Genomic DNA, 428,190 nt, shown 5'->3' with positions numbered 1-428,190 from the left:
CTCCTCGCGCCACGCCTCTCTCTCCCCTTTTGGCCAAGGCCTTGGTCCGCTCGCTCACACCACGCGTGCCCGAAGACCGACCCTTATGGACGCCCGCCACACGCGGCGTCCAGCCTCACTGACACTTGCCACTCTGAGCCCTCCCAACATTTATGCCTTTTCACTTTCTCCCCTCGCCCTGGCCGTCGCCCGCTTGCGACAGTTCTTCCCGGCCCTGGCCACCACCGACATCACCATCACCACCACCCAAAGACACACCTATGCTTGAGCGCGCGCGGGTGCACGCCGCGCTCCGACTGCGATAACTGAGGGGAAATTTGGAACTCCCCGCCGGTGAACTTAGATGCTCCAGAAACCCTCTAGGCTTCGCCTGCTGAGTCTCCTGCTCTCTGGCGAGCCTGCAATCAGCTTTGACCGTGAGCGCATCCCCAGGACTCCCCTATCAAGACTCGAGACTTGAGTCTTCCCCCAGCTCCTTCGTGTGCCTGGGCCCCCTCGTGACAAGCCCTCTCTGTTCTCTCGGTTGCTGCCGCGTGTGCTCAGTGACTGGGGGCGCTCATGGCGGGCGAAAGGAGCCGGGTTCCGGAACCCACTCGCTGGCTCTGGTGTCTGGCCCCGGAAAGGTTCTGGATTTCCTCCTCAGAGCTGCTTGGGTGAGGCCAAGCCTGGCGCCTGACACATCACCGCTTCCCATCCTGGGGGATCCCCTCCGACCGGGTCGGCCGCGTGGCAGGGCCCGGATGCCACGGCCGCCACTGGTGCCAGGGCCTGAGCGCCGGGCGGGGGTCTGCGCTTCAGCTGTGTCCGCGGCTTTGGCCGGGATGCCGACAGAGCGGGTGGGAGCCCACACCCGGGTCAGGATGCCTGTTAGAGTCTGTAAACAAGTCAAAATAACACCTGGCATTTTGCCAGGGGAATGTTAAAGTTCCTAAACAAGTCTGGATGGTGCCTGGCAAAATGCCAGAGGGAGTGGTTTGAGAAGTAACAAAAGCGAGCCATTAAGTGTGGAGATTCCTTATTGGTTGACTGATGTATCTAGTTTATGCTAATTAGATAAGCTGTGTGGAATGTATAAATACTGCTCCTGTCCTGCAATAAACGGCTTCCACTCCTGCTGTATGAACGTATACAAGTTGTTCGTCACCCCCCGGTTCGTTTGCTGCAGCCGGACTGCGGCAGATGCCCGAGAGTGACAGGCGCGAAAAGGAATGTGGAGAGGCCCGGCGAGCCGGAGCACAAGAGCGGCGGCGGAGGCGGGCAGGCGGGCGCCCACTTACCAGTGCCTTGACCCAGGCGGGCGGGAGCCGGTGGCGGTGGCGACTCACGGGTTTCGGGATAGACTTGTAGCCGACCCTGGGTGTGAAAGGAGTCCCACGGCCCCCTGCCCCCTGCCCCCGTCTCAGGGGCGAAAGAGCAAACAGAGAACGCCCCCCCCCCACCACCACCACCACCACAACCACTGGGTTGGACTGCCTAGTTTCCCACTCCTGCCCGGCCGCACGTCCATCCACTAAGCTCTTGATCCCTTCTCTGCCCAGCCCGGCTCGGGACACGCTGGGTGGCCCCTGCCGAAAGCCAGCGGCAGCGCTTTTGAGTCAGTGCTGTAGAGGCTTCCAAGGAACTTTGCTTGGCTTCCAAGGGGACGCCCAGGCAACGGGCACCAATCTGCCCGCTGGCCCGACTTCCCTCCAGGACGACGGGTGCCCTAGCCCGCAACCCGCCACTGCCGGGATACCCGGGCTTGCCTTCGTCGGGCGGGGTAGGGGTGGGAGTGGGAGTGGGAGGGAGCGGTCTCGGGGAAGCTCCCAAGCCCGAGGGTCGTGGGTGCGTGACAGTGACGAGAGGAAGCGACCATTCTCTCGGGTGTCATCCCTGGCGGTGGTCGGGCAAAGGCCATGGCACGGAAAGAGTGCAGGACGCAGGGTCTTCACGCGCCGTGCCAGGCGCCAGCGGGCTGAGAGGTGGGAGCCAGTTGCTGTAGCCGGGACTGGGGGTTGTGTGGGCGAAGCGCTGGCTGCGTGGAAAGGGGCAGGGAGTGCGGCCTGTCGGTGAGGCGGGGTTCGGGCCGACAGCCCGCGGGTGTGCAGGGGGTTGTTGTGGAGGCGGGGGTCGGGGGGTGGGGCGCGCCGGGCGGGCGCCCGTGACGTGCCGATCGGTCTGCCGGGTCCGGGTGTCGGAACTGAGGAGTCCGAAGGAGGCCAGGACGACGGGGGTCCGTGAGCGGTCGGCTCGGGGGCCCGTGGGGGAAGACCAAGTAGGACTGTCGATGCCAGTCTGCGGGGAGGAGGCGCCCACGGAGCGGATTGGGCGTGGGTCCGAGAGGCCGCTCCCCCGTTGGAGATAGGGGTGCCGTGCACGCAAGGTGGCAGGAGAGCGACGAGTGGGTGCGTGGGTGGGGTGGGGCTGGGCGGGCAGGGGGAGCTTGTCTAGGTGAGGTGTCCAAAAGCGGGTAGGGAAGGCACGCGGGCCGGGGTCCCCGGGTGCTTGGGATCCAGATGCGAAGAGCCTCAACGCAGAGTGATTTCGGATGGGATCAGGCGACGTGTGGGTGGGTGCGGGCGGGGATCGGTGAGAGTTGTGGCGGGGCTGAGGGCGTTGGGGTGGGGGTGGGGGGATGAGGAGAGATGTTGAGAGCCACGGCCAGGTCAAGCTGGTGCCTGGCATTTTGCCAGAAGGAGCGGTTCCTGCTGCCTCGGGTGCCCGCTATTGTTGTGCTCTCGCGGAGTTCCTGGAGAGTTCGCGTGGGCGGTGGGCGGCGTGCGGCGTGAGTTCTAAAACTACAGTTCGTTCCTGCTTGAATCTTCAAGTGGCTCCTGATTTGTGCCCAGCCAGACTGCGGCAGAGAGAGATTTCTGGGGGACCCAAAGGAAGATGATATCACTGCAAGGCCTTTGGAGTCCTTCGTGCGCTGCAATGGCGGCCGTGAGTGCCTAGGGGGCCGCGACGAGACACTCTTGGCAGAGGTGCCTTGGTGTCCCATGGTTGGTGTGCGGGCGAGGTGCCTGCCGGCTTCCATGGAAGCGAAATGAGTGTGATGCGATGGAAGCGGAGGCACCGAGAAGTCTGGTGTCTGGCACGTTAGTGGGCGAAGGCGCATGGAACGAAGGGCGCTCCAGGGCAGAGCCAGCGCGGGGGCTGTGGGGTCCAGGCTTAGGTGTGTACAGCGGCGGCCTAGACGACGGGGCTGCCGGACCAAAAGGGGACCGAGCGCTGCATGGGCCGGGAATCGAACCCGGGCCTCCCGCGTGGCAGGCGAGAATTCTACCACTGAACCACCCATGCACCGATGGCAGGCACCTCCACGCAACCGCCGGACAGCGGTCACCGCCTGCGGTGAGGAGCTCCTGCTTGGGACCGGGACCAAGCGTTGGGGGCTGGATGGGCCGTTCCGAAAGGAGGGGCTCCAGGCATCCTGCCGGGGCCCCGGGGATGCGGCCGCCCGTGGGGTGTGTGCGTGCGTGTGCCCCCGCGCAGCGCTGGCGCGAACCTCCGGACCCTGCACCTTCCGGGCCAGCCCAGGCCCCCCCAGACCGCCTTGTCCGCTGCCGCCTGAAGAAGCCAGGAGCCGGTCCAGGCTTTGCCCTCACGGGAACCCCAATCAGGCCAGGGGACCTGTGGCTCGGTGGCTGCCTCCGTCCACCCGCAAAGTCCCGGTCGCAGGAGCCCCGGACGGGTGAGGCGGGCCCCAACCAGCACCGACGTGGTGGGCTGGCCTTAGGCAGCCGCTGCCCACGTGGGGTTCGTGGCCGCGCCCAGGTGGTCGCGGCCGGGGCTCCGCCATCGCCGGCGGGGATCTAGGGGTTCTAGGGTTCTCTCCCTGCCACTCGCGAGGGCCACGGTCCCGGGACTGTGCTGTCTGGCCACGCCCGGTGACCCCACGGTGCGTGGCGAGCAGAGGTCTCGACTGCTGTGTTGTGGCGTGGCCGGCAGGCGTGAGTGGTTTGGAAAGGCCCTCCGGTGAAGGGGCCTGGCGGCCACAGTCTGGCACGACGGGAACGGGGTCCTCTGCAGGGCCGAGAGAGATAGGCGACGGGCGGGCGGGGGCCGATTTTGCCCACGGGAGAGATCCGGAAAGGGCCCGCGTGCGCTCCCCGCGGCAACCGAGCGGGCGCCGTCTTGTCGGTTGGGGTGGATGTCGACGGGTGGCTGGCGTGGCGGCGGGGCCGTGCATCGGAGAGTGTAGCCGGGAACAGGGAGGGGGCGACAGAGTCGAGCCAGAGGGCTTAAGCGTCGTCGCGGTGGGGTCGATGAGGAGGGGCGCTGGTCACAAGGACAGTTGGCAGAGGGCGGAAGGCGCAGGGTACTCAGGGTTGGGGTGGGGCGGGCATTATCTGCGCGGGTCCAGCGGGTCAGGGAGATGCGGGTGGCTGGCCAGGAAGAGAGCGGCTGTGGTGGGCGCTGGTGGACCCGGGCCAGGCAGCCTGGTTGTGTGTGTGTGTGTGTGTGTGTGTGTGTGTGTGTGTGTGTGGGGCGGGGGGGGGGGGGGTAGGCAAAAGGTGGGCCTGTCAGGAGTGGGATTCGAACCCACGCCTCCAGGGGAGACTGCGACCTGAACGCAGCGCCTTAGACCGCTCGGCCATCCTGACGGCGGGCCTGAGCGCCCGGCGGTTCGCCTGGCTGGGACCCGGCGTTGGCGCAGGTGTCCTTGGCCGGCACCGTGGTGCGCGGTGCCCGGCGGTCTGCGGGCGCCTTGGACGGACGGGCCTGGCGGGCCGGGAGCGAGCCAATTCCGCTCATCGGTGCGGTCGCGTCCCCCACCGAGCCCGGCCAGGTACCACTAACCGTCCGTGCTGGCAGGAGCCCACCCGGCGCATCGTGCTCCTCCTCCTGTCGGCGGCCGTGCTCGCTAGCTCCCTGGGCCCCCTGCTTACACCGACATTGGGATGCCCGCGCAGTGGGAAACCAGCAGGGCGCACAGGGTCCTTCTCCGGGCACCGGGCACCCGGCACCGGGCCAGGGCGTGGGCTAAGGCCAGGGCCAGGGCCAGGGCCAGGTGGTGTGGTGTCGGCTCCTTGACAGTGCCTCTGTGGCGTCCTGTTTTGGGCCAGCAGGGGCAAGAGGGCCGGGCTAGGCGTCGGAGAGGGGACCGGCGCCACGACGGCGGGCGCCGCCGTCCTCGTTAGTATAGTGGTGAGTATCCCCGCCTGTCACGCGGGAGACCGGGGTTCGATTCCCCGACGGGGAGGCAGTCGCCCTTTTTTGGGTGCTGGTCGCCGCCGCAGCTGCGCCCGGGCCTCTAGCTCTCCGTGCCGCCGTCGGCCCTCGGCGCCCCCTACTCTCCAGTTGGGCGCAGGATGCCACTTCCTCCCTGGCACGCCGTCCTCGCGGTCCCCCGTCCACCCCCCTCCCCAGGCATCCGTGCCTTCCTCCTCGCCCGCGGCTCTGTCGCCACAGACGAGCGCCCGCGCCCCGAGTGGGTTTGGCAAAGGGTTTCCTGCCAACGGGCACGGGCTGGGTCGCTGGAGGGGAGAAGGCCCTGTGCGGGCGGACCGCGGCCTCGCCGCCCTGCGCGCCGGTTCAGGGCGTCGTCCCGAGAGGAGACGGCCGCGGCGCCGACGCCGGGGCGCCTCTCGGCAGCCCGGGGCCAGCGTGGAGCGGCTCTCGCGGCCGGATGGCGTTGGTGGTATAGTGGTGAGCATAGCTGCCTTCCAAGCAGTTGACCCGGGTTCGATTCCCGGCCAACGCAGCGAATCGACCTTTTGACGGCGCCAACCGGGCCCTGGCCCCCGCTAGCTAGCGTGACCTCCTGCTGGCGGGCGGATGTGGGGAAGGAGTCCAGGCGAGGCTTCACTTCGAAAGGCAAGGCCAGGCGGGCGACCCGAGGCGAGGCGAGGCGAAGCAAAGCGAAGCAGGCCGGAGGGCGAGCGTAGCATTCTTTTGAGGGTGCCCCCAGCATCAGGGGTGGGTCGCTGGTGACCGGCAGCCCCTGGCGGGAGGCTGCACCAGGTTGCCATGTAAAGCCACCGGGACCCACGGGGACGGCGCCCGGTGCACAGGTAGCGCCCAGCACTTGGGACCGAGGCGCTGGCCGCAGATGGCACGCGCACGGAAGCGGCAGCCCCATGCTCCCTGGTGGTCTAGTGGTTAGGATTCGGCGCTCTCACCGCCGCGGCCCGGGTTCGATTCCCGGTCAGGGAAGCCTTTCTTCTTCCTCCTCGCGCCACGCCTCTCTCTCCCCTTTTGGCCAAGGCCTTGGTCCGCTCGCTCACACCACGCGTGCCCGAAGACCGACCCTTATGGACGCCCGCCACACGCGGCGTCCAGCCTCACTGACACTTGCCACTCTGAGCCCTCCCAACATTTATGCCTTTTCACTTTCTCCCCTCGCCCTGGCCGTCGCCCGCTTGCGACAGTTCTTCCCGGCCCTGGCCACCACCGACATCACCATCACCACCACCCAAAGACACACCTATGCTTGAGCGCGCGCGGGTGCACGCCGCGCTCCGACTGCGATAACTGAGGGGAAATTTGGAACTCCCCGCCGGTGAACTTAGATGCTCCAGAAACCCTCTAGGCTTCGCCTGCTGAGTCTCCTGCTCTCTGGCGAGCCTGCAATCAGCTTTGACCGTGAGCGCATCCCCAGGACTCCCCTATCAAGACTCGAGACTTGAGTCTTCCCCCAGCTCCTTCGTGTGCCTGGGCCCCCTCGTGACAAGCCCTCTCTGTTCTCTCGGTTGCTGCCGCGTGTGCTCAGTGACTGGGGGCGCTCATGGCGGGCGAAAGGAGCCGGGTTCCGGAACCCACTCGCTGGCTCTGGTGTCTGGCCCCGGAAAGGTTCTGGATTTCCTCCTCAGAGCTGCTTGGGTGAGGCCAAGCCTGGCGCCTGACACATCACCGCTTCCCATCCTGGGGGATCCCCTCCGACCGGGTCGGCCGCGTGGCAGGGCCCGGATGCCACGGCCGCCACTGGTGCCAGGGCCTGAGCGCCGGGCGGGGGTCTGCGCTTCAGCTGTGTCCGCGGCTTTGGCCGGGATGCCGACAGAGCGGGTGGGAGCCCACACCCGGGTCAGGATGCCTGTTAGAGTCTGTAAACAAGTCAAAATAACACCTGGCATTTTGCCAGGGGAATGTTAAAGTTCCTAAACAAGTCTGGATGGTGCCTGGCAAAATGCCAGAGGGAGTGGTTTGAGAAGTAACAAAAGCGAGCCATTAAGTGTGGAGATTCCTTATTGGTTGACTGATGTATCTAGTTTATGCTAATTAGATAAGCTGTGTGGAATGTATAAATACTGCTCCTGTCCTGCAATAAACGGCTTCCACTCCTGCTGTATGAACGTATACAAGTTGTTCGTCACCCCCCGGTTCGTTTGCTGCAGCCGGACTGCGGCAGATGCCCGAGAGTGACAGGCGCGAAAAGGAATGTGGAGAGGCCCGGCGAGCCGGAGCACAAGAGCGGCGGCGGAGGCGGGCAGGCGGGCGCCCACTTACCAGTGCCTTGACCCAGGCGGGCGGGAGCCGGTGGCGGTGGCGACTCACGGGTTTCGGGATAGACTTGTAGCCGACCCTGGGTGTGAAAGGAGTCCCACGGCCCCCTGCCCCCTGCCCCCGTCTCAGGGGCGAAAGAGCAAACAGAGAACGCCCCCACCCCCACCACCACCACCACCACAACCACTGGGTTGGACTGCCTAGTTTCCCACTCCTGCCCGGCCGCACGTCCATCCACTAAGCTCTTGATCCCTTCTCTGCCCAGCCCGGCTCGGGACACGCTGGGTGGCCCCTGCCGAAAGCCAGCGGCAGCGCTTTTGAGTCAGTGCTGTAGAGGCTTCCAAGGAACTTTGCTTGGCTTCCAAGGGGACGCCCAGGCAACGGGCACCAATCTGCCCGCTGGCCCGACTTCCCTCCAGGACGACGGGTGCCCTAGCCCGCAACCCGCCACTGCCGGGATACCCGGGCTTGCCTTCGTCGGGCGGGGTAGGGGTGGGAGTGGGAGTGGGAGGGAGCGGTCTCGGGGAAGCTCCCAAGCCCGAGGGTCGTGGGTGCGTGACAGTGACGAGAGGAAGCGACCATTCTCTCGGGTGTCATCCCTGGCGGTGGTCGGGCAAAGGCCATGGCACGGAAAGAGTGCAGGACGCAGGGTCTTCACGCGCCGTGCCAGGCGCCAGCGGGCTGAGAGGTGGGAGCCAGTTGCTGTAGCCGGGACTGGGGGTTGTGTGGGCGAAGCGCTGGCTGCGTGGAAAGGGGCAGGGAGTGCGGCCTGTCGGTGAGGCGGGGTTCGGGCCGACAGCCCGCGGGTGTGCAGGGGGTTGTTGTGGAGGCGGGGGTCGGGGGGTGGGGCGCGCCGGGCGGGCGCCCGTGACGTGCCGATCGGTCTGCCGGGTCCGGGTGTCGGAACTGAGGAGTCCGAAGGAGGCCAGGACGACGGGGGTCCGTGAGCGGTCGGCTCGGGGGCCCGTGGGGGAAGACCAAGTAGGACTGTCGATGCCAGTCTGCGGGGAGGAGGCGCCCACGGAGCGGATTGGGCGTGGGTCCGAGAGGCCGCTCCCCCGTTGGAGATAGGGGTGCCGTGCACGCAAGGTGGCAGGAGAGCGACGAGTGGGTGCGTGGGTGGGGTGGGGCTGGGCGGGCAGGGGGAGCTTGTCTAGGTGAGGTGTCCAAAAGCGGGTAGGGAAGGCACGCGGGCCGGGGTCCCCGGGTGCTTGGGATCCAGATGCGAAGAGCCTCAACGCAGAGTGATTTCGGATGGGATCAGGCGACGTGTGGGTGGGTGCGGGCGGGGATCGGTGAGAGTTGTGGCGGGGCTGAGGGCGTTGGGGTGGGGGTGGGGGGATGAGGAGAGATGTTGAGAGCCACGGCCAGGTCAAGCTGGTGCCTGGCATTTTGCCAGAAGGAGCGGTTCCTGCTGCCTCGGGTGCCCGCTATTGTTGTGCTCTCGCGGAGTTCCTGGAGAGTTCGCGTGGGCGGTGGGCGGCGTGCGGCGTGAGTTCTAAAACTACAGTTCGTTCCTGCTTGAATCTTCAAGTGGCTCCTGATTTGTGCCCAGCCAGACTGCGGCAGAGAGAGATTTCTGGGGGACCCAAAGGAAGATGATATCACTGCAAGGCCTTTGGAGTCCTTCGTGCGCTGCAATGGCGGCCGTGAGTGCCTAGGGGGCCGCGACGAGACACTCTTGGCAGAGGTGCCTTGGTGTCCCATGGTTGGTGTGCGGGCGAGGTGCCTGCCGGCTTCCATGGAAGCGAAATGAGTGTGATGCGATGGAAGCGGAGGCACCGAGAAGTCTGGTGTCTGGCACGTTAGTGGGCGAAGGCGCATGGAACGAAGGGCGCTCCAGGGCAGAGCCAGCGCGGGGGCTGTGGGGTCCAGGCTTAGGTGTGTACAGCGGCGGCCTAGACGACGGGGCTGCCGGACCAAAAGGGGACCGAGCGCTGCATGGGCCGGGAATCGAACCCGGGCCTCCCGCGTGGCAGGCGAGAATTCTACCACTGAACCACCCATGCACCGATGGCAGGCACCTCCACGCAACCGCCGGACAGCGGTCACCGCCTGCGGTGAGGAGCTCCTGCTTGGGACCGGGACCAAGCGTTGGGGGCTGGATGGGCCGTTCCGAAAGGAGGGGCTCCAGGCATCCTGCCGGGGCCCCGGGGATGCGGCCGCCCGTGGGGTGTGTGCGTGCGTGTGCCCCCGCGCAGCGCTGGCGCGAACCTCCGGACCCTGCACCTTCCGGGCCAGCCCAGGCCCCCCCAGACCGCCTTGTCCGCTGCCGCCTGAAGAAGCCAGGAGCCGGTCCAGGCTTTGCCCTCACGGGAACCCCAATCAGGCCAGGGGACCTGTGGCTCGGTGGCTGCCTCCGTCCACCCGCAAAGTCCCGGTCGCAGGAGCCCCGGACGGGTGAGGCGGGCCCCAACCAGCACCGACGTGGTGGGCTGGCCTTAGGCAGCCGCTGCCCACGTGGGGTTCGTGGCCGCGCCCAGGTGGTCGCGGCCGGGGCTCCGCCATCGCCGGCGGGGATCTAGGGGTTCTAGGGTTCTCTCCCTGCCACTCGCGAGGGCCACGGTCCCGGGACTGTGCTGTCTGGCCACGCCCGGTGACCCCACGGTGCGTGGCGAGCAGAGGTCTCGACTGCTGTGTTGTGGCGTGGCCGGCAGGCGTGAGTGGTTTGGAAAGGCCCTCCGGTGAAGGGGCCTGGCGGCCACAGTCTGGCACGACGGGAACGGGGTCCTCTGCAGGGCCGAGAGAGATAGGCGACGGGCGGGCGGGGGCCGATTTTGCCCACGGGAGAGATCCGGAAAGGGCCCGCGTGCGCTCCCCGCGGCAACCGAGCGGGCGCCGTCTTGTCGGTTGGGGTGGATGTCGACGGGTGGCTGGCGTGGCGGCGGGGCCGTGCATCGGAGAGTGTAGCCGGGAACAGGGAGGGGGCGACAGAGTCGAGCCAGAGGGCTTAAGCGTCGTCGCGGTGGGGTCGATGAGGAGGGGCGCTGGTCACAAGGACAGTTGGCAGAGGGCGGAAGGCGCAGGGTACTCAGGGTTGGGGTGGGGCGGGCATTATCTGCGCGGGTCCAGCGGGTCAGGGAGATGCGGGTGGCTGGCCAGGAAGAGAGCGGCTGTGGTGGGCGCTGGTGGACCCGGGCCAGGCAGCCTGGTTGTGTGTGTGTGTGTGTGTGTGTGTGTGTGTGTGTGTGTGTGGGGCGGGGGGGGGGGGGGGGGTAGGCAAAAGGTGGGCCTGTCAGGAGTGGGATTCGAACCCACGCCTCCAGGGGAGACTGCGACCTGAACGCAGCGCCTTAGACCGCTCGGCCATCCTGACGGCGGGCCTGAGCGCCCGGCGGTTCGCCTGGCTGGGACCCGGCGTTGGCGCAGGTGTCCTTGGCCGGCACCGTGGTGCGCGGTGCCCGGCGGTCTGCGGGCGCCTTGGACGGACGGGCCTGGCGGGCCGGGAGCGAGCCAATTCCGCTCATCGGTGCGGTCGCGTCCCCCACCGAGCCCGGCCAGGTACCACTAACCGTCCGTGCTGGCAGGAGCCCACCCGGCGCATCGTGCTCCTCCTCCTGTCGGCGGCCGTGCTCGCTAGCTCCCTGGGCCCCCTGCTTACACCGACATTGGGATGCCCGCGCAGTGGGAAACCAGCAGGGCGCACAGGGTCCTTCTCCGGGCACCGGGCACCCGGCACCGGGCCAGGGCGTGGGCTAAGGCCAGGGCCAGGGCCAGGGCCAGGTGGTGTGGTGTCGGCTCCTTGACAGTGCCTCTGTGGCGTCCTGTTTTGGGCCAGCAGGGGCAAGAGGGCCGGGCTAGGCGTCGGAGAGGGGACCGGCGCCACGACGGCGGGCGCCGCCGTCCTCGTTAGTATAGTGGTGAGTATCCCCGCCTGTCACGCGGGAGACCGGGGTTCGATTCCCCGACGGGGAGGCAGTCGCCCTTTTTTGGGTGCTGGTCGCCGCCGCAGCTGCGCCCGGGCCTCTAGCTCTCCGTGCCGCCGTCGGCCCTCGGCGCCCCCTACTCTCCAGTTGGGCGCAGGATGCCACTTCCTCCCTGGCACGCCGTCCTCGCGGTCCCCCGTCCACCCCCCTCCCCAGGCATCCGTGCCTTCCTCCTCGCCCGCGGCTCTGTCGCCACAGACGAGCGCCCGCGCCCCGAGTGGGTTTGGCAAAGGGTTTCCTGCCAACGGGCACGGGCTGGGTCGCTGGAGGGGAGAAGGCCCTGTGCGGGCGGACCGCGGCCTCGCCGCCCTGCGCGCCGGTTCAGGGCGTCGTCCCGAGAGGAGACGGCCGCGGCGCCGACGCCGGGGCGCCTCTCGGCAGCCCGGGGCCAGCGTGGAGCGGCTCTCGCGGCCGGATGGCGTTGGTGGTATAGTGGTGAGCATAGCTGCCTTCCAAGCAGTTGACCCGGGTTCGATTCCCGGCCAACGCAGCGAATCGACCTTTTGACGGCGCCAACCGGGCCCTGGCCCCCGCTAGCTAGCGTGACCTCCTGCTGGCGGGCGGATGTGGGGAAGGAGTCCAGGCGAGGCTTCACTTCGAAAGGCAAGGCCAGGCGGGCGACCCGAGGCGAGGCGAGGCGAAGCAAAGCGAAGCAGGCCGGAGGGCGAGCGTAGCATTCTTTTGAGGGTGCCCCCAGCATCAGGGGTGGGTCGCTGGTGACCGGCAGCCCCTGGCGGGAGGCTGCACCAGGTTGCCATGTAAAGCCACCGGGACCCACGGGGACGGCGCCCGGTGCACAGGTAGCGCCCAGCACTTGGGACCGAGGCGCTGGCCGCAGATGGCACGCGCACGGAAGCGGCAGCCCCATGCTCCCTGGTGGTCTAGTGGTTAGGATTCGGCGCTCTCACCGCCGCGGCCCGGGTTCGATTCCCGGTCAGGGAAGCCTTTCTTCTTCCTCCTCGCGCCACGCCTCTCTCTCCCCTTTTGGCCAAGGCCTTGGTCCGCTCGCTCACACCACGCGTGCCCGAAGACCGACCCTTATGGACGCCCGCCACACGCGGCGTCCAGCCTCACTGACACTTGCCACTCTGAGCCCTCCCAACATTTATGCCTTTTCACTTTCTCCCCTCGCCCTGGCCGTCGCCCGCTTGCGACAGTTCTTCCCGGCCCTGGCCACCACCGACATCACCATCACCACCACCCAAAGACACACCTATGCTTGAGCGCGCGCGGGTGCACGCCGCGCTCCGACTGCGATAACTGAGGGGAAATTTGGAACTCCCCGCCGGTGAACTTAGATGCTCCAGAAACCCTCTAGGCTTCGCCTGCTGAGTCTCCTGCTCTCTGGCGAGCCTGCAATCAGCTTGGACGTGAGCGCATCCCCAGGACTCCCCTTTTCTGTAATGTCTTTATATCGTGAGGGAACAATTATTTTGTCTCATCTACTGAAGTATGATTCAGTGCTTGATGACCAGTTCCGTATGGTCCAACTTGAAGAGCAAGAGCCACTCTGTACATTAAGATTTGTGGGTGTTGTCAGACAAATTCTCTCCTGGATTGTTTGGCTTTGTATATGTTCGTTTCTGTGAATATAGAGTTTGGCGGTTATGGGGTGACTCTTAATTTTCTGAACAGAATTTTTACTAAAGACACTAGACAATTGTTATGAATGCCTCATTTTTAGGCATGCTGAAGCCTTTCCCGTCATCTTTTTGTTGAGAAAGTACAAGCTGCTCTCTTATCCTGCACAGATCTGTGCCTCCATGCACCATCACCCCCACCCACACCCCTGCACCTCTAGGTTAATGCAAGCACTGCCTCGAAATTTGTCCTCTCACATTAAGGGCCCTTTCCAGTTCTGCAATGTCTCCAGTGTTTTAGCAGTTTCAAATTTTATTTTCCACTCGTTGTGGGACAAATATTGCCCCAAAAATTTGTATGTTGAGATCTTAACTAGAATGTGATGGCATTTGAAGAGGTAATTACAGCAATGAATATGTGGTTATTATGGTGTTCCTTATCCAGTATGACTTTTATCCTTATAAGAAGATGTCCTTATATGAAGTTGAGCACTGTGGCATATACCTGTAATCCCAGCATCTCAGGAGGCTTGCAATTTGAAAGTCAGACTCAGGAAAGGCAGGTGCTAAGCAACTCATTGAGACCTGTCTTTAAGTAAAATACCAAAAAGGGCTGGGGGTGTGGCTCAGTGGCAGAGCACCCCTGAGTTAAGTGCAAGGTAAAGATGTGCAAAGACAGGATTCTGCCAGGAGATTGCTTTTGGACTTGAACTGCAGTGTCAGCTCTTCTCTGGGCCTCCAGCCTGATGATCTACTCTGCAGATTTTGGACTTTCCAACCTCCATTATTACAAGCCAGTTCCTTAAAATACCCCCACCCCCAACACGCCCCCCCCCCCCCACACACACACATTTAAACTACCTCTCATGCTACCATTTCTGAATTTCCTTCAGTCTGTTGTATGTCTTATTGGTTCTGTTTTTCTTGAGAACCCCAACCAATATGCTACCCATTACTCTTCCTACCTCTCTTCTTTGGTCACACTCTTCATCTCCTTGTTCTTCCCTGAGAATACAATTTTTTTACAGTCAGAATTCTCTGCAAGTGATAGGAATCTAATTTGAGCTAGTCTAGGAAAAACAAAACAAACTAATAAAAACACAGGAAACAAGGACACGCCCATATTCCCAGCGACTAAGGAGTCTGAGACAGGAGGATGGCAAATTTAAAGCCAGCCTCAGCAATTTAGTGAGGCCCTAAGCAACTTAGCAAGACCCAATCTCAAAATTAAAAATTCAAAAGTCTGGAATGTGACTTAGTTGTGAAATGCCCCGCGGCTCAATTCCCTGTAACAACAACAAAAACAAAAACAGAGTCACAAAAACAACAAAAAAAGGAAGGATCTTTCAATGTTTCAAAACACTTAAAGTCAAGTGAAGGCGGAGTCTCAGTAACAATTGGAATCAATATCTTGTTATGAGCTAAGCTATATGGGCAGTGACCAAACAGATTCATTTTACCCAGAGACTCCATGTCATGTAAGAAATGCTTCTCCCATGGGAACACCCCGCCTCTATATCCATCAGCAGTTGCTTAGTATAGTATGTTTGGTAACACAAAATGGGAATTCTTATACAATGTTAAGTTGTTCTCTTTTTGGTTCCCATTTTTCTCAGACAATGTATTCTGTCAGAGAATGGTTGTCTAAACATTAGTAACCATTCTTTAACTTGCACTCAACTAGGGGTCATTTTGACCCACTTCCCCTTCTGCTTATGATCTCATAATGTTTGTTTATGATAGTTTTGAGTCATAGCAACAGCCACTTATGATTAATGTATTGACATGCTTTAAAAGGTGTGGTCTAACCCCTGGAGGGATCAAAAAGTGTAGACTTGCAGCCTGCCCCTTGACCCGCCAGCTGGTGAATAAATGTTCTATTTTCTGCCATAAGATGGCTCCGTGATTTATTGCATCTCCCCATAACAAACTTGAATTCCTCAGGATTTTCTATAATCTTATCTTGACTTTTGGGGAAAATATGCAGTGAATGACAATACTGCAATGAATATTCTTGTTGATATTGTTGTCATGCTTAAGTGTTTCTATTGGACACATTTTTTTGAAATATAATTATCAAATGATAAAATTTACAAATTTCAAAAAGTTTTTTTTTCTTCAGTACTGGGTATTGAACCCAGGAGCTCTCTATTGCTGTGCTCTACCCCCAGCCCTTTTTATATTTTATTTGAGACAGGATCTCATTAAATAGCTCAGGCTGGTCTTAAACTTGTTTTCCTTTTTCCTCCCTCAGTCTCCCAAGGCACTGGGATTGCAAATATGTACCATCAAGCCTTAAATTTTCAAGTTTTTGTTTTGTTAATACCTGGGATTGAACTCAGGAGCACTTGGCCACTGAGCCACATTCCCAGCCTATTTGTATTTTATTTAGGGACAGGGTTTCACTGAGTTGCTTAGCACCTCACTTTTGTTGAGGCTGGCTTTAAACTCAGGATCCTCCTGTCTCACCCTCTCCAGCCGCTGAGATTACAGGTGTGCACCACCACACCTGGCCCCATAATGTTTACTAATTTCTAATGCTATAATTTGTTAAGTTTTTGAAATATATAAATGTGAATGCAAATGAACTGATCAGCATGGATGGAGCCTTAATTTCTGTAATGGAGAATAGGAAAATCATTCACAATTTTAATAGGAAAAAATGTTGTGAAAAAACAAGATAGTCTTCTACATGGGCTTCTGCTCTTCTGTTCGAAAAACAGCTAGACACTATAATTTTCCCAAGCTCTGGTCTCCTCTTCTCTAACAGGCCACATTTCAGATTGTAAATGGTTCTTTTTATTTGGCTCCTGCTAAAAGCAAAATATTCCAATTACTTGATTGTTGTTTATTTGTTTGTTTGTTTGAGACAGGGCCTCACCAGTTTGCCCTGGCTGGCCTGGAAATTTGTAATCCTCCTGCCTTAGCTTCCTAAGTACTTGGGATTATAGGTGTGTGCCTATAGTCTGATCCAGCCCACAGTCTCATCTTTAACCATTGTGACCATAATACCATATCATTCACCCCAATCATACTACATAGTCTCCTTCATGGAACATACATCTATGAAATAATAGGAAATACATAGTTTATTGGTCTCTGTCCTTGATTCTTGGCACAGAGCTACTAAAGCCTTATAATCTTCTGAGCAGTAGGGGTGTTAGGAGCAATAAAATAAGGGAAAACTGGAGATGAGAGACCAAAAATCTCAAATCTGCCTACTCAAGGATAGGGGTTAGGGGTATTGAAAAGATAAAAACACAGGATGATTTAAGATGTAGAGAAAGGTGATGGGAGGTCTGTTCCTGTGTAATCAATCTTCATGACTCTTCGTGGGATGCATGTTTAGAAAATGGCAGTGTTAGCATGACCTGAGAATGGAGTTTTTGTCCTGACTTCGAAAGGTCACCCATGAAACACTTGCACAGACCCAAGTGAAGTGGTAATTGTTTTGACAAAGCAACCTTCAAGTTCTTGAAAAGTAACCTAGGCAACTATTATCATCATGGCCCACACATCAGAGGTGTCATTTGCAGCAAAGCTAGTGGGCATCTAATAATATATTGCTCAGCTGTGTGACTTTCCAAATTAGTGATTTTTAAAGTTAACCAAAAATGAAGGTCAGTAGAGGGGGTAGAGAGAGAAGAGGGGAGGGGAGGGGAGGGGAGGGGAGGGGAGGGGAGGGGGGATAGTAGAGGATAGGAAAGGTAGCAGAACACGACAGTCACTAGTATGGCAATATGTAAATCAATGGATGTGTAATTGATGTGATTCTGCAATCTGTATATGGGCTAAAAAGGGGAGTTCATAACCCACTTGAAGCAAAGTGTGAAAGATGATATATCAAGAACTATGTAATGTTTTGAACAACCAACAATAAAAAAAATAAAATAAAATAAAGTTAACCAAAAGCAAGTAAAGCTAAAGAGGTTTGGGACAACATCCTCAGTTCTTTTTTTCTTTTTCTTTGAGATAGGGTCTTGGTAAGTTGCTTAGGGCCTCACTAAGTTGCTAAGGCTGACCTCAAACTTGTGATCCTCTTACCTCAGCCTCAGGAGCGGCTAGGGTTATAGGTGTTCACCAATGTGCCCCATAAGCTAAAGGGTTTATTTAGATTTTTCCTTGGTTTCACTTCCAGACCTTGGCCTATGTACTTTTCTTCTTCTTTTCTGTCTTTCTTTTTTTTTCTTTTCTTTCTTTCTTTTTTTTTTTTTTTTTTTTGTTTTAATTTTAGATAGAATCTTGCTTCACTAAGTTGTGGAGGCTGGCTTTAAACTTGTGATCCTCCTTCCTTAGCCTCCGGAGCCATTGGGATCACATGCATGCACCACCACACAGCGCTGTGTTACCTTTCATCTGTATTCTTTAGCATATCTTTTAAGAATTTTTTATTTGTTTTAATTAGTTATACATGATAGTAGTATGAATTTATGCACTTTGATATATCATACATAGATGGGATATAATTTCTCATTTTTCTGAGTGTACATGTTGTAGAATCATATTGGTCATGCAGTCACATATATAAAGTAATAATGTCTGTTTTGTTCTACTATTCTTTCTATCCCCACATGTCTTCTCCACCCCTCCTTTCACTTCCCTCTACCTAATCTAAGGTAACACTATTCTTCTCTAGTGCTCCATCTGTCCCTAGCCTTATTATGAATTATCATCTGCATATTAGAGAAAACATTCGGCCTTTGGTTTTTTGGGATTGGCTTATTTTGCTCAGCATGATATTCTCCAATGCCATCCATTCAATGGCACATGCCATAATTTTATTCTTCTTTAAAGGTGATATTCCATTGAATATATATACAACATTTTTTTTTATCCATTTATCTATTGAAGGGCATCTAGGTTGGTTCCATAGTTTAGCTATTGTGAATTGAGCTGCTACAAACATTGACATGGCTGCATTAGTATAATATGCTGATTTTAAGTCCTTTGGGTATAAACCGAGGAGTGAGATAGCTGGGTCAAATGGTGGTTCCATTCCAAGTTTTCTGAGAATCTCCATACTGCTTTCCACAGTGGTTGAACCAATTTTCAGTCCCACCAGCAATGTATAAGTGTACTGTTTCCCCCACATCCTCGCCTACATTTATTGTTGCCTATATTCTTTTTTTTTAATTCTAATTTGTTATGTATGAGAGCAGAATGCATTACAATTCATATTACATGTATAGAGCACAATTTTTCATATCTCTGGTTGTCCACAAAGTAGAGTCACACCATTCATGTCTTCATACATGTACTTAGGGCAATGATGTCCATCTCATTTCACTGTCTTTCCTATTCCCATGCCCCCTCCCTTCCCCTCCCACCCCTTTGCCCTATCTAGATTTTGTATAATCCTCCCATGCTCAACCCCCACCCCATTATTAATCAGCATCCTTATATTAGAGAAAACATTTGGCATTTGTTTTTTTAGGATTGACTAACTTCACTTAAAATTATATTCTCCAACTCCATGCATTTACCTGCAAATGTCATGAATTTTAATCTTTTTAATGTTTACTGTATTCCTGATGATTGCCATTCTGACAGGAGTGAGATGAAATCTTAATTAGTTTTGATTTGCATTTCTCTAATTGCTAGAGATGTTGAACACTTTTTTATATATTTGTTGATCAATTGTATTTCTTCTTCTGTGAAGTGTCTGTTCAGTTCCTTAGTCCATTTATTAACTGTGTTATTTGGGGGGTTTTTTTGATGCTAAGTTTTTTGAGTTTTTTATATACTCTAGAGATTAATGCTTTATTGGACGTGCATGTGGTAAAGATTTTCTCCCAATCTGTAGGCTCTCTCCTCACATTACTGTTTGTTTCCTTTGCTGAGAAGAAGCTTTTTAATTTGAATCCATCTCATTTATTGATTTTTTATTTACTTCGTGTGCTTTAGGAACCTTCTTAAGAAAGTCAGAGCCTAGGCTGACATGGTGAAGATTTAGGCCTATTTTTTCTTCTATTAGGCACAGACATAGACTAGTGCCTAAGTCTTTGATCCACTTTGAGTTGATTTTTGTGCATGGTGAGAGATAGAGGTTAGTTTCATTTTGCTACATATGGATTTCCAGTTTTGCCATTTGTTGATGAATTCACCAATGAATGTTTTTGACAACTTTGTCTAGTATGACATAACTGTATTTATGGGGATTTGTCTCTGTGTCCTTTATTCTGTACCATTGGTCTACAAGTCTATTTTGTGCCATGCCATTTTTGTTGCTATAGCTCTGTAGTATAGTTTAAGGTCTGGTATTGTAATGCCTCCTGCTTCACTTTTCTTGCTAAGGATTGCTTTAGCTGTTCGGGGTCTCTTATTTTTCCAAATAAATTTTTATGATTGCTTTTTCTACTCTATGAAGAATGTCACTGGGACTTTAATAGGAATTGCATTAAATCTGTATAATGTATAAGTCTATAGTATGGACATTTGGACAATATTAATTCTGCCTATCCAGGAGCATGGGAGATCTTTCCATCTTCTGAGATTTTCTTCAATTTCTTTCTTTAGTGTTCTGTAGTTTTCATTGTAGAGGTCTTTCACCTCTTTTGTTAGATTGATTCCCAGGTATTTTATTTTATATTTTATTTTATTTTTGAGGCTATTGTGAATGGGGTAGTTTCCCTAATTTTTTTTTCAGTGGATTCATCACTGATATATAGGAATGTGTTTGATTTATGGGTGTTGAATTTATATCCTGCTACTTTGCTGAATTCATTTATTAGTTCTAGAAGTTTTCTGGAAGAATGTTTTTGGATTTTCTAGGTATAGAATCATGTCATCACCAAATACTGACAGTTTTTGAGTTCTTCTTTTCCTATTTTGTATCCCTTTAATTTTTTCTTTTGTCTAACTGCTCTGGCTAGAGTTTCAAGGCTGATGTTGAATAGAAGTGGTGAAAGAGGACATTCTTATCTTGTTCCATTTTTTAGAGGGAATGCTTTCATTTCTCCATTTAGAATGATGCTGGCCTTGGGTTTAGCATATATAGCTTTTACAATGCTGAGGTATATTCCTACTGTCCCTAGTTTTTTTAGTGTTTTGAACATGAAGGTGTATTTTGTCAAATGCTTTTTCTGCATCTACTGAGATGATCATGATTCTTGTTTTTAAGTCTGTTAATATGATGAATTACATTTATTGATTTCCATATGTTGAATCAACCCTGCATCTCTGGGATGAACCCCACTTGATCATGGTGCACTATCTTTTTAATATGTTTTTGTGATTTACCAAAATTTTATTGAGAATTTTTGCATCTATGTTCATCATGGATATTGGTCTGAAGTTTTCTTTCTTTGATGTGTCTTTGTCTGGTTTTGGTATCAGGGTGATATTTGCATAGAGTGAATATGGAAGGGTTCCCTTCTTTTCTATTTCATGGAATACTTTGAGGAGTATTGATGTTAATTCTTCTTTGAAAACCTTATAGAATTCTATTGAGAATCCATCTGGTCCTGGGCTTTTCTTGGTTGGTAGGCTTTTGATGGCATTTTCTATTTCATTACTTGAAATTGATCTGTTGAAATCATGTATGACCTCTTCATTCAGTTTGGGTAGGTCATATGTCTCTAGAAACTTGTTGATGTATTTGATATTTTCTATTTTATTGGAATATAAGTTTTCAAAATTGTTTCTAATTATCTTCTGTATTTCAGATGTATCCGTTGTGATATTTCCTTCTTCATCTTGTATTTTAGTAATTTGGGTTTTCTCTCTTTTTCTCTTCATTAGCGTGGCCAGGGATTTATCTAGTTTGTTTCTTTGTCAGAGAACCAACTTCGGTTTCTCAATTTTTTCAATTGTTTATTTTGTTTCAATTTCATTGATTTCAGCTCTGATTTTAATTATTTCCTGTCTTCTACTGCTTTTGGTGTTGAAGTGTTCTTCTTTTTCTAGGGCTTTGAGATGTAGTGTTAGGTCATTTATTTGTTGACTTTTTATTCTTTTAATGAATTCACTCAATGAAATAAATTTTTCTCTGACTGCCTTCATTGTGTCCCAGAGATTTTGATATGTTGTATCAGTGTTCTCATTTACTTCTAAGAATTTTTAAATTTTTATCCTTGATTTCGCCTACTATCCATTCATCATTCAATAGTGTATTCTTTTGTGATTTACCATAATTTTATTGAGAATTTGCTATAGTAGCTTGTATTTTTAATTTTGTCATTGATTTCTAATTTAATTCCATTGTGATCTGGTAGAATAGCGGGTATTATCTCTGTTGTTTTTTTTTTTTTTATTCACTAACAGTTGGTTTGTGTCATAAGGTATGGTCTGTCAGCACAGCTCAATAAATTTTTTACAGTGAATACAAAAAAAATAAGGTATGGTCTATTTTAGAGAATGAGTCATGTGCTGCTGAGAAGAAAGAAAATTTGTTTTTTGATGGTATATATATATATATATATATATAGTCTAAATTATTGACTGTTTTATTTAGTTCTATAGTTTCTTTTTTTAAAAAAAAGAGAGAGAGAGAATTTTTTTCAATATTTATTTTTTAATTCTCGGCAGACACAACATCTTTGTTTGTATGTGGTGCTGAGGATGGAACCCAGGCCGCACACATGCCAGGCGAGTGCACTACGGCTTGAGCCACATCCCCAGCCCTATAGTTTCTTTATTTAGTTTTTGTTTGGAAGATCTGTCCAGTAGTGAGAGAGGTGTGTTAAAGTCACTCAGTGTTATTGTGTTGTGGCCTGTTTTACTCTTGAAATTGAGAAGGGTTGGTTTGATATACATAGATGCTCTATTGTTTGGGGCATAAATATTTATACTCATTATGTTCTGCTTATATATACTTCCCTTAAGAAGTATGAAAGGTCCTTCTTTGTCTCTTCCAATTAACCTTGGTTTGAAGTCTACTTTATCTGAGATAAGAATGGAAACCACTGCTTGTTTATGAAACTTATATGAGTGATAAGGTTTTTTTCCATCCTTTCACCTTCAGCCTGTGGATGTCTTTGCCCATGAGGTAAGTCTCTTGAAGGCAGCATATTTTTGGGTCTTGCTTTTTAATCTAATCTGCCAATCTGTCTTTTGATTGATGAGTTTAGGCCATTTTTTTAACATTCAAGATTATTATTGAGATATGATTTATATTTCCTCTCATTTTGATTTTTTTCTGGTTTTTAATTTGACTTAGTTTCTCCATTGGTTTAATGTTCTTTTAGTGTATTTAGATCCTCCTTAACTGGTTTTCACTTTTTTTTTTTTCCACTTCATCTTCAGGGAATATTTTGTTGAGAATGCTCTGTAGTGTAGGCTTTCTAGTTTTGAATTCTTTTAATTTTTGTTTATCATGGAAGACTTTAATCTCATCTTCAAATCTGAAGCTTAATTTTGCTGGATATAAAATTCTTGGTTAGCATCCATTTTCTTCAGAGCTTGAAATACATTATTCCAGTACCTCCTAACTTTGAGGGCTGGGCTGAGAAATCAGTTGAGATCTGAATTGGTTTCCCCTTATACAAAATTTAATTGTTTTCTCTCACAGCCTTTAAGATTTTATCTTTTTTAAAAAATATCATTTTATTTTTTTACTTACAGATGGATACAATATCTTTATTTTCTTTATTTTTATGTGGTGCTGAGAATCAAACCTAGTGTCTCACATGTGCCAGACAAGTGCTTTGCCACTGAATCACAACCTCAGCCCTTAGATTTTATCTTTATTCTACATGTTAGTCATTCTTATTATAATGTGTCTTGATGTGAGTCTGCTGTAATTTTGTACACTTGGGGTCCTATAAGCCTCTTGTATTTGATTTTCCATTCCATGCTTTAGATTGGGAAAATTTCTGCTCTTATATCATTGAAAAGATTGTGCATTCCTTTGGTTTGTATCTCTGCTCTTTCATCAATTCCAATAACTCTTAAATTTGGTCTTTTCGTGTTATCCCATAATTCTTAATATTTTGTTTATGGTTTATTATCATCTCTGCATGGTCAACTCAACTTTCTTTTTTTAAATATTTTTGTTGTTGTTGTAGATAGACACAATATCTTTATTTTATTATTATTTTTTTTTAATTTTTATGTGGTGCTGGGGATCAAACACAGTGCCTCACACATGCTAGGTAAGTGCTCTAACACTGAGCCACAACCCCAGCCCCTCAACTCAACTTTCAAGATTATATATTTTATCTTCATTGTCTGAGGTTCTGTCTTCCAAGTGGTCTAGTCTGTTGGTGACGCTTTCTATTGAATTTATAATTTGGCTTACTGATTCCTTCATTTTGAGGATTTCTGCTTCCCCCCCACCCCCCCACAATCTTTCTTTTTTTTTTTAGAGAGAGAGAGAATTTTTCAATATTTATTTTTTGTTTTCAGCGGACACAACTGTTAGAGTCTGTAAACAAGTCAGGATGGCGCCTGGCATTTTGCCAGAGGGAGTGGTTTGTGAAGTAACTCCAGGGAGCCATTAAGTGTGAAGATTCCTTATTGGTTGACTGCTGTATCGAGTTTATGTTAATTCAGATAAACTGTGTGGAATGTATATATACCGCTCCGGTCCTACAATAAACAGCTCCCATTCCTGCTGTATCAATCTACACAAGTTGCTCGTCACCCCCTGGTTATTTTGCTGCAGCCGGACTGCGGCACACAACATCTTTGTTTGTATGTGGTGCTGAGGATCGAACCCAGGCTGCACGCATGCCAGACAAGCGCGCTACCGCTTGAGCCACATCCCCAGCCCCCACAATCTGTCTTTATTGAAGTGATTTTTCACCTCCTGTATTTTTTCTTTGATTTCGCTTCTTACACTATCCTTTACTTCACAGATCAATTGAAATATATACAATATGAAGTCCTTTTTGGACATTTCTTCTACTGTGTTATCAGTGGTTTCTGTTGTTGAAGCATTGTCATTTGTTTGGGGCACTTTATTTCCTTGTTTTTTCATGTTGTTCATGTGTTTTCCCATCCAGAAGTATGGACATAAGGCAGCACAAATTCTACTTTGTAGACCTACAGTGTCCCTGAAGGTTTCCAGCACTTCACCTTTAATGGTGAAACCAATATCAACAACACCCAGTGTAAACAATATATGGCCTTAAACTAATAGCTCCCACTAAGGCATCTACTGCTTTCTCGCATTAAACCAAAATGATGAGTTCAATAACTATCTATAATATAAATAGAAAATTTGTTGAAACGGTTTACAATTTCAAATGGTGGGTGAGAGAACAGAGGTAGCATAGTACACAATTTTCCCAAGGGAGGTAGAGAGAATCTAGAAGCAAAAATTCACAAAAAGAGTGGAAGAGGAGCTATAATGATTGGCTGTTGGTAGGAATAAAGTTGGAAAGAAAAATCCAAGAAAACAGACAAGAGAGAAGAAGAATACAGAGAAAAAATTAAAGATATAAGAATACAACAAAATGCAAAACATCATTCATATATCATTGTCCTCCACACACTGATGCATAAAAACACCCTGTTCCAATATGGTAGAGATATTAGCGAATTGAAAAATAAAATAAAATAAATCTCACTGAAAAGTCAAACTGTCTCCATCGGCGTTCAAAAGTTTCTCACCCTTGTCTCTGTCATCTCTTGGGGTCACCAGGCCCAGATCAGCCCTCGCAGACCCAGTCACTATCTCACCAATCTGGGATTCAGATACCTCAGGCTTGGCCATGCTGAAGTCCCAAAATCTCAATGCTGCTTCTACTTACAGAGATACAGGGATAGATACTTGCATAGATGCAGGGATACACTCATGCAAAAGGAGCAACCCTGAGATGCAGCCCAAGACAAAAGCCATCAGCACTCCCAACAGGAGACCCCAGGTAACTCCAAACCTACAGGCACCCCCATACTGGACCTGTAGGTCTCAGCTGGAGTCCCCAGAGGCTCTTGTGGTGGGTGGTAAATGTGCTGGAACCCAGGCCCCAGGCCTTGGCTGGTGTCCCAAATTGGATGCAGCCACATGCAACCAAACCTGGAGTCTCCCCCGCAGCGGTCCTCTAGGGAGTGGTAGCAGTGGTAGTGGCAGTGGTTGATGGCAGCAGGTCAGCAGCAGTGGCGGCTGCAGTGACGGCTACAGTGTTGGCTACAATGTCGGCCGCAACTGCAGCTGTGGGGGCAGCGTCACCAGGTGACGTCCAGAGGTCAGCAGTGGTATCCACATCAGTTGTATCCAGGGCAGTGGTGTTTTCTGTGGCAGCAGCTGGTGGTTGCAGCTGCAAGGGCAGCAGCACCCTGAAAGAAGACCTCCAAGAGACCTCAGGGTGGCAATAGCAGCATCAGAGGCAGTGGCAATGGCGGTAGCAGTTCAGCATATCTTTTATTATATATTACACTGGTAAGTCTTATGCAGTTGTTTCTTTGAGTTCTGTGAATCATTCCAGAAAATTACAGAACCCAAGCAGGGTATTGTAGGAAATCTTGATTTATAGCCATCAGTCCGAAGCACAGGAGGGGGCTGGGGCTGTAGCTCAGTGGTAGAGTGCTTGCCTAAGCATGTGTGAGGCACTAGGTTTGATCCTCAGCACCACATAAAAATAAATAAATAAATGATAAATAGTATGGTGTCCATCTACAACTAAAAATAAATAAATAAAATAAAAAGAAGAAGATGAAGCACAGGAGGCCTGGACTTGCCAATGGTATCTGAAGCTCAGGCAATTTCATGGGACTCAGAACTCAACCTGTGGGATCTTATGTTAACCCCAGGAAATTGTTTTAGAATTCCATCTGGTTTTGGAGAATTGCTAGGCTTGGGGGAAAATCATATATTTAGTGTCAGAAGAATGTAGAGAGTGAGAGTGTATATATATATATATATATATATATATATATATATATATATATATAGACAAAAAAGTGTCTTCCTAATGTTGGAAATTGTTTTATGTCCTTCTTACTAAATTTATGTCTTGCATTTAAAAAGGTGTCTTGTATATGTGAAGGTCAGGGATAGGGAGGAAAGTGTCTTGTCTGTGGAATATTTAGATAATTCTTGGATTGCAGATAACTACCCTATTTTTTAATTTAATGTTGATTCTTTGGTGTTAGATTTAAGATGGGTCTCTTTTTTCTTGTCCCAGAGTTCCCTTGGAATTTTCTGTACTTGGAGTGGAAATAACACTGAACTGAGACCCAGGATGTGGGTTCCATTCCCAATTCTGCTTCTGGTGTTTCCCCCATCAGTTTCCTCACAAGCAAACAACAACCCAGAGCTTTCATAAGGATACCAGGGGATATGTGATAGATTTCTCTGGAAAGCAAACTCACTTCTAGCTTAATTTGTTACTCATTAGTTGGCAGAAATACAATCTGCTGACTGAGGACAGCTGAACAAAAAAAAAAATGAAACAATTTCCTTCCTCTTTTCTAAGTTAATCTCCCCACTGGACTCTGGCCCAGCTCAAGGATGACTTTGGAGACCTACATGTTTCAGAACCTAGATCCTGGCAGCAGATGGCTGCTTCAACCACTGACAATTTTGCTGTTGTTGGGTGAGTCGGGGGTCATTCTGAAATAGGATAATTTCAGCTATTCCTACTGCCTGCACTCTAGGGACCGGGGTAGTTAGGAGTAGGCGTGGGGCCTAGAAACTGGGGTAGTCTGAAAGGGAAGAGAGGACTCTGAATTCCTCCTTTCTTTTTAAAATTAAATTTATTTATTTATTTTTGCTGTGTAGGGGATGGAACCCAGGGTCTCATGAATATTAAGCAAGCGCTATAACACTGAGCCACCACTCCCTCATCTGAGGACCATGAATTCTTACTGTTTGGTGGGTCATAAAGTCAGAATTCAGAGGTATTTTCACAGACCCAGAAAGGTTACCAAACATACATGCTAATTTTGTACCACACCAAATAGACAGGATGAAACAAGGAGGGCATGAGAAATTAGTATTTTTATAGAATACTAATTGGAATTAGGCTCTTGAGATGGGTCCTTGGGAAAGGAGCTCCAAATCACCTCCCTCTGCCCTTCTCCTTATACACACAAATGAGTTTGTTCTTATTGTCTGCTGCTGCTTGACTTTGATCTCTTCTCCTTTACAGCTTCTGCGGACAGGCAAACTGGTGAGTTTGTTCTGCTTTCTTGTTCGGGTAGCATTTGTCATAAAGTAAGCTTTGCTTACTTTGCTTCACCAAGAATCAGGCTTGAGTTCAGCCTGGGCAGCTCCCTCATCTCAGTAGGTCCTGGGACTTGATTCTTTGCCAGATTCCCAGTGGATTCTCCAAAGACCCAAGGGAATGAGCCTGCTGTTGGTATATAGATTTTTAAGTGGGTCTGCAATAGTACTCTGTGGCCCCTGACCTCCTCTGGGAGCTCCTTTGAAACCAAACTCCCTCCAAAGCTATTTATTTACATCTTTTTCTGTATTTTATCCCTTAGCAGATTTCCCAAAGGCTGTGGTAAAACTTGAGCCCCCGTGGATCCAAGTGCTCCAGGAGGATATTGTGTCACTGAAATGCCAAGGAACCCACAACTCTGAGAATCATTCTGTCCAGTGGTTCCACAATGGGAACTTCATCCTAACCCAGCCCCAGCCAAGCTACAAATTTAAGGCCAAGAACAATCACAGTGGGGAGTACAGATGCCAAATGGACCAGACCAGCCTCAGCGACCCAGTGCATCTGGACGTGTTTTCTGGTCAGTAGAAGAAAGTCCAGGAAAGTGCTGGGAGGACAAGGAGGGATGAAATTTAATTTTTCAGAGGTTTGTAGGAAAGGGAAGGTGACCTGTTTACTGCAAAGCATCACTGTGAGTTGCCTGAAGTAGGTTTTGCCGACTCATTTCCTCCACCTTTTTGCTTAATATGTGTGATGGAGCTGGAAATTACCAAACTCTTCAGCGTTTATGAATGGCTATTTTTGCTTCCATTCTGATTGAGCAAGAGGCCATGGACAAATGACTGAGTATGAAAGAAACAAAAGGAAGTTCCTATTCTGTAAAACCACCCTACTCTGCTAGCAGTGTGGGGAAGCATGGAGGTTGGAGGCAGTAGACCTGCAAAGGCCCTAATCTGGGAGCTGGCCTGACAACTGTGAGGAGCTCTTTCTGCCAGAATTGTAGGAGGCAGGAGGCTGGACCTCTAAGGGAAGAATCCAATTTGGAAAATGAGGCCAGAGGTGAGGGGGAGAAAAAGGGCAGACCCTGTAGAGGCTGATAGAGTGTTGCAATGACTTTGATTTTTATTTCTGAATTAGATGAGAATCTGTAAGATAATTTTTTAATTTAAATTTTTTAACTGATATATCAATATAAAAAATTTTATATATTTATGGGTTGCCATGTGATGTTTTGATGTAGATACATATCATGTAATGTTTAAATCAGATTAAACAGTTTATCTTATGTAATTATGTGAAAACATTCCAAATCCTTTCTTCTAGCTTTTTGAAATATATATTGTACATTATTATTACCTATGGACATCCTACTGTACAATAGCATGCCAAAATTTCTTATTAAGTACCTGTTGGTCAACCTCTCCCTATCCCTCCTTCCCTCCTATTCTTTCCAGGCTTGGGTAATGACCAGTTTATTCTTAACTATTATGAGATCAACTCTCCCCATCCCCACATATGGGTGAGATCACACTGTGCTTGTCTTTCTGTGCTTGGCTTATCTCACTTAACATAGTGTTTTTACATAATGTCCATCTATATTGTTGCAAATGACAGGATTTTATTCTTTTTATGGTAGAATAACATTCCATTTGTGTATGTCGTGAGGTGGTTTTAACTAAAGGAGTCTTATTTAGATATATGTAACTATCTGACAGTTTTCAATTTAATATACTATACAGAAAATTCCCCTAAATACTACTTCTACCCCTCCAATTTCTGGAAATATGAGTATACCTATATTGCATTTTACTTCAACTGCACCTTGGTGCATAAACCCTGAAGATGGCCATATGTAAGCATCCCAATGCTTTAGATTTTCTTATTTAATACCAGGAAGGCTTGTGAGTATGTGTGTGTGTGTGTGTGTGTGTGTGTGTGTGTGTGTGTGCGCGCTCACTCCACCACCTAGCTACATCCCCAGACTGGGTCTGGCTAAGTTGCCCAGGATAGCCTCAAACTTGTGATCCTATGCCTCAGCCTACCAAGTAGCTGAGATTACAGGTCTGTGACACTATGCTTAGCTAAGAAGACAATTTTTTATGAACCTTTGAGACCCCTATACTAGTCAGAGTCATTTTCTGTTGATGGTATTCTAGTGAAAGGGAAACCGTGAGTTAACCTAAAAATCCTGCCCAAAGACATCACAGCTATCCATCTCCTCTCTTTGTACCTCATCTTTCCAGAAACAGCCAATAGTACTTCTGACTCTTCCTTTGAAAATGTAAAATTACAGATAACAAAAATTTAGATCCAAAGGTTTGATTTTTCTTCTTTTTTAAATTTTATTTTATTGGTTATTCTTAGTAAGATCCAAAGGTTTGATAAGGACAAACCACCTAGTCCCTTCCCTCTGTTGTGCAAAAAACTTAAGCTGATGAGACCCAAAATTTCAGCAGTTAACAACAGCAATAAGAACAGAATCCTGACTTTAGATTTCTGTTTCTTGATGTCTCAATGACAGTATCTTGCCTTTCAATGTACAGAATATTATTTTCTTAGGTGAATTTTCATTTAAATAAGATACAATATTTCTTATTATGTGATATTTCTTTCTATAAGAAAAATTGCTCTATTAAAACATTCTTTATAGACTTGTCCTCTGAAGTGGCTGAATTTTTGGAATCTGATCACTCTGCCATCAATGAGTGAGGATGTTTGTAAACAAGGAGGGAAAAGTTATTGTAAGTTCCAAAGCTTTCTTTAGTGCCCCTTTTGTTCAGAGCCACAATGGAACAGTGAATGCAAAAATTCATACCTCTTCATTTCTTAGTGGATGTAAGATTCTAATAAGAGTGTTCTATACTCTTGCATGCTTATTTCTCCCAAGATTTATATGTTGAAATCCTGTAAACCCCACAGTGATTATAACAGGAGGTGAGGCCTTTGGGGAGGTGATTAGGTCAGGAGAGTGGAGCCCTCATGAATGAGAGTAGTGCCCTTTTAAAAGAGGCTCATAGGAGCTTTGGGGCCTCTTCCTCCATGTGAGGATGTGTCAATAAGACTCAATTCTACAAACAGAAAACAACCTTCACCAGACATATAAGCTGCTAGCACCTTGATCTTGAACTTTCCAGGCTCTAGATTGTAAGAAATAAATTCATGTTGTTTATACCCTGGTTTATGGTATTTTGTAAGGGAAGGCTGAATGGACTAAGACAGAGTGGCTGGCATTATTAAAGCTCTATTTCATTACTAATACAGCTAATTGATGCCTACCTCACTTCCAGAAAAAAAAAAAAGTTCAAAAGTTACCATGAAGTTAGTAATTCCTAGACCACAAATTTATCCATAATAAATTGAAGGTTTGAGGTTCTATTCAGTTAACTCCTACAGTTAATAAAGTGCATTCATTTCCCTACACAAACATAGTGTTTTAAAGTGCATAAAATTGTTTTTGTTTTTTTTTTTCCTTTTTTTTGGTCAATTGACCTTTATTTTATTTATTTATATGCCGTGCTAAGAATCAAACACAGGGCCTCACATGTACTAGGCGAGCACTCTACCACTGAGCCACAACCCCAGCCCTCAAAATTGTTTTTAATATCTGCTCTTCATCTTCAGAACTTCTGAAAACTTCTATCCTTTAGAGGTCCCATAGAAATGACACCATATTTTTCCTATATGAGAATGCTTACATCTGCCATGAAACATCTCCAATTCCCTCCATCTGGAATTCTTTCAAATTCTATGGGTAATAAAGCCCTGAGGGTGAGGCTGCTAAGGTATACTTAGAACTTTTTCTTCCCATGTTTGTTTTTCAGACTGGCTGCTGCTCCAGACCTCTCAACTGGTGTTCCAGGAGGGGGACACCATTGTTTTGAGGTGTCACAGCTGGAAGAACAACCCTCTGAACAAGATCACATTCTACCAGAATGGAAATTCCAAGCAGTTTTCCCATTTCAATGCCAACTTCTCCATCCTGTCAGCAAACCGCAGTCACAGTGGTGATTACTCCTGCAGAGGAAGTGTAGGGAGGACGCCCTACTCATCAAAATCTGTGACCATCACTGTCCAAAGTATGGGAACTCTGTTTTTCAAATGTTATTCAAGGAGCTTCAGGCCTCAGAAGGCTGAGTGGGGAAGTGATTAATGATCTCTTTCAGATCATTAATTTTTTTAGCACTTGAACTGAATTAAGCTACATCCCCAGCCCTTTTTATTTTTTATTTTGAGACAGGGTCTCACTAAGTTGCCCAAGCTGGCCTTGAACTTTTGATCCTCCTGCCTCGGTCTCTTGAGTCACTGAATTACAGGCCTGTGCCACTGCTCCTGGTTGGCCTTTGTTTATTCTTGAGATATTTTGCATTGTAGATTTCCTCATGCTTTTTCTAGAGGCATCATGAGCTTGGCCAGTGAATGCTACCCAGTCCTAGGTTCAGAGGAGGTGGTGAGTGAAGATCAGTTGATGTAGTCTGTGGATTCCCTAATTCAAGGTTCCCCCAAAATTGTTCCCCAGCCATGAAACTCCTTGAGGGACTTCTTGGAATGAAGTTCACATTGATGTGGAACATGCTACATGCTGTGTTCCTCTCCTTTTATATTTATAATGCACATTAAAAGCTTAAGAACTCCTGTTGGAAAAAAACACATAGACTATGTTTCATATGGCATTTGCCAAACTATATGACCACAAAAATATTTTTCTCTATAACTTCAGACAGATGTGTCCAGGATAACCAATGTTAGAGTCTGTAAACAAGTCAAAATTAACACCTGGCATTTTGCCAGGGGAATGTTAGAGTTCATAAACAAGTCTGGATGGTGCCTGGCAAAATGCCAGAGGGAGTGGTTTGAGAAGTAACAAAAGTGAGCCATTAAGTGTGGAGATTCCTGATTGGTTGACTTCTGTATCTAGTTTATGCTAATTAGATAAGCTGTGTGGAATGTATAAATACTGCTCCTGTCCTGCAATAAATGGCTTCAACTCCTGCTGTATCAACGTATACAAGTTGTTCGTCACCCCCCAGCTATTTTGCCCAGCCAGCTGGGCTGCGGCAAACCCTTTAGGAAATGCTAATTTAGTTCTTTACTTGGGAAGGCAGAAAGATGAAGACATTCTCTAAAGGTAGATATTCTTCCTGGTCTCCCTTTCTGCTGTTGTCTTTGCCTTTAACCTCTGGATTGAGTTCCTTTCTAGGGACCTCATTGTTTATTCCAAGTTTCTGTAATTTTTTAATTACTCAGTCCTCTGCCTCTCCTCCTAGGTCCAGCAATTCCATACATCTCTCTACCTTGGTACCAAATCACTTTCTTCCTGATGATGGGACTCCTGTTTGCAGTGGACACAGGGATGTATTTCTCTGTTCGGCGAGATCTTCAAAGCTCAGTGGAGAACTGGAGGAATCCCAAAGTCAGATGGTGCCATGGCCCTCAGGACAAATGACTCCTCACCTTATTGCATAACAGCAGTTGCAACAGCATCTCTTCAGGTTACATAGCCCCTCCCTGAAAGCTAAGAAGCCACCTTTTTGTCACTTCGTTGCTCAAAAACATTTAATAGCTTCCCTTGCACTTGGAGTTAAGCTAAAACCTTTGCAATGTTTTATAAAATGCTTAACAATTTGATCCTCATTTTCTCTGTGATTTTATTTCCCTCTGTTTTTCCTTCCTTACTCTTCATTATTTTTGCTCTTTATTGAACACACTAATTATACTTCTGCACAGAGCCTATTATTTCCTGTTTCAGAAATGTTCTTCCTTACAGATACCTACATCATGTTTCATCATGTCTGTTATGGTTTTAATATGGTTTGGCCCCATCAAAACTTGTGTTGAAGCTTAGTCTTCAATGTATTAGTGTTGGGAGGTGGGGTCCAGTGGGATTTTGGGGGTCATGGAAACTCAGCCTTCATGCATGAGTTAATACTTTCTTAAAGTAATATGTTAGCTATCGTGGTAATTTAGCTGTTTTCTCTCTTCCCAATTGTCGCGATGGGACAAAATTGCGACATATGCAGTCGAGAGGAGAAATAAAGAATGTCCACGCACTTCTGCCCCTTTCAATGCTTTATTCATTCAAATTACTCAATACAGTTTCACTCTATAGGTTCTTTTTTTAAATATCTTTTTTTTTTAAAGAGAGAGGTAGAGAGAGAGAATTATAATATTTATTTTTCAGTTATCGGTGGGCACAACATCTTTGTTTGTATGTGGTGCTGAGGATCTAACCCGGGCCGCACGCATGCCAGGCGAGCGTGCTACCGCTTGAGCCACATCCCCAGCCCCTCTATAGGTTCTTAATTAAGAAAACGGCAATCCTTAATGCTAGGCACTGCAATAGACATAATCAATTTGCAGTAAACAATTCTAGATTAATTATTTCACAGCAAACAATTCTAGATTAATTCTAAGCACTGCAAAACACACTTAATCATGATAGGCTAATGACAGACATTCCCTCTGCGTGCTAAGTTCAAAAGTGTTAAGCTTTAGGCTTTATGTCCAACAGATGCACACTCACTCAGACCACGGTGATCAGGTCTGGAACCAAGGCAGGCTTTTACTGGTGTGGAGTGGACGACTGGTTGAGGAGTGGGTCGTAGGGAGGAATTGCAGCTCTTACCAAGATCCAGACAAGGCGGTAGAGTTGAGAGTGGTAAGGATCTCGCAGAGGCTCAGGAACGATGACAAGTGATAGGGTGACAGGTCCTCATCAGGCTCTCCAGCTTGAGTCCACCCTTGTTTCAGCTGGCTGAATCCCTGTTCATTGCTCTATTACTTATACTAAATTTTGGAGCTTTTGACCCCCCTTTCAATCCTTATCAGCTATCACCAGACTTCTCAGTGACATCATTTACCCTGGGGTCAGAAATATCTGGTCTGGTGGTCTCCTTCCTGATCTTCTCGCCTTTCCCTCTTATCAGGCAAGGACAGCCTGCCAGGGGCTTCACTCTGTTTATCAGGGTGAGGGGAAATAACTTGTCTGAGGCCATACTGGAGGGCTCTGTGGGTGTGCCTGGTGAGACACAGGTTTCAAACTGGAGTTTTTAAAATGAGTTTCTTGCTTAGGCTCAGGCCTAAAGCATCCTCACACCAGTGCTTCTAGTTGTCCTTGTACTTTTCTCTCATGCATAGAGCCCCAGATGCTTTCATTAGAAGCTAAGCAGACTTGGTCACCTGATCTTGGCCTTCCAGCCTCCAGAACTGGGAGTTAAATAAACATTTTTCTTTATAAATCACCCTATCCAGATGTTTTGCTATAGCAACAGAAAAATGGATTAAGACAATGTTATTCCTTTAGGTTTTTACTGAAATGTCACCTTATCAGTGACATCTCCATTCACCTACCATACTCCTAATTGTCCTCTCCTGTTTTCTTCTTCTTTTTTTTTGTGGAGGGGGGTGCACTGGGGATTGAACCTTGGGGTGCTTAACCACTGTGCCACATCCCCAGCCCTATTTTGCATTTTATTTAGAGACAGGGTCTCACTGAGTTGCTTAGTGTCTCACTTTTGCTGAGGCTGGCTTAGAACTCATGATCCTCTGGCCTCAGTCTCCTCAGCTGCTGGAATTACAGGCATGCCCCACTGTGCCCAGCACTCCTGCTTTATTTTACTTCATTGTACTTTTATCACCAACTGATATACTATGTGTTTACTTGTTTGTTGTCTACTTCCCTGCCCTCCCCCACTTTAGAATGCAAGCTCCAGGAGGAATCTTTGTTTTGTTTACTTCCACTTACTCAAAGCCTAGTTCAGTTGGTGCTGAGAGCCACGGCCGAGTCTGTATGGCCCCTGGCATTTTGCCAACAGTATTGATTGACAGGCGAGGCATTACTATCCGCCTCTGCCGCAACTTTTTTCCTGATAATCCTTCTTCTTCTGAACTTTCTTTTTCTTTCTGACTAGAGTTCCTGGGCTCTTATCAACACATGCCCTAACTATTCTTGGTTCCACTGGGGTGCCTTCTTCCCTTAGTAATTTACTTCTCACCCCTTCCATATTTTCATCACAAAGACAATACAACATTTCAAGACAAAACAAGACACAAACATATTGTATCAATCTTCTCCATTTTCTCGAAATGGTCATTTTTCCTCTCGCCCTATCTGCCCTAGGGACGAGAAGATTGCCCCCATCCTATCTATGGACGGGCAGCTTTTTTTCATCACTTACCCCCAAGTGTCCCGGGGCTCCCCGTACGGGCCACCAAATGCCGCAGTCTGGCTGGGCACAAATCACGAGCCACTGAAGCAGGAACAAACTTTATTTTTAAACTGCAGGAAAACACTTCACACAGCTCCCGGGGAATCCTCCGAACACCATGAGGCTTGTCCAGGAACCCCCAGCCGGAAATATATCTCCCGGAAATCCCTCCTCCTGCACTTCCCCAACCAATGGGAACTCTCGGGGAATCCCCAGGAGAACTCCAAAATAGTGCAAGAACTCAAAAGTTGCGGCAGAGGTGGATAGTAATGCCTCGCCTGTCAATCAATACTGTTGGCAAAATGCCAGGGGCCATACAGACTCCGCAGTGGCTCTCAGCAAGTTGGGACATGATAAAACACTAAAATAATTATGGAGTGAGTAAATTCTTTGACATTTGAAATCAAGGACCAGTCTTAAGACCAGAAAATGCTTAGAAACCTCCTTATTTTAAAACCAAGGAATCTGTGGTCCAGATAAGTGAAATGATGTCGTTAAGAGCATATGGGCAGTTAGTGTGCCAGACCTTTATAAGTGATTTGGATCGTGCTATAAATTTTGTTCCACAGGTTTCTTTTGTTTTGTATTCTACATTGAGTCATAAGCATCCCTTCACTTCACAGTGTCCATTTAAGTCACTATTTAAATATCTGTTCTACTTAAAAGATACCCAAACTAAATTACTAAATGTAAGTGGATATGTTTAAGTTTGTATTGCATACATAAATTCCTCTATGTGTATGCAGTGAAACTCAGTGAAGAGATAATTTAAAAATATCTGAAGGGGATTGGGGCATAGTGCCAGACCCTGGATTTGACCCCTAGCACTACCATTCCAAAAAAGTGAATGACACTGGAAGCATGTATATGTGATTTAAAGCTATACCTGCAACTCTTGTGTGTGGGTGGAGAGAATCCTCTCTCTCTCTCTCTCTCTCTCTCTGTGTGTGTGTGTGTGTGTGTGTGTGTGTGTAATGCTGGAGACCAAGCTTAGGGCCTTAGGCATGTTTAAGCAAGTGCTCTGCTGCTGAGTTATAGCCCCAGCACCTTAAGTACTTAGGTAGGATTTTAAGCCTGGGGGTGGGCAGTGTCCAGGAATGGGGCAGACAAGGCAGTACCTGAACAGACTGGGATACAGTCCCCCTAGCCTGCCCAGGCTATCTTTTCTCTTTTGAGGTAAGGTCTCTTCTCTTTCAGGCTCTCTTTGTTAAAATATCTTGACTCTGGCTTCCAGGTCTGACCGACCTAGACTCTGAAAAGGAATGGATTTAAAACTGACAGCTTCTCTCCTTCCTGGAATTAAGACACAGGTTATCTTTTTTTGAGGATAGTTTGAATCTTCTCTTTCCTCGGAGTATTTCCAAGTGTACATGTTTGAAATGGATCTTCTTTTGGCTTTCAGTAAAAGTCCAAACACCAGAAAGTCTTGATAGAATGTTCTGGCTTAAAGAAAGTGAGACAAGAAGAAGACTCAATTCATAAAGCCACAGACCTAATGGGAATGAGTGTGTATTTACTCCCAATTCCCGTATAGTCATTTAGGACAAAGGATGGACTGGGACCTGCATCAATTTACTGTCCATTTCAATCTGGGCTCTGGCTCAGATCCCGCTTAGGTCACAGAGACAAACGCACAGTGTCCCTTGTCAACTGGTCTCTGAGGATGTTGCTCCCCAGAATTACTAACTTTAAGGACGGATCTCAACAGAAGCTATGTTCCCGCTACCTTGCACCTCCTACCCTATATGATGCATTCTCCCAAGTAGAGTGAAGTCTCTTAAAAGATACCCAAACTAAATTACTAAATGTAAGTGGATATGTTTAAGTTTGTACTGCACACAGCCACCAGCGAAGGAGCGAGCGGGAACCAAATATAAAGAAACTAAAATCTCGGATAACCTGATTTCATCTACTTAAGTGTCATACAGCGGGGAAAGAACGAACCAAAACTAAGAAGCTATTATGCATTGGCCGGGAATCGAACCCGGGCCTCCCGCGTGGCAGGCGAGAATTCTACCACTGAACCACCAATGCTGCCGGCGGGTGGTAGGTGGCAGCATTACTTCTTCACCTCTGTTCAATTTCAGGATGTGTTTCATAAACAGCTATGCTGCCTCTTTAAACCTGCAGTTTCGAAAGAAAGAAACATTTTTTAATACCTAAAAGACAACAACTTAAACACTGTTTTAAGGCTGTAGCTCTATTCGCCTGGGTCTTTTCCAAGCCACGAAACTCTCACGCGCCCTCTAAGGCGGTTCCCAAGCTTGCGCGCCAGGAGAATCTGCTTCCAACCAATATCAGGGAGGACTAGTCCGGGAAGTTACTGCCTTAACTGGTTTCTGCCACAGCTAAGCGCCTTTAGAACCAACCGGGAGAAGCTGGAACTTTCCCAGTGTTTCTTTTTGGCAGCTCTGAGTCAGGAGCCAATGGGACCGACTAGCCCCTCTCCGCCCTGCCTTGCTCCCCGAATCTGCTGGAACCTTCTCCCCGAGTCAGCGCGGCGCCTCCCTGCTGAGTCAGCCCGGGCGGGCTGGGACCGGGAGACTCTCGACTGGCGGAGAAGGTGAGGGAAGGTTCGTGGCAGCGGGGGAGGGAGGTCCCTCGCAACGGGATAAAAAGCCGGTGGAAGCGGAGCTGAGTAGATCCCAACTGGACTGGCTAGAGAGAAACAGAAGGACAGAACTGCTGAGCGACCCTCCACGGCTAAGCAGCACTAACTTCCGCAGCCTTGTGCATCAGACTTTGTATCCAACTCCTCCAAGGAGCTCGAGAAGCCATAGCCATGTCTGCTCCAAGAGAAGTGGTAATCGGCATCGATCTGGGCACCACGTACTCGTGCGTGGGTGTGTTCCAGCAAGGCCGGGTGGAGATCCTTGCCAACGACCAGGGCAACCGCACCACTCCCAGCTACGTCGCCTTTACAGACACCGAGCGGCTGGTAGGCGACCCTGCCAAGAGTCAGGCAGCCTTGAACCCGCACAACACGGTGTTCGATGCCAAGCGGCTGATAGGGCGCAAGTTCTCTGACGCTACTGTACAGTCGGACATGAAGCACTGGCCCTTCCAGGTAGTGAATGAGGGCAATAAGCCCAAAGTACGGGTGTCCTACCGCGGGGAAGACAAGTCATTCTACCCCGAGGAGATCTCGTCCATGGTGCTGAGCAAGATGAAGGAGACAGCTGAGACGTACCTGGGACAGCCTGTGAGGCACGCTGTGATCACGGTGCCTGCCTATTTCAATGACTCTCAGCGCCAGGCCACCAAGGACGCAGGTGCCATCGCAGGGCTCAATGTACTCAGGATTATCAACGAGCCCACTGCAGCAGCCATCGCGTATGGGCTGGACCGGCGGGGAGCCGGAGAGCGCAATGTGCTCATTTTTGACTTGGGTGGAGGCACCTTCGACGTTTCTGTCCTCACTATCGACGCAGGTGTCTTTGAAGTGAGGGCCACGGCTGGAGACACTCACCTGGGTGGAGAGGACTTCGACAACCGTCTGGTAACCCACTTCGTGGAGGAGTTCCGGCGGAAGCATGGGAAGGATGTGAGCGGGAACAAGCGGTCCCTTCGCCGATTACGCACTGCCTGTGAGCGAGCCAAGCGCACCTTGTCCTCCAGTACCCAGGCCACCCTGGAGATTGACTCCCTGTTCGAGGGTGTGGACTTCTACACATCCATAACTCGTGCCCGCTTTGAGGAATTGTGCTCAGATCTCTTCCGCAGCACCCTGGAGCCGGTGGAGAAGGCCCTGCGGGATGCCAAGCTACACAAGGCCCAAATCCATGATGTCATCCTGGTGGGTGGTTCCACCCGCATCCCTAAGGTTCAGAAGCTGCTGCAGGATTTCTTCAATGGCAAGGAGCTGAACAAGAGCATCAACCCTGATGAGGCTGTGGCCTATGGGGCTGCTGTGCAGGCAGCAGTGTTGATGGGGGACACATGTGAGAAAGTGCAGGATCTCCTGCTGCTCGATGTGGCTCCCCTGTCCCTGGGACTGGAGACAGCAGGTGGTGTGATGACTACATTAATACAAAGGAATGCCACTATCCCCACCAAGCAGACCCAGACCTTCACCACCTACTCCGATCACCAGCCTGGAGTCCTCATCCAGGTGTATGAGGGTGAGAGGGCCATGACCAGGGACAACAACCTGTTGGGGCGTTTTGAACTCAGTGGCATCCCTCCTGCACCACGTGGAGTCCCCCAGATTGAAGTGACCTTTGACATTGATGCCAATGGCATCCTAAGTGTGACAGCCACTGACAGGAGCACAGGAAAGGCTAACAAAATCACCATCACCAATGACAAGGGCCAGCTGAGTAAGGAGGAGGTAGATAGGATGATTCGTGAGGCAGAACAGTACAAAGCTGAGGATGATGCTCAGAGGTGCAGGGTGACTGCCAAAAACTCCTTGGAGGCCTATGTTTTCCATGTAAAGGGCACCTTGCAAGAAGAAAGTCTTAGTGACAAGATTCTTGAAGAGGACAAGCACAAAGTTCAAGACAAGTGTCAGGAAGTCCTTGCCTGGTTGGAGCACAACCAGTTGGCAGAGAAGGAGGAATATGAGCATCAGAAGAGGGAACTGGAGCAAATTTGTCACCCCATCTTTTCTAGGCTCTATGGGGGGCCTGGTATCCCTGGGGGCAGTAGTTGTGGGGCTCAAGCCCGACAGGGGAGGCCCAATACCGGCCCCATCATTGAGGAGGTAGATTGAATGACCCTTATGATAAGTCAGCTGTTACTGTAAGGCCAGGGTTTATGGGCCCTCTAAGCTATCTTCTATGATCCTGTCTTGAAACTTCAGTGGGTGAGGGAGTGTCTTCCCCCACGAATGGGGAACTTTCTTCTCAAGGTGTTTTATAACTGAGGTATTTGTCATTTGACTTTTTAAACTCTCTTTTCTCATTTCAAACAGGCAGAAGTCATCATTACTAACACTTGTGTGACTCATTAACATTGTTTTCACCTACAGTTTATGTAGTTTAATATCTGCATGTATGGATTTTGTTATGGGAAAAATAGTTGTAGATCTAAATAAACTTTTAAAATTCCTTGGTTTTCTTTCCTACCAATTTTCTACATGATGGAGCTTGGGTTCTGAAGCAGGAGATGTTAGGGCAGGTGCTGAAGGCCAGACGCAAGGAGAATTCACAAGGTTGAGTATGAAACTTCTCTATAGGGGAAAATAGAATAAGGGGAAGAGTTTGAGGCAGAAACACTAAAACAATACTGAAGTTTAAGTGCTGACAGAGAACTGTGTTGTTCAGGAAAAGTAAAGGAGACAGAGTTGAAAAGGCAGAGACTGGATAGAAACTTAAGTACTGGCAAGGTTCTCATATGTGACCCTAAGATAAAAATTCTATTGGTATAACAGTGGTCCCCTTTATGTTTTGAATATGGCCCTTGCTGCTCTGCCACTGTGACTTATTTTTAAAATGAACATTTTTCTTTCTCTTCCTCTCTCCCTGCTCCTCCCTAATCTCAGGGGAAACGGGATTACCTTTCTTCCCCATCCTAGGCAGAGTTCTTGAGCACACACCCACCAAAGAAACAAGTAATTCTGACTTTGGGGATGGCATCAGAAGATTACAGAAATGACTATCTCCCAAATTAACAAGCGTATTAGAATTCCGGACAGAAAACATGTGGAATGTAGCCTTTGAGTCACCTCTTTAAAAGCCCCCTGTTCCTGCTGATGGGCAGAATCACAGCCTTTGGGACAGGAGTCCTCTGTGTTTCTCCTTTGCTAGCAAAGCAATACATCTTTTTCCTTTTTCTCAAAATCATGTCCGAGTTATTGGCTTGGCATCAAGGATAAGGCCAAGCTTTCAGTCACATTGGGAGCTTAGTTTAGTTTGTCAGTCTATGTAGTAATAGCACTGACAAATAGTTCACATGCTTATTAGACAATTCTAATCATGTCACTTTACCCTTTTTTTTTTTTTTTGAAACCCCAAGTCTTGGACTCTGGAGTATATTGTGGGAGGCTGATATAGCATGTGACCAGCGTTTGCCTCCCCTTTTGATAGGTGTGGCACTGTCTGTCACCCTGTGATCTGATTGCTTAGGTAACCAAAGATAGTAGCCCCATCTTTAGGGTTGAGAAAATGCAAATGTGTCTTGTGCATGGGTGTGCCTTCCTACATCCCTATGGGTTGAGCTACACTAACTCGTTCCTTTGTGATATTACCCCTTGCCCTGTTTGGGATAGAATGTTCCATGGACATGCCCTTTGTGTGTCCCCTTTCCTTACTCTGCCTTTGGGTGTGGCCTTCCTAGATGTCAGTCAACCTGCTGACAGCAGACATTATGAAGCTAGACACAGTCCCCTGAAACCTGGCCTCTTGCCTCATTTGAATGGCTTCTCCTCAATAAAAGGGGTCAGCATGAGCAGGCTCACTCTCTTTCTGCGGACCTTTAAGGTCAGAAGAGCCGTCACAACACCCCCAAAGATAAAAGTATTTCTGTCTCTTGTGTGGTTATTTCGTGTGGCCCAGTTCCCCTGGAGTGACCACTGAGTGTTTGTCGCATGCCACATGGCAGTATATGTTAGAATAGGTCTGGGGAATGATTGATCTTAGCTTTGTGAAAGAAATAAGTATGCTTATTAGACAATTCTAATCATGTCACTTTACCCATTTTTTTTTTTTTAAACAAAACCCCAAGTCTTGGACTCTGGAGTATATTGTGGGAGGCCGACAATTAGATAATTCTAATCACATCACTATCTGGTTTCTACTGATATTAGTGTATTCAAAAGCTCGGTTCTTGTCTCCCATGTCAATCCAATAACAAGGACACAGTTTTGAGTAAAAGGAAAAAGAAGGTTTATTGCTTTGATTGCAAAAGAGAAACACAGGGGACTCCTGTCCCAAAGGCTGTGATTCTGCCCATCAGCAGGAACAGGGGGCTTTTAAAGAGGTGACTTAAAGGCTACATTCCACATGTTCTCTGTCTGGAGTTGTAATTCCCTTGTTAATTTGGGAGATAGTCATTTATGAAATCTTCTGTTACCTCCCCCAGAGTCTGGATTGCTTCATTCCTATGGTGAGTGTGTACTCAGGGACAGATAACTCTGCTTAGGATAGGAAAGAAAGGTAATTCTATTTTCCCTGAGATTAGGGAGGAACAGGAAGAGAGGAAGAGAAAGAAACATGTCCATTTAAAAAAATAAGTCACATTGGCAGAGCAGCAAGGACTATATTCAAAGCATAAAGTGGACTACTGTTATACAATGTGGCATTTAACATCATGTCTCCTAAAGTCCCTATGATCTGTGAGTTTTTCAGTCATCTATTGTTTTTCATGACCTTAATACTTTTGAAGACTACTAGTTAGATATTTTGTAGCTTGCCCCTTAATTTGGGTTTGTTTGGTATTTTTTCAGATCTGACTGAGGCTTTGGGGGAAGAATATACTACTGAAGTGAAGTGTCCACGTCATCATCTTAAATTGAGACTGCATAGTATCACTGTCACTAGTCACTGGCAATGGTAACCTTGAACACTTGGTTAATGGTAACCTTGAATAGCTTTGTTTAAAAATTACCTTTTTAAATTTTTGTAAGCATGTCTCTTATGTATGCATTATGAGGTTCCTAAGACACACACAGTGCTTAATTTAACTTTGTACCCTCTTTTCAAAGTACAGAGTCTGACACATTGTAAATACTTAAATGACACTAAGTCAAAGATGGCCTAGTGAGAAGCAAGGGAAAGGGTATTTCACCTTGAAGATCAACCTGTGCAAAGTCATGTAGATTATACCAGTTCTGAAATTTTAATATACATTTGAATCAGCTGAGGGAATCTTACAAAATACAAATTAAGTAGACCTTTTTTTTTTTTCTTTTCCAAATTAAGTATGTCTGAGGTGAGACCTGAAATCTGCCTTTTTGATGAGTTCTAGGCTATTTCAATTCTACACCCATTTTACTAGGAAGCAAACTAAGGCTCAGAAGTGTCAAATGCTTTCCCCAAGGTCACAGTCTATTAAAATAACAGTTATGCTTGGCAAACTTCCATTAATCAAGCTAAAGATCCTTACATCTTGGCCCTTATGAACTTCTCACATTCTGCTTCTTTTTCTTAACAGCTCTTTTCTCTTCCTAAAAGGACAGAACTTTTTATTTTCCATACAGTTTCTCCCAAATCAGAAAGTGGTTTATTTTTGAAATTGTAGAAAAAGGATTTCTTGAAGCAACTAATTCCATGAGTTTATTTTTCCTATTACTTCTCCATTTGATCTAGTGATCTCTTTTCCTGTATGAACTAGGTAACCTATTGAATTAAATTGGTTGGTGTGGGCAAAGTGGAGAAACATAAGAATCTCATGGTCACCAAAGTTTGATACCATTGCCCTAGCATTAATAGACTTGAGGTAATTACAATTAATAATTAATTTGCTATAGCAAATGATGGGCTTTTCTTTGTTTAGTCACTTGTTCAGTCAGAAGAGACTGATAGCTGCCTTCCTCAGGGTGTTTGACATATAGAAAGATCTCAATACATTGTTGTTGGATGAAGGAAGGGATAAACAGGCAAAGGAAAACTGGTGTCTTAAAGTTTAAAAAAAAAAAAAAAAAAGAATTTTCTTCCTCAATAGGCAGGTATAGATCTTAATTGCAACTGCAAATTTAACAGTCTTCTGCATATAATACAGAAAAGTAGATTCACCTCTACATTTGCAACAAAGCACAAATAATCTTCGTGTAGGATTTTTTTAAAAAGTATATATCAACACTATTTTCTCCAGAAAATAACTGTTAATCATTTGGTAGAGAAAGAAAGTTGCAGAGCCAAAATACTTCCTTGTCAGAAGTGGGATTCGAACCCACGCCTCCAGGGGAGACTGCGACCTGAACGCAGCGCCTTAGACCGCTCGGCCATCCTGACACACTGCCAAAGGCTTGCTTTATTTTACTTTAAGTCTATCATTATGGAGCATTATGCCACATCATATTAATGTTTATTTATCGTTTCAAATAAAAATTTGATTCTCCCTGCACCCCTTTCTTTGTAAAGCAGCAAAAATAAAACTGTCTGTTACTAACAGCTCTTTCCAACTTCCTCACCGCCTTAAACCTTGAAGTTCCATTTTCCATTTTCCCTGGCGCTCCTGTCCTCTACAGAAGCAGAGTCAAGCCAGTCGTGAATCTAGTATCTGACTAGATACCTTCGCCCAAATGTCTGTTGCCAAATCCGACAGCAGGTGGATCCAGTACCGAGTCTCATGGAACTGGGAACATCCGGCTGTAAGGCTAACAGGGCTGAGATGAGGCGGGGGAAATAACTGCCTTGGAGCTGAGCCGTGGCTTTCTCATTCAACCTTGGCGTCCGAGGCTCCGGCACTGGGTGGCTTCTGCATTCCTCAGAGTCAGGGCGCAATTTGAGACCTTCGACAAATTTTAAACCTCTATTTCCGTTATAAATGTAATTCCAAAGGCGCTTCCTCGAAGCGTTGGTGGTATAGTGGTGAGCATAGCTGCCTTCCAAGCAGTTGACCCGGGTTCGATTCCCGGCCAACGCAAAGTGATTTATTTATTTATTTATTTTGGATACTTGTTGCATTTTATACCTGCCTGACACTAGAAACTGCAGTTCTTGTCTCACTGTCTCTAGTTTTGATACTTCCCTGTACTCAGGAATGAATCTTTGTGATCTTCTGGATTCTGGGATCTCATGCTTGAATCTCACACTCGGAAAGGAATTCCTCTGCGAAGTTCAGACGGTAGCCAAAAACACATGAGCAGTGTGAAATTGGCGGGTTCATTTAAGACATCGCATTTTCAAATTTACTTTTAATTTATAAATTAATTGAAAGAATACATTAATAAATGAAGTTCCTAAATAAGTAGAACTTCTTAAACGGATACTCACCACAGCTATTTAAAGTTTAAGTATTTGGGGGGAAACAGGTATATGCCCCTTATTTTTCAATTGTAAATTTTATAGAATGTAAATACCTATAGATTCCCTATGAATGACATATGGCTTTACCTCTTTTACTGCACTACATGGATCAGGACGGTGAAAAACTATGCCAGCAACCGGCAACTTTTCGAAGGTTCAGTAATAGTTTAGGACTTTCATAAATAGTGATTTTGAAAATGGGAAGCTAGTAGTCCTCCTCGTTAGTATAGTGGTGAGTATCCCCGCCTGTCACGCGGGAGACCGGGGTTCGATTCCCCGACGGGGAGACTTCAATTTACTTTTTTCATCCCTTGATTCCTGTGTAAGTATATCATTCTTAAACAACTTTAAAATTTAGGTTTCAAAATTATGTTCTCTAGTCAATTCTTGTATTAATCCTAGAAGCGAGTTTCCATACCTGTCATTGGATGAGCCTGTCACTCATTTTTACTGTCTTCCATTCCCAGAACTTTCTGCTGCCCACAGGAAGATCCTCCTGGGGTTCAGGCTGTGCCTTAAGTCTTGGCCACCTTTCCTCTTGCTATCCCCTGCTTCAATAGGAGGAGCTCCTGCGTATGTAGCTCTTGAGCAGTAGCCAGCTCCCCAGTTCTCGTGTCCGCACTTTTTCCTGTGCCCTACTGCATGAAGGTCTGTAGACTTGTATAACAACCAAGAAACAAACTACAAGTTATAGGGAATAACAAAGATTTCGTGCCCAAATCAAGCAAAGAAAGGAGCAAATCAAGCACGTAAACACAATAGGGAGACCTGGGTTTGGTTTTGTTTGTTGCTGCTGTTTTTAATCACTAAGGAAGAGCTTGCATTTGGCAAATAAATCATTTAACTTATGTGAAATTCTGATTTTTCACCTGCTAAAAGGAGGAGCACTTCAAACTTTACTTTGAGTGGCGTCTTCCAGATCCTTTGTGAAGTCCGTAGACAATTAGGCCCCAGGGAGGGAACTTCCCTTACAGTTCCCCTACCGGCCCGCCCTCCCGCCCGCCCTAAATTAACCCGGGCACCAAAACTCCTCCTACCACCTAGCCTGGCCCTCCAAAAAGCCCGCCAAAAGTTAAGTAACTCCTCCCACGACCTGGCTCTTAGCAGAGTCCCGTAAAAACCAGACCCTCCAGGTGGCCCACCGCCCTTCCCCTGTGCCCCGAAGATGAAGATGTGCCCCTCTGGTGCTGAATAAAGCATTGCTGGTCCACGAGGTCTGCCTCCATTTTCTTTTTCTTTTTGTATTCTCTTTCATGTGCTTTCACTTTGTAGCTCTAAAGTCCTTTGAAGTAGAACCCTGCAGGAAGAGTGTGGTTTTTAATTGACATATTTTGAATCTCAACTCTCCCACTTAACTAGCCCTTTGACTTCAAGCAAATTGTTCAAACTTTCTGAGCCTGTTTCATCGTTAAATGTATATATTAAAAAGGTATTTATTCTGATAAAGAATAATTAAGAATAATTCTATATTTTATTCCAAATGGTTGTTTTGAGGATGAAAGATAATATGTGTAAAAAACATGGTATATAGTATAGGCTCATTTTTTTAAAAAAAAGGTTTCCTGAATAGGTAATACATAGTACTGATACCGCAGGTTATTGGGGGTGGATCCTGCTTCCCCACATGTTGAAGTTTGAACATTAGAGAAGCATATGGAGGCAAGCATATAAAGCAGGGTTTATTTTAAAAGGGGTAACATAGGCTTCTTCTGGGAGGGAGAAGGGGGCCATAGCTGGTGTCCTGATATCCCAAGAAGCAAGTTGTTCTGCACTTTTTACTTGTCCTAGGCTTCCTTTGTTCTCCTGCCCTCTTCCCCTTATCTTTCTCCTTCCTGAGTACTTGACTGGGCCCTGGACTAGGCCCAGGAATGCTTGGTGGGACAGCCTAAATAAAGGTGGGAAATTGGTGGGCTGAAGGGGGAAGGGCAGGATGGTGCTGCCCAGGACACATTAATTAACAACTTTATAGCTCCCTGTAGGGAGGGGCAACTCCTGGGACCAGTTACCTTAGCAACAGGTTGGAGCAAGGGTAAGTTCTTGATTAGGGAGCAGGAAGGGCTCTGAAGGAATTAATTGTCCCTCAGGGGACAGTCTCCAACTCGCAGAGACTCACTCAAATTGTCCTGACTTGATCTACCTATCTATACTGACTGCCAGCCTAATTCGGGCTTCAGTACTTGCAGAAAATATGGGGAATTGGGCGGAGGAGGTAATTCAGTGGTAGAGTGCTTGCCTGACACCATTGAGTCTCTGGGTTCAGCACTCAGCACTGAAAAGAAAAAGAAAAATCACACAGGTATAAAAGAAATGAATTACTAACAAATGAAAGGCACCCACCTCCCAGGGGCACAGCGGCATACACCCATATACAGCTCAGGAGGCTGAGGCAGAAGGATTTCAAAATCAAAGCAAGCTTGAGCAACTTCTCTCAAGTCCTGACTCCAAATAAAAGGGGCTGGGAATGTGGCTCAGTGATTAGGCACCCTTTGGATTCAATCCCCTGTACCAAAAAAAAAAAAGTGGAGATATATATATATATCTCCATCTATATATCTATCATCAGAAAACCCCTCTTTATGCTTTGTTTTTATATCTCTTTGATATTTGGAGTCAGGGGTGGTGTGTTTCAAATGCAAAGTTGGAATCATACTATGCATATTGTTTATTTTTTAATAGACTTTATTCTTTTAGAGCAGTTTTAGGTTCATAATGAACTTTTAAGGAGAGTACAGAGATTTCCCAAACACTCCTTATCCTTAATATACATGGTCTCCACCATTATTAATATTCCCCACCAGAGTAGTCATTTGTTGATAAATCTACATTCATAGATCATAATTATCCAAAGACCATTGTTTATATTAGGATTCACTTGGTGTCCTATATTTTAGGGATTTGGACAAATGAATAATGGCATGTTTTTTTAACCTGCTTGACTTTTTACATAGAAATGTTGTGACTATTTATTCATTAACTGTTAGCCTAAAACAATCTTTTAATCACTTTATTGTGTTATACTATTGTTATGCCAGATTCATGGGACCCCAATAGACCTCCAGGAGCCAAATCCGGGGCAATCACAGGAGAGTCTTTATTGCAAGCTCGAGCCTGGACTCACAACCATTCCCGACGCAGCAGTCCCAGGGAGTGAGTCCTGGTCCTTTGTTCAGTGAGATTTTATAGGTTTGGGGGGTACTCTATGCGTCACAACATCACACAGCATATCATTCCATACCGCAGGAAAATCAAACAACAACTCTTAACATTGATTAGCATATTCAATGTCGGGAACAAGTTGGGTAGGGGTGATTGGTTAGTACAAGAGGAGGATTCATTTGAACTGATTGGTTTAGGCCACGAGTGGTGTATGTGCTAAACTACATGGTTTCCCAACATGTTATCAACCACCATAAACTACTTGGGGGTCATCTGGCATCCCAAGTATTTTCCCTGTCTCATGCTGATTGGTGGTTGCTAGGGGGTTGCTATGGGTCCTTACCTAGCCTAACTGAGTCAGGGACACCTGCCACAGCAGACCTCTGTTATTTACAGGCAAACAACTCAGCAGGGTGGGTATGTGCTTAGGAGTGCTCTGTGGGTCTTTCCAAGGACAAGGGTCACACCCCCTTCCTTAGGACTGGCCTTGAGGTAGAAGTTGCTGTTGTTTATTTATTTTTAAAAATGGAGTCACATCAGTTTCTCACTATATGGATACACCACAATTTCTTTAACAAAACTTTTATTTTTGAACATTGATATTTCCAGTTTTTTGGGGGGTGTTTTTTTTTTTTTTTTTCTCCTCTCGTGGGGCAGCTTCTGAAATCTCTGCTCAGTATTCTTTCAGTCTTCTAGAAATAACTTTCACCTCGACCTTCCTAGAACCTCTGCTCAATGAATGTCCATTTCGAGTGTGAAACAAGGATTTGACGGAGATTTATTGGCAAATTTGATTTTCTTCCATGTGACTCACTCCTTCCTGGATTTATGCCTTCAACTTCCAAGACAATCTGGCAGCTGCTAACTGTATCCTGATGCTCAAGACCAAGACTGTTGTTTTCTGTTTACATCTGAGTCTGGCTGACAGATGAGTACCCACAAGATGAAGGTCATATTTGTGGTTCCTTCTTCCAAACCTTGAATCCTTTTTATTTTTTGTCTATTTTGGTTGCTCTCCAGTGCCCACAAATAGATTTTTGAAAAAATCTTTAGTCCAGAGTTTATAGTTTGTTATATGTGTAGTGATTAGTTTCACTCAAGCTAATCTAACACTACAGAAACTGGAAATGCTTTTTAATTTTATTCACACTCTTTTGGAAATTGAGGAGTTTCTAATTTTTATGTAGTCAAATATTTTTCCTGGTAATTTTTTTATACATAGAATGATTGAGTATTAGATCAGGTGTTTGTTTTGTTTGTTTACTTGGTTACTTGGTGCCAGGGGTTGAATCCATGGCCTTGTTTATAAGCACATGTTCTACATTTGAGCTAGGCCCTCAGCCCACAAATCAATTTTTTAATTTCATGTGTTTTGTTTTGTTTTTTGTTTATTTGTTTGTTTGTTTGTTTTGCTTCTTTGGCAGTATTTTTCTTTTTGAAATTATTTTGAGATATGACATGTGATAAATCTGTAGTGGCACCCACTTCTCCACAGAAAATCTTAACTAAGCTTCTCTAGAAATCTTCACCATAATGGATTTTAAGACTACCAGCAAGAGAGTCTCTATAAAATAATTCAATGTAGGTAAACTTCCTGTTTTCTTGTTGCTCTATTACTTGGTCACTGGATTGAAAGAAATCAGCACTCCAGGTGCTGAATGCCCCTTTACTGCTTTTTCACAAACATTTATCCAGTATAGTAGTTTGCAGAAGTGTGTTTGCAAACACAAAATGTGATTTAAAAAATGACAGATCCTTTAACAAGGCCTCTGGCCTTGAGCTGGGGCTTCACAGAGATGTCTGCATTTCAAAGATAAGAGCAGTTACCAATTGGGCTCCTTAGTAACAGCTGGCAAGGGGAGGAAGAAAGGGGAGAAGTGTTGCCTCAAACAGTGAAAGAAATAACTGCTTTAATGTGAACTTCTGCAGACTGTGAACTTCTGAGCCCCTCTGCTTACATGCTGGGTATAAAGTTCTGAAACTACCTGAATTCTGGGTTCAGGGGATTAATTGATTACAGCGAAAACTGTGCTCTCTGAATCTGGCTGCAGCCAAATAAAACTGTTTCCTGCTATCTTCAGTGCCCTGCCTCATCTGTCCCCTAAAATACCCCTACAGCTGTAGTTTTGGTTTTGACTTAGTTCTCACCAGTAAGATGTACTTGAGTTTGATTTTGATTTGGAACTGTGTTAGGAGTGAGACATCGATCCATTTGGGGGGGGGGGGAGGGATCAAATTTCTCCAATTGCTTCTCAATAAATTGACAATCATTAAGTGATTTGTAGTCTCAATAAGTAGTATGTTGTAACATGATGCTGGATCTATTATCATCTGTTGGACTAAACAGCAATTGAATTCACAAATTTTCAAGTCTTTGTTTTTGTTGTTGTAGTTGTTTGTTTGCTTTTGTTCTTAGTCTTTAAAATACTGTTTGAAGGTTTTTACACATCTGCTATCTCTAATACATGAAAAACATTTATTGGAATGACATTAATAATTACTTTGAATCCAACCATTCAGGCTGAAAGAGGCAACAGTGTGGGGGTGAAGTGCCAAGGCTCTGTGGTACTTCCTGTGTTTGAAACTTGGCTCTCTTTGTCTGAGTTCCCTCATATCTGCAAAACAAAATAATGACAATAATCGCAATTCTCAAAGGGTTACAATATGTTTAGAATGGTGTTTGGTTATGAGAAAGCAGTAATTATCCTTCCTATTATTAAAATAAAAGCTGTAATGCCTGTGTGGTAGGGTATTTGGGATTTAAATAATCTTGCCCCGTAGAATGGAGGTGAATTTCAACCGGGATGGGAAGAAGTGGTATCTGCATCTCAGCAATCCATTAGCTCTCTCAGCCCATGTTTCTATCAGCCCCACAGCTTCCATCCTTTCTGGTTTGTGCCTTCCCTGTGATCTGTTACTATCTGTTGGCTCTTCCTGTTAATTCCAGGACTTTTAATATCAAGGTCTCTTGGAGGCTGCCCTTCCCACAGTAGCCACAAACAAGAATGACTACAAGGTAGTACCTACCCATAGTGAATAGTTACAGCCTTAAAGGATCAAATTGACCAGATTGGCAATCATTAATGGAGCAGAGTTCAGGTTGCTCTATCCTGGCACATCGTTTTCCACTCATTTTTTTTTTTTTTTTAATTTTAATGTCTTCTAAACAGAAAACTTGATTTTAAAACTCCACTTTCTCTTTTAATTGACAAGTTTTGTTTGCTTATTATAGTTATTGATATGTTTATCACCATCCCATTTTGCACTTTCTTTTGGCCTCAAGTTTTCTTTTATCTTTTAAAATAAAATGCTGCTTCTTTTTTTTCTCTTGCTTTGGTTTGGATTGCTGTTGTGTGCATGTAAAGTGAAACATAGGAAATAAACTAGAGAGTAATGCTTTTTATTTCTACTGTCAATCTAACAAAGGAGGTGAAGTTCAGCATAGTTCCCAATTTGGATTTCATGGATGAGCAAAATTTTCCCCCAAATGTTGGTTACCAGGAGAGGGTTCCCAACTTTTTGTTTTGTCAAGTTAGTACACTAACAAAAACAATCATATCCTCAACAACTCTCCTCTATCCTAATTATAATTTTATAAAAGAAAGGACTTAAAAAAATTAGAGTGTAAAAAATAATCTCAATTTAATGGTCATTTGGCAAATATATGTTTATATGTACAATACAAACACATGTATGTATTTTGCGAAAAATATATTTATATATGTATTCATCTATAATTTTTGCACATGCACACTATGTGTGTATTTTAATTTCATTGAAATCTTTGAAAACTGAGCCTAAACTGAAACCCATTGATAAGACAATGGCAATGCAGAAAGAGAGGTTATGTGTGGAGGCTCCTGAGGCCTGGGACTTCCTTAATAAAGAAAATTCTTTATTAGACCAGACCTGATGAGGACCCTAAGTTCATGGTGATAGACTGAGGAGTCTCCACTCTTAGAGGTCTGGATCTCAATATGTCAGTGGGAGAGTACTGAAGTTGTGGGTATTTATAAATTCCGTGTTCTATCTGGGTGCTTAATATACTAGTAAAACTCTTTTTAAATAGCTGGGGTTGAAGATTAATATTGTTATTCGAAACACCCTTACTGTATTTTTTTTTCCAGACATAGTTGGATACAATCATGATACAATATTTTAAGTTTCACAATCGTAAGTCATTACTTACCCATATATATGCTACCTAAATAGTCTACATCAGAAAAGGAAGAAAAAAAAAGCTTAAAGCTTATTAACATATCTTTCTGAGCAAAATCAACTGAACTCCCAAACCCACGGAGAGCATTCTTTGGGATTTCCTAAAGACTTTCTCGCTCGTCTGTCCTCCTTGGCTTCCTCTTCCTCAGCCTCTTGCGGGTAGAAGCTGAGTCCTGTTCCAGACCTAACCAGGTGCTAGCCCCGGAAAAGACGCGCCACTTCGGCGCCTTGGTGTGCTTGCAACCGAGGTGCCTCCAGATTCCTAGGTCTGCCTTAAGCATAAATTTTTAGGACGGAAAGAGCACTACGAATTTATTCTTCAATGAATTAACTTGGCAGCTCACTCTCTCAGCGCCTGTCTCTGTGGCGCAATCGGTTAGCGCGTTCGGCTGTTAACCGAAAGGTTGGTGGTTCGAGCCCACCCAGGGACGAAAAGGTGTATTTTGTAAACCGTGAGGGCCTGTGCATGTTGAACTCCACCACGTGTAACCGCTAGCAGCCCGGAAATGGTTGTTAGTGTAGTCTTCATCCTTAGCTGTTTCACCCCCTGCTTTTGAAAGTAGGGTTGCGTTTGGTAACTTTGAAAAAGCAATTATTGTTTTCCTTTTAACCACTGAAACTGCACCACAAATTTAGGTTTTTACAAGAATTTACTAACCAAAGGAAGCAAGTTCAGGACTAATAATCTAAAAACGAATTCATTATCTTTTCCACCAAACCTGTTCTTGCCTCACCTTTGTATTTCCTGCGTCATCAAAAGGGCACCAAGCCCTGAACCTGGATCCACAATCACGCTGAGTCCTACTGGCTGCCAATTCCTGGAGAGTTCGCTTCCTAAATATTTTTCAACCAGACTTGTTCAGCCTAGCAGTCAGTAGGACAGCTTCCTCTTGGATTGTTGCAATACCTACCCTAGCACCCTAGCGAGTTTCCTGCCTTTTATTCTCTCCTGTCCATCTTCCAGGTATATGCCAGGGAATCTTTCTAAACTACAAACCTGATCTGCTTCAATTACCTCAATGGCTCGATGGGTCCGATACAACCTCCATACTTTGGCAGGCAGGGTGAAGGGTGCCCAGAACTCTCCCCTTTCCAACAGAATCAAACTGTTTTCTTGAACCCATGGACTTCTGCCTGGCAAGTCCTGCTTATCCTTCACCGCCTAAGGGGATTCTTTGTTCTCTTCCTATTTGCCTGTTTTTCTCTTCATAATCAAAGTTCCTCCAGACAATGACCCTGAGGTGTCTAATATCTTCATCACCTACACTCAACCTTTGCATGTTGTAGGAACTAAATAAATATGAGTGAAAGTGCAAGGTTACCAAATGTACTTGTCTCATGTCTAAATCTTACCTAATATTCATAAACTCATTTTGAATGATCTTGGTATACAAACTATACAATTATACTTGGTATAAACCACACAATTAGGCTGAACCTCTGCCCAGGCCTCTAACCTCCTTAGTAACTGTGGCTTTTCCTAACAGCCCCAATGTGCTGAAATGACCTCTAACTCCCATTCATCTTCCTATCACATGTAGCTTATAAAAAATCCCATTTTACTCAGTTGTCCAGCAAGATTTAAAAAATAAGTTAATAATTCATAGGAGTTGTGGTAAAATGGTTGCTGAGTAGAATGTGGTTTTGCATAAATCCAAACTAAACCCCCACAGATTTTTGACAAAAGAAGGGGAAAAACAGATCCTATCATTTGTATTTTATTACCATGTTTTTTTTCCATCTTTGTCGCATGCAAGATCTTGTAAAATGTTTTATTGAAAGCAAAAGTGTTTTGTTAAAAACATCTAGAACAGAAAGAGATAGTTAAAGCTTTCTTCCATAAGCAATGTTTTCCTTCCCTGCCCCCACCCCATTGGAACTGTTATGCTGAGAGATTTCAAAGTTTCACAATTTAACTCAGTCAGTAGAATTCAGGACATTTGGAGTTGGTTATCCAACATTTGTTCAATGAATAATGGGAACAAAGTTATATCTGAATTAGATATTGAAACAGAAAAGCTGTATTTAAAGTCCCTGCTCCTCCTTGTCTCGTACTACATTGGTCAACAAGTGTCTTCACTCCTTGACCATTCCTTCCTATGAACTTGTGGTTGACTCTTTGTTGCCTTGCTTTTCTCAGCTCAGAGAGTGAACTGTCTCTGTTTCACTTAGCATAACACAAGTCTGTCTGATCTAAGCTTTCTTTTTCAACCTCAGCTCTCTACCCCACCCCCAAGTCTTCAGCCCCCTTCCTAGGCTTATTGCCTACTCATGCATTAAAAGGGTTCATTATCATATATTCATAAACCATTCCAATTTTGATAGATACTCCTCTGGAAAACTCAGATGTCATGGCTATAATTTCCTGTTGACTCCAACATGCCTCCTGCTTTCGGCAATTTTACCTCTGGGTCCAGATGTGGATACCTCCCCTGGTCTATTCTGGACTTCCCTGCTCTTTCTCAGCCATCCCCTTCATTAGGTCTATTGAATTGCCTAGGTCCCCAGGAGTTCCCACCCTTTATCTGGAAGGAGTTTGGGGTTCCCCTGAAGGCAACCAGACCACTATCATTCTGGCCCTTCCTCAACTGTTAATAGTTTATCTAGTTATTCATTTATTCAGGAACAATTTTTATATGTTTAAAGGTTCATTATGCAGAGTATGTGAGGGAATGGTTGAGCCAGAGAAAGTATATAGCTCCTACACTCAGTTCCTGAGAGAATTCCCCAGCTTCTCACTGGGGCATTGCTTTTGGCCTTTCCTTTTCACCAGAGACCTGGAGGAAACAGAGAGTTGGGAGAAGTGCCTTCGGCCCAGGCTCTGAGTTGTATTTTTTTCTGCTGCTCAAAGAAATGCCTGATGGGGATGATGAGGTTGCTGTACACAGAGAGGTTCATAGAAGCTGTGCCAGTGCTCTTATTACCCCATGGGTCATTTGTCCTGAGGGTCCCGGCTCCATCTAAATTTGTGTTTGGTCCAGTCTCCCCCTGAACTTTGAAGGTTTCTTCGCACAGAAAAATATAGCCCTGTGTCTACAGCAAATAAGAGTCCCATCATCAGGCAGAAAGCAATTTGGTGCCAAGGTAGAAAAACTGAGGAGGTGGATGGAAATGCTGAACCTAGGAGAAGTAGAGAAACAAGAAAAATGACAGTTATTAGGGCAGAAATTTGGAATAAATAGTGAGGCCACCAGTAGACAGTGTTCCTGACACCTACCAAGAGACAGACTCTAGGGAATGAATGAGAGGAGAACCTAAGGGAAGCCTTTGCTCCCTTCCACTGACTCCCAATCTTACTGCTATGCCACTGTTCAACACTTTCAGCCGTAGCTTCAGCTTGTTTGTGGGAATGTGACAGGGAGTTTCCAGCAACTTAGGCTGTCAATAGAAGTTGTGTGATGATTATGAAATTGTTGCTGTTGGCACAAATTTGTGGATTTTTGTTTCAATTTTTTAACTTAACTTTGATATAATTTCAAACAGAACAAATCTACCAGAATAATATAAAGAACTCTCATGTATCCTTCACCCAGATTCACTGATTATTTACATTTTTCCCCATTGCTTTACCATTTGCTTTCTTCCTAACCATTTGAGGGTAATATAGGCCCTCCACATCTGTGGGTTCTACATCTGAGGATCTGACCAACTGAAGATCAAAAATATATTTTTTAAAAAAAATTGTGACTGTACTAAACAGACTTTTTTCATTATCATTATTCCCTAAGCAATACAGTATAACAGCTATTTGTGTAATATTTACATTAAGTATCTAATACAATCTAAACAAGATTTAAAGTAATAGGAAGACATGCACAGGTTACATGCAAATACTTACACCATTTTATCTAAGGCCTTGAGCGTCTTCAGATTTTGGCATGTAGGTGGGGGGACTAGAATCAATCCCCCCCACAGATCCCGAGTGATAGCTGTATTTACTTCCTTTTTACTATTTATTGCAGTACTGATACTGGTGGTTTATGTCTGTAATTCCAGCAACTTGAGAAGCTGAGGCAGGAGGATTATAAATTTAAGGCTAGCTTCAGCAACTTAGTGAGACCCTGTCTCAAAATAATAATAATAATAATAATGGACCAGGCATGCCTGTAATCCCAGTGGCTAAAGAGGCTAAGGCAGGAGAATTGCGAGTTCCAAGCCAGCCTCAGCAAAAGCGAGGTGCTAAGCAATTCAGCGAGACCCTGTCTCTAAATACAATCCCAAAAGGTTTAGGGATGTGTCTCAATGGCTGAGTGCCTCTGAGTACAATCTCTAGTACCAAAAAAAAAAAAAAAAAAAAAAAGTGCTGGGGAAGTAATTCAGTGATACAATGCTCTTGGGTTCAGTACCCAATACCAAACCACTCTGCCCCCCCCACCCCAACAAAAATCTAGCATATTGAAAGATGCCTAATAAATATCAGTTTGCTTTTGTTACAGAGAAGAAATTGAGGTTCAAAGAGACTACATGGTTTGCCTACTGTCACACAGTCAATTAACCTCAGAACCCAGATTCAGAGTCCTTTCTATGATAATTGAGGGGTTCCTGCCAGTCTAACTCTTGATTAACAAACAAGGCTTGCATGGGAAAGGAGTGCTTTTAACGATGGGCCAGCATGACAGGGTCACATGATATTGCAGGCATGTTGGGGTAAGGAGAGGTCTATTTATAGGTAAGGAAATGTGGCTCCCGCTCCTGCTTTCACACTGCAGAGTGAATGGCACTTCTTGGCTACCCCTTAGCAACAGGCTAGAACAGAACTGCAAACCTACCCAGCAACCAGGGTGTCTACTGGTCACTAGGAAGAACTCGATATAAATAAGTCTGTGGAGGAATTAGGTATCTTTTCCCAACTAATTTTCTTTTTAATTTTTACATTTTTAAAAATTTATTATTAACAGGATTGGGGATTGAACTCAAGGGCATTCGTTATTGAACTGAACTGCCAGCCCTTTTTATTTTTTATTTATTTTGAGACAGGGTTTTGCTAAGTTGCTGATATCTTCACTAAGTTGGTGAGGCTGGCCTTGAATTTACAATCCTTCTGCCTCAACCTCCTGAGTCACTTGGATTACCTGGCCTAACATATTTCCCAGTGTGAATACCAACTCCAAACAGCTTTGGGTGCTCTAAGGCTGAATAGCTCTCACCTTCAATGATGATGTTCACAGACTCTGAAGATTGGTTGTGATTCCCAATAAGCCCCCTGCAGAAGTAGGAGCCACTGTCCTTGTATGTGGCCTTCGGAATGTACAACTCGGAATTGTGATGAAAATACTTCTTGCCTCTGCCATCTTGTAAATATGTGACCTTATGCACAGGCTTATTCTTCCAGCTGTGGCATCTCAGCCGAAGAGGCTCCCCGGGCTGGAACACCCGCTTAGGGGTCTGGAGCAACAACCAGCCTGAAGACACAGAGAGACCTTAGGTCAGAAGGCCCAAGCTGTCTATGCAGACAGAGCTCTTTAGAAGGTGACACTCACCACCCAGATCCTGGGACATAATGAAAAGTCAGACCAGGAGCCATCATACATAACACCCTTTGGGAAAAACCTGACTGGGCCTTTTTATCTAAAAAATGGAGAAGAAGGACATACACATGATCAAAACATTAAGGTAGAGCAAAAGGACTAAGAATGAGGCGAGAAGTCAAGATTCTGTAGGATTCTTAAGTATTAGACCTGGATTAATTTTGTAAGATAATAAGAATTCACAGTAAATTCTAGACTGAAGGTAAAAACTACATTAGAAAATGATAATTTGTCCCATTAGAAAAAAAAAAAATGGCAGACTTCAAGAAGGAATAGGCAGTTATAGGAGTTTCTTTCTTTTTTTTTTTTTTTTTTTTTTTCTCATTACAACTGGAGGTTGAACCCAGGGACTTGGGTATGTTGGGCAAATGTTCTGCTAATGAGCTACGTCCTCTCTCCTTTCTGTGTTTTATTTTGAGGTAGGCTCTCACTAAGTTACCCAGGCTAGCCTTGAACTTGCAATCCTCTTGCCTCAGCCTCCTGGTATTACAGGTGTGGGCCACCACACCCAGATCATAGGTCCAATTTCATGAAACTGTTGCAGACCCACTCTTTTTATATTCCCCTTCCCCTCCAGGCCTGTTTCATCCATATATGTTGTGGGGCAGCCATGGAAATAGAGTCAGGCTTTCATGGTAATACTACAGATATTTGAAGGATACCAGGAAAGACACCTGTCTCCAAAATGTGCACACTGGTACTCTCAGCAACTCAGGAGACTGAGACAAAAGAAGGATTGCAAGTTTGAGACCAGCCTGGGCAACTTAGGGTCACCTTGTCTCAAAATAAAGAAAAAGGGCTGGTGATGTAGCTCACTGGTAGAGCATCCCTGCGTTCAATCTAAAACTAAAAACAAAACCAAAAAAGTTCTTGCCTGCTCCTGTTGTTGAGATGCTGCTAACATACAAATACTTTCATTCCAGGATTAATATACAGGCTGAAAATGTATCTACCTTTATTATCAGGGGTATCACATTGCCAAATTTACCCTGAAGTGTGAATTTCAGTACAGCATTGATGGGAAAAGAGAGAAGATGGTAGGTAATCTTGGATAGTTTGGGAGGCTTAGGGTATTACAGACCTGAGAATGAGAAGAATATTGAGATTCCAAAAATAATTTTTTGATTTTTAAAATAAATATTATTGAGACTCAGTGTCATGCCGTGACCTTCAGATGATACATTCACATTGTGCATTTTGTGTGAATGATGATTCTCTGGTTTGTGCAGTGAAACAGTCCTGTATTCCCTATATGACAGACTTTGATATTTTGTTTAAGGCCTACATACAACTGGAACTACAATTCTTATATCATTCAGTGGGATGACACATCATTTCATAATATATATTTTTAAAATCTCATCTTGTTTTTAATCTTCAAGAACATCATCTTCTAGTTCTTCCCAAGTATTTCAGGGCCCATTACTGGTGAGTTCCCTTTTCCCCCTCACCAGCTTACCAGTGTGGACTTCTAGATGCACAGCGTCACTTTGCATGGAGAGGTTGGTCTGGCACCTGTACTCTCCACTGTCTTTATCTTTGGCTTTTTCAATGAAGTAGCTAGAGGCCTGGCTTGGGATGAGGTTTCCATTATGGAACCACTGTGTGGAAGTGTCTTCAGGGTGTTGGGCCCCCTGACACTTCAGAGTCACACTGTCTTCCTGGAGCACCCAGTCCCATGGAGGATCTAGGAGCACCACAGCCTTTGGGAGATCTTCTGAGAAGTCAAGAGAATATGGAATGAGAACAGTTGGTGAGCGCACCCCACACTGGCATTCCCAGAGAGCTTCAAAGCCAGAGTGAGCCCATTGCAAACCCACAGTAGGTAACTTAGGCTGAATGTATGACTCAACCTTAAGAGCCTCTATTTTTGTTTTGCTTTTGGTTTTCAGTGCTGAAGATTGAACTCAGGGTTGCTTTACCAGTGAGCTACATTTTCAGCTCTATTTATTTTTCATTTGGAGATAGGATCTTGCTAAATTGCCCAGGCTGACCTTGAACTTGCTATTCTCTGCCTCAGCCTCAGGAGTAGATGAGATTACAGGCAGGCAGCACCGCACCCAGCTAGTAGTATTAGAGCATTTTGACCAGGAGGAGCTTGGCCCCATTTTTTGCCTGCTCTGTACCTTGAAGAAAATGGCCAGAGAGGCACTGGGCCAAGCCCAGTGGTATTGGGGAAGCTGTTCCTATCTACCCCATAGCAACAGTTTCCCACGCAATGGTCATTTCCTAACATCCTGTGACTGTTGCAACCATATGTACCTTACTTGATTAATTCAGGATCATAGCAAACTCACGGACTGGGCATGTAGCTCAGTGGTAGAGCACTTGCTTAGCAAGTGTGAAACCCTGGGTCAATCCCCAGCACTGTGGGGGGAAAAACACTCCCCAAAAAACGAACAAAAGAAACCAAAAACCAAACTCACCAGCTTGCATGCCAGCTGAAACTACAAGGGGAAAAAAAAAGTGTGAATTAGACACTGAGCAAGAACAGAGACCAGGGTGACTACAGTATAAAGTGATCTAAAGCTGTCTCCACCCACCCCAACCCTGGGAGCACTGCGTTCCCAAGAATGGAGATATTTATAGTGGATGCCTTTTGGTTTGCCCTCTGGTCTTCAGTGTCTGGGCTTCCTACTTCCACTGAACACCAAAATCCCTATTTTTGACACTGTTCCCTTACTCCTTGTTCCCTGTTCAAAGTCACAAATTAAGGGTGAAGATTGAATTTCCCTGAATCAAGCTACAGAAACAACTTGAACCTAAAATTTCTTGAAGGAGTCAAAATTAAGTTGTAGAAGGGGTGGATGCTGGTATGTCAGACTGAAAGAGACAGACCTTAGGAATCATCTAGTTCATGCTCTTCAATTTGCACATAGGGAAACAGAGACTTAGAGGGGTGAAGAAACTGACCGCAAAGTCTCCCTTTACCTTCGAATGATACACAAATCAGAAACAGCATTCTGTGCATTTCAGCGCCCCCCAGACAGTTTGTCCTAGAAGCTAAATTCAAGGCTATAGATGTGGTGAGGGGTCCTATCCTTTGGTGGGGGTTCCACCCCAGGGCATCTTTTCCCTCAGTCAGGGGGCCCTGACTTACCTAGAAGTAGCAGAGCCGTTGGTGGCAACAGCTGTTCCATGTTGCTGCTGCACTTAGCGTGAAGGAGTCACCACAGATATCCGGAGCCCTTTAAAGGACTTAGACAACTGGAAGAGAGGAAGTAAAACCGCCTTTCCCCCATCCCCCAGACCATCACTAAACAGGTTCCTTTTCCGGGAATATCATATGGTTCTCAGATCTAAATTCCAACAAGTGAACCCCAGAATAGAGCAGGGATGGGAGCAAAAGAGCTGAAGGAAAAGCCCAAGGTGTGTTTGTCCCCTTTGTTCAGGGCAGGTCACCACCAAGCACTTGAGGGACACACAGAGGATCTATCAGAGTATATCTTCAGCAATCTCAGGATGCTTCCTCCTATCTCTTGGGGTTGGGTCCACACAGTGTCAAGAATGGTGTGCATAACCCTGAGGATGACCCTCAAGAGGGAGGGCCAGTCCCCCCAGAAGCCCTGGTTCTATGTCAGAATTTCTCCCTCTTTGGCCTGGCCAAGACCCATCTCCACCCAGCTCAGGACCTGTGCGCATACAGAAAGTAGTAATTTAAGTTCTAGCTGTGTGTGGTGGAGTATGCCTGCAGTCTCAGCAAGTTGGGAGGCTGAGACAAGAGGATAGCAAATTCCAGGTCAGCCTGCTCAACTTCACCTAACCTTTTCTCAAAATAAAAAATAAAAACTACTGGGGATTTAGCTCAGTGGTAGAGTGCTGCTGGGTTCAATTCCCAGTACCCTTCACACAAATGCACACAAAAAATGCCTTCAGATCTATGAAAATCTCTGAGGTGAAGGGTGTGTATCCTTCTGAGGTGTGGAGCATTCACTTTAGTTTTTCTTCTTTGATATTTTATTTTTTTTCTCTGACTCTCTGTGGCCTTCAAATAGAGGAAGGAATTGTTAGCCGCAGAGGAGATGTCAGATAAGAAGGAGGGAGCAGGAGAGAAAGTAACAGGGTGGGGAGACTTCAGCAGGTTTCATGCAGTACTTGAGTACTCGCCAAATTTGGGGTTTTATAAGAGTTAATTTCTTTCCTTCTTTCTTTTTTTCCTTCCTTCCTTCCTTCCTTCCTTCCTTCCTTCCTTCCTTCCTTCCTTCCTTTTTTCCTGGTGATTGAACCCAGAGGGCTCTCTACCACTGAGCTACATCCAATCCCTTTTAAATTTTTTTTTTTTTATTTTTAATTTTGAGACAAGATCTCACTAAGTTGAACAGGCTGTCCTCGAACTTGTGATCCTCCTGCCTCAGCCTCCCAGTTTTAGGTATGCACCATTGTGCCCAGCTACAAGGGTTAATTTAATAGTGCAGAGCAAAGTACACAATTTTCAGAGAGGGAGAGATGGTCTTAGCTTTTTTTTTAAATCCTACTGGGGATTGATCTACCACTTAACTACATCCCTAGCACATTTTATTTTATTTTATCTTTTTTTTAGCTTTGAGACAAAGTCTCATTAAATTGTGGAGGTTGGTCTCAAACTTTTGATCCGGTGCATAGCTTCAATCTCCAGTGGAGTCAATGGTCATGAGCTATCTACTCCATTTGTAAACTCCTGAGGCAGGTGGCCTTAACCCTCTCTGCCTAACACATTTCTATGTCCTTGTTATGGTGGGCCTAACAAACTGACACAGACAGCTACAGGACAGGTGTGGTCCAATAGTTTTTTTCTGGGATGCTGAATCCTGAATAAATGGCACTTGTTAACTTATGGGGGAAGGAGATGTTTAGGTCCTAACATCCCAGCAAAGGAATGGGCTGATCTGCCTCCTGTTTCAATCCAATAAATTCCTTTCCTTACTGAGTATATTCATATTCTGATACGGTTTGCTTAAAACCAAGGGTCTTGAGTGATAAATTAAGAAGAGAGAGGCAGAGGATGGCAGCTAGAGAGAATCAAGAAAAGAGGAAGATTTTGTTTTACTTTAAGTGAGTGACCTGAGTTTGTTTATAGACCTTTGGAAGAAGCCAGTAGAGGGGAGAGATCAGATGTCTGACAAAGAGGGAATACTTGATAAAGCAAATGTGGATCTTGAAGAGATTAGAACAAAACATGGGCAGGGAGTTATTTTTCTACTGGATATGGAACACCTCATCCTCCAAGCTGAAGGCAGGAGGTGAGGTGGTGCATAAGCAAGTCTATTTTCAGAGGATGAATGAGAAAGTTAAAGTCATTTATATATAATGGTCCTGATTTTCTTGATTAAGGAAGAGTCAGTCACCTCCCAAGAAAGATGGGTAAACATTGTGGTAGGTGGCTTGAGGATTCCAGACAATTTTAAAATTGGCCATTATGGTAAATGAGGGAAGGAGTTGACTATATGTAAAAGGATCACCAAACACTTCAGAAAGTATTACCACCCAGTGTCCAGCTGATATGGGTGATTATGGATTTATAGGTGCATCCAAGCAGTTAAAAACCCACTCAGATGCAAGGGTGGAGGAGAGTTCTCTTCTCTTGATGGAAAGAGTGTCAAAGAATTTTTAGCCATCTTTTATTTTTTAATTTTATTCTTATTTTTGGTACTGGGGATTGAATCAAGAGATGCTCTAATGAAGTGGCACTCCCTTTCTCCACAGAAAAGTCGTAACTGAGCTTCTCCAGAAATCTTTACCACAGCTGATTTCAGAACTGTCAGCAAAAGAGTCTATGCAAAAGAGTTCAATGTAAATAAACCTCCTATTTTCATGTCGCCCGCCCTGTTTTACTTGGCCACTGGCCGAGAAGATACCAGCACTCCAGGTGCTGGACACCCCCTTACTAGTTTTCACAAACGTATCCAGTATAGTACTTTGAAGAAATGTGCAAACAAGGCCTCTGGCCTTGAGCTGGGCTTCACAGAGATGTCTACATTTTTAAGATAAGCTACAATTGGGCTCCATGGTAACAGCTGGCAGAGGAGGAAAGAAAGGGGAGAAGAAGCTCTCCCTTTCTCAGGTGTTGTCCTTGAAGGGTTAACTTGTCCATAACAGTGAAAGAAAAAGCTGCTTTTATGTGAACTTCTGCAGACTGTGAACTTCTGAGTCCCTCCCCTTACATGCTGGGTATAAAACTGAAACTCCCTGAACTTGGGGTTCAAGGGATTGATTGATTACAGCAAAAGCTGTGCCCTTGGAACCTGGCTGCAGCCAAATAAAACTGTTTCCTGCTATCTTCTGTGCCTTGCTTCGTTTGTCCCTACAACACTATCTCTGAGCTACCTCCTCAGCCCTTTTGGGTGGCGAGGAGTGGGAACTGGAATTGAACTCAGGGACACTCAGCCACTGAGCCACATCCCCAGCCCTATTTTGTATTTTATTTAGAGACAGGGTTTCACTGAGTTGCTTAGCAATTCGCTTTTGCTGAGCCGGGCTTTGAATTCACAATTCCTGCCTCAGCCTCCCAAACAGCTGGGATTATAGGCATGTGCCACTGCACCAGACAGCAAATTTTTTTTTTTAATACTGTTACAGTTAGCTACTTTAATAAATTTAAAGACTTTCTGATCCTTTGGTGTTGTGGTAATTAATATGAAATCCTTACAAGTAGAAAAGTCCTGTGGGCATGTTTAGGAGACTGAAAAATAAAAGAAAGGAAAGAACTTTATGCTATCTCAAGAACAGCCACAGGAAGAAAGGAGGTAGTTGATATTAACCAGAAAGAAGAAAATTAGCTGGACATTACCCATTCAGTACCTTCCAGATCCAGAAATTTGCTTAAGATGTTAACAGCAAGGAAACAGTGTATTTTGTGACACCCTCAGTTCAGAGATACAGAGCAATGCTGATGATAGGGGACAGATGGAAGTGAGTGGTAGAACATGAGATTAAGGGAATAACTCTATAAAATTGGCCCACTGTATTGATCACTGCAATACTTTTTTTTTTTTTTTCAAGAAGCAACTTACTGACAGCTGGGAAACAAGAAATTTTTGAACCTGAACCCATAATAACTTCTGAGTTTTTCCAAATTAACAATTGCTATGAAAAAAGTCAGTTGATTCAACATGTAGAATATGATAGAGTAGCTACCCGATATCCATCCATCTTCTTCCTTTCTAATACAACCTGGGTTTTATTCAGGAGTCTAATTTATCCCCATTTGAAGAAGTAGCCACACAGGATGTAGCATTGACCTGCATTTTATTGATTTAATGGGGGAAAGAGAAATACTGACTTCAATAGGTTCAAGCATTTGGAAGGGAATGCCATCACTGTAGTTTGGATATGAGCCTCCCCACCCCCCCTAAAAAAACTCCTGTGTTAATGAAGGGATATTCAGAAGTAAAGTGACTAGATTTTGAGAGCTGCAACCTAATCAGTCCATTCTCACAGGAAGGGTAGAGCATGGCTGGAGGAGGTGGGTTATGGCAGCAGGCCCTGGAAGGGGGAAGGAAGGGTTCAGTTCATCTTCCCTGGACCCTTCCACCAGGATGTTCTGTGTCATCTTGGGCCCAGAACAATAGACTCAGCCAGCCATGAACTAAATCTCTCTTTTTTGGGGTGGTGTTGGGGATTGAACCCAGGGCCTTATACTTGCAAGGCAATCACTCTACCAACTGAGCTATACCCCCAGCCTGCCATGAACTAAATCTCTAGATCCACAAGCCAAAATAAACTTTCCCTCCCCTAAGTTGTTCTTGTCAGGTATTTTGGTCATAACAATGCAAATCTGACTAACAATTCCAATTCCAAGGCATAATTGAAGAAAGAGTATGTCTGTTTCATTGGACTTAAACAAGGGCTTATTTTGTTTCAAGTTCTGCCGGCAGCTGTTGTTAAGAGTTTGAGGGCAGCCAAAAAACCAAGGAGAAAGAAGTGGAGAGATGGAAGGTCACATTTGTTGACATCACTGTTTCTGAAGCAACCAGACCCTGTCTCAAAGTTAGTAAAAAGGTCTGGGGATGGGCCAGGGAAGAGGAACCCTTCAATTTGAAGTATATTTCCTAATTGTTTAAGCAGTTCTAAGTCAAGGTTTGTTATCTTCAGCCAAAGGCATCCCAATAAATATATAGGTATTTCCTGAATGCCTATTAAAAAGTTGAGAAATTCTCCATCTGGAAGGAATTAATGATTAACGGGGGAAGAACCTTGACATTTAATGAAGAAGAGAGAATAATACTGACCCAGAGGCAAGAAACTCTAGACCTGGCTATTAGGCCCAGGGTAAGACATGGAATCTAACCAGATCTCAGTCTCTGCATTTAGGAAATGAGAGAATGGACTGTACACTTGCTCAGACCCAACTCTGGGTAAACAATTTTATGTCTCTCTCTCCTTTTTTGGATTGGTTTATTTTGCTAAGTTCAGGGGCATTCTACCACATTTGCAGCAGCACCTCTCCACCCCCGCCCCCACCAAATTTCAATTCTTTTTTGAGACAGGGTCTCACTAAGTTGCCTAGGCTGGACTTTATGATCCTCCTGCCTCAGCCTCTAGAGTTGCTGGGATTACAGCATACACTAGGCACAATGGACTCAATTTTATGAATTTTTGAATGTCAACTAGAGGGTAAATGACCCTTCTACTTTTTTTGGTGTTGTTAAACATTACTTATTAAAAAAAATTAACAATTAATTGACAATATTTTCCCCCCAGAGAGTAAAAAATGAATGTAAATGCCTTTTTTTTTTTTTAAACGTCCACTCTCACCCCTTGGAGTCACATAGGCATTTTTTAAACCTTATTTTATTTATTTATGATGTGGTGCTGAGAATTGAATGCAGTGCCTCACACGTGCTGGGTGAGCGCTCTACCACTGAGCCTCAGCCCCAGCCCTGTAATAGCCTTTTAAGGAAGTATTCTACTTGCCCATTTAGTTAAAAAAATATTATTATTTTAAAAAAAATTTAAAATTTGTTTTAATTAGTTACACATGACAGTATAATGCATTTATGCACTTGGATATATCATACATAGATGGGATATAATTTCTCATTTTCTGAGTGTACATGTTGTAGAATCACATTGGTCATGTAGTCATATATATATATATATATATATATATATATATATATATATATATATATACAGTAATAATGTCTGCTTCGTTCTACTATCCTTCCTATCGCACATCCCCTCCCCTCCCCTCCCTTCACTCTCCTCCACCTAATCTAAGGTAACTTTATTCTTCTCAAGTGCCCCCCCCCCATTGTGAATTAGCATCTACATATTAGGGAAAACATTAGGTCTTTGGTTTTTTTGGATTGGTTTATTTTGCTAAATTCAGAAGTCCATTACAATAGATATAAAAATAGCTGGTTCAGTGACACGAGCCTATAATCCCAGTGACTGGGGAGGCTGACACAGGAGAATCACTAGTTAGCGATCAGCCTGGACAATTTAGTGAGACCCTGTCTCAAAGTTAGTAAAAAGGTCTGGGGATGTAGCTCAGAGTAGAGAGCCACTGGGTTCAATCCTCAGAACTGAGAAGTGGGGAAAAAATAATTTAATAAAAAAAAATTCACTTTACATGGGGAGTATAGTGAGAAAAAGAAATAGGAAAGGAAACTGGCCGTGTAAAAGGAAGGGGAAGCCAGAGTTTGGAGAGAGACATGAAGACTTTAAGTGGGGTGAAAGGTAGAGGAAAACTAATGGTGGCAAACTGAGAAAGACAAACACTGGAGCAGGGAGGGAAAATAATTACTAAGAAAGTCATGTAGGGGTTGGGCTTGTGGCTCAGTGGTAGAACGATAACCTCGCACGTGTGAGGCACTGGGTTCGGTTCTCAGCACCACATATAAATAAATGAATAAAGTAAAGGTCCATCAACAACTAAAAAAAAAAAAAGAAAGAAAGAAAAAAGAAAAGAAAAATCATGTAGGTTCATAAACTTTGAGGTGGTTTTGTTTTTTTGTGTTTTTTGGTACCACAGATTAAACCTTGGGGTGCTTAACCACTGAACCACATCTCCAGTCCTTCTCTATATTTTATTTTGAGACAGGGTCTTGCCAAGTTGCTCAGGGCCTCACTGAATCAATAAAAAAAGATAGAAACTGCACGTAGAAGAAGGCACATACAGAGATATCTGGAAATAGACACGCCCAGAGACACACAAAACCAGTTATTGGAACCAGGAGAGAACAACTCCAAAACACAGGATGAGATTGACAGAAGCAAAGGAAGAAAACTAAGAGGAATTGAAATCAATTTTGTGGTGTGCGCTTAAGCCACACCTTGTTCGCTTTGGAAATGGTTATTCATAGAATACAGCCTATGGATATGTAAGAACTTTCCAGAACAGGAATGCTATGCTAGAGTGACTTATAAAAACCCTACCTTATGGTATCCTATATCAGAATGCAATTAGATTCTTCTCAATTACAAAATAATTTTTAAAATTTTATTTTTTAACTGATACATAAAAACAAAAAAATTATATATGTTTGTGGGAGATCACGTGGTATTTCCTTACCCGTGTACATTCCATAATGTTTAAATGAAATCAAACATATGTATCCTTTATTTCTTTAAAACTGCAAATTTTTAAAGATTCAAAAGAAGTGTGTCAGTGATGTGTTGTGGGAAGACACTGGTCTAAGAGGAAGAAAATCAGGTTTTGGTTTCACTCTGACTAGGGTTTGTCGTCAAACCACATCTCTTCTCTAAATCTGTTTCCTCATATGTGAAGTGAGGTAATTAGGAGACATTCTATCTAGTTCTTTCCATCTTAAAGATTCTACAGTTCTGAATGTTTGCCTCCAATAGTAACTTCTAGACATTGCTAGTAGTCTTCTGTTTTCTTAAAAATCCTAATGAAGCTCATTAGGCCACTTTTGAGAGCCAAAAGGATTTTTTTTTTTAGCAGAGCTAAAATTAAATTTTAGTTTTAGAATTAAATTAAGATTTAATCTTAATTTTCAAGGTTTAAAAATTAGTTATTAAAACTGAACCATTGGAAACATCAGTGGAATCATGAACAGGGCTTAGAACCATTCTGAGAGACTCAATCCTTGTCCCTTTCATCAGGATTTTGTTCTTGTTCTTGTTAACAGTTTTTCACTTGAAAATAAACACACAATCTATAATATATTCTTGCTTTAAATAAGCAAAACACTCCAAAGTAAATACAGTGAAAATGGCATTAATGACTTTTTTCTCCAATTTCACTAAATTCCTCAGGGACTTCTGACAAGATTGTGGTACAGCATTCCAGAACTTTCCCTATACAATCATATTCATATAAACACACATCTACCTATACCCATTTACATTTTGTTCACTTTTGATGTTATTGTTTATGCGTTACTAGTTGTTATTATTATTATTATTATTAGGGACTGGGGGTTGGGCTCAGGGGCACTTTGCCACTGAGCTATATCCCCAGCCTTTTAAAATTTTTATTTTGAGACAGGACATTGTTAAATTGCTGAGGCTGGCCTTGAACTTGCAATCCTCCTGCCTCAGCCGCCTGAGTTGCTGGGATTACAAGTGTGTGCACCACACACACCCAACTGATACATATTATTCTGCAACTTACTTTTTTACAACAATTCCACATACACATAGAGATACAAATGTATACTTGCAACGTTTTTTCAATTGGAGAAAGAATGTCAAAAAAATATTTTTGAGGATGTTTGGGAAAGACATAGTAGCATCCTTTGACTTTTATTCTTAAATTACTTAGATCATTTTTAGCAACAGAATAGGGGCTTTCTCCTATTCAGACATTGTCTACTGCATGGCCAATTCTTGTGATTTTGTTCAGGTATATGGTGGCCACAAGCACTAGGGAAGGCTGGACCTTTTCCCAGACTCAGGAAGTGATTTGGTTACTTTAAGACAACAGTTCTCAAAGTTGAGCCACATCAGGGTCATTAGAGGGCTTGCTGAAATCCAGGCTAGCCAGGTGCAGTGGTGCACACCTATAATCCCACGGGCTGAGGCAGCTGAGGCAAGTTCAAAGTCATCCTCAGCAACTTAGCGATGCCTTAAGCAATTAGCAAGATTGTCTCAAAAAAAAAAAATTTTTTTTTCAAAGGTCTAGAGATGTGGCCCAGTGCTTAAGCACCTCTGGGTTCAATCCCTGGTACCAAATAAATCAATAAAATAAAATCCAGGTTGGTGGGTCCCTCCTTCTGAAGTTTCTGATTTGGGTGGAGCCTGAGAATTTGTATGTCTGTCTAATTTCCAGCTAGTACGAATACTATTTCTTGGAAAGGATCCTGAGAAGTTCCACGGAGAGAGGGAAAACTCAGCTCAAGATCAGCAGGGTCCTTGATATATGTGAAGGAAAAGAATTTCAGCACATGTCAGTAGAGGCATAGACAGGGATGTGTTTAGGAAAGCAAGGAATACACATTCAAGATAGAATGCAGGCTAGCTAGAGAGGAGAGGTGTGTTTTGGGGTCCCTGACTCCTCTTTCAAGGAAACTTGGTGAAGGGTGGGTATGAGAAGGAATGTAAGGGTGATATCAGTCTGGTGAGCATAAGATGGTTTTATGGTGATCTGGTCATTCTCAAGATCTGGAGATAGGAATGTGGGGGATACAGAAAATAGAAGATAGAATGAGTTATTGGAATGCAGGAAACGCCCAAGAAACTTTTGAATGCAAAATAAGCAACTCCTGTGCAACTTGGCCCACGTTCTTAGCACAAGTCCTTGGCCCATAACCTTGACTATATCCTTATGTGCAAAAAGTAGAATGATACAAGGACAATGTGCAAGGGCAAGAAAAACTGGTGTGCAATTGTGTAACTGCTCTAACTTCTCTAGCCCACCCCCTAGACTTTCTTTCCTTTTTTTCCCCCCCAGATTAAAAAAAAAAAAAAAAAAAAAAAAAGAGGAAGGAAGGTTTTGAGAGATAACCAGCAATCTTTCCTACCACCACCCTTTTCTTTTTCAAACAGAAGCAATCACTCTTGGCAAAAGTACTAACTTGGATTTGGAGACAAAACTCATCAACAGGCTTTTCTGACTTTGCCAGAAACCTTATCCACATGAAGATGAAATCAAAGATTGTACAAATCACCAGACAGAGGAAGAGCCAAGCTTGACAACATGTGTCAGAATGTCCACCCCTAAAATTACATGAATTTTCACCTAGAAATGGTGTTGGTAGGAATAAGTTGGACAAAGGCAGGCAAGACTATCAAAATTCCATGTTCAAGTTTCAGTTTGACTAACTACATGAAACATTCACAACACAATACAGAAAAACTTCAGAAAGTTTTCAGGATTTGTTTTATTTGTTTGTTTGTTGTGTCAACTCCTTACACTTGCTTGGAACTCACTCGGCCACTGAGTCACATCTCCAGCCCCAAGTTAGAAAAACTTCAAAGGAAGGGGTCTTCCTCTAAATTCCCCCAAACCCTGGACCTGAAAGCATTTTAATAAAATTAAACAACTTTTTCTGGATTTTCATTGCAGATTTCTTTGGTGCTGACTCTGCGTGCAAGCCTTGTTTTCCAGAAGAAATCCAATTATAATTTCATCATCATGCATCTTGGGTGCAGCTAGCTTAGACCATGGTGATCAGATCAGTAATCAAGGTAGGCTTCTCCTGGGATGGAGCTGGCCTCCGTAGAAGAGAGAGTAATAGGGAGAAGTTACAGCTCTCACCAGGGTCAAGATGTGGTTGTAGAGTTTGAGAGCGATGAGGAAAATGCAGAGGATCAGCAAATGATGAAAAGTGTTGGGATGTCAGTCCAGGTCCTGGTCAGGCTGTCAGCATGAGGGCATCATTGTCAGCTGGCTGAGCCAGCCCCTAGACTTTCTATAAATAGTAACACCCAAGACAGCCCACATTTTCTCTTGAATGTGGATCTGCTTTCCTAAATAAATCTGTGTCTCTGGTGCATGTTGAGATTCTGAGTCAAGGTCCCCCTCTCTGGGAACTCCTTCATTAACACATTCTCTTGCTAGTCATTTACTTAGGACTGGGCATGTGATAGAGCTCTAAACAGTGAATCCTCAGGCTTACTCTGTTGGGGGTGGGGATGAAAGTTTTGGAACACAAGAAGTAATTAATTCTCTGTCAGTCTTTGGACATGGTGATATTTTGTTTCGTTTTGGGAATTGAACCCAGGAGTTCACTGAGCCACATCCCAAGGGTCTTGCTAAGTTGCTGAGGGCCACCATGCTAAATTGCTGAGGCTGACCTCCAAACTGTGATATCCCTAACTCAGCTTCCTGAGTCATTGGGATTACAGGCCAGTGCCACCACAGCCAGCTTGGACATGGCGAGGTTTAAGATGTGATGCTGGGAGCAGCTGCAGTCATCTTGTTTCCATGAGAGAAGTAGCTGACATATTGAGCATAGTAAAGCAAAGCAACGGAAGAATCTGTATCACGGGGCTCTCAGTACCTCACCAGAACAGTTTCCTGCTCAGAAGGTGACAAGCCACCTGAGAAAATGAAAGTCTAAAATAATAGTAAAGAAATAAAAGCCAGAGCCAGAAATGAGATTTTTATTTTTTTATTTTTTATTTTTTTTTTTTTTTTTTTTTTTTTTAATATTTATTTTTTAGTTTTCGGCGGACACAACATCTTTGTTTGTATGTGGTGCTGAGGATCGAACCCGGGCCGCACGCATGCCAGGCGAGCGCGCTACCGCTTGAGCCACATCCCCAGCCCCAGAAATGAGATTTTTAAAAAATGTTTATTTTTTAGTTGTAGTTTGATACAATATCTTTAAATTAATCAATTTATTTTTATGTGGAGCTAAGGATCGAACCCAGGGCCTTTCATGTGCCGTGCAAGAGCTCTCCCGCTAAGCCACAACCCCAGCCCCAGAAATGAGATTTAAAAGGGAAATGGAGTACCTGATAGGTCCTCCAATCCACATAGGAGCTGAAATCAAATGAATTAGAAAATGGCTCTGGTCCTTTATTTAAGGGAGAGTACATCAAAAGCAGGGATTAGGTTTCAGCAGGTGGAGTTTTGCTTCCGGGTGTCTTGCCCAAACAGGTTGATTGCAATCTTGGCAAGTCACACCCACCTCTGAGAGGCTGTGTGGCTATATGTCTCCAGTAGGTCACCCCATCTCTGGTGCTGTGCAGAACCTGTGGCAGAGTTGGGTAAGATTTCATATGCACTGGGTGATCTCAAACCAGCAGGAGTGCCACTGTGAGTTCCCAGATACCACACTTTCCTACCCAGTGGCTTCAATGCCAATTTGGTTCATGCACAGTTCACGGATGGCTTCCAGCAAACCTGGAAACAAACAATTGATGACATAGATGTAGATTAACTAACCATAGGACTGTGCTATCTTTAAGAAATATGATATGTGAGGGTAAAATAGTTCTTATTATTTATGCCATTGAGTGGAATTTTTCTGGTACTTGCTGCACAAAACCACCTAATTGACACATACACCTCTCTTGCAGTGCTCAAAGAGACTCCAGGTAAAGTAGTAACAGAGCAATTTTTCTTAGGTAAGATGTTGGACATTTTAGGTTGTTTCTGATTTTCATTATCGTTCAATAATATAGCAAAGAGCAAAAGTATTTTTTATGCTTTGAAATATTTCCAAAAGCTATTTTCCCAGAAGTGAAATTACAATATCATGGACATTTCTAAGCTTTAGATAACATTTCCAACTTATTTTTTATATATATTTGTTTTAGTTGTAGGTGTATGAATAACCTTTATTTTATTTTTATGTGGTGCCAAAGACCAAACCCAGAGCCTCATGTGTGCTAGGCGAGCGCTTTACCACTGAGCCACGATCCCAGCCCAAATTTCCAACTTATTTTAAACAATTGCTTTCTTTCTCACTCTCACTCATACTTTCAGGCTTATTCTGAAAAGTTAAGGAATAAATTCTGATTATATAAATACTGAAAAATCAAGTTTTTTTCTTTCTCAAACATCTTAGATAAATCACTTGTTTAAAATTTTGTTCTTGTATTTATCAGTTTTGCAGAAGAAGGAATTGTCTTACACAGGATTTGTAATTAAGAATAAATTATTTGTTTTTAAAAAAGATAGTTTGCAAAAAATGTTTTTGGTCTTTTATGATTCCCATTAAAAGACTATCTGACAAGGCCCTATGGTGCACACCTGTAATCCCAGTGATTTGGGAGGACCGAGACAGGAGGATTGCAAGTTTTAGATCAGCCTCAGCAAATTAGCAAGTACCTAAGCAATTTAGCAAGACCTTATCTCAAAATAAAGAATAAAAAGCACTGGGGATGTGGCTCAGTGGTAAATCACTGCTGGGTTCAATCCCCAGTAACAGCCTGCCCCCCCCCCCCAAAAGATTATGTAGTGAATTAAAAAAATAAAATAAACTATTGTTTTAATTTTGTGAAATCCAGAAGAAAATAATGCTAAAAAAGCAACTTTTAGAGAGCATTTCAAAATGAATTTGAGGGACTGTTGAAAGACCAGAACTATGCACATATTGGGCTGCTGCCTGGGAAAGTGAACTCTTGAACTGGGCAAAAGAACATGACACAGGAAGACAACCTTTAACTGGGACAAAGCCTGCAAAGCTATTAATGTTCTTTATTGGGGTGTGGTGGCACATGCCTGTAATCCCAGTGGCTCAAGAGGCTAAAGAAGGAGGATTGTAAATTGGAGGCCAACACTCAGCAATTTTTAAAAAATATTTTTTAAGTTGTAGATGGACATAATATCTTTATTTATTTATTTTTATGTGGTGCTGAGTGCCGGGTTTCTGTTCTCAAGACTAAAAGGCTCAGGGGTCACTCTAGTTAAACTGGGCTAACTGGGCTGCACAAAATAACCACACAAGAGACACAAATACCTTTTTCTTTGGGGTTGCTGTGACAGCTCCTCTGACCTTAAGGGTCCGCAGAAAGAGAGAGAGCGCGAGAGCACGCGCTGACCCCTTTTATTGAGGAGAAGCTATTCAAATGAGGCAAGGAGTCAGGTTTCAGGGGCTGAGTCTATCTTCATGATGTCCACTGTCAGCAGGTTGACTGACACCTGGGTAGGCCACACCCAAGGGCACAGTAAGAGGAGGGGACACACACAAGGCACTTCCATGGAAGATTCTATCCTAAACAGGGCAAGGGGTTATATTACAAAGGAACAAGTGAGCATAGCTTCACCCATGGGGCTGTAGCAAGACACACCCATTTCTGTGACTGAGCGCCTCAGCACCCAGCTGGGGAGTGTAACTCAGTCACCCGTAAGGTTGGCCTCCCACAGCTGAGGATCAAAGCCAGTGCCTCACGTGTGCAAGGCAAGTGCTCTACCACTGAGCCACACCCCACACTCAGCAATTTCCTAAGACCCTGTCTCGAAATAAAAAGGGCTGGGAATGTAGCTCAGTGTTAAAACTCGCCTGATATCAATCCACAGTACCAAAAAAAAAGAAAGAAAGAAAAATATTTCATTGGAAGTTATGAAACATAGAACTCCTGAACTTCCTCATGCTGGAAGCAAAAACTTCCTCCTGCTAAGGATAGATGCCAAGGGTCAAGGAAATCAAAACTGACATATTCTCTGGCACAACCTAGCTAAATTTACGTATGTAAATTGATGCTCAGGCCCCTTCTCCTTCCTTTTACCAACCTGTTTTTGTTTCTATAAATTATAACCATTTCTGTAGGATCATCAGCAGAGAAACTAGCCGCTTCTGCCCAGTTTGATCAAACTACATAAAATTAATTTTCTCTTTTTATATCATTTGCCTATTTAATTAAAAAAATTTTTATTTACTTACTTGTTCTAATTATACAGTCAGCAGAATGTATTTCAATTCATAGTGCACAAATGGAGCACAATTTTTTCACGTCTCTGGTTGTACACAAAGTAGTCACACCTTTTGTGTCTTTATACATGTACCTAGGGTGATGATGTCTGTCGCATTCCACCATCTTTCCTACCCCCATGCTCCCTCCCCTTTGCCCATTCCTCACATGCCCACCCTCGCCTATCCCCTGCTATGGATCAGAATCCACTTGTCAGAGAAAACACTCAGCCTTTGGTTTTGGGGATTGGTTCATCCATTTACCTGCAAATGCCATGATTTTATCCTTTTTAATGCTGAGTAATATTGTATTTTGTGTGTGTGTGTGTGTGTGTGTGTCACAATTTCTTTATCCATTCATCTGTTGAAGGGCATCTAGGTTGGTTCCACAGTTTAGCTATTGTGAATTGTGCTGCTGTAAACATTGATGTGGCTGTGTCACTGTAGTATGTTGTTTTTAAGTCCTTTGGGTATAGACCAAGGACAACGGGGTCAAATGGTGTTTCCATTCCAAGTTTTCTAAGGACTCTCCATACTGCTTTTCAGATTAGTTGCACCAATTTGCAGTCCCACCAGCAATGTATGAGTGTGCCTTTTCCCCCACATCCTTGCCAACATTTATTGTTGTTTGTATTCTTGATAGCTGCCATTCTGACTGATGTGAGATAAAATCTTAGAGTAGTTTTGATTTGCATTTCTCTGATTACTAGAGATGTTGAACATTTTTTCATATATTTGTTGATCAATTGTATATCTTCTGAGAAGTATCTGTTCAGTTCCTTGGCCCATTTATTGATTGGATTTTGTGGGGGGTTTTTGGTGTTAAGTTTTTGGGGTTCTCTATATATTCTGTAGATTAGTGCTCTATCTGATGTGCATATGGTAAAAAAATTGCTCCCATTCTATAGGCTCTCATTTGCCTATTTCTTATGCTGAAGGTGGTAGAATTTGTCCAGCCTGGGATCCAGGCAGGGTCCTTGGCTTGGCTGTGGGTAGCAGTTGAAACTAAGCAAATGTCACAAATAACCAACAAACTTTACATCTAGCGAGCCCTAGCACTCAGTCATGTGGAGCCTAGTATGTAGAGTTTAGTGTTAGGATAGTTTCTCTGCACTAATCACTTTTCTTTTCATGCATGTGACTTCTGGAATTCCTTTGTTCTCAGCTTCTCCTTCCTTCTTTTTTCCTTTCTTCTTGTTGTTGTTATGGATTGACCCCAGGACCTTGCACATATACTCTACTAATGAGCTTGATGCTCAGGCCCCTCTCCTTCCTTTTACCAAAAATAATAATAAACAATAAAAAGGACTGGTGGTGTAGCTCAGTAGTACAGTACCCCTGGGTTCAATCCTCAGTACTCAAATAAAATAAGTAAATAATCCAGTTTAAAAATTATATATATATACACACACATACTTATAAACACATATAAGAATATATATGTATAAGTGTATATACAATTATACATATATATAAATAAATATATTTGTATTTTCTTTCTAAGTTCTGTGAGCTGCTACAAAAAAGAGAGGGTGGTAGAATTACCTATTTATAGCTGGTCACACAGACACAGTAGAACAACAGGATTTCCACTGGGAGTAGGGGGAGTTGTTAGGGGCTGAGCCCCTATCTGATCTGATGCTATCTTCTGTGTTATATCTCCTGTGTCAGAGTTGAACTGAGGACACTGGCTGGTGTCTGTTACTAAATCAATCATGCTTGCTTGCTAGTGGAGAGAAATCCCCACATCTTTTGGGGGTCACAGAAGTCTATGTTGATTGTGGCATGAGAGCAGAGGAAAAAGATTGTTGTTGTTTTGTTCCTACAGAATACTACATGCAGAAATCTATGACATTCCATTTAATTACATTCTTTTTCTTAATCATTGGTAACTTGATAGATGAGAATAGGGTCTCATTTAAGTTTGTATTTTCTTGATAACTAGTGTGTGTGATCATATCTCGTGCGTGTCTTTACCAGCATTTAGCAGTGTCTTGCTCACTTAGGGGTGTGTGTGTGTGTGTGTGTGTGTGTTTTGTACTGTAATTGTAATTGAATGCAGGGGAGCTTTACCACTGAGCTACATCTCCAGCCCTTTTTATTTTCTATTTTGAGACAGGGTCCCACTAAGTTGCTGAGGCTGGCCTGGAACTTAAGATCCTTTTGCCTCAACCTCCTGAATCTTTGGGATTTGCTTGTATTCTGAGAGGAGGTGTCTGCCTGAAATCTTGACTCCTGGAAGGGGCTTATTGATGCCTCTATGTCCCTGCCTCTTGACCTCTACATTTTGACTTTCCTTAGAGCCCAAAAAAGAGCTATCAAAGAATACAGAAACATGAAGTGCTTATCCCATTTTTTTCATGTTATTGACTTTCCCCCCATGTGTCCTCCTCCTTCTCCTCCTCCTCCTTTTTTAATATTTCTAATTGTAGATGGACACAGTACCTTTATTTTGTTTAGTTAGTTTTAAACAGTGCTGGGTATTGAACCAAGGGCCTCACTCATGCTAGGCAAATACTCTACCACTAAGCTACAACTCCAGCCCTGTCCCTTCTTTTTGATGAACACATTTGAGGCAGAAGCACCTTAAAGATAAACGTTTTTGAATGTGTCAACTTTAGGAAGCAAAACAGGCATCTAGAGTAGATAATGTCTACACTGAGACCAAAAAGACTCCCCCAGCGTTGAGTGTGTTGCCTCCTGAGTATAAAGAGATTGCAGCAAGATAAAGCTGGGGTGGAACAGTGGATCATTGCATCAATGCCTTGTAGGCCATTAGGAGTTTAGACTTTATCCTGAGTGCTTGGAGAGTCACTAGATTATTTTAAGCAGGAGTGACAAAATCTAACTTGTGCTTTAAGATACTCTGGTTGCAGCCTGCAAATGGGTTGAAGGAGGGAGACTGGAGCAGAAAGACTTTTGCATCAGTCCTGATGGTGGGTGAAGGTGGCCTGATAGTACATTACAGTGGTGGGGATGAGATATTCAGCAAGGAGAACTGGCAAAATTGGCTGTGGGTTATGAAAGACCATAAACTCCAGATTTCTGGTTTATGGTCATTCCTTGAAGTGGGGAAGATGATGGAAAGAAGTTTGAATTGGGATGGAGATGTGGAGAGATGGTGAGTTCAGATTTGGATATCCTGAGCCCGAGGTGCCTGTGTGACACATCAGTGGCATGTTCAGAACTAGCTGGATATCAAGAAGAACATATCTGGGCTAGAATGAGAGAAACAGGGCGTGGTGCTCCCCTGTAATCATGGCTACTCAGGAGGAGGAGTCAGGAGAATCAAAAATTCAAGACCCAGCCAGGGCAGCTTAGTAAACTTAGTCTCAAAATAAAAAATACAAAGGGTTGGGGATGTAACTCAGTGGGTTCAGTCCCTAACAGACAGACAGACAGACAGACACACACACACACACACACACACAAAATGAAACAAAAGGTCAATCAGAGCAGACCAAGTCACTTAAAGCTGGGACATCTCCGGTTCTCCTTGCTCCTAAACCTGATTCTCACTCCCCTAGATCCTTAGCTGGCTTTCTATGTTAAATCAATCAGATCTTTCTTTAGTTTCCTTGAAACAAAGTTCCCACTTTGTTTCAACAGAGGGCAGTAGATTGCAAAAAACAGCCTCCGTTTCTAAGCCCAGAAAAAACAAGCCTATCTCCAACATCATGCCCATGTTAAAGTACCCCAAACATAGCATTATCATGGTCTGTATGCTCATGAACGGGAGGGACAGGGTAGACCTCAAAGAGTGGTGAGACCTCAGAGAGTAGCAAGACTTCTTTCCTCTTGCAAATGACTGTTTAGCTATGCATGACTTATATAGACCTTGAAGAGGGAGTTTGATCTTGAAGATAAGTATGAGTTGACAAGATAGCTTTGATTATAGAAAACAGCATAGTGGAAACATGGCAACAGTAAAAAGCTTGGTATAATATTGGGGTGGGGGCTGTAGTAATAGATATGCTGTTATAGGCTCTGTGTCATCCTGAAAGAATGTCAACTTTAAGAGTTGAACATCTTCCTGAAGGCAATGAGAAATCACTGAAGAAGCTAGGCAAGCAGTCTACTACTGAGCCACATCCCCAGCCCAGTTATAAACTTATTAAATGTCTTTGTGTGGGTTTATTTGGCCTATGCATTTTTTGTTTTGTTTTGTTACTGGGGATTGAACTCAGGTGCTTTACCATTGAGTTACATCCCCAGCCCTTTTCATTGTTTTGAGACAGAATCTCACTACTTGCTGAGGTTGGCCTTGTGGCTCAGCGGTAGAGGGCATGCCTAGCATGTACAAGGCCCTGGTTTCGATTCTCAGCACCACATAAAAATAAATAAATAAAATAAAGGTATTGTGTCCAACTACAACTAAAAAATAAATATTTAAAAAAATATCAAATTATACCACTAACTCGTCTTCTTCCTGCTTCCATGCACTCCCTAAGAGAGTCTCTCTACATTTAGAAAATGATTGCTAGAGCAAGAGGTATATTGAGGACAGAAAGCTGAACCAACACCAATATTTGATGAATGTTGAAGATACAGGAATGTTCACAGAGTCCCCAAGGGACAGTAAGAGGCAACCCTGACAAGACTTAATGAAACAGATGATGAATGACCTCAGAGTATTTTGCTCCTGCAAATTGCAATGATTGATCCTAAAAGACTATACACTACTCCTGGGGCTCCAGGGATTAGAGCTGGGCATGAATGCATATACCCATAATCCCAGTGATTTGAGAGGTTGAAGCAGGAGGATGGCAAGCTTGAGGCCAGCCTTAGCAATTTAGTGAATCCCTAGGCAATTTAATAAGACCATCTCCAATAAAAAAATAAAAAGGGCCAGGGACGTAGCTCAGCAGTAGAGTACCTCTGGGTTCAATCTTGGGAAAGGAAGGAAGGAAGGAAGGAAGGAAGGAAGGAGGGAGGGAGGGAGGGAGGGAGGAAGAAATTGCTTGGAGAAGCGAGGGATTCTGAGTTCTTCTTAGGTAATGACTCAAAGGGGCATTTTCTGTAACAAGATCCAGTGCCACATCTAGGACATCAGGGAAAAGGAATTTTTGAAATTCAGAAGGAAGAGTGACCTCCTTTTCCAAGGAAGAGATAAGAAAGGAAGATGGCCTAAAGTTTTGATCTTTAAGGGAAAACTAGAAAACAAATTCCAGGTTCCCAACTCTTGGAAACAGAGTATTGTTGTGTGACATGCTTTAGACACTGGGCTCTACCAGTCTTCTTTTGCTCATCTCCATTCTTTAGGAAAAAAAACATTTTTTTCTTATTAAATTCATCAACCAATTGAGTTGACCAAAATAAAAATTGGGGTATATTGGCCTTTATTATTATTATTATTATATTGAAGATTAAACCCAGGAGTGCTTACCCACTGAACCACATCCCCAGCCCTTTTTATTTTGAGACAGGGTCTCCATAAGTTGCTTAGGGCCTTGCTAAGTTGCTGAGGCTGGCTTTGAGATCATGATCCTCCTGTCCCAGACTCCTGAGGCCCTGGGATTACAGATGTTCACCACTGGGCTGGGCTATTTTGGCATTTCTGCTAATATAGCCTCCAGTTATGCCTTTGTTGACTGACTAGAGTGGTGGTTGGCTAACTTTCTAGCTCTCTAATTAATATTCTAAAAATAAAGATCCATTGGTATTTTAAGGAATTTTCCTTTACCTTTGGTTTCAACAGCTTGAATATGATGTATTTATACGTGTGTCTGTGTGACTGTATGGTGTTTAGTCTATCTGTGGTCTTCTGAGGTTTTGGATTTGTGGTTTGGTAACTTTCATTATTTTTGAAAAAAAAAAAAAAAGTTTTACCCCAGTACTAGGGATTGAACCCAGGGGCGCTCTACTACTGAGCTACATCCTCAGCCCTTAGAATATTTTATTTTGATACAGAGTCTTGCTAAATTGCCCAGGCTGGCCTTATCCAAGACTCTGAGTTCAACATTATCCTACATGATAAGGGAGGTAGGCACTTCTATATGTGTCTGTCCTTCTAGGTCAGTTTGTAATCTCCTTATTCTAAGTTTTCAACTGTGGACTGACACTGGCATTTCCTTTCCTTGAGGCTGTGTTATTTGTCATGCAAACATGATTTCAATTTTATAACTGTCCTAACCAATTATGATACAAGCCTTTCTCTCTTAGCCACAATGTTCTTTGCTGATTTCTTACGTTTATATTTGATAAATATAAACCTTCTTTGCAGCTAACATGCAGATGTGCCTGAAATCAAAACCTGTCTGATTATGTACTTTGGATGGACAGTCATTAATGGTTTCTTCTAACAGTTACACTTTTCCTCAATTTTGTTTATTTTATTTATTTTTAGAGTGCAGAGATTGAACCCAGGGTCTTGAACAAATGCTTTACCACTGAGCTACATAACCGGCCCTTCTTCAATTTTTAATTCTAGTCAAACTCAAAGCTCCTTTCTTCTCTGCTAATTTAGCTGAAGCACAAGATATCCTGGGGTTATTTAATATCTGTCTCTTGCATGTGTCCTGTTTTTCTTATTATAATGAGAATCCCTCAAGAGATAGACTCTTGTCTGTTCTAATTTTTGCATCTCCTCCCACCCTCACCTCATCTCTTTTAACTAGCATAGAATCAACATTGGGTTAGAGTATCAGCAGTGATTTAAGTAGCTCAGTTTCTAGTCAATCTTTATGAGTTCTTTCCTCCCTTGCTTAGATTATGGTACTTGAAGTGGGAGACAGCCAGCATCTCATTGGGGGGTTCTTCTTCCTGCTGAGGAGGGTATAAGCCACCTGAAAACTTAAAGTCTAAAATAATTAGTGAAGAACAAAACACAAAGAGTCAGAAATATATTTACAAAAGTGGAGCCCCTGATACATCCAGTCTTCACAATAGCTGGAACTAGACAAAGGAAAGATGGCTCTGGTGGTTTATTTAAGGGGGTACATCAAAGGCAGGGATAAGGTTTTAAGGGCAGAATCTTGCTTTGTGATGTCTTGCAGTCAGCAGGTTGATTGACATCTTGGCAGTCACACTCATCTCAGGTGTTGTGTGGGTCACAACAGAGCAAGATAGAAATTCACAATTTCCCTGGGCAATTGAGTAGAGAAAATGTCTACAGGTCATTCCCAGACACCAGATGTTTCTATCCACCAGGCTTCAATGCATGGTGACCCACACACAACCCATGGACAGTTCGTGACAGGTACTGTTGCCACCTTTAGTATTGCTACAGTTTGGATCTGAAGTGTCCCCCAGAGGTCCTTGTATTAAAGTCTTGGTCCTCATCTTCATGCTTCTAGAAGGTGGTGGAAAACTCTAAAAGGTGGGGATTACTGGGAGGTTTTAGGTAATTGGGAGTGTGTCCTCTAAGGGGATTGTGTGACCTCAGTCTTTTCTTCTTTCTGCTTCCAACCATGAGGTGAATAGACTTCCTCCACCACATGCTCCCACTGTGAAATACTGCCTTGCCACAGGCCCAAAAGCAATGGGGCTAATCAAACATGGACTGAAACTTCCAAAACTGTGAGCCAAAATAAACCTTTACTCTTTGTAGGTTTATCACCTCAGGTATTTTGTCACAGTAATGGAAAGCTGACCAACACATGCATTAGTTTCCTTCAGTGCTTCCAGAGGACATAACTTCAATTCTGCAGCTTTGCCAAGGCCCAAGTTTACTCCAGCATGCCCTCCTGCTCTGTACTTTTCTTCTCCTGGGGCCTCTACTGAGACTGGGAGCCACGGGAAAGAATAAATTCTAAGCAGGAACTCCCACCATAGCCTTGTGCAAGATAACTTTTCCCAGTGTTTAGATTGATAAACTAAGGCTACATAAAGGGACTTTTCCATAAAATTACTCAGTGATAGACATATTTTCATATTTGCTACTTCACTCAGGTGTTGTATGGGTCACATCAGAGCAAGATACGGTCTTGCTACGGTCAGAGAAGGTGTCTGATATCCTTCATTTACTCTCTAGTCCCTTTAAAGCTTTGTCCTTCCCTAGCAATCATTCAATCAATGCAAAAAAAGAAATGGATGAGAACTTAAATGAGTGAGTGGGAATATAGTGTTGGCAAAATTTGTACTGGACTGAACTTGGACCCACCACACTCTCTTCTGCCTCTGACTTCTTGCTCTCCAAGAGTTCTTCTGCTCTGGATACCTGATTAATGGGTCTCTCTGGCTCCCAGCACTTCTGCTTTCTCTCCAGGAGATGGTAGGCTTCTTCCTTTTGGCTCAGCACCTGTTTATGGTGGCACTCATGGTAAGCTATCTCTTTGACTCCATCCTTACATGTGTTGCCTAGAAAGCCACCTTCTCAGGTGTGACCTAAGATCTCAACTCTCTCTCCAACAGGTTGTGAAATACTGAGTACTGATCATCATGGAAGAGAAAGTAGAGTCTGGAGACAAGCATGGTGGTGCATACCTTGTAATTCCAGTGACTCAGGAGGCTGAAGCAGGAAGATCACAAGTTTGAGGGCAGCCCAGGCAACTTGGCAAGATCCTGTCTTAAAATAAAATAAAAAGGGCTGGGGATGTAGCTCAGTGATAGAACACCCCTGGGTTCAAGGCTCAGGGCTGGGAAAAACAAAAAATAAAAATAACAAAAAAAAAATAGTCTGGAACTGCATTGGGTAAAATTGGAAATGAGGCATTGCTTTATCTTCATTAGCTCCTTGAAAATCTAGGAACATGTGATTAGAATAAAGAGTCTGTCTTTCTTTTTTAGTTCTGAGGATAAAACACAAGGCCTTGTACATTTTAGGTAAGCACTTTACCACTGAATTGTATTGCCAGCCTAGGAAGAATTCTTAAATATGTGCAGTTATCAGTGAAAGAATAGACGAAAAGACCACCAAGACAGAATACAGAGCCCAGAAGTCGACCTACATAAGTATTGTCAACTCATCTTTGACAAAGAAGGAAATGCAATATAATGTAAAAAAGCCTTTTTAAAATAAATGGTGCTGGAACACCACATAGGATTGAAAGAACACGGTTAGTGCCTAGGAAGGCTTGTTGTTTCTGGTGGTGAGAAAAGAACTTCAAATACCGCAACAATGTGGACTGAGAGAAGGGAAATTGGCCACTTCCCTTGTTTACAATCTTTATGAGGAGATCAACCTAAAGGAATATACTCATAAAACATCTGAAGAGATGGCACTGTGAAGCATGCCTGTAATCTCAGTGACTCCAGAGGCTGAGTCAGGAGGTTTGGAAGTTCAAGAGCAGCCTGGGCAATGTACAGAGATCCTGTCTCAAAATTTAGAAAGGGGAGGCTGGGGTTGTAGCTCAGTGGTAGAACATTTGCCTAGCATGCGTAAGGCACTGGGTTAGATTCTCAGCACCACGTAGAAATAAATAAAATAAAGGTATCTTGTCCATCTACAACTAAAAAAAAAAATTAGAAAGCGGGGGATAGGCATGCTGAGGATGTACCTCAGTGGTAGAGTGCCCTTGGCTTCAATCTCCAGTTTAAAAAAAAAAAAATCTGAAGAAGTCCATCTGAACATTTGGCACACACCCTAAACTGCATATATTCATCCTGCTTGTAGGTGTGCTGTGGTCTTCCATATTGTTGCCATGCTCAACAAGGAGTATGTGAGTAATAAAATGTTAAAATCTTTTCCATTGAGTCCTTTCTTTAAGATAGGTATATAGTATGCTGGGGCTGTTGCAACATACTATATTCCTGTCTCATTTATACACTGGGGTTAAACATATACAAAAAAAAAAAAAAAGAATATAGACACATATGTCATGCCCTTCACAAAAATTACTCCAAGTGGGTCATAGGCAAGATGTGAAATATGTTTATAAAACATTTAGAAGGTAACGTAGGAGAATCAGCATGACAATTACATAAAACGCCAGGGATACAATTTGGGAAAGAAATAATTGATAAGCAGGGTTTTATTTTATTTTGGTACTGGCGATGTAACCCAGGTGCACTTTACCACTGAGCTACATTCCAGACCTTTTTATTTTTTGAGACAGGGTCTCATTAAGTTGCTGTGGGTCTTGCAAAGTTGCTGAGGTTGGCCTTGTGATCTTCCTATTTCAGCCTCCCAAGTTTCTGGGATTACAGGCATACACCACCATGCCTGATTTAAGCAAGGTGGATGGCCCATGCCTGTAATTCAGACAGCTTGGAGGCTGAGGCAAGTTCAAAGCCAGCTCAGTAATTTAGTCCCTAAGCAATTTAGCAAGACTCTGTCTCAAAATAAAAAAATAAAAATGGCTGGGCATGACTCATTGGTCAAGCATTTCTGGGTTCAAACCCCTATACCAAAACAAACAAACAAACAAAACCCCTTCAGCTCTAAAAAAAGAAGAAGAAAAGACATTGTCAAGAGAATGAGAAGAGGGCTGGGGCTGTAGCTCAGTGGTAGAGGTGCTTGCCTCACAAGTGTGAGGCCTTGGGTTCAATCCTCAGCATCACATAAAAATAAATAAATAAAGATGAAGATATTAAAAGAGAGAGAGAGAGAGAGAATGAGAAGAAAAACCACAGTTGGGGAGAAAATATTTGCAAAAGACACATCTGGTAAAAAGCATCCAGTTTACTCCCTCACTTACTGAGTTCCAGAGAAACAGTGCTATGCTCAAGGTCATACAGTGCTCAAAGTCATACAGTGGCATACAGCTGGGTCATATTGAGTGTCATATCTCCCTTTCTAACTGAGGTCCTTAGAGATAAATGTCCCTTTGTTGTCTAAACCCCTCACTATGTCAAGGGTCTTGGCTTCCTTAGGAAGGGCTCTCTTCCCTACATTATTGCCTCTATCCCTCTTGTCACTGGAGGGGAACCTTCAGGTTCTTGACATCCATCACAGAAAGAATTACATAATGAGTCAGTAAGCAAGGCACAGGTAAAGACTTATTTAAGAACAGCACACTCAGAGGGAGTGTATGGGCACCCCTCATTTCTCAGATATGAGAAGACAAGTGACATGCTCAGATTTAAGCTCTCCTACAATATATATGATTTTGGGAGGTGAGAGGGATCAAGTCTCATGGCCACCACCCTATACTTAGAGGTCAGAGTATTCCTCTTTGGTCAAACAGCCTAGCCATTAATCACTTGTGGGCACATTGTGTAAATTCCTCAGGTGGGTGACATTTTCATGAATAACATGTCTATTCTTTCATAAGCATACATTAAACTTTCCAAAAAAAGCAAGTGCCACAATGAGGGTCTCCTTCCATTTCCATAGTTTCCCTTCTCTCTCCCTTTCTCTCCCCCCACTCGTCTCTGTTTAATGTTAATCTTTTCCTCATGCTCTTCTTCCCTGTTCTGATCTTAGTTGCTCTCTTTATATTAAGGAAGACATTTGGCATTTGTTTTTTAAGGATTGGCTAGCTTCACTTAGCATAATCTGCTCTAATGCCATTGTTACACAAAATTACATATAAGAGTTTGTGAGGGGAAAGGGGGAAAAAAAAAAAACAAGGGAGAGAATTAAACAACAGCAGATGGGGTAGAGAGGGAAGATGAGAGGGAAGGGGAGGGGGGATAGTAGGGGATAGGAAAGGTAGCAGAATACAACAGTCACTAATATGGTATTATGTAAAAATGTGGATGTGTAACCGATGTGATTCTGCAACTTGTATTTGGGGTAAAAAATGGGAGTTCATAACCCACTTGAATCAAATGTATGGAAGATGATATGTCATGAGCTGTGTAATGTTTTGAACAACCAATAAAAAAAAAAATTAAAAAAAAAAAAAAAAAGCAAGTGCCACATAACGTGTCATGGTTTGGGAGGTCTCTTTGCATGGGCCCATTTTAGTTTATCTATCTGACTCTCATCAAACCTCCTCACCAAGCTATTTCTCTGAAGTAATTGTGAACAAATTTACATTCTAAAGTTAATGATCCACATAGCCTTGAGTATTTGCATTTCTAAAATGCAATCCTTTAACACAAAGACCTGAGTTCCCCAAAGATGTTTCCAGTCTAGACTGGTGATGCTGCTGCTTGGATCTAGCTGACATCCCTCAAACCACAGCCTCCTTAGCTCAGTCATTTCTCTTTTCTGCCTCCCCCGCCAGGCTTCCTCCCCCGCCAGGCTTCCTCCCCCAGAGTCAGCAGCTAATCCTCACCCCTGGAGCCACCTGGGGTCCTTCAGTTCACGGGGAAGTGGCTGTACCAGGAAGCTCTAGAAAACACTGATAAAGCAATCACAGGGATCCACTGAAAGATTGGCCAGGATATTAAGAGGAAGAGAAACAAAACCTAACCAGAATGTAGAGAAGAGAGTGCCTTGAAAATCAAGTGGCTGGAATCTGAGTGTCTAAGTTGGAAACATTTGAGTTTATAGCATTTATCTGCTTTTCCCAAAGTGAGTCTATTAACACCAGTCCCTAGTGGAGGCAGTGAACTACACTTTTCTAGTCTTTAATGATAATAACGATAAAGACGAAGTTTATATGCCAGGTTCTGAGTGAAATTATTCTCTCATTTTCTTATTTAATCTTCACCACATTATAAAGTAAGGACTGAGGTAATGTCCATTTTATAGATGAGGCAACATTGCTTAGAAAGGATGAATAATATAACTGGGATCACACAGCTGAGAAGGGATGAGGATTTTAATCTGGGTCTATCTCATCTTTCATGACTTTTGAGTCTCTCACACCTATTCCATTGCCAGAAACACACATTTTATATCAAGCTCTCCTTTTTGAAGAACTCTCTTTTCTGATTGGCATATTTCAGTTTTAAATAGCATGCCTTATATTTGTAAGCATTTTCTTTTAGAAATATCTCCTTATATTTTGTGCTTTCCCAGTTGTGATGAAAAAGAGACTCCTATTTCAGTTTCAGCATGTCTGAAAATGCCCCTCCCAGCTCTGCGATGACCTCCTTTAATAAGTTGTCCAAAAGAGGTCTAGTTTTTTAATCTCAGTGAAATGGTGAGTAGTGACATCTAGGGCTTGAGACAATTCGGGAAATTAACATGTACAGTGTGCTGAGCTTTCTGACCATTTTCACATCGTGGCACTCAGAGAAAATCACACGTGTAATGATGTAAACAAATGAGGTTGCTCACACAGGGCACCTGGCCCACCCAGCTATTCCCAAGCCTGGGGGCCACTCAATGGTTCAGTGCACTTGTGACTCATATAAGGCATGTAGGTAGTAGTTTCATTATAGAAAACATGAAGTTTTCAAAGGATGTGACTCTACTTTGTGAACAACCAGAGATTTGAAAAATGTGTTCTAGATGTGTAATATGAATTATAATGCATTCTGTTGTCATATATAACAAATTAAAATTAAAAAAAAAAAAGAAAACATGAAGTCTTTAACATTGGACAGACCTGGTTTTATATTCTGATTCTACCACTTACTAATCATCTAGCCATGGACAAATCATTTGGACTTCTCTGAAGCTAAGTTTCTTCAGGTATAAATGACAATGATAATATTTATCTTCTGGGATGATTGTAAAAATTAGAGATAATGTAAGTTTAATGTCTCCTCAAAAATAAGTGTGCATATGCTTCATATTAAGTATTGTATTTGTTTCTTAGGGTGTGTTAACTATATCAAGTTGTTAGCTATATGTAGCTTTCATTTCTAATGTGTGTGTGTGTGTGTGTGTGTGTGTGTGGTAATAGGGAACCCAGGGTCTCACACTTGCTAGGCAAGTGTTCTACCAATGAGCTATGTCTTCATCCCTTTAATGATATTTGTCAAGTATTGATATCAGCCCACTGACCTCTCTTCACTGGTAAAAATATTATTTTTACCTAAAAATTGGTTAAGGATTGTTTAGTACCAGAGCTGAAAAAGCTCCAGCAGATTTAGTTATCCCAAAGAAAGAACTTAGAGGACTCAGTGGAGAGGTTTGGACATTTTTTTTTTACTTGTGAACTCCTCAGTGGTAGCAGACGTGACAATATGGAGGGCCACACCTCACCTACAAGAAGAGGGAATATATACAGAATAGGTTGTGTGTCTACCGCACAGACAGATTTCTTCAGATGTTTTATGAGTACATTCCTTTAGAACAAAGGACACTCTGCTTTGATCCCCACCTAAAGACTGGAGACAAGGGAAGTGACCAGTTTCCATTCTCCTTTTGCATATTACCACATTCTTGGAAGTCCTTCTTATCTTACCATCAGGAACAACAGGGCTTCCTAGGCACTGACTGGTGTTTATCCCAACAAGAGCTGAAGGGGGTTAGTGAATAAGATGGTGCCAGTAGTAAAAGCATGTGGCAGAGAGGGTGGGGCTGCTGAAAGTTCCTGAAGACCACAGAGCGTGAGAAGGTTTTACAATGTCACTTCCTTGAGTATTACAGCTGGCTTCCTGAAAGAGCATTTGGGAGAGAGGCCGTAGGAGAGGACCCCAAGACAGATCCCACAATTATCTCATGTTCTGGGGATGTTAAGGGTAAACAAATGAGGATGATGACAGAAAACAAGAAAAAATAAGTTATATTCATTAGACACCCATGATATAACAAGCACATTCATATTCTTTCTTCCTCCCCCTCTCTCTCTTCTCTCTCTCTCTCTGTACTGGTACTGGAGATCAAACCCAGAGCCTTACACATGCTAGGAAAGTACTCTACCATTGAGCTGCATCCCAGCCGACTCATATTCTTTTATTTTCTAAAAATCTTGAGTTCACTGATTCTCAACCAGGGGTAATTCCTCCCACACACAAACCCCCAGGAAACATTTGCCAACATCTTGAGTCATTTTTCTTTCTTAACAAGTGGGGGAAACCAGTGGCATCTAATGAGTAGAGACCAGAGATGCTGCTGAACATCCTACATATACAGGGCAGGTCATCACAACAAGAATTATTTGGTGCAAAGTGTCATTAACACTGAGGTTAAAAAACTCTGCTTGAATTGATAAGTATGATGATCTTCATTTTTTTAACAGATCCAGAACCTGAAGCTCTGAGAAGCTATCTGGCATTCTAACTTGGACTTACCATAAGCATGCTACAGTGGTGAGAACAGTGATGAGAGAAATGACCAGGATAAAGAACCAGGGCCCAAACTGGTGCTCAGTAGATATTTACTGGGATGTTGATTAAATTAATAAATGAACAAATATAGGAGGAAAATAATGAGGATGAGTGTGGTCATCCTACCCCTACTCTCTTTCCACAATCCAAAAGTGACTCAGGAATTCTATCAGAGAAATATCAAATGATGGTTGGTGATCTCAAGACCCTATGGTCAGTTTGGGGAAGAGTCCAGATTTTAGTATCTGGATCTCCAAATGGAAGAGGCACCAGAATTTGCCTGTATATTCTTCTCAATTATCTTTTCTGAGGAGGATGGGGACTGAGGTTAAGAAGTTCTAAGCCGAGTTAGGGAGGCCATTTCCCTCTTTCTCTCAAAGGCCGAGGCCAGCTATTGCCCCAGAAAAAGGAAGTTGCTTCCCATTTTCTAAAATTTCGGTGACTTGAACTGATCCAGACTCATTCTGGGAAAGCCTGAATCTTCTGGGAGGGAACAGTTGAAAAGAAAGAGGGTGGAAGGGGAGGAGCCTAGGACTAAATAGACCGTTTCTTTTCACTTCCTCTTTTGAACTTCAGAATTGGTTTGTCCTCTGTTGGAATTTGCCAAACCTGGAGAGAAGCCTGTGCTGTTGGAACCAACTTATTCTAGGGGGTGATGGGAGTCCCCTTGTTCCTACCTCTTCTTGCCACTGGGAGTGAGTGGGCTGACTCCAAGCCTTCACAGACTCTGGGCCCTATGCTACTGTGGACAGCTGTGCTGTTTCTGGGTGAGTCGGGGCTCACAGAAGGGAGACAAGAACAGGAATACCTGGGTTGGGACTGAGCTTGGATAGGGGATGACAGTGACATGGGAAGCGTATTGGGAAAATCAGGTGCATGGAGGCAAGTAGATCAAACTCTAACAACCCTTAGAAAATCAAAGTTGGCAAGGCTTTTTTTTTTTTCTTTTTTCTTTTTTTTTCTGGTTGGTCTTTTTTTTTTCTTAACTATCTTTTAGTCAATTTCACTGGGTCCCTGGGCTCCGAATGCTCTGCCATCCTCAACATCAGAATCTGCCCAAGGAAATACAGTAACCTATACCTACCTGAGTGGCAAATGGGTGGCCATAGTATTTCCCTTTAAATTTGTGTTTTACATAGGACTAAATCTTAAGCTAATGCTACCTTAGATGGGTGTGAAGGAAGCTCTAAGATGCATTTTGTGGGGTGACAATGGCCACTCTCCTCACCTCTAAATGTGGCAAAAGCCCATTTTCTTAACACAAAAGGAGACCCCCTGGGCAGAAGCATAGGTGGATCTGAGTTTTCCAGGGAACCAGGGCCCAGAGAATCCACAAAACTGGGCAATTCTGGAATCAGCAATTGTGGAATCAGAGAAACCACGCATGCCTCCTTTCACTGCATAGACCATGGTGCTGCATAGACCATGGTGTGGGTCCTAGCTCTGATCAGTGAGAAAGCCAGTGTGCTAAGCCAGGTGAGAAGACCATTTTCTGATCATGTTCTCAGGTGTGGACCAGGGGACAGGAAGTGATGGTGCTAAGTGGTTGTAAGAGCCTAGGGGAAGCCGGAGGGACCCCTAATGGCAGAACTGTTTCCTCTAGCTCAATTCCTAGGGCTTCAACCCTAAACACATAAGGGCAGCTCCCCCAAGTTACTGCTATGACTGATAATGAAATCCAGTCAGCTCTAGGAGAGCTCAGCTCTCAATGCTGGAGGATATAGGGCTGCAGGAGGCAGAGGTAAAGAGAAAGAATTTCCCCTTGAGTGGATTATAGTAGAATAGATGTAAGGTGAGCACTGAATCCTCTCATTTATTATTTGGGAAGGCTGACCTAGAGAGGTGATGTGCTTCTGTTTTGTGCTAATAGTGCCAGTAACCTGGGCAGGACTCTTGGGAAAGATTTTTGGTGTTTTCTTCCATTTGCCTTTTGCTAAATCACTGAGTATCTACTCTTATCTTTTTCATTCTTTTCTGGTAATCTGGTAATCCATGTTTAGGTCATCATCTCATCATTACTTGATGACAATTTTTTTTTGTGTGTGTGTGGTGCTGGGGATTGAACCCAGGGCCTTGTGCATGTGAGGCAAGCACTCTGCCAACTGAGCTATATCTCCAGCACCACTCGATGACAATTTTATATCACCTTTTGTTGTGTCTTGATTGCTCCTGACTCCCCTCTCGTCCTTTCATGATGAAGTCACAGCATCTTCAAGTACAGCTATGGCTGACTCACTGCACTCATACATGCCTTCAGTGTTGGTCCATTGACTAGTGGAAAAGCTCCGATTCTACCCTTCTTAACCATGTTCCTCATTGTGCCTTCAATAGATTCTCCTTTACAGCCAGGCAATGTGTGAATGTACTTCATTTATAACACCTTTGCTTCTGCTAATTCTCAGACTGCCTTGTTTAAACCTCATGTTAATTCTATGTGGCACACACTCTTCTAGGACTTGGGGACTTATCAGTGAACATGATAAGACAGTTTTGCTGACCTAAAGTATACGATCTTTCTCTTTCCTTTCCTATTTCTCTTGTTTACTTTTATATATACACATATACAATTTATATAATTATATAATTTATATAATTTCATATTCTGTTAATTGGACATCTCTGAATGTTTGAGAGCTCAGAAACAAAATATATTAAAAGTCTAACTTGCCATCTTCCTCTTATAAATATTTGTATCCTTCTAATATTTATATGTGCATGAGCACAACCACCTTTTCCCTGGTCATCCACTTATGTCATCCACTTATATCATCTTATTAGGTGCCAACTTCTCTGTTCTTTCTCTAAGATCTGTACCCTCTTCTTTACTTCCTACTGTCAAACCAACTGAACAAATAAATATATGGAAAATACATGTGCGTTTGATTGAGACAGAAAAGGGCAAGGGATTTGAGGGGATTTGCAATGAGATTATTATAATGATGAATCATCAAATCTAAGCTAGATGGGGGAGATACAGGCAAGTGTGGGCTTAGGAATAGAGTGGTAGAGTAAATGCTTTGGGATTTTTGATGAGGTCAAGATGATTATGGGAGCTGTACTTGAGCAGATGAAGTGGAAGGAGAGGAGGTCGTGATTGAAGCATGGGATATATGATTTTGTGATTTTTGAAATCAGTATGGCTTCTGGTGATGATGGTTTCTGGGTATAACGTGGGCAGGTGTGCTAAGCTGTATAATCATTCACTGGGGATGAGTAGGTCATGGAATAATGAAGCCGGATATTGGACAGGTCACCCATGTGTATTTGGGATCACAATAATTATCTTTTTCTTAACTAATCTCTTTCTACTTCCCCTGTTCCAATTCATCTGACACAGCACTTTGGGCTCCAATTTGAACATTCTGAGTGACTCTCCACTGTTCGTTGAACTAAAGAGCAAACATAAAAGTTAATTTATATTTATTTTAAACTTACTGTATGTCAAGTCTTATCTGGATTATCCTCTTATTTAATCCTTATAATAACCCTATGAAGTAGGTGCCACTGTCATTATCTCCTTTACAAGCAAGGAAACTGAAAGTCATTTTGTTCAAGGTCACTTGGCAGTGGCAAAGTCAACATTTAAACTCTTTCTGTGCTTTTACCCATTGCCACACATTTTGGCATTAGGAGCCCTCCAAAGTATGTTCCTACCTAGATTTTTAGCTTTGTTCCTCATTATCAGAAGTGCTTTGGCAGAGATAAGAAATGAAGTAGAAATTGGCTTGGAATGTTCTAGAAATTTTGCCAATTACCTTCCAGTCCTTCCCATAGAATAATATCTCCTCTCTCTACATGTCAAAATCCTATCAGTCCTTGAATGTACATGATGATTATGAGCTCCTCTGTGGGATTCTCCTTCTTACCAACTCCAAATTCTGCCAAGTCTTAGGATCTTTTTCTCCTCTGAATCTCCATAGTATTTTATCCACACTCCTCCAATGTCATGAAGCAATATCTTTTACATTAAATTATACATATGCTTATCTCCACCATTAGACTGTTGGTTTCAGTGGGGGACAGGGACTTAAGATCTTTCAGGTGAACTTTAGGTGAACACAGAATGTATTGTGGGACAGGAGGAATTCAATGCAGTTTTGTTGATTAGCTTTGGATTGCAAAGGAACAGCACAGTGGGTCTAAGTGTACATATTAGAGATGTAGTAACATCAGGACGCGCATCTGGTTCTCCAAACTCCCAGGCCAACTCTCCACAGTGCCCGTTCCTGGTTCCTTGTTTCTGCTTCACTTACGTTCCATGTGTTTGTCCCTGAAAGTACACACATATTTTGAAAGCCTCTTGACTTTCTCTCAGTCCAAATATAAGAGGAAACCCCCCTGAAACAGACGGACACATAAACATGCCCTACACAGGCATAGGCATTGGGCTCTAATTCATCTAAGGACCCTGCTTTGCTCTTCACTCAATGATGGTGCCCACAAATCCACTTCCATTCAGTTTTCCTGGCCCTTCCTGGCCCCTATTTTGCCTCCAATTGGGAAGTTCTTTCCCTAACCCAGTGTCATTCCACATGCCTGCACATGAAAACACAGATCTGGTGTCCTTTTGCACACTCTTTCTCCTTTCAGATTTGCCTAATAGCAAGAATCTGGAAGGTTTAATTATCAAGCAGCAGAAATGTAAAATAAATCATTGGAGACCCAAATAGTAGGACAGAATGCAATTGTTAAAAATGACAACATAGACTTAGCATGGTGGTGCATGTCTATGATTTCAGCTTCAGGGGAGGTTGAGGCAGGAGGATCACAAGTTTTAGGCCAGCCTGGGCAACTTAATAAGACTCTTCCTCAAAATAAAATAAAAAGGACTGGGAGTGCAGCTCAGTAGCACCAGTGGTAAAGCACTTGCCTACCATGTTCAAACTCTAGTACTATCAAAAAAAAAGAAGAAGAAGAAGAAGAAATCAATATGAAGACAGATTAATGTAGTGGATTTTATATTGCTTAGTGAAAAATTAGGTAAGAGAATACTTTTTAAATAGTTTATTTTCTCATTTACTATTTATGTATGTCTGTATGTAAACATATGTGTATGTTTTCATGGGGAAAATTCCACAGGGTATATTGCCAAGGTAATAATATTTTTATCATGCCTATTTTCCATTTTTCTACAATGATCATGGACAATATGTAATCTCTATACACTCCTTGGTGAAAGAACAGATAGACTGGCAAAATCATTTACACAGAAGCATAAATCATATGTAAAGTCCAACAGGGAACTTTCCAGAGGCATTTTTACTTTGTTTTATTTTTCAAATTTATTTATTTGTATTTTGCACTATTGAGGATTGAACACAGTGAAGGCTGTACCACTAAGCTACACCCCCAGCCCTTTTTCTTCTTTATTTTAAGAAAGGATCTTGCTAAGTTGCTGAGAGTGGCTTCCAACTTGTGATCTTCCTGCCTGGGATTACTGTTGTATTTTTATTTTAATCAGTCAAGTGTTAAGCCAAACAATGATGTAAAAATAAATAAATAAGACAGTGATTTGTATCTCCTTCCTTCCTTCCTTCCTTCCTTCCTTCCTTCCTTCCTTCCTTCCTTCCTTCTTTTCTTTCTGTTATTAGGGAGGGAGCTCTCAGTACTTTTCAAAATGCATCTAGGGATGTGTGGGCTGAGGGTTGGACTAAGGGTGAAAGAACTCTGGGCAGGCTGTTCATTGTGGGGGTTCAGGTCCTGGTTGATCTTTGCTTTCTTTCTTACAGCTCCTGTTGCTGGGATACCTGGTAAGTACTCTACCTACATTCTCTCCCTGCCCCAATGTTCTATCTGGAGGCACTCTGAATAGACCAACAACCAACTTCTGTACCAGGTCAGATCCAGGAAAGGGTCATTGCTCCCAGAGATGCCCTGTCTGTGCTTCTTCTCTCCAAGGAGGAAGGGGGTGGGTGCTTCAACCCTTCTGGTTCTATTACTGTGAGATGTTACAAACATTGTCACAGAAAATATAAATTTTATCCTCTCTCAACTAAAAAACAAAACAAAACAAAAAACTCAAGAATTTCTTAAAAGTTGATCTTGAAGAAGTAGAGTAGAATTGTAGTTACTTCCCAGAACCTGGGAAGGATAAGGGAGGGGGTAGAATGGAGAGAGGATATTTAATGGGTACTGAGATACAGTTAGAAAGTATGGTTAGATAGGAGAAATAATTTCTAGGGTTTCACAACAGAAAGGAAACTATGGTTAGCAATGTGATTAGTTGTGTATTTCAAAATAGCTAGTTGAAAGGATTTTGAATGTTTCCAACACAAAGAAATGATGAATGTTTGAAGTGATGGATATGTCAATTATTCTGATCTGATCATTATCCATTGTATATATGTATTAAAGTATCACATGTACTCCATTAATATGTGTAGTTATTATGCATTATATCAAAATATAATTTTTCTTTTAAAAACCTCATTAGAAAACAAGTTTCCTCTCTCCAAATAAAATTCAAGGACATACAGAATAATATGATATGCATAGACTGTCTCATGTTGTTAAATTCTTTACTTTGAGTGGATCTGAGGGCTTCAAGTCCTGTTCTCTTGACAGAGAGAGCTTTGTTGGAGTGACCTCTGCCAGGTAGTTCTTCATCTGTACATTCAACCTCCTCCCACCCCCCAGGACTGACCCTCTAGCTTTTCTTCCTCTCTTTATTCTTCTGAGAACACAGAAACTCCTATATGCTTGAGTATGAGACCTGGCCATTCTGACCTCCTATTTAAGGATAAGGAATGACATCAGATTGCAACAGAAACCTGATCTCTAACTCTTATGTCTGACATCTCCACTTGCCAGATGTCCCCTCTTGTCTAGACGAAGCTTTGGAAAAAAATGTATCACTAGTGTCCAAATGTGCCTCAGTTTATAGGGGAGCAAAGTGAACATCCAGAGAGATAAAGATAGATAGATAGATAGATAGATAGATAGATAGATAGATAGATAGAACAATCTGTTAGGATATTTCTTGGCATGTTATTTATTTTTAGGGTATTTACCTTGCCTGCTTCTCTCCTTTTCCATGCCCTCCCTTTTTGTTTTTCAGTATAGGGATTATACTCAGGGGTGCTCTACCTCTAAGCTATACCCCCAGCCCTTTTAATATTTTACTTTATTTTGAGACAAGGTCTTGCTAAGTTGCCCAGGCTGGCCTCAAGTTTGTGATCCTCCTGCTTTAGCTTCCTAAGTAGGTGGGATTACAGACATGTTCCACCACAACTGGCTTCCCTTTTTCCTCTTGCCCTCTACTTCTGAGAATCAGTTGAGTTCCCTGAGAGTTCCCTGGGCTCCTGGTGGTGGGTTGTATGAGTAATAAGAAATGCCTTCAGTTGCCAAAGCCTCCTGGGCCTGATTCTACTCTTGGTGCCCCCAATAGGAATAAAGATACTTCTTTGGGATTCAAAGTCTGCTTAGGCTTTTGAGGTTCCCTTTGCTCAAACTGTCTCCTCTCTCTGCCCCTCCATAGATCTCCCGAAGGCTGTGGTGAAACTTGAGCCCCCATGGATCCAGGTGCTGCAGGAAGACAATGTGACACTGAAATGTCAAGGGACCCGCAATCCTGAGAACCACCACTCTACTCAGTGGTTCCACAATGGGAGCCTCATCCCAGGCCAGACTCAGCCCAGCTACAAGTTTAAGGCCAAGAACAATAACAATGGGGAGTACCGGTGTCAAATGGACAAGACAAGCCTCAGTGACCCCGTGCATCTGGATGTATTTTCTGGTCAGTAGAGGAAGTTCAGGGAGGGGCCTTGGAGAGATTGAATCTGCTTACACTGCAGAGGTTTGTGGAAAAGGGAGGTGGTCTGTTTACTGGGAAACATCGACATGAGGTGCTTGTTTGCCCAGTCATTTCCCTTTTCACCCACCTTTTTACTTTGTATGTCGGGTGGAGGTCCAAATTCCTAAGAAATTTCTCAGCATATATGAATGATTAATTTTTGCAATAGTCCTGATTGAGCAAGAGGGTGCCAAAAGCCACAGACACACAGCTGAGTGTGAGAGAAGCAGAAGGAAGTCCCTTCATCACAAAAACCCTTCCATTTTTTATGGTAGAGCAAAAATAAATTAGAAAGCAGGCAAGCAAGCAAAAAACAACAACAACAATAACACAGACTATGACTGAATCCTGACCCTGGAAACTACTAGCCATATAAATCTGATGAATTCATCTAATGCTTAAGTTTCAGTTTCCTCATCTGAACAATGCGTATACTAATGCCTCACTTGTCATATTCTGGAGAGAATTATCATTTCCCTGATCTCTGTACCTCTCATAGTGCTGGGTGCCCTCCGTCTCCTTCCATCTGTGTATTTCCAGTACCTGAGATAGGGCAGGGCTTAATAAATGTTTGCTGAACAGATCAATGACAAAATCGTAGGCTCTCTATAAAGAGCCACTATGTGATCACAACATCTATTGCTAGCCAGGCATGGTGGCACTTGCCTGTAATCCCAGCAACTCCGGAGGCTGAGGCAATAGGCTCACAAGTTTGAGGCCAGCCTGGGAAACTTAGTAAGACTCTGTCTCAAAATAAAATATAAAAAGGGCTGGGTGTAGCTCAGTGGTAGAGCACTCCTGGGTTTAATCTCCAGTACCACAAAAGCAAACAAACAATGACTATTGTTACTGTTACTCTTCATTAGGCACCTCCCATTACCTTATTCCCAAATATCCTCAAAAAATATACAGCAAGGTCACAGTTCACCTGTGATATTGCCTTCAGAGATCCTATTGAACTGAGGCTGTACATTTATTAATATTTATCAAGTAAACTGACATTCGTTGGAGGTTTAAGAATTTCTGTTATTTCTGAAACATGGATCTGCTGCATTGTCCTCAAATGTCCTTTTCTCAGTCAGACTGAGTTCCTCCCTTCCTCCCCTAGGGAAGGGACTATATATATCCAAGTCTCTTGTGTCCTTGACAGGAGAGCACTGCAGCTGCCTTCTCCCAGGAAAGAACAGAGAAGATGAGTGTGTTCGGAATACTGGCTGTGTTCAAGAAACTGTTAGATGCATAGTGTTATAATGCCTGTTTGCACAGATGAGAAACTGAGGCCCAGAAGAGTTAAAAATTTCCCAAGAATCCAGAGCTCATAAATGAATGAATCCAAAATTAGAGATTAAACTGCCTGATTCCAAACTTAAGCCCTTCCCTCTGCACATCATATTCCACCAGTAGTGATGGTCTGAGTCTCAGAGTTGAGCCATGACATCCTGGATCCTGTTGTCCTTTTGTGTTTTTTCAGACTGGCTGCTGCTCCAGACCTCTCAACTGGTGTTCCAGGAGGGGGACACCATTGTTTTGAGGTGCCACAGCTGGAAGAACAACCCTCTGAACAAGATCACATTCTACCAGAATGGAAATTCCAAGCAGTTTTCCCATTTCAATGCCAACTTCTCCATCCTGTCAGCAAACCGCAGTCACAGTGGTGATTACTCCTGCAGAGGAAGTGTAGGGAGGACGCCGTACTCATCAAAATCTGTGACCATCACTGTCCAAAGTATGGGAACTCTGTTAAAATGTAGGGAAGGGTTGCACAGGGGTTAGGTTAAAATCATATAGACCACATGGAGATCTGAGAAATGCTATGGTAGCAAAGTTGGGTGCTGAGACAAAGGAGAGAGTTGTAGAGGCCTTGTTGAAACCGGTGGGAAGGAGTAGGAGCCAGAGCTAAGAGCCCCCAGTTCCTGGGTGATAAGTGACAAGGCTGTCGTCCCACTTTGAAACATAGGTACCATATTGAGAATAGTAGTGAAATAGAGCTCTCTCATTGATACAGAGGTTCCTTAAACTCCTGGAAATTGCTAAGAGCTAAAGTTCACCTCAATTTTTCTCATGTCCCATGTTTTGACCATTTCCTCTTGAAGGCCTGGCATGTTCTGGACAGTAGGAGGCTTCATGCCCACAGTCCCCACTGCCCCTGAGCACTGTCCCTCTCCTCTTAGACACTCACTAGTATACCTTTATTAGTTTGGTGGAGAAACTTGAATAAGGGGGAGACCCAAGTTCAGCCATAAAAACTCTGGGCGGATGAGGTTGTGGGGTAAAGTATTGTACCTGTGGATGACTTAGTCAAAGAAGAGCTTCAGGTGACGGGCACTGGACCATCCTGCTGGAGGAGGGTGAGAGGGTGGTAGTGAGAACAGGGAGCATGTTCTCAGATCTGTTTTCCCTAGGGCTCAAGTCGACCCACCCTTTACTGGAAATGATCATTGTGCCTGTGGTTATCGGGATTGTTGTAGTAGCCATTGTGGCTATTGTAGTAGTCACGATCTACCTCAAGCGAAAGCGGACTTCAGGTTTGTGGTTTTCCTTGATTTTGTTATTAGTTCCTGCTTAGAAGAGGCCCTAACCCTAGATATTGCTGGAACCCCTATATTTGAACTAGCAAATCCTTAACATTCAGATACAGCTGTATTTTATTCATTCATTCATTTATTAATTTATCCATTCAGCAAGGCTCAAATGAACTTGTTTTTGTGTCAAGCACTGTGTTAGACACTGTAGATGATGCCAAGATAAAGAAGTCTAGTTCCTGACTTCAGGAGTACTCAGCAGTGTGGGGAAGACAGAAGTACAAATAAATAATTGTAAGATGGAGTAAGAACAATGACAGAGAAATGAAAAGGCTCTCTAGTGATATAAATGGGGCACCATAACCCAGTGTATTAGTTAGCTTTATCACTATAATGACATACCTGAGATAATCAGTTTGTAAAGGTAAGAGGTTCATTTTGGCTCACAGTTTTGGAGGTTTCAGTCTATGATCAGTTGGCTCTATTGCTTTGGGCCTGTGACAAGGCAGCACATCACAGTAGGAACATCTCGTGGTCAGAAAGCAAGAAGCAAGGAAGAGACTGGGAATATGTGTCTATAGCAAATCAAAGACACACCCCCAATGAACTGTAGACCTCCCACTAGGCCCACCTCTGAAAGGTTCCACCACCTCCCAGTACCACTGTTCTAGGGACCAAAGGTTGAACACAAGGGTCTTTGGGAGACACTCAAGATTCAAACTATAGCAGCCAGTCCATTCTGGGGCAGTTAGAGAAGTTCTCATGGGGAGACACTATATTTTAGTGATTGAGGTACAGATTGGGACCAGACTACATGGATTCAAATTTTAGCTCACAGCTAGCTCAGCAGCAATATGACCTTGGGTAAATTGCTCAACTTTTCTGTTCCTCGGTTTCCTTATCTGGAAAATGGGGATACTAATAGGACCCACCTCATGGGATTATTTTGACAATGAATAAGGATTAAGCTCTCATAACAATGCCTAACAGATAGTAGAAGGCACATATATATGAGCAATTACCACAGTAGAGGAGGTGATGTTTGGGGTAGCAATTAGCTAGGCAAAGAGGCCTAGAAGAACGTTCCTGGCACAGAGGCCAAGATATAGAAATGGGGAATTTTGTGGCTAGGATAGTGCTCAAGGAAAGAGAAAAGGGTGCTGTAGGCCACTGAGAAAGAGAAAATAATACTACTAATAACTCACAAAACACTTTGCAATTCATTGATAGCAGGACCCCAGTTACTGATAATAAATAAACATGGAGGTACTGAGATACCGAGAAAAAGAGGAATGCTTTTAAAAGGCAGAGTAAGCCTAAGGAAGACACTCCTAGGAATCCCCATGGGATTATTGGCTTAAAAGGCTCCCTGACTAGCCTTTACAAGCCAGAGTGGTTCCTGGGCAGGGCAGCTGGGAGTAGGTAGGAGAGGACATGTGAGGGATGGGTCATGTTGGTTCTAACCCAATCCTCCCCTGGTCCTTGGTCCTGAGAACTAAAGCCCCACCTCATAATCCTACTAACCTCCTATGTGCCCCTCCTAGCTCTCTCAGGAAACCCTGAGCACAGGGAAATGGGAGACACCCTCCCTGAGGAACTAGGTGAGTACAGCATTCCCTCTGGGGGCTCAGTGATGTTCCACCCAGGGCTGCCAGATGGATCGGAGCCAGCAACAAGTGGCTTATGTAAGTTCAGCCTAAGCACAGGAGACGGAGGGGGCAGTGGGAGGAGGGCAGGGGCTCAAATCCCTTGGCCAGTTCTGAGTCTAACTCCTGGGCTCAAAGAGGGTTTCACTGGAGAAGAGAAAAGGAACATCTGTCTTAGATAGAGAAGGGAGGGCTGCATTCAAATTTCTGGGACTAGGAATCTGGGAAAATTTGCAGAGCAAGAAATCAGATATTTGGATCTTCCTGTGATCTGGCAAAGTTGGCAAAGAATAGGTGTAAGAAGGTGTAAGATGAAGACCAATAGGATTAGGGAGGTAGGGGTCTAAGAGGAAAGGAGGGGGGAGATTTGGGGAAAATGCTTAGATTTGTTGAGAAATATATAGGTATGGTAAAACTCAGCTCTTAGTGGAATATTAAGAGGAGATTTGGGCTTCAGAAAATTCTGGGGGAACCAGAGCCATTAGTGGGTTTTATTTTGTGGGCAATGGTTGATTCTGATGTCCACTTGCATTAGTTTATTAAATATTGGCCTGGTTCTGTCATCATCATACAATAGAATATTGAGAATGTCACTCCCTCAGATGGAGTTCAGTCACCTCACTGAGAAAGGAAGTGGGTTGGTCTAGGTGACCTCTGGGCCCTTATAGATCTGACATTTTGAGAGCCAGTGACCATTCAACCTCTGGCCCAGGTGGAGGTATGTAAAATGAGCAATATTCCAGGAGACTTCCTGAATGTGGTTAAAATCAGAGCACAAAGGAGGTTGGAGCTTTCACTGCAGCTTCTGTGACAGCAAAAACAGACAGGAAGAAAAGGCCCTTGAAGATTTCACCTCAGATGGCTGGAGTATGACTCAGAGCAGAGCCAACAGATTTGAGAGCTTGAGCAATCTGTTACTCATCTAGCTGCACTTTGAGTAGGGTCTGTGTGTCTCTTGGCCAGGCCACGTGGGATGTGGGCCTGAGTCCACATCTGGGGCCAAACCAGATGTAGGAAAAAAATCCAAACACAGCTGGATTCACCACTTTATTGTTTGGTTTTTGTCTACTCTGGCATAAATATTTCACGAGGCATCTATGCAGCCAAGCGCTGGAACTGATGGTTTCCAGAAAGGTATAGTAAGTTGCTGGGATTGTTGAGGAATGCAATAGAAGGAGAATTCCGAAAGTGGTTTGTTCCAGAATTTGGAACATAGCAAATAAGGGCTCTTTGTGTCCAGGGGGTGCGTGAAGAGACTAGAGACATTGTCTCAGGCTCCTCCCCAACTTCCAGGGAAATGATGATTTATAGATTACTGAGGCTGCTTTTTGAAAGGAAAGTGACCACAACACTCGGAGGGACCAAGAGATCTTTATTGAGGCAGTGTCTGATAAACAGAGAAGGAAGAAGAGAGAGAGAGAGAGAGAAAGAGAAGAAAGAGGGAGAGAGAAGAGAGAGAGAAAGCGAGAGTGAGAGTGTGGCGGAGTGCCCAGCAGGAGAGAGTTTTTATAGTCAAAATCTAGTGGGGTCTCTGGGTCAGCAAGCTGCCTTGTTGGCGTACAGTGATTGGATCTCACAGTAATTGCTAAGGGTGTCATCTTCTGCCCTCAGGCAGACCAGGCAGGGGCCAGATGTGGGTTTCATTCCACCAGAAGGGTGGGGGTTGAGCGTTCAGCCTTGAGGCAAACAAGTGATAAGGAAACAGATGAGTGAGGGTCCAGTGTTCAGCCCACCCTGCAGCTAAAATTTATTTATTAAATATCCAAATTCCCACGTTTTTGCTCTAATTTCACTTTTCCAGTGTGAAAAGTGTTAGGTGGGAATTTGGATATTTATCAGACAAAGTTCTGTCCCTGCCCCTTGCTTGCCTTTTTTTCTTGTCTTTTTGTGGTACTGGGGATTGGACATAGGGGTGCTCTATCACTGAACCTCATCCCCAGTCTTTTTTATGTTTTGAGACAGACTCTCATTAAGTTGCCCAGGCTGGTCCTGAACTTGCAATACTCCTGCCTCAAAGTCCCCAGCTGCTGGGACCACAGGAGTGTGCCGCATGCCTACTGCTTGCTTTTCCTTCCTTCCTTTCCCCCTTTCTCCTTTCTTGCCTTCCTATCTTCTTCATTTCCCTCCCTCCATCCTTTTATCCTGTCTTTCTCTTGAATCTTTTTTCTGCCTTCCTTTCTTTCCTTTCTTCTCTGACTTCTTTCCTTTCTTTCTCCCCTCCTCTTTCTTCCTCACTTTTTCTTTTCTTTTTGAAGCAATGGTGTACCTGATTCTTCAAAGTCCCCAAAGAAGAGGCATTGCATTTGGCCAATGTAGAAATGGCTTTGGTGTTCCCTCTTTGAAGCCTGTGGCCCTCAAAAATCTGGACTTCATTTTACTCTGATACTGAACACTCCTATCCTCTTCCCCAATATCTCAGATCCCCCAAATCTGCCTGATTTGCTTCTAGGAAAGTTCAGCAATTCTCTAAAAAGAATGTGGTGCAAAGACTGCTTTCCTTTGCCAGCGTGGACAGTGGGGACCGCTGAGTCTGGGAGGCTCCAGGGTGGGTGAATGAGGCTTGGTCTACAGGCCTGAGCTGGGGTCAGCAGTCCTTGACTCAGGTCTGGTTTGGGCTTTGCTTTTGTAGCCTTGGCAGCTGCACAAATAAGCCCTCTTCTCCAGCAGTGCCTGGGCTTATTTGTCTTCTTTTTGCCCACAGCCAATGTCACTGACTCTGAGGATGCTGCCAAAACTGGAGTGAGTAACCCCTGCCACCTCCTTTTCCTTCTGTCCCTTCCCTCTCCCCTGCTGTCTCTTCTGTTGTTGTTTGTCCCATGACCTCTTCTCCGTGTGGATCTCCACTGCGTGTTTCTGCTTTTCCTAGGCTGAGAACACAATCACTTATTCACTTCTCATGCACCCGGAAGCTCCAGAGGAAGAGCCAGATTATCAGAACCGAATTTAGTCTCCATTGTCTTACCCCTGGTATTTCTGGAAGAGATTCAAAAGAAGCAAGGATCTGGTGTCTACTGGCCTAAATCCCCCTTGGAGAGGTGGAGGGAATACTGCAGGAGGACTATTCCAGAGTTACCTCTGTGAGTCCTCATGTTTTCTGTCCTGAAACCAACAGAAAATATGGTCCCCAATGGCTGACTACTGAATCCATCTGTGCCTCAGCACTTCCCAACATGAAGACTCTTGGGTTATACGTCCACACAGCCACAATATCACTAATAAAATTACTGTCACTAGGAGATAGTAGCAACATGGAAAAAAAACGCTTATGTTACAGGTTACATGAGAATGCTTAAATAAGAATGTATGACATCAGAAATGATAAGAGACCAACATATACCAAGATATTAAAAGTGATTATTTTAGGGTGATGGAATTATCAGTGATTTTAATTTTCATTCTTATTTCTCTGTTGAGATCATGTATTACTTCTATAGTGAAATACTATGAAAACAACGTTGCTTACTTTTTCAAGGCTACATTGGTGGGAGTGTAGACTGAGCTCCCCGGGGTCCATTTCTCTTCAATGATAAGAATCTGGGGAAGATAGAAATGGGTAGGATGTGGAAGACAATGTGGATTCGGAATGTTAAAACTGACCTTTTTTCTGCTCAACTTCTGTTGCTTTTTTTTTTCTTTTGTACTGGGGATTTAACCCATGAGTGCTTAACCACTCGGGTACATCTCAAGCTCTTTTTACTTTTCATTTTGAGACAGGCTCTCACTAAGTTGCTTAGGGCCTCACTAAGTTGCTGAGGCTGGCTTTGAACTTGAGATCCTCCTGCCTCAGCCTTCCCAGCCACAGGGATTAAAGACCTGTGCTACCGTGCCTGACTCAATTTCTATTCTTATTCCATGTCCTCTTCCCTTTTATCCTATGTAGAACAAAAGTATCACTGTGTTTTGTAATTAATAGTTTTCAGAAAGTCAAACTTCAGGTGAGTCCTCTGTGAGGAATGGGCACTCCCTGCTGGGCTATTGACCTCAGAGGAGCCATTCCTCCTAGGTTAGAATTGTGACTGCCAGATTTCTTGGGGATTTAGTGAGTGCCCTTTGAAGAGGCTTCCTTTTTGGTGGAATATAACAGCATCATTGTGAAAAGTTCTTGCATTCAGTATTTTGAACTTTGTTGGGAATGGCCATAGATTTCTGTGATACTCATTTTTTATGGTCACATAATCAGATTTCTTATGCATATATTGTTGTAATAATAAGAATCATTAATTACAATTAGTGAGTTATTAAAGGTTTACTTTATGACAAATTATATTCTTTAAAATTTAGAGAGTTTAAGGTTATTAACCATTTATATTTCTTCTTTTGTGATTTTCCTATTCATATATTTTCTTTGCCCGATTTTGTAGATACATGGGTCTGTTTCTTTATTTATAAATTACAGAGTAGTAACTTCTTTACTTTTATTTATATGTAAATTCTTTCACCATACTAATAATATATTCTTTTATATAAATTAAAATACAGATCAGCAACAAAATTTTATATCATGTATAAATCCACAAACCAGAAATAATTAATGCTAACATTTGATATATCAAAACACATTTCTGTCTGCCACAATAAGTTTATGTATTTTTAAAGTTGCTTCATATTATATATGTTCATGTTCATAAAAAAAAAATGAGGCAAAAACTCATGCTCATTGTAGCACAAGTTCAAATAATACAGAAATACAAAGAATAAAAGTGAATGGTTTCTTTTTGTGCTTACTCCCCTTAATCTTCTTCCCCTTTGTATAAGTGACCATTGTTGAAGTTTTGGTTTACATTATGAATTTATATATATTAAACTTGTAATATAATACATATGTGTAGTTTTTAAAAGACCATACATGGGATCATACTTTTCATACAATTATGCAGTTGGCTTATTTTGTTTAATAAGATATTGTGGAATTCTTTCTTAGGAAATATTTTCTTTTTTCAATTTTTGTTTTAGTTGTTGATGGACCTTCATTTTATTCCATATGCAGTGCTGAGATCGAACCCAGTGCTTCACACATGCTAGTTGAGTGCTCTACCACTGAGCCACAACCCCAGCCCCAAAGGAGTATTTTCTTTTTAAGGATTATATAATATTCCATAGTACAAATACCATATTTTATTTAACCAATATTTTAAATGTTTCAAAATTTTCTTGGTTATAGGCAATGCTATAATAAATAACAATCTTAGATGATATATTCGATTGCTTATATATTTCTACAGGTTAGAGAAGTACAATGGCTGGCTCAAAGAATATTATCATATTGTCTTTTATGTGCATGTCTTTCTAAAGTATATTAGGGTTCCCTTTTTTGACACTCTTAAAATGTTGAGCATTCTTAAATATTGCTTATCTTAGTATAATTGTGTTACTGAGATAGAGATATAGAATAATGAGAGAGAAATATGGAATCTTGAAAGGCAAAATCAATCCACTGAGATGCAGAAAACACAGTTGTAAACCTTGGCCCATGTCCTGGCCCACAACCTTGGCCCAGTGGCCAATGCTCTTGTAAAATAAGGGAAACACGAAAGTGCAAGAAAACTGGCAGGAAATTGTGCAGCTCCACCCTGGATCTGCCTCCTGTCTAGCCCCAGTACAGCTCTTCTATAAATATTGGACTCTCACCCCAAGTGAGGGCTGCTTCTCACTCTTGAGACATCACCCATTCTCCCTTGAATGTGTATCTACCTTCCTAAATAAGTCTGGCTCCCTTTCCCCACTTAAAAAGGTTTCCTAGTCCCAGAGCTTTTCAGATATGGAAACTTTGAACCAGTAAGTTTCTTCTATTTTCCTTCTCAGCTATCTTTGAGTAAACCCATTTTCCTACCACTTTGACTTCAAATGTTTCTGGAGCCTAGTCTCTTCCTACTCTGGGCAGGATGTCGTGCCTCCCAGTAACAAAAGGAAGAAAATAAAAGCAGGGTGGTGGTGTTGGGGGTGGGGTAGGGAGGGAGATACAATAGGGAAGATATGACTCCAAGAAGTGCAAGTACTCCAAGGTCCTTGTTGTCACCTGACCTTTATTTGCACTTAGTTGTCTGGATACAACCATCTTGGATATGGGAGAGCTCGAAGCAGAAGTTCCCAGAGGAGTTTTCAATATCGCTCTGGTCATGCAATCAAGCCCAGCTACTAACTGTTTAGGCTCATTGAAAACCTGTCATTATACAAAAAAGAAAGAAATCCATGAGTAAAGAAACTGACCCTAGGGATCATCAGTCAAGTTTCAGCTTAAATCACACATAAATCCCACTGCCAAGAGTGGGATTTGTTTAGTTTATCTTGGCTAAGGGTAAAGCCCCTAGCCACCCAGGAGTCCCTCAGAGATAGACACAGAGCTTTTCTAGTCACATGTTATCTTTTAAACTGAGGAGAAGAAAATTTATCTCAGAGGGCTTTCTTTAGAATTTAGAATTCCAAAAAAGAGGATGTTGGGGAGGAGGAATAGACTGGAGAAACAGCCTCCTGAATGCTGGCAATACAGACATGTGCCCCCACACTTAGATCTCTTATTGTACCTTTAAATAAAAGCCTTACTGGAGTATGCTCTGTGGAATCTGGTTACCTCTCTCAAATGTCCTCTTCAGCAAGTCCTCCCCTGGCCACCCTCCCCACTACTATTACTCCATTTTTATTTTTTCCATGGTATCTATTATTATATTATCTATTATTATATATCTATTAATGCATTTTTTTGGCTCAGATATTCACATATATAGTAAAATGTAAGCTCAATGCGAGGCAAGGTTTTTGCATTATTTAATGGTATATCCCAAGGACTAGAACAAAAAGCCTTTGTTGTACGTTAATAAATAAAACTAGAGACGGGCTCTCTGGAGGCCCTGGCTAGGAAAGAGGAGTTGCATGTGTCGCTTCAGCGGGTGGGAGCTGCGGGAGCGGCGGCGGCGAGCGCTGTGCGACCTCCTGGGTTTGTGAAATGGCTACTGACATTTCTGAATCCAGTGGGGCTGATGGCAAAGGAGATCCAAGGAATAGTGCCAAGTTAGACGCTGATTACCCACTTCGAGTCCTTTACTGTGGAGTCTGTTCATTACCAACAGAGTACTGTGAATATATGCCTGATGTTGCTAAATGTAGGCAGTGGTTAGAGAAGAATTTTCCAAATGAGTTTGCAAAACTCACTGTAGAAAACTCACCCAAACAGGAAGCTGGAATTCATGAAGGTCAAGGAACAGTAGGAGAAGAAGAGGAGAAGAAAAAACAAAAGAGAGGTGGAAGGGGTCAAATAAAACAGAAAAAAAAAGACTGTACCACAAAAGGTTACTATAGCTAAAATTCCCAGAGCAAAGAAGAAATATGTGACAAGAGTATGTGGCCTTGCAACTTTTGAAATTGATCTTAAAGAAGCACAAAGATTTTTTGCTCAAAAATTCTCCTGCGGTGCCTCAGTAACAGGGGAAGATGAAATCATCATTCAGGGGGACTTTACAGATGACATAATTGATGTCATTCAGGAAAAATGGCCAGAGGTGGATGATGACAGCATTGAAGACCTTGGAGAAGTAAAGAAGTGATTTTGAAAAACTTGTCTATATTTAATGATCTGGACTGAGCTGATACGGCCAAAGGGAGAGAGGCCTTTTAAATATATATCTATTTATCCTACAGTAAGACTGTAGACACCCTTGGCATTTTCACTGTCCTGTAAAAGGCTGCTTGGTTTTTTTTATTGCCAAAGTCTAATAAACAGGGGAGACTGTCATGCTTATGCATGACGCAGAATTTAGTCAAATAAAAAATTTTGGTCATTTGGTACTGAAATAAAAAATAAAACTATAGTTTCTGGGTCATGTGGTATACTTAATGCTATGGTTTGAATGTGTCCCCCCCAAAACGTGTTGGAAACACAATCACTGATGCAGCAGCATTGAAAATGGGTTCTAATGAGAGGGTATTAAGCCACAAGAGTTGTCCTCAAATTGATTAATGCTGCTATTCTGGGAATGGTTTGTTACTGCAGCAATGGGTTCCTTATAAAAGGATGTGTTGGGCTCCTTTTTGCTCTTTCACCCTCTCTTTGCCCTCTGCCATTGGATGAGGTGATACAGCGTGAAGGCTCTCTCCAGACACTGGCTCCTCCATCTTGGATTTCCTAGCCTCCAGATCTGGGGCCTAATAAATTCATGTTAATTGTAAAAAACCTGTCCTATAGTATTTTATAACAGCAGTACAAAGGAAACTTTCTTCATCTTAAGAATTCAAAAAGGTAATACATTTATTACCTTTCCTTGAAATCTTATTAGGTTTACTTGGAAATTATGTTTGGATTTGGAATAAGGTAAGGCTCACATAATATTTTCCATTTATCAGTTATTCTAATATAATTAAACAAGTAGTTCACTAATTTGAAATGTAACCTATGTCATTCTAAATTACCATATATAGATCTTATTTGATTTGTCTATTTCTGCATCAGTAACACATTTTTACTTATTACAATTTTATAGTGTATATTGGTATACAGAAGGTCAAGTTTTCTCTAGTTCTTCTGTTTTAAGATTTTCTTTGCTGTTATTGTGCTGCTTCTCTTCAAGATGGACTTTCATAATATTATTAAGACATTTGTAGAATTACATTGTATTTATAGATGATTTGGGTAATGTTTGACATCTATATTACATTGAGGCTTCCCAAGTTATAGCTCTTTATTCATGTAGGTGATAGAATCCCCCTATCATATCATATGGACGTAGTACTGTTAGGTAGAACTTGACATAGGCAACATCATTTTGAAACATATCCTCCATCTTAGAACAAGAGTCACCTGAAGGTCACTCTGACTCAGCCTGACCTAAGCCCCAGACTATACTCCATCATCAGGCAAAAAAAACCCAAATTGTATTCCATCACCATGCAAAGAAAGGAAATTGTTATCCAAGACTAGAATCCCCAAAACACCTGGTTTGACATGGAACAGTGACCACCTCAAAGAAGGGAGGTGATGTCCACAAGGCCCCTTCCCTGATAACCCCATAGCAATGGCCTAACTGCAAAATTCCCCCACTCCCTCACTCCCCTATATCTACTCCAGGCTATTAAGGGAAGATGGATCTCATTCTCTCCTGGGTCCCCCTCCACAGGTTGGTTTGTCTTGAAGTTGAGCCATCTCTCTTCTCTATTTTCTTCATTCAGTTTTTTCCTTACAGGTATCTTTTTTGTACTAATATTTGAGAAATGTTTTTCCTGCCATTATTGGTAGGAAAGAATTTCTTTTTTCTTTCTTTTTTTGGTGGTGCTAGGAACACATGTGTTAAAAATACAGGGGTGCCATAATGAATCAAACACATGCTCCAAAGTAACTCAGCAAGGCAAACTTTACTTCTGCAGGAGGGCATCCTACCCAAGCTGCCAAGCAAGCACATTTGGGCACATTGGGTGGGCAGTCCACCTGTTTTTATCCCTAATGCAGCACTGCCCCTTGCTCTGATAGGAGGAGCTTGGGGTTTCAATCTACCTGATTGGCTAATTTTAAAATTGTGGCAGGGAAAGGAAAGGGTTATATTAAAATGGCTACAATTGGATCTTACATTCCACTTAACGCTAAATACTATATTCCAAAAATGGACTTCCAGCTTTCTATTTCTCACACATGCATCAGCTTCATGCATACTAAGAAAACAGTCAATCTCTAAGCCACAGTCACAGCCCCCTGGTTTATCTTTACTTTCCTAGGAAGTCACATTTTATTAGTATGTGGCACTACACTGCATTTTCTTCTATTTTTAGGTAATTTATGTGTTTATACGTACATCTCCCCTCTCATTACTAGCTTTTGGGCTTTCTTTGAGGAAGTCCATGACCCAGAAAATCAGGTGCCTTTCATTTTGGTAATCATCTTCAGAATTTGGCTCCCTCTCTTTTTGTTTTTGGTACTAGGGATTAAACTCAGGGGCGTTTTACCACTGAGCTATATCCCCAGTACTTTTTATTTTTTATTTTGGGACTGAGTCTTTCTATGTTGCTGAGGATCTCACAAAGTTGCTGAGGCTGGCCTTGAATTTGGGATCCTACTGCCTCAGCCTCTGAGTCAGTGGGATTACAAGCATGTGCTGCTGCACCTGGCTGGGTTTTCTTTCTTTTATCAGGATGGCTTGAGTTGAAAATAACAGGAAATCATGATTCAAACTGGCCTAAACAATAAAGAAATGTGTTATCTCACATTAAAAAAAGTCCAGAGACAGAGTGTCTCTTTATATCAGGATTCTGGGCCTGTTTTTCTTCAATTCTCTGGGTGCTGCCCTTGGATTACCAGCAAGATGAGTACAGTGGTTCTAAGCATCATACCCAGATAGAAGGGCACTAACTATGACTTTTATGTGTTTCTTAGAATAAGGAAAACTTTCCCAGAAACCCTGCAGCAATTTCTCCATGATACTACTGTATTAGAACTGGTCATTCCTAAGTCACTCATTAAAGATTGGGAGACTGACATTACCAAAATAGATCTAGCTTTATCATTTAAAGGTACCACCCTCCTGCTTCATTTCCTTTCTTGAAGAATCTTTTTCTTTCCTCCAGAGATAATAAATGTTGCATTTTTGTCATTTGTTTTGTTTCCTGAATCTTATGTCTTCCTAATTCTTGGTTTCCTTCCTTGCCGGGTTTAAGCATGATTGTCAGAGGCATCCTAAGACAGGGTGCATGGTGATATAGCAGATTCCATTGATACTGCAGGTTATAGTCACTCAGTTCACCTGAGCTGACCTGCAGCTGCTGGCTGGTTCAATTTCTCCTGAGAATTAGACTGTGGTAGGGGAAATGTAGTTACCTGAAAAGTCTTTAAGTGTTTAACTTCTCCTTATACAGACTTTTCAACTATCTTTTAATATATATCTGTATATGATCCCTCCAGTTCCCAAACATTTTTCAAGATCTTCCAGGTAAATTAGCTTGTTAATCATGAACATTTCTCTCTTCAGGGAAATAAACTCGATTCCCTACAACTCAATTTTCTGTAACAACATTCAGACAGGGCCAGAGACAGGGCCAAAGACAGGTAGTCTTGGATCAGCTTGGAAAGATGAGGGCTAATTGTCAAAGAAAAGGAAATGGGATCATAACATCTCCAGAGCACTTCTCCCTTACAATAGGTTGCTAACATCTCTGGGGAATCCCTCCTCCGGACACAAGGAGTTGCTAATGATTACCCCACTGAGCTGCTTCTTTTCTGCCTTTGAGCACTTAGGCAAGATAGAAAGAGAAGGAGGAAATGGGGAGAGGAAATCTGAGATCTATAAAAGAGACAAGACCACCCGCTCCCACGGATACCCAGCTCTGGGCCCCCTTCTCTCTGGAGAAGTCTATCTCTGTCTCTCTCTTAAATAAAACTTGCTTTCTACTCTTGCCTCCATGTTTCTTGGGTGTTTAATCTTCAACAATGGGAACGAGGACCAGGTCCTGATTTCCAGCATGACTATGATTTAAGGTCATCCCAACATCACTTCTTAGATAATAAAATATCATTGAATGGTTGAATAAGAGGAAGACATCTTTTTATCTGTTTTAATTAGGTGTGTCAAAAGTCTAGATTATTGTTCTTGTCATAAATTAACTTCAGATATTGTTTTTTTTAAATTGTCCTCCCTTTGCTTTCTAACTCATATGTTGTAATCGCCTTGATTTTTAAAAAATAAATTTTTGGGCTGGGGATGTGGCTCAAGCGGTAACGTGCTCACCTGGCATGCGCAGGGCTCTGGGTTTGATCCTCAGCACCACATAAAGATAAAATAAAGATGTTGTGTCCACCGAAAACTAAAAAATAAATATTAAAAAATTCTCTCTAATAAATAAATAAATAAATTTTAGTCTCAGATAATATTGCCTTTCTTATTTCTAATATTCCCCCACCACCACCGCATACTAAGGATTGAGCTTCAATGCTTTACCACTGAACTACATCCCTATCCCTTTTTATTTTTAATTTTGACACAAAGTCTCGTTAAATTTCCCAGGTTGGCTTTGAACTCGAGCTTTTCATGCCTCAGCCTCCCAATTACATGGATTAAGGGCATGGGCCACAGCCGCCCAGTACCTGGTTTAATACTTTGTTGTTGTTTTTTTAAGAGAGGATTTGAGATGAAATTTTAGAGTAGTTTTGATTCGTATTTCTCTAATTACTAGAGATATTGAACATTTTTTCATATACTTGTTGATCGCTTGTATATCTTCTGAGAAGCATCTGTTCAGTTCCTTAGCTCATTTATTTATTGGGTTGTTTGGTTTTTTTGGTGTTAAATTTTTTTAGTTCTTTATATGTCATGGAGATTAGTGCTGTATCTGATGTGTATGTGGTAAAAATTTGTTCCATTTCATAAGGCTCTCTCTTCACCTCATTGACTGTATCTTTTGCTGAGAAGAAGCTTTTCATTTTGAATCCATCCCATTAATTCATTCTTGATTTTATTTCTTGCTCTTTAGAAGTCTTGTTTAGGAAGTCTTGTTAATCCAACATGATGGAGATTTGGGCCTACTTTTTCTTTTATTAGGCATAGAGTCTCTGGTCTAATTCCTAGGTCCTTGATCCACTTAGAGTTAAGTTTTGTATGTGGTGAGAGATAGATTTTTTAAAATTTTCTAAAAAAAATTTTTATTTGTTATATGACAACAGATGCATTACAATTCATATTACACATAGAAAACACAATTTTTCATATATCTGGTTGTACACAAAGTAGAGTCACATCCTTTGTGTCTTTGTACATGTACTTAGGGTGAGATAGGGGTTTAATTTCATTTTGTTACATATGGATTTCCAGTTTTCCCAGCACCATTTGTTGAAGAGGCTATCTTTTCGCCAATGTATGTTTTTGGCACCTTTGTCTAGTATGAGATAATTATATTTATGTGGGTTTGTCACTGTGTCTTTATTTGGTACCATTGATGTACATGTCTATTTTGGTGCCAATACCATGCTATTACTATAGCTTTGTAGTATAGTTTAAGGTCTATTATATTGTAGTACAGTTTAAGGTCTATTATTGTAGAAATACATTGATTTTTGTGTGTTCATTTTATTATACATTGCAACCTTGATGGATACTCACTTATTCTAGGTGTTTTTTTTAATGAATTCTTGAGATTTTTTTTTTTTTACTTTTTAAATTTATTTAGTTGTTTTTTAATTTTACGTGATGCTGAGAATTGAACCCAGTGTCTCACACATGCCAGGCAAGTGTGCTACCGCTGAGCCACAGCCCCAGCCCAGATTCTTAAGATTTTTCTATGTAGACAATCATGTTGTGTACAAGTAGGGGCTTATAATTTAATTTATTTTTAATCTGTGTGCCTTTTCTTTTCTTACCTCACTGGACTAACTAGAACTTCTAACTGTATTTTGATGAGAATAGTGAGACCCAGTCTCAAAATAAAAAATAAAAAAGGGCCAAGGATTTGGCTCAGTAGTTAAGCACCCCCTGGTTCAATCCATGGTACAAAAAAAAAATATTCCCTGGGTAATGATGTTATAACTAATAATCTAATATCTCTGTATTACCACACAAAACAGATACTTTTAGGACTTTTCTGTCAGATTAGAAGCAGGTCATTGACACTAATTTTCTCAGTTTCACATGTTGGGGAAAGAAGTCAGTGGTTGTGCTAGATATCCTACTTCAAAAAGGAAATCGAGGGCGGGGGCTCTAGCTCAGTGGCAGAGCACTGATTTGATTCTCAGCACCACATAAAAAATAAATTAATAAACAAAGATATTGTGTGTCCCTCTACAACTAAAAAACTATTTTAAAAAAAGGAAATTGAGAGACTTATTTCAACTAATTAACAACTTACATCAACCAATCTGTGGGGAGCTGAGAGCTGGAGGTGGTGCCCTGTGATGGCAGTCTCAAATAAAGCTGCAAAGAAAAGGAAGATAAACCTTCATCTTGGGCTCCAGCAAGAACCTGCCTGCCAAGAGTTGGTGCAGTGGCACATGCCTACCATCCCAGCTACTTGGGAGGCTGAGACAGAGGAATTGCAAGTTCAAGGCCAGCCCCAGCTCACTTGGTGAGACCCTGTCCCAAAATAAAATAAAAAAGGATGTGTGTGATGGGGTGAGGATGTGTCTTAGTGGTAGAGTGCTCCTGGATTTAATTCCCAGAACTGCAAAAAACAAAAAACAAAAAAACAAACTCTGCTTACCTCTGTGACATGCCAGTTTAGAATAACTGTTAAGCTGTTTTGTTAAACAGACCTGCAAAACCATCACAAACAGAATTTTAAAAATGCATATTTAACAAAAATTGTCTATGACCCAAGAACTTCAAATAGTTTTGATTTTCAAAGGAAAGAGCCCAGGACACTATCTTTCATAAAGCTTCTTAATTCCCTTTTTTACCGCCAGCAGTCAAGTTGAAAGAATAGCTCAGGAAACTGTCTTATAGGAATATGTAAGTTTTCTATATGAAAACGAGACCTACATGGCAGTGAGATGAGATTCCCATACTTCTAGGGACTGAGGGCAAAAGTTGGCCTTTTTAAGAACTGGGAGTCACTCTCTGAAGCATAGACAATTGAGTGAGACCTCTGGTGTGTGGGAGAGCTGAAAGCATCTTCATCATGATTTCTGGATGTGTATTTCTGGATGAAACTTTAACTGTGAGTAAAATTGGTGTATAGAAAGGAACATGTTAATTCATGTCTGACTTGTTGGGGGGGGGCGGGCAAAATGCATTCTAGTGTGTTCTTTCTCATTTCCTTTCCCCTTCCCTGCTCCTCCCTCTCTCTGCCCTTCCTTTCTTCTCTTAGAAGAAATAACAAATCAAATCAAATATGTGAAGAATAACTTCGTGTATTGCAATATATTTTCAAATCTTAGGAATTAGATGAACGATATCACTACAGATTCTAATACTATGCACTAAGCCATGACAGTATTCAATAGCCACAGTGCTGATATAGATAATAAAGGAGTGTGTGTCTGTGTGTGTGTGTGTGTGTGTGTGCGCCCATGCACATTTTGTACTGGGGATTGAACCAAGAGACACTGTACCACTGAGCTACATCCCCAGACCTTTTTATTTTTTATTTTGAGACAGGGTCTCACTAAGTTGCTGAGGCTGGCCTCAAACTTGTGATTCAAGTCACTGGGATAAGAGGTATGCTCCACCATGCCAACCTTCAAGGAATATTATTTATAAACACTATGTCATATGGCATGGTGGCTCACACCTATGATCCCTCAAGAGGTTGAGGCCAGTTCAAGACCAACTTAGGCAATTTAGCAAGACCCATTCTCAAAATATAATAGAATGGACTGGGGATATAGCTCAGTGGCAGAGCACCCTTAGGTTCAATCTTCAGGATCTCAAATAAACAAAGTTAAAAAAACACATTGTGTTAAGAAATCTGACAAATGGGATAGTCACAAACTATCCAACCTCATTTATGAAGTGTGAAAGTAAAAATATTAACCTAAAATTTTTAGGATTGAGGAGTTTCTGAAATAAAAAGATTTATTGAGCCATTGTAAATGTTAGCCAAAAACAAAAACAAAAAAACTGCCTGGGTCCTAGAAGAAATTCCCATAATTACCAGCATCAGTGCAAGGTAGCAGTAGGAAAATGTCTGCCAGACCAGAAATAAGGGCATTTATTTTGTGATGCAAATTTGGGGAAGGAAGACTTAGGTTGTTTACATTAAACCTACATTGGCTATAGGTTAGAGCGTATGATAAACAACTTTTTGTTACTATGACCTAAGTACCTGACATAAACCATTTAAAGGTGGAAATATGTATTTTGGTATATGGTTTCAGAATGAAGTTTCAATCCATGTTGGCTAGCTCCATTGCTCTGGGCAGAAACATCATGGCAGAAGGCATGATGAAGAAAAGTGTTCAGCTCATAGCATGTAGGTAGCAGAGAAGAAAAAGAGAGAGAGAGAGAGAGAGAGAGAGAGAGAGAGAGAGAGAGAGAGAGAGAGAAAAGCACAGGACAAGATATAGTCCCAAGGGCACTAGCCCCTGGGACCCACTCACTTGTACTAAGTCCCACCTCCTACACTTTCCACCACCTCCTAAAAGTCCAAATTATAAATTCCTCAATGAATTAATCCACTTATGAGGTCAGAGCCCTCACGATCCATTCATTTCTCTGAACACTGTTGTTTTGGGGGACCAAGTCTTCAACACATGAGCCTTTGGAAGACAATCCAGATTTAAACCATAATAGTGGGTGAGACTGTGAAGTGGAGGTAGTGAAGCTTTGGGATAGGATCATCCATAAGAAAAAGCTGTTGCTTTTTTTTTTTAACCTAGTTAATTACACCTCTTCTAAACAGTTCATTCGTCAGAATTTGATGAAGAAAAATTTCTCAGTGGTTTAGTGGGGATTATAAAGATTTTCAAGCAAGATCTTCAGAGACCTTCTTGCTTTCTACATTGAGAGTGGGATCCTATAAGAACTGATGCAGATGGTATAGGGTACCTAGATGATGCCTCTATCTAGGTATGACATTATGGGTAGGGCAGTTAAGGAGAAGGGGTAGCCTGGGAAGGGAAAGATTTTTGTGATTTTAAAGAAGCACCTATGTAACCCTGAGGTTCTCTGTGCTATGGGGCTGTTAAGGGTGAAGGTCCATCTAAACACGTTTCATTTATTGAATTTTTATTAGGACTGGTTAGATTTTTCTTCCTCTTTGAGGCTGCTGGGTCTTTCATAACACATCAGCTGCAGGGCTTACTGCCTCACTGCCTTCCCCCCACCCCACACCCATATTCAACCACCTCTGAACTCCCTGAGGCCACCTGCATAAAAACATGCTTCTCAGATAATGGAAAATTTATTCTAAATGCTTATTTTAGATTGAGAAAGACCCACTTTCTCATACCCACTTTGCTTTTTTGTCTGCTTTGATCTGTGGCTTTTGCACAACTGATTGCTCATGCTGTTCCTCCTTTTGACTTTAAGTGAGACTGCCTTTCCCCATTTCTTGTGGCTTATCTCATTTCTGAATAACCTATGGGGACCCTGGTGCATGTTATGGGTGGAGAATGGGGAAGAGTGTGGTCACTGTAAGAAGAGGAGTGGGCCTGCCATTGAGAAGGTCTCAGTCAAACAGGAAACATTTGTAGGCAGGAACAATGATTCTCATATAAGGCCACCTAGAGCCAAAGAGGGATGCTGTAGCCTCTGTATTGCCCTTATTCTGAAGTCTCCTCAAGTTTCTAAAGCTATCAGATGCCTCCTGTCTCTAATTTCCTCAGGATCAGTGACTTGAGCTTTGGCTATGAGCCTGAGCCTTGGGCTTGCTTCTGGGGCCTCTGGAAGTTGATTTCTTTTTTCCTTTGCTCTTTCTCAGGAGACTCTTCCTTGCCTTACTCAGACTTCCAAAGAGACTGAACAGTCTACGTTGTCCTGCAGGATCAGAGAACTGAGTTATGAATCTAGAGAAATTTGAGTACAAATTTGTTTTGGTTTTGGATGGTCAGAGCCTACTAAGAATTAATCTGATATCTGCCTTGGTGCCATTGCCAATAATTTCCCTTCTGTCTTGCTACTTCTAGTCACTAGAAACATGGAAGCTTGGAACAGGTTGAAACAGGGCACTTGAATTCATATCATTGATTTCCCCATGATTTTCTTCAAGCAATTTTCCACCTTCTGTTCCCAGATGTTTCACCAGTGATATTGACTTTTCCCAGAGTGCACATGAAGGCCAATTGATTATCAGATAATCACATGTTTTTTGAAAGGTCTCTGTGCTCTTCAAAGGAATATTGAAGAATTGAGGGTGCTATCATTTCATCCACAATCTTAAGGATACAAATGGCACCAGAAATAACCTGGCCAAATCTGAATGATGAAAGCCAATTACAAACTTGACAACAGGTGCATAGAGATGAGACAGTTAGATTTACTTCCTTTTTTCTAATTCGAGAGGTTTCATGTTGAAGAAAATCAGTGTGTTTGGGTTGCAGAAGACCTAGATGCATTTACCATGAAGCTGAGCTGTGTTCCCATGGCCTGGGCCCTCTATATTCCCTCTGCTGTGTTCTGGGCAGCTCATTTGCTGGTGGGTAAGTAAAATGTTTGAATGTTGGTATGAGAATAGAGATAAGCCTGACTTTGGGAAAAGACTCAGAGCAAAGAAACATGGACTAACTTTGGCCCTCCAAAGAATTGGTTAGGTAGGATAAGAAGCCTAGATATAAGAGAGTTTGATGCAGACTGGGGGTATAACTCAGGGGGTAGAGCATTTGCCTAGCATGTGCCAGGCCATGGGTTCAATCCCCAGTATGAGAGAGAGAGAGAGAGAGAGAGAGAGAGAGAGAGAGAGAGAGAGAGAGAGAGAGAGTTTGGTGTGCAGGACTGAATGGCTCTTTCTGAATATAAAAATCTTGAGGCCTTTTCCATCTGACTACAATGTCGTCTTCTCTAGACACAATTTCAACTCTTACTTTTTTGATACAATTTTCTTTAAAGAGTGGTCTGTACTTGGCTATCTCTGCTTCCTCACTTCTCACGTTTCAATGATTGTAGTCTGGTTTCCACTAGAAAAGTTTTGCATAGGGCACAATGATCTCCATTCAGATAGAATAAATCATTGTACACTTTCCCATTCTTCTCCTGATGAACATCTCTGCTCACTGGGCACTGCTGATCACGTCCTCTTTTGGGGAAGGGGGTACCGGGGATTGACTCAGGGCACTCAATATCGGAGCTACATTCCCAGCCCTCTTTTGTATTTTATTTAGAGACAACGTCTCACTGAGTTGCCTAATGCCTTGCTTTTGCTGAGGCTGGCTTTGAACTCACCATCCTCCTGCCTCAGCCTCCCAAGCTGCTGGGATTATAGGCATCCACCACCACATCCAGCGATCACTTACTCTTTCTTGCATGCCTTACATCCCTGACTTCCAATTCACCATTTTCTCTTTGTACTTCATGTACTTCTTTTGGGCCCTTGGGAACTTCTCTTTTCTTCCCCTTATACCTAAATGTTCCCTATAGTTAATATCCTTGCCTCTCCATTCTTCTTTCTTTATGAAATCTCCTTTATGAGTTTATTGTCTGCATAACTTTTGCCATAATAACTGTATGTTTAAGAGTTCCAGATCAGATCTTCAACCCTAATCATGCTTTTGACCCTCACATTCAAATATCAGTCTTCACACAGGACATATTTATCTATGTGTCCAGGAAGTATCTGGAGATGAACACACCTGTCCTGGCTCCTACTTCTTCTCACTCATTCTTTCACTGTTTCTGACTTCAGCTAATGGCATCAACATCCACTTTGATCTCCAAGTTAGAAATCCAAGAGATAACCTGACTCTTCCTTCTCTGTCTTCTCTATATCTGATCAATCATCAAATTTGGCAGATTTTACCTCCTAAATTGTTCTTCCTTAAAACATTACTAATGGTATCCCAGGACAAGCCCTCATCATATGACTGGGACTACTACAATAATTTCCTAACTAATCTTGTATCAGTTTTGTGTCCCTCAATTCTGCACCATGCAGCTGCAGTGACTTCTAAAATCTGTCAGCCTAAACTTCTTGTCATGGCACACAAACTCCACCCCAAACTGGCACCTGTTTAGACTCTTTAGCCTCTATAGTCACCCTCTAAGTGTCACAACTTATGCTTTGATAAATCCCTATTGGCTTATATTTATGCATGCACACCCGGACTCTACTCTCTTCAAGGCTTTGCTTAGCAGATACTGCTACCTTTTCCACCATGCGGCCTGCGCAATGGTTTCATTAATGAGGTTCTTGGCATAAAAGTTAGCTAGAAGAGATCGAAATAAAACACACAGACTCAGTTACCTTATTTCTATTGCCAGGTCCGAGACGGCTCCCCTCTCTGGCTCCAACCTCTAACCGCCCAGCAGGGCAGCAAGGATTACTCAGGGCTAGCAGGAGAGAGAGAGAGTGAACACGCCTGGGAGTAGCCTTTTATTGGGGAACGAGAAATTCAGGGGAGAATTCCATCCAATGAAAGTTGAGGGGGACTGCACTCCAAAGTCAGGGTCAGTGATTGGGCCCCCGGGGTCAGTGGTCAGTCACACCCCCACACGGATGGGTTCTCTCATCAGGAAAGGGCCGGGAAAGTTCCGACACAGCCAGAAGCCTCAGACCCTTAACGGGAGCCGCCCAGTCACGTGTCAGAATGGCTTCCCACAACCTTTGCCTGAAATGAGCTCACTTGCTGGCCTCCTGGTCCTCTCTACCTTTACAAACTTCTAGATATCCCGAAGGGCAGCCTTGGTGGCATGCCGCAGTCCGGCTGCAGCAAAATAACCGGGGGGTGACCAACAACTTGTGTACGTTGATACAGCAGGAGTGGGAGCCGTTTATTCCAGGACAGGAGCAGTATTTATACATTCCACACAGCTTATCTAATTAACATAAACTAGATACATCAGTCAACCAATAAGGAATCTCCACACTTAATGGCTCGCTTTTGTTACTTCTCAAACCACTCCCTCTGGCATTTTGCCAGGCACCATCCAGACTTGTTTACGAACTCTAACTTTCCCCTGGCTAAATGCCAGGTGTTATTTTGACTTGTTTACAGACTCTAACATTTCCCCCTTTTGTTTAATTTAAATAATGACCATAGTGGTTTTTACACAAACACCACAAATAACCTGCTACAAACAGAAAGGGAGGATACAAAATGCCACAATACCAAGCCAATTGATGGCTCCATGCAAGAAGCCCTTGGAAAAATTATATCAGCAATGACAACATTTGCAAAGATACAAAGAGTTACAATTTGTTGTAGATTACAGTTTGTTGTCTCAGTCCAGGTAAAGCAGTATCTCAATAGATTAACTCACAGTCCAGGTAAGTTCTGCAGGCAGCTAGCTTAAATCACAGTCCAGGTAAGTTCTGCAGGCAGCTAGCCTAAGCTGTAGTAGCAGAAACAGCAACAGCTCCGAAGTATCGTCCGTTTCTCAGCCGAAGTTTCGTCCAGTTTTCAGCAACACTGGAAATTCTTCCACCCCTGTTTTCACCGGCACTGGGACGAAGGCAGGAACTCCGGCAACGATGGCTAAAGAAAATCCTGTAGCATTCCACTAAGAAAACAACCTTCTGAACAATTTAGTACATTATGTCAAGGTTTTTTACATTTGAAATAAGCCTTAATAGTGCTCATTACTCATCAGCTTCCAGGTGTGGGAGAACCATTGTAGCTTAGTTATTGGCATTGAAAATGACCAAACATCAGGGACACCAGTAGCGTCGTTTGCCGGCTGTAGCGTCCTGGGCAGCCCCAGATGGCCCTGGGGAGTGTCCCGGACTCAAACTGCTACTGGGCACAGGGAGCAAGAGCCTGCGAGACTGTGCCTCCAGGTCAGGTCTAGATTTGGGCTCCCGGCAGTGGAAGAGCCAGCTCCCCGGCCAGGAGGCGGGGAAGGGCCAGTTGCCGCCGCCTCTTGGAAAATCCTTGCTGCGCTGTGACCGGCTTGCACACTCGGCAGCCGCCTCTCCGCTTCACGCACCCTCCGGTAACGAAAAGTATTTAGTAATAGCCTTTTGCTGCAACTTTTTTCCTGATAATCCTTCTTCTTCTGAACTTTCTTTTTCTTTCTGACTAGAGTTCCTGGGCTTCCATCAACACATGCCCTAACTATTCTTGGTTCCACTGGGGTGCCTCCTTCCCTTAGTAATTTACTTCTCACCCCTTCCATATTTTCATCACAAAGACAATACAATACACTGAGACAAAACAAGACACAAACATACTGTATCAATCTTCTCCATTTTCTCAAAATGGCCATTTTTCCTCTCGCCCTATCTGCCTAGGGACGAGCAGATTTGCTCCCGTCCTATCTTTGGACGGGCAGCTTTTTTTCGTCACTTACCCCCGAGTGTCCCGGGGCTCCCCGTAACGGGCCACCATCTGCCGCAGTCTGGCTGCAGCAAAATAACCGGGGGGGGGGGGGGGGGGGGGGGGGGGGGGGGGGGTGACGAATAACTTGTGTACGTTGATACAGCAGGAGTAGGAGCCATTTATTGCAGGACAGGAGCGGTATTTATACATTCCACACAGCTTATCTAATTAACATAAACTAGATACATCAGTCAACCAATAAGGAATCTCCACACTTAATGGCTCGCTTTTGTTACTTCTCAAACCACTCCCTCTGGCATTTTGCCAGGCACCATCCAGACTTGTTTACGAACTCTAACTTTCCCCTGGCTAAATGCCAGGTGTTATTTTGACTTGTTTACAGACTCTAACAGTGGCATCTTCTCTGAGAAGCCTCCCTTGAACCCTCAGTTCTGTTCTGATGGCTGCCTGGAAAACCTCTTTCTTATTACTTTCTTCTTCATGCTGAAATAATCTCTTCATATACCTGTGTTTCCCACTAATCTGATAGCTGTTTGTAGTCAGGGACAATGTTCTTTTGTTTTATTTATTTGTTCTAGTCAGTTATACATGACAGCAAAATGCTCTTTGATTCATTGTGCACAAATAGAGCACAGTTTTTCACTTCTGTGGTTCTACATACAATAGGGTCACACCATTTGTGCAATCATACATGTACCTAGGGTAATGATGTCCATCTCATTCTACCATCTTTCCTATCCCCATGCCCCCTCCCTTCTCCTTCCTCCTTTTTGGCTAATCCAAGTTCCTCCACTCATCCCCTGCTCCCCGCCCCCCATATGGATTAGCATCCGCTTATCAGAGAAAACATTTGGCCTTTGGTTTTTTGGGACTGGTTTACTTCGCTTAACATGATATTCTCTGACTCCATCCCTTTACTTTCAAATGCCATATTTTATTCTCTTTTATTGCTGAGTAATATTCTATTGTGTATATATACCACAGTTTCTTTATCTGACAATATTCTTTTTTTTCCCTTGTGACAAGAATTGCAGACTTGGGATCAAGCCCTTCTTCTAGTTAGTAACTTTACATCACTTTGAAAAAGTCACTTTTTATATTTCTGAATTCATTTTTCTAATTTGTAAAGTGATAATACTTGCCACATAAGATTTATTGAGTGAAAATGCCTGGAAGCCTAACAAGATTTTTGTCTTTAAAATGGATAAAAGCAGAGGAGGCTGAGTCCAGTGAGTGACAGAGGAGGAACTGAAAAGAGGTAGCAGAGTAGTAAAGGGGGCAGACGGAGGAGGTAAAGAAAGCACCTGGTACTGGGAAATAGAAAGAAGGCTTGATAAGGGGAGTTACAAAGTCAAAGAAGAGTCTGGGGTCATTGGGAGTGGAAAAGAACAAAGACAAATGGGACAGAAAAGGATGGAATGAAGAAGTGAGCATGTAGGAATGGCCCCATGGCAGGGAACAGGGAGAGAGACTAAGAAGGACAAGAAATAGTCTCAGAAATGGACGGAATGGCATTTACCTTGCCTGGATCAATCCTGAAAGTAAGAGGTAGATCAAGAAGATGTGGTGATAAATCTTTAACCCTAAAGACTAACAACCTGGAGACAAAGAATTGTTCCACAGTTACCAGTACAGTCTGGGAATGGGGCATCAGGATAGAGGGGAGGAGAGAGAAAGGACTCTGCCATTGCTCAGGAAAGTTTAAGAGGCAGAGATCATTAAAGTAAAGATGACTGAACAAATGAAGATCTGAAAGGGGGAGCCAGGAGGGAGGAGAGACCCAGCTAGGGACTGAAAGCTCTTTCATAGGTAGCATATCTAGGCTGAAGAATCAAGTGTATTTTGAGAAAGTGAGAATATGGATGAAAGTCCCCAAGGCAAGTCTGAGGACTGAATTAGACCATGTCTGCACAGTGAAGTAAAAAGAACACTAAGTTTGATCTCAAGCACACCTGACTTTCTTGCTTCATTCTTTATTTTCTTTTTAAACTCTGGGTGTATTAATTTGCTTTTCTAAAGCTTGTTTCTTGAAAAATTTATAAAATGGAGATGAAGCCACCTACCTGGAAAGCTTGTGAAGAGTAAATGAGATAATGCACAAAATTGCTAGCGGTGAGTGGCAAACAGCAAATACTCAGTGAGTGTCAGAATTTGATGTTTGCCTTTCTCTCTTGTCCTGTGCCTGTGTGCTCTGGGGTCATGGTCGTTTTTGGTTCCTCATTTCCTGCATCAACAGCTGGACGCCAGGCAGCTGGATTCACCATCCTTTTACTCTTTGCTTTTCCACTTCCCAGTGCCATAGTCCATTCACTGAGGGCACGTGGATATCGGTGAACCAAGGTCAAAACCATTCCTCCCAGAGACAACCCCCGTCCCCACCAAGAGTTTCTTGGAAAAAAGATTTTGATGTCTTCCTATTCTTATTCTGAAAAAGATGGTTGCCCCAGGAGAGAGGAGGAATTCTTGTGGAGGGCGAATTCCTGTCCCCTTTTTCTAAGTTGCAGCATCATTTTCTGGTTCTCCTTGGGACATACCCTCTTCAGCTGCCAGTTTTGAGACTCTGCAGTGTGAAGGACCTGTCAACACTGAGAAGAGTGACTGCCACATGGATGACGACTTGAAGGACCCAAGGGAAACTGACTATCAGGTCAAGGGCTACACTTTCAGTGAACCCTTCCATCTGATCGTGTCTTATGGTAAGGTCCCGGAAAGACCTAACTGGTGTCCCAAACTCCTTCTTTTAGCTCCACAGCCCACTCATGAAAGTAACCCACTCAGGAAACTGGCCATAGGTTGAGGACTCATCTTCAGTCCCCTGCAGCCAGGAGATCTTCAGTTCTAGGCCCTAGAGAAATTGTCCCACACTAGGTCTAGAGATAGGTCAAGGTGATGTGGTGAGAAATCTGGAACTCAAAGTTTTAAACTGGAGGCAAAAAATTGTTCCACAGTCACCAGCACAGCCTGTGAGTAGGGGGTCTGGGGGAGAAAGGAGGACGGAGAAACGGGTTTCCCATTGCTAGGACGAGTTGACAGAAGCCTTTCAGTAAGGTATTAAGGGGTGAGAATTTACATGAATGGACCCTTAAGGAAAGTTTAGGAAGCTTGTTGTGGGCATCCCTGGGGGTATTCTCAAGTGAGACAGTGGGTGACACTCAGTTCTTCCTCTGGGCTAGACTGGCTGATCCTCCAAGGCCCAGCTACATCCATATTTGAAGGAGATCCACTGGTTCTGCGCTGCCGGGCCTGGCAAGACTGGCCACTGACTCAGATCACCTTCTACCGAGATGGTTCAGCCCTGGGTCCCCCTGGACCAAACAAGGAATTCTCCATCGCTGTGGTACAAGAGTCAGACAGTGGGAATTACCACTGCAGTGCCATCTTTAGAAGCCCTGGTCCAGGGAGCCCAGAAACAACATCTACGGTGGCTATCACAGTCCAAGGTAAGAGCTAGAGTCAGCATTGCTGTGGTAAAATCAAGTAAGAAGGGACAGGGAGCCCAAAATTGTTTTTCTTTGGTGTGGAGGTGGAAAGATCATTAAATCCTTGAGGAACAGATTGCTAGCAAATGCCCAACTGGAGTTTCAGGAGTGTCGATATCGCAGCATTGCCTTTTTAAATCATCAGCCCCACCCAGAGTTCAGTGTTTCCTACCACCCAGATCTATGCTTTCTGTCAATTGTAGATTGGGTATCTGGACTGCTATCTTATTTGCCCAAATCTGGATCTTTACTGGTTCTGTCTAGTTGAGAGGAGAGAGAGAGAGAGAGAGAGAAACAGAGAGAGAGAGAGAGAAAGGTCAAATGGGGCTGAGTGAAGTGACACACGCCTGTAATCCCAGCTACTCAAGAGGCTGAGGCAGGAGGATCACAAGTTTGAGGCCAGCGAGGGCAACTTAGCAAGACCCTGACTCAAAATAAAATTTTAAAAAGGGCTGGGGATATAGCTCAATGGTAGAGCACTTGCCTAGTTATAGGCTCTGGTTTCAATCACCAGTACTGTGAAAACAGAAGTTCAAGAGGAATCGTTCTTAAAAAAAAAAAAAAAAAATTCTGGTGGAAAAGGAGGAAAGGACCTATGACCTGGCTGCTTTGCCCCTCATGGTCCTACTTGGATGTAGAACGGCCGAGCTCTTCTTTCTTGCCTACCTTTCCCTCAGAACTGTTTGCAGCCCCAGTTCTCAGAGCCTCGCCCTCCGCTGAACCCAAAGAAGGAAGCCCCCTGACTCTGAGCTGTCAGACAAAGCTGCCCCTGCAGAGGTCAGCTGCCCGCCTCCTCTTCTCCTTCTACAAGGATGGAAGAACAGTGCGCAGCAAGGGCCTCTCCTCAGAATTTCAGGTCCCCACAGCCTCAGCAGAGCACTCTGGGTCCTACTGGTGTGAGGCAGCCACTGAAGATGGACAAGTTTGGAAACAGAGTTCCCAGCTAGAAATCAGGGTGCAGGGTAAGTGTGTATGTGTCTCTTTGGTTTGTGTGTGACAACAGGGAGATGGGTACAGGATGACTGGGTCCATGGGCTGGGGTTCAGCGTAGGAAGGTGAAGAAGGGACATAGAAAGCCGGGCACAGTGGCATATACCTATAATCCCAGAGGCTCAGGAGGCTGAGGCAGGATCATGGGTTCAAAGCCAACTTCAGCAAAGGCGAGGTACTAAGCAACTCAGTGAAACTGTCTCTAAATAAAAGTTAAAAAAAAAAAAAAGGGCTAGGGATGTGGTTCAGTGGTTGTATAACCCTGAGAGGAAGGAAGGAAGGAAGGAAGGAAGGAAGGAAGGAAGGAAGGAAGGAAGGAAGGAAGGAAGGAAGGAAGGAAGGAAGGAAGGAAGGAAGGAAGGAAGGAAGGAAGGAAGGAAGGAAGGAAGGAAGGAAGGAAGGAAGGAAGGAAGGAAGGAAGGAAGGAAGGAAGGAAGGAAGGAAGGAAGGAAGGAAGGAAGGAAGGAAGGAAGGAAGGAAGGAAGGAAGGAAGGAAGGAAGGAAGGAAGGAAGGAAGGAAGGAAGGAAGGAAGGAAGGAAGGAAGGAAGGAAGGAAGGAAGGAAGGAAATAGAAGAGAGCCCAAATAGAGAACTTCTCCCTCAAACCATGGTGCCAACACTACCGAACCAAGACCTACGTGCACTGCCTCATAGAACTTAGGTTCCTTATATCATCTCTGGGCATTTACATGAATATAATCTCTAGAATGAGAGATAAAGTCCATGTTAAAATCTGGGAGCTACCATTCAGTACTTGATCTGAAATACATTCAGAGGAGTTGTCCAGTGAGATGAGGAAGCCTGAAGCCAAGTGAAATAAAAAATAATAAAGGAACTGGTGATGCCCATCCTAAAGAGGAGGTGACTTAGGGGACCAACATTGATGTCCTCAAAAAGCTAACAACTGGATCAAGAATGAGGAATTAGACTAATGTCTTATATAATAAAGAGGTTGCTTAGGACGGTATAATATATCCATGCTTCAGTGAATTAGATTCTGCCTTGAAAGAGGAAACATTGGTTAATAGTCCATCTAATGATGAGGTCTTGTTGCTAGGATGTTCAAGAAAAGACAGCCAATCTTCAGATTAAAATTTGGATTAGGAGAGACACTAGAGTCTTCAAGTCCCTATTGCCACTGGACCCTACAGCCATTTCAGAGAATGAAAAAGACTGACTGTTTTGACAATAGGTCCAGATTTAATTCTTGTATGTGCCTTTTGCCATATAATCCAGGTCCCTCCAGCTCTGTTGAATCGCCCACCTTGAATCCAGCTCCTCAGAAACCGGCTGCTCCAGAAATGACTTCTACGGTGCCCCCTGGTCCTCTGCCTCCACTAGCTACCCCTTTTTCTGAGCACGGAGGCTTCTCCTCTCCAGATCCCCACCTGCATCACCAGATGAGTGTTCTTCTCAAACTCATGCAGGATGTAAGAGCTCTTCTTGGTCACCTGGTCATAGAGCTGAGGGACTTATCTGGCCACCTGAAGCCTGACACCACAAAGACTCCTGTCAAATGAAAGTACACTATTCACCCATGATCCGGCTCACCCACCCCCAATAAATCCAATGTTTTCTACTTTTGTCTTTCTATTCTGCACACATGCATAAATAGTTTTACAAGTTGTCCTCAGTGTCTTATAAGAACAATGGAATTAGGGGGCATATAAATAAATTTGTATGAAGCAATAATTGAAGTTTAGCTATAATTGTTTATTCTTTACACAACATCATTATGTTCTCTCTGAATCAGGAATTTCTTTCTGTTTCCCAGGCCAGAACCTGGTGACTTCAAGAGAAAAAAAAAATGGAGGTGAATTTCATATAGCAATATCAAGTGGGGGCAATTTTGTTCCCTGGACATTTTTGTCCTCACACAAGGCAAAAAGGATGTGTATGCCACTGGCATCTAGTCAGGAGAAACCAAGGTTGCTGCTAACCATCCTATAATGCATAGGACATCCTCTTCCTCCTAACAAAAGATTATCTATCCCAAAATGCCAACAGTGCCAAAGTTGAGAAACCCCAGCCTAATGATAGTCAGGTATTAGACTCTGGAGTGAGACTTTCCCTCTACTAATTACCCTCCTCTTCCAACCTCCTAAACAAATATTAATTACATGCTACTATTTAGTCAGTGCTATGGTCTGAATGCTTATTTCTCCAAAAATTTATTTGTAGAAACCCTATCCCTAAGGTGATAGTATTGATAGAAGGGACCTTTGGGACTAGATCAGGTAATGAGGGCAGAACCCTAGAAATTGGAATTAGGGCCTTTATAAAGAAGACCCTACAGAACTAGCCTGCCCTTTTGCCATGTGAGGACACATCAAAAAGATGTTCTTTAGGAATCAGAAAGTGAGCCCTCTGGGCTGGAGTTGTGGCTCAGTGGTAGAGTGCTTGCCTGGCATGTGTGAAGCCCTGGGCTGGATCCTCAGTGCCACATATAAATAAATGAAACAAAGATCCATTGGCAACTAAATATATATACATACATATATATGTGTGTATATATATATATGTATATATATATCTATATATATATATATATATGTGTGTGTATATATATATATATATATATATATATATATATATATATATATAACACAGTCTTTGTAATTCCAGTGACTTGGAAGGTTGAGGCAGGAGGATCACAAGTTCAAAGCCAGACTCAGCAATTTAGCAAAGTACTTAGCAGCTCAGAGAGACCCTGTCTCTAAATAAAATACAAAAAAAGAGCTAGGGAAGTGGCACAGTGGTTAAGTGCCCCTGGGTTCAATTCCTGGTACCAGGAAAAGAAAAAAAAGAAACAAACAAACAAAAAAAGGAAATTCAACTGCCAATATACTGTGCTGGGTATATTTCCAAAAATATACTATGTCATGGTCATTCTACAAGGAGTTGTTTTCAGTTAATGATCCCATTTTTATGAATGCATTCTGTAAGCTCATGTTAAACAGAGAATTCACTTACAGATAATAAAAACTATCAGTTCAGTGGGGCAGGGGAGGAATGCATGCAGCTGGCTGAGATGAGTTTCACTTCTGCGTTCCTCATCCAACTGTGCATGTTAACTTAACAACCAGTGAAAGACATTTAGGGAAACACGTGAGGGAAGGTGCATGCAGAGTTTCTTCACCCTCTCTGGGTGCACCACACTCCCAGCATCTCTTTGTCTTCACTGGTGATTAGATCAATCTCCAGTTCCTCTCTTTTCCTGGAGGTCAGGGGGTAGGGCTGAAAATTCTAAGCCTCTATTAAGAGGGTTGGTTTCTTTGGCAGCCACCCCCATCTTCCCAGGAGTTGCCTCATATGCGTAAATTCCACAACAGTTTTTTCTTATAAATAAGAAAAGATGTTCCTCTCACCTGTAACACTTAGGACTTTCTTGGGGTTTTAGTAATTGTCAGGACCCAGGTACAGAGGTCAAACATATTTCAGACTGTGTCACATACATTTGATATCCAGTAAAGTTGAATATTTGCATAGCCTATCACCCGGCATTCCATGCCTAGGTGTATATCCCCAAGAGAAATTTTAGCATATATGTATCAGAAGTCAGTTATAATGTTCGAAGTAGTACTATTTGGAAAAGCAAAATTTTGGAGTCAACTCAGATGTCCACCAATAGTAAAATGAACAAGTTGTGCTATTTTCACAGAATGGAATGCTATATAGCAGTAAAAACGAATAAACCATACCTATAATGCAGCAACATAAAAGAATCTCGGGATTCCACCTCTTGGGTCCCCTTCTTCCTCCGGGAGAAGTCTTTTTTCTGCTGTCTTTTAATAAACTTCTAATTTCCACTCTGAAAAAAAAAAAAAAAAAAAAATGGGGCTGGGAATGTGGCTCAAGCGGTAGCGCGCTCGCCTGGCATGTGTGAGGCCCGGGTTCGATCCTCAGCACCACATACAAACAAAGATGTTGTGTCCGCCGAAAACTAAAAAATAAATATAAAAAAAATTAAAAAAAAAAAAAGAATCTCAAGAATATAAACACCAGGGGCTGGGGATGTGGCTCAAGCGGTAATGCGCTCGCCCGGCACACGCGGGGCGCTGGGTTCGATCCTCAGCAGCACCACATAAAATAAAATAAAGAAGTTGTGTCTGCCGAAAACTGAAAAATAAATATTAAAAAAAATTCTCTCTCTCTCTCTCTCTTCTCGATCTTTAAAAAAAAAAAAAGGATATAAACACCAGGTGATAAAAACAAACATGCAGTAGAAGATCCTTTATACAATGTTTAAAAACAGGTAAAACAAAGGAACATATTGTTTAAGCATTCACATACATACATATGATAAAACTTTTAAAAAACAAAAACAAAAAGTCACACAAGAAATTAAAACACCAAAGTCAGAATAGTAGTTATCTCTGAGGAGTGGATTGGGGAGATAATGAGGAAGAGCACATAGGCAGATATAGGTTATTAATTTTTTTCCTCTTCTCTGATAGGCATTGAGGGCTCCTTAAAAAGAGAAATATATATATATATGATATATTTATGTATAAGTATATGTTTACATACAAATATATAAGCAAAAATATATATATAAAACATCTGTTATATATAAATAATATATGTGAATATACAAATATACATTTAAATATAAATATAAACATAAATATTAAATATATTTGAATATAAATATATGTCAAAATTTTATATATGTGGATATATATGCATACATATATATTATATATTATTCAATTCACTTTATGTTTCTTCCCTGGCTTTCTCTTAGAGGGAATAAAAAGCCAAGTTTATTACTTACAATGTGGAGTAGTTCTTTCCTTCATTTCCTTCATTCTTTCAGAAAGCTCCCTCTGCCCCATCCAGCAGCCCAGCATAGAAAACTTAGATTCAGTTACAACTTAGATGAGGACAAGGAAGGAACAAAACGACCTGCTAGAATCACAAGGGGAATTTAAACAGTATGTGAGTTGGGAGGGGTCTTATCCTTGCTTTGCCTCCTTAAAGTTCTTCTTCCCTTTTGATGTCAACTCTCCCCCTTTACAGTGAACAAGTGGGACTTCTTAGGAATGTGGAAGTACAGAATGCTGTCTTCCTGAAAGAGTTCCTTCTGGCAATCACTGTTAGTTTTCACTCACCATGTGTGAATTTTTCATAAAAGGTAAAGGTTTTCAATTTAAAGAAATGTTCTGCTCTCTAGCCTAAAATAGGCCTTTATATTTCTTTGGTATTTGAAACGCCTTTCTCTTATTCAAAAGTTTATATTTAAGAATAACAATTCTTAAAATATCTCTATTTGGAAAAATAAAAACTTATTTGGCAAAGTTACAAAGTTAGGAAATACCAGATGTTGCCTGGCACAGGGAACACATGCTTATAATTCCCCCTACACAGGAGGTTGAGGCAGGATTATGACAAGTTCAAGGCCAGCCTGGGCAACTTAGTGAGACCCTGTCACAAAATTTTTTTTAAAAAAGGGGGAGGGAGCTGGGGATATGGCTCAATGGTAGAGTGTCCCTGGGTTCAATCCAGTACTGCAAAAATACATATAAACATACATACATACATACATACATATATACCAAATGTTGATGACAAGAAGGAGTAGGAATGTTGGGAGCCATTCACATGAGTATGCACTAATGCAAACATTTTGAGAATAATATCACAGTATTCAATCTTTCTTTCTTTGGCCCACAAACACTTACTATGCTATGTGCTGTCACTATTCTATGCTATGTGCTGTCACTATTCTAAGTGATAGTTATGGTTTGGATGTGCAGTATCCCCCAAAAGCTCATGTGTGAGACAATGCAAGAAGGCTTAGAGGAGAAATGATTGGGTTATGAGAGCCTTAACCTAATCACTGAATTAATCCCTTAATGGGATTAACTGAGTGGTAACCTAAAGTCAATAGGGTATGGCTGAAGGAGGTGAATCGCTGGGGGCATGCCTTGGGGGTGTATATTTTTTATCTGGTGAGTGGAGTCTCTTTGCTGCCTGGTCATCATGTGAGCTGCTCCCCTCCACCACATGCTTCCACTATGATGTTCTGCCTAGAGCCCCCAGGAATGGAGCCTGCTGTCTATGAAGTGAGACCTCTGAAACCGTGAGCCCTCAAATAAACTTCCTTCTCTAAAATTGTTTTTGGCAGGTATTTTAGTTATAGCAGTGAAGAAGCTGATTAAAACGGTGATATAGCAGGGAACAAGAAAAAGAAATTCCTGTCTTCATGGGGTTTACCTTCCAATGGAGGAAAACCTACCACAAATAGATACAATGGTAGGGATAATAGGTGCTATGAAAAGAAATAAAACAATATGCAGAGCCAGAGAACAATGATGAGGGGACACTATTTTAGATTATGTGATTAGTGACTATCTCTCTGAGGAGGTAGTATTTGAGTGAAGTGAGGAAGTGAAACTTGCAGTGATCTGGGAGAATAAGAATCTTTCAGGCAGAAAGAACAGCAAGTGAAGCACCAGAGCAAGACTAGGTGTGGAATTTTCTATGAGCCATTATAAACAACACTGTGTGACTTGACCAGAGTGAGGCAGAAAGTCAGAGGAAATAATGTCAAGGATCAAGTAAAGGCCAAGTCTGTAGGGCCTTATAGACCATGAGTAAATATTTGGGCTTTATTGTCAGTGCACCTTTGAGGGATTTTTGAGGGACAGTAACACAATATGGGTTCCATTTTTAAAGTATCTCTCTGGATACTTGGTGAAAAAATAACTACAAGGAAAGATATGTAGAAGATAGAGTCATCAGGATTTGCCAATATATTAGATCTGCTTTTGGAGTATGCATGAAATTCATGATCATAACACTACAGACTCACTCCCAGTTATGCATCTCATGAAAACATATCAGCTGTTCTGCAGGGAGCATCAATCATAGCCTCAACAGCACTAATTTAGAGGCAGCCTCCTAGGTGCTGCCCTGTTCTAATCTGGTTATGTGAACTGGTTTGTTCAGCCCTCACAATATGAACCAATAAGTTCAATGTGGCATTGTTTATGGTAGCTCAGGGTTGATTAGCAATCAGGGCTTTAGGGTAATGGACAGGTCCAATGTAATGGAAACATTGTGGAATACTGGGGCAGTCAGAAGCAATAAACAAGATGCAAATAGAGAAAAATGTCCGAATCTTAAATACATGGAACTGATTTTTAAAGGTAAAACATAAAATGGTATATTTAGAATACAATACTATTGTTACGGTTTGGATCTTGAATACCCTTGAAAGCTCACGTGTTGAAGACACGGTCCCCAATGCAGCAATATGCAGAGGTGGTACTTTTGGGAAGGGATTGGATCATGAGGACTCTGGCCTCATCCATGGATTAATCCATTTGATGAGTGGATTAATACATTTGAATATTCCATCTGATAGCTGGGCAGAAATGTTGGGCAGGAACCTGGTGTGTGGTGCATGCCTGTAAAACCAGCAACTCCAGAAACTGAGGCAGGAGGATGGAGGCAAGAGGAATGAAAATTCAAGGCCAACCTCTACAATGTAGCAAGACCCTGACTCAAAATAATAATAATAATAGACTGGGGATGTGCTCAGTGGTAAAACACCCTTAAATTCAATCCCCCATGTCAAAAAAAAAAGAAAAGAAAAGAAGAAGAAGAAATAAATAAATGTTGGGCAGGATAGTTTTCTTTCTTTCTTTCTTTTTTTTTTTTTAAAGAAATTTATCATCACACAAAGCAGAGAAACAAGAGGCAGACTTTTCTCAGGTTGGTCAGGTAAAGGCCACGAAACTCCATCACTGGTCATGAAAGACAAACAATATCCCTGGAAAATGTAGTCCATCTTTTAATTCACAAGCAGGACTCAGACCAGGTCCTTGGGGCCAAACCTGAGTCAGATCCAGACCTTAACACGTTGGGAACGAATGCTGTCATCTCACAAATCCTTCTCTGGGATAGGAAAGCAAAGACTAACCATTTCCCTATGCAAAAGGAGTACCAACACACACTGTGGGTGCCTGGTAGGTGATAGAGGCCATACGGCTTCAGTTACAGTATTGAAGGTGACTAAAGCTTGGGCAAAGGCCTTGGACAGGTTTAGAAATACAGCACAAAGCTTCAAGCTTCCCCCACACCTGGAATTAATGTGGACGTGTGAATGAATCAGGTTCAGTTCAGGCAAATGGCGTCTATCTAAGGGATCTCCTCCAGTGTCATTGCATTAAACAAAAAAGCACCCCACTTCCAGGACATTAGGGTGTCTTCCCCATGTGAACTTTGTGGTACCTGAGGAAAGGCATTTGGCTGGTAGCTTTCTCATATTCAACACATTTATAAGGCCCTACTCTAGTGTAAATCTGGTGTTGAATAAGGCCAGAGCTTTTGCTAAGATTTTCCACACTAATGATCCTCTAAGGCCTTTCTCCAGTGTGAACTCTCCTATGGTCACTGAATTTGGAGTTCACATTTGCTGCACTCATAGGGCCTTTCTTCAGTATGAACTGTGTGGTGATTAAGGAATGCAGACCTTTGGCTAAAGGATTTCCCACATTCACTGTACTCATAAGACCTTTCTCCAGTGTGAACTCTCAGGTGTAGAATAAGGCTGCAGTACTGACTAAAGGATTTCCTATGTTCACTGCACTGATAAGGCCTTCATCCAGTGTGAATGTTCTGGTGGTTTAGAACACTGGAGTTGTAGGTAAAGAATTTCCCACACTCATAAGGCCTTTCTCCAGTGTGAATACTATGTGGTTGCAGGAGTGCAGAGCTCTGGCTAAAGAATTTCCCACATTCACTACACTTAAAAAGCCTTTGTCCAGTGTGAATTCTGTGATGTTAGATCAGGTTGGATCTTTGGATAAAGATTTCCCACATTCCCCACACTCAAAAGGCCTCTCTCCAGGGTGAACTTTCCAATGGTTATTGAGGCTGTAGCTCTGGCTAAAGAATTTACTGCATTCACAGCACTTATAAGGCCTTTCTCCAGTGTGAACTCTCCAATGTTGAAAGAAGTTAGAGCTTTGGCTAAAGGACTTGCCACACTCTGAGCACTTATATGGTCTTTCTCCAGTGTGTACTCTGGTGTTTAATGAGACTGGAGCTGTGGGTAAAGGATTCCCCATACTCTCTGCACATGTAACATCCTTCTCTAGTGAGGGCTCTCTAATGCTGAACAAATGTGTGTTTGGGGATGAACACTTCATCACATTCTTCCCAGTTACAATGAGCTTTCCCCTGCGAGAGGCAGCTCATTTAAAAATTTTTTTTAAAAAATTTGTTCTAATTACTTATACATGACGATAGAATGTATTGCTATTTTACTTTTCCACAGGAAGAAGAAGACTGTTGATGGAGAAATTCCAAGCTTGTTGGAAATCACTTCCAACGTCTCTGCATATAAAGGCCTTTCTGGTTCATGGAATTTACAGCTCTTCACAAATGAGGTTCTGCCCATATCACTTCTGAATGGCTTCTCTCCAATATGCTGATTCTTGTGCTGATAATTTGTACTGAAATAGAATTGTTTCTCACATGCTCAACACATGCACGTTTTCTGTTTGTGGTGTGTGTGCTTCCTTATGCTCAGCCAAGTGAAGGGTGACTTTTAAGATAAGGCCACCCATCTCACAGAGCTTGGTCTCTTGGAGAGATAGAACTGACTTGGGAGTCATAATCTGGGACACTCCCTCTTACAGAAACACTCTGCTCAGAAATTGCCTCCTCATCCTCTATTCCACACTACCAACCTGTTCAGGAAGCCTAACAGCATTCCTCAAGCAAGAAACCCTGTCCACGTCCCCCTCACCCTGTCCTGCACCGACATGGGATCCTGCGGGAAGAGGCGGGCCTTGGAAGAACGCATCTCCCAAGCGGCTCCCCAAGCCCCAGAGCCCCAGGGACTGTCCGGGTCTGCCTGGGTGCTCTTGTCACTGCGTTGGCCGCCGGCGCCTGGGACTCAGGGAAGGGAAGCCGCCTCCAGGTGCCTTTGTTCTAATTAGTTATACATGATAGAATGTACTTTGACACATCATACATAAATGTAGTATAATTTCTCATTCTTTTGGTTGTACATGATGTAGAATCACAGCAGCCATGTAGTCATAGGGTGATAATGTCCGATTAATTCATTTTTTAAAATTCTCTTTAGTTAATACAACATCAGGATACATCCTGACATTATCACAAATGTATGGAACTCAACCTGCTGCAATTCAATCCCCAGCCCTTCTCCCCCACCACCCTACTTCCCTTCCTTTCACTTCACCTCTTTCTCGTCAAACCATTTACAGTTTACTGTTTTTTTTTTTTTAATTAATTTGTGTCCTATGGATACACCTGATGCTGAGACTCACCATGCCATATCTATGCAAGCTCATATGAAAGTTGGGATGAGCAGGATATTTTTTGAGTCAAATTTTGAGCCCTGTATGATGTGAATTCGACAGTTGATTTCTGAGTTTTCCAGGAAAGACTACATAGCACATAAATTTTGGATGTAGACAGGTTTCTTCTGGAATTCAGGAAAAGGACTAAGACCTGTGCTCTAGGTGATGAGAAGCCAAATTAGAGTCCCCTGTACAAACCAAGAGGATAACTGACAGGTGCTTTACATTTTAAAATTTTTTATTATTTTTTTAAATTAATAGAACCCAGTTACATTCCTAACTCTTTAAAAATTTTTTTCTTTTGTTTTATTTGAGACTTGGTCTTGCTACCTTCACTGGCCTTGAACTTGTGATCCTTCTGCCTCATTCTCCCGAGTTGCTAGGATCATAGGCATGTGCTACTGCACCGTGGCCAGCTGCAATGCATTCTTATCATGCAGGGAATGGCCTGTTGGCAGAAGCCAGACCTCTGTACAGGCAGTGTGGATGATGTGAGGAGCCCCCATACTGGTCCCAAGATGAAGAGCCAGGCAGGGTGCAGGGAAGCACAGAAGCATTGCCCAGCCCGGGCACTCATAGTAGACAGTTGATCATCTCTGCTCCTAGTATCTATTTTTATCTCCCTGCCCTATTCCTGAGAACCTTATCCAATACTTCTCTACTTTTCAGACATACATGACTATCTTTTTTTTTAATCAAAACTTGCTCTCAAAACAGGATATGAAGTGACCAGCATAATTTAAATGACCATACCCTAAGATGTATTTGCATTTTTAACAAGGAATGGCACATTGAGCAAAAATTTTGAGGGAATTTTCAGAGTGGAATTTTGGGCATTAACAAAAGAGGAGAATGAGTTATGTTCATGTACTAGTATGTAACAACAAGTCCCACCACCTTATAATTATAATATACCAATATAAATATAGAGAAAAAAGAAGGAGTATGCTATCTTAATAAGTTGACTGTGTCTGATAACTGATCTCCTTCCTGCCAGAGTTCCAAGAGAAGGAGGTGCCTTTCTTTTAAACAGCCATAGATGAGGGCAAGAGAGATTCTAAGCAGATATACTATCAGGTTGGAAACTTCATTAAGTATTTACATGAAAATTCAGGTTCCCATTGCTCAGGTATGGTCACATGGCTCAGAGAGCACAAGAAGCAGAGCCAGGAGGTTGGATCTGAGAAACTTCCGAAGGTCTGGTGCAGTGACTTCTCTACTGCAGGTCAGGAGTCCTGGGACTGAGACGTGGTTGGGAAGGGGTTGCAGGGCCCAGTGGAAGGAAGGAAGGAAGGAAGGAAGGAAGGGAGGGAGGAGAGGAGTTGCCACAAGGTGAGGTCATTAGGGTGAGCAGGAAAGAAGAGTCTTCTAATTTCTGAGGGTTTAAATTTTCAGGAAGAGAGAGAGGGGAAACACATTATACTCCTGTCTCTGGAGAATCAGATGGCAGGGGTATGGGAGGGTGGTCAATGAATCTACTCATTTGTGGGAGAATGTCAATTCTGGTGCAGGAGACCCAACATTGACCTCTCTAGACCTGTACCAATGTCTGACATCTGGGAGGGAGCAGAAAAAGCCCTAGGTGGACCTTGTGGACAAGAGGATGTGTCTTCCTCAACTGAGGATTATAGGGTTGGCTGGTGGGGAGGGAGTGGAACATAGTGGAATGTTGATTGGAGCCTGAAGATGTCAAGGTTACCTGCAGGAGCTGGCGTTCTATGAGACTCTCTTGTGCTATAGAGGGCCTAAGTTCTGCATGCCCTCTCTTCAGAAGACAGGGTTGGCCTGAGCTGGGAAGGCTAGGTATCAAGGTAGTGGATGGGACAGACAACACTTGATGTTTGGGATACTTGAGGGTAGAAGGTAACATATTCATATTCTGTCTCCTGCTCTTTTTAGTCTACCATCTTCGGGATCTAGGAATGGGCGGGGAAAACAGCAGTGTCTCCTAGTACTCAGAGGTCAGCCACTGCCACCTTTTCTCTTTCTACCCATAAACCATGCCAGCACATTTCCATCCTTCTACAGCTGCTGCAAGCAGACACACCATGTGGGCACTAACAGCCCTCTTTCTCCTAGGTAAGTTTTCAAATGAGCACCAGAAGGGCTTTGGGTGGTAGAGAATAGTTTGGGGCAGGATGTGTAGGAAAGGGGAAGTGGCCATTCAATCCTCAGATTTCAAGTGTTCATTATCTATTTTTGGAGAAGAGAAGAGGGAGCTTTTGCAATGCTGGGGTAACTGGGGACAGAAGAAAAAACTGCTTTGAGACCTTTGATCTTTCCTTTGGTCAAGAATCTTTCCTTCCTCTCATCTCCAACACTTCCCCCTTTCCTTCTTTTTTGTTTTGCAGTTCAAAGCAGTGGGCAAGCTGGTGAGTCTGAATGCATCCCTCAACCCAATTTTCTAAAACTTCCACTCCAATCTCCCTAGGTAATCTGCTTGGGTAAACTCCCCACTTTTTGGCTGTTCTGAAATAGTATCTCTTTTCACTCTTCTTTGCAGACTCTAACACTTCTTCAATCCCTGACCAAGTTTGCTTGTAGAAATGGGTGCTGATTGATGAACTGTTGGTTTGTGGCCCAATGAGTGTGGTCTCCCTTCCTGTGGGGTGGGTTAGTATGTGAGCTGGGTCCTGGAAACTAGGGTTTTCTAAAATTTCCCAACCTCAGGACACATCTTTGATGTACCTCACCTTGTTTCTCTTTCCCATGGCGCCCCTTCCCACACATCCCCAGCTACACTGGAGAAGCCCATATTGTCTCTACACCCACCTTGGACCACAATCTTCAAGGGGGAGCGGGTAACCTTGCGATGTGATGGATACCACCCTGTGCTCCTGGAGCTCCGGCCTATCAACACTCTCTGGTATTTGGGCCACCTACTTCTGCCCTCCCATAAGAAGAGCATCGAGGTACAGACACCAGGGGTATATCGGTGCCAGACACGGGGAGCACCTGTCAGTGACCCCATTCATCTCTCTGTATCTAATGGTGAGTGGTCTGAGCAGAGGGGAGAGAGCACATGGACCTCCTCTGGTGATCCTGGCCTTCCTATGGGGGAGCACACTTGTCCATTCCCAAGAGGCAGGAAAAGAGGGTCACACTGAGGACTACTTGAGTCTCTGGAGTAGGCAGGAGTCTGTGCAGTGCTGTGGTAGAGATGAAGTAAGGTTTGCCTGGCTCAAAGTTCCCCTTTAACCTTCTGCCACAGTGTGAAACCAACATTTCTGTTTGTTTCTCAAATCAGATCAGAAGAGCAAAAGTTTTGAGGACATAGGATACTGAATGGAGAACTCAGGGGGCTGGGCAGGAAAAAAGTAGATCAAAGCAGGAAAAGTAAGTGTCCCTGCCCCATCTGAGCACAGCAAGAGGAATACTTCTCTGTATATCAGTATTCATATCAGTAATGTAGGGACAATAATAGTGTCTGTCTCTTTGACTGTTGTAATCATTAAAAATGAATTATGAAATATTATTAAAGAAAAAACAGGAACTGAACAGTGCACTTAATCAAAATTTAATTAGAGGCATGTATACACATGCACAAAGGAGTCAACTGAGAAATTGGCTGGAAATACTTGAAGGGTTTCAAAATATGATAAGAAAAGGAATAATAATTTGTTCACTAAGATACAGGATTGGCCACTTCATAGGGAGTATCATATAAATCTTAGCGTGGTGGGTCACAATTTATATTTAAAATTTAAGGGTGTCACCTAATGTTCAAATTAGCACTTATACTTGAAAACAAGCATATACTGACTACAACACACAATGGTTTGAAATTCACAGACTGAGAGTGGCACGTGGATTGTGGCTATTACTCGAAGAATTCTAAAATGGCATGTAGTATATGTTAGGGCTATTAAGGGCTATTATATGTTAGCTATGATGCTGATGGTGATTGGATAAATATGTGGTGCTTTGGGAGATACCTAAGGCTGTCCTAGGGTGTCAGGGCAGTGTTCTTCAGGAGATAGGTCTAAATCTAGACACACAGGATAAATAAGACTCAACTGAGATCTGTGAAGGAGGGGCTTCCTGGCTGAGGAAATAGCAGATGCAAAGGCCCTGGGTTCAGAGCACAGCCAGTTTTCTCAGCAGTTCAGTATGGTTGGAAGTTAACTTGTGTTGAGCGAAAGGTGGGGAGGGTAAATAAGAAATGCCACAGAGAAGAACACTGAAGTGGGTGCTGAGGAAGGAACCAGGGGACCAGGTCAGGAAGGCCCTGAAGTCATTTTAAAGAGTTTAAGCTTAATTCTGATGGGCTAGACCCAAAGAAAGCACATCTTTGCCTCCCTAGTACCTAAAGAGAAACTGTTTTTTTTTCTCCTTCCTCCCGACTCTAAGCTTTCTGCTCTATGAAACTGTCACCTGCCAGTTACCCAGCAAGACCAGCCGGTTCAGGAAAGGGGGAAGGAGGTGGTGGGGAGAAAAGGAAAGCAGTTATGGAAGAGAAGCAGGGAAACTGAGAAGAGGAGACCAGCAGGGCTGGATTGACTGTGAGGCAAACCGTATCTGCTTATCCGGTGTAGACTGGCTGATTCTGCAAGTGCCCTATGCTGCGGTGTTCGAGGGCGAACCGCTGGTTATGCGCTGCCGCGGCTGGTACGACAAGGTGGTCTACAAGCTTCACTACTACCACGACGACCAGGCTGTACGCTATTTCCACTCTAGCACCAACTACACAGTGTTGCAGGCGCGTGCGAGCGACAGTGGGCGTTACCAGTGTTCTGGCACCATGCGCATCCCGGTAGAGAGCGCGCCCATGTTCTCCGCCAAGGTGGCTGTGACCGTGCAAGGTAGGCGAGACTTGGGGTCCGGAAACGCCAGGAAATTCTGGGACAGGAACAGTGAGGGGAAAGGTGGAGGCGGAGTTAGAGCAGCTGCTACTGGTGGGTTTCTCAGACCACGGACGATTGAATGGGTGAGAGATCTGCAGCCGGCTTGTAGGCTGGTGTCACTCCCCACTCCCCGCTCCCAGCTTCTTCTGTTAGGGGACCCCACGGTCCTAACCAATAGGCCAGCGGCAGTAGTAGAGGACGCTAAGCTACTGGGACGAGGGCTTAGCTTCCGAGCACCCCGCGTGGCAGGTGCAGCGCTCCCACTTCTAGACTGGAGAATACACGCTGAGTGGCAGTTGGGTGGTGGCCTGAAGCATCTGGTCTGGTCCTAATTCCCTTCAACCTTTTAAGACCCTTCGTAGATTCGGATCCTCTGCCCCACTTTTCAAAAACCTTTCCTCCCTCACTCCACGTGTACACACAGGCTACACTTGGGTCTCTGGGTCCGCTAGGTCCCTGCGCCGGAAAGTGGGAGGGAAGGGGAGGGATGGACAGGTTGACCTTGGTTTCTCCCTTGCCGGGCTCTATCCCTGTCGAAACCCAAAATGCATTTTCCGCCTCTGGGCTGCCCTCTCTGCAGAGCTGTTCCAGACGCCGGTGCTGAGGATTATGCGCCCTCAAGAGATCCGCGGCTCAGCGCACCGCAGAGTGGTCCTGCGCTGCGAGACGCGCCTGCACCCACAGAAGCGCGACACGCCACTGCAGTTCGCCTTCTACAAGTACAGTCGCTCTGTTCGCCGCTTCGACTGGGGCTCTGAGTACATGGTCCCAGAGCCCGAGGTAGAAGAGCTTGAAGCGTACTGGTGCGAGGCGGCTACCGCCACTCGCAGCGTCCGGAAACGAAGCCCGTGGCTGCAACTCCCAGGGCCCGGTGAGTAATCGCCCTCCTTACTGGCACGCCCTCCCACCGCCGGCAGCCCAGTTTCCGCCTCTGCACACTCACGGGTCGCCTTTTCTCCTTCCCCTGTCCGGCCCTTGTCTTCTAATCTCCACATCCTGGTCCTGTTTCTCTCACCCCAGCGCCACCTCTCTACCTTGCCGCTATTCAGGTCCTCGTCGTTCCCCTGCGCCAGCCCCAAGTTTCTCCCCGACCCCTGCGCCCAGGGCTGACGATTTCAGCCTTACATCACTTGGTGTGTCGTGTTCACAGGCTCCCCCCTGGATCAGGCGTCCACCACCGCTCCAGCCCCACAAGCTGCAGCCTTCGCTCCAGGTAACAAGCCGTTCTCCTTCAGAAAGCCCCCAGTGTCCAGATCGGTCCAGTCCGTCACCTCCGTCCCAAACGCCACCTTAGCTGGGCTGCAGTTCCCAGGAGGCAGCGCCCCCACTGTTGGGTCACCCGCCTGCGCTCCGCCGACGCTCTTGGAACAATCCGCTGGAGCTCTGAAACCCAATGTAGACCTTTTGCTCCGAGAAATGCAGCTGCTCAAAGGCCTTTTGAGCCGGGTGGTTCTGGAATTGAAGGAGCCACAAGTCCTCCCAGAGTTCAAGGGAACACCCGAAACCCCCACTTCCCACTTTGCTTTGAGCCGGGGAACCCCCGAGACGACTCCAGTGGAGAGCTGAATTACGGATACCTTCCTCTCTCCAGGTTCATTTTCCCAGATCTCTCCTACTTCCCCTAGCGCGCAGACCTCTCTGAGCTATCTCTGCGTCCCTTTGTTTTTTGTTTGTTTGTTTGTTTGTTTTTTTTTTTTTGTTGTTGTTGTTTTGTTTTGCTGTGGTTTTAAAAGACGTCCGTATAAAGTGTGGTGGTTGATGATTTCGACTTCACACAGCAGCTAGTAACCACAAGCATTGTCTTTGATGTGTTCCTTCTCACAGAATTCCGTTTGGGAACATGTTATTTTACTTCATTGTAGTTTCCTTTTGGAGTGAATTTAGTCATCCTTAGCTAATATTAAGTCTAACATACGTATTTCGGCACAAGTCATTTTTTGGTAATTAAATTCATTGAGGTCACTAAAAAACATTAGAACATTTTGGGATTAAGATGGAATTATTCATAATTATTTTACTTCTCTGTTAATATTAAAGACTTTCAGCCTTATTACTGATGTGTTTATATCTTCAAAGTTATGGGTTCTAATTACTTTTAGAGTGGGAAAGTATTCCATTCCTAAGTTATGAAGGTCGGCGTTCACCTAGATGCACCCCCTGTCCCCACACACACCCCTTGCCCGCATGTAGCCACTGATGGGCTCTGGGAGCACCAGGCAGGTGGGCCACACAAATCTTAATGAAAAATTAAACAAGTGGTATCTTTTGCATTGAGACATCTCTTTGAAGAAAGTTTTAAAACAAATCCTCAAAATTGCTGAATCCACATTTTTAGCAGCATTTTTCTTCTTTAAAAACCATTTTAACACTAACACACAGCTATATAAATGTGTTCAGATCTAGATCCCACCCTATGTGGAGACTTTATGAAGGAAGAAAAATGGGAAGTCATCTCAATTACAATTTTAAGAGTTTTCTCACTGAAAGTCTAATTTCCACAGCTCCTCTGTCTACTCTAGCCATGGATTCTCTGCAGAGCTGGTATGACTTGATCTAAAGAGTTCTTATTCTCTTTAGATCCACATCCTTCTTCAATTAAGTTTACCTGTGAAAGCTGAGAACTAATAACAATTGTTTTCCACCATTCTTTACTTGTGTTTTAAAGATTTTCAGTCATATTCCATTTTCCATTTCTTTCTGAATGATTAAAATAACATTCACACTTTTCACCATATTATTCTTAAAATCACTCTTCACCATATTGTTATTACAAAGTCACTGTAATTATCCAGGGAATCAAGCAGGTGCACACAAATTATAATGCAATGTGATGAATGCTCTGTGAAAAAACCACAGGAATTCAGAAAAGGAACTGGACCTTGAAAAAAGAGCAAGAATTCACCAAGAGGAGATGTGAGACAGATTGAGGGGTAGGGCAAATAGGCTGAGAATCCAAAGGCATAGGGACATGAAAGACTGTTGTGTATTTGTGGACCTACAAATAGCTGGGAGAGGTTAGAGAATTCTGTGTGTTTATGTGTGGGGGATTGTATTTGGGGGGGGGGGAGGTGGCAGAGACAAATATAGAAAAGTAGGATGGGATCAGAACATGAGTGTCTTGTTTAAAAGTACTTGTTTGATATGTTGGATGGATATTTGGAAGCATTCCTGGTTTGAGAGCCTCAATAAGTCTTACTGGAGGAGATGCTAATGTAAAATTAGCTAAGAAGAATCAAATAAACTGATCTCAGTGAATACTTGCTTAATTCTGAGAATGTCCTGGTCTCTAGCTTAGGGATCTGGTCTACAAGTCTCTTTGTATGTCTTGGATTTCCAGACTTCTTTCCTTCCTTTTCCTTTTCTTCTTTTCTTGTGATGTTTGGGATCAAACCCAGGGCCTCATGTGTGGTAGAAAACCATCTACCACTGAGCAACATCTCCAGCCCTGACTTCCAGCTCTCTAATCTTAACTTGCCACAACTTTCCTCCCAGGCATCCCCTTCACTAGCTAACTACCCTCTATTCCAGTACCCATTCTTTTTCACTTTTCTGATTTTTGGTTCCCCTAATGTTTCTGCCATTCCTGGTCTAGAATAGGAAGTGACTAGCATTAGGGCCAACAAGCTTAGTTAGTAATCATAGTATCTCAGTTCATGTGTGCATGCGCATGCACACACGCGCGCGCGCACACACACACACACACACACAAACACACAAATCAGTTCATCATTTTTAAAGGGAAATAGCCAATTGTAAGAGCTGTTGTGGCAGTTCTTTTGCATTGTACCTCATTAGCAACCACAGCATTCTTGTTCCTGTATTGCAACCCACTGTTACTTAGAACTAGGGAGTGGAAATTGGGGGATATCAAGTATTTTTTTTTGGTGAGAGAATGAAAATAATTGATGACCCAACTGTCTCATGTGGGGGAGGGAAAATTGACATGCTCTATTGACTCCACTGTCTTTGAGAAGGATCAAGACCATTCCCTATGCTATCTGTTAATGATATCCCAGAAAGACCTGCACTAAGGAAACAGTAGCTTTATCCTCCCTCAGCTTCTGTTTGAGGTCCCAACATACGTTTAGGGAAACTGAAAGCTGGCTAGCCCAGGCTGTCCAAAGGAAATCTTAGACTCCATTCCTAAGTGGCAGGGATGACAGCAAAATGTTGGCAATGCCTGGGGAGGAAGCTGATTCTTTCTGGTCCTCCAATCAGTTCTGTATCTCAAACTCAGGCCTCAAACTCCAAATTTGCGGTTGTCCATATCAGATACCAGACATGGAAACCAAAAGTCCTCTATCAAAGATCAAAAGGGATCCAGTCAAGTTCCATTTGAATCTCAGCTTTACTCTTTTTCTGTTCTTCCTAAATCTCAGTTTCTCATCTTGACTCTATGGAAAAGCTTTTTTCCTTTTTGCACTTACAACTTTTTCCTAAGAGATTTAAGTGTAGGTTAAAGTCCAGTTCCCTCTCCTAACATCATACTACACCTAGCCACATTGACCCCTTGCTCTTTTTCCCAACACATCACCATCCCACCATCTTTTGTGCCTCTATGACTTTGAATATACTCTCTCTTTTTTTTTCCTTTTTGGGTACTGGAGGTTGAACCTAGGGGCACTGCACCACCGAGTTACATCCCCACCCTCCCACCCCCATCTTTTAAAATTTTAAGATAGGGTCTTGCTAATTTGCTGAGACAGGCCTCAGATTTGTGATCCTCCTGTCTATGCCTCCCCAATATCTGGGATTACAGGTATGCACCACCACACCTGGCTGAATATACTTTTGTCCAATGGGAGGGCTGGGAGGCCTTTAGAGTCTAAGCTTTCTCTTCTGCAAAATGAGGTAGATAATAGTAACCTCACAGAGGGAGACAGGCAAATAAACAGATCCTTTTATTACTAGAGTTTTTAGAATAGGGGATGCTTAGGTGCTTATAAGCACAGGGGTGAGGGCACTAAACCTGAAGAGAGGGGTGTATACAGAAATCATTTCCTGGGGAGATGACACCTTCCAGTTACTATTAGTGGAATAAAATAACTTTTGTTATTTTAAATTATGTTGCAATGAACATCTCATGTCTTTATGTACATATCTGAATTGTTGTAGGATAAATTCCTAAAATAGAGTTGCTTTATTAAAGTATATGCATCTTTAATTAAATGCAATTTAATTAAAGAATATGCATCTTTAATCTTTAATTTTAATTATCATATATCAACAGGATAAACTATGTATAAACTAAAATAAATGTTAGCATATATCACCAGATTATCTCTTAAAGTGACTGTACCAATTTGCACTTCCACTAATTTTGCATGTGAGAGCTAATTTCCCCTGCCGTGGTCAAGATAGTGCATAATCATACATTCATTTCTTAATTAAACCCATAAAGCCCTCTTGATTCCTTATTTACTGTTTAGTACTTCTAGTTGGGTCTAGTTGGCATTACTAGCTTTGGGTCATGCAGCACTCTGGTTGAACCATCCCCTCAGACTCAATGTTCCTGCTGGTAATGCTAACAGCCTATGCATCTTCTAATTCTTTGTTAGCTGGTCTGCATAGTCAGGAGAAGTTCACTCCTGACTATGCTTCCTTATTAAACATCTGTTTTTTGCTCATTAGAACCCCTTATACCAAGCAAGATCATCCTAGTTCTTCACTGAATTTCCAACATGCACTACAATTAGTCCATACTGGCTTCATTTGTTCCCAACTACACCTGCAAATTTTGGTTTTAAACCTGACATTCTATTTATAATAAGAGACCCCACATGCAAGTACTTTCCTGATACATCTGAGGCTAAAGAATTGGTATAATACACTTCAGTCTTTTTCATTTCAAAGGAAGCAGTCTCACTTCGATGACATGAGAGATGACCATTCTCTCTTCTCCTAACAGTACATATAGTCCTAGTATATCATGTTAAGTAACAACAGTCAAGCTAATTAGCTGTGGCTAATTAGATGTGATAGAGTACAGAGGTTAAGCATCTTAGCTTAAGAGTCAATAGAGTTGGGTTCAACTATTGTTTTTACTACTTAGCAGCAGGCAAGATACATTGTCTCTGAAGTTTTGTTTCCTCATCTTTAAAACATAATAATAATATCAGGCCTTACAAAATTGCTAGAAGAATTAAATGAGATTAAGCAAGTAACATATCTGATACATAAAAGTAGCAAATTGTTATTACAACTAAACTTCATTAAACCTCAAATGATATTAATTGTAGGCTATACCATTAAAGAAACTGAGAAAGGAAAAACGTGGCCAAGTTAACACACAATGTCTTTTAGACTTAATTAGAAATAGACTTTTTAAAATCACAAATCATTCTTATGTAGGCATAAGCAGGGAAATATAATTATACTGTTAGGAGAAAAGGGAATGTTTCATATATATATATATATATATATATATATATATATATATATATATATATATATATATTTTTTTTTTTTTTTTTTTAATAATCTGGGTAAACTTCCTATCAAAAACCTTTCTACATTCAGATTCTGGCTTTTCTGAATCACTTTTCAACTCAGACTTATCAGTGTCCATCTATGTTCCCTCACCTCTATATCACCACTTTCTGTCATGTTCCACAACTAAACACTCAGGGTCACTCCAGGTGAACTGGGCTTCACAAAATAATCATATAAAAGACAGAGATACCTTTTTCCTTGGGTCCTGTGATGGCTTCACTGACCTTAGGGATCAGAGAGAGAGAGAGAGAGAGAGAGAGAGAGAGAGAGAGAGAAACATGAGCTGTGAACACTTTTATTGAGGAGAAGCCATTCAAATGAGGCAAGGGGTCAGGTTTCAGGGGGCTGAGTCTAGCTTCATGATGTCTGCTGTCAGCAGGTTGACTGACATCTGAGAAGGCCACACCCAAAGGCAGAGCAAGAGAAGGGGACATACAAAGGGCCTTCCCATGGAACATTCTATCCCAAACAGGCAAAGGGGTAGGATTACAAAAGAATAGGTGAGTGTATTACCTATATCACCTATAGGTGCGGATTACAAAAGAATAGGTGACATGCCTACACCTGAAGACACGCCTTCTACTTCCCCGGGGCTGGGACAACGCCAGCCACAAAATGTAATGATTGGTCAAAGCCTCTTGCTTCAGGACTGGAAAGTGTGGGTCATTCAGAGTGGCTTCCCACAACTTTTTATCCTTTGAAGAGCAATGGAAATATAACTATTTATTTGTTTGTTTGCTTGTTTATACATACCAGGGATTAAACCCAGGGGCACTTAACCACTAAGCCATATCCCCAGCCCTTTTTATTTCTTGTTTTGAGATAGGATCTCAATAAATTGCTGAGGCTGGCCTCGAACTTGCAATCCTTTTGCCTCAGCCTCCCAAGTCACTGGGATTACAGGTGTGGGCTACTGTACCCAGTTAAGCACTTCCTTTAAAAAGCCATAAAAACAAAAGTCATTGTTGATAGGTGTTTATGCTTTACACTTATCTGGAACCTGCTTATATTTGACTTCTGCTTCAGGAATGTGTCTAAATTTGTCTTATTCCCTACTAACCCCACCTGTCTCACAACCAACAACTGCTTCACTAGAAATTTCTTCCAAGCTGCTCACAGTCATTCTGTAAATGTTGATGCTGACACTTTAATGTTCATGAATATGTAAACAGTGAAAACTATGGCAAAATAGCATTTATAAGATGTATCATGATTTCAGAGATGTTAGAACATAGTTGAAAATATGACTTCTAGGAAAGCAAATTTCAAATTGTCTAGAAAGAAAAAGTTATGCATGGTTTTACACATTCTTTAGAAAGGGGCTAGAGGTGGTCATCTTTCAAGATGAATTGGAAGCCAGGTATAGTACATACTTGTAATCCCAGCAATTCAGGAGGCTGAGGCAGGAGGATCATGAGTTTAAAGCCAGCCTCAGCAGTTTAGTGAGGCCCTATAAAATATAAAAAAGGACTGGGAATGTGGCTCAGTGGTAGAGTGCCCCCTGAGTTCAAGCCTCAGCACTGCAAAAACAAACAAACAAAAACCATATGAATTGGAGGTCCTCAAAAAACTGAAGGTAATTCACAGATTTTTTAGTTCAACAAAGAAATAATTTCGATATGCTTCTAAACTTCTATCATGTGGCCATATAGCTGTGCTTGATTTTTTTTTTTTTTTTGGTGAGGATGTCATTATCTCCCAAGGAAAGTTCTATCTTTGGACAGCTCTGGAAATTCAAAAGTTCTTTCCTCTACATAATGAACAACATGATTTTGTTAAGACTTCTATTCAATGTATAGCCTAGGGTTACACAGGAGAAATCTAGTTCTTGGTTCTCTTGACAGTCCATCAGATAATTAAAGATACTGCTTAGGTCATGCTTAGGTTTTCTTAGAGATAAACCTTTTTCCCCCCCAACTTTTTTTCTCAGGGTTTTCAACTCTTTCTTACTTGAACCTTCTCCATCCTCACTTTTCTGAATGTATCTCCAATTGCTTTATATCTGGCTTAAAATGTAAGACCCACAGCTGACTGCAATTCCTCAGATGGGTGTATCTGGGGAGAATAAGCAGGAAGGCAGAATTTTATTTTTAACTTTTTAGAATTAAGCAATTGTACTTGTGACAGGATGTCAAAAGTAATATTTTAAGATAGAAAAACATGTAATTCTGGAGGATCATCATATGTAGAATTTACAAAGGAAATGTTTGAGGATCTGTTCCTTGACTTTTGGACTTTGAAATCACATTTAAGAAGATTAAAAAAAAAAAAAGTGGGAGGGCCCATTAAAATGTGAAGAGAAAGGACTTGTGGGGTGATTTCTTTGCCATGATTCTCCCTACAGTGGAGAAGTTTACTATTTACTTCTCAAGTCTAACAAGGGAAATACACATGGAGTCATCCAGGAAGTTTTGAAATGTGTTCTTTGCAGTTAGAAAAGCTACAGGAATCTGACATGAGAAAGCTAAAGTAAGCTGTGGTTGTGAGATAGATAGAGCGTTTGGGGTCAGCTTGTACAAAGAATAACCTAAAACCACATGTGTATATATTTCAGTGGTTATGAAAAATAGAGAGCTGGCACTGGGTTGCCTTGGTTTTTTAAAAATATTTATTTTTATTTAATTGTAATTGGACACAATACCTTTATTTTTTTATTCTTATGTGGTGCTGAGGATAGAACCCAGGGCCTCTCAAGTGCTAGGCAAGTGCTTTACCACCGAGCCACAACCTCAGCCCCTGCCTTGGTTCTAATAAGACCACCAGGAGAAGCAGACAAAGCCACCAAAAAGCTGATTTTGCATCTGGATTCCTAGTGGTTGAGGGAAGAGATGCAAATAAACATCTGGAAGAGAAATGCATCTACCTTGAGTGCCATATGACAGAAAAAGCAGTTACAGAAACAAACATCTCACAAAAGTCTGCAAAGTTTACCATAGGAGAAGAGTTGACATTAGCCACCTGCCAAGTTTAGAGAGCAAAAAGATGCCCAGCCAAATTAGAACTTACTGCTTTTTTACCTATCCTCCTCCTCTCCTCCCTCTTGTCTTCTACTTGGGCTTAAGTGAAAAGCAAAGGAAATAGATATTAATGAGTGGAGGAGGGAAAAGAGAGAGGGTAAGAATTGGGGAGAGAGAGAGAGAGAGAGAGAGAGAGCGCTTTATCTGGATAAGCAAATAGGAAGACCAAGACTTTCCTCTGAATAAAGATTGGAGGTCTAATGAACATCTAGGACTGGTATTCTAATTTATAAATTGAAACTATCCTTGTAGCCTAAAGTCATCACAGAACTCTCCATAACTGATAGAAGCAGAAAATTCATGGATCTTTGCAAATTAATTACACATAAATCACCCAGGGCTCTTCTACAAATGGACGTTATGACTCAGTAGGTCCTGGGTGGAGCCTGAGAGTCTGCATTTCTGACAAGGTCTCAATTGATGCCAGTGTTTCTACACTGTCTTGGGCCACACTTATGAATTCAAACATCTTGAGTGGAATAAGCCAAATAAATTTTAAAGGGATTATGAAAGACAAAAAGATGCATTTTGATCATGCTGTGGATTGTGCTTTCAACACATAAGTCATCCACTTTATTTGATCGATTAAACATAACATCATTAATGAATATAGTCTTTATTTTAAAAATGTCATTCTGTACAGAAAAATATGTTCAATTCTACTTTCAGTTGCTACCCTTCCACCTTCTCATCAGTGGCTATAGAGGTAACCAATGTTTTAACAATTTTATGGGTATATTTCCAGGCCTTTTGTTAAAAAAGAAGAAGAAGAAGAAGCAGCTTTCTAAGTATATGATTATATTGATGAAGATTCAGTTTCAAAAAATTCACTCTAGATGGATTAAGTAGGAAAGGATTTATCATTAGCTTTAAAGCTATTATTTATTATTCAAACAGACTCTAGTTTGAGTTTTCGGCAAAGTCTTCCAATATCATTCCGCCAAGGGAGTTTGAATTCTGGATTCTCCCAGAATCAGAATCAGTCTGTAATTATGCAGCCACTGTCATGATCAGGAAACAGCCGCAGTAAGAAAAATGCTGCTGTTGCTGGGGCACCAGGACCATACCTTCTCTGCTATGCCCCAAGAAACACATGCTCAGGGCCCTGACTCTAGTTAGAAAGCTTGAGCCTGGACTTTAGGTTTCAGCTATTGCTGCTCCAGAAAAACCAAAAGCATCTTAACCAGATTTCCAAGAGTAACACAAACTGCCAAGTACACTGCACTTTCACCTTCTATTTACTGTGCAAGGGCTTCACAGGGGGCAGATGTTTATACCCAACACCTGGCTGCAAGGAACTCTCAGGCAGAACTGAGGATTGAACCTATTGGCGCTTAACCACTGAGTCACCCTGCCGGCTTTCTGTTGGAGACTAAAAGGCTCAGGGGTCACTCCAGTTAAACTGGGCTAACTGAGCTGCGCAAAGTAACCACACAAGAAACACAAATACCTTTTTCTTTGGGGTGGCTGTGACGGCTCCTCTGACCTTAAGGGTCCGAAGGAAGAGAGAGAGCAAGAGCACACGCTGACCCCTTTTATTGAGGGAAGCTATTCAAATGAGGCAAGGGGTCAGGTTTCACGGGGCTGAGTATCTTCATGATGTCCCAGGTTGACTGCCCCCTGGGTAGGCCACACCCAAGGGCACAGTAAGAGAAAGGGACACACACAAGGCACTTCCATGGAAGATTCTATCCTAAACAGGACAAGGGGTCATATTACAAAGGAACAAGTGAGCATAGCTTCACTCCATGGGGCTGTAGCAAGACACACCCATGCACGAGACACGGACCCTTGGACCCAAGAAGGGTGGGGAAAGCTCTGCCACCTTTCTGTGATTGAGTACCTCAGTACCCAGCCAGGGAGTGTGACTCAGTCACGTGTAAGGTTGGTCTCCCACATCACCCCCAGCTCTTTTTCTTTCTTTTTTTGAGACAGGATCTTGCTAAGTTAGAGGCCTTCAACTTGTGATCCTTCTACCCCAGCATCCTAAATCTCTGGATTACAGGCATATGCCACCACACCTGGCTACCTTTTATTTTGTCAGGCTCTGACACTAAGAAAGGCACTTAAAAAGGCCATGAGTGGATGTTGACACCACTTCTATATACGATGAAGGAGTGAGTTCTAGAATTTTACTATTGGAAAGGACCTAGAGATATAGTCCAACTTGTTAATTTTAGAGAGAAGGAAATTGAGGCCCAGAGAGGTTAAATGACTTGTTAGTGATGGAGTAGAAACAGAACTCAAGTCTTTTACATGAAGTTTCATGTGCTTAAGGAGATCTGTTTTACAGGAGTCAGGTGATATTGACATTAGGTTTATGTCTTCATCTAAGGCACACTTCTTTCCTCCCCAACCTGTGCTTGTGGAAATCATTCTGACCACCAAAATGCAGAACCTCATATTTATCTATTTTGAATTCTGTCTTTGATTAAACAATATTGGTAAGACAATATTATTCAATATTGATAAGACAATATTGAATCCCAATGTGGTCTCTCTGAGTTGTAACATACGCAAATTAATTAAGCATATATTTATGTCCTAATTCAAATTACTCAAAACAGAAAGGAGTTAAATAAAACAGATAAAAGAAAAGAAATTTAGATGGGGTTCTATCGTACTAAAAATTTATTTCTTGATTGCCATTGATCCAATCTACTTCATTGTTTGAATATCCAGCATATAATTCTCTCCCTTACCCACAAAAGAATCTGCCCCAAAGCCTAGGATTACACAACAGGAGCTTTTCCCTTCTCTGCCTATCTAGTTACCTGTCAAAAAAAGAATTTGCTCTGGGCTGGGATTGTGGCTCAGCGGTAGAGCGTTCCCCTAGCACGGGCAGGACCTGGGTTTGATCCTCAGCACCACATAAAAATAAAGGCATTGTGTTGTGTCCATCTACACCTAAAAAATAAATAAAAAAAAAAAAAAAGAATGTGCTCTGTGTAAGACCAAGCTGGATAAGCTTATGCTACCACCTAGTGGACACTGCTGCTTTTCTTTTTAAAATTTTAATTTTAATTATTATTATTATTTATTTTTATTTTTTTGCAGTACTAGGGATTGAAACCAGGGGTGCTCTACCACTGAGAGATATCCTCATCCCTTTTTACTTTTTTATTTTGAGATAGAGCCTGGCTAAGTTGCCCATGCTGGCCTTGAAATTGTGATCCTTCTGCCTCAGTCTCCTGAATCACTAGGATTACATGCATGTGCCACAGCACCCAGCTGTATCAGACATATTTAATAAGACAATCTCAAGTGTCTCAGTCCTCACATCTCTGTGCTTTTGCCTCACTGCTCTGTGTCTTCCTCCTACCCTTTCCAGGCCCTCCCCTTCAATTTATTTTAATGTGGGAAAAAAACAACTCAAACGCCAGCTCTTCTGAGATACTTGCCCTGCTTTTTCCAGTCAAAACGAATTATTGTTTTGTCTGAGCCCCCAAAATACTTTGCTTTGACTGTCAATTTAATACATTGTTTGAGTGTTGGTACCCCTGTTTACATTTTGGGATTTTTTTTTTTTTTGTACTGGGGATTTAACCCAGATGTTTTACCACTGAGCTACATCCCCAGCCCTTCTTATTTATTTATTTTCATTTTGAGACAGGGTTTTACTAAATTGCCTACGTCCTCACAATTGCTGGCCTCAAATTTATGATCCTTCTGTCTAGGCCTCCTGAATTGCTGAGATTACAAGGCATGCACCACCAGGCCAGGAACTACCCTTTAGAAACTTGAGGCTAAGGTCCTCATCTCAGTCCATGCTGCATCTCTAGTGCTGAGCAAGAAGTGAAAAAACAAGATAAAACAAAGGAGAATGCCTTTAAATAACTTTTTTTAAAGATCCATGGCTTTGGAACTGTATAAACAGTGCTTCTATTGAGCATCTGAATTTAGGTCCCTCCAACCCCTTTCTTTGCACAGGTTCCCAATTCTGCCAACTTGAAAGTTTGTAAATGGCTCATCTCTGTTTTCAATTCTAATGGCTAGGGATCAGGGCAACTAATTTATTAGTAGGAAGTGAGTCAGATAAAATGTGCAGAGAAATACTTCTTGGAAAAGATGAGGTAATGAATACGAGAAACACTTAGAGGAAGAAGGGGAATATATTTGGTGTAAAAAGAGGACAAAGAAAGATGCAGTGGTGTACACCTATAATCCCAGCTGCTTAGGAGGCTGAGGCAGGGGGATTGCAAGTTCAAAGCTAGCCTGAGCAACTTAGCAAAGTCCCTAAAGCAACTTAATGAGACCCTGTCTCTAAATAAATATAAAAAGGGGCTTAGGATATGGCTCAGTGGTTGAGCACTCCTGGGTTTAATCCCCAGTACCAAAAACAAAAGGGGGCCAAAGAATAGCATTTTGAAGAATTTTGATATGATCTAAGGACTGACCAATTGATTTTTTTCTTTTCTTTTTTATTTTTGGTCCTGGGGGTTTAACCCAGGACATTCTACCACTGAGCTACCTCCCCAGCCCTTTTTATTGTTTATTTTGAGACATGGCCTTGAACTTGTGATCCTCCAGTCTCAACCTCACAAGTCACTATGATTATAGGCATGCACCACCATTTCCAACTCCAACTTATTTTTATAGTTTAAAATCTTTAGGAAAGCCAAGATTTCTGGTGCAACACCTATAATCCCAGAGACTCAGGAGGTAGAGGCAGGAAGATTACAAGTTGGAGGCCAGCCTGGGCAACTTAGTGAGATCTTATCTCAAAAAATAAAAAGGTCTAGGGATGCAGCTAAGTCTTAGAGAACCCCCAGGTTCAATCCCCATTATGGGGGTGGTGGTAGGGAATCCTTAGAGATTGTTAGCCTTGTCTTTTTGGGTGGGGATACTGAAATGCAGAGGGTTTAATTGGCTTGGCCAAGGTCATTTAGCAAATGCATGACAGAACCAAAATTTAAGTCCAGGAATTTTGCATACAAGTCCTTCTACACTCTGGACTATGTTTAGGTAGCAAAGCACTCCCAAATGTTGTGACATTAGGACAGAGGGCTCATGGTCATTCCCTGCAGTTTGGGGGGAAATCGAAAGAGATGAATTATGCAAAAGGGAATAGGGAACATCTGTGGTCTCCATTGCCCCACTCATCTGACTGTTTACCAATTTTTCCTTGAGCCAAAACAAGAACTGAGAGAATGCCCTAAATATCACTAACCAGTTCCTGCCCTCAGCATTTCTTTGAAGGACAGCTGCACATGTGATAAATTTGCAAATATTGCGTGGGGGTGAGGAGAGCTGGAAGTAAGGGAGGGAGGTATTGGTCAGATGACCCAGGTGTCCCTATGAAGTACAATGAAGTGCTTCAACTCTAGTCAGTCATTTCTGGTCCCAGGGTTTCTGTGGAGCATAAGTTATTTTCTCAAAATCTTTGACAATAGTTGCCCTTCTAAGGAAGGATGACAAATCTTCCTGCAATGACACAAACCTCTAAATTAGTAAGTGAACCTGGGGATGTGGTTGTGTGGGATGTAGATAGTTAAGATCTATTGGTCCCCTAATTTTCGTGGTTGTTGAGTTTTGAGACTGGTTGTACATAGCTATTCATCTCTTTCAACGAATTCAACAGATTTCAACAGATTATGATTGAGTTTGGAAGTGTTGGAAACATGGTCCCCAATGCAGCAAGGATCAGAGGTGGGGCTTTTAGGCATGGATTGGATCGTAAAGATTCTGACATCATCAGTGGTTCAATCTAATTGATAGCTGAATGAACTACTGGGGGGCAGGACCTAGTTGGAGGAATTAGGTCCCTGGCAGCATATGAGGCCTGTCCCATCCTCTGCTTCCTGTCATTCTATAACTGACAATTTTTCCTCTGCCATGGTGTTTTGCCATGATTTTTCTGTCTTGAATTAGGTTGACCATGGGCTAACCCTCTGTAACCATGAGCCAAATAAACTTTTCCTCCTTCAAGTTGTTCTTGTCAGGTGTTTTGGTCACACCATCTGCAGTCCTTATTTCTAGATACTCCTGCACCATAGCTCCAGCCCTTCCTCATCTACATCCTCTCTGAACTTCCTTTGGTGCCATGGTGTAGTTTGGATTTTCTTTCTTCCACTAGCAAGACATGTAGAAAAGTTGATTCTCATTACAACCTGCAGTGTGGCTATCCTTATTCTTTTTTTTTTTTTTTTTTTTTTTTTGCAGAGGAAGGAACTGAGATTTAGAGAAATCAAATAACTTTCTAAGAGCATGTAAGTACAATATTTTAAGTAGGAAGGCCAATTATAGCCTGAGACTCACATCTAGGTTTTTTCTGGCTTCAGATTATGCCCTTCAAAGACAATACTAAATCTGAACTTAATGCCTTTGCAAATATCTACCTTCTACTCATATATATGGATATATAGGATCATGTTGTTATCCATTTATGTATCTGTTCAACATTGTCATTTGGAGCCCCAAAGTATATTTCACGTGTATCTTCACAAGTGTCCTAGATTTTAAGTTCTATGAAGAATGTAATTGTAAAAATGACTAACATTTACTGATACGCCATTGGGTGCAGAAGGGTAGTGGTAACGTGCTAGAAATAGAAAGAGGAACTTGCCTTTGGATCATGATGAGGAGGTAATGGGACAAAAGAGGGGAAATTTCCCTGCTCATTCCTCAGCAGAAATATGCATTTACAGTAATTTAAAACATTACAGCTATAAGCCATAAATTTGACTATGCTCTAGAAACCAAAAAAATTTTTGAGAAACAACCCAAGAGCCAGAAGGCTGAGTGATGTGTATCTTCATGTGATCAGCTGTGTTGCAAAAATGGGTGCCTTTTCAAAATGCAAGTTATTGCACACCTGATTATCTCTTACCAATTGGAAGAAAAGTTTGCTTCATCAATATTCATGAAGATTGCAGGCTCATTGGCAATGAAATAAACAGATAAATTGTGGCTATGTGTATGTGTATATAGCTACAAATCCAAAGATAGAGTCTCTTCTTACCTTTACAGGAAGCCATCCAGCTCTCTTTCTAAGGACAGCATTTCTTTTCTTGAGCCTAGCATTCTGTTTTTCTTGTAGGCTCCAGTATTTTCATTTTTTCCTTCATACTGGGGACATGCCAAAAAAAATGTATTTTGAAAAAAAGGCAAATGGCGCCTTCTAGTGGCTACAAGCACAAGTACAGAAAGAAGCTGTTAAATTGACTAGCCTCAGGAATCTCACCAGGCCTGTTGAGTGCTGAGCCAGGCTATGTGGGTATTGGACAGCAATACAGATATGCCTTCTACCTCCTTGAAGGATCTTAGAGTCATTTTAGAGAACTGAGGAAAGAAAGTTGCTTTCAATGTGGAACTAATAAATATATGGGAATGATTTGGATAACAAAGTGTCAGTTGATAAACATTTCCTTTTTCCTCTTCCTAGAAGGTAAATATCTGTAATAGATAACAGTGAATAACCCTAACAAATAAATAAAAGCTACATGGAAATAAACACATCATACCTGTCATGTAAGCCTCCCTTGTAATGCCAACTCCCAGAAATTATCAGTTAACAGTTTGATAAATATCTTTCAATATTTTCACATTTGTGTATATATGTATTTAAAAAAAAATGGATTCTAACATACTTTCCATTCTTTTTTTTAAAAAAGTTATTTCCTAGTTCTAGGTGGACACAATATCTTTATTTTTACATTTATGTGGTGCTGAGGATTGAACCCAGTGCCCCGCGCATGCTAGTGAGCACTCTACCACTGAGCCACAACCCCAGCCCCCTTAGTTTTCATTCTTAAACAAGATTAAAAAAAAAAACTTTATAATATAGGTAGCATGGACTACTTCCTTAATAGTTGCCTCATATTTCATTGAACTAATAAAACAACTTTTTTTTTTTTTTTTTTGACTGGGAATTGAACCCAGGGGTGCTTAACCACTAAATCACATCCCCAGCCCTTTTTATTTTGAGTCAGGGCCTCATTAAGTTATTGAGTCTGGCTTTGAAATTGTGACCCTCCTGCCTCAGCACAAAACAATGCTTTTAACCAATCAAGTACTTGTAATGATTTAGGTGTTCCAAGTTTTTCACTATTATAGACAATAAATGCTGTATTGATGGCCACCAAGACCATTCTCAGGCTCCTTCAGGCTTACTGATTCACTAGAAGGACTGATAGACCTCAGATGATCTGTTATGCAAAAATTATAGCTTATTATAACAAAAGGACAGATTAAAATTAGCAAAGGAAAAAGGTACATGGGTAAAGTCTGGAAGAAACCAGGCAAAATCTTCCAGTAATCCCCTTCCAGTCATATAAGGATGTCCTTCATTCTCCCAGAAATGATGTGCAACAAAATGTGTGAAGTATTAAACCAAACAGGAATCTCCACAAGCCTTGGTTTCCAGGGTTTTACTGGTGGATGGTTCCATGGACAATCACTCACAGGACTATCATTATTTACTTGGTCTCTAGCCTCCTAGAGGTCAAACTGATACAATGCGGTCCAAGGCTGCAGGTATATCAAAGCAGGCCTTAATCATAAGTTACATTGTTAGCATAAACTATCTTAGGGACCATGTCCTGCAGCATCAGTGGAAATGGGGTTCCTCTCTGGTGGAATGGGCTGGCTAAGAAATAAAAGCTAGGAAAAATAGAATGGCGAAGTAACCATGTAACACCGAAAGTAGTTTTAAAAATGAGGGCAGGATGGGCAAGCTGACCAACCAGGTCCACCTTCTAACAAAGAAAGGAGCCTACATTTGCTTTACTTATATCTGAAATCATCTGTTGAGGGCCACATTCAAGTCGGAATGACGCCTAGCATTTTGCCAGAGGGAGTGGTTGAGAGGTGACTGCCAGCGAGCCATTGAGATGATAATGGTTAAGTTAAGCTGTGTATTCAGTTGTATATAGCCCCCTGCTGTCTGCCTCCCATCGCTGGCTACTTTGGAGTTCTCCCGGGGATTCCTGGGAAGTTCGTGTTGGTTGGGGAAGTTCCGGAGGAGGGATTTCCGGTTGGTGGTTCCTAAGGGCCGCGTGGGTGGCGTTCGAGGGAGTTCGGGCAATAAAGGAGTTCCTGTTTTGAACCTACAAGTGCCTCCTGGTGGCTCGGTTATTTTGTGCTCATCCAGACTGCCTCAATCATCAAAGGCTTTCCATAGAAATTTCTTCATCAAAATAGGATAAAGGTGGGGGCAGGAAGACTGCTCAATTCCTAGTGGGTTACACCCATCTCCAGTACTGCTGTGCAGGACCTTTCTAGCAGAGTGGAGGGGAAGGTCACATGCATTGAGTGGTTTCTCTCCATGGGAGTGCCACAGAAAATTCCCAATGCTAGACCTATCCTTTCCCTGGCTGAGGGAAAAAGGTCCTCACACATTTTACAGATGGCTTCCCATAATATCTAGTTAAACTGACAGTGTGGCCCAAGAAGGTGGGCCAGGGCCAGTCTTCCTGAACACAGGCTTTTCTTTGAAAGGAATGTGCAGGTCTTGAACAACCAGAATTGATCCTTTCCTGCACAATGCCTCTGATTTTTTTTTTCAATACTAAGAAATGAATTTAGAGGTAGTCTACTGCTTAGCTATATCCCCATATACTTTTATTTTAAGACAGGATCTCACTGAGTTGCCCAGGCTGACCTTGAACTTGTGATTCTCCTACCGCAGCTTCCTTAGTATCTGGGATTACAGATATGTAAAGTACTTAGATGTCTCTGATGTTTTTGATCTAAACACTGAATAGTTCCCACCTATCAGTTTCCACATGTGTTCTTTGCTTTCTTTGCACAAGTTTTCCTCAATCTGTTTTTTTCAAACCTCCATCCTCACTCTCATATAAACTAGATATTTTTTTTTTTTTAGCTAGAAAATAGGAACCATCATAAAAGAATGCCTTTAACTATCACCAAACCACTGAGTCTCCCTGCACCTCCACCCATTCTTTTCTACCTTTCCTTGTGGTTACCATAGAAAAGGCTAATCTCCACCGCAATCACACCATATTCCTCAATTTTTTGTAGGACCCATGGACTAGGGATGTAGAGGTAGAGGGCTTGCCTAGCATTCATGAGGCCCTGGGTTTTATCTCCACTTGAGCATTGGGGGAAAAAAGAAAGGAACAAACAAAAAAGGAAAATGATATGTTCAAGTACTCCTCCTATATCTTTAAATTCTTCATCTATTTTGGTACTTTACTGAAACTTAAAAAAAAAAAAAAACCTCACCTGTCATATCTATATCTATTTTTAAGAAAGAAACACCTCCCTCTACTTCACATTTCCTTTTGGCTGTGGCCTCATCTTTCTTCTCTTGAAAGACTAGTCCACACTCTCTGCTCCCATGTGTCTGCTTCCCAGTTCCTTATTGGTCTCTGAAACAAGGTTCCCTTTCCCCAACCCTACTCCCAACAACTGACTGAAACTACTCTCACTAGGGATGCTGAGATCTTGTAATTGTTAAATCCAGTGGGGGCTTTCAGTTCTCACTTTATTTGACTTCTATGTGATATGACTCATTCTTTACATCTGAGATACTATTTTTTTTTTTTCATTATCTCTTTGGCTATGACTCAACTTCCTTTGTGGGTTCCTTTTACTTCCCTTATTTTTTTTTTTCAGACTGGAGATTGAATCCTGGGATATGTACCCAGCCCTTTTTACTTTTTATTTTAAGAGAAGGTCTTGCTAAGTTGCCCAGTCTGCCCTTTAACTTGCTATCCTCCTGGCTGCAGCATCCCAAGTCTCTGTGATTACAGGTGTGTCCACCTTTTTAATAGCTCTTAAACATCCTCTTCCTCTCTGTTCTCTCTGCTAATACCCTAAGCCCTTGTCACACCTGACTTAATTATTGCCCCAATCTCTTAACTGAACTCTGCCTCTAGAATTGCGTTCCCCAACTCATTCCTCACAGTGTGGTCAGGGTTGTTTTCTAGACAGCAAATCAAATTGTGTTATTCTATTGCTTGAACTTCTTTAATAGTTTGTATAGTCTTTAAGAAAAAGCTAAAACTTAGCAAAGCTTATGTTGCCCTCACAATCTGGGCATGCCTATCTTTCCAGTGTCCTGTAGACAACCGTGAACACCATCTGAATTCTTCTTCTTCCTCCTACCCCAATAACACATTTACCCTTTAATAGAGCTTTCTGGACTTTGTGCCTGATAGATCTTGAACTTCAAAATGCAGATCAAATATTACTTCCTCTGGGAAGTCATCCTGGATTATTCCCTTAAATTAGGGATGGATCCTGTCTTCCTATATATTGCCTTAGTGCCTTGTATTATAACACTCCAGGATTTTAAAGTGAGAAAAGTTGGGTTAGTTCAACAAGGGGCCCAGAAGACTGCTAATATGACTCTTCAGACAAAGCCACTAATGATTCTCTTGGCTAAAGTCTTTGGGATGAGGAAGAAATGGAGTTGAGAGTAAACTGCACAGGGTCCTGTCTGGCACTCTTTTCTCCTTCCATTTCTAACATTGACAAAAGTGACATTCACAAAGGTCATCAACATTAGCCCAGAATCTGAGGGGGATAAAAGATGAGAAAGCAATGTCTTTACCCTTCAAGAATTCCCAGTCTGCATGTAGGTAGGGAGAAATACCACTCATCCCTATAGGATGCCCACTTTGAGGTACTATTCTTCCAAGCAGAAGCATTTGCTCCTTCCTCCATTTGTATGGAGCTCAAAAGTCTCTGCCCTGGATCCTCAAGGATATTCTTTGAAAATAATGAAGTTATTTATATGAAAGAGAAAAAGTAAACCTTAGCACCAAGGAGCAGGTCTGATACTATGAAACAGGTCTTCTTTGATGTTGTAAACTTGGTCAGGAACTCACAGTTAGGTGTTTTCGTTTTCCTGCCAAACATAAACAATTTCATAAAACATCATCAAACAAGGACTACTATGAGACTATGATGGAGCAAGACAAAAACAAGACCACTCTGTAGTTTCATCTGGACACAGATAAAAGAACATCCACCAAAGCACAAAACACCAAACACACAGTTAGCTTGGCTAAAATAACTGACTTTTCCTTTTTCTTTTTAATTGTAAAACACTCCCTGTAAATATAAAGTATACATAAAATGTACTCTCGTACCCATTTTTTAAGTGTACAGTTCAGAGGTTTTTTTAAAGATAGAGTGAGAGAGGGAGGGAGGGAGAGAGAGAGAATTTTTAATATTTATTTTTTAGTTTTCGGCGGACACAACATCTTTGTTTGTATGTGGTGCTGAGGATCGAACCCGGGCCGCACGCATGCCAGGCGAGCGCGCTACCGCTTGAGCCACATCCCCAGCCCCCAGTTCAGAGGTTTTTGTCATACTTACAATGTTGTGTTACAGATCTCTAGAACTGTAACTATATTCATGGAAAAACAACTCCTAACTGAAACTATATTCATGGAAAAACAACTCCTAACTTCCTTCTCTCCCCATTCCCTGTCGACTACCATTCTATTTTTCCCTCCCATGATTTTGACTGCTCTAGATATATCAAGAGTGGAATCATATAATATATATCCTTTTGTGATTGATTTACTTTATGTTCTCAAAGTTCATTTACAATATGGTATATGACAGGATTTCCCTCTTTTCGTTAGCCTGAATAATACTCCATTGTGTGTGTGTGTGTGTGTGTGTGTGTGTATCCCATTTTCTTTATCCATTCATCACTTCTTCAACATTTTGATTGTTTCTATCTTTGGCTATTGTGAACAATGTGGCAATGAATATAAACATACAAATATCTCTTCGAGATTCTATTTTTCAATTCTTTTGGATGTAAATGCAGATGTAGGATTGCTGAGTCATATCATCACTCCATTTTCAATTTTTTCAGGTATTTCCATACTGCCTTCTATACTGGCTGCACCATTTAACATTCCTACCAGCAATGCATAAAAGTACCAATTTCTCCATGTCCCTGTCGAACTCTCCCATTTTCTGGTTTATTTGTTTAAAAAATACTAGTCATGCTAGTGGGTGTGAGATATCTCATTGTGGTTTTTATATGCATTTCTCTAATGGTTAGTGATATTGAACATCTTTTCATATGCTTGCTGGGCATTTGTTAGAAAAATGTCTATTCAGATCTCTTGAACATTTTCTTTCTTTTTTAAAAAATTGGGTTACTTGCTTTTTTCTGTTGTTTTTTTGAGTTTTTTTTATATGTTCAGAATACCAACTCTATCAGATAAATACTTTGCAATTATTTTGTCCCTTTCCATTGGTTTCCTTTTCATTCCATTGTTTCCTTTGATGTGCAAAAAATTTTAAGTTTAATGTAGTCCCAATTATCTATTTTTGCTTTTGTTGCCATAGTTTTGATATCATATCCAAGAAATCATTGCTAAATCCCATGCCATGAAGCCTTCCTCCTATGTTTTCTTCTAGGAATTATATATCTTTTGGCCTTGAAAATCCATCTTGAGGTTGTTGTTGTTTTTTTTTTTTTTAATATGGTAAAAGGTAAAAGTCTAACTTCTTTCTTTTGCATATGGTTATCAGTTTTCCCAGCACTGTTTGTTGAGGAGACTATCCCCATTGTGTGGTCTTGGCACCTTTAGATCATTTGATTATATATGTGTTAAAGTTTGTTTTTGGGCTCTCTATCCAGTTCTTTTGGTCTGTATGTATGTCTGTCTTTGTGCCAGTACCATAACTGCTACTTGACCAATTACAGCTTTTTTTTTTTTTCTGCTGTGACTAAAGGACTGGCCCAGTACAATTATAGAGGGAAAAAGGTTTATTTGAGGGCTCATGAATTTTTAGTCCATGGAAGGCTGGCTCCATTCCTCAGGAATCCAGGTGAGGCTAAACATCATGGCAGGAGAGTATGGCAGAGGGAAGCAGCTCATATCATGGTGATCAGAAGACTTGGCAGGCGCCTCTCTTCATACACAAATATATATATACCAAAGCCACCTCTAATTCCCATCTCCTCCAGTCCATCCTACCACTTTAGTTACCACTCAGTTAATCCCTATCAGGGTATTAATTTACTGTTCGGGTTAAGACTGTTACAACCCAATCATTTCTCCTCTGAACCTTCTTGCATTGTCTCACACGTGAGATTTTGGGGGATACCTCACATCCAAACCTTAACACTTTCCTAGAAGAAGATTCATTAAGCCAAAGAATCATCCCTGCTTTCTGATGGCTTCCAGTCTAGAGCAAAACCCTGCTTTCTTAAATCCTCTGCAGAATCACCTAATAAAAAGCCCAAATCCTACAATAGGATCTCTGTAGCATCTCTGACAAAGACACCCTGAAATTCTCCATAGTTCATAGTCCAATAATAAAACCAACTTAATTTGTGCTTCTTTATAGTCTTTGACTAAGAGCTCTGACAAAAACACGAGATTGATATCTTCAAAATATACATAATAATAAACACGATTTACACCCCAATCAAAATCAAAATTTCGGAGGATAGGAATAATCACAAGAGGAGAAATACAAGTGGCTTCTTAAACATTGAAAAAAACGTTTTATTACAAATGCATGAAAGGATGCTGCTGATTAAGTTGATGGGTCCTTCACTAAAAATTTGAATTCAGTTGCCTCTGCTGCCCCTTCCCTGTTAGTCTCAAGACAAACAGCCTGAGATTACCCTGTATTTGGGGAAGGTTGTCCTTTACAATACGCTCGGATGGTAGGAGAACAGGGGTCACGGGGCTGCTTCTGAAAGGAGCACCGGCTCAGCTGGAGCTTAAGTCTACAAGCGGACTGTGGGCACGGTCCTCCGACCGAGCCGCCGAGTTGCGGGCGCAGCTGGGCCTCGGGGGAAGGACGTTCTAGCCGGCCGGTTACTCGGTGGTAGGGCTTCCAGCCGCCTGGCTTCTGGGCGCCGCCATGTTGGCAGAGGAGGGCTCGAGCCATGGCTGCGGGAGCGGGATTCCGCACGCGAGCGGAACCAGCTCAGCCCGGGAGATGCTGGAAGTGCGGCCTGGGCTGTACCTGGGTGGGGCGGCGGCAGTCGCAGAGCCGGATCATTTAAAGGAGGCCGGCATCTCTGCCGTGTTGACGGTGGACTCAGAACCTGGTTTCAAGGAGGGGGTTGGGTTCGAAGGTCTACGGAGCCTCTTCGTGCCAGCCCTGGACAAACCCGAGACCGACTTGCTCAGCCATCTGGATCGGTGCGTGGCCTTCATCAGCCAGGCCCGCTCGGAGGGCCGTGCGGTGTTGGTGCACTGGTAAGTCATCTCGTCGGTAGGGGAAGGGTGCCCCGCCTCACTTTAGCCCCATCACCCCTTTTCACAGAGGTCTCCAGGAGAGGCGAGGGGCTGTCATTCCACAACAACCTTGTCCCATTCCCTCCCGTAGACTTGTGTCTCAAAAAGAGGAAGGATCTGGATGGAAATGGGCCCCTGATTCATGTTTTGGTTGGTTCATTTTGCAGCCACCAAGTTTTATTTTGTTTTGGAGGGCGGGGATCATCAGATAAATGGCAGAGTCCTTACACCTTAAAGGGTTTACAGTTCTGCAGTACAGGTTAGACGCCCACCCGAGTGATTGTAAGGCAAACCAGACCGCAAACCAGACGTACCAGTTCCGAACGGTGTTACACCTTTGTTCTCCATCCTAAGGGTCACTCACAATCTGTAACAAAAGACTGGTTAACCAGAGAAGAGCATAACAGATTTACTTAATTAAAATATAAATGACATGGAGCCTTCAGAAATGAAGATCCAAAGACTGAGGGAAAACTTCATTTTTTAAAAAATGCTTGGATTCAATTAAGAATAAACATCCATGTAGAAAAGAAATTGGACAAAAGGGGTATGACTTACTGTAATAGACTGAGAGGAGAAATCCACCAAGGCCTGTATTTGGATTTTTTTTGGTCTCTCTCTCTGGCAGTCCTTTCTCTGAGGTATTGGGCAGGACCCCTTCTGGAAGGAAGGTCTTATGATCTATCACATAAGGTAGGTCAAAGAGGTTTTTTTGTTGTTGATTTGCTGGCGTGGAACCCAGGGTCTTTGGCATAGAAGGCAAGTGCTGTACCATTAAGCACACCCCCAGCCCCAAGAGCAGATTATTTTTGATGCTTTGTTTGGAGTGAGGGAGGATGGTTGATAAAGGGGAAAATTGGTTAGGATCTAAAGGATCCTTGGGCCCTGCCTAGAAGATTGATGGAGTAATGTTGCAACAAAGAAAAAAAATATAGAGAATCTTGATAGGTATTTGGAAATCCCTGAGTAGTCTTGTTTGGCGTAATTGAAGTGTAGTAGCAGTAGTTTGAATTTATTGAGCACTTACTGTGTGCCAGCACTTCTAATTATTTATATAAAGGACCCAAGTAGTGATGATATTGGAAGAAATCTGGTACCTGATCTGAATTGTAAAGAGCAAAGGAGCATGGATTTGTGCATGAGTAATTACCAAAGCTTTTAAAATTAGGGTAATTATTTTTGAATAAGTAATACATTCATATGGTTCAGAATTCTGAAGGAATAAGGAAATAAAAAAATTCTTCTGTACATTGGTAGTATTTCAGAGTCAATGGGTTTATTTCAATATAAGTAGACATGAAGTTACAACCTGAATTTAACCATCAATAGGGGGCTGGGCTTTGTCTTTTTTTTTTTTTAATTGTTGCTATTTGCTATTTTATTTTGAAGGTCTCTTTTTCAGCCATGCAGGCATCAGTCGAAGTGTTGCTATAGTGACTGCTTTTTTGATGAAGACTGACCATCTTACCTTTGAAAAAGCCTATGAAAATCTACAGACTCTCAAACCTGAAGCTAAGTGAGTTTTTTGTTATAGTAATAATTCTGCTTTTGTGATGTAGTTTCACGTAAAGAAAGTTGAACTTTTTTATTTATTTGTCATCACAGGATGAATGAGGGGTTTGAATATCAACTGAAATTATACCAGGCAATGGGATATGAAGTGGATACCTCTAGTGCAATTTATAAGCAGTATCGCTTACAAAAGGTTACAGAGAAGTATCCAGGTAAATAATAATTGCTAATATACATTGGATTCTTTTCAGATGTCATTTACTTGGACACAAATGCATTATTTCACATTTCCAGCAATCTTGCAAGCAGGTACTGTTGTTTTCTTTTAAAACTATGTTTTGCTAGTAATAACTTATGCAAGGCCCATGGTTAATAAATGTCAAGTCTGAGATTTGAATTTAGGCAGTTCTGTCTAACCACCAACAGTCTTTCTCATGTACTCTCTCACCCCATCCTGATTTCCCAACACTGTTTGTTTTTAAAATTTCTGTGTTTTGCCCTTGTTGCCTCTATTTGACCTTACTTAAATTTTGTCTGAAAATGCAGAGTTGATTTTGACAGATGGATCCATTTTTAATTTTGTCGTATAGAACTGCAAAATTTACCTCAAGAACTCTTTGCTGTTGACCCAACTACCATTTCACAAGGATTAAAAGATGAAGTTCTCTACAAATGTAGAAAATGCAGGTAAAATATTTTGTATGCTCTGGGAATTTGTCTTAGTAGCTAAAAAGTACTTAAAGTTTTATTTTCTAATAAAATAGGAAGAATTTGTCTAATTGAAACTATATATTTCTGATTCAAATCTGCTTTCAAAAGGATATAATTTTATCTCGGTACGGTGGCATAGGCCTGTAATTCCAGAGGCCAGGGAGGCTGAGACAGGAGGATCGAGGAGAGTTCAAAGCCAGCCTCAGCAACGGTGAGGCGCTAAAGGAACTCAGTGAGACCCTGTCTCTAAATAAAATAAAAAGTAGGGCTGGGGATGTGGCTCAAATCTTTTTTTTTTTTTTTTTTTTTGGTACTAGGGATTGAATTCAGGGGCACTTGACCACTGAGTCACATCCCCAACCCTTTTTTGTATTTTCTTTAGAGACAGGGTCTCACTGAGTTGCTTAGTGCCTTGCTTTGGCTGAGGCTGGCTTTGAACTCGCAATCCTCCTGTCTCAGCCTCCAGAGCTGCTGGAATTACAGGTGTGCACCACTGCAACCGGCAGGATATAACTTCTTAAAAGTAAAAGTAGAGCTGGAATGTAGCTCAGTGCTAAAGTGTTTGCCTTGTTTCATAAAGCCCTGGGTTCTATCCCCAGTTCCAAAAAAAAAAAAAAAAGACAAAAAAAAGAACCCCACCTCCCAATAAATAAATAAATAATAAGATGGGAGGGAACCAACCTTAAAAAAAAGTAGAAGTAAAATAATCATATTGTAGGAGCTCTTGAAAGTTTAAGTAGCATCATCAGTGTTATATTATTTTGTCCTCTAAGAAATACTGCACATTTCAACTATTTTTTCATAATTTTGGAAGTCATTAATGTTTTTCTTTCTTTGGGGTTGCAGGCGATCCTTATTTCGAAGTTCTAGCATTTTGGATCATAACGAAGGAAGTAGGCCTGTAGCCTTTGCCCACAAGAGAATGACACCATCTTGCATGCTTGCCACAGGGAATCAGGCTCAATGTACATCTTATTTCATTGAACCTGTACAGTGGATGGAATCTACTTTGTTGGGAGTGATGGATGGGCAGGTGAGAACACACTTTATTTTCTATAGTTTCATTGTATCATTTATATTGTGTTCATTTTGGCATTTTTAGCCATATTTTAACCAGTGTTTTACTCCATCTTAATGCCTTTCTTTCTGTACCTTTCTAGTGTAGGTAAGGCTATCAAAAATAAAGTTGTTTATTTATTTTTGATGCTGGGAATTGAACCCAAGCCTTGTTCATGCTCAACATGCACTCTACCACTGAGTCATAGCCCCCAAATAAAGTATTTTTAAAATACCAGCTGATCTGAAATAATGAAACATATGTGAGAACCACTGGTTTAAATTATTAGATTCCTTTTAAGGCTATTTTTAAAAATTTCTCCAAATATAAAGCTAATGTTATTTATTTTGTAAACTGTCTAGAATATATGTGACACAATTTGTAACAATTAGGGTAAGTCAGGATTTTAAAATTAGGTTTAAAATTTCTTTTTCTGTTGGGTTCATCTATTTTCTCTAATTTTTCAATTTAGTGTGTTTGCTATGAGGTTCTTTTTCGCTTCGTGTTAAACAGTGCAACTCCTGAACATTCTTTGGCAGCCATATTTCTCCTTTGTTATTCTAAAGGTTATCCTGAATGATTATAGTATTTTTGTGTGTATGTGTACACTTTGTACCACTGAGTTACAACCCAGCCCCATGTAATAATCTTAATGAATTTGAAAGGTGTATGGTTTTTATAAAAGTTCGAAAGAATTTGTGTAACAGCTATTTTGTGAAAGCCTTCCCTAAAACATGGTAACCTTTTTTTTTTTTTTTTTAAAAAAAAGCTTTATTAGGGTATAACTCATATACCATACAATTTACCTTTTTAAAGTGTATAATAGTTTTTACTATGTTTAGAGAGTTTTTTCAACCATCACCATTCTCATTACCCTCAAAATAATGTACCTATTTACAATCACTTCTCTTTTTTTTTTTTCATTTATTAATTTTTTTTTCAGTTGTAGATGGATAACAATACCTTTATTTTATTTTATTTTTGTGTGGTGCTGAGGATTGAACCCAATGCTTCACATGTGCTGGGCAAGTGCTCTATCACTGAGCCATAACCCCAGCCCCTCACTTCCTGTTCTTGATTGTATTATTTGCACTGGTTGGATTTTTTTAGTTTTTTTTCTCTTTTTTTAGTGTATATTTATTAATGTATTATAGTTATATTTAATAGTAGGGTTCATTTTGACATTCATAAACACATTTAACATGGGATTTTTTTTAGTTTTAATGAAATCCAAATTTTCTTTTTCTCTTTTGTACTTTTGGCTTGCTCCTTTAGCCTGAAAAACATACATACAGATAAAGACATTTTTTTTGTTTTTTTTAATCAATAATGATTTCCTTTTTATTTTAGTTTTATTGATTTTTTTAAAACTACATGACAGCGGAATGCATTACAATTCTTATTACACATATAGAATACAATTTTTCATATCTTTGTATTTAGAGTATGTTCATGGCAATTCATGCCTTTATACATGTACTTTTTTTTTTTTGCATTACAATTCTTTTTTTTTTTTAATATTTATTTTTTAGTTGTAGTTGGACACAATACCTTTGGTTTTATTTATTTATTTTTATGTGCTGCTGAGGATCGAACCCAGGGCCTAACACATGCTAGGTGAGCACTCTACCACTGAGCCACAACTCCAGCCCCCATTATAATTCTTTTACACATATATACCACAATTTTACAGATAGACATTTTTATGAAAGGTTATAAATCACATTTGTGTATACTTTTTTGTATACATATTTGAATTTGCTCTAGAATATATACCTGGCAATAGATTTCTGACTTGAAAACTGTGTCCATTTAAAATATTAGAAATATTGCAGGCTATCATTCAAAATGCCCATACAAACTTGCTTTTCAATAAGTGAATGCACCTACCCATTTCTTCATACTCTTGGCATGATATTATAAAATTGGTAAAGTTTTATTATTCTGTAGGATGAAAAATGTCAATACTAAAATGTTTATTTTGAATTTTTATAACTACTACACAGGACCAATATCTTTATGTATTTACCAGGTATTTGTACTTTTTTCCTGTAAATTGTTTCCCTATCCTTGACCTATTTTTTTGTAATTTTGTCTTTTTCTTACTGGTTTGTTGGAGCTCTGTATATACTCTTACAGAATGCTTTATCTAATATACAGCAGTTGTTTTATTCAGTCTGTTGCTTATCTCAACTTTATGGTATATTTTGTCATATTAAAACTTATGTAATCAAATCTGTCAATTTTTTTCACTTATAGTTTGAGTTTTATGTCTAGATTTTCTGTAGCTCAAGATTTAAAATAAGAATCCTTATATCATACTATGCATAAATTAAAGCACTAAACAATAACAACAACAACAACAATGCTCTGACCACATTAGAGAAACTATAATTGACTTGTTAAGAATTTTTGGATTTTTTTGTTTTAGTGGAACATTAACTTGTATTTAAATAGTCAGAAATCTGACTTGTATGGTGTCCATATCAATTAGTAATAGAACATGAGAATCCTAACAGGTTTTTCTGTCCTTTAGCCAAGATGTTTTTATTTGCAATCTTAAATCGCAAATTGGTTAAAAGCCATATATGTCACATCCATAATTTCCTAATGACCAGATGGATTTCAAGTTCAAAGCCAGCGTCAGAAACTAAGCAAAGCCCTAAGCAACTTAGTAAGACCCTGACTCAAAATAAAAAAATAAAAGGGGCTAGGGATGTGGCTCAGTGGTTAAGTGCCCCTAGGTTTAATCTCTTGTACTAAAAACAACAGCAACAAAAAACTTCTTATCGAGTCTAAAGCTTCTTCCTTCAACCTGAAATTCATCTGTTTGTCCTTAGTACAAAATACCTTTTATGCTTCAAAGCCCCCCTCAGCAAAAGCAAGGCACTAAGCAACTCAGTGAGACCCTATCTCTAAATAAAATACAAGATAGGGTTGGGGATATGGCTCAGTGGTCCAGTGCCCCTGAATTCAGTTCCTGGTACTACCCTTCTCCCCCACAAAAAAGCCTTTTATGCAATAATTTCACTCTTTGAAGATATGAACCGTGTCTTATCTATTTCTATTTATTGAATTGCCAAAGGTATTTATTTAATATAAAAATGAATGAATGAAGTAACACATTTGCTTTATTTCAGCTTCTTTGCCCAAAATGCAGTGCCAAGTTGGGATCCTTTAATTGGTATGGTGAACAGTGCTCATGTGGTAGATGGATAACACCTGCCTTTCAAATACATAAGAATAGAGTGGATGAAATGAAAATGCTGCCAGTTTTGGGATCACAAACAAGAAAATTATGAACTTGCTTGGAAAGAAATTTGTTGGTGATATGTGCCACCCTTGCTTATTATCATTCATGGCAGTTTTTAGGCCAGTATTTCATTTGGAATGTGAGAAGATAAAATCACTTGATGTAACATGGAAACTATACTTTGTTAGCTTATTACATGACATAGGTGGAATACTTTACATGGAAATCAAAGCTTTTTAATCATGGAAATTTTATTTGACTTGATATTAAAGTCTTTTGTAACCTGGATATGTTCTTTGTTTCATATAGAATTTATTTATTTATATACTTATTTAGTGGTGCTGAAGATCAACTCCAGGGCCTTGTACATGCTAGATAAGTACTCTATTACTGAGCTACATCCTCAGCACCTCATATATTTTAAAAATTTCTGATTTGGGGTATGTTGGTTATATGATCTTAAGGTCTGGATGGACAAAATTATGTATAAAATTTAAGAACTGATATGTTCACATAGATACACTGTTATTTCCAGTAATGTAAAGTAGGTATATTTGGACGTATTTTGAAAAGTATTTCTTTTTCTTTTAATGGATGATATTAGTAAACCTACCTCCTGAGTAGCTAGGTGGGTGCCACTGCGCCTCGCTCCCTAGTCCTTTTTATATTTTATTTTTTTATTTTGAGACAGGATCTCACCCAGGCTGTCTTCAAACTTAACAATCCGCCTGCCTCGGCTTTCTGAGAACCTGGAATTATATATGTGTGCTATTGAACCTTACTAGCAATTATTTTTTTTAGCCCAGCATGTTTGAATACTGGAAAAAGTAACCTGTTGTCTAGGTTAGCTTTTTAATCTGATCTCTAGAAACTAGAATTTATTTTACTCATTATTAATTTTTAAAATTGGACTTAACTAGATATTTGAACATTTACATGAAATCAGAAAGAATCTGTGCTTATAAGATATTTTCTTTATTTACGGTCTAAAACATTCTGCTTAAACTGGTTATGGTGGTGCACACCTGTAATCCCAGAGACTTGGGAGGCTGAGATAGGAAGATCACAAGTTTGAGGCCAACCTGGGTAACTTAGTGGACCCTGTATCATAATAAAAAATTGGGTTGAGGATGTAGCTCAGTGAAAAACACCCCTGGGTTTAATCCTCAGCATTGCAAAACAAAACCAAAACCCATTTTTGCTATGTGCACATATGTCTGTATAATAAATGCCAAAATAGAAGTAATTTTAAAATTTAATAGAAAATGTGAATAGTAAGCCTCTTTTAAAATGCCCACCTTAATCTTTGACCTGTGTGGGAGTGTCCCTGATGATTCTTGTGAAAAAATCTCAATATAAGATCCAGCCTTTGGCAACTTCCTTATGAGAAAAAAATTCCTCCAATTATGTTTTAGCTTTCACAAAATTGGTTCTTTTTTTTTTTGCTTTGTATTATTAAACCTTTAAAAGTTTCTTAAAAGCACATTGACCCATATGAAATGGCTCCTTTTGTAGTTGAAAAGTTATCAAATAGATCTGGGGATGGAGCTTAGTGGTAGAGTGCTTGCCTAGCATGTGCAGGGCTCTAGGTTTGATCCCCAGTAAAACACACACACACACACACACACACACACACACACACACAGTCATAGCTACAGATTTACATGGCTCAACTTAATGCTTATCCTTTCTTCAGCATAGCATATAGCAAGGAGAGTATGAGGTGGATTTTATTGAATTTATAGTTATTAATTCAGATATTTGTTGAGAATGTAATAAGTGCACAATTGTAGGTGATCCAGTGAATAAACCAGATAAAGTCCCCACTTTCTTACAACATGTATTCCATCTGGGACAACTGGACAAAATGATACTTTTTTGAGTAATAATTTTATTTGCCAGTGAGGAATGATTTGGGGATAGTAAATTTTGAAATTTTGTGAAACATCTTGAGCAAAGTTTTCAGACTTAGAGAGTGTTTTAATGCTTTACTTTTGGGAGGTAAAAAAAAAAAATCTTACATATTTGTTCATTAGAGAAACAAAATAAAAAGGGCTCTTTATTTTTAATTAGGAATAACAATCTAGGACATTTGAATTTACACATTTGTTGGAAACAACAATATTAGTCAATTATTTCAGAGGTGATGTGTTAAGATAGTGCTGACATAGAAGTCAGAGCATACTCTAATAATTCTGGCTCTGCTGATCACATCTTCCAGAAAGTGAGCAGGTCTTTGTAAATTGTGGGTCAGTTTTCTCCACAAAGTGGGATTAGTAAGTACTCTGCCTATTTGACATGGTTGTTCAGAAAATCATTTACACTAGCTTTAATTTGTTCTTACATGATATGGAGATAATAGTATCTACATCTGGTCAATATGAGGATTTTTGTGATGTAATGCACTTAGTGTAAACCAGGCTTAGTGGCACACACCTATAATCCCAGTAGGGGATTGCAAGTTTAAGAGCAGTCTTCTCACTTGTGACAAGTACAAGTGAGAACTTGTCACAAAATTAAAAAAAAAAAGTGGGGGGTGGTGATGTAGCTCGTAGAGTACCTCTGGGTCCAGGACCCAGTACTGCAAAATTTAAAAAAAAAATTTTTTTTCAAATACATTAATTTGAAAAGAAAGGCTAGGGATGTAACTCTGTGATAGAACACCCTGGATTTAATCCTAGCACCTGATTAAAAAAAAAAAAAGTGCAGTGCCTAGCAATAGTAGTGGTCTTAAATAAGCTATCACTCACATACCATGTTCCTGTTACTATGCTAAGCACTCATGTGTATTACCTGACTTAAACCTCACAACAACCCAATGAGATGGATCCTATTCTCATTTTAAAAGTGAATTGAGGCTAACAATGATTTAAGTCATTTCCTCAAAGTTATGATTGCTAACAAATAGCTGAACCTAGTTTAGAATCAAAACTTGACTGGCTCCAGAATCTGAGCTTTTAACCTCTATATTCTAATGTCTAGGTTCACAGTTCAGGGTGGTACATGTCTCAAAGAAGTCATGCTGGAAATTGGATTATAAAATCTAGTAGACTGATGGAATGCAATTTTAACTGAATTGTAAATTCACCCATCAGGCTTCCCACCAACATTTGTAGAATTCCCATGAGAGTACAAAATTGAGGCTTACATATTATTTGCCTTAACACTTTAAAGTTACAAACCAAGCTATCTAACTCAACATAAATTGTTTTCTTTTTTTAAAAAAGCATTTATTTTTCAATTGTAGGTGGACATAATACCTTTATTTTATTTTTAGCTGGTGCTGAGGATCGAACCCAGTGCCTCAGTCAAGCTAGACAAGTGCTCCACCCCTGAGCCACAACTCTATCCCTTATTTTCTTTTTCTTTTACATTCTCTTTTTAAAATGTATTTCTTACATACATGACAATAGTGGAATGCATTACATTCATAATTATCCATTCACAGCACAGTTTTTTGTAACTCTATAAAGTATGTTCACGCCAAATTATGCCATTATACATGAACTCTCTTATTTATTTTTTGCATTACAATTCATAATACACCTTTATACCACAATTTATCATATCTCTGTATATAAGGTATGTTGACACCAATTCACATCTTCATACATGTATTTTGTATAACGATGACCATCTCCTTCCACCATCCTTGCTATTCCCCTTCTCCCTCCTTTTCCCTCCCACCACTATTCCCTATCTAGAGGTAATCTTCCTCCCATGCTCTTCCTCCCTCCCCACTTTGAGTCACACCTCTTATATCAGAGAAAACATTTGGCATTTCTTTTTTTGAGATTGGCTAACTTCACTTAGCATAATCTCTAATGCCATCCAATTCCCTGCAAATGCCATGATCTTATTCTTTTTTAGTGCTGAGTAATATTCCAGTGTGTATAAATGCCACATTTTTTTTTTTTTTTTTTTTATCCATTCCTCCACTGAAGGACATCTAGGTTGGCTCCACAGTTTAGCTATTGTGAATTGTGCTGCTATAAACATTGATGTCCCAGCCCTTATTTTCTTGACAAATATCTTCATAGTAACCTGGAGTGCTAGGTTTGAATTTTGAATTCTCTGATTTTATGGGGTTCTATAACTAAACATTACAATACAAAGAGTTAGCTTCTGATCCACAGGCTGCCTCTTGTCTCCCCATCCTTTGTTCTGCATAATGAGGAGCTGGTGTGTATGTATGTGTATACTTTGGTACCATGGATTTTTACCCTGAGGAGAGAGTCACAAATTACAGCTAAGTCTCTAAAGTATGGGTACAGGACAGAGGTTCCTCTTAGTTACATCAAAGAGTGGTACTTCCCTAGACAAAAGTTCTTTTTCAAATTTCATTTCTGTTCTAATGGTTTAAGATGAAAGAGAATGGGGAATAGATTCAAGAAAAATAGTAACATTCAAAACTTAAAACAAAATTTAAAAAGCTTGATAACTAGAAAGGAAGGAAGCTTCCTTAGTCAATGTATATGAAAAATACAGAAAAGAAATTAATGGCAAAACTTTTAAATGAAATGCAATTAAAATTGGGAACAAGTCAAAAGATGCCTACACTTGCCCTTATCCTCAATATTATTTAGTAGAGGTCTTAGTCATTATAATAAAACAAGGGAGGTAGGGTGGGATTCTGAACTCACTGATAAATCTTGATATCTCTAAAAGTGGGACAGTATGTATATGCCTCCTGATATGATGCAAGAAAGTAGCTTTGATGCATCATTGCAAAAACAAAAACTGAAGCAAAAACTATCCAAGTCTGTAGATGCAAATGACAAGGAAAGAATTAAGCATCACCATGAAGATACAATCAGCAGAATGACAAAATGGGAAATTCTATAGGACAAATGATTCTGATTCTTCAACAAATGGTATGGAGGGAAGAAAGCAAAAAGGAACTGTCTTATAAAATAAATGCAATGTGATGACCTCATTTGGATCCTGATTTTAAAAAAAATTTTTTTAAGTTGTTGATAGACCTTTATTTTATTTATTTATACGTGGTACTGAGAATCGAACCCAGTGCCTCCTGACGCATGCCAGGCAAGTGCACTACTGCTGAGCCCCAGCCCCAGCCCCTGGATCCTGATTTTTAACAAACGAACTGTTAATAAGCATTTTTGAGACAGAAAATTGAACATGGAATAGGTATTAGATGATATTGTAGAATTGTTGATTTTGTTGGGTACTATTCTTTTGAAAAATAAGAAAAGGCTTTCTCTCTTTAGAGATACACAAAATAAAGTATTTATTGATAAAATAAAATGTGTGAGATTTGTTTTAAAATTCTCTGCCAAAAAAAGAGAAAAAAAGGCAAAATGAAAAATGTAAGGAGGATAGATAAAATAGGGAATAGTGGATTGTTCAAACTGGGTGACAGAAACGTGGGGATTAATAATATTGTCTCTTGTGTTTGAACATTTCCATATTAAAGGTTTATTTTATAAAATCAAATGTTAAATAAATTTTAAATGTTGGTGTTTGGTAATATAAGTTCTTCTAAATGGAAAATTCTAAGGAACTTCTAGATAAAATATTAGAATACCAGAATTAAGGTTTTTAGATATGAGATTGTTATATAAAATTAAACAGTGTTACTATATTCCAATAATAATTGAATAGAAAAAAAGAAAGTGTGAAAAACAGAATAATAAAAATATAAAAAGAAAAATGAAAATAAAAGCCTTTATGACCTAGGGAGAGGAAAGAATTTCTTAGATATAAATAGTGGAGATCATAATCAAGAGATTGATAAATTTATCTACATTAAAATCTAGAGGACAAAACTCCCATAAACAAAGAAGTGTCAATCTGAGAGAAGGCATAATAATATATAAAAATATATGTATATATATATATATATATATATATATATATATATAAATTATTGTATGTATATATAAATAAAATGAATACAGTAGGCTGTCTAAAAATTTGCACATCATTGAGGGAAAGAAAACCCAATAATTAAAGTTTATAAAATAGTGGGCAGACACAGAACAATAAATAAAGTTTAATAAATATGAAAGAATACACCATTTTTAAAATGTCAGGGAAATATAAATTATAGTACCACCCTTCACAGTGGCAAAAATGGTTAAGTCTGGCCATATCTAGTGTTGGTAAGAATGTGGAGCAAAGAGAAAATTCATCACTTATAGTGAGGATGTAAATTGGTATTATTTGGTAAGTGACCCAGCATACATGTTAAAAAAATTCTTGTAAAAATGCACAACGAGATCCATACAAATATATTTTACATAAATAGTAAACAATTGAAAAAACTCAGTATCCATCATTAGTGAAATGGAAAAAGATATATATGTATTTGGAAATACCACATAACAGTTAAAACATGGATAGAATCTCAAAAAGTATGTCAAATGAGAAAGTGATTTGGAGAACATTAGAGCATAATACATTTGTGTAAATTTTACAAAACCACGACTCTGTATGTATTTACAAACATTTAAACATGGTAAAAGCAAAAATAAAATTGTACTAGAATGATTCCTATAACATTTATGATGGAAGTTGCCCATGTGGAAGGAAGAAGTTCAAGTAGAGGAGAGTTTAATCTTATCTGTAATGTTTAATATTTTCTATGAAGAAATGAGACATAAATGAAAAATGTTAAAATTTGTTAATTCTTGGTGAAAGGTACAGAAATGCTTGCCTCATGATTACCTAAACTTTTTGAATAAAAAATAAAAATCTCTTTAAAAGCTTGAAGTTCAATTATGATTTTCTTCAAAGATTAAGTTGATTGGTGGATACAGAAGACTATTTTTATGCCATTTTTTAATTAAAGCTTTATAGTTGTACACAGTAGTTGGGTTCATCCCGACAAACTCATAACATGCATGGAAATCCATTTCAGTTCATGATCCGCCCCGCTTTTATGCCAGTTTTTAAAAGTGCATCTGTGCCAGAATGAAAGGGTTATAATTTTTACCTTAAATGAAAACTTGTTAGTAACATGACGACAGAAAGAGTCACTTTTGAGTGGTATTTCCTGAATCACCACACCCCACCCCACCCCCGCCTGGGCCCCGGGGCTGATCGTCTTCTGCAATCTGTTGTAACATCCAGCCACGAGGAGTTGGGAGAATTCTGGGAAGCTTTTCTGTTTTGTTTGTAACCATGGGAAAGATTTCACTTGGTCCTAGAGGGATACGTGTTCTTAAGACAGAGTACTTCAGCGGCTGAAATTAGGGATGAAAAAGAAATACTATTAAATAGCATTCTTGAAACTGTCCTATCAAATTCAGTTTGATTTTTTTCATTTTGAGTTCGTGATGTGTGTGGGTTTCTTTTAAATAAAATCCGAATCTCACACTTTAGTAATAAAACGTTTAAGAACTTACATTATTGCAGGTTTTAGTATAGGCTCGGCTCGGACTTTTACTAGTAGTTTTAGAAATTCATCTTTTGGAGATAACTATAGGCACGGGAGTTTATCTTGTATATTTACTTCGCTTTAATTTGTTCACATAAAGGTAGACTTTCTAGAAGTATACTTTTATAGGGTCGCTTACCTCGGATACTGTGCCAGTAGAGACAGTTCTAATGAATGTGGAAAAATAGTTGTGCTTTTCTTTTATTCACTTTTACATATGGAGAATTTTTTACATCAATACAAAATTATAAGAAAAAACTAAATTGCGTTTATGGTTAGTCTCTAATTTTGTTCTGAGACACATGGGGGTATGGTATAAGAAAGAACAAATCAGTATGTTCAGAAAGGAATTTTGCAAAATTTCACTTTTAATATTATTGATACAACTTACTTAACCGAAGCTATTTGCGTGCCTTCACCTCCCTCACCCCCCCCATTAAAATAGGGGAACAGAAAATGTTAAAACTCCAAAAGAGAAACATTTACACAGAGATCCTATTTAGCTTTGCTGACTTTCTCTTGGCTCTTTCCTACTAGTCCCTAGCGCATTAGGAAGTTTGTCTTCATTCGGCCACCGTCTCGTCAGCGGTATGGAGTATTTTGTCCGCTTGCAGCCGCCGTCACAGATATTACTCACCGAGTTCTAGGACCCAGGAACTTGTGTTTTCGGGGAGCCGGCTGGTGTTGCCGGTACCATGGAGTCGCCTTTTAGCCCAGGACTCTCTCACAGACCAGATGAAGAGTGGGGTGAGTGGGATCTGCGAATGTATCAGGGGTGGCTCGAGTCCGCGTTTACCGATTTCTTTCTCCCTACTTCCGCCCACTCTTGGTGACAGGTGTGGATGAGCCTAGCCCTGGGAGTGAGGCCACTCGTTGCCCCTGACCATGGCCCTGGAATTGTCGAGCAGAACCGTTCGGCTTCTATCTTGGCCACAGTGAGAGCAAAATGTTGTCTTGATTGGAATTATTATCGTTTATTTTACTGTTTCCGTTGGGGAAGTACCAGGTGATGGTTTTGAGGGCGATTAGGAAGCGTGGGACAGGATGGCTGTGACCGCCAGAAAGCCTGTAAGCTGTTTTCTCAGACCGTGGGATGTGGGTGATGATTGTAGTGGTGTGTGTGTGTGGGGGGGTGTCCGTCCGTCCGCGCGGTGTGTCTGAAAAACTGTGTATGTAACAAAAAAATTCTCATCTCGCAGCTTTTACTTTTAGGGCTCTAGTCTGTCTTCACAGAGAAGCAAAGCACTCAAGCCCCTGACCTCGAGTCCCTGATTACTTAGATAATACATTTATAAACTGATACAGTCCTAACTGCTCTCCAGATAAAGGTCTGAATTTTTTGGTATGGATATTTTGTTTGGTTTTGACGGTCAGAAAGTATGGAATGGAACATAATGGGAATGAGAGAGAAGTAGCTTTGTCATGTAAGTCTTTAAAGGAAGCTCCTCTATTTACCCCGACCTGGGGTTGAGCCCAGGAGCCCTCTACCGCTGAGCCACATCCCCAACCCTTTTTATTTTATTTTCCGACAGAATTTTGCTAAATTGCCCAGGCTGGCCTTGAACGTGGGATCTTCCGGCTTCAGCTTGCCAAGTAACTGGGAGTATAGGCACGAGCCACCATGACTTATTTATTCTCCATTTGACTGCAAGACGTAATACTGTCTTGGGTTTTGGTATGAATTTGGGATTATGAGAGCTCTGAATGGAATCTGTAGTGGGCCTACAGCATTCACCAACTTTAGAATTTGGGAGAAAACCAGACTGATTTTGTTTTTCTCCCTTGAACCAACGTTCTCTGTGAGTGGAATTTCAACTCCATTTATTGAACCGAAGTCCTCATTTAATTTTCTGATGGCAGACATTTTTTTTAGACATTCTTTAAAATTATTGTATGAGAGATTTTTATTTCAGTCTTTGGGTAGATTTTCTAACAATTTCTGGAAAAACTGTTTATTCTCAATGCATTTTCCCAAGCCACATATATTAGTTACATTAACAATTACCATTTATTTAGCACTTTATTTTTGTCAGAACTGTACTAAACTCTTTTTAAAAAATATTTATTTTTTAGTTATAGGTGGACCCGATGTCTTTATTTTGCTTTATGTGGTGCTGGGGACTGAACCCAGTGCCTCACACATGCTAGGCGAATGCTGTACCTCTGAGCCACAACCCAAGCCCCTAAACTCTTTATATGCATTATTTTATCTAATCCTTACAATAGTTTACTGAGATACTGTTATTTTATAGATGAGGAAACTGAGGCTGAGAGAGAATTTGTGCTCAGAGACTTAGAGCTAGTGAGTGGTAGAAGCAGGATCAGAATCAGGCTTCTCTACCTCGAAAGCTTATGCCCCTAGTCTGTATCCTATATTGCTTTCCTAACTTTTTTTTTCTCCAAATTTGATTCATCCTACAATGCCTTTTATCAACAAGTCTACTTCAGTATGTCAGAGAGTTATGATTTGTTTTCTCAGCTAGTTCATATTATATTTTCATGATATTTCTTAAACTATAACTGGGGGTATATTTCCTAATGTTATACTTTATGTTCTAATACCCAGAATCCACTTTCCTGACTCCTAGTTCTAATATTCTTTAATGGAACATTCAGTTCTTTGTTGTTGGATGAATGACTTTTTTCTCCTAGGTACCCTGCCCTTCCCCTCCCTGAGTGCTTCTCCTTACCGTTGTTTTCTAGGCTTCCCTTTTTAAATTCCTTTTCTTTGAAAACTTTAATTTCTTAGGTGTTCACTAAAGGGATAGATTTTTGCAAGCACTCAAGTATAAAACTACTATCTGCTAGTGTTTCTCAGTAAATATGGATTTGTTCTGTGAGAGTTGTTGTTTGGGTGTTCAAATGCTTTACTGATATACTTGATTTTTTTTTTTTTTTAATATTAGAAGCTATATAGCTAAGCCAGTTGTGGTGGCACATGCCTGTAATCCCAGCAATTTGGGAGGTTGAGGTAGGAGGATTGCTAATTTGAGGACAGCTTCAGCAATTTAGTGAGAAAAAAAAAAGAAAAGAAAAAAAGAATTTGTTCTAATAAAATTGGTGTGAATCTGAAAAAAAAAAAAAAAGTAAAAGAAAAGAAAGAAAGGGCTGGAAATGTAGCTCAGTGGCAAAGTGATCCTGGGTTCAATCCCTTGCCAAAACAAAACTAACCAGATAGGTTTTTAAAAATCAGGTCCGATTAGATAATTTCTATTTCTTGTGACTAAGGACTTTAAATAAATTAAATAAAGTGATTATCTCAGAATAGCCCATGATGGAATGTGCTCCCTGCTCCTTTTAACTTGGGTAATGAAATTAAGAGCAAAGGTCTGCAAACATTTTGAAAAGGTTCAGATAGTAATTATTTCAGGCAATTGTGATCATGCAGTCTCTTGTAGCTACTCCTCTCTGTTGCTGTTGTATAAAAGCAGCCATAAAAAATGTAAATGCCAGCCTCAGCAAAAAATGAGGTGCTAAGCAACTAGGTGAGACCCTGTCTCTAAATAAAATACAAATTAGGACTAGGAGTATGACTCAGTGGCTGAGTGCCCCTGAATTCAATTCCGAGTAACAAAACAAACAATCTGTAAATGAGTGAGAATGGCCATGTTCTAATAAAACTTGATGTAAATTGAAATTTGAATTTCACAGTTATTTTTATCTAGTACTTTAGAGTCTTTTTTCTTTTTTAGTATAGTTTTAGATTTACAGAATAATTGAGCACATATAGTTCTTCCCTACTCCATAAAATTTCCCTATTGGTAACATGTTGGCATTAGATTAACACTTTTGCTACAATAAAATAGTATTGATACATTAATATTAACTAAAGTTCATAAGGTTTACTGTGTGTGTGTGTGTGTGTGTGTGTGTGTGTGTGTGTCTGTTTTACTGCTTTCACTCTTAAATAATTCTAAACTTAAGGTTTTTTTTTTTTTTGGTACTTGAAATTGAACTCTAGGGTGCTTAACCACTGAGCCACATCCCCAGCTTTTTTTTTTTTTTTTTAATTTTATTTAGAGACAGGGTCTCACTGAGTTGCAAGTGCCTCGCTAAATTGCTGAGTCTGGCTTTGAATTCATGATGCTCCTACCTCAGCCTCCTGAGTTGCTGGAATTATAGGCATGAGCTGCCACACCTGCGCACCTTAATGTAAGGTTAATTCTTTGAGTTTTGATGGCCAAAGGAAAGTAACCATCATTACAATATCATACACAATAGTTTTACTGCCCCCCAAATTCCTTGTGCTTCACCTATTCATTTCTTTCCCATTCCCTCTTCCCAAGTTCTCCTTCCAACCACTGATCTTTTCACTGTCTCCATAGTTTTGCCTTTTGAAGAATGTCATATATTTGGAATTGTAAAGTAAGTAACCTCTGTAAATTGACTTCTTTCACTTAGCAGTATGCATTTAAGGTGCCTCCCTGTCTCTTGTGGCTTGATACCTTGCCGCAGTCTGGCTGGGCACAAATCACGAGCCACTGAAGCAGGAACAAACTTTATTTTTAAACTGCAGGAAAACACTTCACACAGCTCCCGGGGAATCCTCCCGAACGCGCCACGAGGCTTGTCCAGGAACCCCCAGCCGGAAAATCTCTCCCGGAAATACCTCCTCCTGCACTTCCCCAACCAATGGGAACTCTCGGGGAATCCCCGGAAATCCCCACGAGAACTCCAAAATAGTGCGAGAACTCAAAAGTTGCGGCAGAGGCGGATAGTAATGCCTCGCCTGTCAATCAATACTGTTGGCAAAATGCCAGGGGCCATACAGACTCAGCCGTGGCTCTCAGCAATACCTTATTTTTTCACACTGATTAAATTTACATTGTATGTAAATATCATAGTGTATCAGTTCCATAGTATATTAGTCTGTGAGGCTGCCATAACAAAATATCATAGACTGAGTGGTTTAAACAACATTATTTTGGTTTCTCACAGTTCTAGAGGCTGGAAAGTTCCAAATGGGAAGCTCCACTTTTGGTGAGGGCTCTCTTCCGGTTGTAGATGGCTACTTCCTTTTTTTTCTTTAATATTTTTTTAGTTATACATGGACACAAAATCTTTGTCTTGTTTGCTTATTTTTTTATGAGGATCGAACCCAGTGCCTAACATGTGTGAGGCAAGCGCTCTGCCACTGAGCCACAACCCCAGCCCAGATGGCTGCTTTTTTAATGCATTATCACATGTCATTAGGAGAGAATTTTTTTTTTTATTTTTTGTTTGTTCTTTTTAGTTATACATGACAGTAGAATTTATTTTCACATATTATATATACATGGAGTATAACTTCCATTCTTGTGTTTGTACATGATGTGGAGTTATACTGGTCATGTATTCATATATGAACATAAGAAAATTATGTCCAGTTCATTCTACTTGTAAGGCCATGGTCCTATCAGATTAGGACCACACCCCTTATTACCTCATTTAACTTAGCTCCTAAAGACCTTATTTGTGAATACAGTCATATTGGGTGTTAGGGCTTCAATACATGGATTTGTCAGGATAGGGGGAACACAGTTTAGTCCATAGTACAGTTTTCATACCCATTTACCATCTAGGTTGGAAGCAACCTAGATGTATTTTATACATGTAGGTTGCTTTCAACCTAGATGTATAAAGCTGTTATAAAAGTGTGTGTGGGTTTTTGTGTGAATATAAGTTTTCAAATCATTTGAGTAAATACCAAGGAGCATGATATTCTGAGTTGTGTGGTTGGAGTACATTTTATTTTGTAAGGAACTGCCAAACTTTCTTCCAAAGTGGCTGTATCATTTTGCTTTCCCACCAGCATTGAATGGGTGTTCTGTTGCTCCACATCCTCATTAACATTTACTATTACCAGTGTTTTGGAGATTAGCAATTCTGATAAGTGTGTGGTGGTATCTCATTGTTTCAATTTGCAATTTTCTGATGACATATGATGTTGAGCATCTTTTTATAGCTTATTTGCTCTCTATATTCTCCCTCTCCCTCCTGCTTGCCTGCTGCCAAACCACTCTTTCTTTTTTGTTCCCCTCCACATAAGACATATGTACTAAGATCAGAAGGTTCCTCCCATTGTGGTTTCTTCTGTGTCTTCAGTCTCTTCTGTGAAGGTTCTCATTGCCTTCTGGTACTAACCAAAACCTGATGACACAGCTTTCCCTAAGTACCTGAGCAGTAACTTTTTTTATTCTCAAACCTTTTACCATGGTGCCTCTGAAGGTAGCAAAGGTCCTTCCTTTTCCTCCCCTGCTCCCTGAAAATATCTAGGTGTGAAGCTCATTTTGTCATAATATGTCATCCTCTGAGTCATTTTCACTCACTTTTTGAAAAATTTCAGCAACTAGCTTACTGTCACTCTCTCCAACATTATTAGATGATTTCAGTATTCTCAGAGAAGAACCTTCAAACATTTATTTCCTGGACCTGCGCTCTTGTTTTTTACCTGTCTTGGCTATTTACTCCTCTGATCATAAGCCTATGTGCTGTTATGTCCCATAACATGATCTCACTTTCAAAGAATCTAACTCTGATCACTATCTCCTGTCCTACTAGTTCACTCCCTTTAATATTCCAATTCCAAAAATCCTTCAGCTCCACTAAGATTTTTCCATCTTTTCATTGTCTCTCATTACCTTCATGTCATCATTTTCCCCTTACCTGGTTAAAATACCATGGACATCATTGTAACTATTCTTTGCTCACACCTTAACATCCTTGTTGGTAACTTGTTGTGTAGGTCTCTTTGGATAAGCCACCAACCTTTATTAAATCTGACTCTGCCTACCCCATGCCTGCACTAATAGCAGAATGTAGCTGAAATTCAATCTATGCTGACTGGTCTTACTTTAAATTCATGATACTAACCTAAAGCAGGCCAACCATATTTCCCTGATTCTACTCTCTCACTTTGATGATTGTTTTATGAAGTTGCTTCCCTCCTCAAACCTCCAGCATCTTTTCCCTCATTCTTCAAATGAGCTAGAGCCAGCCCTTTCTCATGTGTTTTAAATTCCTCCTCATATATTCAAGAATATTGCTCAATATATTCTTCCTTCTGTTTCTTGCATCATTTATCCCTCTTTACACTAGATCATCTCTGTCAGTACACATGTAGTTAAAAAGAAAGGAAACAAAACTCCTTTTAGAAGTTTTTCTCTTTATTTTATAGCAGAGTTCCTTAAAAGTCCATGTTCAGTGATGCTAGTTTCTCTTCTCTCATGTCTCTTAAACTCACTTCAATCAGATTATATCACTCTGCTGAAGCTATTTATTTCTAAGGTCGCCACTGATTTCATACTGCTAAACCTAGTGGCCTATTTCTCATTTTGCTAAACTTATAAGAAGTAAACAAATAAATGATCAAGGTGGAGTCAGGTGGAAAAGCTGCCTATGCAAACTAAAAATAATAGCTGCCATAGTTTATTGCTGTTGAAGGAAATCCAAATATTGGTAGCGTGGAACTGGTGAAAAGGACATAGGAATAGGCAATAGATATTAGAGATACTATAGAGGTAACCAGTGCCACTAGTTTCTCATGAATTCTACAATATTCTATAAATATAGTCATATATTTATCAACTACCATCAGTTTGTTAACCATAGAAAAGCTGAAAGATCGGTACATTGATGACCTGTATTTTCCTTATCTAAATTTATCAGCTGTTAACATCCTGCCACACTCTTTCAGAATCACACGTACTTCATCCTCTCTCGTCATCTGAAAGTAGGCAGCAGATAATATGATACTCCTAAATACTTCACCATGAATTTCCTAAGAACAAGGAAATATTTTTTAAAAAATATTTATTCTTAAGTTTTAGGTGGACAGAATATCTTTATATTACATTTATGTGGTGCTGAGGACCAAACCCAGTGCTTCGTGCATGCTAGGTGAGAACTCAGCCCCGAACAAGGAAATATTTATTTTTAAAAAGCATGAATTTACAAACTATACTACAGAGCAATAGTAACAAAAACAGCATGGTACTGGTACCAAAACAGGCGGGTGGACCAATGGTACAGAATAGAGGACACAGAAACCAATCCACAAAACTACAACTACCTTATATTTGATAAAGGGGCTAAAAGCATGCAATGGAGGAAGGATAGCATCTTCAACAAATGGTGCTGGGAAAACTGGAAATCCATATGCAACAAAATGAAACTGAATCCCTTTCTCTCACCATGCACAAAAGTTAATTCAAAATGGATCAAGGAGCTTGATATCAAATCAGAGACACGCCGTCTGATAGAAGAAAAAGTTGGCTACGATCTACATACGGTGGGGTCGGGCTCCAAATTCCTCAGTAGGACACCCATAGCACAAAAGTTAATAACTAGAATCAACAAATGGGACTTACTCAAACTAAAAAGTTTTTTCTCAGCAAAAGATACAATAAGAGAGGTAAATAGAGAGCCTACATCCTGGGAACAAATCTTTACTCCTCACACTTCAGATAGAGCCCTAATATCCAGAGTATACAAAGAACTCAAAAAATTAGACAATAAGAGAACAAACAACCCAATCAACAAATGGGCCAAGGACCTGAACAGACACTTCTCAGAGGAGGACATACAATCAATCAACAAGTACATGAAAAAATGCTCACCATCTCTAGCAGTCAGAGAAATGCAAATCAAAACCACCCTAAGATACCATCTCACTCCAGTTAGATTGGCAGCCATTATGAAGTCAAACAACAACAAGTGCTGGCGAGGATGTGGGGAAAAGGGTACACTTGTACATTGCTGGTGGGACTGCAAATTGGTGCAGCCAATTTGGAAAGCAGTATGGAGATTTCTTGGAAAGCTGGGAATGGAGCCACCATTTGACCCAGCTATTCCCCTTCTCGGTCTATTCCCTAAAGACCTAAAAAGAGCATGCTACAGGGACACTGCTACATCGATGTTCATAGCAGCACAATTCACAATAGCTAGACTGTGGAACCAACCTAGATGCCCTTCAATGGATGAATGGATAAAAAAAATGTGGCATTTATACACAATGGAGTATTACTCTGCATTAAAAAATGACAAAATCATAGAATTTACAGGGAAATGGATGGCATTAGAGCAGATTATGCTAAGTGAAGGTAGCCAATCCCTAAAAAACAAATGCCAAATGTCTTCTTTGATATAAGGAGAGTAACTAAGAACAGAGTAGGGTCGATGAGCATGAGAAGAAGATTAACATTAAGCAGGGATGAGAGGTGGGAGGGAAAGGGAGAGAGAAGGGAAAATGCATGGAAATGGAAGGAGACCCTCAGAGTTATACAAAAGTACATACAAGAGGAAGTGAGGGGAAGGGGAAAAATAATACAAGGGGGACAAACGAATGTCAGTAGAGGGGGCAGAGAGAGAAGAGGGGAGGGGAGGGGAGGGGAGGGGGGATAGTAGAGGATAGGAAAGGCAGCAGAATACAACAGACACTAGTATGGCAATATGTAAATCAATGGATGTGCAACTGATGTGATTCTGCAATCTGTATATGGGGTAAAAATGGGAGCTCATAACCCACTTGAATCAAATTGTGAAATATGATATATCAAGAACTATGTAATGTTTTGAACAGCCAACAATAAAAAATTTAAAAAAAAAAAAAGCATGAATTTAGGGGCTGGGGTTGTGGCTCAGCAGTAGAGTGCTTGCCTCGCACCTGTAGGGCCATGGGTTCATTCCTCAGCACCACATAAAAATAAGTAAATAAAATAAAGATATTGTGTCCAACCACAACTAAAAAATAAATATTAAAAAAGCATGAATTCATACTAATACTTAGGGTTCAAAGCCAAATCACAGGGTTTATTCTTACCTTCATGCATTAAATATAGTCATGCACCACTTAACAACAGGGACACATTCTGAGAAGTGTTGTGCAAACATCATAGAATATGCTTACATAAACTAGATGGAATAGTCTACTACACACTTAGATTATATGGTATATCTGTATTTAGTGACGCTTATTGCTCCTAGGGCCATGATGAACAGAAGAACAGGAAATTCAATTAAACAAGAGAGAAAAATGATGCAGTTGAGATGCAGTAAACATGAGATGTATGAGGTGTCTGCTAGTGGAACATGGTGTAGTTTTTTTTTTTTTTTTTTTTTTTTTTGTGGTACTGGGCATTGAACGCAAGAGCACACTAACTCTGAGCTACACTGCCAGCTGTTTTTATTTTTTGAATTTTGAGACAACATCTCACCAAGTTGCCCAGGCTGGCTTCAAACTTGGGATCCTCCTGCCTCAGCGTCCTGAATTGCTGAAATTACAGATGTGTGCCACTGCAACATGGTGTACTGTTTTACAGTAAACTTTTTTTCACATATGGAAGGAGCATACTCTAAATTAATGATAAAAATTATAGTAAATACTAAACTAGTAACATAATCATTGATTATCATTATCAAGTCTTATGTACATTGTATATATAATTGTATATGATATACTTTTATAGAATTGGCAACAGAGTAGTTTTATTTATATCAGCATCACACAAACACCTGAGTAATGCATCTTACTAAGATGTAATGCATCATACTAAAACATTATGATGGCTATGATGTCACTATGCAATAAGAAGTTTTCAGCTCCACTATAATCTTATGGAATGACAGTTATATAGCTGGATGTTGTGGAATGAGATGTTACTGTACATGACTATACTTGCATTTCTTTTCTTTTACTATGAGAATTCTGATTCCCAGTAATATCCTTTGTTTTTATAGCCTTAGTTTAGCTGATTCATTGAACATAGATTGAAAGAGGGCAAGACAAGAAGCTGAGGGACTACTTGGAGGCCCCTGTAAGCAATCCCCATGAGTTATAATGGTAGCAGTGAAAGTAATGATAAGTGGCTAGTTTATGAATATATATGCATGTGTATACATTTTTAAAATTTTTGAAGTACTTTCAAACATACAGAAAGTTGTAAGAACAGTACAAAGAAGTCTTGCATGCCCTTCACACTGCATTTGCCCCATTTTTCTTTCTTCAGAGAAAGAGGTATTAAATGCTATAGTGTATAATGCACCTCCAACCTAAAAAATAAAAAGAGAGAAAAACAAACCAATAAGTGTACTTCCTATCTTGGGGTTTCAAGAGAGGGGACCTTGACTTAGTAGGGTCCTCGATATTCCTGAAGGAAAAGAATTTCAGCATGTCAGAGACACAATTTTTTTAAATACTTTTAAAATTTATTTTATGTCGTGCTGAGGATTGAACTCAGTGCCTCACACCTGCTAAGCAAGTGCTTTACCACTGAGCCACAACTGCAGACCCCAGACAAAGTTTTATTTGGGAAAGCAGAGAAACATTTAAGGGAGAGTGCAGGCTATTTCCAGAAGAAGAGACAGAAACCTCTTGGTGTAGGGTATTAGTATTTATAGAAGGGACAGTTGCTAGGGGCTGGACTAGAGGAGGATCCCCGGAGGAGTTACACCATTTTGTACCAGTTTTTCTAGTGCTTGCACATTACTCTCATATTACTTTTTTTTTTTTTTTTTTTTAGGCAAGGGCATAGGTCAAAGGTATGGACCAAGGGTACGGGCTGGGTTGCTCAAGAGTTTCCAGTGGTTTGTGGGCATTTTCTGCATTCCAGTGGTTTATGGGTGTTTCCTGCATTCAACTCTTTATGAGTGCTTCCTTTGAGATTTGGTCTATCTTTCTTTATATATCCTCAAATCCCCATCTCATTATCATACAATTCTTCCAGTCAGGAAGTAAACACTGATACAATACTACCATACAATTTACGGATACCATTCCAATTTTTCCATTTGTCTTATAATGCTTCTTTCCCCTTTCTAGTGTGGGATTCCACCTGTAAGTACATATTGCTTTTATTTGACCTGTCCATCAGTGTCCTTCTATCTGGAATAGTTTCTTGGTCTTTTCCTGCCTGACATGACTTTGACAATCATGAAGAGTACAGGTCTTTTATTTTAGAAGATGATCCTAAACCTAGGTATATCTATTTTTTCCTTAAGTTCAAATTTAGTCCATGTATCCATGAAAGAAATGCCAGAGAAATGATGTTATGCTCTTCTCTTTGCATCTCATTTAGAGGCACACTATGCTGATCCATCACAAGGTGATGTTCACCTTGGTCACCTGGTTAAGTTTGCAGTCCGCCATGTTTCTCTGCTGTAAAGTTGTTGCCAGCTTGCCTGGCTAGCAAGATGAGCTTGGGTTCAAAGGAGCTGGCTATATCAATAACTAAGAAAATGTCGAAGAAACCACGCAGCACATGAATATGAGTTTCTAAGAATGAGGGTAACTCAAGGGTCAGCTCCATGCTGGGCAGGGCTGGAAATAGCAAGAGAGTGAGCACACCTGAAAACCTCCTATTTATTGGGGAGAAGACATTTGATAGAATATTCCACCCAACTAAGGCAAGGGGTAGGATTTCCCAGGGTGAGCTCTTGCTTGGTGATGTCTTATGGTCAGCAGATTAATTGACATCTTGGCAAGTCACACTCATCTCAGGTGCTGTGTGGGATCATAGGCAGAGTGAGAGGAAGGCCACATTTGCGTCGCACAGTCCAATCAGCATGCAACACCAGACCAGTCCCTTCATACATTCAAATATGCATAGCTCACACACACAACCCATGGATGGCTTGCAACATCAAGTCATTGTTTCTCCTTTTGTATTTTATTACTATTGGGGTGAGATAATCTGACATGACACCAATATCCTATTCTTTTTTTTTTTTTTTGGCCTTTCTCACTTTTGGTTTTATGATGAACTAGCACAAAGTTTTTCTGCTGGCAGATACAGAATTTTAGGATCAAATCAGTCTTATACATATTTAACTATTTTACAGATGAGGAAACAGAAATGCTGAGAGGCTGAATGACGTTACCAAGTTATACAACAGTCTGCCAACACTGAGTCAAACTAGAATCCAAACATCTCTGACTCCTGAATCAGTGCTCTTAGATCCACTACTCAACAAAACTTTCAAAAGTAACATGCTGGAAGAGAGAGAGTAGGTGCCCATTTTCCATCAGAAATGTTCGTCAAAGTTTACATCATTTGCAAGCCAGGACAAACTGTAAGAGATACTAAATAAAGGAGGTTAAGTGGGCACTATAGTCGTAGGCAAGCAAATCGGTTTTCCTTTTTGCGGGTTCTCTAAACCTCCCATAATGAAAACATGAAGCAATAGCAGCCTAACGGGACAAAACACTTAGAAGCACAGAAAACATGTCTCAATCTACCTTTCCCAACTATGTCAGGTTAGTCTTAGGATGTTAAACCTGCCACATTATTCCCAATCTGGAGACATTCTCTTTTAAAAAGGAGAAATCATCTCTTTCCAGTTTCTCACAAAAGAAAAAGTATGCAGCATTATCCAATCCTAGTCTTTCCTATTTCTGGGCACCTACCTGGGCTACAGTGAGGGTATGGAAGTCTCAGCCACTAAGAAACAAACTCAGAGCCCCTCTTCAACCTACATTACCTTCTCAGTATCCCCCAGCAGAATCTCAAGTCCTTCCTAGCTAGCACGCTGAGAAGATGTGACTATGTGCCCATTCCATCCCTGCCTACAATATATAAGAGTCCAGAGGGTGAGGAAGGGGAGGGAAGGGGTCCCAGGTTACCCCGCAAGCTTGCTGGTGACGAGTGAGGACTTTCTCTGGGGCAGATCCTGTGGGGTGGGGATGTGGTCACCAGTCACCAGGTTCTTGTCTGGTCCTGCACTCGGCAGCTGCTTATTCTTCATCTTGGCTTTGGCCATGTTGTAGTCTCCTGAGTCAAAGTACTTTTGCCCTTTTTGAAGTCTCTTCATGAGGAAGTCAGAGCCTCCAGGTTTTTGTCCTAGACTTGGATATTTGGCCTTTAGCTTTGCCTCCTCAGCTCTCTCAGGGAGAATACCTTCTTTCTCTTGCGTGTCCTGCTTCTCCTCGCCGGTCTCCTCCGCAGGGTTCTCTTCTTCTAGTTTCTGGGACATGACGGGGACCGGGACTGTGGAGTGTAGGGGACCCGGGTAGTTAACCAGAGAAGGGAAGGGGGAGGGGAAACGGGGACAACCTGCGCTGCTGCTTTGGCTCCTGTCACTATGGTTGCTCAGTCAAAATGGCTCCTATTCTTATTAAATCTCTACCCACCAACTTTAGCTTCATCAGTAATTCCAGTCTGTATTTCCTACTGCTCTAATGGTTGCTAAATGGGAATTATCTATCTCTGTCATTCTGTCTACATTCATTAATTTGCAAGTAATACTTGTACTGTAAGAAAGAGCCCTCTCTCTTTCTTTATTTCCCTCTTTCTCTTTCTGATTTATTGATTCCTTTTTTGGTTCAGTGTGTTGTAATCTGATACCCTTATTTTATTGTGCAGACTTTCCCAGATTTGACCTCTAGGAGTTCATTTATATTGGTGTCTTTGATCTTTTGATATATTCCTATTATTCACTGAGAATTTCCTTATTTCCTAACACAACAAGATTTTTTCAGGTTATTTTGCACTTTCTCTGTTTCAGCTCTGGAATCAACCATTTGTCCAAAGAGCTTGGGTTTAGTGGAGGATGGTTATGGGGAGGCAGGGGTTCTTCTTCCTGCCAAGGAGGGTGTAAGCCACCTAAGAAATAAAAGTCTAGAATAATTAGTAAAGAACAAAAGACAAAGTCAGAATTAGGTTTAAAGGATTGGAGCACCTGATAGGTCCAGTCCACACAGGAGCTGGAGCTAGACAATTAGAAAATGGCTCCTGTTGTTTATTTAAGAGGTACATCAAAGGCAGGGGTAAGGTTTCAAGGGTGGAGTCTTGCTTTTGATGTCTTATAGTCAGCAGATTGATTGGCATCTTGGCAGGTCACACCCATCTCAGAAGGGCTGTGTGCCTGCGTGGTTATAGTAGGTCATCCCATCTCGAGTACTGTGTGGGACCTTTGGCAGAGCTCACAATGGGTCTGGGCAGCAACCAGAGGAAATGTCCACTGGAAGTTCCCAGACACCTGTTTATTAGGCTGTGATGTGCAACAGTCCACACACAACCCATGGATGGCTCTCAACAGATGGTATTTTGTATCCAAGAACTGGGCACACAATAGTTTTTTTTGGCGGGGGGTTCTGGAGATAGAATTTAGGGGCATTCGACCACTGAGTTACATCTCCAGCCCTATTTTGTATTTTATTTAGAAACAGGGTTGTTACTGAGTTGCTTAGTGCCTTGCTTTTGATGAGGCTGGCTCTGAACTGGTGTTTTTCCTGCCTCAGTCTCCCTAGCCGCTGGGATTACAACAGGTGTGTGCCACCATGCCTGGCCACATAATATTTTTTTTTTTTTCCACTATTGTTTTATTGCTACTGAAATGTCATTGTTGGTAGAACCACTTAATAAACAGAACTAAGAAATGTATGTATGTATATGTTAACACACATATCCAAACATCTGTAACTACCTGTGTGTGTATGTATATATTTTTAAAAGAGTTCATTTACTAATACTTCCAATTCCACCCCAACATCTTTTTTTATTATTATTTTCTTTTTTAGTTGTAGGTGGACACAACACCTTCATTTTATTTTTATATGGTGCTGAGGATCGAACCCAGTGCCTCATGCATGCCAGGCAAGCACTCTGCCACTGAGCCCCAGCCCCAGCCCTTATGGTATTTTTTTTAAATTGAAAATATTTTATTTAACCTACTGTATCTACAATGTTGGCATTTCAACACACATAATAAAAATAAAAACTAATAAGATATTTTGCATTCTTTTTTCTCACTAGTCTCAAAATCCAAAGTGTGCTTTACCTCTAGACTGTTCTTTTGTTTTTCTGCTTCGTTTTTAAAACTAATTTTTTATTGGTGCATTTAGTTATATGTAATAGTGGGATTTATTATGCAATATTTGGATATGCACTTAAAATAAGGTCAGTCACCGTCCCCAGTCCCTTCCCTTCCTCTCCTCTCCTCTTTCCCTCAATCTGCTTGTTTGTTGAACTGACCTATACTACATCTTTATAAATAATTATTTTTTAATTGGTGCATTATAATTTTACATAATAATGAGATTCATTATGCCATATTCATTTATGCGTATAACATAATATGATCAGTTTTATTCTCCAGTACCTTCTCTTTTCTTCCTGCTTATGGTTCTTTTAATCTTTCCCTTTTCCATGTTTTTAATTCCTTTTTTAGACAAGGAGAAATCAGACTCGAGTTATTTTAGATTTAATCATTTGCTCTGCCAGTTAAATATATTGCTAAATGTACTTACTCTGCTAACTACTCAGGCTGCCTTTTCCATCTGCCACTCTGTTCTCTCTCCCACTAATCCCATTTCATTGGTGGCTGGAACATGCTGCCACTTCCCCTTCTCCCATACAATCAATCCCATTTCTCTGTATACCAGGTACACTGTACAAAACCCCATCATTCTCGTTGTTCTACTTCCTCTGAAGCTGACTTCTCTTTATTAGGAGGGATATGGACAGGAAGCGAAGGAACAATGGAAGGAATTGGTAGGAAGCCATATTATGGATTTATATTTTGAATATAAGGCTGACAGAATTTGCCGGTAGATTGAATGCAAAATGGGAGAATAGACAATAATTCCAAGGTTTTTGGCCTGAGCAACTGGGAGAATTGACTTGTCATTAACTGAGATGAAGATAGAACTATTGTTTAATGGAGGTGATCAGGAGCTCAGTTTGGGATGTGTGAAATTTGAGATGCCTTTCAAACACACAATAGGAGATAACAATATTCCATGTGTCCACGTTTCTTGAAGTGTGGGGAATATATATTTGGGAATGTTTGGCATATAGATGCTATTTAAAGCTATGAGAACTGAATAGGAACCTGATCCAAAGTTGAAGGTAATAAAGGAGACAGATTCAAAATAAAGGCAGAGATGCCAAGATTTATCCTGCCACTGGCATCTGCAGACTTAAGTAAAGAGTTAGTGCTTTTAGCAAAAGCAGCTTCTCAAAGTCCCTGTGTAAGCTCAGGGACAAGTTCATGTTTGGGAGATGAGGACCCATTAAGGAAGGGGCAACAAATGAGACAGGAGAAAAACAAGGTTAATGTATTTTGGAAAGCTAAGTGAAGAAATGTTTCATTTAATGTGAAAGGATCTACTGTGTCAATTGCTGTTGATAGGTCAGGTAATTTGAATACTACAAATTTACCATTTAATTTAACATATGGAAGTCATTGGTGACATTAATTGTGTGTGTGTGTGTGTGTGTGTTTGTGTGTGTAGGGAGGAACCTGATTGGAGCAGGTTCAAAATCAAATGGGAGGAAAGAAATGAGAGACAGAGGACATGGAGAAACTCTCAAGGAGTTTCAGCCTACCTGTATGGTCATATAGCCACAGTCACCTACTTAGTTTATCAGCTCTGGAGCTGAGTTTAAGGTATCTGTTTCTTAGAGTTGTATTATTATTGCGTGTACCTTGCTAATGCACACATACCTTGATAATTACACATAGTAATAACTTACTATATATACAGTTTTTTACTAGTTACTATTTATTTATTTATTTTTTAAAAAACAAACCCACCTTTAATTTTTATGCAGGAAAAGACAGTTTTTATTCCTGATTTTGAAATAACTAGTTACTATTTTAATTTGGTAAAATGTTTGTCATTGGCCAAGAAAGTAATAGGCTGGGAGTATAATTTATAAACATGTATAGTGAGGAAATGACCAGAGCAGTTTCAGTGGTGTGGTAATAGAATATACAGGAGGACCTAGATATGTTTGTTTGCTTTTTGAGTTAGGGTCTTGCTGTTACCTAGGCTCACCTTAAATTGAGATTCTTCTGTCTCACCCTCCCTGAGTAGCTGAGATGACAAGCATGCCCCACCGTGCCCAGCTCATATGACCTAGATTTGGAAACCTCCTCAAAGCCTTTGAAATTCTGAAAGTGTTAGAGAAAACTTTACAGATTATATGTTGATCAGTCATCTTGGGCCTTGATCTTTTTCTACAAAATTTTCAATCTAGTTTATTGAAGAATTGTTTTCTTTCTTCTTCTTTTTTTCCCATACTAGGGATTAAACCCAGGGGGTCTTTATCAGTGAGCTACATTTCCAGCCCTTTTTCTTTTTTATTTTGAGACAGGGTCTCCCTAAGTTGCCTAGGCTGGCCTCAAACTTGTGAATCTCTTGTCTCAGCCTTCTGAGTTGCTGTGATTACAGGAGTGTGTCACCATGCCTGACTTGAGGAGTCTTTTCTATACTCATATTTTTCTTATAATTAAGCCTCATTAAAAAATTGGGATGTAGTTCAGATTGCTGAAATGAATCCCCCCCACCCCCGCTTATTGAACCCATGGTCTGTACATGCTAAGCAAACACTCCACCACTGAGCTACATTCTACATCAACTTTGTGTGTGTGTGTTTCGGGGGGAAGTATTGGGGATTGAACCCAGGAGTGCTCTACTATGGAGCTATATCCCCAGTCCTGTTTTGTTTGTTTTTTTGAGAGAAGGTCTCTCTAAATTGCTAAACGCTTCCTGCAGCCTCTCAAGTCAGTTGGATTACCAGTGTGTACTACACAACCAGTCCTAAACCAATTTTTATTATCTAGATAAGAAAATTGCTTGTACACTTAACTGAAGGCAGAGATGGCAAACACACAATGCATGTATATTTTCCACAATCCTCTCCAAGTATCGTTGCTGATCAACCACATTATTTTTTTGTGCTGAGCCCAGAGGTATCATCACTATTTTTGTTTGTAATGTTCCAGAAAGTTACTGCCAGTTATTCCAACATGACGTGCTATAAAAAGCCTTTTTGAATTCCTAGTGTAAGGATTTAGTCTATAAGATGAAAATTATATGGAAAATAATGCATATAATGCATATAATGTTGAAACTAGCTTTGAATTGTTTGTCATTCACGTGACTCAAATTTATCAATAAGAGTAGTGGCTAATGAGAAACCCTAGCAAAGCTGGAGTAACAGATACAGTGTTTATTCTCTTGTCAGATCATTAAATTAACAATTAATCTCTCTTCTTTTGTTTAAAGATTCTACCCTGTTTGCTGAACTTGGTTATTTCACAGACACTGATGATCTGCAGTTGGATGCAATAAATGAGACTTATGTAAGTGTTTGTTAGAGGAGGAATGATGAATAATGTGATGTTTGATTTTCACCCTAATTATTGCAAGAAGGTTTCAGGATAACTGGTTTAGGCTAATAATTTAAATTTAAATGATGTTCATGATCAAGTATGAAAGTAGTCATTTTGTAGTTAGTAAATAGGACAGTACAATTTCATTGATCTTGGTATGGGAAGACTTGTATTCTAAGCTTGGCTTTAGGTGTGGGTAACCTTGGAAAAGTCACTTAATGTCTCACTTCTTGTTTTTAGAAATACTTTACTGCATAAGGGAATTGGTGTGATATTAAGGGGTTTATGTGAGTCATGGACCCCGTCAAGTAGAACTTACCAACTTCTTTTTTAAAAGTTATATATTCTTACTGTAGAAAACTGAAAATTAGGTATATCCTTATTTTTTGCCTTTGATTATTTAGAAGTCTATGTAAAAGCTATGATAGTAATACCTTCAGTTCTCAAAAATTTCTTAAATTTTCTTTTTCCTCTTCTTGATGAGTACGTATGAAGTTGATTAGCCTATGAAATTTTTAACTTTGTCTTGTTCTGTATAATGAATGAGATGCTGCTGTACTTGGGAAGTAAATCAAGTGAGCACAGTAATTTATCAATCAGGTTGAATATCACTTTATTTATTTATTTTTTTGATACTGGTGATTAAACTCAGAGGTGCTTAACCAATAAGCCACATCCCCAGCCCTTTTTTATTTAGAGACAGGGTATTGCTGAGTTGCTTAGGGCTTTACTAAGTCACTGAGGCTGGCTTTGAACTCATGATCCTCCTGCCTCAGCCTCCTGAGCCACTGAGATTACAGGCATGTGCCACCATGCCTGGCTGAATATCACTATTTTTTAAGCTCTTATTAACATGAGTATAAAAATATATATGCTTACCCAGTAAATTTCAGATATATCTCAAAGAATGACTTAGAATTGTTTTACTATGAATCAAGAGAAGAGAAAGAAACTCATGTTATATTTTTAAAAATCAGCGTGTGGGATTTTAATGGTTTTGTTTACTCTTTGAGATATTATAGATTATGACCTGCTGATTAAATTGACTTTTCTTATTGGCTGGTGGACTAAGCAACTCTGTTTCTTTCATAACCTCTTGGTCCTGCCACGCATGGTGGTGTTCACCTATAATCCCTGCTACTCAGGAGGCAGGAGGTTTGCAAGTTGCAGGCCAGCCTGGGCAATTTAGGGAGACCCTGTCTCAAAATAAACGGGCTCAGTAATAGAGCACTTTTGGGTTAAATCTCTAGTACTGTAAACAAACAAACAAACCAAAAAACCCTTCTAGATACCGTTTCTTTTAAATATTATCAAGAAATGGTGTGTTAAATTTGAAAATTTCTGGGAAATATGATTCTGATTTTATAATTCACATTTTATTACATTATGGAAGTTGCTCAAAGTCAATTCCTTAATTTTTCCATTATAACATGAAGGAATTGGATTAGATAATTTCTTAGGGTCCTGGTATATCTTCCTTCTTTTACATGATGGAAGAATTTCCCTTGATAAGTCATAAGTGCTAATGTGTTTTATCTCACATGAAATGGGCCTGTTACATTTCCAACCAGATAGAATTCTTTTGTTGTAGAAGGTATTTGACTTTTTGGTTGAAGACTGATCAAGTCAGAACCATCTGTGAAGTCAGTTATACCAATCAATGAACATGTTTAAAAGGACTGCTAGCATGAGGGCCAGCAGCATTATTAAATTTACTAAGAAAGTGTAAGTATTTTTTGGTTGCTACAAGTCTGCTTAATTTTTTTTTAAAGCTCTGTCCCCGCTCCCTTTTTTGTTTTGAGTGGTGATCCTGGGGATTGAACCCCGGGCCTTGTGCATGCGAGGCAAGCACTCTACCAACTGAGCTAGATTCCCAGCCTAATTTTTTTTTGATATGTAAGTTCAAATAAGAGAAAAAAGTGAAAGGAAATTGATTTAATCAATTTGATTGATGGTTCTTTCATGACTTAAGTGTATTTTTTTTAATATTTATTTTTTAGTTTTAGGTGGACACAATATCTTTATTTTATTTTATTTTTTTTATTATTAGTTGTTCAAAACATTACAAAGCTCTTGACATATCATATCTCATACATTTGATTCAAGCGGATTATGAACTCCCATTTTTATCCTATATACATATTGCAGATTCACATCGGTTACACATCCACTTTTTTACTTACTGCCATACTAGTAGTGTATGTTGTATCCTGCTGCCTTTCCTATCCTCTACTATCCCCCCTCCCCTCCCCTTCCCTCCCCTCCCCTCTCCTCCCTTCCCATCTTCTCTCCCTACCCCATCTACTGTAATTCATTTCTCTCTCTTGTTTTTTTCCCCTTTCCCCTCACTTCCTCTTATATGTAATTTTGTATAACAATGAGGGTCTCCTTCCTTTACCACGCAATTTCCCTTCTCTCTCTCTTTCCCTCCCCCCTCCCGTCCCTGTTTAGTGGTGATCTTCTTCTCATGCTCTTCCTCTCTATTCAGTTCTTAGTTGCTTTCCTTATATCAAAGAAGACATTTGGCATTTATTTTTAAGGGATTGGCTAGCTTCACTTAGCATAATCTTCTCTAGTGCCATCCATTTCCCTGCAAATTCCATGATTTTGTCATTTTTTAGTGCAGAGTAATACTCCATTGTGTATAATGCCACATTTTTTTTATCCATTCATCTATTGAAGGGCATCTAGGTTGGTTCCACAGTCTAGCTATTGTGAATTGTGCTGCTGTGAACATTGTTGTAGCAGTGTCCCTATAGTACGCTCTTTTAAGATCTTTAGGGAATAGTCCAAGAAGGGGAATAGCTGGGTCAAATGGTGGTTCCATTCCCAGCTTTCCCAGGAATCTCCATACTGCTTTCCAAATTGGCCGCACCAATTTGCAGTCCCACCAGCAATGTACAAGTGTACCCTTTCCCCCACATCCTCGCCAGCACTTGTTGTTTGACTTCATAATGGCTGCCAATCTTACTGGAGTGAGATGGTATCTTAGGGTGGTTTTGATTTGCATTTCTCTGACTGCTAGAGATGGTGAGCATTTTTTCATGTACTTGTTGATTGATTGTATGTCATTGTATAAATCTTTCACCTCTTTTGTTAGGTTGATTCCCAAGTATTTTACTTTTTTTGAGGATATTGTGAATGGGGTGTTTTTCCTCATTTCCGTTTCAGAAGTTTTGTCGCCGATATACAGAAATGCCTTTGATTTATGCGTGTTGATTTTATATCCTGCCACTTTGCTGAATTCATTTATTAGTTCTAGTAGTTTTTTTGTAGACCCTTTTGGGTCTGTTAGATATAGTATCATATCATCCGCAAATAGTGATAATTTAAGTTCTTCTTTTCCTATTTTTACGCCTTTAATTTCTTTCGTCTGTCTAATTGCTCTGGCCAGTGTTTCGAGGACTATATTGAATAGAAGTGGTGATAGAGGGCATCCCTGTCTTGTTCCAGATTTTAGAGGGAATGCCTTCAATTTTTCTCCATTCAGAATGATGCTAGCCTGAGGCTTAGCATAGATAGCTTTTACAATGTTGAGGTAAGTTCCTTTTATCCCTAGTTTTTCTAGTGTTTTGAACATAAAGGGATGCTGTACTTTGTCGAATGCTTTTTCTGTGTCTATTGAGATGATCATATGGTTCTTATCTTTAAGTCTATTGATGTGGTGAATAACATTTATTGATTTCCGTATATTGAACCATCCTTGCATCCCAGGGATGAATCCTACTTGATCATGGTGCACAATTTTTTTGATGTGTTTTTGTATCCGATTTGCCAGAATTTTATTGAGGATTTTTGCATCTAGGTTCATTAGAGATATTGGTCTGTAGTTTTCTTTCTTTGAGGTGTCTTTGTCTGGTTTCGGAATCAGGGTGATGTTGGCCTCATAGAATGAATTTGGAAGGGCTCCCTCTTTTTCTATTTCCTGAAATAACTTGAAAAGTATTGGTTTTAATTCTTCTTTAAAGGTTTTGTAAAACTCCCTGTATACCCATCTGGTCCTGGGCTTTTCTTGGTTGGTAGTCCTTTGATTGCTTCTTCTATTTCATCCATTGATATTGGTCTGTTCAAATTGTGTGTATCCTCCTGATTCAGTCTGGGCAAATCATATGACTTAAGAAATTTATCGATGTCTTCACTATCTTCTATTTAATTGGAATATAGGGTTTCAAAATAATTTCTAATTGTCTTCTGTATTTCTGTAGCATTTGTTGTGATATTTCCTTTTTCATCCTGTATGTTAGTAATTTGAGTTCTCTCTCTTCTTCTCTTCGTTAGCATGGCTAAGGGTCTGTCGATCTTATTTATTTTTTCAAAGAACCAACTTTTAGTTTTGTCAATTTTTTTCAATAGTTTCTTTTGTTTCAATTTCGTTGATTTCCGCTGTGATTTTAATTATTTCTTGCCTTCTGCTATATTTGCTGTTGTTTTGTTCTTCCTTTTCTAGGGCTTTGAGATGAAGTGTGAGCTCATTTATTTGTTGTTTTTTTCTTTTTTTGAGGAATGACCTCCAGGCAATGAATTTCCCTCTTAAAACTGCTTTCATTGTGTCCCATAGATTCCGATATGTTGTGTCTGTATTTTCATTTGTCTCTAAGAATTTTTTGATTTCCTCCTTTATGTCTTCTGTAACCCATTGATCGTTCAGTAACATATTGTTCATTTCCATGAGATGTATGATTTTTCCTTCCTTCTTTTATCGTTGATTTCCAGTTTCATTCCATTATTATCAGATAAAATGCATGGTATTATCTCCACCCCTTTATATTTGCTGAGGGTTGCCCTATGGCATAATATATGGTCTATTTTTGAGAAGGATCCATGTGGTACCGAGAAAAAAGTATATCCACTTGATGATGGTTGATATATTCTATATATGTCAGTTAAGTCTAGGTTATTGAGTGTGATATTGAGTTCTATAGTTTCTTTATTCAACTTTTGTTTGGAGAATCTGTCCAATGGTGAGAGAGGAGTGTTGAAGTCACCCATAATTATTGTGTTGTGGTCTATTTGATTTTTGAACTTGAGGAGAGTTTGTTTTATGAATGTCGCAGCACCATTATTTGGTGCATAAATATTGATAATTGTTATGTCTTGTTGGTAAATGGTTCCTTTTAACAATATATAATGTCCTTCCTTATCTCTTTTGATTAACTTAGTCTTGAAGTTGATTTTATTTGATATGAGGATGGCCACCCCTGCTTGCTTACTAGGACCGTGTGCGTGGTATGTTTTTTCCCAACCTTTCATCTTCAGCCTGTGTATGTCTTTTCCAATCAGATGTCTCTTGGAGGCAGCATATTGTTGGATTTGTTTTTTTAATCCATGTTACCAGCCTATGTCACTTTATTGGTGAGTTTAAGCCATTTACGTTTAGAGTTACTATTGATATATGATTTGTACTTCCAGCCATGTTTGATTATTTATCTTTTTTTTTTTTTTAATTTGGTTTGTTTCTCCATGATTAGCTTTCCCCCTGCTCTCTGGCTTACTGAGGTACTTCCCACTGTTGGTTTTGGTTATTGTTTTTCATTTCTTCCTCGTGTAGTGTTTTGCTCAAGATGCTTTGCAATGCTGGTTTTCTGGCTGCAAAAAATTCTTTTTTAACTTTTGTTTATCATGAAAGATTTTTATTTCGTTGTCATTCCTGAAGCTTAATTTTGCTGGATACAGAATTCTTGGTTGGCATCCACTGTCTTTCAGAGTTTGAAATACGTTGTTCCAGGATCTTCTCGCTTTCAGTGTCTGTGATGAAAAATCCGTTGTTAACCTTATTGGTTTACCCCTGAATGTAATCTGCCTCCTTTCTCTTGTAGCTTTTAATATTTTCTCTTTGTTCTGTATATTGGATATCTTCATAACAATGTGTCTTGGCGTTGGTCTACTGTGATTTTGTATGTTTTGTGTCCTGTATGCATCTACAATTTGTACATCCATTTCCTTTTTTATGTCTGGAAAGTTTTCTATAATTATTTCATTCAACAGGTTGTTCATTCCCTTGGTTTTAACCTCTATACCTTCCTCTATCCCGATGACTCTTAAGTTTGTTTTTTTTATGTTATCCCATATCTCTTGGATGTTTTTCTCGTGATTTTTTACCAGCCTTCCTGAGTTGGCTAGACTCTTTTCAAGATGATCTATTTTGTCTTCATTATCTGATGTTCTGGCTTCTACTTGCTCCACTCTGTTAGTTATACTCTCATTTGAGTTTTTAATTTGGTTTATAGTTTCCTTCATTTCTAAAATTATTGTTTGATTTTTTTAATAATCTCTATCTCCTGATAAAGATGTTTATTTGCTTCTTTTATTTGCTTGTGTATTTCATTTTCAATGAGTTCTTTCATTGTTTGAATTTGCTGTCTCATATCCTCTTTAAGATTCCATTCCATCTGTCTAAGGTATTCTTTGAGTTCTTTATTTGACCATTTTTCTGATGCCTCTAGGTCCTCCTGTATATTTAGGCTGTTCTGCATTGTTTGTACTCCTTTTCTTCCTTGCTTTTTCATGCTGCTTATGTTATTTCTTGCTCTGTTTGACTGCTGAGTTACTGTTTACTCCTATAAATTTATTTGGTTTTGTGTGTCTCTGGGGTGACTCTTTTGTGATGGAAGACTATGACTAGACATGATGAGTTTTGTTGCACTTTAGTGTAGATTCATTTGTTTCCTAAACTGTGTACGGATTCTGATGGCATATAACGGTCTGCGGTTTGGTCTTGGGACTTATATTTAGGTCGAATGATGTGGTGGTATTGAGGTTGGTATCTCTTGGCAACCTTGGAAGGTTGCTCTACTGACGAGGGATATTAACAGGAGGATGGTCTGGAGTACTTGGGGGAAGTTAAGGTCTTGGTAGCACTACATAACGTCTCGGAACATTGACCTATACATATTTAGTAAATTACACATAAACAGCGTCGTATTGCTTGGGAGGAAAGGTATTAGAAGGGAAGGGAAGAAGTCACTAAAGAGAATGAGAGTAAACAGATAGAATTCAAGGAAAGGGGAATAAGGAAGTTGAAAAGAAATGAAAAGACAAAAGAAAAAAATAGAAAATAAAAAATTAAAAAAAAAACTCAAAAAAAGTGAAAATAAAAAATAAAAAAATACCAAAAATATTTTAAAAAATTAAAATTTAAAAAATTCAGTCTTAGAGTTCAATTAACTTCTCTTCCAGTAGGTGGAGCTGTGCCCACCGGGCCAGGCTTCTCCTCTCAGTGCGCCGGAACCAATCACTGTGCAGCAGCTCCTCCTCCCCGACTGGGCGGGTCTCCACTCCTGAGTGCCTCTGGCCGTTTCTTGTGTCTAGTCACCTCGCCACTGGCCCCATTCACAGGTGACGCTCACCACAAGGTGACGCTCACCACAATACTGGTTACGCGCCAGGTCTGCTGCTCACGGGAGCCCTGTTTTCTTGAACAACTGGGCACACTCTCCCTGCTTGCCAAACCCTCAGATCCTAAGGTTGTGGAGCTTGGGGCTGAGAGCCCTCGGCGTATTTGCTTGCCCTCCGGTAGCCACGCCCCCGGGAGCTGGTGCAAGAGACCTCAGTTGTCTGTGCTGGTGGGAGCGGTAGCCAGGGGGGTCCCACACCGCGGGTCCTGTGCCACTCCTGAATCCCTCGGTCTGACTATCGCGCTCACGGGAGAGCTGGGAGGGGTCCTTGAGGTTTCCCCGCTGTGTGGAGGGGGGGGCTAGGGGGTTACACACCTGCCGCCGCTGGTTTCAATGAAGTTATCTCCTCCACCGCATTCTGGTGACGTCAGTTCTCTGCCATGTTGGTATCCCATGCGAATGGCAGCATTTCGTTCCCTTTGCCAGGCGACCAAAGCAACGGGTGGGTCCTGACAGGCCCTCCGAAGCCCCGTCTCAATCCTGTGGCCATTGCCTATGAAGGCTTGGTTGGTATTTACCTCCACAGGATTCGGCGGACAAGCAGTTTCCACAGGTTCGTTTAGCACTGAGCCAGAGCAGTTTGTCTGGGAGAGGCAGGCGAATGGGAGCCTGAATTCGGCCATTACGGGCTTGTTGTGTGTTCTGAGAGGAGCAGGCTATTCGCCCCAGATCCACGTTAGCTCAGCAATGCCTAGTGATCTTGAGCAAACAGCATTTAGATGATTTAAGACTCCCTATGCCCGCGCAGCTGGAGAGGTCAGAGACTTGATATCTCTGTGCCTGCCGCCATGTTGGATCTCCTTTATTTTATTTTTATGTTGGTGCTGACAGTTGAACCCAGTGCCTCATGCATGCTAGGCGAGCGTGCTACCACTTGAGCCACATCCCCAGCCCCTAAGTATTTTTTTTTAATGTGAATTTTCACATATTTTCTTTATGAACCTTGTATCAATATTTACTCAGTAAAGAGCAGTCTGATTATAAAAAAAGTTCGTATTCTCTCCTTATGTTACTTTCCCAATAAAAATAAACCATATAATAGATATTTTGCAATAATAATACTGTTCGAGAAATTAACAAATGTTTGTTAACAATTATTAGATGAATTTTTACTTTTCGTCTATAGCTTACTTTCTCTGTTGTAGCTGTTTTATCATCTATTGTTTGCCTTTTGACTTTATTACATTGTTTACTTTTTTATTGTTTGTTTTTCGTTATACCTGACAGTAGAATCCATTTTGACATAATTATAAAAGTTTGGAATATATCTTGTTCTAATTCAGACCCCAGTACCTCTCTTTCCTCTTCTCTCTCCCAATCTCTTTCTCCCTTCTATTGATCTTTCTGCCATTTATCCATAGTTTTTTAAAATTAATTTCTTGTGGCTGTGCACAATGGTGAGATTCACTGTAGTATATTCATATATGTACATATGAAAGTTATGTCTGATTCATTTACTGTCTTTTCTTTTCCTATCTTCCCTCCTTTCCCTTTGTTCCCCTTTGACTTCTCCACTGAACTTCTGTCCCCCACCACCATTTTGCTGTTGTCTCTTATGCCAAACACTGTAAAATAGACTGTTTGGTACTGTCTTGATCTCAAATTCATGCGAGGATTCTGAAATCATGTCAGTTTTCATTTTTATATACACTAGAAGGTGATCAACCAGATAATCCATAAAAATCATTATTTTTAAGTAAAAAAAAATTAACACCTAAATGAAAAGAAACAGAGGGATCCCCTTTAAGAGGTTTGTTTACTCCTCTTTGAAAGTTTTATCTCCTAAGACTAAAAAATATTTTTTAATTCATAAAATTTTAGAAATTTGAAAAGCACAGAACAGTAGTAAAAGATAGAATTACCCTGTGGTAAGTTACTCTCTTTATGATTCTTCTGTGTTTTTTTGGTATATGTGTATTCTTTCCTTTGTATATAGAGATGATATGAGGAACAAGCCCTTTGTTTGGACTTGTTTTCCTTAATGCAATGGGAAAACCTATTTTGTTGGAGCTCCCTTATGACAAAAGACACATTTTATGACTCTTTTAATGGTCTGTTCCCACAGAAAAGAATAAATCCAGCTAAAGCTTTTTGGAATTGGTACCTCCTTTCTAATTTATTACTGTGTTTTAAATAACTTAATTGGTTTATCTTTAGACTCTCTAAGATGTAGTCTCAAGATGAACCAGTTGACTTGGAAAATTCTTTTTGGCTAGGTTTGGTAATAGCAATTATATTATTTATGGCAAATTGTGTTTGATAGTTTGATTTCAAGTTGTGTTTCTTTTATTATAATATTCTTTTACTGATTTGAAACCTACAGGAAAATAACTTCGATCATCTTGATTTTGATTTGGATTTGATGCCTTGGGAATCAGACATTTGGACCATCAACAACCAATTCTGTACTGGTAATAATGTGCTTTGTTGATAAAAACGTTAACTAGACCATTTATTTTATAGTTTGGTAATACTTGAAATTAGGTGGGTTACTTTGGTGGGGTAAAAGATTTCAGGAAGCATGTATTCCTACTTCTGATATGACAATGTATAAATGAATTTCTTGCCAAAATGAATATAAAGAATTTCATAATAATGTTTCAGTAGAATAATGAATAAATAATTCATATTAGAAATAGAAATATTGATTCAAATTATGAATAATAAATATCTCTATAAGAGATTAACCCATTTAGGAACCATACAGGACTTAGGGAATCAAAGAGAAGAGGTTGGGGTTATCAGAACCTAGGAATTTGTTGGGGGAATCTCATGTAATTGGTGTACATACCTCTAAGAAGATTGTACCACTTGGCTGATGTTAACATCTTTAAGGGAGCTCAATGAGGTAGGGTTCAGTGTGCTGGAACCTGGAGCAGACTGCCAATGATGGAGTAAAGCTCACAGGAAAATAAAGAAATATTTTCTGCTACCTTCTAGCACCTATCCAGTATCCTCTGTTAACTGGAACTAAAAGGAAGCCAACTGGGAAATATATAATAATTTGCATTACAGATTATAGGAGGTAGACTCAGAGTGGAGAGACAATGGATAAATAACCAGCACATTACTGCATCTAAATTCTTCCTTAGCCCCTTATCCTTCCTATTTCCCTTCCTTTTATGTATGTATTTATCTTGCTCAATGCCTGTCTTCCCTTATAGAATATGGGAGACACAAAGTCAGTGTTCTGGTTGCTGTTGTATAGTGAACTACTCTAAATCTGAGCAGTTTAAAAACTGTTTTATTAAGTTCCCAGAGTCTATGGGTCAGGAATTTGGCTTCATATATACTAGGCAAGTACTCTACCACTGAGCTATATCCATAGTTCTTTTTAAAATTTTATTTTGAAACAGGGTCTTGCTAAATTGCTGAGGCTAGCCTCAAACTTGCCATCCACCTGTCTCAAGCTTCCAAGTAGCTGGTGTGAACCCCTGTGCTCAGCCTAGACTCTGCTTCTTGCTAGGAAAGTGACAAAATCACATTATAGAGGGTCATGAGGGACAGTAGGTATTTTGTGGCTTTGGAAAACACTGTCTGTCATCCCCGATTCTGTGGTATCTTTGGCCCTTTGGAATATTGCCTGGGCTGTAGTTGCTCAGTAAATTTTTTATAAGGTAAATTAATAGTTCAAGAGATATTTTTTGTGAGTTTTAATTGTTTTGTCAAAATACTTTTAAAAATGATTCTTTCCTTTTTCTTGGGTTTAAAAAATTGGGGAAATGGATTTCATTTTTTGAACATGGTATAACATCCAAAAGATACAAAAGTTTATACAGAAGAAAAATGTCTCCTTCTGCACTTATTTCTCAGCCAACCAGTTCTGCACCCCAGAGACAACAACCATGGTCATCAGTTTCTTCTTTACTCTTTCAAAGGATACAGATGCAGTGTATACATTTACACATACACAACTTATTATATGATTGGAGGCTTACTACTATGCCATTTTCTGCATCTTGCATTTTCATTTAATAATATATTCTGGTGACCTTAACTTCCATATATGATTGATTTAAAAACATTTTTTTTAGTAGTCAATGGACCATTATTTTATTTATTTAAATGTGATGCTGAGAATCGAACCCAGTGCTTCGCACATGCTAGGCAAGTGCTCTACCACTGATCCACAACCCCAGCCCCATATGATTGAATTTTGAAAGTAGATTTTACCTTTTTTTCTCATTGATTTTATTCTGAGTTTGTATTGTCCAGTGAGAAAAAAAATCACTTCATATTTTTCAGTTAAAGATATTAAGACAGAACCTCAGCCACTTTCTCCAGCTTCCTCAAGTTGTTCAGTCTCATCTCCTCAGTCAGTGGACTCTTGTTCTTCAACTCAGCATGTTCCGGTAAGTAGCCAATCTTTTACATGATTTGGGTTATAATGTTATTTGGAAAATATATGCATCAAGTGGGAGGGGGCAGTTTAACATTTACTAAGTGCTAACGAGGAGCCTTATGTTTCCTTAGGAAAGACCTTTTGGGAGCTAGAAAGTTGTAAGTCTTTATGTTCTTGCCTCCATAATTTCATTGAGTTTTACCAGTATTTTTTTTGTTTGTTTACTTCTTGTATCCCTCTCTACTCCCTGTTAGGATATGTATTCTTTAGGATATGGAAGAACATAAGATTGTCAGACTTTTATAGGTACTTGGTCATAGAACCTAGAATTATCTCTTTAGTTTAGGAATGCCTAACACTATCTTTTGAATGGGCTAAGGTTTTTACAAAAGTCCTGTAGCTCCTATTGCTTTTGTTCTCCCTCAAGATAAAAGCCATGATGTCAAGAAAAGGAAGTACCTGATTTTGGTAATGGGAAAAGAGAAGATACAAGAAGAAGAATCGAGTTAACACTTCAGTATATTTTCTTTGCTTTAAATTGAGGCATCTTTATTTTGGTAGGCTCTGTATTTCTTCAACTACTAAATTCTGATGATTCTATCTACCTTATGACTTCAGGATTCTTTTTTGCTCCTACCAGGCTTTCGTCATCTTATCTGGATTAAGTCAATAGGATCTTAACTGGTACTCTTTCTCCCAAACTCCTGAACCTTTCTTAGCAGAGTAATAATCCTCAAAGAGAAATCCTTCAAAAGCACAAACTTGACCATGTCATTCCTTTGCTGTAAAACCTTTTAACAGCTTCCCAACCCTTACAGGATGAAATTCAGATTCCTGGTGTGTTAGGGCCTCTATTATCTGACCCATGGTTAGCTTTCCAGTCTTCTTTCTTACTGTCTCTCCTGCTTTCACGCTGATCTTACTTAAACCCTGGAAGAATTCCTGCCTGAAAGCGTCAGTGTGTTCCATTCATTCACCAGCTGTTCTAGGAGCTGTCTCTGACACTGGCAGTGAATAAGAATAGTGAGATCTCTGCTATTTCAGTTTTAGATTTCTGCCCATTCTTTTTCTTCTCCACAAAATAGCCCTATTTTTGTTCTTTCAGAAAAGTCATCCTTTAAGACCCACTTCAAAAATTACTTAGTGTCTGAAAGTTTCCTTTGATTGCCACTATTAGAAGGAAGTACTCTATGGTTCCGTAATTTCTCCAAATGATTTAATATTTAAAAAATGTAATTTGCTTTTGGAGTCAGAAATACATAATATTGTATATTCATAAAAGTCTGTTTGTTGGTTTTGTCTTTTCTGTCCTTTCTTACATAACAGCATGTTGTATACCCTGTTATTTGTTTTTAACTTTATTTCTGTTATGTGTTTTCCTTAGGTGTGCTTTAAAAAAAAAAAAACAAAAAACCCCCATGTTTTTAGTTGTTGATGGACCTTTATTTTGTTTGTTTATTTTTATGTGGTACTGAGGATCAAACCCAGTGCCTCACACATGCTAGTTAAGGTAAGCGCACTACGAATGAGCTACAATTCCAGCCCCTAGGTGTACTTTTTTGATAGACAAGTTATTGATTGGCCTATTGACTTTTCCTTTCCTTTCTATGTGATATTCCTTTTTTTTTTTTTGTGAGATAGAGTCTTTCTAAGATGTCCTGGCTGGCCTTGAACTCCTGGGTTTCAACTGATCTTCTGGCATAAACCTTGAGTAACAGACTACAGGTGCATGCCACTGGGTTTGGCCTTTATTGTTCCCTCCTTCCCAACTCAAAACAGGGTTTTCACCACTTAGGTTATATAAGAATTCATTAGTTTTTTATTCTTGTTTTCTTGCTTATATTGATTTTTTTGTTTGGAATAATCTCAGATTTACAGAAATGTTGCAAGTACATTAGACGATTTTTTCACTAAACTATTTAAGAGTAAGTTGCCAGTCTGATGCCCTGTCTCCCCAAATACTTTAATGTCTCCTTCCTATAAGCCAAAATATTTTTTATATCGCAACAATGTAGCATCAAAATCAGGAAATAAACATTGATACATTACTATCTAATCTTCAGCTCCTATTTAAAGTGTATCAGTTGTCCCAGTGATGTCCTTTAGACCAGCAAAAGGATCCAGTTTGGAGTCATATTGGATTGTCTTGTCTTTTTAATTTCCTTCAGTCTGAAATAGTTATTCATTCTTCATTGACTTTCATGACCTTGTCTCTTTTGGAGATCATAGGTTATATATATTTTGTAGAGTATCCCTCAGTTAGATTTGTTTGATATTTGCTAAGGGCTGGATTCAGGTTTTGTATCCATGGCAAGAATGTTGCAGAAGTGATGCTAGGTTCATTTCATTTACTTTTTGTTTTTATTCCAGTATTGGGGATTGAATCCAGAGGTGCTTTACCATTAAGCTATAATCCAGGCCGGGCTTGGTGGTGCATACCTGTAATTACAGCAGCTCAGGAGGCTGAGGCAGGAGGATCCCGAGTTCAAAGCCATCCTCAGCATTGGCGAGGTGCTAAGCAACTCAATGAGACCCTGTCTCTAAATAAGATACAAGATAGGGGGCTGGGAATGTGGCTCAGTGGTTGAGTGCCCCTGAGTTCAATGCCTGATACCAAAAAAAAAAAGAAAGAAAAAAAAAAGCTATAATACGTCTAGTGGTTTACAATGAGGCCAGCCTAGGCAACTTAGTGAGACCTTCTCTCAAGATAAAAAAATAAATAAAAAGGGCTCGGGATATAGCTTAGTGGTAGAGTACCAGGGGTTTAAAAAAAAAAAAAGTTTATTCTGGTATCATTTATTAAAAATTTATTTTTCTCACTGATTTCAATTTTATTCCCATATTTTAAATTTACATAAATGGTACTATTTAGACCTATTTCTACTATTTATTTTTAAAAATTAGCACTATGTTAATATTAATTCATAATATTAATTATCTATATATCAAATCTGTTGCATCTAACTTTGCACATTTCAAGTATATGTTTACTGCATTTTACGTACATCACAATACATATTGTCACACTTGTGGGCCAGTGTGAGAATTCCTTTGGGATGTATGCCCAAGAGTAGAGTTGTTGGATGGTAGGATGTATAGATATTTAATTTGACATGTGCTTCCTTCCATATGGCTCTACAAGGTCATTGTAGTACCCTGCAGGCCAGTCAGCAGTGCTTGAGTATCCCTGTAACTTCTCTGATAATGCTTGACATTGTCTGATTTTCTAATTTTTGTCAGATGTTGAACCTTTTTTTAATTTGCATTTCTTGGATTACTAATCATTTTCGACATTTATTTACATTCTCGTTAGCGTTGGACTTCTGCTATAAATTGTTTATTCCTGTTCTTTGATATTTTTTCTGTTGTTGTCTTTTTCTTGTTTATTTGAAAGAATTCCTTGTATATTAATATATTAAGCTCTTATTAGGCTTAATATCTTTTTCACTTTCTATTATTTATCACCTTTGTAGTCTTAAGAAATTCTTAATTTTCTTTTCTTTGTGATATTAGGGATTGAACTCAGGGACACTCAACCACTGAGCTCCATCTCTGGTTCTTTTTATTTTGAGACAGGGTCTTGCTAAATTGCCCAGGCTAGACTTGAATTTATAATCCTCTTGCCTCAGCCTCTGGAGTTGTTGGGATTATAGGCCTATGCTACAGTGCACTCAGGGGCACACTCAACCATTGAGCCACATCCCCAGTCCTATTTTGTATTTTATTTAGAGACAGGGTCTTACTGAGTTGCTTAGTGCCTTGCTAAGTTGCTTAGGCTGGCTTTGAACTTGGAATTCTTCTGCCTCATCCTCTTGAGCCACTGGGATTGCAGACATGTGCCACCGGGCCTAGCTTATTTCTTTAATATAAGGGGATGGCATAGACATATTCCACATTTAAAAAAAATTTTTTTTTTAGTTGTATATGGACACAATATCTTTATTTATTTATTTATTTATTTGTTTTTATGTGGTGTTGAGGATGGAACCCAGGGCCTCACACATGCAAGGCAAACACTCTACCACTGAGCTACAACCCCAGCCCCATACTCCACATTTTGAGTTAGTTTTCCTTTGGTATTGATTGATAATGTTGACTTATCCACAGTCACTTAGTATTTAGCATGTAGTTTCTAGTATATCACTTCTTTGCCTTTGAAGAATTTTTCTATTTATATATGGATGTCGCCTCTCTTATTAAGCAAATTTATGCTTAAGGATTATACTCTTCTGCATTAAATTGTTTGTTTTTATTTTGCTGCAGGAGGAGTTGGATTTGTCTTCTAGTTCCCAGATGTCTCCCCTTTCCTTATATGGTGAAAATTGTAATAGTCCTTCCTCAGCAGAGCCACTAAGAGAAGATAAGCCTATCATTGGTGCTAGGAGCAAAACTGGTATTACTCTATCTCCTAATTTCTCTATATATATTTCCAAGTGAGCTTAGGTTCATTTCTTTCTTTTTCTTTTTGGTACCGGGGATTGAACCCATGGGTGCTTAACCACTGAGCCGCATCTCAAGCCCCCCGTTTTTTTAAATTTTGAGTCTGGAACTTGCCAAATTGTTTAGGGCCTCACAAAATTGCTGAGGCTAGCCTTGAATTTGTGGTCTTCCTGCCTCAGCCTCCCATGTTGCTGGGATTACAGGTGTGTGCTACCATACTTGGCATTAGTTTACATTTCTTAAAAGAAAATGTTGGATTAAGCATGTTTATTAAACTGGCTTGTTGTTTTTAAATTATTACACCTATGTTATTTGTTATATATGATTACTGCAGAGAAGAAAGGGAAGAAATAATCTCCTTTGATTATCTCTTTAAGTTTTTAAGTACCAGGCATTGAATCCAGGGGTGCTAACCACTGAGAAACATCCCCAGCCCTTTTTCTTTAAATTTTGACACAGGACCTCTCTCAGTTACTTAGGCCTTGCTAAGTTGTGGAGGCTGGCTTTGAACTTGAGGTCCTCCTGCTTCAGCCTCCAGAGGTGTGCACTAGCACACCTGGATGATTATCTCCCTTTCTTTTTTTTTTTTTTTTTGTGTGTGTGGTACTGGGGATTAAACTCAGGGGCAGTTGGCCACTGAGCCACATCCCTAGCCCTATTTTATATTTTATTTAGAAACAGGGTCTCACTGAGTTGCTTAGTGCCTTGTTTTGGTTGAGGCTGGCTTTGAACTTTCAATCCTCTTGCCTTGCTCAGCCTCTTGAGCCACTGGGATTACAGACATGGGCCACTGCACCTGGCTGATAATATCTTTGTAGGTGAAAAAACTTTAAAATAGACTTTGACTTAATCATCTTCAGGAGAGTTTTTAGTTTTGATTAAAGATACTGAATGTGAGGGTCATTTTATCACAACATTTATTAACTTATTCATCTCTAAGCTTTATTCAGTGATTTCAGCTATTCTCCTTTACTGTTCCTTCTCAAAACTACAGTTTGGTCAAAAAGGAGGATATCAGATTAAGGAATTTTCTTTGGTCTTCTCAGGTACATGGTAGGTATGCTTAAACTCCAATGCAAGATAGTTACTCAGAAGTCAAGATAATGTATAAAGTGTTTAAATAAAATCTGTTTTCTAGGACTTGCTCAATTGCCTTAGATTGATTTGTGGTTTGTTTTTTCTCCAGAAAATGGACTGACTCCAAAGAAAAAAATTCAGATGGGTTCAAAGCCTTCAGTTCAGCCCAAACCTTTATTACTTCCGGCAGCACCCAAGACTCAAACAAACTCCAGTGTTCCAGCAAAAACCATCATTATTCAGACACTACCAACACTTATGCCATTGGCAAAGCAGCAACCAATTATTAGTATACAGCCTGCACCCACTAAAGGTACTATTGTGGAAATTGAGGCTGTATATGTTTATTTGGAAGATAGTACAAAGATTTTGTCACTTTTTAAATATATAAATAATTCAGGTTATAATTACTGAACATGTGTGGTGTGTCAGGAATTGTCCTTGCTTCTGACGATGTTGCAGAGATGACTAATATGTGGTTTTTGTCCTAACAGAGAGAGCTCTTCAGATCAATTATATCCAGTACTTCTTTTTTCTTACAGTTTTAATTGATACCTGTTTTCAAGGCTTTTTTGTTTTTTTTCTTTTTCCTTAGTATTAGGTTTAAACCCAGGGGTGCTTATCCCTAGCCTTTTTGATTTTATTTTGAGACAGATATTTTGCTAAGTTGCTCAGGCTGGCCTTAAATTCCCAAATCTCCTTCCTTCCTCCTAAGTAGCTGAGATAATAGTTGTTTGCATCCATGGCTGCTTAAAGTGTTTGGTTTTATATAACCACTTGAAATGTAGGAGTTAAGATAAAAGATTGCCATTTTATTCTGAAAATTTGTGGCCGTGGGTTTTTTTTTTTTTGGTTTTGTTTTGTTTTAAGGAGTGATCGGTATTTAAAGTAATATATTCTATTTTTGGTCATATAGGTATGTTTCAGCGTAGAGTCTGGTTCTTTATCTCTGGGGAGACTGAATGGTTTAGTAAACAGGGCATTAGGAAGAAACCTAAATTCTCTTCAACTAGCTAAGAATTTGTATTTCTGTATTTTATCCACCAGATGGCCTCACATACTTGGGATTCTACAAAAATTTTAGGTTGACACTGAAAGAAGTTCAATGAGGATTTGGTGCTACTCACATATGGGAATCACTTGCTTATGGCAATCTTTTAGGCAGCTTAGTTATATATTGATATGTATATGTATGAATATGAGAAAGTTTGTATAACATTATTTTCTCTGGATTTAACTTCTTGGCACCAAGTAGTAGTAGGTGTTACTGAGTATGAGTTGTAAATAAACATCAATGTAACGTTTGCCTTCATGGTTGTATTTATAGTTGTTAGCTCATTTTTTTGAAGCTTAATTTTAATAAAGGCAAGGTAATGTATTTGAGCTCCACTGTTAGCTTTCTTCTATTACATGGTCATAGATAATTAGACACTGATAGAAAGAAAGGAACTAAACAGAATAGATGGATTCTACCAAAAAACAAAATGAAACAAAACAAAAATAACTGAAATGCCTGCCATCTCAGTACAGAGTCAAATTTTTTTTTCATATGAAAAATAGTAATCTTATAGAATAGATATTCTTGTGATCTATAACTGGGTGTTAATGTTCATAAACTCCTTGAAATAAAGTGAAAGATTTATTATATGCTTATAATATGGGTTTTTAAAGAGATAGTCTCAAAAGCTTTCATTAGAATCTCAAAAGGATCTGTGTCTTTCCAAAGACTAAGAATTTTAAACTCACAAAGAACCTCATTATCGTTCCCATAAGCTATTAGAGCACATCTATAAAAAGTAAAAGTCTGGCATTAATATGACAGTGTGTAAAGAATGGGATATTCCTAAGAGTTTGTTCTTGGACCATTGAATATGTTTAAGTGATAGAAGATCTTACCTATACCAGGAAGACAGGTTGTTCTTTTCTGAACAGTTTCTTAGTTCTAGAAACTGGAACCACGCATTATTTAGAATTTCAATGATTTCCCATGATCTGAAGATTATTTTTTGTAACCATGTGTTAATAGGAGGCACTGAACCTTGTTTGTTTTTGTAATACAGTATAGAGAGGTGATATTATTATTTTACAGATTAAATATATATCTTTCATTTATTTGAGAATGGGAAGGGAGGAAGAAGAAATGTAGGTAAGGAATTTTATAGTTTATCAGTTTCTGCATTAATAGATTTTACCATTGAAAAACAAGACATAATTCCCATATGGCTAAATCCTAATTCTCTAGTGTGGAATGTAAAACCTTTCACAGTTTCTCTTCTGTTTAGTTTTCTAACTTTACATTATTAATATTATTTTAATTTATTTATTAGTTGTAGATGGACATAATACCTTTATTTTATTTATTTATTTTCATTGGTGCTGAGGATCGAACCCAGGGTCTTGCATGTGCTAGGTGAGCGCTCTACCGCTGAGCCACAACCCAGCCCCTCTAACTTTACATTATAATATTACATTATAATATTACTTTTTTCTACAAGCCCCTTCTTGTGACTCTCATAATCAGTCATTGTCCCTTGAATTCTCTTGGTTTTCCTAGTACGTTTTTTTTTTTTTTTTGGCTCACACTATTCTATCAACCTGGTACATTTTTTTGCTTCTAAGTTCTGCACATGTCCTTTAAGATTAATTTGAGTAGTGTGGGCAAAAATACGAAAGTCTGGAATGTAATGAAAATGGACAGCTAGGGCTGGGATGTTGCTCAGTGAAAGAACACTTCTCTAGCATGCATGAGGCCCTAGGTTCAATCCCTAGAACTGAAGTGGGGCAGGGATGACAACCAGGATGGAGAATAGATATGTTAAAAGTATAGAATTGTGGGGCTGGGGATTGGCTCAAGCGGTAACACGCTCGCCTGGCATGCACGGGGCGCTGGGTTCGATCCTCAGCACCACATAAAAATAAAATAAAAAAAGATGTTGTGCCCACTGAAAACTAAAAAATAAATATTAAAAAATTATCTCTCTCTCTCTCTCTCTAAAAAAAAAAATGTAGAATTGTAGGCCCTGGTAACTGGATGGTATGGAGGGTGGATGAAGGATAGAGAGGAAGATCTACAGTGTCTTCTGTATTTCTGTCTTGGGCTTTTTGGGTAGGTGATATTGCAATTCATTAAACAGGATGGAAGTAAGATTATTTTTTTGAAGAAGAAGTGAAGCTGAAATTTGAGCCAGGTGGTTTGGTCTGTGTAATTAATCATTATATTGCTGCTAAAAGAATGAGATGTGTTCTTGTTCTCATGAATTCCCTACCCTTGAGGAGTTAAATTTACATAAACAAGTAACAGTTACTTTGAGAACTAGTGAATTAATAATATATGCAGTGTTCTTTAGAGAAACTGTTATTCTGAAAAGGTGTTAGTATACATAATATTTTAAGCTCTTACTATGTGCCAGACACTCTTCTAAGTGCTTAAGTACATTATCTTGAGGATAGATGTATTTCCATTTTATAGGGGAGATAACTGGCACAAATTGTTTACCCAAAGTCACACAGGTATTCTATTTTAGGCAGAATAGGTATTTGATAAATGTTTGATACATGGTTTGCAATCTGTGAAGAAAGTTGAAAAGGAAGAAGTGACTATCAAAATCAGTGAGTCATACATTGTCAGAAGTCTCCAGCATCAAATCCAGCTGACTTTCATTAAGAGGATTTGCATGTAATGCCAAGGAGGATTTTGAGCATGCTAAAATGGATAAACAGTTTTTTTGGTATGTCCTTTTTATCTGTTTCCACACTAGGAACAGTAGTAATTATGTTCCACTGCTATTAAAAGTCCCAGTCCTTTGCATTGTAGTTTGTGGTCTGGTCAGCATTTAGCAAGTCACCATGAGAATTTTTTGTTCTTGAACACATTTTAGTAGAAATTTATTTCCTTTCATTCTTTCCTGAATGGGAACATGCCTGGAATATATAGGGGGTCCTTGTCCTAGTTGCTGGATAACTTGAGAATAGTTGAAACTTCTATGACTAAAGGACTTGATGTACCACGTGGCAAAAAAAGGAGCCCTGGTAGAACTTGAGCCACATTTGTTGCACAGACGTTGCCTTGAGAATCCTCCATCTCTTTCTCTCCAAGTTGCAGTTCTCTCAATAAGGAGATGGTGATAACTAGACAGAAGACAGGATAAACTTGGATTATTTTTCTTAATTAATTTTTTTTGAGAGAGAGAGAGAGAGAGAATTTAATATTTATTTTTTAGTTTTCGGCGGACACAACATCTTTATTTGTATGTGGTGCTGAGGATTGAACCCAGCGCCGCACATATGCCAGGCGAGCGTGCTACTGCTTGAGCCACAACCCCAGCCCTCTTAATTAATTTTAAGCAATATTACAGCTGCCTGCATGCATTATCTGCCAATCCTTTAAATCTATAACTGAAGTTAGAAGTCTGATGATTTCTTTGAAAAAACTTAATTCTGTTTCCCTTGTCCTCTCTTCTTGGGAGTAGTCCCAAAGTTTTGGGCAGGCATTTTTTTTTTTAATCATAATTTTTAAACTAAGAGGATATGGAACATTACATCACTTCTCAAAATATTGGTTTAAGTCAGTGGTTTTCAATCTGTGAACTATAGATCCTGGAGTATGGGTCAGAGGGTTGGTAGCCTTGTGACATTTTGCAAGACATCCTCAAATCCACATCTGTAGCAAGAATTTTCTGTAGATTTTAATTGTAATTTCTTACTAAGTATTACTAAAAACCTAATCCTTGGTCTTATGTTTAAATTTATATCTGCTTAGGGGCCATTTCCCCAGTTTGTGTTTTTATGTCATAATAGAAATGAGTACAAGAGAAAATGAGAAGATAAAAATGTTTAGCAATTATTTAAATAAACTGTATATATTATAAATCTATAAAATTATTTTTAGATCTTTCTTGCTAATTTACTAATTTATCTAGGATAAAATGCTGTTAGTTAAATTCTATTTTTTGTGTGTTTTCTAGGTCATCTGAAACAAAGACATTAATTTTATAACAGTGATCTTTTTTAACCAAGAAAGATGTTCTAAAAAAAAAGGTGTTCTAAAACGTTATTTTGATTTTTAGTTTTTCCTAATTCTTTGAAATACCAAGCTGAATTTTATGAGCCATGTTAAACTGTCCGAAAGTATAATACTTTTTTTTTCCTTAAAGAAGAATTATAAATTTATATGGAAATTTAGTTGCTTGTTGCTATAGTACCTTTAGTTTGCTAGCTAGGCCCAAGCAGCTGTGGATATTAGGCCAGGCTTTCAGCACCTTATAAAATTGGTCAGATCTGAAAGGAAACACTTAGCAGGCAAGTAAAACTTTTAATAGATCAGTGTTATGAGTTGTATAAGTTTTCTTTAGGGTAAAAATACTAGTTCTCAGGTAAGCACAAGTTTAAAATACTGATAAATGTGAAGGCTAAGAAAAGATTTGAAGGCCTTTTTTTTGGCAGGGGTTGAAAGAGTTGGTATTATCTACAGACTTTTAAATTACAGATTTATGTTTACGGTGTTTATTAGCTAAGAATTCATCTAAAATGGTTTTAACTTTTTTGGTATTTGTAGTCCTTGTTATTCCATTTTTCAGTAGCTTTTCAGTATTGTATATGTTTATAATCATATAATTTAAAATATATGGTTCTTTGTGTTCAGTATAAAAGATTTGTTATTTATAATATGAAAAATCCTTATAGCACTAGTACACTTTAGAGGTTAATACTTAGAGGATCTCTCTTTCTATATATATAGTAGCAAATTTGGTGTGTATGTAGTTGAAAAGGTAAATATGAAAAATACTGTTTTTTATATTTATTTTTTTTGTGATGAGGTCTCCCTGTGTTGCCCAAACTGGGCTCAAACTCCTTGGCTCAAGGGATCCTCCTGCCTTAGCTTTTCAAGTGCTGGGACTACAGACATGCATCATCATACCCATTTTGGAAGTATATTATTAGTGATAACTCCAAGAGGATGGTTTCATTAAAAACACAATAGCAGAATGTATGGTGCTGTTGGTTATGTTTTACTTGCTGGTGTGAAATTCCTCAGTGTTGATCTTAGCTATTATGTCTGCAGAAAAGACCTAGATTTTAAACTGTTTTCCCAGCCACCATAGTTATGTACTCTCTGATTTCTCTTCTTTTTTCTAACACAGGTCAGACTCTTTTGCTCTCTCAGCCTACTGTGGTACAACTTCAGGCACCTGGAGTTCTGCCCGCTGCTCAGCCTGTCCTTGCTGTGGGTGGGGGAGCCACACAGCTACCTAACCAGGTGGTGAATGTAGTTCCCGCCCCTGTGGTGAACAGCCCAGTGAATGGAAAACTTTCTGTGACTAAACCTGTCCTACAAAGTCCCATGAAAAGTGTGGTTTCAGATGTAAGTTTAAAACTTCATCCTTTTTTAATGCCTGATTTCTAAAGTCCAGAAATACCTTCTGCTTTTGTTGTCTCGTTTTTCTGTTTTTAAAAGCTTGTTATATTGTGTGAAATAAAAAATTGCACATCTAGTGTTAGGTAGAAAATGAGGGTAAGGCTTATTATGTTTGAATCTAAATGAAAAAAAAATTTTTTTTCTTAAAAATTTTTTTTTTCCATGAAGGCAAATGTTAAAGACTGAGGTGATTTGATGAAAAATGAAGTATGCATACCTCCCTCTTCTTTACTACTACTTTAGAACCCTCTCATCACATTCCTCAAACCTCCTCCACCTAATCATCTATTAATATTTTACAGATTCTTTCATGTTTCCTGACTGAAATGTTTTTAGCAACTCCCCAGATAAGAGTCTGTGGACAACTTTTTAAGGCAGGTTTTATATTTAGCTTCTCTAGACTTCTTGAAGGGTTTTCAGCACTGCATAATGATATTCCTACCCTTAGGAATTCTGTCTCTTGATAATTATTTGGAACTTTCCTTTCTTTGCAAACCTTCATATTTTCTAGCATGTTGTAGGGATTTGTTGTAGCTTATACTTCACAGAGTTTCCTAAGATCTATTATTCTCTAAAGCCAGTTACATCACTTGCCAGCTAACTTGCTTTCTTTGAAAGTGACTAGAAATATTTTGTTATATATTCCACAGTGAGCGAACATCCAGGTCCTAAAATATAATCAAAGTTTCATCATCTAACAGTAGATTCTCTCAAATTTTGACAAGCAAAGCCTATATATTTTCTTTAAAATAAAAATGGATATTACTAGTTGTTAATATTGCTATTTCATCCTTTCTTCTAAAGGACTTTTACAAAATATTTTATGAATCCAGTGAATATGCTGGTTTTTTTTTTATCAGACCACTCTCTGATCTGCCTACCAGAATTCATTAACCATGGTGTCAATTACCCATTTAGTTGTGAATTTGCTCTACTATCGCATAAACACAACCACGTAATCTCAAGTGGCAATATTGTAAAAACTCATAACAAAGAAATACTGTCTAGTGAGAGTAGAACACCCAAGTTCTAGAAAAGGGTCCTATAGTTTGTGTAAATACTAAAAATAGTGCATGCCAAGACATGGTATAGGCAAATTACTGTCATAATAGAATAGAGAATATGAACAATATGGAATTAGAGTTGACTATTAGTTTATTTTGAGGACTAGAAAAAGGTAAGCACAGTGCTTACAGCTTAATAGATACTAATGTATAGGATGTGTTTCAGTTGAAGGTGGAACAGTACAAAGCAAGGTTTTATTTTAAAATATTTTGTAGGCATGTGGTAAGCACAGGATAAAGAAAGCAAGATTGGAAAAATATGATAGAAGCTGGTTGTTTTATTTTTTTTTCTTTTGGTGTATGGGAAAATTTATAAAATATTGTAAAAGAACAGTAATAAGAAAAATCCTAAAATATTCCATGGTATTTACTATCAAAAAAGTTGTACAACCAATAAAAAAAGAGTATGCTTTTCAGAGAAGACTAGAGTTAAGAATGAGGAAAAAGGATATAAAAAACATTAAAAAGGATCCCTTTAAATTTCCTTTTAATACTCTTTAAATTATGAACTTGAATGTTTCTTATATAATATACCCAAATGAAACTTAACAATAGAAAATATTTGAAGTTAATTTATGTAATATGTTAGGACATTTAAAATATTTTTTAAAAAATAATTTGCACATAAAATAAAAAATAGCATGTGTGAAGAAGCCCTGGGTTCAATTCTCAGCACTGCAAAAAGAAAGAAAAGAAAAAAAAAAAGATAAAGACTAATCAGAACTTTTAAAATATATAGGTCAACAGTACGATATAGTTGTTAAAGTCTGTATTCATGCATTTATGACATCCCGATCTTGGACAATCAAGAGGAACAGAGCTAGGAGGGGAGGGTGTCTGGAAACCATGTTATAGGAAGAGGAGTGGTTTAAGGATTGGAATGATTCAGTAACGTGAAGAAGGCTGAAAGTAACTTGGGAGAAATCTTCCAAGAAGTGAAGGTTGTCATGTGGAAAATAAGAGAATTTTTCTAGAGGACTTATCTAGAACAAGTACAGATAAGTTATCTGAGTTGGAAACCAGAGGAGGTCTTTTTTTCTTCTTTTAGATTCATTATCTAAATAATGAGCATCTGAATATTGGCAATCATCATTGTATGCTGCTGACCCATTTATAATCTGGAAACATATTTCAGTTAATTATATGTTGGTATATTAGCCAGACATATTTTATTAGTTCTTTGATGTGAAAGATCATGTCTCTTCTGCTTTTGTACTCTTAAGAAGGCTCTGAAAATTTATTGAGTAATTTGCTGTCAAACTTGCATTGACACTGAGGAACTAGGGGATGTGTGAGATGAGAAAGTGTCACACTATTAGTATTAGCTTGTTTTTAGCAGTATTTATTGGCTAGCTTTCTAATTACTTTCCAAAAATTAGAAGTGACATTATTATAAAAGACTAACTCAGGTACTCTGTGTTTAGTGCTAGAGACCTAAAGACTATCAGAATAATTTTCTAGTCAACTTACATTGAAGTTTTTGTGCTTATTTTTACTTGGCTAGTACATCAGGAAGTGAGCCAAGACTTTTCAGCAAAAGTTTTTTAGTAGAGGTTTTGACTATTTATTTCAACTAAAGAAGCACCAGTCTGTCCTATCAGCTGGCCAACACATTCAGGAACTCAAAAGTAAATCTCTTCCAGAAGGAGCTGCAGAAGAGAACTTTGATATGCTTATATAGTCTTCTGTAAGTTGGTTGACCTTAACAGTATATGTGCTTGTTGAACTCAAGTCACATTAAATTAGGATAAGTTTGAATTAGTATAAATTTCTAATTCACAAAGAAAATTTTTTTATCATATTTTTTTTTTTTTGTATTTTTTAAACCAAAAGTGTGGAGAAAAAGTTTTAATCAACCTTGTGGTTTTGTAATGGTGACATGGATACTTTTTTCCTACCTTTTAAGTTCTTTTGTTTGGCTGGTTTTACTCTCTAGAGGCCTCCTACTGCCATAAGTAGCGTTTTTAGCATACCATATTCTGCAAACTGCATTAAGTGCCACATTTTCTGTTATGAAACAGTTGGCCTGGTTCAAATTATAATTTCACTCTTCCTGCCTTTTACTGGTAAATCTGTTTTGTTTAACAAAACCTCACCTAAGTTTTCAAGAATTATGGTTTGTTTTTGGCTCTGATCCTGATGGAAAAAATGAACGTGATCTCTCATTTCAGTTTAGAAATTCTCTATGCAGTTTGTTAATAAATGGTAATCTCGGAACTACAAAGTTGACTTCATAGGAGAGCATGCTTATCTTTCTCTAAAGGGCAATTGAATGTTGCCAGATGTTGAACCAAAGGCTTGAAAACAAGCACTGTGTTTGTGTTTCAATCTGCATTGCACTTACTAGTTCCTCCTACCCACCATAATCCCAAAAGTTTATGAAGTGTTACTGCCTTGGTTTGAAGATTATTGAATTACATTATTAGGATTGTTACAAAGGACCAAGAAAAAATTGGTTAAATTATACGTATTCCACAGTGGGCTAAGGTGGAACAAAGACTCCTAGTGGAAATCAGGTTTGAACAATGGAAAGAAAATTATCAAGAATTAGAAATAACCTTACATGGGAAGATGATTAAGAGGTACAGACTAACAGGGTGCAGTGGCATCTGCCTGTAATCCCAGTGACTTGGGAGGCTGAGGCTGGGGGTTCACAAATTTGAGGCTAGCTTCAGCAATTTGGTGAGATGCTGCCTCAACATAAAAAATTAAAATTAAAAGGGTGGAGAGTGTAGCTGAGTTGTAGAGTGCCTCTGGGTTCAACCCCTAGTACTACCCCCCGACCCTTCCCCACCAAAAACAAAAAGTACAGACTATACTGCCAGAAGGTCCTAGGTATTCCTTCTGAACATCTTCCAAACCCTATATCACTTTACATTCTCTTTCTAAACCTTTGGTTAAAGACTTTGATTCCCCTTTGTTGCCAAAAGACTATCCTTTGGAAGTTTCTGCCTGGGGTCCCACAACCATGATGAAAAGAGAGGTGGTGGTTGGGAAATCCCTTTCCATTTGCCTTTAGGTTTTAGAAATGGTGTGAAGGACCATTCTCCTGACATGCCAAATTGGATCTTTGTATTTCTTTTCTCTAGAAAGGGTGTTAAAGAGTTAAGTTTGAGATTTTAGATGTTAGTATTGTTAGCATGGATGTAGGCTCAGGTGGATGCTCTGTATATAGCATTCCTTTTTTTTTCAGGGGAAGAACGTGAACTTGAGGAATCTACCATTTTTACCGCAAACAGAAAGCAAGCTTCTTCATTGTCTAAATGCAGGCTTTACCTTATTGTTTGAAGATTCTGGAAACTCTGGAAAATGGCCTGGGAAATAGTGATCAGGGCTTTGCATTCTTAGCATACTCAGTAGATGTGTGTAGGAATAACAAGAGACCCACTAGCAGTGTCTCTCAAGAAACATGAGTCTGTAATAATCTATTTGTAATGCAAAGCAACTTGAAAAAATGAAGAGTGCCTGAAAGCAGGCTAAATGTCTATAGAGATTTTGCTTTGTTTTAAGGGTAAGACCCAAGAATAGGGCCTCTGTTTGAGATATGAACTGAATCTTCAGCCTTAAATTATGTGACTGGCTTATATTTTAGAAGATAAATGATGAATAGACACTTTTTAGTAACTGAATTCTTTAACAATGAAAACATTAAATTTATGGTATTTATTTAGGCTGCAAAGTAGATGAATCTATCAGAACCTATTCAACAGGAAAAATTTGGAGATCTAAAAACCTATCTAGAGTTTAGAAAAAATTACTTCTGTGCTGACTACTTTTATTTGCAGAGTTCCTGCTACTACCAGGGACTCTGCAAATAAAGGAAAAACATGCCTTGTTAAAATATTTGCCATTTCTTTTAAATGGAGTTTTGGAGCTTCTAAAAGTTTATCTTGAATAAAGATTTTGGAAGTTAAATTTCATTGTAGTTGCAGTAGCTTTGGAAAGGGAAGTGAACAGGGTTGCTATCCCTCTCCTGCCCCCTTGTGCATTAGTGCAGATTTTTGTTGTGGCAGCTCTAGCTTCTTTATTTTCTGTTTTTCAGTTTGGCATCCTGATAAAGCTAATTAATTATCATTTTTAAAGGATACAGATTATATCTTACATAATTAAATACTTTTCTCTCCTTTCTCTGATTGCCTTTCAGTGTTTTTTGTTGTTGTCGTTTTTTTTTTTTTGGTACTGGGGATTGAATCCAGGAGTACTTAAACACTAAGCCATATCCCCAGCCCTTTTTATATTTTATTTAGAGACAGGGTCTCACTTTGTTTAGGGCCTCAGTAAGTTGTTGAGACTGGCTTTGAACTCATAGTCCTCCTGCCTAAGCCTCCCAAGCTGCTGGGACTTCAGGTGTGAGCTACCATTCCTGGCTCTGATTACCTTTCCTGCAAACTTATCTTGGGAATTCATTCTAGGGAGATAGTTCTTAGCAAATAGTTTCCTCTGCCCAGAAGCAGTCAAGTAGTGTACTAGTTTTGTGTGCATCTTTTCTGACACAGTTCTTTTTATGATTGTGGAGTTCATTTTGATATGTTCATATATTTATGGAATATGTTTTGCTCCATTAGAATCCCCAGTACTTCTACTTTTTCTCCCCTTTTCCCTTCCACCTGCCTTCCTGTACTTTACAATTCTTCAGGCTATCTTTTCTCCTGCGTATGTTTTTGGCACACCTTTATCTAATGTCAGATGACTGTATTTATGTGGGTTTGTCTGTCTGTCTTCTATTCTGTTCCACTGGTCTTCATGTTTGTTTTGGAGCCAATACCATGCTGTTTGTGTTACTATAGCTCTGTAGTACAATCTGAGGTCCATTATTGTGATGCCTTCAGCATTGCTCTATTTGCTTTAGGATTACTTTGGCTATTCTGGATCTCTTATTTTTCCAAGTGAATTTTAGAACTGCTTTTTCTAATTTTGTGGAGAATATCATTGTTATTTTGATGGAGATTGCATTGAATCTGTATGAAATGCTTTTGGTAATATGACCATCTTGATGATATTAATTCTGCCTATCCAAGAACCTGGGAGGTCTTTCTTCTTCTAGGGTCTTCTTCATGTTATTTTTTCAGTGTTCTGTAGTTTTCATTGTAGATGTCTTCAACCTCCTTGGTTAGATTCCCAAGGGTGTTGTTGTTGTTGTTGTTTGTTTGTTTTGATGTTATTGTGAATAGAATAGTGTTCCTAATTTTTTTTTTTTTTTTAGCAAATTCATTTTTGGAGTATAAGAAAGCAATTGGTTTATGAGTTTTGATCTTGTATCTTGCTACTTTACTAAATTTGTTTATCAGGTCTAAAAGTCGTCTGTTGGAGTTTTTTGGGTCTTCTAAGTATAGAATCATGTTGTTAGCAAATAGAGATAATTTGAACTCTTCTTTACTTATTTGTATTCCTTTAATTTCTCTCTCTTGCCTGTTTGCTCTGGGTAGAGTTTCAAGGACTATGTTGAACAGGAGTGATGAGAGTAGGCAAATTTGTCTTGTTTCTGCTTTTATAGGAAATGCTTTCACTTTTTCTATGTTCAGTATAATGTTGACCTTGGGTTTGTAGTTTTTACAATGTTGAGTTAAGTTACTTCTGTTGCTAGTTTCTCTATTTTTTAAAATATGAGTCAAATGCTTTTTTCTGCATCTATTGAAATAATCATGTGGTTCATATCCTTAATTGTTTACATGGTGAATTACATTTATTGATTTTTATATGATGAACTAAGTCTGCTTCCCTGAAATGAAGCCCATTTGATCACAGTGCATTATCTTTTTATGTGTTTTTGTATGTGGTTTGTCAATATTTTATTAAGAATTTTTGTATATATGTTCTTCAAAGTTATTGGTCTGAAGTTTTCTTTGATGTCTATCTGATTTTGGTATCAGAGTGATACGAGGTTCATATCATGAATTTGGTAGTGTTCCCTTCTTTTCTATTTCATGGAATAATTTGAGGAGGATTGACATTAGTCCTCCTTTCAAGATCTAGTAGAACTTGACTGAGAATCTTTCCGGTCCTAGACTTTTCTTTGTTGGATGGCTTTTGATAGCTGCGCCAATTTCATTATTTGATACTGATTTTTTAAAGTTTTCTATACCTCATGGTTCAATTTGAGTAGGTCGTATGTGGCTAGGAATTTGTCAGATTCAAGATTTTCTAGCTTATTGGAGTATAAATTTTCAAAATAGTTTCTGATGATCTTCTGTATTTCAGTAGTGTCTGTGGTGGTATTTTCCTTTATCATTGTTAGATATTTTGGTTAGTTTGGCTAAGGGTTTATTTATTTTGTTTATCTTCTCAAAAAACCAACTCTTTGTTGTTGAGACCATCCATGGGCTGTGTGTGTGAGCTATGCACATTTGAGCGTATGAGGGGACTGGTTTGGTGTTGCAGTGCTGATTGGACTGTGCTACGTATGTGCGCCTTCCCTCTCACTCTGCCTGTGATCCTACATAGCACCTCAGATGGGTGTTACTTGCCAAGATGTCAGCCAATCTGGTGACCACAAGACATCACAAAGCAAGACTCCACCTTTTGAAACTATCCCCCAGCCTTATTTGGTGAAGAACATTCTATCAAAGCTTTTTTGTGTGTCCCCCTTGTAACATAAAATGATTCAAGGTGCACCCTCTCTTTTTCCAGCGCTGTCCAGCGTCGAATCTGACCCTAAAGGTTACAGAGTGGTTCCACCCTCAATCTGAGAAACTCATGTCCTGGTGTTGTGTGATTTCTTTGTCGTTTTCTTAGTTTAATGTTGCAGCCAGTTCTTTTGAACCCAACTCATCTCCACAGCATGGGAAGCTGGCAAGACTTTGTTTCATTGTACCTTTGTATTATTATTTTTTTATTTCCTGTCTTCTACTGATTTTGTTGTTAGTTTGTTTTTCCTTTTCCAGAGCCTTGAGGTGTAATATTAGATTATTTATTCAGTATCTTTTTTTAAAAAATTGATGAACTCAGTGTTATAAACATTCTTTTTAGAACTGCCTTCACATTGTCCCAGAGATCAAAATCTGTGTATCACTATTGTATCTGTTGTATCACTGTTCTCATTTGTTTCTGAAAATTTAAAAAATTTCTCACCTGATTGCTTCTGCTATTCATGTGTCATTCAAAAGTGTATTATTTAATCTCCAGTTGTTGGAGTGGTTTCTGTCTTTTATCTTCTTATTGATTTCTAATTTCATTCCATTGTGATCCGATAGGATGCGTAGAACTATCTCTGTTTTTTGGAATTTGTTAAGATTTGCATTAGCTGAGTGCAGTGGCCCACACCTGTAATCCCAGTAGCTCGGGAGGCTGAGGCAGAAGGATTGAGAGTTCAAAGCCAGCCTCAGCAAAAGTGAGGTGCCAAACAACTCAGTGAGACACTGTCTCTAAAGAAAATATAAAATAGTGAGGTAAGTTACTTCTGTTCCTAGTTTTTCTATTTTTAAAAATATGAGATAAAATATTAAATATGAGATAAAGATATTAAATATTTTTTATATTTATATTTTCAATATAAAATATAAAATAGAGACATTGATGTGGCTCAATGGCTGAGTGCCCCTGAGTTCAATCCCCAGTACTATTTTAGAAAATGTTCCACATGCTGCTGAGAAGAAGTGAATTCAGTTGTTGATAGATGAAATGGTCTATAGTTGTCTATTAGGTCCTTTGATTAATAGTATTTTTAATTCTGATGAATCTTTCCTTAGTTTATATCTGAATGATCTATCCAGTGGTGAGGGAAATGTGTTGAAGTCACTCAGTATTATTGTATTATGTTCTATATGATTCTTAATATTGAGAAGGGTTTGTTTTATGTCTGTAAATACACCATTGTTTGGGTCACAAACATTTATAATCGTTATATCTCGTTTTTGGATGATTCCCTTAACCAGTATGAAGTGACCTTCTTTGTCTTTTCTGATTAATTTTGGCTTAAAGTATACTTTTTTTAATTAAAAAAATCTTTGTAGTTGTAGATGGACAGAATGCCTTTATTTTATTTGTTTATTTTTATGTGGTGCTGAGCATCAAACCCAATGCCTCATGCATGCTAGGCAAGTGCTCTGCCAGTGAGCTACAGCCCCAGTTCTTACTTTATCTTTTATGAGACTAGCTACTCCTGCTTTTTTACGGGTACCATTTGTATTTTCTTTCACCTTCAATCTGTGGATGTCTTTGTAAGATGAGTCTCTTGCAAACAACATATTTTTGGGCCTTGGTTTTTAATCCAATCTGGAATTCTGTTTCTTTTGGTTGAAGAGTTTAGACTCTTTACATTCAGTATTATTACAAAGAGATGATTTTTATTTCCTGCCATTTTGGTTTATTTCTAATGTTTTAATTCAGGCTAGAGTCTTCTTTAATTGACTATTCTAGTGTAATTTATCCCTATGCTGGTTTTCATTTTATTTTTCATTTCTTCTTCATGAAATATTGTTGAGTATGTTTTATAGTACAGGCTTTGTAGTTATGAATTATTTTAGTTTCTATTTATTGTGGAAGGTTTTAAAAAAAAAAAAAAAAAAATATATATATATATATATTTTAGTTGTAGATGGACACCTTTATTTTATTTATTTATTTTTATGTGTTGCTGAGGATTGAACCCAGTGCCTAAAATGTGCTCAGCAAGTACTCTACCATTGAGCTATAGCTCCAGCCCCAATCATGGAAGGTTTTTATTTCTTCAATTCTGAAGGATAATTTTGCTGGGTATAATAATCTTGGTTGGCACTGTTTTTCATTCAGAGGTTGGTATATATTATTCTGAGCCCTCCTGGCTTTTAGGATCAGGGTTGAGAAATCACTTGAAATCTGAGTTGGTTTCCTCTAACTGTAACCTGCTGTTTTTTTCTTGCAACTTTCAAAGTTCTATCTTTATTCTATATATTAAGGCATTTCATTATTATGTGTCTTCTGATTATGTCTATTTGGTATTCTGTATGCATCTTGTATTTGAATTTCCATCTTAAGTCCTAATATTTGTGAAGTTTTCTAATATTATTTTATTGAAAAGACTGTGTATTCCTTTAGTTTGTATTTTGGAGGCTTCATCTACCTCAGTGTTTTAAAAATTGTTTTGTTTTTTTTTATGTTGTCCTAGATTTCTTAAATATTCTGCTCATGGTCTCTTTATCTTTTTTTCTTTTTGGTCAACTCTATCTTTAAGATTATATATCTTTAAGATTATATACTTTGTCCTCAAGGTCTGAAAATCTTTTTCCAAAGTGGTCTAATTTATTGGTGATGCTTTCTATTGAATTTTTTTTTGGGGGGGCAGGTAGAGTACAAGGAATTGAACTCAGGGGCACTAGGCCACTGAGTCCCATCCCAATCTTATTTTGTATTTTATTTAGAGACAAGGTCTCACTGAGCTGCTAAACACCTCGCCATAGCTGAGGCTGGATTTGAACTCAAGATCCTCCTGCCTCAGCCTCCTGAGCTGCTGGGATTACAGGAGTGCACCACTGTGCCCAGCTTTCTATTGAATATTTAATTTGGTTTATTGAGTCTTTCATTTGTAGGATTTTTGTTTCTTTTTCAGTCCTTATTTCTATTGAAGGGATCTTTCACTTCCTATATTTTCTCTCTAATTTCACTTCTTATGTCTTCTTTTAGCTTGTTGAACATTTTAACTATGAACTTTCTAAATTTTTTCTCTGACATTTCTTCCATTGTTGTGTTAGTGGGCTCAGTGTTATGGGTTGTTGGGTGGTTTGTTCCCTTGCTTTTTCATATTGCTTGTATGTCTACCCATATGTTGATGGTTATCACCTTTTCTTTTAAGCAAGGGACTGCTTTGTGACCTTTTTTCTCTTAAGAGACTTGGGTTGGGCAATTATCTGGGTATTGATGTTTTAACCTGGCGTTGGGCCTTTGCTGATCCCAGTATCAACACCATTTGAGAGAAGCCACTGAACCTTATTTACTAAAGTCACTTCAGAGCCAAACCATGTACTATTTAACCCTTTGAAAAGCAAAAAACTTGATATTGTTCTTCACAGTTCCTGACCAGGTATAATCTTGTAGTTAAGTTCATTTCCTGGCTTTCAGGGTATCTAATATTTTCCCTAAGGATCTTCCAACACTTGCTTGGTAAAGCAACATGGGCTTCCTGAGAACAGGAGAAATAGATGAGATGGATCCCAAGAATCTACTTCCATTTTTTTGCTATTTTGAATAATGTTACTTTGACCATTCATATATAACTTTTTCTGGTCTACCTAAAGCCATTTTTTTAAATAAATAAAAGGTATTTATAAATTAGAAAAATTCAGGTTAACTCAATAATCAATGGAAAATATATAAATAGGTATATCATAAAGAAGAATGGAAATTTTAAAAATGAAAGTATCAGTGGCTATATCTTTCAAAGGGTATGTCCTCTGAAAGATTACTGTTATATAACTATGTGAAAGAATATTGTTAACAGAGGAGAATTTGACTGGTTAGAGGTTGTTAAAGAATGTTATTCAAGCACAGTGGAACATGCCTATAATTTCAGTTACTTGATAAGTTGAGGCTGGAGGATCACAGCTAAGCCTGGAGATGTAGCTTAGTGATAGAAAATCACTAGTTTTAACCTTCAGGACTGGGAAAATAAATAATATTCTAGGATTAAAAGTGTTATGGTTTAAATTTTCTGTGGCTCTTACCTCCTGTGATTTTGAGTTCTAAAGGAAAATATTTATAAATCAGTGAGAAAAATGCAAGTTAACCCAATAATCAATGGACAAAATTTATAAATAGATAAATCACAAAGAAAATGCCTTTTTTATAACTCCCCAGTGTCCTGTGTGCACTGTAGTGCTCTCTCTCTCTGTGAGACAATTTATATTTGGTTATAATTTTACATTTAAAAAAACTTGCAGAAGCAAAAATAGTACAGGGAACACCCATCTAGCTAAAGAGCTAGATTCATATTTTAGTATTTCATCTTATTTGCTTGCTATCTATCCATCTGCCTACCTGTCCATCATTTATACACACACACATGAGCACACACATGCCAGCTGGGGTTACTGGCATGTACCAAATATGTCCAGCTAGATTTTTACCCTTTTCTGGAACCACTGTAGGTTAAGCAACACATCTTTATAATCCTTTACTCATAAATATTTTAATGTGTATTTCCTAAGAAAGGATATTATCTCATACAACCACAGCACAGTCATCATCAGTTTACATTGATAAAATACTTCAGTCAATTCTCAATAATATTATTTTGTCAGTTGATCTAAAATATTTTTTATTGAATTTTGCCCCCTTCTAGTACAGGATCCAATGTGTGGTGAGATATTATATCTAGTTGTTATGTTTCTTCAACCTCCTTTCATCTGAAACATTTTCATAGTCTTTTATCTTTTTGGACATTGACCCTTCTTGTTTTCATATAGTCCTATTTGTTTCTTACAAAATCTATTTGAAGTGGCATTGTTTATTTGCATTTTACCATTGAAGAAATTAATTGGTTAAGTGATTTAACCAAGGTCAAATTGCTAAGAAGGCTGGTATTGATAAAGTATTATGTGCCAGGAACTTTTCTGAGAACATAGCTTTGAAAATAATTCCTCTAACCTCTTAACAACCCGTTGAGGTGAATCAGGGCCTAATGAATACAGAATAAGGTACACACTGCAGGATCTCAGAGGAGAGTTTTACTCCCCCCTCCCCTTTTTTAGCTATACTAGGGATTGAACCTAGGGTTGCTCTACATAACTAGATCCCCAGCTCCCCCGCATTTTGTTCCCATATTCAAAGAGGATATTGCTGAGTTGCCCAAGCTGGGCTTGAATTTGCAATCTTCCTGCTTCAGCTTCCTGAGTAGCTGGGGTTACTGGCATGTACCAAATATGTCCAGCTAGAGTTTTACTCTTATAACTCTTTTTCTGCTTCTGAAATGACTATGATTAATTGTTCTGTTTTGTTTTTTTTTTAGTCATAGGAAAAAAATTTAAATCTGAAAATAGGAGCTGGAATGGGGGTAGATATTGCTTTACTTATACAGTTTATCAGATTGGCTATGAGGTGCATTGTTGGTGGAGTTACTTTTTCTCATTGTTAATTTTCTAGCTGCAGGATATTTCTTTTTACTGAAACTACATTTTTATGCTATAGTATAGCTTACAAAGAATCTTTATGTCTGTCACTTATTTTATCCTTTCCTCAATCACTTGACATAATAGAGTTAGAATTCAGTCTTGATCTTTTCTCAGTCCAGTGCTGATATCCACTCTGTATTCCATTATGGGGCTTTCCCGTAGCCATGATGCATCTCTAGTCTTATGTTTTGAGGCTATTGATAAGTGGACATTTCAGATTGTCTAAGTCCTGAAACTTGCTGCTCCCTTTTCCCTCCCTTTACAAATGTAGTCTCCTTATGTATAAAAATTAAGGTAGTCATAAGACTCGGTTTTTAAAAATTAAGGCAGCAGATAGTTTTACGTCATGAAGGCCAAAGTTTTATATAAAGTGACCTTATTTGAACAGTTTGGTATTGTCAGATAAAACTTACAGATGTCAGATAAAACTTACTGTTAATCTGAGCTCTCACTAAATATAAAACATTTTAAAATAGATTTTATCCTATGCTTTTCTGTCAAAAATTTTAAGGGTATAGTGATTCATTAAATTGATCCTGATATTGGGATATAGTTTCAAAAGCACTATTCTGGTGTAATTCTCTCTTTTTATAATGTGTAAATAAATCCAAGGAGGAGAAGTGATTTTTTTCAAGCTCTTTCAATTCCCTGAAATGCTAGGTCAAATATTAAAGATTCCTGATTTCCAGCATTGTCATTTAATGACTTAATTACCAGTACAGTAGTCTCCCCTAATCTGTGGGGGATATGTTTCAAGATCTCTAGTGGATGCCTGAAATCATAGCAGTACTGAATGCTATGCTATGTATATTTTGTTTCTCTTATACATACTTACCTATGATAAAGTTTAATTTTTAAAGTAGGCATAGTAGGAGATTAAGAACAACAATAATAAAATAGAATGATTATAATAATATACTGTAATAAAATTGCCAGCATCTCTATTCTTATGTTTTGAGGCTGTTGATAAGTAAAATAGCGGTTACTTGAACTCAAGCACTGCCATCCCATGATAGTCAATCAGAACACACATGGCTGCTAAGTGATTAATGAGTAGGTGATGTAGATAGTGAAGATTTACATCTTGGGTGGCATGAGATTTCATCACACTACTCAGAGAAGCGCTGTTTTTTTCTGGAACTTTCCATTTAGTATTTTTAGGCTGTAGTGGCTATAGATAACGGAAACTATGTAGGGGGGACTATTATATTTTTACAGAGTTATAACCATTATTTCTAGGGATAATATGTAATATGGTTTGAATATGAGGTAGCCACCCAAAACTGATGAGACAAATATAGCAGTATATGAAATGATTAGATTATGAGTGCTTTAGCTTAATTGGTGAATTAATCCATTTGATGGATTAATGATTTGAAAGGACTACTTTACTGGGTAGTAAGTGTTGACAGGCGAAGGCATGTCTGGAGGAAGTAGGTTACTGGGGCATGCCTTTGAGTTTCATATTGTGTCCCTTGTTTCTTGCCATCTCTCTGCTTCACTGCCACCAAGAGGTGAGCAGTTCTGTGGTGCTCTTCTGCTATGATGTTCAACCTCATCTTGGGCCCAGTGCAATGAAACCAGCTGACTATGGACTAAGCCTCTGAAACTGCAAGCTCAAAATATACTTTTCTTCCTCCCAGTTGTTTTGGCAAGGTATTTTGGGCACAGGGATATTAAGCTGACTAACACAGAAATTGGAACTGGTTTGGAGGATGAATTTGAAAAAGTTTGAAGATGCAGGCTAGAGAAGCTTTAGAATATTGTAAGCAGAGCTGAGTGCTTATTTTGATGGGAGCTTATATGACTAGAGAGCTCATGGGAATGTTGAGATGTGTGAGAGAGAAATGAGAATTCTATTGGATATTGGACTAGAGGCCATTTGTGTTACATTCTGATAAAGAAGTTGCCTGCATTTTGCCCATGTCCTAAGACTTTGTGTTAGGCAGTGTTTAAAGGTGATGGACTAATATTCTGGCAGAGGAAATTTAAGGCAGCACAGTATTCAGGCATGGATATTGCTGGCAGCTTTTAATAGGGTTTATTGTGAGAGCAGCAGAAAGCAGAGTCTGGCCAGAAAAGTGAGTGTAAAATTGGGGCCAAAGATGAAGAGATTTCCACCTCTAGAGAGAAGTTAAGTACTTTTGCACAGAGACAATAGGAAAGATGCCTTGAGGGAATTTCAAAGTCTGCAAAACCCCTCCCATTCATTGCAGGTTTAGTGGTGTAGAAGTGAAAATTCATTTAAGAGATCTTGGGGGGTCCCTTCTCCATCTGAGGTTCTTAGGAAGTTGTTTCATCATGCTTAATCACCCAGCTATTTAGAGACCACCAAGCACAGTCCAAGAAGGCCTGGTTACTATTGGAACTGGCCACAGGAGCATCATCCTTGTTGTACTGATTCTGTGGAAATGTAGAACACTGGAGTTAGGGGGTCATGGAGGCTTCCACCAATATTTCAAAGAAAGGCCTGGGAGGTCAGGCAAATTTTGGCAGGGTCAGAATCCCTGCAGGCAGCCTCTGAGAGGGTGATGTGTGAAGATATGAAAAGGAAGCCAAACTGCAATAGAGACTCCCAAAATTAAGAAATGCCAGTAACATGAAACTTATGCTGAGGAAACCACTGGCTGTGGATAGAATCAGGCTAAAAGAAAGCCCACATGAGCAGCAACCAGCAAGGCCAAAGGGGCAGGGGTGGGGCAGGGGTGGGGCAGGGGACGGCCCATTCTCTTTGAAGATCACATCCCACCACCATGAGTTGGAGATGGAGCTATAGGAAATGTTCGCTTGGCTAGGTCCTATTCCTTCTTTCTTTGCCCCTATTCTTCTCTTTTGGAATTGAAATGTTTACTCTATACCACTGTATGTTGCATATATGTAACTTGCTTTTGATTTTTCTTTTCTTATTTTGCGCTTGAGTTTCACAGGGACTCATAGCCAAGAGTTTGCCTTAAGTCTCAGAGGAGATACTTTGGATTTGGACTTTTGTGAATTCTGAAACTGTTAAGATTATGGGGACTCTTGGAAATGGACTAAGTATATTTTGCATTGTGAGTTGGGCATGAGCTTTTGAGAATCAGGGGTGAAATATTATGGATTGAATATGAAGTATGCCCTCCCAAAGCTCATGAAACAATGTAGAAATATGTGAAATGATTAGATTATAAGAGCTGTAACTTAATCTGTAGATTAATTCATTTGATGGATTAAGGATTTGAAAGGACTACTGTACTAGGTGGTGACTGTTGATAGGTAGAATGTGGTTGGACGATGTAGGTCACTGGGGGCATGCTGTTGGGGTTTATATTCTGTTCCTTGCACCTCACCTCTAATTCTCGGCTGCCATGAGGTAAGCATCTTCCCTTTACCTTACTTTTTAGCCGATATGCTTACTTTACCTTGGTCCCTTAATGATGGAACGGGCTAACCATGGACTGAATTTCTGAAACTATGAGCTCAAAATAAACTACTCCTCTAAGTTGTTCTGGCCATTCGGTCACAGTGCCCCACATTGACTAAGACAACATGAAACAGGAGTCATAAACTGAAGGTACAGGATATTGTTCTGAGGATCTTTTGATGATTCCTGTATATAGGACTCTGGTCCCTCTGTTCTTCAAGAGGCTATGCCCACAGCATGGCTTTCCTAAGAACGTCTGATGCATACTCCTGCCTTGGCTTCTCTATTAGTTATTCTTTCCCTTCATTCAGAGATGAGATTGGATAAGGCAGCATAGATTTAGAAAGGACTTTGTTATCTTTTCTCATTCTGGAATTATGCTACATATCAGAAGGCATTCTTTGTTAAAAAAAAAAAAAAAGAAGGAAAGAATTTGCAGGGTGAAGATTATTTCCTTGGCTAAAGTAGATGGTTCAGTTTGCCAGTAGTGAAACTTCTTTTTAATTTTTGGTAAATGGATACTGATATATGACGTACACACAAAAAATGAGAGAGTAAAATGAAAATTTTACTGTCATGAAATTGAGAAGAGTGGAGCTAGTATAAATTTCCCCTTTTCTGCTATAAATGAGTTTATGAGAAAAAAGTAGTATACTTAAGATTCTTAACAGAAGTCAAATTAAAATATTTACTTGAACATTTAAAATAGATTGCCACAGGGTTGGGATTGTAGCTCAGTGGTAGAGCGCTTACCTAGCACAGGCAGGACCCGGGTTCGATTCTTAGCACCACATAAAAATAAAGGCATTGTATTGTGTCCATCTACACCTAAAAAAATAAATATTAAAAAAATAAAATAAAATAGATTTCCACAAATTAAATTTGCCAGTGATTTTAGTTATCCACGGTTTTTAGAATGTATCTGTAAATGTGTTTACTACTAAGGTACCCAATAATATACTTAATGTAATTTAGAAGAAATGTGCATGGAAATTTACTTTGGCTTATTTAACAGAGACTTAAAGTTTATTTACTTATGCCTTATGTGACAAAGAGGTAAAATTTCTTGTTTATCCATCAGTTTTGAGGGGAAAATTCAGCCAAATGAGAATTGGGATTGATAGAAAAATGTGCAGCAAGCCAGTAATTACTATATGATTCACCCATAGATTATCAATACCTGATCTGACTTAAGTTTACTTTGGAATGTATTTCATAGCATTAAAATATCCTGTTTTGATATCACTTTAACGTACAATCATTCAGTTCTTTGAAGTTCATTTGTTAGCTAACAAGCAGCATCACAGAATCGAGGGTCTGAATAATATATTTAAAAAAAAAAAAAAAGGATTATAATAGTGTTTATCAGTTGAAGCTTTTAAAATTAAAACCAAAATGTAACAGATATAGAACTTTGACTTTTAAATTGATTCAACCTTCAAAAGTAACTTATCCATTTGTGAAAGTTTTCCTTTTACATAAGTTTTTCTTATATTCAACTGAATGCTTGTTTAATAAGCAAAAAACCACATTTTATAGTGCAATGGCACTCAAGGGAGAATATTTTCTACCTGTGAAGTTTTTTCTTTCATTCATTTTCCAAGGCACAGTGCTTGCTGGGAGAGATGTCTGAAGGCAGGATGATCAGAAGCAGGGACTAGCCAGCAGTTTGCTCATTTCAGTATGTGTTAAATCATCTGATATGCCTAGAGGGGAGATGTGTCAATTGATTAATGGGTCAGAGTATTGATTTTATGTTTTCATATTGCTAACAGGAAATTAAGCTTCCAGATATAATCAGTTCCACATGTCTCTTATTTTCAGACAGGCACATAATTAAAGTAACTACACAGTTCATTGAGGTTAGAGTTCCATGCTTGATGCAAGACTTTATATTTGTTATTTAAAAGCAGCGTGATGATAGACATCATTATCTAAAGTACATGTATGAAGACATTAATTGGTGTGAACATACTTTATATACAAACAGAGGTATGAAAAGTTGTTCTATATGTGTAATTAAGAATTGTGATGCATTCTGCTGTCATGTATTTAAAAATTAAACCAATAAAAAAAAAGAGAGAAAAAAAGATTTCATCTCACTTTAGTCAGAATGGCAGCTATTATGAAGACAACAATAAGTGTTGGCGAGGATTTAGGGAAAAAGGCACACTCATAAATTCTGGTGGGACTGCAAATTGGTGCAGCTAATATGGAAAGCAGTATGGAGATTCCTTGGAAAACTTGGGATGGAACCACCATTTGACCCAGCTATCCCTCTCCTCTGTCTATACCCAAAAGACTTAAAAACAGCACACTATAGGGACACAGCCACATCAATGTTTATAGCAGCACAATTCACAATAGCTAAACTGTGGAACCAACCTAGATGCCCTTCAGTAGATGAATGGATTAAAAAATGTGGCATATATACACAATGGAATACTACTCAACAATAAAAGAGAATAAAATCATGGCATTTGCAGGCAAATGGATGTAGTTGGAGAAGATAATGCTAAGTGAAGTTAGCCAATCCCCAAAAAATAAATGGTGAATGTTTTCTCTGATATAAGGTGACTGACTCATAGTGGGTTAGAGAGAGGGAACATGGAATGAATAGACGAACTCTAGATAGGGCAGAGGGATGGGAGGGGAAGAGAGGGGGCAGAGAGTTAGCAATGATGGTAGAATGTGATAGATATCATTATCTAAAGTAGAGGTATGAAGACATGAATTGGGGGCTGGGGATGTGGCTCAAGTGGTAGCGCACTTGCTTGGCATGTGTGCGGCCCCGGGTTCGATCCTCAGCACCACATATAAACAAAGATGTTGTGTCTGCCAAAAACTAAAAAAAAAATAAATAAATATTAAAAAATTCTCTCTCTCTCTCTCTCTCTTTAAAAAAAAGACATGAATTGGTGTCAACATACTTTATATACAAACAGAGATATGAAAAATTGTGGTCTATATGTGTAATAAGAATTGTGATGCATTCCACTGTCATGTGTTTAAAAAATAAAAGCAATTAAAAAAAAAAGCAGCATGGAACCATTGTATAAGTACGTTTGGGCTTGGAGTGAACTGACCTTTAACCTTGGCCCTTCTACTCTCTAACAGTAAATCCAATAATGAGGCTTATTTTAAAAACTGTAGTAATTTCAACAAATGGAGATGATTTAAATATTTTATGAAACATCAAAATAATAAAAATCCTATAGTGCTGTTCTCATTGCATGCCAGAGATGATTATGATGCATCATATGTGCAAAAATCAATTTACTAAACAGAATTTACAGAGTAGCCTGGCGCAGTGGCGCATGCTTGTAATCCCAGCTGCTTGGGAAGCTGAGGCAGGAGGATCTCCAGTTCAAAGCCAACCTCAGCAAAAACAAGGTGCTAAGCAACTCAGTGAGACCCTGTTTCTAAATAAAATACAAAATAGGGCTGGGGATGTGGCTCAGAGGTCAAGTGCCCTTGAGTTCAATCCCTGTTTCCCCCCTCCCCACCAAAAAAAAAAAAAAAAAAAAAAAGAATTACAGAGTAATCCTTTTTTTCTTATAGAGTTAAATAACTCTCTCCTCCAACCCTCTAAAACAACATCACACAGTATATAAGTGTTTAGTCTAAAAATATCATATACTTTTTTTGGAATAATTTAATGTTTATTCGGATAATTGAACATAGCTTGCTAGAAATGAAGTTGGAAGCCTATATTCTTTGATTCCTGTGGTTTTCCTTTCCCTTCTGTTTTTTTTTTTTTTTTGATGTATTGAGTAATTTCAGGACTATTATAATGAATCTTTTTCTGTGTGAAAAAGATGAATATTTGACCACGGGTGGTTTTCTTTTTTTTTTTTTTTTTGGTAGGAAGCATGTGGATTGACACCCTTTGAAACTTTAGTATTGCATAATATGCAGGTTCTTTTCTTGTTTATAGAAATACCCAATTCTTGTTTGAAATTTATTAAACAGTGTGCCATCTGTATGCCTCCCCAGATTCCATAGGTTATGTGACCTTTAAAAAAAGGTTGCCTTTGACCTAACTTTTAGTATGAACTCTTCCATCTGGAACCTTCTTTTTTGTGTACTTGTTCAGTGCTCAGTGTACTTCAGCACTCTGTTATTAAGTATTAATTATGGACACTGGCATTCTCAGGAATAATGACAATAACTAAAAATAACATTAGATTGAACAGAGTGGTATTTTCCAGAGAATAGTTTGAAATTGGTGAATAATCAATCCATCATGGCTTGCTGCTGCTACTGCTGTGTGTGTGTGTGTGTGTGTGTGTGTGTGTGTGTGTGTGAGAGAGAGAGAGAGAGAGAGAGAGAGAGAGAAAGAGAGAGAGAGGAAGAGAGAGAACATTATTGAAGAGTGGGATAGTTGGATAGTTGTTACACAGGGGAAATTTTTATAGATGATGATTGTAATCATATAATTAGCACACTTGTGAAGTTAAAAAAGAAAAAAACACCCTTTTTTGATATTTCATATAACATTTCTTCTTGTAGGTTATGATTGAGAGTTTGTTGACAGTACTTGGTGCTGAGAGATCACATGATTGGTTCTGGCATACCTGTTTCTAGGAAATGTATTTGGATGGGAATTATGTTACTATTTTAAAACAAATTGATATGAAATTTTTAAATTTACTGATTGAGTTATGGAACACCCCACAGCAGGATATTTATTTTTTAAAGTCCATTCCAAAGTACATAGACGTAAATATTTTAGGCATCTGTATACTTAACACTAATCAATTTAAATATTATTCTCTGGTGGTGCTTTTTTATGGATTTAATTTTTGTTACCTCTTTCCCTTAATTCCCCCGCCCCTGAATTAGACTAATGTTATTATAATGGTTTCTATAACTTAGTTTAGAAAACTTAACAAAAATAACTTGGTTCAATTAGTTTTTATTATGGTAGATATTGTGGGTATTTAACAAAAAAAGTAGTATCAGACATGGTTTTGGTTTCCAGGTTGAAAAGCTAGGTAAAGTGAACATTCTTAAAATAGTTGAGACCATTGGAGTGTTCTGGTGTATCTCCCAAATAATAAGGGAATAAGATGTTCAGAGAAAATTTAAATATCAAATAAGGATAATTGGAATTTAGAGGGACCTTAGAACAAAGTCAGTAGAGGAGATGACATCCCAAATAGGAACAAACAGTATGAATAAAGAAATCATTTAGACATGTGAGGAGATTATTAAGTAGCCTTAAATGAGAAGATTAGAGGATATAGCATGAATAGTTGTATAGTTAGGGCAGAAAGTATCCTTAGGTAGGGAGTGATCACATTAGGGAAGGATTTGAAAATAAGAGTGGGTAGCTGGGAAGTATGAATAGCTTGTCTTTGCAATGGATTGGTAAGATAAACATTTGGAGGGTTGTTTTAGAATTGGTGGACAAGATAAAACCAAAGACAATTCAAATAGGTATCTATTTCAGTAGTCTGGGTAAGTTAGTGAGTGCCTGTGTTAAGAGAATGTTAGTGGAAATAGGAAGGGATAACTAAGACACATATTTACTGAAAGAAAGTTGGTCATTAGCATATATTTCACACATTATTTGGTGAGTAAATGAGGGATTGGGAGTGGGAATGAATATAGAGAATAAAAGATATAATAATGATCATTTCCTCCTTTATATTCTGAGAAATACTATTGATAGAAGATGGATAGATTTTTAAAAAATCTAGGTAGAGGGAAATGTGTTCACTTTTCACGTATTGAATTTGAATGGATTCTACAAGTAGAAGTAGTCTTATAAGTAATTGGATATATGGCTTTGGAGCATAGTCAATTAATTTAGGGACAGAGATGTTGATTAAAGATGTATATATCATTGGTCCTCTGTATCTCTGTGTTCCATATTCAGTTGATTTAATCAACTGAGATAGAAAACATTCAGAAAAATATTACTTCTGTGTTGTACATATATAGACTTTTTTCCTTGTTATTATTTCCTAAACAATATGGTACAATGGCTACTTACACATTATAGTAGATATAATAAGTAATCTAGAGATGGTTTACAATATACAAGAGGATATGAGTAGGTTATATGCAGAAACTAAACCATTTTATATAAGGGTCTTGAGTATCTGCAGATTTTGGTAACTGGGGAGTTCTGAAACCAGTTCCTCATGAATACTGAAGAGTAACTATGTATGCTTATGTATTTAAAGGAACTTTCTAAGGGAGTGTCTAAAGAGAAAATTGGAAGATCAATAAATAAGCTTTAGGAACACTTCAGAAGAAATTATTTAACATTTAGGTTCCCAGAAGCCTTATTTCATCTTTTGATTTTTACTTAGTTTGAACAGTACATTTTAAAAGCTGTTTTAAGATATAGTTTTAAGCACAGTAGTTTAAAAATAATTTGATCTGATTCTAAAATCATAATATTCTGATTTTTTCCTAACTTTTCCTAGATTGCTGTGCTAAGGAGGCAACAACGTATGATAAAAAATCGAGAGTCGGCTTGTCAGTCACGCAAGAAAAAGAAAGAATATATGCTAGGGTTAGAGGCTAGATTAAAGGCTGCCCTTTCAGAAAATGAGCAACTGAAGAAAGAGAATGGGTCACTGAAACGGCAATTGGACGAAGTTGTATCAGAGGTGAGTGTGATGGAGCCTGCTAAGATGGGTTAAAGTTGTTTTTTCTTATAAATTAATAAACTTTTACATCTTAAATGATATAAAACAATAGTGCCAGGAAAACAAGAGTACGATAAGTCCAAAAACATTTTTCAATAAGGATAAAATTTGAAAGATGATCTTTTGAACTGTACTTCCCAATCTATTTAGAAGTCTTCTTCTTTTCTTAGGTTTCTCCTAACTCATTACCTTAGTACCTTCTATACTCCTGACTAAGTGAATCAGATTGAGACTCCTGGATAGTCCTATGAGGGCTTCCCTTTTAAAAAAGAAAATATAAAGTAAAATGTTATCTTTTCTCTGTCTACCTGCACTGCTTTTTGCCTTCTGTTGTCATACTGCTCCCAGGGTTAATCATCTCTCCTCAGTTCTGTTCATAAAATCTGCTGCCTTAGGATTTCCCACTGCAGTGGAGTTCTGAACCAAATAGATACCTATTCAGTGGGATTTCTTATACTGTTTTTTCTATCTTAACCCCTGAGCACGTGGTAACACTCCAGTGCATTGGTGAAAACAGTGATTTTAAAGACAGGGAGACAGACTACACAAGTGATTCAAAATTCTTTGGGGATTCATGAAAATATAAAACTATTGAATTCTCTGCTCTATTTGTTTCTCTTTGACTTCTCTCTTTTGGAAAAGAAATCTTGGAAGGCTCTACTTCAGTATTTCGAAAAGAACTATTTTCTCAACTTTGAGTTTTGTTTTTGTTTTTAAATAAGAAAAGGCATTCATATAGCTAGTAAAGAGGAAAGTTTTTTTTTAAGGTAATGCTTTTTGTGAGATTGATATGTAGTTTAATTGTATTTCATGTGGTCATTTCCTTTAGAACCAGAGGCTTAAAGTCCCTAGTCCAAAGCGAAGAGCTATCTGTGTCATGATAGTTTTGGCATTTGTAATACTGAACTATGGCCCCATGAGGTAAGTATGTAGCTATTTGTTTTGGATAATAATGCTAAAAATTGGAATACTCATTGTTTGTTATTCTTTAGCTCTAGTAGTAATCTAGAGATAAACTGATATGTTTAGAACAAAATCAGCATCCTAGATACGTAGGGATACGTAAAGAGTAATTGGATAGGAGCCATACCTTCAAATATATCATGATCTAACTGGGAGAAGAGACATGTAACTATGGTATAATATGGTAAGTATAATTACTGCAGTATGAACAAAGTACTGAAAGAACATAAATGAGAGTGCAGGTTCTTAGGGTGACAGTTTATGACATATTGATAACTGTAACAACACATTTTTTGTTGAATGATTGAATGACAAGGGAAATCCCCAATGAGGAATCTGAACTTTGAAGTGTAATACCAGTTTTCCAGATGGAAAGTGTGGGAAAGACATGTCAAATAGGGGAAACAGCATGTTTAAAGGCACCATGATGAAATGGTATGACGTTTTCAGAAAAAAGTGAAAAGTTTGGTGTCTCTTACAGATACAAGGAGTGTGCATGAGCCCCTTGGGCATATATGGAGCCAGATAATGAAGGGCACTTTTATACAATGAGACATCCCTAAGTTTTTAGGCAGAGGGTAATGTAATCAGCTTTGTGTATCTGGGAGATGACTGTGAGGGTTATATTGAGAATGGACTGGATCAAAGGGAGAGTAGTGGCAGAGACCATTGCTTTCTTTCAGGTAATAAATGAGAGTCTAAACTTGAACCATGGCTATCAAGGATAAACTATCTCAGATACAGACTCTGAGATTTAATACCTGGTACAATGAGGACATAAGGAAGAAAAAAAGGGAAATTAAAGATAATTCCAAAATTTCTATGTTAAGAGACTGAATGGTGATACAGTTATCTGAAGTAGCAATCAGAAACATGGACAGTTTATGATGACAATACGGTTTTTATTTTTAGCATGGGAAGTTTGGGACAGTGACTGAGTACTGACATTACTATTATGGACACATAGGTAGATAGTGGTAGTGGAGTAAATGAGATTATCCAAGGAGAATGAGTAGACAAAGGAGAGTAATAAGAACATGAACAGGGGCTGGGGATATAACTCAGTTGGTAGAGTGCTTGCCTAGCGTGCATAAGGCCTTGGGTTCAATATCCAGCACCACCAAAAAAACAAAAAAGAACATGAACAATAGAACAAGAAAATCAGAGCAAACAGGGTTAGGGACAGAATCAAAGAAATGGTTTTCTTAAGCTAAGATAAAAAGAATTTCAAGGTGGTCTTGGGCAATGGTATCATATGCTGCTGAGAGTTTGGGAGAGGCAGAAAATGGAATTTGATAATTAACAGGTCAATGGTAGTCTTGAAAAGCAGATTTATTAGGGGAAGACATGGAGTCTAGCTTAGTTAGTTGAAAACTGGAAGGAGCTATGAGTTGAATAATTTTCTCTCTCTTTGTTATTAGGCAGTATGGGGGATTGAGTCCAGGGGTGCTTTACCACTGAGCTAAACACCCAGCTGTTTTATTTTTTATTTTGAATAGGGTCTTGTTAAGGTGCCAAGGCCAGCCTCAAATTTGTGATCCTCCTGCCTCAGCCTCCACAGTAGTTGGGATAATAGGCATGTGCCACCATTCCTGGTGAATAATCTTTTTTTATTAATGAAGTTAGTTATCAAGATTATCAAGCTGTAGAGAAAGTTGTTATAAACCCACTTAAACCCATTGTCTAGCTTCATTAATTATCAACATTTGCCAGTTTTCCTGAAAAGACTTTAGGAAATCAAGACAGTGAGTATGGACTATCCTTTAAAGAACTTTGGGATAAAAAGGTGATAAGAAAATGGCAGGATTAAATAGTTTCTTTTTAGGCTATAAGAAACTTTAGTGGATGCTCATTTAGCTTTTGGTTAATTTTTAGTGAAATTTACTTCTTAGAAATCATTACGTGTTTAAAACTAATTATGTTATCTTCCTTTATTTTTCTCTCCCTGCTGCAAGCCTGCAACCAGACTTAACTGTCCTAATTCTTGACCTATTTGTCCTATGATTTCTTTTTCAAATCCTCTCACGGCTCCAATTCCTCTCAAACTGACTTGCTTCAGTGTTCAGCCTTACAAAAGGCTTTGTGCTTGTCACTGATGATCAGTGTACATGTTGGAAGGTGATATCCTGGTCTGAATGCATTTCCTCAGATATATTCTGACCTATGTAGAATGTAGTGAAATACTTACTTCCAAAGAGTTCCCCCCCCCCTTTTCTTTCCCCATGCAGCCTTATATCATTGGCTCTATCATTGAGTCACCCCTTTTTTATTTTGAGACAGTGTCTCACTAAGTTGCCCAGGCTAACCTTCAACTTGAGATCCTCTTGCATCAGCTTCCTGAATTGCTAGGATTATAGGCATGTGTCACTGTACTGGGCATATGTTGACTTTTTTTTTTAAGAGTGTATTATTAACTTAAATTCTGTATCTTTTTCACAGGTTTGATAGATACCTTAGGTCACTCTCATTTTATTTCTGGATAGCATCTGACAGCTAGTATATATTTTATATTAAGCTTTTGTTGTCATTTGGTATCAGTACAACTCTCTAGAGCATTTGATATTTCATCATGGAATCACCAGAGACCCATATACTGTTAAATGAATGAACTAAGATAATTCTTTTTTTTAAATTTTTATTTATTTATTTTTTTTATTAGTTGTTCAAAACATTACAAAGTTCTTGACATATCATATTTCATACATTTGATTCAAGCGGATTATGAACTCCCATTTTTACCCTATATACATAATGCAGATTCACATCAGTTACATAACCACTTTTTTGAACTAAGATAATTCATTGTGAAAATGTCATAAATTTCTGAGTTTATCTATTTAAAAAAATTCACACTGTACTAGACATATTATATAGGATATGCAAAAAAGACACCTGAAATAAACATTTGAATTATTAAAAATGTTTTTACTACATTCTTCATCATATGCCATTGACATTTTGCCCATATTCGTCATTTAAAGTTATTCTGACATTTTAATTTTTGTGTTTGTTTCTGGGTTAATAAAGGAGAAAAGAAACATGCTAATTTAAACTTTATCTTCCTGAATTAGGAAGTTGAAAATAAATTCTGCAAATAAACTGAGCCAAATTTCCATATAGTGAATACCAGGAAGACTCAAAACAAAGCATGTTATACTGGTATTCCCCAGTATCAAGGAAGACTCCATGGTTATAGGACATTTGGTAGAACTTCTCCAGCTATACTTAAGGCTAATTATCCAAGTTGTCTCTCTTCAAAAAATTATTTACATATTTAATTGACACATCATCGTTGTACATATTTATAGGGTACAGTGTGATATTTCAATGTATCAGTACAATGTATAATGATCATATTAGGGTTATTGGCATATTTGTCACCTGAAACATTTATCATTTGTGCTGAGAACATTTAAGATCCTTTCTACTAGATATTTTAAATTATACAATTAATTGTCATCAAACACAATTACCTACTGTGCTATAGAACATTAAAAGTTATTTCTCTTATCCACTTATAACCTTGTACCAAATTACCATCTCTCCATCCTTCCTTCTCCTTCCCAGCCTCTAGTAACTACTTTTTGACTCTCTACTTCTATAAGATCAACTTTTGTGTGTGTGTGGTACTGGGGATTGAACCCAGGGGCACTTAACTACTGAGCCACATCCCCAGCCCTTTTTATTTATTTATTTTTTGAGACAGGGTTTCCTAAGTTGCTGAGAGCTTTGCTAAATTGCCGAGGCTGGCTTTGAATTTATAATCCTCCAGCCTCTGCTTCCTTAGCCACTGGAAGTACAGGCGTGTGCTATTTCGCCCAGCTATGAGTTCAACTTTTTAATTTTAAGATGTCTTTTATTTAATAACTTTTTTTCCTTGACTTTCTTCCATGGCCTGTTGAGGAAAATTGAGCCATAGGTTGTAATCATTGTCTTGTATTTAAATATTGGATTTTAAAGGTAACCATTAGTAACTTTGCCCTGAAGATTCTAACTTTCATGATTGCAGAAGCTGTTCCTTTTCCTTTTTTATGTATCTTAATGTTTTAATTTATTTTTAATTACCAGAGTAATAAATGAAAGTAGAATAATGATTACTGGGGATTGGAAAGGGTGCAGGTAGAGTAGAAAAAGTATGGTTGGATTTGATCAGGGGATGCTTGTATGCAGTTGTGGAAATACCACAAAAACAATTTTTAGAAAGTATAAAACTATGTAGAGTTAAAAAATGAAAGGCACCAGGTGCAGTGGCACATGGCTCGGGAGTCTGAGGCAAGAGGATTGCAAGTTTGAGGCTAGTTTGGAAAATTTAGAGAAATCCTGTCTCAAAATAAAAAATAAAACAGGATATCTCAATGGTAAAATACCTCTGGGTTCAGTCTCCAGTACCAAAACAACATCATCAACAACAAAAAAACTAAACAAATAAAAAGACTTCATGACTACCTTTCTCCTAACCCACTTCCTTTTCTCCAGTCTACTCTTATAATTATTTTTTTTTTTTACAGATTTTCAAACCTACATTATTTTACTAGTTGAGTCAGAATATATATATATATATATATATATATATATATATATATATATATATATATATATATATATATATATATATATATGCCACAGTCTGGCGTGCTGGTGAGAGTTCGGGAATAAAGAGTTGCTGTTTGAACCTACAAGTGCTTTGTGGCGGCTCGGTTATTTGTGCCCAGCCAGACTGCGGCGCATATATATATATATATATATTTTTTTTTTTTGGTGGGGGAGTAGAAGTTTATTGTATTAGACAAAGGGGAATGAAGGGAGGGGAGATGAAATGAGAATAGGAAAGACATCAGAATGACTTGGACATAACTTTCCTATGATCATGTATGAATACTCAACCAGCGAAACTCCACATCATATACAAACACAAGAATGGGAAGTCATACTCCATATATGTATAACATGTCAAAATACCTTCCATTGTTATGTATATCCAAAAAGAACAAATTAAAAAAAAAAAAAAAGAGGCTTCAGGGCTGTCACCATACTGTTTATTGCCCTGATTCCATAGTAAAGTTCTTTCTTTCTCTTTGCAGCCTATGAACTAGTCTGTGAAAAGTGAGGGCTTAGGCTCTCACTGAGTGCCCCTCCCAGGAAAAGCATTTTACAAAAAGCCTCCCTCCCAAACCCCACCCTGTTCCAACTCTCCCTCCTTCTTGGGGATCTCTATCATACCATTTACATAGTTCACTCATATTATTCTCATTTTTTTTACTTGTCGTTCTCTATGTAGGCTTAAGTAGGAGCCATGACCTTCTGTCTTTGCAGCTTTTATGTGTAACAGATAAAAAAATGTTCATTGGATAAATGACTGAATATCTTACAGTTTAAGTATGTCTCATACATCTCCACAGAGGAGATATTGAATCTTCTTTAATCAATAAATCTTCCTTAATTTTATTAGTAATTATTAATAATTGTGTATTTATATATGATACAATGCGATATTCCGATATGTTTACATTGTGGAATGAATAAGTCAAGCTAGTTAAAATATTCTTTTACCTCATGTACTATTTTTAGTGTGTTCATACATTTAAAAATCTGCCCTTTCAGCAATTGTGTAATATATAACACATTATTATTAACTGTAGTCACCGTGCTACATAATAGGACTCTAAAATTTATCCCCCCCCCCTTTTTAAGAGAGCCTCTTTTTTTTTAATACCTTTATTTCACTTATTTATTTTTATGTGGCACTGAAGATTGTACCCAGGTCTCGCACGTGCAAAGCGATCGCTCTACCACTGAGCCACACCCCAGCCCTGTTCCTCCTTTTTTAAGACTGAATAGTATACCACTGTATGTGTGTGTGTGTGTGTATAATGTATTTTCTTTATTCATTCATTCATTGCCAATTATCAAAAATTATTCAGCTTTAAAGAAGAGTAAAATTATGGCATGTGACAGTAAATGGTTGGAGTTGGAGAATATCATGCTAAAGGAAATAAGCCAATCCCCCCAAAACAAAGGCTGAATGTTTTCTCTAATATGCGGATACTAATTCACAATAAGGTGGGAGGGGGAGCACTAGGGAAGAATAGCTTTACATTGATTAGGCAGAGGGAAGTGATGGCAGGGAAGGAAAGATAGTAGAATGAAACAGACATTGTTACTGCATGACCAGTATGATTCTGTAACATGTGCACTCAGAGGGGGTGGGAGGTTGTATCCCATCTATTATGATATATCAAAGTGCATAGATGCATTCTGCTGTCATGTATAACTAATTAAAACAAATGAAAAAAAATTTTAAATTATGTAACATTAAAAAAATAGAGTCAATTAGCAAACAACAATAGAAAGGTATATAGAAAATTCCCAAATATGTAGAAACTAACATGCTTCTAAATAAACCCATGGGTTGAAGAAGGGGGGGGGGAAGTAGGGGGGGGGGAGGAATAGAAAGTATTTTGGGCTGAAATAAAATAAAAATGTTATATATCAAAATTTGTACAATGCAGAATATATTTATTATTTACTGAGTGTTAGGTATAATGCAAGACTAATAATATAATGGTGAGCAAAATTAACTTAGTCCCAGCCCTAATCAAATTTGTAGTCTAATGTAAATGATATATATTAATCAAAATAATTATACAAATAAGTTACACAAAATTATAACCATGTCAGGTGCCATGAAAGAAGGGTACACAATATTATGAGACCACATAGTAGGTTCACTTGACCTAGTTAGAGTGGTAAGGCAAGGTTTCTCTGAGAAAGGAATGATTATGTTAAGATCTAAAAATAAGATTCAGGGGGCTGGGGCTCAGTGGTAGAGCGCCTGCCTTGCACATGTGAGGCACTGGATTCGATCCTCAGCACCATATAAAAATAAATAAATAAATAAAGATATTAAGAAAAATACTAATAAGATTCAGTAATTAGGTAAGGTACAGGAAGACCATTTGGGATATAATAAACAGCATCTATAAATGTATATTATGTACACATTTGTGTTTGTGTATTTATATGTATATTGTTTTAAAATTTGGTTTTACATAAAGCTATTATTTATATATTGTTGAAAAATGCTTTTTCACTTTAAAATATGTCAGTATACTCCTTTTTTCTTTTTCCAGTTATATCTTTTAATTTTTATTGACACTTGTTTATTACACAATGAAACACAACATTGTACTCCATAAGTATTTATAAATTTTATGTGCCAACATTTTTTTTTAAAATTAGAGCCTAATAGTTATACTTAATAATTGGATTAATCCTGAGAAAATTCATACATTGCATGGAATTCGATTTCAGTTCATGATCCTCCCCTTTCCCTGCTATCCTTTCTCCCTTCTCCCTTCTTGTTCCTCTACTCTGCTAGACTTTTTTTGCTCATCTATTTATCTATTTTTGAACGGTTCTTTTTACTTAAAGGTGAGATTCCCTGTGGGATATTTATGTATGCACATAAATGATTTTTTAAAAAATTTATTCTTTTTCATCTCTCTACCTTTCAAACTTCTTTTTTTATACTACCAATCTTCCCTATATTTTTATGATATCTTACCTCCTGAGCTGCAGGGATTACAGGCATGTACCATTGTGCCTGGCTCCTCCTCCTTACTCTAACTTTCACATATGAGAGAGAAAACATTTAATCTTTAAGGTTTTTTTTTCCCCTTTAAGTTTCTCTTTTTTTTTCCTTTAAATAATTGTCCTTTTACTTTGTTAAATAATTGTCCTTTTATTTTGTTTACTTTTTATGTTATGCTGGGGATTGAAACCAGGGCCTCAGAAATACTAGGCAAGTGCTTTACCACTGATCTCTCTCTCCACTTCTCAACCTTTGAGTTTCTGAGTGGCTTATTTCGCTTGGCATTAATATCCATTTACCAGCAAATGCTATAATTTCATTCTTCTTTATATTGATTAGAACTTCACTGTGTATGTAAGCCACAATTCCTTAATTCATTCATCTATTGATGGGTATCTGGGTTGATTCCATAATTTAGCTATTGTAAACTGTGTTGCTATAAACATTGAGGTGGCTGTATTGCTATAATATACTGATTTTAGTTCTTTTGGAAAATACCAAGGAGTGGGATAGCTGGAACATATGGTGGTTCCATCTCTAGTTTTTTGTATAGTCACCATACTGCTTTGCAGAGTGATTGTACTAGTCTGCATTCCCACCAAAAATGTACAAGAATACCTTTTCCCCCACATCTTTCTTTGTGTTATTGATGATTGCCATTCTGACTGGAATAAGATGAAATCTTGGTGTAGTTTTGACTTGCATTTCCCTGATTGCTTTTTTCCTTTGAGAAGTTTCTGTTTAGTTTTTTTGCCCAGCTATTGATTGGGTTATTCATTTTTGGTGTTAAGTTTTTTGAAATTTTTATATACTCTCGATATTAATTCCCTGTTAGAGGAGTAGCTGGCAAAGATTTTCTCCCATTCTGTAGACTCTCACTTCATGCTTTTAAATGTTTCCTTTGCTGTGCAGAAACTTTTTAATTTGATGGAATTGATTCTTGGTTTTATTCCTTGTGCTTTGGGGCTCTTGTTAAGGAAGTTGCTGCCAGCACCAGTATGATGGAGTGTTGACTCAATGTTTTCTTCTACAAGTTGTAAGGTTTCTGGTCTAATTCCTAAGTCTGATCCATTTTGATTTGACTTTTGTTTAGGATGAGAAATTGAGATATAGTTTCATTTCCCTACATATGGCTGTCCAGTTTTCCTAGCACTGTTTGTTAAAAAGGCTGTCTTTTCTCCAAAATATATATCTTTGGCATGTTTGTGAAGTATCAGATGACTGTAAGTATGTGTGTTTGTCTCTGTACCTTTTATTCTGTTCCATTGGTCTTCATGTCTGCTTTGATGCCAATACCATGCTGTTTTCGTATTATAGCTTTGTAGTATAATTTCAGATCAGGTATTGTGATGTCTCCTGTATCAGTTTTTTTGCTTAATACTGGTACCAGGCATTGCTTCGGCTATTTTGAGTCTCTTATTCTTCCAAATGAATTTAAGGATTGTTTTGAAGAATGTCATTTTTTTTTATTCTTTTTAGTTATACATGTCAGTAGATTGTATTTTGACATTTCATACATATGTGGAGTATAACTTCCCATTCTTGTGGTTGTGTCATTGGTATTTTGATGGGGATTGCATTTTATCTGTACATTGTTTTTGGTATTATGGCCATTTGACCACATTAATTCTGCCTACCCAAGAACATGGGAAATCTTTCTATCTTCTAATGTCTTATTCAATTTCTTTCTTCCAGTGTTCTATAATTTTCATTGTGGAGCTCTTTTACTTCCCTGGTTAGATTAATTCCCAGGCCCCTGCAGATTAAGGGCTCTATGCCACAATTTTAGTCACTAGTCATAAGTCCCAGGTAACTTTTTATCAACTGACTATAAATTGAGGAGTCTTACAACATCCCCCCAAAGTTCAGTGACTTGGTAGAATGGCTCATAAAACTCAGAGAAACACTTACATATGCTATTGGTTTATTATAAAGGATACATAGAGCAAATCAAATGGAAGAAATGCAAAGGATAAGGTAACTTTGCATTTCTTCCATTTGATTTGCTCTATGTATACCTTTACACTACAACCCAATTGCATTACCTGTAAGCTGCCTTTCTCTTTGTTTCAGGTTTTTTTTTTTTTTTTTTTTGGAGACTTTATTATGCCAGTGAGACTAAACCATTGGCCTTTGGTGACTGAGTTCAGTCTCTACTCTTCTTCCTCAACTAGAGTTGGGGGATGGGACTGAAAATTCCAAATCATGAATCACATGGTTGGTTCCTCTCAAAATCAGCCCCCATCTCCAAGGGTCTCTCGTTAGCACAAACTCAAGTATTGTTGGAAGGGGCTCCTAAATAATAAAAGACACTCTTTTACTCAGGAAATACCAAGGGTTTTAGGAGCTGGTGCCCAGAACCCAAGATAACAACCAAACTGTATATTTCTTATGTATCACAGTATCACAGGCATCTCTTCTTCTTCTTCTTCTTTTTTTTTTTGAAACAGTCTCATTATATTGCTCAGGATGGTCCAGGATGAGGAGCTCAAGTGATTCTCTCATTTCAGCCTCCTGAGTGTCTGAGACTATAGGTGTGACCCCACAAGCCTGGCACAGGCATATTCTTAAGGGAACATAGAAGTAACCAGTAGCTTTGATAGTGGCAATTGTGGAAGGCTTCATGTAATTGCATTCAGTGAAAAACATAAAGAGGATTGAATTATGATGCAGGAAGTAAGGATGGGCTTGGAGGAGGCATTTTGCTGTGAAATCACTCATGAGAAAACAGAAATTTGAGAAAAAAAGACTGGAATAAAAGAGGTTTAAATAAATTAATGATGTTCGTAGCTGCTATGGGGATGGATTACATTTCCATGGTAGGTTGATTCAGTATGAAAGGAAGAGTTGATAGTCCACATTTTATCAAGAAAAGATTTGTGTTAAAAAATTAATCGGTGGACTGTATAGAAAGGGTAATAAGAGAGAAAGTCTTAAATAGGAGAAAGTTTTAAATATTTGGTAATCCTGAGGATCAGCTAGTTGAGATCTTTCTCTGTGTGAAACTTTAAGAATTCAGAAAGTAGTAGGAATATTAGCAACTATTCAAATTTGAAAACATACTAAAGGATTCAAATTGAAGAAAATTAACAAGGAGAAAGAGCTGATAGGAATAAAGAAATATAGAAGTATCTTAAGAAGTTGGAATGTCTCCAAACACCAGGAAGAAAGAAAGAAACTGGCTATGAAACTCATAAAAACTAAGAACCATTTCTTCTAAATTTGGCATGAATAGTAAAACATCAAAGCTCAGAAAACAAGAATGATTTGAAACACTGACACTTGCCCCTGAACCAAATATTAGGAATCGTGTATTATTCAGAAACATTTCTTGATTGGCCCTGTCCTTTGTAATCTCTACTTCAGGGTGGTGCCTTCTCAGGTCTGCGGTTTAGCCAGAGGAGCAGGAACTTCCACCTGGAAGATATTTATTGAACAATTCCACATCTGTGGTCTTGTGTCTCTAGAAACTTGAAGCAAGCATTATGTTTTCATTTGTGCATATTTGAAGTTCTACCTGCACTTTTCTCAGATGCCACAAAATTAAATTTGGCCAGACAAATACACATTTTAATCAGAGCCTTCCAAAGCATTTTAAATTTGGGAACCTAAACTTTTTTAGAACAAATCACATTACTATAATAAGATTAATTATGTTGTTTCAGATGTTCAATGTAAAACTGGAACTGTTGTGTCTTATTGGTATGGGCCCAAATGAAAGCAATGTATGACATACGTTTGCCAAATACACACACACACACACACACACACACACACACACACACACACAAACACATATATTTACCTTAAATGTGTGTATGTGTCTATAAAAAAGAAACTTTTCTGAAAGCATTTGGTGATGAAATGTAAATATGTCTTACATCTAAAGCAACAGTTTTGGGGCTGGGGGTGTGGCTCAGTGGTAGAGCGCTCACCTTGCATGTGCAAGACCCTGGGTTCAATCCTCAGCCCTACATAAAAAAAATAAATAAATAAATAAAATCAAGGTATTGCATCCAACTAAAATTAAAATAAAAAATAAAATAACAGTTTTATAAAACTTACAGAAAGACTGGCTAATTTGAGGAGTTTTGTGTTACTAAAGAGTAAAAAAGAATTTTACACAGAAAAAGAAAATTAACAGACTTAAAAAGATTAATTTTTGGACCTTATTGATGTGTTATGAATGACAAAGAAGTCATCTAGCTATTTTTGGCACAGAATTCAAGGAACTGGCCCACTGTGTGTAGTCTCTAAAAATAGTAATTTTAGGCAGCATGGAATGGCTAAAACAGGATACCTATGAATTGATATGAAACACTTCTATCTCACTACTCAGTGAGGTTAATTCTGTTTTATAGTTGAAGTTGAAGAATCTAAATATTAATCCAAGTCACTTTTTATAGAATTATCTTTTCAACTATATCATAATTTTTTTTTTTCCTCTACAGTAGTACAAGAGGTTCATGAACACTTAAGAACTTCTGATTTTGGCAATATGGTAGTCTAAAGATACAGAGAAACTCACTGTAGTTTAGCATACCAGAAAATGCTGGATTAAAAAATAAATTGGAACTCTTTTATTTCATGGCTCATCTGTAAACAAAGTAAGGACTTACCAGAGGCCAGAAATATTAAAATTAAAATAATACGAATCTATAATGGTAAACTAGTGAAAGTAGTGCTTATTCTAGGTTTATTTCCTGATCCTTGAGGTCCAGAGTCTGGGGATAGGAGAGAAAGCTCTAGACCTAAACCAGGGGCAAGTCACAAGTGAGTCCTCCCTTTCTCTCTACCAAAACAAGGCTGGAATTTCCAAAGAATGATATTTTTGTTTGCTAAAAGACAAAAAAGAAAAAAAAAAACTTGTCTTACCACACAGGGAGATTGTTGGTAAGTACTTATCTTGATTTTGATTTTGAATAGAGTAGAAATAAAGAAAAAGGCTCTCTTAGTAACTATTCATCTCAACCCCTCACTCATGCAGGTTTGATCCTGAATTTATGCTACTGGTGTGAACCAGCTCTACTACCCCCAAAAGTTAAATGTTTAGTTTAAAAGACTCTGTGTTGTTGGTACTTCCAGATACATGGCAGGTGCAAATGCAAATCCTACCCAAAGGATTCAAACACCCAACCTAAAAAAAATTGCCACTGATAGAGATCCAATTGAACACAAGTGCATATCTCTTCTTTCTCCTCCTAAAATCATTAAACACACCAGGAAACATACCACTATGAACAAGGGTTAGAGGACATATACTATAAAATCAGACTCTGAAAAACTATAGATATTTGAATTATCACATACAAAATGTAAAATAAATATGTTAAAATAGGAAATTAAAATATGGCAAAGGGACAATTGATTAGAATTTTTGGAGAAAACTTGGAAATAATAATAAGTTAAAATGAGAAAACGACAGATTAAAACAAAAAAATAGACACATTTGAAGAAAGAATGAATGGGAAGAGAGATCTGAAGAAACTATACAGATTGTAATCAGAGACAAAGAAGTGGAAAACATAAGAGCTTTTAAAAATTGTCATAACCAAATAATCAAGATAATATCATCAGTAACACAATATTCAACATCTTGTACCTCCTGATGTGATGCACTAAAAACACTATCACTTCTATAAAATTCTTGCCAAAAAATGCATAGCCTGAATTTTATCATGAAGAAACATCAGATAAACCTGAAAGAGGGACATTTTACACAATAAATAGCCTATAAGGTTAAGGTCATGAAAATCAAAGAAAGACTGATGAACATTCTGAAACTGGAGGAGACTAAGGAGATAGACATGGATAAGTACCTGTAATGTGTGATGGTGGACCAGAAAAAGGACATTCCTAGGACAATTGGTGAACTATGAAAGACTATAGGGTAGTTATTGGAATAAGATCTATAGATCAAAGTTAATGCCCTATTTCTGCTTTATTTAAATTTCTTATTAAAATATATTTTAGTTATAGATAAACATAATACCTTTATGTGAAATTGCTGTGCTATTTGTAGAACTCTTATGAAAATATTTCATGAAAAAAATTTAAATCTTATTAAAAACAAAAATGAATGTATTTAAAAAGGGAGAAAGAGACACAGACAGAAGGATAGAATAGAGAGACAAAGTCCAACATACATCAAAATAGAATTTCAAAAAGAGATAATAGAGAAAATGGGAGAAGGCAATATTTGGAGAGATAATAAACTAAGAACTTTGTGAAATTAATGAAAGACAACAGTCTTCAGAATTGACTGACTTCAGATAAATAAAGAACTCCAGGAAAAAATATAAAAAAGAATCAGGTAAATAAAAAGATACCCTCATTTAGATACCTCCTAGTAAAATTACAGAATACCAACACAAAGAGATCTTAAAAGCAGCTGAGAGCTAAGACAGATTACATACAAAATCATTTTTATTAGACTGATGGTATCAGTGTAAGCTAGAAATCAGTGGAATAATATCCTTAAAGTTCTGAGAAAAAAAACAAACAAACAAACCCCAATCTAGAAGTCCTTGTCTAATAAAACCATCTTTCAGGCATAAGATAAGGATAACTAATAACTAATGAAACTGGAGAGAATTTACTATTAGCAGACCTTGCTGAAAGATTTCTGAAAGATATATTTCAGGAAGAAGGAAAATGACCTCAGAAATAGAAAGAATAGCCAACAATGACAAGAAAAATAAATGGGGTTGAAGCTTTAAAAAAAAGTTGAAGAGTGACTTCGGGTGCAGGGTAGCTTAGTAGTAGAGCACTTGCATAGCATGTACAAGGGCCTAGATTCAATTCCTAGCATCCTTTAAAAATTGATATCAAGTATTAACAATGCCTAGTTTGTAAGGTTAAAAAATCAAGATGGAAATAGTTTTTGGACAGTAATGCCTGATGAATTGGAAGTGTGTGATTGAAATTAAAACACTCAAAATTTTTGTTTTCTTTTGAGAGCTAAAAATCCATCCTTCTTTTTAGAGCAGGGTGATAAAGAGCTGGTTTGAGATCCATCAGTTTTAAACATCACTTGCCCTCTGTTATTTATTGTCAACCTTGTTATGTTCTGGGCTTTGTTGGCTATTGAGCCAGGGTAGGGACTATAGTATTTTTTATTAGAAAGGTTTTTTGATATGCAAATTTTATCTGCCTCTTTACAGTTTAGATGACTTTTTGTCATTTCTCTCAATTTAACAAACTTAGTAGTGCTCTCATTTAGTAGTTCTCATCCTTGGCTGTACATTATAATCACTGTGGAATTTAAAAAGATTGTTAACTGATTTCTACCCAAGACTAGTGGAAACTGGTAGGGTGGATCTAAGACATTTGTTTTTAAAACATTTTCCTCAAGTGATTCTGAACCAAGTGTTGAAAACTATTGTGCATAGTTTTGTATTTCTTTTTTTTTTTCTATATAATAGTCTTTATGCAAACTGTAAAAGACTTATTCATTAAATTAGAGGATAATGTATAAAAGGGATACTTTATTAAATCTCTAGATAGACACCTCTTTGTTTATAAGTTTGTCTTACATACGTAAGGAAATTTGTGGATCTCTGTTTTGAATAGAACAGGAACCACAGCAGAATCCTCAGAGAAACTTCTCCCTGGCCCCTACTGCTGCAGTTTTTGGAATCCTTTGTTGTTTTCCCTTTTTCCATTTTAAAGGTCACTGTCGTCATCTTCCTTTTCTGCCAATAGTAAATCAACATTCCAAGGAGGTTGTAAGTATGCTAGGTCTTAAAAAGCAAGCAAGCAAACAAAAAAAACTCCAAGTGTTTGAAATCGAGAGTGCTTTTCCCTTGTTTATTCTGGGTTAGTTGATATGATCTTACTAGATCTACAGTTCTTTATACTTTGAGACATCACACATGAATGAGGAAGAATAAATTACACTACTAAAGGGCCAACTAAACTATCTGGTTTTCTTATAAGACTTACTTTTAGGAAAAGGTGACCACAGATCATATGGCTTTGACTCTGACTTGTCTGGAACTGGTTAGGAATAAAATGTCTCTCTATTTCAGCATTCTATGTTTGTTAGCTTTCAGTATTATACAAGAAGAATTCTAGCTTCTTATCCTGAGATGAGCTTGTCCTCAAGTCTGGTTTCAATTTTTTTCCTTTTCAGTCAAAATTCAAGCATTTTTCTGTATGATATCACTGTTGGCTGTAGGTTAAAAGTTACTATATAACTTAGATGTCAGAATTCAAACCACCAAGTGTACATTGTTTTGCTCAGCCAGATTTTTTAATGAAATCTAATTCAAATTCTTTGCTAAAAGCACTTTTCACATTTATCAAAGTGACACATAAACTGAAGAAATACATCTTAAATACTAGGTGTCATTGAATCTGGGATTGCAGAGGTATAGCTCAGGCAGTGGCAGTTTTTTCCCCTAATAGTTTAACTTATTCATGATCATCACAAAGTGTCTGTGCAAAGTAATTGGTTCTCTTTTCTTATAACCTTTATAGATTTCATTCTTAATTTTTAAAAGCTGGCTTAGAATCTGTCAAGTATAAAGCGGGCTTTAAGGGCATGAAAAATTCTGCTGATGATTCTCTTGTTTTGGTTTTCACATCAATTGTACATACAGAGTTTATAAGAGTATCCCAGTGGCTTTATCATATATTGCTTGGCTACCATTCTTCCCAGACTTCAGTTAGTACAGGGAAATGAAAGGCAGTTGAAATTAAAAAAAAAAACAAAAAAACAAAACTATATCCCTTGGTAACTTCCTTCTTTACCTTGAATAAGTCACTTTGTGTCACTTTCAGAATTAAAAAGATATAGAAATGTGTCTTCTGCTTTCTCTCTTGTGAAAGGTGGTTAGTGAGAAAGTGGGCCATATGTGAAAACTACCAAAACTACCATGAGTTGAAATACTTTGATATTTTCTTCAGACCAACATCTTAGTCAACATAAAACAAGGATGGTTTGTCAATAATAGCTTATTCAACCACTTTCAGTGCTTAGTATATTCCGGTGGAATCATGTTTTGTAAACTCTATAAAACAAAAAACAAAACTAATAAAGGAATAAACAGTTTAACTTTGTATTAAGTGAAGGTTTTACCTTCACTAATATTAGTGAGTATAGAATAACTTTGAAACCTTAATATTAAGGTAGTATAGGATAACTTTGAAACTTCTGAATATTATATGTCCCTTAGACTTTAAGGCAGATTGTTATTATGCCTTTGTCTCCAGATTTGAGCTGTTTTATCATTTCAGTAAACATTTGGACACAATATCTTTATTTTATTTTTATGTGGTGCTGAGGATCCATCCCAGGTCCTTGCACGTGCTAGGTGAGCGATCTACCACTGAGCCACAACCCCAGCCCTCAGTAAACATTTGGAACTTTGAGGGGCCATTCCACAGATTGTTCTTAATTCAGTTAGGGCTAATATCAGCATGAATTATGGATATATGCTATGCATTTAGACTTTTTGGTATTATGTTTTCTGAACCTAAACAGACATTAATATGTTATGGACACAGTCTGTTTACCATAATACATGACCTTTAAGGAATTAGATGTAGGGAAAGAACAGGTAATCTGTGTATATATTTTTAAATATGTATTTTTTTAGCTGTAGGTGGACACAATACCTTTATTTTATTTTTATGTGGTGCTGAGATGGAACCCAGTGCCTCATACGTGCCAGGCGAGCGCTCTACCACTGAGCCCCATCTCCAGCCCTAATCTGTATATTTTGTATGACTTTCTGTTTTAGCACTTTTACCAGTATTCTCATTAAAGAAGCATTGCTTGCTTTCATTTTTTATTCTTTCCTTTCTGTTGTTTTTTTTTTTTTAAGACATTGAGAGAGAAACCAAAATAAGGCAGTTGGAAGAAAAAAATGAAAAAAAAAAATGAAGCTTATTCTAGAATAATCTGGGTTGTCTGTATGTGCTTGATTGGTATGTAGCTATTTTTCTGTTCGTTGTATTAAGCTATTATTTAGCAGATACTCAACATGCACCAAGTATGAGTCTAAGCACTGTACACGAATTAACTCATGTATTCTTCCCAGGGCCAGAAGATAAGTATTATCCTATTTTACAGATGAGGAAATTGGAAACAGCTAATATGTGGTAGGGTTAGCATTCATAGTCTGCCTTGGAACCTTGTCTTAATCACTAATAGAACAACAGTTACTCAGGCAGAGAAAAGGAAATTGTCATTTATAGATAGAGAAATTAGGACTTTATCCTGTAATTCAGCCCATTCCCCTAAAGCTTAGTATTGGCTGTGAATAGGGGAAGTATTTATCTTATGAATTGAATGGATTGATGTAAGTTTAATAGAAAAGATTGTCCTCATATTTGCAGCCATGTTTTTTTTACATTTAGAATCAGATGGTACCTCTCTGAAGAAAGAGATATCCACAACTTGTTTGCACACAAACTTTTTATTAAACATTGAATCATTAATGTCAGCAATCTAATAAGTGTAGTTGTATCAGTTATTTATTGCTGTATAATAAACTACCCCAAAACCTAAAGCCTTCAAACATTGCTTAAAATTCTGCACATCGAGTTGGGCACATTGGTGCATGTCTGTAATCCCAGCTTCTTGGAAAGGGGAGGCAGGAGGATCTCAAGTTCAAAGCCAGCCTCAGCAAAAGCAAGGTGCTAAGCAACTCAGTGAGACTGTGTTTCTAAATAAAATACAAAATAGGGATATGGCTCAGTGGTCGAGTGCCCCGGGGTTCAGTTCCTGGTAAACCTCCCCCAACCCCACCCCACCCCTGTCCCCCGTCTCCCCCCCCACCCCTGACCAAAGTATGCACATTGGCCAGTGCTCAGTAGAGACAGCTTCTTTTTGCCTCCATGGAGGATTAACTGGGTGGCTTGGGTTGGAGGTCTCACTTTCAAGACAGTTCACTCATATGATAGGTGCTGGCTTTAGCTGGGTCCTGAGCCAGAGCTTTGGGCCAGGGTTCTTGATTTCTTTTGAGCCTCTCCAAAGCTGCTGGGGCTTCCTCACTGTGTAGTGGCTGAGTTACAAGAATGCGCATCACCTGTTAGAATAGTGCTTCTTTTCTTTTCTTTTTTTTTTTTATTGGTTGTTCCAAACATTACAAAGCTCATGACATATCATCTTTCATACATTTGATTCAAGTGGGTTATGAACTCCCATTTTTGCCCCAAATACAAGTTGCAGAATCACATCGGTTACACATCCACAATTTTACATAATACCATATTAATGACTGTTGTATTCTGCTACCTTTCCTATCCCCTACTATCCCCCCTCCCCTTCCCTCTCATCTTCCCTCTCTACCCCATCTGTTGTTGTTTAATTCTCTCCCTTGTTTTTTTTTTTTCCCTTTTCCCTCACAAACTCTTACATGTAATTTTGTGTAACAATGAGGGTCTCCTTCCATTTCCATACAGTTTCCCTTCTCTCTCCCTTTCTCTCCCCCCACTCGTCTCTGTTTAATGTTAATCTTTTCCTCATGCTCTTCTTCCCTGTTCTGTTCTTAGTTGCTCTCTTTATATCAAAGCAGACATTTGGCATTTGTTTTTTAAGGATTGGCTAGCTTCACTTAGCATAATCTGCTCTAATGCCATCCATTTCCCTGCAAAATCCATGATTTTGTCGTTTTTTAGTGCTGTGTAATACTCCATTGTGTATAAATGCCACATTTTTTTTATCCATTCATCTATTGAAGGGCATCTAGGTTGATTCCAGAGTCTAGCTGTTGTGAATTGTGCTGCTATGATCATTGATGTGGCAGTATCCCTATAGTATGCTCTTTTAAGGTCCTCAGGGAATAGACCGAGAAGGGCGATAGCTGGATCAAATGGTGGTTCCATTCCCAGCTTTCCCAGGAATCTCCATACTGCTTTCCATATTGGCCGCACCAATTTGCAGTCCCACCAGCAATGTACAAGTGTACCCTTTTCCCCACATCCTTGCCAGCACTTATTGTTGTTTGACTTCATAATGGCTGCCAATCTTACTGGAGTGAGATGGAATCTTAGGGTGGTTTTGATTTGCATTTCTCTGACTGCTAGAGATGGTGAGCATTTTTTCATGTACTTATTGATTGATTGTATGTCCTCCTCTGAGACGTGTCTGTTCAGGTCCTTGGCCCATTTGTTGATAGGGTTATTTGTTATCTTATTGTTTAATTTTTTGAGTTCTTTGTATATTCTGGATATTAGGGCTCTATCTGAAGTGTGAGGAGTAAAAATTTGTTCCCAGGATGTAGGTTCCCTATTTACCTCTCTTATTGTTTCTCTTGCTGAGAAAAAACTTTTTAGTTTAAGTAAGTCCCATTTGTTTATTCTTCTATTTAACTCTTGGGCTATGGGCGTCCTATTAAGGAATTTGGAGCCCGACCCCACAATATGTAGATCGGAGCCAACTATTTCTTCTATCAGACGCAGAGTCTCTGATTTGATATCTAGCTCCTTGATCCACTTTGAGTTAACTTTTGTGCATGGCAAGAGGAGGGGATTCAGTTTCATTTTGTTGCATATGGATTTCCAGTTTTCCCAGCACCATTTGTTGAAGATGCTATCCTTTCTCCATTGCATGCTTTTAGCGCCTTTATCAAATATAAGAAAGTTGTAATTTTGTGGATTGGTCTCTGTGTCCTCTATTCTGTACCATTGGTCCACCTGCCTGTTTTGGTACCAGTACCATGCTGTTTTTGTTACTATTGCTCTGTAGTACAGTTTGAAATCTGGTATCGCTATACCTCCCGATTCACACTTCCTGCTTAGAATTGCTTTTGCTATTCTGGGTCTTTTATTTTTCCATATGAATTTCATGATAGCTTTATCTATTTCTACAAGAAATGTCGTTGGGATTTTGATTGGCATTGCATTAAACCTATAGAGAACTTTTGGTAATATCGCCATTTTGATGATGTTAGTTCTGCCTATCCATGAACAGGGTACATTTTTCCATCTTCTAAGATCTTCTTCTATCTCTCTCTTTAGGGTTCTGTAGTTTTCATTGTATAAATCTTTCACCTCTTTTGTTAGGTTGATTCCCAAGTATTTTATTTTTTTTGAGGATATTGTGAATGGGGTGGTTTTCCTCATTTCCATTTCAGAAGTTTTGTTGCTGATATACAGGAATGCCTTTGATTTATGTGTGTTGATTTTATATCCTGCCACTTTGCTGAATTCATTTATTAGTTCTAGTAGTTTCTTTGTGGACCCTTTTGGGTCTTTTAGGTATAGGATCATGTCTTCTGCAAATAGTGATATTTTAAGTTCTTTTCCTATTTTTATGCCTTTAATTTCTTTTGTCTGTCTAATTGCTCTGGCTAGTATTTCAAGGACTAAATTAAATAGAAGTGGTGAGAGAGGGCATCCCTGTCTTGTTCCAGATTTTAGCAGGAATGCCTTCAGTTTTTCTCCATTTAGAATGATGTTAGCCTGAGGCTTAGCATATATAGCTTTTACAATGTTGAGGTAAGTTCCTGTTATCCCTAGTTTTTCTAGTGTTTTGAACATAAAGGGATGCTGTACTTTGTCGAATGCTTTTTCTGCATCTATCGAGACGATCATATGGTTCTTATCTTTAAGTCTATTGATGTGGTGAATAACATTTATTGATTTCCATATATTGAACTAACCTTGCATCCCAGGGATGAATCCTACTTGATCATGGTGCACAATCTTTTTGATATGCTTTTGTATTCGATTCGCCAGGATTTTATTGAGAATTTTTGCATCTATGTTCATTAGAGATATTGGTCTGTAGTTTTCTTTCTTTGAAGTGTCTTTGTCTGGTTTCGGGATCAGGGTTATGTTGGCCTCATAGAATGAATTTGGAAGCGCTCCTTCTTTTTCTATTTCTTGAAATAGCTTGAAAAGTATTGGTATTAATTCTTCTTTGAAGGTTTTGTAAAACTCCGCTGTATACCCATCCGGTCCAGGGCTTTTCTTGGTTGGTAGTCTTTTGATGGCTTCTTCTATTTCTTCCTTTGTTATTGGTCTGTTTAAATTGTGTGTGTCTTCCTGACTCAATCTGGGCAGATCATATGACTTAAGAAATTTATCGATATCTTCACTGTCTTCTATTTTATTAGAATATAGGGTTTCAAAATACTTTCTAATTATCTTCTGTATTTCCGTAGTGTCTGTTGTGATATTGCCTTTTTCATCCCGTATGTTAGTAATTTGAGTTTTCTCTCTTCTTCTCTTCGTTAGCATGGCTAAGGGTCTGTCGATCTTATTTATTTTTTCAAAGAACCAACTTTTAGTTTTATCAATTTTTTCAATGGTTTTTTTTTGTTTCAATTTCATTGATTTCCGCTCTGATTTTAATTATTTCTTGTCTTCTGCTATATTTGCTGTTGTTTTGCTCTTCCTTTTCTAGGGTTTTGAGATGTAGTGTGAGTTCATGTATTTGTTGGTTTTTTCTTTTTTTGAGGAATGAACTCCAGGAAATGAATTTCCCTCTTAAAACTGCTTTCATTGTGTCCCATAGATTCCGGTATGTTGTGTCTGAATTGTCGTTTATCTCTAAGAATTTTTTGATTTCCTCCTTTATGTCTTCTGTAACCCATTGATCATTCAGTAACATATTGTTTATTTTCCAGGTGATGCAGGATTTTTCCTTCCTTCTTTTATCGTTGATTTCCAGTTTCATTCCATTATGATCAGATATGGTGCATGGTATTATCTCCACACCTTTATATTTACTAAGAGTTGCCCTATGGCATAATATATTATCTATCTTTGAGTAAGATCCATGTGCTGCTGAGAAGAACGTGTATCCACTTGATGATGGTTGATATATTCTATATATGTCGGTTAAGTCTAGGTTATTGATTGTGTCATTGAGTTCTATAGTTTCTTTATTCAGCTTTTGTCTGGAGGATATGTCTAATGGCGAGAGCGGTGTGTTGAAGTCCCCCATAATTATTGTGTTGTGGTCTATTTGACTCTTGAACTTGAGGAGAGTTTGTTTTATGAACGTTGCCGCACCATTGTTTGGTGCATACAAATTGATAATTGTTATGTCTTGTTGGTGGATGGTTCCTTTTAACAGAATATAGTGTCCTTCTTTATCCCTTTTGATTAACTTAGGTTTGAAGTTGATTTTATTCGATATGAGTATGGCCACTCCTGCTTGCTTCCGAGGGCCATGTGAGTGGTATGATTTTTCCCAACCTTTCACCTTCAGCCTGTGTATGTCTTTTCCTATTATATCAGTCTCCTGAAGGCAGCATATTGTTGGATTTGTTTTTTTGATCCAGGTTACTAGCTTGTGTCTGTTGATTGGTGAGTTTAGTCCATTAACATTTAAGGTTACAATTGAAATATGATTTGTACTTCCAGTCATGTTTATTTATTTATTTATTTTAGTTTGGCTAGTTTTTACTTTTTGGTTATTTTCCTCCCCCTTTACTGAGATACCTCCCACTGTTAGTTTTGGGCACTATTTTTCCATTCCTCTTCTTGTAGAATTTTGCCCAAAATGCTTTGCAATGCTGGTTTTGTGGCTGCGAATTCTTTTAGCTTTTGTTTATCGTGAAAGATTTTAATTTCATTGTCAAATCTGAAGCTTAATTTTGCTGGATACAGTATTCTTGGTTGGAATCCATTATTTTTCAGCGTTTGAAATACATTGTTCCAGGATCTTCTCGCTTTCAAAGTCTGTGATGAAAAATCAGCCGTTAACCTAATTGGTTTACCCCTGAATGTAATCTGCCTCCTTTCTCTCGTAGCTTTTAATATTCTCTCCTTGTTCTGTATGTTGGCTATCTTCATAATTATATGTCTTGGAGTTGGTCTATTACGGTTTTGGATGTTTGGGGTCCTGTAGGCTTCCAGGATTTGGCAATCCATTCCATCTTTCATCTCTGGGAAGTTTTCTAGGATTATTTCATTTAATAAGTTGTCCATTCCTTTGGTTTGAACCTCTGTGCCTTCTTCTATCCCAGTGACTCTCAAATTTGGTTTTTTGATGAGGTCCCATATCTCTTGGATAGATTGCTCGTGAGATTTAAGCATCTTTTCTGTGTTGACTATATTCTTTTCAAGTTGATAAACTTTGTCTTCATTATCTGATGTTCTGACTTCTACTTGATCTAGTCTATTTGTAATATTCTCGTTAGCATTTTTAATCTGATTTATGGTTTCTTGCATTTCTAAAATTACTGTTTGGTTTTTTTTTTTTTAAGATCTCTTTCTCCTGGTAAAGCTCGTTCTTTGCAGTTTGAATTTGTTTGTTTAGTTCGTCTTCAAAATATACTTTCAATGCTTGGACTTGCTGTCTCATGTCTTCTCTAATATTCCGTTCCATCTGAGTTAGGTATGCCTTGATTTCTTTCCCTGTCCATGTTTCTGATGCTTCTAGGTCCTCCTGTAGATTTAAGTTGTCCTGCATTATCTGTACTCCTTTTTTCCCTGGTTTTTTCATGTTGTTCACGTTACTTTCCAGCTCTGTTTGACTGCTTTGTAACTGCTTTCTCCTATACATTTATTTTGGCTTTGTATATCTCTGTTGTCTCTCTTTTGTGGTGGGAGATTATGCCTTGAGATGTTGGGCTTTATTGTACTTTAGAGCTGGTTCATTCAATTTATAAAGGGCTTCCAGATTTTGTATGCATATAGTGATTTGTTGTTTGTTCTTAGGACTTTAGGTTAGGTGCTATGAAGGTATAAGGGTTAGTATGTCTTGGCTACTTTAGAAGATTGCTCTACTGAAGGGGGATACTATCCGTCGATTGGATCAGGGTGTTGGTAGTAGCTAGGTATTTAGGAGCACTATAGACGGCCTCGAAACATTCACCTATTTGCATTTAGACAGTTACACGAAATGGAGGACGGAATGCTTGGGATGAAAGTTGGGGGGAAGGGGAAGGAAGGTGTTCTTGAAAAGAAAGAAGGAGAGGGAGATAGATACCATAGAGGAGAATGGAAAGAACAATAAAACTTGGAAGGGGAAAGAAAGAGGGAAAAAGGGAAGAGAAAAAATAAAATAAAATAAAATAAGAAATAAAATTAGGTCTTAGAGATCCATTTTCTTCTCTTCCCGTAGGCAAAGTTGTGCCCTCCGGGCTGAGTTTTGCCCTCAGTATGTTGACAGCAATCCCTGTAAGGCAGCTCCTGGGAGTCTCTCAATCCTGTTGGTCCAGAGCCGTTTCACTTCTACGGCTCCTCCTCCCCTTCCACCTGCCAGCCAGCCAGGTCCTGCTCACCGGAGGCGGTTCCTCAAGGATCTGGTTACACTTTCAGCCCCACCGCGTGCTCTATTTCCTGTACGACTGAGCACTCTCTCTGTCATTCATCTAAGCCCCAGTGCTGTGGAGCTGTGGTCTGGGTGTCAATAGTTTAGTTTTTCCGGACCCCTTTGGTGGGCACACCCTCGGAAGCTGGCGGCTAAGACCTTTGGTGTCGCCTCTGGTGGTAATGGGAGTTGGGGGTCGAGGATCCCCTCTGTTTCCCTCAGCCCCTACAATCACGACCACTCCGCTGGCGGTAGGAGGAGTTGGGGGTCTGGAGTGTCCTCTTTTTCCCTCCGCCCCTAACGTCACGCCCTCTCAGTTGGCGGTTGGGGGAGTTGGGGGTGGGGAGTCTTCTCTGCTTCCCTCCGCCCCTACAGTCACGCCCACGTCACTGGCATTAGGGGGAGTTGGGGGTCAGGAGTCCCTTGGCCCTTATGGTCACGCCCACGGAGAGATTTTTGAAATTTCCCGGTTGTTTGTATCTGATGTGGGTGGGAGTCACACCCCTGCTAAAGTAGATTCCGGTGGGAAGGAATCTCGTTGGCCGAACTTTGGTGACTTCCCCTCTCTGCTATGGCGGGCCCCTGGCTCCTTGCCGAAGTGTCTGAAGGGAGGGGTGGAACTGGCTTGTCTCTGGTCTGACTCAATCTCTGGTTTTAGTTCCCAGTTCGCTATTTCATAAAGGTTTGGTTAGATTCCCTTCACGTTGCCTCCTGAGCCGGGAGGGCGGGGCCGTTCGCAGAGCCGGGAGGGCGGGGGCTGGGCGGGGACCCTTCTCGCTGCGCCAGGCCGCCAGGGGCCTCTTGCAGAGCCGGGCAGGCGGAGGCCGCGGGACTGGACCTCTGGGCCGCGTGGTCAAGATTCACTTGTCTGGGACAAACTGTCACCTCTAATAAACTTACTAATTCCCGGCAGGTCTCCTTTCAGCGGAATTTTGCTAGAAGTTTCTCAGTAGGTAGAATCTAGGTGTATTAATGGGTCTTTCTGATCCCATTAATGTGGAGATACTGAAAGTGCTGCTTCCTTGCCAGCCGCCATGTTGGATCCCCTATTGGAACTTTCTTGAACTTTAGTTTCCTTATCGATTCCCATCTTCCAGCTTCCAAGTGCGGTTTATAGGGCCCTCCTGGACAGCAGAGCCTGGGCCTCCGCCAGCCAGGCCTACATTATCCAACCTTTGACCTGAGTGTCGTGCTGATTTTCTAATTGCTTTTTGAATGAATTTTTTTTTTCTCATTTGGCAAATTGCCCTTGCAAAGTGCATGTTTCTTCCCATGGTATGATAATCTCTGGCTCTGAGAACTGCTGTTTAGAGTGTTCTTTTATCTTCACTTGAAGACTTTATTTTTTCATTCAACCACATTTTTGATTCTAGTAAATCATCCCCAGTTACTGTCAGCCTGTAAAAATAACCTGTGAACCATTCATTAAACAGAGAGAAGAAAACCTTTTTAAGTTTGGAGAACTCTCTTGAGAACTCTCTGTCTTTTCCTCTTTAGCCTCAATTGCATTGAAAATTAACAAAATATTCTGTTGCTGGTTCTGGAAATAGTGCAATGAGTTTACCACCTGCTGTTCTTGAGTTATGAGTTAATTTTCCTAAAATGAAGATAAGAAGTTTTCTTTTGACAAGAGGTAGAATAGTACATGAAGTTCATTTATTGGTTATTTTTTTTTTTTTTTAAAGAACACCTGCTATGAGCCAGGCATGCCTAGAACAAAACAGAAATCTCCATACCCCTTAATTTATTTTCTAGTGGGAAGAGAGACAAGACACATAATAAGTAAAATGATAAAGTTGTACAAAGAAATAAAATGTAGCAAGATAAATGGTTTGAACAACTGTGAGGGTGGTGGTTGGAGATATAGTGATCATTGTTCAGCAGATATTTGAGCCGAGGCTTAAAGGAAATGAAAGGACTAGCCATATGGATATTTGGGGAAGAGCATTCCTGGCAGATGGAACAGCAATTGCAAGGATCCAAGGGTGGAAGTGTATATTTTCAAGGAAATTCATGTGGTTTGGCTGTAGTAAGCAAGGGGGGGAAGTAGTAGGAGTACAGCCAGAGACGCTGAATGAAGTAAAATCCTTGGTCCTTTTAAAAATTTAGGCTTTTACCATGATAGAAATGGGGAGCCATCAAAGAATTTGAGCTATGGAGTGACATATGACCTGACCCCAATTTTAAGAGGATCACTCCAGTTGCCGTTTTGAGCATCCTGAACCAGGCTAGCAGGAACACAGCTGTATCACTAACCCTCTTTGGATTTTATCAAACATGTTCATATCTGCTGTCTCCTTTGAATTTCAGGAAAACCAAGCAAAATATTTGTTATTGTTTTTGAACACAGATCTTCTTTCTCCAGATTGTGTGCTCTTCCCACATTCAAACCTGAAGCTTTCCATGTTCTTTTCAACTTACATTTTTTTCATGTGTAGTTTGAGCAGCAGCACCATATGATTTCTTTTTCCTTTCTTTCTTTTTTTTTTTGGTTTGGTGCTGAAGATTGAACCTAGGGCCTTGAGCCTGGTGGGCAAGTGCTCTGCCACTGAGTTAAATCCCCAACCCAGCATATGGTTTCTTTTGGAGACAAGAAACAGTATGAATCTTACATGCTAAGATGGTTTAAATTTAAAATTGACCTACTTGTACCATAAGAAAGCAGATTTTCAAGGGGTAGAGTAGACTTGGAGATGTGCCAATTTATGTTCAGCCACTTGGTATAAAGATTGGATATCTAAATCATATCTTAAGGATTAAATGGCTTTATTCATAATCCACAACAGTTGTTGGCTTTTAGAATTTCACAAATGAAAAAGGAAAGTAACAATTCTTATAATGCTTCTTCCAGACTTTTGGGGAAATTGAGATCGTTTGTGTTTTATTAATCCATGCTTTTCAGGCTTTTTGGCCCATGACATGAGCAAGTTTTTTGGTGTAATGATTATTTTGTGGCTTAAAACAATTGTGACTCTTGTGGAAAAACATGTTTCTGATCATAGAGACATAGATCAGAGACTTCTATTTTCTTTTTTTTATTAGTTTATTTAAAAATACTGAATAGAACCTGGTTTAAACTAATTATAAAGAGTTTAGGTTAGGTTGCTTTATTAATATTATGAACTAGAAACAGACATTGGACACAATCATTACATTCACTCTTCCTGGGACTGAGTCTTCTCTTCACATTCTTGGGATTTAATTTTTCCAAAAGTGACAAAAAGGGACATTGAATGATGGAAACAAACACTCAGACCAAGAATCTAAAAGTTCATATCAATAATAACTTTCTCATATTCTTGTATATTTGGCCATTACAAGGACTGTTAAATTCCTCTTAACATTTGTAGTGTCACAATTAGATAATTTTGAATTTTGGCAGTGAAATAAAGTTCTTAGAAGTCTCTTAAATACGTATAAAAATGAGAAACATAAATCTGCAATTATTTACATGGCTAACCTTAGTTTCTGTAGGTCATTTCACAGAGCTCTAGTATTTATAATGTTTTGTTTTTAGCTGAATTGGATGTTAGCTTGTCTGTATATAAACATAAGAGAAATTTCTATAATTTTTTTTTTTTGCAATTTTACCTTAACACTGAAAATTTACAGGGATTGGAGGCCAAACTGCCATAAAAACCAAAGAAAACAACAAGTAAATAACTTGAAAAGTAGGCTGGGGTTGTGGCTCAGTGGTAGAGTGTTTGCCTAGCACCTGTGAGGCACTGGATTTGATCCTCAGCACCACGTAAAAATAAATAAATAAAATAAAAGTATTATGTCCATCTATGACTAAGAAGAATATTTTTAAAAAAGAGCATGAAAAGTTTCTTAACAAAATTGTTAAATATGCAATTTATCTTTTCAATGGGTAGATAATATCATTGAAACTCAGACTGTTTGGATCCTAATTTTTGCCCCCTTACTGTTTCTCTTGTTTAAAATATTTTGTTGACTATGTGTAATATTAGTGTTGTGAAGATGATTTTTTTGAAGTCTATTCAATGAGATCTGGGCTCTTTGTCTAAAAAAATATAAAATTAGGTATAATTAAGGGTATGTTGTCATACAGTATTAAATCATTACCAACATGGAGAGTGGGAAAAATAGTGACCACTTATGAGTCAACATCAAAATTCATTTCCAACAAGTGTGGCTAAGTAATTATAGTGCAGTCTAATTACAGATAAAACAGACTGAGCAAATAGTTAAACTCAAAGCATTTTTAATTTATTTTCAGTTGTAGATAGACAAAATGCCTTCATTCCTTCCTTCCTTCCCCTTTCCCCTTCCTCCTCCCCTCCCCCTTGAACTTGCAGACCTCTTGCCTCACCCTCCTGAGTACCTAGGATTATAGAACATGTCCCATGACGATTAGCTCAAAATGATATTTTAAAAGGAATATGTAATATATGTAAATTATTCAGATGTCTGTAAAAGTTCAAATATATTTAGAATCGAAGGGGAGAGAGGGAGAGAAGGGAAGGAAAAGATTCAAAATCAGTTTATAAGAAAAGTCTTAGGATTTTAATTAATCCAGGATCAATTTAACTAGAGTATGAAGACTAACTAAAAAAGCTTTTATGACATTAGACTGTATCGTTAAAGTATTATCTAGAACAAGGCAAGGAATTATCCTGCAATGGTCATTCCACTTGAGAAGCACTGTGGCCAATGCTGGATACCACCTCTGAGAACCATGCAAACAGGATGTGACCAAATGTGCTGAAGGAAACCACGACTGCTATAAAGAGGAACATGTGAAAGAACCAAGAAACCATAGACTTAAAAAGGAAGGCCTGGGAGGGGGGATGTTAGATGTCTTTGGACAGTGAAAGAAGGGTTGCTTACACTTGTTCTGAATAGTCGGAGTCCAGAATTAGTACCAAAAATTGGAAATTATGAGGAAGCACATTTCTGGTTAAAACAAGAGGAAAAAAGATTTTTTTTTTTTTTTTTTTTGGTGGTACTGGGGATTAAACCCAGAGGCGCTTAATGACCAAGCCACATCCCTAGCCCTTTTTGTATTCTATTTAAAGATAAGGTCTTGCTGAGTTGCTTAGGGCCTCACTAATTTGCTGAAGCTGGCTTAGAACTCCAGATCCTGGGCAAGTTACTTAGACCCTGGCTCACAATTAAAAAAAATTAAAAAATAAATAAAAGGGCTGGTGATGTAATTCAATGGTAGAGTGCTTACCTAGCATGCCTCAACTTACTGAGCCATTGGGATTACTGGCATGAACCACGGCGCCTGGCAGGAAACTCTTAATAATTAGAGTGATAGATCTAGTTGGAGGGAACTGGGAGTGCTGCAGTCAAATGGGAATGTTAATATGATCATTTTAATAATACAATGGAGTAGGGGTTGAATGAACTGAGGTTATGTCAACTTAAGGGAAAGTTCATGACTTTGATTTTGCTTAAGTAGATTTTTATTTTTTGGCACCACACATGAAAAAATTATAAAATAAATAATTTTAAAAATGTAAATCTCAAAACAAAAAAATTCTTTAATTAATTACAGCCCCCAACCCCATTGTTATCATTTACTGCTTGTCTCATGTTTTCTTAAATATTTATGAGGCTAAGTTTATTTAGGTATTCCACTAGGCCCTTTACCTCTTTTATAGCAAGTAAACATTCAGTCTGAAATCTACAATTGTAATTAAAAAATGTAGCCTCGATTGTGACAAAATTAAATTTTATGCAATGGCCATAATTTCAGAGTTTATAACTTGTAAACTCTGAGTTTACAGTGTGCCAAAATGCCACAGCATACCATGTGAGAATCACTGGGCAGCAATGATTGCTAGGGCTAAAGGGGAGAATGGGAAATATTATATAATAAAAGATCAGAAAGATTCTAGAAAGATACATCTGCCTCCCTCCAACACTGCTCTCCCCCCAACACTGTTCTCCCCATCTTTGGAGGTAAGCTATTACATCCCAGAGAACTCCTTTTAGAACCATGCGACCATTAACCTTTTCCATCAGCTCTACTTTCTTTTTTCACTTCATTCCTCTAAATAGAATCTTTTATGCCTAACTAGGGAGGTTGCACTCTTTGTAATGGATTTCAAGATTATGAATAGTGTAAATTATATATGTGGCATCATGAAATACAGCAATCACATAAAAATGTTATTGGTGAGCCAGGTTTCCAAGCCACCAATTTAATCTGATTAATGAATTAAAAGTGTTAAAAAACTATTGGAATATTTGATATAGGTATCAATATATGAGACATTATGTATTTTTTGTCCCCAAATGCTTGTACCTATCAGGAGAATATACATTGATGAAAAAAGGTATTAGCAAGGGTGGGGAGAAAGAAGTAAACAAAAAATTTTACATGTAAATAAAAATAGAAGTATTTTTAAGGTAAATTTTTTGTTAGTTTTATTTGATAGATTGCCTCTTGGATTTGCAAAAGGCTAATAACAAATTTGACTATCAAAAGAGAATAATTCTTATTTCATTTGAAGCATTCTCTAATTGAAAACATCAATTTGCAGCATCCAGGAGGACTTATTTCAATTATTATCTAAGTTTAGAATGTGTTTATATGTAGGTTGTACATATTTCTAGTTTGTATACTTTTGTGTGTATACTTTTTGTGTTTGTCAGCTTTCCATTACTATAACAAATACCTGAGATAAATCAGCTTAAAAAAGGAAAGGCTTATTTTGGCTCATGATTTTAGAGGTTTCAGTCTGTGATCACTTGGCACTGTTGCTTTGGGACTTTGGTGGCACAGTGCATGATCGATCACAAGAGCATGTGGCAAAGTAGGCTTATTCACCTTATGGTGGTTAGGAAGTGAAAGAGAGAGGATGAGGAGGGGCTTGGGGTCCCAATATTTATTCAAAGGTACATACTAGTTGGACTAACATCCTTCTACCACGCCCCACCTTCTAAAGTTTCTGTCATATCCGAACAGTGCCATGGACTTAGATTAGGCCTTCATTCAACACATGGACTTTTAGAGGACATTTAAGATCCAAGCTATAACAAGCAACTTATATGATAACATAGGGTTTTATAAACACATAGAATTCCTTTTGTTTAAACATTTACAAATAACGTTCTTTTTACTTAAAAAATTATTTTCAAGATTATTGTTATATATACAGGATGCTAAGCCTAGAGTATTTAAACATATCAACATGTTGTTTTGACTTTCTACTATGCCTAACATTTTTGCTGCATGTGTGGACCTATAAAGGAAGTCATATACATGTATATGTGACATTTTAATTTTAACGGTTGCTTTATGTTTTTAAAATTTTCAGCATGCTGGAACAGGATTCTAGAAGAATGAACCCTAACGTGAGCCCTGCAAATCAAAGGAGGCACCTTTTAGAATTTTCTGCTAAAGAAGTACAGGACACATCAGATGGTATCATCCAGAAAAACAGCTACAGGTTAGATGGCATGTTAATCCAATTGATTTTATTAAAACGAAACAGTTCTATCTAATATAACTATACATTTCAATTGTTTGTGTATAGATTTGAAGAGTAGAACAGATGAATTACTGAGACCATTAATAATTTTATTTTTAAGATTAATTCTAAGAGTAAATTCCCAGTTTTAGAATTCTTGTAGAGATGTGGCTGAAAAATCTTAGTTTGTGTGCAGTATCCACATACATTGAAACACAAATATTATATTAAAACACATATAGAATCTTTAGTTCTTTCATTATTTTATGTGTTTGTATATTTAATTTATCTAATACTTGTTTCTGTATCATCTATGAGTGGATATGATATGGTGGAGTGATAAGGTTGAAACTTTTTCAGTCATTAGGTAAAACTAAGTGTACTTTTTGTTGTGATCTTTGCTGAATTCCTGCCTTGTTGTAATTTAATTTTCATACTGGTTGTCAAAAGCAAAAGACTTAGAATTAAATGAAAATGTAATTCCAATATTCTGTTAGCTAGAAGAAGGTTATAGTGACTCTTTTCATAGCTGTACTTTTTGATAAACATTTAACGTGTGGAATTTTTGTCAGAGCCAAACGGATCCAGGGACTTGACTTATAAAGCAAAGAGAGGTCTCAGTATGGCAACCATTCCACTGTATAATACTTGAAAATTATTAAATATTTGTTGACTCTGAGGTTTTATAAACTGAGGGCTAGAGAGAAATCATTCTTTCTGACTTTTACTCTGTTATACCCATACTATTGATTGAGGTTATGACCATAGGTACAGGCTTGTCTTCGTACCTGAAAATAAAATGCAGTATTCATTTTGTTCTAAGAGTTCAAACTGTGCAAAGTACTATGCTAGGTACAGCAGAAGATCCAAAGGATTATATAGCAAATTATGTAATACAACACAGCATGTGATAGAAACCATAATATAGGAGAACATTATATAACATTTTTTTTTTTTTTTTGTTACTGGAGATTGAACTCAGGAGCACTCGACCACTGAGCCACATCCCTAGCTCTATTTTTTATTTTATTTAGAGACAGGGTCTCACTGAGTTGCTTAGCACCTTGTTTTTGCTGAGGCTGGCTTTGAATTCACGTTGCTCCTATCTCAGCCTCCCAAGCTGCTGGGATTACAGATGTGCACCACCGTGCCTTGTTTTTCTATATATCAAAATTTGCCACTTAAAAATTTCAGGTCACTTGCTCATCTTTAAATTAAATTTTTCTTTCTTTTTTTTTAACTGTTGAATTCTTTGATATCCTTATGTTCTGGATATTAATCGCTTATTGGATCAGTAGTTATCAGATGTTTTCTTATATTCTGTGAGTTGTCTTTTCACTCTTGATTATTTTCTTTGTGGTACAAAGCTTTTTAATTTGATATAATCCATTTGTTAAAATTTTTTGCTTTTGTTGCCTATGCTTTTAGGGTCATATCCAAAAAACCTTTGCCCAGATTAATGTCCTGAAGTATTTTCTCTCTGTTTTCTTCTAGTTGTTTCATAGGTTCAAGACTTATATTTAAGTTCTTGATTCATTTTGAGTTGATTTTTGTATATGGCAGGCTTCTTTCTTCTGCACATGGATATCCAGTTTTCCAAGCACCATTTATTGAAGAACCTTGTTTAAACATTTTAAAAATAAGTTTCTTCTATATTTACAAAATTTATTTTCAAAATTATTTTTAGTATGAACAGGATGCCAGGCCTTGAGTGTTTAAACATATTGATACACTTTGAGTTTCTTCTATGCCTAGCACTTGTGCTGTATGTGTGTACTTACAAAGGAAGCCTGGTTTGCTTTAGAGCTATATATAGCATGTGCATATGTGTAACATTTGTTCTTACTGCCTTTGTCAAAAATCAGTTGGTTATAAATACATGAATTTATTTCTGAGATCCCTATTCTGTTTTAATTGTTTGTGCGTTTTTATGCCCATACCATGCTATATTGGTTACTATCGCTTTATAATAAGTTTTAAAGTCAGATATTATAAAGCCTTTAGTATTGTTCTTCTAGCTGAGGATTGATTTGGCTCTTTAGTGGGTTCTGTATAGATTTTAGAAGTGTGCTGTCTATTTTTGTGAAGAAAGCATTTGATAGGAATTGCATTGACTCAGTAGATTGCTTTGGGTAGCATGGACATTTTAATAATATTAATTCTTCCCATCCATGAACATGGGATGTCTTTCCATTTTTCTCCATCTTCTATGAATTCTTTCATTGATGTTTTGTAAGTTTCATTGTAGATATCAACAACTTCCTTGGTTAAATTTATTCCTAGGTATTTAAAAAAATATTTATTTATTTATTGTAGCTATTGTGAATGGGATTACTTTCTTGATTTCTTTCTCAGCAGTTTTGTTATCGGTGTATTAAAAAGCTATTGGTTTTCTTTTCGAATTTTTATTTATTTAATTTTTATAGATGGGATTGTGTTGAGGGTTGATCTTCTTAAATCTAGATGGCACTGTGGTCATTACCAAACATTCCATTGTGTGCTTCTTTTAAAAATCACAGAGATTCAAAAGCCAAAAAAGTATTTAAAGTTTATGTTTTATCTGTGTTTTTTTGTTTATACAACTAGCTAAGAATATAGACATCAACTCTGATTGTCCCATATTGCTTTTTTCATTGCTTTTGAGCTAATTTGATTTTATTGACTTTTTCTCATCACATTAGCAAATGAAGAGATCTTTATTTTGTTTTTAATACATCCTGATCAAGTTCTCAATGAATGTTAACATAAAGAATGAATGCCAGTTAGTTTTAGAAAGATTACCATATTAAAGTACACATTTTAAATACTTTAATCATTTTTTTCTTTTTTTCCTGGGCTTCTCGGGTTTGAAGAATTGCAGAGATGACTGAAGGACAAAAAATTAGGCAACTTTTACAAAGTCTCATAGAATTTCATGTTAAGGGTGAAGCCAGAAACAAAAGAACTAATTACATTCTTTCCTATTCTGTCATTCTAAAAGTGATTTATGTTAAGTATTTTAAAATTGAGACATGCAAAGAAACACCACTGGCTTCTGCTAAATTCTTATATTAGATATCTTTTTCCTTTGGAACAAACAAAAAAATCTCAGAAGGAGACATTTGCTTAACTGTGGAAACAGAAAGGGATTCTTTCATATTGACTGAAAATGTAGATGGGACAAGGTTTTGGATTATATGTGTCATTTGAAGTTATCGAAATTTACAGTTGAATTTCCACAGTGTTTAACTGCATGAGCAGTTAGCAATGTTAATGAAATATCCTGTACATTTGTAAAGGTGGTATCACAAAACTTTGTTTGAATACAGTTAAAACTATAAAACTACTGATCTTTATGTTGATTTTGTATCCTGCAATCTTACTGATTTATCAGTTTTAACAGTTTTGGTAGAATCTTCAGATTTTTCTCTATATAAAATAAAGTTGTCTGCAACATGGAGGTTGATCTTTATTTTTTTCAGATCATGATGAAATAAAATTAGAAATTTTATTTTATTTTAATTTTTTTAAATTAAATTTAATTTTTTTATTAGCTACACATGACATTACAATGATCTTGGCAATTCATACATTTGAATCATTGGGGTATAATTTCTCATTTTTCTAATTGTACAGATTGCAGAATCACACTGATCATAGAGTCACCTATACACATACAGCAATCATAATGTCTGTTCTATTCTGCTGTCCTTCCTATCCCCCCTACTCCTCCCCTCTCCTCCCCTCCCCTCCCATCATTTCTTTCTATCCAATCTAATGTGACACACTTTTTTTTTTCTCATCACAACATCATACATGTATTCCATATAACGATGAGGGTCTCCTTCCATCTTCCGTGCAACTCCTCTTCTCCCTCTTTTTCCCTCCCACCTCTATTCCCTATTTAGTGGTAGTCTTTTTCTCATGCTTTTCCTTCCTATCCCATTTTGAGTCACCGCCCTTATATCAGAGAAGACATTCGGCATTTGTTTTTTAGGGATTGGCTAACTTCATTTAGCGTAATCTGCTCTAATGCCATCCATTTTCCTGCAAATGCCATGATCTTGTTATTTTTTAGTGCTGAGTAATATTCCATTGTGTATAAATGCCACATTTTTTTAATCCATTCATCTATTGAAGGGCATCTAGGTTGGTTCCACATTCTAGCTATTGTGGAATTGTGCTGCTATAAACATTGATGTGGCTGTGTCCCTGTGGTATGCTCTTTTTAGGTCTTTTGGGTATAGTCCGAGAAGGGGAATAGTGGGGTCAATGGTGGTTCCATTCCCAGCTTTCCAAGGAATCTCCATACTGCTTTCCAAATTGGTTGCACCAATTTGCAGTCCCACCAGCAATGTATGAGTGTACCCCCCCACCCATCCTTGCCAGCACTTATTGTTGTTTGACTTCATAATGGCTGCCATTCTTATTGGAGTGAGATGCTATCTTAGAGTAGTTTTAATTTGCATTTCTCTGATTGCTAGAGATGGTGAGCATTTTTTCATGTATTTGTTGATTGATTGTATATCCTCTTCTGAAAAGTGTCTGTTCAAGTCCTTGGCCCATTTGTTGATTGGGTTATTTGTTTTTTTCCTTTTACTCTTTGGATGTCCTTTATTTCTTCTCTTGCTTTATTGCTCTGGCTAAGACTTCTAATACAATATTGAATAAGAGTGGTGAAAGTGAACACCTTTGTCTTGTTCCTCATCTTAGAGGAACATATTTCTGCTTTTACACATGTAGTATAATGTTGGCTTAGGGTTTGTCACATGTAGCCTTTATTGCATTGAGGTAGTTAACTGATTTAAAAAACCTATTATTTATTTTTTAGTTGTAGTTGGATACAATATCTTTATTTTATTTATTTTTATATGGTGCTGAAGATTGAACCTAGGGCCTCACAAGTGCTAGCCAGTGCTCTACTGCTGAGTCACAACCCTAGTTCCTATAACTGATTTTTGAAGATTTTTTTTTAATCACAAAGGAATGTCAAATTTTATCAAATGCTTTTTATTCCTATATTGATGGTTCATAGAGGGTTGTTTTTTTTTTTTGCACATATTGATTTGCATATGTTGAACCATCCTTGTATCTCTGGAATAAATCTCACTTGATCCTGAGTCAAGTTGCCAGTCTTTGGTTGAGAATCTTTGTGTCTATGTTCATTAGGGATATTAGTCTGTAGATTTCTTTTTGGTTGATGTGTCCTTGTCTGGTTTTGATACCAGGTTAATGTTGGCCTTACAGAATGAATTTGGAAGGGTTTCATCTCTTTCAATTTTTTTAGAATAGTGTGAGAAGCATGAGCATTAGTTCTTGTTTAAAGGTGTGGTAAGAGTCAGCAGTGAAACCATCCAGTCCTGGGCTTTTCTTTTTTGGGGAGATGTTTATTGATTTAGTCTCCTTACTTGTTTTTGGCTTGTTCTGATTTTCTACATCCTTATCTGTATTTATTTTTGAACACAGTTTGTTTTATATTATTTTTCATTTTTAGGAGAATTGTGGTTCAAATAAAAAAGGAGTAGATTACAATTCCAGTATATAATATTGCATTTGCCTTTCAGTTAATTAATTGCATCTATTTTTTCACTGTTAGAAGTGGGTGCTATGTAAATAATGTACCTGTATAATTTATCAACCAAACTAGGACACTTTAAGAAGTAAAGGTAGTGCTGGTAATGATTATATCAGAACATCATGCATAAATCAGACTGTCTTGGATAAACTGTAAAGGACTGTCAAGCTCCGTATTAGACATCAGCCATAACCTGTCTTTAATCTTGGAATTCCTATTAACTCTAGCTCCCTAAGATTATCATTTACTTTAGTGATTTATTTTCTGAATATTTTGCAATTGATATAGAATGGTTCACAAGCAGCCCAGAGCTATCTCTGTGTTAGTTTGAGACTAATTGTTTCCAGATTGTACACTGGCTTAGGTTTTTCCCTTTCCTTTCTCCTGAAGCTCCACCCAAACTCTCTCTGGTATTTATCCTATCAGATTTTTTTTTCTCTTCCTCAAAATATTTTTGGCTGTTAGAACAAAGCCAGTGAACATGGATGTGTTGAAATCATTACTAGAGTTTATTACAAGGAAAGAAAATTATAGATAAGAAATATATTTTTTAAAATAATTTTATCTTCTTCTGAGAAGTGTCTGTTCAGCTCCTTAGCCTATTTTTTATTGGGTTCTTTGTGTTTTTGGTGTTAAGTTTTTTGAGTTCTTTATATATCCTAGAGATTAGTTTTCTATCTGACATGTGTGTGTGGCAAAAATGTAGCCTCTTTCTTCACCTCATTGGTTGTTTCTTTTCCTGAGAAGAAGCATTTCAGTTTGAGTTCATCCTATTTATTAATCATTGATTTTATTTCTTGAGCTTTAGGAGTCTTGTTAAGGAAGTTGGGACCTAATCTGACATGATGAAGATTTGGGCCTACTTTTTCCTCTGTTACGCACAGGGTCTCTGGACTAATTCCTAGGTCCTTGATCCACTTTGAGTTGAATTTTTTGCATGGTGAGAGATAGGGGTTTATAAAAATCATTTTGCTGCATATGGATTTCCAGTTCTCTCAGCACCATTTGTTGAAGAGGCTATCTTTTCTCCACTGTATGTTTTTGGCACCTTTGTCTAGTGTGAGATAACTATATTTATGTGGGTTTGTCTCTGTATCTTCTACTCTGTACCATTGGTCTACAAGTCTAATTTGGTGCCAATACCATGTTGCTTTTGTTACTGTAGCTCCATGGTATAGTTTAGTGTCTGGTATTGTGATGCTTCCTGCTTCACTCTTCTTGCTAAGGATTGTTTTGGCTATTCTGGGTCTCTTATTTTTCCAAATGAATTTCATGATTGCTTTTTCTGTTTTTGTAAGGAATGACATTGGAATTTTAATTGGAATCACCTTTAATCTGTATAATGCTAAGGTAGTATGGCCATTTTGACAATATTAATTTTGCCTATCCAAGAGTATGGGAGATCTTTCCATTTTTAAAAAATTTTGATTTGTTATATATGACAACAGAATGCATTATAATTCATATTACACATACAGAGCATAATTTTTCATATCTCTGGTTGTACACAAAGTAGAGTCACATCCTTCATGTCTTCTTACATGTACTTAGGGTAATGATGACCATCATGTTCCACCATCATTCCTACCCCTATACCCCCATCTTTCCCCCCCTCCCCTTTACCCTATCTAGAGTTTATTTAATCCTCCATGTCCCCCCTGCCCCCACACACAGTATATTATGGATCAGCATCCTTAAATCAGATAAATCATTCAGCATTTGGCTTTTTGGGATTGGCTAATTTCACTTAGCATTATATTCTCCAGCTTCATCCATTTACCTGAAAATGCCATGAATTTATTTTCTTTTAATGCTGAATAATATTCCATTGTGTATATATACTACATTTTCTTTATCTGGTCATCTATTGAAGGGCATCTAGGTTGGTTCCACAGTTTAGTTATTGTGAATTGTGCTGCTATAAACATTGATGTGTTGTGTCCCTGTAGTATGCTGTTTTTACGTCCTTTGGGTATAGATCAAGGAGTGAGATAGCTGGGTCAAATGGTGGTTCCATTCCCAGTTTTCCAAGGATTGTCCATACTGCTTTCCATATTGGCTGCACCAATTTGTAGTCCCACCAGCAATGTATGAGTGTGCCTTTTCTCCCACATCCTCACCAACACTTATTGTTATTTGTCTTCATAATAGCTGGCATTCTGACTGAAGTGAGATGAAATCTTAGAGAAGTTTTGATTTGCATTTCTCTAATTGCTAGAAATGTTGAACATTTTTTCATATATTTGTTGATTGATTGTATATCCTCTTCTGAGAAGTATCTGTTCAGTCCCTTGGCCCATTTAATGGTTGGGTTATTTGTGGTTTTTTTTTTAATGTTAAGATTTTTTAGTTCTTTATATATTCTAGAAATTAGTGCTCTGTCTGACGTGTGTGTGGTAAGAATTTTTTCCCAATTAGTAGGTTCTCACCTCACTGATTGTTTCTTTTGCTGAGAAGAAACTTTTTATTTTGATTCCATCCCATTTATTGATTCTTGAGTCTTATTAAGGAAATTGGGGCCTAATCCCACATGATGAAGATTTGTGCCTACTTTTTCTTCTAATAGATGCAGTGTCTCTGGTTTAATTCCTAGGTCCTTGATCCACTTTGAGTTGAGTTTTGTATATGGTAAGAGATAGGGGTTTAATTTCATTTGGTTGCATATGGATTTCCAATTTTCCTAGCACCATTTATTGAAGAGGCTATCTTTTCTCCAATGTACATTTTTGGTGCCTTTGTCAAATATAAGATAACTAATTATGTGATAAGATAACTAAATATAAGATGTAATTACGTGGGTTAGTCTTTGTGTCCTCTCTTCTGTACCATTGGTCTACAAATCTATTTTGGTGCCAATACCATGCTGGTTTTGTTACTGTTGCTCTGTTGTATAGTTTAAGGTCTGGTATAGTGATGTCACCTGCTTCACTCTTCTTGCTAAGGGTTGCTTTAGCTCTTCTGGGTCTCTTATTTTTCCAGATGAATTTCATGACTGCTTTGTCTATTTCTATGAGGAATGTCATTGGGATTTTGATTGGACTTGCATTAAATCTGTATAATGCTTTTGGTAGTATGATCATTTTGACAATATTAATTCTGCCTATCCAAGCCAAGGGAGATATTTCCATTTTCTAAGGTTTTCTTCAGTTTCTTTCTTTAGTGTTCTGTAGTTTTCATTGTAGAGGTCTTTCACCTCTTTTGTTAAGTTGATTCCCAAGGTTTTTTTTTTTGTTGTTGTTGTTTTTTGTTGTTGTTGTTATGTTTTGTTTTGAGGCTAATATGAATGAGGTAGTTTTCCTAAGATTTCACTCATGCCAGTCAAAACAGCAGGTATCAAAAATACAGACAACAATAAATGTTGGTGAGAGTATGGGGGAAAAGGCACTCTCATACATTGCTGGTGGGACTGTAAATTGGTACAACCAATCTGGAAAACAGTTACATTGCCGGTGGGACTGCAACTTGGTACAACCAATTGGAAAGCAGTATGGAGATTCCTTAGAAAACTTGGAATGGAACCACCATTTTACCCAGCTATCCCATTTCTAGTCTGTATCCAAAGGACTTAAAATCAGCACACTATAGTAACGCAGCAACATTAATGTTCATAGCATCTCAGTTCACAATAGCTGAACTGTGGAAGCAACCTAGATGTCCTTCAGTAGATGAATGGATAAAGAAACTGTGGTGTATATACACAATGGAATATTATTCAGCATTAAAAGAGAATAAGATCATGGCATTTGCAGATAAATGGATGGAGTTGGAGAATATCATGCTAAACGAAGTAAGCCAATCCCAGAAAATCAATGGCTTAATGTTCTCTCTGATAAGTGGGTGCTGATCCAAAACGGGGAGGAGGGAGGCATGGCAATAATGGAGGAACTGTGATTGGGCAACAGGGAGGGAGAGTATGGAGAGTGCATGGGGACAGGAAAGATGGTGGAATGAGATGGATGTCATTACCCTAGGTACATGTATGACTGTGATATGGTGTGATGCTGCATCGTGTACAACCATAGAAATGTAAAGCTGTGCTTCATTTGTGTACAATGAATCAAAATGCATTCTGCTCTCATATATACCTAGTTAGAATAAACAAATAAATTTAAAAAAATAAAATAGTCTTAGACTTTTCTCAAGGACTACCTTGCTTATATTTTTATAAGTGTATAGGCGTGATTTTTAACATAATGTATATGTGACAGGTCTTTGTTAGATTTTTTTTTTTTTTGTGTGTGTGTGTGTGTGTGTATGTGTGCTGCCTTTTACAGGCATTCATTTACCAAGCACAAGACAGATATTTTTCCCTCTCCATCCACTGTTAATTTTAGGCTGTTTTATTCCAAACAACTTAGCTCTACTTAACCTTAATAGCCAGAGGAGAGGACATAAAGAATGTTCCTCGGGCTGGGGCTGTAGCTCAGTGGCAGAGCACCTGCCTTGCACGTGTGAGGCATTGGGTTCGATCCTCAGCACCACATAAAAATAAACAAATAAAATAAGGCATGCTGTCTACCTATAACTACAAAAATTAAAAAAAAAAAGAATGTTCCTGATACAAGTTGCAGGGAAGAATGTTCTATATATTTTCAGCTCTTGCTTCTTTTCCCTTGTATATGGCATACACACAGATCTCTGACTTTTACCTTTTTTTTTTTGACTTTTACTAATTTTATAAAAATTAATTCTTTTTACTTATACATGATACTAGAATGTATTTTGACATATTATACATATATGGAGTACAACTTCTCTTTCTTCTAGTTGTACATGATGTAGAATTACATTGCTTGTGTAATCACATATGCACATAAGTTAGTAATATCTGATTCATTCTACTATCTTTCCTATTCCCTTTCCTCCTCCCTTCCCTTCATTCCCCTTTGTCTAATCCAAAGTACTTCTATCCTCTCCTAATCCCCTTCTTATTGTGAATTAGCATCCACATATCGGAAAAAATGTTCAGCCTTTGGTTTTGGGGGAATTGGCTTATTTCACTTAGCATGATATTCTCCAGTTCCATCCATTTACTAGCAAATACCATAATTTATTCTTATTTATGGATGAGTAATACTCCATGTATATAGACACCATATTTTCTTTATCCATTCATCTGTTGAAGGGCACCTACGTTGGTCCATAGTTTAGCTATTATGAATTGAGCTGCTGTAAACATTGATGTGTCTGTGTTGCTGTAGTATGTTGATTTTAAGTCCTATGGGTAGAAACTGAGGAGTGGGATAGCTGGGTCAAATGGTGGTTCCATTCCAAGTTGTCTGAGGATTTATGTGTGTTGATTTTATATCCTGCTACTTTGCTGATTCATTTATGTATTCTAGAAGTTTTCTGGTGGAATTTTCTGGGTCTTCTAAATATAGAATCATGTCATCAGCAAATGGTGATAGTTTGAGTTCTTCTTTTCCTATTCGTATCCCTTTAATTTCTTTCTTCTGTCTGACTTTATCTTGAAGTTAGCTTTCCACTCTGCCAAAATTATTTTTGCCAAGGAGGCCAGTGATTTCAGTATTGTCAAATCCAATGGAAATTTCTGTCTTCATCTTAACTTCACCTTTCCTTAGCATTTGGCTGTGGATCACTCTCTTCTTGAAAAGACTTTCCTTTTGTGGTGGTTCATATGTTAGTCTTCCATTTTACTGACGATGCTTCATAGTTTGTTTTTGTTTGTTTGTTTGGTTGGTTTTGGTGGGCTCCTCCTCTATCCAAATATCAAAGTTTTGAACTGTGAGCTTTTTTGTTTTCTTTCTGCCTAAGTGACTCACCCATAATTTAACACAGAATCCATATCTGTATATTCTGATGTCTGAGATTTATGTTTCTAGTCCATACTTCTCTTTTGAGTCGCCAAACTCCAAACACATGTATCTACTAGTCTTCTTGCCCCACCCCATCCTTTTCCAGAGATTGAACCCAGGGGCACTTTACCACTAAGGGACATCTCATCCTTTTTAATATCTTTTAATTTTAAGACAGGGCCTCACCAAGTTGTTAAGGGCCTTGCTAAATTGCTAAGGCTGACCTCAAACTTAAATCTTCCTGCCTCAGCCTCCCAAGTTGCTGGAATTACATGTGTGCACCCTGGCTTGACTTCTCTTTTGTAATATTTCAAACTTAACATATGCAAAGTGGAATTTGGTTCCTTTCCTTGTTGTACCTCCAGTGGGTTTTCTACAACAGTCCTCATTTTTTTTTTTTCTGTTGTTTAAGCGAGAAACCCTTGTTCATCTCTTTCACCACTGTTGTTGAACTTCTTTCCAAAAATTGCCTTGAGGATTGGTCTACTGTCTCCATTTTTATTGCCATGAAACTAGTCCATGCTATTGTCAGTTCTTGCTTGAATTGCTATACTTCTCTCCTAACTGGTCTTTAGGCTTCTCCTTTTCATTAAATTCATTTTTTGTATAGTGTCAAGGTGTAAATGTAAATAGAAATATGTTCTTAAAATATGATTGTGACTTCTCTTTGCATATAGCAGTTCCTTATCTTGATCTCACTTTCCTCTGTCTTCTTTACTTCTTGTGCCTGCTTACCTTTCGTCTGCTCACAACTCTTAAGCCCTGGGTCTTTTTTTATGTTCTTTGAGCCTGTTTTTTCCCCCACCTGATTCTACCCAGAATACTCTTCCCCTTCTCTCTGTGGGGCTAGTTATCACTTAGGCCTTATCTTAAATACCATCTCCTTCTCAGGCCACTAAATACTGCTGCTGCTTTGAAATTTCAGTTGTTTGTTTCTTTCATAATACATACCAGTTTGGATTTATTTTATGCCTTTTTCCCTTTTATTTGGTCCATCTTCCCCGTTTGAGGGCAGAGACTTCATTTCTCTTGTTCACTTTTGGATACCCAGCACACAGTTGGCAGTTAACAAATATTTGTTGAATGAATAAATGAAAAGTGTGAATATTGCCATGTTCAGTTTTACGAATTTATATTTTTTTCTTTTTGAGTGTTTTAGCACATCTAGTTTTATAAATCCAGAGATCTTATGTAAGGAAATTCAGGACTAATCTAAATAAGAATTTTTAGTAATAGAGATTCAAATAGCAGACAAACCTCTGTAATCCCAGCAACTCAGGAGGCTGAGGTGGAAGGATCACAGGTTCAAAGCCAGCTTCAGCAACTTATTGAAAATCTCAGCAACTGAGTAAGACCCTGTTTCAAAATAAAATATAATAAGGTCTGGAATATGATCAACAGTGAATGCCCAGTAAAAATAAAATAGCAGACTGAAGATAATAAATAGCAATAATGTCCCCAGTTCAGATTCTAATTTTCACCTCAGATTTTGATGACGGTCAAACCCTAGATATGAATTCAATAAGTTGATGATTTTATATCAAATTTACTAGGAATTTAGGAAGCAAGAAAACAAATTTTTTGCATGTTTGTTTCAGATATGATCATTCTGTTTCAAATGACAAAGCCCTAATGGTGCTAACTGAAGAGCCACTACTTTATATTCCTCCTCCTCCTTGTCAACCCCTGATTAACACAACAGAATCTCTCAGGTAAGTATTATAAGTTGTTGTAAAATAAATAAGTGGGCTCCCATGATTAGCTTTGGAACCTAGGAAAGTCTTTGTTCAGATTTGCTGAGTGGTTGAATCCCTAAATTATTTGTTGGATAGCCACAGGTGTATCAGTTGCTATGCAGTTGCCCTACTAGTCTACGATAGATGATTATGGGTCTATTTAATATAATGGTTGCATATTGCAATATGTCTTATTTGAAAACTACAGAATTAAATTAATTAAAATTCCAGGGTAAGTGCTAACTGGGTGGTGACTTTTATAGCAGAAGGTACCTTTTTCTTCAAATTAGGAAGACAATAATTTGAGGTTATGTGGTTCTAGAGACACTTTCCCATTATTGCACCCTTCTTGTATCGCCTTTTCTCTCAAATTTTTTTCCTGATTTTGGACATATCCTTGAGCCTTAAAAACTGCCTCCTTTTTTAAATGTTAAATAGTACTCAGCTATAGTTAAATAAGGATAGTCTAACATATTTGCAACTTCTGTAGAAAGTAAGCAAAATAAAGGGAAGTTTTATTGAATTGATCTTTTAAATTTCTACTATTGAAAAAATTTATTCCCCCCCCAGGTAGTTAGGTTCATCATTTTCCTTCTCTCCAAAGGCATGATTTTCAAAGGCCTTAATATATTCTTTTGCGATAGGAGTCCTATGGATTGTTTTCTCCAGTGTCTCAGATATTTGTATATCACACAGCCCAAGAGAAAAAAAAAAAAACACTTTGCATTCAATATTTATATTTGGCAAATACTTAGCTATGGTTTTCTTTAAATTTTGAATTTTTGATGGAGGAACCTACCATATAAAAATGCATATCTTACTAAATATTCAGTTAAGAATCTTAGTTATTCAAATCAAAGAGAAATACTAAGTAATTAGGGACTTGGAATACTCTTTGGAACCTACAGAATGATTAAATTCATTTCTCACCAGGAGATAAGAATTTTATTTCTGAGAAATATGTTTAATTGATTATCTGTTTTATAGATTAAATCATGAACTTCGAGGTTGGGTTCATAGACATGAAGTGGAAAGGACCAAGTCAAGAAGAATGACAAACAATCAACAGAAAACTCGTGTTCTTCAGGTTTGTTTCTACTTGTCTTGGAATAGTGATTGCGAATCATTGGAAGCTCTCTCCCTACCCCGCCACAGAGGTGGTATCTCTCCTGGAAGATTTGGCAAGCTTAAGCTTTACCTACTTCTCATAGCTGCTTCTGGTGCAGCTTCATTGCCACCACTGTTCTTAGCCTAGGTTTTGTGGCACTTGGTTTAAGTTTTATAATACTCATTTCCTGTGTTCAGGCATGATGCGCTTTCCTGCTCTCTTCTTCAAATTTGCTTCCGTCCAGGAGTTACTGTGCATGGATATCTTATCAAATATTTTTGGCACCACTGGTATAATAAACAACACTATTTGTTTCCTTACTTCTGAGAGCTCTTCAGAAATAGGGTATTAAAACATGGGACACATCAATGGAGGACATTTTTGAACTTAGACAAGTGCCACTACTGGGTTTAATGACAGTGCTTACTCAGCTATTCAGTAAAGCTTCTATCTTAATCTTGTTTGTCACAAAGCACCATTTACAATCATTCATCATTCATCAGATATATGTTGCTACTTCTGAAGTGCTTAGACTAGCAACTGCACAGTGTGAGTACCCAATAAACATCTGTGGTGGTGATAATGAGCCAGGAACTGTTCCAGACCCTGGGAATATAGTAGCGAGTATAATAAAGTCTCTCCCCTTCTAGTGGGAGAACTAAACAATAAACAAATAAATGCACAGGTACCTCAAACTTAAGATAAATTCTCTAAAAAGTAAAGCGGGATAGAAGGTTAGAATTTGAATTGAGAAATGAGAAGCTATTTTAGATTGAGTGGTGAGAAAAGGCTTCTCTGAAAAAGTTTCAATTTAACAAGGTATTGTCAAGATAATTAATGCTGGCTGTTAGAATGACCTTAAAATCTCCCTAGCTTAATAGAATAAAAACTTGATTCTTACAATGTCTAACATAGTTCTCTAAAATGGCTTTTCTCCAAATAGTGTCTTAGGGATCCATATACCTTCTATTGTGTAGCTCCGTCAACTTGATAACTTGAAATCTTTGTTTCTAGTTTTAAATGGTGGGAAGAGAGCTTGGAAGATAATACAAATGGTTTTAGGGATCAGGCCTGGACTTTAGCCACTGTTTAGTCGGCTAAAATTGTCATTTTGCCTAATTGACTATAAGAGAGACTGGGAATATGTAGCCTTCCTGAGTGCTCAGGAAGAAGAAAAAGTTGTAATGACAACATTGTTTTTTACTATGTAGACAGAAAATGTTAGAGTAAACAATGTAAAGATTTAGGGAAAATCTGGTGAAAGATCTTCTAGAGAAACAGCAAATGTAAAGATCTTTAAGAAGGAACAGTTTACTTCTGTAGGCAACATCAAGAAGTTGAGTAAGGTTGGAATGCATTGACTGAGGGAAGATGGTAGATGATATTAGAGAGACTTGCAGAGGTGAAATAATACGCAGTTTCATAGGCTGTGGTGAGAATGTTGGATTTCATCCATGGCATGAGGAAACACCATTGAAAGACTTGATTAGGGCAGTGACTTGACCTGATTTTTATGTGTGAATGTGTGTATGGCAGGGTGAGGAGAGGGTTAGGGATTGAATCCAGGGCCTCTCACATATTAGGCAAGTGCTCTACCACTGAGCTACATCCACAGCTCCTGGTTTATATGTATTTTTAAAGTTTTATTTGTCCTTTTTAGTTGTACAAGTATATTTTGACATATTTATACAAACATTGAGTTTGTTTTATTCTAATTAGGAGCCCAGTCTTATGGTTGTACATGCTGTGGGTATTCATTGTGGTGTGTTCATATATATATACATAGGAAAGTTGTATCAGATTCATTCATTCCACTGTTTTTCCTATTTCTATCTCTCTTCTTTTCATTCCCTTTTGTCTAATCCACTGAACTTCCATTCTCCCCTCACCCCCTCTTTATGTATGTTAGCATCCATATATCAGAGAAAACATTCAACCTTTGGTTTTTTTGAGATTGGTTTATTTCACTTAGCATGATAGTCTCCAGATTCATCAGTTTACTGGCAAATGTCATAAAGTCATCATTTTTTATGGCTGAGTAATATTCCATCACACACATACACACACACACACACACACACACACACACACACCACATTTTTAAAAAATCCATTCATCTGTTGAAGGCACCTAGGTTGGTTCCGTAACTTAGCCTATTGTGAATTGAGCTGCTGTAAACATTGATGTGGCTGCATCACTGTAGTATGCTGATTTTAAGTCCTTTGGGTATAAATTGAGGAGTGGGATAGCTGAGTCAAATCATGATTCTGAGGAATCTCCATACTGCTTTCTATAGTGGTTGCACCAATTTGCAGTCTCTGGTGGGGAATGCAATGTATGGTGTACCCTTTTCTCCACATCCTCGCCAACATTTATTGTTACTTGTATTCTTGAAAATTGCCATTCCGACTGGAATGAGATGAAAATGGTGTCGTTTGCATTTCTTTAATTTCTAGAGATATTGAACTTTTTTTCACATTTATTGACTGACTGATCATATTTCTTCTCTGTGAAGTGTCTGTTCAGTTTGTTTGCCCATTTATTGATTGGGTTACTTGGTTTTTGAGTTCTTTAAATATCCTCTAGGTGCAGGTTGCAAAGATTTTCTCCCATTCTGTAGACTCTCTCTTCATGTTCTTGATTGTTTTCTTCATTGTGAAGAAGTTTTTTAGTTTGATTCCATACCCTTTATTGATTCTTAATTTTACTTTTTGTGCTTTAGGAGTCTTATTGAGGAATTCAGTTCCTAAGCCAAATGATGGAGTTTTAGACTGACATTTTCTTCTAGTAGGATAGGGTTTCTGGTTAAATGTATAAGTCTTTGATCCACTTTGAGTTGAGTTTTGTGCAGGGTGAAAGATAGAGGTTAAATTTCATTCTGTAACACATGGATTCCATTTTTCCCAGCACCATTTGTTAAAGAGGCCATCTTTTCTCCAATGTATGTTTATGGTGCCTTTGTCTAATAAGAGATAATTATATTTATGTGGGTTTATCTCTGACTGATAATATTCTTCCATTCTATTCCATTGGTCTTGTCTGTTTTGCTATTACTATAGCTCTATTATATAAATTAAGATCTAGTACGGTGAGCCTCATCTTTCGCTTTTCTCACTAAAGATTGCTTTCGCTATTCTGGGCCTCTGATTTTTCTAAATGAATTTAATGACTGCTCTTTCTATTTTTATGAAGAATGTTATAGGGATTTTAATAGGAATTGCATTAAATCTGTATAGCGCTTTTGATAGTATGATCATTTTGACAATATTAATTCTGCCTATCCGACAACATGAGAGATCTTTCTATCTTCTAAGGTCTTTTTCAATTTCTTTCTTTAGTGTTATGTAGTTTTCATTGTAGTGGTCTTTCACCTCTTTTGTAAGATTGAATCCCACGTTTTTTTGGTTTTGTTTTGGCTTGGTTGTTTTTGAGGCTAATGTGAATGGGATAGTTTTCCTAAATTTTCTTTCCAATGATTCAGCATTAGTGTATCTCGCCCACGTCCTGCGCCCGTGGTGGAATTTAGGTCTCCTCTACATGAAGTGGGCTGGACGTGAAATTAAGCTAAGAAAAAAAGGTAGAAAAGAAATACACTAGAGAAAGTAATTGTGAAAAGGGAGGGTAGGACGCTCTTCAACCTTAGAGGTCGAGCTTCCACACTGGAAAGAGTGAGAGCCTGCAGTTGCTTTGTTATATGGGGGAACCTTCAAAGGTTTTCCATAGAGTGTTTTTATGCCAAATAAGGCAGGAGGTGGGTTGTCCAGCTCCCAGTGGGTTATGCCCAACTCCAGAGCTACAAGATCTGTCTCCCTAGGGGAGCAAAGACAGAGGTCAGTGTTTTGCACAATCCATTAAGTGGGAGGAGCCACAAAATCGCTTGCAATGCTAAATCAAAATCTCCTTGGCTCAAGGCCTAGTGAAGATGTTCAAATAGCTCAGGGGTGGTTCCCCTCAGATGTATAGGAACACAGTTGATTACGTTTGTTCATTTTATATCCTGCTACTTTGCTGAATTCCTGTACGAGTTCTAGCAGTTTTCTGGTGGAATTTTTTGAGTCTTCTAAATATAGAACCATGTTCTCGGCTGACAGGAATGTTTGAGCTCTTCTTTTCCTATTCATATCCTTTTAATTTCTTTCTTTTGCCTAATTGCTTTGGCTAGAGTTTCAAGGATTATTTTGAATAGGAGTGGTGAAAGAGGGCATCCCTGTCTTATTCCAGTTTTAGAGGAAAAGCTTTCAGTTTTTCTCCATTTAGAATGATATTGCCCTTTAGTTTAATGTATATAGCTTTTACAATGTTAAGGTATATTCTTATTATCCCTAGTTTTTCTAGTGTTTTGAATATCAATGGATACTGTGTTTTGTCAAATGCTTTTTCTGCATCTATGAGATAATCATGTGATTAGTGTCCTTAAATCTGTTTATATGTTGAATTACATTTATTGATTTCCATATGTTGAACTAACCTTGTATCCCTGGGATGAAACTCACTCAATCATGGTGTGGTATCTTTTTAATATGTTTTGTATGAGATTTGCCAGTATTTTATTAAGAATTTTTGCATCTGTATTCATCAAGGATATTGGTCTGAAGTTTTCTTTTCTTGATGTGTCTTTGGTTTTGGTATAGGATGATACTAGCCTCAAGAATGAGTTTGGAAGGGTTCCCTTCTTTTCTAGTTCATGGAATAATTTGAGGAGAATTGGTGTTATTTCTTTTTTGAAAGTCTGGTAGAACTCAGCTGAGAATTCATTCAGTCCTGGGCTTTTCTTTGTTGGTAGGCTTTTGATGGCATATTCAATTTCATTGCTTGGAATTCATCATTTCTGTGCCCTCCTGATTCAATTTGGGGAGGTCATATGTCTTTAGAAATTTGTCCTAACTTATATTTTTAAAAGATCATTCCAGCTGCTACACAAAGTAGACCATGATGTGGTGGCATGAATGGAAATAGGGAGGCCAGTTAAGATGCTATTTTAGTAGTCTAGGTAAGAGATCTGTGGAGCCTGTACTTGTGGGGTAGATGTGGAGCTAAAGGAAAGCACTTGGATGTCAAATATATTTTGAAATTAGAGCTGTTAGAAATTGTTGCTGTAAAATAAAAAGGAATTAATGGAAATTCCTACGTGTTAAGTACTAGTTGAACAGAGATGCCATTATTGATAACAAGATTGGGGAAAGAGGAACTGGAGACAGGAGTGTAAGAAACTAAAAAGGAAAAAAAGAGAGAGTGAGGCATTGAGCCCTGGGCCAACACCAACATTAGAGGCTGAAAGAGAAAGAAGAACTAGCAATTGAGAAGATGAGTGACTGACCAATAAGATAGGAGAAAATGCAGGATTGTGGTACCCCAAACCCCAAGCAAAGAGTGTCTTAAGAAGAGATATATGATTAATCATCACAGAGGTCAAGAAATGTTAAGATGATGACTAAGAAATTATCATTAAAATCAACCATTAAAACTTGATTGATGAAAGTTGTTTCATTATAGTTGTGATGATAAAGGCCTTACTTCGAGGCCTTTGTGGGAAATGATACGATATGAGAAAATGGAAAAGAGTATTTTAGGATTATCTCCATAAGTGTGAATAGAGAAATAGAGTAGCTACAGGAATCAAGAAAGAGGGTTTATTTTTAGATGGAAGATATGACACCAGGTTTGCATATTTATAGGCTAATGGAAACATCTTAACTATTTGATTTTTTTGGAGACTTAACTGTAAGCAGCATGTGATTTGTTCAAAAGCATATTAAAATTATATTGAGACATAGATTTTTGCCATTATAGAACTGTTTTCATCAATAATGTGAGCATTCATGTTGGTGAACTCAAACTCTGACTTTCTGAGATTCTATGATTATCAAGTATGTGCTTAGATGATCTATTATCTAGTATGTGCATAGATAATCTATTATGATTCTACTATGTGCTTCTCTGGCCCTCTCCAATAACTTTTTTTCTCCTACTATGGCAATTGTATTGGTTGTTAGTACTTTTAGAGGCTACGGGGCGATCAGTATATGCCGTGAGTACCTCATAGCCCCCATCCTGCTTACTGGCATTAGACTGCAGAGTTTGGTACTGCAAAACTCTTGTCTGCTAAGTCTTACACATCAGCTGCTATCATGGCTAGAGAAAAAATGAATTTTATTTTGCTTTCTAAGTCTGGAACAAGGCACATTTTATTGTCAGAACCTAAGTTATATCCAGAACCCTGCTGACAAAAGAGTTTAGGTAATGTGGTTTTTAGACTTCCATCTTTTGCAATACAGGGGAAGGCAAAAATAGGTAATTGCAATAGATAATCCCACATAGCTGCTATAGTGTTCTGTATGAAAAATTAGATTCAAATTCTTGGCCTTAATGAGGGTTTTTTGTTTGTTTTGTTTTGTCTTATCTTTAGATACAATTTGTCATATTATCCTGTTCATTAGATTAAAAAATAACGTATTTACTGTGGAAGGGTTTTTTCTTTAATCTTAAAGGAATTCCAACACAAGAAAAATAATTTTATTTTAGTTTTATAGTCTTTGTTCATTTAGAGAAGATTTGTAACTTAAAGTCTTGTCTCTTTCTCTATTTTGGGTGCATATCTTACTGTAGGGGGCTTAGATCATGGTCAGAATTGTAGGAATCTTAGGTATTACCAAAAAAGGAATGGCAAGAATGAATCTATATTTATCCAAGCAAAAGAAGTTCTCCATTAGAGGAAGAGAAAGATCATTCTGCTTGTACTGTTGTCGATTCTAAAACATGTAAAAATTCCTTTGATTCTCTTCCATAGGGTAGAGAGCCTGAAATTGCTCTTCTTTTATCTTCTTTTTTTATTTCAACTTTCTTTTTCCTCCATATTACCTCTTTCAAATGCCACAAGGAGTCAAAAGTCTTATAAAATATTTTGCAACTCTGGCAAATTGACATTTATTTGAAATTTCTGTTGCTTTTAAATATTATGTCTTTGATTTGACACATCCTCTCTCATAATCTTACCCTCTTACTAGAATATGAGTTGTTAGAAAAGGTGCAGGGACAAATTAATGAAAATATCTTTCAAAATGAAGGCAAAATAAAGATATTTTCAGATAGGCAAAAAGCTGAGAAAATTGGTATTCAGAAAACCCAAACTGTCAGACATTCCCAAAGTTTTTTAGACTAAGAAAAATGATAACACATAGAGGAAGGAAGGATACAAGAATAAGTAATAAAAAGCAGGCTTAAAAAATCTGTGTGCTTCGTATGTTTAAATGTTTTTAAAAGAGTATTGTCTTTTTAAAGCAAAAGGAAAAATGGTTGTGAGGTTAATATTTAATAAAAGAATACAAAGATGAATGGGTAAATAGAATTATACTGCTAAGCAGGGGTCTGCAGTGGAGCAAACTATATTATAAGCATTTATGAATATGTCCAAATTAACCCCACTAGTATGTATAACTATAACACACTAATAAAGGATTTTTTTTCAAAAAGAATTATACTGCTAGAATTTTATATTGTTCAAATACTATTTCAAGGTACATTGTGATTAACTTAAAGTGGATAGTACTATGTATGTACTATTTTTTCCCTATACATCCTTAGCTCTAATAAAGGTTAATTTATAAATTAGGCACAATAAGAGACAAAATACAATAACTAACATTAAAATAGAACAATTGTAAAAATATACTGTAACAAAATTGCCAGCATCACTACTCTTGTGCTTTTAGGCCATTATTAGGTAAAATAAAGGTTACCTGAACACAAGACATACTGTAATACCATGACAAGTTGATCTGATAACTGAGATGACTACTAAGTGAAACAGATAAATAGTGAATACAGCATGGATATGCTGGATAAAGTGATGATATATGTCCAGGGTAGGATGGAGCTGGAAGGCTTGAGATTTTATAACACTGCTCAGAATAGCACAGAATTTAAAATATATGGATTATTTTTTTCTGGAATATTCCCTTTAACATTTTTGACCACAGTTAACCATGGATACTGGAACAATGGTTAGCAAAATCATGGATAGTGGAGTCCTACTAGACAGCTAAAAAGCCAATACAAGAAATATAAATGGAATTGAACTAGTTTAATGAAAAGAAGATAGGAAAAGAAAAACAAAGAACAAAAAATTGAGAAATAGAAGGCACAAAAATAAACAAATGCCAGGAGATGTATAATTAAACAATTATTTAAGCCACTGATTGGGTAGCAGTAGGGTCACTTTATAGTGTAATAATAGTAATATGTCTTTGAATTCTGATACCTTTACCAAACTCTTCTGAAGATCAGCTTACAAAACTGCCAGGAATTATAACAAGGTCACAGACGCATGCATGTTAAAGAAAGGTTTCTAGTGTAGTATGTGTGGACTACTGATGGTTCCAGATTAAACTGGTTTCTTGCCAAGTGAGTCATCAGTGAGATCTCTTTAATTACAAATAGTCCATAAATGTATTGGCATGAATATATTTGTGTTTAAGTAAACAATGGGGATCTAGTTTCATTTTGGATTTTTCATACTGCTTAGGAACTTTTCATTGATAAACATAATTATTTTAGATAAATTTAAGTTGTGATGTGTCCAGTAATACTTGTATAGCTTGTTCATAAAACCTGTGCTTGGTCTAAACTTCTGTTCTTTTTCTTTAAACTCTATATGGGTAAATGTTTTGAGTGTCTTAATCTCTAAGAGACACATCTCTGTGAGACTGTGAGCTAAAGGGTTTGGATTTTTATGCTGATGTTTAATTACATGAGCTTAATTTGTCACAACATCCATAGAAAAACCAATATGAATTCTTTAGTACATATAAAGATAGAATAAGACAGCATAGGAATAGCATCATATAATTTCACTATGTGGCATTAGACCTTTTTTTTTTTTTATTTTTCTCTTTCAGGGTGCTCTAGAACAGGGCTCAAATTCTCAGTTGATGGCTGTCCAATACACAGAAACCACTAGTATCAGGTAAGAAAGTATGAAGAAGCTTTTGGCCAGGGAATTTAAAATAGCTTGTGTTTTAGTAAAGTTGAAATTCATAATTCTTTTTTACCTTAATTTGTCTTAATCTGTGCCTTTCATATTAATTCATATAAAATATACTACTTCTAAAAAAATACTACTTCTGAGTAAAGTCAGATAATTTCTAAGGATAATCTCTCCTCAGTCCCTTAAATGCAGATTTAGTCAGAATGCTGTTCATTTGTAATTTTACTGAAAATCTTAAAAACTCATAGTTCCCCTCTCCTTGATTTGCCTCTATTTCATAAGCCTAAGGGAGGGGAATATTGTTTTTCACTGTTCTATGCAGATGTCTTGCTGGATGCTTTATTCATTTTTATCTTTAAATCCATATAATAATTTGAAGTATATTTTATATATGAAAAAACTGGGCAAGTCATTAATTTTTTTTTTGTAATTTTTCATTGTCATAGAACCAAGTGCCAGAACCAGAATTCATACCCTAGCATTTGACATAAAATTCCCTTTTCACTACACAATAGTACTTAAGATTTTGAAACAATTCAAAGAAAGTACTATACCTAGGAGTGTCTTCACTAATCCATCCCATTTATTGTTTCTTGATTTTATTTCTTGTGCTAGGAGTCTTACTAAGGAAGTTGGGGACTAATGTGACATGATGAAGATTTGGGCCTATTTTTTCTTTTATTAGGCACAAGGTCTGTGGTCTAATTCCTAGGTCCTTGGACCTCTACAAACTACAGAATGCTAAAGAAAGAAATTAATGAAGTCCTTAGAAGATCGAAAGATCTCCCTTGTTCTTGGACAGACAGAATTAATATTGTCAAAATGATCATACTACCAAAAGCACTATACAGATTTAATGCAATCCCAATCAAAATCCCAATGACACTTCTCATAGAAATAGTAAAAGCAACTATACTACAGAACAATAATAACAAAAATGGCATTGTATTGGCACCAAAATAGATTTGTAGACCATTGGTACAGAATACAGGACACAGAATCAAACCCACATAAATACAGTTATCTCATACTGGACAAAGGCACCAAAAGCAAATACCGGAGGAAAGATAGTCTCTTCAACAAATTGTGCTGGGAAAACTGGAAATCCATATGCAACAAAATGAAATTAAGCGTCTTTCACCATGGCATAGTATTTTTTCATTAGTTAAAAATATTTTTAATGAGTTACAGTCCATTCTCATTCATGGATCATCTTACTTATGGATTCTATATTTGCTTAATTGCTAAAATTTATTTGTAGCTGGACACAATGGCACACACCTGTAATCCCAGCAACTCAGGAGGCTGACGCTAGAGATCAAGATTTCAAAGCTGGCCTTAACAATTTAGCAAGGCCCTGTGCTACTCAGTGAAGCCCTAAGCAACCAGCAAGACCTTGTCTCTAAATCAAATGTAAAAATGTGGCTTACTGGTTAAGCACCCCTGGGTTCAATCCTTGATACCAAAATATAAATAAATGAAAATAAAAGTTATTTGTAACCCCCAAATAATACAGCATTTTGAAACATGCATAGATATTCTAAGGTAAGGTTAAATCAGACAACCTTTTACCTTCTTGTTTCACTATTTAGTATATACAAGGTCCTTTTCGTAGTTCATTTAGTGTCATGTTTTTCATATTTTTATACCTTTTATTGGCAATTGTCCTATTTAAAAGGGCCCCAAGCATATTGCTGAGGTGCTGTCTAGTGTACCTAAGCCCATGACAGGTCCAAGGTATTGTAAAGTTTTATTCAGGCATGAGCTACCATGCTTTTGGCTGTAAGTTCAATGTTTATTAAAGAAAGTGTCCTTAAACAAAAACATGCATAAAATGAGGTTACATATTGAACGACCAAAATATAATCATCTTTCAGAGGCTTACATGAACCCAATCCTGTATTTATTTGTCTTAGGATTCACTAATTCATTGTTAGTGGTGACTCTTTAGAGCACATCTACCAGAAATAACAAGAATTGTCTGTATATCCAAAATACTGTAATCAAGCACTGTCTAATGAGCAAATGCAGTTGTTTCAAAGGAAGATCTTTTTTAAAAAAAAAATTTTTAAGTTGTTGATAGAACTTTATTTATTTATATGTGGTGCTGAGAATCAAACCCAGTGCCTCACACATGGTAGGCAAGTGCTCTACCACTGAGCCATCACCCCAGCCCCTCAAAGGAAGAACTTATAGCTCATTTATAGTTTCCATTTAGGTCAATCTTTTTCTCTCTTAAGTTAATAATATTTGATTGATAATAAAAGTTTTTCTCTTTGGAGAAGAATGAAGCATTATAGGGTCCCATTCATTCTTCTGGATGTTGGTTTATTGTGTTCAACACTAAAGACTAAAAATATTATTAAGAACTACTTAGTATCATTTGAGTATATCTTTTCACATATGATATAGTTTGAGGTATTATTAAAGTTTGTTCATTAAATTATCAAGGTGCCTATATGGTGCTTTTCATGTCAGTAGCTAGCACTTGTGGAATGACTCCTATAGAACAGGACTCATGCTTGGTCATTTACATAGATGACATCTCTGACTCCATTAAAAATCCTCCAAGGCTTCTGTGGTTATATTCATTTTATTCATGAGGAAACTGGGGTTACTCAGAGAGATCCATACCCTGAAGAATGTCCACGCAAGTAGACCAAGAATTCAAAACCAGGTGTATTTGTTTCTAAACCTAGATTCTTTTCATTTTTGATGTAGCCTTATAGGCAAGATCACCTTCGTATATTTGACAGAATGGTGAAAAATAACATTTCTTCAGACTTAATTTTCATTATAAAATTTTTTAAATCATACAAACTTATGGAGAAATCTTTGGTTTTGATAATTTAAAAAAAATTTCATGTTTTACAGTATATTTGACCATATGTTATATTTTAGAACCTTGATTCAGAAATGAGAATTTTAGAACTGGACCTTATAAATATCCTAATTTGGGGTTTTTCAAAATGTTACTTTAAAAGTTACTACCAGGGCTGGGGATGTGGCTCAAGCGGTAGCTCACTCGCCTGGCATGCGTGCTGCTGGGTTCAATCCTCAGCACCACATACAAACAAAGATTTTGTGTCCGCCGAAAACTAAAAAAATAAATATTAAAAAATTCTCTCTCTCTCTTTAAAAAAAAAAAGTCACTACCAAACATCTGCACTTGCATGTTTATTGCAGCCCTTTTCACAATAGTGAAAAAATGGAAACAAGCTAATTGTACGTAATGAATAAATGAAGAAAATATGGTCTGTATACATAATGGGATATTATTCATCTATGAAAAGGAAATCCTGTTATTTGTGACAACATGACTGGAACTGGGGAACATTATTCAGGCACAGAAAGAACAAATACTGCATTGATCTTGTTCATATATGGAATCTGAAAACTGATCCCATGGAAGTTGGGAATAGAATGGTGATTACCTGATGCTGGGGAGAACAGGAGGACAGGATAGATGGGGAAAGGTTGATCAATGGGTACTAAGTCACAGTTAGATAAGAGAAATAAGTTTTGGTATTCTGGTGTGTAGAAGAGTGACCATAGCTAATGATTATGTGCTGTATATTTCAAAAACGTTAGAATAGAGTATTTTTAAAAAATTATTTATTTATTCTAATTTGTTATACATGATGGCAGAATGCAGTTAATTTCATATTACACATATAGAGCACAATTTTTCAAGTCACGGATTATACACAAAGTATTTTCACACCATTCATGTCTTCATCCATTAACTTAGGGTAAAGATGTCTAACTCATTCCATCATCATTCCTATTCCATCACACCCCTCTTTTCCCCTCCCTACCCTTTGCCCTAACTATAAAATTACTCCATTCCTCCCATGCTTCCCGCCCCATGGTCATTATGAGTCAGCACCCTCATATCATATTCAGCCTTTGGTTTTGGGGGATTGGCTTATTTCACTTAGCATTATATTCTCCAACTCCATCCATTTACCTTGCCATGATTTTAGAATAGAGTATTTTGAATGCCTTTACCATAATGAAATGATAAATGTTTGAGGTGATAAGTATGCTTACTCTGGTTTGAACATTATAACAACGTACACATGTATCAAAACATCACATGGTGCCCCGGAAATATGTGTAATTTTTATGTATCAATTTAAAATAATTTTTAAGAAGTAAAAAAATAAAAATGATTTCTATAATGCTACTGATTTTTTTGTTGAAAAGACTCTTATAATTCAGACATAGACTTAAGAGTAGAAAGTATTTTGGGGAGGATTAGACATTTTTTACTTGTTAACACTCTACCTTTTTCTTACTTTAGTAGGAACTCAGGGAATGAGCTACAAGTGTACTATGCTTCACCCAGAAGTTATCAAGACTTCTTTGAAGCCATCCGCAGAAGGGGAGATACATTTTATGTTGTGTCCTTTCGAAGGGTAAGTTCATTTTGAAAAAATATGCAAATATTTGTAAGTACTTACTGTGTATAAGACATTGGGCTGAATATTGTTGGAGATAGAAAGATGTGAGAGATAGGAAGCAATCAATATAGAATAAATATGTGAGTGGAATACTCTTAGTGCTATATATATACTTGACTTTGAGCTGTTTAGCATCATGAAGGCACACATGGAATTAGACTATGACTGTATATTTAGAAAATATAAGCTATGTATTTATTTTTATTCTCAATTATCCCTATAACCATACTATGTTTATAACCAAAGGAAAAGTAAAAGCATAAACATTTCATATTTAGGCTTTTAAAGCCAATTTCCATTTGGTTATTGAGGAATTTAAGATGAATGTAGGTTTTAGATGAATTAAAGATGAATCATGGACTCATTAACATATTGTGGAATGTTTAGATCTGTGTTCTAGGGAATCTTTATTCCTCTTTCTTCTCTTCAGTATTTACTTTGTTGGTGAAGAATACATTAGATAATCATTCAGGTTATGCAAATGTAAATGTTTATACTAGCATGGCTGCATTTTACAGATGTAAGACTAAATGGAAACAAATGTATAGCTATTTACATTCCATTTACCTTTCCTACAAAATGACAATATATTCTTCATAGAGGTGCCATGTGAATATCTCTATAGAGTGCTGTATGTTAAACCAGAAATATATAAGTGACTTGGAATTCCTCAATGGTTTATAACCTAAGCCTTCCTTCCTTTTTTTTTTTTTGTCTTTTTAAAAAAAAAAAAAAAAAGAATATGAGGGGATGTATATGGCTAGAAGTAAGTTTATACTAACAATAGAAATAAATAATTGATTCTCTGATTATTGTTGCTACTCACTATTACTAAAATTCTCAGTTACTAGTAATTCTTTTCCTAAACTATAAATATCTAGCAGCTCAGAATTTTAGGGCAAAAAATTTTGGCATTTGTAGATTAGGGAGATAAAATGTTTTATATATTTTTAGTTATTATTCAGATATCCTAAGATATCTGGAATTCTTTAGACATGGAATCTCATGATCTTTGCCTTTTGATTGGATTCCTTATGTTCACCTTATTCACTCAGACAGTTTGTGTATTTCTAAAGTTCCTTTTTAGCAGCAAGAGGGCAGCTAAGAACAGGGTTTCAGCAAGACTTCAACTGTATTGACTGATGAGTATTTACTATTGATATAATTGTTTAAAATGGGGAGGGAATATACTTTTAAAAAAGGTGTCTACCACTATGTGGAGACGGATGGATGTTAAAACAAATGCATTAAAATGTATGTTATGGAGGTTACTACGGAATAATATTTTTAACACTCAAGTAGTCAAATAGTTTTCTTTCATTGTTTAATAGTTCAGGACACTTTATTAGTTGATGAAAGCAGTATAATGTGTATAAGAAATAACAGTTGTGAAACCATGGATTGAAGTCATGGTTAGTAGCATTTTTCTGGGGAAGAAAAAAAGTTATTTTAATAGATATAAAAATATTTTTATATTTAATAGATATAAAAATAGGGATAAAAATAGATATAAAATATTTCTTAGTAGAAAAAATATTTTTATAAAAGAAGATGCGCAGAGTTCTTTTTAAATAATTTTTTATTCTAATTTGCTATATATGACAGTAGAATGCATTACAATTCATATTACACATACAGACACAATTTTTCATATCTCTGGTTGTATACAAAGTATATTCACACCATTAGAATCTTCATACATATACTTAGGATAATGATGTCTATTTCATTCCACCTTCTTTCCTGTGCCATCTCCCTTTCCCTCCCATCCCTTCAGAGTTCTTTTTTTTTTTTTTTTTTTCAAATAGACAAGTTGCGCTTTCCAGCATGTAGGAAAAGCTGTTTCTCATTAGTTTACTGTGAAAAGTACTGTTAGAAAATTAATGATTTCCACTCCTACCCTTTGATGTTCAGGCAGACTGTTGAGACTGTCTCAACATTTTGTTTAGATTTTTCCTTTACTAATTGGTTATTTATCACTTTTTAGCATTTTATGTTAAAGAAAAAGTAAGTATAGACCCAGATAGCAGAGTTACTAAACAATAGTCTTGCATTTTTTCTTAACTGTAGGAGAAAGGGATTTAATTTTATTGTGATGACTTTAAATTATGTCATGAGACAGGAATTTGGTTCTTAAATACCTAGATTGTTCTTTTTGCTCTTGTTGTTCTTTTTGCTCTTGTCATTCTTGGTCTTTTCTAAAATACTTTCCTAAAATGCAAGTGGCATTACTTGTGCAGGGGGGGTGTAGACTTTTTCTCCCACTTAGGTTATTAATTTCATTGTCAGAAATTAGTATAATGGAAACTCACAAATGCAGAACTTCTGAAGCCTCAAGTTTCTGCTTTGCAGGAACTGGACATTAATAACACAGCCAATAAACAAGCCATATTTTTTTATATTGAATATATATTTTTAAATGTTTTAATAACTGGAAAAAGTAGAAGTAGCCATTGACTGTTCACTGTACCATTATTTAATAAACAAAGTCTCTCCCAAACTTACACTCACTCATGCCCGACATTCCTGTACCCTTTAATCTCATTACAGTTGAGCTGCTGACATTATTTCTCTAATGTAGACACACTCTTGGATAACTACTGAGCTCCTGGTATAGGTCAGCAAGAAAGAATGCTTATATACCCAGACATTTTGACAAAGGCCCAAAAAGTTTTCTGTTCTTTCGATTTTTTTTAAGTGTTTTTACCTCTACCTTAGTATTCATAACTTGTTTCCCTCTAACTAACTTGTCTTTTCCCTTTATCTTTTAAATGTATTAAAACATTTAATATGATTTGGAGTGCTGGGGATGGAGAATAACTTTTTTCTCAAACTTCCAAGTCACTTTGAACGTGTCATAACTGATAACATGAATAAGAAAAAAGCTAAATAATATATTTTTTTCTTAATGTGTTTTTATGACAGTCTTTTTAGAGAGGGAGAGGATGTTAAAGAATATAACAATAATTTCAAGAGCATGAAACAAAAATATTCAGAAAAGCTCAAGTAAAGTTAGATAAGAAAGTGATTCAAGAGAGGGGAAAAAAGAAAACATTGAGAAGAAAGGTGGGGAAATACATTAGTTTGTCTATCATTTCAATAAAAATTTTAATTTTACCCTTAGATGCTTCTTTCTCATGTAGCAATATCTAGAGAAAGGATTTAAAAAAAATCTTTCTAGGGTTGTTTCTTATTAAGAATGGGCTCTTGGACTGGGATTGTGGCTCATTAGTAGAGTGCTTACATACCATGTATAAGGGACTGGGTTTGATCCTCAGAACTGCATAAAAATAAAATAAACGTATATTTAAAATGCAATAATAACAACAACAACAACAAAAAGAATGGATTTTCTTTGATTCAGTTGGCTCTGAATGTCTGTTTGCCAATATATCCCTACTCATTTGATATTTCTTTTTCAAATGAGATTGATGCCTACTTTTGGAAATTTTTATTTATTTATTTTTAAGTTTTCTGTCCTATAAATAAAGACTAAACACTTGAAAGTATCTTTTCATCTATTTCAAACACTTGCATAATAAAAGAGGAGAAACTGAGCTGCAGGTAGATATATGCCTGCCTCAAAGATGTTTGTTTCTCCCTCTTTCCAGGTATTTCATGTATTCTAGGTATAGTACCATACCATATTTGAGCATTTCAGTCCTTCTTGGTCACTTACAAAACATTTATTAGCATTTCTTATATAGGTATGGATTCTAAGGAGAACCTTAAATAATAGGGACTTACTATAGGATATGTAGAAATTGAAGAAGCACAGAAGACTGGCTCAGCAGCCAAATAGTCCCTCTGTGCTTACACTGTATACACTGGAAGGTACACAAGTCCTCATGGAGAACTGAAATAATAACTTGTTGTAACTCCTTATTCAACATCAGGCCCAGCGATTCTACTTTAGTCTTTTTCACACGTTGCTGATTCAAACTTAAAAAGGTGGTCACTGTCTCATATGAAGGAGTACTATGGCAGTCTTGGCTCATGCTTCATGTTCCATTCATTTGTGACCAGGAAATAGGGTTGGTTTCGTTAAAGGTTTCTCTTGCTTTGTAAGCTAGCAACTTTAAGCAGAAGGAAGAGCCTGGGGCCACTCTTCTGGGCTGCTGTGGTGGGTCCTTATACTTCATGAACTTTATTATACCACACAACCCATATTAGTATTATTTTTAAAATTCTTTCTTCTGTTGGTTCCTAATTCATCTAAAAGGCTCATCTCTTATCTATTTTTTAAGCCTCTTAAAGATGGGAAGTGTCCTGCTTCTTTTTTGTGGCAGGGGGTGAATACCAGGGATTGAACTCAGGGGCACTTGACCACTGACCAATATCCCCAGCCCTATTTTGTATTTTATTTAGAGACAGGTCTCACTGAGTTGCTTAGTGCCTCACTTTTTGCTGAGGCTGGTTTTGAGCTCGCGATCCTCCTGTCTCAGCCTCCCGAGCTGCTGGGATTATATGTGTGTGCCACCGTGCCAGGCATGTCATATGCTTCTTTATTAGCACCCTTACACTCAGCACAATACCTGCCACTCAGAATTGTTTTAAGCACATTTCGCTGAGAGAAGTCACAATGATGAAAATTCATTGATTTTCATGATCATTTAAAAGCTGTTTTCCCATTGTTTTGTTTAAAGAAATTTGAATCTATTTTGCTGATTCAAGTAACATAAGCAGTGCAAAATCCCACAGAAAGTTTAGTTAGTGATGACTTCTCTTTTGTTCAATTATGGTTTCACTAGTCAGGGATGAATCAGCTTTTTTTCTTTTCTTAATCTTGAGAACTAAAGAAATTACTTAAGTGAAATTTTTGACAGCCTTCTACATCAATAGGTAGAACTTGGAGGTACATTCTTATTTTTAAATATTTGATGGGAGCAATTTGAAAGGGATTGTTGTTAGACCTCACTGCTTTTTTTTGGTGGGTGGTGTTTAGTATCTGTATAAATTCAAGCCACATGAGTCAGAAACTTGAAATTTAGGACAGACTCTAGGAAATCCTCTGATAATTGCAAAAAGGTTGACTAGTGATGTTATTTGTTCAGAATGTTTGCCAAAGGTTTATTCCCATAGTTGGCCACCGAAAAAGTCTCATAGAAAACAATATTTCCTAAATTAATGCCTAGATTAATACCTAATACATGCAGAAAGGCATGTTTTTCTAATGCATGCTATTTCTAAGAAATTTATGTTTACTTATATATATCCTGTATAAATGATATACACAAAACAATTGTTATATATATTTGTGCACCCATGTATGTTCATGACAGTATGTGTCTAAAATCTTCATAGGCAGGAAGAATTGCCTAGTAACCAAAGGAAATTAGTCCATTTATAAACTTCCTTCAAAAAGATCCAGCTTCATCATTTGTTTCTAAGATTTTACATCTTAAAGCATACACGTGGATCTTTGGCTATTTTTTAATCTCTACTTTCATGTTGTGTCAGCCAAATTCTGCCTGGAGAAAAGTGTGAATAAATGAGTTTGGCAAGACAAATTTTTTTAAAAAAGTGTTATCAGAGAAGAGGGAATTAAAAACTACTTATTTTGGAAGGCTTTTTTTCTAACTTTTAATAAACAGGTTGTAAAAAATAGAATAGGGTTGTCTATTCACTTAACTTAGGTTTACTTAATTATTGTATCAGCAACATTCTCTCTATATATCCTTTTTCTATTGTATATCATTACATATAATTATTGACAACTTTAATATATGCAAACTTAATAGTTAACAAAGCTCTGTCCAATGCATAAGCTAATTAGTTCCTTACATACTTATATAAGTATTTCTAGTCCTATTTTATAGATGAAAATTGAGGCAAAGAGGTTGAATAGAAGGACATAAAAACTGTAAGCATTAAAATGAGGACAATTGAGGGATTCTAAGTTAATACAATGATTTTTTTTTCTTCCCATACAGGGTCTTTTTTCTTTATATCTAGTGCTTTTAGATATATTACAGATTATATAAATAGCAAATTATACTTGCCTTCCAAAACCAAATTTGTTGCCAAATCTGCTAGACAGCTTTGGTGGAGTTTTTACTTCAAATTATCTGTTTGTTAAAATTACCTGGTTACATACAGATTAAGCACTTCATTAAGTTACATTTTTGTAATACTAAAGAATAACTTAGGGATTGGGGTTGTGGCTCAGTGGTAGAGTACTTGCCTAGCATGTGTGAGGCATTGGATTTGATTCTCAGCACCATATACTAATAAATAAAATAAAGGTCCATCAACAATTAAAAATATTTTTAAAAGAATAACTTAACAGTCTAAAGATTTTAAATACAGCTTCTAATTTTAAAACAAGGAATAGAATAAATAGGCCTTGGAAGTTCTGTTTTTTCAAAATAGTAGCGAATTATCAATGTGTTGAAAAAGAAATATTTTTGCTGTTTCTTAAAAAGGAAGTATGTTATCCAAAGCAGACTAATTTTAATTTTTGTTTCCTTAGAGCTTCTCATTGAGAAGAGTAGTTTTTATGTGTAAGTGAATTCTGTTATGGATTCTGTATGAGGCATGCTAGATCCTTGAGATCAGAAACTTTTGATCTCAGTCTCCTTGTTAAATATGATTTACAGTTGTGTGGTTTTAGGGGATTTAGTCATTTGTTCCTTGGCTCTATGACAGATTGCTTGCTAACATAAAAAAACATTTTTATGGGTTCTTGCTAAAATAAAAAAAAAGTTTTATGTTTGAAAAATGGTTTTTCAATAGTCTATATAACTAGAATTTGCATAGAATAGCCATTGACACAAAGAATAATTTAAAATATTTATTTTAATTGATACACAATTGAACATGTTTATATGAGGTATTGTGTGATATTTCAGTACACATATACAGTGTGATGATTGTATCAGGGTAATTGACATATCCATCATTTCAAACATTTATTGTTTCTTTGTGCTGGGAATATTCAAAATCCTCTCTTTTGAAATGTAAAATTAATTGTTGTCATACATAGTTATCCTATTGTGTTATAGAACATTAGAAATTATTCCTCCTGTCCAACTGCAGCCCACAAATAATTCTCTCTCCATCCCCCTCCCTTTCCCAGCCTTATTCCAACAAAGCAAACTCATGAATAATATGAAGTCTTTAAAATTCTCAGAATGAGGGGCTGGGGTTGTGGCTCGGTGGTAGAGCACTTGCCTAGCATGCCTGAGGCACTGGGTTTGATCCTCAGCACCACATACAAATAAATAAAATAAACATCCATAAACAACTAAAATTCTCAGAATGAGGGACAGATTCATCTAGATCAGGATAGTTTCCCAAGTGTTCATTATTTGTTTGCTCTATTTAGTAGTTGTACTATTTTATAATGTATTTTTCCATATGTAGTTGTTTCATCTCCCTTTTTAGATTGCATTTTGAAAAATAGCCATAGCAAAAAACAACAAAAGTTGTCAAATTACAAGGTAGGCTCATGAATTAATGATTTGATTCTTGTCTTCAAGTTTTGTAATTTAAATTTAGTAATAATTTATGCAGTGTACAATATGTCATTCTTTAATCCTTACAATATTCCTATGAGACAGGTAGAATTATTATTCTCATTTTATAGATGGAGAAACTGAGGCACAGAATTCATTAATTTTTCTATTTTGACACAGGTTGAAAGTGGCAGAACCAAGATTTGATCTAAAATAAGTATTGCACCACTGTTTCATTTCCCTGCATTGCCTATATAAAACTTTTATATACAAATGTCATACCTTTTAAAGGCATCAACTTGGAGTTTAATTTCATTGCTCTGTTCAAAACATGTTTTGAGTTCCTTTGGGTTTATTTTTCAATGAGAATGAGACCAAGACAAAGCCCTGAGGAAAACAAAGCCGAAGGCCATTTAAGGAAATAGTGTGGGAGGAACAAGAATTAACAGGTAAATACAGAGGAAATTATTAGAGATATAGAAGGAGAATTGGAAGAAGGGGAAAAAAATCAACCTGTTTATTTTATTTTAAAATGTGGAGTCAAGGAAGAAGAGTTCAAATGTAGGTGATCAGCACTATCAGATGTTACAGAGCTCTCTGAGAATGAGAAATGAAAAATCCCATTTGATTTTTGAAAACATAGAAATCATTGGTGACTTGAGATCACATTTATGGTAGAGTAATCAGAACAGAATCCCAACTAAAGACAGAAGAGAACAGGAGAGAAATTAGATGGAGAGTTTGGTAAATTTGACCCTTAAAGGAAGAAGAGATAGCCTAGATATAATTAAAGGGAAGAGAACTGAGGATTTATGTGTCTGTTTTAAAGACAGGAGCACTATAAAGGTAGAGTGTTAGATAAAGAGACTATTATGATTGGTTTACATACATGTAAATGTAAGAATAGAGCTGTTTTATCCTTGACTAATGTTCTGAAGGAAAATAAATAAGTCAGTGTTTGTTCTTCATCTGTATTAATGTTTTTCTGTTTAAAACAAAGCATGGAGAAAGTTGAAGAACAATTTTTGATAGTTTATTTGAAGTAGTACTACAAAGAAAAATGAAAGAGCATATGGATCTAAAACCAGATTTACAAAAATAGAATAATATTTAAAGTGTTCCTTGAGAATCAAAAGTTTTCCAAATCTTGAAAATGGAGGTGGTTTTTAATAATGGCAATGAGTTTTAAAAATATAAAAGTTGATAGAACTGTTTCTAATTAAATTTATTTATAAATAGTCTTAGAATTTTTTCTCATATAAAGAAACTAGCAAAGTAGTCTATTAAATCATTTTACATTTAAAAAGAAATTGTTACAAGTTTTTGATGATGTCACAAAACTTAACTATGGAGGGAGCAATTATTATAGTTAGAAAAACTTGATAATTTATGATCTGACTCATGATTAAGGTCTGAAACACTCATGTCATTTCCTTTCCTTCCCCTATATGCAATGACTTGTTCATTTTGGATCCTGAGTTGTTTAACTTTTGACATTAGCAAATCTGAACACTGACACTTAGTGGTTTTTCCTGAAAAATCTTAAGGCTAATGATTGTGTGATATTTATTTTAACACATTGCTGGTAATCCACAATGGAACTCTTTTTGGGGTAGACTTTGAGGTTGTGTATAATCCATAATATGGATATCACACTTTAAGCCAGCAGGATGGATGATTAGCAGCGAGTAGAAGAGAATACGTATGTGTTAAAAAATACCTTTATTTTTTAATATTTTAAAAATTGTAGATGGACACAATAGCTTTTATTTATTTATTTTTATATAAATACTTATGGAACCTCAGTTCCAACTGTTGGAAACTGGAAAATTTATAAAAACTTGTAGAATAAATTACCATTTGTAAAACCATTTGTCATGGTCTTTGTCATTCTCAAATAAAACTTTAATTTTGTGCTGTTATAATCAGTAACATTTGAACATTTAGTGTTGTTCTTGAATTTCTATTCCATTAACTAATGAGGAGTTAGGAACTATAATTCTGTGTATCCAAGAATAAAATATATGGCTGATTTGAATTTAATTCTTTGCTACATGAAGTAAAGATTCATTATTTAATATAACTTATAATTAAAATTAATAGTAAAATTTTATATGCCATGCCAATGCTGTGTATTCTTTAAAGTAAAGGTTAGGGTTTTTTTTTTTTTAATTTTTTTAGAAAACAAATATTTTTGAGATATATAAAAACAGTATTTAACTGTGCATTTTATAAGTTTGGACAAGTATATGTCTGTGAAACCATCACCATAGTCAAAATAATTAGCATGTCCATCATTCCCAGAAGTTTTTGATTTCTTCATATCCTTCTTGTTCATTACTGTCCTCTGTCACCAGGCAATCACCCTTCGTTCTGTTACTATAGTTTACATTTTTTAGAATTTTGTGTAAAAGGATATACATATTCTTCCAGAATAATTATCTTGAGATTTATCTACATGGTTGCATTTCTTAGCTGTTTTGGTATAGTGTTTCTAATTTGTTTCTTCATTCATTTTACAACTTTTGGCTACTACATATAAAACTATTATGAATATCTATAAGTCTTTGTAAAGAATATGTGCTTTCATTTGTGTAAATATGTAGAACTGGAATGGCTGGGTTATGTAGTAAGTATATATTTAAGAAACTGCCAAACTATTCCCTAAAGTGGTTGTACATTTTACATTACCACCAGCAGTTTATGTGAGTTCCAGTGCCTCCATACCCTGGCCAACACTGACATAGCCAGTCTTTTAGATTTTAGGGATTCTAAAAGGTGTGTAGTAATATCTCATTGTGGCTTTAATTTTAAATTATTAACATTTCCCTAATGATTAATAATTTTGACTATCCTTTTATGTGCTTATTTGCCATCTATATATCATCTTTGGAGAAGTCTCTGTTCAAATCTTTTGTTCATTTTTTAAAATTGACTTATTTTCTTATAATTGATTTGGGACTTATTTTTGTTCATTTGTTTGTTTTGTCCTGTTTTGTTTTAGCAGCTTGAATCAAAACCCATTTAGTATTTCACAGTTTCTGTGGATCAGGAAGCCAGGCACAGCTTTTGAGTTTTCTATTGCAGGGTTTAATCTAGGGGTACAATCTCATTTCAAGATTCAACCAGGGAAGGATCCACTCCTAAATTCACATGATTGTCAGAATTTAGCTCCTTGTGGGATGTTGGACTGTTTTTTGCTGTCAGTTGGAGATTTCTCAGTTCCTTCTTCCTGGGTCTCTTCAAAAATTAGCTCACAACATGGCAAACAGCTTCATTGAAGCCAGCAGGGGCATGTTGGTGCATTCCTATAATTCAGTTACTCAGAAGGATGAGGCAGGAGGATCATAAGTTTGAGGCCAATCTGGGCAACTTAGCAAGACCCTGTTTAAAAATAAAATATATAACTCAGAGGTAGAACCCTCTTGGTTCCATCCCAAGTAATCTCCCCAAACAAACAACAACAACAACAAATGCAAGGAAGAGTTTATGTCTGGTAGTTTATTATAATTACAAAGGATTCTGATGAACAATCATGTGGGAGAGACACACAGGACAAAATATGTAGGCGGAGCATGAAGCTTCCTGGCATTTCCATGTGTTCAGCAATCCATAATCTTTGAAAGTTCTTTTTATATTCCAGATACAAGTCTTTTATCAAATATGTGATTTGGAAATATTTTCTCCTGATTTTTTACTTGTCTTTTAATTTCCTTATCACTGTTTTTTAAATAGAAGAAAATTTTAATTTTGATGAAGTCTAATTTGTCAGCTTTTTCTTTATGGATTGTGTTTTTGTTCTCTTAAGAAATACTTTGGGGGCAGGAATGATGGTGGGATGAGATGAACATCATTACCCTAGGTACTGCACATGTGGTGCAACTTTACATTGTGTATAACCAGAGAAATGGAAAGTTGTACTCCACTTATGTATAATGAATTGAAATGTATTCTGCTATCATATAACTAATTAGAACAGTTTTTTTTTCTGTAAATTAAAAAAAAGAAATATTGTCTAACTCAAGGTCACAAAGATTTTTCTCTCATACTTTTTATTTTAAAACTTCTATGGTTTTACCTTTTATATTCAGGTTTGTGATCCATGAGTTAATTTTTTATATGGTTCTAGGTATGGATCAGAGTTCACTTTTGCTTATGAATATACAGTATTGTATGATATTCAGTACTGTGTTTTCATCCAATAGCTTTTTTTATATTCATCCAATATCTTCTAAAGGAAAAATTAAAGCAAAGCCAAGTTAAAAAGATTATACCAGGTTGTCCGTTTTCCTTGGTTATCCTTGTAAGTTTGCACATTTTGCTGTAACTTTGTAAAACAGTATTCTGTGATTGAACTTCTTTAATCTCCAACTTCCAGTCCTTGTACTTAACCAATGAAATGTTATTTATATGTTCTTTGGGAGCATAACATATACTATAGATAATTATAGCAAAAATGTAATGGGTAGCGAAAGATATTGCCAAACCAAAATTCTGAGGACCAGACAAGACACACATGTGCCTGGATAGATCAGTGCTAGGAAACCCAGAAAAGTAGTGAAAGAGGAACTAAATATAAGGTTCTTATAAGAAATGTCTGCTACTTGTTTAGTGGTTTGTTTTCCTTAATTTAGTTTTAAAAAAGCTTTATTATCAGACTTAGAATGAATCTTTTAAAAATGTATATTATATATTTATACATATGTATATATTCAATGCATTGGCTTAAAGAGTTAAAAAAAGTAAAAAGTATAGTTTTTTTCTATAGCATTATGCAGTCTTATTTAGAAATAAAAAAAAAAAAGTTTTTCCATTCAGCTGTGAGTCAGCTTTTAGTTTAGTGGGGAAAAAATGAAATTTGGTGGGGGGCGTGGCTGATGCAGAATTTTTCTGTAGACAATCATATAACATGGGCTTTGGAGTCATATAAATCTAGATTTTTATCCAGCATTGTTCTACTACTTACAAAAACTTAAAAACTTTAGGGATATACTATTCAGAGCCTCAGTGTTTTTACCTCTAATACAGTATATATAAATAGTTACCTCTTCCTGGCTTGTTGAGAAGTCTGAATGAAATATTAAACCAAGTACTGACATAGTTCTTAAAACATAGTAGGTATTCAATACATTGTTTATTTCTCTACCTTCAGTGAATTGTCCTTTGAAGCACAGGGCTACTATATGAAGAACTCATAAATGATTAGGGGAGAGTTTTTACAGGAAAGGTAATCAGAAATTTGAAAGGAACAGCTCTTTCCAAACAGAAAGATAGCTAGAATCTTTTTCAGTAGTCTATAACTTCTTCTAGTAGTCTTTCGAAAAAGTGATTTTGGAGTTTTTAAAATGTTTCTTGTATTGATTCTAATTCAACATTTGTTTCACATGGTGTCTACAGAAAGTCTAGAAGTATTACAGTATCACAGAAAACTGAGTAACAGCAGATATAAAGTTTTCAGGGTTTATTCAGTTAACTAGATCACATTCATTTGATCACATCACATTCATTAAGTGACATCAGATGAAAATTGGAAGAAACCGTGTAGTCTTTTTTTTTTTTAAATATTTTCTTAGTTGTAGATAGACACAATACCTTTATTTATTCATTCATTCATTCATTCAAATATGGTGCTGAGAATTGATTACAGGGCCTCACACATGCGAGGCAAGTACTTTACCATGAGCCACAATCCTGTATTGACATTAGATAGGAGCCACATGACATGTGTCTTGAGTTCATCCAGAAGATGTAATAAACACTGTATTTATTTGTATCACAATGCCAACTTTTATAGTTTTCTTTGAAATATTAATAACTTACACACATAATCATATAGGTTTTAAAAATCTACATCAGCATAGGTTTCATAATTGTTAAATAGATATAATTGCACAAGGTTTTGAGTCTATTTTTTTTTTCAAGAGTCTTATTTCTTATTTGCAGATAATCTGTTACCTGACATATTTATATAAGTTCACAGGTTATTAAGAAGATTAAAAATTAATAAGATAATTTGAATTCAGATTATAAAATAGTTAAAGTCTATTCTGATGAAGCAATTTAACTTAGTCCTGAGGCTTTGGGTCTGCTTTCTAGTTACAAAATTTATTTTTTAGTAAAATATTTAAGTATATATAATTACCTATTAGGTTGCTGGTTATTTAAAAGGTACTGTTTTCTTAGTATTTTTTGCCAATATTTGTCTTATGGGGACCAAAAAAATTCAAAATAAATTGTTTATTTGTAATTTTTTATCTTTAGTTCAGTTTTATGCAGTTGAACTTGGTTCTAAAATAGAAAATTTGGGAGGCATATTTTCCATCTACCAAAATGTGAATCTTCATTTTATTTTGAAATAAACACTTCTGTTTTAAGAATGTGAATGGTAGTAGTAAATGCCAAACTCTCCCTCCCAATTTTTTAAACTACTGGTACCTTTTTTATTTAAGAGAAAACATAAATATGAGATATTTTCAGATCATAAAAGGTTTCTTTTTTCGAACCTTTTAAGAATGGATTTTATTATTCAAAAAACTATAGTCATTCTAAGTTGTGACTGCCTTTTAAAATACCCCCCCCACCACCACCACCCCACACCCCTGCCCCCCACCCCCCCCACACACACACAGGGAAAGCTTTTCCAACTGTGACTGTTCCCAAAGAATTATTTAATCGAGATTTAGTCAATTCTATTGTGGTTATTCCAACAAAGTTTCACTGAGTAGCCATTATGTTCCTGGATGCTCTCTCTGAAAAGAATCTGGCAATGGACAAAAACAATCCCTTATTTTTCAAAAGCTTACAGTCTAGAGACAGACACTAAACTACACATACAAATAAATATGTAATGAAATATCAGTTTGTGATAAGTGTTAAGAAAGAAAATCAGAGTAAGAGGCCAGAGTGATTTTAAATGAACACTGAGAAATTACAGGTTTTTTCATTTGAAACATGAATTTTTGGGCTTGTCTTTTAAACTTTGCTTTTGTCTATTTCTTGGTGAGATTTTCTAAAAGAAATTAAGAATTCACTGTACATATTTCATATACTAATTTAAAAATCTAGCTCCAACTAGTGAATTTAGCATTTACCAAAGGAGATGTCTATAGAGGAATAAAATCTTTGGTTAATCACTACTTTACTTTTAGCAGTAAAGTCTGCAGCTCATGAAATTTATAATTCTGGAGTGGTTTCAGCTTGCACCAGCCCCTGGGGAGCCTGTTGATACGGCACTGAGTTACAGGTTATTATTCAGCTGTAGAAGTTTAATGCTTAGACATTTTTTTTTTTTACATCTTCCTTTCTCAGTCAGTTGAAATCTTGTATTTTTGCCAAATAAAACAAATCTCATACTAATAAGAAGCTAAAAATAAACAGTAGGAGCATGAGTCAGAACCAGCATCACCGTATTCCTTCTGTGTACCTCTTTGGTACTCCGCAATATGTTCATTTTGCACAAACATGAATTACTACATAACTACTGTTTTACAGATGAACATTGATAATTTAAGTGAAGTCTATTTTTTAGAAGAAAGTAATACTGTAACTGAATAGTAACTGGTAGAATTCTGGCCTATTACCAGAATGTGAAAGCAGAATGTGAAGCTCTGCATGCAATTGATGAAAGAAAAAAAGAAATATATTTCCTACTTTTCTGTTGAAAGCCCTAAAGAGTTCAATCTGGATACTGCTCTTAGATCTCCAGAATGGATTTTTATATGATTTAGCATAATTCAGCAGTTTTTCAAGGGGGAAAAACCACCAGTAAGTTGCTCGAAAGTCCCGTCTCTTCTGCTCTTCAGGTCCTATCTGCAAAAATCTTATCCTGTCTTGCTTTATTGTTTTATTCATGCAGTAAACTTTCATTGAACACGTACTGTTACCAGACACTGTGTTACCATAGAATATATAAAAACAAGCTAAAATCTTTGTTCTCAGGGAATTTAGAAAAGTGGCTCGTAAATCCAGAATTACAACATCTGGATAGTATCTGTAAAAAAAGATATAAAAACGAATGCCCTGAGATTACACATAAAACTACTACTGTTTATGAAGCACTTATTGTCCTTGATGTTTTATATAAGTTATTTCATTTAATCCTTTGAACAGCTTTATGAGGTCGATATTATTTAACTTGTGCCAGCAGCACTAACTTATCAAGGAAGGAGGAAGTGGTATCAGGGAATTGAAAAAACATTTCTTGAGTTGATTATGGAAGAATGAGTATGGTAGAGAGTGGGAAGAAGATGAGGCAGTGTGGCATTTCACACAGAGAGCTGCATATGTAAATGTGCAGGACTCTTGAGAGAACTGTTATTGGAAATAGAGTAGGTTCTGGGAAATAAATCATGGCAGGATCCAGAAAATGAAGGAGCTCATAGGCCATGACTAAAGAATTTGGTCCTTACCCTGTAGAAGACAGAAATATGATTAGAATTGCATTTCAGGAAGAAACTGTGTAATTGTTTGCACAAGGCATTTAGAAAGATTTTATTTTAAGGAAATAATTTCCTTTAATGGAAGAAATTCTCCTCAAGCACTGACTTATGTTTATCAAAGATAGCAAGTCCCTCTACATAATTTATTTCTGAATTTGCAGCAATCTAGGAGAAAGAATGAAGGAAGGGGAAGTGATTTATTTGTCAACTCTAGAAACTGGCTCTGTTAGGGTTTTTAACAATGACAGTGTAAAATTAAGCATTTTACAATATTTACTAGAGGGTATTCATAACTGGTAAATTAATTCACTGAGCTAGATAACTGAAGATCCATTGCAACTCAGAGATAAAAAATTCTGTAAATACAAGAAGATAAATATTACTACCTACCAAAGTCTTAAGATTATCTGAATTTAGTCCTATTGATTATATCTCTCCTAAGTTTTATACACAGAGAAATCAGTGAAAAATGTATTTGAAGGATTAAATGCCAAACCATATTTCAAGCTTACATTTATGTCCAATAGTTGACACAACAACAGTTGCTTAGGATAGTTTTGAAAATGGAATTCACATATAGGACACAGAATTATTTCTTTACAGAGCATAATTTCAGAGTTGGGGGATATAAAAAAGGATAAATTAATCCATAAGTTTGGAAGTATTTCTAAAAAGAAGAGTGGTATGTTAGTTTCTGGCACCACTATATGATGAACCCTGCTGGTTGTGGAGAAAGGAGAAACTGATCTGAACAAGACCACACTCTATACAGCTGTCCCTGGCATTCTTCCACCTGTTAGAGCCCAGGATTAATTTCATGAGTTGAATCAAAGCATGAAACTGTATTATATAATTTTTAGAAAACAACTGCTGATTGCTGATAGTTGATGGGGGAAGAAAAATTAAGAGCTGTAATTTTCCTACCAGCCATTATTCATGTTAACAAGGACTGGAAACATTATGAATGAATAAAACTCTTACATCAGATCAGAAAAAATAACAGCTGAATCCCCTAAAGGATTATATATTCTATTATCAGACATCTGAAGAAAATAATTCCATATAAGTGGCTGCATTAATCAGCATCATAATATAAGTAGAAAGAATCTTGCCCATTTTTCTAAAACGGCAACTAGAAATATTTACTTTTTGAAAATAGAATAACCATTTGTTAAAACATATATATTATATATGTGTGTGTGTGTGTGTGTATATATATATATATATATATATATATATATATATATATATATATATATAATGAGAATATTTTTATGTTCCCATGCTTTGCAGGAGTTTACAATCTTAACTGAAATGACAGCTACATATGAAACTAATTATACTAAAGCATATTTAAAATAATCTTTTTAAAGATTTAATAATATTAGTATAAAAGTCAAGGTCATGGACTTTGTGTTGTTGCACAGAACAAAAGGAAATATGTCAGAGGAAGAAAAAGGAATATAAATCAATTGTCTGAGATTTTTAGGTCATAGAATTTGTCTTAATTCCAGAAGCCTTTAGGGAAAAGGCTTTTTATTTTGAAATAATTTCAAACTTACAGAAAAGTTATAATACTGAATTCCCATACCCCCTTTATTCAGATTCATCAGTTTTTGACATTTGCCCTCATTCTTTCTATACATACAACTTATTTTCCTGAGCCATCTTAGAATAGGTTAAATACAAAATACATCCTTTTCCTCCTCCTTATCTTCCTCCTCCTTCTCCCCTTTCACCTTTCCTCCCACAGCTCCTTTTTTTTTTTTTTTATTGTACTGGAAATAGATCCCAGGGGCACTCTACCACTGAGCTATATTCCCAGCCCCCTCTCCCTTTTATTAATTTTTATTTTGAGATGGGGTCTTGCTAAGTTGCTGAGGCCAGCCTCAAACTTGAGATCCTTCTGCCTCAGCCTCCTGAATCACTGGGATTGCATACTTTATTCTTTAATAACAGTAGTATGTATATTCTAAAAACAAAGGTGTTCATTCTGGAATCACAATATAGTTATCAAATTCAGGAAATATGACCTTGATACTCCAATCTAGCATCTGTATTTAAATTTTGTTAATTGTCCCCGAAAAGATGAGGTTTTTGTTGTTGTTTGTTTGGTGCTGGGGATTGAACCCAGGGCCTCACCCACATGCTCTACCACTGAGCTACATTCCCAGCTAAAAAGATGAGTTTTAAGAAGAGTCATGTAACAATTTTTATAATTTAAACTTTAAAACTTGTGGGAATTAAGCCATAGAAGACCTCAGAAGTTTGGTAATGATTGAAAAAGTATTTAACAGGAAAGCATGAATGCGCAGGCTCAGATTACAGTATAGATGGGACTTACCTGCCCTCATACGAGAGTTTAGTTCTGGAGAGCCCATTTGGTGAAGTAGTTCCTAGGAGGCTGTGTATTCTGGATGCAGGGACGGTGCATTTTGTTGAGCTTCCATGTAAAAAGTACACTGACTTGTCATTACCGGGTCTTTACAATACTTAAACGATCTTCTTTGGAACTTCTGTTTGTGTTCAGGCTTCTGGCCAGCTAGGCCAAGGGAGGGAGGGACAGCTTGGGGAAGCAGATCCTGCCATATATCCCCAACAACGTGGTCCCTGATGCCTTAGCAGCCAGACGTCTGAAATGTCGGTTCTGGGAGACTTTGCAGGACCTGCAACCCTTCCTCGTCCACCTAAGGCACCGTCGCAGGTGTGATTGGGCGCGGGCGCCAGACTCCGGACGTCATTTCCGGTTTGGTCTGTTGGGAGTTGGTGACCGCAGCCGAGGCCAAGTCCAGCCTGCCAAGGTTGTGTCAGCCCCAATACTGGACGCCTCTGGAAGCCATGGCTTCCCCGCTGAAGCTAGAGCAAGACGTGCAGGGGAAAGTAGATTCGTTCCGTGCCCGTATCGCACAGGAGGCCGAGGATCTGGTGTCCACCTTCTTCCCCCAGAAGTTGTCAGAGCTGGATAGCCGGGTCCAGGAGCTCCGGCTGCAAGACCTGTCCAGAATCCGTTCGGTGCCAGCCCCGGAGCCGCCCGCCACCCCAGACACCGCGGGGGGTGGTCCCAACCGGGATCCTCTGCCTCTGCAGACCCAGTCTTCAGTCAAGGTGCCTGGTGGCGAGGGACGTCTTCTGAGGAGCAACCAGCATCTGGTGGAGCTGATTGAACGGGTAAAACCTGAGATTGAGCTGCTGAGAGAGAAATGCAACACTGTGCGGATGTGGGTGCAGCTGCTCATCCCGAAGGTGGAAGACGGCAATAACTTTGGAGTGTCTATCCAGGAAGACACCGTGGACCAGCTATGGACTGTGGAGAGCACAGCAGCCTCCTACCTACGCCGCTTCTCCACCTACTATAACACCCGGGCCAAACTGGTGTCCAAGATAGTGAAGTACCCCCAAGTGGAAGATTATCGCCGCACCGTAGCAGAGGTCGACGAAAACGAGTACTTGAGCGTACGCCAGATCCTGCTGCATGTGCGGAACCAGTATGCCACCTTGCATGATGTGATCCTCAAAAATATTGAGAAAATCAAGACCCCTAGGAGCACCAACACCGACAACCTGTACTGAAGACCTTTCTCCACCCCTCTTTACTTCAGGAGTTGGCCGAGCTGTTAAGGCAGCTAGAAGGCTGGTTATTAACGACTCTACAGATGATCGAAATGACTGGAAACCTGTTATCATTTAGTTAGAATTTCATACAGCTATCCTCACACTGAATCCTCTTTTGGTATTATTTTTTATTTTCCTTTTGGGGTAGTATGGGTACAAACCATCTGGTAGAATGTGGTAAGGTTGTCCAAGGAGAAAGGACTGCCATTTTAAAAGCAGCTTTGTGGATGATTGTTGGCCAAGGTTTATTTATTATGGCATTGATGACATTGAATGGCTTCAGGGGTTCCTTATAAAGTTTAAAGGAGAGTTAAATGAAACTTTTCCTGAGCTTCTACTAAATGTTACTTTTTCAAAACTGAGAAATACTCCTTAACACCATAATTTTTTTTTCCAAGAAGGGAGTTTAAAGATACATGTTTAGGTCATTGTATGCCTCCAATTTAGCAGATTGAAATAAAACATGATTATATCATTTTATGATGGTCTATTGTACTTATCTGAACTTTAATTTTCAGAAGTATGGGGTTCCCCTCCTCCTCAGTTGTACTCACACCCTTGATATTTTTCCATACTGATACATAAGAATAGATTTTAGTTCTCCTAAAGAAATGAACTTCCACCTTTCTTAGAATGAAGAGAAATCTGTGAACAAGGCTTTCTTACATAACCTTCTTCTGCATATACATTTATCTCAGAAATGCATGGTAAACCCTTCAAGTCTTAAATCACATTTACTTTTTAAAGCCCTTGTTAGAATTTCCCTCTCACATCGTATTGTTCATTCTTTCAATATAAATGTGACTGGTTCTTCTTCCATCTGCTTGCTTTGCTGTCTTGTTGAGGGGAAACCTGTTTATAGTTCTCAATAGTCACCTGTACTACTGGTATTTTTAAAGTTAAGCATTTACAGATTTCATTTACAGGTAAGGTAAAGTACTGTTCTGTGAGCCATGTTATGCACCATGGAGAATTTGGGGGCTTATGATATGATGTGATGAATTAGTCCTTTTTCCAAAAAGGTTTTGTTCAGAGTTTCATCTTTTTTGATGATAAAAGTATTTTAGTCACTTGAAATATATTTATTCAAAACACCATTGTCTCAGTGTAATTTGAGGATATTGACCACTCAACACTACCCATGAAAATTATATAGCACAAGTTTGATAAGAGGGTGAGTATGAGTTAATTTTTGATGTCTTTTAGTTTATAGGGATGAGATTATTTCTATGCATAATTGACAGCTTCATCTCTTTTTCACATTTAACTAACTAGACTGTGCTCTGAATTCTCATGATATTTTTAAGACTATATATAAAAAGGTATATCCTTAATCTTTTAATATATTTTGTAATAATATTTGCAAGCAACAATTTACTTCTCACATGAACTTTTTGTAGGAAAATTATGGAGAGTAAACTTATATTTTTGTAAGAAATGAGAATATATTTTCCAATGAAATTTTTTTTCTACATAAGACCTTGTAAAACAAGGTGACCATATAAGAATCAGAGTCTAGTATCTATTATTAAATCATTTGTAATTCCACTTTTTATTTTCCTTTATAGAATATCTTTGTAAGGATAGAACAAGATGATTTCTTGCTGTAAATGAAATTAACCTGATATCTTGCTATAACATGACTATATTATCTTTTTTTAAAAAAACTGATTCTAAGAATTCTCCTTCCCCACTACCAATTTCCCGATTTAATAAGATAAATCACTTTTGAATGAGACTTTTTTCCTTTCAGAGGGTCTTCAGAAATATGTTTTGGTTACCAAGGGTGAAAAACAACATGAATCTTGATTGTGCAGACTTGACTCTAAAAGCTGCTGTAAAAATGATTTCCTACTTAGCAACAAGAATTTTTTGACGTGTAAAGCTGAGGTGTATTCTTTTGCATGTTTTTTTAAAAAATAAATATTTCTGAGTTTGAACCCATTATTGGTGGGTAGTTTTTTTGGTTATTCTAAGGGAGTAGTGACACTCATAGTTTTTCTGAGGCAATGTCATTATCTGTCCAGAAAGTATCTGATTCCTGGAATTTCATTTGCTTTTTCACTTTCCTGTCTGTGTCACCTGAAGGAATAAAAAAGGAATATATTTCTCCATGAACAAGGAGAATTAATTTGAGACACAAAATTGTTTTAATCACCATTTAAAAATTTTTATCTATAGTTATACCCAGAAAATGTACTTTATACTTTGGGCCATACTAAAATGCATATGAATATTTGCCTATTCTAAACCATGGAAATTGAAAAAAAATTTTAAGCTGGCTTAGTGGAAAGTTTATTTTTAAAGTAAACTTCCCAAATATGATAACAAGGTAAAACAGGTTTATTCTTTTATTTATATATATATATATATATATATATATATATATATATATATATATATATATATTTATTTATTTATTTATTTTCAGATGTATTCTTAAAAAAATACCAAAAAAAAAAAAAAAAGATTCCCTAATAGACATCTTGCTTGCATTTCACCTCTGCCTCCCAAGAGTTCTCTTTATTTCCCTTCTAAGGTTTATACTTGATTCAGAAAAGTGCCAGGAATTTCATCATTTGAATGGCATTTAGTTGTTCATAAGTGTGAAATGGACTATGTAAGGAGTATCTAAGTGTTGCTTCATTTTTCAACTGACAGTAATCCTCTATGGTTTTAAAAGATCTGTTCTTTGCATAATAGCAATCATCTTTGTGCTGTTCTTTTTACTCTTAAACTATTAAACGCTAAGCCAGACTGAAATAAATTGTTTCTAATCCCAGGCATTCCTTTTACTAAGAAAATATGCAAGTACTTTGTATTAAAGATTTCTGGTATTTACATTTTGCTTCCTGCTCTAACACTGTATCAAACTAAATTGATGGTGGAATGCAAAGTCCCTACTTTGCAAAAATGAATCCCTTTGTGATTTTCCCCTTTCTCGAAAATGGTTGGAAAAGCTTTTATAGTAATAAGCCTATTTTAGAATTAATGTTAAAACATGGTATCCATTATGAATCAGTTGTCTGTTATTTGAGTAGAGATTTAAAGCCTGTTTTGTCCCTTTTAATAAGACAACTGAAAAGAGGAGGAGAAATAATATGCATTGTGTGTTTACGAAGTAGGTTTACATTGAAGAAAACTTCAGAAATGAAAAGACCTGCCATGTTCATGGATAGGCAGAATTAGTGTTGTTAAAATGGCCATTCTACCAAAAGCAATATACATATTCAGTGCAATCCCCATCAAAATACCAGTGATATTCTTCATGAAATTTTTTTAAAAGTCCTAAAATTCATTTGAAAGAAAGACTGATAAGAGCCAAAGCAATTCTAAGCCAAAAAAAGCAATGCTAGAGGCCATAATACCTGACTTCGGATTATAATATGGAGCTATAGTAACAAAAACTGCATGGTACTGGCATAAAAACATACATAGATCAGTGGTACAGAACAGAAGACACAGAGACAGACCCATACATCTATCATCATCTGATCCTTGGCAAAGGTGCAAAAACATACATTGGAGAGAAGAGCTCTTTTAAGAAATGGTGCTGAGACAACTGGTTATCCATATGTAGAAGAATGAAACTAGACCCTTATTTCTCAGCCTGCACAAAAATCAACTCAAAATGGATCAAACACCTTGGAATTAGACCAGAAACTATGCAACTTCTAGAATAAATAAAGTAGGGTCAAGAGGCTGGGGCTGTAGCTCAGTGATACAGTGTTTGCCTAGTGTGTATGAAGCACTGGGTTCAATCCTCAATACCACATAAAAAATAAATAAATAAAATAAAGGCATTGTGTCCATCTACAACTAAAAATATATTTTTTAAAAATGTAGGGTCAACATTCCAGGGCTCCTAAAGTTAATAAATGGGATGGTGTCAAATTAAAAAGCTCTGCACAACAAAGGAAACAATTTGGAATGTGAAGAGAGAACCTAAAGAACCTGAGGAAATCTTTGCTAGTTACTCTTCTGACAGAGGATTAACATCTAGAAGATATAAAGGAAGAAAAAACTTTACACCAAAAATCAAATAACCCAGTTAATAAATGGGCAGGTGAATTAAACAGACACTTCTCAGAAGAAATACAAATGGCCAACAGATATATAAAAAAAGTTCAACATTATTAGCAATTAGAGAAATACAAATCAAAACCATACTAAGAGTCATCTCACACCAGTCATAACGGCAATCATCAAAAATACAAATAATAATAAATGCTGGAGAGGATGTGAAGAAAAAGGACCTTTTACATTGTTGGTAGGACTGTAAATTAGTATAAGCACTACGGAAATCAGTATGGAGGTTTCCTAAAAGACTAGGCATTGCATCACCATATGGCCCAGCTATACCACTCTTCCATATTTATCCTAAAGAATTAAAGTCATCATGTAGTGATACATGCATACCCATGTTTATGGAAGCACCAATCTAGTCTATCAACAGTTGAATGGATAAAGAGAAAATCAATGTGTATACACACACACACACACAATGGAATTTTATTCAGCCATAAAGAAAATTGAAATTATATCATTTGCAGGAAAATAGGTAGAACTAGAGACCATTATGTTGAGCAAAATAAGTCAAACTTAGAAGGTCAAGGGTCCAAGAGTCTTAAGTTTTCTTTCATATATGGAAGCTAGAGAGGAAAAGGAAAAGAAAGTGGGGGTTGGGGACCTCATGAAAATCAAAGGGAGATCAGTAGAGGAAAGGGACCAGTGTGTGGGACGTAGGGTTGAAGGGGGAAGGGCTGGGGAGTGATATTGCCCAAATTGTTAAATTGTGTGCATGTTCAAATATGTAACAGGTCCCACCCATCATTATATACAACTATAATGCACCAGTAAAAATGTGGAGAAAAATTGTTTTTAAAAATCATTTTGGAATTAAATAATTTTAGTTTTAAATTCTCTGTAATTCATGAAAGTCACTAAAATTTGATTGGAAACTCTAAGATTAGTCAATCTGTATTTTTTTAAAAAAAATTTATTGCTATTTTATAATTTTACATAATAATGGGATTCATTAAGTGTGTTATAATGCAAAAGCAGAAATTATTGTGTTATATTTGTATATGGTTTTTAGAATGTAGTAAAATACCTTTCCATGCTTGATCTTAGCCAAAAAGCTGAAAGGCAGTGGAATAACTTTCTTAAACCACATAAATGGTGTTAGAGTCACAATTTTAAAGTTGTTCTTAAGCTTTTGAGTTTTGAGTTTTAAAAATTCCACAATTGTTTATAAACATTTTGTATCAGAGACAACACTTTTTGTAGTTTCTATGAGGTTTACATATTCTTATAGATCTCTTACCAAATGATTTGAATAATTAACAGATAACTAGGTGATCAATTTAAAATATTTGTTTTGTTTTTAATTTCAAAAGGACTGTCTCACTGCTTAGAAATTTGAAATATCAAAAAGGAGAACTCACCTATAGCATACTAGTCTAACAAAAATATTGAAATTTATGTGTTTCACTTATTTTAAAGGATGTATATATGTTTTTACATCATATCAATTTAACATGCATACTTTTGTAAAGGATAAGCATATTTTAGTTTGTTTTAATATTATAATTTTATTTGACTGATATCTTCAGATTCAGATAACAATAGATAAGTCCCCATCCATTCTGTCTTCCAAAGATTCTTAAGGTTCTGTTCCCTAATTGTGAGAATATTTGTCTGCATCAGGATTTTGTTTTGTCTTTTTTAAAATTAAGAGTGAGAAAAATAGAAATAAATAAAATTAAGAGTGAGAAAAATAGAAATCAAGTGGTTGAAAGGACATGACTATAAGAATATCCAGATAGATGAGGAATTACTATGTTGTTATTGTTGTGTGTGTGTTCACACACGAATTGAACCCAGGACATCTCATATGCAGGCAAACACTTTACCACTGCATTTTACTTCCATCCCTATTCTACTTTTAAATTGGACCTCCATAATTGGTTTAGCAATATATCTGTGTTCATTTTATTATTTCTTACCTACCTCCTGCTTGTCCTGAAAAAGCATTTAATCATCTGTATTAAAGATCTCCAACAAAGCAATCACATTTTCTTATACAGATCCCGTGAATTGTTCTGCTTATGTGATTTGGTATGAGTAGGAGGGAATCTGACTTCTGTCAACATTTAAACATTTATGAAAAATGCTATTGTTCATTGACATCAAGGCATTTAAAAAAAAAAGTGGGGGGGACCAAAACAAAAACAAAGGATCCAGTCAGTTAAAGAAACAGGTGCTGTTCTCTGCTCTCTGCATTCAAAAATTATGCTGTCAAGATATAGATATATTTGCCTACCTTGAACTGAAATTATCTGTGGTAAACACAGTTTTATATAAGTTTCATTGTCTTTTCATCAACTGGTGTTTTTTCTTTGCTTTCTATACTTTGGTGAGTCTTCAAGGTCCATCGTAGAATTTTATCACTGAGGCTTAGTGATCCCATTTATTCAAGTTTTCACATTTGACATTCAAATGTTTCACTAGTAAGCTGAACTCAATGAATTCTCTTAAGTACCATCAGGAGAATTCTATTCCTTTCACAACCTGACCATTTATTTAGCTTTATTGTTTAATTTCATTTTGTAAAAAAGTTTTACATTGAAAATAATAACATTACAATACTTTGAAAATAATAACATTATAATAACATCTAAAAATCTGATTCAGAAGTAGACAAAGGCCAAACAACTTTTAATACTATTATACTATTTTTTAGCTTCTAATTAAAAAGTTTTCATATCACAATAACCTAAATATTTTAAAGTACTCTAGGCAGTTCTTTAGTATTCCCGGTGATTTCACTAAGTCTTTTCACCCTGCAACAGCTGCAAGTTATTCCAAACATCTGTACTGAATCCTCATTCTGTATAACTCCAGTTGAAAGCAACTCTCTTACCCCATTAACAGCCTCAATAATTCTCTATTACTTTTCTAACCAAGAGTTAGGGAGAAATAAGTTTAGTATATCAGAATGAAGAATTACGAAACTTTCTTTTTAAAAATGATTCTCTATGGTCATGAAAATACTTCTTTATTTGCCCATGTGGATTTCTATATTTAAAAATTTAAGAGTTTCTTAAATACTTAAAAGTTAGTATATTAAATATTTTTAAGTTTTTTTTAGGTTTATTAAGTCTTATTTGGTAATATAAAGACAACATTCTGGGTAAAATATTTCATAGATTTTAAACAGTACAATGAACTCAGCACTTCACTGTTATTCCTCTACTACTTCCATATTGGTAAACATTTTTCTGTGCTGTTTTTCTGCATTTTATGCTGTGGGATGGGCACAGAATTATTGAACCCATTACTTATATATTCCACAACTTACTCCAGTACATCTATTAGGCACCCATCCAACTGAACTGAAGAAACTTGAGACGTATGGTTACTTTGTGTGAGGGATAGTATTCGTTTAACAGATAACATGAAAAGATGCCTCTTAAAAAGCCATTGTTATGAACTTTTTGAGTTGGGGATTAATATTTTTGATAAGAACCCTGTGAGTCAAACAATCTTCTGCATTTAAACTTCGAGTCATCGTATGTGGTATTATGAGAAGTTGAAAGACCAATTAATGTGGTAGGTAGAATAAAAAATTATTTATGAATGCCATTTCTGTTTCAGAATTTAGTATTTAGTGTTCAGAAAGATTAAGAGTTCTGCATGTAGTGGCACTCACCTATAATTCCAGCAACTCAGGAGGCTAGAATTGTAAGTTTGAGACCAGCCTCAGCAATTTAGCTAGGCCCTAAGCAATTTAGTGAGATCCTGTCTCAAAATAAAAAATTTTTAAAAAATGAAAGGGGTGAAATGTTTCTCGTTCAATCCTTGGTATTAAAAAAAAAAGAAGTGTATTGGCAACAAATTAAGCTGGAATAGTTTAATTAAAGCAGCAAATGATTACAGTTTATTGAAAGTATCTCCCTAGTGTTATAGTATGTGCTAATTGTTTTGATTTGTAAATACACACACACACGCACACACACATGAAGTTATGTATTAACTGAAACATGCTCATTCTGTAAAACTTGTGGGCAAAAAAACTAATTATCTTCAGTTATACAAGAAAAAAATTTAAATTTGACTTTTGAAATTAAAAATTAAAGGATGATATTGGAAGAATGAAAATTTTGATAAAAGCAGAGGCTCTGGGGTCTGGGGATGTAGCTTAGTGGTGGAGTGCACATGGCCCTGGATTCAATCTCCAGCGCTAAAAAAAATTTTAAAAACAGGCCATGGGAACTGTAGTAGAAAGAAACATTATATTACTCATATTTCTTTTAGTCCTTCCATTCCTACCTCAGAAATCATTTAAGTTTATCCAAAAAGGTGGAAATAAATTTGAGAGCATTAGTATTATTTTACAGTAGTGCTACATTTGACTTCTTATATTAATTTGGACATTTAAAACATATGCTTATACAAAAAGACAATTGTTATTCCTTTTTATGAATGAATACCAGAATATAGTTGTTCCTTTAATTATGTCAGTCTGTTTGAAACTTCACTAATTTCTAGATTAGCTAAATTTACTCTGAAGTTAGTATTGGACATTTTTGCTCTACTTTCAGATTAATGGCTGATTTATTTTCTCAGATATGATCTTGTTCTCAGTAATTTCAAGAAGCAATATGACATCATTAAATTATAAAATTATACTGTTTCATTGATTAATATATTCTAATGGTATATTTGTTTGTCTTTTTTGTTCAACTATATATGAAGCTTTTTCTGTATGTGCTCTCATGCTCAGAGTTAATATTAATTGCATGTATTAACCTATGTTTGAGAATATTTTTGATGTACAGTCTTAATAACATTATGATGTGCAGTAGACATACCAGTATATCATCCATTCTTATATTCTTCTGTCCTGTTAACCAACAAACATTTTCACCTATTATAAAAAGGCTTTCCTATTTGTCATACTTAGGAAATATTTCATCTACTTATATGAAGCAGTTATTAAAGCCAGTTAGTCTTGAATGGCCAAGATATATTCTTTAGTCCAGACACTTTATCTGTTGGATACTTAAGTGTGTCTTAGTTGAGCCATAAATTGGATTTATATACATATTTTAGCAAACAGAAGCTGATTTTTGTGTTTAAATTTGAAATTGCTTTTGGATCATTTATAAATAAAAATCTAAGTTATACACTCACCTGAGGTTTAACAATTTAAAACTATTATTAATAAGCAATAATTTATATTATTATTCTGTATGAGAGTGATATTTATTTCCTATAAACGTTTTATATTCTGAGAGTTGTCATAGATCACACTCTGGTTATTTTTTCTTCTTTTGTGGTACTGGGATCAAACTCAGGGTCTCGTGCATGCCAGGGTACTGAGCCACATCCCTAACCCCTGGTCATTCTTTATAATCTTCTGCCCACAGTTGAATGTCACATATTTAGATTATTTTTGTTAATAAAAAACATTACTCAGTCAGTAGTTCTGTTCATAAACAAAGTGTATTCTGGGAGTTATGAAAATAATAGATTCAAAGATATATAAGATAGTTTCAACTGTTCCTGACTTGAACCATATAAGAATAATTTCTGATATATAAGAATATCTATCTATTCACTATTCTTATTTTGATTTTAACATGTGACTATGTTAGAATTATTCATGTAAATCCATTTTGGGTCCTATTGATAATATCTAAATAACTCTTATGTTGATGTGAAATTACCTCAGCTCACCTTCACTTACTATCATTCTTGTATCTTGCTTTCTTATAATTTTACTGGTTCTTCATATAAATTAGAGGCTGTAAAGATTATCTATGAAATGTTTCTCCAGTATATTTAGCATCCTGATCTTTATGACTTAGAGTCACAAAAGATAGTATGCCTTTCTGACCTGAAATACACAAGAAAGAGAGCAGAAATTTTGTGTTAAGGACAGTGTGACTTGATAGATATATTTGTTAAGTTATTTTTAAATATTGATTTCCTTTAATTAGGGACAAAAAAAACCAGAAACCTAACCACATAGTGGGCAGAATACAGCACTTTTAACAATTTGATCAAGCGCCTTTTGTGAGTGAATTTTACTTTTCACTTTTAAGGTCTCAATATTATTTTTCTTGTTCACTTTTAGAAACATTTATTTTGATTTGGGGATCATTGGAATATTGGAATAAAATATATTAGAATATTGACACAACTATATCCAAATCCAAACTTGGTTAGTTGTTCGGCTATCTACCTATCATCCATCCATCCATCCATCTATCTATTTAAGTGAAGGCAGGGGTTACATGATCTGTGCTTTTGTTTAATATAATTTATGTCATTTCTGTCATATTTTGGTTGACTTTCTGAATGTGATTGCAGACCTTTACAGAAATCTCCTATATGATACTGAGACCTGAAATTTGCAGGGGGTGGGGACAAAAATGATCATAAAGCCTTCAAAGACAAGAAATGCACAAATTGAGTCATGTAAGATGAAAAGGTATTTCCAGCACAGAAAAGAGGCAGTTCTGACACAGGAAACCTCACTGCAAAGTTAAAGATATACAGAAGAATGTGGTTTATCAAAGAAAGGAAATAAGTTGAGTTTGTTAGAATTCAGGGAGTATTGTATAGGTTAAGGTTGGAGAAGTTGAGACCAGATTTTCAGTTTACTATTATTTCTATATATCATATTGATATGTTTTTTTTTAATTTTTTATTGTGGGTTGTTCAAAACATTACAAATTTCTTGATATATCATATTCCACACTTTGATTCAAGTGGGTTATGAACTCCCACCTTCACCCCATACACAGATTGCAGAATCACATCAGTTACACATCCATTGATTTACATATTGCCATACTAGTGTCTGTTGTGCTCCGCTGCCTTTCCCATCCTCCTTGATATGGTTTTTGAATGTCACAGGTATATCAAAAGTTGGAAAATAGAAAAACTTTATAGAAATATTACACTGCTTTGGGTAGTTTAATTTTTAAAACATTTTAGAAAGCAGCCATTTGATATTTTTACTTAATTATTGTGAGTATGTTGAAACAAAGAACAGATTAGACTTAATCAACTGAATATCTTTACTTCCTTTTATTATATAGCATTTACTTTCACTCCTTAGACACTCCCTTTTTCTTTTTTCGTGTGTGTGTGTGTGTTTCATGTTCTGGAGTTTGAACCTAAGGCCAGTTAAGCTTGGCAGGTGCCCTATTGAACTATTGAACTACATTGCCAGATCTTTTTTAAATTTTATATTGAATCAGAGTCTTGATAAATTACCCATGTTGACCTCTAATTTGTGATTATCTTGCCTCAGCCCCCAAGCAACTGGGATTACAGCATGTGCTACTGTGTCCAGCCATTGGTGGCTTTTTCATTCTGGAATGAGTTCCAGAATATTGACAATTTAACTGCATTTTAATAATTGACAAAAAAGTAAAAAATAGTGATAAAATCAGAGAAGCAAGCAGGTGGGTCATATCAATTATTCACAGCCTTAAGAGGCCATTGAGGTGATTTTAAGTTTACTCTGAGAGCGGAAGTCATTGGAGCATTTTGACTTATGTTTTAACAGGATCATTCTGGTTACTAGAATGAGAATAGTACCTACTTGCCTACTTGATATAGGCTTTTGTTCCCCTTTTTAAAGAGTTTATCATTCCTGTTTATAATTAGTCCTATTCCATTCAGCTATTTTATTCCATTTTTTTTTCCAGTAGAAGAACAACAAACTTTAATCTGTATTCTCAGTCACTCAACACAACACTTTACCTGTGGTCACCAAAATGTATGTGGGAATTTTTCCTCATCAGCCAAGCAGTTCTCCAGCATACACCAACTTGATATCCTACAGTTTAACTCAATTCTGATTCTGCCTGAATAGTGTCAGATCCCACATATTAAGGGCTCAGCTCCACAAGACTTCCCCCACTTCAGATGCCACTCACAAGCTCCAGGTTGTAACCTGTGCTTCTGACTGAATGACTGTAAGTCAGGAGTTTCCACAACCCCTTACTTGGGTTCATTTAATTTGCTAGAGTGACTCACAGGTAAATGCTTACATTTACCCATTTATTATGAAGAATATTACAAAGAATATAGATTAATACCTAGTTAGAAGAGATGCATAGAGCAAGATATATAGGAAGAGGTGTGAAACTTCTGTAGCCACTCTGGACACACCATTCTCCAGGCACCTCCACATGTTCAGCAACCTGAAAGCTCTCCAAACCCCATAGATATGGAATTTATATATATATACTGTTCTGAGGATTAAACCCAGGAGTGCTGTATCACTGAGCCACACCTGCTCCAAAGAATCAGGGGAGTGAGAGTGGGAGATAGAACTAAAAACTTCAACTTATAATCATGTTTTTTTCTTTATGGTGATCAGCCCCCACCCAGGGGCCCACCAAGAGTTGCCTCTACCTAGAAAATTCCAAGGATTTTAGGACCTCTGTGCCAGGGACTAGGGAGTTCTAAACTTTCTCTTTATCCTATCTTACGCATGTGTGTTTTTGCCATCTTTTCAGCTAAGAAATTCTATGAAAAATGAATTTGCCTAAATGTAATAAGCCTTTTGAAATGAGTGTACTTCATGCTCTTTAAAGATTTCATTCAACAAGAAAAAAGATTCATTAATTTATACATTTTTAAGAAGTTTTAATGAGCTCCTGTTATTTGCTCAACATATTCTGGAGTTATGGATTCAAAAGTTTCAAACTTCTTACCTCTTAAAAGTTATCTTCATAGACTCGCCCTTAATTCTTTTCATTTCTAGCATATCTCATTATACCATGAATACAGGTTGATAATAGTATTGGTTTTGGTGGAATTTGAGATATGTTAGGAAAAGAGTACAGTTGTAAGCAATAAGCTTATGAGTGTTTTCTAAAGATCTGACTGAATAGCCATGATAATAGAATAGCCCCAGACCGATCGGAGCTATTTTTAGTCATTTCTATTAAATCACATCAAGAATGTTAGAAAACAACAATCTGAAATGAAATGGTCATATCAACTGTTCCTTATAAGATATTTTGCTAAAGATTGAACAGAATGTGTTACACAGTTTCAGAAGATCTATGGATCCTAACATTATAAATCTTACCCTGAAGAAATATATTCCAGTAGAAACAGACATATAAACACAAAGTATGTTCATTGCTTTAATAGTGATGAATATAGGGGTTATGGGAACATAATAGTTCTAGGTGGTAAAGAATGGAAATGGAAAGAGGAGAAAATGGGTACATGGGAATGAGTTCCAGAATATTGACAATTTAACTGCATTTTAATAATTGACAAAAAAGTAAAAAATAGTGATAAAACCAGAGAAGCAAGCAGGTGGGTCATATCAATTATACACAGCCTTAAGAGGCCATTGAGGTGATTTTAAGTTTACTCTGAGAGTGGAAGTCATTGGAACATTTTGACTTATATTTTAACAGGATCATTCTGGTTACTAGAATGAGAATAGACTTCAGGAGAAAAGATTAGAAGGGGCAGACCATTGAGATAATTACAGCTATATAGACAGTAGATAATGATGGCTTGGATTGATGGTTAGTTTTCAGATATAGTGGGAAAGTGGAATCAACAGTTTTCATTAATAAGTTAATTGATTATGGAATATGGGAACATCTTAAGAAAAATGGTATTGCCACTGCACAGGGAAGCACTTGGCAAAGGCACGTTTAAGAGATATATCTGGAGATTGGTTTTAGAGATTTTAACTTTGAGGCATCAAGTAGATATTTTGAATAGGCAATTGAATAGTGAATAGTGGGAGTGAAGCAAGCGGGAAATATTTGGGTTTCATCAACATATGGGTAATACTTAAAACTCCGAGACTAAATGAAATTACCAAGAAATGAATAGAGATAGAAACATAAGACAAGCTAATGTGGATGTAAACTCAGGGATAAGAAAGGAGCATATTTAGTGTTGAAGGTAAGAGAATGGAGGAGTCCAAGATCACTGTGTTTCAATTTGATTAGCAAAATAGAAATTGGGGAAGTTAATTAAATAGGAAATCCAGGAGGAAGATAAATTGAAATTTAAGACCTAGACAGGGGATTGGAAATGTAGCTCAGTGATAGAGCAAATGCCTAGTATGCATGAGACCTTGAATTCAATTTCCGCTATCCCCCTCTTCCCCTTCTCATAAAAGAATATTCCGATAGAGATGGTTAAAAAGATATATATATATATATGTATGTATATGAATCTTGAGATAAGATATGAGCCAAATGTATATTTTAAGTCATAGAATTAGGAAAGAATACCAAAAGACCAAAGGCATTAAAAAAAAAACAAGATAATCCATCAGAAATACCAATATTTGGGCTGGGGATGTGGCTCAAGCGGTAGTGCGCTTGCCTGGCATGCGTGCGGCCCGGGTTCAATCCTCAGCACCACATACAAACAAGGATGTTGTGTCTGCCAAAAACTGAAAAATAAATATTAAAAAATTCTCTCTCTCTTAAAAAAAAAGAAATACCAATATTTAATCCACATAAATATTATGGTGGGTGGAAGAGAAAGAATGAATCAATTTATGAGAGAATAAATATTGGAGGGAAATAAGAACTAAGAGTTTACAGAGGGAAAATTGAAAGTGTCACGTGCTTCAGATAGAAGTGGGGGCAAGCAACTAGGTTTACAATTAGATTGTAATATTTATCAAGACAGTTTCAGAATGATAGTGATGGAGCCAAATTTTATTACTTTGGGAATCAAACAGTAGATAAGGGTGTATCCATTGGTTTATGGCTCTTTCAGTCTATTGTATTTTACTTACCTAAAACAATACCATGATTAATCAAATTAAAATTAATTTTTGGACATTATCAGGTCAAACATTAGTCACCAAAATCAAATGTGAGAAATGAAGTTTCAGTATCGTGCCAACTGGGGTTCTTGGTTGTAGACAATGGAAACCTTCTGTAATTTAGTTAAAACAAAAAGTTAACTGCTTATGTTAAACCGAAAAGGAATTTATTGGAAAACTGTTTGTTCACATACTTCATAGAAGACTGGGGAAATAGGCTTAGAACAGTGATGCGAACCAAAAGAGGCTATACAGCAAAGAATAGCCATTCAGAAAGTTGGGTTAGGATAACCCACCACTGGACCCCCTCATTGCTACTAGCACTGATACCAGCGGCACTCCACCATCACTGCTATAAATAATCTAAATATGAGTCTTTATTCACTAATAGCTAAGTCTTTGATTTTTTTGGAGGGGAGGTTTTTCTGGGAATTAAACTTATGGGTGCTTTACCACTGAGTCCTTTTTATTTTATTTTTTAAAATTTTGAGACAGGGTCTCACTAAGTTGTCCCACCTGGCCTAGAACTTGCAATCTGCGTACCTCAGCCTGCCAGGTCACTGGAATTAGAGGCATGGACATGCTTAGATCATGTGTCTGTGCCCCATTGCCAGAAAGCTGGGAGAGAAAGTATGGATCCGCCCACTTCAGAGTTCTGTAGTTGTAGATATTTTCCCCACAGAAATCCACTCCGTGGTAATACCTTCAAGTAGACAAAATAATCAAGTACCAGATAGCCAGCAGCAGCTCATATTATAAGTATCAAAGTTTAAAACTTTGAGGAAATTAATTTGAAATTCACATGACCAAAATGAAAAGTATTAGTAAACTCAAAATCTAAGTATTGACTTACTAATATTAAATTCAGGAATATCAAGTTAAAAACTTGGCTTAGGTCTCTCCTAATTCATACTTTATATTAGAGTCTCTTCTATATCCTCTGTCTCCCAAATCTTTGAGCATCTGTAACCCAGTTAGGATGCATGACAGCTACCTTGTCAAACCACAAGAAACAATTGAAGACACCATTATGGAGGCCAGTAGCAAGAGCACGTTTCTAGAGATGACATTAATCTGAGCTAGACCTGAAGAGCCATTAGGAATAGTTGTGACCCTTCAGAGGGGGAAAGAGAAATACCACAGGCAGGAGAGCAGACTAGTCTGAGGCTGGGTGGAAAGTACAGCAGGTCATAGCAGGAGCTAACTGAATGGGTGGGCCTGGCGGGATCAGGAGGGATGAGACACATGGCAATAGAGGGGAGAGCAGATAAAGGTATCTGTCCTACAGATAATGGTTGCCCAAATTCTTCAAATATCTAGGCTTATGAAAACCTTCTGGTTTCGGGGGGAGGCTAAGATTTAATTTGATTTTTAAAAATGCTTCTCTGCCAGACCATTATGAAGTCGCCACAGAAGAAAAGGCTCCTTATCTCTATAATTCATACCATAGTGGACTTTTTTGGCTTGCCCCCTTTTTAGCCATAGATAGCAAAATTCCCAAAGATGTTTTTTCTCCCACAACCCTCCATCTGTATTCCCTACATATATGCCACATGTAGGGACCAACCCAGTCTCTTCTGCCATTCCAAGGCCACAGCTCAGGCTGGACCTCTTTACCCATTTCTTTTCCTTCTTTCCAGCCTCCAGAACTGTTTTCTCCATTAACTCATACCTCTTAAAATTTAAACCAAATTAACTTCTCCTCTCTTTCTAATCAATTACCCTGTCTCTACCATATATACAATCTATCAGTGCTAAAAAGAAAAAAAAAAAAAAACTCCTTGGAAAGCACCCAGAGATACAGTGGAGGTTTTGAATACTTTGTGCTTCAAGTATTTTTCCCTGTAATTTTTAAATGAAAGGAAGTAAAATGTAGGAGAGTGGGGTGGCTTTTCCTGGCTGAATTCAGGGAGGGTATCTATGACAGCTGGCATTACTATTTATGAAAAGAAGAGAGGTCATGATGGAAAGAGGAGGACAGAAAGGTAGGGGTCAAATTTACAAAGAACTTTTTTTTCCAGGCTAGAATTTGGATCATTCATGAGTTCCTACCATTCTCTCTTATTCAGCCAACTATGGAGTTGAAGGGAATAATTTAGACAAATCTAGATTTCCTCTATAAGTGTCCATATTGGTGTTCCCTATTATGTTTTTTCAAGGATTTCCCTGATCTCAGACTTAAAAAAAAAAAAAATCTCAAACACTTAAAATAGTGCTTTCTATGTGCCACTGTTCCAAGTACTTTATTTTTTAATTTTTTTAATTTTTATTTTTTAAAGAGAGAGGGGGAGAGAGAATTTTAATATTTATTTTTTTAGTTATCGGCGGACACAACATCTTTGTTTGTATGTGGTGCTGAGGATCGAACCCGGGCCACACGCATGCCAGGCGTGCGCGCTACCACTTGAGCCACATCCCCAGCCCTGTTCCAAGTACTTTAAAATATTAACTTATATAATCTTTACAAACAATCCTTGCAATTGTTTTGGTTACTGTCCTATTTTATTGATGAAAAAATGAGGGCATAGAGAGATTAAGGAATTTGCTCTAGATAATACAGCTAGAAATTAGGTAGTAGAAACATAATTCAAACCCTGACAGTGGCTCCTGGGTCCACATTTTTTACCTCTGTCTGTGCCACACTGGCCAGTGCTTGAGAAAGCAGAGTCCTGGAACTATCTGCATCAGAATCAACAGAGGTGCTTGGCCCACTTCAGACCTACCATATTTAAAAAAATGTACGGGGTGGGACACCTAGTTATTTATATTATAAAGTCCCTCAGGCTATTCTGATGTGCATCTTTCCTTAGGAACTTCTATTTTAGAATAATCTAGTGTCACTATGTTCACTTTTTTGTATAGTTCCTTTGACCATAAGAGTAAATGTTTTCTGAAGACTACCTTATTAGTATAGAACTTAAAAATTCATACTGTTATACTTTAGTTTGACTTTTAAGCTATAACCTGAAATTTATACGAAATTCTTTCTGGAACACTCTTGACCAACAATGAAGATAGAATTTTCATTTATTTCCTACTTGTGCATTATATCTCAAAAATGCACTTTAAAACTGAGTAGAATCTCAGAACTATATGATGAAAATGAAGAAAACTGCTAGGTTCTAGACAGTACACCCTGTGTGATATGAAAAGAACTCTGGATTACAGAACAGGTCTGCGTAGTACTATAGCTCTGTTCTTAAATTGGTTGATAGATGGGAATAAAGCTCAACTTCCAGTGTGAGCAAGGGTTCGCTTGCTGTTTTGCTAACCCAAGATCCTGTTAAAAACTTACTCACTAAGGTAGGAAAATCAGATTACTATAGATAATGATTAAAATTTTAAGGGCATACTTAAGTGACATACTTTTTCTTACTTTGCAATTTGCCTTGGAAAAACCAGTCTTTACTAAAATGTACTCTAGTGACATTTTATAGTCCTTCCTATTTGTTTGAAACCAAGATCAAAATTTTCTTGGAAAGAAAAGGATCCAGATCTGCAGAGAAGACTGGGACAATATCCAAAACACCAAGGTCATACAAGGAGAGAGAACTTTAGAAGTATGAATTTAGTGGGACTCCTTTTATTAATTCCCTTCCAGAAAGCTGTAGAATCACTGATATGAAATATCTTCCTGTGCTTTCTTCCCACCCTGCCATGCTAACTTACACATCCATGTGGAGTTTGGGACTGCTTGAATCTCTGCCTAGGACTTTAAAAATAATTTTGTTTCAACCCAGCATCCCCCCTTACCTTTTTTCCCCAACAAAAATAAAATAATTCTCTGATGTATCTATGTTTAAATTTTTTTTCTTGAAGTATTTTCTAATATTTCTTTTCTCAGAAAACTTGACTTAATTTGCTGTAGCCACAAACCTTTCTCTCTGCCCTCTGTGGTTTGCTGTGGTAGTATATCTGTAGGATACAATTTAATCTTCAGAAAATTTACTTTCTACCAGCCATGCTGGGCAAAGTAAATTTTCTAAATGAAACATCTTGCAAACATTATGTCTGACAAACTCTCAAATGGTGAACTTTTTTAGTGTTTGATCTTTTTCCTTAATAAGACTTTTTAGAAAAATTGTTGCACTATTGGCACTCAATAATGATGATTGATAACCACTTTCAGGAATCCTAACTTATTTCACACATTTCCCAGTCTGAAAAATCTCTCTATTCGAGCTGATAAAGTTTTGAACTTTGATTAGCTCACATTATTGAATAAAGTACTAGATCAAAGATAAAATGGTCCTATACCTGTTTTAATCATGTAACCAACATTTTGTCTACCAGCTTTCTCTAAGGAAAACAATCCTGACCTGGTTAGAAACACTTTTCCCTGTAACTCTCAAGAGAGAAGAAAGATTTGGAAGCTACTATTTTTATTCTTAGGAAAATATTATAAGAAACCATCTGGACCAAGAAACTAAAAATTAGTTGTATGTTTTTAAGAAAGAGAGTTGTATGTAACTGTTAGGTTGAAGCTTTCCAAATTACTGATAAAAATTTACCCACAATAATAACAGTTTAGTATGGTTCAATTCAATACTTTTGTGTGTGTGAATGAAAGACAAGGCAAAGGTCAACTGGGCATGTTTACATGGGGGCTTCCTGCAGAGTTTGATATGATAAGTATATGCTAAGGCAAAACTTCAGTTTGCACTTATTAGAATTTCAAGCTAATTTTTTCTCTCTTGACCTTGCCAGCATTATCAGGTTTGTATTAAGTGTCAAAAATTTCCTCTTGTCAAAATATAAACATTGGCTCATTCTTGGGCCATCTGTTGTACACTAATAGTTTTGATTTATTCTTCCTCTGTCTCACACGCATACTAATGGTGCAGATGCAAGGTTTATATTTCCTTTTATTGGTTTGTAATTTTATTGCATACATTAGTGGCACAAATACTGCATTCACATTAGCTATTTATATAAACTATTCCTAGTTTTGAGATGAGTAATGTAATTTGATTATGTTTTTACTATGATGAGAAACTCTATATCATAAGCATTTTAATAGATTTTAAATGATTATAATCCACTTAATTTTATTACATTTTTTTTGCAATTTTCATTTTCAGGATAGGTCATTGTATTTGTCTATGTGCTTTAATGATTTCATGTTTCCTAACTGACCTTGCTTTAGTGAATGAACACATTTGGTTTCTAGTCAACAATTAGTATAGCTTTAAGAAAACAACTTTAGTTCCAAATGTTGTGAATTCAGATAAGTAATTTTGAAAGGTCTACTTTTTCTTGTTCCAATTAGTTATACATGACAGTAGAATGCATTTTGACACATCATACATAAATGGAGTACAGCTTCTCATTCTTTTAGTTGTACATGATATAGAATCACTCCAGTCATGTAAACATATATACACATAGGATAACAATGTCCAAATCATTCTACTATCCTTCCTAACCCAATACCCCCTCCCCTCTTTTTGTTCCCCTCTAACCCTAGTACCTCTATTCTTCCCTAGCCCCACCCCCTTATTATGAATTAGCATCCACATATCAGAGAAAACATTCAGGATTGGCTTATTCTGCTTAGTATATTATTTTCTACCTCCATCCATTTACCTGAAAATGCCATAATTTCATTCTTCTTTAAGTCTGAGTAATATTCCATTGTGTATATATGCCACATTTTCTTTATACATTCATCTGTTGAAAGGCATCTAGGTAGGTTCCATAGTTTGGCTATTGTGAATTGAGCTGCTATAAACATTGATGTGTCTGTATCACTGTAGTATGCTGATTTTAAGTGCTTTGAGTATAAACCAAAGAGTGGGATAGCTGGGTCAAATGGTGGTTCCATTCCAAGTTTTCTGAAGAATCCCCATACTGTTTTCATAATGGTTGCAGCAATTTGCAGTCCCACCAACAATGTACAAGTGTACCTTTTCCGCTACATCCTCTCCAACATTTATTATTACTTGTATTTTTGATAATTGCCATTCTGACTGGAGTGGGATGCAATCTTAGTAGTTTTGGTTTACATTTCTCTAATTGCTAGAAATGATGAACATTTTTTCATATATTTGTTGATTGATTGTATTTCTTCTTCTTTGAAGTGCCTATTCAGTTTCTTAGCCCATTTATTGATTGGGTTATTTGGTTTTTTGGTGTCATGTTTTTAGAATTATGTATTTATCCTAATTGCTCTATCTGAGGTGCATGTGGTAAAGATTTTCTCCCATTCTGTAGGCTCTCTTTTCACATTATTGTTTCTTTTGCTGAGAAGAAACTTTTTAGTATGAATTTATCCTATTTATCGATTCTTGATTTTACTTATTGTGCTTTACGAGTGTTGTTAAAGACTAAATGACATGGTGAAGATTTTGGCCTGCTTTTTCTTCTATTAGGCATAGGGTTTCTGTTCAAATTGAAAGGCCTACTTTTTTTTTTTTTTCTTTAAAGGGTAGAATAATTGTTCAATTTATTCATTGATATTCTATATGTATTTCTTTTTTTTTTACATGACAGTAGAATGCATTTATGCTCTTTGATATATCATACATAGATGGGGCATATAATTTCTCATTTTTCTGATTGTACATGTTATAGAATCACATTGGTCATGCAGTCATATATGTACAGAAAGTAATAATGTCTGTTTCATTCTACTATCCTCCCCATCCTCATAAACCCTCTCCTCCCTTCCCTTCACGCTCCTCTACCTCATCTAAGGTAATTCTGTTCTTCCCTAGTGCCTCCTCGCTTATTGTGAATTAGCATCCTTATATTAGAGAAAACATTCAGCCTTTGGTGTTTTGGGATTGGCTTATTTTACTTAGCATGGTATTCTCTGAAGGGCCTACTTTTAATTGCTGCTTTGGCTCTCTTATTTTTGAGGGCTAAAACTTCAATTTGTTTGGCAGTTTGAAAGAGCTTGTAAGATAAATGAGTAGAGTGATATTAGGAAAAAAAACTCTCTCAGACATGAACATAGATTAGAGAAAATTTAATGCAAAACTATTTTTGAAGTAAGGATAAGTAATGTTTTAATTTTTGATCTGATTTTAAGAGTTTCTGTATTTGCAAACTAACCTCATCTCAGGAATTCCGTGGATATGGGCCAAATATAAAAAGTTAAGTAAGAGGTCATTATTGTCAGTATTGTCCTGATATGCAAAGTTTTTTGACTAATAGAGGACCATGTTGATGCAAGTCATAGCTACTCAGTGACACAATTACAGCCAATTGCAAACTTGAGTTTCCTTCATTCTTAGGGTACCTCATTTAATGCCTTTCTTTCTATCAAAGATAAAGGGCTCCAACCCTGAGCCATAGAAGGCATCTTATCTAGTATAACATGGACTAGTAAATGGTCTGCTAATTAACAAGAAGAGTGGTTAAAGCAGGGATTTTTTAAAAGATATCTTTATTTCATTTTATTTAATTATGTAAATGTGCAGTCATTGGCCAGTTTTCAATGTAGGACTGATGCCTTTTTGATGTCCAGATCTACTATTTAGAGTTCCATTTTGCTCTTCTTGCATAAACTACACTCACAGTTCATAAACCATAATTTCCAATATCACTTACAGTTGTTTTAAATTAGAATAAGAACTTAAAGATACTTGGTAATCAATCTGACTTATGATTTTCCCCATGTTCTTAATACTGGTTTTGCAATGAGAAAACGAAATTTAATCTACTCACTTATCAAGACTTGATCTCTTTCTTTCCACATTATTTTTATCAGTTTACATAGTATTTTATTAAATACATAGTTATACTAACAAATGCACTAAGCAAAATTAGTTTTGGAAAAAAGCACAATTCAAATAGTCATGAAGGTATGGTATGCTATAGGCTCTAGTTAGTGAGTTTCATAGGGGGAACAGAAAGAATCTTTTAATTTAGTAAATCAATTTCTACTCTATGTGGATACGTAGAATCGACATCTGATAACTCTGTAGGACCTTAATGCTGTTGTGAATCACTACCATAACCTTAAGCTAAGCAAAATGTGGTCCTCTTATTTTGGTAAGTCATTCTTCAACATCTTTGCTTTTCTAAAAAGAAAAGAAACAAATAACTTTGGATTCTGTGTCATAAAACTACTACTGTTTGGTTTATTCTAACAAAGTGAAAGAGGGAATTGAAGAACTATAAAAAATAGCACATTTTCTCATGTACAAATTGCATAACATTGGAAAACTGATGCTTTATTCTCACAGTTCAATGTTTTGATTCCCCCACCCTTGTTTCTGTAACTTCTTCTGGGAATATGATTAACAAATCATTTCATATAATTTTTGTCTACATTGTTTCATCCCTGAGGGTATCCTGTATATGTAAGCCTTATAAAGTCTTCTCAGAACTCCATTTGAAAATGTCATTTTTAATTTTTTTTAAATTGGTGACATAATTTTGAATAACAGTGCAGAAATAGATTTATTTCTATGGCAAAATCCTTTTCCTACATTTCTTTATCATTTTTAAATAGTTTCAGTTTTGCCATAGTTGGACTATTTTAACTGATTTAATAGAAACAATTTTGTTCAAATTCATCAAATTCTACCTCTACTTTTCCAAGATTAACTTTCTTTCATTAGTTCATTAATAGGATTTAAGTAAAAAGGAGTAGGACGGCAAGAAGGCTAAATAATAAATATGTTCTTTCTATGCTGTTAAAAAATAATAGAGCTGTCCCTGATTACTTCAAACCTTATTAAGATTCCTCTTGACCAAATACCTTTAGTATTGTTTCACAAATTTATAATATAACTAGTAACTGGGCTAAAGTTTAGGCTTTGATTGACAGAAAATCCAAAATAATAGTGACTTAGATAAATTAGAATTTTGAAGTTTCAGTGGTCTTGGTCATCAGAATCTCCATTTCCTGTCTGGTAGCTCTGGTTGCTCTGCTTATACTTCCAGCTCATGGTCCAAGATGGCTACTCCAGCTCTAGCAGTCAGATCTGCTTTCTAGCCAGCAGGAAAAGGGAAGGAGGAGGGGACCCTCCATTAGTACCACCTTAAAGAAGAAGTTGCAGGTACCACTTCTTATCATTCATTAATGAGAAATGCGATTTCACCTGCTTGCAACAGAAACTGAAGAGTATAGTCTTATTCAGAGTGGTAGCATACAGACTAATATCAAAGGTCCTATTTCTATGCTAAAATTACCAAAGAAGAGCATTTATTGTCATATAAACAAATGTCTGTTTATATGGCAATTCATATTGTTTCTCTAACAAAATAAAAACTTAGGTTTGTATTCCTTAAAAGAAAACATTCTCTGTAGCACAGAGATATATGCCAGGATACTTTGCTCAGTAAATTTTTTTTAAATGAAGTTAATAAATATTTGTTGATTAACTAAAACTTCTTTGTTTCTATAGTCATGACTAAAAGGATTAATGATCTAAAAAAGAGTGATGAATACAGAGAAGAAAAATGATTCAGGGTTCATTGTTGTGAGGTTCAAAGCTCATTTATTTGAAGGCAGTGAAGGTAACTGTTAAATGAAGCAACTGCACTGTTCTAGCTGTCTATATGTATGTAATTATTTATTATATAAGGTAAGCACTACTAGAATTTATAATATACCAAATTTGGTTTCCTGCAGTTGTGGTCTTTGGGCTTTTTGCCAAACATGCACTTTAAATTGCAGGCTATATCACATGTGAGACCCTGCACTCAATTCCCAGCACTGTTAAAAATTAAAAATGTAAGCTGTTCCTCCCCAGTTTGCAAATCTCTAATGATCAGAGATGAAGCAGATTAACTAATCATTTGTATGCATGGAAATTGTGATTCTTTTTTTCATAAATAATAACATAATTTTTTACTAATGAAGAGTGTCTGTAGGAGATATTGTGTTAATCCCAGCTACTTAGGAACCTAGGCAAGAGGATCACAAGTTCCAGGCCAGCCAGGGCAGCTTAGCAATGACCCTGCCTCAGAGTAAAAACAAATTTAAAAAAGGGCTGGGAGGCACTTGGGGTTGTGGCTCAGTGGTAGAGCGCTTACCTAGCATGTACGAGGCCCTAGGTTTGATCCTCAGCACCACACAAAAATAAATAAATAAATAAATGGTATTAAAAAACAATAATAATAATAAAAGAAGGGCTGGGAATGTAGCTTCATGGTAGAGCACTGGCATGTACAAGGTCCTGGGTTCAATTGTCAAAACTGCAAAAGAAAGAAAGAAAATTGTGTTTAAAAACAACATTTTTTATTGAGCAGGCAACTCAGAATTAAGTCTAAGCCTCATCTTAACTCATGACCACTGGAATCTAAGTGTGTTTATTTTTATAATAACCTAAATTTGGGGCTTACATGTTTTTTGGTTTGTTTTCTCATTCAAATTAGAGACCCTGAAACAGTATTTTAATTCTAAGAATTAAGCTATTTATACTTTTCATAGCAGGAAGATCAGCAAATTGTGTTTTTTTCCTTGGTTATGTTATCTTATTCTCAGAAATGTGTGATCTTTGTGCCGAACAATGCTCCTTAAAAATGAGACAAAACAAAACCAGAAAAAGAAAAGAAAAAACTACTATACTGCCATGCTAGAATTCTAACAGAACTTCACTCATCCTTCCTTGCTTCCTTTTTTCAAAAAAGTATTCTTGTGGAAATGTTGTCTTGAGTTATACAAAGCACAAGTTACTGGAAATGTTTTCTACACAGTTCTGTCTATATCAATTTCAATTTGCTCTTCATACTCTAGGTTTCTTTTTTATTAGCTTTTGCATTTCAATCACACTTTAAACTAAGTTGCATTGAGTTTTTATTACTCTTAACTATGTTAAATCTACATTTTAAGGAGTTCTAACCTATAGCAAGTTTGAAGGAATTATGAAACAATGAACATAGGAACTAGGAAACAAAACAGGTTAAACTTAGGTTCAGTTTTATGTAATTTTAATGATGCTCCCTTAAGTGGAAATAGTATCATGCTTTTTTCTCTCTGTGATAATTTTTGTTTTTGTTAGAGGGAAGAATAGTTATTTGAAATAGTTGTTAATATCAGTCATAAGTCATTTATAATCAGCTTTAGAATACCTACAGCCACACATATATTTTTTCCAAAACATTTCTATTGCCCTCTTTTCCAAAGACAAGCTCTTCTTGACTCATTTTTACTTTTAGTAATTGTGTGGCTAGAGACCAGGAATCTCAGATATACCTGATTCACTTACAGATCATCAAAAGTTTTCTGTGGTGTATTTATTTTTTCCCATTTTTTCTTTGATGCATTATAATTGTTCATAATTGCACAACATTGCAATATAATTTGGCCAATATCATTTCGCAGTATTTCCCCTTTCCCTTCCCTTGTGCCTTTCCTCTACTCTATTATCTCCCTTTAATTTTCATGAGATCCCCTGCCCCCCACCACCTTTCTTTTCCTTTTTCCCCTCTACCTTCCACACATGAAAGAAAACACACAAGCTTTGACTTTCTGAGTTTGGTTTATTTCACTTAACATAATGCTTTCAAGTTTCATCTATGTTCCTGAAAATGACATAATTTCACTGTTCTTTATGGCTGAATCAAACTCCATTGTGTGTGTGTGTGTGTGTGTATATATATATATATATATATATATACACACATATACATATATATGTATATATATATATATATCACATTTTCTTTATCCATTCATCTGTTGATGGATACCTAGATTGATTTCATAATTTGATAATTTTGAATTATGTTGCTATAAATATGGGTATTATAATAGTATGCTCACTTTACTTCTTTAGAATAAATACCGAGGAGTGGTATAGATGGGTCATATGATGGTTCCATACCTACTCTTCTGAGGAGCCTCCATACTGAATAATGGATTTACAATCCCACCAATAGTATAAAAGTGTTCCTTTTCTTCCACATCCTCACCAGCATTGTTTGTATTCTTTTTTTTTAAATTTTTTATTGTTGGTTGTTCAAAACATTACATAGTTCTTGATATATCATATTTCACACTTTGATCCAAGTGGGTTATGAACTCCCATTTTTACCCCATATACAGATTGCAGAATCACATCAGTTACACATCCATTGATTTACATATTGCCATACTAGTGTCTGTTGTATTCTGCTGCCTTTCCTATCCTCTACTATCCCCCCTCCCCTCCCCTCTTCTCTCTCTACCCCCTCTACTGTCATTCATTTCTCCCCCTTGTATTATTTTTCCCTTTCCCCTCACTTCCTCTTGTATGTACTTTTGTATAACCCTGAGGGTCTCCTTCCATTTCCATGCAATTTCCCATCTCTCTCCCTTTCCCTCCCATCTCTCATCCCTGTTTAATGTTAATCTTCTTCTCATGCTCTTCATCCCTACTCTGTTCTTGGTTACTCTCCTTATATCAAAGACGACATTTGTCATTTGTTTTTTAGGGATTGGCTACCTTCACTTAGCATAATCTGCTCTAATGCCATCCATTTCCCTGCAAATTCTATGATTTTGTCATTTTTTAATGCAGAGTAATACTCCATTGTGTATAAATGCCACATTTTTTTTTATCCATTCGTCTATTGAAGGGCATCTAGGTTGGTTCCACAGTCTTGCTATTGTGAACTGTGCTGCTATGAACATCGATGTAGCAGTGTCCCTGTAGCATGCTCTTTTTAGGTCTTTAGGGAATAGACCGAGAAGGGGAATAGCTGGGTCAAATGGTGGTTCCATTCCCAGCTTTCCAAGAAATCTCCATACTGCTTTCCAAATTGGCTGCACCAATTTGCAGTCCCACCAGCAATGTACAAGTGTACCCTTTTCCCCACATCCTCGCCAGCACTTGTTGTTTGACTTCATAATGGTTGCCAATCTTACTGGAGTGAGATGGTATCTTAGGGTGGTTTTGATTTGCATTTCTCTGACTGCTAGAGATGGTGAGCATTTTTTCATGTACTTGTTGATTGATTGTATGTCCTCCTCTGAGAAGTGTCTGTTCAGGTCCTTGGCCCATTTGTTGATTGGGTTGTTTGTTCTCTTATTGTCTAATTTTTTGAGTTCTTTGTATACTCTGGATATTAGGGCTCTATCTGAAGTGTGAGGAGTAAAGATTTGTTCCCAGGATGTAGGCTCCCTATTTACCTCTCTTATTGTTTCTTTTGCTGTGAAAAAACTTTTTAGTTTGAGTAAGTCCCATTTGTTGATTCTAGTTATTAACTTTTGTGCTATGGGTGTCCTATTGAGGAATTTGGAGCCCGACCTCACAGTATGTAGATCGTAGCCAACTTTTTCTTCTATCAGACGGCGTGTCTCTGATTTGATATCAAGCTCCTTGATCCATTTTGAATTAACTTTTGTGCATGGCGAGAGAAAGGGATTCAGTTTCATTTTGTTGCATATGGATTTCCAGTTTTCCCAGCACCATTTGTTGAAGATGCTATCCTTCCTCCATTGCATGCCTTTAGCCCCTTTATCAAATATAAGATAGTTGTAGTTTTGTGGATTGGTTTCTGTGTCCTCTATTCTGTACCATTGGTCCACCCACCTGTTTTGGTACCAGTACCATGCTGTTTTTGTTACTATTGCTCTGTAGTATAGTTTGAAGTCTGGTATCGCTATACCGCCTGATTCACACTTCCTGCTTAGCATTGTTTTTGCTATTCTGGGTCTTTTATTTTTCCATATGAATTTCATGATTGCTTTCTCTATTTCTACAAGAAATGCCGTTGGGATTTTGATTGGCATTGCATTAAACCTAAAGAGAACTTTTGGTAATATCGCCATTTTGATGATGTTAGTTCTGCCTATCCATGAACAGGGTATATTTTTCCATCTTCTAAGATCTTCTTCTATTTCTCTCTTTAGGGTTCTGTAGTTTTCATTGTATAAGTCTTTCACCTCTTTTGTTAGGTTGATTCCCAAGTATTTTTTTTTTTTTTTGAGGATATTGTGAATGGAGTGGTTGTCCTCATTTCCATTTTGGAGGATTTGTCGCTGATATACAGGAATGCCTTTGATTTATGCGTGTTGATTTTATATGCTGCCACTTTGCTGAATTTGTTTATTAGCTCTAATAGTTTCTTTGTAGACCCTTTTGGGTCTGCTAGGTATAGAATCATGTCAACTGCAAATAGTGATAATTTAAGTTCTTCTTTTCCTATTTTTATACCTTTAATTTCTTTCGTCTGTCTAATTGCTCTGGCCAGTGTTTCAAGAATATGTTGAACAGAAGTGGTGAGAGAGGGCATCCCTGTCTTGTTCCAGATTTTAGAGGGAATGCCTTCAATTTTTCTCCTTTCAGAATGATGCTAGCCTGAGGCTTAGCATAGATTGCTTTTACAATATTGAGGTATGTTCCTGTTATCCCTAGTTTTTCTAGAGTTTTGAACATAAAGGGATGCTGTACTTTGTCGAATGCTTTTTCCGCATCTATCGAGATGATCATATGGTTCTTATTTTTAAGTCTATTGATGTGGTGAATAACATTTATTGATTTCCGTATATTGAACCAGCCTTGCATCCCAGGGATGAATCCTACTTGATCATGGTGCACAATTTTTTTGATATGTTTTTGTATCCGATTCGCCAGAATTTTATTGAGGATTTTTGCATCTAGGTTCATTAGAGATATTGGTCTGTAGTTTTCTTTCTTTGAAGTGTCTTTGTCTGGTTTAGGTATCAGGGTGATGTTGGCCTCGTAGAATGAATTTGGAAGTTCTCCCTCTTTTTCTATTTCCTGAAGTAGCTTGAAAAGTATTGGTATTAGTTCCTCTTTAAAGGTTTTGTAAAACTCTGCTGTATACCCATCCAGTCCTGGGCTTTTCTTAGTTGGTAGTCTTTTGATGGTTTCTTCTATTTCCTCAATTGATATTGGTCTGTTTAGGTTGTCTATATCCTCCTGACTCAATCTGGGCAGATCATATGACTTAAGAAATTTATCGATGCCTTCACTATCTTCTAATTTATTGGAGTATAAGGATTCAAAATAATTTTTGATTATCTTCTGTATTTCTGAATTGTCTCTTGTGATATTGCCTTTTTCATCCCGTATGCTAGTAATTTGAGTCTCTCTCCTCTTCGCTAGCATGGCTAAGGGTCTGTCGATTTTATTTATTTTTTCAAAGAACCAACTTTTAGTTTTGTCAATTTTTTCAATTGTTTCTTTTGTTTCGATTTCATTAATTTCAGCTCTGATTTTAATTATTTCTTGCCTTCTACTTCTTTTGCTGTTGTTTTGCTCTTCTTTTTCTAGGATTTTGAGATGAAGTATGAGATCATTTATTTGTTGTTTTTTTCTTTTTTTAAGGAATGAACTCCAAGCAATGAATTTTCCTCTTAGAACTGCTTTCAGTGTGTCCCATAGATTCCGATATGTTGTGTCTGTGTTTTCATTTATCTCTAAGAATTTTTTAATTTCCTCCTTGATGTCTTCTATAACCCATTGATCATTCAGTAACCTATTGTTCATACTCCAAGTGATGCATGCTTTTTCCTTCCTTCTTTTATCGTTGATTTTCAGTTTCATTCCATTATGATCAGATAAGATGCATGGTATTATCTCTACTCCTTTATATTGTCTAAGAGTTGCCCTGTGACATAATATATGATCTATTTTTGAGAAGGATCCATGTGCTGCTGATCAAAAAGTGTAACTGCTTGATGTTGGGTGGTATATTCTATATATGTCAATTAAGTCTAGGTTATTAATTGTGTTATTGAGTTCTATAGTTTCCTTATTCAACTTTTGTTTGGAAGATCTGTCCAGTGGCGAGAGAGGTGTGTTGAAGTCTCCCATGATTATTGTATGGTGGTCTATTAGACTCTTGAACTTGAGAAGAGTTTGTTTGATGAACATAGCTGCACCATTGTTTGGGGCATATATATTTATGATTGTTATGTCTTGTTGGTGTATGGTTCCCTTAAGCAGTATGTAGTGTCCCTCTTTATCCCTTTTGATTAACTTTTGCCGCAGTCTGGCTGGGCACAAATCACGAGCCACTGAAGCAGGAACAAACTTTATTTTTGAACTGCAGGAAAACACTTCACACAGCTCCCGGGGAATCCTCCTAAATGCCACGCGGCTCGTCCAGGAACCCCCGGCCGGAAATATCTCTCCCGGAAATCCCTCCTCCTCCACTTCCCCAACCAATGGGAACTCTCGGGGAATCCCCGGAAATCCCCACGAGAACTCCAAAATAGTGCAAGAACTCAAAAGTTGCGGCAGAGGCGGATAGTAATGCCTCGCCTGTCAATCAATACTGTTGGCAAAATGCCAGGGGCCATACAGACTCGGCCGTTGGTCTCAGCAAACTTTGGCTTGAAATCTATTTTATTTGATATGAGTATGGACACTCCTGCTTATTTCTGAAGTCCATATGAGTGATATGATTTTTCCCAACCTTTCACCTTCAGCCTATGTATGTCTTTTCCTATCAAATGCGTCTCCTGTAGGCAGCATATTGTTGGGTCTTGTTTTGTGATCCATTCTACTAGCCTGTGTCTCTTAATTGGTGAGTTTCAGCCATTAACATTTAGGGTTATTATTGAGATATGGGTTGTTCTTCCACCCATATTTGTTTATTTATGTTACTAAACATGGTTTGTTTTCCTCTTTGATTATTTTCGCCCCCTTTACTGTCCTACCTCCCACTGTTGGTTTTCATTGTTATTTTCCATTTCCTCTTCCTGTAATGTTTTGCCGAGGATGTTTTGAAGAGATGGTTTTCTAGCTGCAAATTCTTTTAACTTTTGTTTATCGTGGAAGGTTTTAATTTCATCTTCCATCCTGAAGCTTAATTTCGCTGGATACACAATTCTTGGTTGGAACCCATTTTCTTTCAGTGTTTGAAATATGTTATTCCAGGATCTTCTAGCTTTTAGAGTCTGTGTTGAAAGATCAGCTGTTATCCTGATTGGCTTACCCCTAAATGTAATCTGCTTCCTTTCTCTTGTAGCTTTTAAAATTCTCTCCTTATTCTGTATGTTGGGCATCTTCATTATAATGTGTCTAGGTGTGGATCTCTTATGATTTTGCACATTCGGCGTCCTGTAGGCTTCTAGGATTTGGGATTCTGTCTCATTCTTCAAGTCTGGGAAGTTTTCTCGTATTATTTCATTGAATAGATTGCTCATTCCTTTGGTTTGGAGCTCTATACCTTCCTGTATCCCAATGACTCTTAAGTTTGGTCTCTTTATGTTATCCCATATTTCTTGGATGTTCTGCTCATGGTTTCTTAACAGTCTTGCTGACCTGTCTATGTTGTTTTCAAGTTGAAATACTTTGTCTTCATTGTCTGATGTTCTATCTTCTAAGTGTTCTACTCTGCTTGTAGTATTCTCAATTGAGTTTTTAAGTTGGTTTATTGCTTCCTGCATTTCTAGGATTTCTGTTTGTTTGTTTTTTATAACCTCTATTTCCCTGTATAGTTGATCTTTTGCTTCCTGGATTTGTTTGTGTAATTCATTGTCGAAGTGATCTTTCATTGTCTGATTTTGCTGTCTAATGTCTTCCTTGAGACTCCAGATCATCTGAAGCATGTATATCCTGAATTCTTTATCTGACGTTCCATCAGCTGCAGCTGTTACCTCTTCTAAAGTTGAGTTGACCTGCATTGCTTGTGGTCCTTTCTTTCCTTGTCTTTTCATACTGCTTGCGTTTCTTTCTGCTTGGTGAAACTGTTGTGTTTTTGAAAATTTTTTCCCCCTATATATTTATATTGCTCTTGTATAGTTGAAAAGTCTCCCTTGCAGGGTCGGGCGGCGGTCTGCCTACCTTGCATGCGCGGGCAGCGGCTCTGCTCTGCCCCTCCTCCAATTGGTGTGAGGTGTCTACCACGCCCGCGGACCCCTGGGCCTGTTCTGCCGGTCGGTCACAGGTCTGCTACCTTGCAGGCGCGGGTGGTGGCTCTGCTCTGCCCCTCCTCCAATTGGTGTGACTTGTCTACCACACCCGCGGACCGCTGGGCCTGTTCCGGGCGCAGGCGAAGGCTCTGCTCTGCTCCTACTCCAACTGGTGTGACGTGCCTACCACCCCGGCTGGCCGCTGGGCCTGTTCCACCGGTCGGTCGCAGGTCTGCCTACCTTGCGGGCACGGGCGGCGGCTCTGCTCTGCCCCTACTCCAAATGGGGTGACGTGTCTGTCGCGCCGGCAGGCCTCTGGGCCTGTTCCGCTGGTCGGTCACAGGTCTGCCTACCTTTTGGGCGTGGGTGGCAGCTCTGCTCTACCCCTACTCCAATTGGGGTGTCATGCCTACCACGCCAGCAGGTCACTGGGTCTGTTCCGGTCGCAGGCGGCGGCTCTGCTCTGCCCCTACTCCAATTGGGGTGACTTGTGTACCACGCCGGCAGGCCACCGGGCCTGATCCGCCGGTCGGTTGCAGGTCTGCCTACCCTGCAGGCGCGGGTGGCGGCTCTGCTTTGCCCCCCCTCCAATTGGTGTGACTTGTCTACCACACCCGCGGTCCGCTGGGCCTGTTCCGGGCGTGGGCGAAGGCTCTGCTCTGCTCCTACTCCAATTGGGGTGACGTGCCTACCACCCCGGCCGGCCACTGGGCCTGTTCCACCGGTCGGTCGCAGGTCTGCCTACCTTGCATGCACGGGCGGCGGCTCTGCTCTGCCCCTACTCCAAATGGGGTGACGTGTCTGTCGCGCCAGCAGGCCACTGGGCCTGTTCCATTGGTTGGTCGCAGGTCTGCCCACCTTTCGGGCACGGGTGGCGGCTCTGCTCCGCCCCCACTCCAATTGGGGTCACGTGACCACCACACCAGCGGGCCGCTGGCCTGATCCGGGCTCGGGCGAAGGCTCTGCTCTGCCCCTACTCCAGTTGGGGTGACGTGTGTACCACGCTGGCAGGCCTCTGGGCCTGATCCGCCGGTCTGTTGCAGGTTTGCCTACCTTGCAGGCGCGGGCGGCGGCTCTGCCCTGCCCCTCCTACCACGCCCGCGGACCACTGGGCCTGTTCTGCTGGTCGGTCGCAGGACTGCCCACCTTGCGGGCGCTGGTGGCTCCGCTCCGCCCCCACTCCAATTGGGGTCACACGACCACCATGCCGGCAAGCCACTGGGCCTGTTCCGGGCGCGGGCGGCGGCCCCGCTCCTCCCCTCTGGCTCGACGACAAAGCGAGAAAGACTTGGGTGTCTGTGACTCACCCTCCCTATCAGGAGACCAACTGTTTCTGTCGCCACTGGTATTGATGAAGTTCTCTCCTCCGCGGCTTTCTGATGACATCAGATCTCTGCCATGTTGTTATCCCATGCGAATGGCAGCATTTCGTTCCCTTTGCCTGGTGACCAAAGCAACGGGTGAGTCCTGACCGGCCCTCACAAGCCCCGTCTCAGTCCTGTTGCCACTGCCCACGAAGGCTCGGTTGGTATTTACCTCCACAGTATTCAGCAGGACCCGGACCGAGAAGCAGTTTTCGCGGGCTCCTTAGCCCTGGGCCAGAGCAGTTCCGGGAGCCGGAACTCGGCCGCTCCGTGCTTGGTGCATGCTCTGATAAGAGCAGGCTCCAAGAAGCAGTTTCTGTGGGCTATTTAGCACTGAGCCTGAGTCATTTGTCTGCAAGCCGCAGGCGAATGGCAGCCTGAAATTACCCGTTCTGTGGATGAATTAGCTGCGATCAGTCGAAAACAGGGATGGTGACGTCAGCTCTCCAAGATGGTGGCCGCTGGCCTCCTCTGTGGTCTGACCGGTGTGGAGAACCGAATTGGACCGCTTCCTTCCCCCGTCTCAAACCCAGAATTCAGCACTGAGTACGGTGCTTGCACAGCTGGCAGAAGCCCACAGAAACTGCAGCGCTGTATCCCTGCGTCCCTATCTCCTCGTTTCCCAGCGCGCGCCGCAGACTCTAGCCGCGGGGAGATTTGCCGAACAAGCAGGGTGACCCTCCGTGCGGACAAATCTCTCGCGTTTGAGCCCCCATAGCTGATCCTCGTGCGATGGAAATCCTTCCTCCAGATTCCGGAGTACCCCACTTTTGCTGGAAATTCCTAACAAGATAGCCTTTAGCCATCCTGACTCGTCATTCTCCCGCACAGTGACGCGGCACACGGGGGCAATGCACTCCCCTCGCCGCCATCTTCCGATGAGCCTGTATTCTAAATTAGACCTTTATGTTTATACATAATAGTTGGATTCATCCTGACAAACTCATACATACATCATTGTTTGTATTCTTGATGACTGCCAATCTAACTGGAATAAGGTGAAATTTCAGTGTAGTTTTGATTTGTATTTCCCTAATTGCTAAAATTGTTGAACATTTTTTCACATATTTGTTGGCCATTTGTATTTTTCTTTGAGAAGTATTTGTTGAGTTAATTTGCCCATTTATTAATTGGGTTATTTGGGGTTTTGTTTGTTTGTTTGTTTGTTTTTGGTGTTAAGTTTTTTTTCTTTCTTTTTTTGTATTTATATATAATAGCAGAATGCATTATAATTCTTATTACATATATAGAGCTTAATTTTTCATATCTCTGGTTGTATGCATAATATACTCACACCAATTCGTGTCTTCATACATGTACTTTGGATAATAATGATCATCACATTCAACCATCATTAATTGCCCTATGCCCCCTCCCTTCCCCTCCCACCCCTCTGCCCTATCTAGAGTTCGTTTATTCCTCCCATGCTCCCGCTCCCTATCCCACTATGAATCAGCTTCCTTATATCAAAGAAAACATTTGGCATTTGGTTTTTTGGAATTGGCTAACTTCACTTAGCAATATATTTCTTGGTGTTAAGGTTTTGTTTTTTTTTTAGTTCTTTTTATATTTTGGATATTAATCCTCTGTAAGAAGAGTAGCTAGCAAAGATTTTATCCCATTTTGTAGATTCTCTTCATATTAATCCTTTCCTTTGCTGTGCAGAAGCTTTTTAATTTATACCATCCCATTTATTAATTCTTGGCATTGTTTCCTGAATTTGAGGGGTCCAGTTAAGAAAGATGTTTCCTGTGCCTGTGTGTTGGAGTGTTGACCTCATGTTGTCTTCTAGGAGTTTCGAAGTTTCTGGTCTAGTTCCTAGGTTTTTGATCTGTTTTGAGTTGAGTTCCATGCAGGGTGAGAGATAAGCATTTAGTCTCATTCTTCTACATATGAATAACCAGTTTTCCTAGCCCCAGTTGTCAAAAAGGCTATCTTTTCTCCAGTGTATGTTTTTGGCACCTCTGTCAAGGATTAGATGACTGTAAATAAATGGGTTTGTCTTTGTGTCTTCTATTTTGTTCCATTGGTCTACATGTCTGTTTTTATGCCTGTACCATGCAGTTTCTGTTACTGTAACTCTGTGGTATATTTGAAGTTTGGCTGTGTTATAGTTAGAGCTATATAATTGTGCTAGACATATATTTATGATTCTTTAAACTCTTCTACTAAGCTATATGCTTTTTAAGGGTAAGAACTATACATCATCTTTAGCATATGCCTGTCACAAATAAATATCTAATGTCCTGGCCACTTCAAAGGGGCAAGACTAAGCAAGAAAGGTACTAGGCCCTTTCCCTGCTTTAAGCAGAACTTCTCTTTTACATATTAGTAATTTTGGATAATATTTTAGAGGAAAATTTCTCTTTTAAAATGGAGTTTGAAAATGACTGTTTAGTGGGTACACAATTTAGTATTGTGTAATATTATTTAGTCTAACCCTCATCATTTTACAGGACTGGAAAGTGAGACCCAGAAAGGAGATATATATATATATATATATATTGTCCAGATCTTACAGCTATTCAGTGGTGGAATTAGAATTAAAACTCCCTTTCCTGACTGCTTAAATGACACTCTTTATAATATACTGAAGCATATGTATTATCAGCACCCATGAGTATTCCCCAAATTCTGCATAACCCCTGGTAATGTACATACTCAGTAAATGTGTATTGTATTAATTAATGAATGATCTTAATTACCTTTAAGCCAGGTCCAAATAAAAACTCATTTTCATGATCCCAATGAAATGTCAACTTCATAGAAAGCCTAAATTTGGCCTGTTCTAGTGCTGAGCCAGTTGTTATATATAACAAATTATTCTTTGTTAATTTTAGGATCACCTACTGTTACCAGCTACCACCCATAACAAGACCACAAGACCAAAAATGTCAATTGTATTACCAGCAATAAACATAAATGGTAAGTTGAAATTTCAGTTTATAAACATCATGAAATTCCTGTGCTTAACCAAGATTCTCTGGATTAATGGAAAGACATTTGAAGTGTTCAGTTGGGCAAGTATAACTCCATGCATTATTTTTTAAACATTTTCCCATGTTTTTCACAAAATGTTATTTTTAAATTCCATTGTTCCTATATTTTTAAAGAAAAAAATAGTTCTCTTTTATTTACAAAATTGGGAAACAGCATTTGACTGCTTTCTGTTGGGAACCTTTCTAGTCATACCTGCAGTATAAGAAGTCCTTGTTGCCAGGTGCAGTGGCTCATGTCTGTGATTTAGGAGGCTGAGGCATCAGGATCAAAAGCTTAAGGTCAGCAACTTAGTGAGACCCTGTCTCAAAAAGAAAAGGGGTAGGGCTGGAGATGTAGCTCAGAAAAGTCCCTGTTGTGTTCTGACAGTGAGTTTGTAATTAAGTTTTTAGAATTCAAAACAGTTTTCTGTTTTACCTAAATGTTGACATGATTCTAGATCAAATAACAAAAGCCTATTTATGTGTAATCCGTAATATTGATGAGTTTGATATTGATAGCGTCACTATGGCATTTTGTTCTATGAGTACTGGGTATGTAACAGAATACAAATAATGCTATGATACTTTGAGGCTATTGAAAAATGTCAAGGTGTAGTTTACTTGCTTATAATCTAGAAGGAAAAACAAGAACAAAAATCATTGTCCTCCAAAGAGAAATTCCTGTAAGTAATATACAAAGTACTAAAGAACTGTGGTGAAGGAGAGATTACTTCCAGCTGGGTTCTTCATGAAGAAGAGAAATAATTTGCTTCCAGCTGTGTGTAATAAATGAGCACAGTATATTATTGACAATTTGCTCTGACACATCATATTAGCCTTATTGAAATAGAAGAGTTGGCCTTTCTCAAATCCATTTGTCCATTTATCTGGCATAATAAAACTACTAGTAAATTTTCTGTCTAGTGATTAGAATCTGATAGTCTATGAGGAAGACAGAACTAACCTGCAGTTGAATCAGCTGACATTTCTGATTAATGATCATGATTAAACCATCATATACCACTATAAACCAAACCACTGGATTTTGACGGGAGATTCTAGGTAAATTTCATAAAATTTTGTCTTTATAGAACAGATTTTTTTTTGTATATTTAAGACCCTAAAGGACTATATAATTTCATGAGCTACATACAGACCGCTTAGTAGAAATATTTAGAAGGCAACCTATGGACATAAAATACAGTTTTTCTGTTAAAGCATAAAAAAGTTTTGACATTTACATAGTCTTAAAAATATTCAGAAGAAATTTAAGGGGAAAAAAACTATGATATTAGGACAAACATCTCTTTTTCAGTAATGCCATACCTCTAAAGTTATTCATGGAATAATCATATTTTTACTTGAAGAAGGACTATATATTCCAAAATTTCTGTATCTATACTCCAAAGATTATACTTAGGAAATCTATTTATTTACATCCCATAGGTATCTGTTTCTGTGCTTGAACTATAAGAGTTAACTTTGTTCAGCTTGTGCTCAGAGAGGCTATTTTCTAAATTTCATCAAAGCAGAATTTACTTAATTTTATTCCTCTGATATTGAATTCTTATGCAAGAGAATGCCTGGTTTTGTTTTATAATAGCTGTCCATTTATATTAAGCCAAAAACAATAATATGCTGGATTCTTTTTATCTTGGCTAGGAGACTAACTTTTGAAGATGAGTTTTTCATGGATTTGGAAAATAAAGTCATTAGAGGATTATTTCCTTTTTAATCTGTTCCAGATTCTTTGTAAATAAATTTTTAAATATTTTTTCTTTTTAAGATATAGTAAACTATTAGGAAAATTGAGATTCAAATTTAAGAAAGATTGATTGTGAACACACCAAGTTCACATCCTCAGCTTCTTCTCAGAACAGTCCCTTCACCTTTTTGCTCTAAGGATACTTCCCAAATTGGAACCTGATTTTCTTTCCCTACCTCATGTACCTCAGAGCCCATGGGGAGAAAGGTGGATCCTTGTTATCCACTATAGCCTCCAAATTATTTTTCTTTCTTTCTCCTTCAGTTCCCCTAACATCTTTCAAGTATATAATATCAGGGTTTTTTTTTTGTTGTTGTTTTTTTGTTTTAAGCCTTTTTGTTGGTGTCACCTACCCGACCTTCACTGATGACTCTTCACCACTGCTTTTGACATCTCTTTGTGTAACTTGAACATCACATAACAGTTTCATCCAGTGCTCTAGCCTTCTTTGATAGTCTTTTATGCTCTGCCACCTCAACCTCCCATTCACATGGTTATAATCTAGACCTTATCATCATTATTATCACAGAAATGTGTGATCTTTGTGTCTAACAAATTCACTTAAAAAACAAAACAAAATTACTCTGATGTTGCAATACTGGAATTCTAACAGTGTTTTACTTATCTTCCTCTCCTCCTTTAAAAACAAGTGTTTTCATGGAAATGTGTTAATTATGCAGAATGCAAGCAGTTACTAGAAATGTTTTCTACACAGTTTTCTTCATGTACATCATAATTTCAATTTGTTTTTCACAATCTAGGGTTGTTGTTGTTAGCTTTGCTGATAATTTTATTTCATAGTCACATTGACTTTGAGCTAAATTTCATTGGGTTTTATGACTCTCAGCTACATCGAATTACACATTTTGAATGGGTTCTTTCATATAGCAGTTTTAATGAATGAATGATGAGACAACATTGGAACAAGAAACAAAGGGTTAAACTTAGATGTGGTTTTGTCCCAGTTTAGCCATGTTCCTTAATGGAAATAATAACATGCTTTTTTTTTTCTGTGACAATTCTTGTTTTTGGTAGGAGGAAGAGTAGTTATTGAAAATAATAGTTAATATCAAAGCCATGAGTCATTTATGATCAACTTTAGAATACTTACAGATACACATATATTTTCCAAAACACTTGTATCGGGACCCTTTTCTGAAGCCAAACTCCCTCTGGGATCTTCTCACACATCCTACTCTTTGATGGTTACTTACTCTCTTACTTTAATATCTACATTCCAACTATTTTCTTTCCTCACAAATCTCTAGTCCTTTGACCTGACCACCTTTTCTGTCTTTCACATCATTAATGTTCATGCATTCCTCATGATTTCCTAGCCTAGATTCCATGGTTTCTTACTATCAGCCCTCTTGCAGACTCCTCTTACTCCCTGCCTCCTATCTTCATAGATGCCACTTGCCCGGAAACCCCTCACCACCACCACCCTAGTTAAACCCATCTATTCTTTTTATGCCTGCTCTCAGTCAGCTAAAAATAACTGGAAAGTATCATCCAATCAGGACAAGCAGATTCACTTCAAATTCAATACTGCTATTCATTGCTACTAAATTTACTTTTCTCCTCCCTGAAGCAAGATTTTCTCACCTTTTCTTCTCTAATCTCCAACATCCTTTCTTCCTCCTCCCCTCAGCTGATGAACCCACCAAAAGCTTCTTGGAGAAAATGTCATTATGCAAGAGCTATGTCATTTTTTCACTACTGCCAGCCTACCTGTATCTACACACACAAACTTTGCTTTGCCTCTAATTTCACTGAAAGAAAAAAAAATCTCTCCTTTGGGGTCTAAATCCTGGCTTTTCTGCTTACCAAATATGTATTGTTAGGCAAATAAATTAACTTTTCTGTATTTCAGCATCCATCTATAAAAGGAAATATTAGTAATATCTTCCTTTTAGTGTTGGTATGAGAATTAAAGTTCTTTAAATAGTACCTATTTTTTGGGTGAGCTGCTGTGGTACCACCATTGTCATTGTCATCATCATTGCCTCATGTAAAGTGACTCCTTCCTTTTTGGGCCCTAAATCTTAGCACTTCTCACAGTTTCAAGACTGCCCCTGCATTTATACCCTTTTTCTACTAGAAGATCAATTTCTTTTTCTCTTCTGGATCATTCCCATCAACATATTAAATGTCTTAATATTACCTTAGGAGACTCCTTGACTCCACATCCTATTTCTCCACTACTCTTCATGGGAAAATTTTTGAAAGAGTTACTTGTACTCACTTCCTCCACTTCATTATTTATCTCTAATTCTCACTTCTGTTTACTCTTTATCAAGAATTTTCCCCTTCCATAGGGGAAATGAAATTGAATTGAAATTGAAATGCTCTATTAAAACAGTCATCAGTGACCAGTAAAAGGCACAGCTCCATTCTCATACTCAACCTCTCAACAGTATTTGACAAAGACGCCTATTGTTTTTTTTTTTAGTCCCCCAAGTTCTTATCTTGAAAAATTTCAAATCTATAGAAAAGTTTAAAGATGAGTACAGTGAATATGCTGAGACACATTGCTTAGTTTTCACCAGTTGTTCACATTTTTCTACATTTGCTTTATCTCTATCTACACTCACATTTTTTAAAATCTACACTCACATTTTTTTAAATCTTGAAAGTAGCTGATCTCCTAACTCTTTATCCCTAAATATGTCTTGTACAAAAAGGACATTCTCTTACATAACTACAATAAAATGATTATAACATACATACACACACACCATATACACACAATATATATATATATATATATATATATATATATATATATATATATATGCTTTTTTATCATTCAAGATCCAAAGATCATACATTACATTCACTTATCTCTTTCATGACATTTATATTTTAAAAAACTGGACTTATTGAGGATTGGTGTATTTATAATAAAACCTACCAGTTTTGTGTGTATCATTTAGTGAGTTTTGGCAAATGTAAATCATTGTAAAATCACCACTTCAGTCACAATATAAATATTTTTATTACTTCGAAAAGTCCCCTCATTCCCCTTTCCAGTCAGTTCCCTCTTGTATATATATTTTTTTACATTCCCTTCTTTACTGAAGCACTTCCAATTTTTTTAGGCTTTCATGATACCATGGTTTGTCTAGTTGCCCTCATATTTCTCCTCAGTCAGCTTAGCCAGTTTCTCCTCCTCAGAGAGAACAGGAATTTTATTTGTTATGTTTGCCCCTTATCACCATATCCTCAGCATCTAGAACAGTGTCTGGCATAGGTCACATTGCAAGATCTCGAGGAGCTGTAATCTGTGTTAACTCCTGTAATACTCACCTGCCAGCTAAGTATTGTCTTCATTTTATAGCAGAGATATTAAGCCTCAAGCCATGTACACAGCCAGTACATAGCAGAACCAGAACTTAAATACATCCTGTAAAATATCGTCTGATTAGATATTATGTTGTTGTTTTAGTATTAAAGATGGATATGCAAGTTTTGAAAATATTTGGAACCCTAAAATTTCAGATAGATATTTATACCACTTTATCCCTTTGACATATTTATTATATGCACTCATTAAGAGTAGTATAATACAATATAATACAGTGTTTGGAATTTGACAAACATGTGCTTGTTGAATAAAAGACTAAGTTAAGTAAGGTAAATTTTATTTAATCATTACTTTGAGGTCATTTGAAAGATTTAATTTTTTGTGCTTAGTAATATTTGGCAAGCACAGTTGTATCATTTAGAAATGTAAAATAATTAAAATGTGTACTATGCCACTTTTATAACACATTAATTGATATTTAAAGTTCACAAGAAAGAATGAATTGAAATTATTAACTTTATTTTTAACAACTGTTCTACAAACATGTTAAAAGCTTGACCCACGGGAAATTTTAATCCTATAGAACCCTTCAAGATCCAGAGATAGATTTCTTTGAATTGTGAGACAAATAAATTTGATAAGCTATATAATTTATTAATTATAATCTGAAGATATAAGTTATATAGGTACCTATATATTGAAAGAGCAGAGACTTGTGAGGCTATTCCTAACAGCAGAATTTTTCATCTGAGCAATATAAGGGTTTAAGAAAGTTGAATAAAATATATTTTATGTCTTTTCTGAATCTAGAAGTTACATATACCTTGGAAATAATAATGAATTATTGGTGATCCCTTTTTCTCTCTTACTAGAACCTGTAGAATTTTAGAGAGGATGGAAAAAGGCAAAAAGTAGAGACACAAAGTCAAAATTTATAGAGCACCTGGTTTATGTAGTACACTGGATGGCAGTATATTTGGGAAGAGTAATTTGATTTTCCAGTTTCAGCAAAGTAAATTACATTTCCAGGTCAATGTTTGGTCTTAAACTCAGTGTATGATGATTGTACTTTGTAATTTTGAACTGTGGAAAAAAGTTTAAGAATTCGCAAAAGAGAGTAGGAAATGGGCATAAAATTAATGACATTTAGATATTACCAGTCGCATCACTCTGTGATCTCTGTCAGTTTTATTTTTGTAATATTTTTGCTCTTCATTTTTATTAATTATTTAAATGTCTTTCTTTTGCAAGAGAGTTGAAAACAGGTTAATGAAACTGCAAAGAAAGAAAGCCTTTCTTTGGGAAAGTATTCATGCTGAAGATTATTGAAATAAAATGCTATGTATATTTTTAAAAGGATTTTAAAACATGATTGCTTGCTTAGCCAGAGAAATGGATGATGAATTAAAAGCTGTTACTGTTTTTTTTTAAAAAGGATCTGGAAGTTCTGCTTCTAGTACTTTAAATCAACATTTCCTGCTTTTAGATTATTTCCATTTTGCTGTGGTAAAACTGCTCCTTTTCCATCTTTCACTCTTGATAAATAACTGACCAAGAAACAACACAGAAGAAACTTTTGGGTTTATTTATTTCCACATTTTTTATTGGTGCATTATAGTTGTACATAATGATGGGATTTGTTGTTACATATTTGTATGCACATACAATATAACAATATAATTTGGCCAGTATCATTTCCCAGAACTTTTCCCCCTTGATTTTAATTTTTTAATGGTAGCTACTTTGTATACATTTTCATCAGGGAATGAACCTGATATCAGCAGATATATTTCATCATTTGACTATGTGTGTTTTTGATTTGCTTTTACTCTTCTCCTTCCCTCTGTAAGCCATGTAACAGTTAGTGTGGTATGTGAATAATAAAAATGAACAATCCTGTTACCCTTGTTCTAACATGTTATTATTAACAGTCCTAGCAGATGAACAAATGAGTACCAGACTAAACTGTAATTATACTTAATCTCAAAGTAGTTTCCATATAAGGAAGATCTAGGAGAATCTACTAGCAATGGTATGCAAATGCCAGTGCCAGTGCCAGCACATGAAACACATTTTAAGTTGGAAAGCCCAGAATAGCGGGGCAGGAAAGAAACCAACTGAATAAATGTGTTGGTTTTAATAATAAGAGAATGTTGATACAACTGCTTTTTATGATTACAGTTTTGTAGAAGTGGCTATCCCAAAGCAAATGTATTTGGGAACTGTCCTATTTGTTCTGCCCAATAGGCTAGTTGCCTAGCAGACTGAGATTGGTATCCTTTTACTCATATAAGTTTATTTCTATTTAGAGACCTGCAGTTTTTCTTTTTTTTTTTTCTTAAAAAATTTTAGCCTTTCATTTTTCATTCCATTTCATAGTTACATCCAAAAAGACTGAGTAAATTGAGTCTTCTCTTTTAACCATGCTCTAACTTTTAAATACATAATCATAATTGTTGGGGCTGGGGATGTGGCTCAAGTGGTAGCGTGCTTGCCTGGCATGCGTGAGGCACCTGGTTCGATTCTCAGCACCACATAAAAATAAAAATAAAGATATTGTGTCCACCTAAAACTAAAAAATAAAATATTAAAAAAATAATAATCATAATTTTCAGACTTTTGACTCATTACTAAAACCAGTAGTAAATCTAGTCTGTTGACACATACCAGTAATCTCAGTAACTCAAGAGGCCGAGGCAAAAGTATCACCAGCCTCAGCAACTTAGTGAGACCCTTTCTCAAAATAGAAAATAAAAAGGACTGTGTATATACACAATGTAATATTATCCAACCATAAAGAAGAATGACTTTATGACATTTATGGGTAAAATGGAAGGATCTAGAGACTATCATGTAAAGTAAAATAAGCCAATCCCCAAAAAAGGGTTGAATGGACTCTGATACCTGGATGCTAACACTACAAGGAGTGGGGGTGGGGAGAGAATAGAAATTCAGTGGATTAGACAAAGGGGAATGAAGGGAAGGGAGGGGAGATAGGAACAGGAAAGACAGTGGAATGAATCTGACACCACAGTGAATCTCAACATCGTGTACATCCACAAGACTGGGATCCTAATTAGAATAAGGTATATTCTATGTTTATATATTATGTCAGAATAGACTCTACTGTCATATATAACCAAAAACAACAAATAAAAAATGTAAATGTATTAAACTTCCTAATTCAATAGGTGTGGGGGGGACAAAAGACTGTAGATATATTTCAGTGGTGTAGCGTTCCCCAATACTGAAAATAATATAAGATAAAATAGTAGTAAAATTCCCACACTGAGAATTTCCACTGAGGAAAGGAGAAAAATCACACTATGCACCTGAAAAAAGTTTATTTTTATTCTCAAAATACAGACATATATTTATTTATTAATGATTACTACAAACAAGATAATCAGAATTAACATTTCTACTATACAAATTCTGGTAAGTAATACCTTTGTAAGGACCTAAGTTTATATTTTGAGCTCTTGGACTGACTTCCCTGTTTTCTACTGACAAGATCATCATAGAGTCTAATTCAAATTATCTTTAGAATTTGGGTATAATTTGGTTTAAATCCTCAGAACTTTTTGAAGATCACCTGCCACCCCACCCCATTGATGCTAAGATACCAGATGGACCTGGACCAACAGAGATTATTTAGATAAGTTCTAAATTGAACACACTATACCAATTAATTTTTTCTAAGAAAAATCAGTTAGTACCTGGTACTATAAATTCCCCAAACCTACAATATAGAATGAAAATTTATAAGGATATGGTAGATAATAGAATTTTAATGACTAACATCAGTTGGTAGTGATAAAAAGTTGAAATAAAGATAAAGGTTGGAGTGGACCAACTGTAAAGCAATCTTCAAATCCGAGTATAAGATAAGAAGAGTGAAGGGCATTTAATATATTGAAAAGCCCACAGCAAAGAACCACAATGAACCAATCCAGTTGCAACAATCCAGTTGTTGATTTAAGAACTTAAGAGTACTAAGGACAAGATTGCTGAAATTCTCTTGGCTTTTCTCAGACAATCTGAAAATGACTCCTACAAATCAAGTCATCAAATTTTGTGTTCCAGGTAGGAAAAAGGAGGAAAGTTAGTGTCTATCAGGAAAACAAACATTTTTCAGAAATTTTATAACAAAGTTCTTTCCTATATCTCATTGAGGATAAACTGTGTCAAATGTTTAAGCCTCGCTTCAGGGTAGGCTCAGAAATGTAATATTTTTACTAAGCACACTAAGAACTGAAAAAAGTTCTGTAGTGCTTTTGGTAAGAAAATAATGGATTTTGGGTGGACAAATTAGCGGCTGCTGCTTGCTGTAGCACTCCATGATGAACTGAATAGGGGTTGGGCAAAATGTCTGGGAGGAAACAGTAAAGAGAGGATTAGTGTTGAAAAAGGAAGAGAAGTAAATGTTTATTGCATTGCATGGGATGTAGTCAGATAATTTGGGTCACTAATGAATGAAGAAAGTGACTATAAGCTATAAAACATAAAAATAACACAATGAAGATTCTGTTAAGAGACTGTTAAGCTGGGTACAATGGTGTTGTAATCCCAGCTACTCAGGAGACCGAGGCAGGAGAATACCAAGTTTGAGGCTATCCTGGTCAACTTAGTGAGACTGTGTCTCAAAATAAAAAATAAAAAGAACTGGGAAATAGCTTAGTAGTAAAGCACACCTGGGTTCAAGCCCCAGTACTGAAGAGAAAGAGAGAGACTATTAATCATTAAAATGTACTAGGAATAAATGAACTAGAATAAATTTGGGGAAGATGAACTAGGAGACATTGCAGTAATTTGGGGATGAGGATCTTAAAGTGTGGAATGGACAGAAAGGAAAAAAGTTTTAAAAGAAATTTTGAGAGAATTTGTTGGAATTTTACTTGGAAGCTGATGGTATATGAAGGAGAAAGAATGAAAAGTTGATCCCATGACTTCAATATCAAGAAACTAGTACTGCCATCAAATAAATGGGTAAAATTGGAAGGACTGGTGTTAGATTTAAGTATCTTGAATTTGAGATAGCATTGGGGAAATTTTAATGTGACTCTTGTGAAAGAATACCACTAAGTAATTCTTTTTTTAAAAAATAGTTTTAGGTGGACACAATATCTTTGTTTTATTTTTATGTGGTGCTGAGGATCAAACCCAGTACCTCGTGCATACTAGGCAAGCATTCTACCACTGAACCACATGACCCCAGCCCCACTAAGTCATTGAATGACAGATTCTGTTTTTTCTTTCTGCTTTTCTTTTTCTTAGATATTACCAGCACCCCCTCCCCCCATAGACTAGTGTTCCCTTCTGTCCCTTGTATTGTTGTCTTGGATTCCTTCTTATTCATTACCTCAGTACTTTTGCAAGACACAAAGTTTAAGGAGATGGAGGTGGGCAGCAAGAAATAAGGAGTGGGGACCTGAAGGAAAAAGGAAGAAAGCTGAACTCCATTTCTTTGCTTGTTTTCCCTGGGCTTGCTTTCTTTTCTTTTTTTTTTTTTTTTTTCCTTTTCTTTCTCTTCTCTTCTTTTCTTCCTCCCTCCCTCCCTCCCTCTCTCTCCCCTTCATTATTAGTAAGATTAACCTCTCTACATTGTTGTAGTGTCCTAACAGGTCTGCCTAATTTATTTTTATATCTTAATCTCTATAATTCAGCCTGCATATTGCTACCAAATTTAATCGGTGGGCACAGCAGCGTATGTCTGTAATCCCAGCTGTTCAGAAGACCAAGGCAGGAGGGCAGCAAATTCGAGGTCAGCCTTGGCAACTTAGCAATACCCTGTCTCAAAATAAAGTTAATTAATTAATTAAAAGAAAAGCTGGCCAGGCACGGTGGTGCATGCCTGTAATCCCAGTGGCTCAGGAAGCTAAAACAAGAGGATCACAAGTTCAAAGCCAGCCTCAGCAATGGCAAATCGCTTAGCACCTCAGTGAGATGCTGGAGATATGGCTCAGTGGTTGAGTGCCCCCAAGTTCAATCCCCAGTACCAAAGAAAAAAAAAGCTGCCCTTACATACTGCTCTTATTATGTCATTCTCAAGAAAGTCAAAGGTTGAATGGTTTTTTTTCCTCAAATATAGAAACTAGAGAGAAGTAAGGAATTAAAAAGGAGAAATCTCAAAAAAGTAAATGGGGGAACAGTAGAGAAGGGAATCAAAGGGGGAATAGAGGGAAGAGGAGGAAACTGTGGAGTGAAATTGATCAAATTATGCTAAATCCACACAAGAATCTATAACAGTGAATCCCACTTTTATGTATAAGCTTAATGCACCAATTAAAAAGATAAATAAAGGAAGATCAGAGTAGAAGAAGGGAATCCAGAGGGGGTGGGGAGGGGAATGAAATGGAGCAAATTATGTTACATGCATATATAAATATATCACAATGAACCTCACTGTTATATATAATTATAATGCACTAATTAAAAAAAAAAGAACCAGCAATAGATCTTCAGTATTCATGAGATGAAATCCAAATACCTTGATCTTGCATCAAGATATCTTCTCAACTCAGACTGCTCTACCCACTGTCTCTTAAAATCTATATTCATTAGTTCATTCAAAAATACTTAATTCACTGGGAGTCTATGCCGATCACGGAGGATATCAGCATTGAATAAGATGTACACATTTCCTACCTCATGGAGCTTTTAAGTAAAAAAGGCAGAAGAAAACAAGCAGTAACAACCCAAACACAATTACAGCTTGTGATAATTTGGAGGAAAGACCAAAGCCTTGATGAAATATAATGTGAAATCAAGGTGCCTTGATGAAATATAATGGCAGGAGTGAGGAATAGAAAGGCCCCTTTTGATTGGATGAGGAGGAGATAACAGTTAAACCAAGACCTGAAGGATGAGAAGAAGAAATGAGAAGAGCCAACAGGTAGGAGATTCCAAGCAGAAGGAGCAACCAGAAAGCAGAGGGCCTGAGGCAGGAAAGAACGTGTTATTTTTAGAAATTATCAGAATATTGGGGAGACCAGAGTAGAAGTGGGTTAGGAAGAGAGGATAGTGATACAAGAAATGGTTGAGGAGATGAGCAGGGGCCAGATCACAGGGAGTTGTAGGTCATGGTGAGGAGTTTAAATTTTTTAGTATAATAAGGAGATGCTAAAGAGTCCAAGGTAGGGAAGCAAGGTGATCTGATTTATATTTAAAGAGATCACTCGGGCTGCCTTTGCACATTCAGTGTACATATCCTAGATTGTCTGACCTCTTTCCTCTATACCGCATTTCCCTTGAAGATCCAGCTGAAATCCTATCACCTCTATACAATTTTTTCTCACTTCTTTGGGCCACTAGATTTGAATAGGTAGTTTAGTAATCTTTCTTCTGCTACACAACTATAGTCACCTCTCATTATCTTAAACTACCTGAAGATAATCACTTTAAGTGTGTTATATTGTTCACATTTATCACTGTCTCCTTCTCACCATCCCATACCTAAAAATGCTGTGTAGGACTACGGATATAGCTCAGTGGTGGAGTGCTTGCCTAGCATGTACTAGGCCCTGGGTTTAATTCTCAGTACTGGAGGAAAAGCAAGGTTACATTACTTAATTTTCACTAAAATTTTTACCATTTTATTATTCAAATGAAATAGCTGTCCTGTGAAATCACATCAGTGTTTGTAGCAGCTCAATTCACAATAGCTAAGCTATGGAACCAACCTAGGTGCCATTCAACAGATGAATGGATAAAGAAAATGTGGTACATATATAAAAGGCTGAATGATCTCTCTCATAAGTGCATGCTGACACACAATAAGGGGAAGGGAGGGAAGAATAAAAGTTCATTGGATCAGACAAAGGGAAATGTAGGCAAGGTAGGGGAGATGGGAATAGGACAGACAGAGGAATTAATCAGACATAACTCCTATGTTCGTGTATGAATACATATTAGTGTAACTCCACATCATGTACAACCACAAAAGTGGGAAATTATATTTCATGTATATATGATATGTCCAAATGCAGTCTACTGTCATGTTTAACTAAAAAAGAACAAATTTTAAAAAGGATTAAAAAGACTTACAAAAAAATAAAAAAAGGAATAGTCATCCTGTAGCTGTATCTTGCCTCTCTCATTTCCTCTGTCTTCCTTTCATTTGTTGAAGTCATCAGTGTATCTTTTTGGGGGGTATCAGGGATTGAACCCACGGGCACTTACCTCTGAGCCACATCCCCAGCCCCACCTTTTTAAAACATGTTTTATTTAGAGACAGGGTCTCACTAAGTTGCTGAGGCTGGCTTTGAACTTGTGATACTTCTGCCTCATTCTCCAGAGCTGCTGTGATTACAGGTGTGCACCACTGCACCCAGCCCAGTGTATCCATTTTTAACTCTTGTCACACCATTAGGTTTTCCCCAATTCACATAGTCTTTTCTGAATTCTTTTCTATGAAGTAAACTTGAAAATAGTGTGTGTGTGTGTGTGTGTGTGTGTGTGTGTGTGTGTGTGAAAGCAGGGTTAACGATAGAGTTGCCTTTATATACTTGGAATATTATCACTTTGCTGGGAATGGTTGCTGCTTTGATGATTTATTGATAGCTGCATAGGTAATGTTTTCTGTGAAAGTTTCTTTTTGTATTTGTTTTACTAATTAATTATCTAATCTATAGGAACCTTCTTAAGACCTCAGAGATTTAGATGACAGCAGCTTGCATTGTGCCTTCTAAGATATTAGTACTTCCTTGACCAACTGTACCTAATTGACCTTCAGTGTCTCTTTTGCTTTCAGTGAGATCATTTTCACTCTTTCTCCCTAGTGGCAAAAAAAAAAAAAAATCTGTTTCTACTCAAACAGATGGTTTAGCTTTCACAAATAAAAACTAGAGATTGGCATCTATTTAAGCCAACAAAGTTGGTTTGCATCTCCTACTAACTTGAAAATCTGAATTATTTTTTTCTTTTATATGTATTAACTTTTTGGATTGGACTTTTCTTTGTACTGGAAAAGTACAAAGAACCTTGTACTTTGTCAGAATATTGAAACCATCTCACATAGTCTCAAATTTCTGTTTTCCAGAAGAATTGCTTAAAAATCATAGGTTCAACTCCTCTGTGTATTCTCTTTTGCAGTGTTACCAACTACAAACACTAGGGACCTATTTTAGTCATCTCTTTCAGTGCTTCGACTAAAAGACCCAACCAGAACAACTGTAAAAGAGGAAAGGTTTATTTGAGAGCTCACGGTTTCAGAGGTCTCAATCCATAAACAGCAGACTCCATTCTCTGGGACTCATGGCAGAAGAGTGTGGCAAAGGGAAGCAGCTCAAGTGTTGATCAGGAAGCAAAGAGAGAGAAAGACTGACTCTACTTTCCAGATACAAAATATATATCCCATAACCACTCTCTCAATGAGCCACTTCCTCCAGCTATACTCTACCTGCCTCCAGTTACCATTCAGTTAATCCATCAGGGATTCATTCACTAATTAGTTAAAGTTATAACCCAGTCATTTCTCCTCCAAACTTTCCTGCATTGTCTCATACCCGAGCTTTTCAGGGACACCACATCTAAACCATAATAGGACCATAACTTTCTGTGAAGTGTTTCATATTCTTTCAGCACTTGCATGATTTCTTTGTTATTTAAGACATCTGCAATCTGGGGACAGGGTGATGGGCCAAGCATCATTTCAAAGATGTCAAATATATTATAACTTTTGTTCATATTAGGAAGTATGCTGCCTTTTGAATTTTTACAATAAAGGTTAGAGAGTCCTAAGAAATATTTCTCTTTGGTTTTTTTAAAATATATAATATTGAAATTGAACATATAGATTGTTGATTAGATATTCATGAGAGAGAACTTTGATATGATATGAGAGCCTGGGGTAAGTGAGGGATTCAACCAAATGTCCAAAAAGATATTTTCCTCTATATTCATTATAGACTTTGCAGAAACAAATGCATGCCTTAAAGATAAGATTTAGATTAAGTAACTGGACAAATGTGAAATGTAAAATCATTACTTGGAAAGGAGTTGATTAGGAAGACCATATAAGCGGTTTCTTAGAAGATATCTAAAGCCCATCATTCTGAATCTATGACATAGGACAGAACCTTATGGGAAATGTGATCTACTTGGCATCATTTCAGTATAGATTAAGACAAAAAAGATTCATTAATATTCATATATCCAAACCATAAAATATTAGGATTGAAAAGGCTTTAGTATAAAGTCATCCCTTCCAGGTTTTTTTTTTCTTCAGTGCTAGGGATTGAACCCAAGGCCTCACACATGCCCAGCAAGGGCTCTGCCACTGAGCCACATCCCTAGACCCCCCCTTCCAGGGTTTGGATTCCCTTCTGCAACATTTTGCTCAGTGGCCAACCAGATTAGATATAATCACCTCCAAGGATAAGAGACTGCCAGCTTTAAATAGCTCTGGCAAATTGTAAATTGTTCCTTTTCAGTCTTCCTTACTATACTCATAGACCCATAGGATTATATATGAATATAATTTTTCTTCCACGTGACATTGAATACCTTTTAAGTCTTCACATACTAAGATCTTCCAGTTTGGGGAAGTTATTTTTCTTGTGATTTGGTTTCATGGTGATTTGGTTCTGATCATTCTCTTCTGAATGGGTTCTGCTTTTTCACATTTCTTAAGAGAACTGATGAATGCTGAGCACAATGGAATCTCCCCAGATTCTATGTAGTACATTTCTGTTGGTGAAATCAAGGTTTTTTCCCTATTAAATCATGTTATCAAATATAGCCCATAATGTTTTCACATACATTATTACCAAGACATTTTCTTCCTTTTGTCTGCTGATTTGAATTCTTAGGTTAAAGTTTCTTACTGAAAAAAACATTCAGGGAAGGGTTCCCTAAGTCCATAGAATAGGTTACACTCTCTTCCTCATTTCATGTGCCCAGAATACTCTGAACTCCTTTATTTTTATAACATTCATTTCACTTGTAATCAGTTTATTATGTAACTTCTCTGCTAAATTGTAGACTCCTAAAGGTTAAGGACCTTATTTGCTTAAGTTTCTTTGTTGCTCCTAATGCCTTACAAAAATAAGTGCCTAGTACATAGTAAGTGCTCTAAAATACTTGTTGAAATGAATCAAATATATATTATCTGTATAAACCAGGCATTATCCTTTGTATTCCAGAAAAAAATGTAATTGAATAAACACACACACACATACACACAGAGTGACATTTGAACTGAATCTCGAAGATTGACCAAGTAGCTGAGGCATTCTAGGTATAGGAAACAGTATAAGTAGGAATATTAGAGAGAGAAATGATTTTAGCCTATTTAGGAAATCAAAGTAGGATTCATGTACATTGGCATTGAGGGTGTAGATAAAACTTAAGAGGCAAGGAGAAACAGGTTTGCAAAGTCCTTATTTGACACAGTATGGAATTTGGTTTATCCTATGAATAGTAGAGAGCTACTAAAAATTTTTGAGCAGGGGAGTGGCATAAATTATATCATTTTCAAAGCTTTCCCTGACAACAGCATAACAGATAGATTAGAAGATTATCATCTAGAAAAGGAATGTTGTACTTTATCTAAAAAAAGGATTGTGTTATGTTAGTTATCTATTTTTCTATATAATAAATTATCCCCAAACATAGAAGTTTTATAAAACAAACATTTCACACAGTTTCTGAATTTCAAGAAGCTTAGCAGGGTGATAGTCCTGGTTTCTAAGTCTCTCTTGAGGTTGCAATCAAGATGCTGACTGGAGCCAGACATGGTGGTGCATGCCTATAATCCCAGTGACTCAGGAGGCTGAGGCAAATTCAAGGCCAGCCTGGGCAATTTAGCAAGACCCTGTCTCAAAATGTAAACAAGGTCTAGGGATGTAGCTCAGTGGTGCAGCATCCCGGGTTCAATCCCCAGTTCTCCCCTCCCCACAAAAAGCTGGCTGATATTGAGACTGCATCTAAAGGATTTGCTTCTAAATTAACTCACGTATTTAGGAGATTTCAGCTTCTCACCATATTGGCCTCTCACTGGGGCTGCGCATGACATGGCTTCCCTGAAAACAACTCTTAATCCATGAGAATAAGAGAGTGAGTGTGAGAGAGTGAGCTCCTAAAATGCTTAATCCTGGAAGTTACATACCATCATTTTTGCTGCATGCTGTTAGTTTTATAGACCAACCCTGGCACATTGTAGGAGGGGACTGTATGAAGATGTGAACACCAGGAGTGGGGAATCATGCAAAGGTGTCTTAGAGGCTGCCTGCCATGCTGGCTTGTATATAGAGTACAAGAATACTGCACATTTAAGCCATCCTATTAGTCAGTCCTCCTAACTTCCTATTGCCTAGAGTAGGTAAATAAAGAATTTGTTTAACTGAAAGGTAAGATAGTTAAGACTCCACTATAAATGTTAAGTAATGGTTATTTTGCAATCACTATTTAATTTATACTATGAAATATAATTTGGTGTCATATTTGCTTTTATGTTGTAATATAATTGCAGTTTAGTTTTACAGAAATTCAGTGCATAGCACTATGCTAAGTAATGTGTGGGTTCAAAAGAAGACTAAGATTGATTTTTGCCACCAGAGAGTTAATAAACTTACTGGGAAGTAGAACATATGTAAGTGATAGAGAATCTTGGTACTGGGAGGAAAAATAAAGGCAATCTAACACAATAGCCTCATGATACAAATAAGAAAACAGGTTGAGGAAGGTGAATGAATGATCCAACACAGCTACTAATCAAGCTAAGAACAGAGCACAAGCCTTTAGATCCCTAGACAGAGAACTTTAGTTAAATTGGAAAGGAAATTTGTATATATTACCAAGCATATTCTTTGCAGCTATCATTTTTATATTTGAAAGCAAAATGACTTATTATTTGGCATGGGGAAAGGTGAAACATAAATGTGTTAGTAATTTCTGTCTTCTATTGGAAGACCAACTCATTCTGTCACTGATTACTCTATGACTTTGAGCTCAATTAAAATATAGGAAAAAATAATGAGTAGTCCACATATCGCTTGCAGTTTTTCAAAGAAAAAAACCACCCTAATTGGCAATGAGATATTTACATAAATGTTCCCATTTTAAAGTGGTAATATACAGGATACAATGAGATAAAAATTATCAAGTGAATTATGGGTAAAAATAGTATGTAAATATAAACTACACCATTGTAATGAAAGGATAGAAATAAATAAAATTAAGCATTTATAAGATTTTAAATATTTTGGAAATTTTTTTAGAAAAGTTTCTTTTTCACCATTCACTCCTATATTACTAAATAGTTTTTGGTTGCAAGTATGGATTCAGTTCCCTTTTTGTGCACCCTCTATGTAAGTTAAGTATATTACTGGGTTCCTTAACATATATAATTTGCATTTAGTCCTTACAAAAGCCTCTATGGGATATGCATTATCTCATTTTCCTGTTGAGGTGACTGAGAAATTCAGAGAACCATAATTGAACTTTCTGTATGGTCTTTGCACACAGTTTTCTGTAGACCAAGTGCTAACTTTTAGTAGTGTCTTCAGCCTTTCCCTTAAGTACCATGTATGACTACCTGAAGACTAAGTAGTTTACATTACTAGTACACTAGTTTTGCTACTATAATTTCAGAAGCAAAGCTCCTGTGTTTATGTTCTAGTCATCTGCCATATTTACTATTAAGCACAAATTTGGCATGATGGCCAACAAAGAAATGAACTATAAGATTTGCTCACAAGCAAGTTTCTCTGGAGTTTCCTTGATAAGTCAGAAAGACTTTATTTTTCACCACTGTATTAAAATATGAAGAAACATATGGGAAACTGTAAATTATAATTTTCTTGGCTTTTTAAGGTTAACTAAGATACTTTTTAAAAATAAATTAATTCCATACAAATTTAGCAGACATCAGTTTCAAAGTTTTCTTACTTTTTCCAAGGCATTTAAACATACAAAAGCCTTTATATATATTAGTTGTTGATGGACCTTTATTTTATTCATTCATTTATATGTGGTGCTGAGAATTGAACCCAGTGCCTCACACATGCCAGGCAAGCGCTCGACCACGGAGCCACAACCCCAGGCCTACAAAAGCCTTTTAAAAAAATATTTTCTATTAAGTAAATATACTTTCATAAACTAGCCCATCCCAGACCAATAAACCAGTTTTTTAAATTTATATATGACAGCAAATGCATTACAATTCTTATTACACATATAGAGCACAATTTTTCATATCTCTGGTTGTATACAAAATATATTCACACCGGAGCTGGGAATGTGGCTCAAGTGGTAGCGGGTGCGCCTGGCATGCGTGCGGCCCGGGTTTGATCCTCAGCACCACATACAAACAAAGATGTTGTGTCCGCCAAAAACTAAAAAATAAACATTAAAAAATATATATATATATTCACACCAATTCGTGTCTTCATACGTGTACTTTGGTTAATAATGATCATCACATTCCACTATCGTTTCTAACCCCATGCCCACTCCCTTCCCCTCCAACCCCTCTGCCCTATCTAGAGTTTGTCTATTCCTCCCTTGCTCCCTCTCCCTGTATCACTATGGATCAGCCTCCTTATATCAAAGAAAGCATTCAGCATTTGGTTTCTTGGGATTGGCTAACTTCACTTAGCACATTGTCTTCTCTAACTCCATCCATTTACCTGCAAATGCCATGATTTTCCAATAAACCAGTTTTATATTTAAAATAAAATATACCATTTAATTGTAAAAAAATAAAGTCTGTCTTCTCATTAATAAATTTACTGTCTATGTTTCTATAGATGATATTGTGTATTTTCCAAAGAAACCTGGCTTGCACTGAAACAGAGATTGCTAATATGATTCATTTAAAGAATTTGGGCTACAAACATGAAAAATCTCCTGCCCCCCATTGTGAGGGTGCTTAATATTGCTGTTTTCACATTCTTGCAGATGTACTATCCTTCTGGTGTCATGTTTTCCCTTTTATTCCAGGAAGTCTTGTTTTTTTTTATACCGTAAAGTGATTAGTGCTTTTATAAACAACCAAACCACATATATTAAGCAATAATTACATGTTTTATGACCTGAGAGATACATAGTTGAAAACTATATGTACTATCTCTGCCCCAGATAAACTCATAATATAGTAAAGCATTTTTATTTCTATTTAATAATTTGAATCAATCAGTTTTTCTTAGTTTCGAGTGACAGAAACTAACTCTGGATAACTTAAGTTGAATTTTTAAAGGGTCAAAGGATCTGACTTGGAGGTCCCTTAAACAAAAACAAAGCCCCAAATTACACTACAGAACTAACTGATCATACACCATGGCTGAAACCACCAATATCACTGATTCTGAACTTAACTTCTAGAACTAAAGCCACAGCTGGCTTTTGCAACTAGATTCCCACAGCAACTCTGCCATTTTACATCCCCACAGTTGTGCTTGAGAGTTCTGCTTTCTTTACAACCTTGACAGCGCTTGTCATTATCTGTCATTTTAGATATAATCAAACTAATGGGTGTGAAGTAGTATTTCATTGCCAGTTTTGATTTGCATTTTACCAGTGGCTAGAAATGTTGAGCATCTTTTCGTGTGTTTATTGGTCATTTGTACATCTTCTTTGAAGAACTATCTATTCAGATTGTTGGTCCATTTTAAAATTTTTATTTATTTTGCAGTACTAGGGAATGAGCCCAGGATCTTACACATGCTAGGCTGCCCATGAAAAGTATCAGAGCTACTTTTCATCCCAGAAGAGTCTTGATAGCTTTATGGCCTGGGCTAGTGCATCTGATTGGAAAAGCCTAAGTCACATGCTTGCAGCCTTGTTACAAGGAAGTCTGGAAAATAAAGTATCAGGTATTTTACACTTGCATAGTGGAAGGTGGAAGCCTCCCTTGGGAGGAGGTCTCTAAATCTAGGAAGGAAATCTGGTGCTAAGTGGTCCAAAACTTCTATCAGCAGTATTTTGAATAATCAGAGAAGTTTAAACACAGCAACCAAGAAGCAAGAAACCGAAGGAAAAATATAGTGAGTTTGGCCTTGATGTCCACAAAAGAAGAGAAACTATCTTTTTTTCTTTTTGGACAAAAACACAGTCAAAGGCTAATAATTTGTATTCTCAGAAATTTTAATAAGATCCTAGAGAATATAACCTTTATTTGAGGGCCATTGGACTAAGCAGGTCTTAGAACCGTCATCTCTATAATAGGTAAAGTTTCAGCATAATGTACAGGGAAACAACCCATACTTGGAGACAAAACCCTTACTCCTCACCCTGGTTATCCTTTAACAAGATGTGTTCCTCGTTAGCAAGTAGTTCAGTTAGTTCCTTTATTTATAAAATGAGAAAGTTGATATAAATCATTTTAATATCCCCCTCTTATCTCTCAAATTCTGTTACATGTGCATGATAGGCTATAGATAATTACTGTCTTTTTTGAAGTTGGTTGTATGTTTTAGAAAGAAAAAATAAATTATGAGCTTACTTTTTTATGACAGTAAATTTCCATGAATCCAAAAAATTCGATCTCTACCTCCCACTTAGTGTTTTTTTAAACAATTGTATTTTCCCACACAGTACAGTTTGGGCATTCAAGTTGCAGCAGGGGAAATACTCATTGAATTTGTCATCATTGTTTTTGGCTTCTTTCTTTATGAGAGCCTTTTTCATTTCTTAGTATTCAGCATCTGAAGATTAAATTGCCTTTATGATAAGGAATTACAAAAATAATTTTATTTCAATATGAATACAAGGCTCTTCACATTTATTACAAAGTGAAAAATTCTTGAGACTTCCATATTAACAGAAGTAGCAAAGTGTTCATTTAAATAAAGTGAAGATGTAACTTTGTACAGAGAAAGGTTGAAGGAGCCATTTGGAGACAAGGATGTACTTCCATTGCCTTCAGGAATGACTATACTCAAATGAGACCAGAAGAATTCAAACTACACTATATTTACTTTAATAAAATCGTCTTTGATGTAAAAATTTTAGATCTAACACAAGATTTTATTTCTGAAATAATCTGAAGGACTTTATTATAAAAACTATTTCGTTTAAAACATGTTCCTGTAACATGGCCTCCAAGAATTAGTTCTAAGAAAGTTTAATGTTTGTTCTCTCTTTAAAAAGAAAAATTATTGAATTACCTCTAAACTATAGCCCTTTACTAATAAACACTACTGTTAAAAAGTTCTTATAGCTGTTGGGCATGATGGTGCATGCCTATAATCTCAGCAGCTTGGGAGGCTGAGGCAGGAGGATCACATGTTTGAGACCAGCCTCAGCAACTTAGCAAGGTCCTCAGTGAGAACTTGTTTTAAAACAAAAAATAAAAAGGGCTGGGATGTGGCACAGAGGTAAAGCATCCCAGGATTCAATCCCCAGTACCAAAACAACAACAACAACAACAACAAATAATTCTTACAGCTATATAATATGATATCTTTACTTAAACTTAAAGGAAATAGAGAAAAATTGGCTAACATCCCTTTATGTTATTAAAAACTAGTTATTGGGTTGCTTTCTAGTGTCTTTTTCACATTGAATAATTATTTTTAAACTTTGTGAGCCTTATTCTTTTTATACTACTTTTTTAAAAAAAATAATAACTTTATCAAGATAATTCACATCCTATATTTTACCCATTTAAAATGTACAATTCAGTGGTTTTTAGTAAATTCACAGACAGCACTGTGCAACCATCACTACAGTAAATTTTAGAACATTTCAAAACTCCTAAAAGAAACTCATTCCCTTTAGCAGTCACTCCCAGTTCACCCTGCCCCCACCTCTGTTAACCACTGATGTGCTTTCTTTTTCTATGAATTTGTCCTGAACTTTTCCTGTAAATGGAGTCATACAATATGTGACCTTTTGTGTTTGGCTTCATTCACTTAGTACTTAATGTTTTTAAGGTCTATTCATGTTGTAATATATATCAGTTTTTCATTCTTTGGATGAATAATATTCTCTTGGTATTACTGGGTTGTACAATAATTTGTTTCACTTTTTGTGTAATTGCCAAACTGTTTCCCACAGCAACTCTGCCATTTTACATCCCCACAGTTGTGTTTGAGGGTTCTGCTTTCTTTACATCCTTGACAGCACTTGTCATTATCTGCCATTTTAGTTATAATCAAACTAATGGGTGTGAAGTAGTATTTCATTGTCAGTTTTGATTTGCATTTTACCAGTGGCTAGAAATGTTGAGCATCTTTTCGTGTATTTATTGGTCATTTGTATATCTTCTTTGAAGAACTATCTATTCAGATTGTTGGTCCATTTTAAAATTTTTATTTATTTTGCAGAACTAGGGAATTAGCTCAGGACCTTGCACATGCTAGGCTGCCCATTTTTTAATTGGATAATTTGTCTTTCTATTATTGAGTTTTAAGAGTTCTTTTTATATTCTAAATATAACATATATAATTTGTATATTTTTCACTTACTCTGTAGTTTTGTCTTTTTTCTTTATCTAGCAAGGCCTATTTTTGATTTCCTGAATCAGGAAATTTTGGTTTCCTGACATTCTGCTAAATTTTTTAGGCATCTGTAGTTATGAAGTAATCTGCAATGAATACTGTATTCCTTGAAAATACAACTGTACTCTAATTTAAGACTTTCATAGAAACAACATAGATTGTTTTACAACCTCTACTACCCTAAAATACAGGGTTTTGTTATTGTTGTTGTTGTTTTTCTTTTCTTTTTTTTTTTTTTTTTCAGTTCTAAGGAATTGAACATCTTCCACTAAGCTACATCCTCAGCCTCTTTATTTTTATTTTAAGACAGGGTCTTGCTAAATTGTCCCAAACTTGATAATCTTCCTGCCTTAGCTTCCTTCCCCAGTCTCTGGGATTATGTATGCTTGTGTCAGTGAGGGACCCAATATTGCTCTCAAAAACATTATTTTATTAAAGAAAGATCAGTAGAATAGAGGGAAGGGAAGAGAGGATGGAAAGGGGAAGTAATGGGGACTGAGAGCAAATTTTATCCATGCTTTTATAATTATATAAAAATGAGCCCCAATGTTATATATAACTAAAATGAACTATTAAAAATTATTTTACAGTTTCACTTTTTATCTATTATAAGCCTATATTTTTTCAGATTTGAGAATCATTTACTTCTGTCTTTATATTTCTGCCTCTTTTAAACTGAAATTTTTAGTTTCTGAACCAATTTTTTATTTATATAACCTTTTAATTTTTTTTCCTGTCCTCTCCAAATTAGCCCTTTCAAGCTAATTCTAATCTTAGTCAAAGCTTAAAAAAACTATCCAAGCAAACTTGTTATTGCTATTATTCAGACAGTTTTAAGTGTCTATTTGGATCAAGTGTTAAGAGTTTAACTTCCTTACTTTATTAAAACTTATTAGTAGCTCAGTGTGTCACTTAGATGTCTATGTAATAAATCATCCCAATACTTGGTAGCTTTATTTATTGTTTCTCAATTTTTTTGAGAAAAAAAATGTAAATTATCAGGGTGACTCTGTCCCAGGTCTCTTATGAAATTACAAGCCACACCTCATGCTATAGACTTATTAAGAAGGCTCAGTTTGGGGAGGAAACATGCTCACTTATGTGGGTCTTGGAAGAATTCAATTTCTTCTAAGATGTTGTACTAAAAGCTACAGTTTCTCACTGGCCTCACTTATTTTCTTCCCTCATGAGCCTTTCACTAGAATAGCTTATAACATGGGCTGTCAGAATCACCAAACAATAGAATGCCCATGATAGAAGTCTCTCTGCAACCTAATCTTGGAGTTGTTATCTGTTACTTTTATCATATTTTACTTATTAGAAGCAAATTTTTTTGTTGGTTTAATTTATTTTTATTGGTTCTTTTTAGTTCATACATGACAGTAGAATCCATTTTGATGGAATATAACTTGTTCTAATTTTGTCTTCAGTACCTTTCCTTCCCCTCCCTTCCTCCATTCCCCGGTCCCTTCCCTCTTCTCTACTTATCTTTATGCCTTTTATCCATAGTTATTTTTTAAATTTGGTTCTGTGGATGTACACAATGGTGAGCTTCATTATGGTATTTTCATATATTTAAATAGAAATGTTATATCAGATTCTTTCCACTATCTTTCTTTGTCCCATCCTTCCTTTCTTCCCTTCATTCTCTTTTGTCTTCTACTTCACTGATCTTTTTTATTTTTTATTTTTTTTAAGAGAGAGAGAGAGGGCTGGGGATGTGGCTCAAGCGGTAGAGCGCTCGCCTGGCATGCATGCAGCCTGGGTTCGATCCTCAGTGGGGAGAGAGAGAGAAGAGAGAGACCTTTTTATTGTATTTTTGAGACAGAGTCTCACTAAGTAGCTGAGGCTGGCCTTTATCTTGTGATTCTCTTACCTCAGCCTGCTTAATAGCTGAGATTATAGAAATGCACAACTAATTTTTTAAAAGCATCTTAATTCTGAATATTTATTTATTTATCCATTTATCAATGGAGAAGTAGAGAACCTGTCTCAAAATAAAATGCTTTTTAAAACTCTGAGGATGTAACTTAGTGGTAAAGCACTCCTGGGTTCAGTCCCCAATACCAAAGGGGGGAGCTGAGAGAGGGGTGTAGGTAAGGTTAAAGTTCTAAGACATCATTAGAAAAGAAAATTTTGACATGTAATTTTATTTTTATTCCATGATTTTAAAGATTATAATTCAGTTTTAGCATTGGAAACCTTTGGTCACTGTAATGATTATTTTAATGTCAATATGTGCAACATGTTTTTTCTTCCACTTAATTCATGCTATGAACTTCAGCCCTAGTTTAGTAAAATAATTGATTCTGAATGGACTTTAATAATTCATTTCTTTAGCAGACCTTACTAAGTTATTCTCTGAACTCATCATGAGTATTCTCATAATAAAGTTCACACTCCTAACTTTGGTTGGCCTCCCATAACTCAATTGGCTGACCTCTATTTCTCCAATTTCATTTCCTATATGATCACCTCCCTTAATCATTCCACTCTATCTCATACTCCTTACTTTTCCTCGTCTTGACTGTTTATTCAAGGGTCTTTCCATCTTCTTGGACCTCTTACCCCAGTTCATCACATAGCTTATTCCTTTATTCATTTATTTATTCCTTATTTATTCATTTATTTCTCTGCTCCAGTATTACTACCAGAAAGAGACATGTTGTGAAGAGGCATTCTTCATAATATAGCAGAGACCACTAAAAGGAAGGGACATAAGAAAAATGAAATAAAGATCTTTTTCAAAGAAAAATTAATCTGCAGACAGTAGATACTATAATTTATATGTAAACAGGATTGTCAAGTTTCCTGTTGCCATGACAAAATACCTGAGGTAAACCAAGGAAAGGTTTATTTGGGTTAATGGTTTCAGAGGTTTCAGTCCATGGTGGCTCGACATCATTGCCTTTGGGCCTGTAATGAGACAGCACATCATGGTGGGGAGCTGGTGATGGAGAAAGGTGCTCACTTCATGACAGCCAAGAAGCAACTAGATGGGGAGAGGCCAGGGTCTCAATATCCCCATGGGCATACCCCTGGTGATCACCCTAACTTCCACTAGGCCCACTTCTTAAAGGTTCTTCTACCTCCCAGTAGTGCCACAGGCTGGGGACCAAGCCTTAAACACATGAGCCTTTGATGAACAGTCCAGATCCACACTATAATATAGAGGTTAGATTAGACATGTGTGAGCAGGGGCCAAATTAAGAACTTTCACATTTATTCAGTTGTGAATTTATAATTATTTCACTGCCAAAACCACAAAACTTTTTTGACCATTGAATTGATCTTGTTTCTTTTTTTTTTTTAAGGACCCCATTAAACTATTTGCATACAATCTTGTTCATTTTATTCCTTTTTTGTGGAGAAATATTTCTTGTGGAGAAATATTTCTCATCTTCATGAGAAATATTTCTATCATGAATCCAACCCAAATTACATGTTGATAAAGGAAGGTGTCTCCATGGTTACTCTGTGATCAGCTCCGTTTTGCACATGGGAGGTATCTTTCTGTGAGCTTAAATGGAAAACATCTGTTATCATCCTTTCTGTTTACCTTACTAGTGTAAGGAATGTACAGGGTCATCTTCCCCTGATCTGGCGGTTCAGTTGTCTTTGTATTTTCAGTAAGATTTATGAACTACTCTTTCCCATTTTATTTTATTCTGTTTTTTTATTTTATTTTTGTAATACTGGGAATCAAACCCAGGGGTGCTCTACCACTAAGCTATACCCCCAGTCTTTTAATTTTGAGACAAGTCCTCACTAAGTCACTGAAGCTGTCCTCAAACTTGTGATCCTCCTGTCTCAGCCTCCCAAGTTACTAGAATTATAGGCATATGCCACCACTCCTGGCTATAAACCATTCCTTCTGCCCTACCTTTGCATAGAGAAATCTCATGGATTTTTCAGAGTTCATGTCAGTATTAGTGTTGCTGTGGCTGATTGTGACTAGCTCCCCTGCTTGTCTCTATAGCATACCCCAACATTACCCATTCTTTTAGAGCCATTTGTTACATTTATTCTATTTTCTGGACCAAATATGAGGTTTTCTTCATATATATTTTTCTTCACCCATCTGTGATGGGAATGTTTCAGAGCCAATAGAGTATTAGTATGGGTAGGTTAGTCCACCTGGTAAAGAATCTTCCAATATTCTAAACTAATGAATTTGTTAGTCTCAGGTTTAATTCTGTTGATCCTGTCATAAAAGTAAATGTCATATAATAGAAAGTTAGAGAATGCAACTACAAAAGGGTAAGTTAGTGAAAACTTTATTTAGGCCAATTTTTGTGCAACAACCTTCCCAACAGTTCTACAGTGATCTTTGTAAAATCTGTAAGACTATGATGCCACCTGTTATCACCACATGGAGAAGCAAAATTTTCATTTTTAATGCAGTCCACTATATTAAGGAGTAAAATGGACGCTAATGCAATACATGCAATGTACAGAGTGACAGTTGGAAATCAAGGATTGGGCCAGTTAATCTTCAGTTACTGTGAGGATAATACATATTGCTCTATGAAGAATTTTAGTCAGGACACAGTGGTTGAAGCCACATATCCTTTTTTCCTCCATATTTTTTAACTGGTGCATTATAGTGGTACGTATCATATGGTGGACTTTGTTGTTACATGTTTGTATATGCGTGCAGTACAACAATGTAAATTGGCAGGTATCATTTTCCAGTATTTCACCTTTCCCTCCCTTCCTCCCTCCCTCTGGTCCCTTTCCTCTACTTTACTGATCTCCCTTAAATTTTGAAGCCACATACCCTTTTAATGTGTGCTGCCACACAGAGAAAAAAATCCATCCAAGCATGTACTCTTATGCCTCTTGAGGTCTTTGTGGAAGCTGAGTCAACTCTCCTGAGCCACCCAGCAGTAAGACCACTTTGGGCATGAGTTAAGCTACACAAATGTACCCCTCCAACCAGATCTTCTTTCTGATTTATAATGTCAATAAATTGTCATTTACTATCCTCCATACTTTAGTAGATCCACTTCACAACCAAAATTCAATTAAAAGTTTGACAAAAATAGGAAGTGCCCAAGAAGTAGTAGGAAATTCTTTACCAGGAATAAAGCCATTGATGTAATAGGGATTCTGTTAGAGGAAGGAGTACTTCAAAGTAACACACATCTGTGTGCTGCTGATCATAGATCATAGGCCTTTGGTTCATAGGCCTTTCGTAGTGGTGTTGACTATACCGTATAACTTTCCCAAAGCCTTCTTAATGATTATGTGACCAGTGCCCTCTCTCTAATGTCTTATACTTCTGGTAAGCACAGATTCAAATGTAGGTGTCTTTTATAGTAGTTACAATTTGTGCACTTCTGCTTCTTCTAAACTCTTTTCTAATTTTTGTTCCCCTTAGTCTTAAGTTCAGTTATTTCCCCCCCCCCTGTATTTTTCATGTTTGTAGAAAGAACAGATATGTTTCCATGTCACTTAGCGTGTTATGTTAATTTTTTTTCATTTTTTTCATGGAATAAGATTTTTCTACCATTGAGGGTCCTAAATCTTTGTTCCTCAGATAATTCATGTTTTCCAAGGGGCAAGATAAAGTCATGACCAGCTTTCATATTCTCTGTTTTGGGGTCATCATTCTTTGTGCTAACCAATCCCAGGGAGTGTCTTGTCAAAAATATTACATCTCTCCTTACCTCCATAAAATGGCCTTTCATTATAGATAAAGAGAATCTGATTTTATAGATAAATCTGATAGACACTGCGTCCAGATGTAAAGAAAGACAGATGCAGATCGGTTACATAGGTGGTATAAAATTTTCACAAAACTCTTTAGGTGAATAGGTATTCAACTAGGATGATGATGGTGGTGATGGTGATGATGATGACGTTGTTACTCATAAGAATGTCCTAACATCCTAACCCTCTATGCGTACTTGAAAATATTCATAAAAAGAGAAAGACATGTTTTGTAAGTGTGGACTTTTGAGATAGGTGGACATAGATGCTGCTATAGTTTGAATATTTGTGCCCCTGCAAAACTTATATATTGACATCTTAACCCCCAGTATGATGTCATTAGGGGTATCTATGGTGAGTGGATCATGAGATGGATCCTTCATACGTATGATCAGTGCCCATATAAGAAAGGTCTCAGATAACTTCCTTGCCCCTTTGCTATATGAAGACATGACAAAAGGTAACTGTTGATGAACAAGGAAGCAAACCCTCACCAGACACCAAATCTGCTATGCATTGATCTTAGAACCTCCCACCTTCCAGAACTGTGAGAAATAAGTTTCTGGCTTTATAAGCCACCCAATCACTAAGAAAGGTGTAATCCCAGTTCTTCTTAGCTATACTATTTGTTGGCTTTTTTTCAAACTGTAATTTTCTCATCTGAGGGAAAGAATCATTTATTATGCAAAGTGCTTAATAATGTGTTCAGCATATGAAAGCATTCAAAATAGGTCTTTGGTATGGCAATGCTCAAAGATAAATTGATTATGTCTGGAGATGATCTCTTCTGTTTTAGACAGCTGTGAATGTTAGAAATTTCTTTCTGTTCATGTTCCAGAATCTGTGCCCTTCAATTATTGGTCTGATTCAGTATTCTTAAATCTCAGAGAAAAAGTCTAATCCCTCTTCTGTGTTGTAGGCTTCTAGGTCTTTGGAGACTTGCTGTATACCCCTGTATTTTCTCCCCACCAGTTTATAGAAATGCATGCAAACCCTCCATCAACTGACTCATGGCCTAGGTTCAAAACAATCAGAATGGAACACAGCACTGAAGGTGAAGGTGCTTGTGGTCAGAAGATAGAGAATGAAATTCATCATCTTTTTTTGTTGTGTTCTTGTGTGTGGGGGTGGGTGGGTGTACACACCTGTGCATGTGCACATGTGCGATACTAGAGATACCAGGGTTGCTCTACCACTCAGCCACATCCCCAGACCCTCCCTCCACCTTTTGTGTTTTTTTTTTTTTTTTTGAGACAGGATCTTGCTCTGTTACCCAGGCTGAACTTGAACTCCTGGACTCAAGCAATTCTCCTGTACAACTTCCTTCCGGTATTGTGTCCTAATTCAACCTTAATTGGCATGAGTTTGGGGAGCAGTTGTATTTCACCTTTGATTCATCATACTTGTATTTGATTAAAACGTACAAATTTTTTTCAAATATATCTATGTTTCACCCTGTCCTCATCATAATAGTTGTATGGAATTTCTTTTCTTTTCCTTCCTTCCTTCCTCCCTCCCTCTCTCTGGAGATTGATCCCAGGGATTCCCACGTACTACAAAGCACTCTACCACTGAGCTATACCTCCAACCCTTTTTTAAAAATTTCATTTTGACACAGGGTATCATCAAGTTACCCAGGTTGGTCTCAAATTTGTAAATCTGTTACCTCAGCCTCCTAGTAGCTGGGCTTTTACATTTTTGCCTGTTAAATTTCAGCTTCTTAAGAGTTTGTACATTTTTTTCTTGCCTATCAAGCTGTGTTATGCACTATGCTTGTTTTAATATATTTTATCAGTGCATTTTAATACATAATGCTAGGTTTCATTGTGACATAGTCACACATGCACTTAATATAATTGCTCAGTTCCATTCCCCAGTACTTCATCTTTTTCTCCCTCCTCCGTCCTCCAGCCCCCTTCTTCTATTTATTGGTCTCCTGTCAATTTTTTTAGTTGGTGTATTTATACAAAAAAGTAGGACTCGTTGTGGTATATTCATGCACATAGAATAATTTGGTTGATTTCGTTATCCAATTTCTCCTCTTTCCCTCCCTTCCTCTTTTCACCTAGATCCCCTTTCTGTACTCTACTATTGTCTCTTTTATTTTCATGAGATTTTTTTTTTTTTTTTTTTTTTTTTTTTTTGCGTATCAGCCGCTCAGGCCTTTGTATTTACTTTTTCCTTTGCCCCAGCGTACACCTTCCCCATCCTTCTCACTGTCTGTGAATCTTTCACATAAAATCTTTAGCTCTCCGTTTAGATTAAGTTATAAGATTCTATTGCTGAGAGCCACGGCTGAGTCTGTATGGCCCCTGGCATTTTGCCAACAGTATTGATTGACAGGCGAGGCATTACTATCCGCCTCTGCCGCAACTTTTGAGTTCTCGCACTATTTTGGAGTTCTAGTGGGGATTTCCGGGGATTCCCCGAGAGTTCCCATTGGTTGGGGAAGTGCAGGAGGAGGGATTTCCGGGAGAGATATTTCCGGCTGGGGGTTCCTGGACAAGCCTCGTGGAGTTCAGGACGATTCCCGGGAGCTGTGTGAAGTGTTTTCCTACAGTTTAAAAATAAAGTTTGTTCCTGCTTCAGTGGCTAGTGATTTGTGCCCAGCCAGACTGCGGCATTCTATGATACTAATAGGAATTGTGGGGCTCTTTTGGCTAATAGCAATTACAAATTTGGCTTCTGGACTAATAACAGAATATGTTAGACTTACATCCAAAGAAATAATTGCCCATATATACTGATTATTGTGTGTGAACAGTTAGAGTACTCCCCAATCATATTTGCTATTAAATTTTGACAATTTTCACAGTATCTGAGATATCCCTTTGAGACCAAGAAAAATATAGTAGTCTAAAGATTTTCTTATTTCTCGGGTGAGAAAAGTTTTCCTATTGGTGCCAAAATTATAAAGTAGACAAAAAAGTTAGAAGAAAGTTGTAGACTATTATTGCTTTTTTTTTTTTTTTTTAGAGAAAGAAAGAGAGAGAGAGAGAGAGAATTTTTTTTAATATTTATTTTTTAGTTATCAGCGGGTACAACATCTTTGTTTGTATGTGGTGCTGAGAATCGAACCCAGGCCGCACGCATGCCAGGCGAGCGCGCTACCACTTGAGCCACATCCCTAGCCCCTATTATTGATTTTTTTTAAGTTGCAGATACTGATTTCCAAATGAGTCCCGTAAAGCATCATTATTTCCATTTATAGAGTAGTAGTATTTGTGATATTAATGTGACCTAAAGATTTCAAGTTTAACAATTTATTATGAAGGAACCTGCCTTTTCTATAAGAAAGTGAGTTTAGATTATCTTTTCAAAGAAAGCATTACTCTTTTATAAAAATTTAACTACATTTTACTATATTTCAGAGCTCTTGCTTTTAAAATAAAACTTATAATCTTAGTGATTTGGATAATAGTGCTCATTTTAAAAAAAAATCTTTCCTCAGGTTACCACCCTATTCCTCTCTTAACCTTCTTCAGCAAAAATCCTTGAAAGACTTGTCTGTATGTGCCATTTCCTCCTTATTTCTTTCTGTTCTTTTTATTATTATTATTATTGGTACATTGTAATTATACATAATAATGAAATTTATTATGCCATATTTGTACCTGCACATTTGTACCTTCCCTGTTCTTCCCCTTGTCTACTGATATACTATGCTGATCTTCCTTCTATTATTATTATTATTTTAATTAGTGCATTCTATGTAGGGTAGAAGCAGGATTCACTGTTGTATATTTGTACACCGACATAGCATAATTTGGTAAATTTGTTCCCCATGCTCTCCTCCTTCTCAACCTCCTTCCTGTACTCTGTTGGTCTCCCTTCTATTTTCATGAGATCCTCCCTTTTAAAATTTCATATCTCTCTCTCTCTCTCTCTCTCTCTCTCTCTCTCTCTCTCTGGTCCATTCAACCCTTGACTGAGTCTGGCTTATTTCATTTAGCATGATGTTCTCCAGTTCCATCCATTTACCAGAAAATGACATAATTTCACTCTTCTTTACAGCTAAATACAACTTAATTGTGTATATATGCCACATTTTCTTATCCATTTGTCTGTTGACAGATACCTAGACTGGTTTCATAACATGGCTATTGTGAATTATGCTGCTGTAACACATTGGTATGCAGATATCACGATAGCATGCTGATTTTAGTTCTTTTGGATAAATACCAAGAAGTGGGATAGCTAGTTCTTAAAGTGGTTCCGTTCCTAGTCTTTTGCAGAATCTCCATTCTGTTTTTCCAAAGTAGTTGTACCAATTTGCTGTCCTATCATTCCTGTTTAACCTACTTAAAATAAGGTTCTATCTTATCACTCCACTGAAACTACTTGTCAAAGTTTTCATCACTTTCCTCCTTCCACATTCTCTTCTCTGTCCTCACCATACTCTCAACATCATTTGACACCAGGCTGTAATATTTTACTTGAGTTCTACTGTGCCTTCCTGTTTTGTTTTTCATCTTATTTAATTAGCTACTTTGTCTCCATGTTATTTGTTGAGCCTTTGTTTTCTCCTAAGCCGTAAATATTGGAATATCCCAGAACTTAGAGCTTATCTAAATATGTATCTCCTATAATATTTGCCTTGATGATCTACAGTATGTAAATTAAGTTTGCCTTGATGATCTATAATATGTAAGTTAAGTTTGCCTTGATGATCTACAGTATGTAAGTTACAATATAGTTTAGGCTGCTGTAAAGGAGACCACAGAACACTGGTGTTTAAACAAGATGAAAGTTGATTTTCCTTCCCTGTGAAAATGGAGGAGGTAGTCCAGGGCTGATAGGATGGCTTGTTAGTATTAGGGACCCAGGCTCACTCTTTCCTATTTCTCTGATGTTCTCAACATGCAACCCCCAGCTCCTTTACCCAAATGGTTGCTCCATTCCTCAATCATATCTGTATTCTAACAGCAGGAAGAAGAAAATTGAAGTGAAGAACATAGCACTTCCCTTTAGGACACGTTAGAAGTTGAACACATATCTCTTATAATCTTTGGTCATGTAGCTATGAATTCTAGCTACAGTTTGGCAATTATTTGACTAAAGGAAAAAGAGGATAATGGATTTTGGGGCATAGGGGCCAATTTCTGCCACACATGGCTTTAAATATTGTGTACTGATGTCTCCCAGCTAGAGATATTTTAGCCTGGACCTATTCCCTAAGTCATAGTTTCTGTATCCAGCTGCCTGTCCAACATCCCCACATACCTGCATGTCCAAACTGAACCCTTTGACTTTTGTCCCCAAACCCCTTCCTCATCTTAGTTCTCCCCACTGCTCATGCCAGAAACTTAGGACAACCTTTATTTATCTCTTTCTCTCTCTCCCAATATCTAACCCATTTGCAACTTTACTTTCAGAATAGACCTAAGCACTAGCACTTCTCTCCATCTCCACCTGTCATTCTAAGCCACCATTATCTCTCAGCAGGGTGACTGAATACCTTTCTATTCTGCACACAGCAGCCCAGGGTGAATTTTTAAAATCTAAATCAAATTATATCCCTCTTCTGCACAAAATCCTATAGCTTCCTGTCACAATTAGGGAAAAAAAAACAAAACTCTAATTCCCTTTCCTGGCTTACAGATTCCTGCCACATTTGGTCCCTGCCATCTTCTTTGACTGTATTTTTCTTCTTCACCCATCACACCCTAACTTCCCTGGTTTGGGGCTTTCTGGAACATGTGAAGCTCCTTTCTTCTGTGGGGCCTTTACACTTGTGGTTCCTCTGCCTGTAACACTCTTGGTCTGATCTTCCCTGGTTCTCTCCTGCCCATTCCTCAGATCTAAACTAAAGAGGATATCCTCCGAGAGATCTTTCTTTCTCTCCCTCTCTCTCCTTCCTTTCTTCTCTGGATAGTTACCCTGCTTTAGTTTCTTCACAGCACTTTCTCTATCTGAAACTGTACCTTTGTTTTTAATCTGATTTCTCCACTGGTATATAAGTACCACAAGGGCAGGAATTTAGATTTCTTTGTTGATCTCTCTAGCCCCCCAAATAGTGTCTGTTACTTAGTAGGTGCTTAATATTTATTGAATATTCAAGTATTTCTTTGTATTTCACCATGGTAAATAAATAGGCTACTATAATGAAGAGACCCAACCACCATGGAATAGGTGAAATAAGAATTCAGTGTTTGTAGCATGATTAGATATGCAGAATAGAGATGGGCAGAATTTCTTTTGTACTTTGAGTCAGCTAAAATATTAGACCCAACCAGTCTCAGATTTGGAAATCAAATCTCAACTACGCTAAGGGATTCTGTTTTTATACTTCTTTTTCCTGTGATAAGATTGTCACAGAAATCTTTGCCATGCCTTTTCTTCTTTTAAAAAAGAAATAAATAGAGGGGGTGGGAAAAGAATGAGGAGAAAAGAAAAGAAATGGACATAATGGGGACATTTATAAATATGGGAAATTATGTATACAAATGTATGCATATATGTATTTTTGCAGTACTAGGGATTGAACTCTACTACTGATCTAATCTCTAGACCTTTTTATATTTTTTTAATTTTGAGACAGAGTCTCACTAAGTTGCCTAAGCTTATCTCAAATTTGTAATCCTCCTGCCTCAGTCTCCCAAGTCACTGGGATTACAGGTGTATGGCACCATACCCTGCAATAGGGGAATTTTAATCAACCTACAAGGTCTTTCTGACCCAAAAGTTGATCAGTATTGGTAATGTTTGAATTATTCTTCTTGAGAAAGCACATAGTTTGCTATCATGGAAAAAATTTCCAAATTCTGTCATCAAACCTAAATTCAAATCTGATTCTGTCACTTCATTAGCTCTATGCTTTGTGACAATTTATATAAATCTCTGAGACTCAGATTTCTTAAGTATTAATATGAGGAATATAACAGCCACCATAAATAGACCTAAGGATAGTCTTAAGGATTAAATGAAATAAGGTATGCTTTTCCCTTCTAGTTTCTATAACCTTTTTCATTCCTCATTACTCTAACCCACCTTGCTCCTTCCTCACAAAAGTATTTTACTACTGTTGTACTATTTAATTGTGCTAATGTCTCAGCAGACATAGCCACAGAAGTATGTATGTCTGCTCTTTAATCATGTAACCGAAGTTAGTTTAAATAGGAAGCAGTGATGAGTTGAAAGCAATGTAGCAAATTCTTCAGTAATCCCTTAGTAATTCCGTATTTCTCCAGATCCTTTTTGAACAGCCTATTCCTGAAAATTCTCGTTAAAGAGGTGATGCAATGGGTTGTGCTGCTTTGTTACCAAAAGAAGAGGGGTCACTCTGGGCCTAAATGCCATATTGTACTTTCCAGTATCTTCCTTTTACATTGGGCTTCTATATCAGAGACAAACCAAACTTAACAATGCAGGGTGTGATTCGTGCATCAAGTGAGATATGCTTTAGAATACTCGGCATACATCAAAACTATTTTCTCTATACTTTTATCTTAACTGATAGATGTAAGACAAAACTAACAGACCTCTTATCTCCTGAGGAAATAAATCAGAATGTGTAAAATTTAAGATTGAATCATCTATTTATTGTTGTCTCCTTTCTTCCACATTACCATTGGAATAACCTACTTCCATAAAATACATTTATGATCCTGTGTCTCACTTCCTTACAATTCTTCACTGGCTCCCCATTGCCATTGGGGTATATTTCCCCCGCCCTAGTACTGGGGCTTGAATCCAGGGGCACTGTACCATGGAGCTGTATCCCAGCCCTTTTTATTTTTATTTTGAGAAAGGACCTAACTGAGTTGTCCAGCCTGGCCTTGGGCTTGCCCCAATACACTCAGCTACTGGGATACATTCTGAGTTCTATGTGAACTGCCCCTTCTCCCGCTGCCAACCTCATATTACCACTTTCCACTTCACATTTTGTTCTTCATCAACACCTTGCACAGCACCATTGCCTTGGGACTTGATGTATTTAATATTGCTTATCCCTCTCCAGAATTTTCTCCAGCTGAGACCTGGCTGAAGAGTCCTTCAGAATTGGGCTCAAGAGTCACATCCTTCAGAAAGCTTTCCTTGTCACACTCCACCCCGCCCACTGGTTAGGGTAGGTACCCCTCCACTTCATTCTTACTACACCATATGCCTGCCCATCTCACACTTATGCTAGTTATGAGGGTTTACATAGCTGCCTTTTTTACTAGATGGCAAATGCCTTGATCAGGGGCCAGGTCTTACTCATCTCTGTTTCTCCAGCACCCAGCCCTCTGCCCAGCACATAACAGCTACTAAGTAAATATTTGTGTAACTGAATCATATTGATCCTAGGAACAAACTCCCCTTGGGAGAACATCAGCCACGCCTTATATATTTGAGGAAAACCCTTTTTATGATACTGTATTAATTGAATTTGCTGTTATATATTAAATTGAGTATTTTAGTCTCTGCTTTAAAATAAAGATTAAATTGAGCATATTCATATCTCTGTTCAGATTACATAATGCCTGTTAGTGCAAAAACATAGGTGGTAACTGCACTTTACAGTTGTTTGGAGTTTGTGATGCCCAGCTGCAGTCTAAGGTGCCTTTGTAGGTTTTGGAGGTATTTTGACTAGATGAGCTAATAGTATAAAAAGTCAGTGTTGGTTTGTGGAAGAAGTTATATGCACTTACACTTGCCTTCTCTGCTTTAAAGTCTCAGTTTGTAAAAATCTCAAGAAAGATGGGTTCTCCTAAGAAATTTATGGCCTATGTTTTTCTAAGTCATAAACCAAACTAGTTTTCAGCTTTTAGCTTGGCTTCTGTGGAGACGAACAGTAACCCATATAAACTGTGTGGTGGTTCCAGTTGCTTTTACTCAGGAAAGTCCCCAAGATTTTCATTGAAAAGTCCAGAAAGAAGAAGTGTCAAGGACTCTGGTGATAAGTACTAAGTTACAAGAAGCTGATTGAAAAAAATTATATTAAAAATAGAGAGATAGGAAACTTTCCAGATTTTCTAGGACTTTCTTAACACTAAATCAGAACTTAGAATTTTAGTCCTTGCCAAATTTTGTTCTCTGTAACTGTTTTCACTGTTTGATAGAGTTATGCTGCTATAAGCTGCCTCTCCACTTCATCCTACTTTTGTCCTTCTTCCTCCTCCTCCTCATTTTTCTTATACTAAGTCTTGGAATTCAAAAGACTCTGGAGACTGTTTTTAGGGCAAACAGATAAATTCCAGGTTGTTTTTAGAACAGCAGCTTCCTCTGGATTTTTTCACTATCTCCTTAATATAAGTCTTAGTCACACTTGTGTTAACAGCAGAAACACTCTGCAGTGTTTCCTTTCATACAGTGATGTTATAAGCCTTAGTCCCTCAACCCCCACACCAGTACAGGAAAACAGCAGTCATTGTAATGCACATCCATTGGAGAAACTGAATTAACTGTGTATAATGAAATTGGTTTCTTCTCCACAAGACCATGAAGCAGTGGAAGGTCAGGTTAGACCCTAGGATTAATAATTCCTTTTCCCTGTGCTCCAGATGAGGTGACACCTTTCAGTTCTTGCTGTATTGAAAGGTCTATGTTCCATGCTGTGATAAGAATTTAACATAACTAAGTTTGACTCTTGATATGACAATACAGGTTAGGAATTAATTTTGTTATGTTATAGATGAAGTTACAAAAACTTATGGCAGGTGATTTAGCTAGCCTTCAGATCCACGTCTATGGTTCTCAAGCCTGAGGTCTCTCCACTGTGCCACAAAGACTTCACACAATAACAATTCTCACATTTTATATCTCTTGACGTCCCAAAAGCTCTCCACAAATATCATAGTATTTAATCCTTAGGAACTTTGGAGATGTGAGTGGTAATCATACACTTTGAAATAAATAAACAGGTTTCCTAATCTAACCAGAGTTAAGACCCAAGTCTATGTGGCCTATGAAGAGTTTGGCCCCTTGGTTCTCTCTCTGGCTTCATCTCCTCTTACTCTTCCCCATATTTTCTCTGCCCCAATCACACTGGCCTCCTTACTGTTCCTCAAATACATGGGCACATCACTGCCTCAAGGCCTTCATAATGGCAGTTCCCTTTCTCTCTAATGCCAGTTCCTCACATACTTGCATTGCTAGCTCATTTCTATCAGATCTTGACCAAAAAGTTACTTTCACCACCACCACCACCACCCCAAAAAATAATCTTGCTGGCCAAACCATTTCCAGATCACTTTTTCTAAAATTCTAGTTTTTTATCTTTTTTTATTTATATATGACAGCAGAATGCATTACAATTCTTATTACACATACAGAGCACAATTTTTCATATCTCTGGTTGTATACAAAGTATATTCACACCAATTTGTGTCTTCATACATGTACTTTGGATAATAATGATCATCACATTCAACCATCATTTTTAACCCCATGTCCCCTCCCTTCCCCTCCAACCCCTCTGCCCTATCTAGAGCTTGTTTCATCTTTAGACTTCATCATTTTCAAATATATATATATATATATATATATTTTAACTTCTTGTTTCCTGTCTGCCTTCTCCTTCTCACTAGAATGCTAGAATGTAAATGCCATTATAGTAGGGCTTGCCTATTTTCTTTCTTTCTCAACTCAGAAGACCAGACTTAGCACATAGTTGTGATCCAGTAAATATTTGGTGAATGAAAATAGACTAGAAAATGAAAGATCAAAGAAGTTAAGTGTTTTTCCTTAGAATAATGTGGCCCAGAAGTTTCAGAGCTAAAATTGACCCTGGTCTTCTGTCTATATTTCATGCTTCTTTAGTTTGGAGCCTCACTGTTCCAAAGTCCAGACAAAGTTTAAAGTAATGATATAAATAAAACTCAGTTTGTTATAAATATTTGTTATTTATGCACTTTAAAACAATTGTTTCATAATTACTATATCATGGGGAATGTCTCTAAGAAGCAGAAATAATGAGAATAAATTGTAGAACCCATAATAAACTTAGGTATACCTGGACCTCAGATTTCTAACTTCTGAAATGAAGGACTAGAGCCAGGCATCGTGGCACATACCTGTAATCCAAGCTACTCAGTAGGCTGAGGCACAAGTTTGAGGCCAGCCTGGGCAATTTAGCAAGACCCTGACTCAAAATAAAAAGGGTTGGGGATATAGCTCAGTGGTAAAACACCCCTGGGTTTCATCCTCAGCATTGAAAAAAAGAGAGAGAAAGAGAATTAAAATGATGGACCATGTCATTTCAAAGCCCCACAAGCCCTAACTTATCTTGAATCTATCACAAAGAATGGATAAAATCCCTAGTTTTCCTTGTAATTTGTTCAATTTTGTACACAGAGGTATTCAGTTTGTTTGGGAGATTAACCATGAGTGGTTATTTCTGTAAATTCCCTTTTGTCAAAGATTACCATATGCTTGATTCTTTCTGCTACATTTGTGGAAAATGTAGGCTTTTTGTTTCCCTGTGTTACACTGCAGGATCAGCAAGCAGGCTGATGATCTCATCAACCCCTGAGCTCATGCAGGAAAACTTTAACGGCTGCTTCCTCTGAGTTCTCCAAGGGGCAGGCAAATCAGAAGGCAAGGCCCACTCAAAGCCAAGGAACTAAATCAGTAATGGTGACCTCTGGGTCAGTAAAGGAAGTATGTAGACAGCCTGGCCTTGCACTCTTTGCCAGTCTGAATTAAGGACACACACCAATAAATCAGGCCATTAGTTGTCCAACTTTGTGCAAGTTTTGGCATTATGTCTCAGCCTGGTACATTTCTTTGACAAAAATCCCCTCTATAGAGTAAAATGCACTTAGGTGGTGTATATTACCCTATGAACAGGAGGTAGCTTCCCAAGTATCTTTAGGAATATTTTTGGTAAATGTGCAACTTGAGTAAAGTTTGTAATTCTCCCTTGTATTATGCTGTTACACAATGGCTTATGACAAAGTGAATCTGCAAAACCTTGGCAACATAGAACAAGTTTGAAAAAGTAAGAATAGCAAGTTAATTACTGAGGTTGGGATTTGATTAGTTATTAAATCCAAAACTTTTATTTGAAAATAAAATAAAACATCAGCACCCTCAGCTGCTCTTCTCTGACTCTATTTTCATTGCTCCAGAAGGAATTAATCTTTCTACTTATCCCTGAGCACTTTTATATATCCGTACGCAGCTCTGTGGATTTCTGTTTAGATATAAGTTTCCTTAATTTATTATAACCATTACTCTTGTCACTGTACCAGATATCTGTGTTTGGACTCCATAAATTGAGTCTTAAAGTTTCCAAAACGCCATCCCCCTTACTGTTTATTCTTGAATGACTTTTCACTGGGAGATATTATAATTATCCTTTACAACAGAGCTACAAATAGGATTCTAATGGCAGGTTTTCTCTTTGTTAATTTTTTTAGATATAAGCACCCTGTTATATTTCTCTGCAGTTTTTCATATCTTGTGAACTGTTATTAGCTTTACTTCCCAGTGTGTATTTTGCGTAACAATTTGATTGTAAATTGCATAAAGATAGAACCTGTCTTGTTCAAGCATTTGGAGCAGAATACCTTCTAGTTCTATGAATGATCACAGATAATTGGAAATTTGGTGAGACATCTCAGCCAAAAACAGTCCCTGCCCTGATTTCACCCTTCAGCCTTTAGCCACATGCTTTTATGAGCACATTCCCTGTCTCCCACTTACATATTTGCATGAGATGCCACAAAGTGCCTGACTTTACACCTGCAGGCATTGCCAAACAAGGAAAATATTAGGAAGAACCTAAGGCAGATTCTCATTCATTTTAGCCCTGTTACTAACACTCCTGTGAGACAACTGTGGAGCCTCTAGAAAGATTGTTTTTCCTCTATCTGTGACACCTATTGGGAGTTGTTGCATGAGAGAGCATGAGAAACTGTCTGGAGTTCAAAAAAATTCAAATGACATCCTTGATAAAAAATCTCTTTATGGTTTGAATCCCGTAGCTGCAATCAGGAATCTCTGGGAATTTGGTCTCCAAGCTATTCTCAGACCCTGTGTTGCATACATTCCACAAGGGCCTTGGGGGATGGCGCAGGCCTAGTTTTTTGGTTTTCAGCCCTGTTTGTTTTCTTCACAGTTGAATGGAACTGGAATGTGACATTTACCCAATTATTCCCATTTTTCATTCAATATTTATAATTTTTCTTCACTGTAACAGGTCTTAATACTAAAAAAAGAAAAAAAAAAAAACACCTCTTTGGTTTTGTTAATTGAGTTTGTAAAACAAATAGAAGCAAGAAATTTCTCTCTATTGGACTTCATCCCAGGGTGTTATCCTTCACTAAACTCCTATTTTACTCTTTCCTCATCAACTCAGATATGACATTTATTGATCAGAGTATTTTATGAATAATTCACTTTTTAATCTCCAAAAATGCCTTTTTGCTTCTTGCTTACAGAGCTATGGTGCCAGGATGCAGTTTTGTAAACATGACTACTCCCGTTTTCTGAAAGAAATAGAAACAGGACTGAGAGAAATGACTCCTATTGTTTAAAAAAATATGACACTTGTTGAAGTTGATAAGATGGATTTCATACAAGGGGGCCACGACAATAAGTATAGGATGGACCAATGCCATCGGGTCTTGTAGTAGGGGAGAAAGGTAGGGCTTGACTAGGATTCCAGCAAGGGAAGGGGAGATTTAGCACCAAGGAACAAGGTGAGGGTCAGTAGATGGAAAATTACTAAGAGAAAACACGGAGTTAAGAGGAATTCTTTCTAGACTCAAAAGAATTTATACTGAGGGCAGGCCAGAGTGATCAGATATGGAAGGTGTTTATATCCCAAGTTGAGTAGAGGATTTTTGCTAAACTCACAGAGCGGAATTCTTGCTCAAACCTGACTATACAGACAGAGGGAAGCCCAATGTTGAGTCCCTTTGAACAGAGAGCTAAGAATACCCTAATTAAAGAAAAGAGTCTTTGTCACCTGCTAAAAGAAAAATCACTTTCGATGGCTCAAATAATGTATCACTATATCAAAACAGATGGCTTGTCATTTTACAATAATAATTCAAAGATCATAATGACAATTTGGTATGGTAGCTCACATCTGTAGTCCCAGCTACTGGAGAGGTTGAGGCAGAGAGATCACAAGTTTGAGAATAGCCTAGGAAACTTAGCAAGACCCTGCCTCAAAAATAAGATATAAAAAGGACTGGGTGAGTACCTTAGTAGTAGAGCACCCCTCAATTCAGTCCCCAGGACCAGAAAAAGAAAAATGTGATACTTTCTTGAGAAAGTAGCATTTCTAAAAGTTATAAGTAGTACTATTTGTAAATTTACATAATTTTATATCTAAATTCATAGAAAAATTATTCAATGTGTAGAATACTATATTATAAATTATTTTTATTATGGATATAAAAAATATTCTGTAATCTTTAAGCCATTTTTTTGAGAGTCTAAGAGAAGGCAAATAGCTAGTATATTCCTAGTTTGTTTGGCTTGGTGATATAAGAACTCAGGAGAGTAGTGCCTTGATTACATTTGGTAGTGACCTCTATTCAATCATATATCCTCCAGTACTTCTTATATGAATAATATAGAAATACTTTTCTTAGATCTTTGTTAAAAAGCTTTTCTAGATTTATTTCCAGTAGTAGCAAAAGTAATTTTTAGCAATATCTAAATAAGACAATCATAAACTGAGTGTGGTAGCATGTACACCTGTAATCCCAGAGCCTTAGGAGGCTGAGGCAGGAGAATGGCAAGTGCAAGATCAACCTTAGCAACTTAATAAAACTCTTTCTCCAGATTTAAAAAAAAAAAAAAAAAAGGAAGGGTATGGGAATGGAGCTCAGGGTGCTCTACCCCTGGGGGCAGGGGGGAAGAATCATTAGTTTGTGTGTGTGTGTGTGTGTGTGTGTGTGTGTGTGTGTGTGTTTCATTGGCTGAAAGTAGTACCTGCTTTAGTCTCTTAACTTTTAAGATTTTTTTCAAAATCCTACTTATTACCAAAGGCTTCTGTGTCTAACAGCTAGATTAAACTTAAAATTTAAAAAAAAAAAAGTTTTTAAAAGTAAAATCTTAAATGACTTAGTACTTGGTTAGACTTTAGCTGAGGATGAGACTGAATTAGCCATCTCAGATTCTCAACATATTTATCTATCTCAGATATCTCAACATAATTACCTATTGTTAAAGAGACTTGCCAGAGGGTTGTATATTGTGAAGTTTAAATGGAGCAATAAAACTATTTATAAACCCAGAGGCCTTTATGCAAATCTGTTTCCTCGGTTTCACTTAGGTAAGCCTTTCAAAACTCTCATTTATAAGGGATGGAGAGAAATAATGAATGTACTCAAAAGCCTAAGTTTTTCTGAACATTGTATGATTTAAAAGCATCCAAGTTTAATGCAGACTGTGAACTGCTGACATGTCAGTGGAGAAAATGAGATCGAGAATGGCAAATGGTGTTCTTGTGAGCCTGGTGTCTACCCTGCTCCTAATCCCACTCCTGCCCTTTTGTTTTTATTTTATTGTTTTTTTATTTTATTTTTTTAATTTTTATTGTTGGTTGTTCAAAACATTACATAGTTCTTGATATATCATATTTCACACTTTGATTCAAGTGGGTTATGAACTCCCATTTTTACCCCGTATACAGATTGCAGAATCACATCAGTTACACATCCATTGATTTACATATTGCCATACTAGTGTCTGTTGTATTCTGCTGCCTTTCCTATCCTCTACTATCCCCCCTCCCCTCCCCTCCCCTCCTCTCTCTCTACCCCCTCTACTGTCATTCATTTCTCCCCCTTGTATTATTTTTCCCTTTCCCCTCACTTCCTCTTGTATGTACTTTTGTATAACCCTGAGGGTCTCCTTCCATTTCCATGCAATTTCCCTTCTCTCTCCCTTTCCCTCCCACCTCTCATCCCTGTTTAATGTTAATCTTCTTCTCATGCTCTTCGTCCCTACTCTGTTCTTAGTTACTCTCCTTATATCAAAGAAGACATTTGGCATTTGTTTTTTAGGGATTGGCTAGCTTCACTTAGCATAATCTGCTCTAATGCCATCCATTTCCCTGCAAATTCTATGATTTTGTCATTTTTTAATGCAGAGTAATACTCCATTGTGTATAAATGCCACATTTTTTTTTTATCCATTCGTCTATTGAAGGGCATCTAGGTTGGTTCCACAGTCTTGCTATTGTGAATTGTGCTGCTGTGAACATCGATGTAGCAGTGTCCCTGTAGCATGCTCTTTTTAGGTCTTTAGGGAATAGACCGAGAAGGGGAATAGCTGGGTCAAATGGTGGCTCCATTCCCAGCTTTCCAAGAAATCTCCATACTGCTTTCCAAATTGGCTGCACCAATTTGCAGTACCACTCCTGCCCTTTTGAAGATGAAAGAATTTGATTAAAAACTAAATATGTAGAACAGTACATCAGTTCCGAGGCAGCTGCCTTTCTCTAATTCTTGTTTAGTTCAGATCCCTGAGTGTAGCCCAGAACACCTCAACTCATCCCTCTTTAAGTTAGCATTCTCTGGGGCCATTTCTATATCACCAAACCTTCATTTGTTTATTTATTTATTTAAAAAAAATTTATTGAATATCTTTTCTGAGCCAAGCAATAGGGATTCAGCAGTGAACAAATAAAAATGTCGCCCTCAAGGAGCTGACATTCTAGTGTGATTCCTGTCAGATCAGTCGGGGCAGGCAATGGCCAAAGGAGGCGATTTAAAAGGGCCGCTGAACAGGCTTTATTGAGATATCACTCCTGGGTGGAACTCGATCAGACCCACAAAGGGGACAGGAGAAGGGTCTGAGGAGAAACCACGTGGAAGCTCAACTGGACTGGACTTTTATGGGGCTTACAGCAGGAAGGGAAGGGCTTGGGACAGGAAAAGGTGTTTCTAGGGTCCCTTGCCCCCTTGAATTGGTCAGGGGAGTTGGCTGAACTCCAGGATTGGCCAGGGGGGTCCTGTTGATTGACAGGCGTTAGTCAGGAGATCTGGCTGATTGACAGGCATTTCCGCCAGCATCTGATTGATGTTCTTTTCCGGTGCGGGCTGCTTTGTTCTAAGTTGCCACTAAGTCGCTGCCACCGACCTAACAATTCCTCCTAGGGTCTTGTCTTATATGGAATTGAGCTTCAAGAGTGACTATGTCTGAGAAGCCTCAGCAATTTGCAAGGCCCCCTAACCTGTTTTTATGTTGTCTAACAGGCCATCTATTAAAAATAATAATAATAATAATGAGTTGCCTTCAGTAGTGCATGCCTGTAAATCCAGTGTTATACAGACTGCTTTCTGATTGTAATGTATAAGAAAATTCAGTGTATTGGGGTTTTTTTTAATCTAAAATTGCAATGCCATAACCAATCTCATTCATTTAAATCTGTTGGCAATTGTTTCTAGCTTTTATGTGAATTTTTCTGAATATACTTGAAACCATGTGACTATTATTCAAAATATTTTTAAGATTCCATAGTATGAAGAAAAAATTATGCCAAGCCAGGTGTGGTAGTGCATGCCTGTAACCCCAGCATCTCAGAAGGCTGAGGCAGGAATGGGTGTCAGGTGGGAGGCCAACCCTCGAAATTTACAAGACCCTGTCTCAAAATAAAAATTAAAAAGGACTAGAGATGTGCTCAGTGATAGAACGATCCTGAGTTCAATCTCCAGTATGGGGGCGGGGGCAGTGTGTCACAGGATTTTTAATGGGCTGAGAGTAATTTGGTCTATCAGGCTTCATTATCCTTCAGAGTTCCACCTTGGTCTAGAATTTCCATTTAGCAATCTTGTAGCTGCTGAGCCTTCCCAACACAGAAATACTTCAGAGAAAGCCATATTTGGTGCTCAGAGAAGAATATATCATTCCCATGCATCAATTTTTAAATGCAATTAAAGAGCCATAATTTTCTATAACCCATATTCATAACTGCAGAGATTTGATTTGGGGTGATTACGGCCTTTGGGTAATTACTCTGCAGGTCCTAGATGTTAAAGTAAAGTGCTTCAGAACATTGGTTCAGCTTTTCAGATTCTGACCTAAAATAGTTTTCTAGTACTTGGTGCCAGTGATTTATTTATTAGATGCAGGAGAGTTATTGTATATTCCCAGCTTTGGTCTATGACTTGAGGCTAAAACTCCACACTGAGTTCTAGGACAGTGAATCTGATCCCAGGTCCAGTTCACTCTCTATTCAGAAAGAGGTTTTATATGTTAGGCTGTAAAAACAGTGACATTATCAGCATGGCTTTTTAATGCAATAAGCATCCCAACAATAACTGTCCTAGTGTATGTAAAAGAAATTTGATGACACTAACTTGCTCTACTTTCCAGTAAGCCTAAAAAGAAAGCCAGTGTCCTTCAAGATAATATGTATCTGAACTTACTGTCCCAAGCTTGCTTTCATTTTTCTCTTCACTTGGCTAGGTTTGGGGGAACAGGGGGAAACATTCAGAGACAGGTGTTTTACTGTTTCTCTTTTCTTTAGAGACCATACAGGAATACTGTTGAGCTTTGGTAGTAGGAGAAGGCCAATGTATTTATTTGATGTTGTAGCAACATTTTTTCAATTTTTTAGTTTGTTTTAATTAGTTATGCATGGGAGTAGAATGCATTAAGCACTTTGACATATCACACAAAAATGGGGTATAATTTCTCATTTTTCTGATTGTACATGTTGTGGAATCATATCAGTCATGTGGGCATATATGCACACAAGGTAATAATGTCTGTTTCATTCTGCTGTCCTTCTTATCCCCTCATACCCTTGACTCCCCTCTACCTAATCTAAAGTAACTCTATTATTCCCTAGCGCTCCCCTCCCCATTGTGAATTAGCATTCTCATATCAGAGAAAACATTTGGCCTTTGGTTTTTTGGGATTAGCTTATTTTGCTTAGCATGATATTCTCCACTCCATTTACGAGCAAATGCCATAATTTCATTCTTCTTTAAGGCTGAGTAATATTCCATCATATATATATATATACCACATGCACCTCAGATAAAGTAGTAATCTCTAGGAATATGAAGAGCTCAAAAAACTTAACATCAAAAAAAAAAAAAAAAACAAATAACCCAATCAATAAATGAGCTAAGGAACTGAACAGACATTTCACTGAAGAAGAAATACAATCGATCAACAAATATATTTAAAATTGTTCAACATCTCTAGCAATTAAAGAAATGCAAATTAAAACTACACTGAGATTTCATCTTACTCCAGTCAGAATGACAATTTTCAAGAATAGCAAATATCAAGGCAACAATAAATGTTGGCGAGGAGTGGGGGAAAAGGCACACTCATACATTGCTGGTGGGACTGCAAATTAGTATAACCACTCTGGAAAGCAGTATGGAGATTCCTCAGAAACTTGGAACGGAACCACCATTTGACCCAGCTATCCCCCTCCTCCATTTATACTCAAAGTACTTAAAATCAGCACACTACTGTGACAAAGCCATGTCAATGTTTGTAGCAATATTTTAAATGTTATTCTGTTGCTGCTTTCACAGAACTTAGGTTACCTGTGGAAATGAGGAAACCCCATTTTCTTTTATACTTTCTCATAGTTTCTTAAATCAGTAAGTAAATGTTGACTGACAGTTTTTTAGATATATGGGGTTCATTTTCCTTTGGATAATTTCTATCTAATTTGAGTACAGAAGATGGGATCTAAATGCTTATTTAGACAAGAGTCTTATGTAACAGTGCCTCTCACAGTATCAGTGCTCACATAATTGTTGAATGGATGAATAAATGTCACAAATTGAGTTCAGCTTTTCAGTTAAAAGTGCTCTCACAAGGGGCCAGGAGAACAGCTTCGGGCATACATGGCATTTGCTTAGGAGTACTTTGCCCTGCCTGTGTTCTTACATTGTATTTCTGTGTTTCCATCTATAGTGTGACAGTTACTTAATTCACTCCATGTTCCTCCCAGCCGATAAGTGACAGGTCCTAGTTTTATTACCCTTACCCACTTCAATTTCACCCTGCCTCAGCTTTGCCAGGCATTTCTTAAGGGAGCCAAACCTTTTTCTCTAACTATTTTAGTACTGTTCAGGGAAATAGAATATTTATATATTGGCTATAAGGGAAAATGTCAGTATTGGAGTTCTCATAGAAGATTCCTTAGAAATGGGACTCAAATTGGCCTTGAAGGATTAACAGAATGGGGCTAGATAGAGAGTTTGAGTAGAAAAGAGTTTTTTCCCCTCCCCAGTCAGAGGAAAAAAAAATAGTAGTGATGCATGGCATGTTGGAATGTCAAAACCAGGACTTGTATTGGAAATTGAAGAGAAGATTGGCATAGTAGAGTTTCGCTTATGGAAATTATGGAAATGTGACATTTTTACCACTTCCTTGTTCATTTGTATTCCTACCCCCCAACCACATACCCACCCGTCCCCTTTTTTCCATTTGTTTCTTTACTGGGTACAAGTTATCTCTTGTGGTCCATGAATGGGTGAATATCTATCCATCTTTATGCCCACCCCACCGCCAGCACATGTATCCTATATTTCAGTAGATTTAGGTGCAGAAGTCAAGATCATGGTGTGTCACCAGCCTGGCTTGCACAGAGCAAACTACCTTGTTAGAGTTGGTGTTTGATTCTAATGAGAAATCTGTTTTTATTACATATGCTTCTTTGCTAAGTACTGGTGAAGCTTGTCCACTTTTTAAAAATTAAGCTTTCTGTAAATTTTTGAATATTTAGTTCTGCCTTTGGTCAAGGTTCTGGCTTTTGTGTTAGTCATCTCCCAGCTAACAGCCTCTTGGCAGGCTGTGCTTGATTCAGTTCTTGTGTGTTTACAGGCAGTTCGAAATTCCACCTCACCCAGAATTTTTCCAACCTCGATGTCCAGACACTTTTTCTGGCTTCCCCTATCCTTCTGAAAATTCAGAATCACATTTAAGTGCTCATGTTTGAAGCTGTTAATTTCTTCTTTTTATTTGCCTGATTAATTTTGAATTTGAAGTACTCATACTTAACACATTTACACATTTCCCTTTACTAGACCCCTGCACATTAACAATGAAGACCTGGTCTTAAAATGGTCATCATTACTCTAGGTACATGTATGATTTCACAAATTGTGTGACTCTACATCGTGCACAACAGAGAAATGAAAAGTTGTGCTCTATTTATGTACAATGAATTGAAATGCACTCTGCTGTCATGTATAACTAATTAGAACAAATAAAAAATAAAAATGTGTGATCCATTCTCAGTCCCTCACACCTCTGCCTGGGATTCCCTTCAAGGCCTCCTTTTCCCATCTAAGTCACCAGTTTTCTGGCTCTATCTCCCCATTTAGAACCTGTTCTCATATTTTTTATTCACACAGGGCCAAATTGTAGGTTGCAGTTGAGATTGTTATCCTTTCCAATGGTGGAAATAAAAATCATAACCTTAAATTGAGGGTTAATGGAGGCCTTGTGTGCCCCTAATGTGAGTTTAGGAAACTCTGTCCTGCTCCTGGATGTATATAGTGTGACACTATACAAATGTCATACAGTCCAGGGAGGGACTTACAAAGATCATGAGTTATCATGTGCCATTTCCCACTCTGACCTCCTTTAATTAAAATACTTCAAACCTCATCAGTAATTATGAGACTGCTTCATTAATTATCCACGGGGTTCCACAGGGGTTCGTATGAAATCCCCAGAGGTCTCACAGAGTGGACCAGTGTTGTTATCATCACTTCAACTGATATTTAGAGGTATTAGAATTTCAGGGCTTTAATGGCACATCACTCCAAACATGAGAGTATCCAGCTTGTCTTTCAGAGGGGCTTCCTGAATCCAGCCTCAGACATTTACATACTACCTGGAAAAGTCATCTTCTAGCAATGCTGATAGTTTCCTTGGCCCAGAAGAAGGCAGTGAAGACCAGAACCCATTTTAAAACCACCCTGACCTAACCAACCTTGAGTTTCCATCTGGTTGGGCTTAAGATGACAATGCCATTTCGACACGACTAGGAACTCCAAGGTTTTGGAATGATATTGGGACTTTAGTTTTCCCTTAAAGCATTCGAACTTTTATTTCCAGGGTTTCCACCTCTTCTTGATATTTAAAGTATTAAAGAACTCCAGTTATCGGTTTAAATCATAGCAGACACATAGGCTCTAATGTCTTCTGCAGGTGGTTTGGGCTGTATTAGAGAACCTAGTCTTGATCTTAAACTGTCATCTGGATTCTGAGTTAATTCTGGAAAGCAGTAAAAATTAGTAATGTGTATTGCATGTCTCTGATGCATATGTTTTCCATTATTTGGTCTTCTATGCCACAGCGCCTGCATACTACACAAATGTGTACACACACACACACACACACACACACACACACACACACACAAGATTTCTGTTCCAAAAGGAAATGACTGGTGTTGTGCCTTGAAATTTGAACTTGATCACATGTTCTGAATGAAATAACTCCAAATACATTTGCAGAATATCTTTCTTCCATCTCCTACTTTTTGGAAAATACTTCAATGAGAAACATTGACTAACTTATAGCCATTAAAATTTAATTCTTTAAAGATAAGAAAATGATTTGATAGTCATTGCAAAGAGGCAGGACTTGTAAAATTAGACTTAAACTTCCTAACAATAGTCTTAAAAATAGGCAGTGTTTGTTCATATACAGCAGCAACAATTTTTTTTTTTTTTTTTAATCTCTGGTAAGTAATTAACCTCAACTGTAATAGAAGAGATTTATATGACTTGTAATGGGAAATTTATCATTGTGGGAGACTATTTTAAACAATGGAACAATGAAACCAGCCAATAGAAGTGGAGGAATGATATTTTCTGTTGGATTTAAAGTAGACCATATCATCTATTCAAAACACTTAATATTGATAGATCATTAGATTTGTCTAGTAATTTTTAACTTCTGGGGGGTCACAAAGCTCATTGGGAATCTGATGGACCCTATTTCAATACACACACAAATTTCATACAATTTCATGGAATTTAGAGACCCTAAATTCTGTAAATTAGACCCCAATTTATGACACTCCAGAATAGATGGTCTCCAGAAGTCTTTGCTAGCTTCCTAAGTGATAAGCTGTATGATTCAATTTTCTCAAACATAACAAGGAATCTGAAGATCAGATGTCAAACTTTGGAGTTTCTTTCTCTAGATTTATAATACTTGACATGTATGGTGTCAAAGTAAAAATAAAGCATAATGGAATAGAAAGAAATTCTACTTTTGTATATTCAATTATTGTAGAGAAGCCAAATGTTTAAATTTTAAAAATCAGTGGTTGATTTTGTATCATCTTTATAGAAAGACAGTATAGGACAAGGCCACCTGCACACCCAACTCCAAATTCACAGAAGAAAATGCAAAATCAGACACCACGTTGACTACCCAATATTAATCCAAGTTCACACTGCTTCTAACCATAATGCTGTGGTTATTCAGCTGGGCTTGAAAAATGTTTTGTCTATAATTCTCTCATCAGTTTTATGCACAATTTTAGTTGACTACAAATTGGAAAATGATCACCCAGGATTACGAATCAGAGAGTAATTTGACCCTCTCCCTAAAATGAAGAACTTTCATCCTCTTAGGAATTAAGAAGGGAATATAGTTTGTATCTGTGTATTTTGAACTCATGTTAATGAGCTAACCTTATGTATGGTAAGCATGACTCTACCTGGGTTTCCTGTTCCCTTCTGCAAATACCCTCTAGTGTCCCTGCAAGCCTTAGAACACTTCCTTTAATCTCATATTGTAACTGTATTGATTCTTTGTACCTGAAATCAGAAACTGTGGGAATAAAAATTACCTTGATATGGAAGGGATATGATAATGATCTCTGAGCAAGAGTATAATTGTCAAATATCCTTGAGTTCTTGTTAGTTTTCACTGTACTTTATTCTTCTAATGCAACCCTTAAATTCACAGTTGGGAGTATCTTAATGAAATTAGATTGATGAATAGGAGCCAAGCAGTCTAGGCCAAAGGTCTCCTTACATTCACGTCATTGGTTCTTTGGATAGTTAGTTGTTCCTTCCCGTTGTTGAAGGGAAGGAGAAGGGCTTAAATAACCTTTCTACTCCTTATTAAAATCCCTTTCTGTTCTAATTGTTCCAGTTATGATAATTCACTGCATGGAAAGCATACAAGACATACAATGTCTACGGATAGATATTCTGTGGTATTATCTCTGACAATGGGTCCAGCCCTTATGAGCTAATAAATGTTGTTTGGGAACTAAAATTGAGGAGAAGACAGGCCCTCTTGGCACTGAGCCCTGCTGTAGCTCTGCTACTGGTGAAGTTCCTTTGCATCCTTGAAAATGTATCAGCAGTTCATACCCTTAAAGCACATTCATGTCCTTCTGGGATTAAAGCTCCTAGCAGAGATGCACATTTACACCTGTGTATATTCCTTTCTACAGAAAACGTGATCAATGGGCAGGATTACGAAGTGATGATGCAAATTGACTGTCAGGTGATGGACACCAGGATCCTCCACATCAAAAGCTCCTCCGTCCCTCCTTACCTCCGAGATCAGCAGAGGAATCAAACCAACACCTACTTTGGTTCCCCTCCAGCAGCCACCAAGGCAACCCATGTTGTCAGCACCATCCCTGAATCATTACAGTAGTACCCTGCAGCTACATTGGAAGACTTAAGAATGAGACCCTGCCAAACTGAAGAGTGGTGAGAGAAATGGTGTTCTCTGCCTCCTTTGTGGCAAGCAGACAACTGTCTCATGCTGTAACTCAAGGATGGGGAGAGACTGAAAAAGAAACTGCTGTTTTCCACCATCCACCCATCTATTTGCAAAGCACTGGAAATTATATGCAAGGGAACATTTCTTTAGTGGCAAATGTGGCCTGCATCCTCCAGTGTTACCTTGTGTGTATTTTTTTCCCCATACTTTTCTTAAATGCTTTCCCTGCTATATTTGTTTTATATTTAGTCATCTTCTTTCAAGTAAGATCCAGTTCCCCTTTCTGCCATTTCACTTATTGATACAGTAAAGTGATTTTTCTTTAAAGCTGTAGCACATGGTTGTTCAGATTGTTCCCACTTACCGAGTTTCTCATTCCTTTAATGCACACCCATTCTGGAAATTGTGCAAATTTCAAAACCAGAACAGCCAATAATATACTTCACAAAGAGTCAAAACAATTTGGAGCTTTGGCTAAAAAGTGAATATACCCATTTAGTAAAGTTTATTTTTACTTAGCATTCATGGTTCACACCTGAATTGGTGGCTGTGTTGGGGGTCAGAGGTAAACTACGTATTTGAGAGAATGGAAGGGAGTTTAATTAATTGATACATGTGTTAAAACATTGAAAATTTGATGTGATTGCAGTTTAAGATTAAAGCCATAGCTACTTTTTATTTTTAGGATTCAAGGTCCCCAAGTGATAGCATGCAGATTTATGTGTTTTTTTTTTTTTTTTCTTTGTGGTACTGGGGATTGAACCCAGAACCTTGTGCATGCAAGACAAGCACTCTACCAACTGAGCTATATCCCCAGCCCCAGATTTATGTCTTCTTAACTAACCTGTGCAATCCTCAAGGACTACAGGGCAGTTCCTTATATTTCATGGTGAATCTCCACCCACTACACACATACTACTCTCTATATAATACCAAGTTGAGTTAAGGAACATGGAGGTGATGTAAGCAAGACAAGAGCTTTTGAGAACTGACAAGTATTATTTAATACAATGCAGACAAGCAAGCTTGTATTCCTGCTGGATGCAACCCATAATATGGCAATAATCTTCAGTTTCTCCAGTGAACAGTGAAGAAATTAACTCTTTTGTTGTCCCATGGCTTTAAAAAAATTATATTCTTATATTTTACTGTACTTTGACTACTTTTTTTTTCATTTGGTGAATTTTCAAAAATGGATCTCAGGTAGTGATCTCCACTCAGATGTTCTGCCTTCAGTTTTCTAATGGAACTCTTTCTCCCTCTCCTTCCTGAAACTTTTCAACTTCTTGATAAAACTCATTCTACAAACACTGCTTCTCACCTCCACAAATTTGCCTTTGTGAGATTCCTTTCTTTCCATTCCACACTGTATCAACTAATTCCTCTTCCTCCCTGCAAGAGAAGAAAAATTTTATCAATCCCTCAAGGATTACATGTAGTCAGTTCATTTTCTGCCTTCAAACCTATTAGACTTGCAGTAATAAACAATTTTAAAGAATCACCGGTACTTCTAACTCTCTAGATAGTGATCTCTCAGGCTACTAGATGCTTTCTAAGGAAATCAGTTTCATTTTGTAGGGATGGAGGCCTCTATTGCTCTTTTACCTGAGAATCTGGAGATGGAGGAGTATTAGCTACCTCTCATCTTTTTCCACATTTAAAACTATTTTAAGTCAATGGAGCACTCTCTGATTTGGCTTCTGTGTGATTTGCCAGACAAGAACCATTTCTCTGGAGACTTTTCTTCTAATGGGTACCAAGGAATATAAAATGAATGTCTAGAAGACCTCTAGGTTACTAGGCAAGTAACCTATGGGGTATCCTCCAGCCCCACTCCTTTCCATTCTGCGATGTGAATTAGCCCAATAAGGGACTGTGACTGTGGCTAGTAGGCAGTGGCAGCATACACTTCACAAAGAATCAAAACAGTTTGGATCTTTGGGTAAAAAGGAAATATCCCCAGTTGGTAAAGTTTATTTGTACTTAGCATTTGTGGTTTATACCTGAATGGGTGGCCTTCCCTTTTTACTTTATTCCCAAGCTGCTGATCTGCTGGAACTGTCATTTCCAGCAGATTCAGTGCATCTGAAATGATTGTAGGTGGAGCCTCTCTCCTCTTCCTGGCACCAAATCACACAAAAAGAAACCATCACATGATCTTCTTGTGTTTAGCACTTCATTTTCACTTCATTTCTTCCCAGCTTTTCTTATGTTCATTCTATCAACTCATCAGACTGAAGACTTCAATATGTCATGAACACCAAGATTAATTCCTCTCTTCTGGGTGACAATGTGGATAGTGGTTAGGAGAGAGTCACAGTCAAAGAGCAGACTGATGTTAGGAGGGCCAGAAGCTCCAGTCACAGAGTGGGGCACCTGAGAAGTGATTCTGAAAAGCAGTCTGGGAGTCTTGCCTCCTCTTTTCAGTCTCTGTCCCTATAGCTTCTTGTCATCAGCTGTTCTTGAATTGATCTTTTGAGAATCTTTTGAGAATCCTCCTCATGGTAGAGTTTCAGAAAACAAGTAAAAGGTTACTGACAAGCACAAAGAAATATTCTACTTTTTAAAGTACTGAAAGAACTATTATAAAACCCTAGGCACAGTAGCAGTTTTCATTTTAATGTTTGTGTGCTAGCACTAGGCTTTTTAGGAAATAGAAAGTTGCTATGCCAAGTTAATAAATTGAGCAGATATTTGGGCTAAGTATTTTGGTGGGGTTGCCTGTTGGGGGTTGTGTACCCAGGAAGTGTGAGAGATATACGTATCTATCTATCTATATTATCTTTTTTTATTATTATTTATTAAAGTCTGAAGTGAGGCTTTTCAAGCTGTGAGAAAATTAGACAAATTCATGGAGGAAGAAAGTCCATCTATTATTAAGGTGGTTTTGAGCTCTTGGGCCAATAATACTATAATGTGGGGAAGTGACAATGGAGACTAATAGGGGCAGTCTTTCCATCTGTTGCAAGTCCTGAATTTTTAGGCTTAATGGAAGTAAGTGAGTGTTTCCTCATGCAACTACTGAAGGTGTTTGGAGCGCCTTCTCTGTACACCAATAGCACAGGAACAACTTCACTAGACTGTGAGGGTAAACCAACGCTCAAGGTAGGGGTTAATGTGAAAGGATGGATCATTCTCAAGGCAAATCTATCATTTGCCATGCTTGTAGTACAGCAACTTTACATCAGATTAATAGGTGGAATTTATGTTTTCAGAAATAAAAAGTCCCCCATGATTATAAAAGCTCAGAGCATCTTCTGATTTTTTTTTTTATGACTTCAAGTTTTAGCACAAAATTGGCACCTCTGTGCCTTTTCTTGTTAGCCAGAAGTAGATAGAAGGTATTTGAAAGCAAGGAGATTATATGAGTCATTCTTAAGTGTTCCCAATAAACATTCCTTAGAAAGAGAGAAGGAACTTGGAATTCAAACTGATTTACCTATCATGTTTAAAGAGATACTACCCTGACTAATTTTTGTTGGCCCGAATCTTCCTCCCCAGTAGTCACAGCAGCAGGTGCTAGTTAGACACCATTGCTGTGGCATTTAGTGTTTAAAACTGGAGAACTCTCAAGCTCTCCCAGTGTTCAGACTATTATTTGATTCTTGCTATTTAACTAAGCTCAGGTTGTGAAACTTGACAGAAATGTACCACAGGAAAAAATTTGTCCTTGTATTCAACTTTTGCATTGAAGAGTTTCAAAGCAACTTCCACTTTGAATAACATATTAGAAGCAGCCACTTTTACTTTCATAACCTGAAGAGCCAGTCTGATCTGATAGCCTCTTTCAGTCTGACCGCCTGGAAATTTCCACCCATGAAAGTCTTCTTTCCACTGCATACCAACAGGCTGACTCAGCTTCCCTCAACAAACCCATAGGAGCTGAACTTCAAATGAGCCCATTGTCATGCTATTTATTGGCTGTGTCATAGGAATTAACCTCTCAAATAAGATTGTTTCTTGCCAGAATGCATAGAAGCTTATCACAACCTACAGCCTCCATACTCCTTACCAGAATGTTATTTTCATTAGTCTTAGGCATTTTAATGTACATAATTTAAGATCTTTGCTGCTAATATGAATACCCAATTATAAGTTGTACCATAAAAGCAAGAAAGCCTAAAAGAAAGAGAATGAAATATTAGAATTCATTCCTATCCTAATAACATTTGGAAGGGGAAATTCCTGTCTTCCCTATCCCCACCCCCTTGCAGGGATTGTGGTTGATTTTCAAGGAAGCAGAATATTGGACTGTCCAAAAAAGATGTTGCCAGAGTCCAAAAGGACCTATGCCCATAAAAGAAATGGAGTTTTCTCCTGAAGGAAAAAAAATCAGAGCATATTCTGTTAACTTATATTTTTAATAACTAAGCTTATGGCAGAGTTTATTTTGGATAAGACTAGAACTTGGGGCAGTTGTAATATCTGTGTTATCTGTCAGGTGCAAAAGAATTTATGAAAAAGAATAATAAAAGTATGTGGTTAGAAAGTTTAATTTTACATATGAATCATGTCATGGCTAGCCAGTGTCACATAATGAACATCATTCTTAACTAACATTAAGCATTAAGGATTTAGCACATTAAAAGACTTTAAATTATATTAAGCTTGAGAACTGAGCAAATAAATCAAGTTTATCATTTGTCAAGATCAACAAACACCACACTGTTATGCTGTTTGCCTTCAATGAAGTTGGTGACCATTAGTTGAATAAATCAGGAGGCTTAGCATATCCTTTGGTGTGCTAATCTCAGATAGGAATTAGAAGGTTGACTTTCACAGCAAATGTTTATTGGTTGAACTGTTTTAATTCATACTCAGACATAATTCCTGGTCCAGTCATCAGGATAGAGGAGATGCTGGGAAAACAACTAGCTTTAGATGAAAACAACTAGCCTGAGAGATACCAGTTTATTTCCTTCATCATGTTGACAATTATATTTGGGCTAAGACCAGTAATGCTGCATCTATGGACTCATTAGAACCAGAGGAGAGCGTTAGAAATCCTATTTCACCACGGTTTTCTTCCTAAGGCTATATTGTGCTAATGTAAGGATGGGTTGAAAATGAGGTGGAAAGATAAACCAATATCTCCCTTAATAATTATGTTGTTTTACAAATACATAAAGAAATGACAGCAGACTATTTCATACTTTTAAGCAAGTCTTTATAATGTGAAACCTGTTCTTTCTCTAAAGTTCAAATAAAGAATTTTTAAACTTGCTTTGTTTTGTTCTGTATGTAGAAAGAAAAAAAAAAAATCTTTGAAGTCAAGTAGTTAGGAAGCCTAAAAAGGTTTTGTGGCTTGTGTTACTTTTTAGATGAAACTGTTAAGATTCTTTTCCACTCTTCTCCCATGCCTGGTTAAGTAAAAATTTCCGTTTTTGTGTCCAGATATTTGAACTTCGGTCTCATCGAGGAAAAAAAGAAAAATGCCTAAAACCCATTCTTTATCCTTCTGTGTCATCAGGAAATTGTGTTATTCAGTTACATTCAGTCTTCACCAAAAGCCTCTTCCCAGCTTGGAATGGCAGATGCCACCATACACGAAGCTAGTCACTGCAGATAACACCAGCTGATCTATCTAGGAATAATGAATGCAGGCATTTATTGAGCACCCAGTGCATGCTGCATATATGGCTTATGTTCATTAACTATTATCTTATTTCAATCATGTCTATAACCTATTTCTTAAGATAGTTACAGAATTAGTTAATGGAACCAATATTTAGACCATGGCAATTTAGCTCCAACACATAGATTATTAATTACTATATTGTTCCACCTCCTGAGATTAGATCTGGCGTAGGTTCTAGCCCTAAACAAGTTCACAGACAGATTATGGAGTCCAATACAAAAAATGTAAAAATATGATAATATCAATGTTCTCTTAGAGGCTGTGTTAGTTTACTGTTGCTGTGACAAAATACCTGAGATAAACAACTTATAAAGAGGAAAGGTTTATTTTGGCTCACAGTTTCAGAGGTTTCAGTTCATGATTGCCTTTGGGCCTGTGGTGAGGCAGCACATCATGGCAGGAACATATGGCCAAGGAGCTGTTCACTTCATTGCAGCCAGAAAGCAAAGAGACAGGAAGGGACCAGAGTCCCAATATCTTCTTCAAGTGTACACCCCCAAAACCTAACTTCCTTTCATAAGACCCCAACTCCTAAGGTTTCATCACCTCCTAATAGTACCACAGGCCAGGAACCAAGCCTTCAATGCATGCACTTTTAGGGGACATTCCAGATCCAAACTGTATCAGAGGCAAAATTGCTTTTGTTTCAAAAGACACCTTAATAGACTTATTTAGAAAGTGAGAGCCCCCTCCCATCTAGGGGACTGACCTCAAATCACCTCTTCTGCAGAAGTTAGCAGAGATTACAGGGCAGAGGGTTGACTAGCAGAAAAGAGAAATTGGAACCAAAGAACAAGGCTGGGATCTAAGAGCCTCCAGAGTGTCATGAGAAGACTCCATAGCAAGAGGGCAAATGATTTATACAACTAGCAGTGGTAAACTGTAAATCTTCATGGTTCTGATTCTTCAGTAGAAGCTAAAATACAGTATTGTATCCACGTTATTTGAGGAGTGGAGGACAGGGCTCAGGTTCAACATGGTATAACTAATAAAGAAGAAAGCATGCAGACAGTCCAATTAGACAAGCCATTCACTGAAGAGTCAGTGGAAGCAACAGGTAAATAAGGGAAATTGAACTCCCTCCACCCAACTACCCACCATCACCACCAAATCCTTATGGGATTGTCCCCTGGGACTTCTCATGGATCTCAAAGTGTAACCACAAATGACATTTGGTTACACAATACATGGTATCATAAACAGAGGGCTCTTCTAGCATATACCCTGCAGTTTTCCTGTTTCTCTTTGGGTACACATATTCAGATCACTTCCAATGTTTTGCTTACCACAGGAATCTATAGCATGTTTCATGCCATCACATTCATTTGGTGTGATCTGAGCAAATGCCCATAGAGAATCCTTCTTTTAGTTCCATTAATGGTAATGGCTGATGTTTATTGAAGACAACCTTTTTAAAAAAAAAAATGGTATTTTTTTAAAGAGAGAGAGAGAATTTTAATATTTATTTTTTAGTTTTCGGCGGACACAACATCCTTGTTTGTATGTGGTGCTGAGGATCGAACCCGGGCCGCACGCATGCCAGGCGAGCACGCTACCACTTGAGCCACATCCCCAGCCCCTAAGACAACCTTCTGACAGACATTGTGCCTTCCCAAACATTAGCATAAGCTTTACAGAATCCTTAATCATAGACAAAGATATCATTATGTACCCAGCCAGAGAAGAAATAGGCACAAAAGATCAAGTAACTCACTCAAGATCTTACAACTAGAAGAGCTGGTACTAGTCTATCATGATTTTAAAGTCACATTCTATTTACACTACATTACCATTTGTCCTTCAAAGGCCTAAAGGACAACAGGAGACCAAGAAGAAAGGAAGATACCAAGTCACACAACATGGACAAACACAGTGCTGAGGATGTTCTGGAAAGAGGAATTAAGCTAAGAGGCAAGGTCCAACATAGCCAGAGAGTTTACTATGAACTCTTCATTCTCTCTTAAGGTTCAATGCCACCTGCTTGCTGTATTTCTTCTGGACCTCAGCCTTTGTGGTCCCCATGTTGGATGAGTTACCTGGTGGTGCAGGGGCAAGATGGGTCCTTCCATAATTGAAGGCCCCAGTCTCTGCCAACAGCCCCATGCTGCTCACGTTCGGCAGTCCAAATATGACATGTGAGCCCATCCCAGGATGCACCCACACCTATCTTCACAAGTTCTGTCTTTAGAGCGTTTTCCCAGAAGAATTAACTGCTAAGGAGGGAGCTGGATTATAAGATGATGAAAGATGCTTATGTAAGAGATCACTAATCTTCAGATCCAAAATTGAAATGCATTGGTCTGGAAATCAAGGACATACCTTTAACATGAACACAACATACCATATAAATAAATAGATTATCTTGTAAGAGTGACTATTTGCAGCATTATCACTCCATGCTCATTTCATTTGTTTACAGGCATGTCTCATTTTTCTGTGAAAAGTCAGCTGATACAAAGGAAGAACTGAGACCTCAGTTGGTATCTCAGATTCTCATTCCCCAAGTGTCCTGTTCAACTTCCAGAGCCTCCAGGGTCATCCTCATTATCTGATGTT

The 428,190-nt window shown here is 38.6% G+C and overlaps 8 protein-coding genes, 15 non-coding genes and 3 pseudogenes across 29 annotated transcripts; 18 read left to right on the top strand and 8 right to left on the bottom strand.

The window, feature by feature from the left end:
* Positions 1-3,211: 3,211 nt before the first annotated feature.
* Positions 3,212-3,282, bottom strand: Trnag-gcc (transfer RNA glycine (anticodon GCC)). Its single transcript has one exon. It is a non-coding gene; the product is annotated as a tRNA-Gly (tRNA).
* A 1,221-nt stretch (positions 3,283-4,503) lies between these two features.
* Trnal-cag (transfer RNA leucine (anticodon CAG)) lies at positions 4,504-4,586 on the bottom strand. Its single transcript has one exon. It is a non-coding gene; the product is annotated as a tRNA-Leu (tRNA).
* A 527-nt stretch (positions 4,587-5,113) lies between these two features.
* Positions 5,114-5,185, top strand: Trnad-guc (transfer RNA aspartic acid (anticodon GUC)). The gene has a single exon. It is a non-coding gene; the product is annotated as a tRNA-Asp (tRNA).
* A 429-nt stretch (positions 5,186-5,614) lies between these two features.
* On the top strand, positions 5,615-5,686 carry Trnag-ucc (transfer RNA glycine (anticodon UCC)). The gene has a single exon. It is a non-coding gene; the product is annotated as a tRNA-Gly (tRNA).
* A 380-nt stretch (positions 5,687-6,066) lies between these two features.
* Trnae-cuc (transfer RNA glutamic acid (anticodon CUC)) lies at positions 6,067-6,138 on the top strand. The gene has a single exon. It is a non-coding gene; the product is annotated as a tRNA-Glu (tRNA).
* A 3,225-nt stretch (positions 6,139-9,363) lies between these two features.
* Positions 9,364-9,434, bottom strand: Trnag-gcc (transfer RNA glycine (anticodon GCC)). The gene has a single exon. It is a non-coding gene; the product is annotated as a tRNA-Gly (tRNA).
* A 1,224-nt stretch (positions 9,435-10,658) lies between these two features.
* Positions 10,659-10,741, bottom strand: Trnal-cag (transfer RNA leucine (anticodon CAG)). The gene has a single exon. It is a non-coding gene; the product is annotated as a tRNA-Leu (tRNA).
* Positions 10,742-11,268: 527 nt separating this feature from the next.
* On the top strand, positions 11,269-11,340 carry Trnad-guc (transfer RNA aspartic acid (anticodon GUC)). The gene has a single exon. It is a non-coding gene; the product is annotated as a tRNA-Asp (tRNA).
* A 429-nt stretch (positions 11,341-11,769) lies between these two features.
* On the top strand, positions 11,770-11,841 carry Trnag-ucc (transfer RNA glycine (anticodon UCC)). Its single transcript has one exon. It is a non-coding gene; the product is annotated as a tRNA-Gly (tRNA).
* A 380-nt stretch (positions 11,842-12,221) lies between these two features.
* On the top strand, positions 12,222-12,293 carry Trnae-cuc (transfer RNA glutamic acid (anticodon CUC)). The gene has a single exon. It is a non-coding gene; the product is annotated as a tRNA-Glu (tRNA).
* Positions 12,294-26,273: 13,980 nt separating this feature from the next.
* On the top strand, positions 26,274-32,604 carry Fcgr2a (Fc gamma receptor IIa). Of its 2 annotated transcripts, none has more exons than XM_027922480.2 (5): positions 26,274-26,409; positions 26,965-26,985; positions 27,302-27,559; positions 30,801-31,055; positions 32,244-32,604. In XM_027922480.2, exons 1-5 carry the CDS (start codon positions 26,325-26,327, stop codon positions 32,420-32,422), a joined length of 798 nt encoding a protein of 265 aa, XP_027778281.1. In that variant the 5' UTR covers positions 26,274-26,324; the 3' UTR covers positions 32,423-32,604. The 2 variants fall into 2 exon arrangements, with proteins under 2 accessions (XP_027778281.1, XP_027778280.1); XM_027922479.2 differs by having other exon boundaries at positions 26,290-26,409; positions 27,305-27,559.
* Positions 32,605-37,146: 4,542 nt separating this feature from the next.
* On the bottom strand, positions 37,147-37,217 carry Trnag-gcc (transfer RNA glycine (anticodon GCC)). The gene has a single exon. It is a non-coding gene; the product is annotated as a tRNA-Gly (tRNA).
* A 22-nt stretch (positions 37,218-37,239) lies between these two features.
* Positions 37,240-40,234, top strand: Hspa6 (heat shock protein family A (Hsp70) member 6). The gene has a single exon (XM_027922473.2). The coding sequence runs from the start codon at positions 37,966-37,968 to the stop codon at positions 39,895-39,897; it is 1,932 nt and encodes a 643-aa protein (XP_027778274.1). The 5' UTR covers positions 37,240-37,965; the 3' UTR covers positions 39,898-40,234.
* A 3,760-nt stretch (positions 40,235-43,994) lies between these two features.
* Positions 43,995-44,077, bottom strand: Trnal-cag (transfer RNA leucine (anticodon CAG)). Its single transcript has one exon. It is a non-coding gene; the product is annotated as a tRNA-Leu (tRNA).
* Positions 44,078-44,639: 562 nt separating this feature from the next.
* Trnag-ucc (transfer RNA glycine (anticodon UCC)) lies at positions 44,640-44,711 on the top strand. Its single transcript has one exon. It is a non-coding gene; the product is annotated as a tRNA-Gly (tRNA).
* A 598-nt stretch (positions 44,712-45,309) lies between these two features.
* On the top strand, positions 45,310-45,381 carry Trnad-guc (transfer RNA aspartic acid (anticodon GUC)). Its single transcript has one exon. It is a non-coding gene; the product is annotated as a tRNA-Asp (tRNA).
* Positions 45,382-52,825: 7,444 nt separating this feature from the next.
* On the top strand, positions 52,826-52,899 carry Trnan-guu (transfer RNA asparagine (anticodon GUU)). Its single transcript has one exon. It is a non-coding gene; the product is annotated as a tRNA-Asn (tRNA).
* Positions 52,900-54,170: 1,271 nt separating this feature from the next.
* On the bottom strand, positions 54,171-61,185 carry LOC114080889 (low affinity immunoglobulin gamma Fc region receptor III-A-like). 2 transcript variants are annotated; one of them, XM_027922481.2, is made up of 5 exons: positions 61,097-61,185; positions 60,423-60,443; positions 59,456-59,713; positions 57,616-57,870; positions 54,171-55,588 (listed from the first exon to the last, which is right to left on the bottom strand). In XM_027922481.2, the coding sequence occupies exons 1-5, from the start codon at positions 61,134-61,136 to the stop codon at positions 55,401-55,403; spliced, it is 762 nt and encodes a 253-aa protein (XP_027778282.1). In that variant the 5' UTR covers positions 61,137-61,185; the 3' UTR covers positions 54,171-55,400. The 2 variants fall into 2 exon arrangements, with proteins under 2 accessions (XP_027778282.1, XP_027778283.1); XM_027922482.2 differs by having other exon boundaries at positions 59,456-59,710; positions 61,097-61,183.
* A 30,125-nt stretch (positions 61,186-91,310) lies between these two features.
* LOC114080886 (low affinity immunoglobulin gamma Fc region receptor II-b) lies at positions 91,311-107,405 on the top strand. Of its 3 annotated transcripts, none has more exons than XM_027922476.2 (8): positions 91,311-91,507; positions 96,470-96,490; positions 98,218-98,475; positions 100,004-100,258; positions 100,935-101,057; positions 102,599-102,655; positions 105,402-105,439; positions 105,567-107,405. In XM_027922476.2, exons 1-8 carry the CDS (start codon positions 91,396-91,398, stop codon positions 105,645-105,647), a joined length of 945 nt encoding a protein of 314 aa, XP_027778277.1. In that variant the 5' UTR covers positions 91,311-91,395; the 3' UTR covers positions 105,648-107,405. The 3 variants fall into 3 exon arrangements, with proteins under 3 accessions (XP_027778277.1, XP_027778275.1, XP_027778279.1); XM_027922474.2 differs by having other exon boundaries at positions 102,599-102,739; XM_027922478.2 differs by lacking the exon at positions 102,599-102,655 and having other exon boundaries at positions 91,312-91,507.
* A 2,120-nt stretch (positions 107,406-109,525) lies between these two features.
* Positions 109,526-110,479, top strand: LOC114080898 (density-regulated protein pseudogene; annotated as a pseudogene).
* Positions 110,480-120,611: 10,132 nt separating this feature from the next.
* Positions 120,612-130,690, top strand: Fcrla (Fc receptor like A). Of its 2 annotated transcripts, none has more exons than XM_034635235.2 (5): positions 120,612-120,737; positions 127,028-127,225; positions 127,703-127,969; positions 128,686-128,970; positions 130,235-130,690. In XM_034635235.2, exons 1-5 carry the CDS (start codon positions 120,659-120,661, stop codon positions 130,516-130,518), a joined length of 1,113 nt encoding a protein of 370 aa, XP_034491126.2. In that variant the 5' UTR covers positions 120,612-120,658; the 3' UTR covers positions 130,519-130,690. The 2 variants fall into 2 exon arrangements, with proteins under 2 accessions (XP_034491126.2, XP_027778286.2); XM_027922485.2 differs by having other exon boundaries at positions 120,613-120,737; positions 127,073-127,225.
* Positions 130,691-138,249: 7,559 nt separating this feature from the next.
* Positions 138,250-147,440, top strand: Fcrlb (Fc receptor like B). Its single transcript, XM_034635238.2, has 6 exons — positions 138,250-138,399; positions 138,652-138,889; positions 142,012-142,332; positions 143,877-144,143; positions 144,766-145,056; positions 145,336-147,440. The coding sequence occupies exons 1-6, from the start codon at positions 138,250-138,252 to the stop codon at positions 145,749-145,751; spliced, it is 1,683 nt and encodes a 560-aa protein (XP_034491129.2). The 3' UTR covers positions 145,752-147,440.
* A 19,973-nt stretch (positions 147,441-167,413) lies between these two features.
* Dusp12 (dual specificity phosphatase 12) lies at positions 167,414-175,709 on the top strand. The gene is made up of 6 exons (XM_027922504.2): positions 167,414-168,849; positions 170,291-170,404; positions 170,494-170,612; positions 170,991-171,087; positions 171,958-172,144; positions 175,309-175,709. The coding sequence occupies exons 1-6, from the start codon at positions 168,509-168,511 to the stop codon at positions 175,468-175,470; spliced, it is 1,020 nt and encodes a 339-aa protein (XP_027778305.1). The 5' UTR covers positions 167,414-168,508; the 3' UTR covers positions 175,471-175,709.
* Positions 175,710-183,441: 7,732 nt separating this feature from the next.
* On the top strand, positions 183,442-425,219 carry Atf6 (activating transcription factor 6). 2 transcript variants are annotated; one of them, XM_071618244.1, is made up of 17 exons: positions 183,707-183,758; positions 201,812-201,888; positions 203,510-203,643; positions 211,636-211,723; positions 213,558-213,664; positions 217,918-218,047; positions 219,281-219,484; positions 225,312-225,532; positions 248,571-248,756; positions 249,625-249,716; positions 281,860-281,991; positions 294,981-295,094; positions 296,106-296,205; positions 305,121-305,188; positions 309,516-309,630; positions 365,999-366,083; positions 419,719-425,219. In XM_071618244.1, the coding sequence occupies exons 4-17, from the start codon at positions 211,675-211,677 to the stop codon at positions 419,925-419,927; spliced, it is 1,812 nt and encodes a 603-aa protein (XP_071474345.1). In that variant the 5' UTR covers positions 183,707-183,758; positions 201,812-201,888; positions 203,510-203,643; positions 211,636-211,674; the 3' UTR covers positions 419,928-425,219. The 2 variants fall into 2 exon arrangements, with proteins under 2 accessions (XP_027778285.1, XP_071474345.1); XM_027922484.2 differs by lacking the exons at positions 183,707-183,758; positions 203,510-203,643 and adding an exon at positions 183,442-183,570.
* LOC114080892 (alpha-endosulfine pseudogene) lies at positions 195,918-196,894 on the bottom strand (annotated as a pseudogene).
* LOC114080891 (proteasome activator complex subunit 3 pseudogene) lies at positions 328,409-329,140 on the top strand (annotated as a pseudogene).
* Positions 425,220-428,190: the final 2,971 nt, after the last annotated feature.

The sequence above is a fragment of the Marmota flaviventris genome, chromosome 10 (assembly GCF_047511675.1).
Source record: "Marmota flaviventris isolate mMarFla1 chromosome 10, mMarFla1.hap1, whole genome shotgun sequence".
In the NCBI taxonomy this organism is placed as follows: domain Eukaryota; kingdom Metazoa; phylum Chordata; class Mammalia; order Rodentia; family Sciuridae; genus Marmota; species Marmota flaviventris.
This window is presented reverse-complemented; position numbering and strand designations above follow the sequence as displayed.

What these genes read in the sequence shown, in the direction of transcription:
- Atf6 (XM_027922484.2), top strand. Translation starts at nt 183,519, where the DNA reads ATGGAGTCGCCTTTTAGCCCAGGACTCTCTCACAGACCAGATGAAGAG. An exon ending in ATGCAATAAATGAGACTTAT is followed by an intron (nt 201,889 to 211,635) that starts GTAAGTGTTTGT and finishes TGAAACCTACAG; the next exon opens with GAAAATAACTTCGATCATCT. An exon ending in CAACAACCAATTCTGTACTG is followed by an intron (nt 211,724 to 213,557) that starts GTAATAATGTGC and finishes CATATTTTTCAG; the next exon opens with TTAAAGATATTAAGACAGAA.
- Fcrla (XM_034635235.2), top strand. Translation starts at nt 120,659, where the DNA reads ATGAAGCTGAGCTGTGTTCCCATGGCCTGGGCCCTCTATATTCCCTCT. An exon ending in GGTGGCTATCACAGTCCAAG is followed by an intron (nt 127,970 to 128,685) that starts GTAAGAGCTAGA and finishes CCTTTCCCTCAG; the next exon opens with AACTGTTTGCAGCCCCAGTT. An exon ending in GCTAGAAATCAGGGTGCAGG is followed by an intron (nt 128,971 to 130,234) that starts GTAAGTGTGTAT and finishes CATATAATCCAG; the next exon opens with GTCCCTCCAGCTCTGTTGAA.
- LOC114080886 (XM_027922474.2), top strand. Translation starts at nt 91,396, where the DNA reads ATGGGAGTCCCCTTGTTCCTACCTCTTCTTGCCACTGGGAGTGAGTGG. An exon ending in TGTGACCATCACTGTCCAAA is followed by an intron (nt 100,259 to 100,934) that starts GTATGGGAACTC and finishes TGTTTTCCCTAG; the next exon opens with GGCTCAAGTCGACCCACCCT. An exon ending in GCCAGCAACAAGTGGCTTAT is followed by an intron (nt 102,740 to 105,401) that starts GTAAGTTCAGCC and finishes TTTTGCCCACAG; the next exon opens with CCAATGTCACTGACTCTGAG.
- Hspa6 (XM_027922473.2), top strand. Translation starts at nt 37,966, where the DNA reads ATGTCTGCTCCAAGAGAAGTGGTAATCGGCATCGATCTGGGCACCACG.
- Fcrlb (XM_034635238.2), top strand. Translation starts at nt 138,250, where the DNA reads ATGACGATAGAATGTATTGCTATTTTACTTTTCCACAGGAAGAAGAAG. An exon ending in CTGGGTGCTCTTGTCACTGC is followed by an intron (nt 138,890 to 142,011) that starts GTTGGCCGCCGG and finishes TCCCAACCTCAG; the next exon opens with GACACATCTTTGATGTACCT. An exon ending in GCTGCAACTCCCAGGGCCCG is followed by an intron (nt 145,057 to 145,335) that starts GTGAGTAATCGC and finishes TCGTGTTCACAG; the next exon opens with GCTCCCCCCTGGATCAGGCG.
- Fcgr2a (XM_027922480.2), top strand. Translation starts at nt 26,325, where the DNA reads ATGACTTTGGAGACCTACATGTTTCAGAACCTAGATCCTGGCAGCAGA. An exon ending in GACAATTTTGCTGTTGTTGG is followed by an intron (nt 26,410 to 26,964) that starts GTGAGTCGGGGG and finishes TCTCCTTTACAG; the next exon opens with CTTCTGCGGACAGGCAAACT. An exon ending in GCATCTGGACGTGTTTTCTG is followed by an intron (nt 27,560 to 30,800) that starts GTCAGTAGAAGA and finishes TTTGTTTTTCAG; the next exon opens with ACTGGCTGCTGCTCCAGACC.
- LOC114080889 (XM_027922481.2), bottom strand. Translation starts at nt 61,136, where the DNA reads ATGGAACAGCTGTTGCCACCAACGGCTCTGCTACTTCTAG. An exon ending in GCATCTAGAAGTCCACACTG is followed by an intron (nt 57,871 to 59,455) that starts GTAAGCTGGTGA and finishes CTGTGTCTTCAG; the next exon opens with GCTGGTTGTTGCTCCAGACC. An exon ending in TGTGAACATCATCATTGAAG is followed by an intron (nt 55,589 to 57,615) that starts GTGAGAGCTATT and finishes TACTTCTCCTAG; the next exon opens with GTTCAGCATTTCCATCCACC.
- Dusp12 (XM_027922504.2), top strand. Translation starts at nt 168,509, where the DNA reads ATGTTGGCAGAGGAGGGCTCGAGCCATGGCTGCGGGAGCGGGATTCCG. An exon ending in ACTCTCAAACCTGAAGCTAA is followed by an intron (nt 170,405 to 170,493) that starts GTGAGTTTTTTG and finishes TTGTCATCACAG; the next exon opens with GATGAATGAGGGGTTTGAAT. An exon ending in GGTTACAGAGAAGTATCCAG is followed by an intron (nt 170,613 to 170,990) that starts GTAAATAATAAT and finishes TTTGTCGTATAG; the next exon opens with AACTGCAAAATTTACCTCAA.